Source organism: Heloderma suspectum, chromosome 1 (genome assembly GCF_057233095.1).
Source record: "Heloderma suspectum isolate Gila_16-S chromosome 1, 16-S_ref, whole genome shotgun sequence".
NCBI lineage: Eukaryota > Metazoa > Chordata > Lepidosauria > Squamata > Helodermatidae > Heloderma > Heloderma suspectum.
This window is the reverse complement of record NC_139458.1, coordinates 358,930,546-359,507,261: the sequence shown is the minus strand read 5'-3', so window position 1 is coordinate 359,507,261 and position 576,716 is coordinate 358,930,546. Positions and strand designations below refer to the sequence as shown.

Here is a 576,716-nt window from a genome sequence, read left to right as displayed (position 1 = left end):
GGAAGCAGTTTAAGTCCTTGGATCTTCAAGTTCTGAACAACTTTCGCCCAGTCTCAAATCTGCCATTTTTGGGCAAGGTGATTGAGCGGGTGGTGGCGGTGCAGTTGAAGGCACACTTGGAAGAAACTGATTATCTAGACCCATTTCAGTCGGGCTTCAGGCTTGGGCATGGGACAGAAACGGCCTTGGTCGCCTTGGTAGATGATATGAGGAGGGCTCTGGATAGGGGTGAATGCTCCTTCCTTGTTCTCCTCGACCTCTCAGCGGCTTTTGATACCGTTGACCACGGTATCCTCCTGGACCGCCTGGAGGGGTTGGGCATTGGAGACACCGTATTGCGGTGGTTCTGGTCCTTCCTCTCCGGCAGGTACCAGAGGGTAGCACTGGGAGAGGAGGTTTCGGACCCGTGGCCACTCACTTGTGGGGTGCCACAGGGTTCCATCCTCTCCCTGATGCTATTTAACATATATGTGAAGCTGCTGGGGGCTATCATCAGGAGGTTTGGGGTGCAGTGTCATCAATATGCAGATGACACGCAGTTCTACCTCTCATTCAAATGTTCACCAAGGTTGGCCGTAGAATCCCTGTCCAAATGTCTGGAGACAGTGAGTGGCTGGATGGGGAGGAATAAGCTGAAGCTGAACCCTGACAAGACCGAGGTACTTTTGGTGGGAGACAAGAGGAGGCTAGGGGATGTTGACCTGGTGTTGAATGGGGTACGGCTACCCTTGAAAGACCAGGTCCGCAGCCTGGGGGTCATTTTGGACTCCCAGCTGTCCATGGAGGCTCAGGTGTCAGCTGTGAGCCGGACAGCGCTGTAACAACTCCATCTGATACGGCGGCTGCGCCCCTTCCTTCCTGACCATCTGCTCCCATCGGTAGTACATGCCTTGGTCTCCTCTCGTTTAGACTACTGTAATGCGCTGTACGTGGGGTTACCCTTGAAGATGGTTCGGAAGCTGCAGCTGGTACAGAACGCGGTGGCTCGCCTGATTAAAGGCAGCCGCCGGCGAGATCACATCACTCCAGAGCTGAAGGAGTTGCACTGGTTACCAGTTGTTTTCCGGGCCAAATTCAAGGTGTTGGTTTTGACCTTTAAAACCCTATATGGTTCCGGCCCAGCCTATCTTAAGGAGCGCCTCCAGCAGCACCAGACAGGCCGCTTAACAAGATCAGCCTTGGATGGCTTTCTCTCTGTCCCATCAGCCAGGACAGCTAGACTGGTGGGGACGAGGGAGAGGGCCTTTTCTGTGGTGGCCCCCACTCTGTGGAACTCCCTCCCTAGGGAACTCCGTCATGCCCCCTCTTTAATGAGCTTCCGTCGTGCATTAAAAACGTGGTTGTTCAGGCAGGCATTTGGGGTGGGTTAGAGTATTTTAGAAATGTTTTTATTGTAGAATTTTATTGTTTTAAACTGTTTTATTGTATGTTGTACATCGCCCAGAGTGGCTGGGTGACCAGCCAGATGGGCGATTAATAAATTTAATAATAATAAAGAAAGAAAGAAAGAAAGTAAGTTAAGTCTAGGATCGTCTTGATATGTAATGTCTTCAGTAGTGCCAGATCAGCTTCCAGAATGTATCTAACATCTAACAGTAGAGGTGGGGGGACACAACTTGGTTGATTATGTTCATATTACCATTAATACACATAGCACAAGTGGGCTGAAACTCTAATTAAAAAAAGACTACATGTGCCATAAAAACTTTAAGCAATCCTGTTGTCAATAGCTGTACCTTGTTCAGCCAAGAAGTCTATTTTTATTAGGAAATATTGATCTACAATGGATGATGCATAGGTCATATTCAGCCTCATAAAATATGTACTTAAGGATATATTATCATCCTTTTGCTCATTCTCTCCCTCATCTAGGCACAATGCACAGAAATCAGACAGAGCATTTAATCCAATTTTTTTAAAAACCCAAAGAAAGTAAATATTCTCTATTACTTCTGAGTCAGTATTTTTAAAAGTTTTGTATCAAAGTAATCAAGTTCTTTGAGCATCTCAGAGGAAAAAAATGACTAATGGTGTTTCCAGACAGAGGGCTCCTAGTTGCTACCACTTAGAAGGCATTGTGCAGCTGTTTCATCTTTTTCTCTTTAGCAGATTTTCTATGGTAAGGAAAAACACAGAAGAAGTGGTGTGAACCATGTGAGGGTTACAAGTGGAATATAACATCATTTGGACCTTCCACAAAGTTATGTGAGTAAGTCAGGGTGATGGCCCGATAAAAGCCTTGCTGCGATGCACCCTAACAGAACGGTGATGGTAGCAGTGATGGCCACTGACTATTAGAATTAGTGCTGTGCTGAATTTTTTTTTTTCATTTTTTGAAAAATGTGGTGATGGCCACATTTTTTTCCAACCATTTTCATTCAATTTGATAGAAAAGAAATTGCTGTTGAAAAGAAATTCAAAGGCAAATACATTTCTGAGATTCTCATGGGTCGGGGTTCTTGTGCTTACCTTACTTATGAGGTGGCTGAGGAGTGTGCATGAGTGTCCTGTCTGTCATTGTACAGTCCTCTCTGTGGCAGCCTGTAGTCTTCTCGGCTTCCCGCACTTCAGTTAAAGCCATCACGAGGAAGACATCATGAGGCAATTGCTCCCATGAGGCCTTTTCAGTTCAGGAAACGCAGGTGGCCTGGAAGGCTGCAGAGCAATGGAAAGATGTGTAATAGAGAGAGAAAACACACACAGCACTCTTGGCCACCTGTCAGTGATTAGGTAAGCTCAAAAATACCACCAAAAGAAATTCAAAATTCTCTGAAAAGTGGAAGTCTCAATGTAGTTGATGCTGTTGCCACCTTATTGCAATGCAGAAGCAGCGCAATAAACCAAAAACCCTTAGGAAATAAGAAACAGCCTGTGCTACAATTCCTGCCATTAGGGAGCCCTGTCTGTGAGAAACTGCTGGAGAATTTCTCTTCCCCTAGGAAAAATTTGGTGAAATTGTTCCCCTCAATTTCTCGGCCCACAAATATGCTGGAGAGTTTTGAGAGGCCATTTGTTCACAGCTCTAATTAGAACTACTTATTTAATTTCTGTAAATAATTGATTGAACCCAAGAACAGCATGAATGGTAACTGCCCATACAATAGTGCACAAATACCTGATCAGTCTTATTCACATGCGATGTAAAAATGATATTGATAATTTGTTTGTTGCATTGTTAAGGCAACTTTTAATCACAAAGTTGCTCAAAAGTACCTTCTAACAGCCATAACAAATGTTTAAAAGATTTGTTAAAACCCACAACAGCATCGGGGGGTGGGGTGTTACTGAGTGAGGTTATAAAAAGGAATCATCTTATGAACTCATTTGCATAAGCTTTTGTCACATTTGGATCTGTGGTTCCAACCTGTGTGCTTTTGGCTGCTTCTCGTAACAGTCATCATTCTCTCTTCTCTAAACAATGGAATCTGGAGAAGGACTTCATCTGATATTTTGAGTACATGGGAGGCTTATATGCATACACAATCCTTAAGCTAACTAGGACCCGAACCATTTATTATGATTGTAAAGATATAAAGGCATTAGTGAATTAAGAACTTAGTCTGTGTCTGATTTTGGAAAAAGCATGAACACAAGTAGTAGAATCAAACTATTTACACTACTGATAACAAAATGTAATTGCTGTAGTGGTGGTCTAAGAGTGATTCAAATGTAATGGCTGTCACATGGAGGCTGCCAAAATACTTCCACATGCAAGCGAGTCCACAGTAAACCCTAACATTTTAAAGCTACTCATCCCATGAATTATCCCAGTTGCCAGTGGCTCCAAAGCATGTTCTTTTATGAAGTTCATTATGCAAATCGGAGCCTTGTGGTGCTTGGATTATGTCTAAGAAAGCCATGTCGCCTACTTGCAGGGGACAAGCCCTCTGTTTGAAGGCATCCTCTGTTTGAAAGGCTGTCCATTCTAAGTCCAGTTTAAATTTTATTTTTTTATTTATTACATTTCTATACCACCCAATAGTCAAAGCTCTCTGGGTGATTCACAGCAATTAAACCCAAACAAATACAGCGCAATAGAATACAATATAAACCTTTAAACATTTAAAACTACAGTATAAAATAAAAATAACCAAATAGAACCTAGCAGCAGTGCAAGGATACAACATACAATAACAGATTTAAAACAACAGAAATTGAAAAATTAAAATGCGTGGGAAAATGAGAAGGTCTTCACCAGGAGCTGAAAAGAGCACAATGTAGGTGCCAGGCTGGGAAGCTCTTTCCACAACCGGGAAGCCACAACATAAAAGGTTCTCTTCTTAGTAGATAGCTACCCATTTCACTTCCTTTGGTGGGGGCTCACAGAGAATGACGGCTGAAGTTGATCTTAGGGTAAGTGTATATGGGAGGAGACGATCCTTCAGGTAATCTGGCCCCAAGCTGTTTAGGGCTTTGAATGTTAATACCAACACTTTGAATCGGGTATGGACATGGACTGGCAGCCAATGCAGATGGAAAAGTACTGGCATAATATGATCATGTTGGTCAGTCCCCATTAACAATCTCCCTACCCTGTTTTCAACCACCTGAAGTTTCCAGACTATTTTCAAAGGCAGCTCCACATATAACGCATTGTAGTAACACAGACGAGAGGTTATCAGAGTGTGGATAATGGTAGCTAGGTTATCTCTGTCCAGATAAAGATGTAGTTGGTATATCAGCCTAAGCTGATAAAAGGTGCTCCATGCCACCGAGTCCACCTGTGCCTCTAGTGACAATGCTGGATCCAAGAGCATCCCCAAACAACAAACCCAACCTTTGGGGGGAGTGCAACCCCCTCCAGAACAGGTTGAACATCACTTAGCCGGGCAGATGAACCACCCACTAAGAGTATCTCTGCCTTGTCTGGCTTGAGTCTCAGTTTATTGGCCCTCATCCAGTCTATTACAACATCTAGGCAGTGGTTCAAAATGACCACTGCCTCACCTACATTTAATGAAAAGGAGAGATAAAGCTGGATGTCATCCACATATTAGTGACACATCAGCCCACACCTCCAGATAACCTCCTGCAGTGGTTTCATGTAGATGTTGAACAACATGGGGGATAAAATATTTATTTATTTATTTATTTATTTATTTCTATACCGTCCAATAGCCGAAGCTCTCTGGGTGGTTCACAAAAATTAAAACCAAACAACACACAATAAAACAATTTAAAATATATAGAACATTAAAACCACAATATAACAATACAACCACAATAAAACCTAGCAGCAGTGCAGGAGTTTAAAATACAGATTTAATACAGCAAAGATAAAAATTTAGAAAGCTAAAATGCTAAAATGCCTGGGAAAATAAAAAGGTCTTCACCTGGCGCCAAAAGGAATACAATGTAGGCGCCAGGCGAACCTCACTAGGGAGCTCATTCCAGAGCCGGGGTGCCACAACAGAAAAAGCCCTCCTCCTAGTAGCCACCCGCCTCACTTCCTTTGGCAGGGGCTCACGGAGAAGAGCCGCTGATGATGATCTTAAGGTCTGGGCAGGCACATATGGGAGGAGGCGATCCTTCAGGTAACCTGGCCCCAAGCCGTTAAGGGCTTTGAATGTTAACACCAGCACTTTGAATCGGGCCCGGAAATGGACTGGCAGCCAGTGCAGCTGGAAAAGTACTGGTGTAATATGAGCTCGCAGGCCAGTCCCTGTTAACAATCTTGCTGCTCTATTTTGGACCAGCTGAAGTTTCCGGACTGTTTTCAAAGGCAGCCCCACGTATAACGCATTGTAGTAATCCAGACGAGATAGGGCTGTGTGGCACCCCATGGCATAAGTGCCAGGGGACAGAGCAATAATCCCCCAGCACTGCAGTGCCTCCAACTCCCAGCCCAGATAGCCTATCCAGAAGGATACCATGGTTAAAAATAAAGAACCATAAGAACTTTGTAGAGCAGGGGCCTTAAAGCTGCCCATCAACAGCACCTGGAGAACAAACTGAGCAGGCACACAGGTCACTTGTTTAGTCTTCCCCGCTATGGTGAGACATATTGTATTCCTATTTAAATTATACAAATTAATTCTAAATTTGCATATACAAATTTTTATGCAAATCTCTCTTTTATCCTCTTTTTTTGGTGATACATTTTCTCCTTTTCTGGTAACTGTAATCATGTCCATTGATTTGGAGTTAGGATATCCTCACCTTGCCACAAAGTAAGTATATTTTAGGATAGCAGCCAAAGAGCTAAACTACACTTTTCAGGAAGAACAAGGCTTTTGTTGTTGCCCTTGAGAATTTAAGGATGAAACTAGATATGATGGCAGGAGATCCTTAGCTCTCCTGTGGGTTTTTAAAAGAGGCTACAGGCAGCTACTGCCCCCCCTTAATTATGGATCAAGGCTGTGATGCTGGGGGGTGGGCCATTTTCCGTGCCATCTTTCTGATCTCTACATGTTCAAGGTATGATTTGCACAGGAGCCTATGTGTGTACCCTCTGTGTAGTTTGTACCCTGCAAGAATGAATGATGCAGATTGTTTGTAGGGAGCCTGTACGCCAGCCTTCCCCAAACTAATGCACTCTAGATGTTTTGGACTACACTACACCTCCCAGCATTCCTGACCATTGGCTATTGACCAGGTTGGGAAAGGCTACTATATGCTTTCAAGTGTAATTCAAGTGTATGCACATAGGCCTCTGGGCAAATGGGACCTTAAACACATGGAGGTTCCCACTCTATATACATATATTTCTACACTGAATGGTCATCTGCATAGGCTAATACAGCTAAAAATCTGAATATAAGAAAAGTTGCTTCAAGTGCGCATGTAATCAATAGCCACTATATAAATATTAGATGACTTAGAAGGAGTAGAGAACAGGTTAGGAAATATGTATAACAAAGCATGTCCTCCCCCCCCCCGAAACAAAAACCTCCTTCTCATTTCTGTTGTCATGCCAACAATAATCTATTCCAAACAATTATGTGCTTGTATAATACTAAACTCAATCAACAATAGAAATATCCTTGTGCAACACTTAGGCATTTTTCATTTATAGAGCTAAGGAAATCCAGAAAAGTAAATAAATGTCTGCCCTGTTTAATCACATCTTGATAGTGACATTTTAAAATAGCTTTAAGGGTTGCACATGGCATCAACAACTGGTGGCCTGTAATCATTCCCTTTTCTCCTCTCCTCCATGCTCAGTACAAACAACTGATATAAGTCAGGATATATTAAGCATCTACTGATACGTCCACTTTCATTATAATGTGAGATGCTGACATTTCCATTCACTTCCATTGGGTTTATGCTGCTGAGACCTCTTTGTATTTACTTGATTTGACATGGTGGAGTTTTTCTGTACAGTTGCCTACAGGGCATTAATCTCATTAACTTCATCTGAATGTGAATGTGTTGCACATTTTGCCAGTAGCCTATTGTACTTCTGGGGATTAGTGTAACCTCTGCATTTTGGGGTTAAAACAGATCCTGGATTGAAGAATGAATTTTTAGCTCAAAAGGTGGAGGCAGACAAAAACGTTGAATTAATTTGAAACTTTGTCATTTTGATTGTTGTCAGATCTGGGCAGACCTGATCATGCTTTTATTTTTCTCTTCTTCTACTTCTTGTCCTGATTCTATGACGGGGTGGGCAACATGTGGCCCACAGGCTGCATGTACCCCCCAGTGAAAATTTTGCAGCTTCCACCAGGTCTCCTGTCTCTGCAGCATGGCTTCCACCACTGCCGTATTCCCAGGAGAATCCTTGAGAATGCAGCTGCGCAGCCAATTCCGGTTATGGCTGCAGCGGTGGTGGGGGAGGGATGTGGTTTCCAAATGCAGCCCCCCAAACCTCTGCAATTGCCTACCCCTGTTCTATAGTTTCTGGATTTAACTGGATTTCATAATCTGTTCTTATAAACAACATGAAAAACTATAAATTGGATATGTGACTAGAATGGCTACTTATGCATCACCCCCCCAAAAGAGGCACAGATTTGTGTAAAATTTGCATATGCTAATTTATATGTATAGGCAAACATTTAGAAATACTCACTATAATGTAATAGAAATACATCTCACCAGAGTGGAGAAGACTGTGACAAGGTGACTTGTGTGTGTGCTCAGTCCGCTACTGTCCAGGTGCTCACTGTTGATGGGCAACCTCAAACCTTTGCTCTCCTTTCTGATGGCTCTTTATCTCTAAAGCAGACTTGGGCTAGACAGCCCTTCAGGAGGCTGACCTGGCTTGCACATAATGACAGCCCATGGATTAAACAATCCTTAGTTTGCTGGGGATGAGCGGGAGAGAGCGGACGCAACACACCAGCCCCTTCTGCTTTCACTCAGCAAACCACGATTGGCCCCTTCATAGGTTACTGAGAGTGTCATCCAAACCGAGATTGCTGGGTTGTTTAGAGGCTTAACAACCCAGTGATTAACCCATGGTATGTTTATTTATTTATTACATTAATATCCTGCTTTTTTTCCACCTTAAGGAACCCATGGCAGCGTACATTATCCTTCTCCTCTCCATCTTATCCTCACAATGACAACCCTGTGAGGTGGGTTGGGCTAAGAGTCTTTGACTGGCCCAAAGTCACCCAGTGAGCTTCTGTGGTCGAGTGGAGACTAGAACCCAGATCTACCGACTCCCAGTCCAACAATCTAGCCACTACACCACATTGGCTCTTGTTGCTAGGCTAACTGCTAGGTTGGTTAGCCCCTTAAACAACCCAGCGGTCTGGGTTCGGATGCCAAGCTCAGCAACCTACAAAGGAGCCAATCGTGGGTTGCTGAGTAAAGCAGAAGTGGTTTTCTCCTGCTTGTTCATAACAGCTCATGGGTTAAATTAAAGCAAGCAAATTACAACTAAAGGTATTTATACAATAGAGCTGAGTGATACAAAAGGCATTAAGAGAAAATAAAGGTTGCAAATGCAAGTTCCTTTACCCTAGCTGTACTTAGACTTCTTCAGGAGGCTTCTTCCTGCTTCCTTTTCAGGCTCTGGTCTCCCAGACTCTGCTCTCACGGCTCCAGTCTTTCTTACTCTCTCTTTTTATACCCTTTTCCTTCAGAAAAGCCCAGCCCTCTAAGTCTGACTGTTTTTCCCTTTGCCTCTGTAGGCCTCAAAGCTTCATAGGCTGTCATTATGTTGCAGATCTGGGCATTTGCCGAGTGTTTGCAATGTATAGTTCCAGTATTTAGGAAGCCTTTGGTTGCCAGTTAACTACCTATCGCTGATCAATACACTTCAAACATCAAAAATTGTTTTAGGTGGATTCAATTTTGGTTTTGTACTAACAAGAATTAGAAAAAGAAAATCTTTTTGATCTATTCTTCCTTTTTATTAGAAATAACCTTGTAACATCACATCAAAATAAAACTTGCATAAAATAACATTGTCATTAAGTCAATAGGAGACACCCAGTTACTTCCAGCCCTGTTCTCCTTTCCGTGCTCAGTCAAGTGAAATGGATGAAAATGAGGGGGGTTGAGGTTGGGGATGATAGTTATTTGAGCACCTAGAAATGCGCAGTTCCGCACTCCCATATATGAATCAAAAGGCTCTCCCCGCTCACTTGCATGCAGTGGAGGAGTTACTTCTGAGTAGACATGCAAACATCCTCCCTCCCACCCCCTCCAGTGGTGATGGCGCTGCTAAACCCCGGCGAAGTCATGCAAATGTGTGCGGAAAAGGGATATGGTGAATGACTGAGCAGCAGCACTAATAACGATAACAACAACAACAACAATAATGGTCCTGGTGGGATAAGGGGTCATTTGGGGGGCCATCAGCTCTTAAAATCAATAACGCTCTGGGTACCTGAAAATCGGGAAGGGCGGAGGGGAAGGGCATTGCAGGAATGAGTGTAAAAATTCCATTGTGTGTGGAGATTTTTTTAATTTTTATTTTTTTTAAAAAAAGGGAACCCAAAAGCAACCTGCTGACTTTCTCAGGAGCAAACCTCATTGGGAAAAATTTATTATTTATTATTATTTATTATTAAATTTATTAATCGCCCATCTGGCTGGTCACCCAGCCACTCTGGGCGATGTACAGCATATAATAAAACAGTTTAAAACAAAATTCTACAATAAAAACGTTTTCTAAAATACCCTAACCCACCCCAAATGCCTGCCTGAACAACCACGTTTTTAATGCATGACAGAAGCTCATTAAAGAGGGGGCATGGCGGAGTTCCCTAGGGAGGGAGTTCCACAGAGTGGGGGCCACCACAGAAAAGGCCCTCTCCCTTGTCCCCACCAGTCTAGCTGTCCTGGCTGATGGGACAGAGAGAAGGCCATCCGAGGCTGATCTTGTTAAGCGGCCTGTCTGGTGTTGCTGGAGGCGCTCCTTGAGATAGGCTGGGCCGGAACCATATAGGGTTTTAAAGGTCAAAACCAACACCTTGAATTTGGCCCGGAAAACAACTGGTAACCGGTGCAACTCCTTCAGCTCTGGAGTGATGTGATCTCGCCGGCAGCTGCCTTTAATCAGGCGAGCCACCGCGTTCTGTACCAGCTGCAGCTTCCGAACTGTCTTCAAGGGTAACCCCACGTACAGCGCATTGTTGTTGTTGTTGTTCAGTCGTTCAGTCGTGTCCGACTCTTCGTGACCCCATGGACCATAGCACGCCAGGCCTTCCTGTCCTGCGCTCTCTCCCAGAGCGTGCTCATAGTCTAAACGAGAGGAGACCAGGGCATGTACTACCGATGGGAGCAGATGGTCGGGAAGGAAGGGGCACAGCCGCTGTATCAGATGGAGTTGATATAGCGCTGTCTGGCTCACAGCTGACACCTGAGCCTCCATGGACAGCTGGGAATCCAAAATGACCCCCAGGCTGCAGACCTGGTCTTTCAAGGGTAGCCGTACCCCATTCAACACATCCCCCAGCCTCCTCTTGTCTCCCACCAAAAGTACCTCGGTCTTGTCAGGGTTCAGCTTCAGCTTATTCCTCCCCATCCAGCCACTCACCGTCTCCAGACATTTGGACAGGGATTCTACGGCCAACCTTGGTGAAGATTTGAACGAGAGGTAGAGCTGCGTGTCATCCGCATATTGATGGCACCGCACCCCAAACGTCCTGATGATAGCCCCCAGCAGCTTCACATAGATGTTAAATAGCATCAGGGAGAGGATGGAACCCTGTGGCACCCCACAAGTGAGTGGCCATGGGTCTGAAACCTCCTCTCCCAGTGCTACCCTCTGGTACCTGCCAGAGAGGAAGGACCGGAACCACCGCAATATGGTGTCTCCAATGCCCAACCCCTCCAGGCGGTCCAGGAGGATACCATGGTTAACGGTATCAAAAGCCGCTGAGAGGTCGAGGAGAACAAGGAAGGAGCATTCACCCCTATCCAGAGCCCTCCTCATATCATCTACCAAGGCGACCAAGGCCGTTTCTGTCCCATGCCCAAGCCTGAAGCCTGACTGAAATGGGTCTAGATAATCAGTTTCTTCCAAGTGTGCCTTCAACTGCACCGCCACCACCCGCTCAATCACCTTGCCCAAAAATGGCAGATTTGAGACTGGGCGAAAGTAGTTCAGAACTTGAGGATCCAAGGAGGGCTTCTTTAAGAGCAGTCTTATCACTGCCTCCTTGAGGGCTGATGGCATCACTCCCTCCTCAAGGGAGGCGTTCACCACTGCCCTGATCCCCTCACCCAGTCTCTCTCTGCAGCCCATAATGAGTCAAGATGGGCAAGGATCAAGTAAGCAGGTGGTCGGCCTTACAGATGAAAGCACCTTGTCCACTTCATCAGGAGGAAGAAGCTGGAACCGATCCCACAAAACTGGTTTGCCACAGATCGCCTCTTGTTCACTAACTGTATCCACAGCGTGCAGAGTAACACTCCTAATCTGATCAATTTCATCTGCAAAGTGCCTTGCCAAGGCCTCACAGGAGGCGTTAGAATGCTCCAGTGGTTCAGGAGCCACAGGACCGACCAGGCTCCGGACCACTTGGAACAGCCTCCTGGGACAGCACTCTGCAGATGCAATAGAGGCAGCATAATATTCCTTTTTTGCTGCCTTCACCGCCACGTGATAAGTTGAAGATACAGCTCTAGCCCGTGTCTGATTGTCTTTGGAGCGAGACTTCCGCCACCGGCGCTGTAGCCGTCTCACCTCCTGTTTCAGAGCTCGTAACTGCGGATTGAATCATGGTGCAGTCCGAGCTCTGTTCAGGGGGAGAGGGCGTTTCGGAGCCACCTGATCTGATTGCGGCATTCCAGCCACCCACCCACCAGGGTCTCGACTGAGTGGCCGTTGGCGCGCCCAGAGAATCCCTCCCTAGGGAACTCCACCATGCCCCTTCTTTAATGAGCTTCCGTCATGCATTAAAATGTGACTTACTTCCATCTCGTTGTTCCTTGAGGCAAAAAAATTAAAAGGGAGAAAGGAGAGAACTGGCCCCATTCATATTTGAAAGTGTGCAGATAGAGAGAAGCCAAAGGTTGACTCCTTCCATTCCTTCCCTCTCCCACTGTTTGAGGCTTGCTCTCCGCCACTCCCCCCCCCCCGCCTTTTGGGCGGTGAATTCCAAAAGAGGTTGACTTACTTCCAAGTAGGGATGTGTAGTTTTAAAATGGCAGTCTTGAGGCTTGCTCTCCACAACTCCCACTCCCCATTCCTGCGCCCAATGAATATTATAAGAAGAGGTAGAGGAATTCTCCGGACCCCTGTACTCCTGTATTCAGCAAAGTGCAATTTGAAGTAACCTCCAGGTAGACATGACTCCGCTCTCCCACACCCACCCCACGCCCCTTTCCCTTCTGCTAAGCAGTGCTACTCCAGCAGCCCGCAGTGGGGGCAGTTCAGCTGACACCCCAAAAGCACTGTGAAAGTTTCAGAAATGCCAGATTTTAGAGCTAGAAACAGTGTGCTGGCTACAGAGAAGGACTTATATCATCTGACTCTATCAACTTTGGGGCGCAGTAGGACTGGCTTAAAAGCCCCATGTAGATCCGGCCCAGGTCAAGTTGCCTGTTGTTTTTTATGCCAGTTACCCAGAATTGATTGTGAATTTGCTTGTGTCTTCTCTATTGGTACCGGTTACTTTATTTTTTATTTAATTATCTGGATTCCTAATTACCTTTTTATGCAACAAGCTTAATTGCCTGGGGCTTGCAGCTCCAAGATAAGACAGCTTCTGCTTTTTTATGTGTGTGTGGGAAATAGTCACTTTCTTCAGTAATCTTTCTGAGTATTTGAAGACTATGCCACCAGCCTTTTGTGGCAAATCTATGACAGTTATATGTGAACTGACACAGTCAAATAGAGGACTATCATCTAACAAATAGAGGACTATCATCTAACAGCCCTTCAAACAGAGATGGTCCTCTGTAAAGTATGGCATATGGCCACCCTATTTGTGACTTTGGGTATTACAGCTTACAGTTTGAATGTAATGTAAACAATCATGAAAAATATTGTTTCATAAGAGCCATGGTGGCTGCAAACAAAACACAACAAAACCTTAATACTGAACAGATGGAATTCCAAGCTCTGCTCTACTGGGGAATAATATGCAAAACAGGAAAGGTTTGACAGTAATGGAAAATGCACATAATATCTAGTAGAACAGGATCATTTCAGACTTTCTTTATGAAACAGCATCAGAAAGAGTTTTATGAATAGTAATGTATGTTTAATGTCTGACTCCTCATAATGTTGGGATGGAGGAAGTTAATAGGATTTTAAGCAGTGCACTGATTCCTCTGATATCAGTGTTGTGGGATGGTGGGAGAAATGTGCCTGACAACCTAGTATATTTATACCAGGAGCTTTTGCTTTGACAATATTGATTTTCCTCCCCATCATCTAGCTTTGAGTTGCATTTGCTCAGGAGTTGATAATATGTCATGCCCCTGCTTTTAATAATGTTGTGAATATGTCGTAATTTGTTAAACCAGCATTAAAAGTGATTGTTACAGATGCCAAACCTTGGCTGGATTCATACATAATGCAAAATGATGGAGTTGTATCCAGTTGTGTCCCCTTCACTGTAGAGAATGAAAAAACCAAGAACATTTTGGGGGAAAACACCCCCCCTTTCCAAAAATCCCTGCAATGGGGATGGAAAAAACTGGGTTTTTATTTTTATTTTTCTGCTTTCCCCCATTTTCCTGGGTTTTTTCCCCAGGCCTTCAGACCTTTACTCTGCCATGACCCCCTCTAGAATACTATAAACCAACCTTCCACAACCTGGTACCTTCCATATGGGTTGGACTACAATTCCCTTAATCCCCAAGGATGATGAAGTTGTAGTCCAACACATTTGGAGAGGTTGGGGAAGGCTGCTATGACCTGCAAGGAGTTCAGGCAGGGCAATCCACCCCCAGCCCAGCATTTTTTATTTTTGTTTTCTGACCAACACTCAGCATTCTGCAGCTCCTGAGCATGCTCAGTCCTCTTAGTGGCGGGTTTTTTTTTGGCAGGGCTTTCCCCTTAGGATATATATTTTTTTAAGATGTTTTGTACATCTGCAAAACTTCTAGGTCCCCAGAGCATGGTAATACCTCCCTCTGTTTCTCAATGGCCCCATTCTGACACCAATTCTGTAGACAGGACTGACCATGACAATTAATTAAGGGCGCAATCCTATTCAAATAGGCGGCTGCGACCGCCTATCCAATGAAGGGCGGGAGACACACAGAGGGGAACGTTCCCTCCGCATTTCTCCTGCCCTGCATTTTTGGCTAGATAGCCGATTGCGGTTGTCTAGCCACAGGAGGGCTGAGCGGGGGAGGAGGCTGCTGCACAGCACATTGGATGTGTTGTACAGGCATTTCCACCTGCCACAGAATGCCCCTTTTTGGCCGCTCTGTGCTCCTCTTGTAGTAGCACAGAAGTGGGGGGGAGGTCGGTTCTCCAGGAACCGACCTCAGAGCATGGGCTCTGAGGTCAGTTCCCAGAAAACCAGATACCCTACGGTTGTCTAGCCACTGTCTAGTGGCCATAGGATTGCTCCTTCCAACACATTTTGTTGGCGATTCCAGTACTCTAAGCAATTGATAGACTGAACATTGTAACCCTAAAATAGTTATAATATGATGTTGTTTGTTTTTATTGTATTCCTCTTCCCTCCCCATTCCTTTTCTCTTTTGTAAAGTTGCAGCCTGTGCTATAAAATTGCATTTGCCTTTATTTTTTATTGTCTAAGATAATGTCTGAAATGGTCAGGATAAGATTCATAATATTCTCACTATTAATTGACTTAAAAGCTTGAGTTTCATAAAGAGGTTGAAATGTAACTAAATTATTACAGCTTAGCAAACCTAATTTGTGTTTGAAATTTCATTTTGTGAGACTTTGATGGTTTTAATTTTCTTGGGTGCCATTACAGTCATCTCATTTTTTTTCTTGTTAAAGCAGTTGAGATCTACATGCTAATAGTGAATTCATTCTCCAAGTTCCGATCCTTATGTAGCCCAAACAGGACCATCCATGCACAAGAGGGAGGTAACACTAGACTTGGTAGAGGGAACCCAAGGGTCAGGTTCCTCTGTCCTCTTCCTTCGCAATCAACACACTTCCAAGAAAAAAAAGCTCCAGGCTAACACTACTTTATCCATTAACTATTAGCTTTATTACAAATGCAGATTCTAGGAAACTCTCAGACTGCAATGAACTAGCTAATTCACACATCCATGAACATCAATAGAGGATATAAAGTGGAAGTTAGGAAAGTTGCCAGCAGTCTGGGCAATAGCTTCGCTGCAAGACTAGCTTCGCAGGGATGCCCCTCCCTTAGGGTGGTTCCCTCCTGTGTTGGCTATCAGGAGTGGCCAACCTGGCGGAGAGTCTTAGCTCTGCCCCTAACTTTTCCCGCTTTGCTCTGCAATGCACTCTCACATTCCTCAAGTCACGCCCTTCCCCCCCCCATTTGCATTCTCCTGGTGGAAGAAGGGGGGAGCCATTCAGCCTGTGCCATCTGTGTGTCATGGTCCTGGGAAGAAAGTCTCTCTATATCTGGGCTCACTGGGGAGGTTGCCTCCCTGTGTTCTGGCTGTTCGCATTCTGAATCTGAGCTGCCAGACATCTCCACACACTCAGATTCATTCCTGACACCAAGGTTTGCAAAAGTACCCCCCAAAAAACCCTTTAGGGGGAAAAAAAGTAAGAGGGAAACACACACAGTCCAGCGAGGACTGAGCATGTTCATTGGCCACAGAACACGGAGTGTCTGTTGAGGGAAAAGACCCCAAAACTGAGTGTTTGTGTGTGTGGGGGGCAGGGTATAGCTGGCTGGTTGGCGCCTTGAACAGGAGCACTATACACTGCAATATTTGGTTGCAGGTCTAACTTGTTTATTTCAATTGATTATAGAGAAAGGAATAACTGAGGCACCAAATCATTAAAAAAAAAAAAAAGAATGGTTTGGGGGGGCATGGCGTGGGAAATGAACAATGTTGTTAATAAGCAGTGGCCCGGATAGCCAAGAAGAAACCAGAGAGTAGAACCAGAGAGGTGCACTTGTAGCTCTTAGTTATCTTTAAACATGGATTTGAAAATGGTTGCTTTTGTGTACTGAATCTAGGCACCTGAACTATTATTAACCGCGCAAGAAGAGCTCCTTCCTAATCTACACCAAAATGCTAACACTGATTTCATTTTCCATCTTTTTAAGCACCACATATGTTTTTTCATTTACTGACAGGTGGTAAAGCAATGTTATGATAACAAAACTTAAAATTTCTTCCTAGCATTTGAAATCAATTGCCAAATAGCAACCAATTAAAGCAAATTAGTTTTATCAATAGGAGCTGTTTATACTGCAGTGGTAACAATATATGCAGAGATCAATGTAGCTAGTACACAGTTTCGTGTGTTCAGACAAAAGGAAAAAGCAGGGAAGTAAGGATATCTTGAGTAGTTTAGAATAATTTCTTATTGCAAAAAGGTCTTTACTCTTACAAGAAATGCAAGATAATTTAGTTGCTTGGCAGAATGGATAGAATGTTGCCCTTAGGATCAGATAATTAGATGTCATTCATAAACTATGTCATGGAGCAATATGTATTTGAGATAACAAAGTTGTGCGAAATGAGCTATGGAGTATTGGTTAAAATGGGACAAAGTGTGACAATGGTTTATGTGCCTTAAGAGTGAAATGTTTTATGGATGATGCATTAGCCTTCTGGGGGTCCTTGGGCAACTTTCATATTAACTTTTTCTCAGGCATAGAGCATTAATGTGGTAAGAAGTAAGACCTGAAGAGCAATTTGAATATTTAAACTGGTAGATGTCAGAACCTGACTTCCCAAAGCTGATGCACAAGTCTCAGTAAAACCTTTTATTGCAGTAATTCAAGTAATTAGCTATAAGCCTTTACAGTCCCAATAAAGATCCACAGGTCACAACATTACACAGATCACAGGTCACAGATTACAACATGGTTCCTTGACAAGAATTGGTTCCTGAGCATTACAACAAAAGACTCAGCCCTGGGTTCAGCATACAAAATAAATCCAAATAAGTTCACAGTTCCAGTGAAACCAGGAAGCTTTTCAGGTTACCAAGGCATTGCTTCCAGCAAAGTCTACTGCCTGTTACTCTGGTTTAAATACAGGGGAGTGGCTGCTGAAGATCGCTATCGGGCATTCGATCCTGGCAGGGAACCTGGCTCTCAGATGGTTGCTGAGCCTCACCAGGGCCAGCAAGCACATCACCGGATGCCTCTGTGCCATCCTCTTTAGTTGATGACACACCAAAGGAGATGCCCTGGAAACTCCCTCTCCTGCAGAGACCTCCTCCTGCTGCCCTGTTCCCATTGAAGACATCCCTGGTCTAGGCCATATCAGCATCCTGAGTCTCACCCCCTCCTGGCTTGTAAGCCAGTGAGAGGCCTGGTAGAACTGAGTTCTCAGGCGCCTAGTTTCCCATGGCCGGGCCTGACTCTGCAGCTTCCCCACCTGACTCAGAATTGGTGTCACAGGCTATAGCTCCCCCTAGACTGGGGCAAGGTCTCACAGGAGACATGGAGAGAGAAGGACGGATCGCCTTGCTGGGATGGACTCTGAAGGCACCATTTTACAGTGGTTCCAGTCCTTCCTGGAGTGTCAGTTCCGGAAGGTATTGCTGTGGGACTCCTGCTCGACACCTCATTTGTTGCCCTGTGGTATCCCACGGAGGTTGATCGTGTTTCCCATGCTATTTAAAATCTGCTGCTGGCCATCGCTATGGAGGTGGTCATGGCACGAGGCCTATTGGGGTGTCTGGGGGTACTCTGTGCACCTGTGAGCTATAATGGGCTCAGTCTGATGCATGGCTTTGGCCTCTTGGAAGGACAGCTGATTCCAATGGCCATTTGGAAGGACAGCCCCATGCTACAGTGGGTTGTAGCATCAGCCCCATGGAGTGCTGCGGATGCTCCCTCAGTGCACCCATGAGCTCCTGCTCCTTCTTCTGGTGCTCCTAGTATCAGTCCAATGCATTGCCATGACCATTCACTATCCTTTTATGTCTGTCCCTGTTGAACATAGTTGATTAGCCCATGTGAGGCCCCTACTTATTGCTGTCCAGTCCCATGTCTAGCAAAATCTCTTTGGCCTCACCATGGCCTTTCTCCCCTTACCTCCCAAAATATCCCTGCCTGTGACCTTTGCAAACCCATGTCTACAACACTGAGCCACTCAATTGTCTCCTTCTAACTTAGACAACTACCCCTTTTTTTGCCTCCTGGAATTCAGAACAACCACATGGTGCCCCCTCTTTCTCTCTCTCTCTCTCTCTCTCACACACACACACACACACACACACTTCAGGCATTCTAGCTTTCACATCATGAAGAGACAGCAGGGATGTATTCACTGCCCCCTCCACATTCCCATCACCTAGCCCCACCCCCTTCCGTGCATTGGACGGAAAAGGTCTGCAATGGGGAGCCTGCTTTACATGTGGAGACTCCCTGCACAGTTTAGCCACCTGACGGTGCAGGGTTCTGAACTGCATGGGGAGCCTACAAGTGTGTAGAGCAGGCTCCCCACTACAACATGTGGAGGGAGAGACAATGAGCTGCATTGGAGGGTCGAGGGCCAGCAAGCCCATCCCTACTCTCCCCTAATTGCATGAGGGCTAGAATGCTTGAACAGGGCTTCTCTCTCTCCTCCCAATACACCTTTTTGTCTTAACCCTTTAGTTCTCACCCCCTACAGAAACTAAGGCTAATTACATGTGTCTACATTTACATGTATTCCTCCCTTGTAACACTTGTCTCCGTCTTTCCTCCCCTCTCTCTGTCACAATTTAAATTACAATATCCTCAAAGTGTAGAGATGTCTGTGTGTATTACTGTCCTGCCAGGCTCCAGGTTCAAGGAAAGCAGATTGCAGCAGTGGTACTACTAGTTAGTCTGAATCATGTCAGGTAAAGCAGAGTCACGGCAGGGCAGAGGGAACCACCTATCTCACTAGGCTCTATGCCATGTGTACATGTAGCAGATAGATGTGTCTTTGTCACTTATAATAGTGCACATATTGTTCTCATACATAGAAGTGATATCCTTACTGGAAGGAAGCCATCTTTTGTCCAGAGCCCCAGTTGGAAACTTCTGAAAAGCACATGCCTGAAGAAATGCACCATAAAGGGAGTGTAAAATTTAAGAGACATAAGATGCAACCCTATGCATGTTTAGACAGCAAAAAGTCCTGCAACTCCCAGCATTCCCCAGTCAGCATGGCTGGCTGGGGCATGCTAGAAATTGTAGGAGTTTTCTCTGTCTAAATATGCATAGGATTGCATGCTAAGAATCAGGAAGTCACTGGTTCGAACCTTGAACTTCCTACGTGGCCTTAGGTAATCATCTCTTTTCGCCTCAGTAAATATAATAATAATTCATGCCAGTTTTGCCCATCCTAGGTGATGACAGCAGGTATTGGTATGCAGAGGCTGCACCACACGTTTGAGCTACCACCCAAAGTAAGAGGTTCTAACATTGGCATAGAAAGCATAACCAAGGCTAGGTGCTCTTCAGCAGCCTCCTTGTGGGAGTTTTAATGTTTATACTGACCCCAAGTCCCATTAGATTCAGTTGAACTTACTTCCATGCAAGCATTCTCTGGTTTGCAAGTGGAGCCCTAGCCATTTACAGATGAAATAATAGGAAGCTATTCTCCAAACTATGAGAAAAGATTTAGGGAGCAATCCTAATAAGATTGCAACCAGTTAAATGGAGGCTTCCGAGATTGGAGACTTCCAAAAATCCCATGCCCTGCAGGGTTGTTGCCAGCAGGGCAGGATGAGGATGCAGGCGATTTCACCTCCTGTTCCTCCATTTATTTTTTAAACTTGGCTAACTGGCTCATTGAGCCTGTCCAGCTGACTTACCAGTGATGGGCAGAACATGCAATGAAGATACTTTGGTTATTCTCTCCTCTCCACTGCCCCCTTTCCCCCTTCCTTCAAGCCATCTGAGGTCGCTTTTTTGTGTTTTGTCAAAAGCAGGCAGCATTGTTATTTCCTTGGTGGCTGCGAAGGGGCAAGCAGAGGGATCGGATCTCAGTCCCCATCCCAAGGTCATTGGGGTGTCTACAGAGTCAGGATGGGGTCTCTGAAATATCCTATGGTCCCTGGGACATTCTCCCAGGAGCATAGGATTGCTCTCTTAATTACAAATGCACAAATAGGGATGTGCAAATCAGCAAACCTCGAGCTCGTTGGAAATTCTCCAAATTCCACCTCCAAACTTGTTCCATTGTGTTTCCCTATCAGATTGCAAGCTCTGGTATTGTTGTTTTGCACAAAAATGTGTGCATGTTGTCATGATATTTTTCCAAATGTACACATCAATTGTGTACATCTTTGAAATGTATGCATTCTTCTCCCATTCATTAGAGCATGCTTGGGTGCATTTTCCAAAAGTATATATTTGCCTGTTCGTTTTTCAAATGTATACATGCTGTTGAACACTTTTTGTGGAGGAAGGGGATGTCCGTGAATCACACTGCATACTCCAAATGCATGAACCACAGATTGTGTTAAGTCCATGTTCAGTCCAGAAAGTGCGAACTGGGTAAATTCTGATCAAAAACAAGTGAAACAAATGTCTCATTCATTCCGTTGCCCAAATCATAGATTTTGGAAACAAACAAAAAATGCAAATAATGTTATGTATTTTTCTTATAACTGAGGTTGCAATGTACCTGCTTAACAACTGGAAGAGAACCACAGAAAACAAGCATAAGCAGACAATAAAAGGATAAAGCAATTTCCATAGGAATAATCAGACACAACAGTGAATAATTTGACAGTGCATTCAAAGGTACAAAACACCCTTTGCATGATTACTGATGAGGTATTTAATATTTTTTTTGCTACATTTTCTTCCTAGAATGCAACTGTCACAAAAATGTTTGTTATATAAGTTTGGTTAAATAAGGACATTCTGCAATAAAATAATTAAAAGTCGACATTATTAACTGAAGTCATGCAGTCATTATTAACTGAAGTGGCATCTTTGAGCTTTAATGCTGAAAATAACGATGACAACAAGAAGCACCCTTAATGTGCATAGTGCTATATAGAGTACAGTGAAAAGCAGGCCTAATATCATCACCTGGCATAATGGGGCATTTGCCAGGGATTATGTGCTTCTGAAAGGGGTGATGTGGAGCCTGTTAAGGCTTCTGTGAGCTTCCACCCAATACCCACTGCCACTTACCCTTCCTGCCAGTGTGGACAGTAACCAGCTTCACCTATGTGCTTGTGAGTGGGCTTACCTGACAGCAGCAGCATTATAACGAGCTGAAATCCAAGCAGCTGCTCAGCTCCAATCGATGCCTGGCAGCCACCATATTTTATCTCGCACAATGAGATAAAATATGGCAGGTGCTAGTCAGTGCCAAGTGACTGCTCAGCTCCTGTTCTGTGACAGCACAGCTGAATATGAGCCAACTATGTGATGTGGCTGCAAAAAAGGCAAATGCTCTTTTGGGCTGCATCCATAGAAGCATAGCTTCCAAATCCCAGGAAGTACTAATTCCTCTCTACTCAGCACTGGTTAGGCCTCATCTGGAGTACCGTGTCCAGTTCTGGGCACCACACTTGAAGAAGGATGCAGACAAACTGGAGAGGGTTCAGAGGAGGGCAACAAAGATAATCAGGGGACTGGAAACAAAGCCCTATGAAGAGAGACTGAAAGAACTGGGCATGTTTAGCCTTAAGAAGAGAAGACTGAGGGGAGAGATGATAGCACTCTTCAAGTACTTGAGAAGTTGTCCCAGAGAGGTCGGCCAGGATTTCTTCTCGTTCTCGATCATCCCAGAGTGCAGGACACGGAATAATGGGCTCAAGTGACAGGAAGCCAGATTCTGGCTGAACATCAGGAAAAACTTCCTGACTGTTAGAGCAATACGACAATGGAACCAATTACCTAGGGAGGTGGTGGGCTCTCCCACACTGGAGGCGTTCAAGACGAGGCTGGACAGCCATCTGTCAGGGATGCTCTGACTTAGATTCCTGCATTGAGCAGGGGGTCAGACTCGATGGCTTTGTAGGCCCCTTCCAACTCTACTATTCTATGACAGCACCAATGACACTGCTGGGTATGCCTGATTGCTTGTAAGGGGAAGGCTGGTGTCAACAGCAGCTCCATGGCGGGGGAGTGGCAGCAGGCACTGGGGAGGCAGTAAATAAGAGGAGACACAGAGCATAGCCTGCCCAACCCCTTCCCCTCCTTCCAAACCTGGAACCAAGGTGGATAAGGAACTTGCATGATCTAAAATTCAACATGGGGAGGCAAGAAAGACAGAGGAGGAAGATGGAAGCAAGAGTAAACTGGTGATGAATATGCATTCAGTTCAGTTTCATGTCTTTAATCTTAGTTTCAGTAGGATTTGAGGAGTGAAGGGTTGTGTCAAAGGATTTGTGGAAAAGGTGGGTTTTGACAAGAATTTGAAGGAATGCCTTTCTAAGCTGGTGTGTGTTGTAGTGTAATGTGTTGATCATCTAAAAATGAAGTGTGTTCCCTCCTAAAAAAAGGAGGGAGGGAGGGAGGGAAGGAAGGAAGGAAGGATGGATTGGGTGGCTGCAGCAGCAGGGGGGCTGGCACTTGCAGTGGCAGGAAAATAACTTGCCCAGGGGTTCCCTCAAGGCTAGCTGTGTCGCTGGGAGGGAGTCCAAGTCCTCCCAGGCTGGATTAATCCTGTGGGCCTGCGATTCCCCATCTCTGTTTTAACTAAACCCTGGGACAGGAACTGGGGAGTGTCTGGTTTAGGTTGAATCATCCCTAGGAGATGAAGTTGAACATTTTTCCAATTGCCGAAATGGGGACGGGGTAGAAATAGGCCATGAGCATACAGCAGAACATGATTGCTATGCAAAAAGGCCAAACAGCCATAAGGGGGAAATGCACATACCAGAGACAGCTGATTGATAGCTCAACTCAATGAAACTCTTGACCCAGTGTGCAGCTGCTGTGAAAAAGGTAAATTCCATGTTCAGGATCATTAGGAAAAGAACTGAAAATAAAACTGCCAATGTCATAATGCCCTTATAAAACTATCACGTGACCACACTTGGAATACTGCATATAGTTCTAGTTACCACATTTCTAAAAACATATTGTAGGGCTGGAAAGCACAGAAAAAGGCATCCAAAATGGCCAAGGGGCTGGAGCAACTCCCCTATGAGGAAAGATTACAACAGTTTGGGGGTCTTTGGCTTAGAAAAAAGTGTAAGGGAGACATGATAGAGGTATATAAAATTATGCATAGCATGAGGAAAATGGATAAGGAAATGTTTTTTCTCCTCTCTCATAGTACTATAACCTGGGGGTCATCCAATGAAGCTAAATGGCGGGAGATTCAGGACAAATAACAGGAAATACTTCTTCACACAGTGCATAGTTATGGAATTCACTGCCACAAAATCTAGTGATGGCTGATAACTTGGGTTGCTTTGAATTTAAAAGAAAACCAGACAAGTTCATGGAGAATAAGGCTATCAATGGCTACTAGTCATGATGGCTATATATTGCCTCCAGTATCAGAGGCAGTATGCCTCTGAATACCAGTTGCTGGGGAACATGAGAGTGAGGGTGCTGCTGTGCTCATGTCCGGGTTGTGGGCTTCCCACAGACATCTGGTTCACTACTTTGGGAACAGAATGCTGGACTAGATAGGCCTTTGGTCTGATCCAGTATGACTTATACTCTTAAGAAAACCAGTTCCTCAGATATTTCTGAACGCTTCCTCACATACACAAGCAACACTGCCATCAAGTGGAACTTTAAAATGAACTCCTGTAAAAGGCACAAAAACATTTGATAATGGGACACTTTTCCACCAAGAAGATTACTCTTTGTGGCCGTTCAATTTTCCTACCAATTCTTCCATTAATATTCTATAACAGTTTTAAACCATTTCTTTAGCATCGACTCTGGTTGGGAGGATCAAGTTTTCAAACTTTCCAAATTGCCTAATTGCTGCCATTTGGTGGAGTTGCATCCATGTTACTTTGAGTCTCAACTGTTCTCTTATTTGTTCTCTTGTGATTTACCCCTATACACAGATCCTGCAGTCTGAATCGGTTGTTTTGGTCCCAGCTGTCATATTGCTTAAATGTATCCAGGTCATAAAAGTGTGGGCAAGACAGAAAAGGGATGAATGGTGAGATGAGGGGTGTGTGTGTGTGTAAGTGTTTTAAAAAATATTTTTAAAGAATAGGTGTGAAATGCATACAAAGATTCTCATAAACATCTGTTAAGCTGATTTTGTGTATCATAAATACACAGTAATATATGATGTTTATTGTGGGGTTGGGTTGCTTTTTGAGGATTTTGTGATTCCATTTGGAGCCACAATTTCTCTGTATTTTTACTGATGATTTCCATTAAGATTTTAATTGAGTAGTCTCGTAGTACCATTCCATATTCAGAATGCCCATACCACCTCGTTTTGTATCTCTATATAGTATATTTTTATTAGATCTAGCTTTTTTGTTATTGTGGTAAAGCTGATTAACTTTTGCCAATAGCTTATATTGTCTATATAGATTAATAATACTATAAATTATATTTGTTGAAATAAAAATATTAATTTTTGTAGGGTAGACGTATTAAAAGTTACTATTTGTCCTAACTATGATAGGCTGAGTTTTTGCCGGTTATGAAAATCTGGTTTCATTTGTCTAGTTAGTGGTTTAAAATTAAATTTCATCAAATCTTTTAATTTATGAGGTATCCCTAAATATTTAATTGTTTTATTGTGTAGTAGGAAACCTGATTTTTGCTGCAAAGCGTTTTGTTGCTTTGCCATTAGGTTTAAGCACTTCATCTCCGATTTTATGAAGTTTATCTGAAGGCCTGCAACTCTCCTATATTGTTGAATGAGTTTTTTCTTCACATGTAAGTAATGCATCCTAGTATGGGGTTTCATACAAACATGTGGACTGTTCTGACAGAGTGAACAGTGCACAATTCCTCACACATGCTACCTATCATAGGAACATGCAGAGGTGCCTTCTGACTCAGATCCTTGATCTATCCAGCCCTGAACTATCTTCTCCAGCTGGCTGCAGCAGCTCTCCAAGGTGTCAGGCACAAGTCTTTCTTAGTCAATTTAATGGAGATGCCCAGTTGAACCTGGGACCATCTGCATACAAAATATGTGCTTTACCACTGAGCTATATAAATAGCTCCGATATGTGAGGCACATTTTGAATATATATAGTTGCATTATACCACTGGTCCACACAGCCAAGTATTATTTCCTCTGACTGGCAGTAAATCTCTAAGACCTCATGTGGAGCCCCCCCCCCCCCGCCCTGTTGCTTGAGTTCCTGAGGATTGAATGTGGCATCCTATGCAAGCAAAGCATATTCTCTTCTGAACTATGGTCACTTCCTCAAGAGGAAGGTCCTCATCCAGTTCAGAATATCCAACTGGCATCCCTTGGGTGTAAGAGCTGGATTCTGCCTCATGCTTTTGTAAAATCTGCTAAGAGGCAGCTATGTAGGACCACCTTCAATTTTCATTCTAAGTGGCATTATTTAATTTTGAAAATTTCATGATTGGGAACTAAAAGTGTGAGGGTTGAGGTAATGTTTCATGAGGTCTTCAAAACTTCTGCATACCATTTCTAAAAACATACTGAGTGATTCATTAGTGATTGTAAAAAGGCATAACTTTTTTCTTTCACAGCAAAAATATTATTCCCTCAGGGTTTTTGTTTTTCCCTCAGATTAAAATAATGTATGTACAAATTGAGGGTCCAATCCTGTGTATTGCGCTGTTGTTGGATGGAAGCCTCTGATCTTGGACACAGCCCTGGGCTGGAGAGGGCATAGGATTCTTCAAAATCAGGCCTCCCCACCCCTCCCACCACCATGCCCCCTTTCTGACCTCTCCGAGGTCCTCCAAGGCCATTTGTGCCTTGTAATGCAGCTGGCATGGTTTCTATGATGGCTGTGAGGGGGTAGGGGAGGGATCGGATTTTAAAGTCCCCCTCCTGAAGTCATAGCGGTGTCTATGGCTTTGGAAGGGGGACTCTGAAGGATCCTGTGGTTGCTGGGATGCTCTCCTGGGACCATAGGATTGCTCTCTGAATTGCTTCTTCATTTATTAGAGACAACAAGAGATGAGCTTGCATTGTAAAAATCCAAAACGCAGAAAAAGTGAGAGAGATTGTTGAGTATTTATTCTGTCTGTTATGGGATTTGGGGATGGATTAACACTGAACAAGCCATTCAAAGTTGTACAGTGGAATCTTACACATGTATACTCAGAAGTAAGTCCCATGAGTTCAATAAGGCTTACTCCTAGGTAAATGGATATAGGATTGCAGCCTTAATTTCCTACAAGTTATTTTCAGGAACATGGTAGTCTGATATTTTAGGTCAAATATGACAGTTTTATATCCTATATTTTTCAGAAAATAGTACTTTTAGATGCTAAGTATTTATCAGTTTATTAGTAATTAACCAAATTGTAACGGCTGGAAATATATTTCTGTTATGTTGCTCAAATGACAAATTGTTCTTTGTGTGAATAGTGAATGAATGAATCTTGCAATATCTTTACCTGACAGTAGAGGTCTCTCTTGTTTATCAAAAAGAGGTTTCATCCTGGACAGAATGAATCTTCAAGAAAATCACTTGAAAATGCCCTGTTCTCAACTCCAGTGGGAGTGCATGTTCTCCAAAAATATTCAGAAATTCCTGACCTTGTGTTTGCATTTGCAAAGTGTGCACTTTTAAAAATCCACACTTAAAAATTTTGCATTTTCTAAATTTTGTATTTTAATCTACATGTTAAAAAAAATCACATTTTGGTCAATGTGTGTGTGTGTGGCCACTTTTGAAAAATGCACTTTTCCTGTTTGAATTAACCAAAAAAACAGGTTGCAAACAAGAATGGTAGTGAGCCAAATGAAGCTTTGAAGCAAAGCTTGAAGAATTATGGCAAGCTTGAGCATCCCTAGTTCTCCCATCCCTACTGGACAGGCACTATGTCATTTTAGCTGTATAGTTTTGGATTTAAACAGTGAGCTTGGTTTCACAAGTGTGTGATCTTTCCTGGTCTCAAAGGAAGTGGGGAGATCATAGGTAGACAAACAGGTAATGCCTGTTTCACACACAACCTCATTGTGCAATGGCACACATGCATGTCTCTGAGATTTGAACTTGCTCCCCACCATGCAAAGAATCTTACTGGTAAACTGGATGTCTGAACTTAGTAGATATATATCCATCTAGTCTAAGTCCCTGCTAGCAAGTAGGGCATCCTGTATCTTAAACTGGTGTGTGGAACCATTCTGTAAATAATACCTAGTATTAGTATTAGTATTAAAACACTACTAAACTTCCCGTTTGTTGCACCTGGTGAATGTGTGTAGTTAGCAGGGACCAGTAGGCCAGTGTTGCTGTGTGTACTGTTCCTCCCATTTTCTTGTACATTTATCCCTTTCTCTCCCAATAAATTGAGTTGAAACCTTACAATGTTTTGGTGTGAAGACAATGATTAACAAAAACAACCTCAGCTTATCATCATAGGCAGGCTTACACAATCTATTACTCATCAAGCCCATCAGCAACGTACTGTGGCCTTCTAAGTGCTTGATACCCCCCCCCCCTTTGTAGACCCAGGCATGCATAGAACACCAGAGGAGTCCTGTTTGGTCAGATCACAGGCCCATCTACCTCACCTTCCTGCTTCCCACACAACCAGGTGCCTCCAGAAAGCTCACAAGCAGAACACAAAGTCAATAATCTCTCCCATTGTTGCTGCCATCATGCAACTGGTATTCAGTGTCATGTTGCCAGGGTCAGCATCAAGGGTAGGCATGGTAGGGCATCTGCTGAGGGTCCACACTGCAGCATGGGCTGGTTAACAGAACAATAACCCCCTGATGTTATTCCTCCTCGTCACCATTGCAACCTGCTTATTCATCTGCCTCTCACTCTGGCCCAGACAACGGAGGAGGTGAGAAGGAGGAACAATTGATACCTCTGCCTACTTGCTCCGTGGCTCTCTGCCTGTCAAGCAAGCAAGTGATAGCAATGGTGAGAAAGAGGAGGAGGAGCAACAGCAGTTGGTGACAGTGGTGGTGCAAAGGTAAACTCACTGAGGGAGGGGGCCCATGGAAGGTGTCTTGCCCAGGGGCCCTCACAAACTTTTATAGGCTTATATCTTCATGAAGTTATGCATCTCATCATTCCTTTTAATAGGAGTGCTGACAGAATTGTAGCCAAAATGGGGCCTCTGAGAAACAAGAAGGAAGTATAAGCATGCTTGGGGGAATCCCAGGGTTTGCAGAAGTACAGAAACTCTTCACAGAGGAAAAAAAAAATCTATGGGCAGTATTCCTCTCTCAAAAACATTAATTAAGATCCCTTAAGAGATAGTGTGAGCATTGAAACATGAAGACCTGTGTTTGAATTCCTGTTCAACCATAATCTTGCTTTGGATGGACCTTATGAAAGCCCCTCTCTCAACACAGTTTCCTCATATGTACGGTGGCCATGTGTCCTACTTTACAGAGGACAGTCCTCTGAAGATATCCTCCATTTGGAGGGCTGTCTAGTCCAACTCTGGTTTAAAGATCAATAACCATAAGAAGGGGGCGCAGGGGATCTGGTCACAGTCTCCCACACTATGGTGAGGTGTGCTATATTTCTATTTACATTATACTAATTAATTCCAAATTTGCAACTAGACATACAGTATATATTAGCATTTGCAAGTTTCATTCAAATCTGTGCCCTCTTTTGTCTTTTTTGGGGGGGCAGGGTAATGCATTTCCTTTTTCTTTTCTTTTTTGCTGGTGCATATGCAAAATGATATAGAAATTATTGATAACAATAGCTCAGATTTTTAAAATTATTTTCTTTGGTTTTTTTAATTTAATTTTTGTCTTTATAAATGAAATAAACAGTACCAACAACCTAATCAGTAGCTACAGTTTCCCAACGATACAATATTCTTAGGAGGACACAGCAATAACAAAAAGGAGAAGAAAAAAAATTATTAAGGATTAAATTTAAACTCCAATACACATGGGCTTCAAATCCCATTCTACTTAAAAATTATACCTATAGCAGTGGTAATATTACAATTCAATACAGCATGGATAATCATATAATGTCATCAGTCTTATAGCAAGGAAGCAGGCCTACAATTCATTTCCAGTACCATATATTGCCCTTCAGTTAACATATAATAGTAAAGCTTAACCATTTAACCAGCCAAAAATCTTACTAACCAGTCTCATAATAATGATAATAATAATAATAATAATAATAATAATAAAAAGGTAGGAGATTAAAAAGGATAAATAATAATAGTAACAAAACACTAATAAATTTTATAATATTATATAATAATAAAGCTTAAAACAACCTTACAACAATCAGTAGTATATTTTGTACTAGATATATAAATGAGTGTGCACATTTCTATACACCTTCAAACTGTATATTTAAGTACAGTATGTTATATCTATTTTAAAGAGAAAGGATTTTTAAAAAAGAAGAGAAAAATGAAAGAAAGCAGACGGATATATGTATAAGCAATTATCTGTGGCCTAGCCTGAATCATTCAGACTAAACATAGCCAGTTAACAAAACATGTTTGTAGATTCCAGTTCATGGGGCTGGAACAGAAATCTCACACGTTTTTGCATTTAGCCACGCCTCTGCCATTTTGTGATTTAGGAACTTCTTCATCTGACTTTCAGAAACAATGCAAAATGTAGCAGGATATTTTAAGTGATACTATAAGTTCATTTGTTTTGCCAGATTTTTCACCTTGATGAATTGCCTTCTTTTATCAGCAACTTCTTTAGTGTAGTCTGGAAATAACATAACTTTATCTTGTTTCCAAAAAAGATTTCCACCCCCTCTTGCCAAACGCAGAATATATTTTTTTGTGGAGATTCTTGCAAATTGGACTATAATTGTATAACCAGTCCCTTTGGCATTTGGCACACGGAATACCTGCTCAATATCAAGTAAATAATCAGATGGCACAGCGAGTATCTCATGCAAAAACTCATCTACAAAAGTAGACAAATTTACATCACTAGGCAGATCCTTAATATCAATAATTCGTAAATTTGCCCTGCATGTGAAAGTCTCCACTTGGGAAATTCTGACAGAAAAATTGTTGAAAAAAACCTGTGATGCTGTTTCATTCACTGCCACCCTATCTTGCAGCTCGTTAACCTTCACCTCCATTTTTTGCCAAGAAGTGTTAATTAAATTCACAGCCCCTTGCAGGGCGGTGATGGAATTTTGAATTCTATCCAACCTCTTAGCCTGTTCAGCAAATTGCGAAAATACAGTTTTTATCAGAGTAAATAACTCCTCTATATCTTCGGTTCTCGGCACCTTTGCCAAAGGAGGTTTGGGGGGGGGGGGTAGGTGGAGAAGCATTTCCTTTTTTTCTCCTTGCTGTAGCCATGTTTCTCTTCAAACAGATCTTGCAGGTCCTCAAATATCCTCAAATATTATTAATATTCTTAAACCATTCCTCAGATATTGTTGGTATTTCTTAATCCATAAATTTCAATGGAGCACGTCAGCCCTGATTTCTCCTAGTAGGAGTTTCAAAACAACTTTTGGCGAGGATTAAGCTCTGAGAGGGTAGTCTCGGAATCCAGCCCCCCTGCTGCTTCGCCAAGAGGACTATTCTTCTAAGACTCCATCCAGATGCTACCTTGCCTCCCCTTTTAATTCCAGGGGAGAGCTGAAAAGGTTTTTCAACCTTTTTAAAAGCTGTTTGAGATAGCGTCCCGCGGAGATTCTGCGGAATGCTGCCAGGGCGACATTGGCTCCAACCAGGAGTCATTTTCTTTGTTCTACGATTATAACATCCTTATATTGGGCTGGCCATTTAAATAAGCATTTTAAAAAAGAATGAAACCTAATAAAAAATAAAATTTAAAGAATGCCATTTTGAAAAGAACTTCTTTTCTGAGATTTGGATGACTTTCTTTTAGGTAAAATGTGTAAAGCACAAAATCAGTTATGAGTTCAAAGGTACCTGAGTTGTACTGAAGAAATTTGTGTCTTTGCAGAGATTGTATGTGTTATGTCTATTCACTGAGAAATTAAAGAAAAAGCTATCTGCCACAGTAACCACAAGGGCAGAGTGGTACAAATTCACATGCACACACACAACTACATAAACAATATTTCAAAAACATTTTGTCTATATTGGTATATTCATATTTCTTTTGTCCCACCCTCTCCCTTGGACAAACAAGTTTGCAGGGTTTTGAAAAAAATATAAATACCTTTTCATGAGAGGCAAAAGTAGGATGAGTGTAGGTGACATGAGTAAAAAACCTTATTGTCTGTCTCCAGCTGCACACTAGTTAGATAAGTTGAGACCAGAGGTAGGAAACCATGGGTAGTATCCAGCTTGCTCCAGTGCTAATGGTGTTGGGCTTGTGCAAACCAATGCTTCCACAATTTAACTAGCACTTGCTAGGGTAATAGGGGAAAACAGCAGTTTACTGCTGAAATTGGCACTGGCAGCTTTCCACTTTCCCCTGACACCCTAGCAATTGTTAGTTATGTTGTGCAAGGGTTGATTTACACTAGTACAACATCATTAGTGCTTCACTGGGGTACAGTTGGATACTACCCCATTTTAACAGCCCAATCCTATACGTATTCACTCAGAAATAGGCCTTATTGATTGCAATGGAACTTATTCCCAGCCAACTATGCATGGAGTTGGCTGGGAATACCAGATGAACTGAATCCTAGAGTAATAAAGGAACTGGCAGAAGAACTCTCAGAACCGCTGTCTATTCTCTTTGAGAAATCATGGAGGATGGGGGAAGTGCCAGATGACTGGAGGAGGGCTAATGTTGTCCCTATCTTCAAAAAGGGTAAAAAGGAGGAACCTGGGAACTACAGACCAGTCAGTCTGACATCACTCCCTGGGAAAATTCTGGAGCAGATGATAAAGCAATCCATCTGGAAGCACCTTGAAAACAATGCAGTGATTACTCGAAACCAACATGGTTTTGTCAAGAACAAGTCCTGCCAGACAAATCTGATCTCATTTTTTGATCAAGTCACCTCCCTTGTGGACCGTGGGAGTGCTGTAGACATCATATACCTTGACTTCAGCAAAGCTTTCAACAAAGTGCCCCATGATATCCTGATGAGCAAACTAGCTCAAAGTGGGCTAGATGAAGCAACGATCCAGTGGATCCACAGTTGGCTACAGAATCGGACTCAAAGAGTGCTTATCAATGGGACCTTCTCAAACTGGGGAGAGGTAACAAGTGGGGTACCACAGGGCTCAGTCCTGGGCCCATTGCTCTTCCACATTTTTATTAATGACTTGGAGGAGGAGGTGCAGGGAATGCTGATCAAATCTGTAGATGACACAAAATTGGGCGGGATAGCTAATACTTTGAAAGACAGAAATAAAATTCAAAGTGATCTGGATAGACTGGAGCGCTGGGCAGAAAACAACAGAATGACATTTAATAGGGATAAATGCCAAATTCTGCACCTAGGAAAAAGAAACCAAATGCACAGTTACAAGATGGGGAATACGTGGCTCAACAACACTACAAGCGAGAAGGATCTTGGAATTGTTGTCGATCACAAGCTGAATATGAGCCAACAATGTGATGTGGCCGCAAAAAAGGCCAATGCTCTTTTGGGCTGCATTAATAGAAGCATAGCTTCCAAATCCCAGGAAGTACTAGTTCCCCTCTACTCAGCACTGGTTAGGCCTCATCTGGAGTACTGTGTCCAGTTCTGGGCACCACACTTGAAGAAGGATGCAGACCAACTGGAGAGGGTTCAGAGGAGGGCAACCAAGATGATCAGGGGACTGGAAACAAAGCCCTATAAAGAGAGACTAAAGAACTGGGCATGTTTAGCCTTGAGAAGAGAAGACTGAGGGGAGAGATGATAGCACTCTTCAAGTACTTGAAAGGTTGTCCCAGAGAGGAAGGCCAGGATCTCTTCTTGATCATCCCAGAGTGCAGGACACGGAATAATGGGCTCAAGTGACAGGAAGCCAGATTCCGGCTGAACATCAGGAGAAACCTCCTGACTGTTAGAGCAATACGACAATGGAACCAATTACCTAGGGAGGTGGTGGGCTCTCCCACACTGGAGGCTTTCAAGATGAGGCTGGACAGCCATCTGTCAGGGATGCTCTGACTTGGATTCCTGCATTGAGCAGGGGGTTGGACTCGATGGCCTTGTAGGCCCCTTCCAACCCTACTATTCTATGATTCTATGAGTTGTAGCTTTAATCTGAGGGAGTATGCATCCTTCTGAAACTGACCCACAAGTCTTCTCTTTTTCTCCATCACCAGGCACACATCATACACTGATTTACTCAACTATGTATAAAACAAGCTTCTGTTCTTCTTGTCTTGGTAGGCAAAAAAGCCACAGAGTAAACAAGCATCACATGGTGGGAGGAGGGGAGGGGAGGTGTAGGATCTGACTCAATAGCAACACTCTGACTACAATAATAATCTTCCTAATAATAATTTGCAGGAAGGATATGCTGCATCTTTTCATTAAAGCAAGCAGAAATGTACTTGCAGCTTCCCTCCAATTTGTTGACTGAAGAAAGCAGTCATTACTAAATTAAACCCTGTAAATACACTTAGTGTTCAGATAAGCCTCCACTGAATGCATTAGTCATTTGAATTTATGATTTATGTTGAATTTTATGGTATTTGTGGGACTTTTAAAAAGATTAGTTGTTACAGCACAATGCTAGCATGTTTAGGGTGCTTCCAGATGATCCAGGGTGCTTTTATCGTGCCATTGTCCTGCCTCATTCATGGAATTTTATGGGGGGGTCCAGATGTCATCATCTTCCACTCATAACCCTCGTGTGTTTTCTCACTGCTTCTTATATCCTTTTTCTTACTGCAGAAAATCTGTTAAGGAGAAAAAGATGGAATAGCTACACAATGCTGTTTCATTGTCAGTGCTAAGAGTCCTCTGTCTGGAAGCACTCTCACCAGCTGCATTGAGGGGGGTTTCTGCTGGAAAAGCAAGTGGATAATAGAACTATCCCTTGTTTTAGATTTTTCTTGGACAATCCAAGAAGCCGGCCTGTTCTGCATAAAGGTTCCTATGTTATAAAAAGGAAGAATTCAGAAAATATTCTGACAGAGAAAACTGTGTATACTGGAATTTCCCCCAAATAATAGTACCTATTAACTTCATTGACTCAATAATACAGACTCAAACTGTATTATAACTCATGCAGTATAGAGGCTAAGAAGAGTATGAAGTGTTTGCTAGGAAGGCCCACATCAAAACATGTCAGTCATTAACTCATTAGGTAGCATATGAAGCTATTTCAGTCTTCTAAGGCTGCAATCCTATACACTTTTTCAAGGGAATAAATTGAAGTCAGACAGTGGGACTTAATTCTGAGTTGACATGCATAGGATTGTGCTGTAAAATACTATACTAATTCTTCCTATCAGTAACTAATATGAATATTGACTCAATATTTTGCATGTACTTAATAGTAAGCTTATGAGACTTCAAAGGAACTTACTTATTTACATATAATCAAAGCTATAGTTTTCCCAGTAGCAACATATGGCTGTGAGAGCTGGACTATAAGGAAGGCTGAGTGCCGAAGAATCGATGCTTTCGAACTGTGGTGCTGGAGAAAACTCTTACGAGTCCCCTGGACTGCAAGGAGGTCAAATCAGTCAATCCTAAAGGAAATCAACCCTGAGTGCTCATTGGAAGGACAGATACTGAAGCTGAAGCTCCAATATTTTGGCTACCTAATGCAAAGAGAAAACTCCCTGGAAAAGACCCTGATGCTGGGAAAGATTGAAGGCAAAAGGAGAAGGGGACAGCAGAGGATGAGATGGCTAGATAGCATCACCGATGCAATGAATATGGAGTTGAGCACACTCCGGGAGAGAGCGGAGGACAGGAAGGCCTGGCGTGGTATGGTCCATGGGGTCACGAAGAGTCGGACGCGACTCGACTGAATGACTGAACAACAACAACAAACAAAGTAATATTTCTATGTCACCCTTTTTGCCCAGAAGTCACCAAGGCAGTACACAAAGAATCTAAAATGCAGCAATAAAACCAAAAAACCCATAAAAATTAAACCATTAAACTATTAAAACAATTGCACACTAAAAATAATTTAAAAGGCTAAAGATGAGGCAACACCTTTTCTAAAAGCCAAGAGAGTGGGGGTCCAAGTGCTATTCTGGAGGGAGTACATTCTACAATTTGGGAGTGACACAGGAGACAGCCTTTTCCTGCATGCCCGGCAAACGGGCTTATTTGGGTAACGGTGTCCTCAAGAGGCCCTCTCCTGCACATCTTAATAACTGGAGAGATCCTCTGTTTGAAGAGGTGCATGCATGTGTGTTCAGGGGGCTGTAATGTATCATAATTGTAATCATTTCTTCTTTCTTGATGCTGCTAGGGAGCAGCACAAGAACTGGCCACTAACAGTAATTTTAGTAAACCATGTGTTGAAAAATAAATAATGGAGGAATCCATGGGTTCAAACTACTATGCAAAATTAGAACTTAAGGTCATTCCTTTCACTGATTTTATTAACACCCTGCATACAATTGTCTGCATACAATTTGAATTTCCCCATAGATTTCTCTAGGTTGGGCACTTATGCATAAAATATAGACTCCCCTGTAAAAATAACTTTAACCCCACATTTATTATGTTTGCATTCTTTGAGTAACTCTCACTAGCTCATTCAAATTTAGATGACAAATTGTTTTACTGTGCTTGGCTGACTCACCATTTACAGGTGTACTATGGCAAACTGCACACAGCAGGCGTAGCTTGGTATCTTTTACAGCTTTAGATACTGAAATAGTTTTTTTTCTGTTCCATGATCTTTAGAGGAGCAGCCAGATGTTGAGAGAGGTAGCTCACTTCTTGCCTTTCCCTCCCTCCTGCTTCCCTTCCTAACAGATAAGAAGGATTCTTTTATAACTTCACAGTTTCTCTTGATACGGATGTGACTAGGAGGCTTCTTGGTTACCTGTCCTTTTCTCTTTGCTGACAAATAGAACTACTAGGCAGTAGGCACTGTCCAAAGCTAGAGCTGAGCCACTGGATTTCTCCCTGCATTTTATCTGAATCAAAGATTACACCTAACCTAGCCTTTTGCTTGTAATCTCCAGCTGTTTGGAGGTCTATTGTTTAGTATGACATGCAGAGTTAAGCAGCTACAGGGAGATAACCAGAGAAGATGAAAGGTGGCAGTCTCTGGCAGAATGGTTTGATTTGTTTCAAAAATCTGACCACTGGCACTTTTTTTAAATGCTGAATAAAAATGAAAAAGCTGCCTCACAGGAAACTCCAAAAATTGTTCCTTAAAAAGGTAAGTTTCTCTGTGTTTGTGTGCATATGTTTTGTTGCCCTGATGCACTAAAAGTTTTGAAAATTGCTTTGGTTTGGTTTGATGTGATCACATATATAAGTCTCAACTTTTTCCACATGGGATATATTGCATTTTTGCATAAGGTACTCGTATTTTGCAGTTCTTTTTACTGGCATAAATATGCCATAGCTGAAAACAGGTTTGCAGTATGTGACATAGTACAGGCTGGGTTCATTGCTTACAAACCTTGTGCCCCCCCCCTTCAGATTAAAGGTGTTTGAGAAGTAGTTGTTTCTTTTGTCTGTAATGCTTTTATCAGAGAGACAGTATAGGTCTTGCCAAGTGATAGATATTGGGTTGGATCCAGACTTAGTCATATTTAGACCCATTGAAATCAATGGGACTTAAGTTAGTCATGCCTAATTTATGTTCCTTTGATTTGAACATCTCTATTCTAAATACGATTAAGAATCCAACCCATTGGGTGTTAAAAGAAAAAAAAATGTAAGGAAAAATCCTAGAAAAGAGCAAGAAAGAGAGCACTCATTTTAGTTTTTGATTGAGGCATTTTCTTCAGCTTTTAGTGGGTATGCAGGAAGTATGTGAGAGCAGAATTAGTAGTAATTATATCCAGTTCTGCAACATAATATCAGGTGATGTAACATCTAGATTAAATTGTGCCTTATTAACAACTACATCTAAAACTTTGATACTGCTATATTTGACCTTTTGAAATGCCTTAAATTTAGTGCAGAGAGAAGCATGAACTATTACTGTACATGTTTTTAAGTACATAGGGTTGGATCCTGGTTTAGATATGCTTAGAGTAGACCTATTAAAATCAAAGAGACAAGTTAGTCATGGCTAACTTAAGTCCCACTGATTTCAGTGCGTCTACTCTAAGCATGACTAGGTCTAGATCCAACCTATAATTCTTAACATTCCAAAAACATGACGGTCTGGGCCAGGTTAGGGACATTTTGAAGTGCGACTTGAGTAAACAGGAAGCCTTTGGCAATATCCTACAAAATGGCAGTTTGTGTCCCTGAAATCTATTTCTCCATGTATTCTCTTGCAGTTGAATTTTATGTGACTTTATTTATATCCCATCTATCCCTAACGGAACTCAAGGTGGCATACATGGTATACTGGGCATCTTCATAACAGTAGATTAGCCTAAGAGATTGTGACTAGGCCAAGTCACCCAGTGAGCTTCATGGATGGATGAGCTTTGAACTTGGGACTCCCTAATCCTAGACCAGCCTTCCTAAACCTGGTGCACTCCAGATCCCATAATTCCAATAGCCATGCTGCTGGAAATGATAGGAGTTATAGTCCAACACATCTGGAAAGCACCAGGTTGGGGAAAGCTATCCTAGCCATTACACTGGGTTTCACTGGCTTCCTAAAACTTTTGGTCTATTATCCCACCAATGCCTTTATAGACACAGATATATGTGTTTGTCAGTATGTTTCTCATGTGTTCACTGACTTGTGTTTATAGCCTGAACTATCCTTAGAACTCACGTTGAGTAATAATGTTTTGCCATTTATCCAACTTCACAATCCTATGAGATAGCTCAGTATTGTTCCTATTTTACAGGGAACCAAGGTCTGTTTGAAGGTTTGAAGTTGGCATGAACCCAAGTCTCTGAAACTGGACCATATTTATGTAGGGTAGGTGCCAAAAATATGTAGGGCAGGTGCAAAAAGTGTGTGTGCATCTTTCATTATGGAAATGGATACTTTCCTGCTGTTATTTATCTGCAAGACTGCTGTTTAAACTCCTTGAAAAGCTATATATGTCTACTCAGAAGTAAGTCCCATTGAGTTCAACGAGGTTTACTCTCAGGCAAGTGTGTATACTAATGCAGCCTGAGCATGAAACTACTTTAAAAGGAATATTGAGGCAGTGGGGAAATATGAAGTGCTCTTTAATAATACATGCCCCTTAACTGTTCCTGTTCCTGATAATCGAATTTTGAACTTTAGTGAATTTAAAGCATAATAAGGTATAGGTGGGGTGAGGTGGGGAAGCAGAGAGAACACGGGAAAACAGAAACATTCCGAAAACAGGTGAGAAATTCTGAAATTAGCTGCATGTGTGGGACCATGCATGCATGCATACTACTTTGGATCTAGGCCATGTTGTCTCAACAGTGCCATGGATATCTGATCGCATAATCTCGCATATTTTGATTTCTGCTATTCATAGTGTTCAAGCCCCATAAAATACTTTTTTGAAGAGATATGCCTAAAAGAGGAAGATTTAAATCTTCACTCTTGAAATTTTTATTTTGTGCAGATTCAAAATACGTGTTGTTTGTGTCCGTGTAGCTTACTGCTGAGCCACTGTTTGGGAATGATAAAGTGAAGGTGGGTGTAACTATATATGTATTTAAAAAGCTCAGTGTAATTCATGGTGGGAAAGCCATTAGAGCATTGGTGATGCTTTGTGTCCCATAGCAACCTGTTCTCTCGTGAAGAGGTGTATGTACGGGGTACTATATAATCACATACAGAGTTATATTCATACATGGCCCTGTCTACGTTATGAGGCTTGTTTGTTTTTGCCAGACATACTCGAGGGAAATAATATTCCTTTTTCCAGCAAAAAATCATTTATGCCAGGCTAATGTGAAAAAAAGTATACATGTCTTTTTTATGAAGCCAGAGATTTGTGATGACAAATGACACTGCAGGCTCTCTAAATGCCAGAATACTAACTGCAAAAGCAAGCTCTGCCCTGTGATATACCCAGAGGCTATGCACAGATATAACATTTTCAGTTTCTCCCATACCGCTAGAGTGGTTCTACTCCTAGTGTTGCTTTAGAAGCAGGATAACCATACTAATGTAAGGAAGGAGAGGGGGAGGCTACACGTAGGAATAACATAGGTCTGGGGCTCGCCAGGCAAATACTTTGTTTTGCGGGTTCTTTTTGGCTTAAGTCCCATGAAGGCCTTCTCATTTCCTCCGCTGTTCTCATCTCCAAGGGAACCTCTACACCAGCATAAAATCCTGCATTTAAAATGGGGCTTTTTGCTTCCGTTTTAAATGCAGGATCACGACGACCCTTTTTCACCCGCTCCCCTTTCCCCCGTATCTGAGTCTTCTGTTATCTTTCACGGATCTCACTCCTCTTCTTGCCACTTTTCCTCTTTTCGTGGAGGGAACTCAAGCAGAACACAACAGGGTAATTTGATAGCTCATTATCTCTGATCTATTTAAAAATGGAACAAAGGGCATTTAGTGCAGGAGATGCCTTGGAGGTTCATGGCGTCGTGTAAAGAGCCCGCAAACTTCCTTGAAGGAGCAATCTCAATCGCAGGATAAAAGCTCCGTGTGAAAAAAAGCCCAAGTGTGTTTTTTCCTGGCTTTATGACAAAGTGCTGTGCTAGTGGCACAAAGTACCACTCTCCATCTGTAGGGCTCATGTAATTGGGCCCTTGCATAATTCAGAATAGTTGTTATCTGTAGCCTCAGGGTGTTGTGCTCTCAGCACTGTTTTGAATCCTCACATAGATACTATGAAATACAAGTGTTATTTATAAACCATTTTTGTTTTCTTATAAAGGGTAACTTGGTAATGGCATGAAGGGGAAATTAAAAGGTAACAAAGAACAGTTGGGCCTGAGTGTCATTAGAAAGGATGTAAATTTGATCAAAACACATTATCTTCTCAGTAAGTGAAAGGGTGAAAAATTATGAAAAAATGTAAATTAAGCTGTTGGCTATAATTTCTCATTCATATTTGTGCATTGCAGTTGATCTTGAGCTTTATGAAAATGCATATATACGTACATATCTTCTCTGTAGTGTTGAGGGCAGGGGGAATAACTCTATTTTCCGCCACAAAGAATAGCATAAAGATTTGATATTGCCTGAATATTGCTTTGTGATAGCTTCTAAGAAATGTCTCCATCTGATCTGACTATTACTACCATTACTGCAAGTTTTTGTCCTTGGAGAACATATGCTTGAGTCATCAATACAGGAGGAAGGAGGAATGAAGAGAGAGAGATAAGCCTTCGGTTTCTTTCAGCTTTATGCATCTGTTAGACGCCTGTGAGCATTCATCATATCATATGCGAATCATATACATGGGCAAGGTATTTCTGTAATACTGAAAGTGATCCATATTTTGTTTCCCACAATTGCATGAAAGGAGCAGAATGAAAAACATTTGCACTAATTTCTGCTCTAATCTGTTATATGCTTCCTTTTGCACTTCTTTTTGCTGTTTGTCAGTGCCTGCATCTTCTTCTTCTTTGAAATATTTTTCAGGTTTTCTTGAAAGAAACATCGTTTGTGAAGTGCTTCTGCCCTGTGTGTGAGAGAGATTATTTGAGAGGTTTGAACTGCCATAGATATTCTTGTGTGATTCTGATCCAAGTTATCAACTTAAGTGTCTCTTGTCTGATAGTCCAGGATCAATATAAGGAATGTTGGTTATAAGAGTTAAGTCTCGAATTTATATGACTATGTTTATGTGGTTCACATGTATTCTGCAGTTTAAACAAATGGGACTATATTGCAATCCCTTTACTTGGTGCAAGATAATCAGGGTTTTCAGTTTGTTATCTGATAGCATATGCATAGTTTCCAACACTGCAAAATTCAAAAGTGCTTTGTTATTGAAGAATTTTGCAGGCCTTATGATAGTTGTAAGCATGTATATAGTACCAGTTTTTAAACATGCAGATTGGTTAATTATACCAGTTAATTATACCAGCAGGGTTAGCCTAACCAAAGAGTTTAAATAGCCACCTGTCTGAGGTGCCAGAATTCTAAGGGTTTCTGCCTCAGCTATATTTTCAAAAATGGGGGATCAACCATTGTTCAGTTGTTTTTTCTTCCTAGAAACTCTTGGGAGGGTCCCAGGTCCAACCTGAAACCATATTTGTACCCACTAGAACCTAATTTGAATGTCTCCAGCTTCCTCCCACTTTCCATCTTAAGACTGTAACCAAATGTAGACTCCAGGGATGGAAATCAGCCACTTTTTCCCCCTCTCCCTCCCCCTTTAACTTTGTTTACCAGCATGACTGATGAAGAGTTCTGGAGAATACAAAAGCATGCTCAGTATTTTGTGTTCTTTGAGTTGGCTTAATAAAGATATTGAAGTGATATGAATTTTGGACATTTTCCTGTGGAAATTTTTTTTTGGTTAACATCGCTCTATTTGCTTTTTGTGTTCTTCAGCTATGTAAATATCTTGGCGGAAGGAGAGGGAGAGAAGATAGTCACTGCCTCTCCTTTTGGAGGAGGCAATGAGAGGCAGCTTAGCAGCAGCTGAGCAAGGTGATATTCCCCACATTCCAACAGAGAAGTTAGGAGTCTTCTAATCTCCATTAGCTCCTAGGCCACATAGACACAGTTTTAAAGGGGAGGCAGTAGTTATGTAATAGACATTAAAAATTAAAATGAGTAAGTATTATTCTGGTCAACTCTTGATCAGCATATGATAAGAAAAAAACTGGCCTAGTGGCTAGCTCTGCCACTTATTTCCTTACATATTATGGTTGGCTTATACAGGTTTAGAGTAGCTGGCCTCAGACAGAGGAGGTCAAGGAGTCCCGCTTTGTTATGCTGTTCCTCAGCACAGCAACTAGCTAATGTGTAAGCTGCCTACTTGTAAGAATTTTGTATTCATCTTTGATCACCATCTGCACTTTTCTCATTAGTTAACAAGCCTCATGATGTGAGGAGCTAGGAGTGGTTAGCATTCATCAGAGTATGTTTGCTTTTCTATGGATGCCTTTTTCAGAAATCTAGATGGAAGCTTTTTCTGGCTGGTTCTTTCCATTTCGTCAATATCAGTTGAACCTCCAAAACTCAGCACAGTTGGCCAGGTCTTTGAATGAATGCTTTCAAAAATGCTCTGTCTTTAGTAAGGTTACAGGAGAAGGGGGCCACCATTAAAGTCTCTCTCTATATCCTTCCTACCTTGAGTAGGTGAATGGGTGGTAAATTCAAGAGAGTTCCGTATAGATCAAGGTGAGACATAAGGGAAAAGGCAGACTCTGAGGTGTATTGGACCCACACCATCTGCTGCACCTTGCAACAGCCAAACCTTGGTTGATATATAGATAGGGTGGGGAACCTGTTTCAGCCCAAGAGCCTAATGTCAGAGAAGCTCTCAGGGGCCACATTCCAGTGATGGGTGGAGTCAAAGGCAAAGCAGGTAGGGCCAAAAGTATATATATAAAAATAATATCAGCATATTGTAACTTAAAGCCCTTACTGCCAGTAACCAAGCCTTAGCAGAGGCATTTCAACCTTTTAAAATGGGGGAAAAATTGCACAAGAGGCAGGAAATCACAAAATGATAAATGGTTGAGGGGAAGGGGATGGAGCCAGGGAAGGGGGCCTGGTCATCTGGAAAACTCTGGAGGGCCAGATTGGGACTGTAGAAAGGTTGGGTTCGGCCCCAGGCCAGAGGTTCCCCTGATATATAGCTTGTGGATTAATAACAGTCATGTTTGGGTGTTAAGCCTGAACAGGGTACATTGATGCATGAGTAGGGGCATGGGGCTATGCATGCTAGCCCTGCCCGTTACACCCAGTGTGTGCTGGCCCCACCCTCTCAGTTCTCAACAGGTCTGAAAAGACGTTCTGCTCATGTTCACTTGAACAGGAGTAGAACTCTGTGCACAATTGGGCAGGGCCCCCAGTCACACAGAGAATTCTGCTCAATGCAGCAAGATTGGGAACTGTGGAAGCAGGACTGGTGCATACTGGACATAGAGGACGGGGCCAGTGTGTGTAGCCCCATACCTCTACTCATGCATCAGGCTTAATGCCCTGCTTGAACAGGGCTCATATCTCTCTCCCTACTGTATGATCCACTGGCATGTTTTCATCTCACTGAAATATGACTGCCTGGATGGTGGGCATTTGTGTGTTTCAAAGCAGAAGTGCTGTGATTCGCTGCACAGTGCTCTTTGCCATCCTAGATGAAGGCAAAAGACTTATTGAGCTGCCGTATACCCATTTTCAGGTTTGAGAGGGCTCACAGCAAAGTGCCCTCTGGTGGGCCCCCTCCTGTAATTTCCTACCATCAGCCAGAGAAAAGCAACATGATGGTCATTGTGGGAAATCTAAATGGTGGCTGTTGAACCCAGCCATCTTTTAAAGGGGGCCCGGACAGGCTTCAGCAGTGGGTCCTGCCAGGGCCCTGGAGAGGCTTGACAACAGCCTAAAGATGCCATGTGCTGATACTGGATGTGCTGCTTCCTGATAGATTTTTAAAGCTGGCAGAGACATAAAGATCATTAGGTTCATATCCCCCTACCATGAATTTTCATGAATTTTCCATAAGTGCCATTTACATCTTCAAAATTTGACCACATAAAATTGGTGGAAATTTGTGGCCCTCCAGATGTTGTTGGATTCCAACTCCCATAAGCCCCAGTCAACATGGCCAATGGCCAGGGATGATGGGGGCTGTAGTCAAGCAAAATTCGGAGGGGCACACATTCCTCACTCCTGACATAAAAGATGCCCCACAGAAAACCAAAATTTGAAATTAAGCATGCAAAGCAAATTGGAAATTGCAACAGGTATTCTACAAATGTTATTATTAGTCTCTTAATATTTTAATTCATTAACAATTCATTGTATTTAAATATCTTGTGTGGTGAGGGAAGACTAGGGCTGCAAATCTCTGTGTATTTATTATAGTGTAAGCGCCACTGAACTTCCTACTGAAAGCACATAAAATGTGGAAATAAACTGTGGACCCATTTTAGGGTAGAATATTTTTTGATTGTCTTTTTTAACACTTCTATATCCATAAGTACTTTCCTGGAATATAGTAGGATAGTCATAAACTGAAGATTAACTAGGAGTGTTGTTATGGCAACTAATAGCCAGAGTCCATATGCTGAGTGTGCAAAAAATGGAATGATTTAGTCTCACATTAGATTATTTTATATTAATTTTTATGTGGAGCTTCTAATGGTCTGCTACTAACAACTTACATTTCAGTGGGAATGACATTTGACAAATTAGAAAATTAACACAACTTCTTTTCTAACCTTGTTCTCATTTAGCAGTCCAGCTGCAAATGGTATCAGAATCAAATATTGTTTTATTTGTTATTTACAGTCAGGGCCAGAAATATTGGAACAAGGATAACTGTTTTGGCAGTTGGCCTCCGTACACCACCACATTGATGTTGAAAGGAAACACACCCAGATGGGAGCGAAGTCAGGACTTTCAGCTATAATTCATGGGGTGTGACAAAAGTGGGGCACTAACCATTCAGGAAGGACTGCCAGTGGCACACCCCCCCCCCATCGTTGGTGGCTCATAAGTAATGGAACGAATGGCTGACAAGCAGCTGCATGGCCAGGTGTGGCCTGTTTCCTGGGTACCCCATGACGAATCAAGCAGACAAAAGGCCTGGAGGTAGTTCTGAGTGTTACATTTGCATTTGGTAGCTGTTCACTGGAACTCCCAACATGAGGTCCAAAGATTTTTTTGGACCAAAGGTCCAAAAACATGAGGTCATTATTTCTGTATGAGATAGACAGAGCTCCCCTACTTTATTTACAATTCATTTTGTTAATCTGTTTTTCTTAGGGTTGCAATATGGTTTCCATCCATACTGCATGGCTTGTGTGTATTATTCCTGGGTAAATTAGCTCTTTATACAGGACTGTATCCAGACTTGCCCCTCCACAAATGGAAGGGCTCCTTCCATTCATGGAAGGAATTGGGATCTATCAGAGGCTTCCGTCTGCAGGAAGTGGAGAGGATGATTTTTGCCAGTTCCACTTGCAGACCCAAGTGCCACTTCCCACACTGTTCCATTGTGGTGGTGGTGGGGAACACACCAGAGCAGCTTTTCAGGGGGCTATAGTGGGAAGGAAGAACCAGTGAAGATCATCACTCCCTTCCCCCAGCACAAATGGAACTCTATTGCGTGCACGTCTGGATCCAATCAATATAATATTCATTCATTCCTTTATTCCCAGCCATTCTTACCAGAAAATGGTGGCTCATATTTTCCTGGATTCTTAGGGTGCATCTCCATAGTGCATATTTTGATTATTTGTATTAATTCATTTTCAGGGCCTATTTGCATGAATATCTGCCTGCAGCTAACAAATGTCTGATGGTTGTGTGAATGTGCACACATTGCATTTGGACTGTAGCCATGCGTTTCCACTCAAGGCTCTGTTATCTGTCTCTGAAAAGAGATGGTTTCATCCACCTTGTTTAGGAGTTGTAATATCATCTCCAGATGTGGGGGAATGTACAGATAAGAAAGTCACTGAGAAATACCTTTAAAAAATGAGTAAGTTCTGTTTAATGTCAAACTATATTTTTATTGTATATGATTTTACTTTTTAATTTACTTCTACAATTCTTCTGAAGGCACCATTTTGTTCGTAAGATTTAGGACTAAATCTTTGGCAGTTTCCAATCCACCTCCATTATGTGGGTAGTATTATGTTCTGATGGCCCATATTTAAGACAAGGCTGATTTCTTCAGTAAAAAAGCTTCTAAGCAGGAACGTCAGTACTCTATTCCATCATCTGACATTTTGTCCAGTTCCTTTCACACCAATTCTCCTAATATTCTTCTGCACTTTATGGATAATTTATATTAAGGGGCCATTTTGTTTTCTCTCAGACTGTGAGATGATTGCGAGCTAGACCTTTTAGCAAACTCTCCTGTGTAGCAACCGCTATTCTGTGAAGAAAATGCCTCAGACATAATGTATTGGATCAATAGGAAATGGTGGCCTAAGTGACAAACACTAAATTTTTGTACTCATTTTTTTTAAAAGGTGTTTGACTAAAAAAAAAGAGAGAGCGAGAGAGAGATAAAAGTAACCAATTTCAGAAGCCAAATTTATCTTTGAAACCTTTTACTGATATCAATCCACAAGAGTGGCAGAGAACTGGAATACACAGTTTCCACTTCAGAATTGTTACTCATTTTGTAACAATGACTCTGTTTTTGAATGCTCTTCTTTAGAAAGCTGAGGCCTGGTATTTTTCTGTTCGACAATGTATCTGCCACTGAGATAAAATGGTTGTAGATAGTCAGTGCTACTGGGTGTTTTTAATAGTGCCTTTTTATAAAGCCATGGGGGGTGGGGCAGCTGTTGCAGAAAAAACTTGGTTTCATTGGCTGAGCCTTGAGAGTGTTTGGCTGCTCCACCCTTCCACACAGGTATTTAAGCTTTTATCTGCTGGAAGAAGAGGGGAAGGGCTGTTGCAGAAAAGGCATGGTTTCATTGGCTAATATATTAGCTCAGTCAGATTAGAAAACCTTTTATTCTATAAGAGGTATGTGGTTTTCTCATATGAGTGAATCCAAGCCATAATTTACTCTTTAATGGTCTTCGTTTTGGGGCCCCAAAGTAGATTATGCATTGACATTCTAATCCTGAAAAAGGATGTTAATATTATGTTCAGGAAGCTCTGGTCCTGGAGATGCCCTATAGTTCATAAAACTATAGAGCTGATAAAACAGGACACTAATTTCAGACTAGTACAAGAACTCTTTATACCGATCATTCTTGATTTAGAAATTTGCAACACGAAGAAACAAAGGACATAAAACTTATGATTTTGTGGTAGCTATACACAATACAATGCAGGCTACTATTGTATGTAAATGTTCTTTTTATCATTTGAGGGATAGCAATTATTGGCATGATTGGTACGTATGTATTTTAAAACACAGATGTTATTACTTTAAAGAAACTTAAAGTCAAAGTAAGAACAATTAGTATAAATCTGAGTCCTCATTAAAAAATTTAAGTAACTGCTCAATTTTATTCATAACTAATTGCTAACATGTGTTGGGCAATCCAGTGAGCCTGCTATGCTGGTGCTTGGTAATGTCAGTGTAATGCCAACACTGGCATTACAGTGCCAGGTGTAATCACAAGCTCTAATGCATTCCCACCACCAGAAAAGGAAACAGCAAATGATACCACTTTAAACAGAGGACCACCAAAACACACTCTCACAGTGGCAATGGCAACTCTGCCGATACCCACCCATCAGTGTTCCACACTGATGAAATCACCATGGTGGCCATGCACGTATGCAAGGAACTTATCAGTGTATGGTGAATGATGGCAAAACAATCCTATAATGTCATTCTATTGAGCACACAGACTAAACCAGGAACCTTCCAAATATCACAGTATCCTATATCACCATGGTCCAGCCAGCACAGAACTCCCTACAGGCTTGGACTTTAATCCCTTTCTAGCACAAAGACCTTTCAGAAACAACCATCCTTTTGATAGGCAAACATTGAGGGCTACACAGTGATGAAAGCAATAACATTGCCATAGTAACTCCCAGCCAGACCCATGACCCAACATGGAAAGCATGCATGGAGAAACTATGGGAAAAGCTAAAGTCCTACCATGGGGAAAAATTGAATTGACCACCAGAAAGCAAAAGCCATCTTATGGCTGCCTAGCCATTTACAATAACATCAGATGCCAAAAAAAAAAGGGGGGAAAAAAAGGATGGAGACAGCAGAAGTAGAACCCAGACCTCACACTCTACAGAGTAACTCCCTAACCATGTACTGAGGCCTTTATAATTCTACAGTCCCCCATCCCACAGTCCCAGCCATATAGGTCCAGGACTGTGAGAATATATAATCTGGACTCTATGGCCCTGTTCAGACATCATGCTGAGCCATGATGATTAGTGTTTTTGAGGTAACCGTGATGGCTTAGCATGATGTCTGAACAGCGTTTTTCCTAACCATGGTGGTTTATTAACCATGGACTAACCACGCTCACTAACCACTTGCTGCAAAATAGTTAGTGGCCCTAACTATGGTTTAGTACAACATCTGAATGGGTCCTGTGGTTAACTGAGTGCTACCATAGAGCTCTGCAGCAAGAGTGGCCAAGATCAGGCGAGCCATGGTCAAAATCTGCCTAATAACCCATGATGTGGCAGCTGACAGCCAGCCTCCTTACTCTCCATCCCTTCCTGCAGTATGAAAATTGGAGAAGCACATGGGGAGAAAAGATGCTTTTGATCCCATGCTGCAGTTATTGGCACAGTGACCTTGAGCACTTAGCACTCTCAGGCAGAAGCACCTGTGTCCGCCATGATAAGGGAAAACATCTGGCCAAGCAGCAGCATCCCTGTCTCAAATGGCACCCCTGCCCCCAGACCTGCACCCCCAGCCCCTGTGAAATGGCCACCCATTGCTACTGTGGAGCCAAGCCCCAAGATGGCCACTGGCTGCTGTTGCAACACCAAGCACCAAAACGGCCACCCACAGCAACTTCCTCTGCTGAGGCCCTAGAATGGCCGCCTGCAGCATCTTCCTCCACTGGGGCCGCTGGGATGCATGGCAACCTGAGGACTGCGGAGTTTAGCGGTGACCATGGTGGTTAAGCTAACCATGCTGCAGGCCATGGTTACCTGCACGGTGTGGCAGGGCCTCTTGCAGTGATTAGTGCTAACCACTCTTCCCCCATGTGTGTCTGAACAGGGCCATTGTCTATAGAATAGCACAAGTTTAGCATATATGTGCCCTGCTTTTCCAAGGCTCAGCCTTGACTAACAGACCAAGATCAATAACAAAGAGATCCTTATGAGTTCTACACAGATAAGAGAACAGAGACAAGGCAGCCAGCAAGAGGACCAAGGCACTGCAACAAACAAAGGGTTCAGGCAGGAAGAATGGTCAGTAAGCAGTCCACAAGGTACACATGAGAGATTCAGGCCAAGGGTCCCAGTATTGGGGAAAAGGCAGAATTAACAACAACAACAACAACAACAGAGAATTAGGTAAAACACCGCAGTTGAAAAGGTTCCAGCAAGACGCATAGTCAGGATGCAGTCCAGAGGTCTTCATGATGGGTTCAATCCAATGGAGAAGTAGGGATCCTAGAGAAAGGCGAACTGGAGCCAAAACAGTAGGACAGACATAGTTTCCAACAACTCTTCCATCTCCCAGCGGCTGTTCTTAAGCACAGACTGTCAATTACATTGATAGGTATAACTGAGACTTGGTGGGATGACTCTCATGACTGGAATACAGCAATTGAAGGATATAACTTGTTCAAAAAGAACAGAAGGAACAGAAAGGGAGGTGGGGTTGCACTGTATGTGAAAAATACATATCTCTGCACAGAAATACAGGAGGAGGAGCTTGGTAGCCCCATCGAGAGCATCTGGATCAAAATAAATGGAGCAAAGAATAAAAGGAACCTGGTGGTCGGAGTCTACTACCGGCCACCCAACCAAGGAGAAGACGAGGATGAAACTTTTGAAAAGCAAATAGCCAATGTTTTAAGGAAGCATGATGTAGTAGTAATGGGGGACTTCAATTTCCCCGATATTTGTTGGGAGACAAATTCTGCAAAACATGGCCCCTCCAGGAAATTCCTGACTTGTGTGGTGGATAACTTCCTCCTACAGAAAGTAGAGGAAGGAACTAGAGGATCAGCTATCCTTGACTTGTTCCTAACCAACAGAGATGACTTAGTGGATCAAGTAGCAGTTACAGGAACTCTGGGGGAAAGCGACTATGTTGTACTTGAGTTCTTGGTTCTAAGGGAAGCAAAAGCCGAGGGTAGTCAAACGCATACCCTGGATTTTAGGAAAGCAGATTTTCATAAACTCAGAACAATGATCAGTAAGGTCCCATGGCAAGCGATGCTAGCGAGAAAAGGAGTCCAAGATGGACACAAAAAAGCTTCACAAAAAGCTTAGAGGTGACCTGAAAACAAAAAAGGACATATATAGGAAGTGGAAAGAAGGCCAAGTAACAAAGGAAGAGTACAGGCAGGTAGCACAGAATTGCAGGGATGGCATCAGGAAGGCTAAAGCTGAGAACGAGCTGAGGTTAGCGAGGGATGCTAAAAACAACAAAAAGGCTTTCTTCAGCTACGTGCATAGTAAAAGACAGAGGAAAGAAATGGTTGTTCAGCTATTAAATAAGGATGGCAAAATGATAACAGATGACAAAGAAAAGGCAGAGGTGCTCAATTCCTACTTTGGCTCAGTCTTCTCCCAAAAGAGGGCCTATGACCCCCCTGGCAAAGGTGAAGTGCAGGCTGAAGGGGCAGGATTGCAGATTGAGATCGATAGGCATATGGTCAAGGAACACCTAATTACTTTGAATGAGTTCAAATCTCCAGGGCCAGATGAACTGCATCCTAGAGTAATAAAGGAACTGGCAGAAGAACTCTCAGAACCGCTGTCTATTCTCTTTGAGAAATCATGGAGGACCGGGGAAGTGCCAGAGGACTGGTGGAGGGCTAATGTTGTCCCTATCTTCAAAAAGGGTAAGAAGGAGGAACCTAGGAGCTACAGACCAGTCAGTCTGACATCAATCCTTGGGAAAATTCTGGAGCAGATGATAAAGCAATCCATCTGGAAGCACCTTGAAAACAATGCCGTGATTACTCGAAGCCAACATGGAGTTGTCAATAACAAGTCCTGCCAGACAAATCTGATCTCATTTTTTGATCAAGTAATCTCCCTTGTAGACCGTGGGAATGCTGTAGACATCATATACCTCGACTTCAGCAAAGCTTTCAACAAAGTGCCCCATGATATCCTGATGAGCAAACTAGCTCAAAGTGGGCTAGATCAGGTGGATCCACAGTTGGCTACAGAATCGGACTCAAAGAGTGTTTATCAATGGGACCTTCTCAAACTGGGGAGAGGTAATGAGTGGGGTACTGTAGGGCTCAGTCCTGGGCCCAGTGCTCTTCAACATTTTTATTAATGACTTGGAGAAGGATGTGCAGGGAATGCTGATCAAATTTGCAGATGACAATACTTTGGAAGACAGAAACAAAATTCAAAGTGATCTGGATAGACTGGAGCACTGGGCAGAAAACAACAGAATGACATTTAATAGGGATAAATGCCAAGTTCTGCACCTAGGAAAAAGACACCAAATGCACAGTTACAAGATGGGGGATACGTGGCTCAACAACACTACAAGCGAGAAGGATCTTGGAATTGTTGTCGATCACAAGCTGAATATGAGCCAACAATGTGATGTGGCTGCAAAAAAGGCCAGTGCTCTTTTTGGACTGCATTAATAGAAGCATAGCTTCCAAATCCCGGGAAGTACTAGTTCCCCTCTACTCAGCACTGGTTAGGCCTCATCTGGAGTACTGTGTCCAGTTCTGGGCACCACACTTTAAGAAGGATGCAGACAAATTGGAGGGGGTTCAGAGGGCAACAAAGATGATCAGGGGACTGGAAACAAAGCCCCATGAAGAGAGACTGAAAGAACTGGGCATGCTTAGCCTTGAGAAGACTGAACGGAGAGATGATAGTGCTCTTCAAGTGCTTGGAAAGTTGTCACACTTTAAGAAGGATGCAGAAAAACTGGAGAGGGTTCAGAGGAGGGCAACCAAGATGATCAGGGGACTAGAAACAAAGCCCTATGAAGAGAGACTGAAAGAACTGGGCATGTTTAGCCTTGAGAAGAGAAGACTGAGGGGAGATATGATAGCACTCTTGAAGTACTTGACAGGTTGTCACAGAGAAGAAGGCCAGCATCTCTTCTCGATCATCCCAGAGAATCCCAGAGGACACGGAATAATGGGCTCAAGTGACAGGAAGCCAGATTCCAGCTGAACATCAGGAAAAACTTCCTGATTGTTAGAGCAATATGACAATGGAACCAATTACCTAGGGAGGTGGTGGGCTCTCCCACACTGCAGGCTTTCAAGACGAGGCTGGACAGCCATCTGTCAGGGATGCTCTGACTTGGATTCCTGCATTGAGCAGGGGGTTGGACTCGATGGCCTTGTAGGCCCCTTCCAACCCTACTATTCTATGAATCTATGATTCTATGAAAACCCCACCCAGGATCCAGCTGTAGCTTGCTAGTAGTGTCTGGAAAGAGTCTCCTCTTGAGGAGCCCCCTTACTCCCAAGGAGTCCTCTGACTCAGCCCGGCACTTCTCCTGGTATCAAAGAGTCTGTCCTGCTTCTTCAGTCTACATCGCTCCCAAGGGGCTTGGGGTCTCTCCTCTTCTGACTCCAAAGTGGTCCTTCCTCCTGCAGGTGAGGCCCTGGGTGGGCATTACTGGGGACCCAGGCTCCTCCAGGCCTTCTGGCCCTGGCAGGTCCTGAGCCTCAGCAGCTGCTGGAGGCTCTGAGTCTTCCTCCGAGGAGGACTCATCCAGTGGGAGCTTGACAATAATGAGGTTCCAGGCTTGAATGCAAGATACAGCAATCACTGTTGTTGTTTATTCATTCAGTCGCTTCCAACTCTTCGTGACTTCATGGACCAGCCCATGCCAGAGCTTCCTGTCAGCCATCGTCACCCCCAGCATACCCAAGGTTGAGTCCATCACCTCCAGAATATCACCCATCCATCTTGCCCTTGGTTGGCCCCTCTTCCCTTTGCCTTCCATTTTTCCCTAGCATCAGCATCTTCCCCAGGGTATCCTGTCTTCTTATTATGTGGCCAAAGTACTTCAGTTTTGCTTTTAATATTATTCCCTCAAGTGAGCAGTCTGGCTTTATTTCCTGGAGTATGGACTGGTTTGATCTTGCAGTCCATGGTACTCTCAGAATTTTCCTCCAACACCACAGTTCAAAAGCATCTATCTTCCTTCGCTCAGCCTTCCTTATGGTCCAGCTCTCACAGCCATAGGTTACTACGGGGAATACCATTGCTTTCACTATGCGGACCTTTGTTGTCAGTCTGATGTCTCTGCTCTTAACTATTTTATCAAGATTTGTCATTGCTCCCCTCCCAAGAAGTAAACATCTTCTGATTTCCTGGCTGCAGTCAGCATCTGCAGTAATCTTTGCGCCTAGAAATACAAAGGCTGTCACTGCCTCCACATTTTCTTCCTCTGTTCGCCAGTTATCAATCAAGCTGGTTGCCATAATCTTGGCTTTTTTGATGTTTAACTGCAACCCAGCTTTTGCACTTTCTTCTTTCACCTTCATCATAAGGTTCCTCAGCTCCTCCTCGCTTTCAGCCATCAAAGTGGTATCATCTGCATATCTGAGATTGTTAATGTTTCTTCCAGCGATTTTAACTCCAGCCTTGGGTTCATCAAGCCCAGCATGTCACATGATGTGTTCTGCGTACAGGTTGAATAGGTAGGGTGAGAGTATACAACCCTGCTGTACTCCTTTCCCAATCTTAAACCAGTCAGTTGTTCCATGGTCTGTTCTTACTATTGCTACTTGGTCGTTATGCAGATTCCTCAGGAGGCAGACAAGATGATTTGGTATCCCCATACCACCAAGAACTTGCCACAGTTTGTTATGATCCACACAGTCAAAGGCTTTAGAATAGTCAATAAAACAGAAATAGATGTTTTTCTGAAACTCCCTGGCTTTCTCCATTATCCAGCGGATATTGGCAATTTGGTCTCTAGTTCCTCTGCCTTTTCTAAACCCAGCTTGTACATCTGGCAATTCTCATTCCACGAATTGCTGGAGTTTACCTTGCAAGACCTTGAGCATTACCTTACTGGCGTGTAAAATAAGTGCCACTGTTCGATAGTTTGAACATTCTTTAGTGTTTCCCTTTTTTGGTATGAGGATATAAGTTGATTTTTTCCAATCTGATGGCCTTCCTTGTGTTTTCCAAATTTGCTGGCATATGGCATGCATCACCTTGACAGCAAGATTTTAAACAGTTCAGCTGGGATACCGTCCTCTCCTGCTGCCTTGTTATTAGCAATGCTTCTTAAGGCCCATTCAACCCCACTCTTCAGGATGTCTGGCTCTAACTCACTGACCACACCATCACATCTATCCCCAATATTATCATCCTTCCTATACAAATCTTCCGTATATTCCTGCCACCTTTTCTTGATCTCTTCTGCTTCTGTTAGGTCCTTGCCCTCTTTGTTTTTGATCATACCCATTTTTGCCTGGAATTTACCTCCGATGTTTCTAATTTTCTTGTCCTTCCTATTCTATTATCTTCTTCCACTTCCACGCATTGCTTGTTTAAAAATAATTCCTTATCTCTTCTGGCTAACCTTTGGAATTTTGCATTTAATAGGGCATATCTCCCCCTTTCACTGTTGCCTTTTGCTTTCCTTCTTTCTTGGGCCACTTCCAGTGTCTCAACAGACAACCATCTTGCCATCTTGGTTTTCTTTTTCTTTGGGATGTTTTTTGTTGCCGCCTCCTGGACAATGTTGTGAATTTCTGTCTATAGTTCTTCCGGGACCCTATCTACTAAATCTAGTCCCTTAAATCTATTCTTCACTTCCACTGCATATTCATGAGGAATATTTGTGAGCTCATATCTAACTGATCTGTGGGTCTTCCCTATTCTCTTTAGTCTGATTCTAAATTGTGCAATAAGAAGTTCGTGATCTGAACTACGATCAGCTCCAGGTCTTGTTTTTACCAACTGTATAGACGTCCGCCATCTTTGGCTACAAAGGATGTAGTCAATCTGATTTCAGTGTCGACCATCTGGTGAAGTCCATGTATAAAATCGTCCCTTAGGTTCTTGGAAGAGAGTGTTTGTTATGCACAGTGAGTTGTCTTGGCAAAATTCTATCAGCCTATGTCCTGCTTCATTTTGTTCTCCCAGACCATGCTTGCCTGTAATTCCAGGTGTTGTCTGACTACCCACCTTAGCATTCCAGTCTCCTGTAATGAAAATAACATCTCTTTTTGGCGTATTATCCAGTAGGTGCTGCAGATCCTCATAGAACTGATCTACTTCTGCTTCTTCAGCACCTGTGGTTGGGGCGTATATTTGGATCACTGTGATGTCAAATGGCTTACCCTGAATTCGAATTGAGATCATTCTATAGTTTTTTGGATTGTATCCAAGCACTGCTTTAGCCATTTTATTATTAATTATGAAGGCTACTCCATTTCGTCTGTGGTCCTCTTGTCCACAGTAGTAGATCTGGTGGTCATTTGATGTGAAGTGGCCCATTCCAGTCCATTTCAGTTCACTGACACCCAAAATGTCTATATTTAATCTTGATGTAACCACATTCAATTTGCCCTTACATTCCAGGTTCCTATGGTGTGTTGATCTTTAGAACATCGGATTCGTCATTCACCACCAGCACTGTCGGCCGCTAGCCGTCCTTTCAGCTTTGAGCTAGCTGCGTCATCACATCTGGGGCTAGTTGAATTTATCCCCTGTTCCTCCCCAGTAGCATTTTGACCATCTTCTGACCTGGGAGTCCCATCCTCTGATGGTATACCGACATATCTCTGGTTGTTCTGATCCATTTAGTTTTCACGGCAAGAGTACTGGGGTGGGTTGACATTTCCTTCCCCAGGGATCGTATTTAGTCTGACCTCTCTGCCATGACCTTCCAGTCTTGAGTGTCCCTTCACAGTTTAGCTCATGGCGTCATTGAGGTGCTCAAGCTCCAGCAGCAGGACAAGGTAACGACCTCCTTTGCTGGAGACAGCAATCACTAGAACAGGCTAAAAGGAACCCCAAAGACACTGGCTCACCTGAGGCAGTGCGGGGCCATAGAGGGAGAGGTGCATGGATCTAAACCTCCATTTAGCTAATCGCCTGCCTCTTACCTACCTCAGGATACCTCTAATCTTGCCCAGCCCCCTTCACCCACACCTCTTCCATAGTTATTTGCTGGATTATCTGTGTTTATTATGAAACAATCAATTGGGATAACTAAACTGGTGAAAATATGCAAAAGGCCTGATAATGCAACTTTATCTCTTACTGCTGCTGCAGGTTATGCTGTTGCCCTTGTAATCTGAATTACATTAGGAGTAGGGAACATCCTTGCCTGTGCATGTGATGGAAAGTTTCCTGGCTGCCTGAAAAGAGCCAAGAGAGACATGGGGACAGTAATAAATAACAGTCAGTAGCTGCAACAGACTGTCCCTGTACCTATATGAAGGGGGAGGGAGAGTGAGTGAAAGAAAGATTGAAAGTGGCATCAGGTAAAGTGTTCTCCCAGCCCTAATGGGTGGTGTCCACATTTACTGATTGTGAATGTGGTCATTAGTACATCCCATATAGGGTGTTGCAGTGGAATTCTGTCTTCAGTGAATGTGTGACATTATTCATGCCCTGGTCTGGCCCTGCAAGGAAGAACGCATCATGAGTTCTTGGCCAGCTGAAGCAATAGTTAGAGCTTTTCTACATGAGGCTTTTAACCTGCCACTTTACCGAGGCTTCTGCTTCCAGATTCTTTGTGGGATTAAGATCAGCTCCTTTACATGTGGCTTTTTTTTCCCCCCTGGGGTGTTTCTTTCTTTGCCTTTCTATATGTTCCATCACACAACCATTAGGGGGCACTGTAGTATAGTGGAATTGCTCAAATTCACTAGGATTTCATGCCACCATTCACAATATACCAGACTTTCCTTGTTAGAAAGAACACACAGGCTAAAATTGTTCCAAAGAATTGGAGAGGCCCTAGAGGATGATGTCGTCATGTAAAGCACCCACAAATTACTGTGAGTGAGGAATCATGAGCGCACAATAAATGCCTTGTGTAGAAAGGCTCTGGAGTGCCTGGTGTACACTCACAAGAGGTGGTTGTGTTCCCCATTGACTTCATTGATGCATCATTGGAACTTACCTGCATTTGAGAGTACATGGCCAAACGATGCATACTTACCAAGTGTCCATTGTGTGGGAGATTCTAATCCTGCTTGTTGTGGGAAGGAAAAGAGTTTAGCCAGTACCATTTCCCCATATTGCAGGGGTTGGATGGGAGAGAGACATGGATTCCTGCACTGACCAGGGGGTTGGACTCGATGGTCTTATAGGCCCCTTCCAACCCTACTATTCTATGATTCTATGATTTGCAGAAATCATATTTTAATGCTTGGATTCCATTTTGCTTGCTTACCCTTATGGTGTGTCTTGTTTTTGTAGCCCTAGCTGAAGTAGTAGAGCTGAGACATTTGTATGTGAGGCTGAGGATCCTGAGAGAACAAGTATTAGCAACATGCCCCTCCTTTATTTGGTATTAGCCTTGACTGTTTATTATTTGTACAAAGCACACTTTCTCCAGAGTTCCCATAAACAAAGTTCCCACTTCTCTGTTTTAAGTTTGTTTGTTTGTTTGTTTGTTTGTTTATAGAGGGGAGATGGCTAGAATGCAAGTGGAGGAGAACTCGTGCTGAGTCTGACCGAACACAAGTTAGAGCTCATTATTAAGCCGCTCTGTGGTGGTGAGGGTAGCAAAAAGACAGTTCTTTTCCACCAGCATTGCATCTTCTCAGTGTTGTCCAGCAGAGCTTTTCTGAGTGGCTCGTGGCCTGTTACATTCTGGGTGAGGGAGAGAGACTGTGGAACCCTCAGTAGCACACTGATAAGTTTGCATGGCACTTTGAAGATAAAGTCATTCAGGTTCGTCATGAATTGGACACCATGATTAATGCAGTTCCATTAGTAGAGGCATCCAGAGCACCTTCTGGTCCAGTTTTATTGAATGAGTTTCAGTTATTGAAGCCCAAGGATGTGGACAAGGTGCTTGGCCAGGTCTGGTCGACCACCTGTGTGCTCAACCCTTGCCCTTCATGGCTTATTATATCAAACAAGGAGGGGATGTCTGGCTGGGTCCAGGAGGTTGTAAATTCCTCCTTGAGAGAGGGAGTGGTGCCGGCCTCTTTAAAAGTAGTGGTAATCAGGCCGCTCCTGAAAAAACCTAACCTGGACCCAGAGGATGTTAACAACTATAGGCCGGTGGCCAACATCCCCTTCTTGGGCAAGGTGCTGGAGCAGGTGGTTTCAGGACAACTCCAGGCACTCTTGAATTAAATGGAATATTTAGATCCATGTCAATCAGGCTTCAGGCCTGGTTTTGGAACGGAAACTGCCTTGGTCACCCTGTGGGATGACATCTGCCAGGGGAGGGACAGGGGGAGTGCAACCCTGTTGATTTCCTGGACCTCTCATTGGCTTTTGATACCATCAACCATAGGTTGTCTGGGTTGCAAGTTGGAGGCACTGCACTGCAGTGGTTTTGCTCCGACTTGGATGGAATCGGATGGCCGATTCCAGAAGGTGGTGCTGGGGGATTATTGCTCTGCGCCATGGCAATTAGGCTGTATTTTATCCGCCATGCTGTTTAACATCTACATGAAACTGCTGGGGGAGGTTATCCGGAGGTGTGGGCTGAGGTGCCATCAATATGCGGATGACACCCAGCTCTACTTCGCTTTTTCATCAAACTCAGGTGAGGCAGAGGCTGTTCTGAATCAGTGCCTGGGCACCGTAATGGACTGGATGAGGGCCAACAAACTGAAATTCAATCCAGTTAAGACAGAGGTACTGTTAGCAAGTTGTTCATCTGCCCAGCTAGGTGATGTTCAACCTGTTCTGCAGGAAGTTGCACTCCCCCTAAAGGATCAGGTTCATAGTTTAGGGGTGCTGTTGCACCCAGAACTGTCACTTGAGGCACAGGTGAACTCAGTGGCACAGAGCACTTTTTATCAGCTTAGGCTGGTATACCAACTATTCCTTTATCTGAACAGAGATAGTGTAGCTACAGTTATCAATGCTCTGATAACCTCTCACCTGGATTACTGCAATGCATTATATGTGGGGCTGCCTTTGAAAACAGTCCAGAAACTTCACCTGGTCCAAAACAGGGCTGCAAGATTGTTAACAGGGACTGGCCAATGAGATCACATTATGCCAGTACTTTTCCAGCTTGCACTGGCTGCCAGTCCATTTCCAGGCCCAATTCAAAGTGCTGGTATTAACATTCAAAACCCTAAACAACTTGGGGCCAGGTTATCTGAAGGATTGTCTCCTCCCATATTGTGTCTGCCTGGACCCTAAGGTCATCCTCAGCTGGCCTTCTCTGTGAGCCCCTGCCAAAGGAAGTGAGGCAGGTGGCTACCAGGAAGAGGGCCTTTTCTGCTGTGGCACCCCGGCTGTGGAATGAGTTCCTTAGAGAGGTTTACCTGGCACCTTCCGGTGCCAGGTGAAGACCTTTTATTCTCTCAGTATTTTAGCATTTTAGCTTCCTAGTCTTTTAGCTTTGGTGTTTGAAATCTGTATTTTAAATCTCTGCATTGCTGCTAGGTTTTACTCTGGTTGTACTGTTATAATGTGGTTTTAAGCTTTCATATTTATATTGTTTTATGCTGTGCTTTGTGGTTTTAATTTTTGTGAACTGCCCAGAGAGCTTTGGCTATTGGGCAGTATAGAAATGAAACAAATAAATAAATAAATAAAGGAGATGGGGGCAGTGGTTTTGGACTGTCCACTGAATTCAATTGTGTGTGTGTTTATAATTTATACCACCTCTTTTGCCAGCATAATATTATGCCACTGCCAGGGGCAGGAGTAAGGTCATACTCCCCAGCCACGCTCCCAAAGCTACCTGTTTTGGGCTGTCAGGTGCATCAGTGGAGTTGCACTGATGTCACAGTTGTGCTGGTGTAACCATGTCACTATGTTGGTGCAGTTCCCTGATACTGGCATATCTTCAGGATTTACTAGTAGGACTTGATATCCTATCCTTGTCCAGCCATTCATTCATTCATTTCATTTTTATACCGCCCAATAGCCGAAGCTCTCTATCTATTGTAGAGGATAGAATTAGTTATATTTTGCTAAAGAGATAAGGATTCTTTTCCTGTCTTAGTTTAAAGAAAATGTAACCAATTTTTGTTACTATGGTGTTCTGCTTCGTTTTTCCTTGGTGTTCTGAATTATCTTCCAGTGCTATCATTTCTCTCATGGCTTAATATTTTTCCATTATACCAAAGAACACTTGTCATTTCATGCAATCTTGCACAATAACGGAGCAATCCTATACTCAAATATGCATGGGGGAGAGAGACACCACCACAACTCCTGTGCATGTCTGCCATAGCCTACGCTCATCCAGCCCAGAACAGAAGGGGGAAAACATACTGCTTCAAAAAAGCACAGTACAGAGCAGCAGCAACAGCTGCATCCCCAGCACCCATAACAACAACACCAGTGTCAGCAATCATGGCCAGTGTGGGGATGTCATGGAAATAATATGTAGATGTGGAAACATTGCAGGGACATGGGCTCTCTTCACACCTGAGTTTTTTTAGCAGGATCATTCTTCTTTAATCACTGGTTTTCACGGGAGCTTTAGATGATGCCGCTGCTCTCCTGCTGCTATCTCACAACTTCCACTCCCTCTTTCCGTGTTATCTGAGAATGGGGAAAACCCAGCATTTTCTGTGCTTGTGACTGAAATCACCGTTTCCTCCCTGTTGTGTATTTCCCCTTTAGTGCTTTGTCGCATTTTGTGTGGGTGGGTGCTAGGGGGTGTTGCTGGGCGGTGTTGAATAACATTGTCATGACAACAAATTGGTGGGAAAGGGGGCAGGGCCTGGGCTTCCAGTGACTGTTTCGGCCTCTTTCCCATTCCACTACGGGCTCCAAGATCCCCTTGAACACAGCAGTGCTTACTTCTGAGTAAACTCATTGGCTGTAAGGCTTTCCTTTCCTGGGAATAAGTGCCATTGGAACCTGTGTGGCTTGCTTCTCAGTAGGCATGCATAGGAGTGTATTGTAAGTCTACTTACAGTAGCAGTCTTAAGGCCTCCCATCCCCTTCAGTGCATTTACTTGGAACCTCCCCCTCCCATTGACTCCACTGAATGCTTCTTCTCCCTTTTGCTCACCAGATTGATGGGCTTTTTTCCTCCCAGGGTAGATGGGGGAGTCTCCCTTCTCAGCCAGGCAGGAGAAAGGCTTGACAGTTAGGATTTCAATGGGTATTAGAAGTGCCTTTTCTCTTCCCCTGAATAAATTCATCAAGCAGAGCTTGGAATGGTCATTTTTAATACTTTCCTTTTGGGGTGTGAAGTTGTTTTAGATAAGGCAGTAATGCTGAGGTGGTTTTCCATAGTGCTCCCTCCCACCTAGCCAGCCACTGTCTCTTCTCCTAGCCCACCTTGCAGGGTCTTTGGGAAGCCAGAATAAGGGGGAAGAGCAACAACAGCATGGGGGGAGGAGCAACCTGGGTCTAATGAAGAAGGTGTCCACCCGTGAAGCAGTCGTGGTGGAGGGGGCCCTAGGGATGGCTTGGTGCATTGACTGTATACAAGTCCGTCTGTGGATTTCTTCTGTAATTGGGAACCTGGAAATTGGTATACCCTTCAAACTCAGTAGTGCAAGCAAAATACTGCATTTAATTCCATCACACACTGATATATTTAGCAGAGAAGGACTAGCAGCTCCAGCAACCTCTGGGTAAGCCATTGAGAAGACTCTCCCTCAGAGGAAGGAGGGGATCAGCTCCCATAGCCTGCTATCCAGATCACTTCCAACTTCCCTCCTGCTGTGGAGGGATGGGGTGGAGGCATCAATCATGTTATAGGAACCAATGATCAGGGGAGGGGAGGGGGCATGGAGCCAGCAGCCCCCTTCTCCCCTGATTGTTCTGTGCAGTTCATTGAGAAGACTCTCCCTCAGAGGAAGGAGGGGATCAGCTCCCATAGCCTGCTATCCAGATCACTTCCAACTTCCCTCCTGCTGTGGAGGGATGGGGTGGAGGCATCAATCATGTTATAGGAACCAATGATCAGGGGAGGGGAGGGGGCATGGAGCCAGCAGCCCCCTTCTCCCCTGATTGTTCTGTGCAGTTCAGCTGTGAAAAGATATAATGTGGAGGGATGTGCTATGAGAGATGCCTGTATACAGGGCCAGTCTAAGGGCATTTCTACACCAGCCTAAAATCCTGCATTTAAAACAGTGCTTTCTGCTTCTGTTTTAAATACAGGATCACCACTGACTCCCTTTACATGCGCTTCCTCCCCACCCCCCACTTTACCCTTTATCTGAGTCTTCCATTGTCTTTCATTGATCTTGCTCCTCTTCTTGCCGCTTCTACTCTTTTCACAGAGGAAACTGAAGTGGAACACAACAGGGTAATTTGATAGCTCATTGTCTGCAATCTATTTAAAAATGGAACAAAGGGCATTTACTGCAGGAGGGCCACAGCAGGGTCACAGTGACTTGTAAAGAGCCTGCAAACTTCCGTGAAGGAGCAATCTCAATCTCAGGATAAAAGCTCCATGTGATGAAGCCCTCAATCCCGGAAAGGATCAGGAATAAAAAGAAATAGTTCGTAGTGAAATAAGATGCCAGGTGTGAAGACAGCCATGGTGAAGTTGTGGAGAAATTGCAGTGACGCTCCCACGTCAGCTGGACAGAGGAGGAGCCAATCCATCCAAGGTAACAGGAAGATGCTCCTTGCACTCCACCCTACACACAACCTGCCAGAGATAATAAAGCCATAGCACCTTCAAGTGTGACAGCCACTATCACACAGGCAGGAAGGCACCAACAAGGGCCACAGACATCCTTGCACGCGAAGATTCAGTCCCCTTATACCACACACCTGATCACAAGAAAAAGGAAGGAAGGGGGGCTATATAACACAGCATCCAAATAGCTTCCTTGGGAGAAGGCTTCAGAGAGGACACACAACCTTCTTTGGAACAAGGATTCAAGATGCACTAATGGAAGAGAAGAGTCTTTTGTCAAGCAAGGAAAGTGAAGGACCAGGAGAGGCAACAAGGGAAGCCACAGCCACACACTAACAGCAGCAACCTCCAGGGGCTCACTGTATGGGACATGGAGTTAGGAAACTAGAAATATGAATTCAAATCCCACCAGGAAGAATATTACTCCACTCACCTTTTGCATGCCTAGTCAGCATGTCAGAGGCAAAAGAGAGCGTGCTTCCTAGACTCAAACCTACACTCTAGGCACCATGGAGCCGTTCTCTACCCACCCAGGCACAGCAATAGAATGGAAAAGATACATCAGGAGGCATATATCTCCCCAGCTTTTGTATAGGAAAAAAATGCAGTAAAGCATTCTGATGACCTAAAGCTTTCAGCAACTATTAGTTCTTGAGAAAACATAATAACAGACATTTCCAAGGGCTGCACCTCATGCTATGTTTTAGAAGACATGGATGCATCATCATGAGTCAGAGCCATGCCTGCAAAATACAGTGACAATGGGGATGACAATATTCACAACTTCACTGGACAATAAATATCCTGAAACAGATTTATGAGACTTCTACCCAAGCCATCTCAACATTTGCACAGATTTTCCAGCATCAGTTGTCTAACTCCTAGGAGGACGTGCTTGTCTTTAAAATGTACAGTGAAAATTTTCCCCAAACAGAAAGATATGGATGAAACCGAAGAATGAGGATAGTATCTGATCTTAATAAGTACTTGGATGAATGAAGCAAAGTAGGCTCTGTGACAGAGAAGGAGCTGGAGATACATCTTGAATCAGAATGGGTGTTTTATTGAAGTAAAGAGCAATGGACAGTGCTAAGATGAATGTCTGCCTACTTTATTAAGGCAGCAATCCTATGCATACTTATCTGGGAGTAAGCCCTCATTGAATTCAGTGTGGTTTGCTTCTGAATAAATATGTAACTCACCCAGAAAACCTGTTGTTGGACGGCGTACAAATCCTGGACATAAATAAATAAATGAATAAATAAATAATGCGTAGGCTAGGTTGTCTGTGTGGCGTGCCTGGTTTTATTAATTGTATGCATAAGAAATGTTGTGTATATGAACAGTTTTGTAAAGGTTTGCCTCCCTCTCCCAATTACTAGCAAGGAATATGTATGCTGATTTGTAATCAGTATTTTCAAATGAAGATTTTATTTATCTCTAAATTGCTGTGATAAAGGGGTAGGCAGTCCATATCCCAAAGCTCAAGATCTGGTTTTATGATACGAAAACTGGTATTAGAAAGTTAGCACCATTCAGTAAGTTAGGAGCAGAACTCCACAAACCCACAATTTTTATTTTCTGCAGAGAAATAAGACCAACTGTAATGTGTAAACCAATAAAATTATTCTGACCATTTGATTTACTTTGAAAATTGCAGTGCATTAGAAGCTTCAAGGGCTGTAGTCATTAATGGCAGCTTGCATACATTTGTGGTGTTCTCGTCTCCATTGTGACAGCTGGCTTGGGCTTCCCTATGCCTCCAAACTGGGCTTGGGCTTCCCTGTGCCTCCAGTATAGTGTACAATGTTCATTTGCTGTACAGGTTCAGAAGGATGTCAAAATTTATTTAAAGTTCATTTATGACATATTTGTGATTGGTTGGTAGTTGAAATGCACCCTTGAAGTGATGATAACTATGGTAATAGATGTTGGCAGTTTTATTGCACTACATTAACTGCTCAGCAGAATGAAGCCCCAAAACATATATAAATCCCTTAATTCTCTTCCAATCCAGACTAACCTGCATGACTGTGGGTAATCCTTTAAAACTGTATCCAATCAAGCACATGGAATATTGTCAGCCTGGTAGTTCTTCATTAAGTGTTTGCATCTCTATTCTTTCCTATCAACCCAAACAGCAAAGTAGCAGTCCTTTTATTGCTGACTTTCTCATAATTAACTATTACATATACCTCAGGGCCATGGAATTCTTAAACATGATTATGTTAGAAAAGATGAGATAATTTCAACTGTGTAACAACCATGCCATTCAAAAATGTTTCCCATGTTGAGTGTAGAGCTGTAGCTCAGTGGAACAGCACAGGTTCAGCATACCAGAGTTCACTATTTCAATCCCTGGGGTGTGTTTCCATGATATCGGCTTCACCTGGCTTGCAACGTTGTTGTGATGTTTCCCCAACCACATCTGCCCCTTTTCCAGTTTCCACAGTGCTTAATGTCCTGGTTATCATCGCTGTAGCCTGGGGCTCTGTGCTGTTTCCACTGAGCTCTAATCAAATTATTTTCTGGATGGCTGGGTGGAGTCTGGGTTGAGTCTGATTACCTCATCCGTGTTCCCACCTCCTCCTCTTGCTGAGTCCCCCCTCCCCCTCCCTCTTCACTTATAGAAACATACTTCCTGGTGGGGTGGGGATTGGAAGTGAACGTCATCAGAGTGGCAGGGGCTGCTGAACCAATCAGAGAGGCTCCCCCCTCCAGGCTTTACTCCCCTTAATGGCAATCTCGGGAACAAACCTCATTGACCACAATGGGAGTTACTTCTGAGTAGACTTCCTGGATGCAATTCTGCCCATTTTTTCCCCTTTCCCTCTAAATAGCAGGCTACCGCAATAGAAGGCACCCCTAAAGCTATCGTATTAGCAGGCACACGCTAAGTTGCTATTTCGTTATCACACTATTGCACAGGTCTTCAATCAATATGCACACCCTCTATGACAGTATCTTCCTATCGTTCAATCGTGAAATAGCACTAACACGCACCTGCGCTATCATGCAATAGCCCTATTGCAAAATAGCGCATTACTCCAGGGGTGCCTGCTGACTCCTGTTGAGGTCAAGGGGGCTTGTTCCAGAAATATGCTATCACGTGATAGCGCAAATGCATGTTAGTGCTATTTTGCAATTGAGTGATAGAGTCATAGGAAGATACTGATATAGAGGGAGTGTATATTGATCGAAGACCTGCGCAATAGTGTGATAATGAGATAGCGACTTAGCATGTAATATGAAAACTAGACTATGATGCTTGCGGCATCGTTTCCCTGGTCCAAATGACACAACGGAATAGCAGCTGTGGATCCTCCCCATGTGTAGTTCTGACGCAAGTTCTGCACCTAGGAAAAAGAAACCAAATGCACAGTGACAAGATGGGGGATACTTGGCTCAACAATACTACAAGCGAGAAGGATCTTGGAATTGTTGTAGATCACAAGCTGAATATGAGCCAACAATGGGATGTGGCTGCAAAAAAGGCAAATGCTCTTTTGGGCTGCATTAATAGAAGTATAGCTTCCAAATCACATGAAGTACTAGTTCCCCTCTACTGAGCACTGGTTAGGCCTCATCTGGAGTACTGTGTCCAGTTCTGGGCGCCACACTTTAAGAAAGATGCAGACAAAGTGGAGAGGGTTCAGAGGAGGGCAGCAAAGATGATCAGGGGACTGGAAATTAAGCCCTGTGAAGAGAAACTGAAAGAACTGGGTGTGTTTAGCCTTGAGAAGAGAAGACTGAGGGGAGATATGATAGCGTTCTTCAAGTACTTGAAAGGTTGTCACAGAGAGGAAGACCAGCATCTCTTCTCGATCATCCCAGAGAATCCCAGAGGACACGGAATAACGGGCTCAAGTGACAGGAAGCCAGATTCCAGCTGAACATCAGGAGAAACTTCCTGACTGTTAGAGCAATACGACAATGGAGCCAATTACCTAGGGAGGTGGTGGGCTCTCCCACACTGGAGGCATTCAAGATGAGGCTGCACAGCCATCTGTCAGGGATGCTTTGACTTAGATTCCTGCATTGAGCAGGGGCTTGGACTCGATGGTCTTATAGGCCCCTTCCATCCCTACTATTCTATGATTCTATGACGCGCGCATATATATATATATATATATATATATATATAATATCTGGCCATTTAGAACCTTATGTGTGGTAGGTGTGTCCATTCATATATTGGGTTGGATTCAGACTTAGTCATGCTTAGTGTAGACCCATTAAAATAACCAAGATCACTTAGTCACAACTAAGGTCCCATTGACACGGGAGCCTTCTTTGGAATTGCAGACTCATTTGTCTAGCCTTGGCCAAACACTTTTCTCTTGTCTTTAGTTCCCAAACTATAAATAACAACAGTTCAAGGACGAATGGCTTTTCTGCCACAGACATGCTATCTAGACTTAGATATTGTCACCTGTTGAGGAAGAAAACTAGGTCTGAAAGACAGAGAAAGTGAGTGAGTGAAGGCGAAGTTGTAAGAAAGCATAATATGTGAGACTGTAGAATGTGTTTGCTGTTTACATGGTGTGGAAGTTAAGCTTGGGTGCCTTAACTCCCATTTCTGTGCTTTTGGGTTCATGACTGAATTTGTAAGTGGCTTAACTTCTCTCGCAAACCAAAATTTTGTTTTTAATATTAGAATTAGAATATAATTTTTCATAAATGCATTGTCTGATTGGTTGTTGCACATGAATTCATTAGAAGAATAGAGGCACATTGCTCTGTACTGCTGACTTTTACTTTATAAAGATATGAAATGTTAGCAATTTTATTGTCTCTAATAAGCCATTTCCTTTCTTTTCTATATGTATCGCATCAGCACCTTCAGTGACTTAAATGTGCTTTTAACATTCATTCCCTCACTTGTTTTTAAAGACAGATCAAATGTGTGTTTTAATGCCTGTTTTATTTTAAAGCTACGTGTGATGTCCTTTTAGCAGTCACAGACAGATTTAGCAGTACTAAGTATTTTAAGATGTGATTTATAATGTAATTAGAACTTATCATTATTCTCTCCCTCCCCATTCTCCCCTGAATCTTATGAGTATCATATTTGTGCATTCATTTTAGATATCAGGTTGACTAAGAGTATATCTACAGCACAGACTTCAAAGTGGCCTTTATATCGATGGGGTAATGTGCATGCAATGTATGGTGACCGGGGTGGTGGTGGTGTTATTGGGCCTGTGTTTTATTGTCATTGTTTATTTTCTGGCCTTAGTTGGGCAAACATATATTGGAATTAGAGAGCTGACTAAGATCTCATGGAGGTGATAATCTGTGGACTATATTGTTTCAGCTTGCAGGTGGAGGCTCGTAACTGAATGTTCTTCCCTACAAAAAATAAAATAAAAACTCCTTCCACATAGAAAACTAGTAAGTCAGGAAGAAAGATACTAGCTGAGTGTCTTCTCTGACCTCTAGTGTTCTATGAGGAGGGAAACTATCTCAGTGAGAAATAGTTCTTGGGCCGGGGTGGGGAGCCCAATAGTCCAGTTAATTGATTTTATGGTCCTACTTGGTGGACGGGGAGCTCATTAGATGGCAGTGTATCTTACTTCAAAATGTGGAATGCCAGCCCTGTTGCATTTGGGGGCCCACTTGTTCATTCTTCTGAGTGGGGCACTGGACATCTACCCAAAGTCTTGCCCTGGCAGCACTACTGGGGGCACCCATGGCCCTCCGTAAGTTGTTGGACTCCAAACTTCCATCAGCTCCAGCCAACATGGCCAATGGTCAAGGATGATGGGAGTTGTAATCCAACAACATCTGGAGGTCCACAGGTCTCCCACTTCTGCCTTAGGCATATAACAACATTGCGTAGTGTTAGGGGTGTAACATTCCATACTGTGATTTTTAAAGTAGTGGTTTTGGGGTTGCTATTTTTATTTTGTATAGCAAATTAAAGCCTCAAAGCCCCCACAATGATATTTATGCATGGGATAGCAGCATGCACAGCTGCAGCTTTGTTGTTGCTGCCATGATTCCTGTTGCTGAAGAGATAAGCCAATGTTTGGTTTTAGAAATGGCTGTGTTGCAGCAACTTCCAACAAAGTTCCAGGTGCACAGACTTCTCCACCCAGGACACATATTGCTTCTTTGGATTGTAGTTTAAGATTAGAAAACACAACATTCTTATTTCTTACCCAAACAACTTCCCAACAGAGGACTTTTCCCAGCAAGCTAAGTGTAGTATTTTGAATGGAAAAGGTACACCAGTTAACATTGATTTCTGTCACCTAATTGCAGGTCTCACACAAACATGTTCCACACAGGTTCTCACTGGATTTTGACTAAGAGGTGAAATTAATCATGTTAATTTCATCTTTGAACTGTACGAAATACTCTTGACAAAGTAAAGAAATGAGTGCATTAGATATTAATAAAGAATGAATGGTAATTGTTTTGTTCAGCTGAAATGATTTATTCCAGCGTTTTGTAATTATCTAAAGAGCATTTACATGTTGACTCAGAAGTAAATTCCATTGGGTTGGATTCAGACTTTCATATTTAGAGTAGACCCATTGACATCAACAGGTCTTTGGTCTGGATCCAACCCATTGTGTCCAATGGGGTTTGTTTTCAAGTACATATGATTGTGCTGTAAGTCTGGAGTGTTTACTCAGAAGTCTAATTGTATTCAGTGGAACTACTCCCAGTTAAGAGTGCATGTAATTTGGCCCAAATTACATTCAGGTAGCTTCGGTATAGTGTATGCCAGTGAGATGGAGATACCTTGGGATGGAAATGCCACAGGTTGCCAAATAACTTCCCTGATTTAATTGACACAGAGTGCAATCCAATGCATGTTTTGACAGAAAAAAAGTCCTACAACTATCAGCATTCCCTAGCCAGCATGGCTGCTGGGAGTTTTAGGACATTTTTCTGTCTAAACATGCATAGGATGACACCCTTAGAAGGGATCATACCACAGGCAGTAAATGAATATAACACAGAGAAAGCACTGAAGTTGTGACAAAAGCAGAAACAGCTTGTGGCTATCCCAAACTGGATGTCTTGGAAGACTTCAGAGTGAGAGAAAAGAGCAAATGCAGAATCTAGGTATGTCCATGACCCAGCCACAACATATAAGGAAGAATGGGGAGAGAAAAGATGGCTGAAGCAGATTCTTCTAAAGTACAGACCTGTGAAGGTTGAAGTGATAGAGTAATTACAGTGCAACAAGCCTTTCTTCCTTTGAAGTACTCCCCTGAAACTACAGTCTTGCTATCTAAGATAGGAGGAGCAAGGGGCAACATGCCTCTCTTGCAGTTGGTTTAAAAGAGAATGGAAATATTTGTGAGTGATTTCTGTACTGTGACTTAATCTTCCTCCATATTAGATTACTACTACTACTACATTGGATGTAAATTCCTGCAATTTGTCCACAATACATAATTTGTTTGTAGCACACTATTATCAAAACGTTCCCATTTATACAATATATATACTTGACCACTCTCAGGAATCTTTGAAAGTCCTCTGCAAAAGCTACAACATGCTAATCATTTTAATTTCATTCTTGAATTGCAGGAAATATTCTTGACAAATTAAAGAAATAAGTACCTTAGATATTAATAAAGGATGAGTCCTAATTGACTTGTACAGTTGAAATAGTTTATAATTAAGTTTATTGCAATTTCTGGCAGTTTTCGAAAGAACTTTGCTGGGGATTATTGGTGTATAGTGTGCTCCCAGACTGAATCAATGTTTTGGCATTTTAACTCTTACTAGAGTTTGCTCTTTAAGGATATAGATATTGTCTTCTCTTGTTTCAATGTTTCTGAGGCACAAATGCACAGATAGTCAGGTCCAGCGTGGCAGAATATTTCTATTCATGAAACAAGAATGCTCCCACATAGAAAACCTACACAGTATATCTTCAACTGTATCTTTTGTTTGCCTTTATGCAGTGTGACTCCATTGGAAGCTACAATAGCCATTTCTTTCTGGCCATTTCTCAGCCACAATTAAAGAAATGCTAATGGAAGAGTGTTTATCCTATTACCATTGACACATACAGTTTCAAGAAATAATCCATTTCATTTTAATGCAAAGATAACCTGATTTTAAGGTTTAAAATTTTTGTTTTGTTCACTATGGAATGCTTATGAATAGGGGAAGGTCTTGAATGTTTGATTAGTGGCTGCAGTCGTCTACTACTACTACTACTACTACTGCCACAGCCTCCAGATCAGATATCACTATGGGCAGTGTCCTAAACTGCTGCTGTGCCTCCATTAATTTTGTTGTGAATGAACAGAATGAACTGCTAGCACAACAGGAACTAGCTGTTCCTGCAATAACCCTGGAAATGAGTCATTTGAGTCACTTCCAGAACGAGACAGGTCAGCAGAACTCCCTTCTGAGAGCTCCACTGATCTGCCCTGTTGTGGAAACTAGCATTGCTGTTCACTGGTAGTTTCAGAAACTGATAGCTCCTGTTGCACTAGTGGTCCTTTCTGCTGTCGTGGGAGCAGTGTAGTATAAACTGCTTTTAAAAATTTATTTAGTGGCAACAACTGTGCCAAGTGCTGCACAGAAAGCAAGAAGCAACACAGTCCTGCCAAAAGAGGGAAGCAATCCTTTATATTAGAAGGACAACGAAGGATGGGGGGGGGGACTAGGAGTGTCAAGAGTGTATGGAGGATAAAGTGGCACTGGACTGTTAGGCCAGAAATACAAAATATGTAATGTAGTATATTGTATTGGTCTAATAAAAAGTAGTAGGTAATTATTGTCTGTGTGTTGTTGTTATCCTTGCCACCAAGTAGAGTGGTATGGTGAACATTAATTGTAGAGGAGTTAGAAGGGAACTAAATTAGAATATTCTAAAAGAGGATTCAGTTACTTTGGCAAGTAATTTCAACCCTGCTGCAGATAAATTAGAGTCTTGTTGGAAGCCATATCTATTGGCAAAACCAACAGGTGCTTAATAGGCCACAGATGTGTAATGGCTCATTTGGATGAATTTGTTACAGAAAATTATCCCATCTCCTTATTTCCCTCACCCATTTCCACACAGCATTTACCCATTCTGGGCACAGGGAAATACACTTAAGTAAGCTAACAACCCTGTCTCACCAGCCTTATTAAGTCACACATGCAGCCATAGGCTGTTATTCCAAATTCTTTCTCCTCCAGAGGAAGACACCCAGTGGGTAAGCTAAAAAAGAACATATGCATAATGACCCATCTGGGTGAATTATTTACAACCCTTCCCACTCTGCATATTTCCATCTGATTATATAGCAAACAGCATGCGGGTCTCTCTTTGGGAACCAGTTTATTCATGCAATCCACTTTCTGGCTAGGGAAATACATACTAGTAACAAACAGAACAATAAACCTAGATAGGAGTCTTATGTGCCTTAGCAGGAAAAAGTGCAGGCTAGCTTCAGACTGGGCTCAGGCTTTAGGCCTTAAAGAGCAGCTCACTAAATATAGCAAGTTTAAGGGCTCAGCATATTTTAAGTTTTTTAAAAAGTAAAGCAGTGGAAGAGTCTGCTTAAAGCAGGAAAAAAGTGCAGGCTAGCTTCAGATTGGTCTCAGTTTAGGCTCAGGCTTTAGGCCTTGGAGAGCAGTTCACTAAATATAGCAAGTTTAAGGGTTCAGCATATCATTTAAGTTTAAAAAAACACACAGGAAAAGGATCCAGACCTTGCAAGCCACAGCCTTCCCAAATCACCTACCGTTTGTTTGCTGTCCCCTCCAATGACCCATTGAATAGAGGATCTCCCTTCAATAGGTCTCCCATGCACTATTGTTAAGAGTCCTCCTTCCTGAATAGGAATCCCCATTCCCTGGGGGACCAACTGACCTACATTCCCAGCCCATGAAAGCCAGTGCTCATCAGGAGTTCACACACAGCCTCCTTTGCTTTTCAAAGGAGGCCCTCCAAGCAGATTTACTGCAGCAGCAGTTGGGACTATCCATATAAAGAGGCATGCTGACGAGGGAGCCAGCTGTCCGAGAGTGAGGCGCTCCAGTGACAAAGTGTCAGCAAACAAGTGAGCTAAGCAACTGCAAGTTTAGCAACAGGGTAAGGAAGCCAGGGTGGTGAACTCTCCCTTCCTTACTCCATGCTTACAGTATGTAACTGTAAATTGTTGTTGTTGTTCAGTCGTTAAGTCGTGTCCGACTCTTTGTGACCCCATGGAAATAAATAACTATAAATAATTTCCCCAGCTTCTCGTGGTAAGCCACTAAGTTTTCCAGGGACCCCCCGCCCCCCAAAAAACAGTTTTGAAGGTAGGAAACCAGCAGTGGGGAGGGGGCTATCCAGTGTATTGCACTGAGTGCCACTTGTACGACTGTCTACCCGCTGGATGGAAGTTGTGGGGTAGGCTCTTCCACAGAAGCTCTGTGGGTGACAATACCAGGCTCCAAAACTAATTTAGTGCTAGGAACATGCTATCATCCCCCAGACCAGAATGCTCAGAGTGACCTTGAGATGGAAAACAAAATCAGGGAGGCCTCCAAACAAGGAAGTATTGTAAAAATGGGCAACTTCAGTTACCCCCACATTGATTGGATACATGCATGTTCCAGCCACGAGAAAGAGGTTAAATTTCTCGATGCCCTAAATGATTGTGCCCTAGAACAGTTGGTCATGGAACCGACCAGAGCGGAGGCAACCTTGGATTTAATCCTAAATGTTGTCGCCCAGGACCTAGTATGAGATGTAAATGTTGTTGAACCAAGTGGAAACAGTGATCATGGTCCTATCAGATTTAATATATATCTAAGTGGAAACTTGCCCAGGAAGTCCAACACAGTCACATTTGACTTCAAAAGAGGAAACTTCTCTAAAATGAGGGAAATGGTGGCACGGAAGCTAAAAGGGGGAGTCAAAAGGATTAAATTCCTTCATAATGCTTGGAGATTACTCAAAGTCACAATAATAGAAGCCCAGCTAAAATGTATACCACAGGTTAGGAAAGGTAGCACCAAGTCCAAGTGGTCGCCGGCATGGTTAATGAGCAGCGTTAAGGGAGCTATTAGAGAAAAGACAGCTTTTTTCAGAAAATAGAAGTCTTGCCCAAGTGAAGAAAATAAAAGGGAGCACAAGCTTGCACAGAGATGATGCAAGCAGATAATAAGAGATGCAAAAGAGCATTTTGAAGAGCATATCTCTAACAAAATCAAGGCCAACAATAAAGAACTCTTTTAATATATCAGAAGCAGAAAACCAGCTAGGGAGGCAGTTACACCATTGGATGATAATGGAGTTAAAGGAGTACTGAAGGAGGACAGGGAGATTTCAGAGAAGCTGAATGAATTCTTTTAATCTGTCTTCACTGCAGAAGATGTAGGACAGATACCTGTGCCTGAACTGATGTTTTCAGGAAGGGAGTCTGAGGAACTGAGGCAAATAGTGGTGACAAAAGATGAAGTTCTCAATCTTACTGATAAATTGAAAACAAATAAATTATCAGGCCCAGTTGGTATCCATCCTAGAGTTCTCAAAGAACTCAAATATGAAATTGCTGATCTTCTAACCAAAATATGCAACATGTCCCTGAGATTAGCCTCTATACCAGAGAACTGGAAGATGGCCAATGTAACACCAATTTTCAAAAATGGATCCGGGAAATTACAGGCCAGTTAGGTTAACGTCTGTTCCGGGTAAATTGGTTGAAGGCATTATTAAAGATAAAATAACTAAGCATATAGAAGGACAAGCCCTGCTGAAAAAGAATCAGCTAGGGATGGGCGGATCACTTACCCTGTTCCAGCTGGGGGGGGGTCCGCAGGCAGGGGGAGGCGATTCGTCCCTCCCCCCAGAATCTGTCCAGGCCGGCTCTGCTCCACGTTGATCCTGCGGAGCTGGCCGCCAGCTCTGCATCGCTGGCGAATGGCAATATGGCCGGCAGTCATTGCCGTACCGTATTGCTGTGCTAAGTTTCCGGATGCAAATGGCGTACTGGGTGCCATTTGCGGCCATAAAGCTGGTAGATTAGCCTAAATGCAGCCATTTACAGCTGCATTTAGGTTAATCTACCCGCTTTACGGCCGCAAATGGTGTCCACTACGCCATTTGTGGCCCTGTTTTTTTCACACTATAGGCTACGCAAGTATTTGCGTAGCCTATCGCGTGAATGAAAAGCAGGGACACAAATGGCCTCTGGGATGCCATTTGCAGCCATAAAGGTCTTAGTTTAAGCTAAATGCAGCCATTTACGGCTGCATTTACCTCAAACTAAGATCTTTACGGCCACAAATGGCATCCTGGACGCCTTTTGCCTCCGCAGTCAGACCCCTTCAGCCAGCGATATGGCATGGCGGCTGTATCACTGGCACTTCGGAGCTGGCCAGTGGCTCCGTGGAATCGCCGCAGAGTGGAGCCAGCTGAAGAGGATTCCGGGGGGAGGAACGGATCGCCTCCCCCCCGCAGGCAGATTCCCCACAGACCGGCAGGTAGGGAATCCGCCCATCCCTAGGTGAAAATAGGTAAGCAAAAATAGAAGATCTGTATAGCTAAAACCTCTCATTTGATGTAGTCCTCATTGATGGCCCAAAACTAGTATATAAATCTACCTTATGATTTATGGATATTTTTAATACAACATGATTATTTTTATTTGTTTGATGAATATACCCACATATATGTTGTAAACATGTTTGGGGGGTGGGGAGCTGAATAATGGCAGCAGCCCCCCACCCCCAACATCCAACCAACCATTGGCTCTTCTTTCCCCAACCAGGTGTCCTCCAGGTGTGTGGGACTACAGTATTCTTCATCCCCAGCCAACAAGGCCAATGGCCATGCTGGCTGGGAGGTGATGGGAGTTGTAGTTCAACACATCTGGAGGGCACCAGGTTGGGGAAGGCTGGTATGGAGCCTATGCATATAGCCTCCGTGCAAAAGAGCCAGTGAATGCATGGGGGTCAGGAGTGGGGTCTGTTGTTGTGGTTCTATCCCCCTCCCCCCCACATGATTAATATCCTCTATGTGGTCACGTGGACAGGCCTTTAATGTGATCCTTTTCAGTTTGGGTACATGCATTGAACAAATCATGTTAAATTAACTGCAGGAGTGGACAACTTGTGTCCTTCCAAATGTTTTGGTCTATAACTCCCATGATTCATCATCACTAGCTGTGCTGGCTAGGGCTGATGGGAGCTGTAGGCAACAACAACAACAACAAAAACATATAGAGGGCTATATGTTGCCCACCCCTGAATTATATATAGATCATAAGGTTAGGACTATATGCCAATCTGGGGCAATCAGTACATCAAATGAGAAGTTTTAGCTAGTGCAACTGGAGAAAGTTTTTACTCTTAAAGGCAGCCTAAAAATATTTTGAATAAATTAAAGAAATATTTAGTCACATGAACAGGGCTTAAGTCCTGTTTTACAGGATCAAGTCAGCAAAGGCAGAAGACTGTACTGACACAAATCTCACAGCATCATCACTAATCCATTCCTTGCCCACATAGGATAGGGGGAATACGTCCACCTTCTATTTTAGAACATAAAATATTTTGCATCAGAGTTAGGGTTAGATCATAGAATCATAGAATAGAATCATAGAATAGTAGGGTTGGAAGGGGCCTACAAGGCCATCGAGTCCAACCCCCTGCTCAATGCAGGAATCCAAGTCAGAGCATCCCTGACAAATGGCTGTCCAGCCTCGTCTTAAAGGCCTCCAGTGTGGGAGAGCCCACCACCTCCCCAGGTAATTGGTTCCATTGCCGTATTGCTCTGACACTCAGGAAGTTTTTCCTGATGTTCAGCCGGAATCTGGCTTCCTGTAACTTGAGCCCATTATTCCGTGTCCTGCACTCTGGGATGATCAAGAAGAGATCCTGGCCTTCTTCTCTGTGACAACCTTTCAAGTACTTGAAGAGTGCTATCATATCTCCCCTCAGTCTTCTCTTCTCAAGGCTAAACATGCCCAGTTCTTTCAGTCTCTCTTCATAGGGCTTTGTTTCCAGTCCCCTGATCATCTTTGTTGCCCTCCTTTGAACCCTCTCCAGCTTGTCTGCATCCTTCTTAAAGTGTGGTGCCCAGAACTGGACACAGTACTCCAGATGAGGCCTAACCAGTGCTGAGTAGAGGGGAACTAGTACTTCCCGGGATTTGGAAGCGATGCTTCTATTAATGCAGCCCAAAATAGCATTTGCCTTTTTTGCAGCCACATCACATTGTTGGCTCATATTCAGCTTGTGATCGACGACAATTCCAAGATCCTTCTCGCTCGTAGTGTGGTTGAGCCACGTATCCCCCATCTTGTAACTGTGCATTTGGTTTCTTTTTCCTAGGTGCAGAACTTGGCATTTGTCCCTATTAAATGCCATTCTGTTGTTTTCTGCCCAGCGCTCCAGTCTATCCAGATCACTTTGAATTTTGTTTCTGTCTTCCAAAGTATTAGCTATCCCACCCAATTTTGTGTCATCTGCAAATTTGATCAGCATTCCCTGCACCTCCTCCTCCAAGTCATTAATAAAAATGTGGAAGAGCACTGGGCCCAGGACTGAGCCCTGCGGTACCCCACTCGTTACCTCTCCCCAGTTGGAGAAGGTCCCATTGATAAGCACTCTTTGAGTCCGATTCTGTAGCCAACTGTGGATCCACCGGATCGTTGTTTCATCTAGCCCACTTCGAGCTAGTTTGCTCATCAGGATATCATGGGGCACTTTGTCGAAAGCTTTGCTGAAGTCGAGGTATATGATGTCTACAGCATTCCCACGGTCTACAAGGGAGGTGACTTGATCAAAAAATGAGATCAGATTTGTCTGGCAGGACTTGTTTTTGACAAATCCATGTTGGCTTCGAGTAATCACGGCATTGTTGTCAAGGTGCTTCCAGATGGATTGCTTTATGATCTGCTCCAGAATTTTCCCAGGGATTGATGTCAGACTGACTGGTCTGTAGTTCCCAGGTTCCTCCTTTTTACCCTTTTTGAAGATAGGGACAACGTTAGCCCTCCTCCAGTCATCTGGCACTTCCCCGGTCCTCCATGATTTCTCAAAGAGAATAGACAGCGGTTCTGAGAGTTCTTCTGCCAGTTCCTTTATGACTCTAGGATGCAGTTCATCTGGCCCTGGAGATTTGAACTCATTCAAAGTAATGAGGTGTTCCTTGACCATATGCCTGTCGATCTCAAGCTGCAATCCTGCCCCTTCAGCCTGTACTTCGCCTTTGCCAGGGGGGTCATAGACCCTCTTTTGGGAGAAGACTGAGCCAAAGTAGGAATTGAGCACCTCTGCCTTTTCTTTGTCATCTGTTATCATTTTGCCATCCTTATTTAATAGCTGAACAACCATTTCTTTCCTCTGCCTTTTACTATGCACGTAGCTGAAGAAAGCCTTTTTGTTGTTTTTAGCATCCCTCGCTAACCTCAGCTCGTTCTCCGCTTTAGCCTTCCTGACGCCATCCCTGCAATTCTGTGCTACCTGCCTGTACTCTTCCTTTGTTACTTGGCCTTCTTTCCACTTCCTATATGTGTCCTTTTTTGTTTTCAGGTCATCCCTAAGCTTTTTGTGAAGCCACATTGGCTTCTTCTGTTCTCTTCCACCTTTTCTTCTTGTTGGAATTGTTTGTGATTGTGCCTTGAAAATTTCCTTTTTTAAAAGCTTTTAATTATTTTAAAAGAATAATTTTTTATTATTCTCCATTGCAGGGCATGCGCCTACGTCCATTGTTACCCCCAACATTACATCTCCCTTCCCCGTAGGATTCAGTTTAAAGCCCTCCTGATGAAGTTCTTCATGCTGTGGCCAAACACATTCTTCCCAGCCTTTGTGAGGTGCAACCCATCCCTAGCCAACAGCCCATCTTCCAGGAAGTATAGCCCGTGGTCCCAGAATCCAAATCTCTCTCGTCGGCACCACCTTCGTAGCCAGTCATTCACCCGGAGATAAGCAACAGAACAAGACAACATAATGAATAGAAATGTTACCTCTATGGTCTCCCTTCTTTTAGTGCCTTGCTACCTTGTAGACCTAACTTTAACCTCTTGCAAGGCAATTAGAAGGACCCACTTACACCTACAGAGGTTCAGATTGGCTACGTGATACTACATGTCTGGTGGCTAGAAGAGATGGTGCATTCTGCGCACAGCTGTCATTAACTCAGTACTACATCTCTTGTTCTAAAATCAAGATACTAATACCAGTGATACAGATACGTTATACTTTGTGATCCTATTGAATAACAGTATTGTTAGTCCTATGAGGCTCTTCGATATATACTTGCATATAGTTCTAGTACATGTTTCCTACATATACAATGTACATGCATTATTTCAGCTATTGATATATTATAATTAAAAGTATGTGTTCAGTCTTTGTTTTTTATATATAAAAAAAACTTTCCAGGTTTTACAGTTCTGCTTTCACAAGTGAATTATTTAATGGTGGTGACTTGGGATTGTAGTGGATAGGTTGATGAAGAAATCAACCCAATATGCAGCTACTGTGTAAAGCAAATTCATGATGGGATTCATTAGGAAAGTAATCAAAAACAGAATAGCCAATATCATAATGACCTTGTACAAATCAAGGGTACAACCACACTTGGAATAATGGGTACAGTTCTGGTCACCGCAATCAAAAAGAGTATTGTAGAGCTGGAAAACATGCAGTAAATGGCAGCCAAAATGATCAACAGGTTGGAGCAACTCCATTATAAAGAAGCTACATTTGGAGATCTTTAGCTTAGAAAAAATTTAAAGTGGGATATGAACGATAGAGGTGTTCATAGTTATGGATGGTGCAGAGAAAGTGGTTAGGGAAAAGCCCCCTGCCATACTAGAACCCAGAGTCAACCATTAAAGCTGAATGGTGGAAGATAAAAGGAAGCATTTCTTCATACAGCACATAGTTAACCTGTAGTATTTACTACCACTAGATGTAATGAGGGCTACCAACTTGGATGGCTTTAAAAAAGGATTCGTTAAATTCATGGAGGTTAAGGCTATCAATGATTACTAGTCATGATGGCTATATATTACCTCCAGTGTTGGAGGTGTTATGCTGGGGAACATGAGTGGGAGAGTGCTATTGCGCTCATGTCCTCCTTCTGGGCTTCCCGTAGGCTTCTGTTTTGGCCACTGTGGGAACAGAATGCTGGACTACCTAGGCCTTTAGTCTGATCCAGCACATCTCTTATGTACTTAATGGTTTAAAAAGAATTTACCATATGGAATTATGGAATATGGATCAGGATTACATACCAAGGATGATATACGTGAAACATCTCAACATAACCAAAGGCTATGGGATTCAGCAAAAAGGACCCCAATAATTTTGCAATGTTGGCTGCTACAGAAAGACAGCTCTCAGTGTTTTTCCAAGGGTGAAACGTTTCAGTCAATGCTGTGTCACGATGATTTGGTTCACATGTAATGCCAGTTCATAGGTTAAATAACCCATGAATTGGCAGAACCACACAGGAGTGAGTAAGTGAGCATACTGCCCCCACACACTCACCACTTCCGCTTTGCATCTGCTTTCTGAAACAGCCAAGGAAGTGCCGTTCCTGGGTTGTTAGTCATGTTGTCTGAACCCAGCACTCTGGGTTGTTGAGGGTTAAACAATGTGGAGTTTTAACCCAACAAAAACCATAGGTTCAATTACTATTTCACCTTAAAAACATAATATGATCAGTAGATAATGTTTTACTGCTGAAGTTGATAGGAAATAAATGGGGATCCATGTGTGTACAAAAGATCCCTCTATGGATCTGAACACATATGGAACTCTCAATTCTGGAGTCAGGTGCTCTGTTTTCTCTCAGGAAGTATAAATACACTTTCCCGGTGTAATTAGTAATTTTGCACTGTTACACCATTATTCACTCCGCTTTCCTAATTTCTATTTACATCATCTGATCGGCCCAAATGAAGTTACATGGCATTCTTCAGGATTGCCAAACCTAAACAACTTTGCCTCATTGTGTATTCATTGTTCAGGACACCAATAGGCATATTTCAGAAAACCAGTCTTCGCATCATGTCTTGAATAAATTCACCCATCTCTCTATAAATCTTTCTGCACAGCATGGATAGGTGAAGATGGTGTGCATAGTGTAGTGGCTAAGAGAGTAAGCTACAGATTAGGAAGCCCCTGGTTGGATTTTGTTCTCAACTCTGGTATTAGCTGCTCCATCCTTTTTATGAACTCAACCCTGCTCCATGCAATATGGGAATAAGAGCACTAAATTTCCTTTCAGTAAAGATTACAAGAAGGTAAAGCATATGAAGTACTTTGAACACTCTAAATGCACTATGCTATGCATTATTATAGTTTTCCAGCTAAATGGCTTATTTGGTTCTATTCTTTATTTCTGGTTTCCTAGGTAGTGGGCTGGCCCTACCATTAGACAGAGTGAGACAGCTGCTCTTGGATATCAGAAGCAAATCTACTGCCAGGGAAGGTGCTTGTGGGATTTTCTGCACCGTTTCCTAGTCAGCCTGAAGCACTTTATATTTCTCATTGCACAAGAAAATCCACTCTAGGATATTGTTACAACTATATAAGAGACAGATAACATTTAATAGTACTCCTACATCTTCTACTCCATTTTGGAGATGTAGGATTTCTCTATACAAAAATGAACAAAGGAACAACACCAACTAGCTTTAGGAAGATTTCTAAAAAGATAAACTGTTAATCCCTGAGAAATTATCATGATTATATATTTTTTTCAGTAGAGGATTTTGGTCGAAAGAAAATTTGAGCGGGAGAGAGAGAGAGAGAGAGAAAGCAAGAGAGAGAGGTACATACATACTTTTACTGGGTTGATGAAGTCTAACTCCCAGAACTTACACCACATGTAGTTGCAAATATGACACAACTTTAAACAATTAATTGCCTTCTTTTGGATAACATTAATAAACAGTAGATGTTTCTCTACCACTTGACAGGTGGGAGATTTTTGGACAGAAGATGCTGTAAAATTAATACCTAAGTACACAAGTTACATGAGCAATAATCATGAACTTGAGACACATGATGAAAAAATGTTCCCTATAGTTGCTGAGAACTGTTTATAATTATTCACAATTCTTACTTAAGATAAATTTGCATACATTTGCAGTACACTTTTTTAGAAATTAAATTTATATACTGCCCAGCTGGCAGATGCCATCGAGGTGGTTTACAATCATAATTATTTATTTGTAAAATAAAAAGACACACATTTCAGAGTGCTAAATTTCCCTTGGAATTCCAAGGAGAAAAAAAAATGTGGACATATCTCTCTGTGATGGGCTGTTCCAACTGGAACTAGAATTATTGATCAAATACTGCTTCATGATTTCCAAATGCATTGGGTTGGATCCAGATTTAGGCACATGTGATGGAGCACTTCTGCCAGTCCTATTGTACAACCTAAATCTGTTGATAATGTCAGGCATATATTTTGTTTGGATCAGTGACCACCAAGGACATTTACTGGATTTTGTGGGCTGTATATATAGCTTTGATTCTTACCCATCCTGGCTGATTCAAGTGAACCATGACCAAGTGAGCTAGATCAACTTTTGGAAGTAGTGTGGATTATCATCCATTCCGAAGGAGGCAGTAGTCAGACCACTGAGGAAAACAGAAAATAAAATAAAAATGTTTGTGCTTTGCCAACCTGGTTACTTTCAGACTAGTCCCCAATCTCTCCTTTCTGGGGAAGGTGACGAGCATATGTTGGCATCATGACTCCAGGCATTCCAAGATGAGACAGTCTTCCTCGACCTATTTCAGTCTACAAGATTGTTTGGATCTGAAGATGGATGGATGAGAAACCCCTCCTTGATGTTTGTTCAAGACTTAACATTCTTTGAAATTTTAACACTGTGATTTTATGGCATTACCTGGAAAATCCTGGTGGCATCAGTGGAACTGCTTTTTGGTTGGATCCACTTAATTGCTCTTTAGCTTAGCCAGTGGGTTGGTCCAATGGATGCCTGTTTCACCTGATAGCAATTAGAGGCATTCTACAGGAATCAGTGTAGTTGGCTAAAGGTTCTTCCCAATGGAAGGCTCCTTGTACTACCAGTCAAAGGATGTTGTCTGTTCCATCTTTTCCTCCTAAATGCTTTTTCTGTGTGAAGAAAAAAGATGGAAGAAACACTGAGAAAACACACAAGGGTTACAGATGGCAGACAATGTCATCTGGGACACACACAGCAAATATTTATGAATAAGGCAGGGTGATTGCACAATAAAAGGCTCATCTGGATATAATTCCCAGCTCCTTTCATTTAGATTCGTATATGAATGTATTTAGGTAGTGGCTTTCCTGACTTACATACTAGAAATGATTTAAAGAAAATGCTCACCAGATAAGTTCATTAAAAAACTGAGTTTATTCATAAATCACTGGAATAGAAAGTATAATATGTAACCATATTTATTTTATTTTATTTATTTTATTTATTAAATTTATTAATTGCCCATCTGGCTGGTCACCCAGCCACTCTGGGTGATGTACAGCATATAATAAAACATGTTAAAACAATAACATTCTACAATAAAAACGTTTTCTAAAATACCCTAACCCACCCCAAATGCCTGCCTGAACAACCACATTTTTAATGCACGGCGGAAGCTCATTAAAGATATATGTTATTTTCACTTAATCATTTTTAACAATAAGAGAATAATTGTTCATTTTTATCCATTAGGTAATATACATTTAAGGCTGCAATCCTTACTTGGGAGCAAGTCCCATTGAACTCAAATGGGACTTATTTCTGAGTAGACATATATAGGATTGCACTGTAAATCCTTAATGTTTGTCTTCTATTTTATATGATGAATTATATAACTTTTTCATTGTTTTCCTGTTTTCATAAATATGTTTAAGCACTCTAATAACCTTGAAATGCCTTGATGTTGGATAAACAGAATAGAACATCATGTCTCCAATTATGGCTTGATGCCAGGAATTGTGGTTAGCCAAACTCCTTTCAGTGATGATGGTATTTTTATCCATTATAGTATGCCCTAGTAATTTTCAACATCCATATGTAGGCCTCTCTTTTTGATATACTATTTGCTGTTCATGGTACAGTGGCTGATAACTACACTATCGCCACTTGGTTTGAAGCTGCAATCAAACTAATGTTGGGTACAAATTTGTAATATGTTGGTTGTCTCACAGTCTATTATGTACTGGAGCCCAGAGTGAGTTAGGGCGCAATCCTATGGGGATAGACAGCTGCCTCCGAACTTGGAGGTGACCGCCTATCCAATGCAGGGCAGGAGAAGCATGGATGGGATTGTTCCCTCTGAGCTTCTCCTGCCCTGCATTTGTGGCTAGACAGCCGATTTTGGCTGTCTAGCCACGGGAAGGCGGAGCAGGGGAGGAGGCTGCCAGAAGACACGTAGGATGTGTTGTTCCGGCATTTCCGCCTTCCCCAGTCCAGAACATCCTGTTTTGGCTGCTCTGCAGTCCTCTTCCAAGTGCAGAGCGTGGGGCTGTTCTCTATTGCCTGTGAGGCAGTGCGGAAGGGGGGAAGGTCGGTTATCCGGGATCTGACCTGGGTGCGCGGTCTCTGATGTCGGTTCCTGGAAAACCACATATCCTATGGCCACATATCCTATGACTAGCGGCCATAGGATTGCTCCCTAAATAAAGTAATACATCTCAACTCTTCTTTCTCTGCCTCCTCCTTCTTCCCTGCTTTCTTCCTTCATCTCTGTGTGGTACACACAATTTCCTATAAAAGTAGTCTCCTGTTTCATAAACTCTTTTTGGCCATGATGATGATTCTGAATACAGTGAATCCCTTCCATTTAAATCTTTAGAGTACAGGAAGGCATGCTATGATGAAAAGGCCTCCAGGCAATTTGAGATAATTTGGGGTAGTCAATCTGCAACTTTGGTGAATCTGCAGCTTTTATATGTTCTATAGATAAAGTGGATTATATAATAGTAGCCCAAACAATTTAAAACCTCAGTTCCTCAAACCGTGGTAATATGCAGCTGAATGGATTTTGCACCAATTCAAGAAACTTCTAATTTTGTAGAATATATTTTGGCTGGAGGAAAATGACTGATTTAATTACTACTAATTTTGCTGTCTTATTTCGTCAGCCCCTAATTTGCACATGCAAATAGCCTATATTAAAGTCTCTAAAACAGTTATTTTCTTAAGGCTGTTCTCCTATCCCAAGGCATATTAATTAAATGCCCAACAGTAATGAAAGCTTATGTGTTACAAGTTCAGTCTTTTAACAATTCCAAGAAAGCATTGTTATTGCAATACTAAGGGTGCCCTCTACCTGTCACAGTAATAGCCTGTAGGGGACTTTTATGATGGCACAGGGAAAGAGGCTAGGATAGCCGCTTGCGAACTGCCGAACAAGAGGATATGCATCACCAAAAAATAGGGCAAAACCAGTTTGCATAAAATTTGCATACACTCATTTATATGTATTGATACAAATCTAGAAATAATTATAATTTAAATACAAATGCAGTACATCTCAATATAGTGACCTGGTTTGCACGACTGCAGGGTTGTTAATAAGCCACGGTCACTTATTAAACGCTCTGCATGTGCCAGTCATGTACTGGGGGATTAGCAGAATTACCATCAGCAGTCCAGTTTGCTGTGTCATGCGAATTCAGCCAGGGTGGCTTGTTGCCTGGGTAACGAGCTACCTAGAACCCTACAACAGCCCATGGGTTCTGAGTGGCTTGTTACCCACAGCAACAAGCCACTCTGGCCAGATTCACACAAGAAGCCATGCTGCTGATGGTAATTATGCTAATCCCCCAGCACAGGCAGTGGGGAAAATAAGCCACTGTAGTTTATTTCCCCAACTGCAATTATGCAAACTGGCCCAGTGTGGAAGACTGTGACCAGATGACCTGTATGCCTTGCTCAGTCTGCTGTCCAGGTGCTGTTGATGGGGAACTTTCCCAACTCTTCCTTCTGATAGATCTTCATACTGGACTTGGACTGACAGCCTTTCAAATAGAGGGCACTTCCAAAATAGAACACAGTCCTTTGGTGGCCCATCAAACAGAGGACTGGCCTTTGTAAAAGAGGACATATGGCCACTCTAAAAGAGGCTTACAATCCTGAAACCTTCCAAGGCAGTGGGCTTGTTCGCACATCATGCCAAGCCACCCTGCGAAGAAGCCATGGTGGGTGAGTTCCTTACTCCTGAAAGACGATTGCCAACTTGGCGGCTTCCCATGACTCGTTCCTCTCTCAGTCCTCCAGGCCGCTGTCAGCACATATCCCAGGGGGATTTGCAGCAGAAAGCCTTGTTTCCTAGTTCCCTACATCAATACCCTTTCCACAATTGGTCCACTGCAGTTGCCGGCTGATGAGGGAAGCTCCCCGCCCCTGCATCAGTTCAGAAAAAGGAATAATTTTCCAAGCTCTTATGTATACAGAAATGCATTCACAAGTTTTTTCCCCCCCAGGCTCTTGCTTTAAAAAGAAAAAGCAAGAAAGAAAGACTCCCTACCCCCTATTTAGCCAAACATACCCGTATCCCCCTCTCATCAGTGTCCTCCTCTTCAGTGCTTGTCTTACACTGAAATAAGAACACCCGTGGGAAGGCATTCGCAAACTTTTTAAACATTATGTTTCCTGCCATGAAATTTGCGCAAATTTCCCCTCTGTTCTACTGCTCTGCCATGAATTTTGCATAATTTTTGCAATCCTGCTCACTGCTCTGTAAATGTACAACTGACAGCTACCAATGGAGACCGGTATTGGAAAAGACAAGCAGGAAAGGTGGGGGGAGCTGAAAGAGGATGGCAGCTGCCGGAGAGAAGGCACTGTGAGGCAGTTGTGCTTACTTCAGTGTAACAAGAACTTTAAAAAGAAAGCCTTTAAAAAGAAAAGGTATTCAGTAGCAAGCAAGAAAAGGTGTTTGATAGCATTATAACAACCCACTATGGCTTAGTGCGATGTGCAAACCCAGTCACTGTAGAGCTTGAGGATATAATTTGGGCCAAAATCTTGCAGGATCAAACTTTGTGTAAGGTCTTGGACATGAATAAGCAGCAATGGAGTCCATACATTCCAGAATACCACTGGTTACAGGGGTTCAGTAGAGAGGAATAGACCACTGTGTACCTTAATTGGACAGGAGGCTCAGCTGATTGCCCTTCAAGGCTTGGAAGGGATTTTTCATGCCATCTTGAATTATTGAATTTCATGCCAGAATGTGATGTTTTTTGTCTTTCTCTTCTCATAGTGGAAAACACACTTGGAGAAGTTGTTGCTGGTGTGGTTACTTTGGCTCTGATTGATTTAGTCACTGGCCTGGTTTTCATGATAACAGCAGGGGGAAATAAGCTATGGTGGTTTATTTTCCCTGCCGCACATGCCAGTCACAGGCTGGGGGGATTTGCAGTTACCCTTGCCAGCACGGCTTGCTGTGTCATATGAACCTGGTGAGGATGACTTGTTGCCATGGTTAACATGCCACTCAGAACCCATGGGCTATTTTAGGGTTCTGGGGTGGCCTGTTAACCATGGCATTAAGCCACCCTAGACTGGGTTCACATGATGTGGCAAGCCGTGCCAGCGAGGATAATTATGCACATCCCCCCAGCACACATAGTGGGTGGAAATAAGCCACCATGGCTTATTTCCCTTGCTGTGATGGTGTGAACCAGCCCATTGTGACTATTCCTTGTAATAACTCTTATTTGGAGGGACAGTGTAGACACAGAGGAACACCAGGGCTGTGCAAAGGAGAATACAGGACCTCTAGGAGGGACATCTGTACAAAGGGTGTTTATTGTATATCACTAGTAATATTTAAGTACTGACTCATTCAGCACTTTGTTTGTAAAATGAGCACTCAATTTTTATTATTTATTTATTTATTTATTTCATTTCTATACCGCCCAATAGCCGAAGCTCTCTGGGCGGTTCACAAAAATTAAAACCAAACAACACACAATAAAACAATTTAAAATATATAGAACATTAAAACCACAGTATAACAATACAACCACAATAAAACCTAGCAGCAGTGCAGGAGTTTAAAATACAGATTTAAAACAGCAAAGATAAAAATTTAGAAAGCTAAAATGCTAAAATGCCTGGGAAAATAAAAAGGTCTTCACCTGGCGCCAAAAGGAGTACAATGTAGGCGCCAGGCGAACCTCACTAGGGAGCTCATTCCAGAGCCGGGGTGCCACAGCAGAAAAAGCCCTCCTCCTAGTAGCCACCCGCCTCACTTCCTTTGGCAGGGGCTCACGGAGAAGGGCCGCTGATGATGATCTTAAGGTCCGGGCAGGCACATATGGGAGGAGGCGATCCTTCAGGTAACCTGGCCCCAAGCCGTTAAGGGCTTTGAATGTTAACACCAGCACTTTGAATCGGGCCCGGAAATGGACTGGCAGCCAGTGCAACTGGAAAAGTACTGGCGTAATATGAGCTCGCAGGCCAGTCCCTGTTAACAATCTTGCTGCTCTATTTTGGACCAGCTGAAGTTTCCGGACTGTTTTCAAAGGCAGCCCCACGTATAACGCATTGCAGTAATCCAGACGAGAAGTTATCAGAGCATGGATAACTGTAGCTAGGCTATCTCTGTCCAGATAAGGGCATAGTTGGTATACCAGCCTAAGCTGATAAAAAGTGCTCCGTGCCACTGAGTTCACCTGTGCCTCAAGTGACAGTTCTGGATCCAAGAGCACCCCCAAACTACGAACCTGATCCTTTAGGGGGAGTGCAACCCCCTCCAGAACAGGTTGAATATCACCTAGCCGGGCAGACGAACCACCCACTAACAGTACCTCCGTCTTGTCTGGATTGAGTTTCAGTTTATTAGCCCTCATCCAGTCCATTACCGTGCCCAGGCGCTGATTCAGAACAGCCACTGCCTCACCTGGTTTTGATGAGAAAGAGAGGTAGAGCTGGGTGTCATCTGCATATTGATGGCACCTCAGCCCACACCTCCAGATAACCTCCCCCAGCGGTTTCATGTAGATGTTAAACAGCATGGGGGATAAAATAGAGCCCTGTGGAACCCCATGGCACAATTGCCATGGCACAGAGCAGTAATCCCCCAGCACCACCTTCTGGAATCGGCCATCCAAGTACGAGCGGAACCACTGTAGTGCAGTGCCTCCTACTCCCAACCCAGACAACCTATCCAGAAGGATACCATGGTCGATGGTATCGAAAGCCGCTGAGAGATCCAGGAGAATCAACAGGGTCACGCTCCCCCTGTCCCTCTCCCAGCAGAGGTCATCCCACAGGGCGACCAAGGCAGTTTCCATTCCAAAACCAGGCCTGAAGCCCGATTGAAATGGATCTAGATAATCCGTTTCATTCAAGAGTGCCTGGAGCTGTCCTACAACCACCCGCTCAAGCACCTTGCCCAGGAAGGGGATGTTGGCCACTGGCCTATAATTGTTAATATCCTCCAGATCCAGGTTAGGCTTTTTCAGGAGTGGTCTAATTACCACCTCTTTTAAAGCGGCAGGCACCACTCCCTCTCTCAAGGAGGAATTTACAACCTCCTGGACCCAGCCGGACAACCCCTCCTTGTTTGATTTAATAAGCCATGAAGGGCAAGGGTCAAGCACACAAGTGGTCGATCGGACTTGGCCAAGCACCTTGTCCGCATCCTCAGGCCTCAGTAACTGAAACTCATCCAATAAAACTGGACCAGACGGTGCTCTGTACGCCTCTACCAATGAAACTGCATTAATGGTGGGGTCCAATTCATGACGAATCTGAGCGACTTTATCCTCAAAGTGCCGTGCAAACTCGTCACAGCGTGCTACCGAGGGTTCCACCGTCTCTCTCCCTGGCCCAGAATGTAACAGGCTGCGAACCACTCGGAAAAGCTCTGCTGGATGACACTGAGAAGATGCAATGCTGGTGGAAAAGAACTGTCTCTTTGCCACCCTCACCGCCACAGAGTAGGCTCGATAGTGGACTCTTACCTGTGTTTGGTCAGACTCAGCACGAGTTTTCCTCCACCTGCGTTCTAGCCGTCTCCCCTCTTGCTTCATTGCCCTCAGCTCAGGTGTATACCAAGGAGCTGGCCGGGCTCTGCTCAGAGGGAGAGGGCGCTTGGGTGCGATCGTGTCAACCGCCCGAGTAATCTCTGCATTCCACAGAGTGACCTGGGCTTCGACAGGAGCACCAGCCATACCAGCAGGAAAATTCCCCAGAGCCCTCTGGAATCCATCGGAATCCCTTAATCTCCGGGGGGGGACCATTTTAATAGGTCTCCCACCCTTGCAGAGGGGAAAGGCCACCAGGAGTCTAAACCTCAGCAGGAAGTGATCTGACCATGACAAAGGGACAGATGTTAATTCCTCCACTTTCAGATCACCATCCTCCTGCCCAGTCAAGAAAACCAGATCAAGCTTGTGTCCTTTTGTATGCATTGGGCCGATGACATGTTGGGACAGCCCCATGGTTGTCATGGCGGCCATGAAGTCCTGAGCCACCCTGGATACAGCGGCCTCGGCATGTAAGTTGAGATCCCCCAGGACCATCATCCTAGGGGTCCTCAACACCAAGTCCGAGACCACCTCCATCAGCTCAGGCAGGGAGTCTGATGGGCAGCGGGGTGGGCGGTACACCAACAGAATCCCCAATCTGTCCCGGGTACCCAACACAAGATACAAACACTCAAGATCTGCACTCAAATGAGCAGGAAGCCTGGAGAGGGAGATTGAATTCCTATAGACCACGGCAACCCCCCCTCCCCGACCCTCAAGTCGGTGTTGGTGCTGCACCGAGTACCCAGGAGGGCACAGCTGGGAGAGAGTGACCCCTCCCAGTTCCCCCATCCAGGTCTCAGTAATACATGCCAGGTCAGCCCCCTCATCCACAATCAAGTCATGGATGAGGGAGATTTTATTTTGGGCCGACCTGGCATTCAGCAGCAGCACCACCAGACCCGAGGGCAGACGGGTAAGGCTGCCAGGAACCATCAGGTTGGGGGAAGAACCAGAAGAGGGGACAGCTGTAAGGTGTCTAGCCCCTCTTCTCCTCAGCTGGCCTGTTAATCCCCCAATGCCATACCTCCCCCTGCCCGTGACCACAGTTATGGTGGCACCTCCCCGACCCCCTGAGTTGCCCAATAGTCCTCCCAGGCACATATTAAAATGTTAGGGTATAAAATGCACAACAGTTTAAAAGAATATAAAAGATAAGAGATAAAAGAGAACAGCAGCTAAGAAGGAGCAGATAAAGTCCACGTTTGCCCCTTTCCCCTTGTCTTTAAAGCTGCTGCCCTCTGCTGCTGCTATTTGCTGCTGGTATTGTGGCTGCTGGTGTCTCTGGAGAGGCAGGTGGGTAGGTCTTCAGCTCCTACGCGACTCCAAGTGCGACGCTAAGTGCACACTTAGCGTTGCACTTGGTGCGACGCTGAGGCGTTGCCTCTGGCAGCCCCGCCTGAAGTACCTGTGGGCAGGGGCAGAAGCAGGCTCAGGATCCACCTGGTGCAGCTGCTGGCTGGTCCTCCTTCCCCCAGGCTCCTTCCGAGCAGCCTCTGGCAGCACCGCCTTAAGTATCTGTGGGCAGGGGCAGGGGCAGGCTCAGGATCCACCTGCTGCAGCTGCTGGCTGGTCCTCCTTCCCCAGGCTCCTTCCCGAGCAGCCTCTGGCAGCCCCGCCTGAAGTACCTGTGGGCGGGGGCAGAAGCAGGCTCAGGCTCAGGATCCACCTGGTGCAGCTGCTGGCTGGTCCTCCTTCCCCAGGCTCCTTCCCGAGCAGCCTCTGGCAGCCCCACCTGAAGTACCTGGTGCAGCTGCTGACTGGTCCTCCTTCCCCCAGGCTCCTTCCGAGCAGCCTCTGGCAGCCCCGCCTGAAGTACCTGGTGCAGCTGCTGACTGGTCCTCCTTCCCCCAGGCTCCTTCCCGAGCAGCCTCTGGCAGCCCCGCCTGAAGTACCTGGTGCAGCTGCTGACTGGTCCTCCTTCCCCCAGGCTCCTTCCCGAGCAGCCTCTGGCAGCCCCGCCTGAAGTACCTGGTGCAGCTGCTGACTGGTCCTCCTTCCCCCAGGCTCCTTCCCGAGCAGCCTCTGGCAGCCCCGCCTGAAGTACCTGGTGCAGCTGCTGACTGGTCCTCCTTCCCCCAGGCTCCTTCCCGAGCAGCCTCTGGCAGCCCCGCCTGAAGTACCTGGTGCAGCTGCTGACTGGTCCTCCTTCCCCCAGGCTCCTTCCCGAGCAGCCTCTGGCAGCCCCGCCTGAAGTACCTGGTGCAGCTGCTGACTGGTCCTCCTTCCCCCAGGCTCCTTCCCGAGCAGCCTCTGGCAGCCCCACCTTAAGTACCTGTGGGCAGGGGCAGAAGCAGGCTCAGGCTCAGGATCCACCTGGTGCAGCTGCTGGCTGGTCCTCCTTCCCCCAGGCTCCTTCCATTGCATGTTGAGATATCAGACTGAAAGATTTTGTGCACACATTCATGTCACAGTTCTATTTTTCAAGTTCAAATAGTAGGTTGATCCCCATATCCATTAATATGACTACTATAGGCTGGAGGAAGGTTCCGCCATTAGGCTCTTCTTTCCAGTTCCTCTCCATTTCTGTCCAGTGTTATTCCAGCCATAACTAACCCCTTTCATTAGCCCCCAAATGTGTAGAAGATTTATTTGTGTATCAAACATTGTTCCTATACAAAAAAAGAAACACAACATTTCACTAAACAAAACAATATCAACCTTGCAGATGGAAGAAACTCAATGTGACATGAGAGATCTGCAAACAGGATCACTTGACTTTATTTTTTTTTTTAAGCAGCTGGAGTGTGGTGGTGATGACTATGCAGCTGGGGGAGGGGAGGCTTCATAGCCTTCGTTCCCCCACAACGCAAACTGCAGCTTTGGGAGACCAATTTCAATCAGAAAAATATTGCGTGAAGGGGAAAGCACATTAAATCCCCCCTCCCCATACTAGGGTTCCTGTCCAGGGCTGTTTTTTAATATTAAGCTAACCGCACAAGATCTTGTTTACAAGATCTTTGGCATCACATCTATTTTGGGCCCAAGACATTAGAAAGAAAGTTGATGTGCATGTTCAGGACAATGGGTCGGAGGTTTTTTTTTCCCCACCAGGGGAATTGTCCCAATGTGGATTTCCACCCAGAATGGTCTCCCCCATTCTGCAGCCCCCAGTACCACTTCTCCCATTGTTTCATCCTGCTGCAGACAGATCACAACAGCAGCCAAACAGTAGATTTAATTGTGTTTTGCAGGCTGCAGTCCTATGCACATTTACCAGGAAATAAGCACTGTTGAATGCAGTGAAGAACACTTCCGATTAAATATGTAAAGGATTAGACTGCACTATATTTATACTTCTGTTCAAACCACCAATAACCTCAGAAATAATAAATTTAGGGGCCGGTGTCTCTTCATTTGCAGCATCATGAACAAGGTAGCTGGGAAGGAGGAAGTGTGACATGTATCATGCAAGCAGCACCCACTCTCGCATGTCGCTCTTTTCTAACTAAAAAAAGAAGAGGTAGTTTGGGATAAAAGCAACAGACTCCAGACTTACTGCATAGCCATTTCTGGATCTTTACAGTTGGCTCTAGATGCTGAAATTGTTTTGTGTGTGTGTGTGTGTGTGTGTGTGTAATCACACCCTTTAGCATCATGTAGAGTATAACATGATGCCAGAATATGGAATATGTCTTGTGTGTGTACAAGCAAATGTTCCAGAGTATATCCTCAGATATTGTATCCAAAGCATCAATACTAAATATTACTTGGAAGTAAAAATATGAAAGAGGTCACTTAACATCTCTTCCTCCTAGAAGGAAGAGACTAGAGATGTTGAATTCATCACAAAACATTAATGGTGATGAAGGACGCCAATGACAAGATGCAAGATCGGGGGGCATCTACATGAATGGAATGAGAAGCTCCTTCTGGTTATATCCAGATTTTCTTGAAATTGCTTTGGTCCATCAGGGGCACATGAAGCAGGAAAAGTGGAGTATACAGCACCTACAAACCCGATTTCACAGGTCACATGAAAGTGCTTCTCATTACAGGTGGGCGGAGTACAACTGAACATCATCAACCCTGCTCAGCGAATGAGAGAGGCTTGTTCCCTGCCCCTGTCCATGCTCCCCCCTGCATGGGTGTGGTGTGTGTGGGGAGGAGGGAGGAGGCTTTCATGCAGAAACAAAGAATTTGGGGCTGGGGAAGCAGAGGCTAGCAGAGGGAGGCAACTCTAGCCCTTTCCCTCCATTCAGGACGTCTGTCCCCAGGCTAGCCATTCACAATATGTTGTGCACAATAAAGAATACACAGTTGGGAAGGCGAAGGGGTGGCCAGTACTGGGAGCCTTTGCTAGCAGTATTTCACAGTAGTGTTATTGTGATCTGCTGAAAAGTAAAAAATACAGGGAATGGAAGGAGAAGGGGCAGCTAGTAGGGATGTCAGAGAATTTCTCCACGAACCTCTAGGGATGGTGGAGGATTTCTCCCCGAAACTTCGGGGGGCCAAGCGCCAACGTGTTCGGCCCCCCGAAGAACTTTCGGGGAGAAATTCTCCGCCCCCCTGCCCCCCGCACCCCCCCCCCGGGACGGGACTTACCTTTCCCGAATGTCCCTCCTGGCGGCGGGTCCCGGCGGCGGTTCGTCGGGTCTTCGTCAGGGGCGGGGGCAGCAGCCGGTCTTTCGACCGGCTGCCGCCGCTGCCATTCCAATAAAAGTAAAAAAAAAAAAACGCCCCCGTGATAGGCTACGTGACGATTAAAGTAGCCTATCACGGCTAGATCTGCAAAGTCAGCCGTGATAGGCTACGTAAATCGTCACGTAGCCTATCACGGGTGACTTTAAAAAAAAAAAGTGCGTACGGCTAATGGCGGCCCCCATAGGGAGCCGCCATTCACGTTCCTTATTTGGTCGCTGTAGTCTACGTAAAGATTATGTAGACTACGGCGAAAATAAGGGCAACGCTATTTGCGTTGCCCTTATTTTCGCCGTAGTCTACGTAAAGATTTACGTAGACTACAGCGACCAAATAAGAAACGCGAATGGCGGCTCCCTATGGGGGCCGCCATTAGCCGTACGCGCTTTTTTTTTTTTTAAGTCACCCGTGATAGGCTATGTGACGATTTACGTAGCCTATCACGGCTGACTTTGCAGATCTAGCCGTGATAGGCTACGTTAATCGTCACGTAGCCTATCACGGGGGCGTGTTTTTTTTTTACTTTTTATTTCGCGGCCAGGCGAGGCGCCTCCTCCCCGGCCTGAATTTCGGCCGGGTGAGGCGGGAAGCCTCCCCCCCAGCCTGAATTTTGGCCTGGCGAGGCGGGAAGCCTCCCCCCCGGCCTGAACTTCGGGGGGAGAGCAGCGAAGCACCTCCCCCCCACCGCGAAAAGCTGCGAGACCAGGTAAGTGGCTTTCGTGCACTCCAACGAATCTCGGGGAGGCTGAATGCCAGCGCATTCGGCCCCCCGAAATTGGTGGAGAAACAGTCTGCCCCCCTGCCCCCCCGGGATGGGATTTACCTTGTGCGAATGTCCCTGGCGGCGGCAGCTCCGGCAGCAGTGCAGTGGCGGTGGCTGCGGCAGCCGGTCTTCTGACCGGCTGCCGCCGCCACCATTTCCAAGTTTAAAAAAAAAAAGTGATAGGCTACGTAAAGATTTACGTAGCCTATCACAGCTAGATTTTTTAAAAACACCGTGATAGGCTACATAAATGTTTACGTAGCCTATCACAGCTAGATTTTTTAAAAACACCGTGATAGGCTACATAAATGTTTACGTAGCCTATCACGGCTGAGTGAAAGAAAGAAAAAAAAACCGTGCGTACACAAATGGCAGCGCCCATGGGCACCGCCACTTGCGTACGCAGGTTTTTGTTTTTTACTCAGCCGTCATAGGCTATGTAAACATTTACATAGCCTATCACGGCTGACTGCAGGGACGCAAACGGCGGTGGCTACAGCCACCGCCATTTGCGTCCCGGCAGGACAGGATTCGTGGCGGGAGGGACAGGGTGCCTCCCCCCCAGCCAGAATTTCGGGGGGGAGGGACGGGGTGCCTCCCCCCTGGCCAGAATTTTGGGGGGAGGGATGGAGCGCCTCCCCCCACCGCGAATCAACTTTCGGGTTCAGGTAAGTGACTTTCATACATCCCTAGCGGCTAGTTCAGGGAGCCCCCCTCCCTTTGGTTCCATGCAGCTCAGTCCTATGTATGTGTCTACTTGGAAGTAAACATCAGAGGAGGCAGTGTGCCCAAGTTTTGCAGCCATAAAGTGTCATCCTGTTTAGGGAAGAAATGTCAACCTGCTTAGGGAAGAAATCCACCTTCAGGAATGGGTTTTTCAAAGAATCTGATCTATATAGGCACAGCCAAGAATACATCAACTGTTGCACTGTGAAAATCAGAGACCATTTCTATAGTGATCCTTCTATTTTTGAAAGCTCTCTGGGCAGTTCACAATTTGCTGTGTGTTTGATTATTAAATAAAAGCAAAAGCTCCACCCTGTCGAGGGGGCAGGCTGGATAGGAATGTGGGAGGGCCACACAGACTTTTCATTCCTTTGAACAAATGGATCCATGAGCATGCACCTTTATGCATGTGCTAAGGGGTGAGTCCACAACTTAGGCAATACCGAGCAAGATGGACCAATAGTCTGACTCAGCTTCCTATGCCATTAAAATAATGTAACGTGTTGGAGGAATTCCTCCTCTGCAGAGTCTTATATAATTATATAGCAGCATGAAAACCATAATCTTAAAAGGACTTTAATAGACTTGTACAAATTAACTTTAAATTAAGGTAATTATGGTAGCTTCTTATAATACAATTTGTACTTGGGATCCAATACGTGAGCAGAAAACTCATGTACCATGTCAGTGATGAACGGTAGATACATACAAAATTAACTCTTTCCCCCTACAAAATACAAGTGGGGCACAGTTCTTTCCCAGTCACTGCTTATGACTATTTTGAAGGGGAAGCATATGCATTATGTTATATTCAACAGATGCAGTACACATGGATTCTTTTGCCCCCAAGCATGAGAGCCCAAGTCTAGCATATACTGGAAGAAGCTAGACTCAGCTGAGGCTGAGTAGAGCCAGTGTGATGTAGTGGTGAGAGTGACGGACTGGGAGCCGGGAGATCCAGGTTCTAGTCCACACTGGGCCATGGAATCTCACTGGGTGACTTTGGGCCAGTCACAGACTCTCAGCCCAGCCCACCTCACAGGGTTGTTGTTGTGAGGATACAACGGAGAGGAGGAGGATAATGTAAGCTGCCTTGGGTTCCTTGCAAGAGGAAAAAAGGTGGGATATAAATGCAATAAATAAATAAATAAATAAATAAATATTTCTGTTCCTTCTCAAAATTATCCCAAAAGAACATACACATGTGTAGCTAGCTAAAGGTGAAAAACCTATGAAGGGTTATAGGATAGCAATCTTTTCATTACCATGTGTGTGCAGGGCTTCTGCAGAAATTTGGCAGGTGTGGTTTCCCCCACTTCTATTCATCTTTGTCAGAAAAACCCTCACCTGTGGAATTTCTGGGTCGAGTCCAACTCTGTCCATCTGTTAGTGGTCAGAAATTGCTATGGAACAGATTTTTCCCTCCCCCTGCAGCTCTCCATACCCTCCCAAGTATGCTCCAGATGATTGGGGGACCCTCTGAAGCAGATCTGGGACATGCACAAGGGGCTGCAGTGGGAGAAGATGGGGAAGTCTCATTGGGCAAGCAGACTTCCACTCAGGCAAACACACTCTGCATAGTGTATAGTCGTTAAAGGCACATGAATCCTTTTTGGCAAAGATGGCAACTCTAGGCCAGTGTGTTTAATTTAGGATTCTCAGTCTTGCAAAATAACTTTGAAATACAGGTTTCTTTCCGTTTTAGGTTCTATAATTGACATCAGTGGCTTGTAGCTTCAGTGGATCATAACTAATGCTTTGTGGTTCATTTATCTTTTTCCTCCAAAACTCCTGAAGCCTCAACAGGGAAGCCTCAGATTGGCTAATCCAAAGTTTCATTTCATGAGGACAACTTTTGGTAGTAGTGAAAAGGTCCAGCGGTTCATCTGGTTGTACCATTTTATTTGCTTAATCAATGTATAGACTGCTTGACTATTTCTAAAACACATATTGAAGCAGCTTACAACACCGTATAGAACAGTCTCTCTTCTTTGTCCGCACCGCCACAGGTCACTGTGTTGCTAACCCACCTTTTTCTCCACACCATACCATTGTCCTCTCTCTGTTCATCACCATAGATCTGCAGTGTACCCTCCATCTCAGTTGCCTTTCCAGTCTTCTGTTTTCCTACTTCATAGCTCTCTCTGAAGGTGAGGAAGGGCTATGAACAATTGGCATTTCGATTTCTCACAGAACGGCACAAATAGGGTGGGAGGGGGCTGCAATTAGCAGCACATGGGCTTGATGATGTTGTGCAGGCCTGTTTTAGAGGAAACTACAAACAGCATTTATTTACTAATTGACTTTCAGTGCAGAGACTAATCCATGGAGGAATCTGTAGCCTAATCAGCAGAGTAAAATACACCACTTACATTTGCTAGGATTAATTACATTGCATATTTATTAGAATCACAAATGTCAGTAGAAGCAATCTTAATATATTCAGATTTTATGAATATATTCAAAAAGGAATATATTCATGAAGGAAATAGGTGATCCTTAGACAAGCAACAGGGACAATGCCTGTGGATGTGCTGACGCTATTTGCAGGTTTGAAGCATATACCATTGTAATATTTTCCAAATGCAACACAAGACTTCATTGTTTTGGAGCTTGTTTTAAATGGAAGTATTCAGCACAAGCTTTCAACATGTGAAGAATGAATAAGAGAGGAAAATAGGCCCTTTCAAATGGCTGGAAACCATGTAGGCTGAATACATGGGGCAGGGCGGGTGGAAGCAAGATTGTGCCCACTGTTTTCACTCTTGACCTCCATGTAGTCATCAGCTCTGTGATGGGTTAAGAAGTCACTTTTTATATTTTGTTTTTATGTTAGTTGCTGATTTTATGGGCTAGGCTGTGGCTTTGTATATAGTATTATGTAGTGCAAGAAATCTGTAGTTATTGTTCTTTAATCAGCCTATGTGGAAGAGGGTGGCATAGATCTATTTATCAATCACCTGTATTAGATTGGACTTTGTATAGTGTTTTACTACGGAACTAATTTTCATTTTGTCTGGATTTCTTATAGAAAAAGGTGGCAGATTCATTAAGGGAGCTATGCAATGAGTGTTGAGTGTTAATTTTAATATGCCTCTTCCTTCTCTTCATTGATCATGGTGAATATACTAGAGATTTATGCATGTTGTCAGAAATAAAAGTGTTCCCCCATGCTTCTTCATATACTTTGATATTTATACCATTTTGTTTGAAGTCACAACATTCAGTTCAAAATATGACAGTTGTGAGAATATCCAATTGCAATTAGTATTCCTAGACCTGTGGGAGAAAAACACACACATGTTTTAAAATGAGTGTAGATTCTACATAGATATTAATTGCAAATCTAGTTTCAGTGATTAAGATTAAAATTAGAAAATGTGAGCCATCTCTTAGTAGGGGATAGATTTGGATGGAAACACTCTTATTATTTGCTTAGCTAGGACATCAATCTACTGCCTGTATGTATATAATTAATGTTGGCAGAGAGAATATGCAGCTGCACAATCACCGTGCAAACCACCGGCCAAATATACTTGAAAAACTTAATGTAACCAGATTCCTATAGAAACTGGTGCCTGGCTAGGAATGAGAGGGTGAAGGCTGATGAAGGACAACCCATCTTAAAAAATTTCAGGTGGAATCTTTCAATCATATTAATACGTTGGAATACAATATTTTCTGTATCCCGACGAAGTGGTTAGGGCCACTATCTGCTCTTTATGGGAGTTGCTTCTCTAGTCCCATTTTCAACTTAAAAAAACAAAAGTTTGGTATCCAAGAGGGCCACCCAGTGTTTGAAAAATCTCACATATCAACTACTGCAGGATGGGGAACCTGTGGCCATCCAGATGTTGTTTGACTTCAACTCCCATCATCCTTGACCATTGGCTATGCCAGCTCAGGATGATGGGAGCCAGACTCTGGCAACCTCTGGTGGGCCACAGGTTCCCCATCTCTGACCTATTGCAATAGGATACTTTCAAGGACCACTAAAGCACCAGCAGGGTGGCATTTGCTGTGCAGGATCCTTGTTCAATGTGCTTTCCACACACAGGGATTTCTCTGTCCCCTTCCCTTTGTATGGGCATTTGTACATTGGTGAGGAGGGGCCTGTGCCTGTGCCTGATCACAGAATCATAGAATAGTAGGGTTGGAAGGGGCCTATAAGACCATCAAGTCCAACCCCCTGCTCAATGCAGGAATCTAAGTCAAAGCATCCCTGACAGATGGCTGTCCAGCTTCATCTTGAATGCCTCCAGTGTGGGAGAGCCCACCACCTCCCTAGGTCATTGGTTCCATTGTCGTATTGCTCTAACAATCAGGAAGCTTTTCCTGATGTTCAGCTGGAATCTGGTTTCCTGTAATTTGAGCCCATTATTCCGTGTCCTGCACTCTGGGATGATTGTGAAGAGATCTTGGCCTTCCTCTCTGTGACAACTTTTCAAGTACTTGAAGAGCGCTATCATATCCCCTCAGTCTTCTCTTCTCAAGGCTAAACATGCCCAGTTCTTTCAGTCTCTCCTCATAGGGCTTTGTTTCCAGTCCCCTGATCATCTTGGTTGCCCTCCTCTGAACCCTCTCCAGTTTGTCTGCATCCTTCTTAAAGTGTGGTGCCCAGAACTGGACACAGTACTCCAGATGAGGCCTAACCAGTGCTGAGTAGAGGGGAAACTAGTACTTCCCAGGATTTGGAAGCTATGCTTCTATTAATGCAGTCCAAAAGAGGATTTGCCTTTTTTGCAGCCACATCACATTGTTGGCTCATATTCAGCTTGTGATCTACAACAATTCCAAGGTCTTTCTCACTTGTAGTATTGTTGAGCCAAGTATCGCCCATCTTGTAACTGTGCATTTGTTTTCTTTTTCCTAGATACAGAACTTGGCAGTTATCCCTATTAAATTTCATTCTGTTGTCTTCTGCCCAGTGCTCCAGTCTATCGAGATCACTTTGAATTATGTTTCTGTCTTCCAAGGTATTAGCTATCCTGCCCAATTCTGTGTCGCCTGCAAATCTGATCAGCATTCCCTGCACCTCCTCATCCAAGTCATTAATACAAATGTTGAAGAGCACTGGGCCCAGGACTGAGCCCTGCGGTACCCTGTTTGTTACCTCTCCCCAGTTTGAGAGGATCCCATCTGTAGCCAACTGTGGATCCACCTGATAGTTGTTTCATCTAGCCCACTTTTAACTAGTTTGCTAATCAGGATCACTGTGTTGCTTGCTTAGAGCGTGGCATAACCATCATTTCTGTATCTACCCAGGCTCTGCAAGGGATGTTTGGCCTATGGACATTGTCACTTGGTACTTTTGTTATTGTTCCAAACATTGCCATGAAAGGTTTTAACAGCAGACCTTAGGATCATGCTGATTCTGTTGTATCTGAACTAGCGGCTTCCTGCAGTACAGTGCTATATCTGATATAATCCAAAATATATTTAAGCTGTGGTTGCTTTGTGCTGGACATGCGCACTGCATCTATTTGCAACAAAGTCTCATCCATTAGCTCACCATAAAACATTAAACTACATAGTCTAGACCAGACAAGGGGATAGCAAATGCCCTATAGATACAAGGCAAATATTTCTAAGAGATTCAAAGCAACAAAGTCTGATCAGCCAACAAGATGTGTGCTTAACATAACTCAGTCTGATGAAGCACGCATGCATCCAAATAACTCTAGAAGGGTTTGTGTGCATGCAGAACGTTGTCACAACTGCCTGTGTTGCCAAAAATAGATTGCACAATAGCCATAAAGGAACCAGAAGGGACTGAAAGTCTCAAACCAGGGATTTTGGCAACTGGGCCCACACAGACATCCTTCCTCTCTGTGCCATCAGGGTCACTTGTCATAAGGAGCTACTGTCCTCTCTGCTGTGCTTAGCTATCAATAATGTATTGGCCAGAGGATGAAGTGATATTGCAGCCTGTAGGTCTGCAGTTGTCAGGCGACCCATGGGGATGAATAGTGCTCCACCTGCCCCTATGATGAAGCCTCAGATCCTGGGTTGACTCCTGAGTTTGTGCAATGTGTTCCTTGAGTGAAAACCAAGCTGCTCACAGACTGCCTATGCCTGCTTAGTTCCTGCTTTGCCTTCTAGTCCTGACAGGAATTTAGGAAGGAAGGATTCTGTATTATGTTCTACACGGCACATGCGCGCATCCCAGCATCTGTTGGAACATATCTTTGAAGAGCAGTGATGGTCAAAAGATGACAGAGCTGTAAAAGCAGTAAGGGATGATAATCAGATTGGCAAACAGTGTGGAACAGATGCAATGTCCATGGAGAGTAGTGGACGAGGAGAAAGCACCAATATTACAGTAGAAAGAGTAAACCATAGTCAAAATTACTTAAGGTAGATGGGAGATATAGTAACTAGAAGCAAATGATAAAAAGTGGCAAATAAAATAGGAATTTACAGTTTCAGAGAAATGCTTGGAGAGCCAGAGACAACAGCACAGAAGGGAGATTGTAAACAGCCATTTGAAAAGAATAACAGACCTTACTGGAAGAACGAGATCACAGCAGATGGCATCCACTCGACATTTCTGATGAGTCCTGAAACACACAAAAAGAGCAAGCTGTTACCATAACCCAACTGAAAGATCAGTGCTGTTCCATATTATGTTTAAAGGAAACCAAAAGTACTGTATGAATTCAAGGCTAATAATACTATGAGGACACATACAGATGAAGACTTTCTTCTGAAAAGAGGACAATGGGCACAACCCATGTTAAAAAGAACATTGTGCTAGAAACTGAATTCTTCATGTCAATATTGCTTAGTGAGGTGCCCACAAAACGTTGGGAATATGTACGGAAATTTGGCCATAAAATGGGCAGTAGTTTCATGTGGGTGGGTGGGTGAGAGAGTGCCTGAGAACCCCAACTTCTTAGGTGGCTTTGCCCTACCTTTTTGCCCTTTGGCCCCTGACTGCCTACCACTTTCATCCCTTCATTGAGACCCTTTCCCCTGCTTCTCATCTTACACTTATAACTCAATTGTGATTCCATTAGGGATGTACAGATTTTCTTAAATCCGTTCTGTCTGTGTTTCGCGGATTATCGGGCATCTTTCATTCTGTCATTGGCATATTGATGGGGTGTACAAGAATTTTGTTCCACTTGTGCTAATGCGCATTACCACATTAACACAAGTGTGAATGTATGCAAATTCCCCGCAAACTGTTCTGCAAGTCCACGCAACTTGGACTAAGCCCGTCCGCTGAGGAATCATCTGCAGGTTGGATTCATAGAAATCCAAACTCATTTGAATCGATTGCGGATTTCTCCAACATCCCTAGATTCCATTCGTAAGCTGTGCTGGTTGTTACTCCCCTCTGAATGGATCATATTCATTCTTTTCCTTTACCATCCAGGCTTGTGAAGCATGGCAGTCCTGCTTTACCTCTGTCCTTAGTATCTGGTGTATTGGTTATCAGACACACAAATAGGTCAGGTATGTGATTGATGGCTGTTTGTGTCAAAGCCATGGACAATTCCCTATTGTAAGGGAAAGCAGTAGTACTCCTCTGTGCAGTTCCTTGGGGGAAGGGACCTTTGGGTGCCCTCACCCAGATGAAGGCTGGGTGGGGGGCACCCACCACAGGCATCTAGCACTTCCTCTCAGCTTTCTGACAGTATCTCTCCTGATGCTCCTACAGAAAATAGACAGACTCATAGGGATGCTATAATTAATACTGCATCAAATTATAATTACATAGATACCTAATATAAATACCTAATTACTGGCCATAATACAACTCTCAAGCTCATTATAATCAATAGTCCTACTTAACACTGCACTGGATTGTTGCTAAGTTAGAAAAGGAAAATAATTGGTACCCTCAAAAAGGAGGAGATAGCATCATCTTGAGCCTATCACCTATTATAATCTATTATAATCTAGAGCAGGAATGGGGAATCTATGGCCTTCCAGATGTTGCTGAACTACATCTCCCATCATCCCTGACCACTGACCATGCTGGTTGGAGCTGATGAGAGTTGGAGTGCAGCAACATTTGGAGGGGCACAGGTTCCCCACTCCTGATCTAAAGTAACAATTATTTTACAATATCATCAAGATCACTTCTTGGCAATATTTTATCAATGTATATATTTTGGAATGGTGACATAGAAGTGGAGAAAAAACGGAAAGGAATTGAAGGAACTGAAAGCAGCAATTCAAGAAGTGCATGTTCCTGTTCTAGAATCCATGTCAGAAATTCTCCTGAATTCCTGTTCAACTAGAAGAATAGAATACAGGAAAGATCAAGCCAAAGGAACAATAAAGGAATGGAAGTCCTTTATCCCTACATTTTATCAGTTCTGAACAAAATACTTGCCTTTGCTTTACAGCGTAGAAGACTATAAAAGTATGAATAATACTTTGTAGCAGTTATTATTTTAACGTTTTCCTCTGAATTAATGAAGATGAAGGCAGAAGGCAAATACATCTTTAAAACAGAGGAAGATAGCATCAAAAGTGACCTGCAATTAACCTCATGAGTCACAAGCGTCAGGAACATGATTTCAATTTGTGTTGCAACCAACTTTGAGGAATTAAAGCCTATTGGACGTGCAGGATCAGGCAGTTTGTGCCCTGCCATTATATTCATGCATTTATTTGCCTCCACAGTGCTGTTCTTTTATTGTTTATGTAGTCACTATAATCTCTGTGTCAACAAGTTCATGAATTACTATTTTATAGCTATGAACCAGTGCAGGTAACTAAACCGCTTCCTGCTAGGCTTAAATTTGACAATGGCTCAGAAATTATTGCCTAATGAATGGCAGTTGATATCAGACAAGTTGCTATTATTAGCTGAGACTCATGCCTTACCGCTCTGCGATTGAAAGCTATGTTTAATTTTTATTCCCATAGATCTTTAGTATCTCAGGTGATCTAGGGCAACTTGTGGCCTTCCAGATGTCATTGGACTGCAACTCCCATCAGCCCTAGCCAGCATAGCCAATGATGAAGGATCATGGGAGCTGCAGTCCAATGATGTCTGGAGGGCCACAAGTTGCACACCTCTGGTTTACGGGGAGGGAAGGAGAGGGGACAAGCATACCCTCTGATACTATACAGGTGAACATAGGGACTCTCCTGTGCATGAGTGGAAAGGCCTAGTAATAAACTCCAACAACATAGTGTGGTGTACAATGGCAGGGCCAAGACAATCCAGGCTCAGATGTGCCACAAGAAGAACTAAAAGTACATGCAAGCATATCGTTCCAGATGGCAAAACCAGTAAGGCAAGCTACAGTCTTCACAGCAAGACAAATATATGTTACACACATATGCACTCTCTCAAACCATTATGTATATAACTTCTCAGGGAACATTACAGCTAAGAAACACTGGGGCGCAGCAATGAATAACTAGCCCACAAATAGGCTGGGAATGCATGGCAGATAATTATTTAACAGAAATAACTTTTAGCAATAAATAGTGCCTCTGAGCACATGAAGTTGAGCAACTGTAGTCTCTCCTGTCCCAAAACACTAGGCCTGCTTCCAGACAAGGCAACTGCACTGCTTCTTTCATGGAATTTTATGGGGGAGGGAGTTTAGAGACATTGCCATCTTCCATTTGTAGCCCTCCTGTGTTTCCCACCACCTCTTTTTCCTTCTCTCCAAAAGATCCATTATGGGAGAAAAGACAGAATAGCTACATGATGCCTTTTGGTTGGTAGCGCTAGGAGCTCTCTGTCTGGAAGCACCTTTAGAATTCAGAAACAGGAATCCCATATCTCCCACCCTGCTCCAGAACTTCGCTCTTCAGAAGTTAAGCACAGCTCCCACTTCATTGCCAACACACTCATACTGAAAATGAACTATAGTTTTTCACTTACTTTCCTTCCACCTCTTCATAGAAACAGGCTGCTTTTTTCACCACTCTTCCCCTTTTTTATTATAGGAAAGTTCTCCATTCTCCCCTATACACCCACCCCAGCTTAATTTATGCAAAGACTCAACAGGGCCAAGTCGGAGAGCCGGTTTTCCGTAACAGGACTGAATGCTGGAATGTGAGAATAAGAGTACCTGTGGGCATATACATAATGCCTTTCCCTCACCATTGAACAACTACAGGCTCTTGGCTCCCCACACACTTGGCAATTAGGAATAGGTTACCTCCAACTATATGCTTAACCCAGAATTTTCAGTACAGTCCTTTCTCTCCACAAAAAAACCCCACTCCTGGTTTCCTTTCTTCACACACCTCGCTCTTCCCTTGTTCCAGCATCTTACTTCACAAGATCCAGCATGCACTGCACAAACTCTTTTCAAATACTTTGCCAAAACTGTGGAAGGGAATTGCTTTTTTGTTTTTTAAAAATGTTTACCTTTGGTTGATATTACTGCATAAGAATGGGCTGCGACGCTACAAAAGGTCCCAGGCATAATTACTTGGAACTAAATCCCACTGGGATCAATGGGACTTTGTTGTTGTTGTTCAGTCGTTCAGTCGTGTCCGACTCTTCGTGACCCCATGGACCATAGCACGCCAGGCCTTCCTGTCCTGCGCTCTCTCCCGGAGTGTGCTCAAGTTCATATTCATTGCATCCATGATGCTATCTAGCCATCTCATCCTCTGCCGTCCCCTTCTCCTTTTGCCTTCAGTCTTTCCCAGCATCAGGGTCTTTTCCAGGGAGTTTTCTCTTCGCATTAGGTGGCCAAAATATTGGAGCTTCAGCAATGGGACTTACTTCTGATTAAACATGGTTAACATTGGGCTGAAAGGTTAGCTGCTGGGCTTATTTCTCTGATGAGACTTGCTGTTTCTCCCTTCTGAGTTTGTGAGGATAATAATTTACTTGATAATTTGCAACCACTGCAGCCATGAAACCCTCCAAAGCCCACAGAGAGATGCAGGGAATACTTGATTTACATGTATAAGCAAAGCTCCATTGCTTTGAAATTTGAGTGGCATTTTGCAATCATGACCTGTCTTCCAGCCCTGCACACTTTAGTTAAAAGCCACTAGCTGTGCAGCTTCCCTTCTTTTAGCAATGAGCCAATCACTACCTCATTCAGTGGCAGCTGGTGCATGTTGCAACTGGTAGGGTGGAGGACAGAGAAGCTGGTACTTGGAGGCAAAGGGTCAGAGTAAGCAGAGCCAACTAGATCTAGTGTTCTTCACATCCACCTCCCTTGCAAAAACCTTATGGATACCTAAGCTATGCATTACACTTAAAAATGGGGACCCCCCCAACACACAAATGCTCAAGGTGAAAGCCATTTCACACAAAGGCGAACAGATCATAAGTCAGGATCATGATTGCAAGGAAGAGTTCGTGTCTGATTCCCACAGCACACTTAAGAGAGCAATCCTATAGGCCCTAGACAGCATCTGGGGCCGGGGGAGGGGCATAGGATAGTTTGGATTCCTGGTTTTGACGTCAGAGACACCACTCAAACCCCAGATCCAGGAGTCTGAACCCCCCCCCCCTCGCACAGAAAGAACTGCAGTAGCTGCCTCTCTAAGGTTGCAAATGTGAGTTCAGAGAGAAGGGAAAGGGGTGGTTCTGTGGGTGGCTGGGTGGGGTGGGGTGGGGAGTGGACTGGGGAAGCAAGGATGCAAGCTATTCCCAGCCCTCCCCTTCCTCCTTCCCTCCCTCTCCGCAGAGCCCTAGCTACATGGGGAAAATGTCCGTCTAGCAAAAATACGGAGTGGGAGGAGTGTGGAAGCAAAGATCTCCTTCTCACCCCTCCCACTCTGCATAGGGTGCCCATCAGCCTCCGAGTTCAGAGGCTCATGGGCATCCAGATAGGATTGTTCCCTGAAGCACTCCTTTAAACTCACATTTGTCTGATACAGCAGGAACCATTGCAAAGAAAGGGTAAACTGAGGCAACTTGGCCACACAGCAAGACACAAAAGTAGTCTTTTGAACCCACATTTTTTGCTCCAGCAGCAACCCCCATTGCACAGAAAAGGGAAACAGAAGCAAATTAACTTTCAAGATCATGCCTGCAAAGTAGATGATTGGGGTGTGGGAGACAGAGCAACACACAAAAGCAGCCTTTTGAATTCTGAGGCATTCTCCCTCCCCCCTCTCCTTCTCTTCTCTCTCTCCCCTCCCCCTCTCCCTCCTCTCTCTCTCTCTCTCTCTCTCTCTCCCCCCTCCCCCGTCCGTCTCCCTCCCTCCGTCTCCCCTCCCCCTCCCTCTCTCTCTCTCCCTCTCTCTCTCTCACACACACACACATACACACCCCAGTATCTCTTTTTTCTCTGTGCTCAATGAAGTAAGGAGGCTGTGGCTCACTTGGTGTGTGTCCAGTGTCCACTGTGCTGCTCTCTTATGTTCTGAGTGAGGCAGAAAACAAGATATCAATTTGATTCTTCTCAGCGCAGGTGAAGAATCAGCCCATTATTGGCTCTGTGCATTGTCCATGGACACCCAGTTCACCAGAAATTGCTGCTAGGTCCTGATGAGCTTCATCGGGTTCTTAGGGCCATATCTGGGGCTCAGGTAGAGTGGTCCTCACAAATGCCCTGTCCGCCCTGGTCCACTGCTGTTGTGCTGAACAGGAGGAGGAAAGAGAGGAGCCAGCTTGAGGGAGCACACATGCAGTATACAGGGGCAAAGAAAACTGAGCATATGCACATTACTCATAGAACCGTACATGCACACAAAGGAACAGTGCATGACGGAGGAGGACTCTCCAGCTCTGTCACACAGGGCATGGCAGTAACAATGTGGACTTGTTGGCCGGGGTTCAGGGTGGTGAGTTGGGGGGTGGGGCACGCACGTTCCATCTAGGCCAAGTTGGAAAGTGATGAGAATGGCGGGGTCCCACCCACCTAAACTGACAGCTAACCTCTGATTTCATTCTCTTCTATTGGTGGACATGGAGAAGCAGACCTAGCCAATAGTAAAAGCATCTGACTGGCACTTTGCACTGAGGCTTTGGGGAGGAAAGTTCAGAGGGGAAGAGTCAGCATTTGCATTTAAGAGAATCCATTTTTGTCAGTTTCTTTGTTTTAGCCTTGGCCTGTGTGAGCACTTATAAATGGTGATAATCACATATGTATATTTGGGGAGGGGGGCATCATTATAAAGTGAAAACTATCAAGGTTGTGGACACTTACATAAACCTTGGTAATAAATTATACATGATGCTTTTCCTAGGGCTTTTGCTTATACAGGGATCTGTAGAAAAATAGACAGATATGAGAGCTGTGCTTTAGAACTTACTACTGTTGGAGAAAGGAGTTTTCCTTAGGGCTGGGCTCTGACAGTAGTGGGTGTCCCAGCTAAATCTGTTGGAGGATGAAATATGTGAACAAGCTATTTTACACTTAGTTGGCATTGTCTGCAAACTAATTTAATTTAAATCCACTTGGCTGAATTCTTTCCTTTCCTTTCCAGGAAGACAAATTCCATAACAATAACTCTCCTTGATAAAATATTTGCAACTCATGGAATATTAAGCACAACCTAAAAGATACTCCCTTTGAGGTGTTGCTCTCAAGTATTAAAATGATGAGTTTACCCACTGTTTTCTCAAGCAGTCCAAATACAAGCTACAGCCTGGTCCTAACCATATTTACTTGGCTTTTAACCAAAAGCTAACTGGTCCTAACCATATTTTTTCAGAACTAAGTCACATCGAAAGCAAAGGTATTTATTTCCATGTACATGTGTGTTCAGGATAGCAGATTGACAGCCCAATCCCATCCAAGTGTATTCAGAAGTAGTAAGGCATTTCAATAAATGTGTATAGTAGCTAGCACCCTTAATTTTATAGTGATCATTCTATTGGGGCAGGTTTTCTCCCATGTAAAGTATTAGACAGATGTTCTTCAAAGAACACCTAAGCCTCATTCCAGCAGAGAGATGCAACATGAGCCTAAGCACCTTTACTCATAAGTAATTGTCATTGATTTAAATGGTATTTAATTCCCAAGCAATTAGAAATGCAGCCTTAGGCATGCTTAACTCTCTGCTGGATTGTGGCCCAAGTCATATATCTAGAAATAATAATAAATAAATAATACACTGAGATAGTTTGTGATTGTTCTCATGCAACCTTGCAAAAGAGAACCTCATTAATTAGTGTTTATGCACAGATGGCTTGGAAGAGATTCTGGTGTTCTAAATAGAATGGCATGGGTATTTTCATACCAAGTCTTTATCAGCTTACATGTAATGAAACTCTCCCTTTAATTTAAAAAGCTAACTTTTTATAGTCTCTAGTGCCATGTAATTAATACTGCAGATATGTAGTTCATCCTTATATGGATTATAGATTATAGAGCCCTGCCTAATGCAACTTTGTAGTTCCATGATATTTTTTAATGCCTTCCATTTGAAAGTAAAAGACTTCTAATTATAGGTACCTTGAGAAGAGCTAATTTGCCATTTTGCGCATGAGGAAGAAATCATAGAAAACTAAACACACTTTACATCTGGTCGTACAATCATTGCTGCATGGGAGCAGGGTGGTTTGGAAGAGTCCTTAATCCCCAGCCCTGGGCTGAAATAATCACTATATATATTTTGGATTCCCATTTATGCTTACATGCACTTTTGGATTCTTCCCAGATGTGATAGTTATTACCTCCGCCCACTCCCGAGTAGGACTGCCAACTTTTCAAGCAGACTTTACAGTTGCGCCTTTAAGAACAGTTTGACCTCAAACGTTAGTGGGTGACAATTATCTCCATGCTTTGAAGAGCTTTAACTGTGGATGTCTGTACTTCAAGTTGCTGTTAAAGGCACAAGGGCAGGGCAGACTGGGTTTTCCTGGTCAGTTTGCAACCAATTCCTGAGTATCTTGGTAAACAAAGATGTTCTAATGCTTAAGTCTGAAAAATTTCCTACTGGTAATTTCTAATGTATATGATGAATTAAGCAACAGTGGCCCTGTACAGACATCATGCTAAGCCATGATGATAGCAGTTTTGAGATAACCATGTTGGCTTAGCATGATGTCTGAACAGGCATCTGTCACAACCATGGTGGTTTATTAACCATGGACTAACCAGTTCTATGAGGATCTGCAGCACCTACTGGATAGTACGCCAAACAAAGATATTATTTTCATTACAGGAGACTGGAATGCTAAGGTGGGTAGTCAAACGACACCTAGAATTACAGGCAAGCATGGTCTGGGAGAACAAAATGAAGCAGGACATAGGCTGATAGAATTTTGCCAAGACAACACACTGTGCATAACAAACACTTTCTTCCAACAACCTAAGAGACGACTTTATACATGGACTTCACCAGACGGTCGACACCGAAATCAGATTGACTACATCCTTTGTAGCCAAAGGTGGCAGACATCTATGCAGTTGGTAAAAACAAGACCTGGAGCTGATTGTAGTTCAGATCACGAACTTCTTATTGCACAATTTAGAATCAGACTAAAGAGAATAGGGAAGACCCACAGATCAGTTAGATATGAGCTCACGAATATTCCTAATGAATATGCAGTGGAGGTGAAGAATAGATTTAAGGGACTAGATTTAGTAGATAGGGTCCCGGAAGAACTATGGACAGAAGTTCGCAACATTGTTCAGGAGGCGGCAACAAAAAACGTCCCAAAGAAAAAGAAAATCAAGAAGGCAAGATGGCTGTCTGCTGAGACACTGGAAGCAGCCCAAGAAAGAAGGAAAGCAAAAGGCAACAGTGATAGGGGGAGATATGCCCAATTAAATGCAAAATTCCAGAGGTTAGCCAGAAGAGATAAGGAATTATTTTTAAACAAGCAATGTGCAGAAGCGGAAGAAGATAATAGAATAGGAAGGCCAAGAGACCTCTTCCAGAAAATTAGAAACATCGGAGGTAAATTCCAGGCAAAAATGGGTATGATCAAAAACAAAGATGGCAAGGACCTAACAGAAGCAGAAGAGATCAAGAAAAGGTGGCAAGAATATACAGAAGATCTGTATAGGAAGGATAATAATATCGGGGATAGATTTGATGGTGTGGTTAGTGAGCTAGAGCCAGACATCCTGAAGAGTGAAGTTGAATGGGCCTTAAGAAGCCAAGTTCTGCCAAGTTCTGCCAAGTTCTGCCAAGTTCTGCACCTAGGAAAAAGAAACCAAATGCACAGTTACAAGATGGGGGATACGTGGCTCAACCACACTACGAGCGAGAAGGATCTTGGAATTGTCGTCGATCACAAGCTGAATATGAGCCAACAATGTGATGTGGCTGCAAAAAAGGCAAATGCTATTTTGGGCTGCATTCATAGAAGCATCGCTTCCAAATCCCGGGAAGTACTAGTTCCCCTCTACTCAGCACTGGTTAGGCCTCATCTGGAGTACTGTGTCCAGTTCTGGGCACCACACTTTAAGAAGGATGCAGACAAGCTGGAGAGGGTTCAAAGGAGGGCAACAAAGATGATCAGGGGACTGGAAACAAAGCCCTATGAAGAGAGACTGAAAGAACTGGGCATGTTTAGCCTTGAGAAGAGAAGACTGAGGGGAGATATGATAGCGCTCTTCAAGTACTTGAAAGGTTGTCACAGAGAAGAAGGCCAGGATCTCTTCTTGATCATCCCAGAGTGCAGGACACGGAATAATGGGCTCAAGTTACAGGAAGCCAGATTCCGACTGAACATCAGGAAAAACTTCCTGAGTGTCAGAGCAATACGGCAATGGAACCAATTACCTGGGGAGGTGGTGGGCTCTCCCACACTGGAGGCCTTCAAGACGAGGCTGGACAGCCATTTGTCAGGGATGCTCTGACTTGGATTCCTGCATTGAGCAGGGGGTTGGACTCGATGGCCTTGTAGGCCCCTTCCAACCCTACTATTCTATGATTCTATGAAGCATTGCTAATAACAAGGCAGCAGGGGATGACGGTATCCCAGCTGAACTGTTTAAAATCTTGCAAGATGATGCTGTCAAGGTGATGAATGCCATATGCCAGCCAATTTGGAAAACACAAGAATGGCCAACAGATTGGAAAAGATCAACTTATATCCCCATACCAAAAAAGGGAAGCACCAAAGAATGTTCAAACTATCGAACGGTGGCACTTATTTCACATGCCAGTAAGGTAATGCTCAAGATCTTGCAAGGTAGACTCCAGCAATTCATGGAACGAGAATTGCCAGATGTACAAGCTGGGTTTAGAAAAGGCAGAGGAACTAGAGACCAAATTGCCAATATCTGCTAGATAATGGAGAAAGCCAGGGAGTTTCAGAAAAACATCTATTTCTGTTTTATTGACTATTCTAAAGCCTTTGACTGTGTGGATCATAACAAATTGTGGCAAGTTCTTGGTGGTATGGGGATACCAAGTCATCTTGTCTGCCTCCTGAGGAATCTGTATAACGACCAAGTAGCAATGGTAAGAACAGACCACAGAACAACGGAGTGGTTTAAGATTGGGAAAGGAGTATGGCAGGGTTGTATACTCTCACCCTACCTATTCAACCTGTATGCAGAACCCATCATGTGACGTGCTGGGCTGGATGAAGCCAAGGCTGGAGTTAAAATCGCTGGAAGAAACATTAACAATCTCAGATATGCAGATGACACCACTTTGATGGCTGAAAGTGAGGAGGAGCTGAGGAACCTCATGATGAAGGTGAAAGAAGAAAGTGCAAAAGCTGGGTTGCAGTTAAACCTCAAAAAAACCAAGATTATGGCAACCAGCTTGATTGATAAGTGGCAAATAGAGGGAGAAAATGTGGAGGCAGTGACAGACTTTGTCTTTCTAGGTGCAAAGATTACTGCAGATGCTGACTGCAGCCAGGAAATCAGATGTTTACTTCTTGGGAGGAGAGCAATGACAAATCTTGATAAAATAGTGAAGAGTAGAGGCATCACACTGACAACAAAGGTCCGCATAGTTAAAGCAATGGTATTCCCCGTAGTAACCTATGGCTGCGAGAGCTGGACCATAAGGAAAGCTGAGCGAAGGAAAATAGATGCTTTTGAACTGTGGTGCTGGAGGAAAATTCTGACTGCAAGAAGATCAAACCAGTCCATACTCCAGGAAATAAAGCCAGACTGCTCACTTGAGGGAATGATATTAAAGGCAAAACTGAAGTACTTTGGCCACATCATGAGAAGACAGGATACCCTGGAGAAGATGCTGATGCCAGGGAAAGTGGAAGGCCAAAGGAAGAGGGGCCGACCAAGGGCAAGATGGATGGATGATATTCTGGAGGTGACGGACTCGACCTTGGGGGAGCTGGGGGTGGCGAAAGCCGACAGGAAGCTCTGGCGTGGGCTGGTCCATGAAGTCACGAAGAGTCGGAAGCGACTGACCGAATAAACAACAACAAACCACATTCACTAACCACTTGCTGCAAGATGGTTAGTGGGCTCTACCATGGCTTAGAGTGATGTCTAAACAGCCTCCATTGTTAATTGACAGCTGCCATAGAGCTCCGCGGCAAGAGTGGTCAAAGAAGGCATAGCCTCTGAACACCAAAATGGCCAGCAGCACCAAGCACCAAAATGGCTGACAGCGCAAAGGCCGCTGAGATGCATGGCCACCCATCTGGGGGACTGCGGGTTCCTGCAGGAGGCAGGATGGTTAGAGAATGGTTAGTCTAACCACATTGCAAAACATGGTTGCCTGAGTGAGTGGCAGTAGCACTTGCAGTGTGTAGCGGTAACCACTATGCACCATGGTTAGCTTAACCACCTTTCCCCAGTGTGCGTCTGAACAGGACCAATGCCTCCTTGACACCATCACTTGAGAAATATTACGCAATCTCATTTTTTAGCTTCCTTTGACAATTTGGAAATAAAATCAGTGCATCACCATTGGAAATCAGAAAACATTCGCCTGTTTAACGTTTGGTGGGTAACATTAATTAGGTTCCATACTGGTTACAGAGAATAAATTATCTGTTCAATATGAATTGTATTTAAAATTATTTTTAGGCCATCTTTAAGTGTAAAGCCCTCTCAAGATTCTACCCTGGAGTACCCAAGGTTCTACCCTCAGTACCTAAATAAAAAATAGCTGTATATAATAGGGTAGGTTTACAGTCTAGAATGATATTCACAATGCAGGACATGGATTCTGTTAATTAGGTCAGGTTCTACAGATTAAGAATACGTTTGGGATCTACAGAAGCCTGTTTTTCTTAGCCCCATGGAAGTCTCTTCTTGGATGTTTACTGTACAGTTTGTTTTGTATTTACATGGATGAGTGTATATTTACATAACACACAGAGTGGAAAGGTATTGAAAACCCACTATCTGGAGAGTTTAATGGGTAACACAAGTATAGCGAGGTGTGCTGGTAGATAGCAAAGAGCTGCACTTGGAAACTGTGTTAGGTCATACTTCAGGTAGGTTTATAATTTCCTGTAAGCAGTGTTTCTGCAGTATGCAGCTTGCTAACGCACCTAAAAAGGCATATTAGACTTGATACTTGATCACACACTGGCACAGTGTAGCATGCATGAACATCTTCAGTGGAGGATAGCAAAGGTTTACACAACAGAAGATTCAGCCAATGAGCTGATCAGAAAGCCATACAATAAGGAATAATTTTATTGACTTTGTGAAACTTCACAGTCAGCAACAATCCACACCCAGACCATGAAAGCAAGTCCCCTGTCCTCCATACCCTCCTAGATGCTACTTCCCCCTCCCCGCCCCCCACACCTGCCATCTTGACTGTCTCTATCACTCTACTAGCCCTTTAGTCCCCAAAGTCATTGTCCCCCTGTCTTTGTCATGATTTCTCTTCAGAAATAATTTTGTTAGTGAAATAGTTAATCATCATCATTAGCATCTGACGAAGCCAGATCCGGTGAAAGAAAAAATGCAAGATGACTGTTCCGAACTCTCTACAGACTTAGCCTGAAACCCCTGATCATGGAAGCAGAATTTCTGGAGGCATCTCTTCCTCATTATTATTTGTATTATTGTGTTCATGGTGTTACAAATTGAGATAGCCACTTTATAGCATTTCTAAAAGAAACAACACAAAGCAATAATCTACCATGGCACATATGAGTTTTTTTAAGATACCTTTTAAAAAACAATTGCCTCGTGTGGCGCAGAGTGGTAGGCGGCAGTATTGCAACCGAAACTCTCCCCAAGACCTGAGTTCGATCCCAGCGGAAGCTGGGTCCCAGGTATCCGGCTCAGGTTGATTCAGCCTTCCATCCTTCCGAGGTCAATAAAATGAGTACCCAGCTTGCTGGGGGAAAGGTAGTCACGACTGGGGAAGGCAATGGCAAACCATCCCGCTATAGTCTGCCATGAAAATGCCAGCAAAAGCGGCATCCCTCTAGGAGTCAGCAATGACTCGGTGCTTGCACAGGAGGAACCTTTCCTTTCCTTAAAAAACAATTATACAACCTAATGCCCATATATTTATTGTCTAATAGTTGCACAAATAGGACTTTTGTTCCTCTGGTGAAATTTATAGGGTATACTTATTTAAGGGTTTATTTAAGAAATTTAAGGGTGTACTTAATTCATCTGAAAAGTGTCAGGAACTCAGTGTGATATCTTGTCAATCCTTTTCACACTGTATAGATCCTACACAAAGTAATCAGACACCTGGTTATTGTATATTCTACTCCACACTCCTTACAAGCTATTTCTTCAGCTATGTGAATGATGAGGCAGACGTGTACCATATGTTGAAATCTCCTTTGGGTATTTACTGAAGCTAAAAAATAAATAAAAAATCATTCCTCTGTAAACAGGAATAGGTCTGTGATAAGTTGGATGATTCATGGTTATTTGGAATGGGCAGAGGGTTCCTGGGTGACTGGAGTTGCAAGTGGGTAGAAGCTTTTAAAAAGGATCGTGCCAGTTGAAAACCAAATTGTTAGGTCATATTTTTTCTATAGTGATTATATCTAAGGTCAAATGGATCAAGATGCTTATTCTGATGGCCAAATATGGATGGGGGGAGTGCAACCCTGTTGGTTCTTCTGGACCTCTTAGCAGCTTTTGATACCATTGACTATGGTATCCTTCTGGATTGTTTATCTGGATTGGGCTTGGGAGGCACAGTTTTAAAGTGGTTCCAGTCCTTTCTGGAGGAGTGGTCTCAGAAGGTGGTGCTGGGGGACTTCAGTTCCACCCCATGGCCATTAGCCTGTGGAGTGCTGCAAGGTTCTAACTTGTCCCCCATGCTTTTTAACATCTACATGAAACTGCTGGAGGAAGTCATCAGGAGGTTTGGGTTGAAATGTCATCAGTATGCAGATGATACTTGGCTCTACCTCTTGTTTCCATCTGCACATCCCAGAGAGGCTGTGTAACTCTTGAACCAGTGTCTGGAGGCTGTTTTTGGAATGGATGAGGGTGAACTATCTGAAACTTAATCCAGACAAGATGGCAGTACTGTGGGCGCTGCCATTTGCGTACGCGCTTTTTTTTTTCCCCCCCGAAGTCAGCCGTGATAGGCTACGTAAGGATTTACGTAGCCTGTCATGGTGTTTTTTGAAAATCTAGCCGTGATAGGCTACGTAAATCTTTACGTAGCCTATCACGTTTGCTTGAGGTTTTTTTTTTTTTAACTGGGAAAAGGTGGTGGCGGCAGCCAGTTGGAAGACCGGCCGCCGCTGCCGAACTGCCGCCGGGAGCCGCCAGTGCCAGGGACATTCGGGAAAGGTAAGTCCCATCCCGGGGGGGTGGGGTGGCGGGGGGGTGGTGGACCGTTTCTCCACTAATTTCGGGGGGCCGAATGCGTTGGCATTCGGCCTCCCGGAGATTCGTGGAGAAATTCTCCGCCATCCCTAGGTTGTGGAACCGAGAAGTCTAACATCACCAGATAGTGATCTGACCATGACAAGGGTGGTGGATATACCCCCGACTTCCAGATCACTCCCCGCTTCTCCAGAAACAAATACAAGGTCTAGTGCATGACCGACTACATGGGTGGGCACAGTTAGAATATCATGCAGCTCCCAGGAAGCCATGGTCTCCATGAAGTCCCGAGGTGCTCCTGTGAGGATGGCCTCCGAATGTACGTTGAAGTCCCCCAACACCAATAAGTTAGGGGACTGTACACACACATCAGAGACCACCTCAAGCACCTCGGCCAGGGAGTCAGTCGTGCAGCGGGGTGGACGGTACACGAGCAGAATCCCCAGACTGCCCTTCAGGCCCAACCTCCAGTACATGCACTCAGCAACCTTGGTCTCCCGGAGAGGGGGTCTGGTGAAGACCAAGGACTCTCAGTAGATAACAGCCACTCCCCCTCCCCGATCTCCAGCCCTCGGCTGCTGTGCATACAACCGGAAAATCTGGCTGGACACATGGCTGCAAGGGTTGGAGCAGCAGCCTCGGCCAGCCAGGTCTCCGTAATACATGCCAGGTCTGCGCCCTCATCCAGGATCATGTCATCGATGAGGGAGGTTTTCTGGGTAACAGACCTGGCATTGCAGAGCAGCAAACAAAGACCAGAAGATGGAGTCACACCTCCCCTAGCCATCCTTTGGCTCTGGACAGGCCCGGAGCAGGGGACAGATACTACATATCTCTCCCTTGTTCCCCTTACCTGGCATGGCCTGCCCCTAGCACTCCACCAGCACCTGCTGCCCAGCCTCGGTATGTTCTGGCCCCCAGCACTCCCCCCGCTGCCTCCATCAGGTGGACACATGCCCCCTCGCTCCCACCTATCAGGCAGGCTACCCACCCCTAAAAACACAACAAAATCCCCCAGAAATTTAAAAAAAAACAATTAAAAATCCCCTTAAAAATAATGCCAGGCAGGAGTTCACAGCAGTGATAGTGATAGTGGTGGCGATGGTGGTGGCGGCGGTGGCGGCGGCAGCAGCAGCAGCGCAACAGCAGGCCCAGCTCTTCCCCAGTGGTGGCAGCTTCTCCTGCAGGCCCTGGCTCTCCCAGGCCACCTCAGCCAGCCAGCTTATGTAGCCCCTCCAGGAAGGCTTATGCAGCCCCTCCAGGAGGAAGCTGGCTTGGTACCTGGGGGCCTGGTCTTGCAGGGACTGGCGGTCTGCCAGGCAGAAGTCCGCAGGGAAGGCCTGGTGTTGGTGGCGGTGGCAGCAGCAGGCCCAGCAGCAGCAGGCATGCCTCTTCCCCAATGGTGGCAGCTTCTCCTGCAGGCCCTGGCTCTCCTGTTCCTTCACTTTGTTCTTTAATAACAACATCAAATATCACTAAATTTTGTACACATTTTTACAGAACTCCTTGCAGAACCCCACCATATAAAATCTCACACGTTTTATATTTATTAATTATTTTACTTGTTTGTGATGATATTTAATAGTGCTTCATTAATTATTATTTCTTTTTTTACCTGCCATCCACCAAATAGTAGTTCCAATATCCCACGTTTATCTTAATTGATTATGATTGCAAACAATACTTTTTATGGAAAATTTTAACATTTTCAACAACTTTGGTTAGTAAATTTTTTCTCACTGTGGTTGATTTTAACCCTTGACATCAGCCATGGAGAAAGGGAGCTCTTGTAATGAATGGAGTTGTGACATTCTCCAAAGGTGAGAACACATTCTTGGAAGTACAATATATGTTTCATTCCAGGTACAAACAGATCAAAGGTTTTGTCTCATTTTGGCAACCTTGTCTTTGATTTCGTCCCACTTGTGCAGAAACAGAAAACAGACCAGCCTGTTGCTAGATTGTTTCTAATTAGTGAGTTCTTTGGAAAGGAGCACCTACCAAACAGACTTGAGGTCACTTTTATTAGAGGTCTCAGAACCAGTTTATATTGATGGCTTGAGGGGAAGTACATATTAGAGGCACCAGCATAAGTATCCATTCCAATGTCTGGGTGCTTTTCAGTCTTTTTGGATGCCATACACTCTATTGTACAATGACTGTGGCTTTAATGGGTGTTAGATTTTGTATAGATTTTTGTATTACAAAGCTGTGGATGGGAATAGTTCCTTATTTTACATGAATTTAGTAGTGTAGTATGGAAGTATGTAATTAACAATACAACTACAACTTTCATGTACACACCATTTCCCGATTCTAATGATACTTTTGGTGTTACAGACCTCTGTTAAGCATGATCCTAGAATCTTAACCTGAACATTTGGTTTAGGTGTCTCTTGATATGAACTTAAATGTGTAACTGCAAGAGCTGTTGTTGTTGTTGTTCAGTCGTTCAGTCGTGTCCGACTCTTCTTGACCCCATGGACCATAGCACGCCAGGCCTTCCTGTCCTGCGCTCTCTCCCGGAGTGTGCTCAAGTCCATATTCATTGCATCAGTGATGCTATCTAGCCATCTCATCCTCTGCCGTCCCCTTCTCCTTTTGCCTTCAGTCTTTCCCAGCATCAGGGTCTTTTCCAGAGAGTTTTCTCTTTGCAAATCGCACAGAAGGAAAGTGTCCTAAATGACACTGCTACGTTATGCCTACGTAGAGTCCCTAGGGAACTCCGTCATGCCCCCTCTTTAATGAGCTTCCGTCGTGCATTAAAAACGTGGCTGTTCAGGCAGGCATTTGGGGTGGGTTAGGGTATTTTAGAAAATGTTTTTATTGTAGAATTTTATTGTTTTATTGTATGTTGTACATCGCCCAGAGTGGCTGGGTGACCAGCCAGATGGGCGATTAATAAAATAAATAAATAAATAAAAATAGAATCATAGAATAGCAGGGTTGGAAGGGGCCTACAAGACCATCGAGTCCAACCCCCTGCTCAATGCAGGAATCCAAGTCAGAGCATCCCTGACAGATGGCTACCCAGCCTCATCTTGAATGCCTCCAGTGTGGGAGAGCCCACCACCTCACTAGGTCATTGGTTCCATTGTCATATTGCTCTAACTGTCAGAAAGTTTTTCCTGATGTTCAGCCGGAATTTGGCTTCCTGTAGCTTGAGCCTATTATTCTGTGTCCTGCATTCTAGGATGATCAAGAAGAGATCCTGGCCTTCCTCTCTGTGACAGTTAGTGACCCAAGGAATCCTCTGCACTGTTGCACTGGCCAGAACTGCTTTGGGCAACCTCCAGAAATGTATTTTTGGGCATTAGATCTCTATTAGGACCAAACTAAAGCCTTGTTCAGTCAGCTCCCTGTGGGTAAGGTCTACACACAGGGAGGGGAGGATAGACGCACTAGTTTCACCCCCATTTCACCATTCTTGTCACCCTCTACATATGGAGGGTGGCTGTCTACAGAGGAGAGCCTCTGCTATCTGTGGAGACTCTTCCTGAGATGTTAAAATCCAGGAAAATCAAACGGAGGGTGATGAGAATGGTGAGGGAGGGATGGAGCTGGTATGTTTTTCCCCACTCCCCCTCTTCACGTGAAGAGCTTACCCATAAGGAAAAATATTTATTTATCACATTTCTATACTGCCCAATAGAGCCTTGTGTGGCACAGAGTGGTAGGTGGCAGTATTACAACCGAAACTCTCCCCACGACCTGAGTTCGATCCCAGCAGAAGCCGGGTCTCAAGTAGCTGGCTCAGGTCGACTCAGCTTTCCATCCTTCTGAGGTCGGTAAAATGAGTACCCAGCTTGCTGGGGGAAAGGTAGTCACGGCTGGGGAAGGCAATGGCAAACCACCCCGCTATAGTCGGCCATGAAAATGCCAGCGAAAGCGGCATCCCTCTAGGAGTCAGCAATGACTCGGTGCTTGCACAAGAGGAACCTTTCCTTTCCATACTGCCCAATAGCTGAAGCTCTCAGGGCAGTTCACAACAATTAACACCATAAAATACAGCATGGTAAAACATATAAAACTTTAAAAAGTCTTAAGCTACAGTATGAAACCAAAGTAAAAACCTAAGTAACGACTGAATAGGGCTTAGCTGTAATGTTTATTGCATTAATGTCATTAACATGCACATTTTTTGTTATGTACATAGAAGCCATGGCAAAGCCTGAGCATCCTTGGGATGGGGTGGGGGCATTAATGCTTTCTTTTCCTGTCACTGTCCTGTCAAAGTTTGGCTCTCAGAAATTGCAGTTTGCATTTCAAGCAAAGCCTCCATTGTTACCAATGGAGTCTTTGCCTGAAATGCAAATAGCAACTTCTGAGAGGTGATTTTTATCCAGACCTGGCAGGTTAATTTTCCCTCCCCTCAAGGTCCTGAGACTACTCATGCTTCTCTGCAGCGCATATTAATTGCATTTACACAATTAACATCTCATTTAGTCTGGCTCTTAGAAGCAAGGTGTTTTATTAGAGAAGCTGTGGGCTGCAGTCCTGCACACACTTCCCTGGGGCAAGCTCCATTAACCTCAGTGGGACTTACTTCTGTGTAGACATGCATAGGGTTGCACTCTTGGTGCTGTCCTGTGTGTGCTAACTCTGGGTACTTGGCTGCAACAGAATTTGAAGCAAGCAGAGGGAGAACCTTGTCCTGCACTATTCTCTCTTCCCCCGCACCCCCCACCCCCAAAATGACATCTGCAGTGTGTAACTCAGTCACATGGCCAGAGGATAAAGTACAGAAGAGCTGTTGAATTCAATGTTCCCTACGGGCATGATATTATGAGCATGATACTACAATATTATCTGTGTAAGGACCAGATCTCTGAGCTCATGCCATACTACAGCACATTAGTAACCCAGAGAGTTGAAATCCGACATTTTGGCATAAAGGATTGGCTCAAGGCTGATTTAACCACTATGGTCCCTTCGTGGAGACTATCCAAAACATCTTTCGTATTGAAAACAGGACACTGATGTAATGAAGTAGCTCTGAGGAAGCTCTTCAGGCTTATTATGCCAGGCTGGGCTAAATTACAGTACACTGGCGTTATGTTGGATACAGCCCATTGGTTTGCAATGATCAGCATTGTTCTTGGACAACTAAGCAAATTGCTTTCTCATGCAAAATCTTGGGAAAGACATTTTTCATTATTCCAGACTGTTAGTATTTTACTGCTGTGTACAAATGTCCTAGAATCGGTTGCACCGGTGCTCACAGTGGTTGGCTTATAATCTCAATAGCATGTAACCAAGAATCTTCATAGGAGCATTGGAACCTGTCTTATACAGAGTCTGATCATTGGTCCATTTAGCCCAGTATTGGCACTGAGTGGCAGTGGTCATCTGGACTTTCAGAGGACCATAATCCTCTACTGAAGATTGAACCTGGAACCTTTTTCGTGGGAAACACATGCTCTGCCATTCAAATACAGTCATGCTGCTCTGTGCTAAATTGTTTATAAACCTCCTTCTTTTCATTTATATTAACATGTCATGCTTGCATGTATACATTTGAGGCTACACAGTCTGGGGACCCGAGATTGTGATGCTTTGGTCATTACTTAATTCCCGTTAAACGGGGGGGGGGGGGCATCGGTAGGCAATTATCATGGCCTGAAGGACTGATTACATGCTGTGCACAAATACACACAAGATGTGTGGAAAGAAAGGAAGGAAGGACGGAAGGAAGGAAAAGCAACTTCAGGAAGGGGGAATTTAAGACACAGCAATGCAATGAATATGGACTTGAGCACGCTCCGGGAGATAGTGCAGGACAGGAAGGCCTGGCGTGCTATGGTCCATGGGGTCACGAAGAGTCGGACAAGACTGAACGACTGAACAACAACAACAAAGGAAGGCAAGGTGCTTCACCTTTTCCCCACCCATCATTTCTCCATTCCAAATCCCCCCTCCCCAGCTTTTACCACTTGAGTATTGAAAACAGGATCAGGGATTCACTTAAATCTGCACATAATGTGTAGTTAAACTCCAAAATATTTGCATATTGCTACTCCTTTGGGCATGTTACTTAGCCCTGATTTTTGTTGATTATATCTCACCTTATGCCTAGCCATTTTGTTGACTTCTCTTCCATTGTTTTCTCCAGCAGGAAAGGTTCCTCTGAGGGGAGTCAATTAATTATTTACTACCATGAATTCCTAATCTCAATTTTTCACACTGTAAGTTGATCTGACAGTTCTATGTTTATACATACAGTGAGGCAATTTCCAATTTAATTCATTTCTTGGCTTGTGCCTTTTTATTGGAATCACTGAGGAAATTGGGTGCTGTCTCACTTAGCTGTTACATTGTTGGTTCAGACTTTATGAGAAATAATCTTGGCTGCCATCCTGTATTCAGGTCCAAAACCATTCAGGTCAATTAGACGTAGGCATGTGCAACTATGTACAAAATCACAACTCTTCTCTGTTTGTTCTAACAGTAATACGTAGCATATGTAGAGCACTGTAGAATGTTCAAAGTACTTCAAATCATAGAACCACAGAATTGTAGAGCTGGAATGGACTTTGTAGGACTTCTAATCCAGACTTCCCCAAAACTGACGCCTTCCAGATGTTTTAGACTACAAACCCCAGCATTCCTGACCATTGATCATGCTGGTTGGGGCTGATGGGAGTTGAAGTCCAAAACATCTGAAGGGTGCCAGATTGGGGAAAGCTGATCTAGTCCAATCCACTGCTCAATGCAGGTTCTGCACTGCAGGGTATAGTTGCAGCATCCCTGACAGATGGCAGGCCATGCAGCCTCTGCTTAAATGCTTCCACCAAAGGAGAGCCCACCAGCTCCCAAGGAAGTCTGTTCCACTGCTGTTAGGAAGTTTCTCCTAACGCTTTGCCAAAATCTGCTTCTTTAGCCCTGCTGCCCTGTGGTGGAACTTCACATTCACTATTTCATTAATTCTCACAATAATCCTGTAAATTATGTCAGTATTATTATTCCCATATTGCATACGGGGAGGACAGGGGTGGTAGTGGTGGTGACTGGCCTAAACCCATCTAGTGAGTTCATGACAGAGAAGAGATTTGAATCGGGGACTTCTTGGGCCATACCTTGTGCAGCACAGTCCTGAGCTTGTTTACTTGGAAGTAAAACCCACTGAATTCAGTTGGATTTACCCTCATGTAAAGTGTACATAGAATTGCAGCCTTAGGCCCTATGCTGCACTAGCTCTGAATACAAACACTATAGCTCCAAAATACATTATACAACAATAATGACTTATGCAGACCTTTTCCTGCCACATTTTGTTTTAATCCTTTTCACAAAAAGGGCTGTATCAGTACAAAAGCAGGTACACACATGAAGTACCATCCCAGTGGCGGGACAGCCTCAGCTGCCCCACTTCCTGCACCATTCTAAACTTCTGCGTCTGTGGCAGAGACCAGGTGTGGCAGACACCAGGGCTCCGCAGTAACTCCCTGTCTCCTGCAGAGAATTCTCATGCTGCTCTTTGAAGGAAAAATAGCCGGATGGGTTGATTTCTTCCACCTCATGCTCCACAGCTTCTCCCTCCATCTGTTGTGCAGCAAGGGGTGCTATAGGAGCCTTGGGCAAGATAGCCTAACAAGATTAGGATGTGCATCTTGTTCTTTTGTCTCTATATTTCACACACCTGTAATTATGCCAAATTGTCATATGGTCAAACTGCAGGATGGTACAGGGGAAAGGGTTAAATACCCCTGGAAGATTAGCAGCTCTGCTCCCAGGATGCATTCAGTTAGAAACACAACAAACAAACGGAAAAAAGGTCAGGCAATCCCAAACAGCTTTCCCAGTGCAACACGCAGTTTGGCCTACAGATGCATCATCCTCGCTTCTCTGCTGCTTACCTTGTTGTTTTACCATCAGGGTAGCAACACAGCTATGGTTCTGCCTGTGTTAGAAGGAGCAGGGCCAGCCCTAGGATAAACAGTACCCTGGGTGATGAGTGCCTTTGGTGTGTCCCCCGACCCGGTCAGTTTTGCAGGGCCACCCAGAGGATTTATGGGGCCTGGTGCAGGTGTGATGTCCATCGAGAACGACATTGCTCAAAACCTTGATCTCTTAGCCATGTGCTTCATTTTGCACAAGCCAAAGTTTGAAAAGCCACACTCTGAGCAGTGGCAGTGCACTATGCAACACAGCAGAACTATCACAGGTTTTACTTTTAATAGCCTTTCCTATCTTTTGGTAAGCATTCCTTATTTCGCAATATCCATTATTTTTTATCTTTAAAAATAATAGAGGAAAGTTATTTAGGAAATCCAGCTGACCTCTTACAGCTTACGGCTTTATTTTATTATTATTTATATACTGCTTACAGTCTTTTCAGTATTTCAAGTGCTAAGTGCTTGGCAGTGTTGCCTCAAAGTAATGCTGTGCTCCACTGATTTTGACCTAGCGCAAATGACATCAAAGCGGAAACTGAAACATAATTTACAGCTAATTGAAGGAAGATCATTTTTGTCGTTAGTACCCAAACAACCTGTGGAATTGTGAAAGAAAGGTGATAGACACTTGCTTTTTGCCGCCCTAGTTCACTTCAGACAGTACATTAAAAAAAGACAGCCACTGAGCCCAGCTGGGCTCCCCACTCAGCTAGGCGCCCTGAGCAACTGTCTAGCTCACTCACCCCTGAGGCCAGCCCTGAGAAGGAGCCCTGTCACATACACATGTGACCGGGCTAGAAATAAAGGCTGTGTAAGCCTTTTGCTAGGATGTAAAACCACTTTTGTCCTCCTACATGGGCAAATGTTCAAAGTCACCATTGCCCCTTTTGTATCGTTTCCGTTCACACATCACAGCAGTTTTGCCAGATCAAAATAGGAATGGACACTTTTGATGTTGTTGTTGATGATGATGATAGAGAATAATAGCCAAAAATAATGGACACCTTTGGGATCAGAGGCAGTGGCATCCTTCCCTCTCATAGAGAGGAGGGACAAGAAGCAACAGTAAGAACCGGACATGGAACAACCGATTGGTTCAAAATTGGGAAAGGAGTACGACAAGGCTGTATATTGTCGCCCTGATTATTTAATTTATATGCAGAGTACATCATGAGAAACGCCGGGTTGGATGAATCACAGGTCGGAATTAAGATTGCTGGGAGAATTATCAACAACCTCAGATACGCAGACGATACCACCCTAATGGCGGAAAGTGAAGAGGATCTAAAGAGCCTCTTATTGAGGGTGAAAGTGGAGAATGCAAATGCTGGTTTGAAACTCCACATTAAAAAAATGAAGATCATGGCATCTGGCCCCATCACTTCCTGGCATATAGAAGGGGAAGAAATGGAAGCAGTGACAGTTTTTATTTTCTTGGGCTCCAAGATCACCGCAGATGGTGACTGTAGCCATGAAATTAAAAGACACTTGCTCCTTGGGAGGAAAGCTATGGCAAACCTAGCCAGCATAGTAAGAAGCAGAGACATCACCTTGCCGACAAAGATTCGTATAATCAAAGCTATGGTTTTCCCAGTAGCAACGTATGGCTGTGAGAGCTGGACTATAAGGAAGGCTGAGCGCTGAAGAATTGATGCCTTTGAACTGTGGTGCTGGAGAAGACTCTTACGAGTCCCCTGGACTGCAAGGAGGTCAAATCAGTCAATCCTAAAGGAAATCAACCCTGACTGCTCATTGGAAGGACAGATACTGAAGCTGAAGCTCAAATATTTTGGCCACCTAATGCGAAGAGAAAACTCCCTGGAAAAGACCCTGATGCTGGGAAAGATTGAAGGCAAAAGGAGCAGGGGATGGCAGAGGATGAGATGGCTAGATAGCATCACCAATGCAATGAATATGAATTTGAGCACAGTCCGGGAAAGAGCGGAGGACAGGAAGGCCTGGCGTGCTATGGTCCATGGGGTCACAAAGAGTCAGAGACGACTTAACGACTGAACAACAACAACAACAGCTGAGGCCAGTTTCTCCTGGCACAGTTTGGCCAGCCAGGAAGGGCAAAGGACAAGAGAACATGTGGTAGCATGCCCCTCTCCATGCACCCTATGTTCTCAAGTGAAATAAGCTGGGACTGACCCAGTCGAACATACTGACAACATATGAAGATACTGTTTGCATGTTCCCATTCTATTGTGTGGTGGTGCCTGAATATGATGGACAAGAAGTGCTTATAATGGGGTTTTATGAGAGGATAACCTCAGCACTTTTCTGCCTTTATGGCTGGGTTTCAAAAAGCAGTTGACCAGTAAGAACATAAGAAGAGCCCTGCTGGATCAGGCCAAGGGTCCATTTAATCCAGCATTCTGTTCACACGGTGGCCAATCAGCTGCCCACGGGAAACCCACAAGCAGGACATGAGTGCAACAGCACCCTCCTGCCCATGTCCCTCAGGAACAGGCTGGGGCAACAGAGAGATAGGTCTGTAAGTGCTTAAGAACCTGATAAGCATCAATCCCACACATACAGTGTTCCTCTTTGTAAGACTGGCTGAGTGGTGATAGTGGTGTCGGTGGCCTCTGAGAACAACCTTCAGTGTGGTGTTATCATCCTTGTCTCTGATCATCCCAGCTGACTAATGGATAAGTCATTGGAGAAATTCCTTTTCAATGTGGGAAGCAAAGGGATGTTAGGAACAGAATGTTAGCAAAGGGAAGTGCAGTTTAATGCAACAGATGTGGCAAAATGCTTGTAACAATGCTCTTTGTTTAAAACTCTAGATCAGTACATACATAATATTGCCAGAATATATTAGTCATATTATTTATATATACCTCTCAATCCAGAGCTTTATCATTCAGATCATTTTGTTTGTATGCATCGCGTGTCCCAAAATGCTGTCATTTCAAAGGAATCCTTTGTTTACAAACACACTCTTAGATTCTGCCCTCCAGGCATCCCAATGGATTTGCCTCAAGATTACAGCAGTTGCTTCTTTTCACTTCTAAAACCACCCAGCCAGCCAGACTCCTATCAGGGCAGCTGAGAGAAGAATGGATGTAACTGCCTGCTTATAAGTGAAAATCACCTCGATCTAAAAAATCGAGGTGATGGGTGGCAATTGGAAAGTGATCTTGTATATACCGAGAACACGGGGTTCTGTTTAAGAGCTCCGTGTTTTAAGGTTCACTCTATCCCAACATGAACGGAGAAGGGGACGGAAGGATGAGATGGCTAGATAGCATCACTGATGCAATGAATATGGACTTGAGCACGCTCCGGGAGAGAGCGCAGGACAGGAAGGCCTGGCGTGCTATGGTCCATGGGGTCACGAAGAGTCGGACACGACTGAACGACTGAACAGCAACAACAACAAACATGAATGGACTAATTCGATGTTGTAAGGTCTTGAGTTTTCAGGCGTCAGTTGAATCCTGATTTCTTAAGTGAAAATAAATAAAATAGATCTCTTTGAACTATTGTTGGTATAAAGGAGGCAAGGCGTACGTTGTAGCGCGCAGAGACAGAAAGACTTCAGAAGCTACCTGTTTTTGCAGTGGCCTCCCTGACTGACTGACAGGAGACAGTCCCAGGAGACTCTCCTTTGTGAGAGCTCATTCTTCCCAAATCGGACCGGGATAATTATAGCTGTGTGTGTGCGCGGGCGCGCGCGCGCTGCACTTTCCAAGCACGCTCCAAGCGGGAGCGCAGCGGGGCGCTCGCTTCCCTCCCTCGTGCCGTCCAGAGGCCAGGGCACTGACAAAGACCCGCTCGCCACGCAGAGGCGGGTGGGCACGCCTCGCTGGCACGCCCGATATTTCTGCCCGGTCCGGCAGGGCTGGGATCCGGAGCGGTCACGGACTAGAGCGCTCGTTATGCAGGCAGGAAAAGCCGCCCGCGATTGGACGTAGTAGGCACCGAAGGCGAGGGCGGGCGGCGGGGAGGCCCACAAGGAGGCGGAGGAGAGGAAGAGCGAGAGCTGGGCTCGCGGCGATGCGGTGTGAACACCGTCGGGGGAGGCCAGCGGCAGAGAGCCGGGCGTCTCACCTTCCCCGGCCGGCAAGTCGCGTGCTTGAGGCGCGCCGCTGAATCCCCTCCGGGCTGGATGAAGCCGAACGGGGCCAAGGCAGCGGAGTCGCCCCGCTCCGCGCCTCTCTTCCTCGCGTGGATTTAACACGGGAGCCTCGCGGGATGCCCTAGCTAGCTTCGCTCGGCCACTGCGGCGCCTCCGTGGCTTCGCGGCGCCGGTCCCAAACGGGGCGATGGAAATGAGCATGAAGAAGTTCACGGTGCGCAGGTTCTTCTCGGTGTATCTCCGCAAGAAGTCTCGCTCGAAGAGCTCAAGTCTAAGTAGATTTGAGGTAAAGGCCGAGCCACGCAGCCAGGAATGTTCACGGTCGTGGTGACTCCACCGGTACCTAACAAATACTCGGTGTGGCGCTGAAAAGTTCGCGAGGCTGGTGTATCCTCTTTCTTTCTTTCTTTCTTTCTTTCGTACTTAGTAATGCTTATTGCTGGGAAATGTGCTCATTACGTTGCAGATGCAAGAGTCTTGGAACACGAGAGAAATGATCCAAATTGGTGTTTCTTCTCTTTTTTCTTTTTTCAATGTTTCTAGTTTATTGAGGGGGGGGGGGAGAGAAGAAAGAAAAAGGGCTAGACGCAACAAAGCAGAATCGGTGGGGGAATCATTTCCTCAATTTCACAACTATTTCTTTAAATGTAGGGCTGACGGTTTGTTTGTTTTATTTTATTCTGCCCTTTCTCCAAGAAACACAGGAAGCGCCCGTGGTTCTCCCTGCCTTCCTGCATCTATTGTATCTTCACAACAATCTTGTGAGGTAGGTTAGGCTGACACCACACTGTCTTTATTCCCCTGGAGCATAATTTTAATACACATGGAGATCGTCCTTCAGTTCAGTTATTGGTAAGGCTAGAAATTACTGCTCTTCAGCCTGAAGCAAAGAAGGCTTCTGTGTAATTCAGAAGTCTTCTGACCTGACAGCTGTGTTAGTAACACAGTGCAATGACAAGCATCACCTGGACTTTTTTTGGATCATGTCAGTCTTTGTGGCCAGTGATGCAACTGTTCTTGCTTTGCTATTATGACAAAAAGGACTCTGATACAAGACAGTGAAAAGGTTTCAAAGAGCCATGGTATCACATACATTAATAGTATCAAAATTTGCATCACAAACCTATGCATGTCTACTCAGAAATAAGTCCCACTGAGCTTACTGGGACTTCTTAAAAAGTACATGTGCAGCCTGACAACACAATCCTATGTATTGTGTTGAAATAAATTCAGAATAAATTCCACTGAGTTCAGTGGGACTTTCTCCCAGGTAAGTAAGTCTAGGATTGTTGCCCGTTTGGCTCTTCTAGTTTCCCCCTCCTGTTCCCAACTACTGCAGCTGAGAGTTTGTCTAATGCATTGCATAGGATTCTGTGCAATACCCTGTGGTATTTTATACTGGGTAAAATAGGTTTTCCTTGCCTGGCTATTGATGTTGGCATCCTTGGCAAGCATCTGCATTCAGCCCATGCACCGCTGGCATTTTCTCCTGCTAAGAAACTATTCTTCCAAAAGGGGTGTCGAAAGAACTAGAAAAAGGTTTTAGGACAGTGAAGAGATGAAGGAAGTGCAGACACAGCATTTCTGCATGTAAGGAAGGATCAGGATTTCTCTATACCTTCTTCTTCAATAGTGCTTTCTGGACATCCAGTAAGAGAGATATTTTTGCATTTTAATATTTGCAGATTTTTATTAATTTTTATTATTTGAAATATTTCTAGGGCATGTTTATAAGCTTGCTTTTCCCTTCCCCCACCCTTATACACTTTTTCACATTGGGGTGACTTCAGTGCCCTTAGTGTCATTAGCTCTTCATGAGGGTGAGAGGAAGAGCTTCTAAATTACTAACAGTAATTTAATTAAAAACAACAACAGGGGATTGTCAAGGTTAACGAAGAGAAAGTTTTTAGGTGCCAGTACTGGACAACAGAATCCTGAACTGACTGGCTATAGTTTGAATAATTTAGAACTGTTTTCTAAACAAGCAGTATGTGCATGTTGTTCCTTTCTTTTTTTCTTTTGTTTTTGCTGATGTTAGCACTGCTGACATATTTCACAATTTAAAATGCAAAGGCTACATTGAAAAACCACTGCCATGAAAACCTTCCTTATCTTTCAAGGAACACAAAACCTCTTTGCCCACTCTTATTTGTACAAATTGCAGCATTGCTGAATGCAATTCATGCTAAGTGAATACCATGCAGTTTTCCCGAAGTGAACATCTTCTACTAAGAAGGCCTATTGTAGTTATTCACAGCAAGCTGAATGGCAACTGCTCATATTTTTTAGCACCCAGTATAGTATGAAAGGTAATTAAAAATAATAATCAGAGTTCCTTCTACCAGACTGTGCTACTACACTAGCCATTAATGTTTTCTTGTCAACTGGTTGTTGCAGTGCTCACATGAAATGTTTGATTCTCTGCCCCCCCTTTCACCAGGCCCGGCCCAATGTGTCTTGCTGCCTCAAGTGAGGCGGCAGTGGCAGTGCCACTGCCCATTCATCCAGCAATTCACTCACTTGGCCAGCCAACTGGCCATTCGCTTTTGCCCACCCAGCTGCTCCTGATTTGTGCCCCAACGGTGAGCCTCCTATGAGATGTTGGCTGATTCCCACAAGAGGTTGGCCAGACTCTCACACTGCTTCAGCCGACCTCTCATGAGAGCCCATGGCTGGGGCACAAGGCAGGAGTGGCCACCCATGGTAAGAACCAGTGGCACACCCAGCAGGTTGCCCCCAAAAGCAGTGCCAGCTGCTCTTGTGCTGTGGCAAATGCCACAGTGGGACAGTGGCTGGTGGAGCACCCACTGGAGGTGGCAGGGAGGGAGCAGCAAGCCCTCCTGGTGCAGGTGGGAGGAAAGCTGTACACTTTGCTGCTCTTCCCACTCTGCCACCTGATGCGGGTGCATGAGCCCATGTAATGATAGGGCCCCTGATTTACACACTTCCACAATGTGGTGGCTCCGGTGCTCTTAATTATTCATATAGAAAGGCAGGGCATAATTATTGGAAATGAATAAAAAATGTGTTTAACAATGCAATCCTATGCAAGTTTACTGGGATGTGAATTCCACAGTGTTCACTGGTGCTTAATCCTAGCCAGGAAGGTATGTGTGTGGATAATAGCATTATATAGTTTAGTCACTAGGGGGCAATGGACTTGTATCTGGGCAGAGTCAGGAGTTTCCTGTTGTTCCGTTTTAGTAGGAGAGAAACAATAAAGTTCTTGCCTAACTTCCTGACTGGTGTGCCTTTAAGGCCACCTTCCATGACACGGCATCAGAAGTCAAGTTTTAAAGTCACGGATTCTTAACAAGACAAAGAAAATGGCACCGTTCCCTGCACCAGAATCCTTCAGCCTTAATTATCCTGGAGCATGGCCTGAATGGAAATTGGTTGCTTTTACCTCACTACAGAGCTCTGCAAAGAAGAATAAATAGTGCAAATAAGTTCAGTCCTTTATGCTATGGGGAAAGAAGCCAGCAATGTTTACAAATCCTTTACTCTTGCTGAAGAATCATAGAATCATAGAATAGTAGGGTTGGAAGGGGCCTACAAGGCCATCGAGTGCAACCCCCTGCTCAATGCAGGAATCCAAGTCAGAGCATCCCTGACAAATGGCTGTCTAGCCTTGTCTTGAAGGCCTCCAGTGTGGGAGAGCCCACCATCTCCCCAGGTAATTGGTTCCATTGTCGTATTGCTCTTACAGTCAGGAAGTTCTTCCTGATGTTCAGCCGGAATCTGGCTTCCTGTAACTTGAGCCCATTATTCCGTGTCCTACACTCTGGGATGATCAAGAAGAGATCCTGGCCTTCTTCTCTGTGACAACCTTTCAAGTACTTGAAGAGTGCTATCATATCTCCCCTCAGTCTTCTCTTCTCAAGGCTAAACATGCCCAGTTCTTATAGTCTCTCTTCATAGGGCTTTGTTTCCAGTCCCCTGATCATCTTTGTTGCCCTCCTCTGAATCCTCTCCAGTTTGTCTGCATCCTTCTTCAAGTGTGGTGCCCAGAACTGGACACAGTACTCCAGATGAGGCCTAACCAGTGCTGAGTAGAGGGGAACTAGTACTTCCCGGAAGCGATGCTTCTATGAATGCAGCCCAAAAGAGCATTGGCCTTTTTTGCAGCCACATCACATTAATGGCTCATATTCAGCTTGTGATCGACAACAGTTCCAAGATCCTTCTCGCTTGTAGTGTTGTTGAGCCACGTATCCCCCATCTTGTAACTGTGCGTTTGGTTTCTTTTTCCTAGGTGCAGAACTTGGCATTTATCCCTATTAAATGTCATTCTGTTGTTTTCTGCCCAGCGCTCCAGTCTATCCAGATCACTTTGAATTTTGTTTCTGTCTTCCAAAGTATTAGCTATCCCACCCAATTTTGTGTCATCTGCAAATTTGATCAGCATTCCCTGCACCTCCTCCTCCAAGTAATTAATAAAAACGTTGAAGAGCACTGGGCCCAGGACTGAGCCCTGTGGTACCCCACTCGTTACCTCTCCCCAGTTTGAGAAGGTCCCATTGATAAGCACTCTTTGAGTCCGATTCTGTAGCCAACTGTGGATCCACCGGATCGTTGTTTCATCTAGCCCACTTTGAGCTAGTTTGCTCATCAAGATATCATGGGGCACTTTGTCGAAAACTTTGCTCAAGGTATATGATGTCTACAGCATTCCCATGGTCTACAAGGGAGGTTACTTGATCAAAAAACGAGATCAGATTTGTCTGGCAGGACTTGTTTTTGACAAATCCATGTTGGCTTCGAGTAATCACGGCATTGTTGTCAAGGTGCTTCCAGATGGATTGCTTTATGATCTGCTCCAGAATTTTCCCAGGGATTGATGTCAGACTGACTGGTCTGTAGTTCCTAGGTTCCTCCTTTTTACCCTTTTTGAAGATAGGGACAACGTTAGCCCTCTTCCAGTCATCTGGCACTTCCCCCGTCCTCCATGATTTCTCAAAGAGAATAGACAGCGGTTCTGAGAGTTCTTCTGCCAATTCCTTTATTACTCTAGGATGCAATTAATCTGGCCCTGGAGATTTGAACTCATTCAAAGTAATTAGGTGTTCCTTGACCATATGCCTGTCGATCTCAATCTGCAATCCTGCCCCTTCAGCCTGTACTTCGCCTTTGCCAGGGGGGTCATAGACCCTCTTTTGGGAGAAGACTGAGCCAAAGTAGGAATTGAGCACCTCTGCCTTTTCTTTGTCATCTGTTATCATTTTGCCATCCTTATTTAATAGCTGAACCACCATTTCTTTCCTCTGCCTTTTACTATGCACGTAGCTGAAGAAAGCCTTTTTGTTGTTTTTAGCATCCCTCGCTAACCTCAGCTCGTTCTCAGCTTTAGCCTTCCTGATGCCATCCCTGCAATTCTGTGCTATCTGCCTGTACTCTTCCTTTGTTACTTGGCCTTCTTTCCACTTCCTATATGTGTCCTTTTTTGTTTTCAGGTCATCCCTAAGCTTTTTGTGAAGCCACATTGGCTTCTTCTGTTGTCTTCCACCTTTTCTTCTTGTTGGAATTGTTTGTGATTGTGCCTTGAGAATTCCCTTTTTGAAAATCTCCCACCCATCTTGGACTCCTTTTCTCGTTAGCGTCGCTTGCCATGAGACCTTAGTGATCATTGTTCTGAGTTTATTAAAATCAGCTTTCCTAAAATCCGGGGTACGCGTTTGACTACACTCAGTTTTTGCTTCCCTTAGAACCAAGAACTCAAGTACAACATGGTCGCTTTCCCCCAGAATTCCTGTAACTGCTACTTTATCCACTAAGTCATCTCTGTTGGTTAGGATCAAGTCAAGGATAGCCGATCCTCTAGTTCCTTCCTCTACTTTCTGTAGGAGGAAGTTATCCGCCACACAAGTCAGGAATTTCCTGGAGGGGCCATGTTTTGCAGAATTTGTCTCCCAACAAATATCGGGGAAATTGAAGTCCCCCATTACTACTACATCATGCTTCCTTAAAACATTGGCTATTTGCTTTTCAAAAGTTTCATCCTCGTCTTCTCCTTGGTTGGGTGGCCGGTAGTAGACTCCGACCACCAGGTTCCTTTTATTCTTTGCTCCATTTATTTCAACCCAGATGCTCTCGATGGGGCTACCAAGCTCCTCCTCCTGTATTTCTGTGCAGAGATATGTATTTTTCACAGACAGTGCAACCCCACCTCCCTTTCTGTTCCTCCTGTTCTTTTTGAACGAGTTATATCCTTCAATTGCTGTATTCCAGTCATGAGAGTCATCCCACCAAGTCTCAGTTATACCTATCAAGTCATAATTTCCCTCTTGGATTAAGAGTTCAAGTTCGTTCTGTTTGTTTCCCATACTCTGCGCATTAGTATATAGACATCGAAGACCATGTGCTTCATAGTCTGGCTTTCTTCCCACATGTGTCTGAAGACTATTATTGGGCGCTATCAGAGCTGTTCTCTCCACTGCAGTGCATGCGCCTACGTCCATTGTTACCCCCAACATTACATCTCCCTTCCCCGTAGGATTCAGTTTAAAGCCCTCCTGATGAAGTTCTTCATGCTGTGGCCAAACACATTCTTCCCATCCTTTGTGAGGTGCAACCCGTCCCTAGCCAACAGCCCATCTTCCAGGAAGTATAGCCCGTGGTCCCAGAATCCAAATCTCTCTTGTCGGCACCACCTTCGTAGCCAGTCATTCACCCAGAGTATTTTTCGTTCCCTTTCTATCCCTCTTCTAACTACTGGAAGGATGGATGAGAAAGCTATGTGGGCCCCAAAGTTCTTGAGTTTCCTTCCCAAAGCTTCAAAGTCTGACGTGATCTCTTCGTAGCTCCGCTTGGCGGTATCATTTGTTCCCACGTGGATGAGAAGAAAGGGATACCTGTCAGTGGGCTTTATGAGTGCAGGCAACCTTTCAGTCACGTCTCTAATCTGTCCTCCTGGGAGACAACATACCTGGCAAGTCCACGGGTCTTTGCGATATACTTGGGTCTCGATCCCACGCAGCAAGGAGTCTCCCACTACTAGGGTGTTCCAGCCAAATTTGATGCTCAGTCATTTCATCCCCAAGAGGAATGTGGTTTATGAGAGGGCCTGCTTCTGTCAAAGACACAGAAGCCTGGAGAATCTGTTGAGTCATTTGTTAGCATCCTGCATGAACAGGCCAAATATTGTGAGTTTGCTGATAAACGGTGCTTGGAATTCTAGGCCAAGGACTTTCTGCAACAATGCAGTTAATACAGAAGATGACAAGGCAATCTGAGTTGATCAAAACCCAGTTCAGGGAGCAAAGACAACTTAGGAGTGACTTAAAGGAGGTAATCTCTTCTCCACAAAACACACAAAGCAGTTGCTGCAACCATTTTGAAAAGGGCAAATCTGTTCCTCATGTCTCCGCAAAAGCATTACAAAAGAAAGCTCAGAAAAAGCAGCCCAACCATTAAAAAATCCACTTTGTAGCAAGAGTCCCACTGTTTCAGACAGCATATCTGTGATGTGGAGATGTTCACAACAGTAGAGGGTTTTGCCTACCTAGAAGAGCAAAGTATAGGAAATGTCCAAAAATAGGGAATTTAGCTTTCATGGGTTTTACCAGATGGTGCAAGAAGTGACTACAGCAGTAGATATCCATTTTCTCTTAGGCTTCATATGTTGTAAGGATACTGACTTTCTCTAGAGAATGAATTTTATTATTTGTGGGGCAACTGTTAATTTCAAAATAGAACCAGGAGCTGATTATTTCAGAGGACATCTGCAGAGGATTCTAGAAACTCCCCCCCACACACACACACACCATGCATTTTCCCAGACCTGTATAAGGCAAATAAAAAAAAATTTACACAGCCCAAGGATATCTTACCTTATCTTGGATGCTTTGCCACACAGACAATCTACAAAAAGAAGTAGCTTGTGTTCACCATGTATAGGATATGTGGCCATAACTCCTCAGTCATGGAGTAGTCCAGAATGGGACTACTGAGAACAGTGGGAGAAATAGGAAGCCTTGACATCTTCTCTATTAACTGCATTTGGAGACAAAAGAGGAGATCCTGTGGACATTTTTTAAAGTCCTGATACCAAACCATATAGTGTACTAACACACCACAGAATCCTCATTCCCTTACTTCCCAAGCTGTAAAGTGAGCTGGGAAGGAGGGAGCATAGCAAAATTAAGGAAATCAGTGAGCCTACCTCATGGTGTGCACCAGTGTTCCCAGTCATGATGGAAAATGGGGTAATAGACATTTGCAGAATGTAGAGCTTTAACAGTTTAATGAATCTGTAGTCAGAGAAAAATATGTACTTCCAGCGCTAGAGGAGCTCCTCCTCCCTGAAGTGGCAAGGGTCAAAGTGTTTTCCAAAGTTGATGCCTCAAGTAGTTTTCCTTTGACAAATCAGAGCACTACATGGATGACATTAATCACACCCTTTGGGAGTTAACACTGCTTGCCATTTGGAATAAAAAATGCTGTCTAGATTTGTGAAAAGAAGATGGCAGAACTCCGCAGTCATAAAATGAGCCATTGTCTTCAAGGATGACATCCTAATACATGGCACATCAATGGAAGACCATGACAATGCTCAAATTCTCAGAGCAGTGTGAGGAACTGAGAAACAGCCCTAAAGTCATGGGAGTTTGTTCTCCCATGTCAATGACTCAGGAGGAATAAAACATTTCCAGAGTTCACATTGGAACAGCACAGAATACAGGAACAGCCTGGAAGCAGCCTTTGGCTTTAGCCTCTGCTTCTATTTTTCCCTCAACCCTACCTCACCACCTAGTTAGTATGTGATAGTATGGAAAAATGGGGAGGAGGGAAATTGACAGACTGGCAGACTTTTTACCAGCCAAGGCAAAAAAATTACCAAGGCAAAATTCGGTGGAGGTTGGGCTTCACTTATAATGGTTTGAGGATTTCTGAACTGGGGAGTTTGTTTTTTGGGGAGTGACATTCCAGAATTCTTCTCAGTCCCTAATTTCAGCCACTCAGAAGCTAGGGATAGAGATGCCACCCCTATGTTGAAACAAACTGGTCTCTGCAGGTCAGTTGGAGAAATATCAACAGAAGCTATCATTCTGATTCTCTGTCATTCTGTTGTTTTACAATAATAGCTACAGATTATCAGTTGGATCCTACCCTAATTGATTTCTGCAAAGTCTTAATGGTTCTGCCTGTGCAGAATTCAACAAGGCTCTAAAATAAAGCTCAGTTAAATTCTCAGCAATGAACACGGGGCTCTTACAGCGCCATCCCCTCCAAATTATATTCCAAACTTGGTTTTAGAATAAAAGCATTCTTTCAACTCATCTTCACTCTCTTGCACTGACCACATGGCAGCCGCAAGAGATTTCAATTACCTGCTGTCCTGGAACTAGTGATTTATTCCATTTACAGTATTTAACTGTGAGACCCCTTGCCCCTACCTGTAAGATGGCAGCTATTAGAGTAAAAGCAAAAAAGGTCAAAATAGCTTTCCTGTTTTCCACTAGAAAATGAAAAGTAAGCAAGATTTGTATGGCTAAAGATATGCCCACATGCTGCACTGTGACCTAACCAAAACAAGTGTGAAAAACAGTAAACGTCTGCCAGACAGTATGTATCTAACACCAAGTCCATGTGTATGCCAGGTAATTAAAATTCTCTTTAATTTTAATAAGAATGCGGTCTACTTACTCTGACATTCAAGACCATTTGTTAAGGTGTTTGAAATATCACTTGGACACATCTTTTTATAACAGGCATCTTTCCATTGCAAATGTAATGCTTTTGCTCTCTTTTTCCTACTTTCTGCATGGCCAATATGTTCATCATGTAAATTATACTTGTACTGGATTTATAATCTGCTGAAATAACTGATTTAACCAGATTGTGTATATCCCATTCTATATGCATATCTGAGTGTTTTATGTGATATAATGGCAGCATTGCCCAACTGCTGGTGTACTTTCCATTCACTTTTAAGGAGTGGTGGCTGGGGGACCCAAATAAGGGCTCTACATAGACCAGTATTCATATAATTTGTTCATCATTTCCCCTCAATATGTGTAAGAATTTCCCTGTTTAGAATACAAATCCCTTCCAGGCTGATGTTAAGATCATCGGAACAAAACAAACCAACTTCAGATCATAGGTTATGAAGCTGGCTTGTTGAAACTAATCATAGTATATGTCAGCCACAATTCTGGGTTTGGACAAAACAACAAGCAGCAAGCAACATCTCACACTATAGTTGCAAAGACTGTGACCAGATCCGTGTGCCTGCTCAGTCTGCTGTCCAGGTGCTAACTGTGGATGGGCAACTTCAGTGCCCCTTTCCAGCTCTCCCTGCAGATGATTCTTTATTTATAAATTGGACTTGGACTAGACAGTCTTTCAAAGAGTGGACAGCTTCCAATACAGGACTGTCCTCTGTAAAGTAGGTCACGTGGCCACCCTATCCACTGAGCCCTTTTGGCAGATTTAGATGAATGCTGATACATACTGAATGCTGATAGATAGCAAGGCAGAGCAAGGGATACAACTATTTATTTTGGCTCCTTTTCAGCCCAGCAGAAACATTAGTGAATCTGAGAGAAAATTTCTTAATTCTGCATTAAGTGCCATTCATCACCTTGTTCTTCCACATCTTACATTTCCAGGACCTTAGGACTGCCAGATACAATATGAGATAAACTGCAATACCTGTATAGAAAGGACAATTTTAGCAGCTACTGTTTTGTCCTATGATGGGAAAAGCTGAACTGGCCAAAACATTATGCTCTATTCTACCCTCACTTTGAGTTTTTCTACACAAGGCTGTTAATCAGCAGTATCTACTTTTAGTTTTTCCACAAAACTGAGATCTGAGCACTACACAAGGAGCATTTCCTTTCCTGCTTTTCTGCTACATAACCTCTAGGTGGCACTGTGGTATAGCAGAATAGCACAAATGCACAAGAGGAAATTGCACCTTTTTTTGCTTTCACAATGCTGCATTTTCCTTGCTCTAAGGGCACAATCCTGTGCATGTTTAGACAGAGAAAAGGCCTACAACTCCCAGCATTACTGGGAGTTGTAGACCTTTTCTCTGTCTAAACATGCATAGGATTGCACCCTAAGAAAACTTGCAGAAAGTGCTGGTTAGACAGAGATGCAAAACTGGAGGGTCACAATGTCATCTAAAGAATCAACTGTGAGTAGGGAAAGAAGAGCCTGCAATAAATACCTTGTGTAGAAAAGCCTTTAGCTATAAGCAATTTTATGCTAATTATTGATGAAGGTGACTTGCAAATTATTCAGATACTACATGCAGACTCTCATCCCCTAGCTTTTCATATATATTTTTAGTGTGGCCTTCAGCACGTGGTAGGCATGGTTGGGCACTTGCTGAAGGCCCACATTTCAGTGGAGGCCCACTGACAAGAGCCCCCTGGACTTACTTCTCTTCACCATGGCAACCTGCTTGTTCACTTGCCTCTTGCTCTGGCCCAGACAACAGTGTTCATGAGAAGGAGGAGCACTAGATGCCACTGCCTACGTGGTCACTCACTCTCTGCCTGTCAAGCAAGCAAGCAAGCAGTAGAAATGATGAGAAAGTGGATGAGGAGCAACAGCAGCTAGTGACAGTGGTGGTGAGAAGGTAGACTCACCATGGGAGGGGCTCCATTGAGGGTGTCTGGCCCAAGGGCCCTCAAAAACGTGGAGCTGGCACTGAAACTAACCTAGCCCTGTTCTACCTTGCCACAACCCCCAGCCCCACCCAGACTTTTTCCTTGTGCTGCCAGTTTCCCACTGGCCATAGGGGTTATGTCTGTAGTATATATATCACCAGCAAAATGTTAGGGTTGAAAAGTGGTATAAAATGCTTTTATACATACATACATATTTTTTTAAAAAAATACATTCACTGTGCCAGCATAGCTTCTTCCTCTGCAAGCACAGAGGTATAAAGTTCCACCCAGGAGGCATACATCTGGAATAGGCTTTCATTGCTTATTTACTTCACTTATGAATTCCACACTCTGCCTAACAGCCACCCAGGGCTATATATAATAATACCATTAAAAAACTTCATATAATAAAACAAACACAGGCACACAGCCATAAATTAAATAAAATCTGAGAGTTATGATTAAAATTAAAGTTAGAGAGTGAGATAGAACAACATCAAGCAGCATTAAAAGTGTGATGGAATACAACAGTCTTTAATGACTACCTAAAACAAAGTAACAAGGGAGCCAATCACATCTTCCTTGAGAGAGAGTTCTACAATTGGAGTGTAGCTACCCCAAAGGCCCAGCGTGCCCCTGGCTATAGCAGATGCCACCAACCTAGCATTTCTAAGTGGCAGGATGTATAGCAGGGCCTCCAATGATGATGGTAAAGTACTGGGCTGGTTCATATGGGAGGCAATGGTCCTTTGGATAACCCTGGCCCCAAATCGTTTTAGAGTTTTGAAGGTCAAAACTAGCATCTTGAATTGTGTCCAGAAACAACTGAAGCCAGTGGAGTTAATCCAGGACCAGTGTAATGTGGTTTCCAGAGTACATGGCTTCCAAAAGTCTAACTGCCATATTTTGCACTAGCTGAAGTTTCCAAACACTTTTTAAGGGCAGCCCCATGTAGAGCAATTTACAGGAATCTAAACAGGAATCTAAACTGTGGCCAGCTCTTCCTTCGCCAAGAATTGATGCAGTTGGGGCATCAGCTGAAGTTGGGCAAAGGCACTTTTGGCCACTGCTAACACCCAATCTTCCAGGAGGAGATCTGGATTTAGGAGCACCCCCAAAGTGCATACCAGATCCTTCAGAAGGACCCCATCCAGAACAGGTTGTGCCCCCAATCCCAGGTTACATGATCTACTGATCAACAGGGCTTCTATCTTGTCCAGATTTAATCTCAGCCTGTTCACCTGCATCCAGGCCAAGGAAAATACTCTCACTTAATACTAAGATACTACCTATTATTTTCTCTTTCTTCATGAAGAATTCTCACGAGTACTAAAAGAGGCAAGATTCATAAATGGCTTGATGGTGGAATGTAGACCTTCTACAAAATCTCAGATGAGTTCACACTTCAAGAGCAAGGTCGATTTTATGAATCACTTTTTCCTTTTGTACTGGAACAATCCATGTTCCCTGTTGCTTTATAATACTGAGCTACTTTGCATAAACTTTGCAGCTGCTGCCAACTAAGAGAGGGAAAGAAAAAGTTGTTGGCACGGCTACAACACCGATAGGGTGCAACAGACCTAATGGATTGCCTCTTGAATAAAAATGAAAGAGGCTCAACAAAATCAGCCCTAATAATTGCAAGAAATTTGGGGCATGCAAACATATAAAATAAAAAGTAAATTTGATTTTTAAAGTTTTTTGCTGTATATATCAAACTGCATGGTTCAGCAGAATTGGAATGTCCCAGCTAGATTCTACCAAGCTTACTGGAATTCAGTGGGTTCGTATGGCTGCTGGGCCTTTTTTGATGTTGTAGGCTAGGCTATGCATTCACAGAGGCCTCTTGTGCTGAGGTGGCATTAATGTGCCACATCGGTGCAGCATGCTTCTGTATATGTATGGGACAGCTACAACATTGCCAGAAGCCTATTGGATTCTAGTAAGTCCCATGTTTCTGGCTTGGAGCCATGGGAAGAACATTACATTCCCCAGCGCACGCTGGTTATTCTCAAATGTGAGGGGCATCTTTATTGATCTTCGTTTCTGACTGGAGGTGGCTTTTCGCAGGTCCTCTCCTGTCAGTCTTAAATGATGGGAAGGCTCATAGAGGAGGCCTTTGAAAGCCAACCTTCCAGAAGTGCCAGTAGATTACAGTCTGGTTTATACTGGCTCTGAAGCCAGCAAATTCTGGAACTATAATTTTGTGAACACTAAAAGGAAAATGAACCAAGTAGTAGTAGCCAAAATAAATGTAAGAACAATAGCTAAAGAAGTGCCATTTCTTCCATTCACAAGATAAATAGTTAAGGGGAACACAGAGGTCACCATATACCTTGAGTTCAGGAACGATTTTGCTATATCTTCATTGCACAATTCCTTTTTGTATTTAAATGAATATGTACTAGACAGGACCACTCTCAAGGGGTACAAGCCAGTGGAAAGGATATTGTCAAAGACTGGAGCAGTATTATATTGTAATAATAATGCCATACTGGGATTTGTGGTCATGTTGGATCCTTCATGAGTTTGATTTGGGGACCTGTATAGGACAACATTTGTAATGAGTCAGTTTTCACATAAAGGAGAGCATGTTCTGCTTGTTTTAGCAGAAAGAGATGCATTTGGGATGACTCACAGGTGTCTGGGGATGTCAAGAAACATCCATTAGGAGCAGAAAGTAACTATGGGCCAGCTGGCTCCGTAATAATGGAGTCAGTCAGGCACATGCCAATACAAACTTAATAGAAGATTATACTTAGGACTATTTAATGTATATGAGATGGTTCTGAGTTCCTAATATTTGGTCTCACTCTGCTGAGAACAGGAAATATCCCAAGAGGAGGCTTTTCAAACAGGAACAAGCTTGATTCTTAATTATTAAGGTCATATCAGTAGCCAGCAGGGGCAGGAAGCAGATTTAAACTTTACCCCTTTACTTTCTTCCATATAAGTGAATGGTTGACATTCATTTCGAAGGGGCAAGTTGAATGCTCTTGAGAATACTGTTGTAATGTGATTCAGCTGTCCAAAAAAGGGACCTCTGAATTAATGGGAGGGAAACCCAGGATTATGTCAAGATGGCCTACTCAAAAAGCAAAAGCAACGGATGCCACTGTAGGATTTTCCTGAAGAAGCAAGGGGCGGGGAGGAGTGGGTGATCAGGCTGCTTTAGTATTATTTTTTATGATATAAGTACAAGCTTGCAAGAGTATATAAACCTTTAAAAACAGACAAAACCTAGCAGAAGTTCCCATGATGTAATTAAAGGGGCGGACAAAGCATGGCTTCTGTTTGCAAAATGTAGGATTTTTTCAGTAGCTCCAAATACATCTTCTCAATTTTCAATATAATACAGGTCTCTAATGGAGATAAATTCAATTTATTGATAAAAACAACAACAACAAGCTTTCAGACTTTGAAAATGTTCCTTCTAAAAACTCCTGTGTGCATCATTAGTAAAGAAGAAACCAGCACCATCCAATTCCACCTCCACTGGTCCAACGCTGCTTACAGTTGGTCTAATTCTTTCCAGGACTGTGGTCACCACTGGGATTATAGATGTGGGTCAACTCTTCTAGACCTTGAACACATTTAGCTATTCCAAAGGCAGTTGTGTACCATCCTGGGCTCCCTTGGGAGGAAGGATGGTAGGTAAATAAAATAAACAAGTAATAATTAATGCTAGAGGACAGCTGCCTTTTAGAGGAACTTCTGGAGTTCTAACTTCTCGTAATTTGGTAGGATTTAAAGAATGTTATATCGATTTTATTGGGGGGATTAATTGAGGTTTGTGGGATAAAATCTTTGGTCAGTGGGAGTTTTATGTGCATGACAATTATGGCAGTACAATAGGGTGGGTGGGTGGGTGGGTGGTAGTACAATTAAGGGGCTTCCAGCAAGGTGGGAAAGGCTCCCCTTCCGTGACAAAAAGGGGGCAGAAATGTGTGGGGATGATTCAGGGATTGGTTATCCTCCCTTTCCTTGTGGGAGAGAGGAGTATAAGCTAAAGGGATGACTAGATTATGTTTGTAGATGGATAAGTGTGCGTATGTAGTATGTATGTATTTGGGGTATTTAGACCCTGCCCACTAACTGAAGTTCTCAAGGCAATTTGCAGTACATTTAAAAAATAACATAGTACACAAGACTTATTAGGGAGGAGTAAAGATGTGTACAAAGTTTCTCCCCAGATCTCAGATGTTGCAGCTACTGCTCTGCTTCTGAATCTCTGAGCCATAGCAGATCTCAGAGGAAATGACTGCTGCAGCGCCAGATGTTAGTCCCTCACAGGGTGAGGTTTCCTCTCACTGTGAGGTTTCTTCTCACTGCTGATGTCTCCTGTGGTTTGGGCTCCTGGTGTTACATGCAAGAGGCACTGAGGGAGCAAACATGAAGACTTCCCAGTCTTGGCCAGAGGACGAAAGAGAGGGTGGTGATGTACACAAAATATGCATATGCTAATTGAGATGTATAGATGCAAATTTAGAAATAGTTACTGTAATTTAAATGGAAGAAATACAGTCCATCTTACCATATTGTGGAACACTGTGACAGGTGACCTGGACACCGGCCTGTTCAGTTTGATGCCCAAGTGCTAACTATTGATGGGCAACAGTTCTTATGGTTCTTTACCTGTAAACCGGAATTGGACAGGAAAGCCCTAAAGAGGATGCTTTTAAACAGAGGACAGTCCTCTGGTAGCCCTTCAAACAGAGGACTGTGAAAGAGGGCATATGGCCACCCTGTCTCACAGAATTCTGACCATACTATCTGAGTAAATAAGCATTTGCATATGAAACCGTATGCTGCAATTAACAAGTGAAGTGCCAGAGAACTTTAAAAAAAAACAACACCCACATTTATTGAAGTCCTTTCAGATTTACACACAACTCATGCAAAAATACAAGGGCTGGCTACATACATTATGCTGGAATTGCAGAACAGAAAGGAGGCAGAATGTCTTCTTTCTAGTTTAAGTTCATTTGGCAAAACCTGCATAGACATTATCCAAGCATTTCTTAATCTTAAACAACTACTCATTTAATCAGACAATGATAGAATTTTGTATGCACCAATTCAGCCACATTATCCCACAATAATTAGTACATTCCATTATGTTTCCTTTGTCATTGATAAGCTAAATTAATGATGCAATCTATTTCTCTGGCATTTTATTTCTCCAGATGTTGCAGATGAGAACTCTCATTTTCCTCATAAAAATGCTTTACTTTTCTTCTTTTTTGTTTACGATTTCTTTTGTCTTAACATTTAGCTTGCTCCTCTGCATGTTAAATTGGACATAGGTTCCAATGAATTCAGTGGGATTTACTCCCAAGTCCATGTGTGTAGGACTGCAACATTTCACTTTTCTCGTTTGACTTAGCAATTCCCCATTTCCCATCTCCGTTCTTTACAACTGTGGCCTTGAAACCTCTAGCTGTATCTTTTGGACAGTGACATTTGGCAATACTATTTTTAAAAACAAAAGCAAAAACACATAGAATCAAAAAGGTGGAGGAGGTTTGTAGGCCATCTAGTTCAACCCTCGCTTGACACAGAAATCCCAGAGCTAGAACAAACACAAAAGATGGCTGTCCAGCTCTGCTTGAAGATCTCCATCAAGGGAGAGCACCCTTCCCCCTCTAGGGAATTGGTTCCATTGTTCAACTGCTCTTACCATGAAGATGTTTCTCCTAACGTTCACCTGAAATTTGCTCTCCTGTAACTTAAGCCCATCAGATCTAGTCCTGCCATTGCACCTAGCCTTAACACTGCTCATATTTAAGGGCACAATCCTATGCACATTTAGGCACACAAAAAGTCCTACAACTCCCAGCATGCCCCAGCCAGCATGGCAGGCTGGGGCATGTTGGGAGTTGTAGGACTTTTGCCTAAGCATGCATAAGATTGCACTCTTAATGTAGCACTAGTGCACGTGACCTCTAGCACTATGCCAATATCAGAAACTGGCACGACAGCATTTCCAGGGAAAACTGCCCCCAAACTATCTTTTTTTTCCATTAAAAAAAGATTGTTGTTAAAGAGACCCTTTCTTAATACTGTTAAAAATAAATTCCCTGCATATTATCTTTGGTATTCATACTTTGTGCTACATAATGCAGTACTTACATAGCTCTTACAACCATAATACTGTTCTGTGAAATCTCAAATGTTGTTTCTTAAATAACTTGTGTCTTCCACCCTGTTAAATCAGATTAAGATTCTACACAACTGGTTATAAATAGGAGTCTTTGTAAGGAAACCTCCTCTGCTGAATCTGATGTGATAAACATATTTAAAATTAATATCCAAGTAGGAGGAGTGCATAAGCAACTATGGATGAACCATGATTTGTAGTAGCTCTGATATCCGTTCTGAACTAAACTAGATCATTGGTAGAATTACCTTAACATTAGCAACATGTCTTTGTTCAAGCATGTATTGACACTACCTACCATCAGCAAGCATTCGGCTTTCGTAGGACTTTCTCCCTGAATCAAGATAAAACCCACCAAGGGATTTCTCCAGATGTCTCACCCCAGCATCTGCAGCTGTCTTGTTGGCTTTCCCCACTGCAAGGATTTCCTACATTTGCCTGTGCTTCCCACTGGTGGTGTAGTGGAGCCAGGGCTCACAGGGATGCAGCACCATAGAATCATAGAATCATAGAATAGTAGGGTTGGAAGGGGCCTACAAGGCCATCGAGTCCAACCCCCTGCTCAATGCAGGAATCCAAGTCAGAGCATCCCTGACAAATGGCTGTCCAGCCTCGTCTTGAAGGCCTCCAGTGTGGGAGAGCCACAGGTAATATGTTCCATTGTCGTATTGCTCTTACAGTCAGGAAGTTTTTCCTGATGTTCAGCCGGAATCTGGCTTCCTGTCACTTGAGCCCATTATTCCGTGTCCTGCACTCTGGGATGATCAAGAAGAGATCCTGGCCTTCTTCTCTGTGACAACCTTTCAAGTACTTGAAGAGTGCTATCATATCTCCCCTCAGTCTTCTCTTCTCAAGGCTAAACATGCCCAGTTCTTTCAGTCTCTCTTCATAGGGCTTTGTTTCCAGTCCCCTGATCATCTTTGTTGCCCTCCTCTGAACCCTCTCCAGTTTGTCTGCATCCTTCTTCAAGTGTGGTGCCCAGAACTGGACACAGTACTCCAGATGAGGCCTAACCAGTGCTGAGTAGAGGGGAACTAGTACTTCCCGGGATTTGGAAGCGATGCTTCTATGAATGCAGCCCAAAATAGCATTGGCCTTTTTTGCAGCCACATCACATTGTTGGCTCATATTCAGCTTGTGATCGACAACAGTTCCAAGATCCTTCTCGCTTGTAGTATGGTTGAGCCACGTATCCCCCATCTTGTAACTGTGCATTTGGTTTCTTTTTCCTAGGTGCAGAACTTGGCATTTGTCCCTATTAAATGCCATTCTGTTGTTTTCTGCCCAGCGCTCCAGTCTATCCAGATCACTTTGAATTTTGTTTCTGTCTTCCAAAGTATTAGCTATCCCTCCCAGTTTTGTGTCATCTGCAAATTTGATCAGCATTCCCTGCACCTCCTCCTCCAAGTCATTAATAAAAATGTTGAAGAGCACTGGGCCCAGGACTGAGCCCTGCGGTACCCCACTTGTTACCTCTCCCCAGTTTGAGAAGGTCCCATTGATAAGCACTCTTTGAGTCCGATTCTGTAGCCAACTGTGGATCCACCGGATCGTTGTTTCATCTAGCCCACTTTGAGCTAGTTTGCTCATCAGGATATCATGGGGCACTTTGTCGAAAGCTTTGCTGAAGTCGAGGTATATGATGTCTACAGCATTCCCACGGTCTACAAGGGAGGTTACTTGATCAAAAAATGAGATCAGATTTGTCTGGCAGGACTTGTTTTTGACAAATCCATGTTGGCTTCGAGTAATCACGGCATTGTTGTCAAGGTGCTTCCAGATGGATTGCTTTATGATCTGCTCCAGAATTTTCCCAGGGATTGGTGTCAGACTGACTGGTCTGTAGTTCCCAGGTTCCTCCTTTTTACCCTTTTTGAAGATAGGGACAACGTTAGCCCTCCTCCAGTCATCTGGCACTTCACCCGTCCTCCATGAGTTCTCAAAGATAATAGACAGCGGTTCTAAGAGTTCTTCTGCCAGTTCCTTTATTACTCTAGGATGCAGTTCATCTGGCCCTGGAGATTTGAACTCATTCAAAGTAATTAGGTGTTCCTTGACCATATGCCTGTCGATCTCAAGCTGCAGTCCTGCCCCTTCAGCCTGTACTTCGCCTTTGCCAGGGGGGTCATAGACCCTCTTTTGGGAGAAGACTGAGCCAAAGTAGGAATTGAGCACCTCTGCCTTTTCTTTGTCATCTGTTATCATTTTTCCATCCTTATTTAATAGCTGAACCACCATTTCTTTCCTTTGCCTTTTACTATGCACGTAGCTGAAGAAAGCCTTTTTGTTGTTTTTAACATCCCTCGCTAACCTCAGCTCATTCTCAGCTTTAGCCTTCCTGATGCCATCCCTGCAATTCTCTGCTATCTGCCTGTACTCTTCCTTTGTTACTTGGCCTTCTTTCCACTTCCTATATGTGTCCTTTTTTGTTTTCTGGTCATCCCTAAGCTTTTTGTGAAGCCACATTGGCTTCTTCTGTTGTCTTCCACCTTTTCTTCTTGTTGGAATTGCTTGTGATTGTGCCTTGAGAATTTCCTTTTTGAAAAGCTCCCACCCATCTTGGACTCCTTTTCTCGCTAGCATCGCTTGCCATGGGACCTTACTGTTCATTGTTCTGAGTTTATGAAAATCAGCTTTCCTAAAATCCAGGGTACGCGTTTGACTACACTCGGCTTTTGCTTCCCTTAGAACCAAGAACTCAAGTACAACATGGTCGCTTTCCCCCAGAGTTCCTGTAACTGCTACTGTATCCACTAAGTCATCTCTGTTGGTTAGGATCAAGTCAAGGATAGCCGATCCTCTAGTTCCTTCCTCTACTTTCTGTAGGAGGAAGTTATCCGCCACACAAGTCAGGAATTTCCTGGAGGGGCCATGTTTTGCAGAATTTGTCTCCCAACAAATATCGGGGAAATTGAAGTCCCCCATTACTACTACATCATGCTTCCTTAAAACATTGGCTATTTGCTTTTCAAAAGTTTCATCCTTGTCTTCTCCTTGATTGGGTGGCCGGTAGTAGACTCCGACCACCAGGTTCCTTTTATTCTTTGCTCCATTTATTTCAACCCAGATGCTCTCGATGGGGCTACCAAGCTCCTCCTCCTGTATTTCTGTGCAGAGATATGTATTTTTCACATACAGTGTAACCCCACCTCCCTTTCTGTTCCTCCTGTTCTTTTTGAACAAGTTATATCATTCAATTGCTGTATTCCAGTCATGAGAGTCATCCCACCAAGTCTCAGTTATACCTATCAGGTCATAATTTCCCTCTTGTATTAAGACTTCAAGTTCGTTCTGTTTGTTTCCCATACTCTGGGCATTAGTATATAAACATCGAAAACCATGTGCTTCATAGTCTGGCTTTCTTCCCACATGTGTCTGAAGACTATTATTGGGCGCTATCAGAGCTGTTCTCTCCATTGCAGTGCATGCGCCTATGTCCATTATTACCCCCAACATTACATCTCCCTTCCCCATAGGATTCAGTTTAAAGCCCTCCTGATGAAGTTCTTCATGCTGTGGCCAAACACATTCTTCCCATCCTTTGTGAGGTGCAACCCATCCCTAGCCAACAGCCCATCTTCCAGGAAGTATAGCCCGTGGTCCCAGAATCCAAATCTCTCTTGTCGGCACCACCTTCGTAGCCAGTCATTCACCCAGAGTATTTTTCGTTCCCTTTCTATCCCTCTTCTAACTACTGGAAGGATGGATGAGAAAACTATCTGGGCCCCAAAGTTCTTGAGTTTCCTTCCCAAAGCTTCAAAGTCTGACGTGATCTCTTCGTAGCTCCGCTTGGCAGTATCATTTGTTCCCACATGGATGAGAAGAAAGGGATACCTGTCAGTGGGCTTTATGAGTGCAGGCAACCTTTCAGTCACGTCTCTAATCTGTCCTCCCGGGAGACAACATACCTGGCGAGTCCATGGGTCTTCGCGACATACTTGGGTCTCGATCCCACGCAGCAAGGAGTCTCCCACTACTACTTCTTCTTCTTGTAGGCCTGGGTTTCATCGCCTCTGTTTGACTGACCTTCAGCCTCTTGCTCACTCTCATGCAGGTTCCCCCGTGATTCTTCCTCTGCAGGCTGTCCTCCAGTCTCATCCGCAAGTACCTGGAATCGGTTCCACAGCTCCACTGCTTCCACTGGTGCAGAGTGGCGTCTAGTTCTTCTTCTTCTGTCACCCTTTTCCAAGGAGTATCCTCTATTCCATTTTTCTTCACCTCAACATTTCCCACTGCCTCATCTTGCTGTTGCTCTTCAAGCTTCTGGTCTGCCCTTTGCTGCTGTAGTTCCCCCATTCTGTCCAAGGACTCTTCGTGTTCTCTTATTCCCCGGAGGGTCGACAGTCGCCGCTCCAGTCCACTTACTTTTTCCTCCAGCAGCGTGATCAACTTGCACTTGTTGCAGGTGTAGGCCATGTTGTTCTCAGGCAAGAAAATAAACATGGCACACACCTTGCAGGTCACCTCCACTGGAGAGTCTTGTCCTTCCATAGCCTCTTTTCCCTTTTTGTGTCTAGCTTTGTGATTGTTCTAGACTAGCCTGTGCCTGCTCCTCTACTCAGTAGAGGTTAAAAGCAGAGTCCCACTGGTGTGGAAGTGTGTGTTACAAGACAAATAAATGGAAAAAGGTTAGTTAAAATAAATAATAAAAATAATTAAAAAAATGTTAGGGGCCTCCCCCTTGACCTCCCCTGCCGAACTCCTGTTTGCTCCCCCTGTTTGCTCGCTCTGTTCGCTCGCTCTCTGGGAGCTTGCCTGCTTCTGTAGTCCCTGGACCAGCTGGAGCAGCTTGCTCTGCTCTGCTCAGCTGGGAGGCGGGAAACAGACCTCCCAGGACATCTTTACCAGGACATCTTTACCAGCAGGGATGTTGATGGCATCTGCCATCCCCTTCAGAATACCCTGTTCCCTCTGAGCTTAGCTGCAAGCCTCACAGTAGCTGGGAGCAGAGGGTTGGGTGGAGGGATGAATTTGCCAAGCCACAATATATTGTTGTAATGTAAAGAATTTTGGAGTGGCTTGATCTTGAAACTGGCAGTTAAGAGTCATTAGTTTTACAAAAGCTCATACCAGATTAAAACTCCTAGAACTGCTTGGTTCATTTGAATCAACACAGCTGCTTGCAGTTTTGGACTCTCCTCGGGGATGTGGCTATGGAACTGTCATGATGAACACCTGTAATTCAAACATTGTGACTATGCCACTGGTCTCCGCTTCTTCAGAGACTGTATGCTCCCCCTCTTCTGTGCTCAGCTGCACATATCCGTTTATATACATGCATAAACAGAGTAAATAGTGGCACAACATGGCCTTTCTTATGCCCAGTTGTGGAGGGAGATTTGAGGGGCAAACTACATCTCACACACACCATGTCATGTATTTAGGATCAGCGTGTAAATGCAACATATTTGTCCCAGGCTGGTGATTCCTTTTCCTATGATGGGCTGTTGATCCACAGGAAAAGTTAACTGGGCGGGGGCACACCTAGGGATGCACGGATTTTGTAAAATCCATTGTGTCTGCATTTCACGGTTTGCCAGATGCATTACGTTCTGTTGTCTGCTCGTTGGTGCAATCAGATTTTTTCCAATTTTCCGAGTTTGCACTAATTCACACTTGTGCAAATGTGCAAATCCCCCCCCCCAAAATGTGCAAATTCTCCCCCAAATACAATTTTTCATGCTTAGCTTATGGGGGAAATGTGCATTTTCGACAAGTTTTTTTTTAATCTTATGTATTTTTCTATGACTAAATTTGCCTAGAATTTTCCTAAAACCTAAAATTCTGGAAAGTAAAAAAAACTAGTCCACAAGTCTGTGGAATCCATGCTACACGGGGAAAAGCCTATCTGCTGTGGAATCTGCAGGTCAGATTCATAGAAATCTGAACTCATTTGATTCCATTGCGGATTTCTCTGACATCCCTAGCTGTACCTGATGGTGGGTGAAGCCAGAGTTCATGGTGGGTGGAGCCAAAGCCAAAACTGGTTGCACTCCTTTGCTTTCTCTTTGCCACCCCACCCCACCCCACCCCACCCCACCTCTCTCTCTCTCTCTCTCTCTCTCTCTCTCCCCCTCTCCCTCTCCCTCTCTCTCTGTGCCGCCTCACATGAAATTAGGCTGAGGCTCACATAAGGCCCATTAGCTGCAGATTTTCCACCCCAGTTTTAAGGCACATCTGTTATGATAAAGGATTTGTATACAAGGAACTGTCTTTGCCATTATCACATAAAGAAGTTCCCGCACAGATTATGTGATCAAGAATAGCAGAGTTTGTTTCAAAAGATGTTTCAGGCTCGTTATCCTGAAACTGCAACTGTTGTTCATAAGGTAGAGTGGGGGTGCTGTTCTGTACAGCAGATTCAGCCTTCGTAAACCAGGGGTTAGAACACATCGGGCTTGGAGACTCCAGTTCAAATCCTGCTGTGATCGTGGACTAATGTGTTGATTTTACATCCTGATCCTAAATACATTATGGGGTATATCCCACTGAGTAGTGTGGAACTGAATTCCATGGAATGTGTGTAGTATCTAACCAGCTGGAACTAATAATGCTAGTCCGTCTGCTTCATTGTTGTGGAAGTGGTTGTCGAGCCTTTTGCACTAAGCACTTGTAGTCATGGCCTGTTGAATCTTTGTATGTAGGTGTGTATTTAGGACTGAAGCCTTTTACGCGCTGTATAAGAATTATTATTAAGCTACCATTCAAAAACCGATTGCTTCTTTCCTTTGTGAAACTGTGTTCACTGATGGAGTGGTGTCTAACTGAACCTTTAGAGTGTCAGAACAATAGCATTGACAAACAATAGTTCCCAGAGACACGCTCAGTCCCAGTGTACCTCAATGGGCTCTTAAGTAATCATCAAACTAGAAGGAAAGGGTTGATGCTCAAATAATATAAGATTTGTCTGTGAATGGTAGCTTAATAATAATTCTTCTGTCATTTCAAGAGATAGATTACATTGAATCCCTCTCCAGTGTCTGAAACAGAAGTCTTTTTCCAGCTCTCCTACCTAACATGCCAGGCAGGCGGTATGTGCTTTGCCACTGATCTAAAACCCCAGAACCAAAGTGTGTGAAATTCTGTGAGCAGTCTTGTGATAACACAGCAGATTCGCTAACGGCACAATCTTATGCATGTTTAGACGGAAAAAAAGTCCTTCAACTCCCAGCATTCACCAGCCAGCATTCACTGTGTTGGCTGGGGCATGCTGGGAGTTGCAGGGCTTCTTTCTGTCTTAACATGCATAGGTTTGTGCCCTAAGAGTGGTGCTGTTTCTTTAAAAAAAATGGGCTGGTGGAAGACATCTGTGGATGGGTTCAATTAATGTGAAATCAGAGATCACTGTTTTTACAACAGATTTTGTGTACAAGGATCTCTAATATATCACAAAAATTCAGTCCCCACTCACATGACATGACTGCACAGTTTGTTTCAAAGGTTGATTTGAGCTTGTTATCCTGAATCCTCAACTCTGTTTTATGGTATGGGGAGGATTTGCTCTGTGTTATCACCTGTGGGCACATAACGTTTCAGTTCCACTGCTTGAGCTACCCCCTCTCCAGGGCTTTGAGGCTCCTTCCCATTTATGAGATTTAAGTAAGGCTAAGCAGTAGTTTAGCGGTGGCTTAGTGGTTAAGACACTGAACTGCAGACCGGAAGGTCAGCAGGACAGCAGTTCGAGACCCAAGTGCTGCGTGACGGAGTGAGCTCCCGTCTTCAGTCCCAGTCCCAGCTCCTGCCAACCTAGCAGTTCAAAAGCAAGAAATTGCAAGTGGATAAATGGGTACCACTTTGGCGGGAAAGGTAACGGCGTTCCGTGCACTTCGGTGTTCAGTCATGCCGGCCACATGGCCATGGAAGCGTCTTTGGACAGCGCTGGCTCTTCGGCTTAGAAATGGAGATGAGCACCACCCCCTAGAGTCGGACACGACTGGCTGGGGACACCTTTACCTTTAAGCACTAGTTTAGGAGATGGGGTAAGCTATTCCCCAAGCCATCTATGGTTGCTGTAGAGGGAACAAGTGCATGTTAACTCTCCCATCCCTACCGCTAAGGACTATGATGGCAGAAACAGCCACCCTAGATTTTGCAGTGGGAACAGTCTTCCTGCTTCCCTCATCACTCTCATGCACTGGGAAATCCTGCCACCTCTAATATGAAACTGTGTGGCCTTATAAAAAGGCACCTAACCACAACCATGAACAGTAACTGCACTGTGCATAGGGACTTGCTACCATGGCCTGATGTGCTGCCCATACCTAGATCCACAGGTGTTGGTGCTCACCCATTTGACACAACCTTGCTTACCTCCAGTTCCTGGACTACTGTCACTTTAGAGGCATTTGTATTCCTGGCAGGCTGACTCTACATTCTAGCTAAGATGGCCACTGCTACTCCAGAGCTTACACCAATGTGCCTTGTTAGGATTTGATGCTCTCCCAGCAGCAATGTCAGAATAATAATAGTAGAACTAGAGAAAAGAGGCAACATAGCAACAGTGGTGGCTGCTCCCATAGAATCAACTACCAGCTCCATTGCTGCTGCTGTTCCCAATAACAGTCCATGTTAGCATGCAGAGAAGGTGCCTATCGACAACATGCAAGAACACCAAGATTGTGTCATTTAACCCATCCCATATGCCCTGCCACATGCAAAGCCCAAGCATGCTGCCAGGAAGAGCCCACAGTGCCTCTTCCAGGACTGATACTATAGACCACCAGTCCAGAACCTCAGGCCTAGAGGCAAAAGCCAGCCCTTCTGGAGTACCAGTCCAGCCCTCCAGGGTTCCCCAGATGGCCATGTCCCCTGGCCGCACGCCCTTCGTTTGGTGGTTTCCCAGCTTTTGTGCATTCTTTGTCTCATTCCAAAAGGTTGACATGCCTCTCCTAAGGCTTAGTGACCGACAGTAAGGGTTTCAAGCTAGAATATGCTGGTATTTTTGGCCCTGCCCCATTTGTTTTTGGCCCCAGCCACCACTGAAATGTGGCCCCCGAGAATTCAGCTTTCAGGCTGAAAGATGTTCAGAACCCCTGCTACAGACCAGCCTTCCCCAACTTGGTGCCTTCCAGGTATTTTGGACTTCAACTCCCATCTGCCCCAGCCAGCATGTCTAATGGTCAGGAATGCTAGGATTGTTGTCCAAAATGTCTGGAGAGCATCAGCTTCAGGAAGGCTGTTATAGACTATAAAACCCTTCTGGTGAAACAGGAGAGATATCAGGCCCTCCTTCTAGATAGTGTGTTGTAGGAAGTGATTCCTTTAACTCTAATTGTGAAGGGCTATATGGAGGGTTTGGGTCTTTTGAAGCCCTGTGCTTGCTTGCTTGCTTGCTTGCTTATTTATTTCATTTCTATACCATCCAATAGACAATACTATCTTGACGCTGGTGATTAGTAATTGGTTTATGAGTTTGGATTATAAATTTTGCAGAAGAGCTGTGCCGGATCAGACCAAACGCCTACCTAGTTCAGTATCTTGCTGTCCACAGTGGCAAACCAGATACCTTTGGGAATCCCCGTCATTGACCTGAAGACAATGGCCCTCTCCTGCTGTTAACAGTGCAGAGAGATGGGGGTAAACAGTTGTTCTGTGGGTATATGTGGGAGTAAGTGAAAAAACATTGCTCAGATGGCTTTTTTTCATTTGTGTATAATTTTCATGGTCCAAATGCAGTGAGTGAAATTTATATCCCAAATGGAAATAACAGTAATTCACAGGACAAAAGTTGCATCTAGCAGGGTCCAGTAATGCAGAACCTAGCTCTATTTGCAAATCTGTTTTATTGATACATTAGGCCACAATCCATGCTATTCTTGATCTGAAACCATGTTAAATCTGGGAAAAAGTGACTGTGCCTTAGAGCTGTGAAAATACCTTGCTAAATAGCTGATTTTTAAAATTATTTTAATACAAATTTTATTGAATTTCAATAATATTAACAAAGCAAAATAAAACCAAACCAAACCAAAATGGAAACTAAAATAAAACAAATTCCATCAGGATTACATCTTCTTTCCATACAGTTATATCTTAATGGGTGTACAGAGGTCATAGGTAACTCTTGTCAGTGCTACTAGATATTTTATCAGATGGATTTAGGATTATTCTTCATCTGTTTTCTTCCTTATAAAATCCATAGGGTTTTATAGTGTGAGGGAATCAAATATTGTTGTGTTGTTCTGTTCATATATGCGATAAAGTCAAACCGTGTTGCATGAAATGAATCGTGTTTGCTTTGACCCTTGGCCACCTTCAAGTTGTGCAGTATTTTTTCCATTATGGCAATTTGCAAGACCACGGCATACCAATAATCTAATCCCTGGAAGGTTAATCTCTTCCAAAACCGAGTTATTATGGATCTGGCAGCTTCAAGTAAATGAGTAATCAACTCCTTACTGTTTAAATCACTGGCCTCCCCTATAAACAAATTTAATACTGCTAAACTTGTCATATGTGGGATATTTTGGTTTGTAATATGGCCAGTCTCTGCTGCCACTGCCCGCCAGAATAGTTGGACTTCTGTACAATCCCACCACATGTGCCGGTACGTGCCTGGCTCCTGGCACCCCCTCCAACACCGAGGAGAAGCTGAGTGTGTCATAAGTGAGAGATGCCTTGGAGTCAGATACCATCCATGGATTAATAGCTGATTATGAAGCTGTACAGTTTTGTACAAAATGTACATCTATGCCAGCATTTCAGGGAGTCGCAAGATGAAGCAGGACTGCTCCAGAATAGATGTCCATTAACAGTTATTTGTGGTCAAGGTTGAATTCTGGTCATTAGAATATTGGATTTTGTCTCAGCAGTAGATGCCAGAAAGGTCTGTGCTAGCAAGTTATCACAACAAACCAGCATCATAACAGCTGCCAAAGTGTGCACCGCTTGGAATTATTTATGATTATTTAATTTTGGCTCTTCAGCCAAATGGTAAGGGGGAAGTGATCATGGGTGTTCCCTACTGATAAACAGAATTGTTCTTTTGAGCAGCAGGAACCAAATGAAAAAAACTGAAGAAACTGCATAATTCTCTGGCTACTGATAATTAGCCAGAGAACCCAGCTTTTAGTGAAATTGCACTGGATTGGAAAAAGCGCTCTTTGGCATTACTGTTCTGTTGTGTTTTTAGAATTAGAGTTCTTTAATTTTGAAATGAAATGCCAAATAAATACATACATAAATAAAACTTGGTCAAATTCCATTCTATTCCATAAATGTACCATTAAAGAAGATTGTGCTCTTGGAAAGACAAGGATTGGGTTTAGCTTCTTTTTTAAAAAAAATTTTAAATGGTAGTAGATCTGTTTTACTGAAGTTTACAGTAAAGCACAGGCATTTTTATTTGCATCGTCTCCTAACTTGCCTTGATTTTCCCCCCCTCTCTGCTGTCTTTTACCATGGTTGTTAATGTTACTGTTTTATTGTATTAGACCACCCTTCATCAGATCAGATTTCAGTGGAGCACATATAGATAATAAATTATTAAAATATATTATCTATATGAGTTGTACTGAAACATGATCTGATGAAGGGCAGTATGGAAACGTTTTAAATAAAGACAATGTTTTGTTTAGCAGAAGCAGATTCAAAAACTGCAATTAACTCAGTATTGAGGTCCAAATAAACCTTATTTCCCATCTCTGCCACAGAATTTAACAGTTATGAAAGGACAGTTGCAGTGAAGATTACAAGTTCCCAGTGATTATAGTTACATAACATGGATCCATATAAGAATACAGCTATAACTAATACATTAACCAAAATGCCATAGAAAATTAAGATGAGAGAGGAGCACTTAAAAAAAAAAAAGGTCACTGCAGCAGATCTGATTCCAAATCAGGCTTACAATTGTTTTTTAATAGAGGAAGGGATAATTTCAGATGAAGGCCTTGTTGCCTTGAAGTCAATGATGCATTCGTTTTGGTAGTTGTGGGTTATTTGTTACAGAGTGTAACAAATGGTCAGTTATTTCCAAATGTCCTGCTTTTGATTTCCAATTGATTGCTTTTTTCTCATTATCATTTGGGTAGCTGAGAATCTAGAGGTATGGGTAATGCTTTAGAAATATATCAACATTTCTCTTTCTCAATGTAACTAGTGTGTCTATTGTAGTTGGTCCTTTGAAAAATGGACCAGTGGGAGCAGGGGGTGGGGGAGCTCTCATAAATGGAGGCTCTGATAGTGCCTACCAGTGCCAAAAGATTTTCAGGTTAAAATGTCCCAAATTTCTCTTAACATCAGTGGATCTTTCAGGAGCCTTTTGAGGTCTGACTGAAGTTCAATTGGAATTACAGAAAGCTCCATTAGTTCCCTTTCAAATTTCAGATATCATTATTATGTAAGTGCTATCTGATTTTTCCAGTGGTTCACCTCACGTGTCCCATCCATCTGAAAGACTTCATTTGCTAATTCAATATAGATGGTACACTGTGTACATGTTTTATTCTTCCACAGAACTGCAGGGTGAATATTGACATCATGATGTTAAATTGTTGGTGAAACTGGACATGCAACTTTCTCTAAGGAACTGAAAGGACATATTACTGTGCCCACTCTGCATAATATATGTACTTTTCCTTGAAAGTGACAACTCTGAAAGCAAAACATTTATGCATCATTTTTAAAAAGGATTTTAAGATGTTCCTTTGGGGCAAAGTAGCTGGAAAACGCAATCAGTGTTTTTTCTTGCTGATACCCCAAGGCCACTGCACAGCTTCTGTTCATTTAATTCAGCCTTTTGCAAAGGAGACAGTGACCTAGTTTGCACGCTCACTGCAGGCTATGGTGAGTTGTGGCACCTGTGAGTGTAAGATTGGCAATCCAAGTGCCCATCACCGCAGCTTTTTGTTATGTGCAAACGCAACGAAGGTGGGTTATTGGCATGATTAACAATCCACCAAGAACTCATGGGCTGTTTTAGGGTTAGGGATGGCTTGTCAACCACCCCAACAACCCACCCTCTCTGAGTTCACACATAAGAAGAAGCTATGGCATGCCCCTGAATATTCAGAATGGCTGCAACTGCCGCGATGAAAAGCCCCACGGTGATATTCATCTGCACTGGCTTCTTATTTTGTGGGAACCAGGCTATTGATGTGGTTCACATGATCACAACAAGCCACAGTCGCTTACACAAACCACTGTGGCTTGTTGTGAGTCATGGCATGTGCTGGGCATGATTTGCATATCGTATCGTCTGAAGTCAGACAGCATGGCTTGTTGGAAGGTTAAATTACCCTCAAATAACCCATAGGCTGTGATAGGTTTATTTGAGGGTTGTTTAACCTTCCAACAAGCCATGCCACCCCAGTTTGGATGACATGATAAGCCATGGCCAGGCAGTGATTATGCAAACTGTGCCCAGCACACAAAACCATGGCTTGTTGTGATCATGCGAACCAGTTCATTGGGTGCTTCCAGATGAGGTTTTCATTGTGCAATCTGCCTGCTTCATTCATGGAAATTTATCTTCAACCTGTAACCTTCCCATGGTTTCCTGCTGCTTCTTCCACCGTTCATTACCAGAAGAAAAGCTGTTAATAAGGGAAAGGCAGAATAGCCGCACTGTGCCCTTTGATTAGTAGCGGTAGGGACCCTCCATCTGGAAGCACCCATTACTAGTGGATTGTTTATGTACATGTTTTATGCCCCAAACACTTTTCAAAGGGATGATAACCATGATGATAAACTGGTGATGATAAACATTTGCATGAAATTGCTAAATAGATTGTTTAATACTTCTTTGTCTGTATTTCGATTATTATTATTATTATTATTATTATTATTATATTTATATCCCGCCTTTTTCCCAATACTGGGACTCAGTTCTGCCTTGCTTCTCTCTATGATTCTATTATTCCTTCAGAACCCCACCCTACCCTAGGATAAAATTTTCAGATATTTCTGTAATATCATTGATAATTCATAGGGTTTTTCACCCCTGTCAGTCCTGTGCCCTCTTTCAATGGACTGACAGGCACTGAAATCATATTGAAGTTTGTATAACAATCGAGCAGGACTATAGGGGCTTTGTGTAATATATTCAGTAAGGATGTAGCCACCATCATACAGGGCTTAGCAACCTGATCAGATTCAACTATTGTAATTCAGTTTATGTGAGGATGCCCTTGAAGATGTTTCAGAAATGTTTACAAGTAGCGGGGACTTTCCAGTGGTGGCACTCCGCTTTGTTGTGGAACCGTGAGCCCTGCACTGCTGCCTCGCTTTTGGCATTTAAAAAGCAGGCCTTTGGGGATTCATTTTTTTAGTTGCTGTGTTATTTGGAGTTGGTTTTCAAGTGATTTTAACATTATTTTAGAGTGATTTAATGTGGGCATTTGGATTATGTGGAAAGACTTAGAGAACAGGGAAACATACATGCCCCAATTATCAGAATGTTATTTACTCCCAAGTCAGCATACCCCGGCCAATATTCTGAAACCACAGTTCCTCTCTTCAGGTAACAGTTTCAGGAAGTCTGGTTTAACCTAAAATATTTAATCTAGGTATATGAAATTTGAAGGTTCAGAGCTCTGTGGTGGAGCTCGTACCCTGGATCCAGAGTTCAGTCCCAAGCATTTCCACCTTCCTATTCTGTGTGGGTGGTATTGGTTGCCATTTGGTTACTTGTAATGTGGAATGGTAGCTTCAGTTGCATGATAGCTTCAGTTGCATAGACTCCGCATGTCTATTCCACTGAACAGACCAATCCGGAACTTAAGCCCACCAGTCTGCCACTGGCAGCCATCCAGCTCTAAGGAGGTGGTGAAGCTGAAACTAGCCACAACATAGGTTGCCATACCATATCCATATTGCCTAAGTAACACTTCTGTTGAATGGATTTTCTGGAATATGGCCTAAGCAGAGGAAGGCAGCCTGGTGTCCTCCAGACGTTTTGGATCATAGAATCATAGAATAGTAGGGTTGGAAGGGGCCTACAAGGCCATCGAGTCCAACCCCCTGCTCAATACAGGAATCCAAGTCAGAGCATCCCTGACAGATGGCTGTCCAACCTCGTCTTGAAGGCCTCCAGTGTGGAGGAGCCCACCACCTCCCCAGGTAATTGGTTCCATTGTCGTATTGCTCTGACACTCAGGAAGTTTTTCCTGATGTTCAGCCGGAATCTGGCTTCCTGTAACTTGAGCCCATTATTCCGTGTCCTGCACTCTGGGATGATCAAGAAGAGATCCTGGCCTTCTTCTCTGTGACAACCTTTCAAGTACTTGAAGAGCGCTATCATCTCTCCCCTCAGTCTTCTCTTCTCAAGGCTAAACATGCCCAGTTCTTTCAGTCTCTCTTCATAGGGCTTTGTTTCCAGTCCCCTGATCATCTTTGTTGCCCTCCTTTGAACCCTCTCCAGTTTGTCTGCATCCTTCTTCAAGTGTGGTGCCCAGAACTGGACACAGTACTCCAGATGAGGCCTAACCAGTGCTGAGTAGAGGGGAACTAGTACTTCCCGGGATTTGGAAGCGATGCTTCTATGAATGCAGCCCAAAAGAGCATTGGCCTTTTTTGCAGCCACATCACATTGTTGGCTCATATTCAGCTTGTGATCGACAACAATTCCAAGATCCTTCTTGCTCGTAGTGTGGTTGAGCCACGTATCCCCCATCTTGTAACTGTGCATTTGGTTTCTTTTTCCTAGGTGCAGAACTTGGCATTTGTCCCTATTAAATGCCATTCTGTTGTTTTCTGCCCAGCACTCCAGTCTATCCAGATCACTTTGAATTTTGTTTCTGTCTTCCAAAGTATTAGCTATCCCTCCCAATTTTGTGTCATCTGCAAATTTGATCAGCATTCCCTGCACCTCCTCCTCCAAGTCCTTAATAAAAATGTTGAAGAGCACTGGGCCCAGGACTGAGCCCTGCGGTACCCCACTCGTTACCTCTCCCCAGCTTGAGAAGGCCCCATTGATAAGCACTCTTTGAGTCCGATTCTGTAGCCAACTGTGGATCCACCGGATCGTTGTTTCATCTAGCCCACATCGAGCTAGTTTGCTCATCAGGATATCATGGGGCACTTTGTTGAAAGCTTTGCTGAAGTCGAGGTATATGATGTCTACAGCATTCCCACGGTCTACAAGGGAGGTGACTTGATCAAAAAATGAGATCAGATTTGTCTGGCAGGACTTGTTTTTGACAAATCCATGTTGGCTTCGAGTAATCACGGCATTGTTGTCAAGGTGCTTCCAGGTGGATTGCTTTATGATCTGGGGATTATGGGATGAAAACTCCCATAATCCTTGACTATTGGTGATGCTAGCTGGGGCTTATGGGAGTGGTAGTCCAAAACATCTGGAGGGCACCATGTTGCCTACTCCTTTCCTAGAGGTATCTGTGGAAAAGTGAATTGCTAGTGTCAGCTAAATCAGGGCAATTTTTTTTTTGTCAAGTGAGGGGAGGTGGGGTCAGCTGAGCACAAAGTAGGCTGTTTTGTGTCAAATCTACACTTCTGTATTGCTTGCTATAAGAATGTTTGTGTTTCACAGTTCAGTCCTATACATGACTACTCAGAATTCAATGGGACTTATTCCCAGGTAAGCAGGTATAGGATTGCTGCTTCAGTCACCTATTCTTGCTTTGAATAGGGCCGACACTGCTTTGAAAAACTACCTCTGCCACTTATTACATATCTTCAGATATAGTTCAAAGCACAAACCCTAGAATAGCAGTTCTCTTTCCTGTCTATGGTAGCCAGTAATATATTGACAAAAAAGAGGACAAAGGAGAGGATGAGACTGGAGGACAGCCTGCAGAGGAAGAATCACAGGGGAACCTACATGAGAGTGAGCAAGAGGCTGAAGGTCAGTCAAACAGAGACGATGAAACCCAGGCCTACAACAGGAAGAAGAGAAGAATGGTAGTAGTGGGAGACTCCTTACTGCATGGGATCGAGACCCAAGTATGTCACGAAGACCCGTGGACTTGCCAGGTATGTTGTCTCCCGGAAGGACAGATTAGAGACGTGACTGAAAGGTTGCCTGCACTCATAAAGCCCACTGACAGGTATCCGTTTCTTCTCATCCATGTGGGAACAAATGATACCACCAAGCGGAGCTACGAAGAAATCACATCAGACTTTGAAGCTTTGGGAAGGAAACTCAAGAAATTTGGGGACCAGATAGTTTTTTCATCCATACTTCCAGTAGTTAGAAGAGGGATAGAAAGGGAATGAAAAATACTCTGAGTGAATGATTGGCAACGAAGGTGGTGCCGACGAAAGAGATTTGGATTCTGGGACCACGGGCTATACTTCCTGGAAGATGTGCTGTTGGCAAAGGACGGGTTGCACCTCACAAAGGATGGGAAGAATGTGTTTGGCCACAGCATGAAGAACTTCATCAGGAGGGCTTTAAACTGAATCCTATAGGGAAGGGAGATGTAAAGTTGGGGATGACAATGAACGTAGGCTCATGCACTGCAATGGAGAGAACAGCTCTAATAGCGCCCAATAATAGTCTTCAGACAGATGTAGGAAGAAAGCCAGACCATGAAGCACATGGTCTTCGTTGTCTATATACTAATACCCAGAGTATGGGAAACAAACAGAACGAACTTGAACTCTTAATCCAAGAGGGAAATTATGACTTGATAGGTATAACTGAGACTTGGTGGGATGACTCTCACGACTGGAATACAGCAAATGAAGGATATAACTCATTCAAAAAGAACAGGAGGAACAGAAAGGGAGGTGGGGTTGCACTGTCTGTGAAAAATACATATCTCTGCACAGAAATACAGGAGGAGGAGCTTGGTAGCCCCATCGAGAGCATCTGGATCAAAATAAATGGAGCAAAGAATAAAAGGAACCTGGTGGTCGGAGTCTACTACCGGCCACCCAATCAAGGAGAAGACGAGGATGACACTTTTGAAAAGCAAATAGCGAATGTTTTAAGGAAGCATGATGTAGTAGTAATGGGGGACTTCCATTTCCCTGATATTTGTTGGGAGACAAATTGTGCAAAACATGGCCCCTCCAGGAAATTCCTGACTTGTGTGGCGGATAACTTCCTCCTACAGAAAGTAGAGGAAGGAACTAGAGGATCGGCTATCCTTGACTTGATCCTAACCAACAGAGATGACTTAGTGGATCAAGTAGCAGTTACAGGAACTCTGGGGGAAAGCGACCATGTTGTACTTGAGTTCTTGGTTCTAAGGGAAGCAAAAGCTGAGTGTAGTCAAACGCGTACCCTGGATTTTAGGAAAGCTGATGATCAGTAAGGTCCCATGGCAAGCGATGCTAACGAGAAAAGGAGTCCAAGATGGGTGGGAGCTTTTCAAAAAGGAAATTCTCAAGGCACAATTACAAACAATTCCAACAAGAAGAAAAGGTGGAAGACAACAGAAGAAGCCAATGTGGCTTCACAAAAAGCTTCGAGATGACCTGAAAACAAAAAAGGACACATATAGGAAGTGGAAAGAAGGCCAAGTAACAAAGGAAGAGTACAGGAAGGTAGCACAGAATTGCAGGGATGGCATCAGGAAGGCTAAAGCTGAGAACGAGCTGAGGTTAGTGAGGGATGCTAAAAACAACAAAAAGGCTTTCTTCAGCTACATGCATAGTAAAAGGCAGAGGAAAGAAATAGTTGTTCAGCTATTAAATAAGGATGGCAAAACGATAACAGATGACAAAGGAAAGGCAGAGGTGCTCAATTCCTACTTTGGCTCAGTCTTCTCCCAAAAGAGGGTCTATGACCCCCCCCTGGCAAAGGCGAAGCACAGGCTGAAGGGGCAGGATTGCAGCTTGAGATCGATAGGCATATGGTCAAGGAACACCTAATTACTTTGAATGAGTTCAAATCTCCAGGACCAGATGAACCGCATCCTACAGTAATAAAGGAACTGGCTGAAGATTTCTCAGAACCACTGTCTATTCTCTTTGAGAAATCATGGAGGACGGGGGAAGTGCCAGATGACTGGAGGAGGGCTAACATTGTCCCTATCTTCAAAAAGGGTAAAAAGGAGGAACCTGGGAACTACAGACCAGTCAGTCTGACATCAATCCCTGGGAAAATTCTGGAGCAGATGATAAAGCAATCCATCTGGAAGCACCTTGACAACAATGCCGTGATTACTCGAAGCCAACATGGATTTGTCAAGAACAAGTCCTGCCAGATGAATCTGATCTCATGTTTTGATCAAGTCACCTCCCTTGTGGACCATGGGAATGCTGTAGACATTATATACCTCAACTTCAGCAAAGCTTTCAACAAAGTGCCCCATGATATCCTGATGAGCAAACTAGCTCAAAGCGGGCTAGATGAAACAAGGATCCGGTGGATCCACAGTTGGCTACAGAATCGGACTCAAGGTGTCCTTATCAATGGACCTTCTCATACTGGGGAGAGGTAACAAGGGGGGTACCGCAGGGCTCAGTCTTGGGCCCAGTGCTCTTCCACATTTTTATTAATGACTTGGAGGAGGAGGTGCAGGGAATGCTGATCAAATTTGCAAATGACACAAAATTGGGCGGGATAGCTTTGGAAGACAGAAACAAAATTCAAAGTGATCTGGATAGACTGGAGCGCTGGGCAGAAATCAACAGAATGACATTTAATAGGGATAAATGCCAAGTTCTCCACCTAGGAAAAAGGAACCAAATGCACAGTTACAAGATGGGATATACGTGGCTCAACAACACTACAAGCGAGAAGGATCTTGGAATTGTTGTCGATCACAAGCTGAATATGAGCCAACAATGTGATGTGGCTGCAAAAAAGGCCAATGCTCTTTTGGGCTGCATTAATAGAAGCATAGCTTCCAAATCCCGGGAAGTACTAGTTCCCCTCTACTCAGCACTGGTTAGGCCTCATCTGGAGTACTGTGTCCAGTTATGGGCACCACACTTGAAGAAGGATGCAGACAAGCTGGAGAGGGTTCAGAGGAGGGCAACGAAGATGATCAGGGGACTGGAAACAAAGCCCTATGAAGAGAGACTGAAAGAACTGGGCATGTTTAGCCTTGAGAAGAGAAGACTGAGGGAATATGATAGCGCTCTTCAAGTACTTGAAAGGTTGTCACAGAGAAGAAGGCTAGGATCTCTTCTCAATCATCCCAGAGTGCAGGACATGGAATAATGGGCTCAAGTTACAGGAAGCCAGATTCTGGCTGAACATCAGGAGAAACTTCCTGACTGTTAGAGCAATACGACAATGGAACCAATTACCCAGGGAGGTGGTGGGCTCTCCCACACTGGAGGCGTTCAAGACGAGGCTGGACAGCCATCTGTCAGGGATGCTCTGACTTGGATTCTGCACTGAGCAGGGGGTTGGACGCGATGGCCTTGTAGGCCCCTTCCAACCCTACTATTCTATGATTCTATGAGAGCAGAAGGTCACACACAAAAATGTACTTGCTAATGTATATAGATATGCATTTAGAAATATGACTATAACTTAAATAGATATACAGTACATCTCACCTCAGTGGGGAAGATTGTGACCAGGTGGCCCGTGTGCCTGGTACTGTCCAGGGACTAAGTGCTGATGAGCCACTTCTCCAGCTCTCCCTTCTGATGGTTCTTTATCATTAAATCACACTTGAACTGGGCAGCCCTTCAAACAGAGGATGCCTTCAAAGAGAGGGCTGTCCTCTGTAAAGTAGGACCCCTGGCCACCCTATCGGAGATGGAGAATTTACCATTCAGGCTCCACTTTCCGTTCAAATGTTCAGCTATATTTACAGCAAGCATTAACGGTTTCCCCGTCCCTCTCTCTGCCACATGAATCCTATCTGATTAAAGTCTGTGTAAGCCTTTAGCAACAAAGAGTTCTGTAGGAGGCCTAAGTATTATTTACTTTAATAATAATTCCATTCTTTGGAGGCATGATTCCATAAATACACTTACAGGAAAATGCATCATTGTTTCCTTTGCTGTTCAGCTGCAGGTGCCCCTCTCCACCCTAGTTGGCAATAGAATGATTAATTTAAACCCACATGACGCACGCCACCAGCTCATGCTCTGGTCAAATAAGGTTAAAGTACAAAGAGCCATGAAATGTGAACACAAGGCTTAAATTATGCCCTTAATCCCCCTTGCTGTTGCGCCTACCAAAGCCATTGAAAGACTGTATCCATACTCTGATCTCAGATTCCACTTGCGCCTCTGGGGTACAGTTTTAGCACACTGTGTATATGTATTTCAGTTTGTATCAAAGCATTTTGACAGTTTAGAAGTACCATGATTCCCTCTATTTCCGATGTTCAGGCTGTAAGTGCCATTGCTTATGTAGCCAAGACAGTATCACCTGCACACAAGAAGAAGGCATCAGTAGGGTTAGGGAAACCCGAAGCTTTGTAGAACTGCAACCCCCCGCCCCAAAGGTGGGGTGCACCTTCCCAAACAGCTCAGTGAGGTCTGAGCATACTCAGTGGCCATGGAATGTGTACTGATTAAAACAAAAAGGGAGAAATGAGGGGAGGGGTAATGGAATAGAGTGCCTGGAATCCTGAAGAGCAGCGCTCCATACTGCAACAATTTGTTGCAGGCCCCTCTGGTTGTATACCTAATAGCGCTGCAACATTTCATCAATTTATCAATGAGATTAATTGGTTAAAATTGATTGGCTAAAAAGGTGCCCATTAATCAGGCAGCACTTTGTCCTTTTTTTAAATGCAAGTACCGATGCAATGAATATGAACTTGAGCACGCTCCGGGAGAGAGTGCAGGACAGGAAGGCCTGGCTTGCTATGGTCCATGGGGTCACGAAGAGTCGGACACGACTGAACGACTGAACAACAACAACAACTTATAGAAACTACAGATGGCAAGCAACATCTTAAGAGACACATCCTCCCTTTTCTCTGACACAGGAGGGAATGCCTCTTGTAAGTGATGCTATGACATAAGTGGAGCTTACTTTCAAGTAAGCATGTTAAGGATTAAGATGTTTGGGGGAAGGGAGAGGGTTGGCATACTTCAATCGGATATGTAATATCCACCACAGGCTTTGAATCTGGCAGATTTCATAGGGCTTCCATGATACATTTGATATTTATCCAAGTTGATAAAAAAAGTTAAGAAAAAAATCAGCTTTGATTCCTAAAAATGGCCCCTCTTTTCAGTGCTAGGATCATTATGACAAGGAAGAATATGGCCCACTTACAGAATGGACCATCAGCTTGTTCTCTCGTATTTGTGAACATGCTTTTTATACAGTGGCTTAATTTAATAGGAAGAGATGAAGTATGAATGCGATCAATTAACAATGCAATCCTGTACACACCTACTCAGAAGTAAGTGAATTTGGCAGGGCCTATCCCTACATAAGTAGGTGTAGGATTGTAGCCGAAGTGTGACTGGGAACAGGTCTTACTAGTTGTCCCTAGAATGCGATAACATGGGTGGCAACATCTTCAGTGAAAATCAGATTGATTTTGGTGGAAACGGCATAGATGTAATTGTAGGAATGATATGGCCTTGACTGCATAGTGGAGGGGATTTGCATTCAGTTTTTACGAGCTTTCATAAGGCCATCGTTCTCTAATTTGAGATTGATTGTCATTATGTAATGATGACATTTAATGCAGACTTGTCAGGGAGACTGGAGGAAGGTCAGTTCAGTTGTGGCTGCCACTATTTAGTAGGCCTTAGAAAGGTTGCAGACAACATTATTTCATAGAACAGTGGGGTTTTAATTTATTTACTGGCTCTGTGGGAGCTGGTTGCCCTTTCTTTCTCCTTTTGAAGCCTTAACAGACTATACTGTGCCTCTGATGTCATGCTGCTCCTATTGATTGATGCCCACAGGACATGGTGCCATTTAATCAACTTGTGTTAATGACAAAATGTTAAAAGGCAACTGGTTTTATTGACTCTGCTTTTGGGTGCTTCAGACTTGTAGGCACTGAGCTCTGGTTTTTGGTGACATTAAAAGTGAGCACCCAGAAGCAAGGCAAAACTACACTATACGAAGAACACAGGCCAGCCATTAAAAAGGCAGCCTTGGGCCAAATGTCCTCTTCCATAATGTTGAGTTTAACTTAGCCAATCTCCTGACATTGTAAAAAGAGCATTTCCCCTCCCTCAGCAGTTGCGAGATAGAGAAATGTACATCATAATGAGATCAAGATACTGAGGGTTGTATCTAGTTGGTGGCCTTCTGCTAACAGAAGGCTCTTTGATCCAGCAGAGGCTTCCATTAGTGGAAGGGGGAGGGAGGCTGTTTTCTGTGGTTCCTCCCTTCAGCCCCTTTGTCCCCTGCCCCCATAACCTGCTCCAGAGGATTGGGGGCCCTCTGGAAAAGCATGGGAAGTGGCACAGGGAGTCTCAGGGAGAAGGGGGAATTGCTGAGAAATGCCTCCCAGCTGTTCTGTTGATGGAAGCCTGTGCTGGATCAAAGACCCTTCCACCAGTGAAGGGACACTAATTGGATATAGAAATTCAATCAATCAGTCAATCAATAAAGCAAGCAAGCAAGCAAGCAAGCCCTGAATAAGTTTGTATTATGCAGGGGGCAACTTCACATGGGGCCAGGGATGGTGTCAAGGGTAGGCATGGTCAGGCATCTGCCAAGGACCCACACCCCAGCAGGGGCCCACTGACAAGAGCTCCCTGGACTTGCTCCTCCTTTTCACCATTGGAACTTGCTTGTTCACCTCCCTCTTGCTCTGGCCCAGACAACAGTGTTCACGAGAAGGAGGAGCACTAGATGCATGGCCTACTTGCTCACTAGCTGTCTGCCTGTCAAGCAAGCAAGTGGAAGCTTTGATGAGAGGGAGGATAAGGAGCAATAGCAGCTAGTGACAAATAGTGGTGAGAAGATAGACTCACTGAGGGAGAGGGCCCTTGGGGTATGCCTTGCCCAAGAGCTCTCAAAAACCTGGAGCCATAGCATGGGGCTGCTACTTCCTGCAGAAATGTGTTCTTGGTAATATGTGGTCCCATCTTCAGTTTTTTTTAAAAAAGTGCATGTATACTCTGTTCATTCTATTCTGGTGTTGTGGTTCAAATCCCACATAGAGAAGGGAAAGGATGTGAGGGTTAAATTTGTGAAAAAAGTGGGCAAAATCCATCTTCACATGAGCAGATGTTCATTCACGCAACAGAACATTCCTCTCCTCCCTGCACCCCCCCAATCGATTTTGAGGGTGCACAGAATGGAACATGAGGTTCCATTCTACTTATGGAAGCCATTCCGTTTGTGGGAGGGCTTAACTGGATACCACCCAAAGTTGGTGAGAATGGCTTCATATACAAAGCTTCCTGAAGATTTATTCAGTAATTTCCATTAAAGTTTTGAAGCCTAAGAACATAGGGAGAGCCATGCTGATCTGACCAAAGGCCTATGTTGTCTAGCATTCTGTTCACACAGTGGCCAACCAGTTGCCTGTGAGAAGCCCACAAATAGGACATGAATGCAACAGCACCCACCTACGCCTTTTCCCTAGCAACTGGTATGCAGAAACATACTGCCTCCAATACTGGAGGAAATATATAGACATCATGACGGGCAGCCATTGATAGCCTTATCCTCCATGAATGTGTCTAATCCCGTTTTAAAGCCATCCATGTTGGTGGCTATCACTACATCTTGTGGCTCAGGCTCAGGCAGTGATAATTTGTTATGGATGCTGCTTCATGCCAAGAGGTTTCTTTAAGTCTTTCAGAAATATTTTTGCATCTCAGAAATCTCTTGGTTATCACTGCCTGAGCCTGAGGCTTACAAACTAACAGGAATTGCTGAATAACAATGCAAGAGTTTTACGTATATGTGTACAGACCCTCCAAGAGTTACAGTGGATGAGATCTAATGTTATGATAGCAGAAGTCCACTAGTGCTATGGGACTTTCTCCCTCTCTCCTGCCCCCTTGCAGCCCTCCACGCTACCCAAACATCTGATCTCAGCTCGTCAGAGCAGATTTTGAGGGTAAAGAGGGGGCTGTGGAGGGAATCACCCCCTTCACAGTTGCATTGACAAAATGCTTCTCTCAGAGGATAGACAGCACTGGATCCAACCCAGTGCCTGTAGTGGAAGAGATCTACCTGCTGATTAAGGCTGTTGAATTGCCACACTTCTGTAGAGTTGAAATAACATGTTCTATAGTTTTAAGTTTTGTGAACTGCCCAGAGAGCTCTGGCTATTTGGTGGTATAGAAATGTAAAAAAAAAGAAAAGAAAAAAAGACATAAATACGTACGTACCAAGGCCAGAAGGTCAAATTTCATCTGTATTTTAAATAATGCAGTGTGATTGCACTTCAAGTCCTTTGTGTATGACATAACTGTATGTTGGACCAGTAAGCATGATTGGAATACTGGCAATTAGGCCAAGTAAACCACTCCTAGAATTGTTGGAATGCTTGAATTGATCAAAATGTCTGTACACACAGCCACACACCAAATTGCCATGTCTAGCAATAAAGACATTTCATGAGATTTTATGTATGGGATGGGATTATGATATGTGTGTGGGAGGGAGCCATATTGCAAGCCTGTGCACAAGGTTATGCAAGACTATTTGAGTCCTTTTTCACCCACTTAAATGTTTCCTGGAAAACATATTAAAGTGTTATTCACAAAAAAGTAAGATAATGGACCAGTTCGCATAGCTGAACAGCCCACGGTGGGCTGCGGAGCATGCTGGCATGTGCGGGTGGCCATTCTGAATATTCATTGCGCCACTGTGGCTTGTTGTGTCATGTGAACATAACCCAACAACAGATAATGGGTTATGCGAGGGTTGTTTAACCCTCACACAAACCCTGCTGCCTGGGTTCGCACGACACGGCAAGCTGCGGCTGGGTGTTGAAAATGCAAATTCCACCAGACACATGCCAGCACGTGCCACAGTGGGCTGTTTTGATCATGCACACAAGGTCATTATTTTGCATTAATTACCCCGTCAAGTATAAGAAATAACACAGTGATTTCTTATTATAATAATGCAGTTATTTCCCTGTTCACAAAATTCTATGCCTATTTATTAAAAAAAAAAAGTTTTCTGTTTTGAGATTCTAGTTTAAAATCATCGAGGTTTAGACTTTGTCTGTCATGACATTTCATTGTGTGGTATCAACTGCTTTCGTGCCTAGGGCACCTTCATTTAACAAAGACGATGGTTATTTGGCTGGGTCAGCACTTTTAAAATGCATTATATCACATTCTGGTTGTGTCAGAGCCTGCAGGGGAACAGAGCCATTAGTCAGCAAATGTTTGCTTTAACTATGTGATATAACTGCAAATTAAGCACACATGTGGTCATTTAATGAGACAGCTTAATCTGAGAGGGTTGTATTGTCTGGTAGATATAAGGTGAATTTACACGGTGAGGGATTTAAGGTCTGTTGACAAAAAAGATCCAGGTGTGCAGTCCTGAAGAAGCAGAGCCTACCCACAGGTAAAGGTTCAGGGTGCAGATCCAGTGAGCAGTCTGGGGTGCTCAGGGGAAGAACAGGGAAAACAAGCAAGCAGGGCTCAGCAAGGAACAGAAATCCCAAAGACAAAGGCAGTCAGAGGCAGGTCTCACACAGCCCAAGGAGCAAATGACTTGTTCCAACAAGTGCTCAGTCTCAACTGAGCTCTTTTATGCTCGGACTATCCCACTCAGGCTTCACCCCCCTTGCTGAGGAGACCAGTACCTCTGGCTTTGAAGCCTGGCGCTCAGTTGCCTCTCTAGGATCTCACCTCGGCAACACCGCCTGCCTTTGTGAGCCAGAATGGTGGAGTGAGGATGTCACCTCCTCCATGGAACAAGGCTCTGGAGGTCCAGGCTCAGGGGTCAGACACAGGAATTCTTGATCTCAGGCGCAGTAGTGGGGCTCAGACCCAGTGCCACCTCAGCAGGCCTGGCATCAAGACATCATAATTCACAGCAAGTCTCCGAACTTTGCTCAGTGGCAGTGCTACCCTGGACTGCACTCTTCACTATGAAACATTATTGCCTTTCCCACCATGTGTAGTGCTCAAACTGCAGCTCAGAGAGGAATTGATTTCTTGGAACAATGTACGATAGTAATGTAGATGTCTTCCAAAATTAGGGCTGCCACAAGTAGACAGTAAACGTAACATAATTTGATCAGTTTAAAAGGTTCTCTGATTAATCAGGCACGATCTTCATGTTTAATGTAAACACTTACAAATCCGTGGCAGGCAGGCATCTCCTTGGAAGAGCCGTCCCTCTTTCACTCTTACGCAGGAAGGAATGCCTCTTCTGAACTTGCACCTACTGAGACATATGCATGCATCATCTAAAAACTGGAAAGGGTGTGTGCCTTCTTCACAAGGCCAGCCCAAGACATTTTGTTGCCTGAGGCAAGGAACAGGATGGGGGCTCCTCCCATTCCATGTACAAACGCCACCTGGACTGGCAGCTGAATCTCTTTTTCAGCACTGGTGGTGGGACAGTGTCCCCCACCACACAAAAGGCAGCAGGCTTGCTTAGGGCGCGCAGGGCGTGCTGTTTAGCGCACTATCCTTCAACACTTTGCTGCCACTTCCTAGCATCTGCCACCTGAGGCAACTGCTCCACTCTGCCTAATGGTAGGGCCAAACCTGTTTCTTCAGAACTATGAACTAAAGGGGAAGTGAGAGGTCTCTGAAAATTGGGTGGAGGCACTTTCTACAAACAAAGCTCCTGCTTGCAGAAAGTGCATCTGCCTGTTTGGGGGGACTTCCTTCTTCCCCTTCAGCCCCCCCCCTTCATCATGGTCTTCCAGACCTTTATGTAGCAGTTTTGGGTTTGGGGGGGCTGCCATGGGGAGGAGGGGGGTGGAGAAACAACTTTGGACAGCCCTGTTACACACACATAACTTTGGATCCAACTCACCGACTTCAGAAAATTTAAATTCATTTAAAAAAAAAAAATCTGAATCCACCAATAAGCAACAGAACAAGGATAGAGCTGGAATTAAGCCATATCATCTGCCTCCACCTCTTAATGGACTTCTTTGCTTTTCTGTGTCAAGTGTTCCCTCTAGGTGGATTCAGATGTTAGGAGATATATGGGGACTGTGTTTCTGTCAACTCTTCTGGACTTTTTTCCAATACTGTTGATATCATGATCTCCTTCTGGACCACCTGACAAGGTTGGGAATTGCGATTTTGGAATGTTGGAAAGGGCCTTCAGGCATAATCCCAGAAAGACATTTTTCATTTCTGAGAATCCCACAAATTGAGCAGTCTTGCTAAAACTGTATTACATTGTTTTATTTTTCTTTCTGATTACATCTGCAATAATGGAGGAATGTGCAGCTTCTGTATATGTGGATCACATGGTCCCTCACTCATACAGTGCACAATAAATGGGGTTGGAAATGGCTCTCATGAATTACAAATAATCGGTGGAATCCAATGTCCCATGTGTAGACTTCTGCTCTGACTCCTTCCTGAAGCTTTTATCCTCCCCACCCACATAAATCTGCTCTGGATGTCCCCCAACCCCCTGGAACAGATTGAGATTCTGAGGGGATGTGGGGAAGTGGAATCATCCCTCCCAGTTCTTCTGATGGAATCGGTTCTGTCGGTGGAAGTGCTTCATTGGATTTCACCCAATATGTTGCATACAGAAACATGAGTGGAGCCCCTCCCAGGGAGGAATGGTGGCACGTATTGGAATTGATTTCCATTATTCATGAGCACTGTAATATTTCTATTATTAGTTTGTCCTCTGTGCTGACCCCAGACTAAGAAAGCTCAAAACTCTTGTCTAAAACATAGTTTACTTCCAGGAAACAAAGCCTTCCTCTAGTTATCTGTTTAGCCTTTATTTTCATTTTTAAAAACAAATAGCAGGGCTAAGAAACTCTTCATGTGATCCTTAAGAACAGTGGTTCTACGTGAGCTTGCCATCTCAGTGGGATGCTGCAGTCCCTGTAATATTGTACTCCCCAGTAATTATTCATTCTGGTTGATGGAGCTTGGTACCAGCCTCTGCAGATCCTGTGAGCCCCAAATGTTCCATAGACTGCAGTGCTAATGTATGGAAAGAGACCCTGCTCACTCACCACAGAAATAGGTTGGGGCTATTGCACGACCTTTCAATAATGTGGCAAGCAAAGATTGGGGCGTAGGAGGGAGAAATTCCAGTGCAGCAGTTTTGAGGGAATTTACTATGAGGGATCCATACTGTAACTGGGGTTGTCTCCTCGAACTGGTGGGTGGGGATATTTATCTTTCTCTAAAGCAAGTGGCACTTCCTCATGTCGGTGATAGTTTCAACTGCTTCAATACTGACAGTCACTGACATGAATTAGATCAGGGGTCTCCAACCTTTTTGGGTCAGTGGGCACAACTGGAATTTTGAGAGATTGTCATGGGTGCTCACTCAAAATGGCTGTCATGGCAGGGGGTGGGTGGTTACACATTCATAAAATGGGTGCCATGGTGGGCATGGCCAGTCACGAAACTCATTTTCCAGAAGGCAAACTGGTGAGACTAAAAGAAAAGTAAGTTGCCTAAAAACCTAAGTCCAAGGCAGAGGTGGGTCTGAGCTTCAAAACACAAAGCACTCTTTTGAACCCAAATAAAGGGGCAGCCCTTCACCTTGCAGCAAGCCAGCCTCCCAAGTTTTTTTTTATTTAATTTTTCTGATTAAATACAAACGTAAGGAATAAAATAAAAATCAGGATGGACAGGGAGCCTGGCGGGCACCAGGATAGGTGTCCACATATACATTGCCATGATGGGCACCATGTTGGAGACCCCAGAATTAGACTGAGCCATACATGCTACACAGTATTTAAGTTGCCCTGAGACTGCAGAGCAGGAAGGAAGCACACGATGGCTTCTGCCATCAGCCAGGGGACCTATAGTGATTGGGAAGCTGTGGCCCCTGCTTCCCAGGAATAGCATCAAGCCAAGAGGGAGACCAACCTGGCCCATCCATCGACCAAAGAAGGAGCAGTTGTAGGGAGCTAATTTCCCCCTCCTTGCCAGAAAGAAAACTCAGCTCTTCCAAATTCCTGTTTCCCTGGACCTGCAGAAGCAAAGGGAAAGAAAACTCTGGCCCCATCCATTGGTCAAAGTAACAAGAGCCACTGATTGCTATTCAAATAAGAACACCAGCACAGCAAGGGAACACTAGCCTGGTTTGAACTGGATAAAAGGAGCAGCTTATAACTCATCACTTTGTTCTGGCCTTAAAGATCTGATCTTCCTCCTCTACCATCACTCCCCTTGTGTGTCTTGTCATTTTAGTTTGTAAGCCTAACAGCAGGGCCTGTATCTCTCTCTCTGTCTCTCTTTCTTACTGATGTAAACCACTTTGGGGGACAATAATTTTATGGAAAGCGAGCTAAGAATACAGTAAATAAATAAGAACAGGATTAAAATTTGTATAAGGAAACCAAATGCAATCTCTAGTGTTTTAAAAAGTAGACAACTTACCTAGAAGTAATTCTTTTATTCCTGATCAAAGGAAGTGTGTGGGGGGGGGGGCGACCAAAATTTATTGTATTTTATTTAATTTTGTTAAATTCCAACATCATTGTGTTGGTGCAGGATACAAATTGCGTGGATGCATTGGTGAACTTGTTCTTGTATCTTCTCTTCCACCCAAATCTCTGACTTGAGGTTTGCAAGCTGTATGGTTTGTTTCTTGTGCATGTGTAGATTATCCCAGGATATGACTTGTGGGATGTGTCAAGTAACTGGTTGCCTCGGGCCTCTTCTCACCTGTTACATGTAATTTTTAAATTTAAAGTGGGTAAGATTCTCTGGTCTGTAGTAAGAACAGAGGCAGCGTTTCTCCAATTGATTAGTGGATCCTGGAAGGGGATTGGTGACTGGAGTTCAGAGCCAAACTATATATTACACTAATCACCTAGTGTGTAACTGAGGCTTGTCTTTTATTTTACTTTTATGTATAAGCAAGGGCCTGATTTAGATCATGATCACCATGCTTTGGGAGGGGATAATTAAGCCTTCCCCCAATCATTTCCCCCCAAAATATCCCCCCCTAATGGGGGGACTAACAAAAGATAAAAAAAACTCCACTTATGCTAATTAAGACTTTTTCTCCCTCTCTTGTTAATCCCACCCCCTCCCTGGCTAGGAGTGAAGAATTTCAGGAAAAAAATGTTGAGCAGGGGGAAGGTTTGATCTCCCTCTCCTGGAGCAGGGTGGTCCTGATATGAATCGGGGCCATGTACACTTACAAAAACAAAAGACAAACCTCAGCTACATGCTAGGCAAATAGAACAATGTGTAGTTTGGCTCTCAGATAGGATGGGTGTGGGGGATCTGAGCAAGTGGGCAGAGTTTAGGATGAAGTTGGGGAGAGTTTTGGGCACCAACACTTTTGTGGGACACTCACCACCACTGGCTGGTGTTGGGATTTGACCCTGGCCAGTAGGTGTTGTTGCTTCTGAATCAAAGTTTGCTTCAGTTTTTAATAAGCATAATGTAGAATTCAATTCAGGTCTGAGAAGAAGGCTACCATAACAGTGTATCACTGTTCAACTTCTCAGGTAATTATAGGCAGAAGGATGGGAAAAATCCAAAAGGGTCAGTATGCCTTAGCTGGCTTCATGTTGTCGTTGTCGTTAATATACCACCTTATCTGCTAAAAGCCATCAAGGTTGTTTGATAAAAAGTTCTTGCTTTCGGTTTAGAAGAAAAGGATGCCAGGCAGGCAGCAGTGGATCCAACACTATTTTATTGATCGTTTTGCAAAACGGGTGCAGAGCAGTCTGGACCCCGAGACACGTGTGCAAAAGCCTCTTATACCTTATCACTTCTATTGTTCTTGCCAATAACCAATGAAACAGTCAGTACATCAGCTTACCAAGCCAATAGCCAATAAACAGTCAGTATCAGCTTACCAAGCCGTTAGTCATGAGCGCGTCATTATGGCTCCCCTTTTTGCTCTGCCCACATTTTTCCCACCACTCGGGCTCTTGCGTGACTGAGGCACCAACCGGTTATGGAGTCTCTTTTTCTAACAAGGTGATATACATTTACAATCTAATTAGCATTTACTGTTTTAGGGAAAGGTTCCTTCTGTGCAAGCACCGGGTCATTGCTGACTCCTACAGGGACGCTGCTTTTGCTGGCGTTTTCATGGCAGACTGTAGTGGGGTGGTTTGCCATTGCCTTCTCCAGTCGTGACTACCTTTCCCCCAGCAAGCTGGGTACTGTTTTAACCATTATGTTAATGCTTTAATCGTAATAGCTGTTTTGGCTCCTGGGAGTCTAGAAATGCAGGTGTATTTTTAAAATAATTACTTTTCAGACCTCTGTAAACTAACGTGTCACCATGGTGTTATAACTTTTATGCTTAGCCAGTGGATTGCTATATTTGGAGAAACAGGGCCTCTGGATACATTTTAGTACTATTTTTTTCATTCATATTTATCTAAAATAATTTACATCCCACCTTTCTGTTAAAAAATATAGTGCTCAACGCAGCTGACAATAACTTCATAAAAACAGATCACAATCCAAAAATCAACAAGATAAGATTTTAAAAAGAAAAATCATAGAAATGATTAATTGATTCATTCATTCAAGTTATATCCTGCCTTTCTATCAAAAAATGGCGATCAAGGCTGCAGATTTGGCAGCGGGGGGGCAGTGGGTCACAAAAAATGGCAGAGGGCCCTATGCGGCTGTGTGCCACATGTTGCTCACCCCTGCCATAGACATAGCTATGACCTCAGAGGTGGGGAGAGAAACCCAAGCAGGGATTTCTTTCCTGCTCCTCCCAAGGGATGTGATGGTGGGCAGGGAGGAGAGAGGAGACACAAAGATCTGCTGGATCCATAGGCCTCTCTGTTGCCTCCCTCACCCCCACTGCCGGGTAAGTTAGCTACATGGGCTCAGAAGCCTGTCTAGGTGCTTTGTAAGGAGGAACAGGAAGCAAAAATGCATCTGCCGTTCCTCCCACCCTGCCTTGCTCTTGCTTTGGATAGACAGCGGGCTCTGATCTCAGAGCCCTCTACCTATCGAGCATCAGTCCAGTAGAATTGCACTCTTAATCTATGTTAAAGGATTCTAAGGCTTGATTTGTTTTTTTACTACCATGTCCTTTCAGCAGCCCTTCTGCATGTATAATAGTTCAAAAGTGGATGTTCTTCTGCTTCATCAAGGCTAAAGAAGAGAGGGCAGCTTTGTCCCGTTTGCTCTCTGAGTCACTCCACAGCTGTGAACTGGTCCTTTAGGAGGGATTTTTTCCATTGTGCAAATATCAAGCCTTGTCCACATGGTGGACCAGAAGGGGGCTAGAAAATAGTTTTCCTAGAATATGTAAGACAATTTATGTGAGAAGCATAAATGCTTTATAAATGAGCAACAATTGATTTTATAAATGTGATATATTAGATGATGTTTACTTTCTACAAATGGATATGGTGTGCTTGAATCACTGATTTGACCTGACAAGAAAGGCGACAGAGTCTATGACATCCACTTGAGTTCATGGCTTCTTCCCTTCTTTCTCGCTGCATATTGGCTTGGTGGTGCTTTGTTTATTTCCCAGAAATGTGGCAAGCATTTTTTCTGGCAACACAAAATTTATGGCAATATGAGCAAGTTCAAGTTCTGAAATGAAAATTCCTTTTCCTAGAATATAATTGCTCAGAGACAGAATTAAACATTTCCATTTGTATCATTTTGGATGAGAAATTAATGTACCTTTAGATTCAACACACGTACACATGATACCTAGAGGGGGACATCTCAGGTATTATTAATCATTTTTTGGTGAAAATACTAACCACCTGATCCTATCTGCTGTTACTATGTTATATGGAAAAAGCTGGCAACAGTTGAAGTAACATCCATCCTACCTCAGATAGTTTCTGCCTATCTGCTTCTAAAAACCTGTGAAACTAACTTGCCAGAACAAACTTAGGGTGGTGGTGTAATTTTGAGATCCTTTTGAGTGCCGTACAAGATGCTACTGGCTTTTGTGACCCCACAGTCTGTTTGTTGTCCCCACCCCACTCAAACCGCATGCACTGTCTTGTTGTTCTCTAACTAATAGAGAAATAGTGGCTGCATTCGGACAATCAGTGGGGGAAACAAAGCAGCATTGGTTGCTTCCCCCACCTCCATGCATGCTGGTCGCACAACAGGGATTACCCTAATTACCCATGTTGTGTCGTGGGTTGCCGTGTCGTCTGAACCCAGCGTGCAGCATGGGCATAGTGACTTTTACCCATCCTGCAAGCCATGGGTTGTTGGGTGGGTGAAAAGTCACTACACCTGCACCACATGCCAGGTTTGGACAACACGGCAACCTGCAACACGGCGAGGGTAATAAGGGTAATCCCTGTCACACGACCTGCACATGCAGGAGTGGGGGAATGCCAATGTGCATTAAGGAGCAATTAATATCTGGAAACTTGAAAATATGCAGATGCCTCAATGCAAATTTTGTAATGTGTGGTTCTGTGATTAGAAATGGCTATCAATAAATATTTATGTCCTGGCTTATTTGTTGATATATTATGTAAACTTAGAAAGATATTTCATTTCTGTACCTCTCAGATGTCATCTTTTGTTATCACATTAGTAGTTGCTTAGCTAAGAATTTTCACTGCAAGACATTTGGGTTATTTTTGTTGATATTGGGGGTGGGGGCATTTCTTTTTTTTCCCAGGGGAGTATTGCAAATGGACTGGTCATGTAGGTTAAATTTGGGCTCTAAGTGTAACAGGTACTTTTAAAAAAGTATGTTTTAAAAATGATGGTGCCATGCATTTAGTAATACAGGCAATTAGCAGAATAAAGGCATGTGATTGATGTCTTTGCCATTTTATTTTAGAATTGCGACTAAGCCCTGTCTTCTCTTTTCCTGATCTAGGTCATCATAGCAAACACTTAGGTAATGTGATAACTGTAGCCACAGAGACCCCAGAAGAAAATGCTATATTAACGAGAGAATTCTGTAACTTTGAAAGGAGAGTAAGAAAGTCATCATTTAAAAAAAATACATTAGCAAATCATTAAATATATGTGCTCCAGTCTAAGTTTGAAACTATAGACATCATTGATGGTACTCTGTAGTCTTCTGCCTACCATAGAAAACTGAACACAGAAGGATCTTCTTTTGTGAGCTGTACTTCACAAGCAAATTAGAAGATATGGTGACACAACTAGTGTGCCACAATGCAGGTTGTGCTGATTTCCTGTAAAGTGAGGTGGAGGCAGAAGGGAAATTTCAGTGCAGCATGGCAGAGGGGTGCTGAACCCTTTGACCTACCTATAGGTTTTCTACCCCAAACTGTTCCTCCCCAGTCATTTTTCTATAAAGTGGTACCTTCTCATCTCAGAACCGCACTGGGAGAAAAATAGCTTGAGAGAAGCAGATCTGGGGGAAATGCATGGAGCAGGGGAAGAGTTCCACAGACCCTTCCTGTACACACATGCTGTGCTCTAAATTGCTCTTGCCCTCTTTTTTATAGAACACCAGCAGCCCAAGTATGATACATGGGCCTGCTGTCATAATGTCTAGTTTGCCCCTTAGTCACCCGTCTGAGTTCTTGAATAATCTGGTCTTCCTGAATAACGAGCCATTTTAGGTAGATTAGTTGAGTATTATTAATGGCTCTGTATGAGCCTCATGTGGCGCAGGGTGGTAGGCAGCAGTGTTGCATCCGAAACGCTCCCCACGACCTGAGTTCGATCCCAGCAGAAGCTGGGTCCCAGGTAGCTGGCTCAGGTCGACTCAGCCTTCCATCCTTCTGAGGTCAGTAAAATGAGTACCCAGCTTGCTGAGGGAAAGGTAGTCACGGCTGGGGAAGGCAATGGCAAACCACCCCGCTATAGTGTGCCATGAAAACGCCAGCGAAAGCGGCATCCCTCTAGGAGTCAGCAATGACTCGGTGGTTGCACAGGAGGAACCTTTCCTTCCTTTCATGAACTATATACCCCTGACCTTGGGAATTCTTGGGTTAACTGGGATTAGTTGAAAGCTTGATGTCCTGAGAAGTCTCAAGCGGCTGCAGACTGTCTGCATGAGGGCTTTTCAGGGCAAGATGACATATTAAAATACCTCAGCATAAAGAATGCTGTACCACTCCCTTGATATCCTGTTAAAATACATCATTTTATTCTCTGCCATTTTGTTTCTTTCCTAGTAGTTCCAAGAATGAGAAATTTCAAAGGGATTGACTGTAGGCAGTGATTCTTTGAGACAACTCTCTTACTAGGGTTAAATTCTTACATATTCATCAGTTGCCTGAGGATGAATAGACATTGATCCTGAAAAGAAAGAGTGAACAGGAGTTATACACAGGGTTTCCTTCCTGGGACTGAAACTCCAAGGGAGACAGTTCCCCAGAAGGGCAGAGAGAGGCAAGGTAGGAGGATTGTTCTAATTTACTGGGGCAGCAACTGGAGGCCCTTTGGCCATATGTGCCATTTAAAGGGTGCTACCTGCTCTCCCCAATCCCAGCTGGCCTAGGTCAGGGGTCCCTTTTTGGGCTGGTGGGTACATTTGGAATTTTGAAGGAATATTGTGGGTGCTCCCACAAAATGGCTGCCATGGTGAGCATGGCCATTCACAAAACACTCATTTCCCAGAAGGCAAACTGGTGAGTCTAAGGGAAGAGTATCTTGCCCAAGAACCTAAGTACAAGGGAGAGATGGAGCCTGAGTTCCAAAACACAAAACCACTCTTTTGAACCCAAATAAAGATAGCACTGGAGGGCAGCACTTCACTTTGCCACATGCCAGCTTCCCAGGGTTTTTGTTTGTTTGTTTTTACTTCCAGAAAATCCTAAATAAAAATCAGGAGGGCAGGGAGCCCTGTGGCCACCAAGGGAGGTGTCTGAGAGCACTTTGATGCCCACAGGCATCACATTTGAGACCTCAGCCCTAGATGGTGAAGAGGCAGAAAAAGTGGAGAGCCAATATGGTATAGTGGTTCAATTAGGCTTGAGAGATCCAGGCTTTATTCCCCACTTGGACATGAAGCTCACTGGGTGACTTTGTGCCAGTCACTCACTCTCAGCCTAAGCTACCTCACAGGGTTGATGTGAGGATAAATGGAAGAGGAGGAGGATTATGTAAACTGCCTTGGGTTCCCTGCAAGAGGAAAAATGGTGGGATATAAGTGTAATAATCAAAGAAAAAAGAAGGCAGCACCGCCAAATACAGAAAAAAAAAGAGGTGAATCAAGGAAACTTTGATAAAATAGTAAATTGCTCAATGTGTTCCTGTGGAAGCCTTCCTCGGGTACACAAAAATTCCATGGGGGGGGTATTCTAGTTGGGCAACATGTCTCAAACAACAGAGACAAGTCACTATAGGAGGGGACGATAGGTCCAGGCTACCTCCTTTCATTCCCTTCTCACAGTGGCAGTCCAAGAAAACTGGTTGTCAGTCTGGATTCTAGTCAGATGGGCCAGAAAGGGAAGGTGTAACCTCCTTGGGAAGCCCTCGGGCTTTCCCCCTTAAATGTAGCTTAATACAAAGCCCACTAAAATTAGCTAGTTCCCTCCCCCCCACAACACACACACACACACACACTCCTGACAGACATTTAACCTGCCAGCTGAAAGTTGCCATTCTTTTCATTGCTAAATTCTCAGGAAATACAAGTCTAGCAACTCTTCATATTTACAGAAGAGGTGATAGACAAGTCTGGATGATTAAAAAGGGATAATTATTGCCCCACTTGAATTTCATCTTGTTGATTAGCTGCAGCAGACAGTGACACGCAGTTTTCACTTTAAATCTGTCAGTGTGGCATATATGTGACATTTCCCCCTCTAGTTGTGCTGTCATCAACAAACATTACATAATAAACACCTGCCTTTGCTATAATTAAAAGTATGAGTTGTTTTCTTCATTTATTCAGAATTGTGTTCCATGAAAGCTGTTTGCTTGTAAAGTGGTAAGAATATAGAGCAGCAATCAGCAGCTAGACTGGCCAGAAGACCAGTTTTGTGCAGCAAGCAGGGCCAAGTGGCAGAGGCCTTTCCCTCTGCCTTCTTTCTTACTTGCTGATGTCAGAAATGTAAGCTCTGCTGACTGGTGAACATCCCAGGGCCAGATTTAATCACAGGTCTCCAATTGCCTATCAATACCTAATGTTGCTTTTTCAGAAAATGTTATAATTTGCTCATTATTTGACTACAAAGATGACCATATTGTACTGAAAAAGAGCAAAGGCCTGCTGCCACTGTGGGTCTGACAGATCCTTTCAACATTTTTCTCTTTCGCTTGCCTTTCTGAGAAGTTCTCCTTCACTAGCTCCTCCATCGTCAGAAGTAATTATTTATTCTCCTTAGCATATTCTTCTGTTGTTGATCTTGACTGAACTTCATTTACCCACCACAGAGAGTGCTTTATTTAGATGGTGCTTTACTGTAATATATTTCTAATCGCAACAAGAGAGCTAAAGATACGAACTGTGTTGCTGTGCTGAAATCAAATCCCCACAAAGAGACTTGGCACAAAGAGCTACAGGCCATGGCACAGTAGCTGCTTATTGGCTGACTTAATTGACAAGGACAATAGCTCTCTTTGAGTGCAAATGGACATGAACAACATTGATCACAAGAGATCTTATGTTTGGCAGAAAAATTGTTCATTTAAATTGGTTTTTGTCTCTGGCCTTTATGGTAGTTTTGACTTGACTCAGTTTTGATTGAGGCTCTCATCATGAAATATCTCATTGTATCTGGACTCAGGGTTGTTTTTCAAAAAGTTATGTGCTCACACGCACACAGCAAAACATACTGTACATGTCCCAGTCCTAAAGATGATTAATCAGAACTAACCCATGTCACTGACTTCAGGTCAATGGCATTCTTAGGACTGCAGTTGTGGTCTTACTTTGTTTTACAGTTAATGCTGTTTTGTTCATGACAGACTAGAGTTATATTCATTGGACAACTTAGTGACCCATTTACACTAGAGTCATCTCTCTGACGTCTGAAGAAATAGAATTAGAACACTTAGCATACCTATCCGCCCTCTCATCACTCACTGCATGAGGAATTAACTCTCTCAAGAAGTCCAAAACACTCCCTGTACCTTCAAGCAGTTGAAAATCCCTGGATCTGTCCAACACAGTTGCAGTGCAGTAGCAGTTTTGTGAAGGAAAAGGAACAGGTTGTGGAGCAGCAAATATGTACAAGCAGTAAATCTTTGCAGAGATAAGAGTACTCATGGGTCCCAGGAGAGAAAGCGGAAATGTTTCCTAAGCTGAAGGAGCAACATGAGATCAGTGGAGAATCACTTTGGAGTTGTGTTGAGTGGCTCATCTGTAAATGTTTACATTGGTGGGGGTTGTGAAATGGGGAGAAAAGGATTAGAACTAATTTAACAGAGTGGACAAGAGAATGAGCTTTAAGTCACTGGTCCCTGGTTCAAATTTTATGTCAGTCATAAACTCACAGTGTGGCCTCATTGTCTCTTAGCGTCAGTCCACCCCCACCTTCTTCTTCAAGAAGTATGAGAAATTCTGGGTTGGATGAATCAGAGGTCGGAATTAAGACTGCTGGGAGAATTATCAACAACCTCCGATATGCAGACGATACCACCCTAATGGCAGAAAGCAAAGAGGATCTAAAGAGCCTCTTGTTGAGGGTGAAAGAGGAGAGTGCAAAAGCTGGTTTGAAACTCAACATTAAAAAAATGAAGATCATGGCATCTGGCCCCATCACTTCCTGGCATATAGAAGGGGAAGAAATGGAAGCAGTGACAGATTTTACTTTCTTGGGCTCCAAGATCACCGCAGACGGTGACTGTAGCCATGAAATTAAAAGACGCTTGCTCCTTGGGAGGAAAGCTATGGCCAACCTAGACAGCATAGTAAGAAGCAGAGACATCACCTTGCCGACAAAGGTCCGTCTAATCAAAGCTATAGTTTTCCCAGTAGTAATGTATGGCTGTGAGAGCTGGACTATAAGGAAGGCTGAGCGCCGAAGAATTGATGCTTTCGAACTGTGGTGCTGGAGAAGACTCTTACGAGTCCCCTGGACTGCAAGGAGGTCAAATCAGTCCATCCTAAAGGAAATCAACCCTGAGTGCTCATTGGAAGGACAGATAATGAAGCTGAAGCTCCAATATTTTGGCCACCTAATGCGAAGAGAAAACTCCCTGGAAAAGACCCTGATGCTGGGAAAGACTGAAGGCCAAAGGAGAAGGGGACGGCAGAGGATGAGATGGCTAGATAGCATCACGGATGCAATGAATATGAACTTGAGCACGCTCCGGGAGAGAGCGGAGGACAGGAAGGCCTGGCGTGCTATGGTCCATGGGGTCACGAAGAGTCGGACACGACTGAACGACTAAACAACAACAACCCTGGTTCAAATTTTATGTCAGTCATAAACTCACAGTGTGGCCTCATTGTCTCTTAGCGTCAGTCCACCCCCACCTTCTTCTTCAAGAAGTATTTACAAGATGTGCACCTTGTCTAGTTCACAGAAACTCAATGCAAGTTACAATATGCGTTTTTGGTGTAAACTTAAGTCCTACTCAGGCATTCAGGAACTGTGCTCCAAATCATGTGGAAGGCCTCCATGGATAGAGGAGGCTCTCCCTTTTAGAAAGTTGCTCTCTTCATGTAGAGGACAATGGAAATGACAATGGAGGGGATGGGCGAGCATACTCCCCCTCCTTGCATGTTGAATCAACACTGTTCCCAAATGCCTGAATAGGATGATAGGATCCATGAGCTGCATAAACTCCCCGGCCTTTCTGACCCCCATTGGTGATTCCAAAATCTGGCAGAGCAGCAGCAAACTAACTGATGGTTTGCCAGTGAAATTCAGTGGTATGGTGATGGTGGCAAAAAATTGACTATTTTCCTTTAAAACATGGTGGGGGGCAGCTTGTTTTCAAGTAAAATTACGCTCCTGGAAGTTTGTTAGTGCGGTAGCAGCAGCCATCTCAGCAGCACGGTGGAAAGCGGCCCGTGATGGGTTCTAGAAGGTGCAAATTGGCCCCCAGACTCACTAAAGTTGCCCACCCCTGCTATAGAGCCATTATTTGTGTATCTTCCTTTAGCATTTCTTCTTTCAGTGTCTCTGCTGGCAGCTTCATTCACTTTTGTTTGAGCAATCCTGAGATGCAAATTACGGCCTTGCCAATTTCATCTGAATGTCTTATGATTTATTAAGAATTGCAAAGACCATGAGAAACTCCGCTGCTCTTACTAAGTGCTACAGCAGAATAGCACCTGATGGATAAAATACATGTTATCATCGCATGCAGTCCCCAGATGGCCAGTGACCGAAGGCAGTAGTCTGTAAGGCACCAGTTTCTTGTGACAGAGTTCTTTTGGAAATCAGAGTAGTTGCTGAAGCTTCTGGTAGGTGGTCAGAGCCAGACTGATTTCCCCCTTTCCTCCAGCCATGGGCTGTGGCAGGAAATATGGAGGTAGTTATAAGTATTACTGAGATAATGCATGTGACACACCTTGAGCATTTCAGAAAGTGTTCTTTAGAAACGCTAAAGTCAACATCCAACATTGTACTGGTGGAAGGGAGTTCCAGAAAGCTAAATTCCCTGCCATCTCCTTCCTCCGGCAGCCCCCAGAGCTATGCAGAAGATTGGGGGACCCCCCCAAATGGGGCAGGCTGTGGCACTGAGGATCCTCAAAACAGGATGGAAATACCTTCTACAGGAAGAGCTCCCACTCACATAAGGTGGCTCAACCAATTTGGTGGGATTCTCTCTTCCCTCTCAACTCCCCAGACCACAGCCCACCCCATTCAGGAAGGTCCTCTGACCCCCTGTGTAGCACTTTCAGGGGGTTGCTGGAGGAAAAAGGGGGAGGGGAAAGCTCACTTCTCAGAATTCCCTTCCACATGGCTTTGGATGTCTCCCTAAATATTATTATTATTAATATTATTACCCATTGTGTCAGGCACATGGGTAAGCCTGTATGGTTCATTTGGAGTACATGGGGTGCATATCCTTAATTTCTTTCTTTAAAGTCCTTATTATATTATAATTGTGGTGTTTATAACCCAAATGTTTTCATTGGGTTGGATCCAGATTTAGCCATGCTTAAAGTAGACCCATTGAAATCAATGGGACGAGTTAGTCATCCCTCAGATTTCAGTGGGCATGACTAGGTCTGGCTCCAACCCATTGATTAATATTTAGGAAACTGATATTGTAATATTGAAATCCTATGCATGTTTACTCAGAAGTAAGCCCTGTTGAGTTAACTGGAACCTAATCCTAAGTAAGTGTGTATACAATTGCGGCCTAATACAGTATAACTGTTTATTTAATGAATAATTATAGCCAAATGGTAAATTGAGCTCCTCAAGATCAAATTAGTTTGAGAATGTATCAAATGCTTCTAATTTTAGTGATACCAACTTGACAGAACTGTCAAGAAGGAGTGGGGAATCTTTCAGGCTACGACACTCAACAAACGTCCACATATGACCAGGACTATTTCCTGAAATCCACTTTCACAATTCTTCAGCATTTTGTTTACTTTGATCAACAAATGAAAATGAAAATCTGCTAATTGAGCATTTATGGTGCAAAGCATTTTGTAGCGGTTTGTAATGAAACAGTATAAATCCACATCTCTCTGCCTTGACAGAACTACTAGGTTAAGGCAATTACCTAAATGGAACCATGGAACAGCTACATAAATCAACTGATTTACATAAACATGCTGAAAGTATCTGTAAACTACTGGAATATTTAGACTTCAGCCCTAAAAAACATGCTGCCTGAGCTCTCTGCACTAGTTATTGTTGCAAACATACTCTTTGGCTTTTGCAAAATGACCTTCTCTTTGTATAAACTTGAGGGCAGCTGAAGGTGCTTGTCTTCTGGGGCTTCTGAAGGCTGTTGATTATTCCAGGCCACTGGGATTCAGGTCACAGCATCCCTTCTGCCTAGGCCAGCCTTCCCCAGCTTGGTGCCCTCCAGATGTTTTGTACCACAGTTCCCAGCATTCCTAACCATTGGACATGTTGGCTGGGGGATGATGTGAGTTGTAGTCTGAAGCATCTGGAGGGCACCAGGTTGGGGAAGGCTGAGCTAGACTGTACCGAGGATTCAGATTTCAATAGTGGGTTACGCAGTGACCTACTTTGCATTTAAAGGTGGCAAATTGCGTGTTAAACATTAACCCATAATCTGCTGGGATCATGTGCCACTGCCATTTTGAATATGCAACCTCCTATCAGCCCGATTGGAGGTTGTTCTGTGATGTTTGAACCCAGATACTATGGATTGTTGTCCAGTTGTTAAGTTGTATCCGACTCTTCGTGACCCCATGGACCACAGCACGCCAGGCCTTCCTGTCCTCCGCTCTCCCCCAGAGTGTGCTCAAGTTCATATCCATTGCATCGGTGATGCTATCTAGCCATCTCATCCTCTGCCGACCCCTTCTCCTTTTGCCTTCAATCTTTCCCAGCATCAGAGTCTTTTCCAGTGACTTTTCTCTTCGCATTAGGTGGCCAAATATTTGAGCTTCAGTATCTGTCCTTCCAATGAGCAGTCAGGGTTGATTTCCTTTAGGATTGACTGATTTGACCTCTTTGCAGTCCAGGGGACTCGTAAGAGTCTTCTCCAGCACCACAGTTCGAAAGCATCAATTCTTCGGCGCTCAGCCTTCCTTACAGTCCAGCTCTCACAGCCATACATTGCTACTGGGAAAACCATAGCTTTGATTATACGAACCTTTGTCAGCAAGGTGATGTCTCTGCTTCTTACTATGCTGTCTAGGTGTGCCATAGCTTTCCTCCCAAGGAGCAAGCGTCTTTTAATTTCATGGCTACAGTCACCGTCTGCAGTGATCTTAGAGCCCAAGAAAATAAAATCTGTCACTGCTTCCATTTCTTCCCCTTCTATATGCCAGGAAGTGATGGGGCCAGATGCCATAATCTTAGTTTTTTTAATGTTGAGTTTCAAACCAGCTTTTGCTCTCTTCAATTTCACCCTCAACAAGAGGCTTTTTAGATCCTCTTCACTTTCTGCCATTAGGGTGGTATCGTCTGCGTATCTGAGGTTGTTGATAATTCTCCTGGCAATCTTAAATCCGACCTGTGATTCATCCAACCCGGCGTTTCTCATGACGTACTCTGCATATAAGTTAAATAAGCAGGGCGATAATATGCAGCCTTGTCGTACTCCTTTCCCAATTTTGAACCAATCGGTTGTTCCATGTCCAGTTCTTACTGTTGCTTGTTGACCCTTGTACAGGTTTCTCAGGAGACAGGCAAGGTGGTCTGGTACCCCCATCTCTTTAAGAATTTGCCACAGTTTGTTGTGATCCACACAATCAAAGGATTTAGCATAGTCAATGAAGCAGAAATAGACGTTTTTCTGGAATTCTCTTGCTTTCTCCATGATCCAGCGAATGTTGGCGATTTGATCTCTAGTTCCTCTGCCTCTTCGAAACCTAGCTTGTACTTCCGGTAGTTCTCGATTCACATACCGCTGAAGCCTAGCTTGTAGGATTTTGAGCATAACCTTACTGGCATATGAAATGAGCGCAATTGTACAGTAGTTTGAGTACTCTTTGGCATCGCCCTTCTTTGGAATTGGAATGTAAACTGACCTTTTCCAGTCTTGCGGCCACTGTTGAGTGTTCCAAATTTGTTGGCATATTGAGTGCAGCACTTTAACAGCATCATCTTTTAGGATTTTAAGTAGCTCAACTGGAATACTGTCATCTCCGCTAGCTTTCTTGTTAGTAATGCTTCCTAAGGCCCACTTGACTTCACTCTCTAGGATATCCGGCTCAAGTACAGTGACCGCACTATCATGGCTATCAGGGACATTCAGATCTTTCCTGTATAGTTCTTCTGTGTATTCTTTCCACCTGTTCTTAATCTCATCTGCTTCTGTTAGGTCCCTGCCTCCTTTGTCCTTGATCATGCCCGTCTTTGCACAAAACGTTCCCTTGAGATCTCCGATTTTCTTGAAGAGATCTCTAGTCTTTCCCATTCTATTGTTTTCCTCGATTTCTTTGCATTGTTCATTTAAGAAGGCCTTCTTGTCTCTCCTTGCTATTCTCTGGAACTCTGCATTCAGTTGGATATATCTTCCCCTTTCTTCCTTGCTTTTCGCTTCCCTTCTTTCCTCAGCTACTTGTAAAGCCTCATCAGACAGCCACTTGGCTTTCTTGCATTTCTTTTTCTTTGGGATGGATTGAGTTGCTGCCTCCTGAACAGTGTTACGGACCTCTGTCCATAGTTCTTCAGGCACTCTGTCTATCAGGTCTAATCCCTTAAATCTATTCGTCACCTCCACAGTATATTCATAAGGGATATGATTTAGGTCATACCTGAATGGTTTAGTGGTTTTCCCTATGTTCTTCAATTTAAGCTGAAATTTTGCAAACAGTAGCTCATGATCTGAGCCACAGTCAGCTCCAGGTCTTGTTTTTACTGACTGTATAGAGCTTCTCCATCTTTAGCTGCAAAGTACATAATCAATCTGATTTCAATATTGACCATCTGGTGATATCCATGTGGGGTACTATGGATTAATTGTGGGTTAAACAGCCCAAAGTTAACCTATACATTAACTTTGCGAACTGGCAAATCTTGGGTTGATTAACCCACAATTTGCCACAGCTACAGGGGCCATTATGAAAGGATGTGGCCTCATGGTGATAGTGGACTCCAAAAGGCAGGGTGTGATTAACGCATAGGCTAAGAAAATGTCTAAGATATTGTATGAGGAGAGCAATCCTATGGCCCCTAGACAGCATCTGGGGGGCCATAAGATTTTTTGGAATCTTGGATCCGAAGTAGGAGACAGTGCTCCAACCATGGACCCAGGAATCTGAGCTCCCCTCCCCCTAGCAGCCAGCATGGAGAGAACCATGCTGGCTGCCTCTACAAGAGGAGAGGAGGGAAAGGGGGCGGTTCTGTGGGTGGGGAGGGGAAGAGACTGGGGTGACCAGCTTACAAAAAATCCTCCAGCCACCCCAGTCTCCTTCCCTCCCATTCTGCAGAGTCCCAGCTTGACGGGCAAAATTGCTCGTCTAGCGAAAATGCAGGGCGAGAGGAGTGCAGAGGTGATGACAGCCTCTGAGCTCTTCCCACCCTGCATAGAATGCTTGTCAGCCTCTGAGTTCGGAGGCTGACAGGCATCTGGATAGGATTGCACCCTTAAATACAAAGGCTATTAAGGGCATTATCCTATGCAGATAGGCAGCCGCCTCCGAACTTGGAGGCGACCGCCTATCCAATGCAGGACAGGAGAAGCACGGAGGGGATTGTTCCTGCCGTGCTTCTCCTGCCCTGCATTTTCGGCTAGACAGCCGATTGCAGCTGTCTAGCCATGGGAGGGCAGAGTCAGGGAGGAGGCTGCTGTATGACACACTGGATGTGTCGTAAGGGCATTTCCACCCTCCCCGCCCCAGAACGCCCCATGGGAATGCCCCATTTTGGCTGCTCTGCACTTCTCTTGCAAGCGTGGAGCACAGAGCATGGGGCAGAGCATGAGGCTTTTCCGTGCTGCCTGTGAGGTAGCGTGGAAGTGGGAGAAAGTTGGTTCTCCAGCAAAGCCCGTGCTCCGAAGTCGGTTCCTGGAAAACCAGATATCCCATGGCCATCTAGCTGCTGACTAGTGGCCATAGGATTGCTCCCTAAGAGAGATTAGAATCCCAGAGCTACAACCAACGTATCTCTGCAACTTTAAAGATAAGAAATTTGGTGATTAAAAAAAAAAAAATTAAACAGGCATCCCACAAATCAGTATAAGGTATTAGATGTTACTGAATTCTGCATAACATTCCATGTGCAAATGACCAGCCTTGGCTATAGGGCCAAGGCAAACCGCTGCCTTCATCTGGGACCTTTCTAACATGACAGATGTCATTCTTCCGCTCATTACCACTACCATCATTGCTTTTATTTGTATGCCACTTCTCCACATAATGTACTCAGAGCAACTCACAGCACAAGAACAGCGATACAAAAATAAGAATACGTATCAATACATCATTGCAATAAACAGTTTAGTAAAGATTCTATTCAAAACATAATAATAACAACCTAAACAATTCATTTAAATAATACTAACATAACATTTTTCATTCATTACAAAATAGGCTATATCGATAATTAAAACACATTATTAATTGATATTAATTATCAGTAATGTGTAAGCCAGAGCCAAATGCACTAAAACTTTCCAATGTTTCTGTATATTCTACTTCTGTATATTGTGTATGTATGTGTGGGGTGTGTGTGTGTGGTGTTGCTGCATCTGTGAGGGCCAGCAGAAAGCAGACAGTGGTGGCCTCCTTATTTTCCTGATGACCTATGTAATTTACAAATCTCTTTGGATTAAGAGACAGCTGCAGGAAATATCTCATTCTTCTTTCTGGAGAGCATGCAGAAATACTATATATAATGTTTTATTTCTGTTGTGTATTCTATAGTCAGATGTAAACATTACAAATAATGCAGGATCTAGCTCTAAGGAGACTGTAGCTTAAAATGTGCCCATCCCTCACCTCCTTCTTCCATTATGAGATAATGAACTCTGTGATGGACTGCCTTGTTGAGCCCAGAAGCTTCAGGAACTGACTGCTGTGTTTCAATTTACATGTTCTCTTTTTATCTAGTGATATATCCTCACATTTCACGGGTAGAAGCAAGTCACACTCAGGCTCAATGGTTTTTTTCCCCTCAAGGAGTTGTATTCAATGTTAGTCTAACATAAGCCTCATTCTTCAATGGGTCTTCTCTAAGTAGGACAACCCAATTTGCTTAACAGGCTAAACGAAAAGATTTGTGCAAGAAGAAATGTGAAATTAATAGTTTTACAAGTAGGCCTCTTAGGGAGCAATCCTATTGCGGTAGGTGGCTGCCTCCGAACTTGGAGGCGACCACCTATCCAATGCAGGGCAGGAGAAGCACGGAGGGGATTGTCCCCTCCGCGCTTCAGCCACCCTGCATTTGTGGCTAGACAGCTGATTTCAGCTGTTTAGCCGCAGGAAGGCAGAGCAGGGGAAACGGCTGCTGGACAACATGTTGGATGTGTTGTCTTGGCATTTCCGCCTTCCCCACCCTGAAACGCCCCCACGAACACCCCGTTTTCACTGCTCTGTGCTCCTTGTCTGAGCATGGAGTGTGGGGCCATTCCACGCTGCCTACAAGGCAGTGCAAGGAGGGGGGGAGGTCAGTTGTCAGGGAACTGACCTCGGAGTGCGGGCTCCGAGGTCGGTTCCCGGAAACCAATGTATCCTATGGCCATCTAGCCTGTGACTAGCAGCCATAGAATTGCGCCCTAAGTCTCCAAGTGAAAACTGAATAAAGGTGATAGTGGTAAGGTTAAGCGTTCCAACTTGTTTTATCCTTGCTAAGATCTGTGCATTGGTTTGTTTTCCTCTTATTCACAGGAAGAAGGCATTGTGAAGGAGATAGACATCAGTCATCATGTAAAGGAAGGTTTTGAAAAAGCAGACCCTTCACAGTTTGAGCTGCTGAAAGTATTAGGTCAAGGCTCCTATGGAAAGGTAATATTTTTACAATGTGTAATCTGTTTCAATAGCACCTAGAATCAGCTCTGCGTTCAAGAAGTAACTTGATCATTAGCCTCATAACCTCTCAGAGCTGGTGTAGATATTCCAAAGAAGGAACAAGCAAGGAAGCTTGAGTGACTTGTGCTTCCTTTCGCCACCCTCCCAGGTCTCTTCCAAAGCAGGGAGATGCATATTCTGACCCTGCACTGGAAGAAGATGCATATCCCCTTTCTTGAAGATACAGGTAACATTGAACTTCAGTCTTTAAGTACAATGTGGCCTCCACCTTTTTGTCATTAGACCACTTTGGCCAAAACACGCACTATGGCTGGTGCACAGCTGCCACCAAAGCCGTAGCTCCATGTTATCTCCTCTTGCACTCTCCCTTCGTAATGTCTAGTAAAGCAAAACACATGATGTGATGTCATTGCATTGGAAATTTCCTCAGCCTGTGTGAGGAGAAGCCAACTAAATGGAGCCATGGTAAAGAAACTCACAACATGGCAACGTTCAGGTTTTGCAGCATTAAATGTTATGGCAGGGAGGAAGAGAAGGAGCATCAGTTCTGGCTTTAGTTGCATGCCTAAACAGGTTTTAATGGAATTATAGGGGATGTATCCAGTGGTGGAAGGCACTTGCACAACCGACCTTTCTCTTCCACCCCCCTACACTCACACAGTCATTGCATACAACCCATAGAATCGAAAGAAAGGCATTGGCTGGGATCCTGAGGATTTTGCGTGTATAATCTGCAGGTACATCTGATTTCCCCCATAGTTTCCTTTTCAAAACCTGCCCCTGTGATAAACAATACGTTTGCTCTTCTTTAGTCTGCAGCTATTCCAATTTCTTATATGATCTCAGATATGATCACTAATGTGCCAGCCATTTGCCAAGCTCTAATACAATATATATTTGAATCGTCCTGCATTCAAGAAATCCACATTCTTTTAGTTGATGGTGTTATAAGAAATTATTTTGCAGGTGGTGGTTTTCTTTATGAATAATATGGCAATAGTGGTGTTTTGCAATAGGATACAGATTCATTTGTTGTATTTTTCTGTGGGTTTGATAATTATTTTCATGTCCTCTTAAACAGCACAGAGTGTTCCCTGTCTGACTCATCTGTTTTGAGGGGAATGCAACCAAATGCAATATTACCCAATATTACAGGGAGCAGCTGACAAATGACCAGTAATTTCAGTTCGTAGCCTTGCTTTCTATAGTTAAGGACTGGTAAGGCTAAGCGAGACTGGGGAGCATTGCTGTCCCCAACCTGGAGCCCTCCAGATGTGTTGGACTTCAACTCCCATCATCTTCCAGCCATTATGGCAGGTTGGGGAAGGCTAACATAGCATATAGTGATTTCTCCTCCCCCATACATCCATAGACTGCCATATCCCATAAAAAAGGCATGTTTCACTCCTGAAAGAGTAGTCATTTTTATTAAGTAGTCTGTGGCTTAACATTTGATGTTAAGTATCTCTTGGCAATTTTAGTGGTTGAATATGAATAACCAAATTTTAGTGCATTTTTTAAAAACTGGGCAATGTTTGAAGACATTGGTTAAAAATAAAATGAGCACAATCCAACTAAAACTAAGCGCACACACACACTCGCTCTCTCAAGGCCTTGCCTCTCTCTAAGTGCAATGATAGAGAAGATCAATTAACAGAATTTGGGGAGATGGAGTAGATCTGAACAAGGAGGAGGAGTCTGGATATAAATGCAAGGGACAGGGGAGAGGAATAGGAAGTGAAACCAAAAGTGAACAGAACATATTCATGCAGTTCTGACTTCTGAGGAAACTTTTGCTGCACGTATCCTCCACTGTGTACCTACCTTCTAATGAAATTTAGGTCTCTGAATATGTATTAAGGTTATATTAGGGAGCAATACTTTACGGATAGGCAGCCATCTCAGAACTCGGAGGCTACTGCCTATCCAATGCAGGGTGGGTACAGCGCAGAGGGGATCTTTGCCTCCATGCTCCCGCCGCCCTGCATTTGCAGCTAGATGGCCAATTTTGGCTGTCTAGCCACAGTGCTTTGGAGTGGGGGGTGGCGGTGGCCGGATGACACATGGTGAGATGTACTGTATTTCTGTAAGTGTTGTACTGGCCCTTCCGAGGTCCCTGCCCCCAGGAACTCCCCTTCCTTCCCGCTACGTGCTGCTCTTATGAGCGCAGAGCCCAGGACAATCAGCGCCACCTACAAGGGGGCAGGGAGGTGGTTTTCTAGGAAATGACCTCGGAGCATGGGTTTGGAGGTTGGTTCCCAAAAACAGACACATCTTATGGCTGTCTAGCCACTGTCTAGCAGCCATCGGATTGCACCCTTAAACAGTAATTTTCTTCTACTAAAAAATGAGGATTAAATAGAATCTTCCTCACTAGTTATTTAAACTGTGATTTAAATCATCAAAATTGAGTCCTTCAGAGAAGCAATTTAAATCATGATTTAAATCAAATCAACCCTGTCCCCAAACTGAACTTTTTGGGACTTTCAGTACATTTATTGTGGCTATCAAACCAATTTTTCAATGTTTTATTCTAAATGAACCTAAATGTTTCCTAATTGCACTGGATTAAGAAGGACAGTTGGGTGAACTTTTCCTTTACGGTGACTCAGTTTGTTCATGCTATATTTGGCGTGAAGAAGAAATATAAATTCTTTGCACTCAAGATGGAATATTAAGGCCAGATTTTTCATCTAGTTTGTGTCATCTGGAGGTCTTTTTCTTACTACTCAGGACACCATAATCTGGATTATGTAGTTTAATCTGTAACATTTAATGCATAGTGGAGCTTGTTATTAGGAGGAGGGTTTGGACTTTATGACCTTTGCTTCCTTTACAGTACCAGGAATCTTGTTTCTGTATAGGGTGGCTATGTGTTCTCTTTTACAGAGGGCAGTCCTCTGTCTGAACAGCTGCCAGAGGGCTGTCCTTTACTTGAAGACATCCTCTATTTGAAGGGGTGATCTGTCCGATTCCAGTTTAAAGTTAAAGACACTTAGTAACTGTTGCCTATGAACAGTTAGCACTTCAACAGCAGACTGAACAGGTAGGCCCAGAGTTCACCTGGTGATGGTCTACCACTCTATGGTGAGATGTACTGTATTTCTGTTTTACTTACAGTAATTATTTTTACATTTGCATCTATACATATAAAGTGGCATATGCAAATTTCATGTGAATCACAGACCTTTTCTGTCCTCTTTTTTGGTGATGTGTTTCCCTCTTTGGGGGTGATTCATAGGTGGCCACCTTATCTGAATGTGAGGATGCCCACACACATGCCTACTTTGGGAAAGCTTTAGGTTTTGAATGAAGACTTCCCTCTCTTGTGCTTATAGGTGTCCACCTTATCTGAATGTGAGGATGCCCACACACATGCCTACTTTGGGAAAGCTTTAGGTTTTGAATGAAGACTTCCCTGTCTTGTGCTTACTAAGCAGGGCTGGCCCAGAACATTTTGCTGCTTGAGGTGAAGAACAAGAGATTGCTCCCTCCCATTCCATGTACAAAAGACAACTGAGCTGGCAGCTGAATCTTACTTCAATACTGGGGATGGGACAGTATCCTCCGCTGTACCTGAAGGTAGCAAGCTACCTTAGGGGGTGCAGGGCTGGCTGCGTGGCACACACCTTTTTCCTCCAACACCTTTCTGCCACCTCCCAGCATCAGCTGCCTGAGGTGACTGCCTCACTCTGCCTAATAATAGGGCTGGCCCCATTACCAAGGCAATAACAGAGGGGAAAGTTACATATTTACTTAAAGTTTAATCAGAAGCCCAGCAGTGTTACTTTCCTTTACACAAATGCTACAAACACCATTAATTCAAATGTACATTACTTGATTGCTCTTTGATGGGTTTTTTTTTTCCCCTGCAGGTATTTCTAGTGAGAAAAATCAAAGGATCTGATGCTGGGCAGCTCTATGCAATGAAGGTACTTAAGAAAGCAACTCTGAAAGGTGAGAAGAAAAATTGAGCTCAAAGCATCTGTACAATACAGTCCGTTATTAATAGGCAAAGTACTTTATTTGAAGCTGTGATGCATATTCCTATGGCATAAAGCAAGAAATTGTTCTATATATTATACTGTAGGTTTGGATTTTATAAATGCAAGGGATAGGGGAGGGGAATCATAAAAGGCAGCCAGGAATAAAAAGTAGCAGGCTAGCCATATAGCTTTCTGTGTCTTAGATGTGTACAAGGGAGATGAAAATTCAAACACTTATCAGGTATTTTGAAATCTTTCTTTCCATCTCCCTTTATAGACTTCATTTGTAGTCTAAATGTTATCCCATTACATTTATTGTTGGCTGCCAAGTGAACAAACAGCACTGATTACTTGTTTGTTATTTGGTGTATATTTCTTCTTTCCAGTTGAGGGTTGGTGGACTGTTTGATTCTCTCAGTCCCCTTATTGTCCACAGAGTAATTGCTTTTACCCTAGGTCATCCCCGAAAGGTCATCCCTAGAAGTGTGACAGCACTGATTATACCTCTGTGTTCCCTTGCCCAGGCTTGAGACCACCACACAAAGGTCTAATTTATTCATTTGGGGAATAAACTAGACCTTGAGAAAATCAGAGAGTCATGTCCTAATTCCTCCACACCTCAAATCTACATGTTTTAATTTGGTCTTGAAGGGCAGAAGAACTAGATATGATGCTCACCATGGAGCTGCAGATGAAAACAGTTCACCCTCCTCTCCCTGCACTATGGAAGCCTATGATATGACATCATCTATCATGCTGCTCCACCTTATTGTCTGCTGCTGAGAGGTGAGGAAACAGTGGTGAGATGATGTCATGTCACATGCTTCCGTGGGACAGCAAGAAGAGAGGGAACTCAAAAAGAGGGTTTAATTTTAACCCATGTTTCACATTGCATCTAATTCCAGTCCAAGTGTCAAACTACACATACATAAATCTCATGAATTCTTCCAGGTGCCCACATTTTCTCTCCATCTCATGATTCTTGGCTTTTGCCTATAAGATGCATGATGTCTGAAACTTGGGGGTTCATCACATGGAGCTTTTATCCTGCTATTGAGATGGCTCTCTCTTGGAAGTTTGCGGGCTTTTTAGATGATGCTGTTACCCTCCAGGGTGTCTCCCGCTATTTTCTCCAGCCTATCTCTCATGTTTTCCCTAAACGCAAAAATGTGAGTTTTTTTCCAGCCCACAGAACAGGAGCGCCATGACCTCCTGGTGAAATGTGGGCATTTGTTTTCAGTTGTTGGGGGCGCAGTCAGGATGAGATTTGACAGGCACGAGGGCAAGAACCGCCTGCTGATTGCGTCTTCTGCCTCTGCATTTCTCAATTGGAGGGAGAAGAGGGTAAAATGCCTCTCTGCAACTAAGGGAGACACATCTGATCCCCCACCCCATCAAGCTCAGAAGCAACGTCCTCTGTTGTTTCAGAGCACCCTATTAAGTTCAGTGGGGCTTACTCTGAAGTAAGTGTGCTGAGGGTTGCAGACTTACAGGGTGATCTCATGTCTACTCAGAAGTAACTCTCATTGAGTTCAATGTGGCTCACACCCACATAAGTGTGCCAAGTGCTGCAGACTTACAGCACAATCTTACATTTTATGTCTCCTCAGAAGTAAGTCAGAGGTTTCCTGGGGGCTGTGAGAAAACATTACAGCAGAAGTTAAGCTGTGGATACAAAACTCCCCCGCTCCTTTGCACACATGCCGGGGAGGGAGGAAGGCACTCCCTCAGTTCAAACCAGTGGCTGCCTGTAAAGAAGCCCTTCCTAATCCTGCAAAGAAACCGAAAGCAGGAAACTCCGGAAAGGATGTGGATTTTTTGCTTAATGTAGAAAGAAACACCCTTAGAGAGATGGCAGAATTGGCTTAAGCAGAGATTAAGCAGAGATCCTTTGGCCCAGGGCCCATGGGGTGTCAGATGAGCCCCCACCCCAAATCCCTACCCCCTTCTTGAATCCCCACCCCCTGTAGGGTAGTAGGCAGAGGAATCCCTGCTGTTACCTCTGATTAGTGATTGGACATAACAGCAGGGATTCCCCTGTGCACCATTCCCCTTCCCAGTCAAGAGGGCGACTGGCACTCTAAGGGGAATCATTGATCAGAGATAACAGTGGCGTTTTCCCCTACTTGGCACACTTGCAGTTGGAGGAGTGAGTGGTGCACTAAGTGCTTTGCCCAACCTGCATCCTTTCCACTGGCAATGGGGGAGGGTTTGGGGCAAGCAAAGACACCCCAGCCAAGTTACTGGGTAGAGGAGTGCACCTCCATCCCAAACCTCAGTCAGGTTGGCTACACTGCACATGGGCTTTCCCCAGTTGAAGAAGGGGCACACGCAGCCAAACCAGGTCCTTGGCTAGATGTGGCGATCTGTTGTCTCACTGTGATGATGCCTCACAGTTTCAGATGTCATGCATCTTATGGGCAGAAGCCAAGGATCATGTGACTGAGAGAAAATGTGGGCACCCATAAATACACATAATTAATATATTGTGTAGTTTGACCCTTGGAATGGAACCAATGCAATGTGAAACATGGACTACACTAAAAATTAAACCATCTTTTTGAGTTCTCTGCTTGCCATCATGATCTACTTTTGTCCCCAAGCACTTTGGCTGGGCACCAAATGATGTCAGGGTCATGGCCCCTGCCCTCTGATGTCATTCAGCCCTTTCATCTGCTCCCACCCACCCATCACAGTTCCCCATCCCTGGGCTAAATTCATGATGTTAACATTCACAGAAGGACCAGCAGAACTGTTGTTGTTTTTAAACTTTCAGAGTGTATTCTAGCGTGCTGAGCTGTTCATAAGGCGGAATTCGGTTTGCATTTTAACTGACCCAAATGGGTGGCTTCTGCAAAGGGATGCTGCAAGCCTCTTCCCTTCGAGCACAGAACAACTGAGCTTTCCATCTTGCATGGGACATACTATGCTACTGGGAAACATCCTTGGAACTGTTAAATGGCAGCCATCACTTTTTTTATTAGTAGAGCAGGTATGTTGCATGTGGCAGAAAGGAGAGGGCAAGGACTGATTTCTAGAATCAGGAGGGATCCCTCACCCAGATCTACAAGAAAATTCAATTGCTGTTTTTATTGTTGCTATTTTGAGGTAGGGGAGAGTTCTATGTCTCTCCAGAAAATCCCAAATTGAAAAAAATGTGCAGTTCAGCAAATGCACACCTTATGTATTCTTTCTGAGGGGCATGCAGTGGCTATTATGGACAATGTACAGGTGCAAAGAAGGAGAACAAGGCTAGTGTGGAGGAAAGAGGCATGCTTAGCAGAATGGTAGCTTTGGTTGCATAACACTCAGCTTCACTGTCCATCTTGGGGAAGAAAGATCACGGCCGATGGGGGAATGAGGTATGTGGAATAGAGTGTGAGCAAAGCCTTAAGGGGTGATGGGGAGAGGAACGGGGGAACCTGAGTGGAATGCTTGCTTCACTAAGGGTGCAATCTTATGCATGTTTAGACAGAAAGAATTCCTACAACTCCAGCATTCCCCAGCCAGCATGGACTTCTTTGTAGGACTTACTTCTGTCTAAACATGCATAAGATTGTGCACTAAGCTGCTGTGTGTTTGAGTAACTGAGCAAGTTTATAAATTATGCCTGGGATTTGGGGACTGGGTGGGGTGGGATTAGGAAAATTTCTACTTTATGAACCTGATTCCATGTCAGTTTCCTTTCGTCTTTGGCATTTAAATTACTGAAAACTGGGAAATGCAAGTTATGCCTCAAGGATATGTTTTGACTGATTAATTTGTATCTCAGAGGTTATTCTGGTTTAGTATCCTCCTGAGGGTTTAGAAAGCAGACAAGCACACCTTGAACTACACTCTGTATTACTGTCAGTCTGCATTGTGTTAATCATAATCTAGTCATAGCCATACCATGTGTGCAAGATGACAAGTCCAGCTCTAGACGGGCAGAGAGTGCAACTAAATCTTTGCACTAAGTAAATTCTCAAATGTACAGCAGGACAATGCCTTTATTAGTGACATTTTGGTTGGTCCTAATAAAGCTACTGCCCTCCAGTGGATTTTTTTTTCCAAATAGACCACCTATGTGTTTTGTATAATTGGTAAAGCAGGAGTATCAAATCTCTTTCAGCCTGAGAGCCAAATTAAATGTCAGATAAACTCTTGGGGGCTGCATTCCAGTGGTGGACCTGTATCTTAAGATAAGGGATTTTTGTATGAACAGCCATTCTACTGCAGAAGGAGCTGTATATGCTTCCCCTTCCACCACCGCCATCCCACCCAGCACAAATGTTCTGTTCTTATGCTGAACTGTTTTATCTGCTCTTAGTTTTAATGTATGAAATGGACTTTAATCATCTGAAATGTTTTTATGGTATTGCGTTTTATGTATTTCATGATTTTTTTGTAAGCCACTTTGACTTTTTTTTATAAAGAAAAGCAGAGTATAAATTTATAAAGAAACAATCCTTGCCAATATTAGTCACTGCAATTCAGAAAACTATAGAGCTAGACCACATCTGGGAGTGAGTCAGTGGAACAATCCTGTTTCCCCACCCCCAATCTTTTTGCTGCCATGCAATTGCCCATCAGAGGCTGTAATCCTATATGCACTTGCCTGAGTGTTAGTCCCATTGAAGGCCATGGGGCTTACTTCTGAGTAGACATACATTAAGATTGTGCTGTAAGACCATTAAAGGATATTGCATTCCAGTCTGTCCCAGCTCCTTTTCCTTTAAGATGAGAGCATGAATGAGTGCAAACTCATCCATCTTGGTTTTCTTTTTATTACATCTAGAGATACTCATGCAGCTTGCGTGACTTATTTTCTTCATTTATGTCAAATATTAAAAAGTGCCACACTTTCAGCAAAGTGCTCGATCTGTAAATAATTGTGCTCCCTTCATCCTTTATATAAGCAGATGCAAAAGCTAATCCTTCTTCACTCCTTTTGTGTGTGTAAAAAGCATGTGCAAATTGGCCAATAAATCTTAAAATCCTCTGAAACAACCATAAATTGCAGTCTGAGTTGTTTTGGAGTACCAAATTGCAGGCCTGCTAAAAAAAGAGGAAGAACCTCCTCGTTTCTTTGAAAAAAGTAAGGATCATCCCATGATTCTTTCACCATTGTGGTCTTCGCTGCCTGAAAATATACTTGCATTATGTATTAATAACGCCCAAACAGCATAGCCAAAGGACCCCGCATAGTTACTCTTAATAAGGGGAGGGCAGAACTGAATAGTAAAGAAAAATACAGTGCTGCTCTGGCTGCCGTAGATACCATAACTCCATCTGAGAAACACATATAATATTGTTGCCCTTACTGAAAATAAAATGCTGTTGTGTTTCCTATTTTATATAGCTGGCGTTCAGAGAGAGGTCACTGAGTCAATTCTCATGTTTTTATCTTTTCTCACCACAGAGCATGTGAACCAAGAAATAATTTCTTAGTTGTTAAATATGCATGAATCATTTTTCCCACTGTTATAATAAGGTTTATTTATAGTATTAGTGAGATTAGTTTAGTATGCAAGTGCATGGTAGTGTATTTCTGTTGCATGCATAAATGTAAATAAAGAACTGTTTCAACAGCAGAAGCCATCTCTGGGATTGGCAACATCAAATAAGGCTGTGATCCTAAGAACTTCTGATCTGCATGTTATGGCCATCATGTTGAGCCTGCTTGAAACTGCTCCACATGGCTTAGTTATCACATGAGGAGCCATTTATGTGAAGTGACTCAGCATGTGGATGAGATGCCTTTCACCACACAAATGACAAGCTTTTTATTTTCTGAGTTGAGGAGCATCCTAGCCATATGCTGGGTCTCCTGTTCACGGATGACACCTACAAAAAAGCCATTGCCTAGTGGTGATGGGAGAGCCTTTGAGTCCCTGGTAGGTTCAGGGATTGGCAGGCAGGCAACAGAGGAGAGGACATGGTTGGGAGTGTAGGATGGTAAATAAGGCATCAGGACTTTGGACAGTGGAGCTGAAGGCAAGTTTAAGTTCATAACCTAGATCAGGGGTAGGCAACTTACAGTTCTCCAGATGTTTTGGCCTACAACTCCCATCACCCCAGCCACCATAGCCAATAGTGTTCTTTCCTTCATCCCCACCAGCATACACAGTGAGCTTCTCTTTCAGTAAGAAAATAAAGGGTGGTGTGGATATGAGGCATATGAGGCATGAGGATATGAGGCAACTAGCAATATTTCTACCAAGTTTTTGTTTTGGGTGGACGGGGGTGGGGGGACGATCTTCTCCAGAATTGTATAATTCTGGAAATCAGAAGGTTCATTGCTGGGCTATTACTCCCGTATAAATGTACGCGGCCCTAATTTGGATCAAGATCATGGCATTCCGGGAGAAGGTTAAACCTTCCCTCACCATCACCACCGGTTTTCCCCTGTAATTCCATATACACCTACTGGAGGGTTTTAAAAGAAAATGGCTCGACTGGATATGTTTTTGTTTTTTCAACTCCCCCTGCTGGGGGAAGGGATGGAATGTTGGGGGGGGGGATTGGTGGGCGGGGGGTGGAGGCTTAAACCACTCCTCCCAGAACACTGTCAAACTTCCAGAATCATGACATTCTGGAGAAGAAGACACCCCCCCCCCAACCAAAAAGCACCTCGGCACAAAGAACGTGGTGAGAGGGAGCAGCAAAGGGAGGGAATTGCTTTGGTTACATCTCCATTTACTGGTTGGGGCAGAAGGTTGCAACATGTAGCAGCAATTTTCCCTGACAGTGTGAGCTCCAGATGGAGATTCCGTTAGTTCTTTGGGAGTCTAATGATTGGTGGTGCTCAGAGCCCTCTGTCTGGAAGAGCCTTAAGTTGATAAAAGGCACTCCAAGCCACCAAGGCCACTGATGCCTCCAACAACTGCTGCTGTTGTTGTTTGCAACAACTGCTGGATCCTAGAGCACCCCAAACTATTTCCCTGATTCTTTAGGGGGAATGCAACCTCCTCCAGAACACATTGAATACCACTCATTTGGGCAAATGAACTACCCACCAACAGTATCTCCATCTTGCCTGGATTGAGTCTCAGTTTATTGGTTCTCATCCAGTCCATTCTTACACTTGGGCACTGATTCAGAAGATCCATTGCCTCAGTTGGTTGAGCAATGACTTCCTTTCGGGTTGGAAGTCATTGCTCATATAAGATTTGTTCTCAAAAAATCTGTGATAGTTGTGGATGTTCATATGCTTTTAAATTATATTCCTGTGATGTGGGGTTTAACAGATGAACAGCAAAAGTGGTCTTTGAGAGCCCTTGCAGTTGCAAAGAAACACATACTTCAAGCCTGGAAGGATAAACATGCGCCACCATTCAGTGGTCTGAGACCATTCAGTGGTCTGAGGATCTTACTGTTCTTGCTACATTTGTAAATATATACACTACAGTTGTCAATTTTATCTGGATGCTTATTTAGATGTAATGGACTGCTTATATGAATGTATACGTATATTTGAAATAGAACTGTTGAATCCTTTTTTCTCTTCTCTTTTTAAATTAATGGTGTTGTGAATGGTTATTGTAAATATGTTTTTGGTCATGTTCTTATTTTGTTTTTGTTATAAGTGAACATATTTTTTTTAAAAAAAATGAAAAGGAGGGAGAGAGCTGGATGTCATCTGCATATTGGTGACACCTCAGTCCACATATCAGGATAACCTCTCCCAGTAGTTTTATGTACATGTTAAATAGCACAGAGGATAAAACAGAGCCCTGTTCTGTAGAACCCAATACAATAATTACCAAAGGGACAGAGCATAACACCACCTTCTGGAATCAGCCATTCAAGAAGTGAAACCACTGCAATAAGTACCTTTGACACCCAAACCAGACAGCCTATCCAGAAGAATACCATGGTCACAGGTATCAAAAGCCAGTTAGAGGACTAGGAAAATCAACAGGGTCACACTTGCCCTGCCCCTCTCTCAACAAAGGTCATCTCACAAGGAGACCGAAACAGTTTCCTCTCCAAAACCAGGCCTGAAGCCCAGTTGAAATAGATCTAGAAAATCAGTTTAATCTAAAGGTGTCTGGAGTTGGCTGGCAACCTGCTTGAGCACCTTGCTCAGAAAGGGAATTCTGGCAACTGGCCTGTAGTTGTTTCCATCTTCCAGGTCCTGTTTTGGTTTCTTAAAGAGCGGTCTAATCATAGCCTCTTTTAAAGATGCTAGTACCACACTCTCTCTATCAAGGAGGAATTTGCAACTCCCTTACAAATTCCAATAACAGGCCAGCAAAAGCAGTGATAGTGATGCTTTTTGGTAGCTTCTTCTGTATGTTAGAGATGAGACATTTGGATATGTGCCTCTATGCGTAATGGGTCAAAAGTTGTACTCATGTGCTTAGGAAAAAGTGAAACCTTGGCACTTACTATGGTAAGTGTGTGTGCAAGTCCACCCAAATTCTGATCGAGAGACAAATACATTACCAGGATTGTATGGTATCATCTAATGACTGGAACCTTGTAAATTAGTCTGAAATACATTTAGGCCCTGCTGTTGTACATTTTCTGTTTCATTTCTTAAAATTAGTTTGAACCCAATGGACATTCCCTAATTATAGTTCTCTCTTGGTCCCTGCTTGCTTGATCCATACCAATTATTACTGTGCTGTCTGCACAAGATAATAAGACTTGTCTCCTCTGCCCTAGCCTCTGACTTTTCTTCCTTGCTGATTGTTTTCATTTGGAAAGTACAATGTTTGATCAAAACAATATCCAGGAAGTGGTCTTCAGTGAGTCATAACTTACCAGTAACATTAGATCAGGAAAAATATTCAAATTCAATCAGGACTGATCTGTGGTTGGTACCTGCTATGGTTTGATTCTGTTACACATACCCCCCTTCCCCAAGAAGTGAGACATTCCAGGGACCATGCTATAACTTTTTGTTTCCTTTGGCTGAAGGAACATGGATATTAGAACATCTTTATAACATTCTAATTTATTTACAATAATACAAGCAGGACATAATGGAAACAAGCAGATTACTAGAATTAAGCTGCAATCCTATACACACCTATCTGGAAGTAAGCCCCACTGAACTCAGTGGGACTTACTTCTGAGTAAACCTGTGTAGAATTGTGCTGAAAGACCACAGATCCCCAGATAATCAATTTGTGCAGCCTTTCAAAGATTGCACCCCAGTTCCTTCTAGTGATTGCCCCTCTTTCTTTCTGTGTTACTCCATTCAGACTGCAAAATGCTTCTTGATGTATCTTCTCCCACTTCTTAGCAGGACCAGAGTTGCATTCCCCAAGCTCTGATGGGTATCTGATTTCAAAAGCTGGAGAATGGTTTCAAGCTGTCAGAAGACCATCTCCTGTCATCAGTTCTTACTGATGAAATGTCAGCCAACCTTCCTAGATGATTAGCAAACAATCAGCCTAACAAAGCAATAGGTCCGCCACCAGAGAGTGTCAGAAAAACTTCTATTCATCTACTAGCACTGCTGTTGTAGGTGTGTCTAGCAAGAAAATGCAAGATTCTCAAGAAATTTACACACTGCAAGAGAGAACTGTGTGAGCAAGGAAAATTTTTGCTGTTCAGTTTTTAAAGTGGCTTGTCTCTTTAGCAGTGGGAGCTGCTGCAATGAAAGTAGCAAACAATGCTCCAGCTATATGCACAGCACATGCCTGCCTTTGATTCCTGGTTGTCATGTTCCAAAAGGGGGATAGCAACATGCATACAAAAATAAAATGAGTTATTCACAGTTATGCATCAGTGCAGTGGCAGATCTAACCATATAAAATGGGTTTTCTGATGTTTTATTGTTCTCTCTTTATAGTCCGAGATCGTGTACGATCAAAAATGGAAAGAGACATTTTGGCAGAAGTGAATCACCCTTTCATTGTAAAACTTCATTACGGTAAAGTGAATTCATATACACCTATGGACATTTTCAACTGAATATATATCATAACTTGCTCATCAAATTCATTGACTGGGTTCACACTGCGCACTAACCCATCATGGATGACTGCCTACAATGGGTTAGCATGTTGCGTGAACCTGGACCATTCTTATCAGGGTGGGTTGTTTTTCCCAGACAACCCACCCTGATAACCAACAATCTGCAGTAGGGGTTGTTTTACCCACGATGGATTGGCATATCATGCAAACCCAGACATGCCAACCCATCATGGGTAAAGGGATTGGGCAGCTAGCCGCTTGGCAAGAGCAGCAGAAACCCCTGCCACTCTTGCCGAGCAGGGCCACAATTGCCATTTACGATCATGGCCAAACTGCTGCCCATGCCCTTTCCCCTCTTTAACAAAACCCTTTCATGCTTTCACTTAACCTATGAAGTGGGAACAGGACCTTGTCAGCTAGCCTTCCCCCTGATGTCCATGTGTTCAGTTGAACACTCGATGGGGCCCCTATGTGTGCACATGCATTGTTTATATGTAGTGGCCCTGTCATGCATTCAAACTGAACGTGGATGTTAGAGTGTGTGACCAGAGGGGTGCACCTTTGGGGCTATGGCTAGTTGGGATGAACTCATTTTCTCCTCACACATTCAGTGAATGCATGAAGGTATTTTTTGTAAGAAAGGAGTGTGAAAGGAGTTCTTGCCATTTATATAGAGAGTATATTTAAACTATTAAAATAATGCTAACCTGGCTTCTTTTATCCCTCCTGATCCATGAGCAAGTCATGACTTGTATTTGTTTGACCCTGGTTCTCCTGTGTCTTGTGGGAAAGCACCTTAAAAATGTAGTAACACATCTGTAGATTTGCAAAAGGAATGTAGTGGGTTAGCCATAGGAATATGTGTCAGGGAGCTATTCACAAGTGATAACTAAGAAAGAGAAGAGTGCCATATTGGCATGATAACTGAAACAATAGTAGTGATGGTGCTAACTTCTGTAAGCCAACACTGTGTTGCTGTTCTGAAGTTATGCTAGCAATTCAATAGTTCTTGCAATTTCTACGGCCTTATAAAGTTTGCCCAGATTTATTTATGTGAGTGAGTTTCATGGTTCTGGGGATGTTATCTTGATGTTTGTAGCACTCTGGCTTTCTTACAGGGGCAAAAAGAAAAGGAGAACAACAACACCAAAAATGGTCAGAGAAGCAAAAAGAGTTAAAACTCAAAACCTGTGGCTGAAAGAGAATGCAGTGGTTCAAATACCCTGCCCAGCACATTTCAACAAAATATCATCCTTTTGGATGTGGTCATTACAAGTTCCCTCTATTTCAAAAGGTGCTTCTTTGGTGTTCTATTTCATATGGTATATTCCCCAAGAAACTCAGAGAAAACATCTTTTGAAAAAGGAGAACTTGTATTTTTTTTTTGGTCATCTCGAGGAAGATATTTGTTGAGACATATTGGGCTGTGTGTTTGAACCGAGTTGAGATCTCATGTTGAGGTTTACCGCCCCTTTTGCTTCTCTTTCTGATGGGAGAGCCGATCTGCCTCACATATAGTAGCAATGGTGCCTAACGAAGTTTACAGTGGCCCATTGTAATTAGGGTTTTCTCAAGTTCTTTATTAAAAATCCAGCATTACCATCTTTTTTCCACTGTAGCATTTCAAACAGAAGGAAAGTTATATCTTATACTAGATTTCCTACGAGGAGGGGACCTTTTCACCAGACTTTCCAAAGAGGTAAGTCCAGTAGACTATTTCTTTGTGTAGAAAAACAAATCAAACTAACTATATATCAGAGTATATGTGTCTCTTCACAGCAGAATTCATATTTACAGTTTCTGATATATTTATCATGTTCAAGCCTGACATTTTATGCTTCCGTAAACCACTGTGAAAGTAATGATATTTCATATATTTGTTTGTGTAATCAATTAATTAAAATATTTTTATCCTGCCTGACCACACATTTGGGAGAGGCAGAACAAAACAACAGAAGATAAAAACAACGACAGTCACATTTAAAATACAATGACAACAGATTAAAACATCAGTTGCACAAACTACTAATTATACATATACTAATAATCTTTATTTATTTATAGGATTTTACCCCTCCTTTCCATTCCAGCAGTTTATAATACAAGCTGCTGGAATGGAAAGGATACATAGATTGTACTCCTGTAATACGTAGGTTGTACTCCTTCCAGCGCCAGGTGAAGAAGACCTTTTTATTCTCCCAGTATTTTAGCATTTTAGCTTCCTAGTCTTTTAGCTCTGGTGTTTTAAATCTGTATTTTAAATCTCTGTATTAATGTTAGGTTTTATTCTGGTTGTACTGTTATACTGTGGTTTTAAGCTTTCATATTTTATATTGTTTTATGCTGTGCTTTGTGGTTTTAATTTTTGTGAACCGCCCAGAGAGCTTTGGCTATTGGGCAGTATAGAAATGAAATGGTTGTTGTTCAGTCGTTAAGTCGTGTCCGACTCTTCGTGACCCCATGGACCATAGCATGCCAGGCCTTCCTGTCCTCCACTCGCAGAAACCATACCAAATTAGAGACAACTAATATAATAATAATCCAATAAAATTACTAAGCAACAGCAGAGCAAAATCACTAAAAAATATAATAGAACGATTGAAAAAAGTAAGATAGAGGAGGTAAATCTAGCCAAAACTTTATCTAAAGGGAAAAGTCTTCCCCTGGCAGCAAAAGACCAGACATGACGGGGCAAGTGAATTTCTTGGGATAGAGAGTTCCATAATAGGGGTTCCATTAATGGGAGGACTGTGGCCTAAGAGACGCGAGGCGGCGGCGCTGAGCTAAGAGAGAAACATCAGGGGAGGAGCTCAGACGGTTGAACCAGTTAGCGATGTGTGAGAGGCTACACGGGGAAGCATCATGCGAGGGGTGGGACCTCCCTGCCTAAGTTAGCCTGGCCAGATAGCCTCCCCCCATTTGAATCCCCTGGAGGCATTCCTTTGCAGCCAGAGAGTCTTTGAGGATTTGCATCTGTAATTTGCATCACAGGTAATGAACCTGTGAATAATGAAATAAAGGCATGAGACTGAAGCCTCTCATTTTGTGTGTGTGTGTAAGTGCTTAAGGAAAGGGGGGCCCAAGGGATTTGTGACAGCTTGCCCGCAGTTTGAAAGGGAGGCTATCTGGCTGGGCTAACTTAGGGAGGGAGATCCCGCCCCTCGTGTGATGCTTCCCTGCGTAGCCTCTCACACATCACTAACCGGTTCAACTGTCTGAGCTCCACCCCTGACGTTTCCCTCTTAGCTCAGCTCGCGTCTCTTAGGTCACAGTCCTCTCAAGCCCCTCATCCCCCTGCTCGCTGCTTCTCACGAAGGGGGTTAAGGAGGAAGCTTCATGCCTGGCCATCTGGGAGTTGGTAACCTGAGAAGCACGCCTACCCATATCTGAACTGGCTTGTGAAAATGCCTCCCCCAGTTCTGGCTGCTGCTGTTCTGAATCTGAGCTGCTAACTGTCTCCCTGCGCTCAGAATCAATCCTGACAGCAGGGGTTGTGAGAGTTAAACAGCTCTCACATAACTCTAGAGCAGACGGCAGCCCCTAGGGTTAACCAACTCAGTCATTTCCTGCATTCAGGCATCCTCACACCCATCTGCAGGGTAGATCTCAAGGGGTGTCCGAGATGGCTGGCTGTGCAGTCTGGGTTGCCGCCACACTAATTAATGATCTGATTGCTCACCAATTAGTTCCCATTGTCCCCATTTGTGACAAGGCTGCACACAAAAATAGAGAGGGCTACCTTTTTCCTTTGTACAACAGAATGTCATGACTGTGTCTAAAAATCTAAGATAAATTATACCAGAATAATCTTCTCCATGTGATTTGAAGGGTTGTAGCTAAATACACACACATTTTTTTTGTCTAGCCCTGTCCAGTTATTTCATGGGTGCCCAGTCTCATATATGAACTTAATGCATGAACTGGTTAATTGGAGATGTAGGCAACAGGGATTCCCATGTTTCAGTCACTGGTTTGGAAGAGGGCTCCCCCCCCACACACACACACAAGGCCCACTGACTCTAGCAGGGTTTCCCGTTGTAAATTGCTTGTGAACGACACCTACACAATTCGAGAAAAATTTTTAAAAATAAAATTGTCAAAGCAGTAAGGCTAGTGGACAAAAGGGACAGGGCCTTCTCAGTAGCTTGTGAAACGCTGTCCCATTTGATGTCTTCCCCACCTTTCCCAGCGTTCAGGCGGGCCCTAAAGACTTGCCTGTTTACCATGGCCTATAACTGAGTTAGGACCTTATTGGGTGCACTTGTACATATGTGGTTTTCTGGTTTTAGCTGTTAATTTTGGTTGTATTATTGTTTTATTGTTGTTTTGTTATTGTTATTGTGTTTTTAAATTCTGTATGCCACCTTGGGAGGGTTTTCCTTAAAAGACGGATTATAGAGAGATAAGAAAGATTTAAATAAGTATGATTGTCATATTGTGAATGCAACTACCACATGGTATCATGGCCCATAACAGGACTTTTGAAGGCTTATTTTAATAGTTCTGGATAGAAAGTGCTGTAATCTGCCCATAAAAAGCAAAGATAGCCACACTGATCATGGAAAATACTCCTCCAGAATCTGCAGCTGAAGGTTCCATTTGCTCCAACCACTCGGTGATACTAAACAATTTGGCTTCAATTTACTTGTTTGCCTAGGGCATCACCTAAATTTGATTTCTGGCATTGTTACTATAGTGGAAGTTGGGGGTTTCGCTCCCTCATAATCTGTGGAGATCTTTGCAAGAGATGCTTCTTCAACTATTGCTTCCAGAGAGGATCTGTACCAGTCTCAGCAACCATGGTATCTCCTCCTCTGATGGAAGCTGTCAGTGAGTGGTCTGTGCTTATGGTTTACCATGTGATAACAATGAACATGTACTTCCACACTGCAGCTATAATGTATGATCCAGTTCTAGGTGTACTTTACTTCAGAATAAGTTCCATTCAGTGAGTCTTTGGCTGAAGACAGATATATAAAGGAAGCTGAACACTGTCATCTCTTTTCTTATATTAACATTTGTCTCTAGCACACCAGCGTATCAGACAGTGATATATAATTTGTGCCCCTTCCTGCTTGCTCACCTGTCCATTTGCCACTGCAACCACCTCCATCATCTTAAGAAACAAAATGCCCCGCAGTTAGCTTTCTGAGAAGAGAGGAGGCTGGCACCTTCAGCTTCAGGCAAGTTGTTTCTCAGATGGAGGAGGAGAATGCAAAAGCACTAACATCCAGGTGAAGAGGAAGAATGACATATTAGCATTTGATTCTCTGGTGTGCTAGAGACAGAAGATAATATATGCATCACATTGCTGTGAGCGTCTTTTTAATATTACATCGGTCTTCAGCCTTTAGACCAGTTTGGATACTATGTTGCTGCTCTAGAGGTGAAAAACCTCTATGGTAATGTAACAGGTGTGCAGAGAATCTACCTTTGGAAAATGTAGAAGGGAAAATTCTTCCATAACATTTCAGAGTTTAATCACTAACCAGATGGCGCGCGTGTGTGTGTGTGTGTATATATATATATATATATATATATATATGAACATGTTTTAATATGGTCCTTGTTTATGGGTTCAGTATGTTTTTCTTTAGGGTGTAATTATTATTTATTTATTTTTATTTATTTATTAATTAAATTTCTTAATTGCCCATCTGGCCAGTCACCTGGCTACTCTGGGCGATATACAATAGTACAACAGTTTAAAACAATAAAATTACAAGTGCATTTCAAATACTGATCAGGCTGATACGTTTCTCTATGGGCAGTAAATTGAAAAAGCCAACGTAGGCATTAATTAGCAACATGGCCTCTCTGATTTTTTTAAATGTTTTTTTTTTATGGCTTACAACAGCATCCCTCTACTGGTACCCTCCAGATGTGTTGGACTACAGCTCCCAAAACCTGGAGGGCACCAGGTTGAGGAAGGCTGACTTACAAGGTTTATCACTTCCTTTTTGCGAAAAGGAAAAGTGATGGTAGTGTTTGTTTGGTGTGACTTTAAAGAGGAGCAGAATAGCTTTCAGTGCTGAAAATTCCACCATTCCTACCTATATGATGCTTGAGAGAAAGGAGAAAGTTGTACAGCACTTAAACCCTGAATGACTAGATTACATGTATTATTCTTACAGGGAAAAGTAAGAGATATTATTGCTGCATGCAGATATGCATGCCTAAGAGTGCAATCCAATGTTTCTCTCCTCAGAAGTAAGCCCCATTGAGTTCAATTGGACTTACTCCCAGGTAAATGTGTATAGAATTGCAGCCTTAGTGGTATATAAACCTTTCACTTCCCTCTAGTGATAGATAGCAGCACTGTTATCCACTGTTCTTTGCGTGCAGGGATATTAAATTTTCAGAGATCCTGTGATTCTGGGCTTCCTTTGTATCTTTTACCTCTATGGGTGGCACTAATAGTATCATCAGCCAAAGCAAGCAAGTAGGTGAATCCTACACATCTCAAAGCACACGATCCTACTGTTAATCAGTGTAATTGATCAGAAATCATGACTCCCTAGCCCATCGCCCCCCCCAACACATGCACGCATGTGCGCACACACACGCACACACTTTAACCACCTGGATTGTAAGCCAAGCTGGTTATGTTACATAACCCGTGTGGTTGTATAGTGATTAGAATTGTTGAGAATATTTATAAGCTTGTCTGCAAGTTACTAGCAGTGTTGCAGTTAGTTAGCTCATGGGAATTTAGGCCACAGCTAGCCTTAGGATCTTTATAGCCTACAGTGTGGTTTCCTGTGATTTGTTCCTTTTGCTCCTCCCCTTCCTTCCCTGTCCCTCTCTCTCTGACCTCCTCCATTGCTGGGAGCAGTTGTGTTAGCTCTCTTGCTCCTGCCAGTGTTATAGAACACAAATGGACTGAACAAACTGTTCTTTGAAATTGTACACTGTACCCGCATATTATATGCAAGCATATTGTGAGTAAAACTTGTTTTTCTTTCCTTCATCTAAGGACAGTGTGGTCTCCTTTTTAGCCTTGTGTGCATATGGGACTGGTAAATACTCATTCTGTTCTGCCTCTTCTTTTTCTCTGCTAACTGCCTTTCTAACAAGAGGCATCAATACTAAAAATTACCCTCAAGAATGTCAGACTAAGACTGGACAGCCCCATGCTCCAGTCCTTACTCTGCCATGCTGACTGGATGAGCCTGGACCAGTCATGACCTCCCTCCCTACCTCCTTCGGCTGTTGTGAGGTTAAAATGGAGTGAGGGGGAGACACCATGTATGCTTGTTGAGCTCTTTGGAGGAAAGGTAGGATATAAATTTCAATAAATGAATGAAATAAATAAATAACAAATCAGGGCCAATTAATCCATATTGCGTGATCTTTTGTATGCATTTGCAGAAACAGCAGAACTGGCAGTGTGTGTCTTTATGGGAAAGCCAGGAATGCACTGACTCAGAAGAGCATGAGATATGATTAGTCAGTGGTTCCGTATTTATGATAATTGAGTAAATTAGAATCCTTACTCCACTCTCCAGCCATAAACAAAGACTGACAGAGTGAGGAAAATCCATTCTTTCACCACTCTGCAGTTGCAATAATTGCTAGTACAGTGGTCAATTAGCATATATTAAGGAGGATAACCAATCAGCATTAAGTAACTTTGAGAATGTACAAATGCTAATTTGGATTATTATTTTTGAATGTCCTCTCCAAAACCCCTGCCTTATGGTCAAGTTGGCAATAGATCAGTAACTCCCTGTGCCAAAACATGTGGGTATTGTTTTTAGCAATACTTGACAATATTATTAATAAAGGTGCAACTGTATAGCTACCAAAATGTAAACCATTGGTCGATATGAATATGTAGATATTTTAAACCAAAACATCTAAGAAATGTAACTGTTGTAGAATTTCAGTTATCCACTTGCGGAGATTATCTTTTAAAGACTTCTTTACTCATCACACTCTCTGAATAGTGCTAACTATATAGGTGCTCCTAAATAGTCTTTTTCAGTGGAGAACAGAAGGCTGTGATGCAATCAAGACAATGGAATGATCTCCACTGTTAACCTATTGCTGCTCTGTTCTGATTGCTTTCCTGCTGAACATCCCCACTACTGGCACCTGGATTGTTTAGTAGGGAAGAGGAATTTTAAATCAGAAACCATCAGAATTCCTGTCAGGCAGCACCATGTCATTGTTGGCACCAAAGGGCAGTAGTTATGAGAGCTAAATTAAAGGTTTAAGTATGTATTTTGAATTATCCACTCCCACCAGCACTAAGCAGATCAGTAAATCTGGCCAGATTTAAGCATTTATTACCATGTCGACTGGAAATGCCCAATTTCTTGTTAGCAAAAATTCAAGAGCTCTTGGCAAGGGCACTGTGGCCTAGCGTAATCACAGATACTTATTTTTCCCTTCTCCAGTCTCCTGATTCCGCTGCTATATTGAGAAAGACTATAGTTTTCAGTCTTTAGGAACATTTCTTCCGAGTGACCTGGCTGTAGACCAAATTGTCACACTGGCTGTTTTCCTATATAAAAACATACGAATTGGTGTAATTCTTTATCTATTTACTAACAATATTTATATGCTGCCCAATAGCAGAGTTCTCCAGGCAGCTTACAATAACAATTAAAATGATAAAACACAACTATAAGCAATAAAATATAATGCAATTTTTAAAAAACACCCTCCAGCAGCAGAGAATAAAATCAATATAACAAAAATCTCTCCAGCAACACCAAAATTTAGGTTTCAAAATGAAGGGTTTAAAAAGCCTATGAAAATAGAAAGGTTTTCACCTAGAGTTGGAAAGACTCTAGAGCCAGGTGAGCCTTTCTGGGAAGAGCATTCTACAGCCTGATCCTCTTTCAAAGATAGAGACTACAGAAAACTTCTAACAAATGTTGATTTACTTGAAGGAAATATCATGGAAATAAAACTATAGTTCAATGAAATGTTAATTTCATTGGTGCTGTTGCACTCATGCCCTGCTTGTGGGTTCCTGGTTGACAACTGGTTGGCCACTGTGTGAATGGAATGCTGGAGTGGATGGACCCTTGGTCTGATCCAGCATGGCTCTTCTTATGTTCTTAATGTTTATTTAATGGAAGATTAGCACCCATCAACCAAGGCTGTTGTTGTTGTTCAGTCGTTCAGTCGTGTCCGACTCTTCGTGACCCCATGGACCATAGCACGCCAGGCCTTCCTGTCCTCCGCTCTCTCCCGGAGCGTGCTCAAGTTCATATTCATTGCATCCGTGATGCTATCTAGCCATCTCATCCTCTGCCGTCCCCTTCTCCTTTGGCCTTCAGTCTTTCCCAGCATCAGGGTCTTTTCCAGGGAGTTTTCTCTTCGCATTAGGTGGCCAAAATATTGGAGCTTCAGCTTCATTATCTGTCCTTCCAATGAGCAGTCAGGGTTGATTTCCTTTAGGATGGACTGATTTGACCTCCTTGCAGTCCAGGGGACTCGTAAGAGTCTTCTCCAGCACCACAGTTCGAAAGCATCAATTCTTCGGCGCTCAGCCTTCCTTATAGTCCAGCTCTCACAGCCATACATTACTACTGGGAAAACTATAGCTTTGATTAGACGGACCTTTGTCAGCAAGGTGATGTCTCTGCTTCTTACTATGCTGTCTAGGTTGGCCATAGCTTTCCTCCCAAGGAGCAAGCGTCTTTTAATTTCATGGCTACAGTCACCGTCTGCGGTGATCTTGGAGCCCAAGAAAGTAAAATCTGTCACTGCTTCCATTTCTTCCCCTTCTATATGCCAGGAAGTGATGGGGCCAGATGCCATGATCTTCGTTTTTTTAATGTTGAGTTTCAAACCAGCTTTTGCACTCTCCTCTTTCACCCTCAACAAGAGGCTCTTTAGATCCTCTTCGTTTTCTGCCATTAGGGTGGTATCGTCTGCATATCGGAGGTTGTTGATAATTCTCCCAGCAATCTTAATTCCGACCTCTGATTCATCCAACCCGGCATTTCTCATGATGTACTCTGCATATAAGTTAAATAAGCAGGGTGACAATATGCAGCCTTGTCGTACTCCTTTCCCAATTTTGAACCAATCGGTTGTTCCATGTCTGGTTCTGATTGTTGCTTCTTGACCCTCGTACAGGTTTCTCAGGAGACAGGTAAGGTGGTCTGGTACTCCCATCACTTTAAGAATTTGCCACAGTTTGTTGTGATCCACACAATCAAAGGCTTTAGCGTAGTCAATGAAGCAGAAATAGACGTTTTTCTGGAATTCTCTTGCTTTCTCCATGATGCAGCGAATGTTGGCGATTTGATCTCTAGTTCCTCTGCCTCTTCGAAACCCAGCTTGTACTTCTGGTAGTTCTCGGTTCGCATACTGCTGAAGCCTAGCTTGTAGGATTTTGAGCATCACCTTGCTGGCATGTGAAATGAGCGCAATTGTGCGGTAGTTTGAACACTCTTTGGCATTGCCCTTCTTTGGAATTGGAATGTAAACTGACCTTTTCCAGTCTTGTGGCCACTGTTGAGTGTTCCAGATTTGTTGGCATATTGAATGCAGCACTTTAACAGCATCATCTTTTAGGATTTTAAATAGCTCGGCTGGAATACTGTCATCTCTGCTAGCTTTGTTGTTACTAATGCTTCCTAAGGCCCACTTGACTTCACTCTCTAGGATGTCCGGCTCAAGTTCAGTGACCGCACTATCATGGCTATCAGGGACATTCAGATCTTTCCTGTATAGTTCTTCTGTGTATTCTTTCCACCTGTTCTTAATCTCATCTGCTTCTGTTAGGTCCCTGCCTTCTTTGTCCTTGATCATGCCCGTCTTTGCACAAAACGTTCCCTTGAGATCTCCGATTTCCTTGAAGAGATCTCTAGTCTTTCCCATTCTGTTGTTTTCCTCGATTTCTTTGCATTGTTCATTTAAGAAGGCCTTCTTGTCTCTCCTTGCTATTCTCTGGAACTCTGCATTCAGTTGGGTATATCTTCCCCTTTCTCCCTTGCTTTTCACTTCCCTTCTTTCCTCAGCTACTTGTAAAGCCTCATCAGACAGCCACTTGGCTTTCTTGCATTTCTTTTTCTTTGGGATGGATTTCATTGCTGCCTCCTGAACAATGTTACGGACCTCCGTCCATAGTTCCTCAGGCACTCTGTCTATCAGGTCTAATCCCTGAAATCTATTCGTCACCTCCACTGTATATTCATCAGGGATATGATTTAGGTCATACCTGAACGGTTTAGTGGTTTTCCCGACGTTCTTCAATTTAAGCCGAAATTTTGCAAGAAGCAGCTCATGATCTGAGCCACAGTCAGCTCCAGGTCTTGTTTTTACTGACTGTATGGAGCTTCTCCATCTTTGGCTGCAAAGGACATAATCAATCTGATTTCGATATTGACCATCTGGTGACGTCCATGTGTAGAGTCGCCTCTTGTGCTGTTGGAAAAGAGTGTTTGCTATGATCAAGGCTGACTCTTACTTATTTACACATCTATTGTTAGTACAGGGGTGGGTAACCTCCTTCAGCCTGAGGGTTGAATTCAATTTTGGAGAAGTTGTGAGGGGCCGTGTCGCAGTGGTGGGGCAGGGATAAATGCAAAAGGGGTGGGGCAAAAGGCAAAGGAGTGGGGCCAAAAATACCAACATATTTTAGCTTATAGCTCCTGTTGCTAGTAACTAAACCTTAGGAAAGGCATTTCAACCTTTTAGAATGGGGAAAAAACTACACAACAGCCAGGAAACCATCAAATGATTGATGGTTTGGGGAAAGGAGATGGGGCGATGGGAAGTGTGCATGGCCATCTGGGGAACCCTGAAGGCCTGGATTGGGAACCCAGGAAGGTTGAGGGTCCAGGGTTCCCTACCCCTGTGTTAGTGGATGGTGTTCAGTCCAAAGGTGTCATGCTCTGATTGGAGGAGACCTCCTCCTCAGAGGAGCTGGAGGCCCCAGAAGCCCAGGGTACCCCAGACCAGGGACTCCCACCACACCCACAGGAGCCTGAGCCCTCAGGGGAGGTGGTTACAGGGCCATCCTTGTCAGGAGACAAAGCTGAGCCACCCCCTGATACCCAGGAGCGCTGCCGCCTCAAGTGACAGGCTAGTAGGGCTCCTGTGTGAAGGGGTGCTCGCATCCAGAAAAGGTCTCCTCAGGAGAAAGGGATTCCTCAGGAGTAGGCTCTGGAAAGGGAGCTCTGATTGCTGCAACTGAGCTTGGGGTGGGGGTGGGGGTCTGGCTGACTTTGGGCTTAAAAGATTTCACTGGAAACCCAGCCAGTGTTGGAACACCTTGGTCCATCCAGCCTCTGCCGTGTACCTTGCCTCCAGAACTGTGCCCTGTGACTGATGCTCTGTTTCCTGACATTTTGGGCCACTCAATGACCCTTCTTCTGGACTGCATAACGTACCTGAGTGATTTACTGTGTTTGACCTGTTGCTTGTTATCTTGACTACTGCTGCTGCTGCCTGCTCCTTGTTGCCTGCCTGCCTGCCTGTGTTCTGACCTCTGCCTGGATTTTGACCACTTCTGCCTTAGCTTAAACCTCCTTGGACTGAAACCTGTGTGCTTGCCAACTGGACTACTCTATTGCATTGCTTTCTGTACTTGCTTGCAAACAGCCAAGACTCGATCTAGAGCAGGACAAAAGGTCATGTTTAACATGACATTACAAAATATTCCAACGCAATCTCTGATTCAGGCTTTGGTATTTTACTAATTGGTATTTTATTTTTATAATTATTTTGGTATTGCTTTGTATAAAGCAATATCTACTGATAACGTCAGCCTAGTATTTTGAAATGGAACATTCATAATAGATGTTTTCAAGTAGCCTATATACAGAATCACTCAAAGAATGCGTTAGCCCCTGTACTTATAGAACTCCACGTCTGCCTCTGGGGCTCGCTTAGGTTATGATCATGTGCATGGGCTTCATCTATATGAAGCTGCTGGGAAGGATCATCTGGAGCTTTGGACTTAGGTGTGTCATCAATATGCTGATGACACTCTGCTCTATTTTTCTTTCATTAAGCATCCAGATGCAACAGTCTCAGCTAAAAACCAATTGCCTGGAAGCTTTGGGCAAGTGGATGAAGGTAAACAAACTGAACTTGAATCCAGACGAGATGGAGGTGATACTAGTGGGTAATCCTAATGCTCTTGATGGAGTTGTTATGCCTGCTTTAAGTGGAATGGTACTCCATCAGAGCAGTTTCAGAACTTTGGAGTTCTCCTGGGCCTTGCTTTGTTCCTGGAAAAATAGGTGGCAACAGCAGTGTTGTGAACGCCTTTCATTAGCTGCACCTGTTGTGCAGACTCTGACCCTTTTTGAAGGAAAGAGATCTCACCACATTTATTCATGCTTTTGTAACTTGCAGTATTGACTACTGTTGTGTGCTTTGCATGGGCTGCCCCTGAAGACAATCTGGAAGTGCTTATGCAAAATGCTGTAATTCACATCCCACTAAATGTGGTGAGGCAAGAAAACATATTCTACCAGCTATGCAGCAAATGCACTGGCTCTCTATGCGTTTCCTGCCTGGATTCAAGGTACTGATGCTTACCTTTAAGGCCCTACATGGCTTTGGAGCACTGTATTATAAAGACTGATGCATTATATCAACTCCCATGCCAGTTAAAATCTTTTGATCAGGCCCTGACTTCTCCAGTTGTCCTCATTATGTGAGATAAAATCATCAACAGCTAAGATCAGGACCTTTATTATAATTGCTCCCAAACTCCTTCTGGAGATTAGGCCTAATTCCTCCATTGTGGCCTTCCAAAAGGGTTGCAAGTCCAGGTGGCTTTTGGAGACTGATTGATAGGGTTGGGTGGGGTGGCAACTGAATTGCTGTTTTTTTGATGTCTGAGAGTTGTCTTGTTGTCATGTTTTTCCTGTTTCTTTTATTTAACTATAGTTTTATACTGTTGCACTTTCAACAAACCACCTTGAGCCTACCAAAAGTGGAGAGCTGGAAAAACAAAAACAAATCTTGGCTTCTTTGACATTGGTTCAACTTTACCTCACACATCTTATGTTTGTATGGATTTATTTAGATCTCCAGGCTTGACCTCAGTAGTATCATTCACTGGATGTATTAAAAATACAGCCAACAGGCCAAATGCTTTTGTTATAATAATACATTTTAAACAACATTTGGCTTTCATGGGCACTGCTATCATCTGTTTCTGTCCAAGGTAGCTAAGAATTCTCATTGTCGAAGCTCATGATAAAGCATTAAAGCCTCTCAACAATGTTAAAGAAATCATTGTTGAGAGAGTTTATTATTGATGAGAATTCCTACCATAAAAGATAATTCCTACCATAAAGGAATTTAATATAGAATAATGCCCTCAAGATGTACCCCAGCAGATGATGGGCTTCTTCACCCATAGCTTTTATCCTGCTATTGAGATTGGTTACTCACGGAAGTTGGCGGGTCCTTTAGATGACATCATCAACCTCCAGGGCATCTCCCACAGTAAATAACCATTATTCCATTTTTGAAAAGATCTGTGATAATGAGCTATCAAATTACCCTGCTTGAGTTCTCTCCATGGAAAAGCTGCAATAAGAGGAGCTAGACTACAGCGCCATCTATCAGCTGTATAATGAAACATAAGGAAGACTCAGATAAAGGGGGAAAGGGGCGCGGGGAAGGAAGTGCATGTAAAGGGAGTCTGTCATGATCCTGCATTTAAAACGGAAGCAGGCCCGTCTTAAATGCAAGATTTTAGGCTAGTATAGAGATACTCGATGTCTTGCAACCAGAACTGTCTTTGAAAACAATGAAACCAGAACTGAGCATTAAACATTGGTTTGAAAGGCAGAAGAGGTTGAGTTTTAGGAATTATTACTTCTTGGATCACCAGTGAACTGCCCATTCCACAGTCTTGGCTCACATCTTTCCCTGTCTGATGTCTCCCTAACTGACAACCTCCTCCCGTTCTTCTTGCTCTCAGGACACAGTTGTGCCCTTTAGTCCAGCTCTTTCACTCACTCCTATAAAATTCCTTCTCCCCTCCCTGCCCAGTATTCCACTTCCATGCCTCACAGTGCCATCTTCCACCTTTACTGGAAGCACCTCCCACTTCCATACTGTACAAAATTGCAGCCATTGGGTGAAATCTAATGTTGTACGAGTGGCTTTCTGCTTGTGCAACAGGAATTTCCTCTCGTCTCTCCCAAAATCTACTCTGGATGGTCCCTCAACCCTCCAGACCAGATTTGAGGGTGGGCAGGAGGCTATAGGGGGATTATACTTCTTCTTGTTCCACTGTTCCATCAGTGGGAGGAGTTAATTGTTAATTATATATCGCCCTATCTGGTAGAAATACATTAGGACTATGTGACAAATCTAATTCACATTCTATATTGTGCTGTGAAGGGATTTCACTAGATGCAGCTCAGAGAGATATTTCTCTGTGCAAAGGGTCTGGGAGAGGGGGACAAAAAGAGGAATGGAGGAAAGAATGCTCCTGTCTCCCTCTCATCTCATGCCCCCACCCACCACTTAGGTCTCAGCTTGTTATACATATGATCTAACATTTGACCTTGATTTACTTCTTTCATTTTCATAGCTGCCTTGAGTGCCACTTTCTTGATGGAAAGGTAGGATACAAATAAAATGAATAAATAAAATTTTAAGAGAGTTACAAGTGTCCTAGCAGCTCTAGGTAGCTCAATAGGCAGAATCCAATGGGGTGCTTATGCCTGCACCGATTCTCTTACGCCCTGCCGAATCTGTTTGTGGAAGCAGCTCCCACCATTTTCAGAACAGAGATTTAGCTCTTCTGGGGCAACCTGAAATGAGCGTGAACACTCATTTCTGGAAGGAGGCAGGTCTGCAGAGCTCACATAAGGGAGCTCTAGTGACCTGCTTCCTTCCAGAAACAAGTGTTTCCCCTTGTATCGGGGCTTCTGCTAGGTAGTGTTAAATCTCCCTTGCATATGCTGTGGGTCCCGCTTGAGCAACAGAATCAATGAGAGCAACTGCTTGCAGAAGGGAATTGGCGGAGGTGTAAGGGAATTGGCAGGGAGTAAGTGCCCCAGTGTCTCTAGGGTCCATGTCCTCATGACTGAGAGTGACTTTGTCCTGTCCTCAGTAGAGCTGGTTTTAGTGGAGTTGTTGGATAAATAGTAGTTTGCAAATCTAATACCTATAAGGATGCTAAATGTGAAAAAGAGGAAACGTAGCATGAGAATTTCCAAATTTTAAAATTAAATATCTTTGTGCTAATAATGGTGTGTTAAAAAGCAACACTTTCCTAAGGCATATGAATTTGTGGGTCTACTCATGTCATCTCAGAGGCCCTAAATACTGGCTTTTTACACTTCCTTATTTTAAAATTGCATGTTTCATGGTGAAGTAACACTTGCCTGTCATCTGCAATAGAATGGTGGGGTAGTTTAAGATTAATACAATGATAATGACATACTGCGGCTTAAAGTTGGGCTACAAAAGAATCAGAATGCCAGTGCTGTAGACAGTCTTTGATAAATCTTTTAAAGTAATGTCAATTGTTGTAAGTAAACAAAGACAATTTTAACTCATAACCATGTGATTCTGTGGAGTAGTAGAAACAATGGAAGATGGCACTCACACGGTCAAGAGCTCAGCTGTATGCCACACATACTTTGTTCTGGAATAGCTCTATAGAAGAGACCGCAGGACGGAAGGCCTGGTGTGCTATGGTCCATGGGGTCACGAAGAGTCGGACACGACTGAACGACTGAACAACAACAACAAAGCTCTATAGAATTCAGTGGGCTGCCACGTTTCGTAGATACTCAGTTGTAGTATACTAGCAAAATGCCCATCACTGTGATGGGTGGGATGCCTGTAACGAAGGGGTTGTATACTCCAAGGGGCCCTGGGATGTGTGGGTGCAACCCACTGTGGTATCCATGGCAGTGTGGGCCACATTACTTGTAACAGGATGATCCGGCTCTCATTGCAACAGTATCCTTGAGTGACGCCTTTAATCTTTCCCCATAGGAATGAATTGCAGCTGTTCACTGATATGGATGTAAAGGGATACATTCAAGAATCTCTTTTGGTTGGGGGCTAAACTGCCTGCCTGCTCTTGGTCACCATTTAGAATCAAGCCTGGTCTGATCCAGATAGCCCCATCCTGGGTTCTGTTTCTTGGTTACACTGAAGTATGATGAAATATTGGGAGAGTGGGATTGAATGTTGGGAAGTGGCATTGATATATACAAGTGGGGACCTTGAAGCACAGTGTACCTCCAAAATCCGAACAGGAGGTGTTCCTGTTCAGGGCGCCAGCCAGCCTGGAATGGGAACCTTGTAGTGCACTTTGGGGCTCACGGGGAGCAGATAGGAGAAGGAACATACAACACTGCCTTACATAGGTCAAACCATTTGTCCATTCAGCCCAGTACTGTGTAATCTGTCAGTGGGCATCTCTACACCAGCTGAAAATCCTGCATTTATTTTTAAAACATGGCTTTCTGCTTCCATTTTAAATGCAGGATCACAACTGACTCCCTTTATATGCACTTCCTTTCCCCCCTCCCCCTCCTTCTGCCCGTATCTGAGTCTTCCATTGTCTTTCATTGATCTCGCTCCTCTTCTTGCCGCTTTTCCTCTTTTCATGGAGGAAACTGAAGCGGAACACAGCAGGGTAATTTGATAGCTCATTTATGCTGTCTATTTAAAAATGGAACAAAGGGCATTTAGTGCAGGAGACTCCCTGGAGGGTCACGGCGCCATGTAAAGAGCCCACAAATCTCCGTGAAGGAGCAATCTCAATTGCAGGATAAAATCTCCATGTGAAGGAGCCTAGTAGCTCTCTGGGGTCTTGAACAGAGGTCTTCCTTGCAAAATGCTACTTGATCCTTTTAAACTGGCGATGCCAGGGGCTGAGCCTGGGACTTTCTGCATGCAAAACCTGTGTTCTGCCCCTGAGCTACAGTCCCTCCCATTGGACTTGATTTACCTTTTGTCCTTTCCTCACTTTTTTCCTTTCCGTTTTGCTTTTGTTACTAAAAATGAAATGCTCATAATAGCAGAACAATGTGATGTCATTATGTAAGAACAATGTCCCTAAGGTTGAGAACAAAAGAACACCAGAAGAATAACATTGCTGAGGTTATTCCATGGGAGTTTGATGCTATTACATAAGAATACTATCTATAGGGGGAAACTACCTTAATTTTAAGCTGAATGCATAACTGATGGCCTTCACTGTATCATTGATTTCCCTCTCCTGCTATGAGCTTTGAAGAGGCTGTGTTGTACAGAGATGGGTTCCTATGAAGTGACAGCCCTGCAATTTAAGAATAGTAGTGGGTGTTCCTCTTCTAACTGTAATGGCATTTGCTAATTCTTGAAGCCTCTGCATAGCATATTGGGCCATAGAGAAATGGTTGGTTTATACTCCCCCCGCCCTCAGCTCTATGAAAGAAAGTGTGTTGTGTGTCACGTAGCACTCTTGTCAGCACACTCACTCTTCTCAGTGTAAATGCAGTCTTCCATCTTGTTTCCACTTCTCCACAGCATCATATGGTTAATACTTCCTTGATTTAAATTTGCCTTTGTTTACTTACAAGTTTGGTGTGTATCTTACACATTATCAGGATAGCATTTTATTGTTCAAGACTAAATAGCATAGCTGTGAAAAACAACATCTAAAGGCAAAGTGGGTTGGTGGGGCTGGTGACACATTGCTTGTAGGGTAGCTGGTGACAGCCCAGAAAAATGGGCTGGCCTGTTTCTGGGGCCTCTGGGCTGGACCCCAGATGGCAACTGGCTTTCAGAGGGGAAAGCCACCATTTTCTCTCATTGTGCATTCATGCATAGTGAGCATGAGGGAAGCTCACAAGGAAGGGAGCTTGCTTATTTAAAATATTTCTGGATCATCCTTCATTCTTATGGATACTAGGGAGGTGTATGGTAGGCAGTGCCAGCTCCAGGTTTTTGAGGGCCCTTGGGCAAGACACCCTCAATGGGTCCCCTGCCTCAGTCAGTCTACCTTCTCACTGCTATTGTCACCAGCTGCTGTTGCTCCTCATCCACTTTCTCATCACTGCTACCTCTTGCTTGCTTGGCAGGCAGAGAGCCAGTGAGCAAAAAGGCAGTGGCACCTCCTGCTCCTCCTCCTCACCACCACCCTTGTTCAGACCAGAGCGAAAGGCAGGTGAAGAAGCAGGTTGCAAAGGTGAAGAGGAGGAGCAAGCCCAGGGGGCTGTTGTCAGTGGTGCCCTTGACTAGGTGTGAGCCCTCAGCAGATGCCTGATTATTCCTACCCTTGATGCCAAACCTGCTGGTAGGTATGAATTAAAACTCAACACACCTGATACAATGCAATAAAACAATAAAGCAGCAACCTTCATAAATAGACAATGAAGAGGCAACTTAAAATATAAAGCAGGCTAAACAATGTAAGCAGTTCAAAATGCCTGGGCAAATAAAAATGTTTGGACTTGGTGATGAAATAATTGCAATAGCGACACTAATCATACCTCTTAAGGGGCTTATGTGGCATTTTAAGTGGCTGCAGTGCTGCCCTGTCTCCAGTAAACCTATTGTGTTACTCTCTCATAGGTTTTTACAAAGATTTCAACCCATCGTAGTAGGCAAGACTTTTACTACAAAGGACAGGAAAGCAGAATGTCCAGGCATTACATCTGCTATGTCTACGTGCAGCTGAAACAGTTTATCTGCAACAGACTTAAAGCAAAACAAAACTGAGGCTCTCAAATCATTTGACTTGTGGATCTCAGTTCAAGTGATTAAGAAATCTTCAGTGGAGTGTTATGTTTTGAACTGTTTTGCAGTTTTATTTGCAATTCTCTTTTCTCCAAGAACTTGAAGGTAGAATCTCTCTGTGGGCGCAATCCTATGCATGTTTAGACAGAGAAAAGGCCGACAGCCAGCCTGGCTGGGGAATGCTGGGAGTTGTCGGCCTTTTCTCTGTCTAAACATGCATAGGATCGCACCCTTAGTGTCTTATCAGAGCTTCCCTTCTTAAGTATGTGCAGCTTCTTTGATTTTGGACTGGGTTGTGGAAGGGAGGGGCCACCTTAATACATTAATTGAGATAGCAATGAGCATTTATGAAGGGGGTGACTTACTCTCAGCGAAATGTGCATAGGATTGCATTCTAACAGAGCAATCCTATGGGGACAAGGGAGGGAGAGTCCATGTCAGAGGAACTGCCACTTCTTAAGCCCTGCCCAGCTCATGCTGGAGATACAGTGCGGTGTAGTGGTTAGAGTGTTGGACTGGGACTCAGGAGATCTGAGTTCTAGTTCCCACTTGGCCATGAAGTTTACTGGGTGACTTTGGGCCAGTCACAGATTCTTAGCCTAACCTACCTCACAGGGTTGTTGTGAGGATCAAATGGAGACCAGTTACCTTGCAGTCCTGGGAGGAAAGGTGAGATAGAAGTGTAACAAATAAATAAAGAACAGCAAATGTGGGGTGTGTGATCTCTGTGTGGTCAGGAAGACAAGAATTGTAACCCTTCCCTCCATATTGTTTTCTCCATGAAAATTGCCTCTCTAAAACTGGTTTTAGCTTCATGGGATTCCATATGAGTACTAGGGATGAGTGCACATGTGATGTTTGAACTCATTTGGGTTCTCCAAATTCCACATTGAAGCTCAGTTCACCTTGTTCGCATTCCTAAATTCGAGTGCCTTTTTTTGATCGGAAAAATGTGAATTTTTAAAAGTGTGCATTTTCCCCAATCAATAGGCATATTTCCCCCCTTAGGCTAAAACATAAAAATGTGGACGGGGGGGGGGGGGGGATGCTTGTTTGTGCCAGTACAGAGTTTTGGAAGCATGCATTTGTGTAAGTGTGCACTTTTGAAGATGAACACAAATTCTGGAAATTGCTAAAATTTCCCAAGAATTGCATTCCTGCTTGCATTCATGTTTGGGGTTGTGAACAGGACGTATTCTTGTGATTTGCGAACAGGAATGAAATTCTCATACTTCCCTAATGAATATGTATGTTGAGGTGATGACTTCAGGAATACTTGTTTTAAATAAAGGAAAAAAACACAGTGCACTAGAGAAGAAAATCACCTACCAGTTAAATGTGATGCTACTATAATTTGCAGTGCCTGATATAGAGGGATAACTTTAGGATTATGGTTGATGTATATTGTGGTTTTAAGCTTTCATATTTTATATTGTTTTATGCTGCGCTTTGTGGTTTTAATTTTTGTGAACTGCCCAGAGAGCTTTGGATATTGGGTGGTATAGAAATGAAATAAGTAAATAAGGGTGCAATCCTGTGGCCGCTAGACAGTGGCTAGATGGCCATAGGATTGGTCAGTTTCTGGAAACTGACCTCAGGACCTGCGCTCTGAGGTCGGTTCTGGAGAACTGCCTCCCCACCCCCTCCCCCACTGCCTTGTAGGCGGTGCAGATTTTCCCAGCACTCCGCACTCAGAAGAGCAGCGTGGAGTGGGGGGACAGGGGGCATTCACGGGGGCAGGGCGGGGAGTGCGGAAGTTCCGGTACATTTCCTATGTGTCGTCTAGCCTCCCCACCTCATGCTCCAATGTCCCGTGGCTAGACAGCCGAAATCAGCCATCTAGCCGCAAATGCAGGGCAGCTGGAGCACGGAGGAGATGATCCCCCTGCCTTGGATAGGTGGTCGCCTCTGAGTTCGGAGGCAGATGTCTATCTGCATAGGATTGCTCCCTAAAATAAATAAAATAAAATAAATGTTTACGCTAAAATGACCCACAAGAGCTCTCATGACCCCAGTTTGTTGTGTTCAGCATACTGCCAGTTCTGATACATATCTGATTGAGGACATTACCGTAAACATTTTACAAGGTCTCCCTCAATATATTTCTTTAGCTTTGATGCTTCATGGGAAATGGCCAAACCTTCCCCTCAGTTAGTAGTCCTGGCATGATTTCTGCAAGAAGAGTGGCCCATATATCATTGTCATTAGATGGAATAGAAAGTCAGCACTTTTCTATATTCCTCCTCCTCTTTCTCCTCCTCCTCTTTTGGAAGGCATCTGGCCAAAAATTGCAAACCATTATAGAAACCCTAGAAATGTTATTAATTTGTATGCCATTTTTAAAGGTAAAGGGAAGCTGATCCACATTTGTCTCACGCCTGTCCTCAAACAATCTTGCTTGGCAGCAAAATGTCCAGAGTTCTCTAAGTTACATTTCTTCTCAGGGCTGGCCCAAGACGTTTTGCTGCCTCAGGCAAAGGACAAAATGGCTACCCTGCCATCCATTCCACAATCAGAAGCTGACTGAACTGGCATTTGAATCTTATGTCAACATTGGTGATAGAACAGCGCTTTCCATTGTACCTGAAGGTAGTAAGCTAGTGGGGGGGGGGGGTGCGGTCATGGCAGGATGTGTGGCATGTAAAGCTCTGTTGAAGGGAAACGGCTGAAGGCTGCCACCACTGCCCCCTTGCACACCCCAGCATCCACTGCTTGAGACAGTCACCTCATTCAGCCTAATAGGACTGGCCTTGCCTATACTGGTTGGTTTGTTAGTTATATTTTGTTTATCTTGCCCTTCCTCCAAGGAGCTCAGGACAGTGTACATGAATGCATTGCAATCCTGTGAGGTGGGCTATGAAAACCACTTCCCCACTATAGATAGAGTCATATAGCGGAATATTCTATATCTGTTAACTTTAATTACTTACTTATTTATTTCCATCAAATATAAAAAATATAAAATGAAAATAAACTCTAGCAGAATAAAATCACAAAACCAGCAACAGAGAATAGCCTCAGTCACTGTTAACTATTTTGCTGACCTATTTTGGACCACATGAAGTTTCCAGATCATTTTTAAAGGCAACCCCACATATAACACACTACAGTAATCCAAACAAGAGGATCCCAGAGTATGGGTAGCTGCAGCTAGGCTAGCTCTATAAAAATAGGATCATAGTGGCATATCAGCCTAGGGGGTCTTCCCGATGGGGGTTTTAAGGTGCAATCTGCTTGTCTTGTTTGTGGGTGTGTGCCCACACAACGTCATTAGTCTCCTGCAGTTGTCCTGTGTCCTGTATCATTCTACGTTTTTCCCCAGCTTCTCCCATATTTTCTCACACAGTGAAAAATCCTTTAATGATTTTCTGATGTGCCATGATCTGCAAAAACACAGTGGTGGGGCTGTCTGACCTTGTGAGTTTGCAGTGTTTTATGGGGTTGTGGCTTTGTGACATGTAAGGTGAACAGCCTTGACCTCTGCACTCGCAAGAGGAGTGCGGAGTGGCCAGAAGGGGGCATGGCTGGGGGCGTTCTGGGGCAGGGAAGGCGGAAATGCTGGTACAACATATCCTATGTGTCATACAGCAACCTCCTTCACCGCTTCATGCTCCCATGGCTATACAGTCACAATCAGCTGTCTAGTCAAAAATGCAGGGCAGGAGGAGCATGGAGGAAACGATCCCCGCTGTGCTTCTCCTGCCCTGCTTTGGATAGGCGGTCACCTCCGAGTTCGGAAGCGGCTGCCTGTCTCGATAGGATTGTGCCATAAATGACCTTTATTATATTTTTTTTAAAAGATCACAGATAATGAGCTATCAAATTACAGTGCTTGAGTTCCACTTGAGTTCCCTCATGAAAAGAGGAAAAGTCACAATAAGAGGAGCTAGACCACATCGCCACCTAGCGGCTGCATAATGAAATATATGGCAGACTCAGATAAGGGGGGAAAGGAGTGGGGAAAGGGGGGAAGGAAGCATGTGTAAAGGGAGCCCATTGTGAAGCAGAAAACCCCATTTTAAATGCAGGGTTTTAGCCTGGTGTAGAGATGCTCTACCTCTGTTCTCTGCCTATGCAGAGAAACCTGTGTGTTTTGCCTAAGGCAAAAGATGGGTTTGTGTAACTGCTGGCCTTTATGTTTTCAGAAACAGGCCCCATTTCTTTGCTCCAGAATCCTAGGTGTAACTTGATACCTAATACACCTAGTGGTGACAAATTCATTCAGTGTGCAGTCTCCATCTTGAGACTGAGCCTAAAATGCAGACCTCATGGCCACAACACCTGGCCTAATGTTCAGCTACATTTTGTATCACCTAGACATGAAGAGTTCTGGAGAACTCAAAAGCTTGCGCACTGTTTTGTGACATTTTGGTTGGCTCTAATTGCCCAGCTGTGGATGCTGGAGTAATCTGCCCAGACACTTCAGCATAGGGTAGAATAATAATAAGCTTCCTATCTGCCTAGGGTGTTTGATCTTCCATAGGAACAGATGGGAAATCAACCATCCTCCTTCCCAACCAAGGAACAGAGGCAAATGGGGGCACCCGGGGGCACATTGCCAAAACCAGGCTAGGGGTAGAAGAGACAATAGTTTTTTAAACAGGGTTAAAAAAAAAGGTAAAAAAAAGTTTTAACTTTTTTAACCTGCTGTTTTATTCTTTTACTGTGTTGTTCACTGCTCTGAAATCTTCTGATGTGGAGCAGTATATAAATATTGTAAATTAAATAAATAAACAAATAAACAAACACTGCGTACAGCATCTCAAACGCATCTCCTACTCTTCCCACTTACATCAGCCTTGGGGGCAAGACACAGCAGGTAGCTGGAATGACCCACCAGTGACTGAGGGTGTGAATGGATATCAAAGCACCATCTGTAGAACAATGGAGCAGCTGGAGAGAGGAGTCATGCCTGCTGCTAACCATTTGCTGGCAGCAGGAATGGAGTTCTCTTGATTTTTTGGAGCTGGACAGCTATTTATTGTGTTTGAGTGCTAGAACATTTTACACTTGAAATACACCTTGGTATCTGCCAGAGGGGGGAAATTGGGCTTGTTTCCACCCTGTCCCCTGCCGAAATATAAGTACCTGAATATCAAAATCAGTAGTTGATAATACCAAATCTAATGTTTTAGCTTCAGTATTGAATTTTGGCAGAGAAGCTGTTGTTTTGGCAGAGAAACATTATTTGCTCAATTGGGCAAAGTAGGAGATTAATCTTTTCAGATTTTACAAAACGTAATTTTCACAGTGCAATCCTATACATGTTTACTCAAACGTAACTCCCATTGAATTCAATGGGGCTTACCTCCAGGTAAGTGGGCATAGGATAGCCTTAGTTCTGAACTTGATACTGCATATATAGTTTTAGGTGGCGTTCCATTTCCATCTCAATTTCTATCTCTATGTATTTACCCATATGGAAGTCAATGCTATGCCTCTTTTTCTATCATTCCTTCCCTTCTTTGCTAGTTTCGCGTCACTCTTTCTGACCTGGTTCACACAGCATGACAACCCACCATGGCGGGTTGTCGTGTCATGCTAACCCCCACCCGTAACTGAACAAGGCGTGCTTTACTCCCCCCAAACTCCAGCCTTCCCACGCTTCTTTCTCCACCCCCTCTTTGCCTTCATCTCCTCCTGTCTCCGCAGCTTAATCATTGTGATACCTGCTTGTTGCCACACCTCTCATCTGCTTACAAAAAGGCTGGTAACTGAATGACAGCAGAAGAAGCAGCTACTGCTGCCACCATGAAAAGTGCTATAAACGCCCTCGGCGATCCCCATGACACCAGCACGAGCTCTTCCAGTGCTGTCACATGCGATGTAGAGCAGCTTCTCAAGTGCATCTGCAGCACCTCTGTGCTGCAGGTGGAGGGGAAGGGGAGGGACGGCTATGCAAGAACCCTATTCCAGGATGGTCAGAGAATGTTCCACGATCCGCATTGCTGCCAGATGTCTGCTGCTTTGGAAAAAGACTGAAATTTTGTAATCTCCGCCACTGTAGCGGACCAGCTTACCACAGACGGTGTTATCTGCTGCTGGACACTGCCACGTACCGAAGTCATTTGCACATTGAGGCTGGACGTAGGCGCCTGGGATGATGTGAGATTACATGGCACTTCCTGCATGTCACAGGCAACTTTTGAAACCGTAGCTGCAGGAATTGGTCCAGTTATTCAGCATTCAGATATTCAAATGGGGAAAAGCTCACCAGAAAAAAAAAAAGGTCAGGCAGGACCGTACAAACTTGCATTCATAACAATAGGTACGCCCTGCTCATTACCACCTTCGGAGTAGGGAAATCTGTTGCATGTGAAATCTTCAGATAAATGGTTCATGTGCTGAATGAGCTCTACCTGTCTGACCTCATTGAGGTGGGTGACAAGAGAAAGAACATGCAAGGTTTCCATGACCTAGGATTCCCTTGTGTGGCGGGGGCACTGGATTCTTCTCACATCTGGATTTTATTATTATGCCAGGGGAGGGTGAAGAGTTCTACAACCGAAAATGTTTTTTATAGTATGGTACTGCAGGCACTTGTTGACTTGAAAGGCAGATTTATGGACGTATACGTTGGTGTTTCTGGGAGCAGCCATGACACTGCTATCTTCTGGAATTCACCATGGGCACATTCTTCACAAGCCCCCTCATCCTTGGTGACCAGGCTTTCACGCTTCAACTGTGGGTCATGGCATTGTACCACACTCTGAAGATGGCAGAAAATTTTAACTACTACCACAGCTGTGCGAGACTCCCGGTGGAGAGACGTTTTGGGTGTTTAGAAGTGCAATGGTGATCCCTTGACATGCTTCTGGATGTGGAGAAAGACCTTGTACCAGCTGTTATTGTTGCTTGCTGCATCCTACACAACATTTGCAAATCGAGGGGGGGCCTGCTCCTGAGGAAAACCCCCAGCTTCCAAGACCTGGGGCTGAGAATGACGCTGTTGCCATCTATGAGCTCCCAAATCAGCCTGCACCATGGCTGCTGAATCCATCATCTGAAACAATGTCATGGCATGAAACTCGAGATATCCACACAACTATCACTGAATTAATCTGAAACCATTATCCACATGTATTCTATGCATAAGTACTGCGCAGCAGTTTTAAAGGACTTACAAGTGCAGAAGTGCCTATCCCCACTGCAGCTGTTATACTTTGTAGAATAATGTAGGTAAGCTTCCCCACACACCCCTTAAAATCCATTTTACTCATACCCCATATAAGCATCCCTTCCTATAAGTATACTTTTTGGTAGCTGGGGCTGTATAAGCATTCCCTCTCCCCCAATAAGCCACTTGATAGCATTCCCCATATAAGCCTCCCCCACCATTAGTGTATGAGTAAGTTGCTTTGCCCATATAATCTCATCCCCACCCCTATTCTCCCACTTGGTAGCATATCCCATTTAGCCCCCACCCCCTATCAGTATCACGTTGTGTAGCACAGGGGTCCCCAACCTCCGGGCCGCGGACTGGTCCCGGTCCCAGTCTGTGGCCTGTTAGCAACCGGGCCACAGTGGTGTGCGAAACCCCCTCACCTTGGGTCCGCGGGAGTCCACAGGTGGGGGGAGGCGATCCGTCCCTTCCCCCCGCCAGAATCCTCACTGGCCCCAGCTGGCTGCGCTCCACAGCGAGTCCACAGAGCTGCCGGCTGGCTCCAGCCACTGGCAGACTTCCAGCCACTGGGATGCAAATGTAGCTGATTTACATAGCCGATTACTGCAAAGAATAGGGAGGCAAATGGCGTCCCCTGTGCGGATGCCATTTGTGTCCCAGCGGCTGGAAGTCTGCCAGCGGAGCCCTCCCCCCAGGTCCGTGAAAAAATTGTCTTCCACGAGACCAGTCCCTGGTGCCAAAAAGGTTGGGGACCGCTGGTGTAGCACACCCCATATAAGCAATGGAAATGCATTTTCATCCTATGACTTCTGTAGATTATTTACATCTCCACCTGGTACAACTCTCTAGTCTGCCTACCACATAGGAGAAGCCTATAGCCAGTAACGTACATAGTCCTAATAGTGCCTTCAAAAAGTACTATAGATTAGTAGCTCGGACCATACCAGACTATTCTTACAGTGCCAAGAAATGTGTCTATAACATGTTAGTAATCATGGTTTATCAATAAAATTTCTTTAAGAAGTCCACAGTCATGCTTTATAGGATACAACAGATACAGAAACAGGGAACCAGTACATTGGGGGTGGAGGGAGGCAGGCTGATACCATGTGGTGGGGGGTGGAGCAGGTGAGGAGGGAGGCTGAACTCGTAAGAACATAAGAGCCATGCTGCATCAGACCAAAGGCCCATCCAGTCGAGTATTTTGTTCACACAGTGGCCAACCAGCTGCCCACAGGAAACCCACAAGCAGGACATGAGTGCAACAGCACCCTCCTGCCCATGTTCCCCAGCAACTGTTGTACATAGGCATACTGCTTCTGGTACTGGAGGTAGCACCTAGCCATCAAGACTAGTAGCCATTGATAGCCTTTTCCTCCAGGAATTTGTCCAACCCCTTTTTAAAGCCATCCATATTGGTGGCCATCACAACATCTTGTGGAAGTGAATTCCATAGTTTAACTAGGGATGTGTGAAGAACTTTTATCTGCCCTCAGTCTCCCACCAATAAGCTTAATGGGATGAACTGTTTGGGTTCTAGTATCACGAGAGAGAGAGAAAAATGTCTCCCTATCTGCTTTCTTTGCACCATACATAATTTTGTACACCTCTATCATGTCCCTCCTTACTTGCCTTTTTTCTAAGCTAAACAATCCCAGCTGCTGTAAACTTTCCTCTTAGGGGAGTTGCCCCAGCCCCTTGATTGTTTTAGTTGCTCTTTTCTCCATTTTTTCTTTTCAAACTGCTTCTTGGGCTGTCAGAGAGTGGAGGGGGGCAGAGGAATGGTGAGTGAGAGCTGCTTCTACATCTGTCAGAGAGTGGAGGGGGGTGCAAGGGAGGGAGGATGAGCGAAAGCTACTTCTTCGACAGGTGAAGGCAGCAGTGCGCTAACCCTACACGCAAGGCAAAAAAATAAGTACCTGTCAGGGTTTATGTTTTTTATTGATAAAACAAGTATTTGCAGGTAGCAAATCATTCAGCGGGCGGGGGGGGGGGGGACCCGGGGGAGGCATCAGTAAATTTTCACTCCAGAGCCAGCAAAGACAAGACATGACCAGAACAGTCATTGGACCAATAATGAAGAGGCTGCTAATGTAGTGAGGGAGCAAAGGATTGCAGGATGTGAGTTGTGCCACAAAGGGTCCTGGGATACATGCAGGGAGTGGGCGGGAGGAGTAAGTTAGAAACCAGCCATGACAAGCTTCTCTGAGGCTGATAGTCTGTCAGCACCACTGAGGGTTAGTGATCGCATAACCAACCCCCAGTGGCTTGTTTCCAGGTGGCTTATCACAATGTGCAGACTTGCCCTCTATGTCTTCCTGGGGCTGATTTATATGTTACTCAATGCTTTTGGTAGCCAGTGAAAACCCCTGCCCTATGCAGGTGATGCATGCTGTGGAAAGCCGTATTCCAAATGCTAACATGCTATCCCATTGATTGATTGATTGATTGACTGACTGACTGAGTGACTGACTGACTGACTGACTGACTGACTGATTGGATTGATAGTCCACTTTTTAGGGTAAAAGTCCTCACAAGCTGGGTAGTTGCCTGCAGGGGTTTGCAGCAGGAGCCATAGGTTGGGAGTAGCATGTCAGTCCTGCATCTAGTGAGTGTGACTTTGCCCTTGAGTGGCCAAGATAAATATAACTTAATGACCTAAAGCCACCAGTACAAGGTCAATGTAATACATCAGGCTGTCACCATTGGCTGCTAAAAAATACACTGTTCTTCCTTCACTCGTCTCACCTACCCATGCAGCTTTTCAGAGTCTGCTGCCTTGGTAAGCCGAAACGACTGCTCAATTCCAAATTCTGCCTGAACAGCTGTGTGAACACCAAGCAGCAGCAGTCATTGCCTCAGAACAGATGGGCTTTAAAAGCCTCTCCCAGTGAGCAATTTCTTTGACCGCAGGTGAACCGCCTGTCAGTTCTCTTCCTGTGGCTTTCAATATCCTCTGCAACTGAGGTCATGAAACTGTAATGCACAGTCATCCTACTGTTATCCCCAGAACACACAAATAAACTCTTTGTCTTTTTATAAGGAAGCAAAGGTAGCCACTGGGAAATGCAAGATTAAGCACGAAAAAAAGATTTCCAAATTATGTTTTAAAGTAGACCCCTACTGGCTGCTTCCTACATGGATTTAGAAATGGCTGTTTAAGTAATGAGAAAAACAAGATATCCACACTTGTTGGTGTGAGGAGGATTAATCACCGATCATCATTACACTGGGTAACAGAACATTACAAATGCCCTTAAAGCCCAGAAATAATAGCTTTGTAAAGAACACAGTTTGAAGAGAAGCAAAATGTAAGTTTATACATTAAAAAGTAAATGTGGCCTCTTTGTCACAGCTGCTCAAAATTGCTCCTGCTACTTATTCCCCCCAAAAGGTTTTCCTCCATATTTGGTGGACTTGACCAAAATTAAAATTAAAAAAACAGTTTATGAACAATTCTTCAGCTGGAAAAATTGTGACTCTGCACATTTGGGGGGAAACAACATCACCCCTATTTGTTTTTCATTTGCTAAGGTTTTTGATTTGTAACGTCTTAGCAGTAAACATATTTTGTAAGATTTAGAAAGGAAATGCTATCCACTGGATTTACAGATGGTCTGGAGCCTTTTGTTTAAGAAACGGGGCACAGCCCCATATTTGATATATATGATAAAAATGTCTCTGATTTGATTGATTCTAGCTTCCAGCTCTTTGGTTTTGAAAGGCTGAAGCAGTAATTAAAGTCTGAAGCATAAAGATAGAACAAAAGAATCTTTTGTTCTATCTGCTATTAGCTGTATTTGTTGGACCAATGTATTGTCATTGTTTCCTAGTGAAAAATCCATACAAATAAGTCCACTCTTGCCCATTAAATACTCCACTTTTCTGTTTCTCCCTAGGTAATGTTTACAGAAGAAGATGTTAAGTTCTACTTAGCTGAGCTGGCCTTGGCTTTAGATCATCTCCATGGACTTGGGATTATTTACAGGGATTTGAAGCCAGAAAAGTAAGTGCAGAAATGCATGTGTGAAGATTTTAAATGGACTTACTGTGTTTTGATCACAAAATGCCCATGAGATCCTGCACCATAACCAACAAAGACTCTTGTGGCACCTTAAAATCTAAGAGATGTGGCAGGGCGGGGTGGGGGAGGTTATAAACAGTGCAGTCAGGGAGAAATGAAATGCAGAAAGTAGAGACAGTGATAATTATGTTACTGATAGTGCCCATTCACAAAAACAGTTGGTGGTGATAACACAGACATCCTGGCGTTGGTAAGTAAATTAAGATGTGTCGTGTGATAAGAAAACTTTTATCCTGATTTAATAAATTGCAATGCAGCAGTCTCTTGTTTAAGTTCTTTTGTTCCAGGATGGCTACTTTAAGGTTAGTGACAGAGTGTCCTGGGAGGCTAAAATGTTCCTCCACAGGTTTTTGAAATTGCCATTTCTGATGTTGGATATGTGTCCATTTTTTCTTTTGTGTAGAGACTGGCCTGCTTGTCTTATGCAGAATGCAGAAGGGCATTGCTGGCAGATGATGGCATGTATCACATTGGAAGACGAGCAAGTGAATCCACTGCTGATATTGTGGTTGACAGTACTAGGTCCTGCAATAGTGCTGACAGAATAAACACAGAGATATAGTTGGCATCTGAGTCTACTGCCTGCTCTGGTCCCTATATCTGTATCTCTGTTACATGGCTGGTTGTTGCTAGTGCATAGCTCTTTTAGATTCAGGGGCTGCCTGTAAGCAAGTACAGGCCTACCACCTAAGTCCAGAGGGGGAAGTGTTATTGTCCAGGGTGGGATATAGATCATTGATGGTATGTTTGAGTGGTTTTAGCTGGGAGCTGGACATGACTGGTTGGGGACACCTTTACCTTTACCTTTTTATAGATGACAACACATGGTGTTCTGTCATTTTCTCTTTGAGGTCCATTCTGCAGTAGATTATTCCTGGGTATTATGTTGATCTGTTTTTTCACTTCATTGAATGGGTATTGTAGTCTGAGAAATGCCTGTTGTAAATCCTTAAAATGTAAGTGTATGTTTGACAAGTCTGAACAGAGGTGATTGAATTGTAGGGCTTGGCTCTGTAGGGAATGGTTTTTGTGATACGTTCTGATGGAAACTAGAAGATGTAAGTAGTATGTGTAGTGGCCAAAAGGGTTTTTTTTTAAAAAACATAAGATGATGCTTCTCTGCCTATTATGTAGTTGCACAGTAGTGTGCAGAAAGTGAACCTATTGTGTGTACTGGTCTAGGCTCAGATTGATGGTGCCATGAAAATTATTGAAGTCCTGATGGAACTTCTCAAGCACCTCCTGTCCATGGATTCAGATGATAAAAATGTCATCAGTGTCTCCCAGGGAGAGAAGAGAGGCTTTGGAGGACAGGAGCTGAGAAAGCATTGTTCTAAATTAGCCACGAAGATGTTGGCAGGGCCATTGACCTGAAGATACATGATCTCTCCAGAGTATAAGTAATTTTTCCCAGAATCCAAACTGCTACATTTTTCTATGACAAAGTCTTCTTCTCCAGATATTGCATCCATTGCAGATTAATATGTGGTTGTGCAAAGGTTACAAGCTCCTTTTGGCTATTCTTTGTGGTGTAATTAAAGATGAAGAGCACAACTCCCCCCATGCGCATATGCCCATATCCAGTCCATTATGTTTCACCGAACTGCCACTGAATGGCAAGTCAGCTATAGATGTCTCTGATTAGGTGCACTCCCCAACTCAGAGCGCACCCAGAGGATGGATGGCAAGGGAAGCAACTACAGCCATGCAATCCTGGCAACTTGAGACGTAGTCTAGATTCAGTGGCTAGGCACCACACCCCAGATGAAGCCCAGATGACTATTTCTAGGCCCAAAGGTGACTGGAAATCGGCTTGATTGACTAGACCTTGTGGCCACTGCAGCAACAAGGGCATAAAAGCATGGAAGCCAGGGAGATCAAAGGTGGCAGTTGAGACCAGAAATAGAATCAAGTGGAGCAAGTTGGTGGTTTCTCCTACACATCTTTGCTTCCATGGAGGGCTCAGCAAAAGAGCAGCTTGTCAGCCATCAAGCCACCTAGCTTGATGGCCTGACCACAATCCCTGCAGGATAGAGCAATAGTGGAGCAGGGTACTCTTGGGAGAGGGATTCGAAGGGATTACTCCAGCCTGTAAATAAAAGCAAGTTAAGAACTACTTACTGCAAGGTATCTTTGTCTCCCTGTCTTTTCCTGGGTATTGAACCTACTCAAGGGAACATGGATCTAAGTTGGCCAACTACCACAGCTGCATACTCCTGGGGGAAGTGCTTTCCTGGGGGGAAAATCTTGGTGGACTGGATGTAGCCCTTGGGCCTTACATCTGCCCATGACAGAAAGGCTGAGTGTTCTCTTCGCCAACCCACACTTGTTCATGCTCCTCCTTTGGCTTACATTTCCAGGACCATGCTGGCTAATTTCTGGTAAATACATTCAGTTTTTCAGGAGACACTGCTTTCTGTTTGGCAAGTAATGTCCCCAGTGACAATCTCCCCCTCTCTTTCAGGAAGGTTTAGAAGGGCCGTTCAGGGCAGAAAAACAAATGCCAATGTAGATTAATTTTCTGTTTTCCACAGAAGACCATGGGAGTGCTATCTTTCTCCTCCTCCAAGCTAAGACACAGATAAAGACATCATAAGAACTGCACTGTTTTCTCCAATAAAGTGTTGTTGAGAAGCAAGGATTATATACACATGAGTGGTGTACAACTATTATTTGGATAAGCAAGCTTTGTCAGAAAAGCAACAGGTGGGGGAGATAAGCCATGGTTTATTGGGCAGGTTCACACAATAATGGAGGGAGAATAAGCCATGGTGGCTTATTTTTCTATCCCACGTGTGCTGGTCGTGAGCCATCTAGTTAGCATAATTACCCTTGTTCTAGGGTTGCAGGATGGTTTGTAAACCACCCCAGCCAGCCACCCTTGCTGGGTTCGGACATCGCAACATCCTTGCGCCCAGGGAGGGTAATTATGCTAAGTTGGCAGCTTGCGACTGGCATGCATAGGGAAGGAAAATAAGCCACCATGCCCAGTCATTGAATAATAGTAGCGACAACTGTCAGTAATCATTATTCATTTGCACTCCGTAACGATCTGTTCCCAGCCTACAAATGTTCTGTGGAACATCATTTCCTTTCAAGTTACCTTGCACTGCAAAAGACAACAATGTATGAGAGTTACTGTTGCAGCTTTGTAAGCATTTTCTTTAAAAATAATGATAATAATCTTGGGGTGGAGGGATTACACACAGCTCTTCTTCTGTCTCTCCCTGATGAATGAACAAGAAGGAATATGTAGAATTGACCTCAGAGGATGGAGGTGCAGGGGTGGGGTGGGGTGGGGAGATAAAAATGAAGAGACTATGACTTTCATCATGCTGAATTAGACTTATTATGTAACAATTATACATCTCCTGCTTTTATTTAATACATTTTACATTTGCCCTAAACTTTTCACTGTATTGTCTTCCAGCATTCTTCTAGATGAGGAAGGGCACATTAAGATTACAGGTGTGTAGCATTTTTCTGCTGTAGCTACATCTGCACTGAATTCTACCCCTCATATCCTCCTGATGGCATGGTCAGCATCAGTTCCTGGATTCTTGAGCAGGTGCCAGGGCCCCGCTGCCGTTGCCTTCCTTGCCCTCATTAATCATTTTTTCCTGGCCTGGAACTCCAAGCAACACCCAGATCTAGTCATTCTTTTAATTTCCCACAATGCTTCTGACTTAGTGACTTTCTGGGGTGTTGTGGGAAATTGAAAGGGTGGTTAGATACAGCCTCCCAGTGCTGCTGGAAGCACTGGCACCACAGCCAGAAAAGCCTGCAAGGCCCACTGACAGAGGAGGGGACCCACCAGAAGACATGTTGCGCAAGAGCCCACTCAGACTTGGAGCTGGTCCTGCTTAATGGAGAGAGAAGATCTGAGAGCACGTTACATCAATGCATTGTCTCCCTCTGCATTGGCTTCCTGTTCTCTTTTGGCACAATTCAAGGTTTGGCTTTAGTCTGTAAAGCCTTAAATGGCTTAAGGCAAACATAATTTAGACTCTGCCTCCTTGGTGTGCCATTATGATGGGGATGGGGAACCTTGGGCTTGGGGGCCAAATCTAGCCCTCTTGGGATCCCAGTCTGGCCCTCTGGGGTTCCCCAGTGGCCCCACTCCCTCCCCCCCAACCACCAACAGTTTAGTGGTTTCTTGGCTTTTATGCAGTTTTTTCCCATCCTGAAAGGTTGACATGCCTCTCCGAAGGCTTAGCAACTGGCAGTAAGAGCGTTAAGCTACAACAGGCTGGGGTTTGGGCCTTGCTCCTTTCGCCTCCAGCCCTGCCTGGCACCAGAGTGTGGCTCCCAAGAGCTTCTCTGTAATTGAATTTGGCCCTCAGGCTGAAAGAGGATCCCCACCACTGCACTATGCTCTCTGAGAACAACCAAGGGTGCCCTCTTCTTAATTTCATCTGTGCATCAGAGTCAGACAGCAGGGGCATGAAGACAGGTATTCTCAGGGGCTGCCCCTTCATTGGGGAGCTCCTTCTCACTGCAGATTCACCAGAAGTCAAGCCTGGCCACTTTCTGGAAGGATCCACGTTGGAGTGCTTCTCCAGGCGCAATTTAATGTGACAGTTGTATCTGCTAATGGAAGTCATCCAGGGCCACTAGCTGAGCACAGCACCTATGAGAGTCCTTAACTTTTTTAGAAATGTCTAAACTTTAAATTTTAGCCTCTAGGATTTATATGGTTTTAATTTTCTTCTCTTTATACATTGCCTTGAGTATGGTTCTTCTGGAGAAAGGACTAATAAATGATGTAAGCAAACTTAGAGCTAAATCAAGTCTTTGTCTCTTATCCAGAAATATTATACTTCACTTATAGCACAAGCCTGTGCATGTTTACTCAGAGTCAGAAGTGCTCACTCCTTAGTAAATGTGTTCAGGATTGCAGCCTTAGGGTTGAACTACATATTATGTCGGGGGATTTTTCATTTTCTAGATATATAATAGAAGTCTTTAAAAATGTTATGTCAGGGGAGGACTACCTCTAGCCCATGGGCCAAATCCGGCCTGTGGAGGTTGCCTATCTGGCCCGGGGAGGCTTGGGCTCCTCAGCAGGCCCCCTCCTTCCCCTCAGCAGGCCCCACCCCTTCACCAAGCTCCATTCCCTGGCCTGGAGGCTACTGGGGTGGAGCTTGGCAAGGGGGTTGGTGGGAGAGGAATCCCCTTGTTATCTCCAGTCTGTGATTGGAGATAACAAGGGGATTCCCCTGTGTGCTGTTCCCCTTCCCAATGGAGGGTGAGTAGCATGCAGAGAAATTTGGTTAGAGGAGTGGCAGCTTCACCTGCCCTACATCCTCTTCCCAGAGAGAGAAGGTGCAGAGCAGGTGAAGCCAGTTCCCAGCAGGTGCATGAGGAGAATCATCCTCCCAGTTTGGCTGCCAGGAACCAAATGTTTTGCCTGCCCTCCATCCTCTCCCCAGAGGAGAAGACATGGGGCAGGGAAAGCCAGTTCCTGGTGGCCACATTGGGAGGATGGTCCTGGCATCTTCCAGGAACCAAATGATGTCCGGGTGTGTGACTACACCCCATTGTCAGAGGTATGGCCATGCCCCCTAACTTCATATGGACAATGGAGGGCTGGGGAGGATCACCCAGCTCCTACCAGTATATAGTTGCCCACCCCATATTATGCTTAATGCATACTGTCTTGCTCTGTCTGTCTGTTTGTTTATGTCGTAGTAAGCATGGTGGCCCCGATCTGGCTTGGGACTGTAGCACCCAAGGCCAGGAGGTTTAATTCTTCCCTCTCCCACTGTGATCCCAACAAAGATCCCCCACCCCACTGCCTGTGCACCAATTTAGGTTTGAAAAATCCTCTAATTGGTGCCAGTGGGATATGTGTTGTCTTACCCTAATTGGTGCACAGGAGGGAAATCTTTGTCGGGATCGCAGTGGGGGAGGGTTAAACCTCACTTCCCCGTGTGTTGTGGTCCCAGGCTGAACCGACCTCCACCCATGTGCTGTTAAGTAAAAAACAACAACAACAGACGGAGCTACACATTGTGCATTTAATGTAATACATAGTTTGACTCTCAGGCTATGTGCAAGTCCCACTGAACTCAGTGGTATGTATTCCTGAGTAAATATGTGTAGGATTGCACTGTTAGTTTCCTATGCTGCTGTGCTTGATCAAAGTATTCAAGGTGACGATAATTAAACTTATATCACATACTCAGGTTTTTTCTGTTTATTTAGATTTTGGCCTGAGCAAGGAAGCCATTGACCATGACAAGAGAGCTTATTCATTCTGTGGGACGATAGAGTACATGGCCCCGGAGGTAGTCAACCGGCGAGGGCACACACACAGTGCGGACTGGTGGTCCTTTGGTGTCCTAATGGTAATGAGTCAATTCTTGTTTTGGGATTGATTGGTTTGGGCTGGGGGACTCTGATATTTCACATCAAACAGTTATTAAGCTACTTCTAAGCAGCGCAGACATGAATGGAAGTTTCTTGGCCATTTGTGTGGTATTAGTAGGGAAAACCAATTATCTCCTGACATTTATAATTACTTTGGGTTGGATCCAGACTTGGTCATACTTCAAGTGGGCCCACTGAAATTGATGTGACTTAAGTTAGTCATGGCAGAGGATGAGATGGCTAGATAGCATCACGGATGCAATGAATATGGACTTGAGCACGCTCCGGGAGAGAGCGCAGGACAGGAGGGCCTGGCGTGCTGTGGTCCATGGGGTCACGAAGAGTCGGACACGACTGAACGACTGAACAACAACAACAACAAAGTTAGTCATGAATTAGGTCCCATTGAAATCTGTGGGTCTACTCTGAGTATGACTAAGTCTGGATCCAGCCATACGAAACTATTTTATACTGAGTCAGACCAATGGTCCTTCTCCGGCCCAGCACTGTCTACTGTGGCCAGCGGTCTCAAGCAGAGGTCTTTCCCCACCCTAGAGATCCCATTAACTGGAGATGCCGGAGATTGAACCTGGGACCTTTTGCATGCAAAGCATGTGCTCTGCCACCGAGCCATGGCCCTTCCCTAATTTCTTTCTTTCTCAGTCTGGTCCTCTTTAAGAACGGTGCTGTGACTGATTAATATGAGACATCTTCCCATGCCAAAGAAATGGGCAGAACAAGGTCAGAAAAATGTAGCAATCCTTGCCTATGTTTAGGGACGGTGTGAAGTTTGCTGCTAATGTGGATTCAAGATGGTGTGATGAGACAGACGTAGCAATTACCCTGGGGCCTGATACTTTCCTTGGCCTTGGTTCCAAGTATTTTTAAGAGAGACATTTCAGATTTGCAACATTTCACACGCTTAAAGCTTGAGGAGGTGCATATGTATTTTCTATTTTGGTATCTGCACCTGAGTACAAAATGCAAAGTAAGAATCAACAATAAGATTTCAGGGCAACTTCCTGTGTTATGTTTATGTAACACAGGAGCGCTTCCATATTTCAGCCCTCTTTCCTCTTAAAATGTAATGTAGAGAGAGTTAAAACATATAGCAAATTCTAAGGAAGATATGAGTCTGTTAAACAAACAAAAGCATCTGCATCTTCCTCAGAGGTATGTGCCTCTTGATCTTTTCTATATTGCTGCTGCTGCTAGTATTGCCACTACTATGGGTTTATTTAGCAACAGCAGGAAGCCAGATGTTATGAAGAGCACATAAGTGATATGGTCACTGCCCAAAGGTTGTTGTAGTGAATGAACAAAATAAGAATGGGATAAGTCAGGAACTGACAACGACTTGGAATAGAATAAGAGTCACTTAGGGCGCCATCCTATGGCTACCAAATTGCAGCTAGATGGCCATAGGATTTTTTGGGCTTTGGGAACCGACCTCAGAGCCAGCACTCCAAGGTTGGTTCCCAAAAAAAGCCTCCCCTCCTCCCCCTCATAGGCAGTGCAGTTCATCCCCGGCTCTGTGCTTGGAAGAGCAGTGTGGAGCAGGGGAAAAGGGGCATTCCAGGGGGCGGGGAGGGGTGGGGACAGCAGAAGCCATTTAGCCACAAATGCAGGGTGGAAAAGATCCCCTCCGCCCTCTGCCTGCCCTGCATTGGATAGTCACCGGCCAACTATCCCCATAGGATTGTGCCATTAGTGAGATAGGGGAGAGTATGTTATGTATCAATAGGGCCTTTACTGTGGTGGTGCCATGACTTTTGAATACCCTCCCAAAAGCAGTATGTCTGGAGCCGACATTAGAATCTTAAGACTTTTTAAAAAAATTGTCAAGGCATTTTAAATGGTAATGTTGCTTCTGCCTGTTCTGTGGTTTTTATAGTTTTATCTGCCTCTTCTTTGTCCTCATCATTATTGGTATTGATGTGGTTTATGCAGCTTACAGTCCCAACTTCTCACAGTAACCTGAGTGTGGGGAACCTGAGATGTTCCAGTTATTGGAGTCTGTGGGGCACTGGTAGCCATTTTTTTTATCTAGGATTAAAGTCTACTACCAACCCACACAAGATAAAATACACCAGTATCTTCCTGAGACCCTTTCTGCTCCCATGCTTAATTGAGGGTGTAGGATAATGTCATTAGGGTACGCCCTTGGGGGATTTCCCACAGGGTCATCTCTAGAGTTCCAGCAGGTGAGGATCTGTCCTTCCAGCTCTCCTTTTCCCCCAGTTTGACAAACGTATCAATTCTACCTCTAATTCTCCTGCCAAGCAATCCAGGGACTGCTTTGACAGTGGAACTCCCCTTCATCTCATCCAATAATTCCCCCCTCCTCCTCTGAGGCTCTGTCCCTGGGAGTCTGCAGTTCCAGCAATGTTCCTGCTGTGCCCTCCTCAGTTGCGGCTCTCCACGCTTCCATACTGTTATGATTTCATACTTCTTAACATCTGATCCAGTCCAGAGTTGGAGAGGGCAACCATTTCTGCTTTCGCTGCAGCTATAATTCATTAGAGAAGCCCAGCCTTGTAATCCATAACATGCTGTTGCTAGGAAACGAGAGCCTTGGTTTACAGCCAGCTGAATTAGTGTAAAAAGAGAGGTCAAAAGGCAAAGAAATTAAGCCACCCTTCCTTGGTCTCCTCAGAATCCTAAAGGGGCTGTCCAGTTATTCTGAAACTGGAAGCTCGTGTTTAAGGAAATGGAGGCTGTATGGGGAAGAAAACAGGGCACCCAAGTCTACTAGGGGTGCAGGCAAGGCATTTATCATGCCATCGTCCAGCCCCATTCATGGAATTTAATGGGGGGTCAAAAAAAATCTTCTTCCTCTTGCAGGTGTCCCATGTTTTTGCAGTGCTTCTTCCATTTTTTTCTTTCCAAAAACAAAATCCGTTGAGGAGGAAAAGGTGCCATAGCTGCACAATGTCTTTTTGAGTGGGAGCTCTAGCAGCCTTCCATCTGGAAGAACCTTAGGAGGTGGGCAAGTAGGGAGGACACCAAGGACAAGTTAAGAGGTAGTTCTGATAGTCCTGTGTCTGCTGAAATTGCCCTTAACCTCCAAAATGTGACCATGTCTATAATTGACTTCTAGTCCACCTGCAGGGATTACAGGATCTTACCCCTACAGCTGGTCCAGAGCTGGTTACAGGGATCATGTGGCTTCCTTGGTACAACAGCTTCCCTGGCTACTGGTCTCTTTCCGGGCACAATTCAAAGTGCTGGTTATGCATTATAAAGCCCTCTACAGCTTGGGAATGGGCTACTTGAAAGATCACCTTCTCCCATATGAGCCTGTGAGGTTTGAAGATCTTCGGAGGAGAGGCCCTTCTCTCCACCATCATCAGAGGCACATTTGGTGGAGACACGAGAGAGGGCCTTCTTGGTGGCTGCTCCCAGGCTCTGGAACTCCCTGCCAGGAAGGCTAGGTTGGCCCCCACTCTGTTGTCCTTCCGCCAGCAGGCAATGAGGTTTTCATTCAGGCAAGTCTTTTTTATTCAGAGCAGATGGTCTGTTGCTGAAGTTGAGGGTTAGAAGGAGGTTAATTGGTTTGTGCTGTTTATTTATTTTATTGTGTTTTCAATTTATTTCCTTTTATGTTTTAATTAAGATTTTGTCGATCTGGATTTTATTGTTAGCCGCCCTTGAGCACCAGTTTTTGGAAAGGTGGAATATAAATTAAACAAACTAACCAACAAATATCAAAGACTGTGGCCAGTTGAATGAAGGTCCATTTTAGGACACATATTCCAGAGCAGCCTTCCTCAGCCTCGTACCTTCCAGATGTGTCAGACTACAATTCTCAGCATCCTCAGCCAGCAGGGCCATGGGGATTATGGTGTGTTGTAGTCCAACACATCTGGAGGGTGCCTGGGTGGGGAAGGCTGCTTAAGAGCCCCCCTTTTCATTCAGGGTTCAGAATAATGACTTTCCCCAAATCCAGGATTCATAATGACCCACCAGTCACAGAGCCAATTCACACATTTCCTCTCCACATCCCTTTTGAGACAGAAGGCTCAAAATGAGGCTCACAATCCAATGGTCCCTGGGTGAGTGTCCCAGGGACCATAGTGTCCGATCTATGAGCACTCCTGCTATGCAGTCACTAGGCAGAGACCCAATCTTCAAGTCAATAGCCTTTTAGTATACTAACAGCTAGTCTTTCAGACAATACAGACTCAGTACTTGGCCAAAACTGCGCTGGGCCTAATGAGCTAATCCTGGGTTCTCTAACTGAGAAAGACTTCAGTGGAGTAAAAGAGTTGCCAGTAAACTAACATTAGGCGACTTACACAGAACTTGAAGGACTTCCTCAGTCCCTCCTTCCGGGCGGGTCCTCCCTCTGTTGACTCCAGTGAGTGGCTAATCTGGCAGAGCATCTCAGTTCCCTCATATGCTCCACCCCCTTTGAGCGACCGTGGGCTCTTGCGTCTGCCAACGCTTCCCTCTGAGTTTCTGCTTTCCCACAGAAGGGAGAAGTGGTATCTGTGCCTGGCACAACTGGTTATCATGCCTTTGAGAAGATCCTTCTCTGACTCCTGGAGTCTCTTGGGGAATTTCCTCCCCCGCTCTCTGACCCAGATCTTCTCCTAATTCTGCCTCTGAATCTGATTCAGAATTTTCGGATTCCACAGGGACCCTGGGCCCAATCCTGACACATAGGATGGTTCAGATTCCCCACTCCAGAGTTGGAGTCAGCAATCTTCCCCCCTCCCCCACCCCCTCGCAGCCAGCATGGAAAGAACAGCACCAGCTGCCTTTACAAGGTCAGAAAATCGACCTCGGAGAGAGGAAAAAGGGGCAGTCCAGGGGGAGGGGAGGGGGGAGACCAGAAAAGCCAGGATACAATTTATCCTGAGCCTCCTCCAGCCTCCTTCTCTCTCCCTCCGAAGTTCCCTCACTACATGGGCTGAAAAGCCCATCTAATGAAAAAAGCAGAGATTGGAGGGTGGGGAGGCAAAAATTGCCTCTGCTGCTCCTCCCACCCTGCCAGCTTCAGCCTGGCAAGGTATAGAAATCTCAGAAGCCTCCGAGTTTGAGGGTTTCCGATATGCAAGTGACAATAAGGCTGCAGCAAATGTTCTCTGTAGGGCCTGAAGAGTTGACTTTTCCCCTCTGTGTTTCTTTCTCTCTTATGCAAGTCATGAAATACTTTTCTGAAAGGACATTGCACTCTGACCAGTCACCTGCAGGTTGCTGTGCATTTTGTGTGAACTATTGTGTTTTTTTCCGAGCTGAACCTTCGCTTGCTTGATTTCCCCCTGTGTGAATCCTGATGGATCTGCCAATCATTCCAGTGTCCTCAGCCTCAAACAACAGAGTACAGTGACCTTAAAAAGTATCAGTCAGTAGTTTTGTGCCCAAGCAACCTTAGAAAGTGTCAGACAGTATCTTGCACCAAATTAATATACCTCAGCCATTGCTTTTAGATTATCTGGACACAAGAGTACTAAAAAGAAGGGAAAATGTGTCATATATTTAATGTTTAAATAGACTATTTCCCCCACTCTATCTGAAAAAGGCTTTATATACAGTATTTCTTACTTTTTAGTGATATAGTTTAAAGCGTCTAATGGAAACATAGGGTGCTCAGGTATCCTGCTTTACAGGCGGTTCTCTATTTGAAGGTGTCCTCTGTTTGATAGACTGTTCAGTCCAAGTGTGGTTTAAAGTCAAAGACCCATAAGGAAGGAGAGCAGCCAGGGACCTTGCCCTTGTCCATCAGCAGTTAACACCTGGAGAGCAGACTGAGCAGGCACACAAGCTGTCTGGTCAGTCTTCTCCACCTTGGTGACATGCCTTATATTTCTATTGAAATAATACTTATTATTTCTAAATTTTCACCTATACATATAAACTTGCATGTGCAAATGTTATGCAAGTCGGTGTCCCCTTTTTTGGTAATGAATTTCCTCTTTTTTGGCAATGCATAAGTGGTCACCTTAGAAGAATGTCTATTTTTCTCTCCAACTTTCCTTCGCAAAGTAACCCCTTCAGATAATATCAAATCCTTCTGGCTGTAAATGTTAACGTTGTTTTCCCTTCTCCTGTCTCCTCTTCTGAAAATGGTGATGCCTGTTCTATTACAACAAGTTGAAAGCTGCAACAAAATGGAGTGCTCCTGTTCAGATTTCCAGCCTGGCAGCCATGTCTTTTTCCAGGATACTCCATTCTGTTCCATTAGAGCCCTATTGACCTCATAGTCTTGTTTCATGTCGCTGCTCTTCAGAAATACTTTTGATCAGCATATGACATAAGGGAAACCTTTTTACTTTATTCACAACAATATTCTGCGTGAACAGCTAGAATAATCTGTCTTTAGCAAAGCAAACAATATCTTCAGCTAATTATTATATAGACAGTCAGATCTTGTGTGTTGAACAGAAACTCCAATTTCAGTCTTCAGTAGCCCTTTTGTGATAAGCTTCAGTATTCATAGAAAATTATTGTATTTTCCAAACATCCATAAAAATGATGCTTTTCCAGTAGTCGGCCTACACCGTCGGGTAAGTATCACACTTTGCTGGTAAACACTGCCATCCTGCAGTGATAGATGGAACTGCACATCCTTTTAAGAAACTGGTTTCTTTCCCAAAAATATCTTCTGTCTTGCACAGGTTAAATAACAACATGCTGTCTTTCTTTCGTCTTTTTGAATTTTCACCCATTCAGAATATTAGCAAGTACTTGAACATTTTCTTTTCTCTTCTGTAGTCCAGTCACTGTTTCTTCAAAACATGTGTGTTGCTTCCCTGAACAATTTGGAAACATATTGCTCTTCAACTGCAAGTTTCATCCATCTTTTTTTACCACAGTTTAGATGTCACAGGGAACTGGCATTACTTTAAAATGGAGAATGGAAGCTTTTGATTTCCTCCCTTTTGGCATGGAAAAATGGGTAGGGGAGTGTGCAAGTGAATGCCAGGCTTGGCAGGCTTGCTCATGTAGTGGGAAACCGTGGTTTCCCATTTTGTCTGAATCAGGCCATTGTACTTCATTAGCAGCAGATTCAGCATTGGAAGTGGACCATTTGCTGTTCTGAGTAAATAACAACTTGAGCTCATTTCCATTAATTTCAATAACGAAAAATAACAATTCCTTTGGAGCTCATGTAATGCTTCTTGCTACCCATTTTGAATTTTGTACAGCTTTTTAAAAGCCATTTTACTGTCAAAGCACATCTAGAACAGCTATTCCTTAGAGGCTGTATTGTCTCTTTTATTACTTTCATTTACCAAAATGGAACTAAAAGATGTACTTTGAGATATTTAAATTAGATTTAGTATCTAATTATAATTTGTTTTAATCAAAGCACAGCAGATGTTAGCATGGCACTGATAATGCTTAAACCACTATACATCAAGCTAGCTAACTTGAGAAAGGAGGGAGGAACTATCTTCCTCTGTGAAGGCTGATTTCGAGCTAGAAGCGTACAGTGAAGACATGTCACCAAGCCCTGACATTAGGTAGTGTGAGGCAGTCGCCTCAGGTGGCAGATGCTGGGAGGTGGCAGAAAGGTGTTGGAGGAGAGAGCTGTGTGCAGTGCAGCCTGCCCTGCACTCCCTAAGGTAGCCTGCTGCCTTCAGGCGCAGTGGAGGATGCTGTCCCATCCCCAGTACTGGAGTAAGTTTCAACAGCCAATCCAGTGACTTCTGTATATAGAATGGGACAGGGTGCCATGTTATTCTTTGCCTCAGGCAGCAAAGTGAACAGGAACAGCCACAAGAGCACATCCCTGCATTTACAAAGGTCTTGAAAAATAATGTAAGTCAAAAGTGTTGCTTCTTGTTATCTTTTAAAAAGGACAGCACATACAAGAACTCAAGAAAATCTATGCTGGGTCAGACAAACAACTCCTTCAGGTCAGGATTCTGTTTCAGACAGTTGACCATGTTTGAGTACTTCAAGAGTTTTAATAGAACAGAAAACTTCATTTTTGTTTATCTGCTCCCAGCCTGCACAAATTTACAGTATTAGCTCTGATGTTTATTTATTCATTCGATTTATACCCCACATTTCTACCAAAAAAATTGGCAAGACTTTAAGTATTAGAATGGATTTACTAAGCTTCCCAAATAATAGCTGCTGATATTCTTATATTCCCTGAATTCTTAACACTCAGTTAAATTATTGGCAGTTATTATTTCTAATAACAAGAGTTTACCAATCCTGAATAACGGTGGTTGCCACATGGCTCATCTAATATTGGTCATTTCTTTTCTTCCCAGTGTAAACGTTATTTGCTTTAACAGCTTTCTGCTTTTGTCATGTCTTAACTTCACCAGACACATTACTGAGGACTCTCTTGTAGGTGGCCCGCTGGAAATGATGGGACTTATGTAGCTGTGGGGACAGTTCCTGTTCTTTTCCATGGGACTTGTTCAGAAGCTGCTCCCACTGGATGATGTGACATGTCTGTGGGGTCCACTGTATGCTTCTAGTCCTAAATCAGCCTTCCCCAACTTGGCACCCTCCAGATGTGTTGGACTACAACCCCCATCACCCCAGCCGACATGGCGACTGATGGGTATTGTAGTCCAACACATCTGGAGGGCCCCATGTTGGGGAATGCTGTTCTAAATCATTATAAGAACGTAAAGAAGCAGCCTGCTAATTCACACTAAAAGTCTATGTAATCCAGCATCCTATTTCCAGCAGTGGACAGCCAGTTGCTTCTAGGAAGCCTGCAAATTGGGAAGGGGACTGTCCTCTCCTTTTGCTCACATGGGTGCCTGTGTGTTTAAGTGCTAATTTGTATTGGGAATTAACAGAGCAGCAAACATTATTAGAACAAAACATCAGAATACGTGCACTTGTCTTGTTTATGCTCTTTGGTTCTTCTTATTTGATTGACTCTGTTGTTCTTTGTTTACAGTTTGAAATGCTGACAGGGTCATTGCCCTTCCAGGGGAAAGATAGAAAGGAGACAATGGCTCTCATTCTCAAGTGAGTAATAAACTCTGACTTACTGGTGTTCTTTTGCTCAGAATACATGATTTAGACTAAGTAGATTTGTCTGTATAAAATCAATAGGAGAAAGTCACAGAGAAAGTCAAATATCCTCTATGGGATTTGGTCCACACAAGCCCCAGTGCAGAGGTCTGCATACAACAGTGGGTTGCACAAATCTCCCCCCCTAGCAAATGGTCAGAGCTATCAACTTTTAACAATGCTGATAACTGGCATGTGTGTGCAAGTGTGTGTGTGTACGTGCACTAAACCACATGTATGTTTACATGCATGTCTCTACATTAACTGAATTCTTGCTGGGTCCTTCCTCCCCATTTCCCCTCTTGTTGAAATCTACTCCCTTGCATTTGCTTGGACTTTTTTAAAGGACTCTCCAGTCTAGTTTCCAGAGTACTCCTATGGTGAAAAGCTTATTAAATTAATAAGGCTTATGAAGGCATAGACTGAAGTTTAAGAATTTATTTTATCCAGCGATGCCAAAGTCCTTGAAGATACACAAAGCACACTTGAATGTAAACCTACGAAACTGTGGACATCCAGTCACTGTGGGACACCTCCTAGTGGGTCCTCAGAGAGGGAAGGTAGTTAGTTCACACCCAATTTCTCCTTCTCCTTCACTGCTGATTTGCTGTAATGGAGCCCTGGGAGGACTGTCCTTGGCCAGCTGAATCCCAGCCAGTCTTCCATCCTGCACATGCTCCCTACCCTTCCATGAAATCTGCAGGACTTCCAAGCCCCCTGACAATGTGCACCCATCAGCATAGCTGTGGGACAGTTAGTCACTTCCTCTCCCATTGCCAGGGAACTGGGGCTCCTCTCCACTTTTCGCTGCGGGTCTTTGATATCCCTGGTATCATCTGCCCTGTTTGCTGAAGCCACTGCAGCAATCGCGTCCATGCATCCTATCGTGGGTAATCCTTGCAAACTCCCCTTAATGAGAACCAGAGCAAGGGCACTTCCAGAGGACAGCTCTCCACAGTGATTGTCATATTTATGTGATATACAGGCATGTTGAATATACCTGGCACCCACAGTGCACCTGGAAATAGTGCAAAATCTCTTCCTTAATACATGCTACCCGAAATGGACTAGCAGGAGCAGCACAGGACAGCGCAAAACAAGCTACTGTCATTCTGTATCACACTATCACTGAGAAAGCTGATGCCTAGAAACACCTAGAGGACTCTTATGTGTTGGGGGGGCGGGGAGTCTGTGGCAGGGGAAGCCCCACTTCTTAAGCCCTGCTGAGCTCACACCAGCCATGGCAGAAGGTGTGGGTGATTCCCCCCACACACCATTTTTTGTACTTGGTCATCCTTCCGCCCCCCCCGCCATTGGTTTCGATGGGGTGGGGAAAATAACAGCACCAGCTCCAGAGCTGCATAGTTTTTCTCTCTTGTCAGAGGAATGGGAGGCTTTTGGATCCTGAGTCTCCAAGGTCCCCCCTACCTCCAACATGCCCTGATGTTTTATTTATTTATTACATGTATATCCCACCTTTTTTCCTCTTGCAAGGAACCCAAGGTGGCTTACGTAGTCCTCCTCCTACTCTCCATTTTATCCTCACAAGAACACTGTGAGGTAGGTTAGGCCGAGAGTCAGGCACTGGCCAAAGTCACCCAGAGAGCTTCACCACGCTGGCTCTTTTCACCGCCTACCACCATTGGAGCAGTGACAGCAGAGAGTGATGGCGGGGGAAGCTTTCTGCTGTCAGAAGTAGGAGGCCTCCAGCAGCAGACCTCCTTCTCCAGGGGCCCCACATCCAACACCTCTGTGCCACTCTCTCCAGGAGCTTAGGATAAGTCTACTCTACAACACATTAGATTTGGGGTAGGGGTGGGGGCGGGAATCATGGTTCAAATGATACTCCACTCAGGATCTCACTGCCTTGCCATGCCAAGTCATGTTCTTACAACTCTTTTTGCCAAATGGGAATAATTATGATTTCCTTTACATAGCCATTGTGAGGAAGAATGACATAAAACCTCTAAAGATTTTGCACAAAAAACTTAAGAAACGTTTAATAAATTCGGGGCACAAAGCAGCCTATACGTAATATGGCTTAAAATTCCTTTGAGAGTCGTATATATTTCTGGTGTAGCAGCTAGAGTGTTGGACCAGGAGTCAGGAGATCCGGGTTCTAGTCCTCACTTGGCCATGGAAGCTCACTGGGTGACTTTGGGCCAGTCACAGACTCTCAGCCCGACCTACCTCAGAGAGTTGTTGTGAGGATAAAATGGAGAGGAGGAGGATTATGTATGCCGCCTTCGGTTCCTTAAGGAGGAAAAAAGGCAGGATATAAATGCAATAAATACATAAATAAATAATTTCTGCCACTACATATGTGTGGAGTTTTTTTTTTAAATCAGAAAGTGTTTTTTCCCCTTTTACATTCAAATGTTTTGTTCTTTCAGAGCCAAGTTAGGAATGCCACAATTTTTGAGCATAGAAGCTCAGAGTTTGCTGCGAGCTCTTTTCAAGAGGAATCCATCCAACAGATTAGGTATGGGAATTCATTATATTCTGTTCTGTATAATGTGGTGATACATTCTGAGATACATTCTGAGTCAAATGTTAATCTGTCGTTTGTTTTCCTTGGCAGTTAATTTTCATTTGTTCTCACACACATGATACAGCTAAACAATGTAATTAGGCTTGAAGAGCTGCAAGGTAATCAAGCATTAATTAACAATGTATTTGGGGCTTTTAAAAAGGATTACATCCTTTCCCTACCGAGCCAGTATACCTATGAGTACCAGTTGCTTGAGACAAACTGAGGAAGGTGCTTACCTTTGGGGCCTGCTTGGGATCTTCCAGTATGGCCACTGTAAGAAAAAGAACATTGGATTAGATCCAGCAAGGCCATTTTCTTCCATTCTTCTGCTGCATTATGAAAAATGAGGGTTGAATTTTGCAAGCATAGATACATGCTCCTAGCTGTTGCTGGTAGGTTGCCATCCCCCAACTGAAGTCTGTGAAGAGACAATAGAACTTCCATAGCCCACCATTCTGTCCCACACAAGGCTTAGCTCGCTTCATGTTGGAATGCTGTCTCCTGTTCTGAGGTAAACTTCCTATAGTTCTGTTTTCTTGGACAGATCACTACCTGGTGGTGCTTCTACTTACCCGGACTCAGACCCTCTGCAGGGGTGGGGGACTGATTAGGACGGTCTCCCCAGGAGGAGGATGGGTCTGAATGGTTTTTTGATGGCTCTTAAGGATTTTCCTGTCACTTCAGCTGGAAATTTTGTCAAAGCCCTGGCTGACTGGGAAAATGGCCCAAGCAGTTGACAAAATTGCTCCCAAGTGCCCTCTCCCACTGAATAGAGCCCGATGAACTCCCTGGTTTTCCAGTACTGGCAGTACTGAAACAATTGGGGAGGCAACTAGGATGACATTGGCAGAAAACCTGGAGCAAGTCCAACAGATCACAAACTAGGTCCCATCTGAGGGCCTACTCTATGGCAGTGGTGGCAGCAAAGAAACCGTTCTTCTCCGAAACCATTCAATATGCAGAGTCACCCATTGGAGCTCTTGCAAGTGGTCAAAGGCCTATTACATTCTGACCTGTGAGAAGAAAATGTGCACCACTCAATAGCCTGTTGTGACCAATTTGCATGACATTTTGCAGATAAAATTGTACATATCTGTGTGCTTGGGTGCCACCAGATTCAGATCCAGTGGATATAATTTTAGCCTCTGCTTGTCCAGTTATAATGGATTGTTTTCAATTAATAAAGCCTGCGGATGTGGAAAGGATCCTTGGAGAAGTAAGACCTACTACCTAAGAAGGGAGACCTACTACATATGTGCTGAAACCTTGCCCTTCCTGGCTTCTAAAAGAGGCTGGCAATTAGAGTTATTGAAAACCTTTCGAAAATGGGCTGTTGGGGATTTGTGGGGGGAATTGCACCAGGAGATCAAAGTTTCACATTTTCATCAGCAAGACACTCCAGAAAAACCCGTATAGACTTTGTATTGGCTTCCTCCACTTTTTTGCAGCAGACCGAAGTAGTATATATAGTCCAAATTAGAATAACAGATCATGCCCCAATTGAAGTAATTTTAGGGCTCCTATGTTTTACACAGGCCACGCCTATCTGGTCATTTAATCCAAATTTAATGATGGATAGCAGAACAAGGAACAGGCTACAGGAGGAGCTAACAAATTATTTTCAAGAAAATCAGGATGAAGGGATTTCAAGCAGCCTACTGTGGGACACCATGAAGGCAGTTATCAGGGGCTACTGTATTAAAACAGGCAATTTTGAAAAAAGAAAGGAATTGGCAGGGGCAGATATTAAGAAAGAAATAGAGAGGCTGCAGGAAAATTATAAAAGGTCTAGATCCAATAAGGTATATGAGCTCTTGGAGAGAAAACACAGGGAGCTAGGTGTCTTGGAAATTAATCAAACAGCACGTAATATGCTTTATCTTAGACAGAAGTTTCATGAATTTGGAGGAAAGGGATAAAAAATAATGGCAAATAGGTTATGGAAAAAATGTGAAAAGATAATCATGAAATATTTGAGGGGGAAAGGAAAGGATATATGACTCTAAGCAGATTTGTAAAAAAAAAAAAAAAGAAATTGCAGGATTTTATTCAGGTTTATATAAGTCCTCTAACCCAATAGAAGAGGATATAAAACAGTATCTAAATTCAACAAAACACCCAGCTTTAGATGATGATGCAAGTGGAAGTTTTCACTTAAGCACTGAGGTGACAGAGGAAGTTCAAGAAGTAATTAAAAACTCAAATTGGGTAAATCACCTGGGATGGATGAGTATACAGCAATTTTTTATTAAAAAAAAATCAAGAAATATTAAACCCATATCTTAACAGAGTATTTAATGATGTAATAAAAGGGTTGGCTCTTCCAGGGACTTGGAAGCATTAAAAAACGGTGGAGATACACGAACGCTTCAAGGACCTATCACGTGTAGAATCATATAGACCAACAACTCTGCTAAATTTGGATTATAAAATCTCTACAGTAATTTTGGTTAATCATTTGAAGAGGATTATCAATAAGTATATACACCTGTCAGGGTTGCCTCTGAGCGCAGGGAGTGGCAGAGTAGTTCAGATTCTGAAGAAGAACTGCAAGACGTGGGGGAGGAAGTTTCCCAGGCTTGTCCAGACTTGGATAGGCAGACTCCTCAGGTTTCAAAGGTCCAGCTGGATGGAGAGGGCCCCTCTTCACACCCGCCCCCTGTGAGAGATAGCGAACAGGGAGAGGCGGGGTTTGGAGAGCCTGAATTCTTAGACGCCAGGCACAGACGCAGAGCCAAGAGAGAGGTGGCAGTGGCAGAGCTTAGATGGTCTGCCCGATTGGCCCGGCATGAACAGTTGCACTTAGAGGCCTCACAAGAGAGAGGGAGATCTCCCCCGCACCCCTTAAGTTAGGATAGTGAGCCCTCCTTTTCTTCAAACGGTGGGCAACTTTCGTAGCTTTCCTTTGAACTTCCTGAAGGCATTTTCTTTGTAGACTGTGAGTCACTGGCAATTTGCATCTGTATGACCCATTGAAGTAATGGATTAAAAGCTGTGGATTGAAGCCTCTTGTCTGTGTTTTGATTTGGCTTTTGAGGTTCAGCAGGGGCAAAAGGAATCCTGACAACACCCAGATCAAACTGGATTTGTTTCTCTCTGTCAAATCTCTGATCCAATTCAGAAATTATTAAATATAATGTATTATTCCAAATTGTATAAATCACTGCTTGCAATAATGTCCTTGGATATATTCAAGGCTTTTGATTGCGTGGAATGTTCATATTTGTTAGGAGTATTAAAAAGGATGAAATTTTATCAGAAATGTCTTATTATATCAAGTAAAATATATAGTGAATTTACAGTAATGATTAGGGTAAATAATGTAGATTCACACATTATAGACTTGAGGCAGGGCACAAAACAAAGCTGCCCTCTTTCACCACTATTATTTGTTCTAGCATTGGAACCTTTGGCACAAAATCTGTGAGATAATCCAAATATCAAGGGGGTAAAAATAGAAAATGAGGATTACTTGTTAGGGCTATATGCATTGCAACACTTGGAAAAGTACAAAATCTGGTGGATGGTTAAGGTGCGATCTACACACTAATCTGAGAGGTGCAGTTCAGGTTATTTCATATAGGAATTTTTAAAAATCCAGTTCTTCAAGTATCCCTATTGTGGGCTATCTGTGTGCCAAATTTCAGTTCTCTGGGCAGGCAGAAAGTTTCTTAATGATTTTGGGGTACATTTTTTGCCCCAGTTGGTAGGGGTGAGATTTCCAAATTCTTCCCTTTCAGACTTTTCTGGTTATCAACAGTGACTTAGACACTATATGCCAAATTTCAGCCCTCTGATTAGCCTGCATATCTTTACTGGCTGGAGATACATTTTAAGTCCACTGTTTGAGGATGGGATATACAAATGTCAAATGTTCCTTCCATCTTCCGATTTTCACCAGTGATGGGAGCACTTTGGACTATGTGTGTGTCAAATTTTAGCTTCTTAGCTTAGCTTCCACTAATTAGGTGAAAACTTTCTGTTGAAGAGATGCTATTTTAACCTTAAAGTAATTACCCTAACCTGGAGACCCTCTTTTGCTCATGGTGGGAGCATTTAGCTTCCTGTTCCATGCACACAAAGGCTTTTATCACACCATCACCCTGCCTCATTCACACAATTTTACAGGTGAGCTAGGCCATGTTGTCTTTCACTCACAACCCTCCCTTGTTTTTTCACTTCTGCCATCTTTTTTCTCACCATGGGAAATCCGTTAAGGAAAAAGCGCAATGCTTTCTGATTAGTAGCATTAGGAACCCTACTTCTAGAAGCACCCAAACTCCCCACGGAATCCCGCCAACACAGAAAGCAGGCAGATCCTGTGCCTTACCTTCCATATGAGGGAACCCACAAAATATCCCACCGCAAAAGCATACAGCTAACAATGGGATCCCTTGTGAACTGGCAAAACAGATCCATATGATGATAATGTCTTGTGAAGAGTCAATCTATTCTCTCACAGTGGCTAGACTTCATTTAGGCTGCAATCTTTTACCCACTTACCTGGGAGTAAGCTGCCTGGAGCTCTATGGGACTTACTTCTGAGTAGCTATGTATAGGATAGCGCTGTTAACTTATTAATTTACTAGTCCTGATGGCTATGTGCTACCTCTAGTACCAGAGATAGTGAGCCTATATACACCAGTTGCTGAGGAACATGGGTGGGAGGGTGCTGTTGCACTCATGCCCTGCTTGTGGGTTCCTGGTCGACAGCTGGTCGGCCACTGCATGAACAGAATGCTGGACTAGATGAACCCTTGGTCTGATCCAGCAGGGCTCTTCTTAGGTTCTTAATTTATAGCCCACCTTTCTCTATACAATACATTCAAGGCAGCTTACAATGAATCAGATATAAACACAATGATAACACAATAAAAAAAAACCCTTCAAAATGATAAATTGCAACAGACTAACATAATCTTCTAAAGAGGCAACATTCCTACAAACAGGCAGTGATGGGGCCAAATATACCTCAGTAGCAGTGGAGGCTGGTGGTTTCTATGTCAGTGAGGTGGTGAATGCACACCCAGTTTTGGTCAGAATCAGTCAGAACTCTGATGGAGCTATCCAAGGTATGGAGCCCCTTGGATAGCTCCGTTACAGTTCTGACTGGTTATGACTGAAACTTGGAGTGGAGGCACTATGCCACTGACACTGGAGCCACCAGCCTCCACTGCTCAGCAGGGAGGCTATTTCATAACCTGGATGAAAAAGCCCTATCCCTTCTGGACACTTACCACTCTGCTAATGGTGGGCAGAACCTGCACTGAGCAGGAGGTTGGACTAGATTATTTTCAAGGGCCCTTCCAATTCTAAAATGCTATGATTCTATGACCAAAGGGCATCAGTAATGGAATGGAGTTCTCAGGAGATTTTTCATGGGAGGAGATATTGTAATGAAATGAACCATGCACAGCATCCTTTTGCAGAGAGGTATCACTGGGTTGAACCCAGAATGAGCAGCAAGAACCACACTGCTTACCTGTAACTCGCACTTTAGTGTAACTTCTTCCAATATCCTCTTTTCATGTTCCTTTATATTGGTACTGTCTGCAAAGAATGTATTGCTTCCAAACCTTTAACAGGAAATTGGAAAAATACTATAGGAAAAAAACATGAACCTTTAAGAACTTTTGTAAGATTGGTCACAGGAATAGAAATAACTAATTAGCCCTAGTTGAATAGGAGTTAACTGACTGCAACATCCTGAGAGATGCTGACATCTAATTAAATTTCTTTTAGAGAACCAGAAACAGGATAGTGTAAGTGCAGATGGACATGAAAATGTGCTACTGTGTCTAAGGTCTATTACCAGCTTTCTGACTTGGAGTCAAAATAAACATGCAAAGCTAAATGTAGTAAATAATTTGATCCAGTCTGAGCCAAAAAGGAAGTCAGAGAGGAAAGATAGTTTCCACTGGCTTGCATCCTTTGCTGCTCAACCACTGGAGGTAGTGTGATGAAGGCCCACTATATAGCAACCTTTGATCTCATACCCACCATTAGCATTCTGGCAGACAGTTGTTAACAGGCTTCTTGGCAGCCTAATTTCATAGCCACCTGGCTGAACTATAGATCTTGCATTTCCTAATGGATCTGAGGAGGAGGAGGAGGAGAACTCTTGAATGTTGTTTCCCTTTGCTGCTGCTTAATGCTTAAGAAATACTAATATGAAGGGGTCATAATCATTCTATCGTTTAAGGATAATTTTATATTGTTGTATAATTTTATAAACTGCATGTTATCTCAGCTGCTACAACTGATGAAGGCAATCACACATTTCTAGAATACAAGACTGAAAAAGTGTATTCTGAAGCGAAGAGGTCTGTCTGCAATTAGGCTGATGTTCGCCTAAAGTAGGGGTGGGTGACATGCAGCCCTCCTGTCCCTTTCTGCAGGGACTTCTCCCCCCCCCCCCGCTACTGCTGCACCACCAAAATTCAGCAGCATGGTGACAGTGAAAGGGGGACTTCAAAATAGCCCCCTATTTTAAAGGGGAAAAGTTGTGGTTTGACACCGAAATTCAGTGGCAAACCACAGTGGTAGCAAAAAGAGTCTATTTTAAAGCAAAATAGACTGGTTTTGCCACTGCCATGGTGTGACTGCAATTTTTTCTTTTAGAAGAGGGGGTTATTTTGAAGCTTTTTTTCCTGCTGCTGCTAAGCTGCCAAATTTCACTGGCAGCATTGGCAACAGCAGGGCAGGGGTATGGACCCTGTTGGGATCCTGGGGGAGGGGGCAGTGTATCCCACCTGACCTCTGGAAGTTGCCCACCTCTGTCCTAATGGCTTAGACCCAACAGAGATGGTCTCACTGAACTATCTTTAATACTGTCCTATTAATCGTAGGTCATGTTACTTTTTGCTAGCGATGCTTATGTGAATTTTTTTTCAAGAAAGGTCCAGAGCTATGAATCGGTAAGTCCCTGGTTTGAATCTCGCCTCTGCCATGAACTCACTGGGTGCCGTTAGGCAAGCCGCTCTCTCTCAGCCCTACTCCAATGGGAGCTTCCCCCCCCAACGCAAATAGCAGGTCTGGGTCCCCAATCCAGATTGGGGTTGCAGTGAGGGCAAAGGATTAAAGCCACCCCCCACTCATGCTAGGATCTTACTCTGGGCTAGACCCCTGCAAATGCAATTTAAAAAAAAAAAGCAATTCATGCTAATGCTAGTTATGCAATTAAGGCTGCATCTAGTTTGGCCCTTAAACTAGATATAAAGTAGAATTGGGGTCAGATTCTGGCACAGAACATTCAGAACTAAATTAACAATGCTAGATAAAAGGAGAAATCATGATGTTGGTCAAAGGCTTGGTTTGATTTGCTGCGTAGGCAGCTAACTGAACACAAAGCTTTTTGTGCCAACAAATGTCATTCTTTGCCTGCCCACTAGCATGACTACAGAATCTACAGAAAACCATTTGTTCTAATTAGCAACATGCCCTTTTCAAGTCCGTATATAGAATTTTAACTAATATTCTTTCCAGGAATTATTCTGATTGGATCTCAGCACGAAATGCACTTAAAACTAGAGTAGTTCATGATAGTGAGGGTATCAATTATGTCAGCAGGAAATAGAAGTGAAGGGCAGAGAAGAAAGATACTTACCCTATTCTTTTCATTTTTCAAAACTCTTGATGTACACTACCACAGCTTAAAATAAATGCCCTGTGCTATTCATGTCAATGACACCCCTTGGGGCAACTATTGTTTCACTGTTTCCTGACTTGAACTTAACTTGATATTTGCTCCCCATTGTTTTAAGGATATGCTGGTTGTTTTAGAACAACATCAAGACTCCCTCGCTGAATGTAACCGGTAAAGTTCCTTTCTATTCTGGGATATAGATATAGATATACACACACACACACACACACACACACACATATATATCCCAGATAGATAGATGACAGATAGGTAACCTTAAGCTTTAATTTGAGCCAGTGTTCACTGGGGCTTAGCTCTGAAACGCAGATGTTGGCGGGTAAGAATTAGTCTCCATTAGGGTGGGAGTGGGCAATGTATGGCCCTCTAGATGTTGTTGGACTGAAACTCCCATCAGCCCTAATGAGTATAGCCAGTGGTGAAGGATTATGGGACTTGCAGTCCAACAACATCTGGAGGACCACATGTCCCCCACCCCTCCCTTAGGAGAACGGGTTTATTTCTCTTTTGTGATGGCAACCAAAACAGTGGGTTGTGCATGTGGCATACAATTTTTTATCGCCCCATCATCAAATTTTACAGGGGGTTCAGATCACCTTGTTCGCCACTTGTGTTATTCTGTCTTATTTCTCAACACGGAAATTCTGCAGGAAAAAAAAGACAGAATGCACAATGCCTTATGGCTGTTAGTACTAGGACCCCTCCCTAGGACCCCTCCCTCTAGGATCACCTATAGTGAAATCCATGCAAGAAAAATGCACCCAGTCGTGATCAAAGTGATCATGTCAACCAACTCTCTATAAGTCTAGCTAAAAGGTTCGAGTGCACGCTGAACATAAAAGCTGTCCAAAGACTCATAAGAACAAACTGTGGACTGTAGTTCCTGTCTGCTTAGTCTGTTGTGCTTGTTGATTTCTGTTTAAGATGTTTCGTTTCAAAGACCAGGAACAGCAAAGTCAAAATGTCCTCAAAAGCCAGCTCCCACATAGGCATGAAATTGACAGTCATGGCCGTAAGATGTAAGCAACGTTTGCATTCCGGGCTCATTTACTGGTGAATGATGAACAGGCGGTGGGGAAGCTGTGTCTGATCACTGCATTGACAAACAGCTAACATTGAATATGCTGTGGAAGTAGCTGTCACGTTTTACAAAACCATTTGTTCACAAGGGCTTAAACAAAATAGTCTGCTGGTATTCCAGAAAGTTTAAATGTTCTAAAGGAAAAGGCCAGTATTCTGAGGAACTTAGGGTGTTTCCAGGGGAAGCTTTTAGTGTGCAGTCACCCTGCCTCTTCCACAGAATGTTACAGGAGGTCTAGATGATGACATCTTCCATTTGTAGCCCTCCTGAATTTCCCTACTGCTTCTTCTGTCTTTTTCCTTATCACAGAAAATCCATTAAGGATACAATCCTACGTATGTTTAGACAGAAAAAAGTCCTACAACTCCCAGCATTCCCCAGCCAGCCATGCTGGCTGGGGAATGCTGGGAGTTGTAGGACCTTTTTCCTGTCTAAACATGCATAGGATTGTGCTCTAAGAAGAGTAAAACAGAATAGCTGCACAATGTCTTTTGATTGGTAGTGCTAGGAGTCATTTATCTGGAAGCCTTAGTGCCTACTGCAAGGGGCTAGGTGTCTTTACACTGAAGAAAGTGGAAATTGCTAGAAATAAACCCTGCACCTCACAGGAACAATCCACAAACTGCAGTGTGTGGTGCCTGTTGTTTCCAGACCTTTCTTTCTCTGTTGGGATAACAGAAAGCACTATTAAATATATGTCTCTTTCAATCAAATCCTACAGTTGTCTAATTATTTCTGAGCTCCTGTTGATTTTCTTGAAGGTGCTGAATCAAATGAGCAAAACAGATGGAAAGGGGGTGACGTAAATGGAACATGAGACATGTGGGATGAAAGAAGTAGATGAGTGATTAGAAGTTCCCTGCCCTCCATTCCACCCAGGGAAGGTCAATATATCTTTAGAGGCTAGGAAGGAAATGTCTTTAACTTTCAGTAGAGATATAAATACAAAAGAACCCAACACAGAGATACAACTGTCGTGTTGAGCAACACCTGGGCTTACATTTTGAGGAGTTTGGAGCCATTTATGCCATTATCTTAGCTGGGTTTTGCAGAGGAATGAAACTAAGTTTGTACATGTTAACAGCTTGAATGTTAGCAGGTTAGTGGGTGCTGGATGCCCAGAAGCTCAAGGTGGTACATATGGTTCTCCACCACCACCGCATTTTCGCCTAACAGTCCTGTGAGGTAGGTTAAGCTCAATATGCATCCAGTAAGCTTTGTGGCTGAAGTGGGGATTTAAACCCGGGACTCCTCAGTTCTAGTCCCAACACCGTAACCTTTACACTATACTGGCTCTCATTGCTTTTAGTCTATTAGTATGTCTTCGTGTTCTAACTGTGCATTTATTCATGTATTGATTAAAATGTTTATAACGTGCTTTTCCATTTGAAAATCAAGAAGGCATCTAACAATAATTAAAGTCCAGTACTTTGATTTGGGCCCAGAAACCAATTCTGAATCAAGGTAAGCTGTATTCAGATGTTCCAGTCCAGCGATAAATAAGCTTGCGAGAGAGGGAGCATGCTAGCCCTGCCTACGTCTGTTGCCATTTCCGTCACCCTCTACACATGGAGGATTACTTTCTGAGGGGAGAATCTTCTCTGCCCTTGGATACTCAAAGTTCTAAATCACGTGGAGAGCCTCCACAGACAGAGGCTGCTCACCTGTTCAGAAAGTCGCCCTCCATGCGTAGAGGGTGATGGAAACTGTGATGACAGGGGCAGGGGCAGTGCATTTCTCCTTGTGCATGTACTCAACGCTGGATCAGAACTCCTGAATAGGGCTTGAGTTACTTTAAAATGGTATACAACGGCCCAAGTGGACAACTCCAGTTAACAACAACATGACCACCTTCTGTACCTTTTCAAGGGCAGCCGCATGTAGAGCATGCTACACTAGTCTGTTCTGGATATGACTAAAGCATGAATGACAGTAGCCGGATTGCTTTTCTCCAGGATTAATCGCAACTTGCAAAGCAGCCCTAACTGGTTAAACATGGCAAAGCTGACCTCATAGTGTGTAGTCAAGCTGGTGGCATAGGATTCCTGTTCAGACCTTTCAACATGATCTTAGTTTTTAAATGCCCTTTATACCAGAGAGATTCTGAGTCCTCTGGACAGAAATACCTGACCTCGTACCAGTGCCCTAAAGTTTTGCATGCAGAAGTCCCAGGTTCAGTCCCTGACAGTTCCAGGTAGGGCTGGGAAAATCCCTGCCTGAAACTCTAGAGATAGCCTGCCAGTCAGAATAGACAATATTGAGCTAGGTGGACAGATGGTCTGATTTGGTATAAGGCAGCTTCCTATGTTCCTATGAGGAGGATGGGAAGGATGGTTCTATGCCACCTCCAGTATCAGAGGCAGTATGTCTATGTCCACCAGTTGCTGGGGAACATGGGCGGGAGGGTGCTGTTGCACTCATGTCCTGCTGGTGGGTTTCTGATTGACAGCTGGTTGGCCCCTGTGTGAACAGAATGCTGGTCTAGATGGACCTTTGGTCTGATCCAGCAGGGCTCTTCTTAGGTTTTTAATCACTTCCATGCTAGTGGCTGCCGCTATTGCTTCTATCATTATTATTAGATCTATTTAATGTCAGCATATTTATTCATTCATTTATTTCAGTAGTTATAGCCTGCCTTTATACTTGGGTATACTCAAGGCAGCATACTAAGTTTAAAAAAATACAGAAACAAAATATGCTAAAATACAATTTTAAAATAACATTAATTCCACGAAGCAGCAATAAAACAGCAACCATAGAACACACTAGTAAAACAGCAGCAATATAACGCATTATCTGGTTGCCCTAACTAAAAAAAAAATGCCTACTAGAATTTAAGTACATGCTTAAAAGCAGGCAAGGAACCCATCTTGGGAGGCTATTCCATAATTTTGGTGCCACAACCAAAAAGCCCTCCCTCTTGTCCCCACCACCCACACCTCTGTTGGTGGGGGAACTGTGAGAAGGACCTCAGAAACAACACTGCTGTTTTGATGCCCTCTGTGTCTCTCTTCCATTGTTTTGGCAGGTGCTGGACTTGATGGAGTTGAAGAAATTAAACGGCATCCCTTTTTTGCTACCATAGACTGGAATGTAAGTAATTCACAAGAGTAGCTCATTGTACTGTGTGATTAGTCAGATATGCAGCTCAATCCAGCATTTTTCCTACTGAAGGACAGCCCAGCTTTGTTACTGCTTCTCCTCTATTCTGGAAGGCTTTTGCCCAATCCAAATATCCTAGCCAGTTTAGAAATAATGTCAGAACGTATCTAGGTGTTGAGGATTTTTTTTTAACGGAGCCCTTCCCCTCTGGATATAATATGTAGTCCATAATACTTTTTTCTGTTGGGTTGTTATGTTTTATTTTCTGAAGATGGTTTATCAGGTCTCCTCCATGCTCAAAGAGCTAAATAAAGCACCTCAGTAGCACATGGCAAACAGTAGTAGTAGTGCCATTGCTGCTGAACAGTGACCAGGGATGATGGCGTCCCATGGTTTTGTGAGCAGCCATCGTTTCATGGCAGCAGAGGCAGGGGGCGGCTGGGATGGTGTTGTCAGCGTTGCAGCTGGTGAATGGCTAGCAGCACTGTGTGTTATGGGGTAATCTGTTGGGGGGCGCATCCTGGTGATGGGTGTGGCCAGAGCCAGAAGTGGGTGGGGCCACGCCTTTGCTCTCACTTTGACACCCCTTTGCGCTCTCTTTGTCCCTCCCCCCCCCCCAACTAGAGGGCTGCCAGGGGAGAGACGGATGGTTCTTGCCTGAGGTCTGAACTGATCGCTTGCAGAGGGCTTTTGAAATTAGGCTGAGGGGAGCATGGAATAAAGCCAAGGGTTGCAGATTGCCCACCCTTAATGTGGAAAGTATTTCAGACCAGTGTTGAACTGATCTGGGGGAAATGGCATGTAGAGGACATTTTAAACTAAAAGAGCAACAAATACCAACTCATCGCAGGGATTTTTGTCCACCTCTTATGCACAGTGCTGTCTTTGCTAAGAACTCCTGGTCCCCACTCTGGCTGTCTTCACACCTGGCATTTTATTCCACTACAAACCATTCCTTTTGATTCCTGATCCTTTCCAGGATTTAGACTGGCCCTGTATACAGGTGTCTCTCATAGCACGTCCTCCCTCCACATTATATCTTTTCATGGCTGGGCCGAACTGCACAGAACAATCAGGACAGAAGGGGGCTGCTGGCTCCATGCCACCCCGATCATTGGTTCCTGTAACATAATTGATGGCTCTGCCCCATCCCTCCTCTCCTCTACAGCAGGAGGGAAGTTGGAAGCAGTTGTAGAGATCTGGATAGGGGGCTATGGGAGCTGATCACTTCCTTCCTCTGAGGGAGAGAGAGTCTTCTCAGTGGCTTACCTTGAAGTTGCTGGTGCTGCTAGCCCTTCTCTGCTGAATATGTCAGTTTGAGATGGAATTAAATGCAGTATATTGCTTGCACTACCAAGTTTGAAGGGTATACTGATTTCCGGGTTCCCAACTACAGAAGTAAGAAATCCACAAATGGACTCGTATACGGTCAATGCACCAAGCCGTCCCTAGCAGCAGCCCCCACCAGGTGACCACTTCATGGAGGACACCTTCTTCATTAGACCCAGGTTGCTCCTCCCCTCACGCTGTTGTTGCTCTTCCCCCTTATTCTGGCTTCCCAACAACCCTGCAAGGTGGGCTAGGAGAAGAGATAGTGGCTGGCTAGGTGGGAGGTAGCACTGTGGAAAACCACCTCAGCATTACTGCCTTATCTAAAACAACTCCACACCCAAGAAGGAAACTATTAAAAATGACGATTCCAAGCTCTGCATGATAAATTTATTCAGGGGAGGAGAAAAGGCACTTTTAATACCCATTGAAATCCTAACTGTCAAGCCTTTCTCCTGCCTGGCTGAGAAGGGAGACTCCTTCATCCACCCTGGGAGGAAAAAAGCTCATCAATCTGGTGAGCAAAAGGGAGAAGAAGCAGTCAGTGGAGTCAATAGGAGGGGGAGGTTCAAAGTAAATTCATTGAAGGGGATGGGAGACCTTAAGACTGCTACTCTAAGTAGACTTACAATGCACTCCTATGCATGCCTACTCAGAAGCAAGCCACACAGGTTCCAATGGCACTTACTCCCAGGAAAGGAAAGCCGTACAGCCAATGGGTTTATTCAGAAGTAAGTAGGGATGTACAAAAGTCACTTACCTGAACCAAAATTTGATTCGCGGTGGGGGGGAGGCGCTCCGTCCCTCCCCCCCAAATTCTGGCCGGGGGAGAAGCGCCCTGTCCCCCCCCCGAAATTCTGGCCGGGGGGAGGCGCCCCGTCCCTCCTGCCGCGAATCCTGCCGGCCGGGGACGCAAATGGTGGCGGCTGTAGCCGCCGCCATTTGCGTCCCTGCAGTCAGCCGTGATAGGCTACGTAAATGTTTACGTAGCCTATCACGGCTGTATTAAAAAAAAAACAACAACCGCGCGTACGCAAATGGCGGCGTCCATGGGCGCCGCCATTTGCGTTCCTTATTTTGGCATGTCTAGTCTACGTAAACATTTACGTAGACTAAGATGGCGAACATAAGGGGAACACAAATAGCGTTCCCCTTATTTTCGCCATAGTCTACGTAAATGTTTACGTAGACTAGACGTGCCAAAGTGAGGAACGCAAATGGCGGCGCCCATGGGCGCCGCCATTTGCGTACGCACGGGTTTGTTTTTTTTAACTCAGCCGTGATAGGCTACGTAAACATTTACGTAGCCTATCACGGTATTTTTTTAAAATCTAGCCGTGATAGGCTACGTAAATCTTTACGTAGCCTATCACTTTTTTTTTTTAACTTGGAAATGGCGGCGGTGGCAGCCAGTCGGAAGACCAGCTGCTGCCGCCGCTGGAGCCGCTGTCGCCAGGGAGATTCGCACAAGGTAAGTCCCGTCCCGGGGGGGCGGGGGGGCAGACCGTTTCACCACCAATTTCGGGGGGCTGAATGCGCTGGCATTCGGCCTCCCCGAGATTCATGGCAAAATTCTCTGACATCCCTAGAAGTAAGCATTGCTGTGTTCAAGGGAATCTCGGAGCCCATAGCAGAATGGGAGAGAGGCAGAAATGGTCACTGGAAGCAGTCAATGACCTGCCCGCCTTTCCCATCAGTTTGTTGTCATGACAATGTTATTCAACACTGCCCAGCAACACCCCCAGCACATGCCCACACAAAATGGGACAAAGCGCTAAAGGGGGGTGAATTGCAAGCACAGAAAATGCCAGGTTTTCCCCGTTCTCAGATAACACGGGAAGAGGGAAGGAAAGTTGTGAGATAGCAGGAGGAGAGCAGCAGCAGCATCTAAAGCTCCCATGAAAACCAGTGATTAAAGAAGAACTATCCTGCTAAAAAACTCAGGTGTGAAGAGAGCCACTGACTGATGGAGGCCCCATTATATTTCCTCCTCCAAGGGAAATGCCCTGCAACCACACCCTGTTCTCTGATATACTTCTGGCAAAGCCACAGAAACCCAATGTAATAGGGGTAAAACATCCACCAAATCGTAACAGTGACACAGGGAGACTAGCCAGCACCACGTCACCCAAACCAGAGTTCATTGCACATTGGTATTTGTGGGTATTTATGATGTTCAGCTGGAAACTTGGACTGTCCTATTAAAATAAGAGAGAACAAAGAAGTAAATGTAATCTGTCACAGACTGTTCATCTTGGGAATAAGGATATGGTTGGTATCCTCAGCAATCAAGCTAAGGGTATATAGAATTTGTTCCGTAGTTTTAATGGGAAAGAATGAACTTTTTCACAGTCCTGTGAGAAAGGAGAGTGCTGATCATATCCTGCTCCTGAGAATCACATTTCATTGAAATTGGAGGACTTTTTTCATAATGGGCACATCGTTCAGATAAAGTTTCTCTGGATTCCACCCAATACAATTATAAGCAGGGTCCTAACTGTAATGTTTTGGTGTTCTTAGGCATAAACAGAACACTCCAAATACAAGGTTGCAAAGATAGCTCTTACTGAGTGAGTCACAATACAAACTTGCATTCCCCCTCTTACAGTATTAGGTGAGTCCTTTTATACGAATCAGTGTAACACTCAAATGAGTCCCCCCATACAGCACAGCCAAATACAAACACATATCATTACACTAATGTTAATATGTCAGCCTGGTTGTCCTTATAGTATCCTAGCCATAGCGTGGCAATGGCACTTAATGGAGCGCTTGAGTGTAACTTTAATACTTAAAAAAAAAAAAAAACCAGTAGCAGCTGATGGTCTGTTTGATTTTATGGTTCTCAGAATATGAACCAGCATGAGTTCTGAATGGAAGCTGGTCCTTTATGTTGCATAATGATGCCTCCAGCTGCTAAAGAGGCAGCTATCCTTTGTCAATAGGGAAAGGACTACAGAAGAGGAAGGAGCTAGTATAGGTGCTTTGTTCTGATTGCTATTATGACAGAAAAGGGCTGTGATGAGCTTATTTCTATTCCCCAGCCGCATGCGTCATATTCCCTCTTATACTTCTCGCAGTATTCAGCATGCATTAATACTAAAGAGCCAGGGCATGAATACTGATGGGTTTTATTAAGAACGAATGAATGGACCCAGCTTCGCATGGTTGGAATAGTCCTTACTTTGATACAGCACAGCCTTCAAGCAAAGTTATACAGCGGCAGAATTGGACACATTGTGCTCGGCCTGTCTGAGTGAAGCTCCGCCCACTGGCAGCCCCAAGGCACAGCCCTTGCCAGGCTGCACCCATGTAGTCACTGTCTACTCCATTCACCTGACAGGGCAGCTGTATAGCTCTGTCCTCCTTGGCTTCAAATGGTATCAATTGTAAAACTATGTGCTGGTTCGGGAATTCTGCCACCTGGTGACTGGAGATGGTACTGCAGGCTTCAAACACATGGACATATGTACATTAATTAAAATTAATTAATGCATTTTTAAAAACCAAATAACCCTGAGGTACACACCTCTAGAGCCCCCTTAGTATTCATGCCAAGTTTCAGTTGTCTTGAGTTTCACAATCTTGGCGCTATGGCTCCAAGTATTAGTGCTATGGTGCTATGACAGACAGACACACAAAGAAAAAATTCCTTTGATTCACTATTAGATATGTCCAAAGGTATTCAGACTGCTTTTCATTAAATACTCATAAGAAAAGTAATGTCTTTTTAATTACCAAGCCATGTTACTTTTGTAATATTTAGTTTTCTACACAGTTGATGGAAACATTGCTTCTGAACAACATGACCAGAATAATTTACCCAATTACGCCTCTCATTGTTAATCATAAATAGGTATTTAAGGCTGCCAACTAATTAGATGTTTTGTATTCTAACAGCAAAACATGTAATAAAAATAGTTATTAAAATATTGCAGGGTTTTCAGTGCAGGTAATATTCTGAGGATGTTTAGCAGAGCAATCCTGTATTCACATTATTCTGGGACTAATTGTACATGGTGTGGGAAATGTGGATAGGGAGACATTTTTCTCCCTCTCTCATAATACTAAATCCCAGGGTCACCCCATGAAGCTGATTGGTGGGAGATTCAGGACACATAAAAGGAAGTGCTTCTTCGCAGTGCATTGAACTATGGAATTCGCTACCACAAGATGTAGTGATGGCCACCAATTTGGATGGCTTTAAAAGGAGGTTAGACAAATTCCTGGAGGAGAAGGCTATCAATGACTACTAGTACTTATGGCTCTACGCTACCTCCAGTATCAGAGGCAGTGTGCCTATGTACACCAGTTGCTGGGGAACATGGGTGGGAGGGAGCTGTTGCACTTGTGTCCTGTTTGTGCATTTCCTGTGGGGAGCTGGTTGTCCATTGTGTGAACAGAATGCTGGACTAGATGGACCCTTGGTCTGATCCAGCATGGCTCTTCTTATGTTCTTACGGTCTTAGAGATATACTGCCATTATGTCAGCCAGGAGGAGAGGGGGAAAACACACACCCAGAAAATACAACAACAGTCTAAAAATGGCAGACACGCCCACAGCATCCCTGGAAACTCCGCCAGTGCTCACTAATTGGGGACTGTGCCAGAGGTGATGCCCATACACATTATGCAGACTTGGAGGGAGCTGAGCCAGGGATGTGTCTGTCACATTGTCATTCTCCCAACATACAAGAAACATAGAGAACTAGGTAGCAGCCACAGGCGCAGCAAAGGGAGCCCTATGGTGTTGTCTGTTTAAAGCAGCAACAAGCACATTATGGAGATCACTGGTTTGAATCCCCACATAGGCAAAACATTTTACCTCCTCCCAAACACGCCCCACCCCCGGCCCATCAAAGAAGGACATGTAAAAAGGCAACAGAAATCAGCAAGGGAATGTAGTGCAGTCTGGAAAGCAAGCACAAACATTGCCCCTTGGATTGTGTGGAGAGCCCACAACAGCTGCAGTATTGTTTTCATCACTCCACTGTACCAAGGCACCGGCACAGGCTGAAGACTCATGGCTGGGATTGAGATGCAGTGAATTAATTCATCCAATCCTTACAGAAAGCCAACTGCAGCCACCCCTGCCTAGTGCAAAAAGCTGCAGAGGAGAAGGATTTTTTGCCCAGTTTTGCTGCGCCATTCATATTCATTCAAAGAGAGTGGCCTAAATTAAAAATAGAAATGAATTATATGTGCTTATTAACATAGAAATGGAAAAGTGATTTCCTAAAGGGATCTAAAGTGATGCCCTTTTTTGGCATCTTCTGACAGTATCATTTTGTCAGTGCAATAGTTCAGAGATAATGTTTTAGAAGAAAATTCATCCTTGTGTCTGCTTATTGGAGAGAGTGTGTGTGGAGGGGGGTGGGCAAGTGTGTTGTTCAAGGCAATCATTCCTTTGTCACTTACTCAGCTGCATTTTCGCATGGCTGTGCGTCACTGGCTGAAGCTCTGTCTTTCTATTTCTGGAATATATCTGAGGACCAACTCAGTCCTTCATAAAAGTAATTAGCCCTGTGCAGACACTCAAACGGGGGGTGGAGGGGGGGGAATACATGGGTAGGGAGGGGAAGAAGCACAGGACTGCACCTGCTGGCACTGACCTCAACCTCCATGTGCTGACTGGAACACGTGCACAGGCATTGGCTCTGAGATCATGAACAGTAGATACACTGCTAGAAAGGAAGGTACAGATAACACACTCTGAGTCTCTTCACGAGGGTTTATATGCCTAGCTCCCCATGAATACATTCCAATCAAAATAGGGAGGCTGAGGTCAGGGTCAGCAGGTGCAACCTTGTCTCCCTCCCACCCCCACACATGCATTCATTTCTACACTGCTTGAACATCTGCTCAGGGCTATTCAGTGCAGGAAATGACTACACATTCCTTAATTCAATTAAATGAGTTTCCTTGTTGATGATGACTGCCAGATGCATACACAGTGTTCACATCTGTCTCTCCCATTTCGCTACCTATTTTTAAACTCAACTCATGTGACATCAAGTGGTCTGTACCTTCACAAATAAGGACGATGCTCAGTATGTGACTCTTGGGTACTTCCTTGTTCTCCTCCATGGAATGTTATATACATATCCCAGGAGGACAAGTGCTCGTAGCCTGTCAAGGTTGTAGCGGACTCCTCAGCGGAAGTATTGGCCACACATAACAGCAAGAAGCAAAGTTCTTTGCAAGGAAACATGAAATAAAGAGATGGGGATGGCAACATTTCAAATGACATCAGAATTTACTATCAAAGCAAACAAAACCCATGGCAGAGCTTCTAGCCTGGTGTAAAAAAAAATATCAAGGCATATAATGAATGATTGGATGAATCAGAGATTAATTTTTTAAAAACTTTGGGGAAATAACAGGACCCTTTCCTTTTCCCGCTCTGTCCATCTTAAATATTGTGTAGCTTTGAAACATTTTAGATAAGAGGTTTTTGTTGTTATTACCACATTCAACACACATTAGAATTTACAGTCCATCAACCTCAATCCAGCTCCTGGACATAGATCATTCAATGAATTGAGCTCTCTCTCTCTCTCTCTCTCTCTCCCCCTCTCTCTCCCTCCCCCCCCCCCGTCTCTCTCTCTCTCTCTCTCACACACACACACACACACACACAGAATAAATAAATACCCCCCATATCCAGAACTGGGGCACTGTGCATGTCTCGCTGTGATGGGATCACACGCAGATCCAAATAAATAGTTGCTAATCCCAACCTTCACAGTGCAGATCATCTGTTTGGGAATGAGAGAACTTAATCCAGGCCTCAACTTCCTTTATCCCTTCTCCAACAAGTAGTTGGCGCTGGTGATGCTGACCATCTGTTTCATATTGTGCACAGAGATCTTCATGTGCCATTTCTGTGTACCAGAATATATACTTCAGACCCTTATCTCATTTGTCCTCACCACAACTTTGTGAAGTAAATCAGTATTGTTCCCATTTGACAATTGAGTAACAGGATCAGAGGAAGAAAGACAAAGCTCTGAATCTATGATTGACATGGAATTTGAAGCAAGGTCTTGCTGAATCATGTTCAATACTGTCTACTGGGCAATGCAAATTATGTTCTGGTTGTCTATATTTGTTTTCTTAATTATTAATACTTATTGTTTCTATTGCACATTTCACTGTGTAAAGTCCTTTATATATCTTGTCTCATTTATTATCCTAACAATTCTGTAGGTTTCACTAGGTTGAGAGATAAAAGGTTTCCCACAAAACTCCCATTGAGTTTCATAGCAGAACTTATTTATTTTTTTAGAAGTATACATCCCAGACCAAACCATATATTAAAATGGATCACGAATTTTTGTTCGCTTCTTTTTGACCCCTAAATATTATCTGATCGAGTTTGGAACAGTCTCAAATTAAAGCTGCCAATGCCTACATTTGCAGAAAAATAATTGCACCCCCCAAAAACAAATAGACAGCTTTGCAATTAATTGTTAAAGTTTATAATAATTTGCAGCATGGAGCCAAATGGGTCTGCAATACACGGTCACATGCATTCGCTACTGATATCTAGAATTGCAGAAAAATAATTCTTTTTTTAAAAATTAGTTGAAACATTGATAATGTTAAAGTGTTTAATTTATACACAGTCTCACTTCTCATTGTATTGCGATGCGATGGCCTTGCGATGCCAATCTATGTGTGTTCCCCGCCATTGCTAATGCTCCCCACCATTGCAATTGCAGGTTGTGCTCCATAGGAACAAGAATATTCCCAAGAAAGGCTTGGGGTATGTACCCCACTGAGTACATAGCCTGGTATCTCCCAGTTTTAACTCCGACACTGTACTTACTATATGGATTGGCTGGGAGACCTTTTTCCTGTTGAGGTCCACGTTCCCTGAGACAAAACCTCTCTAGAGTTTTCTCCCCATCACATTCCAGCAGTGGATGGGCCAGAGCCAACAGCGGGTGGAGCCAGAGCGAAAATGAGTGGAGCTACAGAAGTGACTGTTAATTTTATCTAGCATGTAATGGGGGGAGGGGAGGCATCGCATCCAGGCATTCTCCTTCCCCAAAGTGCGTGAGCCCCCTTTGTAGTTGGAAGGAATCTATAATTGTAGTTGGAGTAAATAAGACTGGTAACCTGGAGTGGGGCCAGTGACGGGTTGTGGCCTTGGAAGAGCCTGGAGGTTTGGATTGGGAGGCCTGGAAGTCCTCATTTGGCCCACGGACTAGAGGTTCCACATCCCTAACTCTACTGTATGCTATAGGTTATATGCCAGGGGTTTGAACCTCTTTCAGCTCGAGGGCGGAATTCCATTTTGGAGAAGCTCTTGGGGGCCTCATTCCAGCAGTAGATGGAGTCAAAGGCAAAGGGGAGGGCCCAAAATACCAAAAATACCAAAAACACCAGCCTGTTGTAGCTTAAAGCTCTTAACTGCCAGTCACTAAGCCTTAGGAGAGGCATTTCAACATCTTAGAATGGGAAGAAAACTTCACAAAAGCTGGGAAACTACCAAACAAATGGTCGTTGGGGAAAAGGGTATTTGGCCATCTGCAGAACCCTGTAGGGCTGGGTTGGAACCCCAAGCAGGTTGGATTTGGCCCCTGGATCTGAGATTCTGCATCCCTGATGTATGCAGCCCCAGTACCTTGGGCTGGCCCTGTCTTGGGAGAATGTATGGTGCACCTCCTTCAGAAGCAGAGAGATATTTTCTTGGATTACTATTACTACATGTTGCTGGTGCCACCAGTTTCAGAATTATCAGAACATATAATGGGGTAGTCTATGATACTTTTAAAGAAGCAGCTGAAGCACGTAATTTACTAATTGAAGATGCAGGATGACAAAGATGTTTAGAGATAAATAATGGTAAAACTGACATTTAGTACTTGAATTAGCACTTTGAATTCTTTAAATGCACTTCCGTTATGAAATCTTTCACCGCGTGATATATATTAAAATGTGAAGCAATTTCTTTAGTAATCAATATCTTGAGTTCCACTCAGCTGATTTACACTTTTTTTTCTTTTTTTTTTTAAATTAAAGCATTTACCACACAAATTTGGCAAAAAATACTGAAAATCACTTTTGGGCTAATTTCATCAAAATAATTGGAAAAATAAGTTTGTCTATTATATATAACTCCAAAACTGTCTGGGTCATAGTGATTTCCAGGTTTTTTACTTTGAAAAAGCTTTCAAAAGTGAACAACTTCCTTGCTTGCTGTACCAGTCTATAACAGTTTTAATACAAATTTAATACGAAGTTGTGAAATCTCAAGATTGTGTAAAACAGCTGATTAACAAGGTTACTAAATCAAGTTACACATACATGGTTGTGAAATTTTTCACAACAGGTACAGCCAGTTTATATTTATGTGTTTATACTGAAACAGGTGACAGATAAATTAGTTAATCAATTTATTACATGAGGTTACACTGGTTATGTATGGGCAAGGTTCTGCACTTTTATAGTTGAACTGAGGCTTGTGGGAGTAATACTAAGAATAAAATGTGGTCAGGGCACACTTTGATTGTGTGAAAAGGCCACCCTGGGCTCTTTCAAGAGGAAGGGTGCATACAAGAATGATAAATAAATAAATAAATAAATAACCACTGTAATAAGGAACTATTCTATAATAGTGTATGTATGGCCTTGGTTAAACTATTCCAATAAAAAATCAGGCCATTCTTTTGTAAACAATTTCCTACACACATATAGTTAAACAAACTAAGAGTACAATCCTATATGTGCCTACTCAAAAGTAAGTCCAGTTGATTTCAGTGAGGCTAACTCCACGGTAAGTGAGAATAGGATTGCAGCCTCATGCTCTCTTTGACATGTGTGATACTGCTCAGCATCTAGGGGTGTGGGGAAAAAGTTTTACGGATTGGAATGTTTCAGTGACAATCCTCCCAATTTTTCTTACAGTAACACAGGATACAAATGCAACACCTTTCTTGATTTTTGTTCTTTTATGCAGCTTGTTGACCAATCTGTAACCCATAATTGGTGCTTGCTGCTGTTGTTGCTTTGCAGAAGCTGTACAGAAAAGAAATCATGCCACCTTTTAAACCTGCAGTGGGACGGCCAGAGGACACCTTTCATTTTGACCCTGAATTCACCTCGCGGACACCAACAGGTAACCAGCAAGGAAAAGAAAAGAGTAGGGATGTGTGAACCCACCCCTGTCTGGGATCGGCAGGCGCCCGCTGAAGTGCCACCTGCACTCGAGCCCCCACGAGCTCGGCAAGCCATCCGCAGTCACCCAGACCTTGTCCTGTGAGTGCCCGCCATTTTGCCACCTTGGCTTTTTATGAAAAAGGGAGCTAAAAAACTGCACATATTTAAATATGCACACATTTGGTCCAGGAAAGCTTAATCTACACAATATTAGAGGCATAATGCCTCTAATATTGCGCAGATTAAGCTTTCCCAGCTCAAATGTGTGCATATTTAAATGTACACAGGTTTTTTAGCTTCCTTTTTTTGTAAAAAAAAAAAAAAAAAAGTTTGCAAAATGGTGGGTGCTCCCTGGAGTGTGGGGAGCATCTGGGAGGGTGCCCGCGACATCCCTAATGCTGGCTGAGGCCCCGTCCTGCCTGTTTGGCTGTCATGGAAGCTTCTTTGACAACCAACCGGCGAGGAGGAGGGGGAGGCACCGTGCACTCCAGTGCCCTGGAGTTCGGTGAGCAGGGGCCAGGGGGTCTGGTGCGGGGGATTTCGCCGGTCTCCCGGACTAAATCAGGCGCTCGCGACATGCCTAGAAAAGAGTCACATATCAATAAATTCAGTGTTACCTTTTCATTCAAATGCCAGCAGTCCTATGGAATCTTGATGCAAACCATGAAACCTAACCCTAATACAGAATGTCTAAATATGTTTTTGCAATGGCCTTCCTTCCTGTTCTTCAGTGCAAGGCAAGATACCCCTCTTTTAATAGAAAAAGATAACTGTAAGGCACTTCCAATCACTTTCTAATGGTGTATTATGACTAGATGGCCTTGGGAAAAAGGAAATTCCATCAGGATACTTTCACACAGTTTTTACTTCATTCTCTTTACTTCAGAATTTGCTGGATCTTCCAAGAGCCCAGGAATCATGTCTGCAGGCGCATGTGCTTCCATAAGTGCTTTGACCCCAAAGGAGTTTCCACATTAACTTTTCTTGTGCAATTGCCCAGCTTCATTCATAGGATTTTATGTACTGTTCAGATGACAACTTGCATTTGTAACCCAAAGAGGTTTTTCCACCTCTTCTTCCAACTTCATTCTTATCACACAAAAAAACCATTAAGGAAGGAAAGAGAGAATAGTTATGCACAATGTCTTTAGTAGCTGAGGAAAGAAGGGAAGCGAAAAGCAAGGGAGAAAAGGGAATATATATCCAACTGAATGCAGATTTCCAAAGAATAGCAAGGAGAGACAAGAAGGCCTTCTTAAATGAACAATGCAAAGAAATCGAGGAAAACAATAGAATGGGAAAGACTAGAGATCTCTTCAAGAAAATCGGAGATATCAAGGGAACATTTTGTGCAAGACGGGCATGATATAGAACAAAGAAGGCAGGGACCTAACAGAAGCAGATGAGATTAAGAGGTGGAAAGAATACACAGAAGAACTATACAGGAAAGATCTGAATGTCCCTAATAGCCATGATTGTGCATTCACTGAACTTGAGCCGGACATCCTCGAGAGTGAAGTCAAGTGGGCCTTAGGAAGCATTAGTAACAACAAAGCTAGCGGAGATGACAGTATTCCAGCTGAGCTACTTAAAATCCTAAAAGATGATACTGTTAAAGTGCTGCACTCAATATGCCAACAAATTTGGAACACTCAGCAGTGGCCATAAGACTGGAAAAGGTCAGTTTACATTCCAATTCCAAAGAAGGGAAATGCCAAAGAGTGTTCAAAGTACTGTACAATTGCGCTCATTTCACATGCCAGCAAGGTGATGCTCAAAATCCTACAAGCTAGGCTTCAGCAGTATGTGAACCAAGAACTACCGGAAGTACAAGCTGGGTTTCGAAGAGGCAGAGGAACTAGAGATCAAATCGTCAACATTCACTGGATCATGGAGAAAGCAAGAGAATTCCAGAAAAACATCTATTTCTGCTTCATTGACTACGCTAAAGCCTTTGATTGTGTGGATCACAACAAACTCTGGCAAATTCTTAAAGAGATGGAGTACCAGACCACCTTACATGTCTCCTGAGAAACCTGTATGAGGGACAAGAAGCAACAGTAAAAACCAGACATGGAACAACCGATTGGTTCAAAATTGGGAAAAGCGTATGACAAGGCTGCATATTGTCGCCCTGCTTATTTAATTTATATGCAGAGTACATCATGAGAAACGCCGGGTTGGATGAATCACAGGTCAGAATTAAGATTGCCGGGAGAATTATCAACAACCTCAGATACGCAAGACAATACCACCCTAATGGCAGAAAGCGAAGAGGATCTAAAGAGCCTCTTGTTGAGGGTGAAAGTGGAGAGTGCAAAAGCTGGTTTGAAACTCAACATTAAAAAAACGAAGATCATGGCATCTGGCCCCATCACTTCCTGGCATATAGAAGGGGAAGAAATGGAAGCAGTGACAGATTTTATTTTCTTGGGCTCCAAGATCATCGCAGATGTAGCCATGAAATTAAAAGACGCTTGCTCCTTGGGAGGAAAGCTATGGCAAACCTAGACAGCATAGTAAGAAGCAGAGACATCACCTTGCCGACAAAGGTCTGTCTAATCAAAGCTATGGTTTTCCCAGTAGTAATGTATGGCTGCGTGAGCTGGACTATAAGGAAGGCTGAGCGCCGAAGAATTGATGCTTTCGAATTGTGGTGCTGGAGAAGACCCCTGGACTGCAAGGAGATCAAATCAGTCAATCCTAAAGGAAATCAACCCTGACTGCTCATTGGAAGGACAGATACTGAAACTGAAGCTCAAATATTTTGGCCACCTAATGCGAAGAGAAAACTCCCTGGAAAAGACCCTGATGCTGGGAAAGATTGAAGGCAAAAGGAGAAGGTGACGGCAGAGGATGAGATGGCTGGATAGCATCACCGATGCAATGAATATGGACTTGAGCATGCTCCGGGAGAGAGTGGAGGACAGGAAGGCCTGGCGTGCTATGGTCCATGGGGTCACGAAGAGTCGGACACGACTGAACAACAACAAAAGGAGCTATTCATCTGGAACCACACACATACGTGCGCACACATGTGCACTACTATACCATCGCTTCCCATAGTTCTGTCACTCTGACATTTTAATCTATTTGTTCTTACATTGTGTTTTAATTAATGTTCTGTTTTTAATGTGGACCTTGTTGGTCACCTTGAGTGCCGCTTTTCTTTTCCTTTTGGCAGAAAGGCAGAATGTAAATACATACATACATACATACTGCACATAGCTGGGAATATCAGAACTCTAATGAACATCTAATAAAATACCAGCAGCAAATGAGAAGTGTGTGTGATCTGTTTTCATCTTTAGATTGCAACTGCACTGGCACAAATCCACAGGTTGGCTGAACATTAATTGTGCACATTTGTGCAGATTAGTTGTGCAATTATTATTATTAATAATTATAATAATAATTGATAGCCAGGGTTCTTCTAGCTTATGTGTAGCATAAGGAGAGTTTTTGGCATGGGGTCATCTTGCAGTACATTATTCCTGATTCTAAAGGTAATTTTCTACCTTGACTGTTGGCCCTATCATCCACTGTGGTATAAACTGCCGCTGCAGGAAGCACAAATGCAACTTTATGTTCAAAGCAAAGGTGAAATGGAAGAAGCTTGCATTGTACCATGTTGAAATTAGTGTGGGTGGTACTTGTGTGGGAATTCCTTCTTTACAACATTGGCTGGGGAATGCATTGTAGCACTTGGCTTCACTCAAATAAGTGCTTGGGCTGACTTTGCAATCTCCAGCTGACCTGTTCCTTGAATCATATCTTACCTCTTCTGCAGATTCCCCAGGTGTCCCTCCAAGTGCCAATGCCCATCATCTCTTCAGAGGATTCAGCTTTGTTGCATCCAACTTGGTGCAGGAGCCTGCACAACAAGAGCTGCACAAAATCACAGTTCATCCAATTGTCCAGGTAAGGATGCCTCTGATGAACTTGGGTATATTCTTGTTATGCTCACCCCAGCACTTACCAGGTTTAGTTTTCTTTAGAAGGTCACAGGAAGCTTATGACATTTTCAGTTGTGTAACTAGGTAATTTTAGACCTTGGACTTAATGATTGGGGGGGGGGGGGCTTTAGATAGCCATGTCTATTATTAACAAATTAACATGCTTTATCATTGTTTTTGTATTCCTGACACATTGGAGCAATAAAAACAACAAAACTGTTTGCCAATTTAAAAAAACAACAACAACAACTCTGTGCATGTGCACTTTTGCATTTTAAGTTCACTTCAGTCATAGCACCATCATGGCAACTGGAATAAAATGGAGTTTGCTTCTGCTGCCCTCATCACCTGCCACTCTTCAGGTGGCCGTTTAGGGGGCCCTTGGGCTGCAGGACCCTGGATGTTGGCCCTGAGGTCCAGCCCAAGCTGCACCATTGGGCATTTTATAATGTTTGAATCTATTTACAAATATACAGAGTGAACATATGTGCAGGCACAGCTTAAACACTCCAGCAGTCTCCAAATTCCACTTCCCCATTCCAGAGAGAGACAGCTCCCCAAGAATACTTTTTTTTTTTAGCTTGCAGAACCACAACCTCAGCTCTCGTTTTCTCACTAGAACACTGGAGTCCCCTTTGTACTCTTTCCCAAACACACACATACCTAGGTTACACCATCCTTAGCTGGGGGGGGGCATGTCCCCTATCCCCTTCTTTGGTCAGTTTTTCCTGTTCAGAACATTCTACAGAGCTCCTATATCAAGAAGCAATTGTCTGACAATTAGCTCCCATGGAAACACATCCCCTGAATATCCCAGGCTATTAACACTCCTTTGTCAAGTCCAAGTAAGCACATAACATGATGCTTGCATGTAATCTCAGATTTTTATCCAGTATTTGTAGCACTGCATCTGATAAGTATAGAAAGTTTTCCTTCATCTTATTCAGTGCGGCCTGGATGTTTCCCATGGGTGCAGTGGTGCTTGCTTGACAGTAGTGCCACCTTTTCTTGAAGTATATGTATGCAATATAATGCCACTTCATCTGTCAAATTTTGGAAAATTATGTACCAATAGGCAGCAGGTATATGGAGGGAGGACTTATTTATTTCAAGGATCCCTAGGAAGTTGTAGCACTTCCTTGTGGCTCTGCACAGATATGCATTGCAGTCCCTGCAGCCCAGCGCCAAGAGAGAAAAACAGGTTTTGACCACACAGCACAGCAGCAACTCCACATGTAATGCTGTTTTCAATCACAGGAATGAGTGGCAGCCATTCTCTTATATGGGAGAAAGGAGTGCTTTGAGGGAATACTCCTTGATGCTGGTGACTTCAGCCATGAACCTTTAAGCCTTTTGCTGTCTGCAGAGCCCTGCTCTGGGTTCTGTCTCTGGGTTACTTTAAAGTGTAATGGAATGTTGGGAAATTTCCCAGGCAATAGCAGCTGCGATAGTCCCAGATAAAGAGCAGATTCAAGTCCTTCTTAGTACCATTCTCTCAGTACAGATGGGCCATACTCAGAGGTAAAGCCAATGCTTTGCATGCAGAGGGTCGCATGATATTTGTAGTTAAAAGGATTCCAGGTGGCAGATGCTGGGAAAGAACTCCTGTGCATGAGACCATGGAGAACTGTTAAAAAACAATTTAGGGGAGAGGGACTGTCACTCAGTGGTAGAGCACATGCATTGCCTGCAGAAGCGCACTGGGCTAGATATATGGGAGCAGCATTAAGAGAGAGAAATTTTGAATAACCGGAGCACTGAAATGTTTGATCTTATTATTTTTACATGTATATCTCATCTTTCTACTCCAAAGAGCACCACCAAAGATTATTTACAATCCATCATGAAGCAACCAACACCCTAATTAAAATAAACCTGCCAAGTGGAAAAGTGGGTTGTCCTGGGAACACATATAGCTTCCAAATATAAGAAACAATAAGACTTCCATGGTTATCCTGCAGTTACTCTGGATTGTATCAAAGGGTGGTTGTCCACTAGCACAAAGCTTGTGGAAACCCCGTTTTCATTCTTGCACAAATGTCAAATGCAATGCTTTGATTCTGCTTGTGCAAGTGCTTATGCAAGTAGCTGTTCAAGCTATTTCACAGCTGTTGCACAAGCTTTCACAACTCATTACAAATCACGTTATGTCTTCTTTTTGCTAGGTGCTACTTGCGTTAGTTGTGCCCATTTTTCTGCTAGTGCATGGGTGGGCCAAATCTGGCCCTCTGGAGGTTCCTCCAGGCTTCCCCAGATGACCATGCTTTCTTCCCCTGGCTCCATCCCTTCCCACCTGATGAATGCCCCCCCCCACACACACACACAAAACCAACAACAAAAACTGAGCTAGCAATTGTGGCTAATACCAGAAGCTGATATTAGGGGAAGGACCACAGCTCAGAGCACCTGCTTTGCAGGCAGAAGGTCCCAGGTTCAATCCCTGGCATCTCCAGGTAGGCCTCAGCAAACCACCTGTCTGAAACCCTGGAAAGCCACTCGCTGTCAATACTGAGTTAGATGGACAAACAGTCTGTATAGGGAAGCTTCGTATGTTCCTAAGAATGTACTCTTCGTCTTCAGGCATAAACTATGATGCTATATCTTAAAAATGCAGTTCTATGGTAATGGGACACTTGTTTTCAAACACACACAGGGGAAGAAAACGGATAACAACAGTGCAATGTATTTTTATTTTTTAAATTAATAATTATGCATTTTTATTTTTAAAATGCCAATTCTTTACTTACTGTCTAATCCCATTTATGTTTACTTACAAGGAAGTCCCACTGAGCTCAGTGGCATTAATCTCAAGTGAGTGTGTAAAGGATTGTAGGCTTATGGGGCAATCCTATGCATGTTTTGACAGAAAAAAATCCTACATGTCCCAGCATTCCCCAGCCAGCATGACCAGCTGGGGGATGCTGGGAGTTGCAGGATATTTTTTGTCTAAACATGCATAGGATTACACCCCTAATTGGACTGGAATCACCTAACACCTGGTTAATAAGCTGAGTTTGTATGAGGAACAATGGTCTTTTAATTGTCAGTGTCACACAGTCTTCATTCATTCATTCATTCATTCATTACATTTCTATACAACCCAACAGCCAAAGCTCTCTGGATGGTTTACAAAGATTAAACCCAAACATACAATATAATAACATAATATAAAAGCAATGTACAAAAATATAACAATTTTAAACAATTTACAGTAAATCCCAGGACCCATTAAAAACCTTATCATCTGCTGTCATATGCCTGGGAGTAGAGTGGATGGATGCTGCCATAAGGACAGAGATGGATGCTGCCATAAGATGGATGCTGCCATAAAGACAGAGTTCTTATTGTTATTGTTTTGTTTTCCTCTGTAGCAGTTACATGGGAACAATATTCACTTTACAGATGGATACGAAATCAAGGAGGACATTGGCGTTGGTTCATATTCGGTATGCAAGAGGTGTGTACACAAAGCCACAGAAGCAGAATTTGCAGTAAAGGTAAGAAATCACCCTGTCATGTCAACTGGTGGCCATCTGTCATGTGCAGCTGGTGCAGGATTTTAATGGCTTGATGCAGGGTTTGCAAGGATATCATCCAGGGTACAAGAAGTATGAAGATATAGCAGTTGAACATGTAGACATTTTGAGCTTACTCACTCAGCCTCAGGGAAACTGTAGCTGTTGACTGTTAGCAGAGCAGAGAAAAACATATTTTTTTCCCTTATAACAGCCAGCAGATAAAGTTTCCATGACTAAAAGTAAATCTTCAAATGTGGAAATACTGGATTTGCAGTTACTATAAATCAGGGGTGCAGAGCCTCTTTCAGCCTGAGGGCCAAATTCCATTTCAGAGAAGCTCTCGGGGGCCGCATTCCAGTGGTGGGTGAAGGCAAAGGGGGTGGGACCAACAACACCAGCATATTTTAGCTTAAAGCTCTTACAGCCAGTCTTAGGAGAGGCATTTCAACCTTGTAGAATGGGGGGGGGAGGGGAAACTGCACAAAAGCCAGAAAACCACCAAACAATTGGTGGTTGAGGGAAAGGAAGTGGAACCAAGGAAGGGGGCATGGTCTTCTGGGGAACCTTGGAAAGCCATATTGGGATCCTTGGAGGGCTGGATTTGGCCCCTGGCCCTGAGGTTCTGCACCCTTTCTATAAATAATTTAATTTCTTGTCCTGATGGATTTTTCTCCTCTTTCTTGTGGGTCTTCCCCTTTTTTCTGCTATATTTTGTTGGTGTAGAAGTGGGCAACTTGTGTAGCACTGAGAACATCTCTTGAAATATAAACTGGAAGCCACAACTAACTTGCCTTTGCATGCAATTAAGGTTGTTTGTTTGCGCATGGTTTTCCCTACGTGATATTTTATGTGATATTCTTCAGTATTATTAATGTGAAAAGTAGAAAATGTAAGCCACCCATGAAGAAGAGCTGTCCGGCTTTTTGGCTTTGTTACGTGAATAACGCATCACCTTAGTTTGAATCAGTCCCTACAGTGTTGGACATTAACGTCGAATGATGAAGAACAACAAAAATATCTGATTAACAGGCTAATGAAATGGCATTTATTTGACTACCAAAAAAGCTGAGTGGCTTTAAAACTCATAGAACACTGTGCTGAAAGCACTGGAGTGGTGTGGTGAGGGCTGTTGAGATGGCCTGGTGAGAGTGCACAGGTGCAGGAATATTCCTCTTCCTAAGGACTTATTTGCTCAAGTCAACATTTATAATAGAAGAATGGAGGGTCTGAGCCCATATTTTAGTGATGTCACATACAAAATACTGCACTGCAGAATCTGCTGCCTCTCTGTTAAGTAGGTAAAGAGCGCCTTAATATTGGAAGCGGGGTAGGAGTGGGAAGTGAGTTCTGTAACATTCACTGAAGATAGAGGATTTGTTTTACAAACTGGGGACCACTCCAGCTGTTAAAAATGCACACTGCAATCCTGTAAACACTTACCTGAGAGTAAGTCCCACTGAGCTCAGTAGGACTTACATCTGAGTAGACCTGCCTAGGATTGCTCTGCTAGACTATGGTGAAGAAGAACAAACTGATGCCGGAAGAGTTGGAGGGCAGCTTGTAGGACATCTTGTCCATCCCCCTGCTTGATGAAGGAAAGCCAGTGCTAAAGCATCCCCAGGAGATGGCTATGCAGCCTCTGCTGGAAGACCTCCAGTGAGGGAGAGCCCCCCCCCCTTAGGGAGCTAGTTCCATTGTCAAATTGCTCTTACCATTAAGAGGTTTCTACTGCTGCTCAACCGGAACCTACCCTCCTGTAACTTAAACCCACTGCATCTAGTCCTGCTCTCTCAAGCAGCAGAGAACAAGTCATTCCCCATTTCAGTGTATTTGGATATTTGGAAAATAAATGAAAAATATAATAAATGTCATGCCATCCTTCAATCTTCTCCCTGAAATCTGTCATGGGGGAAAAATAGGCAGAAATGCAGAATTTCGAACCTTTCTCAGCAGAAGAGCTCTTCTGCCATTTCTTCCTCTTCCTCACTTTCCTATACCACCACCTGATTTTCTAATTCAGAGAAAGGGATGGGATGTTTCTGTGGATCCAATCTATTCAGTATATGTGGGCAAGGTGCTGCTATCTGCACTCATCCCCTGTCATCCGCACAGCTGCTTGGGACCAGTTTTACTATATCTCCTTTTAATAATGTTTTGTAGCAGCATAAGCACTACTATAAGCACCACGGCACTTTCTCCACTCCTTCCTGCATGCACCACTCACTGCATGCAGAGAACTGCACTTGTGGGAGGGATGTATGCACTCACAAACTTAGGATAATATGCCATGCATCTGATGAAGTGGACTCTAGCCCATGAAATATGCTGTAATAAATGTGTTAGTCTTTAAGATGCCATAGGACCTTTTGTTAGTTATATGTTATAGAGATGGTTGTATTGACAGACAGGACCAATTGCCTGAAAATTTTCTCTTCCATCAGCTCATGCATATGGTGCTCCATTGAACAATGTAACAGATGGAATAGCACAAACGCTGTAACCTTGTAAATTCCTGGCTCACCTGTTACACTACTCATGCAAGAAAACGACTCACTTGAGCCCAATGTGGTTTTTTTTAATGGCTGATTTTAATGTGTGAGTGGCAATGAACATCTACTGTCATACACAGAACGTCTTTCTTCTGCTCCTCATGCTGTACATATTATCACTATTTTACATTTCCCAACACCTGGGGGGATGGCCGCTGTTCCTTTGTCATGTAATAAGGAAAAAGCAACTGGTCTGAGCTGGCAAGTTTAATTTTGAGCCAGAAACATTTCAGAAACATTCCTGGTATCACCCCTGAAATACTTGAAGTAATATTAAAGAGAGTGCCTCTGAGCATATGTCAAGTCTCTGCTACTCACCCCACTCCCAACACACAGAAACATCTAAGATTAGTGGGCAAGGGCTTTCAACTCTGAGGGTATCACTTCAAGCTGGTTTGAGCTTGTGGTCCTCTCCCTGTAAAAGTTCTGCCTCAGCTGCAGGGCATTTTAAAAAAGGATAGAAAAGAGGCCATGCAGTATCTCTGCATAGAGGTGCTCACAGATTTGTATTGTACTATAGGGCAGGGAGGGGGAATGCGTGGTCATCCAGATGTTGTTGGACTTCAGCTCCCATCAACCTTTGCCACCATAGCCAATGGTGAGGAATGACGGGAATTGCAGTCCAGCAATATCTAGAGGACCACATGTTCCCCAACCCTGTTAGATAGGATCCCAGTTTAGCAAAATAGTTAATTCAGCCCAACTGATAGCTGTTTTGTTGGTTGGTTAATGATGGGGTTCAATGTACAAACAGCAGTACAACTGAAGGCTAATGCTGTGAGTGCTGAGTCAATAAATAGTGCGAGTAACTAAACATGTATTGCCTGCTGAGATGATGGCACACTTAGTGCTGCAGGCCATGCCATGCAGGAAAAAAAAATAGATCTGTCAGTAGTTAAGTCTGTTCCTTTCTCTCTTTTAAAAAATAATAATTATTCTAATTTTATGGAAGATTCAACCATGGCGTGAATGAATCACTGAAGCTAATCAAACCTAACTGTGCAAAAAATTATCCCCTAGAAATAATTACAGCTCTAATACCTCTCTTTCAAGACATCTAAAAAGAAGAATGATACCATGTATACCATGTTCTTTTAAAATAATGTTAGCAATCCTGTAGTAATTCTGTTACAGCCTTTGTAATTTGACATGAGGGAAAAAAACACCAAATTGAAACAGAAGTGAGACTCTGAGGATTTATTTTTAGGAGATGTATTGCAATAGAGACCCATGTGTTTCCCAGCAGCAAAGACCTCTCCAGTATTCTTCTTTAGTACTGATTTAATCTTACAGATTAATTAATTTTGTAGATTAAACTGCCAGTTTAAACTCCTTCCACTGCATGGCTGTTAACACTTTACCCCCAGTTGTTGTTGCTGTTCAGTCGTTCAGTCGTGTCCGACTCTTCGTGACCCCATGGACCATAGCACGCCAGGCCTTCCTCTCCTGTGCTCTCTCCCGGAGCGTGCTCAAGTTCATATTCATTGCATCCGTGATGCTATCTAGCCATCTCATCCTCTGCCGTCCCCTTCTCCTTTTGCCTTCAGTCTTTCCCACCATCAGGGTCTTTTCCAGGGAGTTTTCTCTTTGCATTAGGTGGCCAAAATATTGGAGCTTCATCTTCAGTATCTGTCCTTCCAATGAGCAGTCAGGGTTGATTTCCTTTAGGATTGACTGATTTGACCTCCTTGCAGTCCAGGGGACTCGTAAGAGTCTTCTCCAGCACCACAGTTCGAAAGCATCAATTCTTCGGCGCTCAGCCTTCCTTATAGTCCAGCTCTCACAGCCATACATTACTACTGGGAAAACCATAGCTTTGATTAGACAGACCTTTGTCGGCAAGGTGATGTCTCTGCTTCTTACTATGCTGTCTAGGTTTGCCATAGCTTTCCTCCCAAGGAGCAAGTGTCTTTTAATTTCATGGCTACAGTCACCGTCTGTGGTGATCTTGGAGCCCAAGAAAGTAAAATCTGTCACTGCTTCCATTTTTCCCCCTTCTATATGCCAGGAAGAGATGGGGCCAGATGCCATGATCTTCGTTTTTTTAATGTTGAGTTTCAAACCAGCTTTTGCACTCTCCTCTTTCACCCTCAACAAGAGGCTCTTGAGATCCTCTTCACTTTCTGCCATTAGGGTGGTATCGTCTGCATATCTGAGATTGTTGATAATTCTCCCAGCATTCTTAATTCCGACCTCTGATTCATCCAACCCGGCATTTCTCATGATGTACTCTGCATATAAGTTAAATAAGCAGGGTGACAATATGCAGCCTTGTCGTACTCCTTTCCCAATGTTGAACCAATCGGTTGTTCCATGTCTGGTTCTTAGTGTTGCTTCTTGACCCTCGTACAGGTTTCTCAGGAGACAGGTAAGGTGGTCTGGTACCCCCATCTCTTTCAGAATTTGCCACAGTTTGTTGTGATCCACACAATCCAAGGCTTTAGCATAGTCAATGAAGCAGAAATAGACGTTTTTCTGGAATTCTCTTGCTTTCTCCATGATGCAGCGAATGTTGGCGATTTGATCTCTAGTTCCTCTGCCTCTTCGAAACCCAGCTTGTACTTCCGGTAGTTCTTGGTTCGCATACTGCTGAAGCCTAGCTTGTAGGATTTTGAGCATCACCTTGCTGGCATGTGAAATGAGCGCAATTGTACAGTACTTTGAACACTCTTTGGCATTGCCCTTCTTTGGAATTGGAATTTAAACTGACCTTTTCCAGTCTTGCGGCCATTGTTGAGTGTTCCAAATTTGTTGGCATATTGAATGCAGTGCTTTAACAGCATCATCTTTTAGGATTTTAAATAGCTCAGCTGGAATACTGTCATCTCCACTAGCTTTGTTGTTAGTAATGCTTCCTAAGGCCCACTTGACTTCACTCTCTAGGATGTCCGGCTCAAGTTCAGTGACTGCACTATCATGGCTATCAGAGACATTAAGATCTTTCCTGTATAGTTCTTCTGTGTATTCTTTCCACCTCTTCTTAATCTCATCTGCATCTGTTAGGTCCCTGCCTTCTTTGTCCTTTATCATGCCCGTCTTTGCACAAAACGTTCCCTTGAGATCTCCATCTTTGGCTGCAAAGGACATAATCAATCTGATTTCGATATTGACCATCTGGTGATGTCCATGTGTAGAGTCATCTCTTGTGCTGTTGGAAAAGAGTGTTTGCTATGATCAGCGTGTTCTCTTGGCAAAACTCTATTAGCTTTTGTCCTGCTTCATTTTGTACACCAAGGCCATGCCTGCCTGTTATCCCAGTGATTATCTTGACTTCCTACTTTAGCATTCCAATCCCCTATGATGAAGAGGACATCTTTTTTTGGTGTTAGTTCTAGAAGGTGTTGTAGGTCTTCATAGAACCTATCAACCTCAGCTTCTTCGGCATCAGTGGTTGGGGCATAGACTTGAATTACTGTGATGTTGAATGGTTTGCCTTGGATTCATACTGAGATCATTCTATCATTTTTAAGATTGTACCCCAGTACTGCTTTTCCCACCCTTTTGTTGACTATGAGTGCTACTCCATTTCTTCTAAGGGATTCTTGCCCACAATAGTAGATATGATGGTCAGTTACCCCCAGTTACATCCTACTATAGTTAGTGGAGCTGTTCTATCTTGGAAGAGTGAGTTGAATATCCAGTGATTTGTAGAAATTATGAATTAATTCATTTTTGTCCCCCATAATGCATTTCGGTATAGACAGTCTATTGTGTCACAGTGGCATTCAGTGGCTTATTAGCATCCCAAACATACGTTTGGCTTGGATCCAAAAGGACCCTATTACAAGCCAAAGGCATGCTACTCACTTGCAGGCCACTGTATCCCAGTTAAGGATGGATAGATCTGTCTTTTTCGCTTTCAGTAATGTTCACATTTTTTCAAACACAAGTTTGTTCTATCCCATTTCCACCTCAGTTTGTGAATTTTTTTTAAGTCCTCACAAAAATCCTTATGCATTTTTCAAGCACTTTCCCCTAATGCATGCTATTTCCCCTAATGTATGTATTTTTTGTACACAGTTTCTCCTGATGTAAGGATTTTGTATTCATTTTTTTGAATAGAGAACTGCATCGCAAAATTTAAAGGTGGGGGAAAAAAGGATAATTGCGTTCCAGTTTGTATATTCACTTGGGAAGTGTGAATTAGGGCAGTTCATATAACATGTGAACCAAGCAAATTTCACGCCATCCCTAATCCTTATGCGGGTTGTGTAAGAGGTTAGTTTAAGCAGTGGCAATACAAAACTGCCTCCTCGTTCTTTATGCTTCCTCTGTACACTGTCATTTTTTATTGCTAGTAGCTAAGAAGATTTTTCCCCCCCTAATTGCTGTTTCTTATTCCTTTCCCACATCCACTTAATTGATGCATCCCGTTACTCTGCATCTGCCCTGCACACCTTATATGTGCCTTTGAAGCTTTTATTTTGAATAAACACATAAAGGAGGCTTGCTTATTTGTGTAAATGAGGCTTGTGTACACAAACCTCCACTTGAATTCTGTCAACCCATAGCTTACCATGGTGTTCTTTATTTTTTCCCTAGATAATTGATAAGAGCAAAAGAGACCCCTCTGAAGAAATTGAGATTCTTCTGAGATATGGACAGCACCCAAACATTATCACGCTCAAAGATGTAAGTGGTCTCTCAAGTCACTAGCTGGACACCTCTCCTAATTAGCAAACCAATCTGCAGAAAAATAAGAAATCCTGATTATGGAAAGTAGAATAAAGCCTATGCCGGCTACCTTTTGTGCATCTTTATGGTTTAGATGAATGCATTAATATATTTGCAGGAAAATGTACTTTTTTACATCTGACTCAATATATGATAACATAAATAAAATACAACAGCCCTTCTGATACAGATCTTCTGTCTATGCAGAAACTTTGATGTTCATGTGGAACATCCATGCACGAGAGCTTCCCCTCTTACTGAGTGCTGAGGACAGCTCCAGATGCAAATCCATTTTGCATGCAAACGGAGCTGCCCCCTACCTTGCATTGAAGTGAGATGGCCCATGCTCTGGGGAGTGCCATGCACTATTGTTGTTTTTAATTTAAATATGTATTTTTTCATATGAATAATATAAACAAACATTTAACAATAACCCCCCTCAGTTCCTCTCCTCCATCTCACTGGGTTCACAATATCATGGCCATGAATATAGGTAAATAAACACTTGATGGTCATTACCAGGTTCACCCTATCTATGACATCAACCCCAAAGGATCCTACTATCTTCTACTGTCCCACAGCATCTGATACAACTTGGCATGCACAAGTCCACACATCAACAGCAGCGTCAAAAGTAATCCTCTGCTTTTCAGCCTCTCAGGTGTCCAATACAATCTGTATATAATGGGGGCATGCAGCTTGTGCCCTACAACTCTCATTAGCTCTACCAGCATAGCCAAAGGTGAGGGATCATGGGAGTTGTAGGCTGAAACTAGGGATGTCAGAGAATTCCGCCACGGATCTCGGGGAGGTCGAATGCCAGCGCATTAGGCCCCCCCAAAATCGGTGGCGGAACGGTCTGCCCCCCCGCCCCCCCCGGGACGAGGCTTACCTGGGGCGGATCTTCCTGGCGGCACTGGCGGCAGCTCCGGCGGTGGTTCAGCGGTGGTGGCAGCGGCGGCTGGTCTTCTGACCAGCTGCCGCCGCCGCCATTTCCAGTTAAAAAAACAAACCAACCAAACAAGAAAACGTGATAGGCTACGTAAAGATTTACGTAGCCTATCATGGCTAGATTTAAAAAAAACACCGTGATAGGCTACGTAAATCTTTACATAGCCTATCACAGCTCACTTAAAAAAACACAAAAAAACGCGCGTATGCAAATGGCGGCGGCCATGGCCGCCACCATTTGCGTTCCTTATTTTGGCACATCTTAGTCTACGTAAACCTTTACATAGACTAAGATGGTGAAAATAAGGGGAACGCAAATAGTGTAGACGCTATGCTATTTGCGTTCCCCTTATTTTCGCCGTCTTAGTCTACGTAAATGTTTACGTAGACTAAGATGTGCCAAAATAAAGAACGCAAATGGCGGCCATGGCCGCCGCCATTTGCGTACGCGCGTTTTTTGTTTTTTGTTTAAATCAGCCATGATAGGCTACGTAAACATTTACGTAGGCTATCACGGCTGACTGCAGGGACGCAAACAGCGGCGGCTATGGCTGCCGCCATTTGTGTTCCTGCTAGCCAGCGGCCGGATGTCCGGCTGCTGGCGGAGCCGGCCGGCGGCTCCGCAGAATCCCTGCGGAGCGGAGCCAGCCGGTCAGGATTCCGGGGGGGAGGAACGGAGCGCCTCCCCCCCCGGCCAGGATTCCGGGGGGAGGGACGGAACGCCTTCCCCCCAGCATCAGCATAATCCGCAGAAAGATAAGTCACTTTCGTACATCCCTAGCTGAAACATCAGGCGGACCACAGGTTGCCCTCCCCTCGTGTATAACTTTCTGCTGAATACATTGCAAGCTAAGATGGTATATGGAAATGGTGACTGCTGCCAAAGCCTTGCTCCACTCATTAAGAAGCACGAGGATCCCCAATCCCTATTCCATGTCACTTAGTGAGTCCATGTCCCATTGCTTAAAATCCCCAGGTTAGGGAGGACTCTTGCATTGTATGCAGCACCTCCCTAGCAAGCAGGAATCCCAAACTCCCATCTGACATGCCTGTCTATCTGAACATGGCATTGGAAGAGTGTATCCTAACCCCACATCCAGATTGTTCATCCTAGCTAACAGATAGGCCTGTTTTTGCCTAGAGAGGGCAAGGCAACCATCCTATATTAGTACCCAACCATCAATCAGGTAGAATTCTGGGCCTAGAATTGGGCACTTCTTCTCTCTTTGAATTCTCCAGTCACTGTACTAGCAGTCAGGAAGTTGGGTTTAGGAGGTGCCTGTCCATACACCATCACTAAACAAGAGGGACTTGCACCACTGTTACTTATTTATCAGCAGTCATCCTCCATTTTGTTCTGGTAATATCTTGTCTTGGTACATTAAGATAATATCTTGGTACATTAAGATAATATCAGAGTTACTTTGACTTTCTAGTCTAATGGAGCCTTATGAATTAAGCACTTGATGGCTTCTCTGCACATACAGGTCTATGATGATGGGAAATATGTCTACCTTGTGATGGAGCTGATGCGAGGAGGAGAACTTTTAGATCGAATACTTCGACAGAAGTGCTTCTCAGAACGAGAAGCTAGTGCTGTCCTTTGTACCATTACCAAGACTGTAGACTATTTGCATTCCCAGGGAGTAAGTACCATTTCCTCTGTATCCAACTAACTTTCTAAAATGTTGCCTTATTCCTTAGAAATACTGAGGGGCATTACACAAAATGGATACTAAAATGTACCAATGGAGGTGATTAATTTACTATTGAAAACAGATGTCTAGAATATGAAATGGAATGCCAATGTTTCCTGCAACCTCGCAATGCAAAGATCTCACACTTGTATGGCAACTTCCACACCAAATTCCTATTACCTTCCTAGTCTATCAACCAAACTTAATAGCAAATTATGTTGCAAATGCTAAAATTCTGCTTTTGAATTGTTCCTAATGAGCATTTCAATTTTAAAGTTTGAGTATCAGAAACTTGGTGAATATTATTTATTGGAAATTCTTAACATTTTGGAAGGCTAGAGGTAAAAGTAAAGAATCATCCAGTTCCTTTGGCTTATGACTACAATGCATCCTTATTTCCATTATTACTTGGTAAATATCAGCATTTATCAAGGCATGAGATTAAATGTCCAAAACAAACGAACTTTTTTTAAATATATTTTTATTTATTTTTTATGAATGAAATAAACAGTACCAAAATTACCAACAACCTCATCAATGCTTCAATTTCCCAGCAATACAATGATGAGGACACTACAATAACAAAAAGAGAAGAAAAAAGAAAGAGAGAAAGATAAAGGGAAAAGGGAGGAGAAAAGGAAGCGAAGAAAAAAGAAGAAAATTCCTTCCCCCTTGGTCCTCCCCTCTCCCTCCCCCCTAACGAATTCAATTTAAGCTCCAACACCCCCCCTGGTGTCCAATGTTGTTCTATTTTAAAGACTATATCTATAACCTTAACAATCTTACAATTTAATAAACATCCTTACATTTCTAAATCATATCATCAATCTTATATCAAAAAAGAGGTCTTCATTCCCAAAAGCCTAGTATTATTAGATAGATAGATAGATAGATAGATAGATATAATATTATATAATAATAAAACTTAATATAAACCTTCAACATTCAGTAATATTTTATTCTAGATATATTATCTATTTTAAGATAAAAGCAAGAAAAAATAAGAAATGAAAAGAACTAAGCAAATATATATATATATAATCATTTATGTTCTGAGTTAGCCTGGATCATATAGGCTAAATAGAAACAATTAACAAAACGTGTTTAAAGATTACAGTTCATGGGGTTGTAACAAAGTTCTCACGCTTTTTTACGTTCAGCCAAGCCTCCGCCATTTCATGATTTTGAAACTTCTTCATCTGACCTTCTGACACAATACAAAGAGTAGCAGGATATTTTAAGCAGTATTGTAAATTCCTTTGTTTTGCCAAGTTCTTTGCTTTGATAAATTGCCTTCTTTTATTCGCCACCTCTTTGATGTAGTCTGGAAACAACATAACTATCTTGTTTCCAGGAAAGGCTTTGAGCCTCTCTAGCCAGACGCAGGATAAAATTCTTTGTGGAGACTTTTGCAAATTGAGCTATGATGGTGTAATCAGTCCCTTTAGCATTTGGCACATGAAATGCCTGCTCAATATCAAGTAAATAATCAGATGGAATAGGGAGTATTTCATGCAAAAGTTTATCCACAAAAACAAGCAATTTTACATCATTAGGCAAATTTTTAATCCCCAAAATACATACATTGGATCTCTTCATGAAGGCCTCCAGTTGAGAAATTCTATCAGAGGTGTTTTCAAAATAAATTCGTGTTGTGGTTTCGTTTCCAGCCACATGGTCTTCAAGCTCATTAATTTTCGACTCCATTTTTTGCCATGATGCATTCATCAAATCTACAGCTCCTTTCAGGGCGGTGATGGAATTTTGGATTAAATCCAACCTCTTGACTTGCTCCGTAAATTGCGAAGATAAAGTCTTTATCAGTGTAAATAATTCACCTATATCTTCTCTTCTTGACACTTTTGACACAGAAGGTTTGCGGGGAGTAGATGCGAGCTCCTTCTCGGCACAGACATGTTTCTCTCAAGCAGATCTTACAGGTCCTCAGATGTTCTCAATTGTTGATATTTCTTAAAGCATATATTATATGGAACGTGTCAGCCCTGTTTTCTCCTATGACATAGGAGTCTCAGTACAGCTTTTTGCTTTGGTAAAGCTCTGGGGAGATAAACAAAACAAACTTTTGACAGTTACTGATAAATCTTGAGAATTTCCAGGTTGTCAACACAAACTAACTTTCGCATTTACCATTACAATAACAATTTTGTTTTATAACAGTTTAAACTTTCTTTTTAGGTTGTTCACCGAGATCTGAAGCCTAGTAATATTCTGTATATGGATGAGTCAGGTAACCCAGACTCCATTAGGATCTGTGATTTTGGATTTGCCAAACAACTGAGAGCTGAGAATGGTCTGCTAATGACACCATGTTATACAGCCAATTTTGTAGCACCTGAGGTATGTAGAAGAACAAGCCCTGTTCCAGCACCTGTAACATGATATCCCGTCTTTACATTTTGGCTGGAGAGGCAAAGTAGCCTTCCTGGAGGCTTCACCTCCATTTTGGAGGCGGGCGGGCGGGGGCAAATGTGGCTCTCTATGTACTCTGTCACAGAAGAGGCAGAGCAAATTGCCTCCAGAAGATGTTTAAAAAATAAAGTAAAACTAAGGAAGTTCCCCATAGTAGAAACAGGGTGTTATGTTGATCATCACTAATTGCACCACAGGAAATATCCAATAGTTGCCCACGACATTTACACAACCACTTTCTACATAGCAATCACCATAATAATAGATACATGCTTGAAGAAAGTATCACATTTTCCCAGTACTTGGAAAATGCAATAATCACCACAATCCAAACTGAGAAGAAATAAAAAAAACAAACTTTTATTCATTAATTTGTTTGTTTGTTCATTTATTTAGGGCACAATCCTATGTGGATAGTCGGGAGCCTCCAAGCCTAGAGGCTGCCAAGTAACCAATGCAGGGTACAAGGACTGTGGGGGCGCTCTTTGCTTCTGTGCTCCAGCCAGGCTGCATTTGTGCTAGATGGGCGACTTCGACCATCTAGCAGCAATGCCTTGGAGGGGGAGGGAAGGAGGCTGGGGTTGGCATAGGAAATTATGCACTGCAGCCATTATGGCATAGGAAATTATGCACTCCTCCCCTCTCCGGCCCCAGGAATGTCCCTCTTTCCCCATCTCCACACTCTGTTTTCCAAGTGTGGAGAGGTAGCTGGCACAGTTCTCTCTGCACCAGCTGGGAGGGAGAGGGGAGCGCGGTTTTCTGGCTCCAAGGTCAGAGCCAGGAAACCAAACAATCCTATGCCCCCCACCCCCGGGTACTGCCTAGGGGCCATAGGATTGCTCTCTTAGTCATTCATTTTATTTCTAACACCTATAGACCATCCAATAACCAGAGCTGATTCATTCATTCATTCATCCATTCATTCAAGAACGTTTGTATCCCAGTTTTCTAGCATGTGTTCAAAGTAGCTTACGGCAATAAAAGGAAAAAAATAAAACTATAATAATATAAAATCAATTTTTAAAAATCCAATAAACTAGAAAATATATTAGCCAGTCGCAAAAGTCACTCTCGGGCAAAATCTCAGGGGCCCAATGAAAAAGGAAAGTTTTACCACTCTTCTGAAATGCAAGCAAATAGGAAAATTCCTCAATTTCAGAAGGTGTTCATGCCAGAGCCTTGGGGCCACAGCTATAAAGGTTCTGCTTCTTGTGGCAGATATTGCATGAAGAGATGGTAACTGAACCAAGGCCTTGTCTGACAAATAAAGATGGCAGAAGAATTGGTATAGATAGAGATGTCAGGGCCCAGGAGCCCAACACCTTACCCGCATTAGAAGGGGAGTCCAAAGGCTTTGAAGATGGAGAAGACTGGGTTCTTCGCTGCCACCGAAGGCAATCAGCAAAGCAGCCACCTTGCTGGGAAATTCCAAAGATGTGAAGGAAGTCTATAAAACAATGAGCCCCCTCTGCTCCTGAGGAGGTAGCTCTGCTTCCCTCCTCTGACTCTGATGACTAACCGGCAGCCCCCAAGGATGTCTCTGCACCACTACAGCAAGTCCAAGGCCTGCAGGCAACATCCGAGGCACACCAGAGCACATGCCTGAAGAGCATGGCTCCTTTAATATCAAGGAGTTCTTGGTTAGCACATATACCTGTCACTGCAGGGCTACTTAGGAGGCTCCAAACTAGTCCTGGAACAAGAGCTCCCTGTTTGTCATTAAGGCTGATATCTGGCCTGATTGTGCATCTAGCCCCACAGTGAGTGATCTGTGGTCCTGACCATTTGCTATCTGACCCATACCTTTGCTATACCTGGCCAGAACACCCCTGTTGGCCCCAGCCTGGAATGGGAGTGAAATGGCTTCTAAGGTAAGTGGGTCCCAGGCTGGTATTTCTTTATAGGTTAAAAAATGAACACGTTGCATTGGCCCCGGAAGCACATCAGCAGCCAGTTCAGTTGATAAAGCAAAGGTTGCGCATGCTCCCATCTTCTGATATTTAACTGGAGAGGGGCTGAAGCATTTTTACTATCTGAGCCATCTGCAAGAACTATTGTGTATTACAATAGTTGCAAAAATATAAATAAGCATGGCAAGGTGCCTGTCCTTCAAGGGGAGATGCAGCCCACACAACAGATACAACTGAAGGAATGCTGCTCTAAAGACCACCACAACCTGCTTATCAAAAAGTAAGACAGGGTCTGGAATGGCATCATCAACACTATGATCCAGTGTCAGTGGGGTGTCAGTCACCCGGTCAGTTTTTGGCATATATAATCCTTCCAGGGCACAAGGAATTCCCACCACTCTTGCCTCTGACTTGTCTGTATTCAGTTTCTGTCTCTTCAACTTAATCCATTCAGTCATTATGTCCAAATACCAGTTAAGGACAGAACCAACATCTTTCTGCCCCCCAAAGCTCCAGAAGATCTCCCCTAGTCAGACCTATGTCCAAACTTCCTCTTTTAGGGAAGTTGTTGGAAGGGTTGTTAGCAGAGCAGCTCCATGTATTCCTGGATGATGCATCCTTCCTCAATCTTTTTCCATCTGGCTTCAGAACTGATTTGGGGGTGAAGATGATGTTAGTAGTCCTGGTGGATTATTTGTGCCTGAAGATGGACTTCCCTGCTGTCCTTGATAGGCCTCTCTGTAGTTTTTGGTACTATGATCCAGGACATTTTCCTGGGTCAGTTTGAACTCTGATGTTTCATTCCTTTTGTCTGATTGGACTCAGAGGGTGACAGTTGGAGAGGCATGTTCAGACCTGTGGGAGCTGGCATGTTTATTTATTTATTTGAAGTATTTTTTCTGTTGGTCCTCAGCCAAAAAGGCATCCAGAGCAGCTTTCATATAATCAATTAAACAAGACAATTAAACAAGACAATTAGCTTACAGTCTAAAAAGACACAACACACAATGAAAAGGGAATGGGGAAGGAAGAGAGAAAAATTAATTCATTTAGCAGGGCTGGTGGAATGGCCCCACTCTCCCTCTCATCTCCTTCAGCTCAGCCTGCTGGAATGTCTCAAGGTTGCGTAGGACTTGGTGCTCTTACCTCGTAAGCATGGGTCTGGACCCCAGTGTTTCTGGGGGAGAAACAGCTGGAACTAAGTTTAAGGGGGAAAACAGCTGTCAGGGGAAAGGTTAAGCACTTCCTTACCTTTCTCCGCACCAAGCAACCCCCTTTGCAAGAACTACCACTGCTGATGTGGCAAGCGGCTTTCAAAAGTTCCCTTCTTCTATAATGCTGCCCTGCAGTCCAGCTCCAATTTCTTTCGCAGCCCAAGCTCCACTGCATTCTCCTGCCGTTTGAAATGCTCACCCAGTTAAATGAGATGTTAGAAAAGCAGCCAAGAATGGGGTTGACAAAGGTGAAATTACATGTTTGTTTACATAAATCTCCCTTTTTATTTGGAATTAATTAATCGTTTTTAATATTAGATGGCAATTGAATGACTACAGCATGAAACAGAATGGGTGGTAAAGGATGTCTGAGAGGAGGAATTGGCCTGCCATCTAGTGGGAGCAGTAGCAGCCAGGAAAACAAACCACATATCACAAAGGCTGTTGATCTCATCTCTGTAATCATATATGCGCCTTTATCCCCTCTCTGCCCCAATTTTCACTGAAGTCTAGGTGAGCTTTATTTGTGTTCTTATGGAAAACTAGGCAAGACATTCTGGTGCCAGCTAGCACTCTCCATATTTTGGCCACTCAAATGGCCAAAATTAGTCTTTGGCCAAGTTCAAGGTAGATTTTTGATGCTGCATATTCATCAAACATGCAGCTACATGCTGTGTTTTATTTACAGTCTCAAAGAGTCTCATTAGATAACCCTTGAAGGTACATGATTAAGATTCCCAGAGGCAGTTTCATGCTATTAATATATAATAAAAGCCAAAACCATACTATTGCTTTCATTGCTTCAAAATCCATTTGTACCCTGAGGTGTAGTCATATCCATTATATACCCAAATATTTAAGGCTTTACCATTCAATGCAACTAGTTCTTGAAAATCAACCTTAGAAAATCAAAAGTTAAAATAATGGTCAGCAACACATTATATCTGATTATATATCATGAAGCCTGACTTTGTTTTGAATAAATATAGTAATGAATTATCCAGCAGTGTCAAAATAACACATATATTTGTCATATGCAACAGTATACACGCAGTATGCATGTTTATTCTGTGTGGAAGCATTATATCTGTTGGAGAATAATCATGTGTGAAGCAGTCTGTAGACTTCAGTATGTTTCTAGGAAGATGCCATACTCCAAATGCTATAAGTCTTTTGTTCATGACCCACCATGTACTCAATTGATATAAGTCAGGAATGGCCAAATTTGGAATTTGTAGAGGCCAGTAATCTGGAAGTGTAGTTTGTTGCCCAAAGTGACCCCTAAATAATGACTGGGCTCTGTTAATTTGTTTCCATCAAGCACTAACACTGCACAGTTGTGGAATACAAAGTAACATGTAACATTAAATAATATTTCTACCACTTTCAGAAATGCATTTCCACCCTTTCTGATAAATTCAAGCAAATGTGAACCACTATCATAGTTCAATATAACAACAACAACAACAACCTCTTCCTCCTCCTTCTGCAGGTCCTGAAACGGCAAGGTTATGATGCAGCCTGTGATATCTGGAGCTTAGGGATCCTGTTGTACACCATGTTAGCAGGGTAGGTACAGGGGTTTCCTGCCATCTGTAATCTTCTGGTAGACCTTGGAAGTCAGAGATCAGAAATATTATAAAGATGGAAACAAGGCACAGAAGAACACAGTGAATACTCATAATGTTGTGAGGTTTTCTAACTTTGGGTGAAGTAGCTTTTTGGCTACTTCATGCCAGTTAAACAAGTTAAAGCAGATTACTTGGATGTATTTATTTATTATTTCAATTAAACTTTCATCATATTTTGAGTCTTTCTACATGAAGCATTTATTGTATGCTAATGATTCTTCACTCATGGTAGTTTGCGGGTGCTCTAGATGACGATGTCATCTTCCAGGGCCTCTCCTGTGCTTTGAAACCATTATAGCATTTTTTTTTCCTAACAAGGGAAGTCTGGTACCTCTGTGAATGATGGCATGAAACCTTGGTGTATTTGCACAGTTCTGCTGTACCACACCACCACCTATTGGTTGTGTCATAGAACATATAGAAAGGCAAAGAAAGAAATCCCCCAGAGAAAAACATGTGTAAAGGAGCTGATCTTAATCCCACAAAGAATCTGGAAGCAGAAGCCTCGGTAAAGTGGCAGGTTAAAAGTCTCATGTAGAAATTCTCTTTGAGGGCTTTAGGCAAGTAATTATATATTTCAAAATTGATTTTAAAAGTAAAAATGTAGTCCCCTACTGTTTTTTTAGCTCTACCCACAAAATTCAAGCCCAGAGTGAAAGGCTGTATTATACTGGCTTTTGGAGATAAATCTCTAGAACAGGGGTGGGGGACCTTCTTAAGCCCAAGGGCCAGATTTCCTCCCAGGAAATCTCCCGCGGCCAGCATGCCAGCAGTTGACATGGCCAGAACCCAAAGTGGGCATGGCCACCTCACTCTCTCACACACCATTCACACATCCACATACCATTCTCACATTATGTATCTGTTGAGGAAAGGTATTGTTGGTAATAATAATAATAATAATAATAATAATAATAATAATAATATACTGCCTTATCTGTTAAAAAGCTATCAAGGCAGTGTACAACAATTTAAAACAATAAAACCTTGCAATAATAAAACAAGGACATTAAAAACAGTAAAAACATTTAAACATTAACAACTACACATTTTAAAAGGCTAAACTGAAAAGATTTACACCCTTTCTGAAGGTCAAGAGAGTGGGAACCAATTGTAGTTCTTGGGGGAGCACATTCCTAAGTTTGGGGGCAACATTTCTTAGCTCCCTGTCTCAGCACTGAGCAGGGAAAAGCTGTTATCTCTGATCAGCAGCTGATCAGATATAAGAGCTTTGCCCTGCTCAACTCTGAGACAGGGAGCCTTTCCCAGCACTGAGGAGGCAAAAGCTTCTATCTCCTATGAACAGCTGATTTGAGATCATAGATTTTGCCTACCTGGGGAAAGGAGACAGGGCTGGGAAAGAAGCTGGTAGGATGGATGGGTAGTCCCCATAGGTTGGAGGTTCCTCATGCTTACTCTAGAGAGGTGTAGTTTCTTCCCACAAGAGGAAAAGTATGTCACATAAAACATATTCTGGAAATTGTGTCCAACCCTGCTCACCTTTATCTCAGGACGTCAGAGGATTTCACTTATTATTTGTGTTCGATTCTACTTCTTAGCCCATCACAGTGATATCTGAAGAACCTGAAAACCCAGCAGGGATTTATTTGTGGAGACAATATGGTAGACATGGGAGAAAATAAAACTTCTAGAGCATTATAAATTACTAGAAATTAAAGTGAGGACAGAAAAGATTAGCAATGCTGCAGAAGTTCGCCTGAGCCTATTTTGAAAATGAATTCTCAAAAGGGCACCTTTTAAGTTCTCCACCCCAAAGCCATTCTCCTGCCCAGATCAATATCCAGGCCAACCCCTAAAGCACCCCACCCTTCTCTTCTTTCCTTCCCCCTCCCTGTCACCCTGGCACACTCCACCATACTTCAGGACTCAATGAACAGTAGCCCTTGGCCTTGGGGTCTTCCGGAGGGCTACCGCAATGGTAGTCAAGTCTCCCTAAAGGGAGCCTGCTCTATTACAGAGGCACCATTGTTTTTCATTCCTGATTCTGCTGCGCTTCTAGTCCCTACTATTTGTGCTAAAGAATGGCAGTCAAAACTGGGATTTTTTGCTAACAAACTATGCATGATATTTAAACTTTGTCAAACAAGGGGTTGTTCTGCTTTCTTTTTGCCTTAAATATCAGGGCTGGACAGCCATCGTCAGGGATGCTTTGACTTAGATTCCTGCATTGAGCAAGGGGGTTGGACTCGATGTTCTTATAGGCCCCTTCCAACCCTACTATTCTATGATTCTGTGATCCTTCCTTGACTCACACCTATTGTTTTAGTTATCCTTTTTTTTCTTTTTCTTTTTTGGTGAGTCTTGCTAAGTGGTCAAGTCCTTCCTATTTAAGGTTTGAAAATATTTTATTAAAACAGAAGGTCACCTAATTACAAGAAATATGCATAAAAGGGGACATTTGTGGGACAGAAACTCCTGTCTTTTCTCAGCTGAATATTTTGATATGGTTGGCACAGTTTAAAAGAATTACTGTGTGTCGTGTTAATGAGATGAAGGGCATGAACCCAGTTCTTAATGTTACTTTCATTAATTATGCTAATCAGTCACATCATCATTTTCTTAAGTGGGTGCTATGCTTGAGTAAAGACTTTACGCAAACCAGACATCACATTATGCTCTGATACGTTTGTATTGTACAAATTTCTATTTAAAATAATACTTATTTGCTACTTAACAGATTCACTCCTTTTGCAAATGGACCAGATGATACCCCTGAGGAGATTCTGGCTAGAATTGGCAGTGGAAAATATGCACTCACAGGAGGCAACTGGGATTCAGTATCTGATGCTGCTAAGGTAAGCAGATACCCCCTATTCTTATGTCGTCCTTCCAGAACCCAAGTTGTGAATGTCTCTGTAAGACCCAGGTTATCTGAGTGACATGGTTATATCTGTCCTGTGGTTTTTATTTGTTTAGAATGTTTTTGGAACACCCCTCCACTCACTAAGTGCTTGAGGTGTTATACAATAAAAATACAAAGATTAAAACAGATAAAAATACAAAAACCTAAAACACATTTAGAACATTTTAATGATAAAAGCAGAGAGTGGCATTAACTATTAAAAGCTCATCAGAACAATGCGGTCTTCACCAGCCAACTAAAAGGACAAGAAAGAGGAGACTATCCTAAAGTCCCTGGGGAGGGAGTTCCACAGCTGGGTTGCTGCTATACAAAATGCCTTATTAAAAATGCACACCAACCTCACCTCTCTTGGAGACTGGGCATGCAACAGGGGTCAGATGACAAGCACAAATTTCAGGCAGGCTCATATGAGAGGAGGCATTTTTTTCAGATACTCTGCCCCCAAGCTTTATAGGTAAGAGCTAGCATCTTGAATTGACCTCAGAAACAAATTGGAAGCCAGTGTAGCTGTTTCAAGACTGGTGTTATGTGGTCTGTAAAATGCACCCCAATCAAAAGTCATGCCACCTATTTTGCAGTAGCTGAAGTTTCCAGACACTCTTCAAGGCCAGCCTCATGTAGAGTGCATTACAGTAATATAAATGTGAGGTGATTAAGGGATGGATCACTGTGGCCAGACCCATCTTCCCCAGGACTGGAAGCAACTGGTGCATGAACCAAAGCTGGACAAAGGCACTCTTGGCCACCACTGCCACCTGACCATCCAGGAGCAGTGCTGGATCCAAGAGCAGCCCCAAGTTGCATACATGATCCTTCAGAGGGAGTGCTACCCCATCCAGCAGGTTGGCCTGTCTGCTGTCCAACAGGACCTCCATTTTGTCTGGATTGAGCCTCTGTTTGTTTGCCCACATCCATTCCCTCACTGCACCCAGACAATTCAGGACTTCCACAGTCTTCTTGGCATCAGTTGAAAAGGAGAGCTAGAGCTAAATATCATCAGCATAGTGGTGAGACCCTATCCACAAATTCTGGATGACCTCTCCCAGAAGCTTCATGTATATATTAAAGAGCATGAGGTGGGGGTGGGGGGATAGAGTCCCGAGGAATCCCACAGGCCAATGGCAAAGGGGACAAGCAATAGTCCCCAGGCTTTTTTAGCACATTAGACCTGCAAATTTCATATAGCCCTGTTACCTCTGGCCTAGTAGTAAGGGCCAAAATAAGAATTTCACTTGGCAGGGAAGCAGAATTAGATGGCTCTACCTACTCTCCCCGCATCCTTCCTGAGCTGTGTTGTAGCAGACCCAGGGTTCACAGGAACATAGCGCCAGTACATTTTGATTAACAGGGACACCAATGTTATCTTCCACCCCTCTCAGGATTCTCTGTTTCCTCTGAGCTTAGCTGCAATTCTCACAGTAGCTGGGAGGGAATGAATTTTCCCAGCAAAAGTATATTGCTCCTCTTGTAATGCAAAGTATTTTGCAGTAGCTTGGTCTTGGATGGGCTATTAAGACCCATTAGCTTTACAGAAGACCTGCTCCTAGTGGAGATGAAAACTTTTAGAACTGGTTTGTTGATACGGATCAACACAACTGCCTGCTTTTTTAACCTCTCTTTGGGGGGTGGCTATGGGGACTGTCATGATGAGCATCTGCACTTAAAAATTTACCACCTTGCCACTGTTCCTGAGTCATGAGAACATAAACAGTGGCTGGCTGAACCAAACCAAGATCTACCACAGCAAGCATTTTGTTTTCAGCAATGACCAACCAGGTATCACTTGAACCTACAAACAGGGTAGGAAGGTTTCTTGTCCCCAGTTTTGGATGCTTGAGGAATTTGATTCTGTTCTTTAGATTCTGATGTGAACTGCCTTGATTCCTGCCTCCCAGGCTAAAACGTAAATCAGAACTTACAATGCAATCTTATAGCTGTCTATTCAGAAGTAAGTCCCATTGAGTTCCATGGGGCTTACTCCCACTTAAATAGATATAGGATAGCAGCCTTAGTTATCCACCAGCTTTCACACTTCCCAAATGTTCCAGTGCAGTTCTTGACTCAAAAAACATCACATTCATTGACAATGCTTGTCTTGAGACAGAGAGAATTGAGAAAACATATGCTTAGAAATGTCTATTTAAATACACATTTTCATGCAATTTAGGTTGAAATCCCATGCATGTTTAGATAGGAAAAAAATCCTACAACTCCCAGCATAGGATTGTACATGCATAGGATTATACCCTTAATTTTTAATATCTCAGCTTAATGTAGAAATTAGTCAGAACAGATGTATGCATGGACATATGCAAAAGTGACACAGAGCAGAAAAAGACTGGTTTGCCCATACCTATTGCTAGCACCTGTTTTGTTACACTTATCTCATGGATGTCAGCGATCCCTATCTTGTCTGTAATGACTAAAACTAGTAGTCCTCATATGGATTGCCACCTAATCTATAGAATCAAGTTGCAAATCTGCTGATGTGCCTTCAATACCTTATGAAATTTAGCTTAACCTCAACCACGCTTGAACTCAGTACCTAAAGTGCTGGAAAGCTGTTGCCAGGTCCCTCTCTTGCATGATGAGATGGTTTCACAACCATTGTGAAAATGGTTGACTTGGAATGATCCTTGCATGCATCATGCTCAGTTGCAATACAAATCACCTCACTAATCCACCTACCTTAATAAAGTAAACACTGGGGCTGTTCTTTCATAGACACATTTCCAAGGTAATATCTTGCTAGGAGGTTTTTCTATTTGGAGTGGGGTTGTTTGCTTCTCCTTCCACCCCCATCTTTCAGTAGAACTCATTACAATGGCTGCTGCCTTAAAAGGATACAGGACCAATTCTCAGATGATGACTATTTAATAGCATTTTCCATTGCAGTATTCCATATTTTCAAATTGCCATTGTCCATGTTTTAAAACAGAAATGGATTCTCAGAAAAATAACAAGATCACAGTTTTTCATCCTCTCTGCAATTCCTTTTTATCAGGATATTGTGTCAAAGATGCTTCATGTCGACCCTCATCAACGCTTAACAGCAGCTCAAGTTCTACGGCACCCATGGATAGTAAACAGGGAATATCTGTCCCAGAATCAGCTCATCAGACAGGATGTCCACCTGGTCAAGGTAAGTCCAAATGCCACTATTTTGCATTGGGTCCTTCATATAGAAAATTGGGGTGGGGGTGATGGCCTTAGATGACTGCTTTTTCATACATCATCTGCTAATTAGTATGTTTGATACTGCGAAGGAAGAACTATACTAGATGGGAAAGAAATGTCTGTGTTTGTGTATATACCACTACATTTTTCTTGATGGGATTGGAAGAAGTGGGCTTGGGAATTTTGAGATCTGGTGCAAAGAGAAACACATTGGAATCCTAAGCATTCCTTTGCCTATGTATAAGCAGGGGATAGAGAACTGTTTTGGGGTGGGGAGCCGGATCGTCTCCCACCAAGCCTACCCTGGGCTGAATGATGTCAGGCAGTGTGGCCCCATCCCTGATGTCACCTTTTTTTTTTGCCTCCTCCCAGCACAGAGAAAGGGACCTAGGCTGCCCTGCATCCCTGCTGCTATCTCCAATCTGAGGTCAGAGATAACAGTGGGGGCTCTGCTGCTGGTGCATGCCAGCATGAAAATCCCTGCTATTATTTCTGGTCTCAGATTGGATACAGCAGTGGGGAAATGCCTCCTCCAGGGCCAGGGCTTGGAGCCTAAGACATGCTCCCTGGAGGAACCCCAAGAGGCTGCATGGGCTGGACTGGGGTGCCCCATGGGCAGAGGTTCTGCAGCCTGATGTATAGGCACGCATTCATGAACCAACAATTGTGCACTCCTTTGTACAACTTCCAGACATTTTACGGTGCCATCGCCCTGCCTCATTCATGAATATTTATGTGGGATCCAGATGTCGGCATCTTTCATTCATAAGCCTCCTGTGTTTTCCCACATCTTCATCCATTCTTTTTCTTACCATGGAAAATCCTTTAAGGAAGGAAAGATGGAATAGCTGCACAATGCCTCTTAATTGTTATCACTAGGACCCCTCTGTCTGGAAGCACCCTCAGCTGGGTCTCATAGCCAAGACTAGCCTTATAGTTTGGTGAATATAGATAATTGCGTCAAAGAGCGTGTTTTGACTGAGGAAGGAGTAATTGGGAGAAACTACCTCCCCAGAGTGGCCTTGTTGCAGATACTGCCTCTTCTTTAAATTGGTAGGAATTGGGAAATGATGTGGAGTGAAACAAGGAATTGTTCTTAAATGCTGCATGGTCTCATTTTTCTTTTGCAGGGTGCAATGGCAGCCACCTACTTTGCTTTAAACCGAACACCTCAGGCACCAAGGCTGGAACCTGTATTGTCCTCCAACCTGGCCCAGCGAAGGGGGATGAAAAGACTGACCTCAACGAGGTTGTAGTTGTCCCAAAGAATGCCTGATTTAAAAAAGAGAAAAAACGCAATGTACGTTGATCAGAGAGGCTGATCTGTATTGCTCATTTTGCAGGACTCTGGACTGTTGGCACATAAATTGCTAGAATTAGCAGAACTTCAGCATAAGGCAAAGTTATCCTTTGCTTTCAGATTATTATTTTTCTTTTTACATTACCGTCAAGATCCTGAGTTAGCAATTACTCAAAAAATGTGCCAATTTTTCAACTGCTGTATTGCTTCTTATTTAAGTATAAACTGCTCAGATCCTGTTCTCTCCTCTCCTCCTTTTCTCCGAATGCTATTTTTGGAATCTTTTAGATGCTCTGTAAGACCACTTTTGTAAGCACTTTTCAATAGGGAAACAAGTAGTTTCAATTTTAGAGATCGATTCTACCAGCATATGTGTCATGGTGAATTGTCACAGCTCACAATTGATACAGCTACCCATCATCAGCTGCAGTGAGAGTCATCTGAATGCGGAGAGATGTGTGACGCCATGAAAGCAATGGCCTACTAAGAGCAGTGTTTAACATGAAGAGAGAGAAAAAGGAGCTGTTCTGTTTCTCAAAAAGACCTCTTCATATGTTTGGACCATATAGAAATGAATGCACGGAGGGGAGTTGAAGGTTGCGCCCACTGACCCTAACATCCATACATTCAAGGGTCCCATTTGTACAGGAACTCCATGCCTACACACACACACACACACACACAGTCTATATAACCCTGGATGAATTGAGGGCATGGATCACACATATGGATGTGTGACAGCTCAGGTATACATGCATAGGCTCTGTACAAACAGAGCTTTTGAGTGTGTGGAGGTCAGGGATGGGGCCAGCAAGCAGGACCTCCATTTCCCTCCCCCACATATGTATCCATATCTACACGAATTAATTCATGGGCAGTGAGTTGGATCCAGACTTAGCCATACTTGGAGAAGACCCATTAAAATAAACGGGACTTAATTTAAATTAGTCATGATTAATTTAAGTATGACCAAGTCTGGATCCAACCAAGTGCTTTCTAAGAATATTAAGTTACACACTCTCCTACCATTAGCAAATGGAAGCAGTGATCTTTTGTTTGCCTCTTCAGTTTTAAAAGAGCAGCTCATAATGCCAGGCTACTATCCACAAGAGAAAGTCAGCTAATCTTTAACTGGAAGCAGAGAAAGAAACAGAGAAAGACACAGTGGTTGGCCACTGTGTGAACAGAATGCTGGACTAGATGGACCCTTGGGGCTTCTTCATGCTAGGGATGTCAGAGAATTTCTCCACGAATCTCAGGGAGGCCGAATGCCAGCGCATTTGGCCCCCCGAAATTGGTGGACAAACGGTCTGCCCCCCGCCCCCCCTGGGACGGGACTTACCTTGGGTGAATGTCCCTGGCGGCGGCGGTGGCTCCAGCAGCATTTCGGCGGCGGCCGGTCTTCCGACCGGCTGCCGCCACCGCCATTTCCAAGTAAAAAAAAAAAAACCAAGCAAATGTGATAGGCTACGTAAAGATTTACGTAGCCTATCACAGCTAGATTTTTAAAAAAAACACCATGATAGGCTACGTAAATGTTTACGTAGCCTATCACGGCTGACTTTGGGAAAAAAAAAAAAAGCGCATACGCAAATGGCAGCGCCCATGGGCGCCGCCATTTGCGTTCCTTATTTTGGCACGTTATTTTGGCACGAAAATAAGGGCAACGCTATTTGCAGCACAGGAGGATTCGTGGCTGGAGGGACGGGGTGCCTCCCCCCCAGCCAGAATTTCAGCGGGGAGGGATAGGGCGCCTCCCCCCCGGCCAGAATTTCGGCGGGGAGGGATGGGGCGCCTCCCCCCCACCGCGAGGCAAGCTTTGGGATCAGGTAAGTGAGTCTCCTGGACTGCAAGGAGGACAAATCAGTCAATCCTAAAGGAAATCAACCCTGAGTACTCATTGGAAGGACAGATACTGAAGCTGAAGCTCCAATATTTTGGCCACCTAATGCGAAGCGAAAACTCTCTGGAAAAGACCCTGATGCTGGGAAAGACTGAAGGCAAAAGGAGAAGGGGACGGCAGAGGATGAGATGGCTAGATAGCATCACCGATGCAATGAATATGAACTTGAGCACACTCCAGGAGAGAGCGCAGGACAGGAAGGCCTGGCGTGCTATGGTCCATGGGGTCACGAAGAGTCGGACACGACTGAACGACTGAACAACAACAACAACAACAAGTGACATTTGTCCATCCCTATATAGAGCTTTTATCCTGCTATTGAGATTGGTTACTCATGGGAGTTTGCAGGCCTCTTAGATGATGTCGTGAACCTCCAAAGTGTCTCCTGCATGAAATGACCTTTATTCCATGTTTTAAAAGATTGGAGATAATGAGTTATCAAATTACCATGCTTGAGTTCCCTCCATGGAAAAGGAAAAGCCACAATAAGAGGTGCTAGACCACAGCACCATCTAGCAGCTGTATAATGAAACATATGGAAGACTCGGATAAGGGGGAAAAGGAGGGGAAGGATGCACATGTCAAGGGATCCATCGTGATCCTGCCTTTAAAATGGAAGCAGAAAGCCCCATTTTAAATGCTGGATTTTAGGCTGGTGTAGATATGCTCATAATCTGACCCAGCATGGCTCTTCTTTGTGGTAGAGAAACTCCAGTAAACAAAGTCTACAATATTTCCTGATGTCAAAGGAATGGGCATAACTGTGATGTTGGACTAAGTGTCTTTCATGACGTTTCTTGTCTATCTTGGCTTCTTTTGAGCTGGTTGACAAAATGAGCACATTCCACTTTCCACTGACATCAGTGGCTCGCTTTATGTCCGTCAATTAACCTGGATTGCACCCATTGGCCACAACCCAGTGCAGACTTTAGCATGCTTAACAGCACAGTCCTATACAAGTCTGCTCAGAAGTAAGCCCCACTGAATTCAGTGGGGCTTTGTCCCAAGTAAGTAGATGTAGGATTGCAGCCTGAGCACTTTAAAGTCAGTAGGCTTAGGCACACTCTATTCAGAGCTGTACTGCAGCCATTCTTTTAAGCACTTTACTTGGCTTTCATTTTCAGAATGGATTTTGTCAGTTTCCAAAGCTTCAGCATCGTTTTTGAGTGCTTCTTATGGAGGGAAATGTGAAGACAGAATATCGTATCCTACAGCTTATATTTATTTTTCTGCGAAGTGAGGCCATTTTGATGCTAAACACAGTTTGGGAGATCCATGTAAATTGAGCCTGCATACACAAGCGAGCAAAAAATTGTGTTAGCTACTGTAATGTGCTTCTTGAGGTTTGTTTCTGTGTTCAACAAAATGTTATGTAATTGATTTTATTTTATGTTCTTAATTTTTAAATTATATTTAATGTTCCATTTTTATGTGCTGTGCACACAGGACTGCAGCAGAGCAGCTGTTCCTCAAGTTTGACTTTTAGAATAAAACAACGCTGTGAAACTTCATGAAATGAATGCATTGGCTCAAGTGTGGCAGGAGATAGGGGTATTGTGGATATTAGAAATTTTTAACAATGCACCTGCTTTTCTGCTGTGTATTCAGAGGAAACAAGATAGTGGGAAGTTTTCTCACCTTGACATTTGCTTGCTTGTTTAAATAGAGTAATCCAGTGCACCCAAGATCTTCAAAAGCCCTGACTATACCCTACAAAAATTAGGGCATTCTCACATGTGACCAGAAAATTGCTTTCTCCACATCCTGCACTTGCTGGCATGATAGCCTTACTTCTACCAGAGGCATATTCGTCAGATCCATAAGTTACCATTGGCTAGCTGTAAATATTGCCATGTCTACCCACAGATACCACAGGAGATGACATGTCTCACTGTTCATATGCTGATTTGAATCTATGGTAATGCTGGCAGTTGAAGTACAACTAATGTGCATTAGATCATCAATCATTGAATCATAGGGTTGGAAGGGGCCTACAAGACCATCTAGTCCAACCCCCTGCTCAATGCAGGAAGCCTGATTTCCAGGTGGAATCCCATCCAAATACTAACCAGGGCTGACCCTGCTTAGCTTCCAAGATCAGATGAGATCGGGCACATCCAGCCGTTTGTTGTAGCACATATATTTAAAAATCACTGAAACAGCATGTCCTCCTTCACAGAATTATGGTGTACATGTGCCACAGATTAATGTTATAATGAATGGTGGAAAATGGTCATGGTCTGAAGGCACATGAACAAGTGTGGGTCTGGTCAGTACTTGGAAGGGATACCACCCGGGAATCCCATGTAGCAACCTTGAGTTCCACGATGGAAAAAAGCTGGAATATAAATGTAATATTTTTAAAATATATATTTGTAGTCCCTAGTCGAGTTAGGAAAGACCCTTGAAACCCTGAATAACTGCTGCCAGTCAGCGTAGATCAGGGATGCATAACCTCAGGCCTGGGCGCTGAATGTGGTCCTCCAGGAGTCCCCAGACGGCCATGCCCCTTTTCCCCAACCACTGATTGTTTGGTAGATTCCCAGTTTTGTTTGTTCTGACCCTGACCCCATTCTAAAAGGTTGAAATTCTTCTCCTAAGACTTAGTTACTGGCAGTAAGAGTTTTAAGCTACAATATTCTGGCATTTTTGGTAATTTGTGCCCCGCCCACCACTGGAATACAGCCCCCGAGAGCCCCTCCAAAATGGAATTTGGCCCACAGGCTGAAAGTACACCCCTGGTGTACACCACTGTGTGAACAAAATGCTGTACTAGATGGACCCTTGGTCTGATCCAGCAGAGGGCTCTTCTTATGTTCTTAGATAATACTGAGCTAGATGCACAGCCTGATTGAGCATAAGGTAGCTTCCTGTGTTTTACCTGCCACCTTCACCATAGATATGAATAAAAGTTGTTCTTGTTGTCACTTTGGAAGATGCTCAGTGTACATGCATGAAAGGAATATTGCATAGACCTGCTAGTGTGATTACGTAACATCAGGGGTGTCTTGCTCTTCAAAGCAAATGTATCCCACAGGTTCTCAGGCACCCAAGGACACTAAAATGGTAGTTGACTGTGCCAGTGTTTCAGGTATACACAGGAGTGTAGACACACATTGGCTTTGTCTTTGAGTAATGTAGTTTGCCCCTTCCTTGGAGTACAATGACACAGAAAATTTAGGACTGCTGCCGTTTCCTGAGGATGAAGAAACAGCCATTGGCCATTTCTCACTTTGCATGTGTACTGCTCAGGTTCAAGACATTGCTTAGCTCTGGATAAGTCACTGGCCCTGATCCAGAAAAAAAATAGTTGTGCTTAAGACCAGTTGGAACCATGATTAACTAGATGCTCATTTATTTATATAGGATTAAGAGCAACTGACATTTTTTTTGATGGGGGTCACTAATTCTTACTCTTATTGACAATGAAGCAGGGATGTTTTTGTCAGTGGAGGCTGGTAGCTCCAATGTCAGTGGAGCGGTGAATCTACTCCAGGTTTCAGGCAGAACTCTGGGTTTCACTCAGAACCAGTCAGAACCTTTAGAGTTCTGATTGAAACGTGGAGCGGATTCATCACCCCACTAACATTGGAGCGACTGGCCTCCGCTGGTTCTCGTAGTCTAAGGTCCTTGGGCTTCCCAGTGTACAGCTGCTGGGTTCCCGCCTTATGAAAGGGATGCACACAGAGAGCCATGCAGAGATTTCAGATGGCATAGGGGGGAATAACATCGCTAATTTATTCACATGACTTCATCTCCAAGAATGAAGCTAAGGTAAGTATTAGCCATTTCTTACACACATATGTCACAAGCAATATCACAAAATCATATGCCAGCTTTCAAACATATTAAAATTATATAGTGAACACACCGCTAGAGAACATTAGCAAATAATCTTGATCAGCCAGCTGTTGAGCAAGAAATGCAGACATCCCAGGCTGACCAAACTATTTAAATTAAAACACAGACCAAAAGTTGGGATAAATCTTTCCAAATGGTCCCAATTAATCCTGTCAGTAGCAACTTTTCAGTTCAGTGTTTTCCCAGAATATGTCCAAAATTCTCAACCAGTAGTTGCATCACCTATAGCCAGGACAACAGTGTCCCTGGAAAGCATCGTACAAACTGTTGATTATAACAGATAAATAGATCTTGTGAGTTGACACTAACTCCAGCTTCCAGCAGCCTGTACAGCCTTTCTGACAAGCTAAACTAATCACTTTGGGTTTTAGCCCAGCCAAATCAAGAGGTCACATAGAACTCTAATAAAAAATATAACATGAAATATATGACAAAGGCACATAAATCCAGATCCACACTCCGCAGAGCTAACCCTACCAATGGGTTCTCTGTTGAAGTAAGCACATCCTGTACTGAATGTGCTTTGAAAGTATGTATATTTAGAATGAATGTGGGACTTCAAAAAATAATCAGAAAGGGTCAGGCTGATTTTAAACTGTTGAGTTAGCAACACTAAAGGAAGTTCTGGAACATATTTTGCATTTTATAAATTCCATCTCATTGCTATGTGGCTCATGCCTGCTGCATTTTGTGACCTACAGTGGGTTGGTGCAAGGAAGGAGAGAAAACTGCTCTTTAAACTCCAGTTCATAAAGGTACGACTGAAACTGTACAGAATATGAAAAGGGGTGACTTAATCTGCATTAATCAGTTTTGGTGAACATACAGATGTTAGGTAAAAAGTTTGTTTCTCAAAGTTCCAGTCCTAGTTTCATTGAATTCAGGTCTAAAGGATCAATCTCACTGATTTCATCAGAGCAGGATGGCCCCTAGCACTTGTAATGTCTAACAAACATCTTTGTGTTTCAGCTGCATTTGTTCTGGCCTTGTAACAAACATTCATGCCCCAGCAGGAATACTTTGCTCTATAAAGAGCACATTTAGAATACATGTCTTAGCATGAAGTAAAAACTCATTTGCATCCTCTGGTCTGTCACAGTTCCTGATTCCTTAGCCACTTCAGTTGCAGTTATGCTGCATAATGGTAACTGCACCACTCTGGCAGAGAAAGGGTTTGTCTTTCTTGCTTGTTTTTTCTGCCTTCTCTTTTTAGCCATTAGCTCTTTTATTTCAATTAATTTCTAAAGATTCTAGAAGACATAAATGTGATTCCATGCTTGTAACAGCTGAAACTACCTAAATTCAAATCTACCAGAGCAACAGTGTGGTTAAAAATTCAACTAAACAAAAATATTTTAAAGAACTTTCAAAATGCATGAAGGAAAGGGATAACATGGAACTCAGTCCATAACCAATTCCAAAGGGATAGAACAGAGGAGGACCCCTTCCCATACATGCTACAGCCTATTAGTTGTTTTAGCCCATAAAAGTCACAAAGCCCTTAAGGTCCTTGGATTCTCATTTCCCCCCGAGAAGGCAATGTAGGTAAAAATTCTGCACTAAAGAGGTGGCTCAGGGACTGTGTTATTATTGCTCACCAGTCACAGGGCACTGGGGCTTCCTATTAGGCCTGGGGCCTGGTAGATGCTGAAAGCAGCACCCTAGCAGTTCTTAGCACTAATGTCTGAGGTAGCAGATGCTGGGGGAAAGGGAGTGGCGATGAGGTGTTGAAGGACGGAGCTGTGTATGCCACATGTTAGAAACTCGTTTGTCCAAAATAACTTCATGACAAACATTCAAGCAGCACTCTATGTTTATTAAGCATGTTTGCAAAGGTGGGTGTCCTAGCTGAGTAGGCACACCTGACAATCAAAGCACACAGTTTTTATTCTCTTTCCCAGGCCGCTGAGTCCCTCGTTTCCCCATTGGCTAGGTACTCCAAGGTTCACAACTTTCCGATCTGCCTATTCACATCATCTCCTTGACATGTTCCCCCTCCCTTTACATACATCACATGTACATTATAATTACCTTATTAGCTATGCAGGGTGTGCAACATAATATCCATGAGCTCTTTAAGCACACACAGTTCTATAATAACCACGTGTCCTAACTCTGAGTTTTTTATCTAATTTTCTAATGTGGTTTCTACTTTGCTTAACTAACCACACTTCTAACTTAATTTTAAGTTTCTTACCACAAAGTACCTTAGACACTTGTTTCCACATCCTGTCTGAACTCAGTCACTGCTCAAAAGCATTTGCGACTTATTAAATGTTGCAAAAGCAACATTTGAACACTTTCCTACACACACAATCTGACCTGTGCCCCCTATGCTAGCCTGCTGCCCTCAGGTGCAGTGGAGGACACTGTTCCATCACCAGTATTGAAATAAAATTCACCTGACAGTCCAGTCGGCCATTGTAATGGAATGTTAGGGAGGGCGCCATCTTGTCTTTCCCCTTGGGCAACCAAATGTCTTTGGCTGGCTCTGTTCATCTGGCTGTTACTTGGAAGACACCTTCTACCTTTATTAAAGATAATTAACTCAATACCTTCACCACAGTTGGAGCCTCATTCAGGCACAGAGTGTTGGCGTTGGACTTGATGGTCTTATAGGCCCCTTCCAACCCTACTATTCTATGATTACAGCCCTATTTGTTTAGGATACTTCCAGACAAGGCTTTTTCTTGGTACAATTGCCCTGCCTCAGTCAGAGAATTTTAAGGGGGTCATCTTCCTTTTACAATTCTTCCATGTTTTCCTATCATTTCTTCTGTCTTTTTTCTTACCATAAAAAATCCATTAAGAAGGAAAAGATGGAACAGCTGCACAATGCCTTTTGATTGGTAGTGCTAGAACCCATCCATCTGGAAGCAGCATTAGAGAGAGCAACACACTCTAACCTTGTCCAAGTTGAGGGGATCCCTGCCATGGTACATCCCATCTCTTCTTCCTCCTGAGTGAGAACAGAACTTTCCTCTTATCATGAAGGTTCACTTCTGTCCAGATGAAGCAGGACATCTTTGCTCACACAAACTAGGCCCTTCAATGGTGCTTAAGGCTGGTTGCTTTGGGTATTTCTCCATCAGCCAGAAGAGTTAGAATCTGTGGACTCCTTTCTTTTCCTATTTGATTCAGTTTCTCCTTACCAGTTATGTTTTGAAGTGTCAAACTCTTATTCATTAGTTTGAATTATTTCACTCAGCTGTAGCCCTTCTAATTTATTTATATTTTAAAATATCTCTAAACAGTTAAAGAAAATACATAAAAAAAACATTTATTAAAAAAAAACATTAAAGCCAAGTACTCATAGTACCATAATTAACAAACAGACTGGCAGCACAATCAATCAGGGAAGGCCTGGGTAAATAGATGAATCTTGGGTAAAGAGATGAATCCTGGGATGAATCCTGGGTAAAGAGATGAATCCTGGGTAAAGAGATGAATCTTGGTGCCTAAAGTGCACCACAGCTGGCACCTCTTGAATACCGGGGGGTGGGGACATTCCATAAGGTGGGTTCCACCACAGAGAAGACCCAGTTTCGGGCTGCCGCAGGATGACAATCTGGAGGTCACAGTAGGGTCTCCTCCAATGATCTTAATGGTTGCACAGGTCTATATTGGGGAAGGCAATCTGCCTGGTAACCTGGTCCCAAGCTATTCAGGGCTTTAAATGCCAACAGCAAGACCTTGAACTTGGCTCAGTAGCTAACAGGTAGCCAGGCCAGTTTTTCAACACTGGTGTATTATGTGCTCGGCCAGGCATACCCCTCAGCATCCTAACTGCTGCATTCTGCACCAGCTGCAGCTTCCAGATCAAGCACAAAGGTAGCCCCACTTAAAGCACATGACAGTAAGCTACTTCCAAAACGGAGAAAGCAACCGCTCCCAATAGAAATTAAAAGCTTCTATAAGTGAGTGAGGGGAGTTGCCCTTCTCAAGATGTCATCTTTGGTCTAAGCAGAAGGAACCTTCATGACAATATCATTGTCCTATTCCCAGACCCAGGACTACAGTTCATCTTTAATTGTACAAATCAATACTTCAGCCACTGTAGAATAAGCTTCTCCATGGATTTTGGGTGCAAACTATCAAACAGGTGCAAAACAATTATCTACAGGAAACACTTTTTTAAATGTAAGGCAGGCTTCCTCCAGAGGTTTTGGACTTCATTCCCATCTGCCCTAGCCAGCATGGTTAATGGTCAGGAATGCTGGGAGTTGTAGTCCAAAACATCTGGAGGGCACCAGGTGTAAGGGATTCGTTTTGTGCCTTTTGCATTACAGACCAGTCTTTCTAGATTGTGGTGCTGCATTTTATGTCCAAACTCCACATCCATGTTTGCGAACCACTTGGTTTGAAATGTCTACGCTTCAGTGTAAAAATATGCTTGTTTTTATGAAGTGTAATATTTTTATAGCACAATGATCATTTGGGCTTTTGCACCTTGCTAGACACCATTAGCTTGAGGGAAGCTTCCCAGACCTATTTTCTGTGTACTGTGTCTACTGTTGCTGCTTCTACAGCTGCTGACCTCAGCTGCTGGATGAATGGTATTGTGAAATTGTCTGAATCGATCCGCAAAGATCCACGCTTGGCTGGAAAAAGTGATTATGGGTTCAATGAGGCAAGAGTTTACTGTGAAGAGCTCCTGGGAAGGAACCTCAGTCTTGGCCTTCATCTGTACATCTTTATTTATAAAGAAATAAAAATAAAACCAACCATGCCTTAGTTGTTGATCTAACTCATTGTCATACACTAAGCACCGTTCATATTTTCGGATTTGTTCTGAAGTCCTTAAATGTATACTCATTCATGTTTTTCATTCATTCTTCCAGTCTCGTTCACTCACCAAGACAAACACAAACAGTATAGCTCGAAGCCAGTAGTAAATATCCACACACAGCTGATGTGAATGCATATGCTTATCCAGGCACCATTGTACACGATGGATGTGTCTCTTCATGTGCATCTCCATTCGGGGCCATTAGTCACATGCAACATGTACAGCTAGAGTTAGATTGAGGCCAATGTGTTTATATATCGGCCCCAAAGAGACAGAGAGTAGATAGTGGACCATCTCATAGTTTAAAATGTTGAAACTTTGGAATCTCATGATCTTCAGGCACAGATATTTTAAACAAAAAGAAACCCTATCCATGCCCCGCCCCCAGAACAGGCATAACCATCACCATCTGTCAATTAATTGAGATAAAACAAACGCTGCGGTGTTTGGCTGTAACCCTCCTGGACACAAGTGGCAGACTGACTCACGCAATGACAATCAGGTTGTTTATTTAAGGTTTCTTTTCTCCAGTTCTAGAAGTTAGCTACCAAGTTGAAATTAGAGTGAAATGTAGCAGGGGCTCTCAACCTTTGGAGGGCGTCACCTGGTTCACACGCAACGAACAACCCATGGTTTGTTAACAATGGGCGTTAGGCAGTGCGTGTGAGCAAGTGAGTGAGCTGGTCCTGACCACTCACCTGATTCTTTTACACAGATTCATGAGGGATGGATCTATCAATGGTGATTAACCATGAGGGCTATTTGGAACCTCCAGGCTCAGAGGCAGTATCCCTCTGAATACCATTTGTGGGGGAGCAACAGGGGGGTAAGGTCCTAGCTGTGAGCTTCCCAGAACCACATCCTTGGCCATTTTGAGAAATAGCATGCTGGACTAGGTGGACCTTTGGACTGACCCAGCAGAGCTCATGGTCTTGACACTGCTCTCTTTTAGTGTTTTATGAGTGCCTATGCAGATCAGTAAAACACCGCACAAAAAGGATCTCAATGCAATTGCATCCAGGCTGGGATTTTTTGCTGTGTTTATACTTGTGTTTCCTGGTCTCATTATTTTTAAGGTGTGCATAACAGAAGGATTATACTGCTGACTCAGTCACCCCTCCCCCCCTCGTCCATGGGCCTTCTCAAAAACTTGGTGGTTTGGACTGCACTTGAGCAGCTGTCACTTTCCCTTTGATTGCAGTTATTTTGGTAAGAACATTAGTGCTGACAATTTTTAGGTTGGTCATCCAGGGCACTCACTGTTTAATTATCCACCATGTATTGACTTAAATGGTCTTTCGTGCGTGTTTGTCAAGGAATTGGACCAAAGGTTATAAAGAACAAAATTAGGCTAAAGGGTTATTTGTCTATATCATCGGAGAGACTGTCCCAAAAGTTACTGCGAGGCCTGGGTGTACTGAGCACCAAGCAATACCTCCTGCGGTCATGGACCCCACTCAGTAGCAGGAGGGATTTTCTTACAACTGCTCTTCATGAGGAAGACCTGCAAGATAAAGAGATACGAGACAAACTTAAACTAGCTCATAAACAGTACTGTTTATATCCTTCAGAAAGTAATCTCCAAAGCCAGGAGGGGAATAACTATTGTTGTTATCTCTTCCTCCTAAGCACGAGCAGTCCAGCTTGTTCGTCGGCTTTGTCAGAGGCTAAAGGTTATGTAAATAGGCAGCATTACCTGGATTAGAAATAATCTTTTTGAGATACTGTCCGTACACATCTGAAATGGAAAGCTTGTGGGAGTCATTCATTCAATGTGCTTGATTCAAATGTGGATAACCAGCAGAGCACTGATACGTCTCTAGAATGGGGAAAAAATCCCAGGCAACTAAAAACAACCATATAAGAGGAGCCATGCTGGATCAGATCAAAGGCCTATCTAGATCAATATTCTGTTCACTGACCAACCAGATGCCTCTGGGAAGCCCACAAGTAGGATATGAGCACAAAGCACTCTTTCACTCGTGTTCTCCAGCAACTGGTATCTGGAGGCATTTTGCCCCCAAAAGGGAATATGAAATAGTTTCAACCCTGCATCTGTGGTTCCTTTAGACAAGGCTATAGGAGGTCCAGACATCCTCATATTTGATTTGTAGCCTTCCTGCATTTTCCTTCCACTTCTTCCATCATTTTTCTTACCAGAAAAAAATCTGTTAACTCAATAAAAGTAAATTTTAAAAAAGTGTTAGCACTAGGAACCCTCTGTTTGGAAGCACCTTATGTTGTTGTTCAGTCGTGTCCGACTCTTCGTGACCCCATGGACCATAGCACGCCAGGCCTTCCTGTCCTCCGCTCTCTCCCGGAGTGTGCTCAAGTCCATATTCATTGCATCGGTGATGCTATCTAGCCATCTCATCCTCTGCCATCCCCTTCTCCTTTTGCCTTCAATCTTTCCCAGCATCAGAGTCTTTTCCAGGGAGTTTTCTCTTCGCATTAGGTAGCCAAAATATTTGAGCTTCAGCTTCAGTATCTGTCCTTCCAATGAGCACTCAGGGTTGATTTCCTTTAGGATTGACTGATTTGACCTCCTTGCAGTCCAGGGGACTCGTAAGAGTCTTCTCCAGCACCACAGTTCGAAAGCATCGATTCTTCGGTGCTCAGCCTCCCTTATAGTCCAGCTCTCACAGCCATACGTTGCTACTGGGAAAACCATAGCTTTGATTATACAAACCTTTGTTGGCAAGGTGATATCTCTGCTTCTTACTATGCTGTCTAGGTTTGCCACAGCTTTCCTCCCAAGGAGCGTCTTTTAATTTCATGGTTACAGTCACCGTCTGTGGTGATCTTGGAGCCCAAGAAAATAAAATCTGTCCCTGCTTCCATTTCTTCCCCTTCTATATGCCAGGAAGTGATGGGGCCAGATGCCATGATTTTTTTTTTTAATGTTGAAATGTCAACCCTGACTGCTCATTGCAAGGACAGATACTGAAGCTGAAGCTCAAATATTTTGGCCACATAATGCGAAGAGAAAAGTCACTGGAAAAGACCCTGATGCTGGGAAAGATCGAAGGCAAAAGGAGAAGTAGATGGCAGAGGATGAGATGGCTAGATAGCATCACCGATGCAATGAATATGGACTTGAGCACACTCTGGGAGAGAGCGCAGGACAGGAAGGCCTGGCGTGCTATGGTCCCTGGGGTCACGAAGAGTCGGACACGACTTGACTGAACAACACTATTGGAAACAGGATGTTGAACAAGAACCGTTACTAGATGGACCCTGGGTCTGATCCAACAAGGGTCTTCTAATGTTCTTATAGCACTTTTGTTACCTAAGTACATTACAATTCTTATTTTGTTCCATCTCTGAACAACCCCGAAGAGTTGGAGGCTGATATTCCCATTGTACAGATAGGCAACTGAAAGGGAATGACTTCCCCAAGACTTCTCAGTATTTTCTGGCTGATCTTTGAACCTAAGTTTCCCAGGTTCCAACACACTGGATCACATTAGCCAAAACATAAAAGGGGATGTTCTACTCCTGACCCCTAAGCTCCACTGCAAAAACAGGTTTGTCCCTTGGCGGATACCAGAGTTCACTTTCTTCACGCTTGGCAATACACCCTTGGATTGTCCTTGAAGAACCCTCTCTCCACAGCTGGTGTCCTGAAGCCCACGCGCACCCAGCTGGGTGAGAAATGGGTCGAATTAAAAACAAAAGCGCCCCGCGGACGCTCGACCCACCGCCACCCTTCTTGCCCTTGACAGGCAAAGTGAAAGCGACAGGAGGGGAACCCCGCCCCCACAGCACGCAGACCATCGCCGCTACCCAATAGGAAACAAGCAGCCCCTCGCGCGCAACCAATAGCGGCTCAGGGACGCGCTGCCCATCTTTATGTAAGAGACGCCGCCTAGCAAAGGAGCGGGAGCCGGCAGCCTTTCGCTTTAAATTGCGACACTTTCAGTACTTTACAGCAAGCCTCCCTCCTCCCGGAAAATTATTGAGGAGAAGGGGCTCGGGGGCGCGCGCCAATGAGCGGCGGGGTTGCTACGGCAACTGAGGCGCTGTCGTAAAGCAGACGCCAGAGGCGGTTGCGAAGAGGCGCCTCGACGCCGGCGGCTGGGGTGCTTGTCATTGGAAGTGGCGGACGCGGAGGCACGGCTGGCGGAGCCGCGGTCTATTTTTCCTCCTCCGCTCCTTCACAGCCGCCCTCCGCCATGGCGGCGGCGCTGGCCCGTAAGGCCGCGGACTATGTGCGCAGCAAGGACTTCAGGGATTACCTCATGAGGTAGGACAGCGAGAGGAGGGGACAGGAGAGAGCGTCGCTCTCCTCAGTCTCCGTCCTTCACGGGCCTCTACGCAGCTTCGCATCACATCCTCCCCCCGCCCCCTTCCCTCCTGTCTCGCCGTCGGGGATTGTTTTGCCTGCTCTCCGAGGCTGGACGATGCCCCGCGCGTTCGCCCTCACGTCGCGTATTTCACATTTAGGGGTGTGGGGGATGTGGATGCAGGCAAGCTTTCCCGTCTCTCGTCGCCTTTGCCTGCAAGCCTGGAACGCCACTGCCAGTCAGTGGCAACAAAACCGGGCTGGATGGACTCACAGACTTGACTCGGTACAAGGCAGCTTCCTATGTGCTGTCAGCGTCCTTAGCAGCGGGATTGCGAGAGAAACAGAAACGCGGCTGAACGCTGATTACCAGAGGTGCTTCCAGACTAGGCTTTTATTGTGCGTTGCCTAAATTGCGTTGCCTCAATTCAGGGAATTTTGCCCAGGGGTGAGGGTCAAACAACATAATCTTTGGGTATTTCCAGACAGAGAGCTCCTGTTGCTAACAATCAAAAGAAACTGTTCAATTATTCCATTCTTCCTTATCGGTCTTTCTCTGCTAAGAGAAAAGATGGAACAAATGGTGGGAAGAGACAGGAAGGCTACAAATTGAAGGTAATGTTGTCTGGACCCCCTGTAAAATTCCATGGATGAGGCAGTGTGATCATACAATAAAAGCCTTATTGGCTGCTCTTGTCCTTTTTTCCTTTCCACCGAGAATCTGTTAAGGAGGAAAAGATAGAATAGCTGCAGAAATCTTGTCATTGGTAGCACCAGGAGCTTTCCATTTGGAAGAACCCAGAATCCCAGTTCCACACAGACAGTGAAAGCTGTGTCTTGCAGTGAAAGCAGTTGGTCCACCAATTTTTGTGAAGGTCTAAGAGTACACTGCTGCTTGTGATCCAATGTGACCTTGGTGATGAGGGGCATAGATTCACAAGAAGGCTTTCAGCAGCAAAGGGACACCCCCTCCCAACATCAGTAGTCCAAATATGTGAAACTTGTGATACTTTTAAAAATCCGTTTGGTTGTGGCTAGGCTGTTCCAGGGATAGGGCTTCTGTCCCTTTAAGAATTCTGAAGCAAAGCAGGTTCAGGAGCTTTAGTGTTGCAGAGATGGAAACTGCACTTGCTGAATGTTGTATTAAGTCTGTACACTTACCTGGATTAAGTCATGTTGAATTCAGTGGGACTTACTCCTGAGTAAATATGCATAAGTACAGGTTGTATATCTCTGGTTGTCATGGAACTGTTTTTAAAGAGTTGCCCCTTGCAGCGTTCTTTTCTGATAACACTCCACAGAACAGATGTTATTTTTCATGTTGAAGTAACTAAAGCTATTTTTTGTCTTCCGTAGCCTAAATGACCCTCCCACCTGGTAGTGATTTCCTGGTTTGAAGAGAGATAGCTACGCTCTTGAGACTTTGGTTTCCAAATGGCTGTCTTCAGATTAGTTGTAGAGACTAAGTAGAGGTGTCCTGGCTTCAGAGTTAAATCACCATTGTTGGATGGATTCACTGTTTGTATGAAAAAAAAATTGGGTCATATAATAGTACTGTCAAAGTTGTTGGTAAAGCCAAATATGCATTGTTCCTATGATCAACAAACAGTGGTCTTCAAAAAAACAAAAAAAAAGTTGCCAAATTTTTGACCTTTGATCCTAATGCAAGTTAAATCTTTTCCATAGTCTACTCCAGGGCAAGATGACTGTACAGAGTAACTTAGTAGTAGGAAAACATTCTTATAAACATGTGCACTCCTACAAGTTAATTGCTAACAGGAGAAAAATAACTTGCCTTTGGTGTCATTGCAAGAATAAAAAAAAGCAGAAGTAAACCATCTTTAATTTAGACCAAATCCTCCCCCCCCCCCCCACACACACAATAAAAGGCTATGAGCTTCTGCTAGTGAAGGGAAATTTAAAACCCTAGGAAGAATTAGCATTGTTTTTCATGATTTTTTTTTTTGCAGACACCTCGATTTTCGTAATTGTTTCCCTAAAAGGCTTGCAGTCTTTTGTAGATACACATTACCTACAGGGATTGAGCAAGCTCCAGTAGTGAAAAATCTTTCAGTACCCGCATGACTGGTAGAATATTGTTTTACTTAAGGGAGACATTTAACACTCCCAAAATTGATGGAGTAGATTGGAGTGAAGGTCAGAGAATGTGTTTAGGTTAAGAATACCCTAATGGTGACAAAGATCATTGGTTTGTTCCATGGAAGATAAATATACCTAATAAGGGGTGGTAGTACTTCATTGCTGAATGTTAATGTTTGAAATTTAATTCTGTGAACTGTGATACAATTGGGTTTCAAGCATGTATAAACATGATGTTATTGGGAAAGAATTTGATGACCGTTTCTATAATGACTATCTTTACCAATGCCACTTTTAATGTTGCACAAGATAGAAACCTAAACAGCTTGCACAAGCAAGCTATTTAAGCCAGGAATTTGAGAAATCAAGAAGCAGAGTTTCTTTTTAATATAATAAGACACTGCATCTACTATCCTTAGGCTAGATTGAACTAGCGCTCTTATTCATACTAGTATTTTATTTAATTGGCTTTAATTTCATTTCTGCAAATTTACTTGTTACTAAGATACTCCCTAGCTGGTGCAATAAAATTTTACTTCAGCCACTGACCTAAAAAACATTATAGATCTTTTGGGATTGCTGATGCAGGACTGCATTAAATCTTAGAGCTTCAGAATTTAAAAAGAATATGCATCTGAGGTTGTCTGCACCACAGTTCATTTCTCTTCATTCTAATGCAATTTTTGCTTGTAATAGCTATAGTCTTGGATCCAGAAATGTTTTGCATGAGTGGAAAAGCATTTCTGCTTGTGCAAGGCAGCCCTGCTAAATTCCTATGATTTCCACATCCTGCCGCAACTTCCCTGTGCCCCATCCCACACCATTCTAGATGCTCTGTTGACCCTCAGGAGTGGTTGTTGGGAGGGACACAGAGGGCTATAGTAGGGGTGAGCAGAGGAGCTAGGAAAGCCATATTGGATGAACAAATTCTGCTTTATCTTCTCTAGATGCAATCCTATGCTTTTTGCAACTCTTCTTCCAACACTGTAACTGGACTGTCTTTGGCCTAAGTTTGCTTTTCCCCCCAGCTTCCTAGTTCTTTCACCTTCCTGCCATACTGAAAGTTTAATTATAGAAGAACACTCATGCTCTGAATCTGCATGATTATTCCAAGAGAGGTTTACAAGTAAGTTCACAAAAGTTACTAGCACAGCAGATCACACATTTATCTTCGTTAATCCATATGTTACTCACTACAGAAGATCAGGCAAGTGATTATTTACAAGCCTATTCTAGCAGGAACAATTAAAACATTCCATTAAACCAAGCTGAAAATAAGCTCCCCTACATATGAACATTACCTTCTGGGTCTAGGAATTGGAAAAGTAACAGAAGAAATGCAAGATGGGCAACATAGGTAGGCTTGGCCTACTTATGATAACTTTTATGACAGAATTCTGGAATTAGCATGGAAATAATTTTCTGCCTGTACATATATCTGTTTTGTAACCAGTAGAGAGGAAATGCTCTCTACTGGTTATCTTAGGTAGACATTTTTATTGCCATTCTTGTAAAAACTGAAAGACAATAGCATATAATTCCCTTATATTGTTTAAATTTAAGGGGGAAAAGACAAAGTTACTGAAAACTGTTGACACAAAATTTTAGCAACTCCAAGAAATGTGCATGAAATGCTGACAACCATTCATCTATTTCAGTAGAGTTCAACTCCCTTCCACTAAAGTTGTTGGGGCGCCTTCAGTTTTGCTGTCGCTATTTATTACTTCCATTTTACTCTGAGACATATATGTGTTTTAATGACATTTATGTATTCTTTTACATACAAGCTAGGGGTAATCACTTGAAAAACATTAATTGCAACTTTGAAACTGCCAGGCTTGCCTGATATTGTATTTGCAATTGGCATACATTTGTTTTTACTGATTATCTCCTGAAACAGATAATTTTCATGGGGAAAATAAAGCACTGGAAAAATTTCCACCCCACATCACTGATGACAAATCAGGAATCTCTTAAAATGAAACTGAATTCTGGCTTATTTGGGAAGGGGAATGTGCAAGCCCGGTGCTTTGTGCAGGCTCCTTTCTGTTCATGCATATAGTGCTAAGTTACAGTTTAGCATAATATAATTCTGAGAGGCATTGCACATTGTCATCCACAGAATGGGCTAAATAGTCTTGCTCTGAGTGGGTGGCATTGAGGAATGGACTCTTACTGTCCATTCCAGGTGCAAAAAAGTTTCAAGCTTTGCTATAGAATTCAGAGTAAAAAATATCATTTCAAAAGCCTTTCCAGAGAAAGTCACATGCAACAACACATTGTGTAGTTAGTGGCGTGAGACAACAGGTGGAGAGAGCCATTGTCATCCACCTGCAAGATACTGGAATGTGTACCATCCTCCATAAAATGAAGTCTGGATGAGAATTGTGTTGGTCGATTCCATCTGACCTGTGCATGCAATTCCATCATCTAGCATGGAAATTGGATGAAAGATGTAGGCTTAGATACATGACCTGACTGCCTTGCCTGTTTATGTGTCCCCGGGGCCACAAGAACACCCTCGCCTCAGTCCCCCCGTTCCCTACTGAAGCGCCTGGCAAGCACAATGAGAGCAACAGCAAACGCAGCACAGTCCCCATGGAGCTATACCTCCCCCCCAGGGAGCCAAGAGACAGTCTCTCGATTGTCTCTGGCTGATTGTTTTAAATTCTTGTAGATATTTGTTGTTGTGTGTTACTTGTTCTATGTCATTACATGAGCGGTTTTATATTTTATATAATGTATTTTAATGGTTTTTAATTTTTGTGAATGGCCCAGAGAGCGTTGGCTATGGGGCAGTATAGAAATATAATGAATGCATCTTACTGGATCAGGGTATCTCCAACATTAATAACTTTTCTAAGGCTTCCCTCCTTTCGTTCATGGAAGGAACTGGGATCCAGTGGAGACTTCCTGTTGGAGGAAGGGGACAGTGTGGCAATTTTTACTGATTCTCCCCTGCCTCTGCCAGCCCCCTGTGCCATCTCCCATGCTGTTCTGGAGGGCTCCCCAACCCTCCAGATAAGCTTTTCAGGGGAAATGGCGGGGGGGCGATGTGCACATATGCAGTGGGAAGAAAAAAACAACTAAAATTGCTGCTGTACATAAAATTGCTGCTTCTTCCAGCACCAGTGGGACTCTGCTGACTGTAAGTCTAAATCCAATCCTGCTATTCATTTTCAAAATATGAAACTGTACTGAATATCAGGTAAATAAGGCATATTCTGTAGATACAGCAGTCATTTAATATGCCATAAAACTTTTTTGATTTTGGCATAAAATGCTTTTTTCTTTAATATATTTTAAATATAATAAAATATGGGTTAAAGAACTAGTGATTTCAACAGGACTGAGAGCAGGATCGAATGGGGGCCTTCCATGCACAGCCAGCCCTGCTGGCCCTGGTGCGCACAGGGCCCGTACCTCTGGCAGTTGTGGTGTAGTGCTTCCAGGGGCAATCCCCAAAACAAGTGGAAACATTCATTTCTGGAAGGGGCAGGTTGTGCCCCTTCCAGAATAAGTGCTTCCACTCATTTAGGGCTTGACCCTGGACCTGCTACATCACAGCCTGCAGTGGTAGAGGCCATGTGCGTACCAGGACCAGCAGAGCCAGCCATGTGCAGAAAGCCCCCGTTGGGTCGTGCCTGGTGTCACCACTAACACTGTCTGGATCTGGACCAATCCTTGCTGATTTAAATGACTCCTTTTTAGATTTGAAAATTCATATTAGCAATTGGTTGCTGAATTCGCATACTAAAGTACTTTGACATGTTTGTGAAGAAATTTATCTGGCATGATGGATCTACTTACCAAAGGTTACTTCATGAAGACAAATTACTCTCATTTTCTCTTCCATGTATCCTCTTAAATGATGAACAATTATGACTTCTCATAAAACAGTACGGTAAGGCATTGTCTCTGCTTCGTTTCAGCACCTTTTAATTCTGCAGTTCTTGCATAGTTATGAATTAAAATCCTATAGAAGTGATGTGCCACACTTCTACAGTGATGATGAGTTGGATAAATGTTCAGTCTTTTGCTCCATGTATGTCATACCCACAGTCCTCTATCTAATAGCTTACCCTGTGATATCACAAATTCTCACTTGAGAAGTGTGTGGACAGACTTGCTTCTCGGCCATTCTCTTGTGGTGAAAGAAACTTCTAGATATACTAAAGTACATCATTTAAAAGGAATAATACAGTTCCTTAACTCATCCATCTAATTAATGTAAAAATAATCTACCATGGACTTTGCTTATGTACCTGCAAAAATGTATTCTGTAATGCTCCTTCGAAATAGTCATCACTGCATCTATTGTGGCAGATCAAGCAAATCTTTTGTATTTGCATCATCTTACCTCTGCTGGTCAATTAAGAAATTCTGTAATCAAATACCTCCAAGAAAATTCTGGAATTAAAAAGAGATCCCAGTGCCTAATACAACCCAGGGTAGCCTTCTGACGCAAGAGTAGTTAAAATGTCTCATCTCTGAGGTTTGCCAGATGAGAGACAATAGTACCAGGCCATTAGAAACCTTTTTACTGATTAGAAAGGAATCCAGATAAGGAGGTGCCAATGTTAAGTTTAAGGTCACAACTTTCACTTAGCAAGGTACCATAAAACTAGTAACTATCTAATGAGGCCAGATGGGCCATGAGATAAGTTAAAAGAATCATTACTTCAGATTGTGAATCTAATGAAATATTTATAAAATAACGAGCTTACAAGATAGCATGATATCAAGGAAATATATTTGTGTCAAAAACATACCTGTAACATGTAAAAGAAAGCTAAAATGTTAGATAAGTATGTTATGTGCATTAATCTCGATAAGAAGTTTCAATATGTGATAATCTTATCTAGACATATGAAGATTTAAAGTAAAAATCTTATCTTTGGAATTCTTAGATAAGAAATATAAATTGTAGTTGAACATACTTTATAGCATCCAAAAAGAATATAAAGGAGACTCAGAACACGCAACAGTGGAAGCTATCCTTTAGGATCAGCTTTCCTTAACATGTTGCCTGTAGAATCAACCTAGTAACCTTGATATTGATTATCACTGAGAATTGGCAAAGGTACTTGACATTGCTTAGAAGCCTTGTTTAGAATGATGTTAGATATTTCATGTGTTCGAATTTATGTATGCATAACCTCTTGTATTTAGTACTGTTCTGCTAAAATTTTGTAGCAAAAAGACAAATCTTGTCTGAGTGTTTCTTAAGAAATAGAATTCTATTTCAAGAGTGAAGTACTAAGCTAGCTTTAGAGGGTATCTAGTTTTAGGAGAGATCTGACTGTATACACAGTAAACAGGTAATCAGTGGTTGCCAACGTACCAACAATATAGTTTGATTGAGAGGGTCTCTGTACCAGGGCATATGCCATACTGTCTTATATAGTGAACTGTGCTGGATGGCATATGCATAAAAATCCCTTTTGCCTCTAATTTGTTTAACTGTAGCCACTAAAGGTGTTGCAGAAAAATAATCTTTGACATGTCCTGTTAAAATTATCTTGGGAATCAGGCCTGACTCTGCCTGGGAATAGTGCTGGGCTAGATGATATTCTTATCTGTTCACATCTTAGAAAAGAAAATGTTGTATTTTGGTAATACTTTAATTTGACTTCAGAAGTGTAGGGAGAGAAGATGATTAACACCCTTTCCCCTATACTTCTCCACAGTGTGTAAGAGAGGCATCTTAATTAAGATGCAAGATGGCTCTAGTTACTTCTAGAAATCGTAGTTTTAAAATAAATATGTATCAGTAGGGGGTAGAATAAACTTCCTTTCTTCTTCTGAATCTTCATTATAGCACTTTTGGGGTCCAGTAGCCAACTGGGGACTGCCTATTGCTGCTATCAATGACATGAAGAAATCGCCAGAGATCATCAGTGGCCGAATGACATTTGGCAAGTAGTAAAATGTGACCTAGGGATGAAATTGAGTAGTACCTAAAGTGTCAGCAAACTACTTCACTGTGTGTGCTACATTTAATGGTATCCAAACTCTGATATAGTGAACTGACATATTGCCCAACAGGGGTGGACAACCTTTTTCCAGCCGAGGGACACATGTGGTGGTGGCTGGTCAGTCAAGGCTGCATGCCAGGGAGCAGGACCTGGGCTGGTGCTGGGTGGTGTCAGGGCCAGCATCCCCTCACACACACCCCTCACAGGGAGGATGCATGCAGCACAGGGATGTTCACCTGCCCTTACTGCGCACTGCCCACTCCCCCTTTGTGTGCTGTTCCGACTATCGCAAATCATGCTCCCCACATCCTGCCAAACAGCTAACAGGTTGGAGGAACGCAATTTACACGAGGAGGATAGTGTGTGTGGAGCATCATCCCTGTACACAGTCCTTATGACAATTGCATGGTGAGCCGGCAAAATACAATGGTGAGAAGGAGACTTGGGCACCCATGAGGGACATACAGAAAGCAAGGGTGTGGCCCTGCTGTTAGGGATGGGAAAAGCTGAAGTTGTATCCGGTGTTCTTCAGCACATGGAAACAAAGTGACTCCGTAATTCTGTGTGCCCTAACAGGTGGGGAGGACTGGGTTGCATTTCTTGAACTTCTCCCCTCCCCATGTTGCATGACAAACCATTTTGAAGGGAGATTCTCAAGATCAGTTTGTGGTGTGAGACAGGTGTCTACAAAGAGCTTCGGCTATTGGGTGGTATAGAAATGGAATACATAGAAAATAAAATACCCTTCAAAGAGAAATTCTGTTGAGGCTGTGCAAAATTAAAAGTGTATCACTGGTTCCTAGCTCTTTTCCCTTACCCTTCTGTGTCAGATAGGGGAGGGGTATTTGTAATCATTTAAAAAACTTGGAGGACTGTTAAGTGACTACTTAACATGGATCTAGTTCCACTGAACAAAAGTATGAGGAATAGACACATGTGAAAGAATTGCCACTGTAAATACCAAATTCTGTATTTCCTGGGAACTACTAAATTGGATAACTATATTTCTATTCTGCAGCCTTCAAAAAAACTAAAAGCATTTAATATTTAATGCTTCTATGGAGGAGTTGCTTAAGACTTTATTATGATGATTGTAGTTTTTAAAAAAAAATGCTAAAAAGATTAATCGTTCTTTCACATGATGAGTTAGTTGATGTGACAGACCAGATACAGCTGAAGGGTAGGTTGAAATTGTGAATGATGTGAATCTCTTTCCGAAGGAGCTTTTTTAAATAACAAAACTACATCTCACTTCAAAGAACTTTGTTCCATCCAATACTGAGTGCTACAGAGTGTTTGGTTAACTAGCTAGAGTAACTTTTTTCATTACTGGCATTATGATTGCCAAGAAAGCTTGAGTAACTTTTTATATAGAATGTTAAAATGTTCTTCCAGTAATTTGCAAGTGGGTCCCTTTCCCTTTGACCCAGTGCCTAGAATCACGATATGGCTTCCAGCAATATTGACAAAAGGTTATTTTACAGTTGAATATCAAACATACATTCACATTTATAAATAATGTTTCTGTGGGCTATATGTTAGACCCTTTAAAAATATCTTGCAGTTAATATTGCTAATAAGGTAATCATACAAGATTCTAGTTCTGAATTGGAATCATTTGCTCTGGAATCATTCCTCGCTCAGGTGGTGAGTGCCAACAGACAAGAGCCAAAACAGGGCCATTGAGAGGCAAGAGGATGGTTATTTGCATGCTTAGAGGAACCCTGAGGGTTACAGAAGTATGTCTTAAACAAAACAAATCCCAAGAATATAAACCTGTCTATAATGCTCAAGTCATGAATATTGACAGCTCAGTAAAGATTGAACATGTTCAGTAGCATGAACAGAATTTTAAGTGTCATTTGGAAAATAAAAATGGAGGGAATAGAATGCCCTGCTTGAGCTCCTTAGAGCTTATAATATCTTGGAGGGGGACATGACTGGCTGGCAGGAACCCTGAACAGAAGCCTTTCTGTTAGGAGGTAAGGATACACTGCTACATTTTGTAGCAGTGTATTACTACAAGTGTATCACTTGTAGTAATAACAAAATAATTGTTAAATTGTAAAATAGATATAGCTACTTGGCAGTATGAAGTGAGGTTGGTTTGGAATGTATTAAAACAGCACTCTCAGAAATAATAGGAAACTGTGCTTCAGGTCAGGGTTCCTGAATTCACTAAATCTTTGTTAACTTTGCTTTTTCAGCACTTTGCTGTTACTCATTGACTTTCATGAGGTTTGCATACAAGGTGCAGCCCAGGAACTGGTTGCTGTTTGCTTGTCACTTTACTAATGAGTTCGCACAACTTATTCAAGGTGGAAGATTGATCAAATACAAGTGAGTCAACTTTAAAATTCTGGTATTACAATTAAACAGCCTTTCATCATTTTTTTCAAACAAACTGCTAGTTTGCTGGAGACTTTCACTGAATCAACTTCTCGTTTCCTTTTATTTTTTTTTCTCTTCTTGGCAGCCTGGAAAAAAAGAACTGAGCATTTGTTTAACAAGGAAAAATGGAAAAGGTGCTCCTCTTCACAGATTACAACCAAGGAAGGTCTTTGCCATCTACAGTTGCTGTGTCTAATATTTTTGCATCCCCATAAAAACACTCATGCCCACATTCAGTGTCATCCATCCATTAAATCTTATAGTTTCCATTTTACAAAGTAATACATAGCAGCTCAAAACATTACATAAAACACTATGCTGCCTTACAAGTACTACATTTTTATATGTATGAAATTGTTCAGCTCATACACACACTCACTCTTCAGAAGTATAAGAACTGTTCATTAAAAGCTGCAAAAAGCACGCACTGAACCAATATGTACAATTTTATTTTACAAATGTAACAATAGGTATTTGGCAGTCAAGTGCACAAATGTACTCCATGAAATAGTACTTGCATTCAGGAGCACCCATTCCTGACTGTATTTTTCCAGTTAAATTGTATATCGGGCCTCCATATCAGCAATGCAATGTAGACTTAAAGCGGGTACTTACTGATAGTTCTCAGGTTGCTAATTTGAACATTGTATGTCTGCTCACTTACATATTCAAGCCTTTAACCTATTGCTAAAAGTTAAGAGATCCTCCCTCCCCGACAAAAATAAAGAAAGAAACTGAAGAAGGGAAATGGAAGTTTCTAATGATTTATGGGCTGGTTCAAATAAACCACCTATCCTGCTTCAGATCTACCAGACATCTACACTTTGGAAATGAGGACATAATGTTTTCACAGAAATATACTTTTGTATATTTCAACATTTTGGTTGAAATATGGGGTTTTTCTTTGATCTTATATGGGTTAACAGCATTCGAGCTTTGTGCAAGATAATTTTTGCATGTACACACTCTGCAAAAGTTACCTTCAGTGCCTAGATGTCCTATGGCCTGTGGTCAAGTGTGTCCAGTAAGCAAAGTGGGTGCAGACCTACATCTCATTGAGTGTAGACAGTCTTCATTAACAGTTTATTTGAAATGTCCCATTAGTTACAAACACTCCAAATGTTGTAGATATTAAATTTGTTTCAGTGTTCTACTTCCACATTATCTCTTGAAGATGTTGCTAGAGACTTCTCATAAAACTATTTAACATTAAAAAGCATCCACAGATATAAATGAAGACTTCTGGATAGAAAGATCTGACAGATACTTCATCTTTAACTTAATAGTTCTGGCAGACCAATGTTCTAATCACTTCTTCCTTATCCGCTTATGACATTTATCAACAAATGTAAAGTACCATATACCGACTTTATTTAACAAATTTATTTTTAGTGCAACAACTTTGGGGCAGTAAACTTTCCCAATGGGGAGAAGTTACTCTATGAAAGTTTTAATCTACCTAATGGCAATAAACTATTGTGAGGGAATTTTGTAATGTTTGTTTTCAACAATACTAATTTAAAAATGGTACTTAATTTGCATTACTGGATTGTACAAAAGAAGCTACCATTTAAGGAATATCTATGAAGGATGGGACTTCTCATGTATGAAGTCCATTTCTATTGTAATGACATCCACACTAATATTAATACATTGGTAAAAACACATGTGTTTTCTGTTTCTTTGCACTGGTTTACTAGTGTGGAATTGCATCCTATTGGTCTAGAGACTGGAGTAAGAATGTTAAGGAATCCATGGGTTAAGAACAGTAAGGTATGCAAAAAACTGATCCTCTGACCACTGGTAACGCTGACATTGTAATTGGGGGGTAGGGTGGGCAACTTGGTGCCCATGGGAACCTTGTTGGCACCTGCCAAGGTGCCCCACCTCTCCCACTTGTTTTTAAAAGGTAATCAATTTTCTTAGTGGTAGCTAAGATCGCTTCAAAGCAAAGTGAGAGCCTCCATTCACTGCCATCTTTATTTCCCATGAATGGAAGAGCCTACCCCTTTTAGGTTCTGTAGCCCCATGGATCAGTAACTGGTTAAAGAACAGAAAGCAGAGAGTAGGAACAAATGGTATTCCCAATGGAGGGAATAGTGGGGTCCCACAGGGATCTGTATTAGCACCAATCCTTTTCATAAATGATCTGGAATTAGGAGTGAGCAGTGAAATGGCCAAGTTTGCGGATGACACCAAATTATTTAGGGTGGTTAAAACAAAAAGGGATTGTGAAGAGCTCCAAAAGGATCTCTCCAAACTGAGGGAATTGGCATCTAAATGGCAAATGTGGTTCAATGTAAGCAAGTGTAAAGTGATGCATGTTGGGGCAAAAAATCCTAAGTTCAAGTATAGCCTGATGGGATCTGAGCTAGCAGTGACCAACCAGGAAAGAGATCTTGGGGTTGCGGTGAACAGCTCGATGAAGATGTAAACCCAGTGTGCAGCCGCTGTAAAAAAAGGCAAATTCCATTTTAGGCATTATTAGAAAAGGAATTGAGAATAAAACTGCCAATATCATACTGCCCCTATACAAATCTATGGCATGACCACACTTGGAATACTATGTACAGTTCTGGTCACCACACCTAAAAAAAAATATTGTAGAGCTGGAAAAAGTGCAGAAAAGGGAAACTAAAATTATCAAGGGGCTGGAGCATCTCCCCTATGACAGAAGGTTACAACGGCTGGGATTGTTTAGCCTAGAAAAAAAGGAGGGTAAGGGGAGACATGATAGAGGTCTACAAAATTATGCATGGTGTGAAGAATGTGGATAGAGAGACATTTTTCTTCCTCTCTCAAAATACGAGAACCTGGGGCATCCTATGAAGCTGATTGATGGGAGATTCAGGACAGATAAAAGGAAGTTCTTCACACAGCGCAAGTAAAACTATGGAATTCGCTACCACAAGGTGTAGTGATAACCACCAATTTGGATGGCTTTAAAAGGGGGTTGTACAAATTCCTGGAGGAAAAGGCTATCAATGGCTACTAGGCTTGATAGCTATGTGCTAGTTGCTGAGAACATGGGCGGGAGGGTGCTGTTGCACTCGTGTCCTGCTTGTGGTTTCCTGGTCAACAGCTGGTTGGCCACTGTGTGAACGGAATGCTGGACTAGATGGACCTTTGGTCTGATCCAGCATGGCTGTTCTTTTCTGTTTTTGAATATATTTTTATTTATTTTATCTTTATAAATGAAATAAACAATACCAAAATTACCAACAACCTGAACAATACTACAGTTTCCCAACAATACAATATTCTGATGAGGACACCACAATAACAAAAAGTGAAGGAAAAAGAAAGGCAAAGGGAGGAAGAAAGGAAGTGAAGAAAAAATAAGATTCTTTCCCCTTCCCTCCCCCTCCCCCTTAAAGAATTAAATTTAAACTCCAATACCCCCTGCCCCGGGCCTCCGATGCCATTCTCTTTTAAAAACTATTGTCTATAACCTTAACAATCTTACAGTTTAATAAAAAACCTTACATTTCAATATCATATCATCAATCTTATATCAAAGAAACAGGTCTACAGTTCATTCCCAGGAGCCTATATATTTTTTTTTTATTATTATTATTATTATTATTATTTAGTGTTATATAATAAAACTTAATATAAACTTTCAATAGTCAGTAATATATTTTATATTAGATATATTATCTATTTTAAAATAGAAAATATAAAGAAAAGCAAGAAAAAACTAAATATGAAAGAGAAACGAATATATGTATAATCATTTATCTTCTGAGCTAGCCTGGATCATGTAGACTAAACACAAACAGTTAACAAAGCTTGTTTAAAGATTCCAGTTCATGGGGTTACAACAGCAATCGCATGCATTTTTACATTCAGCCATCCCTCTGCCATTTCATGACTTAGAAACTTCTTCATCTGACCTTCAGACACAATACAAAGTGTAGCAGGATATTTTAAGTAATATTGTAAGTTCATTTGTTTTGCCATATTTTTTGCTTTGATAAATTGCCTTCTTTTATTTGCCACCTCTTTGATGTATTCTGGAAATAACATAACTTTATCTTGTTTCCAGGAAAGGCTTCCACCCTCTCTTGCCAAATGCAGGATATAATTCTTTGTGGAGACTTTTGCAAATTGGACTATGACCATGTAATCAGTCCCTTTAGCATTTGGCACATGAAATGCCTGGTTAATATCAAGTAAATAGTCAGATGGGATAGGGAGTATCTCACGCAAAAGTTTGTCCACAAAAATAGGCAATTTTACATCATTAGACAGATTTTTAATCCCAATAATACATACATTGGATCTTCTCGTGAAGGCCTCCAGTTGAGAAATTCTATCAGAGGCATTTTTAAAACAAATTTGTGTCATAGGTTCATTTCCTGCCACTCAGTCTTCTAGCTCATTAGTTTTGTCTCCATTTTTTGCCATGACACATTAATTAAATCTACAGCTCCTTGCAAGGCGATGATGGAATTTTGGATTAAATCCAACCTTCTGGCTTGCTCTGTAAATTGCGAAGATAAAGTCTTTATCAGTGTAAATAATTCCCCTATATCTTCTGTTCTCGAAACTTTTGACACAGGGGGTGCGGGGGGAGTTGATGCCAGCACCTTTCTTTTCATCGGCACAGTCATGTTTCTCTCAAAAAGATCTTGCAGGTCCTCAGATGTTCTCAAATATTGTTAACATTTCTTAAATCATCCCTCAGAAGTTGCTGATATTTCTTAAAGCATATATTATTATGGAACACGTCAGCCCTGTTTTCTCTTATGGAATAGGAGTCTCAGTACAGCTTTTTGCTTTGGTAAAGCTCTGGGGAGATAATCCTGGAATCCCCCCCCCACTATCTCGAGTGGGGTACTGTTCTCCAAGATGTTATCCAGATGTTGCCTTGCCCCCCCTTTTAATTCCAGGGGGGAATGAAAAGGGTTTTCAACCTTTTAAAAATCTGTTTGAGAAAGCTCCCATAGAGCTGCTCGTGGGATGCTACCAGAGCGACATTGGTTCCAACCAGAAGTCTCAGCATGGCTGTTCTTATGGGCTGCATGTGGCACTCAGAGACTTTCTTAAAGAATGAAGATGGCCAGCGATTGCAGGTCGATGGTTTCCTCTGCAGCGCACCCAGCTGCCAAAGAAGAGGGGAAAAAGAAAAAGGAACTCTTGTCAATTCTGTCTGGTAAGCTCTGGAGGGACCTTGGGAGAGCAGCATGGGGACTAGGAAGGGCAGCGGTAAACCCACTGGAGGGTCAGGGAAGCCAGCGGGGATGGCGGAGAGCAGCTAGAAGCCAGTGGAGGCTGGGGAGCCAGCTGTGAATAACCTGGGGAGTGCTGTGTGCTTGTATGACTGAATGGATGAGGGCTGCATGTATGTGTGAGAGGGAAAGAATCGATATGGGGGAATTTGGGGGGGATCTAGAGAAAGTGTGTGGCTGTGTGTGTGTGTGTGTGTGTGAGAGAGAGAGAGAGAGAGAGAGAGAGAGAATGAATGAATATTTGGATGTTGAGCTAGCATGAGAGAAAGTTTATCAGTGGTGATCCAGAGAGAGGGAAAGAGATTGGGGGAGGGGATAAGTTGGTTGGCAGGGGGTTGTTTTTGCCTTCTGTAAAATAGGTTTCTGTTGGTGCTGAAAACTGTGGGTTCAAATGAGTTGTTTAGTGTGTTGGGGGTCAGACCACACCTTTGCCTTGGACATAGTCTTTTAGGCAGGTTACTTGCCCTTTGTGACTAGCCATGCCTCCCATGGTAGCCATTTTGTGGCAGTACCCAGGACTGTTTCTCAAATCGCCAAATGGGCTCAAAAATGTTGCCTACCGTTGCTTAGTGGGCACTTTATGATGTTAAACTTCTCAGCCATGAAGACAAAAATATGTTCCCCTTTATAAATAAGACACATTATCAGAATTCTTATGGAATCAGTTTTTCAGACTGGTAAGGTGACAGAGCTGCTATTCATTTGACTTGTGCAACTTTAGTACACATACACATGCTTCACAGTAAAAAAAAATGCCACAAGTGTGTTTTAAACACCACTGCTCTTCACAGAAAAGTTTCCTGGTTGATACTTCTATGTATTTCTCTAAAGAAAAACAACTTTTGAAGAAGTTTTTTCTTGGCAAGAAACCATAGTCAAATCTCCGAAGTTAAGGGTAAAGGGTGGGGGAGCATTGATGAGGCTGGGTGGGGTGTGTATTTATTATCTTGATTTCAAGTTTCAAGCTGAATATACAGTGTTGAGAAAAAGTTTGTGAACCCTAATGATAATTACGGAAATTCCAGTTTTACCATGATAGCCTTTATGAATCCAAACCAGTCCTTTTCTAAATATCCAACAGGGTTTATATTAACCAATTTTGTGTCTTGTGAAATAAAACCATGTATAAATTAGGCAAACAATGAGTGCTTAGGAGTGAGGGTATGTGCAAAATTAAGTAAACCCCTGGCTGCATCAGCTCAACTAAAGGGGATAATTGGAATCAGGTGTCTTAAGTAATTACGTAGATCTTCAGGGGTGAGTTTGGGAGGCCCCACTGTATAAAGGGATCAGAAACTATGAGTTTGCACAACCAATTTAGTTGTGTGGAAACACGTCATGCCCCAATCAACAGACATCTCCAAGGTCCTCAGAAAACCAGTTATTGCTGGTCATTAGTCTAGAAAGGGTTACAAAACCATTTCTAAGGATTTGGGGCTCCACCAATCCACTGTCAGACAGATAACCTACAAATGGAGAAGGCTCAAGACCACAGTCACTCTACCCAGGAGCAGCCCTACCAAAATCTCTCCAAGAAGAAACCGGCACATCATCCAGGAAGGCAGAAAGAACCCCAGAGTAACATCCAAGGATCTGCAGGCCACTCTCGCCTTGGCTAATGTGAGAGTTCATGACTCAGCGATCAGAAAAAGACTGAACAAAAATGGTATTCATGGGAGGATAGCCAGGAGGAAACCACTGCTCTCTAAAAAGAACATTGCTGCCTGTCTGAAGTTTGCTAATGATCACATAGATGATCCCCAAGTCTTCTGGAACAATGTTCTCTGGACAGATGAGTCAAAGGTAGAACTTTTTGGCCTCAATGAGAAACGTTATGTTTGGCAAAACAACAACACTGAGTTCAAACAGAAGAATCTCATCCCAGCTGTCAAGTGTGGTGGTGGGAATGTGGTTTGGCCCTGCTTTGCTGCTTCAGGACCTGGACGGCTTGCCATCATTGACACAACCATGAATTCTACAGTGTATCAAAAGATTCTGGAGAATGTTGGGCCATCTGTCTGTGAGCTGTAGCTAAACCGAAAGTGGGTCAGGCAACATGATCATGATCCTAAACATACAAGCAGATCTACAAAAGAATCACTGCAGAAGAAGAAATTATGTGTTTTAGAATGGCCTAGTCAAAGGTTTGGACCTAAACCCCATCAAAAAGTTGAGGCAGGGCCTCAGGTAAACTGTTCATGCAAGGAAGCCCTCAAATGTCACTGAAGTGAAGCAGTTCTGTAGGGAGAAATGGGCCAAAATCCCTCAAAACTGATGTGAAACACTGACCAACAGTTACAGGAAATGCTTACTTGAAGTCATTGCTGCTCAAGTGGGTGCCACCAGGTACTGAATCTAAAGGTTCACATTTTCAGACATGGATATTGAATATTGAATCAATTGTGGATAAATGTTGAAAAAGCGGCATGTTTGTGTGTCCTTTGTTTACTCAGGTTATCTGTTCTTTATCTAGGATTATGGGGTTAGATTAAGATCTAATGATGTTATAGGTTGGAAATATGAGAATCCTAAGGGGTTCACAAACTTTTTCTTGCTGCTGTAATTGTCAGTGGTTTAAAAGCAAATCAGTGGAGGACTGTAGGTTTAACAGCAAGGCAGTTTTCTTTAAAAGCCTGGAATTTTTCCTAAGAAAAGAAAACTCCAAAGAAGGGGGGAAATATTGTATTGATCTTTTTGAACAGTACAATTATCAGTATGAATAAGCTTTCAAGGCTACAATCCTAGACATTCCTGGACTAAGTCACATTAAACTCAGTGGGATTTATTTCTGAGTAGACATGCATAGGACTGTGCTTTAAGTCTGTGAGAACTTGTGGGATAGCTTTGAGTGATCCCTTCTTTGTGATCAAATGATAGCATAAATATGCCATGAAGGTAGTAGCATTAGCAAGGCACACAATTACCTAGGTATGATACAGGAAATTATATGGTATCCCAACAAGCTGGAAAATGATTCTTTAAGATACAGAAAATGTCAGTTGATCACTATTAAAAAGGAATGTTAGTTAACTGGTCATATCTGAAAATTATTCTCTCAGTGAATAACGCCTAGACTAGGGAAAGGCAACTACCCTACAAGATGTGGATACCTTCAATAGCATATAAGAGCACTTGACCAAAGTGGAAAAAGTTATATTGTGGCTGTATTTTTGTGGTATTACTTTCACTTTCACACCTGCTTATTTTGTAGGTATAGTCTGCCACCCTGTGGTCTGAGATCAGCTAACAGTTTTGCTAGGGTGTCCACATAATTTCTTTCATCTTAATGTCATAACTTGCTATAATGTAGTGTAGCTTTTATTTTACTCTGAACTGATGGCCCCTTCTGCCTATAGCTTTATTGTCATTCATTTCTAAAAAAAACTATTCATGAGGCATAATTATGATGCGCTTATGCGATATAAATCTTTCCTTTGGGGCAATTCCACACAAACAAGGATCACATAGGAAACTGGATGACATAACACTACTAAATAGCCCATCACATTTGGTTATGACGTAACTGAGGGCAATTTAAACAAATATGGAAATTTTTTTGCAAGGAGTGTTGAAAATTTTTCAAAAAGGAGAAAAGCAATTCTCCATACTGCTGAGAATGCTCAAGAAAACCAGGAGGTAGTTTTGGCTCAGCATTAATGGCAATAACCCTGGTCAAGGGTTGAGGTCAAAAGGGCTTCCTAAATATCATATGGAAGAACTGCAGTAGAAAGCTTGGGTGTTGCCATTTCTGAGGACAAGAGTATCAGTGAAAATGAGTGGACAAATACGATATAGAACATTGGTGGACTAAAAAGAGATGAGAACAAAAATTTTGGAACTTCCAGCCGAGATGGTTTAAGCCATTCCATTCACCAATTAGAGAGACAGTTCCTGTAGCTAGGAACTGATCATTTCATGTCCTACCAAGGGTTGAACATGTTGCCATATATCCACACCCAATCAGAAATCCAGAGAGCAGAGGCATGATAAATTTCAGCTCCCCACTTGACAAGATTTACACGCAACCAGATTACCAAATGGTTATATGCATACTGAGGTAAGTTACCATTTATATAGCTGTGTTAATTTGTCATATGCTGGTACAATCCCCAACTCATTGCTTTGAAGAGTGATACAATGTGGGCTTGTTTGCTGGCAGTCTCTTTATGTGCAGTTCACTGGGGGCAGGCAGAGTACTTGGTCCCCTCCATACATTTAGTCTATATGTGCAGCAGGGGTGCAGGGAGCAGCACTATACCTTGCACACTCCACTGGCCCTGAAGTCCATGTGTTTGGTGCCACTTGGGAAAAGGAAAGCCCATGTGCATACAGCAGTGTTCCTGTTTGCATGGAAAGCCTGTATGTGTACAACTGTGGAGAAGCAAGGATAACAGGATGGAAGAACAGAGAGGGATGCCTGCATCTTGCTGGATGAAGCTTTCAGCCAGGTAAATATGCTTTTTAAAAAAGACACCATCAGCCCTTATTTTCCCAGCTGATTAATTTTTATTTTTTTTTTAATATTGGGCAAGTCTCTCTCCTGTTGCTTTTGGCTGTTTAACAGATGTCACTGTACTGAATTCTGTTACTATGGAAGCCATCTCAATTGTAATAAAATCAGTGCAGAACAAATAGACTGGAGAAGACATGACTGTGTGTATGAAAATGCTTCTTTGCTATTATTGAAAAAACTTTGCTCTATCCCAAGCGTTATCATTTTAAGCCAATTATATTCAAAATTGCAGAGATACATACGGAGCATATGCTTGTCCCCAGGAAGACTTTACCTACTCCTTATCCTCTTTGTTCACTCTGCTTCTCATACTGCAAGCTTCCTTCTAGCTGGATTTTTCAGGTAACTATGGCAACATGCCTAATAATCCTCTCAGCTGCCGAGAATTCATTTTTAAAAATGGGGAATTAGATTTTTGACAGATGAGGCTACTGAACTGTGGGAAGTGACTCATTCATTGTGTTTAACCTATTATTATTCTTCCAATTCAACCAATGCTGAATTTGGCATCATTATGTTTAAAAAAAATACATCCCAGCTATTACATAGGAAAACATAGGAATTCTGAGGCTTATAATGGTGGAACCTTTTTTTTTTTTTTGCAACTCACCTTCACCAAAGGGGCACTCCTGTGCTCCTTTAATATGTGTATGTATGTACACCTTCCTCCAAAGAGCAGCAGCGCATAGCATAATACCCAACTGATTAGGATCTGCTGTCAGTCACAGAACAGAGAGCTGGAGGAGGCAATGTAGTAGCATATTGGACTTTGGCTGGAGAAACTTGAGATTGCAAGAGAAAGAGGGACACAACATGTCGCCAAACAGCATAAGACCAAAGATTTTCTTTTCCCAGTACCACATAAAAACACAATCTCCATGTCAGTAAATCAGTTCTACCAGTTTTTTTCATCATCTCTACCAGAAACAGCTCTTTTGCAAAGTCTGTGGGTCTTACTTGCTCATTTTAGACCAAGCCAACCCCAAGTACTTTGCATTACAACACAGATAGCTCACAACAATATACTGTTGCTGGGAAAATCCATTTCCCCCTTGCTACTGTGGATTGCTGTAAAACTCAGAACGATTAAGTCTGTGGGTGGGGGTGGCAGATGATACGAGAGCCAGTGTGCTGGAGTGGTTGGAGTGTTCAACTAGGGCTTAGGAGATCCAGGTTCTAGACCCACTAGGCCATGAAGCTCACTGGGTAATTTTGGGCCAGTTACTGACTCTCAGCCTAACCTACCTCACAGGGTTGTTTGTGTGGATAAAATGGAGATGAGGAGGACTATGTAAGGCACCTTGGGTTCCTCACAAGAAGAAAAAAGGTGGGATATAAATGATCAAATTTGCAGATGACACTGAATTGGGCGGGATAGCTAATACTTTGGAAGACAGAAACAAAATTCAAAGTGATCTGGATAGACTGGAGCGCTGGGCAGAAAACAACAGAATGACATTTAATAGGGATAAATGCCAAGTTCTGCACCTAGGAAAAAGAAACCAAATGCACAGTTACAAGATGGGGGATACGTGGCTCAACAACACTACAAGCGAGAAGGATCTTGGAATTGTGGTAGATCACAAGCTGAATATGAGCCAACAATGTGATGTGGCTGCAAAAAAGGCAAATGTTCTTCTGGGCTGCATTAATAGAAACATAGCTTCCAAATCCCAGGAAGTACTAGTTCCCCTCTACTCAGCACTGGTTAGGCCTCACCTGGAGTACTGTGTCCAGTTCTGGGCACCACACTTTAAGAAGGATGCAGAAAGTCTTAAAAGTCCTTGAAAGGTTGTCACAGAGAGGAAGGCCAGGATCTCTTCTCAATGATCCCAGAATGCAGGACACGGAATAATGGGCTCAAGTTATAGGAAGCCAGATTCCGGCTGAACATCAGGAAAAAAATCTCCTGACTGTTAGAGCAATACAACAATGGAACCAATTCCCTAGGGAGGTGGTGGGCTCTCCCACACTGGAGGCATTCAAGATGAGGCTGGAGAGCCATCTGTCAGGGATGCTCTGACTTGGATTCCTGCACTGAGCAGGGGGTTGGACTCGATGGTCTTATAGGCCCCTTCCAACCCTGCTATTCTATGCTCATTGTCCCTGCTAATAAAAAAAAAAGTCTTGGGGATTTGGCCCTGCGTACCCGGGCTCTGCTATACCACTGGACTTTAGACCTGGTGACTCAGATTTGGTGAGTGTAGCTTGCTATTCCAAACAACTTATTTTAAAAAACTCTTGGCTGCCTTTCAGGGCAAAAGCCCCCCCAAAGCAGCTCACACCATAAAATACATTACAGCAATCTAAGAATTTCAGCAGTCTCTCCCATCATTTTCAGTTGTACTATTCTCTGTAACATAAGCAAGAAACTGGCCTAAATACTCAGCTATAACCTCTTTGCAGCTTCTATGTAACACAGAAGATGCTAACCATACAGAACAACCGAGCCATTCACAGGGTATCACATGTTCCATTGTACTAAAAGCTAGTGCTGAGTACGTGGTATAATTCGTCTCAGTTTATTGTCTGGTCCTTTGCTCATAATAGAACAAAAATAGGTACAAAGGAAAAATAGTAAAACCTCTAGTGAGCCTTGGAACAGCTCATCATGCTTACTCTTTGTGCTTCTTGGATCAATGAAGGCAGTGATCTATTTATGGGTGTCATATGCTGCAGTGGGTATAGCACACCTGGTATCGAGATGGGACTGGTGGGCACTGATTGCATCACAAAGGACTGGTTGTACAGAACTACGAAAAGGTTGCGTCACAAAAAACAAAAGGAAGAATATGCCAGGCTATATACACGTTTCATAAGATGATTAGCTGCCTCGGCCATAAAAGGAGAGAGGGTGGTTTCTTCTTCTGGAGGTTTTATGGCGAAGCAAGGCCTACAGTCCCTATTACTGCCACTTACTGACATCAAATTAGCTCAGGACGTTAACGCACAAACTGCTACCTAAGTTACTGTCAAGCAGAAACCGCCACACGGCAGAGATCACGGAAAGACTGAATCTCACAAATCTCCAGGAGAGCATCCAAATCCCCAACAGGAGCTCCCCTAACCCTCAACGTTCGCAGAAAGGGCTCCCATTCCCTCAGATATTTTAAACAATCCCACAGAATATGGTCGATTTTCTCTGATACTCCACAGGGTGCGCAGATGTCTGAATCCACCTGCCCGGTACGAAACAGCTTGCTTTGAGCTAACTGCACAGCGTGCAGACTGCGCTGTCTAGAACATGGCGGAAAGAAAAGTCACGTGGTATGTGGATGGGCCCAAAGGGAGTCAACAAACTCGGTAATAGACTTCGGGTTCCCAAAGAAAGGCAACAACCCCGATGATTTAGTAATACCTTAGGTTCCGTATTGAACGTGCGGGGCAAATTGTAGCGAAATAGAATACGGCACCACCGCGCTTTAGAAATACAGTGAGATACAGTGGCTCGCGCTTTGTGCATTAAGCTTCTACCCCGCACATGGCGGCATCCGGAAAATAACCGGAAATTTATACTGTATGCGATGTCTCTTTTTCTATCTCTCTGGATAGCGCAAAGCCGAGAAGGGGGCGTGGTCAACAGCAGTTAGCGAGAGACTCGTGAGGCGGTGAGGGGCGGAGCTACGCGGGATGGGGCTTGGAAGATACGGCCGCGGGGCTCGAGGCGGGGATCGTGGCAGTTGGCTCAACCCAGCGCCGCAAGGGTGTTTCCGGGTTTTCCTAGTCCCCGAACTTCCGGTTTGGTGTTTCCTCAGACAGACTGAGGGGACCGGCTAAGCCAGCGGTCCGGGCGAGGGAAGGGGCGCTTTTCGGCGAGGGTGGTGGCCGAGGTCGTGGGCAGCGACGCTGAGGAGCGGCTGTCGTGACGATGGACAAGCTCCGGCGGGTGCTGAGCGGGCAGGACGACGAGGAGCAGGGGCTGACGGCGCAGGTGTGGCCTGAGGGGAGGCGCGCCGCGGGGCTCTCGCTTTCGCTTCTGTATTCTGGCCCAGTTCCTTTGGGGCCCACACGAGATGATGGCCCCGTTTGCACAGGTTGCAGTTCTGTGCACACTTACTAGCGTGTAAACCCTATTGAACTGATGGAAGTTGACTACTGAGTGAACGGGGACTTGCGCCGCCACCTGGTGCCCTTATACAATCAGAATCATAGAATAGCAGGGTTGGACGGGGCCTACAAGGCCATCAAGTCGAACCCCCTGCTCAATGCAGGAATCCGAGTCAGAGCATCCCTGAGCAGGGGGCTGGACTCGATGGTCTTGTAGTCCCCTTCCAACCCTATGATTCTATAACAGATGGCTGTCCAGCCTCGTCGTGAATGCCTCCAGTGTGGGAGAGCCCACTACCTCCCTAGGGAATTGGTTCCATTGTCGTGTTGCTCTAACAGTCAGGATGTTTCTCCTGATGTTCAGCCGGAATCTGGCTTCCTGTAACTTGAGCCCATTATTCCATGTCCTGCACTCTGGGATGATCAAGAAGAGATCCTGGCCTTCCTCTCTGTGACAACCTTTCAAGTACTTGAACAGCACTATCCTATCTCCCCTCAGTCTTCTCTTCTCAAGGCTAAACACGCCCAGTTCTTTCAGTCTCTCTTCATAGGGCTTTTTTTCCAGTCCCCTGATCATCTTGGTTGCCTTCCTCTGAACCCTCTCCAGTTTGTCTGCATCCTTCTTCAAGTGTGGTGCCCAAAACTGGACACAGTACAGTACTCAGATGAGGCCTAACCAGTGCTGAGTAGAGGGGAACTAGTACTTCCTGGGATTTGGAAGCTATGGTTCTATGGATGCAGCCCAAAAGAGCATTTGCCTTTTTTGCAGCCACATCACATTGTTGGCTCATATTCAGCTTGTGATCTACCACAATTCCAAGATACTTCTCACTTGTAGTGTTATTGAGCCACGTATCCCCCATCTTGTAACTGTGCATCTGGTTTCTTTTTCCTAGGTGCAGATCTTGGCATTTATCCCTATTAAATGTCATTCTGTTGTTTTCTGCCCAGCACTCCAGTCTATCCAGATCACTTTGAATTTTGTTTCTGTCTTCCAAATTATTAGCTATCCCGCCCAATTCTGTGTCACCTGCAAATTTGATCAGCATTCCCTGCACTTCGTCCTCCAAGTCATTCATAAAAATGTTGAAGAGCACTGGGCCCAGGACTGAGCCCTGCGGTACCCTGCTCGTTACCTCTCCCCAGTTTGAGAAGGTCCCATTGATAAGCACTCTTTGAGTCCAATTCTGTAGCCAACTGTGGATCTACCTGGTAGTTTCATCTAGCCCACTTTGAGCTAGTTTGCTCATCAGGATATCATGGGGCAGTTTGTCAAAAGCTTTGCTGAAGTCAAGGTATATGATGTCTACAGCATTCCCACAGTCCACAAGGGAGGCTACTTGATCAAAAAATGAGATCAGATTAGTCTGGCAGGATTTGTTCTTGACAAATCCATGTTGGCTTCGAGTAATCACTGCATTATTTTCAAGGTGCTTGCAGATGGATTGCTTTATAAACTGCTCCAGAAATTTCCCTGGGATTGGTGTCAGACTGACTGGTCTGTAGTTCCCAGGTTCCTCCTTTTTGCCCTTTTTGAAGATAAGGACCACATTAGCCCTCCTCCAGTCATCTGGCACTTCCCCCGTCCTCCATGATTTCTCAGAGAGAATAGACAGTGGTTCTGAGAGTTCTTCTGCCAGTTCCTTCATTACTCTAGGATGCAGTTCATCTGGTCCTGGAGATTTGAAAACAATCAATGTAATTAGGTGTTCCTTGACCATATGCCTATCGATCTCAAGCTGCAATCCTGCCCCTTCAGCCTGTACTTCACCTTTGTCAGGGGGGCCATAGACCCTCTTTTGGGAGAAGACTGAGCCAAAGCAGGAATTGAGCACTTCTGCCTTTTCGTTGTCATCTGTTATCATTTTGCCATCCTTATTTAATAGCTGAACCACCATTTCTTTCTCTTGTCTTTTACTGTGCACGTAGCTGAAGAAAGCCTTTTTGTTGTTTTTAGCATCCCTCGCTAACCTCAGCTCATTCTCAGCTTTAGCCTTCCTGACACCATCCCTGCAATTCTGTGCTACCTGCCTGTACTCTTCCTTTGTTGCTTGGCATTCTTTACGTGTGCTTTTTGTTTTCAGGTCATTTCTAAGCTTTTTGTGAAGCCACATTGGCTTCTTCTGTTGTCTCCCACCTTTTCTTCTTGTTGGAATTGTTTGTAATTGTGCCTTGAGAATTTCCTTTTTGAAAAGCTCCCACCCATCTTGGACTCCTTTTCTCGTTAGCGTCGCTTGCCATGGAACCTTACTGATCATCAGCTTTCCTAAAATCCAGGGTACACGTTTGACTATACTCGGCATTTGCTTCCCTTAGAACCAAGAACTCAAGTACAACATGGTCGCTTTCCCCCAGAGTTCCTGTAACTGCTACTTGATCCACTAAGTCATCTCTGTTGGTTAGGTTCAAGTCAAGGATAGCCAATCCTCTAGTTCCTTCCTCTACTTTCTGTAGGAGGAAGTTATCCACCACACAAGTCAGGAATTTCCTGGAGGGGCCATGTTTTGCAGAATTTGTCTCTCAAAAAATATCAGGAAAATTGAAGCCCCCCATTATTACTACATCATGCTTCCTTGAAACATTGGCTATTTGTTTTTCAAAAGTGTCATCCTCATCTTCTCCTTGATTGGGTGGCCGGTAGTAGACTCCGACCACCAGGTTCCTTTTATTCTTTGCTCCATTTATTTTGATCCAGATGCTCTCGATGGGGCTACCAAGCTCCTCCTCCTGTATTTCTGTGCAGAGATATGTATTTTTCACATGCAGTGCAACCCCACCTCCCTTTCTGTTCCTCCTGTTCTTTTTGAACGAGTTATATCCTTCAGTTGCTGTATCCCAGTCATGAGAGTCATCCCACCAAGTCTCAGTTGCACCTATCAAGTCATAATTTCCCTCCTGTATTAAGAATTCAAGTTTGTTCTGTTTGTTTCCCATAGTCTGGGCATTAGTATATAGACATCGAAGACCATGTGCTTCATAGTCTGGCTTTCTTCCTACATGTTTCTGAAGACTATTATTGGGCGCTATTGGAGCTGTTCTCTCCGTTGCAGTGCGTGCGCCTACGTCCATCGTTACCTCCAACTTTACATCCCCCTTCCCAGTAGGATTCAGTTTAAAGCCCTCCTGATGAAGTTCTTCATGCTGTGGCCAAACACATTCTTTCCAGCCTTTGTGAGGTGCAACCCATCCCTTGCCAATAGCCCATCTTCCAGGAAGTATAGCCCGTGGTCCCAGAATCCAAATCTCTCGTGCTGACACCACCTTCCTAGCCAGTCATTCACCTGCAGTATTTTTCTTTCCCTTTCTATCCCTCTTCTAACTACTGGAAGGATGGATGAGAAAACTATCTGGGCCCCAAAGTTCTTGAGTTTCCTTCCCAGAGCTTCAGTCTGATGTGATTTCTTTGTAGCTCCGCTTGGCAGTATCATTTGTTCCCTCATGGATGAGAAGAAAGGGATACCTGTCAGTGGGCTTTATGAGTGCAGGCAACCTTTCAGTCACGTCTCTAATCCGTCCTCCCGGGAGACAACATACCTGGCGAGTCCACGGGTCTTCGCGACATACTTGGGTCTCGATCCCACGCAGCAAGGAGTCTCCCACTACTACCACTCTTCCCTTCTTGTTGTTGTAGGCCTAGGTTTCATCACTTCTGTTTGACTGACCTTCAGCCTCTTGCTCACTCTCATGTAGGTTCCCCTATGATTCTTCCTCTGCAGGCTGTCCTCCAGTCTCATCCGCAAGTGCCTGGAATCGGTTCCACAGCTCCATTGCTTCCACTGGTGCAGAGTGGCGTCTGCTTCTTCTCCTAACTGTCACCTTTTTCCAAGGAGTATCCTCTATTCCATTTTTCTTCTCCTCAGCATTTCCCACTTCTCCCTCATCTTGCTGTTGCTCTTCAAGCTTCTGGTCTTCCCTTTGCTGCTGTAGTTCCCCCATTCAGTCCAAGAACTCTACGTGTTCTCTTATTCCCTGGAGGGTCGACAGTCACCGCTCCAGTCCACTTACTTTTTCTTCCAGCAACGTGATCAACTTGCACTTGTTGCAGGTGTAGGCCATGTTGTTCTCAGGCAAGAAAACAAACACTGCACACACCTTGCAGGTCACCACCACTGGAGAGTCTTGTCCTTCCATAGCCTCTTTTCCCTTTTTGTGTCTAGCTTTGTGATTGTTCTAGACTAGCCTGCGCCTGCTCCTCTACTCAGTAGAGGTTAAAAGCAGAGTCCCACTAGTGTGGAAGTATGTGTTACAAGAAAAATAATTTTTAAAAAAATGTCCTGACCGTTAACGTGGATTCTGTCCTCCATGCTATCCTAACAAGGGCAACTGAAGTTTTCCCTCCCCTTTAACCGCTAGTGATCCTATTAAGGCAAAGGTGGGTAACTTATGGCCCTCCAGATGTTTTGGCATACAATTCCCATCAGACCTAGCCAGCATAGGCAGTGGTGAGGGATGATGGGAGCTGCAGGGCAAAACATCTGGAGGGCCACAATTTGCTTGCTCCTGTATTAAGGGAACAAAAACAAATAGTGATAAACTAAGTGGTGATGTTAGCTGTGTGGTATCTTTAATGGCTTATTCAGTCTAGCTAATGAGCAACTACAGCACAGTTACATGGTCATGTTTGCGTAATGTAGTTGTAGTATAGTGTAACAAGACAAGTTGCACCAGGGTTAATTGACCTACTAAACTGCAGAAGCTGTTTATGTCTGTCCTGGCCTTAAACTTAGTAGAAAAGCCTGGCTCTAAAGAGAGGGAAAAACCTCTGCACTTCATGATTTGGGTAACTGCAGCACAATATGATGGGTCACAGTAAGAATGAGCAATGCTGACTGTGGATAAAGCTCTAACTGGGGAAACGCTGCTGGGTGAAAAAAATATTGGTTGGGGTTAATTGGTCAAAGTTGTTGTTGGTGAAATAACTTTGTTTTATTTATTAATGTTTCTAGTCTCAACACAACTGTGCTGGGTCACTGCACCATGATCAGGCTTCCTTTTGAGTACAGTTCTCCCCCCAGTAGTGTGGCCATGGCTGTTCTGTGCATATTCGAAGCTGGGGTTTAAATATTCTGTAACAGGTGGCATCCACTTAAAGTCCCCCTTTTTAGCTTTGAAGAACGTTTTTGTATTCTTGTCTCTTCCCTCCTTCTGTTAAATCCAGAGTGGAGCAACTTGTTCAGCACTGAGTATCATATGCAAGACTCGTGTGCAGCTAAACATTCTTACATAGGATTTTCAGGATATCAGAACAGTTTGTGGACATGTCATTGTAAAGTAAGTTGTTGTGAAACTGGCTAAAACTTCGTATGTAGGTAAACTTGAACAAATCCTCCATAAAGCTTTTAGCTATAGAACTGGAAATCCTGGATTTCAATAAAAAGAAGACTACAGGCGCAGAACTACTGATGGTGTCCTCACTGTTTGGAAGCCTCCGAAGTTGGAGGCTTCCGAGATTCCTATGCCTTGTTGGGCTGAAGCTGGCAGGGTGGGAGGAGCAGCAGAGGTGAACTTTGCCTCCCCATCTTCCATTCTTTGCTTTTTTCACTAGAAGGGCTTTTCAGACCGTCTAGCAAGGGTGTTTCTGAGGGGGAGGCTAGAGGAGGCTCAGAATAAATTGTATCCTGTCCTCTTCAGTTTACTCTCCTCCCTGCCCACAGAAGTGCCCCATTTACCTCTCTGAGGTCAGGTTTCCAACCTCGGAGAGGCAGTTGGTGCAGTTCTCTCCACGCCAGCTGCGAGGGGTCAGGGGAGCAGGGTTGGATCTCTAACTCCCCCTCTGAGGTCGGATTGCTGTCTCAGACCTTGGAAGGGGGAATCCAAACTGTCTATAGTCCTTGGGACCTTCTCCCAGGGACCATAGGATTGCTCTCTAAATTTATTATATCAGTTATTATTTCAGTTCTTCTGGAGCTTCATCTTCTAGCCCTTATGGACATAGAGCTGTTGCCTTAAATAGTAACTAGGATTCTAACGGGAAGCTTTGTATTGGAAGCTTCTTGGAAGCTTTGTATTGTCTGTCCCCTGCTAGCATTTTGAATAATATTTCTTTATAGCAGGGGTGGCAACCTGTGGCCCTCCAGATGTTGTTGGACTCCAGCTCTCATCAGCCAACATGGCTGATGGTCAGGGATGATGGGAGTTAGAGTCTGACATCTGGAGGGCCACAAGTAGACCTGTACAGGCTGTTAGTTTTTTTGAACTAAAGCATAAGCAGTGACATAAATGTGCTTAAGAACTATTGATAACTGTACAGGTGAGGCCAAAAAAACAATTTACAATTCAAGAAAGGTGACTGGATGAAAATGGTCATAAATGTACAAAAGTTCATGTCGCTCTGGATGGGAGACAGCCTGGGAATGCATATGCCACCTTGGTGGAAGAAAGGTACAATGTAAATGTAATCAGATAAAATGAGTTCATTTGGGATAGTATCTAATTTTGTGGGAAATGGCTCAGGGTAGCTTTTCTGCTTGTTTTTTGTTTGTATAAAGGGGACTAGATTTCCATTACATGTTTCCCTGTGGTGTTCCATGGTATTTAAAGTTGTCAAGGTTCTAAAATTTTCTCAAAATATGACACAGTTCTTGTCATACACCAATGGACTCTGATCAGGAATATGAGTGCCTCTGTCTCATTTGTTCTGTATGCTGAATTTGTAATAATTTCCCCCCCCTTGCTGCCTGTATAAGGATAAAGATTTGGAACATCTTTAAAGGTAAGTTATGTGCTATTACATTTTGGAAAGCTGTAGTTATTCGTTGCAGTGAACAGGGGAGAAGACTTTCAGTCGTTTGGCTTTGATCACTGTACTATCTTAGAAAGCAATATCTGGTTCTTGATAAGAGTTCTAAGATAAAGGGTGGGAACTGGATAGAGAAGCTGCAGATGCTATCTCCACTTAGTCTTATGGTCTCCCTTAAGCAGGAGGCTAGGGGATGCAAGAGGATGATTGAAGAGAGACAACAGCCTGGTTTGCACGTAACAGCCACCCTTGGATTGTTTAACCCATGGGTTGTTGGGGCTGAGCACAAGTGAGTGCACTGTCTCCTGGCCACTTGCCACTTCTTTGCTAAACAACCCAGGCACGTCCTGTTCTTGGGTTGTTAGTCATGATGTTTGAATCCAGAACTTTGGGCTGTTGAGGGTTACACAACCCAGAGTTTAAACCCATGGCTTATTATTCCTGGGTTGTTTAGCAAAGCAGATCCAAAGTGGAAGTGGTGAGCAGGAGATTGTTTAACCGATGAATTGGTGTTATGTGTGAACCAAATGAACATCCACACATTTTCCCTGGCTCTCATTTGTGGTTGTCAGTGGCCTTGCTTCTCCTAGTTGGATAAAAATCTGATGATTTCTTAATTAAATCATTGGTGGTGGTGGTGATGATGATGATGATAATAATGAGATGTTTAACTCACCTTTCGGAGTGCACTACCATCACAAGGTGGCTTACAATACCACAAAAACATGACATACAGTTACAATTAAACACAGACACACACAGCAGCAGCAGCTAATGATTTTTAAGCACCAAATGCAGACTGGAACAAATGAATCTTCCATGGGTTTTTTTGAAGCCAGCAGTGATGAAGCTATATGTATTTACCCAGGGAGGAAATGCAAAGGTGTGCGGTCACCATTAAGAAAGCCCAGTCTATAGAACCCACCAGCCTAATGGCTCTTGCCAGAGAATATGGCCTTTGATACTAATCTTCTAAGTTTCTTTTATAAATATCCTGATTAAAATTAAATCTGAATACAGACATGTTAAGTTTACACTTACAATCTCTTAAAACTGGTCAGGAGTTAAAGGCTACTTTTTGATACAAAGAACAAGCTGTGGGAATTTTTTTTAAGTCAGCAATTAAAAATATGGCATACTAAGTCTTATTTAGCAGTGATATGGGCTTGATAGGATGGGGACAGGGACTGTAGGTCTTTCATGGTTACTGAGATCTAGATCCAGACTCCAGGAGATGCCACCTTACATATCACTGGCAAGGGTAGGGTAATCTGTTATGCCCACCTAGCTACTATTCTTTACTTCTGTGTTTATCTGTTTCCAAAGGGGTAGCCATGCTAGTCTGTTGCACAAAAACAACAAAGTCTTGTGGCACTTTAAAGATGAACAAGTTTGTTCTGTCATAAGCTTTCATGGACTCTGTCCACTTCATCAGACACATGAAGTGTTAATCTCAAATTGATTGTCATGATTTCTAACTTCCCAAGCACTGCAACTTGCTCTGCTTTCAAAGCAAACAAGAACATTTCCTTTTCATATGAAAATAAACTGCTCTGCCCAGTAACTTCCTGCACTTCCTTCTGGGAAGTTCTGAGCCCTTAATTACAGGCAAGGTACATGGTCAGCAATTAGCAAATTTTTTAGCTACTTTTTCTGGGGTGGAGGTGAACTGAGAGTGATCTGATCTAGCATGTTACTTTTACTTTTATTTAGGAGATGAAACAAAATGAAAACTACCCCATATTAATTTTATGTCCCTTTACCCAAAAATAATTGAACTGGAATGTTTGATTAGGGGGGAAGTTCAAGCACACTCAGTTTGGTCGAAATATTCCAACAAATTTAAAGCTCTGTGTGGACTTTTTAAATTGGAATACTTGTAAAATTGTGAATACAAATGTACCAGTTCAACTAGACAAATGAGTCACTGCTCTGTGTGTTTGCAGTGAAACAAAAATTAATCGCAATTTTAGTTTTGGGTTTGCAGTCTGAGGTGAAATAAGAATGTTAGCTTTGATTTTGATTTGACCTGCACAGCCAATCAGGTGAATCCATAACTCGATTTTTAATTTGGATTATTTGTACTTGTGGTTTTTTTAATCTCATTTACAAAACAGTAACATATGTATACTGCTACACACGTCCTAGGGATAATCACCTGAATAACTTTAATTACAACTTTGAAACTGTCAGGCTTGGTTAATATTGCATTGGAATCCATTTGTTATTAGTTAATTTTATGAAACAATGAATTTTTAGAAATTGAAAACATCCACATCACATCCTGGGGAAAATAACGTTCCACATTACAGCCTGTAGATCCTGATTTACCTTCTGTGCACCCTACTTTATGGTATGAGAAACACAGTAAATACATGCTGCAGCACAGGGGTGGACAATGCAGACTGAGTGCATGTTATAAAATTGTTAACAAAAAAACAGTATCCAGAGCAGCCATTTTGAAGCTTTTTTTGGTGCTCCATATGCCATTCATTAGAGAGAGAGAGATTCAGTGCTTCGAGGTGTGTGTGTGTGTGTGTGTGTGCAACCCTTGGCAGGTGGGTCCCTAATTTGCCTACCCCTGCTGTAGCAGATAAACTATTGAATAATAAAAAGGTCATGAAAGCAGCTTCTGCAAATGGAGGATCCTTCTGGCATTGGGGTCACCTACCTTGCACAATGCTATTCCACTAGATGGAAAAGTTCCTTCTGTGAGCAGAAGAGGCTTTCTGCTAGCAGAAGCACACCTTTGAATCCAAGCCACAGTCTGTGCATGCTGTCTGCTCTCCAGTAATCATCTCGCTAGCAAACTATTAGAGATAATATCCTTTCCTGAAAAGCTTCTTAGTGTGAGTCACTCTTGGATAAGTACATTATATATATATTGTGCTGCACATTGGATTTTGTGGCTCTTGTGCTGGTAAAGACTTCATCCTAAATATATTTGTTTTGCTATTAAAACCTAGTTTCTTCTTTGTTCTTTCTTCACCCAAAGGTGCTTGATACTTCATCCCTTAGTTTTAGTACTCGAGTGAAATGGTTCGCTATATGTTTTGCAAGCGGCATCTTTTGTTCTATTCTCGTAAGTAAATACTTTGTGGAATATATGAAAAAACAACACAGTGTCTTGCATTGGTACGTGTGTAGGTGTGTTTTTTTTCTGTTCTTGGGCAAAAGTTCCATAGATACATGGACTCCTCAGGTAAACAGTAATCAAACTGCATGTTCAAATTAGATATATGGCACAGCCCTCAGAATGGTGAGAGAGTACATGATGGAATATTCTTCCCATCAAAATTTCCCTGCCTCTGTAAAGCTACTATATCAATGTAAAGCATTTTAAACTAGCCTTCTCTGGCATACGAGTTATCTACATGCATGAAGTCTTATGTGGGAAAGCTGTTGGAACATGCAGACCTTTCCGACATTATGATTGTAGTGCATGTGTATGACAGTGTATATGTATGTACACTGCTATCTACTTGAAAACATATAGAATTTACCAGTTGCCTTTTCCCATATTGGCTCAGAGCAACTGAAACGTCTAAATCTAGAACAAAATACTCTCATGTTTGGGTTAATTGATTTGAATTTAGCTGTTTTTTGCACTGCTTTCATTTGTTGATTTTATTCAGGGTGGGCAACTTCTGGCCCTCCAGATATTTTGGCCAACAATTCCCATCATCCCTTATCATTGGCTATGCTGGCAAGGACTGATGGGAATTGTAGGCCAAAATATTTGGAGTTACCCGCCAGACATACACACACATGCACACACAGTTTGTCACTCTGAGAACATCTTTGTTGTAAAGTAACTTATAAATATAATAAATAATTAAACTAAACAGTAACAGTGATTAAAATATAATAGTATTAGCATCAGTAAAACAATTTAACAGTGTTCATCAGAACCATGTTTCATAAGTCACCAGTGGTCAGGGAAAGCCTTCAAAATTGCCACACTATATATACACACACAAACACACACACTGTTGGCAGAAGCTATAGAGGAGATTGCTTGGAGAGATCTTTCCAGACAGGAATTCCAGAGTATGGGTGTTGGCACAGGAAAGGATCTTCCTTGTCTCTGCTAGTCTTCCCTTTGTAAACAAGGGAATATATAGCAAGACCTCATCCATAGATCTTAAAGGGCAGAGCTATATTTGGGAAAAGTTTTTAATGTCTACTAGGCCCAAGCAATGTAACTCCTAGATGAGAAAAGGCTAGCTAATTTTTGTTTTTACATTCTGGGTAGATGGACCCATATGGAATCTAGACTTTATTATGTTCATACTCCTGTCTTAGGTGGCAAAAACTTTTTGTTAGGAGGTACTGTTGATTTGAAATACTCAAACTGTCAAAAATGATTAATTTGAAAGAATATGTGGTTTCTTGAAATGGCTTAAGCTTGTGCTTTTGTTCTTTAGTTGTAATTTTTAAGAAGATTGATTATATAAATTGTAAAATAAGCTTCGTTAACTTTCACATTTATTAGTTCCAGATATTTAAACCTGTTGCCACTAAACGTTTAGAAGCTATTACATTTAATACATCCTATTGCCAGTAGAGGGTGATAAAGCAATGTAAGAATATAAAAGCCATGCTGGATCAGACCAAAGGCCTTTCTAGTTCAGCATTCTCATCACAGGCAGCATTCAGCTACCTGTGATAAGCCCACAAGTAGGACATGAGTGCAATAACACTCTGCTGCTCATGTTCCCCCGCAACTTGTATTCAGAGGCGTACTGCCTCTGAATGTGGTGGTAATATATAGCCATCATGCTTAGTAGCCGAGAGGTACTGATAGCCTTTTCCTCCAGGAATTTGTCTAATCCCCTTTTAAAGCCATTCAAGTTGGCCATCACTACATCTTGTGGGAGTGAATTCAGTAGTTTAACTATGTGCTGTGTGTAGTAGTACTTTTATCTGTCCCAGTTCTCCCACCATTCAGCTTCATGAGATGACCCTGGTTTCTACTATTTAGGGGGAGAAAACGTCTCCTTCTCCACACCATGTATTATTTTTACACCTCTATCATGTCTTCATGTACTCATCCTTTTTCTAAGCTAAACAGTCACAGGCATTGTTACCTTTCCTCATAGGGGAATTGCTTCAGGCCCTTGTGTTTTAAGTTTACTGTTGTGTTGATTTGTTCTGGTAAAAATATAAATGTTTGTTACTTAGACTTCATTACACGGGTAAAGTTTGCAGCTGGCTTTCTTTTGTATAGGGGACAGCAATGCTCTGGCTCCCAGGTGGAGGCATGAAACTCTTTGCAGTGTTCTACACCTTAGGAAATATTGCTGCATTAGCCAGGTATGGAAGGATTTCTTTATTGTCGTGGTTTTTAAATGAGCTTCATGTTTTTATGTCCACTCCATCTGGAGAGAACTGCAAACATCCAAACTGAGAATAATATTGTGAATGCTACTTTAAAAGCATGCATAGAATAAAATTATTTAATCTCTCTAAAAGGAAATGCTGACTTACTGTTTTTGTTGCTTGCTGTCCTCAGGTATCTGGTAAAGTTTTAAAAAACCAAAAGTGGATGTGATTCTTTTTAAATTCGTCCTGCAGTGTCTCAGAAAATAATGACATGTCATATAAATGGGGCAGTAAGGGAGTGGGGGACCCTTGCCTATGTGGGTAGATTGGGAGGTTGTGACATATATTTGTGTGTGTGTGTGTGTGTGTGTGTGTGTGTAGGGTGAATAGACCTATATTTCAAGATTCAGAAGTTTACTCCAGCAGTAATTTTGTCAGCCAAAACCTTGTCAGTTGTGTAGTATTTGTACTGCCTCTCCATTGTGTAGTAACTACTGCTGTTCTTTCTCTGCTTTGCTCCAGTAAAACATAGGTGCAAATACATAATGGGATATCTCTTTCAGGATCCTGGTGAAAGACCAGAAAATACTTGGGGGTATTTTAGTAGTAATTATAAGCATTGGACTACTGCTGGTATTGCAAACATGCTCCTTAAAATTACAAAACCATTTTACTGTTTGAAAATGATTTTTTAAAAATCTGTAATGGTAGTATGTTTTTAGTCTGCTAGTATGTCTTACATACAGATGGGCTTTTGGCAATTTCCTGGCAACTAGCACTATGTTAAGATTTCTTGTGACTTTATAATATTTCATTCATCTAAATTGGTGGTAATTCTAATGAGTTTCATGAAATTCCACATCTAGCAGGAATTCAAGATCTCAGGATATTCTGCCACCAGCACGAGCCATTTCTACCTTAATTATGCTTTCCACACTTGTGGTAGAAGGGTGTGATGTTTAAACTACTTTCATGTGTGCCCTTGAAAGCTTTGAACTTGATTCCCTCCTCCACGCCACCCGTGGTCATTCTTTAAGGCTTGAAGTTTTAAGCAATGTGCAGTTTGACAAATGCAAACTACTTTGGTCAAGTTAATAACTCATTGTTAGGCTTATTGTTTACTTTCTTCCAAAACAGTACTTGCTTCTTGATGGGTCCTGTGAAACAGCTGAAAAAGATGTTTGAACCAACAAGAATAATTGTGACAATTGTTATGCTGGTAAGCTGCATCTGTTTTTGTGTTTCAAAGCAACAAAGGATAATTGAGTTTCCCTGAGGGTATTCTGGCAAAGTTAGTAACAGGAATGTGCAGGACCTAATATTAGATTATAACTTAATTTACTGAGATTCTGCAAGCTAGAAGGCTTTTTTTGTATTCTGTATGACAGATTGGTTTGTAGCTGGAATTAGTATGTTGTATACAGACCATTGGAGCTGATAACCAATTCTACCCAACTTATTTTGTGAGCAGAATAGATCATCCAGATGATGAGGTTGCTTAATGCTTAAGTGGTATCTTTTGACCCGGAGATGAATTTTCCCCTTCATGAGCTCTGTTGGTGGGCAGGGATGTGCACACGTGCGTGTTCATGCGTGTGTGTGTGTGTGATGGGCAGGAATGCATTCTGCTTCTAGAAATATAGTAAATAACAAAACATCCTTGAAAGTGTAGATAATGGGTTATATCTAACATTACACTACGGGAAGAATTACGAGAGTAGGCATTTTGCTAGTAGTTGCATAACTGCTAGCAGAACTAGTGCAGGCAACACCTACCCTAATGCGCTGCACAAGCAGAATGAAAGCATTGGATTGAACACTTGTGCAAGAATAAAAGCGGGGGTTTCCAGAAGTAGTAGAAGCTTTACAGTAGCAGAATGACACGATTGGATACAACCCAATGTATTTTCTGGTGGATTTTCACATTGAAATGCTATACTGGGAGAATACTGCATAAACTGTGTCTTGCTGATTTGATTCTTTTTTTCTTTTCTCCAGTTGTCTTTTACCCTCACCCTATGTGCTGTGTTCTGGGTAAGCAATATTGACAATATCTTGCTCTTCATAAGCATGAATTAGCTGTGACAGTAAGCTTTGCTTTGTCTAACTGAAGTCTGTACACAACCCTAGATTACTCTCCAAATTGTGTTTTCTTTAAAAATTATGATCAAGCCATGGATTGTCCACTGCAAGAGTCCCCAATCTTTTTGAATCCATGGGCACATTTGTTTTTTTTTAATATATTTTTATTTATTTTATCTTTATAAATGAAATATACAATACCAAACATACCAACAACCTGATCAATACTAGAATTTCCCAACAATACAATATTCTGATAAGGACACTATAGTAACAAAAAGAGAAGGGAAAAAAAGGGGGGGGGGAGGAAAAAAGGCAAAGGGAGGAGGAAAGGAGGTGAAGAAGAATTAAATTTAAACTCCAATACCCCCCAGCCTCCAATGCCATTCTGTTTTACAAACTATATCTATAACCTTAACAATCTTACAGTTTAATAAACAACCTTACATTTCAATATCATATCATTAATCTTATATCCAAGAAACAGGTCTACAGTTCATTCCCGGTAGCCTATATTATTACTACTACTGCTAATTTAAAAAAAAAGGAATATAGTGTTATATAATAATAAAACTTAAAATAAACCTTCAACAGTCAGTAATATATTTTATATTTTATACTAGATATATAAGTACACATTGTACCCTCAAACAATTAATTTAAATACAGCATACCATATCTATTTTGAAATAAAAAATATAAAGAAAAGCAAGAAAAAACAAAAGATGAAAGTATAAATGAATATATATATATAATAATTTATCTTCTGACCTAGCCTGGATCATGTAGACTAAACACAAACAGTTAACAAAGCTTGTTTAAACATTCCAGTTCATGGGGTTGCAACAGGAATTTCATGCATTTTTACACTCAACCATGCCTCCGCCATTTCATGATTTAGAAACTTCTTCATCTGACCTTCAGACACAATACAAAGTGTAGCAGGATATTTTAAGTAATATTGTAAGTTCATTTGTTTTGCCATATTTTTTGCTTTGATAAATTGCCTTCTTTTATTTGCCACCTCTTTGATGTAATCTGGAAATAACATAACTTTATCTTGTTTCCAGGAAAGGCTTCCACCCTCTCTTGCCAAACAGGATATAATTCTTTGTGGAGACTTTTGCAAATTGGACTATGATGGTATAGTTAGTCCCTTTCGCATTTGGCACATGAAATGCCTGCTCAATATCAAGTAAATAATCAGATGGGATAGGGAGTATCTCATGCAAAAGTTTATCCACAAAAATAGGCAATTTTACATCATTAGACAGATTTTTAATCCAAATAATACATACATTGGATCTTCTCATGAAGGCTTCCAGTTGAGAAATTCTGTCAGCGGTATTTTTAAAACAAATTTGTGTCAAAGTTTCATTTGCTGCTACTCGATCTTCTAGCTCATCAATTCTCAGCTCCATTTTTTGCCATGACGCATTAATTAAATCGACGGCTCCTTGCAAGGCGGTGATGGAATTTTGGATTAAATCCAACCTTCTGGCTTGCTCTGTAATTTGCGAAGATAACGTCTTTATCAGAGTAACTAATTCCCCTATATCTTCTGTTCTCAAAACTTTTGACACAGGAGGTACAGGGGGAGTGGTGAAGCCATCCCCTTTCTTTTCCTTGGTGCATTCAAGTTTCTCTCAGACAGATCTTAAAGGTCCTCAGATGTTCTCAGATGTTGTTAATATTTCTTAAATCATCCCACAGGAGTTGTTGATATTTCTTGACGCATATATTATTATGGAACACATCAGCCCTGTTTTTTCCTATGAAATAGAAGTCACATCACAGCTTTTTGCGTTGGTAAAGCTCTGGGGAGATAATCCTGGAATCCAGCCCCCCCCCCCCCACTATCTCAAGGGGGGTACTTTTCTCCAAGATGTTGTCCAGATGTTGCCTTGCCCCCCCTTTAATTCCAGGGGGGAGATGAAAAGGTTTTTCAACTTTTTTAAAAGCTATTTGAGAAAGCTCCCACAGGAGGACCTGTGGGAAGCTGCCAGAGCGACATTGGTTCTGACCAGAAGTCCATGGGCACATTTGTGAATGACTCCTATGGGGGATGTGGCTAGTCTCATAATGGCGGCCTGGCTAGTCAAAAGACAAGCAATTCACCCAAGAAACTGAGTACAAGCAGAGGAGGGATCTGAATTCCAAATTCAGTCTACATATTTGACCTCAGATCACACAGCAAAATGCCCATATAAGGTTGAAATCCTATTCATGCTTCTATGGAACCCTAGTCTTCTGAGTAGACCTGCATAGGATTCCTGTGCTCATCCTACCCACCCACACTCCTTTCCCCAGCCCCAAAGGAAAATGCCCCCAGTTTAAAAGGGACGAAAAGGTTTTCCCTACCTTGACATCAAGCTCAGCCACTCCATTCCCCACCTGGTACTCCTACCTTCTCCTCTGGCATCAGAACTCCCACCTGGAGAGGTGATTTGTGTGTGCGAGTGCGCGCGCATGCAAAACTAGAGGAGGAGTTTGGAAGGGAGAGAAAGACCAAGGCTAGGGGCTGGGAAAGAGGGGGAAATAGCAAGAGAAAGACCAAGGCCAGGAGTGGGAGAAACAGGTAAAGTGTGTGGGAGAAATGAGTAGGCTAGAGGGTCTGTTTGTGTGGAGCGGGGAAGTAACTCTTTCCTTTTTTTCTGCCTGCCGAACAGCTGGGCAGTGGTAGGTTCAGGAACAGGAAGGAAACCTAGTGCCCTAACATTTTTCCAGGTGTTTAATTAAAAATAAATTTTTGAAGGGGGCATGGAGCAGAAATCTTGGTAAGCGTTGTTGCAAGTCTCTGCAGGTGCACTGGTGCCCATGGGCACCCCATTGAGGATCTCTGGTCTACTGTTGTTTTTGTAAGCATCCTCGTTAACATAATGGTCCACAAGGTGTAAACCAGTGTAATGAAAAGATTTGCATATTTCATCATGTAATCTCTCTTGGGAGTAAATTCTGTTGGGCTTGGTGGAAGTTACTTTCAAGTAAATATGCATAAACTGGGCTTCGTGTGTCACTTAAGAAGCAATCCTATGGCCCCTAGACATTATCTGAGGGGCCATAGGATACTGGGAATTCCCCCCCTCTGAGGTTGGAGATTGCGTTCTGATCTCAGAAGGCGGAGTTGGAGATCCAACTCCCCTCTCCCACCCCTTGCAGCTGGCGTGGAAAGAACCATGCCAGCTGCCATCCGAGGTTGAAAAAGCCACCTTGGAGAATGGGAAAAGGGGGTGTTTGGGGGGGGGAGACTGGAGAGGCCAGGATATGAGCTAACCTGAGCCCTCTCCAGCTTCCTTCCCTCCCACTCTGAAGCGCCGTTGCTAGATGGGCAAAAAAAGCCCCTATTTTGAAAAATGCAGGGCAGGAGGACGGGGAGGCAAAGAGTGCCTCCACCACTCCTCCCACATTGCATTGATCAGAAGACTCCGACTTCAGGTGCTTTTGATCATTGAGCATGCAGTTGGTAGGACTGCGCCCTTAAGCCTCCATACATGAATAGCCTTGAAAGTGCTGCTTATGGCCTCTATTGGAAGTGTCCCACAGGGTGAAAACTTCTTGTTTCAAGTAAAGGTTACTTTGCAATTGGAGCGTCTAAGGTTCACTTTATACTTCTTGATTTAAAAACAGCACCAAGTTAAATATATATTTCTTATCTCACTTTCCTTAGTGGCATAAAAAAGGATTAGCTGTGCTCTTCTGCATTCTGCAGTTCTTGGCAATGACCTGGTAAGGCTTTTTGTAAACTTTTATCACTTACTACTGTTATATAAAACACTGTATGTGAAACTAAATAGTGGATGATTTTGTGAGGTACGTCAATGTGAGATACTATAATTACCTGGTTCTTTGGCCAAATTCACATCAGATCTGCAAGTATCAAATCAGAATTTAGTTGATCCTCTTCTCCCCGGAACTTGAACTGACTTGGGTTCTGAGTAAATAAGAAATAAATATGTATGTGTGCATAACTGTAGTTTTCAAACTGTTCTGGGGAGCCCTGGGATTCCTTGGAAAGTTACCAGGACCTCCTCGATGAGAAGATCAGTAATGGTGATCAGTGGCACTGATCAGTCATGGTAAACAAACTTTCTCAAAGGACATCTTGCCCACCAATACTGAATTTTCCCTTCCATGTGCAGCCTCCAGGGAGAGTGTCAGGTGTGTTCTAGGGTGTGGTTCATATAAAGCAATTGGGAGGCTCAATAGGCCTAGCCAACACATACCATAGAACATGTCGTAGAATCCCCCTATCAGCGTGCATTGACTTGTCAGCTACTGAACCAGTGTGAAAAGCATTCCCTGAACATAGATTTGAAAGCTACTGAAGTTTTTTTCTAAAAAAAAAAACAGCAGTTGAAATACATTATTTGAAAACTAATGATATTTAGTGTGCAGTCCTATGCATGTTTATGAGCCTTGTGTGACGCAGAGTGGTAGGCGGCAGTATTGCAGCTGAAACTCTCCCCACGACCTGAGTTCGATCCCAGAGGAAGCTGGGTCCCAGGTAGCCGGCTCAGGTCGACTCAGCCTTCCATCCTTCCGAGGTCGGTAAAATGAGTACCCAGCTTGCTGGGGGAAAGGTAGTCACGACTGGGGAAGACAATGGCAAACCACCCCACTACAGTCTGCCATGAAAACGCCAGTGAAAGCAGCGTCCCTCTAGGGGTCAGTAATGACCCAGTGCTTGCACAGGAGGAACCTTTCCTTTCCTTTCCTTTCCTTTCCTTTCCTTTCCTTTCCTTTCCTTTCCTTTCCTTTCCTTTCCTTTCCTTTCCTTTCCTTTCCTTTGCATGTGTAGACAGAGGAAAGGCTTACACCTCCCAGCATGCTCCCAGCATGCCCAGGTTTGCACCCTTAGAGATCCAGCAATTTGGGTGCTGAGAATGTGTGAGTCAGAAGTATGCCTTTTCTGTTTTTCAAGCATGTGTGCGTGCACATATGAATACTTGTATGTTGCTTTTCATTTTACAGTTCCCAAAGCAGCTCATAAAATGGAAATTTATAAAGCAAACAAAACATACTGTTCTGAAAGATCTTTGTCATTAGAAACTTGCTTCTTTGGGCAAAAGCAGTTTGCTTGAGAGTAGTTACTTCAGTCTGGTATGGCATGAAGCTGATTCAATGCATAGGATGATCCATTTTCACTTTTAGAACCATGTCATATATCTAGTTCTCAGTTAATTTACTGGGAAGGCACTTCAGTGATAAATAGAAATAATAGATACAAAATTAATTCTGTGTAAGGATTTTCTGAATTTTTAATAAGAACAGGGTGACAAATTCAACATGCTCTAAGTAGGAGCAAAAAGAGTATCCAATTTTCTTAATAAAGTTATTAAGTGTCCAGACTATGGAACAACTGGGAATTGTAGAAACCATATATAAAACTATTGTGTTTTAAATTAAATTACACTAAATTAACTATTTTGACACTTAGATTTTGGGAAGAATTATATGCATCTTAAACTGAGACAGGCCCCCGTTTGAACACCTGGGTGGGAGTACACATAGTTCCACTGGTGTTGGGTTGAGGTGTGCATTGGGACATAGAATATAAGTACAGAAGCAGGGGCCCAGGTCAAAAAAATGGAGAAAAGCTTCCCTAAATAACTTTTACTCCAGAAGAGGTGAAAATTGAGGTACCTTCTTGTGATGTCCTCTTCCTGTTACTGAATGGTCCCTATGACTAACCCTCGATAAGATTCAGAGGCTTCTCTCCTGTGCAGATGTATTCAGGTTGCACTGAAAGTGATATAAGCTGCAGCTAGTATGACTGTACAAAGCAATTGCCACTTCTGTTATGTCATCAACTATTATGGGCAGGCAGAGTGATGTGGAAAATACTCCCATATATGGGGCAATGTTTAATAGGACAGCCTAAAGTAGAAACACCGATACCTGAAGTTTATAAGATTTGATATAAGTAAATGTAAAGAAAAAGAAATCCTTACTTCATCTATAAACTAATGGTAGTAACTAGCAAAGAAAGAGCATGGAGTGCAGCAGCTATGAAAAAGGCAAATTCAAGGTGAATCTACCTGTACACTGCCCTCAGCACCTAAAGTCCTCCTCTGGGTGCCTATTCCAAGGGAGGCTCAGAAGACCGCAACAAGGGAGAGGGCCTTCTTGGTGATAGCCCCCCTGAGGCCCATGTGGCACCAACATTGCTTTCTTTTTGGTGCCAGGTCAAGACTTTTCTCTTTTCCCAGGCACTTGGCAGCATTTGATGAGCTTTTAATTGATCCTGGATTTGTTTTATGGTTTGGCAGATTGCTGAAAGTTGTTTTTAGATACACGTTGTCTCTGTGTATACTGTCGTATTTTTTATGTTGTTGCATTTTGCATATTGTACTTTTAATGTTTATAATATTTGTAAACCTCCGAGAGAGCTTTGGCTATGGGGCAGTATAAAAATCTTAAGAAGTAGTTAGGAACGGGATTGAAAATCAAACTACCAGTATTGTAAAGCCTGTATACTGTATTGTAATACCTATATATAGTGCAGCCATATTTATAACACTGCGTGCAGTTCTACTTGGCCCGTCCTGAAAGCTGGAGAAAATGCAAAAAAGGGCAACCTGCATTATCAAGAGGCTTGAGCATCTTCCTTACAAGAAAAAGTTTTCAGCAGTTTCTTTTCTTAGAAAAGGGAAGACTAAGGGAGAAGGTCATAGAGCTTTATAAAATTATACATGAAATAACTTTATCTCATACTAGAACTTCTGTCACCAGTGAAATTGGTTGGCAGCAGAGAGACACAACAACACAATTGTTACATGGTTTGCTGCCACGAGATGTGGAAATGGGCACTAGCTTAGACAAATTCCCTTTTATAAGGATTAGTGGACACAAAGTCCACCAATGGCTACATGGAAATTCTGTGTTCAGAGATAATATGTCAATGAATAAGCTGCTGGGGGGCAACAGTGTGAGGGAGCTACTGCCTTCAAGCCCTGTTTGTGAACTTCCCAAAGACATCTGGTTGTTTTAGGGAGCAGTGGCCTGGCTGAGCAGGACTCTTTATGTTCATATATTATATTGAATTAACTGATTTTACTTGGATTAAGAGTCCTGTGTTTTCTCTAGGAAACTTACAAATAATAAAATGTGTTGCATTCTTTGTTTCGTAGCAATTGCGTAAAACCAACCTGTGCATCCTATTGGAGAAGTCCGAGTAATTTACTTGCGGTAAAATCTGAAATGGAGAGTGGAGTCAGGAATCTCTTGGCAGTACATTCAGTTCTTTCAAAAGCTCTTTTATTCAGAAGTTGTGTGTAATCTAAATAATCTTAAAGGTTTATTACACTAGATTGACTTCTTTGAGGTAGACTAAAACAGGATGAGTGAGTGAGAATGCTAACTTTTCCTGTTTCTCTTTCAGGTACAGTCTGTCATATATCCCTTATGCAAGGTGAGTCACCTTGCTATCTACAAAAACAAGAGCTTGCACAGTTATCTTACCGGTTTTAAAAACTGTTATTGTGAGAAAAAGTTTTCTAGATTTTTTTCTGTGTAATAACTTTCTAGCACATCTTAAATCATTAAGTATGCTTTCCTGTTGCTTTCAACGAGCACACATCCTGTTACACTCAGGTTAACCTTGTACCATGTGGCTTCTTGATTCATTTACCAAGTAAGAGTGCAGTTCTAACCCACATAGCTAGCTCACTGGAGGGGGTTAGGTTTGAGTGGAGGCCATCAGTCTCTGCTGACCGGGGCAGAGGGCTCAATCTGCCCTGGTGACCCCATTCTACCTATGGAGCTTTCTGCTAGCCATATTACCTCTGGCAGAGGTCCCAAAATGGGACAGGGCTACAGCAACTTTCGATCCCCATAGGCCCCAATCTTTAGGCTCCTCAGCTACACCAGCCTGGAGGTGGCACAGTGAGCCCTTCTCTTTGTCCCCCACTCCCTTTTGCCTTGGCTGGCAGAGCTTTACATACAGCAGTGGATCCTCTGCTTCTTTATGACCCCACTTTGGATTACTCTGTCTTCTAATATTCCCTTCCTTAGGGCATCTTGAAATACTACTTTCTGAAAGTAAGACATGCTCCTTGCAAATTCTAGTTCACAAGATGCCATCCAGTTTATTTTAGAACACTAGTTGACTGCAACCAAAAGATACATTAAAATTCAGACGCCCCTGATTTCCTGACTTCAGTTTTCCATAATACTTGTCCAGGAGTCATTATTGTAATCTGATCTCATAAGATTTCAAATGAGTAACAAGCTTTTTGAAGCACATGGCAATAACTTGCTTCACCTGAATTTTTGTGTGTAGCCATTACATTTGTGCAGCTCATTCCTATGTATGCTTACATGGAAGTAAGTCCTATTAAAATCGGTGGGGTTTATTCTCAAAGTGTACTGAAGACTGTGGTATTAAGACTGCTTAAAAGAAAGCAGGGACAGTTGTTTATCTGAGGTGTTTTTCCAACTCCCAACATAGTGTTTGAACTCTTAGAATTTTTACATCTGGTAACTTTTTGCTATCATAATTGTTGTGAAGTAGTGTAAAACTGAGTTTTACTATAATAAATGTATTTGATATAAATTTGCGCATTAAAAAGTATATGCAGCACATGTATACTGTACATATTGAAATAGTTTTTCTTTCTTTTAAAGGGATGCTGTGATGAAATGCTTCGCATCCTGCCTAGGTTAAAATGTACAGCAAGGAACTTTTCAGTGCTTTTGAAAGCCAACCTCGTTTCTCCAAGTTTACTCAAATTGTTTCAGCTCCTGAAACAATGACATCCTTCTTCACAATGGGGATTAAATTGTTAGCAGAATTTTTTTAAAAAATACAAACACCTGTATATCAGGAAAACCTTAGATCCATGCTTGTTCTTAACATGAATTCTTACCTTACACAATGTCCTTAAAACACCTGGTGGATCATGTTCTGCTGACATCATTTAATCTCAAAATTAGATGATCTTTGGGTTTCAGGTAAAATGCATGTAAATACTTTTGACTCAGTTTTGCTATTTATCTTTCCTAGTTGTGCATTATTTGTTTTATGCTTCCCAAAGACATTCAAAATTATTGTAAAATGAAGTATTTTACTAAATGTATAGGTAATGGGGATCTTCTGAAATGTTTAAATGGGTGTAGCATGGAAAGATTGGGAATGTATAAGAAGGCTGTTATTAAACACATCAGCTCCTTTTTGTTAGGCTTTTATTTTAAATGCCAACTTTTTATACTGTGATACTTAAAATACACTTGACTAAAAGTGCTTATGAGTAATATATTAAATCAATGATTGCAAAATAAATATAATTATTTTAACATTTTGCAGGCGAAGTCCTTTGAATTATGAATGTAGTAGAGAACATGCTCTGTAGAGTTATTTCACTTTGAAACTATTGGGTCAGTTCACATGTAATTCCAAACTGTGGTTTGGCATTATACCTGGGCTCATGCCCTCCCTCGCGCATTCAGTTTCGTTACACACTTCCTCTTTGTGGCATACCATCATGTGCAAGTTGTACTCACTTACAAATTAGCCCCTGTGCACCACTTTTCCTTGGTCTTTTCAGCCTCAATTCTCTTCCTCTGCTGGTTTGGGACAGCACTGAGACAATCTACAAATGACATGGGAAATCTGTGATTAACTCTCCCAATGTCTGTTTTCCCCTCTAAAATAGCTATGAGGGGTGGCAATTTGGATCAGGGCTGCAAGATTAGGAGGAATTAATCCTTCCCTTTGCACCAGTTCTGCAATGCAAATGTTTTCCTTCTTCATCATTCCCTTCCAAGGTGCTATTAGCTTGGAAGAAGAAAATATAAAGGGACGCTTTGCATGACATGAGGCTGGTTAATAAACCTCAGTGGCTTGATAACCACCCTGCACCTGCTGGCCTGATTTACATAATTACCCTCACTGGACACAGCTGCTTACGTTGTCCAAACCCGGTGAGGGTGGCTTGGGAGTGATTAACAAACACCCAGAACCCATGCCCTGTTGTAGAGTGGTCTGTTAACTGCTCCAACAAGTCATCCTCAGTGGGCTGGGATGACATGAGAAGCAATGGTGCAGGACTTGAATTGGCAACCTGATGCCCATGGCCAGCACAACCCATCATGGATTAAATAAGCCACAGTGATCTTGCAAACCAGGTCAAAGGCAAAATGAAAGGCTGTACTTAAGCCCCCGTGGCTAATAGCCACTGGGGTAGGGATGCAGGGAGACAATTTGCATGCATCATTTGGCATAGGGGGAGAAGTTTAAACTGCCCGTGTGCTGTAGCCTCAATCCACCGTACTCTCCCACCCCCATGTGTGGTTGTTTTTAGAAGATGGAACTCCTCTGTGCTAATCGGACTCCTTGAGCATTGCTGTAGCTGCGAAAAAATACAATACATACTTGCAGAAATGCAGGCATTACAAAATAATACATAAAATGCAGTTTAATAAAACTTTAAGAAAGGAATTTTACATCCAAATGTGCAAGAGAGGCTGCAAGCTACATGTATCTTTAATGGTTTCTTCTCTACGCTACAACTTAAAGGCCTTTACTGTGAAATTTTCTGTGTCTCAGGAATAAGGGGATCCCACACTCTCCAAGAATAGGTGTTTGGATTAATAAATTTGCCAAACTGCTAACAGCTAGTTTACAAGGAAAAGCAGGCAAAGCACATTTAAAAATGAGAATTTATTTCCGTTTTAAAGTATAGTCTCCATATCCCAACTCTTGCTAAATGCCCTCCCTCCCGTTCGTGGATCTCAGCTTGGTGATGCTTGCCCCCCGCAAACTACCTGAACTATATTTTCTGAGGTTCAATGGCTGAAGCAATCTGACTCTAGTCTTACAAGCAAACAACTACAGAAGTTACATCTTTGGTGGAAGATGTTGTAAAACAAATATTTAAAACAATGCTATTTCCCTTGACCCTTGGTCAAAGACCCTTGGTCTTTGGCTGGGACACAGCCGAAGATTGTTGCATGTGGGATGCTGCGCTTCCAGCAGGTTTGGGGTATGGGGCACTGCACAGAGGCAGCTTGCTATCCTGATCAAAATAAGACTTAGGCGCTGCTGTCCTGAATTAGCTACAAAGAAGTAGCAAAACACAGTGTTGCCACATTATACATAATTTTAAATGGGGATGTACTTTGCCCAGAAGATTGGAGGCTGCTTCATGTAGAAATTTTGCAAAAAGCTCCCCCCGTCCTTTACATATGGCCCACAACCAAGAACCCCCTACCCTGCTCTCCTCAACCAGCCACAAATAAATTGAGGCTGATATAGATAAAATGCCCTATGGATTATAATAAAGTCTTTTAAAGTAATTGATTGCGGGCAACTCCAGTATAACCATAATGTTTTGATAGAGTGGTTTAATTGACAGCACATGACACATTTAAAATCAGGAGGTCTACATGTGTAAAAACAAGTTACACATTAGCAACCATGCTATTACAAAACCTATCCCACAGATAATCGGGGTCTGTGTTAAAGCTTAAAGGTTTCACAGCATCTTCGTAAAAAGAAAAGTTAAATCCCTCTCTCGGGGGGAGTGGTCAAAAGTAAAAGAATACATTAGAAAAAAATTGTAAGACCGAAAGCATTTAGCTGCTAACTTCTTAGCCACAAGCCTATACAAAGACTTAAAGGCCTCATTTCCAGAGAATGATTACAAATCACACCTTTTAAAACAGAACCCTGTGGAAGTACGTAGGCCTGACCAAAGGGTCTATGCTGTTTTACACTGCATGGCTGGGGTTGAATTGATGGTCTGTAGATTAAAAATTACTCAGGCCAAAGGTCTTGCTAGTTTGTATCTGTTACACAGCAAGTGTGGTATCGGAGTCTGCGGATTATTTAAAAAAAAAAAGTTACTCAGATCTCTCAACAGTTGAAAATTCTGAGATTATGGGGAAGTAATAAAAAGCTATAGCCCTGTCAAAAGGCTGCATTATTGGAGGTTGAATCAAGGCAAAATAAACTTAACAACACTTCTGCAAATACTTAGGTTTCTACAAAGGCCCAACCACCACCCTCCTCAAATCCTCCAGCTAAAAACCCTTAAAACTAAGAATTTCTCTCACACTTCTAGCAAAATACAAAATCTCTTCAAAAGAGAAAAAAGCTGCTTGCCTTCCAGCAGAACTGCAAGAATGTCAGGAACACATTTTGCCCCCCACCCCCTGCATGCTATTTGGTCTGTTGGCTTGATGCTAAAAGCATGGCCATGGCCAGGTCTTTTTATAAGATTTTTTTTTTTTTTTGTAAAAGGAGAGAAAGAAAAGTATACTTTTAGGAGAAAATATGACTGCCTGTCCAGGGGAAAAGGAAGTACCTCGCTTTGCACTTTTATACCTCCAAATCCTGTTGTGTGAGCTCTGGGGCCACGATTGGTTACAGCCTGGGATTCTCCACCTCTGGGGATCATTTGCGTTATCCACTCGCAGGGAAATTATGCAAAAACTTAATTACCACCACACCTTCCTCTTCCTCGGCCATTTCTGAGCACATGGTTTTCAGGGGCCCAAAACTAGCTTTATGTGTACTCTCAGTTGTATGTTCTTTGTGTTTTACAAAATAAATGAAGTGTATGTCTACCTTATGAACTTGAGCACGCTCCGGGAGAGAGCGGAGGACAGGAAGGCCTGGCGTGCTATGGTCCATGGGGTCACGAAGAGTCGGACACGACTTAACGACTGAACAACAACAAATGTCTACCTTACAGGTTTACTGTAAAGGTAGTCTTTTGCTTCAGACCTGAAACGTTGCTAACCCTTGCAATCTTTGTTCTATACTTTTTTTTTTTACAAAATGCTTACCTTTCCCCACAGAAAATAAAATCTGCTACACTTTCAATAATATAACCCTGATGATCTATGGGGTGGCTTCTACAGTTAAAAACGGTTAAGCCCCTATTTTAAGTACCACAGAAACTACAAGTGTACTTTTACAAAATTCTTGTTAAGGGCTACAACACTATATTTCCCCTACTTATAAATGTACCGGGGGTTGGGGGCTGCAAGCACTTTCTACATATACTTTTAATGGTTACTTCCATACATAGCTACTTAAAGGCTGTTACTGTGAAATTTTCTGTCTCTCAGGAATTAGGGAATCCCACACTCTCCAATAATAGGAGTTTGGATCAATATTTTTACCAATCTGCTAACAGCTGGTTTACAAAGACAAAGGATTTTTACAAAATCTTAGTGGTGTTTAAAAACATGTCTACCTTGAGGGGCTGGTGTAACCCTCACAACATTTATTTTCTGATTTGTACAAAACGTATAATTTTGCCTTCCTTACAGAGTTGTTGTAAAAGGTTCCTTTTGCTTCAGAACTGAAACACTGTCACCTTTGTTTTTCTGCTTTTTACAAAATGCTTCTTTTCTCAGTGGGGGGAAAAAAAGGCTGCTACACTTTGAATAATATAACCCTGGTAATCTGTGGGGTTACTTCTAGAGTTAAAAACATAAGGTACCCCACTTTAACTACCAATGGAGACTGCAGGCCTACTTTACAAGGCTGCTAACAGCTACAACTAGCACTACAATTTCCCCCTACATATAAATAGATGGGCTGCAAACAGTCTACTTTTTAAAATTAAAATATCACTTTTGTTTCCTATCTACATAGCAGCTTAAAAGGCTGCTATTGCAAAATCTTCTGTCTCTCAAGAATTAGGGAACCCCACATTCTCCAAGATTAGATGCTTAGATTAATACATTTTACCAAGCTGCTAACAGCAAAAGTGAGAATGTATTTCCATTTAGAAGTCTAGACCATTGATCCCTACTCTTTTCTAAAGGGCAGCCTCTGTTTTTTGGCTCCCCATGTAGGATTCTTTTACAAAATCTAAGTGGTGCTTAAAGAATTATTTACTTTTTAAAGGCCTTTGATGATTTTACTTGCAACCCCTGTGATTTCTATGTTTAATGATTCTTTCAAAATGATCCTTTAAAAAAGCTTACTTTCCCCCTTCAACTCTACCACCCTTTTGGATCTAGTTCCATTTTGGGAATTAGTGATAAAAGTTTATTCTTTCAAAATGACTGTTAAAAAAAGAAAAAATAGTTTTTCCCTGAAACTCTACTAGCATATACCCCACCTTTTGGAATACACAGGGGGTGATGGTTGGATTACAGCACAGGATGTTTGTAATAGGCTTTACTTGGCAACCTTTGTGTTTTCTATGTTTAATGCCCACCTTTTGGAATACACAGAGAGTGATGATTGGCCCCAGCAAACTTAAAGCATGTCTACCTTGAAGGTTGTTGTAATCCTTACAACCTTTATTTTCTGATTTTTACAAAATATTTAATTTTGTCTACCTTACAAAGTTGTTGCAACCCTTGTGATTCTTACAAAAATGCGTACTTTCCCCACTTCAACTTTGCCACCATATCCACCTCCCAGGCACCCATGAATACAGTTGATAGGCTTAAGGCATAGCTACCAGAGATGCCTTTGTTTACTGAATGTATCAGGATCTTCCCTATTTTGTGTGTGTGTGTGTGTGTGTGTGTGTGTATATATATATATATGCCTACAGTCGAACTGTGGTGCTGGTTCCAGGGGACTCGTAAGACTCTTACGAGTCCCCTGGACTGCAAGGAGGTCAAATCAGTCAATCCTAAAGGAAATCAACCCTGAGTGCTCATTTGAAGGACAGATACTGAAGCTGAAGCTCAAATATTTTGGCCACCTAATGCGAAGAGAAAACTCCCTGGAAAAGACCCTGATGCTGGGAAAGACTGAAGGCAAAAGGAGAAGGGGACGGCAGAGGATGAGATGGCTAGATAGCATCACCGATGCAATGAATATGGACTTGAGCACACTCCGGGAGAGAGCGCAGGAGAGGAAGGCCTGGCGTGCTATGGTCCATGGGGTCACGAAGAATCGGACACGACTGAACAACAACATATGCCTACAGACCCCACCCAACCCTGACTTGCTAATCGGAGTCTCCAAGCACCAGTTGCACTGTTCTACACAGTATAATTTCCCCCTACATATAAATAGATGAGCTGCACGCCATCTATTTTTTAATTAAAATTTCACTTTTGTTCCCTATGTACATAACAGCTATTGCAAAATCTTCTGTCTCTCAGGAATTCGGGAACTCCACAATCTCCAGGATCGGATGCTTGGAGTACTAAGTTTACCATACTGCTAACAGCTAGTTTACAAAGCAAAACAGGAAAAGCACATTTAAAATAAGAATTTATTTCCGTTTTAAAGTATAGTCTCCCTACCCCAACTCTTGCTAACAGCACCTCTTGATTCTTTCCCATCATTTTTTTAAAATTTATTTTACAAAATCTTAGCAGTGTGTAAAGCATGTCTACCTTGAGGGGCTGTTGTAACCCCTGTGACTTATTTTTATGGATTTTACAAAATGCTTAATTTTGTCTTCCTTACAGAGTTGTTGTAAAAGGATCCTTTTGCTTCAGATCTGAAATGTTGCAACCTTTGTTTTTCAGCTTTTTATATTTTCCCAACAGGAAAATAAAAGGCTGCTACACTTTGAATAATATAACCCTGATGATCTGTGGGGTGGCTACATCTCAAAATGGGAATAAATGATACAAAGTCACTTTACAGGGGTAAGCATACTTTTTTTGGGGGGGAGCCCTAGCAGCATTTTAAATGTGCCTAGAGTGTATGGCTAACATAAAATTCTCTAACAACAAAGGGGAACGTAGTGGTTGGATCCTGATATTCTGTGGACTCCTTTGCTTATCTGTGTCTGTCTTCTACATCTCAATGTGGGGGTTAATGAGCATAGTTTCTGGGAAACCCTAGCAGCATTTTAAATGTGTCTAGGGTGAAGGACCAGATTGCAGGTAAGCTTATAATAGGTTTTAAATATAAAAACAAATGCTCTGCAGAAAGGAAGGAAGGGTGGGGTGCTGCTAGGCAAGACTAACACAAAACTCTCTAACAAAAGTGTGTGGGGGTAGTAGTTGGATCCTAACAGTTCTGGGTCTCCCTTGCTTGATCTGTGTCTTCTACATCTCAAAAGTAACTTTACGGGGCGAGTATAGTTTTGGGGGTAAACCTTAACAGCTTTCTAAATATGTCCAGGGTGATGGGGCAGATTGCAGGTAAGCTTGTAGTAAGTTTTAAACATAAAAACAAGTGTTCTGAAGAAAGAAAGAAAAAAGGGTGAGGTGCTGCTAGCCAGCTTAATATAAAATGCTTTTTTTTGACTGGGAAACCTCTTTTTCTGTCTCCACAAGGCTTGCCCCCTAGTAGCTCTGTGAAAACTGCAGTTATAACTTTTGTGGCAGTATATCTATATAGATGTGAAGTTCCTTTCTTTCTTAATGTTTTATTGAACTGCTTATTGCGGATGGTCTTTATTGTTTTAACAGGCTGCTTACAGCCTCCTCAGATTTTCCAGGAATTCTGTAAAAATGTCTACAGGTATGTTCTCTGCCACAGCTGCATCTTTTCTTCTTACATTCGCAGGAGCTATAGCAGGCTCTCCCTTTCTTGTACTTTTTAAAAGTCTGTAGACATAAACACGGCTTACAGCCTTTCTGGGGTTCAATATTCAAGGGTGCCTGGCATCTCCATGTTCTCTATGCAGGAAACATGTCTGGACAAGCTAACTGGCTACATTGATCAAATCTGGCTGCACCTCTTCTGACTGGCTGATGGGGTAGGATGTTTCTGGGTCTAAAATTGTTCCTGTTGGCCTGTTGGGGGGTGACTGTATATGGTTCCAGGGTCCCTGCACGTCAGGGGGCTAAAACCTCTTCCTATTGGTTTGTTGTGATGGGACGAGTTCTTAGAGGGGTCATATGACCCCCCTGGGCCAATCCAGGGAGGGCTTGGAATGGCCCTTTGGGCCATTTCTGCACCCATACCTGTTAGGGCTCTAAATCTTTGTCCTATTGATCCATGGTGGCATGATGAGTTTGTAGAGAGGTCACATGACCCCTGTCAGGGTTACCTGATGGTCATATGACCAGCAGGACTTCTGGAGGTGGGACTTCTGGCTAGGGCAGGACATCTGGTCTCCCAAAAGGGGTGGGCCACCCATCACTTTTGAAAAGGGGGCATGGTTTAGAGTTTGATGCAAGGTAGCCACTTTCACTACTACTGCGCTTTGTTGGTCTTTTAGCAAAGGAAGAGGGGAGGGAGTTCTGCACCTGACTGACCAAGGATGGCTCCATTTAAAGCACACTTGTATACTAGGTAAGAAAAGTTACTAAGTGCATTTACTAGCCTACTAAGAATTGCCTTCTAGCAAGTGGGCTAGCTGAAGAGGGGCAAATCTCTTTCTCCCGCATCCACCAGCATGCCAGCTGCGGAGGAGGGGGCTTGTCTTCCCCTGTGGCCAGTGCAGAAACCTAGAAGGCTGCTTAAGGGGGGATGGGTTGCTCTATTTCTCCCCCAGCCCACTCACCCACCTGCATGGAATTCCTTGTTGTCCAGGTGACCAGGCAGGTAGTTGAAAAGAAGGCTGGTTTAAGGTGAACAGCAGCTAGAGGTGTTATGTCCCACGGATGCCCCGCGACACACAAAATTCACTCACCACGAGTCAGCCGGTTGTGTGTTATGTTAGCACAGCAGTTATCAGCGGCCCACGCAGCTGTGCCAATGGCACATGAATTCCGTATGCAACTAGGGCTAATCACGGCGCAACTGTATTCACGTCGCGGGCTATCTGGAACTGCACAACCTATGTTCCAACGAGCCCGAAGGCTGGCAAAAATTATTTGCCCCTGTGGGTGTGTGTAATAGCTCAGAAGGGCTCCTAAGGGCAGAAGAGGGTTTAAAAAAAAAAAAATCAAAAGGGCACAGCTACCGCCCCAACAACTCCACCGTTCAGCGGGCGCAGGGCTGCTGCTCTCTCCCAACTTGCGCCAAGGCCGGGTCCCGTTCCTCTCCTGCTGAGGGAGAACTGGGCCTTCTCTTTCCGCCTGACAGGGGGCGAGTTTCAGTCCCCCCGGCGGGAGCGGCTGGCTGGCTGGCCGGCCGTGCCCAAAGCCCTCTCGTCTCCCCCCTGCCGCCTCTCGGCTCCTCCTCTCGGCTCCAGCCAGCCGCCGCCGCCGCCGCCGCCGCGTGTCTCATTCGTCCGCAGGGCCAGCGACGACGTTCGCCGCGCAGCCGGGCTCATCCACGGCGGGCTGGAAGCTCCGACTCGAGGGGAGAGGGGCGTCCGCCGCCACCTCTTCTGCGGAGATGTCGCTCTGAGCGGCAGCCCGGAGGAGGAGCAGCAGGGAAGGGGCTCCGTCGGCCACGCCATGTCCCTGCCGCCCATCGCGCCGCCACCTGCTGCCGCCCCCCGATCGCAGCCTCGCAAGCAGCGGCAGCCGTCGCCGCCGGCCGCGGCTCCCCGAAAGGCCGTGGCGGCCTCCTTGGCACCAGCCAAGCCGCCTCGGAACGGTCGCGGGGCGCCTTCGGAGCGCTCCGGCGCCATCTCCAGTTCCTGGCCCAGCGCTTCCCTCCAGAAGCAGGTGCCTCGCAGCAGAGCCGCCCAGGGCAGCGGGAACCCCCCGGCGCCCCCAGGAGCGACGGCGGCCGCAACGATCGCCTTGGCGGCTCCCCAGCCCCTCGCCCGGGGCCGCCCCGTCTTGGGGCCGCCGGGCTCGGGCACGCGCTCCTGCGAGAGCCTTTGCGCGGCGCAAGGTGGGCGCGGGGAGACCGCCGCGCGGCGCTTCTCGCTCGGCCTTCCCCCGGAGGCGATCCGGGTGCTGCAGCGCCGGAGCCTGGAGAAGCAGCACCAGCAGCGGCCGCGCGGGCGGACGCCCCGCGCCGCCTCCCCCGGCGCTGCGACGCGCCCCCTCGCGGCAGGCTCGGCCGCCGCCGGGGACTTGCGCGCTCTGCTCCGGGTGTCGCTGCTGAACGAGCGCCGCCGCTACGACGACGTGGAGGCCGAGGAGGAGGACGAGGCGGCGGGCGGCCCCGCAGCCTCTGCGGCGGACGAGGGGCTGGTGCGCAGGTGCACCGAGTGGCTCCGAGGCGTGGAGAGCGCCGCGGCCCGCGACCGGGCCGACAAGCTGGACACCCTGCCGCACTTGAGCACCCTCTGAGCCGCCAGCCGTGGCCCCTCGCCCGGGCCCTGCCCGGCGGCCCTTCCTCAAGCCGCCGGGCAGGGCCAGGGAGGCGGCGGGCTCTCCCACACTGGAGGCCTTCAGGGCGAGGCTGGACAGCCGCCTGTCAGGGATGCTCAGACCTGGATCCCTGCACTGAGCAGGGGGTTGGACTCGATGGCCTTGTCGGCCCCCTCCGGCCTTACCATTCCATGATTCTAAGGGGCCCTTCGCAAAGGGACGGGGCGCAAAAGGCCCTCCGCTCCCTTCCTCCGGCTCTCGTCCTAGGGTCGTCGTCGTCGTGGGAGGCCTTCCCACCTGTTGCCGTTGACTAGAAGCGCATTTCTTCCTCTGCCGGCTCGAAAGCTTTTGCGCCGACGTAGGTGTGTTTTTGGTGCCTTTTCTCAACAATGACATGAAGCCGTGACGCTCCGTTGTAAATAACCGGCTCCAAAGGCAGCCGGGCAGGCCTCTCGTTTCGGCAAGGGTCGCCTCATCTAGACACGTTTTTAATGGGTTGCTTCAGTCTAGCTGAGCAATCCGTCTTTGCCTATAGCATGTCAAAGGAGAGGTGCTTACATTTGCCTCAGAGACAATAAACATGAGATATGCCTGCTTGAAGAGTACTCCTGCGCACTGGCTAGGAATTCGCTTCACATTCTTAAGTGGACTATTTCTCCAGTGCAGTTGTAGCAGCTTTTTTTTTTTTTTAACCTCTTTACTCAAAACCGTATAGAAAAAGAAATGATGATGCTAGGGAGGGCTAACTTGTTGTATTATTCTTGGCCCAGCAAGTAGAAATGATTGCACAGGATAGACAATAGCTTTAAGAGAATGGTGATTGAAATCCAGCCCCTTGATATATAGATTTTACCATGACTGGCCAAATATAAGTGTTGAACTTTGTCATCTCATTGTGTTTAACTTAATATGGTAGCATAGCAACATGTGCTTAATTTTTATTTTATTTTTTTAGTCTCTGTAAAGACCTGTGTGCACAGAGACAGCTGAATCTGTTTTGTTATATAGAAAGAAGCTGCAGCAGCTTAACTTGCAGTCTGAAGTGTAGGGGAGGGTAAAGAAGGTTGGAGAAAAAATGTTTCTCCAACTTTTCTTTGCTGTTCCTGGGCCTGAGGCTGCAGAGTTTACGAAACAGCTTTTGTATTACACAACAAAGTGTGGTGACACAAAGATGCTATGTATAGTACAAGAATTGGCACAAAGTGTTCAGTATGAAGATCTTTTTTTAAAAAAAATCAATACATTGTATATAAAGATTAGCACAGTGATTTTGTAAATTTGTAATATTTCTATTTATTTGAAAACCAATTAAAATTTGTTTGTGAGGAAACATGTATGTTTTGGTGTAATATGATCATCTGTTCTACAATTCCATAGTCATTAAAAGGGAGGAGGAAATAAAGGATGTAAAATGGGCATGAACCAGCCAAAGTTAAGCATTTTAAGTCCTATTTTCATTAAGTGAGATTTAAGCACATAACTCCCCTATTGAAATCAATAGGTCTTAAAATTGCTTAACATTGGATTGTGCCTATTGTTTTCACTCAGCCAGGGAAACAGACAACGAACTATTCTGACATTTTGATAACATGTTTCAACTATGATAACCATATGCCTGTTCTATAAAATCAGTCCAGCAGATTGGAATAATAACGTAATTGAGTTCACTGCATATGAAGGAGCCAACATTTTAAAAAGCAAGGGCAAGACACTGCAGGGAAATTGAGATTTCTGAGGAACTATCTACTTTAGAGCTGCATATTTGATATAATAGAAAGTACTTATTTCTGTTTATAAAACTTTTTTGTATATCTGTCTTTCTAAGAGAACTGATAGCATCAGATTTCCTATGTATATTGGTCCTGAAGGTTCAGCAAACATTTCTTGCTAATTATAGTGTAAAATGTCATACGGAGTTAAGGCAATAGCAGAGGTTTATGAACAGACTTGGTTAGCTGAACTTGGTGCATAAATGTCCCCTGAATAAGGGCAGCAGCCAGTAAGGGGAGGGGAGACTGTCTCCCTTCTCTAAGGGGAGACTGGAATATACTGTGCCCAGCATCAGTTGCAAGCAATCCCCAAGGAGATGGATTTTTAAGGCCCATGTAAAAGCCTGTATGGATGCAGACAAATGTATATATCCCTTGGGAAAGAGTTCCACAGATACGAGGCTACCACCCCAAACCCCCTGTCTCTAGTACCTGCCAGTCTAAAAGTGCAATCCTATCCTGGCTGGGAGTTGTAGGACTTTTTCCTGTCTAAACATGCATAGGAGTGTGCCCTTAGAGGCAGGCCCATGAGCAGGGCCTCTGAAGCTAATCTCAAGGCCCACACAATTTTGTATGGGAACAGGTGGTGCTTCAAATAAACTGGCCACAAACTATCAGCACTTTAAATTGAGCCCAGAAACACACAAGCAACCAGTGCAGTTGGTACAGTATTAATGTAACATCTTCTGACTGCCTGTCCCCAAGAAGTATCTGGATAACTGTATTCTGTACCAATTGAAGTTTCTGAACCATCTTTCAAGCAGCCCCACATAGAGCGCATTTTAGTAGTCTACTGTGGAAACAACTAGTAAACAGGTTGGGTAATCTTGAATAAAAGATAATGACTGGGCGAAGGGGGCACTGTTGCATAGTTCTCTACTGAGTACACAGCAATTCGAAAAACTGAGTTTTTAATACGCCGGTACAAACGCTGGAGTGCTTCGCTCTTCTGCTCGTGGAAGTCAGTGGGGTTGTGCTCTAAGACTTAAACAATGACATGATTGCTGGAAGGAAGTGCTGGTAGCAGCTTGAACTGGAGCTCTGCAAAGTAAAATAGTGTGATTGAGAAAGATAGCAACAAGGGGACTGTCCACAGATGAGGTCATTTTGCTTCTAAATGTTAATTGCAGCAACCCAGCTATAAGCAAAGGATGCTTCTTGTCTATGCTGGAACCGAGTTCCGAGAGAGGATGTTTGCCAATAATGGGAAAGCGTGGTGTCTTTTTTATTGTTATGGGCAAGACTCCATGAAGGGCGTGTCCACGCATATAAAGGTTTAGTAGTAAATGGGTCAATAATAAAATGCAGGTTAGTTTAAGGATGAAATGGCAGGGGTGGGGGGGAACCATGTATGCTGCGCAATGGAGGAAAGGCAGGGATATAAATGTAATAAATAAATAATGTATCTAAGGGATAACCCCTATGCTTCCTTAGGGGGCCATTGGATGAGGGGCCATTGGATGCAGCGGACCTCCTACCTAGGTGGCAGCAGAGGTCCTGCCTGGACAGCAGTGGAAAGTTCCGCCACCATTGCAGCTCCGCCATTGCAGCTCCATCTGCGGTACAGAAGGAAAACGGGCATATTGGAGGGATACTCAGGGGAGGTCTTGGATCCAAAGCCCCCTCGTTCCCTGGATGTGCTCCCAGAGAGGGCAAAAAAAGCACACTTGCCCTGGACCTGGCATGCTTATTTTGCCTCTCGTTGGAACCAGTGGGAGGGGAAATGAAGATAAGGAAGAGCCAGCAGAAAAAATGGGTGTGAGGGAAAAAAGCTGCCTTCGACATTGGGTCCTGGCTGGCACATGCCCAGCAGGTCTTAGGAAGTGGCGGTCCCTCCTCCACATATGCTCCCCGCTGCATAGAATTGCTCTGTAAGTAACAATCCAGTCATGTTCAAGTTTACCCTGATGTACGTCCCAATGAATTGAAAGGGGTTATTTCCAAGTAAGTGCAACTGTAATGTTGAGTAGGTGTGTTTACGCATGTCAGAATTTCCACTCATGTGTTGTGGGAAGGTAGAGAGGAAATATCCTTAAGGTTCCAGAGGCTCCTTATCATTGTACGTTTTTTTAAAATGTAGAATATATTGGTGGTTTCAATAGAATTGACTTTAAATCTACCCAAAGGATGAACCAAAGAAAACACGATCTGTTTTCTGTAGTAGTAGATAACTGGCACATTTCCTGCTACATTTTTGAAAGTATAGACTGGGCTCTGAAGGGAGTGGTTCCTGCCCAGAGTGTACATTAATTAGTACAGGGAGCTGCCACTGTGTTTCTCCCAAGGAACCATATGGGGAAAGTGACATGTTTTATTGGATTAACAGTACTGTCCTATGCAGGTCTACTCGTCTCACTCCAATTGAATTAAATTGGTTATTCTCCCAGGTAATTACGTAGAACAGCCTTCCCCAATGTAGTGCCTTCCAAATGTGTTGGATTACAACTCCCATCATATCAGCCAGCTTGCCCATAGGCCATGCTGGCTGGGGATGGTGGGAATTGTAGTCTAACACATCTGGAGGGTGGCAGGTTGGGGGAGGCTGGTGTATAGGACTGCAGCTTAAGTAATGTGCAGCTAAAGGGTATGCAAACTTTGGAGGAGATGCAGAACTCTTAGCCATGCAGAATGGAAAGTTAACTCGTGCTCAGCTACAAACACTGTCAGGCTGCTTACAAATCCAAATTAGTTACTTCAGTTTTAGCCAGCGTAGTTGATGTTACCTGCTCCTGAACTGCTCATAAAAGAAGAGAGCAGTGTTAAAATGATGAAGACATAATAGCATATATTCTTCAAAAAAAGATGTAAAATTCTTAACTTTTCCATTGATGGTTCAAATGTTAATATTTACAGTAATAGGACCCACTCTTTATCTTTCCAGGGTATGTCTATCCACCACCATGTGTAGCTACCTGCACTGTAGGAAGTAAAGTCCAGATCACTAGGATGCACTTATGTGGCTTCACAGAGCTCGGTCATCTCCTCCTAGTGAAAAAAAGTATCACATATTTTTGTACTTCAAATGTTGTGTTAACAGAACAGAAATAAAGCATACCTTGCTCAATAGCCCTGCTCAAAATACCTAAAGCTATTTGCATATTTTCATGCGACTGCAGCCAGAATCGGCAGCCAGAATATTTTAAGCAGCCTTACTTGCAATTTAAGCAATCTCCATTGCTATCAATGAGACTTATTCCCAAATAAAGGTATGGGTTATAAGATTACAGAGTCATTTAAATTCTCCATGCTAAGCTATTTGGAAGTGAATTCAACTGAAATTGATGAGATATACAGACTTCTGCCTAATATGTTTAGGGCACCAGAATGAAACAGGTTTGTATTAGCTCAGAAGGAGTTGTAGAAACCAATACTTTTATTCAAGATAGTTGTTTTTTTGTGTTTTAACAAGGTCGTGCATTTTAAATCCTTGAAAAATTATTGACATGGAGGGAGCAATCCTATGGCCGCTAGACAGCGGCTAGATAGCCATAGGATATCTGGTTTTCCGGGAACTGACCTCCTCCCAGTTCCTCACTGCCTCTGAGGCAGCGCAGAACAGCCCCGTCTTTTGCGCTCGCAAGAGGAGCACGGAGCGGCCGAAAAGGGGCATTCTGGGAGGCGGGGAGAGTGGAAATGCCAGTACGACACGTCCAATGTATCATACAGCAGCCTCTTCCCCCGCTTCACCCTCCCACAGTTAAACAGCCGCAATCAGTTGTTTAGCTGAAAATGCAGGACAGGAGAAGCTCTGAGAGAACAATCCCCTCCGTGCTTCTCCTGTCCTTCATTGGATAAGTGGTCACCTCCGAGTTTGGAGGTGGCAGTCTATCTGAATAAGATTGCGCCCTAATATTATTTAAATTCTGTGAAATTATGAGTATGCTTTCAGTATTCAGATCAAGAGGTTCTAAAATAATAAAACTCTGTAGGTAGGTGGGTCATCTGCCCCCTTATATCAGCATCAGAGAGGAAGTGGTCATTTTTGGAGAAATGCTGTCACAATATTGCCCTTATTAATCCCCCTAGGAGAGTTCATTTTTGTGATCTCAAAGCTAGCATTAGCCTTTTATTTTCAGTTGGAACATTTGTCACATTCCATCAGATACATGGTATGCTGCGATTTGCTCGCTTCACTTTCGACTGCCATGGAAGCATGTTTATAAAGGGAAGCATCTTGCACTTGTTGCCAGCTTTGCTCAGTATATAGTCATAACCAGCTGTCTTTTCACTCTGAACTTCAGTTCTGTGGCTGTGACATACAGTTATATAGCTAGAAGCTCACTTATTTTACATCTCAAAATGCTTGGGTGCAGTATGTCCAAACACTGGTTGTGTGTGCCATGTTATACTATTCCTGGGCATTTCCTGGTCACGCCTTATGAATACTGGTAAAAGCAGCAGCATCTGTTTTGCAAATGAAAATTGTACTTAGATTTCCTTATATTTCGGTCTAGAATGTGGCACGCCCTTTATGTTCTTATAATGCTCTTCTAAGCACATTCATTTGGAAGTGACCTTCCATAGGGTTTATTTCCAAATAAATAAATACATGTGCAGCCTGATCCTCTTCATATTTATTGAATATTCTGTTTCCAGAGTGGTAACTGTGTTAGTCTGTTGCAGCAAAAACATCAAAGAGTTTTGTGGCACCTTAAAGTCTAACACATTTATATTGTGGCATAAGCATTGGTGGACTGTAGTCTGCTCCATCAGATGTATGGAGTATTATCCTGAGTTACAGGTAGATACATACATGGTGTGTGCATGGGAGGGGGCAGTGGAAGATGAGGTCAGAGGGGAATGAAATGCAGGAAGTATAGACAGTGGGCAGGATCCAGCATCTGCTTTCATGGATGGAAGAGCTCCCTCTGGTGGAAAGGGGGAGGCAATATTCGGCAATATTCCCCCCTCCCCCAAAAAAATCTGCTCCAGAGCTTTGTGGGACCCTCCAAAACAGTGGGGGAGGTGGCACTGGGGGCTGCAGAGGGAGGGAGAATCAGCAAAGATCACCTTCCATCTCCCTTTCCAGTGATACGACCCTTCTGAGCAACACTTGCTTAGGGAATGCTCCCCCCATTGGAAAAGAAGCTGGGTCCTACACAAATTTCTATATTAATAGACCCAGATGCCAACTCGTCCCCATGTCTACCCTGGCATCTTGATTACAGGACCGAATAATGTCATCCACAAGATCAGGGTTCATTTACTTGCTCATCTGCCTATAAGATTTATGTCATCCGCCAGCAATGCCTTCTGCATTCTGAAAAGGACAAACAGGCCAGTCTCTACATGAAAGAATAAATGGACACAAGTCAGCTATCAGAAATGGCAGTTTTCAAAAACCAGCCAGGGAGCACGTCAACCTCTCAGGCCACACTGGGTGCTTCTAGACAGAGGGCTCCTAGCCCTAGCAATCAGAAGGCACCATGCAGCTGTTCCATCTTTTTCTCCTGAACACATTTTCAGAGTTACAGAAAAAGACATTAGAAGCTGTAAGACAACGTGGGAGGGTCATGAGTAGAAAACAATGATGTCTGGAACACCCCAACCCCAACATCCGTGAATGAAGCAGAGTGATGATGACACCATAAAAGCCTTGTCTGGGAGCACCCTCTGTCACTGACTTCAAGGTGGCCATTTTTGAATAAAGGAACTTCAAACAGAGACTGCAATGTGAATTTACTGAATTCATCAAGGGATTCAGTTCTATCACCCATGGTTTAAATGAGGATTTTTTTTTTTTGGTGTGTGTGTGGGGGTAATCACCCTATATGTGTGAATTAGTTTATCCATGCAAGGATGTCTGTGTTATCACTGTTTTGTGAATAACCACTATTAAGAACACAATTGTCACTGTCTATGCTTCTTGCAATTCATTTCCCTCTGATCTTACTGTTTACATTTCACCATCACCATGCCTACACACATAGTACTATGTGTTATCCAGTAACTCAAGATAAAATTTCATGCATTTAACAAAGTGGACTGTAATCTACAAAACCCTAGGCAAGAATAAATTTAAGGTGCTACAAGATTCTTTTTTGCTTTTACTGAATTTAGTGGATCTAAAGTGGCCATATAAGTGTGGCTAAAAAAGTGTGCCTAAGATAGGGGCGGGCGGGGGGGGGGGCGCTATTTGATCATTACAGGACAGGGGGCAGGTCAGGATACCCACCGAACCCAATACATTCTAAGGGTTGTATCCAATGGGACTCTAACTTAAGCCCCATTCATATCAATAGTTCTACTTCTAAGTAGGGCACAGGGCGAAATCCTATGCATCTTAATGATATAGGGCGGGACATGTTTTTTAAAAAATAAATAAAGCATGTTTAGACAGAGGCTGGCTGGGGCATGCTGGGAATTGTAGGCCTTTCCCCCCTGTCTAAACATGCATAGGGGCTGCGCCCAGCAGATACAACTCCAAGGGCCCCTCGGACAAGCCCCTTCTGCGTTTGGCCAGTTGTGGATGGGCAGTGCCTAGAAACCTCTGTGCAAGCAACCCATCACCTCCCTGGGTGTAATGGCCGTTCCAAAAATTCAGTATTTCCCTATCGCCATTCAGAAGGAACCCATAGATCTGAACAGCCATTCTCTGCCACTGGTTTTATTTACTCGGTTTATTTTCCGCGCCGTGAGGGACTATTTCAGGGCGAGCCAGAAGTCCGCGCCTGCGCCGGGGAGAGGAAGCCTCGGCGGCCTCCTCGGGCGCGAGCGCTTCCGGGCGCCGCTCGTCCGCGGACTGCGCGGCTCGAGCCGAGCCGAGCCGAGCCCGAGCCGAGCCGGAGAGGGCGCGGCTGAAGGCGGACGCTCGGCTGCCCGTCCGAGGGCTGCCGCGGAGCTTTCCCTCGCTGCGGCGAGGCGACTGTCGTGGCGTCGCGGTGCGCCCCGCTCCCCACGTTGCTCGCGGTAAGTCGGCCCGGGGCGTTCTGCGCCAGCAGCGGCCCCGCGGCGCACGGAGCGTGCGTCTTGCTAGCGGGGAGGGAAAGTTGAGGCCGCCGCCCGACCACGGGAGCAGCTGTGCGGAGGGAGGAGTGCCGGTGGCTGAGGTAGCGAGGCGCTCCTGAAGGCAGGCGGCTCCATCCCCCCGTGGAGGCTGGTGGCTCCGATTTCGGCGGGGCGGCGAATCCTCGCTGGGTTTGGGGCATAACCAGCCAGCGCTCTCGAGGAGCTGTCCAAGGTGCTGGACCCCCACCCCAAAACAGGTCCAGCAGCTTGGACAGCTCCGTTAGAGTTCTGGCTGGTTCTGACTGGAACCCAGAGTGGATGCACTATGGATGCCCCACTGAAATCGAAGCCACCAGCCTCCACTGCTATCCCCTCACTCTGGAGGAGGCTGAGCCTGGCTCCTAGTCAGTGCGATTTTAGCAACAAGCCAAGTCAGCTGTGGCCTAGGGCCTCATATTATGAGGCGCCTCTAAATATGTTGGTGATAGCTAAGATTTATTATACTTGAAATGTCTTTGGCTTAAATCATCTCTCATACAAAACCCACCACCCAAATTCTGACCCCTGACCTCCCCATCCCATCCCAATCCACACCCAATCCTATCCCCTTCCGAGGCTGCTGGACGACTTGCGTCATCCGCAGGTTGCTCAACCTCACCTCAGACTTCAGAGGAGACAGTGGGAGCTAGCCTCCCAATGCATTCTAAAGTCCCATTCCACACCAGGCATCATCTCTGCTAATCCCCTGTATGGGGGCCTCTGAATCTTGACATGGCTTAGGGCATCGCCTTGTTATAATCCAGCCCTGCTCCTAGTTCTTCCCAGGACCTTAAGGCAGAGCTGCCTGAGTAGCCTGAATAGGTGCTCTGGACTGATGTTAAAACTGAACACCCTTTTGCTCATTCATTATTGTTCTTTTTATCCTTGGGGAATCCAGCTAGAGCACAGATCTCAGTTTCAGTTCAATCCCGGCATCTCCAGGACGGGCTGGGGGAAAACCCAGTCTGAAAGCCTGGACAGCTGCTGCCAGTTGGAGTAGACCAGCTTTCCCCAACCTGGTGTCCTCCAGATGTGTTGGGACTACACTCCCATCACCCCCAGCCAGCATGGCCAATAGGGCTGAAAAAGACCCTTGTCTGAAATCCTGGACACCTGCTGCCGGTTGATGTAGACCAGCTTTCCCCAACTTTCCCAGTTGTCATGCTAGCTGAGGATAATGGTGTTGTTATCCAAGACATCTGGAGGGCCCCAGCTGGGGAAGGCTGGTGTAGACAATACTGAGCTAGATGGACCAAGCTAGGTGGTCTGACTCAGTTACAAGGCAGCTTCCTTTGTTCCTAAACGTACACTCCCCTTGCAGAGAAGTTGAGAAAAGAGTGGCATTTCCTATTGCAAGAGTTCTATTTTCAAGTTCTAAACTGCAAGCCGTCCAATATTTCACAAAGACAAACAGGGACAACTTTGGGTATATATAATATCTCTTTTCTTAAACCAAGGGGCAATGCCTGAGTACCCTCTTGCCCTGCTATATTACTCATTGCTGAATGCTTGCTTTTGTTTACTCTGCGATAGCCCTTCTTCACCGACATCTGAAGCAGGTGTATTAAGACTCCTTTTAAAAAACAACAGCAATTTAGGAATGTTTAACAGAACACTTAATCTCATAGCAGAACTGATTGAACTTATAAAATCATTGCAACACAAAATGTTTAGCAGCGTTTACTATCAGGACAGGCTGGGTGGGAAGGAAAGCTAGTACACTTCCTAAGTAACAGTGCAATCCTATACATGCCTGCTCCGATGTAAGTCCAACTGAGTTCAATGGAGCTTACTCCCAGATCAGTGGGTGTAAGATTGCAGCCTAATTGTGATTAGGACCACACTCTTCACATCAGAACTTACTTTGTTCAGTTTCACATTATTCAGAAAGCCTAAATCCAGTCAGGAATTGAGATTGAAAGAGAAGGCTGGTGTTATTAGAAATCAAAAGAACTGTTCTGTTTGGTTAGGGTTGTTGATGTGCCAAATTGTGGCTTCAAAAGGGACATTCACAAGACAGAGATTAGTTACACCACTGGTTGTGTCCGGGGAGGTCAGGGAGTTAAAGCATACATTTCATGGTGGAGAACATAACATAAGAAGAGCCCTGCAAGATCAGATCCAAAGTCTGTCTAGTCTAATGTCCGGTTTCCAACAGTGGCCAAGCAGATGGCTCTAAGAAGCTCCCAGGAAGGGTAGGAAGGCAAACAGCTCTTCCCTGCTGCCCACTTCTCCAACTGGAATTCAGAAACACGCTGCCTCTGCATGTGGAGGTTTGTTTATTTATTTATGATTTGATTTGTAGCCTGCCTTTCTACCAAGAAAAATGGCACTCAAGGTTTACTACCTTCTGATAGGTGGAGTTGTGACTACACAGATCTGTATCAGCAATTGTGAAAATGTAGCCAGGATAAATGCAAGGCTACTTTAGGCAACACGCCCTTGTGGTTAGCTCAGCGTTCTCAGACTTTCTGAACTTGTGCTCTCCTTCTAAACTTGTGCTCCTGACTTCACTGCAGCTCCAGTAATCTATCCCACAGGTGCAGAGATCCATAGGTAGTCACATGCTGCATTTGGATTGGCTGCTAATCCAACACTGGCATTACAAGAGGTTCAGTGGAGACTGGTGGCTCCTGTTTCAGTGGGGCTGTGATTGCATTCTAGGTTTCAGTCAGAACCAGCATGATAAAGGACAAAGAAGGCAGGTGTCAGGGTGGACACTGAGCCCATAGAATCCCAGAGTAGTTCTGAGGAAGAGCAGTTGCTCCTGGGAGAGGAGTGCGCTCCTCTTTCCCAGGGCCAACAGCTGACGGAGATTCCTCCCACCAGCATTCCTAGCTTAGATAGCAGTCCAGGGAGTGACAGAGCGTGGATAGCAGACTTGGTGGACGCGCGACGCCGACGCAGAGAGCGGCGCCAAATGGAGGGCGCAGAAAGGAGGCGTAGTGCCCGGTTGGCACGCAAACAATGGCTGCGCCCAGAGGATCCAAGGGAAAAGGGGAGGGACTCTCCCTAGTCCTTAGGTTCAGGGGTCTGCCAGTAATTCCCTTTCAAACGGGGACCAACTGTTCCAACTTAGGGCATAGGTACTGTGCTGCTCAGATCTAGTTGCAAACGGTAGACTTGTTAAGTTGTAAAAGAAGAATAAAGCTTTGAAAGGTTTGTCTGTGTCTGGACTTGGCTACTGGATTAGACTGAGAGTGGCCTCCAAGGAGCCCTTGACAGCAGGGACCTAACAGAAGCAGATGAGTTTAAGAAGAGGTGGAAAGAATACACAGAAGAACTATACAGGAAAGATCTGAATGTCCTTGATAGCCATGATAGTGCGGTCACTGAACTTGAGCCGGACATCCTAGAGAGTGAAGTCAAGTGGGCCTTAGGAAGCATTACTAACAACGAAGCTAGCGGAGATGACAGTATTCCAGCTGAGCTATTTAATATCCTAAAAGATGATGCTGTTAAAGTGCTGCACTCAATATGCCAACAAATTTGGAACACTCAACAGTGGCCACAAGACTGGAAAAGGTCAGTTTACATTTCAGTTCCAAAGAAGGGCAATGCCAAAGAGTGTTCAAACTACCGTACAATTGTGCTCATTTCACATGCCAGCAAGGTTATGCTCAAAATCCTACAAGCTAGGCTTCAGCAGCAAGTGAATCGAGAACTACCAGAAGTAGAAGCTGGGTTTCGAAGAGGCAGAGGAACTAGAGATCAAATCGCCAGATTTGCTGGATCATGGAGAAAGCAAGAGAATTTCAGAAAAACGTCTATTTCTGCTTCATTGACTACACTAAAGCCTTTGATTGTGTGGATCACTACAAACTGTGGCAAATTCTGAAAGAGATGGGAGTACCAGACCACCTTACCTGTCTCCTGAGAAACCTGTACGAGGGACAAGAAGCAACAGTAAGAACTGGACATGGAACAACCGATTGGTTCAAAACTGGGAAAGAAGTACGACAAGCCTGTATATTGTCGCCCTGCTTATTTAACTTATATGCAGAGTACATCATGAGAAACGCCGGGTTGGATGAATCATAAGTCGGAATTAAGATTGCTGGGAGAATTATCAACAACCTCAGATACGCAGATGGTACCACCCTAATGGCAGAAAGCGAAGAGGATCTTAAGAGCCTCTTGTTGAGGGTGAAAGTGGAGAGTGCAAAAGCTGGTTTGAGATTCCACCTTAAAAAAACGAAGATCATGGCATCTGGCCCCATCACTTCCTGGCATATAGAAGGGGAAGAAATGGAAGCAGTGACAGATTTTATTTTCTTGGGCTCCAAGATCACCGCAGATGGTGACTGTAGCCATGAAATTAAAAGACGCTTGCTCCTTGGGAGGAAAGCTATGGCAAACCTAGACAGCATAGTAAGAAGCAGAGACATCACCTTGCTGACAAAGGTCCGTCTAATCAAAGCTATGGTTTTCCCAGTAGTAATGTATAGCTGTGAGAGCTGGACTATAAGTAAGGCTGAGCGCCGAAGAATCGATGCTTTCGAACTGTGGTGCTGGAGAAGACTCTTACGAGTCCCCTGGATTGCAAGGAGGTAAAATCAGTCAATCCTAAAGGAAATCAACCCTGACTGCTCATTGGAAGGACAGATACTGAAACTGAAGCCCAAATATTTTGGCCATCTAATGTGAAGAGAAAACTCCCTGGAAAAGACCCTGATGTTGGGAAAGATTGAAGGCAAAAGGAGAAGGGGACAGCAGAGGATGAGATGGCTAGATAGCATCACCGATGCAATGAATATGAATTTGAGCACACTCCGGGAGAGAGCGGCAGACAGGAAGGCCTGGCATGCTATGGTCCATGGGGTCACGAAGAGTCGGACACAACTTAATGATTGAACAACAAATGATTTCTAGGAGACTTATTGCTGGCTTAACAACCTTCTTCTCTGAACTGTTTGGGAAAAAGAACAGCATAAGTATAATCAATAAATAAAATGCCTTTGTTAAGGCACATTACAAACAGCTTGGAGATTTGCTGGGCTGAGCTCTATCTAACAAGGATGTATTCTTCAGCTGGCAAACTTCCTCAGATATTCCAATGACAAAATTCCATGCATTTGAGTAATATCAAATATTCTTTAGAAATGTAATACTCCCTTTTTGGAAAAACGTAGTGGATGAGTTTCTCGGGCAATGTGAATTATCTAGTTCAAGGTCTGCCCCAAGGCGAGATTCTCCACATAGCAAAGCAGATCCACACCCATTAGTTCCCCCTAAAATATTCACAGTGCACAAGCGGTCCAGGCTCTTCATGTGAGAACTACCAAAATCTTTCAAGGAATTGTTTAGTAAACTTGCAGATTTTGTTTGTTTTCTACTATTTCTGCCACTTTCTGCTCATGAACTCCAACTTGGTTTCAGCAGCTGAACCAAACCAAATGCTACAAGGGGCTTTGCCTTTCCTAGCATGAGAGTCCTTTCCATTGAATATCTCATTTCCTGTCATAGTAATCTCTTATGTTCTGAAAGAAGGGGTATGGAGCAGGGGTGCACAATCTGCAGCCCTAATTTCATACAGCCCTCGGCCTAATTTCAAAAGCCTGTCTCATGCAATCAGTTCAGACCTTTGATCAGAGTGATCTGTCCCTTCCCTGACAGCCTGCTGGGTGGGAAGGATCAGGGAGAGAGAGAGCAAAGGATGTGGCCCAAAGAGAGAGAGAAAACAATGTTGCAGAAAGAGAAAAGGGGTGACTCACCTATTTTTGGTTCTGGCCCCACCCACTGCCAACATGCAGCCCCTGACAGAATTACCTGCAAGGGAATGCAGCACTCAACAGAAAAAAGGTTGTCCACTCCTGGTACGGAGGGAGAGGAACAATACCAAACACTGAAGGTATCATTTAAAAGAAGAAGAAAATAGAGATCAAATGTTGTTCGTATATGTATCCCACTCTGAGATACAGCAACATGTTGATGATCATTTAGTAAGCTACTTCATAGTTGAGTGCAATTTGAACCTACATTACAGTCCAGCAGTTTAGCTGCTGGACCACACTTGTGGGTGAAAATAACCACGAAAATAGTTGCTCAATAAACTTCAATTAGTGAATTGAGTTCGGTATTCAGTTTTGGAAATTAATAGGTAACTTTAATATACAGGATGTAGAACTATTTCAGAAAAAGTGGATTGCAGGTGGGCGGGAGGGGAGAGACAGAAGGCTCCCAACAACATTCATTGGAAATGTCTAAACTGATATAAAACTGTCCAGTAGTCACAGGCATTACTAATGCGTTGTGTTGGAAGCTTAAGCACAGTAGCTCTGGCACAGACAGAATAGGTGTGCCTCAATGCAGTTGGAGGTTAGTTCGTTGAATAAGTGTGTTTGAACTAGAGCTGCCTTTTTTCAGAAATCTTTGAGAAGAATAATCCTAAACAGAGTTCAATATTTACTATAAGGAAGATTTAATTATTTAAAGAGAGTTGATTTATTAATTAACTGATGACGAGTAAGCCTTTCCCGTAAAATCTAGCATTACAATCCTTAGGTGTTTTTTCTGGCAGTGGCAGCACCCTATTTGTTTAATCTAGGCTGCTGCTGGTGCAGCAGTTTGAGGACTGAGTTGCTCAGGTAACTATCATGTTGCTCAGGTGAATAGTACGTTAGTTTGGAACAGAAGCCTTTATACAAATGCCTAATGTTGATTTAAGAGTTTGGCAATTCTAACCTAATTGTGGTTAGATGTGGTAATGTTGTGTTCTTTGCAATGTATAAGCTTGTTTACCTTTGTCTTTCACAACGCCTCACTAGAGAAACGGTAATGTGAGATGGCTACCTGCTTTCAGCGTTACAAGAAGAGTACGCTTCCTTCACTTCTGGATAGTTACCTGCCAGTTAATTGCAGGAATCAGGTAATCCTTTTAAAGGAGTCACCAGCCATGAATGTTTTTCAGTGTGACTATTGTAATAATTATATTTGAACTCTGTGATAAGTTTGTGTTGTGGTTCCTTCCTCTTTTTAATAAAGTTCTGTGATATAACACAGCCTTCTCCAACCTGGTGCCTTCAAATGTGTTAGACTTCAACTCCCATCAGCCACAGCTAGCATAGCTAACAGTCAGGAATTCTGGGAGTGTAGTCCTAAACATCTGGAGAGCACCAAGTTGGGGAAGGCTGATATAACAAGTATCTCTTGGTTTTAGCACAAGTTCTACCAAGAATCTTCTTCATTGTGAATTTGTATTGTTAAATAAGGTACTTTTTAACCCAAATTCATGACCTATCCAAGTTACAAAGCAAACAAGGAATTGTCAGAGCTTAAATGATTCCTCTGATTGGTGGCTTGCTGTAAATGTATATAAATTTTAAAACAGTCAGACAAGACTGGGTTGGGGGAAATAAACCCTAATTATTTTAAAAGGAAAACATGAAAAGGGAATCTTCTAACATCATCATCGTGCTTGAAGACTTGAACCCATGTCCTTTAGAACCCCAAACCAAAATTCTATGTATTTATATATTTAATTTAAAAATGATTAATGCAACAATGCTATACCTACTTACCTAGGAGTAAGCCCAATTAAACTCAGTGGGACGTATTATTGAGTAGACATGTATATGATTATCTGCTTCCTTTCCTGGAGGATTTTGAGAGGAATTACCAGATGAGTACCTAGAATAGCTTGTGAGTGACTTTTGGCTTGTGACCTTAGACGCATATTCCTATGGCATGAATCTATATCAAAGGGGACAAATTTTTGTATGATTTGGTGACTATCTTATATATATAATTCAAATTTGGGAGTTAGTTGGTCATTCCTTTTTTACTTCTTTCCCGTTGACCGATTCTTATGATACACACTTCATTGGAAAGCTTTTGGCATGCAGATTCCACGAATAACAACAGTTTTCACTATAATTCAAAGTGGGGAGTCTATTTATGTCCATAATCCTTTTAAAAAAAGAATTAGGCTATCTTCTATAACAATGTACTTTGAAGTTTCATTTTTAATATCAAAAACATGTCAAGTATAATTGAACAAACAGAATTGATTCCAAATTGGAGCAAAATGAAATATGAACACAAAAACAGTCTTTGTACACCTTTATAAACACAGGTGCAGGCCAAAGTACAATGATATGCCAGTAACGTATGGCCTGTAAGCAAATCATGAAGGGATTAAGAGACACCTACAGTTAAAATTAACCCAGTCAAAGTTTAGTTATTGCTCAGAAAGGAATTCTCTAGCTGTTAAATTTAACAAAATGACATTTATATATTCCGTGCATTACTAACATGCCTAGGTGTCAAATGCTTACCAATAACAGTAACTGGCAGGAGAACTGCGAGTCTAAGCGGGCCTCACATGGCCGCCTTAATTTTACCCCTCTAGCCTCTAGAGAAGAAGCTTCATGCCCTGCCTGTATGCTGCCGCATCCGCCTTGGCAAGGCTGCATATGCAGGCTACCCATCAGCCTTTTGACGAAAGCAAAGCTCTGGCCAGCTGTGCATCGGTCAGTATCTCAAACCAGCCGAGGCGTAGGAGGCACTGTGCCTGTCGGCGTGCGTCCTGCAACCAATATCGACAGGTTTGATATCGGCAATCATGTCAAGGTTTGTGAACACTGCGATGCCGTGCTTTTCAGTGGTGAATTGTCAGCCTTTGGCTGCCATGGCGGAAAGGTTTTTCTACCACCGCTCATGGTTCCGGACTTCAACTGCAACATTGTCACCAACAGCTCTGCTCTTGGCAAGCAACACCTGAAGGACATTTACAAGTATAACAGTGTCCTAGGCTTTGCTTCCTTCTACGTGCCACTTAAGATGGCACAGCCACAAGGTCCCAGTGTTCATGTTCAAAGCGCAAGGCTCAGTTTACCATTTGATGGTTACTTTGCAGTTGGATGAGACTCCATGGTACAGCCAGCTGTACATTCTTGACACTGCTGAGGCCACTACAGCTCACCTCCAGTGAGCAGAGAATAGCACACTGGACTGCACCGTGCAGGAGTTGCTCATTAACCTGCTACTTAATGTTAACCCATACACAAATGAGTACTGGCATGTCAGTGAAATCCTTGAGCACAAAAATGCTGCCACACTTGCTGCTGGACGTGCACCAATGGACGTATCACAATGCTTCCATCATGACTGAAGAAAGATGAACACTTTTGCCCACTCTAGACACTATAACATTCCCCGTTTCTGAAACTGCTGCTGTGTTTGTTACCTCAGATGGCTTTCCTCCAGGTGATCGTTGTCTGATGGTATACCCTAAAAGTGGACAGTGGTGCAAGATCTCCTACATGGAGAGTCATGGTGACCCTTTGGTTTACTCTTTGCCGCCCTTCCATAGTGAGGCTGGATGGGGTCCTGGCATAGTGCATTTTGCAGCCAGGCAGACCAAGTTGGGATCTATCTGCCTACACCTGTCTTCTGTCATGGACAACTCTGCATTGCCACGAGTCATGTGCAGTCATTGGCAAACATCAAGACTCAAGTTGTTGATGGACCAGAACAAGGATGTTACAGTGGTTACCCTGGAGTTTACACCAAGACAATTGTATTTAAGGAAGTTTTGTAAAGCTAAAATATGTAACACTTTGAATATTTCAATAAATGCAGTTAGTTTTGGTTTTTCTCTGCAAACTGTGTATATGGGTAACCAACTTGTCCATAAAAAACGCAGAGACTATGATAGTACACAATACATATTTAGTTATTTAGGCTCAATATTCATTTGATCCAAGCCTTTCAGAATCATAAATGTGGTTGCCTTGGCAGTGAGGTTCTTCGGCCTCAGTGGTTGGGGCATAGACTTGAATTACTGTGATGTTGAATGGTTTGCCTTGGGTTCGTACTGAGATCATTCTGTCGTTTTTAAGATTGTACCCCAGTACTGCTTTTCCCACCCTTTTGTTGACCATGAGTGCTACTACATTTCTTCTAAGGGATTCTTGAGGCTGTCCCCAAATGACTTCCTTGTGGTTAGCACCCACACAGGCATCAGGAACCCTGATGGAAGGGGGAATATTGGTGCTGAAAGTACCCATGTGAATCAGACGTGGTGTGGGAGTTGACCACAGAGTATCAGCTACTTTTCTGCTCTGGAAAATGTGACCATATTAAGACAACTGAAGTTCAGTACTCTAGCCTGGAGAAGACCTAACTGCCTTGTTGTGGCGAAGGGGCTTGCGGAACTCAGTGAAGCCATAAGATATGCCGTGCAGGGCCACCCAAGACGGACAGGTCATGGCGGAGAGTTCTGACAAAATGTGGTCCACTGGAAAAGGAAATGGCAACCCACTCCAGTATTCTTGCAAAGAAAACCCCATGGAACATATCACAAGGCTAAAAGATATGACACTGGAAGATGAGCCACTCAGGTCGGAAAGTGTCCAATATACTACTGGGGAAGAGCAGAGGGAATTTCCAAGTAGTGCCAGAAAGAGTGCAGCTGCTGGGCCAAAGCCGAAAGGACACTCAGCTGTGGATGTGTCTGGTGGTGAAAAGAAAATCCGATTTTGTAAAAAACATTGTTTAGGAACCTGGAATGTAAGATCAATGAATCAAGGTAAGCTGGAGGTGGTCAAACATGAGATGACAAGACTGAACATCGACATCTTGGGAATCAGCGGACTAAAATGGACAAGCACGGGCGAATTTAATTCAGGTGACCATCATATCTACTACTGTGGGCAAGAATCCCTTAGAAGAAATGGAGTAGCACTCATAGTCAACAAAAGGGTGGGAAAAGCAGTACTGGGGTACAATCTTAAAAATGACAGAATGATCTCAGTACGAACCCAAGGCAAACCATTCAACATCACAGTAATTCAAGTCTATGCCCCAACCACTGAGGCCGAAGAAGCTGAGGTTGATCGGTTCTATGAAGACCTACAACACCTTCTAGAACTAACACCAAAAAAAGATGTCCTCTTCATCATAGGGGATTGGAATGCTAAAGTAGGAAGTCAAGAAATCACCGGGATAACAGGCAAGCATGGCCGTGGTGTACAAAATGAAGCAGGACAAAGGCTAATAGAGTTTTGCCAAGAGAACACGCTGATCATAGCAAACACTCTTTTTCAACAGCACAAGAGGTGACTCTACATATGGACATCACCAGATGGTCAATATCGAAATCAGATTGATTATGTACTTTGCAGCCAAAGATGGAGAAGCTCCATACAGTCAGTAAAAACAAGACCTGGAGCTGACTCAGATCATGAGCTGCTTCTTGCAAAATTTCGGCTTAAATTGAAGAACGTAGGGAAAACCACTAAATCATTCAGGTATGACCTAAATCATATCCCTGATGAATATAGAGTGGAGGTGAGGAATAGATTTAAGGGATTAGACCTGATAGACAGTGTGCCTGAGGAACTATGGACGGGGGTCTGTAACATTGTTCAGCAACTCAATCCATCCCAAAGAAAAAGAAATGCAAGAAAGCCAAGTGGCTGTCTGATGAGGCTTTACAAGTAGCTGACGAAAGAAGGGAAGCGAAAAGCAAGGGAGAAAGGGGAAGATACATCTAACTGAATGCAGAGTTCCAGAGAATAGCAAGGAGAGACAAGAAGGCCTTCTTAAATGAACAATGCAAAGAAATCGAGGAAAACAATAGAATGGGAAAGACTAGAGACCTTTTCAAGAAAATCGGAGATATCAAGGGAACGTTTTGTGCAAAGATGGGCATGATAAAGTTCAAAGAAGGCAGCGACCTAACAGAAGCAGATGGGATTAAGAAGAGGTGGCAAGAATACACAGAAGAACTATACAGGAAAGATCTGAATGTCCCTGATAGTGCGGTCACTGAACTTGAGCTGGACATCCTCGAGAATGAAGTCAAGTGGGCCTTTGGAAGCATTAGTAACAACAAAGCTAGCGGTGATGACAGTATTCCAGCTGAGCTATTTAATATCCTAAAAGATGATGCTGTTAAAGTGCTGCACTCAATATGCCAACAAATGTGGAACACTCAACAGTGGCCACAAGACTGGAAAAGGTCAGTTTACATTCCAGTTCCAAAGAAGGGCAATGCCAAAGAGTGTTCAAACTACCGTACAATTGTACTCATTTCACATGCCAGCAAGGTTATGCTCAGTAACCTACAAGCTAGGCTTCAGCAGCACGTGAACCAAGAACTACCGGAAGTAGAAGCTGGGTTTCGAAGAGGCAGAGGAACTAGAGATCAAATTGCCAGATTCGCTGTATCATGGAGAAAGCAAGAGAATTCCAGAAAAACGTCTATTTCTGCTTCATTGACTACGCTGAAGCCTTTGATTGTGTGGATCGCTACAAACTGTGGCAAATTCTGAAAGAGATGGGAGTACCAGACCACCTTACCTGTCTCCTGAGAAACCTGTACGAGGGACAAGAAGCAACAGTAAGAACCGGACATGGAACAACCGATTGGTTCAAAACTGGGAAAGGAGTACGACAAGGCTGTATATTGTCGCCCCGCTTATTTAACTTATATGCAGAATACATAATGAAAAACGTCAGGTTGGATGAATCACAGGTCGGAATTAAGATTGCTGGGAGAATTATCAACAACCTCAGATACGCAGACAGTACCACCCTAATGGCAGAAAGTGAAGAGGATCTAAAGAGCCTCTTTTTGAGGGTGAAAGTAGAAAGTGCAAAAGCTGGTTTGAAACTCAACATTAAAAAAATGAAGATCATGGCATCTGGCCCCATCACTTCCTGGCATATAAATGGGGAAGAAATGGAAGCAGTGACAGATTTTATTTTCTTGGGCTCCAAGATCACCACAGACAGTGACTGTAGCCATGAAATTAAAAGACGCTTGCTCCTTGGGAGGAAAGCAATGGCACACCTAGACAGCATAGTAAGAAGCAGAGACATCACCTTGCTGACAAAGGTCCTTCTAATCAAAGCTATGGTTTTCCCAGTAGCAACGTATGGCTGTGAGAGCTGGACTATAAGGAAGGCTGAGCACCGAAGAATTGATGCCTTCAAACTGTGGTGCTGGAGAAGACTCTTACGAGTCCCCTGGACTGCAAGGAGGTAAAATCAGTCAATCCTAAAGGAAATCAACCCTGAGTGCTCATTTGAAGGACAGATACTGAAGCTGAAGCTCAAATATTTTGGCCACCTAATGCGAAGAGAAAACTCCCTGGAAAAGACCCTGATGCTGGGAAAGGTTGAAGGCAAAAGGAGAAGGGGACGGCAGAGGATGAGGTGGCTAGATAGCATCACCGATGCAATGAATATGAACTTGAGCACACTCCGGGAAAGAGCAGAGGACAGGAAGGCCTGGCGTGCTATGGTCCATGGGGTCACGAAGAGTCGGACACGACTTAACAACTGAACAACAACAATTCAGTGGAAGTATGATGAGTGAAATACCACGTGTGTGTGGACCTGTGCTTATGCAATGGAACTTCCTGCTTCTCTCCGACTCCTAGCAGCCCCCGTGTCCCCTGTGTCTCTCTCCAGAGGGTCCTCCAACACTCCGGAGCAGATTTTTTGGTTGCTTGCAGGTGGGGGGATTTCATTTCATTCATTTCATTTCTATTCTGCCCAATAACCAATAGCTCTCTGGTCGGTTCAAAAAAATTACGCCCCCCCAAAAACAGCATAATAAAAACATATAAAATCTTTACCATACAACATTTAAAAACAATTTTAAAGAGTGAAAAACAGTTATGATCAGATATTGGGACCTGATAAAACAACTGACATTAAAAGCCCCATCACATGCCATCGAATGCCTGGGAGTAGAGGAAAGTCTTAACCTGATGCAGAAAAGATGACGAAGTTGGCACCAGTGGGGAGAGCGCTCCACAATTGGAGTGGGGGGGGGAGGCTACCACCAAGAAGGCCATCTCTTTTGTTGCCATCGTCCAAGCCCCCTCGGAGGAGGCACTTGAAGGAGGGCCCCAGATATTGATCGTAGTGTCTGGGTGGGAGAGGCATGCTTTCAGATATTGTGGTCCCAAGCCCTGTAAGGCCTTATAGGTTAAGGCCAGCACCTTGAACTTTGGCTCAGAAATGTACAGTGGAAGTGGGCCAGAATTGGTATTATATGCTCAGACCTTCTGGTCCCTGCAATCAATCTCCCTGCTACGTTTTGCATGAACTGCAGCTTCCGAACAGTCTTCAAGTGCAGCCCCACATAGGGCGCATTGCAGTAATCAACTTGGAAGTTACCAGAGCATAGACTACTAAAGCCAGGTTATCCCTGTCCAGATAGGGGTGTAGCTGGGCCATCAACCAAAGCTGGTAGAAGGCATTCCATGCCTCTGAGGCCACTTCGGCCTGAAATGACAATGATGGCTCCAGGACAACCCCCAAGCGACAAATCTGCTCCTTCAGGGGGAGTGAAGCCCCATCCAGAGCAAGTTGAACACCCTCCATCCAGCCAGAAGAACCATCCACTAACAGAATTGCCCCCATCCTGCTGATGGAAGTCATTCTGTTGGTGGAAGGGGCTAATTGGATAGAACTCAATAGTAAGAGCCAAGTTCCACCATCTAATAAATTACGATAAATGAAAAAACAGGCATTTAATCTGATTTTTAATAATAAGCTATATCTCAAAACTACTATCTAGCCTACTGTATAGAATTGAATACCACCAGGTCTGATTTCCTTTGGTTTGCAGTTTTGCATTCTAATAGTTTGATTGCTTTTTCCTGTCTTTTCCGAATCAGTTTGATATTGTAGTAAATGGCATTAGAGGAGCTATTTTTGCTCTTGTCAATCAGTTTATTCATAAGATTTATAAACTGCCTTTCCAGGCATCAGGCACTGAAGACCGTTTAAGTTATATCAAAATAGAAATAAAATCATGTTTAAAATGGCTAAAAATACCAAAGAAAAGCATCAGCATCAGTAATAATATTTAATCAAGCACCTGAAAGACTAGGGGTGGTATCCGTTTGACTCCTCCTGTAGTTGGCTTCCATCAGAGGAATGGGAAGGAGGTGATTCTCCCTCTCCTGTTGTGTCCTCCAACTCTGTTCTGGAGGGTTGGGGGACCAGATGGGAGTGTCTGCAGGAAGGAGGAGAGGAGGGGAAAGTCCTGTTACATGACTGGAAGTCCATTGATGCAATGTTGGATTTCACTCTAGGTGGTAAACAAAAGTAATTGTAATATGCACATTCTCTGACCTCAGTCTCAGCATCTAACAGTGCAGTTCTATGCATGTTTTCTTGAAAGTAAGTCCCACTGTGTTCAGTGGAGCATATTCCTGGGTAAGTACGTATATGGTTGTAGCTTTAAACTCACACTGCGTGTGATAGGACTAGGCCTATTTCTTTAAACTTGGATCTGCCCCTATTGAAGGGAATGATTTTTTTTTTTTTTAGCAAATGGGGTATATTATTGGGCTGGGTGCTAGATCTTCAACAGCCTGTGACATATTCTTTGCAGCACCTCTCCCAATATCACTTTTCCTCCAACTGAGATTAGATACTGAATGTGAACCTAGCTGGTCAACAAGTGCCTGTGGGATACAGCAGAAATAAGCTGCAGGTGTGGAGAGGATCTAGCATTGCCATGCACCCCTCTCGCAACATCAAACCCTTCCCACTTAATATGTGATGGAGGCAGAACTGGGCTTAAAAAAACAAGTTTGCCGCTGTTGTATTGTTTGAGCCTAGATCAAACAAGGTCCACAATGATAATGGAAAGTAAAAAATAGGAAGTTAAATTCAAGAGAATAGAAATCACTGAGTGGGTTTGCACGTATTGAGAAACCACCATGGACAAATTTCCCTGTAGGGCTTCTTGTCTTCACAGTGGTCACCATTTTGAATATTCAGGCCGTGGTGGGGGCACGCTGTAGCTTGTCGTTATGTGTGAACCTGGTTAAGGTGGGTTGTTGAAGTGCTCGATAAGCCACCCACAACCCTAAAACAGCCCATGGGTTCTGAGTGGCTTGTCAAGCACCCCAACAACCTACCCTTGCTGGGTTCACACGTAATGACAAGCTACAGCGCCCCCCACCATGACTTGAATATTCAAAATGGTGGCTGCCACAGGGACAAGAAGCCCCACAGGGAAATTCCCCCATGGTTACATGTGAATCTGCTCAGTGAGAAGAAGCATGACTGGGGTGGGGTGGGGAGGAAAACAACATTCTAAGCAGTTTTTGCCAAGTAGTTCAGGAAGAAACAGCACAAATATGTGAGAGGGATGAGGGAATTTCAGTGATATGGTGTTGCAGTATAAGAATGCACATGTACAGGAAAAGACTTGGGGTTTAAAAAGTAGGGTAGAACCTATAGAACAAGGGAGAAACAATTATAATAACCATGATAAAAATGACACAAAAACAGCACTTATAACTGCAACAGGCCAGTATTAAGAAAGCATCATATAGGTACATGACACTATTTCATTGTCAGGGTTGTTGGCAAAGGCACAAAGCTGTGTATGTATGTAAAACTCTCTGCCATTAAACATCAGTTTTAGAGCTAGTGATACCAGTGAGTCCATCACAGTTCTATGGCATAATCAAAATTGTCTATGGAAAGGCTTAAAGCAGGGGTTGGGGGATGACGACGGCAACCCTTGACTAGATTCCGTAGGTAATTAAAAAGACTAGTTTAGGGGCAGGTCATCTTCAAAGCGACAGTCAAAAAGGATCTGTTGCAAGTACAAAGAGGGAGGATGAAAGCACCAACATGCTGGCATACATCATATATGATATCACCATAGTAACAAGGTGATAAATATAGCCATTCATCGCAAAGTGTGGAGGAAGGATGCATACAGGTCCTATTTATTAGCATTGAAGTTAAATGTAGTTAAGGCATTTCTTCTGAGCGTTGTAGAAGTAGCCATGACTCGTACATCCAGTGCTATAAATTGTGCATCCTTGCAGAAGCATTGGTAGGATTCAGCCAAACATTTATATATTAAAATGCTGGTTTAATTACAAGGTGCAAAGTTATTGTAACCTTACAAGTCATTCCACTTTTTTCTCTTCCACTTTTTCATCACCTATATTTGCTTCCACAAGATGTACTTTTATTACCTCATACCTGAGTTATGCATTGTGTGTGTATGTTGAGATTTCACACAGGCATGAGAGAGAATGAATATGGGAATATATAAATGTATACATATAGTTGTCTCCATGAAATATGAGACGCTTCCAGGTGGGCTTTTGATAACAGTTGCACTGTTAATGTAGATGGAGTTTCAGGTCTTGGCACATTGTTATAGGATAGCTTCGGACATGATGCTGAGTCTGAAAAAAGCTGAAGAACGCTGTGCTTGGAATAAAGCTACATCCACATGGTAAACATCTGTAATCCCAGGGTAGATATGGGATGCTATTTTAGAAGCCTTCTCAGAAATGCACCTAATTCAATGGAACAGAGGCAGAATACTCACATAGTTGCATGATGTGCAGTTAAGGGGGGTGATACATTTTATCTCCTATATGGAGCAGTGTCCCAGTTTTGCGTTGAATAGAATTAGAAAAGAAACTATAATGCTTACAATCCCCAGACATCTGTAGAACAGTGAATGGTTGAACTGTCTGGTCTTTCCTATACCTGCCTTTGGCTTATCTCAGGGCCAAAGTAGAAATTACATGGGATTTCCATGATCAATCTCCCATTGTTTTGATTTTTGTCTAAAAGCAGCCAGATACCCCAAATTGGATTGGAGCAATGGAGTTGGAGGAGGGAATGTTTAACCCTTTCAACTACACTGTGTTCCTGAACTAAATCCTCCCCCCATCCCCCGGACTACTGTATGCCATGCTTGGGAAAATATACGGATTCCATTTTAAAAAATCACCTTTCTACTTTCTACACACACACACCCATGGAAAAGCATCTCTTGGGATTCAGCACTAAATTCATGACATGGTAGAACATCCACAACTGGTAATCTGATTCTTATGTCAGGGCCTAACCCCAGTGCCATACCTACTCCCATCCCTCCACAGAGGTCCTGTTAATGGATATTTGTGTGATGCTGCTGGGGTCATGACTTGGAGGAGGACAGCATGTTGTACCTTTTGGGTCTGTTGTGCTCATTGAATAACCAGATATCACTGAATCCTTTATTGGCATCATCTAATATAACAGAGGGGCCGCGGTGGCTTAGTGGTTAAGACGCTGAACTGCAGACCGGAAGGTCGGCAGGTCAGCAGTTCGAGACCCAAGTGCTGCGTGACGGAGTGAGCTCCCGTCTTCAGTCCCAGCTCCTGCCACCCTAGCAGTTCGAAAGCAAGAAATTGCAAGTAGATAAATAGGTACCGCCTCGGCGGGAAAGGTAACAGCGTTCCGTGCACCTCGGTGTTCAGTCCTGCCGGCCACGTGACCACGGAAGCGTCTTCGGACAGCGCTGGCTCTTCGGCTTAGAAGCGGGGATGAGCACCGCAGCCTAGAGTCGGACACGACTGGCTGGGGACACCTTTACCTTTACCTTTTTAATACAACAGAGGTGGTGTACGTTCTGACAGGGTGAGATGATTTGATATAGGATCCTACTTTAGCTGATTGATGAAAAATACTATTTGACCTGGAGCATTTAATGTTTGACTTTTAGAATCAGGCTCCTTGGCTACAGAATATGTACATCCCTGTTTTTGGCTCAGTAATGTCTTCCTTTCCCTGCACTCCTTGTTGCACTAAACTGTAAATGTTTCATAACTTCAACATGTTTTGCTGCCATTGTGGCAAGCTTGAATGTCTTGGCTGCTTAAAAATTTCCACCCCTTCGCTCTGGCTTTTGTTGCCTCAGCAGTGGCCGTCCTGGCATCCTTCTGCTGCTTTTGTAAACTCTGAGGCTTTACACAAGCAGACCTTTTTGGGAATGGCCAGGATTATGCATGTTTGCAGAGTGTCCTTGGTAGCAAAGAATTACACACAATGTGAGGGGAATTCTTGCCGGTCTGAGCAATGTGCGTATTAAGCAGTATGTTGGTTCTCATCCAAATACAAAGATTTTGCAAATGAGAGGGGGGAGGTGTAGTTTAGAAAGTAATGTCTGTTTTACATAGCTTTGTCCATTGTGTTTATTCCTTACTACGTGTACTCATCTTGTTTTCTGACTAAACCTCAATTTTACGCCATTATAGTCCATTGTATTGAGGAGAAAGAATGTGCACTAAGCAAGCTTCTGATACTTAATTTGATCTCTGCTTTCTCAAGAAACTTTGTCATTCAGATAGTTTTTTTTTTAATGAAGTTTTCTTATTTAAACGAGTTCCCCCAGATTCTTAAGTCAGGTTAAATGTTCCTCGTTAATTTATTATCTTTGAGAGCCAGTGAATTATTGGTGTGAATGATGCTGTCATTCCTAGTAAATATGGTGTTGTTCATATCTTTAGAGCTATATACAAACTTTTCATATGCCACCTTAGTGGCCCTTCGCTGGCCCATTTATTTTCCAAAGTTTTCATTTTTGTTGTATTCACTAAGCAGACAGTAGTACCAGTTGTGCCCCAGCGCCAGCGTTAATGAGATTGCATGAGCCTGCTTGTGCAATTTAACTAGCAATTGCTAGGGCTACGGGGGCGGGGTGGGGGGATGGCAATCTTCTGCCAAAATTTTGGAGACAAATTGGTACTTTCCCCCATAGCCTTAGCAAGCACTAGTTGCATTGCACAAATGTTGGTTTACACTAGTGTAACATCATTAGCCCTAGTGCTAAGGCACAATTGGATATTACCTAGAGTTTGGAGGTTAACTGAAGGTGGTGAAGTTCAGTCTATTCTACAAAACCTAGAGTAGCCTTCTGACTGCTACTACCCAATCTCTCAAGCAAAACCAGAGTCTTTGTAATCCAATTAATACAGTCACTCTTTAAAGCTTTCTGCTCCTTTTGTGTTGAAGAATATTCAGTGTTACCAGGGTACCAGTGTTACCAGGGTAACTCATCAGACTGGACAAACAACTTTTTAAAAAATGATTTAAATACTAAATCTAAATCTAAAGAATAGTTTTGTCAACTTCTATATAGCTCGAACATGCACATCCTGTATTGTACCTAGGGATGTTGGAGAAACCCCCAATGGATTCAAATGCATTCAGATGTCTATGAATTTGACCTGCAGGTTCTGCAGCGGACTGGATTTTTCTGAGTCATGTGGACTTGCGGACCAGTTTTTCAGTTTTGGGAGGGATTTGTGCCAATTTACATTAGCACTGATTTGAAATAACTAATGCACATTTGTGCACATTCAAATTTGCGCAAATAAGCTTTAGTGCAAGTAGGATGAAATTGTGGTTTAAAAAAATCAGTTTCTGTCAATGAGCGGACAACGGAACAAAAGACACCTGCCAATCCGCGAAACACAAACGGCAGGGATTTAATAAAATTCATATGTCTCTAATTGTATGTGACCAAGGTTAATTTTGCATAGTGCAATATATGGCTGATTTATATCATATATGTGAAAGTACAGCTACCAAGAGTGGTCGGTGCTGAGTCTTACAAGCTTTTTGCGCCAACTAAAGACCTATTTGATCACCCTTTTGATTAAATGTCCGTTGTAAGCTGTTGTTTATCTGTGTTACTGTTCTCCCATTTTACTGTTTTATCAGTCAATGTTGTATGATTTTACTGTGTTTTAGTGGTTTTGTACCCTATTTTGGGATTATTTTATAATGAAAAGCAGGAAATAAATCCAATAAATAAATAAATAAATAAATGATCAGATTTATTTAACTTGGCTTCTAGTAGAACATACGCCAGTGACATTTCTCATGCTTATTTACCAAATTAAACTTGTAACAGTTAGTTTGTGCTTAGCTAATGCATTTTATATCCTTTTAAAAGGGCATCTAATTGCCTAATTTATAGTCACCTTTTCTTGGAGCTGAATTTCCAGTCCACTTATTTGATGACATTCATTTGAAAACACAGACTAATGGAATGGGTCAGGTAGATATACCATCACCTTTTCATTTTCTTTTAATGGTCACATGGCAGACAGGAATTAAACAGCCGTGGCTTCTCCTGGCATGGAGATGCAGCAATGTGAGAAAGTCCAGAAAGGTCCAGTCACTGAATGCAACTTTGTAAACAGTCTTGGAACACTTTTTGGACATGTAGGTCACCCCAGTGTATGGCTCATGGAGTGCAGCACATAACTGGTTGCTTTTGACAGCTCTCCTGGTCCATTTTTAGGCTTTTTTTTATGTGACTCTGTACAACTGTTTTGTGAAGGTGTTAGAAGCACAGTGTTCTCCAGACAGAATGTGCATCCCAGGCAAGTAGCACGATTTCAGATCTGAACCATATAGATCAAGTTTCTTCCTGCCATGGTTTCATAACGCTATGTACCAACATGCAGAAAGCAAGTACAAAACGTTTGTGAACTAGTCAAGAAACTCACTCAAGCTTCCCAACTACAGCCTCAGCAGGAAGGAGGGCTGCTACTGGGGCATGCTGTTCTCCTTAGTGGACTGTGGTAATGACCTTTCAGTGCTTGGATCCACCACACCAACATCCTGGAGACCCACCAGGGCTTCTCATACATTCTCAAGCCATAAAAAAAAAACTGTATAGCACTTGAAAAGTTGCTAGCAATACTTGTAGAGTAGGGATAAATTGGAGGTATCTTTCAGATGTATGCTTTGATAACATAATCCTCTAATGCATGAAATGGGAGGTAAATATTGTGCTAGAATAGGCAAAATTTAAAATGGCAATTGCTCAATTTAATTTTTTCCCCATGCATATGTGTTTGTCTAGAATGGTTCAAACCAGCAAAAGACAGAAACAGACAATAAAGGAAGGGCAAGGAAGAATAACAGAGCTTTAAGTGGTGAAGAGAAAGATAAGCTTATCAAGCAAGCTCTGCAAGAAGAGGTAATGCATTCTGCTATTGTGAATAATGTGTATGCTGATTTTTCTACTTGGGGAGGTGTAGTTCAGAACTTGCCCAGAGAAGGTGATGCTACAGCTTCCTCATCTTGAATGTGGAATGGAGAAAATTTCCAAGGTCTGGGTTAAGTCCAACATCATGCTAGTGGAAGTCCACTAGCACCACAGGCACGGATGTAGACAAAACACACTTGAGTGGTGGGTTAGGAACAGACTTTTACTGGACACATAACAAACTTACATCTCAAGGTGAGTTGGCTGAGGTCAGCCCCATGGTCTTCATCACTTGCAGGAGGAAGAAGGAAGAAGAGTAGAGGGAGGAGACAAGGAAAAGGAAGAACGACCTCCCAGAGATCCCCTCCTACCTCACTCAGGTACATATTAACCCTTCAAGTTCAGGTTAAGTGACTCAAGGCCCTTGTCCCACCAACTCCTAGCACTGCCAGTCAATAGGCATTGTGCATCTACCTCTAGGGATGTACGAAAGTCACTTACCTTTTCGCGGATGTGATTCATGCGGGTGGAGGCGCTCTGTCCCTCCCCCTGGAATCTTTGACGGGGGGGAGGCGATCCAGTCCTCCCCCCTGGAATCCTGCCCAGCCGGCTCCACTCTGCGGTGGCTCCGCGAAGCAGCCTGCCAGGGCCGTCCGCAGACGGAGTTCCGGCCGCAGACGGGCTGCTGCAGACACAAATGGCGGCCGCCATAGCGGCGGCCATTTGCATCCAGCCAGGTTGCCGTGATAGGCTACGTAAGTATTTACGTAGCCTATCACGGCAAGTCCCCCCCAAAACAACAAAAACACCCCAGCGTACGCAAATGGCGTACAGGCTGCCGTGATAGGCTATGAAAGTACGTAGCCTATCACGGCAAGCCCCCCCCCAAACAACAAAAAAGCGTAGTGGCCGCCATTTGCGTTCCCTGTTTTTCACCGTTTTATCATACGTAAATATTTACGTAGGCTATTACGGCGAAAAAAAAGGGGAACACAAATAGCGCCCACTATGCTATTTGCATTCCCCTTTTTTTCCCGCCGTAATAGCCTATGTAAATATTTACGTAGGATAAAACGGTGAAAAATAGGGAACGCAAATGGCTACCGTATCCGCCCCCATTTGCGTACGCTGGGGGTTTTTTGTTGTTTTTTGGGGGGCTTGCCATGATAGGCTACGTAAATACTTACATAGCCTATCACGGCAAAGAGCAGTGAATGCCAGTGCATTCAGCCTCACTGAAATCCGTGGCGGAATTCTCCGCCATCCCTATCTACGTCGTCTTTTCCTCCTCAACCAACTTTTTCTGGGAAGAAAAAGGATGGAAGAAGTGGTGGGGAAACACAGGAGGGGTACAAATGGAGGACAACATTGTGTGGACAGCCTATAAAATTCTGTGAATGAGACGGAACGATTGCAAAATAAAAGCCTTGTCTGGAAGCACCCACAGATGGTAACATTATACCAAGGATCATCGTGGGGGATTTTGTGGTGCTTGATGTCATTGCCTGGATAGAATATTTTCACTGAGGCCTCGTAGAACTTGTAGCTCATTACTATAGTACTGTGAACTGATTGTGGAACTTTTGCTATAGATGTTCACATAAGAAGCTGCCTTGTCTGATTCGAAAGCAGTCATGTAAGTGACATGATAGATTTCAGGTTCCTAATTGATTAAGGGTCAGACTACATGTTCTACAGGAGAGCCATGATTGACTCTCTTGAAATCTCTTCCCCTCCCCTCTCACACACACACACACACACACACACACTGAAATCCAGCCTTGATGAGCTGCCAATGTGCTTGCAGCAGCAGTGTGAGTTGGATGTGTATAACCCTTTTCCTCTCACGCTGTTTTCCAAATCCAAATTGCCCCTCCAGTCCTGATGTTTGCCCCACAAAGGAAAAATATGGTTATTGCCTGTATTTCCTGCCTCCCATGCCCGGTGGAGCTAACAATAGCTGGGGGGAGGAGCAATTAAGATCAGGTTCTTAAAAAAAAGAAGCACCTAGCACATATACGGCATTTCTAGAAATAATAAATGAGGGAAAAGAGGAGGAAAACAGTATGGGGAGAAATGGTTAAATAATTCCTGCCTGATACCACTGCTATGAGCAAATTGGCAGTTCTTTCCGGCTGCATTTCAATAACAATAAAAAACTGAATCCAATTATCAAGTCCTGGATCTCCCACATAATATGTAGTTTGGCCCTAAGCACCGTGCTTGCATCCAATAGACATTCTTTTGATTTATTGTTCTCTATGTATGGCCTGCAGGTGGTGTATGTATTATGTATATGACATTTCAGATATTCATTTTCTGCTCTCTCTCTCTCTCCCTCCCTCCCTCCCCCTCCCTCCCTCCCTCCCCCACTCTCATGCTAATAAAGAATGGCCATCCTAATATTTCAGTCTTGAGTTAATAATCACAGTCCCGTTTTCCCTGTGATGGTTAGATAACATTTTTGTTGCTATTGATAAAGCAATTCTGTCATAAATTTAAACTTGCTCCTCTTTTTAGGGGTGGATGAAAGTCACTTACCTGTCCTCGAAGGCTGTTCGCGGTGGGAGGGAGCGCTTCGCTGCTCCCCCCGCGAAGTTCAGGCCGGGGGGGGAGGCTTCCCGCCTCGCCCGGCCGAAATTCAGGCCGGGGAGGAGGCGCCTCGCCTCGCCCGGCCGCGAACGCGAAAGTAAACAAAAAACAAAAAAAAGCCTCCTGATAGGCTACATGACCATTCACGTAGCCTATCACGGCTAGATCTGCAAAGTCAGCTGTGATAGGCTACGTGAATTGTAATGTAGCCTATCATGGGTGACTTTAAAAAAAAAAAAAAAAAAGCACGTACGCGAATGGCGGCCCCCATAGGGAGCTGCCATTCGCGTTCCTTATTTAGTGGCTGTAGTCTACGTAAATGTTTACGTAGACTACGGCGAAAATAAGGGCAACGCAAATAGCGTTGCCCTTATTTTCGCCGTAGTCTACGTAAACATTTACGTAGACTACAGCCACCAAATAAGGAATGGGAATGGCGGCTCCCTATGGGGGCCGCCATTATCCGTAGACTCTTTTTTTTTTTTTTTTTTAAGTCACCCGTGATAGGCTACGTGACGATTCACATAGCCTATCACGGCTGACTTTGCAAATCTAGCCGTGATAGGCTACGTGAATCGTCACGTAGCCTATCAGGGGGCGTTTTTTTTTTCTTTCATTACAATGGCGGCGGCGGCGGCAGCCGGTCAAAAGACCGGCTGCCACTCCCACCTCGCTCGAACACCCGCCGAACCGCCGGCCGGACCAGCCACCGGGAGGGACATTCGCAAAAGGTAAGTCCCGTCCCGGGGGGGGGGCGGGGGGCGGGGGTGTGTGGAGGATTTCTCTCCGAAACTTGTTCGGGGGGCCGAACGCGTTGGCGCTCAGCCCCCCGAAGTTTCGGGGAGAAATTCTCCGCCATCCCTACTTTTTAATGTATTTCGGTATTATCCAGGCAAAATGGCTGGAGGAAGGGAGGAGATCAGCTTGGTTCTAACTGCCTACCATAGGCTTCAACAGTTGCCCTCGCTGTGCACCCCCCCACACCCCCGTTCAGCCAGTGGAGCTTCCATTTTAATTGCCCGTTGGGTAGCTGCTTAAAGACTCTCTGAAGGCACAGAAACAGCAAAGGGAAACTTGCAGTGAAATCACTGAAATAAAGAAAAAACATGAAAAAACATATTGAACATAGGGAGAAGACTGTGAATAATTTGAGAATTTGTAGCAGAGATATTTCGTTGGTATTATGAAATATTATTTATCATAAGACTCTGAGCATTTGTATGAAAATTACGTCTGCATTTAATTATCCACTTGAAATCACTGGAGCATTGTGCCATAGTAAGTACTGTGAATGTGCTTTAGGAATACCTAAAGAGAGTCAAACTAGAAATGACATAGGAAATCTGTGATCAGATTTTCCCGTGTCTTGGGGTGGGGCTTAAAAGCAGCCATGAGGACCCCTGAAGCAGACCAATTTAACCCTTTCCCCTGGTACTATTTCCCTAGAGAGGAGGGGGAAGACATGTACTTGTATTTTGTGAAATGCAGCTGCCACAGTTATATCTGGGGTCAATTTTATGGAGCATATCACTCTGGCTTTGTGTCATCTGCATTGGTTACCAGTATCTGTCCAGGCACAACTTAAGGTGCTGGTCATTGTCTTTAAAGCTCTAAATGAACTGAGACCCGAATACTTGAAAGACCCCCTTCATCCACATGAACTAACCTGCTCACTGTGTTCATTATCAGAGGCTTTGTTCCACGTTCTGTTGCCATTGGTCTGATTGACTGGGACACAGGACTAGGGTAGCCACTTATGCATTTCCAAAAAAGAAGACAAAAGAGGACACTGATTTGCATGAAATTTTCATCTGTGAATTTATATAATATGCAAATTAGGAAATAATTACTATTTAAATAGAAACACAGTACATCTCACCATAGTGGGGGGAGACTGTGACTAGGTGACCTATGTGCCTGCTCAGTCTGCTGTCCAGGTGCTGTTGATGGGCAACTTCTAGGCCCCTGCTCTCCTTTGTTACGGTTCTTTAAACTGGACTTGGCCTGGACATCCCATAGGAGGGAAGTATAGAAATGTTGCCTTCCCTCTGAATCGATCAGTAGATGCAATGGAGAAAAATTAAGCAGGACAGCACTACTTGTCAGTCTTCTCAGTGTCTTTGCTCTCGGTGGCCAGAACACTGGAAATTTGGAACAGGTTTACTTATTGAACAATTGGGTAGAATACTGACTGCATGTTTTGCTTGAATCTCTAGATAAGGGGATCGAAAATTCAAGGAAGAGATTTGCAATACTCTTGAGGGGAGGCCTGTTGCCTCTTGTTCAACTGACAGTTCTCTTACACTTTTTACACTCTTATCTCTATAAGATAGTACTGAAACTACTATACTATACTATACTATACTATACTATACTATACTATACTATACTATACTACTAAACTGAGATGTCTACCATAAGCACTCAGAAAAGCAAGTATTTTATCTCACAAATAGGCAAAGAAATGTACTTCTACACTTCATCAGAATCTAGACTTTTGCACTAAAACAGTCAATAGCACCGTCTGTTGAAGGCTTATCATAACACTTAGCATTTATTATTTCCATTGGGAGATACAAAGATGTTACACCAGCAGTGCAGTTTTAATCTGCCGTTGTTAAAAATATAGCATACAGGTTGTCAGTGTTACATATAGGTTAGATAATTTATTCACACAATGAAAAGATGATCCATCAAAGAACAGGAAACCTTTACAAAACACATTTAAAAAGCAATTACTCTGGCATTGTACATGTCAATTTTAAGGGGAAATTATACATGTCTGCAATATATTGTTGATCCTAGCCAGTCTCTCCTTTGGAACATGGATGCTTGAACCATATTCTTATAACATCAATTTATCACAAGGAAAATATTGTGGCAATTGAAGGAAATGTTAAAAGAAGCAACACAGGTATCAGTATATATGCTGTGATTTTGCACAAAGCATTCTCTTTAACATGAAGCTTGACTCTGGCTGAGGTGGCAGGGCCTGAGGGACATCAATAAGCATTTTGGGATGCATGGATTAGAGGAAGCATAAGAAGAATTTATTACCATACGCTAGAACCAGTGTGTCACAAATTACATTGGTGTGAATTGTATTTACTCATCAGGGTGGGTCAACGTGTAATAGAAAGGTGCAACAGTAGGTGGCAGTGCAGAATTGCGCTATGTGGATGAGTGCTCAAAAAACAGTGTCATAGCAAAAGAATCACATTTTTCCAGCAAGAGCACGTTGCAGTTTGAGTGTTGGTAAAACATGATATCCTCCAAACTGAAGTACCTCCTTGGGAGTTGTCTGGATCCCACACAAAAAGAATACAGTTTCAAGGAGGATTTTATAGCACATAGTTTGGGAATGCCAAAAACTGCTATCTGGACATTCTCTAACAAAACCAAAATCATGATCTTTCTGCAAATTAAACATTTCCTTAGTTTTCCCCATAAGAATTTCAGAACATGATGCTAATAAATATCTTTCATTCTTTCTTTCTTTCAGCACCATCTTGAAACCTACAAGAACCTGTACAAGCTGAGAAATATCTTGTGTGAACGTTACAGGTCTTTGTTGAATGAGAAAGTTCAAAAGCAGCGAATTCAGATGAAGATGTCTGATCTCAGATTCCAACAACATCTTAAACCCAAAGCAAAAAAGGTAGGAGGTATTATTCTGTAGAAGGAAAATGAGAGATTCCCCAGTAGATCCATTGATTCATAATTATGGTCACAGAATGGAATGATGCCTTGGAAAACTCAATTTTTAGTCATTCATACCTTTTAGTTTTCTGAGCTGTTTGTGAGTGTTCTGACTGGTCCTGTTTGCAGAATTTGTGTGCACAATTCCAGCAAACATTCTACACTACCGTTATCGATGGGAAGATTGTTGCTTTGTCCCTTGCAAAGTGCAGGTAACGTGTGTGTTTCTTAATCAAAATGCTCTGATGAAATTTAAATTTACTGCAAACAGAAAAAGTGACTGATAAAATGAATGATTTTTGTTTTGTGGATAAGCATCTCATGAAGAACAATGCATTCATTTTCTGAAACCCTAAAGATATTTTAGATAATTGCAGAGAGTGGACACAATCATGCCATATACGCATGGATGGCAGGATGTGCAAAGACTGATGGTGGTGGTGGTGGTGAGTCAAACAACAGAGGATGGCTATATTTATTTATTTATTACACTTCTGTACCACCCAATAGCCGAAGCTCTCTGGGTGGTTCACAAAAGCACTACTACCATTTTGCTCTACTTGAGAGCTTTCCAGAGACATATTTGGGACTCGCAAATCCCAGCGGCATACGCAAGTGCTTGGATGTAACTAAAGTAGCTCTTTAGATCCTAGTGTACACCAGTGGACATTGGTGGCTCTGATGTCAGTGGGGTGGCGAATTCCCTCCAGGTTTCAATCAGAACCATTCAGCACTCTAAAGGAGCTATCCCGCACCTTGGAGAGCTCCTTTAGAGTTCTGACTGAAACCCAGAGCAGAATCACCACTCCGCTGACATCAGAGCCACCAGCCTCCACTGGTGTACACAGTGCAGATTGAAAATACCCTATGCCAGTACTCTAGGCACATAAAGATGCAATTGGCTTGGTACTCCTATGATATAAAAATGTGTGGCACCTTCTCTACAGAGTTACAGCCTTTTGAACTCCATGAAAGTCCTAGGTGTGCTGGTAGTCCTTATCTTAGTCCTAATAATAGCCAAGGCACTTTTGCTAACTTTGTGTAACCTATGGTGTTCTCCTGCATCTGCATGAATATTGTGGCCTCACTCTCAGACTAGGCGGAAGCATGGTAGCAGCAGTGGCTGAAACTGCTTTTGACATGCTTTGAAATGCAACTGAAACGCACACAGCTGCCCTGTCGCGTAGCAACAGGCCACCCAACCTAGAGAGCAAGGGCATGTTCACACAGGAGTTTCCCATGCTTCCAGTTTGGTTCCTTAGTGAATGTGTTCCAAAAGGCATCATCTGCTTCCGGGCAGAATTCAGAGGTGCTGGTTATGACCTAAAGCCCTAAATGGCTTGGGACCAAGCTATCTGAAAGACCGCCTTCTCCCATATGAGCCTGCCTGGTTCTTAAGATCTTCTGGACAGATCCTTCTTTCAAGACCTTCAGAGGTACATTTGGTGGTGACCTGAGATAGGGCCTTTTCAGTGGCCACTCCCAGGCTATGGAATTCCCTCCCAAGGGAGGCTAGGTTCGCTCCCTCTCTGCCATCCTTCCACTGGCAGGCAAAGACCGTTTTATTCAAGAAGGCCTTTGACTTGTAAGTAGTTCAGTTGGGTTGGGTGCTGTTTTTAATTCTGAATTAAAAAGAAACATTCCCTGTAATTGTTATGTTTTTATGGTATTTTAATGTATTGTTGTTTGAATCCATTTTAATTATATAAGCCACTTTGAGTGCCATTTTTTGGTAGAAAGGTGAGGTAGAAATCAGATAAACTATCTTCATCATCTTAAAACAGAGTTTTGTAAACCTTTCTGCTACATGGACGCTGCTACCTGTGCTTACCCAGTGATTCCCTTGGTCTGCTATGCAGAATACTAGGGGATCAGCATGAGGTCTTTGGGGTCTCAAGTGCTGTATGAGGATAAAATACCCCCATTAATTGATCCAGGACCTACCAGAGGAACACTATGCTTATAAGCCATAACGTTTTGAAATCATAGGGCTACATTTTCAAAGGAGAGCATGGATTCTGGGAAGCTTCCATAGAAAGCATAAAAGCCAAGCACAAATACTGATCATGCAGCCCCCATCGTGCTACTATCAGTTGAAATGATGTCCTTTTCCGGACCTTCAGTCTCCTGTAGACTGAACGTGCATGGGAGAGGCAGCAGGAACACGTATACTGCTTTTGCCTGACCTGCTTCCATTTGAAGGTTGGAAGAGAGCCTGTGCACATACAGTGGTGCACATGTAGCCTCTATTCAGACCGCCAAAAGAATGCTTGTAGGGTGGAGATGGAGTTTATTGCTGTGATCCCCCTTCTGCCCCCTTCCTTGGTACATTCAGTCTCCACAGATTAAACGTCTGAAAAAAGTTTATACTGCAAAATGAGCTGATGTGTGAATACATATGAACAGAGCAGAAGACCAAACATAGAATAGTTTCCATACTAGAGTCACAAGCAAAAGACCTGTACTTTCCGAGACAGAACTCAATGAAAACATTTTTGGAAGAAGATTTTTCTGTTAGCACCACACAGCACAAACAAAACTATACAAATGCATGTAGATCACTTTGCAGAAATGGTAACATCCCATGAAATAGTAAATTATTTGCCACCTTTAATTTCATTTGAACTATTACATATTTTTTCAACATGCACTTATATCATTTGCTCAGTTTATTAAGAATACTCTGCGATTTACAGGATCAAGTTCCCCAAAAGCCAATCTGATCTGACATTTAGGTCACGCGAAGGGGTTAATGCCAGTTTAAAAAGAGGACGGATGTGTGCGATCAGGATTTTAAAAGCATTTCATTTATTTCTAAATAAATTGCCTTTTGCAAAGCTAGAGAATCTGAAAATGAAACAAATGAAACTTCTGAAACAAATTCAAACTCATTGAGTCCATTGACTAATTATGGAAAAAATAAAGACAAACAGAGAAAAATTCCTTTAAAACATTTGTGCTTAATATTCTTAATTTTGTACAATATAAGATATAAATTTAAATGATGATAGTGTGACTTAAAGGCTGTAATCCTAAACACACTTACCTGGGAGTACACCCCATTGAATTTATTGGGACATACGTCTGAGTAGACATGCATAGGACTGTGATGTTAATTTGATAAAGTGCCTTTTAAGCAATGCTTCTGAATGAATTTTTCATTAATGTACATTTGGACTTACAATATATTTTCTGGAGCTTTTGCTTTACTTTAAAAAACGCACACACACCAGGAAGTATATTTACATGAAAACAGATTCTTTTGTTTTGTTTTAATTCCTCTACTTTTATTTTCTACTCCCCCTGCCCCCCAGCCTCAACTTGTAGACAAATTCTTTCAGAACATCAGACATAGACTGTGAAAATATTGTCTCACTTAAGATAACTTTTTCTTTATCTGAAAGTTAAAAATTAACTTTAGAAAAATCTGTTCCTGGTTTTGGTGCAAATTTCTCAAACATTTAAAGAAAAAAAAGTAGAGCAGGTCAAACAGAATTGTTCTGAACTATCAGAGTTTTCTATATGCCATTGTAAATGTTTTTGTTGTTGTTGTTTATTAGTATTTATACCAGCTATGCACATATTTTGTGCAATGAATTATAATTACTAAGAGGAAAATATAGTATATATCATTGTAAAATGACCTTGCACCACTGTGTTGAAAATTCAGCTCAGTTTTAACAGGCTACTTTAGGTACTAAACAGACTGGTATCACACTAAAAAAACTCCTTTGCTTTCAAGACTTCTTTTCTCCTCTCAGATTTCTAAAGCACACACAGCCTGAGCCCCTCACTGCAAGGAAAAAAGGCACCTTCTGTCTTAAGAAGGCTAATATATCAGGTTGTCTCTACAAACCAATGTTAAAATAGCGATTGCAGTCTTATTAGCATCCTATTAATATGTGCATAAAATGTAGTCTGTGTCTCAGCCCAAATACACAAATTGGGAAATCAAAGAGAAATCCTTCACACCTTTTGCTGGCTTCATCCTGAACTTTTATTTATCTTAAAACAACTTCCTTAAGAGAATTTCCTCTTCTAAAGGAAACACTTCTCCATATTTAACAGGCGAATACTGCATTGAATTCTCTTTACAGCTATGTGATCATTGAGGGACCAGAAACTCCTTTAGCTGTGATCTGAATTTTTAATTTTGACACAAATGGAAGAGTAATTTTGTACAACAGTTTAGACTTTGTTTTCATCAGCAGGGAGAAAACAAAAACAAACAAAAAAGACCAGGTATTGCTATTGTTTAAAAAAAAATGTTTGCCTTGCTTTAGAATACATCAAGAATGATGACTAGACCATTTTTAAAAGTAAAATGTCACTTTAATAAATAATACTTTGCTAGCTTCAGGCAGAGTGAGGAGAGAGATATAGTTGAATTCCTTGCTGTAAAATCTAATTTGAATATGTAAGAGGCAGGCTGGCCCACAAAAGAGCTGCGTTAATTTAACTTAAATCTGTTTATGACATATTGTTATATTGTGTCAATCTTTGTAAATTTGCTTTTGTTTTAAAAAGTGCCTCACATAACTTAACCTTAACTTCATGCTAAATGGTCATTAAACACTTATGACCAAGGACTACATTGAACTCAGTGTACAGGTTTGGCTAAATGCGTGTTTTGTATAGATAGGTCCTTGCAAGAGTGGTAATGCAGTTTTGGGGGCAGCCCCAAGGTGCCTATAAGGCAGGGGTGTTGAACCTCAGGCCTATGGGCCAAATTTGGCCCACCTGGGGTTCCAATCTGGACCTCTGTGGTTTCCCAGATGGCCACGCCCCCTTTCTCTCGACCACTGATTGTTTGGTGGTTTCCCAGTTGTTGCGCTTCCCCCCCCCCTTATTCTAAATGGTTGCTCCTGCATGTTCCCCGCCTCCCCCATTTTAAAAGGTTGAAATGCCTCTCCTGAGACTTAGTTACTGGCAGTAAGAGCTTTAAGCTAAAAATATATAGGCTTATATTTTTGATTTTGGGGCCCTGCCCCCTTTGTCTTCAGCCCCACCCACCACTGGAAGGCAGCCCCCCCCCCCCCCCCGGTTCTCCAAAACTGAATTCAGCCCTCAGGCTAAAAGTGGTTTGACAGCCCTGCTATAATGAGTAGTTCGGCCCTCAACCTTTGAGATTCTGCCTCCTTCTGGTAACGTAAAGATTTTCTTCAGCCTCCCCATTCATCTCGAAACCTCACTGGTATACCGGCTTAGCTCCGAGCTCCCTGGTTGCACTTCTCCCCTGCCTACCAAGCCCATGTGCCCCTTGCTGCGCTGTTTCTCTAACCAGGCCCTCCCCTCCCCCCACTCCACTCTGACACACCTGAGGTAATGGGGTCCAGGCCGTCCAAAGGATGAGGGATGATCCTGACTTTCAGTGAACCTGTGAGATTGTGGCCCCACGCTGTGGGAAGCTAGACAAGCCTCAATGGTTTATATAAAACTGCTGACAAAAGAAAAAGAAAATACCACGTACATCAGACAGTGCAAGAGTTGCTGATGGCTAAACTTAGCTGATATTAGATGGAAGAAAGGAACCAATTTGGGATAGATTTACTTGGAATTATCCAAGTAAATACAAACAGTGATAGAGCAACACAGCTACTCCCTGACTCTCAATCTTTCATACAAGATGGTATCTTTCTATATATATATATATATATATATATATATATTTACACCCCCCACACACACGCACGCATGCACATGCACACACACATATATAATTTCCCCAAACAATCAAACTAATTAGAATGCTTCAACTTAACACACATAGTATATATAAGGCTACTAGATCACCTAGCCTAAGCCTATTCCAATAATTGGTAAATGGTATCTGACTTTTTTGGAAAGTTTGGGTGGAATTCATTCTTCCCTCCCAGAGCAACTTATAACTTGTTATTTTATTCATCGCCACGATAGATCTTCTTTTCCCACTGTACCAGAGATGGATATAAGATTATATGTTTAGGGTTCAATCCAATGCATGCTTAAACACACAAAATAATCCTACAATTAATTCCCTGCATTCCCCAGACAGCATGGCTGGCTGGGGAATGCTGAGAGTTGTAGGACTTTTTTCTGTCTAAGCATGCATAGGATTGTGCTTTTATAGTTTCAGATGTCCACCACTCTTCTACCTAGGCTTTACTCCAGAGGTGCAACCCAGGGGCTGAGTTCTATTTTGGATAAATTCTCAGGGGCCACATTCCAGGTGGTGTTGAAGGTAAAAGGGGCAGGGCCAAAGACAAACAAGGTTGGGCTAAAACTGCCTGCATGTTGTAACTTAAAGGTCTTAATGCCAGTAACTGAAGGCCAAACTAAACTCTCATGAAATCATGCGTAGTGGAGCTATGCATACTACCGTTTCCTACTCCTGCAAGAGTGTGCAGCCCCAATTTGGATCAGGACCGTGGGGCTCCGGGAAGGGGGGTTAAACCTTTCTCCCCATTTTCTTTCACAATATTCCACCCGCTATCCACGGGAAGGGTTAAAAAAGAAAAAAGTATCTATTGGAGTCAGTGGGGGACTTTTTAAACACCCCCCCCAGGGGGGGTGGAATTTCAAGAAAAAAAATGAGTGAGTTGGGAAAAGGTTCACCCCCCTGAGTATTTTGTATTTTATATAAAATAAAAAATTATATAAAATTAAATGTATTTATGTAAAATTTGTATTTTATATCTCTGCATTGCTGGAAGGGTACAACATCTACTATGACAAGAAAGCAGAGCTAGGCTATGATGAAATGACAAGAAATGCAGGCAAATGCTCCTCTCCATACCATTTGAATTTCAGTAACTTTATTGGTACTATAAAGTTTTAAAGTGTGGAACAAGTTAAAACAATCAAGGAGCAGTAAAAGGCTGTATTCCTCCTTCTTCCCCCACCCCCCATAAGGGTTTCTTTTGCTTTTCATAATTTGTTTACAGGTCCTGTGTATGAACAAATTGCTTTACTTTTCACAGTGGCCTGTTTACTTTGGATTTTACTCCATTCACTGCCTCTCCAGTGTCACCAAATAAATGCCTAAATTCTGACCCAGTCTCATTTAGGTTAAGTGTCAGCTTAGTATTTTTTTTCTTTTATTAATAATTAGCATTGCATTTTTATAGATAAAAAATTATCTATAAAAAAGAATAAGTGTAATAGGAAGAGTTCAACCAAATTAACTATCATCAGCTTACCTTAGATCACTAGATAGGCCTGAAATAGCACATTCTAAAGTAGGATGTAGCTGCTAAGAGGCTGAACTATAAATCAGGAAGTCCCCAGTTTGAATCTTGCCTCTGTCATGAACTTAATAGGCTGCACTGAGCAAGCCAGTTGCCCTTGGCCTCAGCTACGCATCTGCAGTATAGGGATAATAGTATGGGTCAACCATCCACAGTTCTTGTCAGGATTAAAACAAGATGATATGTATGAAATGACTGATAAATGCGAAGTATAATAGTAATTATTATTTATATAATGCATCTCAAATGTTACTATATTTTATCTCAGTAATTCTTACAGCAAACCAGCATGGTAGGGCAGTATTATTATTCTCTTGTTGCAGTTGTGGAGGGGAGATAAGATAAGACTGGCAGCATAGTAGCTAACCTAAATTCATTTAGGGTGCAATCCAATCTGGATGCTCGTCAGCCTCTGAGTCTGGAGGCTGACGGGCAGCCTATGTAAGATGGGAGGAGCGTGGAGGCGCTCTTCGCCTCCGCTCTCCTCTTGCCCTGCATTCTTGCTAGATGGGCAATTTTGCCTGTCTAGCTGGGGCTCTGCGGAGGGGGAGGGAAGGGAGCTGGGGCAGCTGGGGGATTCTTCGTAAGCCGGCCACCCTGGTCTCTTTCCCTCCCTGCCCACAGAACCACCCCCTTTCCCTCTTCTCCAAGGTCATGTTTGCAAGCTTGTAGAGGCAGCCTGCATGGTTCTCTCCATGCAGGCTGTGAAGGGGCAGGGGAGGGGGCAGGATGCTCAGACTCCTGGGTCTGAGGTCAGAGTGCTGTCTCCAGCCTTGGATCCAGGAATCCACCCCCCCCCCCGCGCTGTCTAGGAGCCATAGGATTGCTCTCTCAGTGAATTCATGGACAAAGAGCTACAACAGCAGTAGACCACGTGTAAAAGGCATCTCCAGTTAAAAGGATCAGGTAACAGGTGATGGGAAAGACCCTGGAGAGCTTCTTCCAGTCAGAGTAGATACTACTGGACTAGATGAAGCACTGGTCTGACTCAGTGCCCAGTTAGATGTGACAAGAAACCATAGTTTCTTGCTATGTGAATGGGCCATGGCAAGCCTCGGGTTCAGATGCTCCCTCTCCCATCTCTTCATGCTCCCCAGGAGATGATCAGAAACATCCACTTCCAGTTTTAAACTAACCACAGTTTCCTGTGCTGTCTGAAGTTGGGGAAGTGTAGTTTGTTTAAATTATGGTTAATGAGAATAAGCCAGGATCTGAAACCATAGTTTGATCCTGGCTTATTCTGACTAACCATAGTTTAAACAAATTACATTTCCCCAAGTTCAGCTGACACAGGGAACTGTAGTTAGAGCAAAACCAGAAATGGATGCTTCTGATCTCCTCTTCCTGAATTCTTCTTTTTTTAGAGCAAAAGGAGAAGGAAGGAGGAACATGTGAACCCAAGGCTTGCTGCAGCTTGTTGTGGACTCTGCCAAAATAAGACAGCTTCATATGTTCATATGAGGTGAGATTTGAACAGGGGACTTTCTGGTTCAGACACAGGTTACATTCTTAGCCCAATATAACAACCTGTAATCAAAAACACAGCATGAATTAGTTTTGTTTGTTTGGGAGGATTTTTGCTTCCTCCCGTCCACTCCTCAAAGCAATCTAGACCAAACAATAGGATGTAGATTCTAACAGTCTAAAACAAGAAATAAAATATTTGCATATGTATTTAAAATCTGTTTATTAAAAGAACCTGCAGCCACTAAATACTTGCTCATATGAAATGATCTTGCTTCCAGAGGGATGCAATGAGAAGAAAATATAGCAGAAGCAAAACCACTCTCTTTCCTCATTTGTGTATGTGGAACTGACCTTTCTCAATTGGGCTGCCTCATCCCTGACTTCTGTGATTTCTACACTATGGCTGAGATTATAGGCACACTTTCTGGGGCATAAGTTCCATTGAACAGAGTGGGACTTCTGAGTAAACATGCATAGAATTATGCTGCACTCAGACCTCTATCTGAAATTCTTCCACATTTAAAAATAATTCAGAATCTTCAAGCTAAACCCAAAGGGAGGTGAGATGTTTGTCTAAGCTCTGAGGGAAGGGGTGATGGTGATGGGCTGACTGAGGGAACAAAAAATTCATTTGAAATTATTTTTTACAGCTGTAGTAGAACTGGAGCAAGATATGGGCAAGATCCTCTAGGAACATATGTTTAGGACAATGGTGGGAAACCTTTTCCACATTTTTCTTTATATCACTTGTATCTCAATATATAAGGCTTAATTTATTAAGGCAGGACATGTTGAGAGGGTGGAACATTATTTTACAATAATAACAATCATAAGTAGAACCATTTCCCCCTTGCAATCTTTCGCTGAGTTCTGTTAAAATGATTTTCTTTCCATTCCGCTAAAGAGTTGTCATTTTGAATAAGCTTTCTGTAAAGAAGAAGGGTCGCCTTTTTAAGCAAACATGTTATTTATAACCCCTTCATGGATCACTGCCTTGTTGTGGCAAAGGGTTGCCTTGAATCCACCATTACAAACAACAGTTATACATAAAAGAAATCGAAATTAAAGATAAAGAGATTGCAACAGCTTAATTTCTTCTTCCCTCAAAAGTATTTTTTCCTTTGGGCAGACAGTCATTGTAACTTCTAATGACACAAACTTGAAGGGAAGTAGAAGAAGACTACAAACAGGTTTATAAGCCTATCAGCAGGAATATGTGGCTACAAATTGCTGAGTAAATGAAACAGCCTGCTTCCTAAGCCTGAGTTTGTGAGTCTTATGTCAAAGCTTTTGGGGTGGGGCAAAAGCACCAGGCGGTGTTAGGAATACCTGCTGAGTCCTAATTGGTGCCCACTGTTGTTAATGGCTTCCTGTGGCTGAATGTTTACTTGTCATTTGTTTTGAGCTTTGTTTCCCAGCTAGTAGGGGGAAAAAATACTGACCCAAATTTTATCTTCTTTTTTAAAAAGTGTATCCCTAGTCATAAAGTACCCTTCTGCAAATTGTCTCATGATACAAAGTACCTGGAGTCCATTCCACAATCAAGTAGTTACATGGTAAGGTGCAAGTCTCTACTTGTTTTTGTTGATGTTGTTTAGAAAATGCTACACATACTAGAAAGTATTCTGGGAAAGATGATGATTTTTTCCCTCTGGAATACCTCGATGCTCATTATAGGAAGGTGGCTGTGCAGATGCCAAGCCCTCCCTCCTTTCCCCTTCCTGCCCTGGCCATTGGCTCTGTACTTCTCACTGCCAACCATGTGGGGCAGAAGGGGCCAATACAAGGGTAAAGCAGCCTGCAGATCTGGATTGCAAAGATTGGTGACCCAGAAAAGAGCACATCTGAATTTGATCCTTATTGAGTTTCTGGCAGTGGTTCTGAAAGGCATTTAATGCATACTGGACATTAGTCCTGGGCATTAAAGGTCTCTGTGTACCCAGACAGCAGGCATGGTATGTGTTTACATTGATTTCAGTGTTCCCATGCTTCCCACCAGAAGTACCTGACCTGAAGGATAGCAGCTTCCAATGGTTCCCATTTACCCTATCCGTAATCTCCCTGCTTAAGGCTGCCCACTTCCCCCCACAATTGTTAGTTAGCATTAGTAAGACAGGCACTTGCTTGTTTACAAAACAATAATTTTAAACTACTAATTTAAAACTGGGAACCACATAGCTATTGGAAGATACCAGCTTTAAGTTATAGCATACCTATGAAGTAAACAGGAGAAAGGGATCAGTCTCTGACTTTTATGCAGATCTCTTAGTGATCTGTCCTTATGGAGATTTATTTTGTTTTGTTTTGAATTACAAATAGATCCTAAACAGCTACTCACAGACCTTTGTGAAAATGCATCTTATCTTCAGGAACTAGCTCTTAATCTACATCTCTTTACATTCTTTCTCAAATGCAGATTTTCACTTTTGGGTACAAAATGGGAAAACACTTCATAACCATGGAAAAAAATGACTTTCATTTCAAAAGTGGTCTGTGTATTGATACAATATATTCTAATCATTTTATAGTTGTGGGCATTTTTCTCCAATAAAAGATGAACAGACTGTCATGAGAGATCTATTTTCCTCTACTGATATACGTACAGCTGCTTGTTTTTGATTGTTGGGATGTGGCAGCTATAATAGATGTCTTGCCAGTTCCAAGAGAGTAGCCCTGTTAGGCTGTAGCAGGAACCTTGTATCCATTTACTCGTTTGCTTCTAGTCAATTGATTACAGAAAATGAAATAAGGATATCTGAAAAATGTAAAATGTTTTCACTTTCTGCAGGAAGAAAAAGAAGTGTACATTCATGATGGCTTATTTTCTAAGATCTTCTAAGATTAAACATATTTTATTTTGCATACCTTGAGGTGTCTGTTTTAAGGGAAAAATAACTTGTTAAAGCTACCATAGCACGATCAGTGCGGTTTTTCATTTGTAAATAATTAATTTACAAATAAATGTTTAAATAAGTAAATAATTGTAACATGTGTAAATAATTTGTAAATTTCCCTTGAACTGCTGCAGTCCAAATAGGATTAAGGTACATACAGAAATTTTATGGCTGGAGTGTTTTTTTTATACCCAGAGGAAGGTTTTAGCTACATACCCAAAGCTAATATTTAAAAGCTAGTTGTAATTGCCTTCATGTAGAAATCACTTCTTTATTTAGTAAGTAGCATAAACTAGTGTAAATAGCATATGCATGTCTATTAAATTGACAACTATCAGATATATCCAGCTAATGCGATGGCCTTTAATATGCAAGTGGATGGTGTAGGATGCTCATATGCGTCCTTCCTTTCCAGCTAATGCATATGCCATAATTTGTAAATAACACTAGAGGGAAACCCAGGTTGCTCAGATCTCATTTTAGCAGTATGTCTCTGTTTCCTTTACAAGTCTTGCAAAGTCCTCCCTGACCAACAGCTATGTTGAAAATAACATACCACAAACCATCACTACTCCCCTAGGATTCAGTGTCTGACTAATATAAGATGTGGCACTGGACAAAATGTTATATTTGATTTTGAGACTTCTTAACTAATAATGCATTTTTCCACACACTCTCTGTCATTGTTTCTCCAATTCCTTCTCTTTTAAGATTATTGGATTGCAGAATGAATTAACTAAGCTTGGAATCATAAAGAACCAGCAAGATTATGAAAACTTTTGGAAACTTGCCCAGGAGGGCATTCATGGTTCAAAGCTCAAAGAAAAGCTTCCAGATATAAAAGCAAAAAGCTGAGTATCTTTATAAGTTTGTCAGTTTTGCATAGCTCATCACCATAGAAAATAGTATAGATTTAAATAACTCAGTGGGAAGCAGGTTCATTCAAATCAGTGCAAATTCATTTGTACAGATCTGTTGAACAACTCTTTCTCCTGGTGATATTTTACCTTGGCAACTTCCCCCATCAATCATTTTTCTCCAGCTGGGATTCCAGACTCAAAAATGTGAGTCTGTAACCCCAGCTAAGGGGAACTTCCAGGAGGAAAGTTGCATGCTAGGGAAGGGTTAAGTACTCTCCTCCCACCTGCCAGGTCTCTTCTGGAAATTGCTCCCTCTTGATGCTGCTTTGCAGTGAAAAAGCAATCACTAGCTCTGGGAAGTGTTGAGTCAGTTGGTGATATGAAGTAAAGATTCAGGAGCAAATGATCTTTTTCCAGTTGACAAAAAAAAAATAGTCACACTATGTTAGAGACTCAATAATTACTTTGTGTTTTTAATCTACAGTGGTTGCTACTAAATCTTTACCAGTCTGTACCTCAGTAAGAACCAATCTACCACAACCTGTTAATGGCTTTACAAATGGTAGCAGGCTGAAAAAAGTAAGCAAATGTGTGTGTTTTTCTTTCTATTGATAACCTGAGATTTCTAAATGCTGTCTTTAAATTTATGAGCTTTTAAATTATAGTCAGCAATTCAGTGTGAAGTTGCTTCTGTTTCTTAACTAAGTTTATTTATTTGATGCATATGCCACTTTTCCACCAAAAAAATGGTGCTCAAGGCCATGTTTAACACAAGAAAGAGTGGGTAGGGGATTGCCCTGCTAGGCTGCTTTCACATGATGCTTAAATAGGCATTTACATTTCCTGCAGTTGTAAATTTGAATGAAGAAACAACATTTCTATGTTTAGAATCATAATTCTACTTTAAAATCAGAATCTTCCAGTTCCTGTACTGTGTCAACATTATTCACACATGGCTCATTCCATGCTAATGTTCCTTGTGGAAATGCCCAGAAGAGCCATCTGTCCCTTTGAGTCAATATTTCATATTATTGTATGTAGATAATGCAACTTGTTTTGATAGGGCATGGAGAACAATTCCATGCAAAGCCCCTTTGGTGCAGGGGTCCTATTGTGTTTAACTTCTAAAGTGATGGGAGATTATAGTTTGTGTCTTAGGGTAGGGGTGGGGCGTGAAACCTCTGGCTCTCCAGATGTTGTTGAACTACTAGTCCCATCATTCCTGGTCGTTGTCCATGCTGACTTGGTCTGATGGAGTTGGAGTCTAACAACATCTGGAGAGCTACTACAGATTTCCCGCCCCTGTCTTAGGGGATGCCTATCTGCATGTACAGGTCCGGGGACTATCTTTTCATTACTTCACATACTCGAGGGCTAAGGTCTGGAGGAGCTTCATATATCCCAGAGCAGTGGCCCTCAACATGGCACTCATGGGTGCCTCCAATGGTACCCACACAGCTCTGCCCCCTTCAAAAAAAATTAATAAAAAATAGAAAAACATGGAAAAACATTAGGCCACCATTTTCTCCTTCCTGTTCCTGAATCTGCTGCTGATCAGCTGTTCAGTGGGCATGAAGAGAAAGCAAAGCAAAGGGGGCACAGGGGAGACAAAAAGCGAGGCAAGAGGCTAGAAAGGGAAAGAAACTGCGAGGTAAAGAGGTGGGGAGGAGAAATAGTGAAGCTAGAGGCTGGGAGTGGAGAGATGGAGAGAGAGAGCAAAGGGGAAAGGTCTGTGTAGATGGAAGAAGATTGGACAAGCCAGGAAGCAACTCTTCCTATTCCCCCTCTCTCCCAGCCTCTAACCTTGCTATTTCTCCTCCCCCCTACCCACCTCTTGATTAGCCAGGCTCCCACAGCAGCCATAGCCACATTCCCCATGGGAGCCATTTTGTGGTGGTGCCCACAGCAGTTTCTCAAATTCCCAAATGTGTCCACGGGTCCAAAATGGTTGGGGACCGCTGACCCAGAGTTTCCATGGCTAAGCCCTGCTTGAGCCTTGGTTCAAATGAAGCTCTCACTTTCCCCTTCAACTATGTGAGATGGGAACTGTTCTGCATTTATAGTGGGAACTACTGAGGGATGGAGAGTTTCCTAGCCCAGGTAAGAAAATAGGAAACCTCTGCTTCCTCATGTATCTAGAGCATACTCTATGGTCAGGATCCAAAAGGGCTTGTGCCAGTTGCTTCCATTGTGGCACACAGTGGTACTTCCTTTTTTTTGTGATGTACAGCGTACAATAAAACAGTTTAAAACAATAAAATTCTACAATAAAAACATTTTCTAAAATACCCTAACTCACCCCAAATGCCTGCCTGAACAACCACGTTTTTAATGCACGACGGAAGCTCATTAAAGAGGGGGCATGGCGGAGTTCCCTAGGGAGGGAGTTCCACAGAGTGGGGGCCACCACAGAAAAGGTCCTCTCCCTCGTCCCCACCAGTCTAGCTGTCCTGGCTGATGGGACAGAGGGAAGGCCATCTGAGGCTGCTCTTGTTAAGGGGCCTGTCTGGTGCTGCTGGAGGCGCTCCTTAAGATAGGCTGGGCCGGAACCATATAGGGTTTTAAAGGTCAAAACCGACACCTTGAATTTGGCCCGGAAAACAACTGGTAACCAGTGCAACTCCTTCAGCACTGGAGTGATGTGATCTCGCTGGCGGCTGCCTTTAATCAGGCGAGCCAACGCGTTCTGTACCAGCTGCAGCTTCTGAACCATCTTCAAGGGTAACCCCATGTAGAGGGCATTGTTGTTCAGTCATTCAGTCGTGTCCGACTCTTCGTGACCCCATGGACCATAGCATGCCAGGCCTTCCTGTCCTGCGCTCTCTCCCGGAGCGTGCTCAAGTTCATATTCATTGCATCGGTGATGCTATCTAGCCATCTCATCCTCTGCCGTCACCTTCTCCTTTTGCCTTCAGTCTTTCCCAGCATCAGGGTCTTTTCCAGAGAGTTTTCTCTTCGCATTAGGTGGCCAAAATATTTGAGCTTCAGCTTCAGTATCTCTCCTTCCAATGAGCACTCAGGGTTAATTTCCTTTAGGATGGACTGATTTGACCTCCTTGCAGTCCAGGGGACTCATAAGAGTCTTCTCCAGCACCACAGTTCGAAGGCATCAATTCTTCAGCGCTCAGCCTTCCTTATAGTCCAGCTCTCACAGCCATACATTACTACTGGGAAAACCATAGCTTTGATTAGACGGACCTTTGTCGGCAAGGTGATGTCTCTGCTTCTTACTGTGCTATCTAGGTTTGCCATAGCTTTCCTCCCAAGGAGCAAGCGTCTTTTAATTTCATGGCTACAGTCACCATCTGCGGTGATCTTGGAGCCCAAGAAAATAAAATCTGTCACAGCTTCCATTTCTTCCCCTTCTATATGCCAGGAAGTGATGGGGCCAGATGCCATGATCTTATTTTTTTTAATGTTGAGTTTCAAACCAGCTTTTGCACTCTCCTCTTTCACCCTCAACAAGAGGCTCTTTAGATCCTCTTCGCTTTCTGCCATTAGGGTGGTATCGTCTGCATATCGGAGGTTGTTGATAATTCTCCCAGCAATCTTAATTCCGACCTGTGATTCATCCAACCCGGCGTTTCTCATGATGTACTCTGCATATAAGTTAAATAAGCAGGGTGACAATATACAGCCTTGTCGTACTCCTTTCCCAATTTTGAACCAATCGGTTGTTCCATGTCTGGTTCTTACTGTTGCTTCTTGACCGTCGTACAGGTTCTCAGGAGACAGGTAAGGTGGTCTGGTACTCCCATCACTTTAAGAATTTGCCACAGTTTGTTGTGATCCACACAATCAAAGGCTTTAGCGTAGTCAGTGAAGCAGAAATAGACGTTTTTCTGGAATTCTCTTGCTTTCTCGTTGATCCAGCGAATGTTGGCGATTTGATCTCTAGTTCCTCTGCCTCTTCGAAACCCAGCTTGTACTTCCTGTAGTTCTCGGTTCGCATACTGCTGAAGCCTAGCTTGTAGGATTTTGAGCATCACCTTGCTGGCATGTGAAATGAGTGCAATTGTGCGGTAGTTTGAACACTCTTTGGCATTGCCCTTCTTTGGAATTGGAATGTAAACTGACCTTTTCCAGTCTTGTGCCCACTGTTGAGTGTTCCAAATTTGTTGGCATATTGAGTGCAGCACTTTAACAGTATCATCTTTTAGGATATTAAATAGCTCAGCTGGAATACTGTCATCTCCGCTAGCTTTGTTGTTACTAATGCTTCCAAAGGCCCACTTGACTTCACTCTCGAGGATGTCCGGCTCAAGTTCAGTGGCCGCACTATCATGGCTATCAGGGACATTCAGATCTTTCCTGTATAGTTCTTCTGTGTATTCTTTCCACCTCTTCTTAATCTCATCTGCTTCTGTTAGGTCCCTGCCTTCTTTGTCCTTTATCATGCCCATCTTTGCACAAAACATTCTCTTGATATCTCCGATTTTCTTGAAGAGATCTCTAGTCTTTCCCATTCTGTTGTTTTCCTCCATTTCTTTGCATTGTTCATTTAAGAAGGCCTTCTTGTCTCTCCTTGCTATTCTCTGGAACTCTCAATTCAGTTGGATATATCTTCCCCTTTCTCCCTTGCTTTTCGCTTCCCTTCTTTCCTCAGCTACTTGTAAAGCCTCATCAGACAGCCACTTGGCTTTCTTGCATTTCTTTTTCTTTGGGATGGATTTCGCTGCTGCCTCCTGAACAATGTTACGGACCTCCGTCCATAGTTCCTCAGGCACTCTGTCTATCAGGTCTAATCCCTGAAATCTATTCCTCACCTCCACTGTATATTCATCAGGCATATGATTTAGGTCATACCTGAATGGTTTAGTGGTTTTCCCTACGTTCTTCAATTTAAGCCGAAATTTTGCAAGAAGCAGCTCATGATCTGAGCCACAGTCAGCTCCAGCTCTTGTTTTTACTGACTGTATGGAGTTTCTCCATCTTTGGCAGCAAAGGACATAATCTGATTTCGATATTGACCATCTGGTGATGTCCATGTGTAGAGTCGCCTCTTGTGCTGTTGGAAAAGAGTGTTTGCTATGATCAGCGTGTTCTCTTGGCAAAACTCTATTAGCCTTTGTCCTGCTTCATTTTGTACACCAAGGCCATGCCTGCCTGTTATCCCGGTGATTTCTTGACTTCCTACTTTAGCATTCCAATCCCCTATGATGAAGAGGACATCTTTTTTTGGTGTTAGTTCTAGAAGGTGTTGTAGGTCTTCATAGAACCGATCAACCTCAGCTTCTGTGGCCTCAGTGGTTGGGGCATAGACTTGAATTACTGTGATGTTGAATGCTTTGCCTTGGATTCGTACTGAGATCATTCTGTTGTTTTTAAGATTGTACCCCAGTACTGCTTTTCCCACCCTTTTGTTGACCATGAGTGCTACTCCATTTCTTCTAAGGGATTCTTGCCCACAGTAGTAGATATGATGGTCACCTGAATTAAATTCGCCCATGCTTGTCCATTTTAGTTCGCTGATTCCCAAGATGTCCATGTTCAGTCTTGCCATCTCATATTTGACCACCTCCAGCTTACCTTGATTCATTGATCTTACATTCCAGGTTCCTAAACAATATTGTTCTTTACAGCATTGGATTTTCTTTTCACCACCAGACACATCCACAGCTGAGTGTCCTTTCGGCTTTGGCCCAGCCGCTTCACTCTTTCTGGCGCTACTTGGAAATTCCCTCTGCTCTTCCCCAGTAGTATATTGGACACTTTCCAACCTGAGGGGCTCATCTTCCGGTGTCATATCTTTTAGCCTTGTGATATGTTCTATGGGGTTTTCTTGGCAAGAATACTGGAGTGGGTTGCCATTTCCTTCTCCAGTGGACCACATTTTGTCAGAACTCTCTGCCATGACCTGCCCGTCTTGGATGGCCCTGCACGGCATAGCTTATGGCTTCACTGAGTTACGCAAGCCCCTTCGCCACAACAAGGCAGTGATCCGTGAAGGGGGTAGAGGGCATTACAGTTGTCTAAACGAGAGGAGACCAGGGCATGTACTACCGATGGGAGCAGATGGTTGGGAAGGAAGGGGCGCAGCCGCCGTTTGAGATGGAGTTGATACAGGGCTGTCCAGCTCACAGCTGACACCTGAGCCTCCATGGACAGCTGGGAGTCCAAAATGACCCCCAGGCTGCGGACCTGGTCTTTCAAGGGTAGCCGTACCCCATTCAACACCAGGTCAACATCCCCCAACCTCCTCTTGTCTCCCACCAAAAGTACCTCAGTCTTGTCAGGGTTCAGCTTCAGCTTATTCCTCCCCATCCAGCCACTCACCGTCTCCAGACATTTGGACAGGGATTCTACGGCCAACCTTGGTGAAGATTTGAACGAGAGGTAGAGCTGCGTGTCATCCACATATTGATGACACTGCACCCCAAACCTCCTGATGATAGCCCCCAGCGGCTTCACATAGATATTAAATAGCATCGGGGAGAGGATGGAACCCTGTGGCACCCCACAAGTGAGTGGCCACGGGTCCGAAACGGGTCCCAGTGCTACCCTCTGGTACCTGCCGAAGAGGAAGGTCTGGAACCACTGTAATACAGTGTCTCCAATGCCCAACCCCTCCAGGCTGTCCAGGAGGATACCATGGTCAATGGTATCAAAAGCCGCTGAGAGGTCGAGGAGAACAAGGAAGGAGCATTCACCCCTATCCAGAGCCCTCCTCATATCATCTACCAAGGCGACCAAGGCCATTTCTGTCCCATTCCCAAGCCTGAAGCCCGACTGAAATGGGTCTAGATAATCAGTTTCTTCCAAGTGTGCCTTCAACTGCATCGCCACCACCCGCTCAATCACCTTGCCCCAAAATGGCAGATTTGAGACTGGGCGAAAGTAGTTCAGAACTTGAAGATCCAAGGAGGGCTTCTTTAAGAGTGGTCTTATCACTGCCTCCTTGAGGGCTGATGGCATCACTCCCTCCTGAAGGGAGGCGTTCACCACTGCCCTGATCCCCTCACCCAGTCTTTCTGCAGCCCATAATGAGCCAAGATGGGCAAGGATCAAGTAAGCAGGTGGTCGGCCGTACAGATGAAAGCACCTTGTCCACTTCATCAGGAGGAAGAAGCTGGAACCGATCCCACAAAACCGGTTTGCCACAGGCCGCCTCTTGCTCACTAACTGTATCCACAGCGTGCAGAGTAACACACCTAATCTGATCAATTTTATCTGCAAAGTGCCTTGCCAAGGCCTCATAGGAGGCCTTAGAATGCTCCAGTGGTTCAGGAGCCACAGGACCGAGCAGGCTCCAGACCACTTGGAACAGCTCTGAAACCATATTGCATCCATGGAAACTCCTAGCACAGCCATTTAGAGTCTGGCCAACTTTTTCCACATAAATAGGAGATATTTATGTGGAAGATAAAATATAGGGTCTTGTGATAAGATATAGATGTTATTCCAGAAATTCTGGATACCTCAAAAGCTTACCAGTTTTCCTAAAAATTCACATAATATTATATATATACATACTTATATATTATAAGTATCTCAACTTCTGTGTGCACTAGTTTTGCCAGCATCAGTGGTTATCAGTATAAATAACAGCCCTAACAACTTTTCTCATGTTGCAAAATACTACAAAACTGGATACATGACCGATGGTCACCCTTGGCAATGTATGTGTGAAAATGTTTTGCGTGAACATGTTGTTTAGGTTCTGTCACCTAGTAGAGTGGCCTCCTGGAGTTTCTGAGCTCAAGGAGCCATCAGACTTGTTGCACAAATTATGCTTAAGTTCGTTCCCTCTAGGAGGGGTATGCCAATATCCCCTTAGAGACACACAGAATTCTGAGATTCAGTCCAATGCAGTTTTATTTGGCAGGAGACAAACAGCGCTGTTTGGGTGGATTCTCGCGGCTAACGCCACAAAGGAGAACCACACCCTAGATGTTTTTGGTACAGCTTATATACATTCGGTATAATGACCTCATTAGCTATGCGGGGTGGGCTACATAATATTCATGAACTTCATTAAGCATGCATAGCTGACATGTCTGTACGGCTGACCTGTCCTTGCAAGCTGGGCAGGAAGCGATCTAGCTGGAACTGGTTCTAACCAGCTGCAGGAGTGGCGGCTACTCGAGGGGGGGGGGGCGCTCCTCTGGCTGTACCTGATATGAAACAGACCATTGCTGTTGGTGTCAACAAGGCAGTTGATAAGACTATCTTCCTCTGGGACTTTCCACTGTAGAAGGCTGCCTCAGATGGCTGCCAATACTTTAAGATGGTGCCTCTTCAGTTCTATCAGACTGATCCACGACAGTCCAGAATACAGCTGAGAAAGAAAGCCGTTCTTCTCATAACATGTCACTCAAGACTACTTAAGAGGGAGAATGTAGGGAAGAAAGTATTGAATGAGGGATTGGGATGCTCCAAGCTTGGATCCTTTCCTCCTCCACCCCCCTCCACTTTAGTGTGCTCAGTTCCCTAGCTGTGCCCTGAAAAAGGAGCCAGGGAGGACTGGTCTCTTCCATGCCGTACTTATATCACTCCTCCAATCCGCTGTAACTAGCAGTGTACTTTGGGCAAGGGGTCAGGTTGCTGAAACTGGCTAAACTGGTTAATTTGCAACCTGAATGGTTAACTAGGGTATTGCATTCTCTGCACTGTCATTAAAGGGGAATCATGATTTTATAGTCTGCGATTCTTCATTTGTCACTGAGTTTAAAAACACACACTAATACATTATGTTTTATTTTACGCACTGGACCACACATCACTCTAAAGTAAAATGAATGCATCAACGGGCAGTATCCAATGCTGCCCACATGCTAGCCGGGTCCACCATTAGCGCAACATGAAGCTAGTGGTTGTGGAAGCAAGCAGAAAGAGTAGAAACATTTGTTTCTGGAACAGGACAGGTCAGCGAAACTTGCAGTAGGAAGCTTCACAGACCTGTCCTGTTCTGGAAACAAGCATTTCTGCTTGTTTCTGGGGTTGCTTTAAGACGTGCCAGCTCCTGTTGCATTAGCAGTAGGTCTCACAGGTGAAACAAAACCAGAGATGCAGCAGCAATATTGGATATTACCCCATTTTACTTGTTTTGCTTGAGCAGGAACCTCGAGATTCATCTGAGATTTTCATTTGAGGTGAAAATCAGTGATAACTCTAATGCCATCTGATGCTACAGCCAACCCAGTCAGTTGAAGGGAGGATATAATTAGGGAACCTGAGACTCTTAGTCCCCCTAGAAAGGTGACCAATGAACGATGATCCAATGTAAAGATGAAGATTGACACCTTATTAAAGAAAGCCAAACAGAATAAAGGCAGTAAAGGAAAAAAAAATGACACCAAGGTTGTGTATAGACCATGGCTTTTGAGGGACTGGGAGGCAGTAATGTAGAACATGATGAACAAGTTCATTTTTTTTGAACTTCTTGCCATGGTCACATATCATATCCACACATCCAGAAAGATCTGTAGAACATATTGCTGGATATTAGTGGCACAAGGAAACCATCTGAGTCGGTTAACTCACTGGTCGGGTTCAGCTATTAGTACCCATGGGCTGTGTGTGGTTTGTTAACTATGCCAACACCTCACCCTCGCCGGGTTTGGATGACATGAGAACCTACCAGTGGGGGTTGAGTTACTGAATGGGTGCCCATGGGCACCCAACATGTGCCACAAACCACAATGGCTTATTTAAGCCACCATGGCCCAACTTGATCATGTGAACCAGGTCACTGAGTATTGTATTATGCCTGAAGTGGTGAAACCAATTGGCTAAACTGATATGATGGAACAGAATGTTCACAAGCATGCTAGATTTTCAGAGATAAAGCTCATGGGATATTTGTAGTCTAGTTGCTTTGAGAGAAATGAAAATTGCCAGCTTGGCTGGGAATAAAACATTACAGTAGAGCAATAGTTTTATTCTGGCAGGCTGAGGACAGGAAAGATATCACGAAGATAGGGAAAGTCAAGGACAGGGAATGCTGAGGTAAGATGGAAGAATAAAGAGCCAGCAGTGAACCAAGAAATAGGAATCTTATAGAACGAGTTGAAGGAGAAGGGGATTTGAGGAAAAAGAGAGATGCAGGGAACTGAGAGAATGAGGGGGTGGGTGGATGGGAGGACTCAATTTCACATTGATTTGAACTGTCTAGCCAGTTGTTTGGCTGCAGGCTTCTAGTCTGGATGTAATGAACTATATCCATTCAACTATAACCCCCTCCCCGCAATATTCTTTCTATACCATGGATAGGGAGGCTTTATCTTATACTCATGGTTATCTGTAGCTTTCGCAATTGTAATTATAGTTGTCTCCTACATCTTTATCCAGGAGCCTGGATAATTATAAAATATGCAGTTTTTAGTTCCTGTTGTAGGGCTGGGGAATATGTAGCCCTCTAGATGTTGTTTGACTGCAACTTAGCTATGCTGGCTAGGGCTGATGGGAGTTGCTGCCCTACAATATCAGGAGGGCCATATGTTCCCTATCACTGGCCTACCACATTATGGCTGTATTGCCCTGGGTCTCTGTCCTTTTAATAAAGTAGGGTAAGAGTCTCTTTGTTTCCATAATTTTTCTTGTTTTACAGAAAGATAGGAAATATAGCTTGCAGATTTTGACCTGGTTTGCACATAATGACAACCCAGAGTATGGGTTGAGTATGTGTTGTTGAATTGTGGCTTGTCGTTATGTGCACTATGATTTAAATATGAGTTGTTAACCACAAACAACCCAGGAAGAGCCCATAGTTTGTTGCTGGGTTGTGAACTCTGGGTTGTTTGTGATTAACAACCCATAATTCAACCATAGTGCAGGGCTCACACATAACAACAACACACAATTCAGTGACAACCCATACTCAACCCATACTCTGGGTTGTTGTTCCATGCAAACCAGGCCACTGATATGGTGAGAAGTCACGAGTAGAATTTCTTTACAGGTGTAAATTTCACGTATAAGCTCAATATATAAATCCAAATTATATTTCACTGCTATTCTAAGTAGCAGCTTGAAGAAAAAATATATGCATTTTTACAACTAAGATCAGAGGAAATGTTAGGTTGCTGCCTGTCTGTCTTACCTGAAGTGACCGAACATAAGAATCTCAATACATATAAAATCATTTCCCAGTATTTTGTCACATTTTAGTCAATATGACCAAGAAACAATCCAGGGCAGGTCTCTGCATATGCAGCTAGGGTCAGCTTGATTCTCAGTGATTCCCATTGAGTTCTATGGCACAAAATAAATAGGCTGCAATTAGAAGGAGCAAATCCTGTATCTCATTCCAGCTACTGGAGTTTGGATCATTGCCTGTTAATCCACCCCGAATGCAGCTTCTATAGATAAAAGGAGGAAACATTACATTCTTCCTCCTCCTCAGGGCTGTTCAGGTATGTGTGCTGGGGGCAGGTTTGAAAAAGGAGGCCTTGGCCCATTCTCTGCTCTACCTAAGGCAATGGCCTCAGTGGTGGATGGTGAATTGGGGAGTGCAAAGAAGAAGTAAGGAAGTGAACTGGGGAAGGACTAGAACTCTCCATTCTTCCCCCACCCATCCTGCTTGATGGGCCTTGAGCTAGTAGCTTAAGAATTCTGTTGCTGAATCAGACCAGGGTCCATTTAATCCACCTTTTGTTCCTGACATGTGGCCAGCTGTATGCCATTGGAACTCACAGGCAGTGTATGAAAATGATGTGGCTTCCATTGTTTCTCCCCAGTGTCAGATACTTGGAGGCATACTGCCCCTGGAAATGGAGCTTCCATTGTAATTATTACGACTAATTGCTGTTGATAGGCTGGTTCTTCACAAATTTGTCTAACCCTTTGAAAAATCCATCTAAGCTAGACCACCATATCTTAGTCATCCCAAATTCCTTAAATTAATTCTGTGCCAAATTTGGAACTTTCAGTGAACCCAACGGAATTATTTAGAATTACAACAAAATGTTACCTTCTCGGGCATGAAACTGAAATCTTTCCTGAACTTGCGTTGGAAACTTTTCCTCTGGAGTGACTTCAGTAATTGTTTCCAAATGGAGGGAGGATTAGTGGAGATGTCACCAAACCGTTAGGAGGACTTGCTAGTCTTTCATCCTGCCCCAGTCAAAGGTAGGCCACATGGGCCCCTGTTTGCCTGGCCTAAGACAAATATATCTTGGCTGAATTCTTATTACTGTGAGCCTGAGTGAGGCAAGGGAAATTGTTCACAGATATGTGAGAAGAAAATAAAATGGAGAAATAAAAAGCTGCCTTTTATACATTAAAATGGCTAAGTGCCTCTTGGAATTGAATTAAAAACTTATTTTAGGTTATAGTATGACAGAGACAGAGCTGAAAGCAATGAAGAAATATATTTGAGAAAATGCTAGACAAAAGTGAGACAAAAATATGAATCGATAGTTCAACTACTATTTGGTTGAAGTTATTTTTCTGAAAACATGTCTGCCTGATATGTACTAAACTGGACATCTTTATGTTGCTCACTTTTGAACATATTAGGTTGGTTTCATTTCTATATAGATAACTTTAGAGGAAGAAAATAAATAGGGTTGATATTATGTAGAAGATAGTCAGACTCCAAAATTCAAACTAAGGCTCATTCTTCCCTCATATTTCATGTGTTATACTGTTCACATAACTCCAGAAAAATATTTTTGAAATAGAGAAGAGGGAATAGCAAAGAGTTATTTACGTTCTAAATGGAATAAATGGAAATTTATGGGAATACACACACACACACACACACCCACACACACGAAGATAACCTCTATTTCCAAAATGACTGGAGGAGATTTCCTCACATTTCTTTTTTTTTACCTGAACTTTAAGAATTTTAAGGAATGCATCATTCTATGTATGTATGGTTGAGGCCAATGGAGATTTGAGCTGATATACATGTCTATTGGTATAATTATGACTGAGACCTGTTTACAAGTCATTGGCCCCAGTTTGTGTGAACATTTTTATTGCATATTTTGGAGCTATACCTGACCTTTTAGCTGGTGGAGAAGACCCTGCTTGTGCGGAAGCTCTGTATGCCCATTGGAGTCCAATGGTGCTTTTGATCAGTCCAATAAGAATTGCCTTGCTGGGTCAATTTGGGGTCCACCTAGTCCAACATTATATTTCCAACAGCAGCCAGCTCGTAATTTATACCTAAGACTTGCCAAAATCAGCTGCTACTGTTGTCACTGAGCTTCTAATCTCATTAGTAGGAATCCGTGGTGCATTATAAGGCTTTGTAGCAGGGTGGTGGGTGAGGGGAAGGGACTTGACCAACCAAAATTAGTAAGGAGCCTAGAAGATTTGCAATGACCTGTGTAGACAAGTCATTTATTAGTGCAAACTCTCCCTTTTCCATTTGCAAATGTGGCTCCCAGGTGAGAATATTCTGCCCCACCCATGCCAAGAAGCATTTCTCAGCAACTCAAGAAACATGTAGAACTGAGAAGTGAACTAACAACAACTTTAAAAAACAAATGCATTTATTATATGACATACATGGAACAGGTCTATGTCATAAATGTAAGATTACATTATATTATTTCCTGTGTGATTCACAGTCTCAGCCTGTAGGACTGTGTATAATTGACATCAGGGATACTTTCGCACTCATCCACATGCCAACATATACCCTGGCCAATTTTTTGAAATGGGTTTACAGGATTTGTATAGCAAATGTGCAACTTTTATATCTCTGTTGCAGAAGACACAAAATAGTATTATGTATCAATTATATTGAAAGCACCTGTTGTGTTTCACCTTGCAATGTTGTTTGCTTCACTCCAAAGTAATTGTTAACTGAATGGATAGGTAGATTCTGGCTATACTGTAAAATGACGTAAATTTTCTACTGGACCATGTTAGTTCCTCAGAAATATACATCCATACATGTTGTGGGAGAGTACCTATATTGAAGAGTGAATCAAATGCCAAAGGGCTTTCTAAACCATTTCAATAAAGACATATTTAAGAGGAGGTGGGATAGGAACCTTTGAGCATCCTTGGTTTTGTCTGCCATATGACCTAAGGCCAGAACATTTAGTTGTGAAGGTATCACTAATGATGTGCTAGTTCTCAGGGATGTATCAGAGTGCTGCAGCTGACACCCGATAATATCGCTCACTCCAGTGCTGGCACACTTTGACTGCTTAGTGCAAAAATCTGTCATGAAAGAGATCCTAAGTAAAAAACCAGAGAGCTGTGCTTACATAAATATGGAGATCTAAAGTACAGTTTTAAAAAGAACTTATGTTTAGATATATTGCTTCATTTGTTTGATTTTGGGTACTGTCTTGCCCACTGGCAAACCTTTTGCAGTTTTAAAATGAGAAGTTGGATTAGTGTCATCCTTGTATAGAAGCTTGTGTAAACATATCTAACCACCCAGTAGAAGTAGCAAGCGCTATTCCTTTCTTGATGGATCAGTGATATGGAGTCTTTGAACCCCATTCTTCATTGCCATTGCTTAAGAGCGATTACCCTATTGGAACTGCTGTACTCACACAGTGGATTGGATTGGATCATTTAGGTTAGTAGTAGGCAACCTGGTACCCTCTAGATGCTTTGGACTACAACTCCTATAATTCCTGACCATTAGCCATGCTGGCTGGGGCTGATGGAACTTGTAGTCCAAAACGTCTAGAAGGCACCAGGTTGCCTACCCCTGATTTAGGTCATTGATTTCTTATATCAGAATTTGTATGTCTTTGTCATTCCTAAATTCATTCTTGCAACTGTGCTATCTTGCTGTTTTCTTCAAGGAGACGGATAAGATCTGGCATGAATTTCCTTTAATGCCCTCCCTTTGTTCCCTTCTTCTCCTGGCTCCCATCTGAACTAGTGCGCCCTGTTGTCACTAGTCCCTGTTTTCACTATCTGTTGTTTCTTCTCTCTTTTTCATTTCTTTCTTACCTATCCTTGAAAAACCCTGGCTCGAGCTTTTCCATCCTCTATATTGCTGCCCAGTATTGCTTCACATTTCCTTGGTCTCCTAGCATTGGCTCAGCGTCTCATCTTCTTCATGAACTCCTACCAATTTGACTTAATTCTGTCCAGTCTGATGAAATGGAACTTGGGAATGTTTCAGATTATTTCCCTGGGCTAATCTATGAGTCTCTTTTCCATTTTTCCTGTGCCTCATATAACACCACCAGTCATTCTGACCTCCTTCACTTCTTTCCTTCTTGGGCCTGTGTGGCATTATCTACTTCTGGTTCTATACATCTTTATCAAGACACCAGCCAGTCTTCTTCAGTTTCTTCTGATGCTTCACTTTTTCCGCAGCTTGATGAAGTCACAAGGGGTGCAGTACTTTGCCATCTGCTCTTCTTTTTGCCCTCTCCTTCTGGAAGCTCTCAATCTTGTTAACTGTCTTTACTACCTACTCGCAAACCTGCTTTTCCATCTTTGATCATTCCATTCTGTTTAGGCTCAGTCTGTGTGTCTTGCTCCTAGATGGTTTACCATAATCTGTCTTTGAACCCAGAGATAATGAAGTCCTCTTCTTTTCATTTAAACCTTCTCATATGTTTCTGTCAGTGCTGAAAATGCTGTTTAACATACAACACTGGGAGCCGTTTGACTCAACCGTCCTCCTTTCATACCCCAGATTTCCAGGACCTTGTTCAATTTTGCCAGTTCTTTGCCTTTCAGATTTCCAAAATGTTCTTTTCATTTTCTGCATCTGTTGCTAAAATCCTCATTCATGCTTTGGCCATCATCCTTTAACTGCACACATATTAATCTTCACATGTATCAGATATTGTTGCATTTCTGTAATTCACCCAGTTGAAGTTAAAAGCATTACAACATGTTGAACTTGGGTTGTTATTAGGCACATAGATTTTGGGATTAGTATAAGTAAACCTCTGAGTTTGTTTTAGCTCTGTTTGTAGAATGTGTGTGGAGTGGGAGGAAGGGGCAGAACAGAGATTGCTTCTGAGAGAGAAGTTTATTGCTTGCAAGGTAACAGTAAAATATATGGCCAACATGTGGCACAAATTCAGGAAAGCTAATATGCTGTCTTTGTTCAGCTGGCATGGGCTTAAATTAAACATCTTGTAACAAAGATGTTTGCAGTAGTTCCTACATGGATAGAGAGTCAAGATGCAGCAGTCTTGTGGCCTAAGACATGTTGTAAAAGGAAACCTAGACTTCTGAACCTACATTTAAACTGAATCCTACGGGGAAGGGAGATGTAATGTTGGGGGTAACAATGGACGTAGGCGCATGCACTGCAATGGAGAGAACAGCGCTGATAGCGCCCAATAATAGTCTTCAGACACATGTAGGAAGAAAGCCAGACTATGAAGCACATGGTCTTCGATGTCTATATACTAATGCCCAGAGTATGGGAAACAAACAGAACGAACTTGAACTCTTAATACAGGAGGGAAATTATGACTTGATAGGTATAACTGAGACTTGGTGGGATGACTCTCATGACTGGAATACAGCAGTTGAAGGATATAACTTGTTCAAAAAGAACAGGAGGAACAGAAAGGGAGGCGGGGTTGCACTGTATGTGAAAAATACATATCTCTGCACAGAAATACAGGAGGAGGAGCTTGGTAGCCCCATCGAGAGCATCTGGGTTGAAATAAATGGAGCAAAGAATAAAAGGAACCTGGTGGTCGGAGTCTACTACCGGCCACCCAATCAAGGAGAAGCCAAGGATGAAACTTTTGAAAAGCAAATAGCCAATGTTTTAAGGAAGCATGATGTAGTAGTAATGGGGGACTTCAATTTCCCCGATATTTGTTGGGAGACAAATTCTGCAAAACATGGCCCCTCCAGGAAATTCCTGACTTGTGTGGTGGATAACTTCCTCCTACAGAAAGTAGAGGAAGGAACTAGAGGATCGGCTATCCTTGACTTGATCCTAACCAACAGAGATGACTTAGTGGATAAAGTAGCAGTTACAGGAACTCTGGGGGAAAGCGACCATGTTGTACTTGAGTTCTTGGTTCTAAGGGAAGCAAAAGCCGAGTGTACTCAAACGCGTACCCTGGATTTTAGGAAAGCTGATTTTAATAAACTCAGAACAATGATCAGTAAGGTCCCATGGCAAGCAATGCTAGCGAGAAAAGGAGTCCAAGATGGGTGGGAACTTTTAAAAAAGGAAATTCTCAAGGCACAATCACAAACAATTCCAACAAGAAGAAAAGGTGGAAGACAACAGAAGAAGCCAATGTGGCTTCACAAAAAGCTTAGGGATGACCTGAAAACAAAAAAGGACACATATAGGAAGTGGAAAGAAGGCCAAGTAACAAAGGAAGAGTACAGGCAGGTAGCACAGAATTGCAGGGATGGCGTCAGGAAGGCTAAAGCGGAGAACGAGGTGAGGTTAGCGAGGGATGCTAAAAACAACAAAAAGGCTTTCTTCAGCTACGTGCATAGTAAAAGGCAGAGGAAAGAAATGGTTGTTCAGCTATTAAATAAGGATGGCAAAATGATAACAGATGACAAAGAAAAGGCAGAGGTGCTCAATTCCTACTTTGGCTCAGTCTTCTCCCAAAAGAGGGTCTATGACCCCCCTGGCAAAGGCGAAGTACAGGCTGAAGGGGCAGGATTGCAGCTTGAGATCGACAGGCATATGGTCAAGGAACACCTCATTACTTTGAATGAGTTCAAATCTCCAGGGCCAGATGAACTGCATCCTAGAGTCATAAAGGAACTGGCAGAAGAGCTCTCAGAACCGCTGTCTATTCTCTTTGAGAAATCATGGAGGACCGGGGAAGTGCCAGATGACTGGAGGAGGGCTAACGTTGTCCCTATCTTCAAAAAGGGTAAAAAGGAGGAACCTGGGAACTACAGACCAGTCAGTCTGACATCAATCCCTGGGAAAATTCTGGAGCAGATCATAAAGCAATCCATCTGGAAGCACCTTGACAACAATGCAGTGATTACTCGAAGCCAACATGGATTTGTCAAAAACAAGTCCTGCCAGACAAATCTGATCTCATTTTTTGATCAAGTCACCTCCCTTGTAGACCGTGGGAATGCTGTAGACATCATATACCTCGACTTCAGCAAAGCTTTCGACAAAGTGCCCCATGATATCCTGATGAGCAAACTAGCTCGAAGTGGGCTAGATGAAACAACGATCATGTGGATCCACAGTTGGCTACAGAATCGGACTCAAAGAGTGCTTATCAATGGGACCTTCTCAAGCTGGGGAGAGGTAACGAGTGGGGTACCGCAGGGCTCAGTCCTGGGCCCAGTGCTCTTCAATATTTTTATTAATGACTTGGAGGAGGAGGTGCAGGGAATGCTGATCAAATTTGCAGATGACACAAAATTGGGAGGGATAGCTAATACTTTGGAAGACAGAAACAAAATTCAAAGTGATCTGGATAGACTGGAGTGCTGGGCAGAAAACAACAGAATGGCATTTAATAGGGACAAATGCCAAGTTCTGCACCTAGGAAAAAGAAACCAAATGCACAGTTACAAGATGGGGGATACGTGGCTCAACCACACTACGAGCGAGAAGGATCTTGGAATTGTCGTCGATCACAAGCTGAATATGAGCCAACAATGTGATGTGGCTGCAAAAAAGGCAAATGCTATTTTGGGCTGCATTCATAGAAGCATCGCTTCCAAATCCCGGGAAGTACTAGTTCCCCTCTACTCAGCACTGGTTAGGCCTCATCTGGAGTACTGTGTCCAGTTCTGGGCACCACACTTTAAGAAGGATGCAGACAAGCTGGAGAGGGTTCAAAGGAGGGCAACAAAGATGATCAGGGGACTGGAAACAAAGCCCTATGAAGAGAGACTGAAAGAACTGGGCATGTTTAGCCTTGAGAAGAGAAGACTGAGGGGAGATATGATAGCGCTCTTCAAGTACTTGAAAGGTTGTCACAGAGAAGAAGGCCAGGATCTCTTCTTGATCATCCCAGAGTGCAGGACACGGAATAATGGGCTCAAGTTACAGGAAGCCAGATTCCGGCTGAACATCAGGAAAAACTTCCTGAGTGTCAGAGCAATACGGCAATGGAACCAATTACCTGGGGAGGTGGTGGGCTCTCCCACACTGGAGGCCTTCAAGACGAGGCTGGACAGCCATTTGTCAGGGATGCTCTGACTTGGATTCCTGCATTGAGCAGGGGGTTGGACTCGATGGCCTTGTAGGCCCCTTCCAACCCTACTATTCTATGATTCTATGATTCTATGATTACCAATTTCTTTGAACTCTCTCTTCTTTTACTATGCAAAGAATACTGTTTAAAAATTCAGATGGTTCCTTTTAGGACATGTGAATTACTACAATTTTAAAATCATGGCATCTTGGGGAGGATGTGGAAATAAGTCAAGGTCAAGCTAGCTGCACATCTTTCTGCAAAACCTGATGCAACTCTAATGTGTTAATAATATTACTAATAATATCAATTTATGTGGTACTGTTCAATATAAAAGAAAAATATTTGCTGACCATTTACAGTGTAACATCTGTTTTGAAATATTAGTTCCTCTTGCAGTCTTGTCTGGCTAGTTGGCTTATACTTCCTTCCCAACTTATGATCAAGTCTGTGTGCATGATATGAATTCACAGAAATGCAGAAAGATCTATCCAATTGGCCTTTCCCACATGGTTAGCAATATTCACACACCATACATACATGTGGGGTGGCACTAAGGGGAAATGACTCCCACATGGCTCATTGGTTGTGTGAAGAGGACCTAAGATAAGAGATCTAAAACAGAGCTCATGCACATCACTACACAACTCATGTCTTTGTATGTTACAGAGGAAGCACTAAACAGGTATCTATGAATCACTTGAACTCCTTTTGTTGCTGACCCTTGTAACATCTCCCTAAGACCCTGGGAAGTGTTGATGATGTTTCTTCCTCAAGACATATAATCTGAGCTTTTTAAACTTTTGAAATCTTACATTTGTACACTGCATTTCCATAATGCTAATAAAATAATTAAAAACTATAGCTTCTATATGCCAAAGAACACTTCCATGTGGTATTGTTGCCAAGGCAAGATTAAGAAATGGGTTAACTGGGCTGCAGTCCAGGACCTATCATCTCAGGGGGCCCACCAATGTTCTAGAGACCCAGTCCTCACACATGTGTTGACTATTACAGCACAGTATTTTGTTTCTGCTGTGTCTTATGAGATACTCTCCCTTCTCTGCATTCACTGTTCATGTGCACAAAGGCCTAAGAGAGAGATTCCACACAGTCTGTTCAAAGCCCACTGCCCAGCGATGGGTTGGGTGGCATTCCATTCCCTTTTAAATAAAAACTCTGGATTATAAAATATTTTTGGAACACTTCCTGGCATGCATTTGAATGGATCTTCTTGTCTTTGGGTGCAGTGCGATAGAGATTAAAACAAGAGTCCTTTCAAAGAAGTTGCAGCTCAGATACACTGGGGGATTCACTAGCCCCCTGCATGCACTGAAAGAATGCTTTCAAGAGCCACACTTTCAAAAGCCATATGAAAGTGCCCTACACAAACCAGTGTAGATGTGTAGAGCTTTACCATGCAAGTGGGGGGGATGGGATCCTGGGCCAAATGGGACCCTCTCTCATTCTGACGAGCTCTGCATGTGCATATCTGTCTGTGCATAGGATCCCTTTGCATGTTTGCGGAATGTTGTGGATTGTACATGTGGCAGGGGCTACACATTGCAACCCCACTGCCCATACGTTCTTTCAGTTAATGAACGGGTTCGAGTGGAAACCCCTTCTCTCTCTGGGCTGCAACTTATTTCTTCTCAAATACCCATTTTTGACATTTGATAGCCAAATGATAGCAAAAGACAACTACAGCAAAGTTGGAAGGGATGGGGAGCCTCCGTGGGCCAGAAACAGCCTGTTGGCTGGACCACTGCTATACACACTTACCTGAGAGTAAGTCCCATTGAACTCAATGGGGCTTATGTCTGAGTAGACATGTATAGGATTGTGTCCTCACCGCCACATAACTATTAATTCAATTAACTAGGAAAGTGAAGTCTAATAAATATGGTTCTGGCACCACTGCTCACAAGCTTTCTTTATACTATAGAAACAGGCGGACCTTAACCACATTATTCTTAACCACATTATTTTGAAGGATTGCATTAATGCAAAATAAGATTCATCCCAACTTCGGTACATTAGAGCAGTTAGCATTATTTATGAGCAGGTTCTTCATTCTTTCAAGCCAAGAACCACAAATTAGTTTTGTTCTTTGTTTTGCCATTATATATTTTTCTTATTATATATTTTCCTTATTTATACCTTTCTGCTTTGAGACAGATGAATTCATGAAAATAATATTTATTTAAGCACTAGTCATTTTTTGTGTCCTGATAAACAAAAAAATAATCATTTGTGGGATTTCCCCCTAATTTTTGTGACAGAGCACAGCTTCTTTGCTGCAGCCTGCAGATGCCTGCCAGCCTCTAACTCATGTTATGAGTAAACAGATGAAGACACATGAAGAAACTGAGCAAATGTTTCCCCAGGTAGGTGAGAAAATCTCAGGCCTTCCTGCTGCTTGATAGGCTAGTTTAAAATTGGTGAGATTATGGAGCAGTTATAAATCTGGTGCTCCCTAAAATACAGTTATTCCCCTGGCATTACAGAACAATCCATCAACCCAGATAGAATCCGTCTTCCAACCCCTACTTTACTATTACAACAAATTTATAGTTTTGTGTGATGTACTTTGTGCAGAGAAAATATAAGCAGTACAAGCTAATAATGTGAACCATAATTTCCTCTGCCTTCCAGGCAGTTAAATCAGAAATACATTCTGTGGGATTGCATTGAAGACTGCTGCCTGCTACAGAATTTGATCTGGAGGCTGTCTCTTAACTTTCTCTTTATTTAGGGTTTTCTATCTCTTAGGGAGCAAGCCTGTGACCCCCTAGACAGTGTCTGGGGGGCCATAGGATACTTCAGATTCCTGGATCCGAGGTCAGAGACATCACTCCAACCTTGGATCCAGGAATGTGCGGTCAGATCCCCCTCGCAGCCAGCATGGAAAGAACCACACCAGCTGCCTCTCTGAGATTGGAAACTTGACCTCAGAGAGTGGGTAAAGGGGGCGTTCCAGTGGGCAGGGAGGGGGGGATTGGAGAGGCCAGGATACAAAGTATCCCAAGGCCTCTGCAGCCTCCTTCCCTCCTCCTTCAACGTGCCCCAGCTAGATGGGCAAAAAAGCCCATCTAGTGAAAATGCTGAGCAGGAGGAGCGGGGAGGCAACAATTGCCTCCACTGCTCCTCCCACTCTGCACTGGATGCTTGTAAGCCTCTGAGTTCAGAGGCTTCCAGGCATTGAGGGCGTAAGTCATAGGATTATGCCCTAAAAGCTCAATTCCTTCCAACTGCACAGTCATATCATATCATGGCTTATCCTGGACCACCATAGGTTCCTGTGGCTGGTAGGGCCTAGCATGGGATGTGTCACCTGGGCAGCTAGCTTCTCTTTGTGAGCAAAAGGGAAGATGGGTTCTGAAAGAAGATAACCTGGCTTTGCTCAGGATATTTCCCATGTTACTATATGTGTACTACTGTTGCTGTCTGCATGTGTACGCATGAAATCATAATATATAGATAGTTAGGATGAACCAACAACAAAAACATTGGAATGTTTTGCAATACCTGAAACTCAAATGTGCAGTACAGCCTCATTAATGTGGTTCTTGTTAATTTGGATTTTTTCGTTATGCTTAGCATGCTTGGTCTCCCACTGCAATGGGCTTGCATATTGAATGTCTCCTAGCCCTTGTTCCTCACATTGCTCTTTTTTTGACAGGTTTAATGGCCCCTTACTTCTGTGGATGTAGAGCAGGGGGGAAAACGTGCACCTCATTGGCTGCATGCAGGTCCCCAGTTGCTGAATATGCCCCCCAAATTTGGCTGCATGACAGCAAAAATGGGCCAATTTTCCCTTAATTTCAGTAGAACCAGTTTGCTGCTGAAATTCAGTGGTGTGACAGTGCAGCAGGGGGAAAAAGGCTGTTTAAAAAGAAAAATCGGCGTCTCTCTGTTTTTTTTACTCCTGCACCACTGCATCGCCAAATGTTGGCAACAAGTTTGGTGGTGGTACAGCAAGGATGGGTTCTTGGGGAGGGGGGAATTACTAACTACCAGAAGTGAATAGTTGCATGTAGTTCCTTCCCCAAAGAGTTTGCACTAAATAACGTTTTCATAAAGAATCAGAAACGTTATTTTATTTTATTACAGACCTGACCAAAAGAAGGCAGTTATTGTAATAGACCGTGTGTGAGGCCCAAAGTTTAGCAGCGTTTGGCAGAGAGCAGTGGTGGTGGTTCAAAACAAAGATTTTGTTTCTCACAAGTCAGTGTTAACATTTAGGTGCTCAAACAGAAGATCATTACTGATTCCTTGAGGATGGGTAAATAAGGATAAATCTGGTCATGAAGGGAACAGGCAAAAGCAGTGACTCATGATAATATTTTACTCTTTCTGCTGACACCTGAGAATCACATTTGCAATATTTCTCAGTGAGATGGAAAGCCAACATATAATTTACGCTGTTAGCCGTCCTCTTTCCCTATTTCTTAGCTCTGTAGTCCTAGCCCTAGCATAAATGCAATTCCTGATTGAAGCATTTTGCCTTTTTAGTTTAGATACTTAGTTATATACTACTTCTTCTGCCACACAAAAAATGCAGGGCATTTTATAAATATTATAAAATATAAAACACAAATGCGCATTCTAAGATCCAAAGCAGGATTAGTTGTGCAAAAAAGATGTATGTATGCCAACATAAAATACATATATTGAATCCAGAGTTCTCGTGAGCAGAACGCTGCTCATGGTATGTTCTTGCAGGAGATTATTTTTACTGATTCCTCTTGCCTTTCCTCACTGCACACAAAAAGCTAGCATGGCAAGGAGAAAGAGGTTAAAGGGGGTAACAAGTTACAAGTGTCCTTTCACATGTTGTGGTGGGATGGGAAGATACCGACAGAGCCTAAAGATATGTGTGCACCCTACCAGGGTTTGATTTGTCCCTCATTATTCCTCAGTTTCCCAGACCTACACTTTATTTCCTTTATTTCCACTTGCTCCACTCAGGGTAGTATGCTGCTATTCTGGGATGTCAGGTTATTTAAAATAGAAAGTCTTAAATGTGCACCCCCATATACCAATAACAAGTACCAGCAACAACAACAAAAGGTTGGCCTGATCGTATAATTTAGGGCGCAATCCTATGCATGTTTAGAGAGAGAAAAGCCCTACAACTCCCAGCATGCCCCAGCCAGCATGGTTGGCTGGGGCATGCTGGGAGCTGTAGGGCTTTTCTCTCTCTAAACATGCATAGGATTGCGCCCTTAAATAATTACATTATGATTTGGTAGAAATATATGTGATTTGATATCTGCAAATTTGTTTGGTTTTATATGGGCAATGCCCATATAAGTACACAGTGGTTGTACTACCTTTGTTACTGTCCTTAAAACTGTTTTAAAAGGGGGTACCTTGAGACTTTTGTGTAGAATTGTGCAGTAAACAGGAGCTGAGTAAGGTCAGACATGAGCAGAAAAAATAAGGGGAAGGAACAGCCTATTGGTGATGATTGATACACAATCAGATTAGTTTGAAGGCTGTGATAATGGAGAAGGTGGAAGAGTATTGCAAAAACCTTGTCTAAATGAGCATTAGGGACATTGTGGCAAAGTTAGCACCTGCTTTATGAGGTATGGAATGAGATGTGGACTGCACTAGCTTCTGCCACTCTTTTTGGGTACAAATTAGGAAAAACAAAATTCAGCTGGGGCTGAATTTAGTGGCATAATGTTTTGCTTATTTCCTCTTTCTACAGTTCGTAGCATAATGAAACAGTGATCTAGATTCCAGCTCACAATATTGTCCTGTAAGCTGATGCAAGCTGCCCAGAGCATGTATTTTCCACAGTCCACCAGAGGGTTATGCATGTGATCAGTGGTGGGGAACAAGTAGCACAGCCAACCAATGGAGGTGGGGGGTGGGACCCTTGCCTGTTAGGGTTAGAAACCAATGAGATTTGAACTAGGAGAATGCCTTTGGTGATAGTGAAGAAAATATTCCATTTCCCTTATTCCCTTCCATCTCTAAAGTATGAGTTAACTAGTGCAATGCCAAAAATGTCTTTCAAATTTTTATTGACCATTCTCATTCAATTTGATAGAAAAGAAATTGCTTAAAAAATGTTCAAAGGAGAAGAAAATCTTGGTAAAATTCTCATGGATGGGGTGTGGGTTTCTTGTGCTTACCTTAGTTGTGAGGTGGCCAAGAAGTGTGTACATGTGTAGTGTATTTCATTGTACAATCATCACTGTGGCTTCCCACACTTCAGTTAAAGGCCAGGACAGGACATCATGAGGAATCTCCTCTCCTATGAGGCTTTTCTAGATCAGGAAGTGTGGGTAGCCAGAAAGGACGTAAAACTTCAGAGGCCCCCTAGAACGCTCCAGGGCTGCACCCCCAACCGCCACCAAAAGTAGCTGCAGCTCCCCACAGCCCACCAAACAGCTGTGTGCTTCTCACACACCCTCTTTCTCAGCAGAATCTCTGCAGTGGTGGCAATTTTCTGTGGCATGACAGTGACCAGGGGGGTGTACTAATGGCCTTGGCAGGCCGCGTGTTACCCACCCCTGACACACAGTGACGTGGAGTAGTGTAATAGAAAGAAAGCACACACAGCACCCTTGGCCACCTCGCAATGATAAGGTAATCTGAAAAACATCACCAGAAAAAATTCAAAAGCCATTCTAAGGTGTCCTGAGAATGAGGCAGAAAAACAGAAGCCTCTTTCATGGGGGAAGAAGACTTTCAGGAAATTGGAGGACAGATTTTGGCGTAGCACTAGAGTTAACACTAGCCAGAGTTTGCTTTTAAGCAAGTTTGTGACACCAACTTTCAACCATGGTTTCAATTCTTGTTTGACGGCAAACCTTGGTCATCCTTAATCATAGTTAAGGTTGGTTCCTATGTAACTCTTGGCTATGATCAACTAAGCCCAGTAAAGGGAATTTTTACCAGAAAGGGTAGGGGCCAGGGGAGGGTGTGCATGATCTTGCAGCTCATTCCTCACCCATTAACCTTGGTTAAGGGATGGGCTGCATTACATCTGCAGTGGTATAGCGTACAAAGGTAAATTCTAGGTAGGACATTTTAACATATCTTGCATGTTCTCACCTGTCAGCTATTATTCTTTTTTTTTACCAATCACTCATAGCTTTATATGATGCCTTTAAAAAAAGAATCTTATTATCTGAAATGAGATGATAATCCTATCGGCAAAACATTTTCAAAATCTCTGTGTTTATACCCCAGCCTGCTTCAGAAGAATATGCTCTCAAGATGACACATGGTTAATTTAGTTCAGTTTGCCAGTGCCAGTCAATCGCATTAGCTAGTAGATGTTGTAAAATCAGGAACAGTCTTTCAGTACGAATAAGATACAAGCACCTCAATGAAGCAAAAAATAGTGGTTACTAAAGGTGCAATCCTATGCATGTTTAAACAGAAAAAACTCCTACAATGCACAGCATGCCCCAGCCAGCATGGGAGTTGTAGGACTTTTTTCTGTCTAAACATGCATAGTATTGCACCCTAAATCTCACTGAAAGCAAAAGGTTGTGTTAGTCTTGACTAACTCATTCCATTGATTTCAGTGAGGAATGCAGTATAATCATATGTGTGTTTACTTGGAAGTAATCCCCAAGCTAGGGCTTACTCCCTAGTAAATGTGCTTGTTATGATTGCAGCCACAGTCACAGCTAGCTTTAGCTGATTGTGGGCACAGTGTATTAGGTCTGCAGCATAGTAGATTTTTGTCTGCTGCTCTCCCTTCATTAGACAGGCAACCTAAATTACACAGAGTTATCACTGAATAAAACATTTGCAAGGTGAAGTTAACTAGAAAGTAAAAGTCTTCACTGCAGTGTGACTCCACTCCTATGTCTAATTAAAGCCTCAAAGCATTCTTAAAAGCTATATAAGGTGAATCATTTCAGTAAACAGCCCTGGACTGGAGAAACCAACACCTTTGCAGTGGGGAGAAGCAATACAAAGCAAGATACCTTTCCAAACAAAAAGAGGTGGCTTTCTGCAGTACTTCGCTCTTTCTTCAGCAGCACAGTATGGGGTGCCAGAAAAATCATTAACAGTCTCATCCTGCACTTTTCCCTTTTCCACACCTGCATACCACGATCCCTGCTGCTGTAACTTTATGGACCAAGAGGAGGCAGGTTTGACGCCATGAAATTCAGGGTAAGCTGACAGCTGCAGAACAGCAGACAGTAAAATGTAAAGAGGAGGAAGGAGAGAGATCACCTTTGAAGTCTACAGAAAAGAATGACTTTGACCACTTCCTTTTTTAATTAGCTGTCTCAGGTACATTAAGATATTAGCCACTAGGTCAGTTTTGGGGGGAAGCAGGCACAATACAGTAGTTTTAAGTGTGAATTTAATTTTCCCCCCTTTATGTTTTAAAACTTTACCATATACTAGATAGAATATTGAAGGGAACTTATCAATTAAGATTTTTCTAGCGATAAACTAACACTGTATTCACCAACTGTGAAGAGCTACATTAATTCAATGTTAAAACTGAAGTTGGAATTGCATGCAAGGCAGGAAATTCATAATTAGAGTTTCTAAGGCAACAGTAACTCCCTAGAGTTGTGCATATGTAGTATTTTATTAGTTTATGTGGTGTTAATGTTTTGCCAAATTCTAATCTCCCTTTACTTGACTGAAGTTTTCTCTATGCTTACAGAAGCAGAAATGTGGGGTGGGGATGAATGTGTAAGATTTAAAACCCACTCTAGCCCATGGGCTATTTCCATTTTTCATTGACTTGTGTTATAAGAAATGGATAAAAGTGAGGTGGGGACCATTGCATTTGGTAGGTTCTAATTATCATGAGTAGCTTTACTAAAGTCAGTGAAATTATTTTGATATATCAATTATTTGAGTTTAAAAATCCAAGTGCATTTTTTAAAAATGTGGGATTACAGATTGGAAACTAGTGTAGTGTTCCTTTTTTAAACTGATGAAAAACTGGTAAGTATATGGTGATTTAAACTAAATATAAATCAGATTTTTCATTGAGTTCAGAATAAACTGCATGGCCACTTGTGCATGTAACTGGAGGAATTTTTTTTAATAAAACAACTAATGATCCAAATACAATGGGCATGATCCAACCCAAGCTAAGCACTTTTATGTTCTATTTATTTTGGTGGAATAAATAGATCATTAGCTTAACTTTCCTGTTGAGACTTAAAAGTGCTCAACGGTGGATTGTGCATGTAGTATTTTTGAGCACGTTAAAAAAATCATAAAAGGATACATTTTTTGGCTGCATTCTACGTAGTTCAAAAAGAGGTTTGAAATATTTAAAAAGAAATGGCAAACCACTATTGAAGGACAGTGGAAAACGAAAAATCATTACTGGTAAGTTTATAATAAAAATATCCAAAGATGCTTTTCACAAATAGAAAAGGTGCAACCCCCTGAAAAGCTGCTCCTGAGCTTTGGGGGACTCTCCAGAACAATATGGGATATGGCGTGGGTGGTTGGAGAGGGAGGGATCAGTGAAAATGGTGTGTGTGGGGGGGTTAGCTTGCATGAGAGGAAGTGTTTTCCACTCATGTAAAAGCACCTTTGGATATGCACACAAAGATATACAGCTACATGCACAAGTGGATAGTGGAAGGAGGGTATTGTGCACACAATGTTAAAGTTTTTACCATGGTCATACAGACTTGGTTCAGGATTTAAATCGGCCTGCACACTGAAACTATGTCAAAAATAAGGATTGGTTTAAAACTTATGTCTGTTTGTCCACAAAAGGCCAAAAAGTTCCTTGTTAAAGAGCAGAAAACTGGCTCCGGTCTGGCTTCAAGCTATTGAATGAGCTTGTGTGCACAGTTAAAGCCAACTTTCAGTGTGTGTGTGTGTGTGTGTGTGTGTGAGAGAGAGAGAGAGAGAGAGAGATGAAGCTCCTAATGTCAACACTCAAAAGGCATTGTGCAGTTGTTCCATCGTTTTTTCCTTAACGGATTTTTTCTGGTGAGAAGAAATATGGAAGAAGCAGTGGGAAACATAGGTCTACAAATGGAAGATGATATTGTCTGGAGACCTCCCATAAAATTCAGTGAAGAGGCAGTGTGATTGCACAGCAAAAGCCTCATCTGGAAGCACTCAAGAGACAGACATTGATTTCAGTGGGACAGATAACAACATGTTTAAATCTCTCTCTTTGAAACTAAAGGGACAAAGTTCTTCAATTTGTCTTGATTGTGCCTTGGTTTTTGTTTGTTTGTTTGTTTGTTTGTTTGTTTGTTTTAGTGATGTGATTTTTCTTTAGCATGCTGCCTTGGGCATTTTTGATAAGCCAGTGGGGAGAAGGCCATGGGGATAAATAAGTAAATAAAACTGCCAGTTGTCCTGCCCTAGAACAGAGGTTATTGAAAGGAGAAGGAAGAGGCAGGCAGGAAGCAGAAGCTGGAAATAGCAGCTTCTATTGCCAGCCCAGCTGCAGGTAAGAGAAGTCCAAATGCAGTGATTACTCTGCAATGTGCTAGCCCATGATAAAGCTGGGTGTTCAGAACAAAACTTTCCAGATCTCAGACAGTTTGGCTTTCAGCCTGCGAACTGGAAATAGCATGGAGACTGTGCTTGCTCACCTTTGGTTGACAGTCTGGACATAAAGATCAGTAGCACAAATAGTTACTATTGGTCTTATTACTGGTCTTATGAGACTTTTCTGGATCCTTCAGTGTTGTTCATTATGAGCTATGATGTGACTCAGATACCTAGGGTGGTTCTCCAAGACCATTCTCAAGGAGTTATTCTATTCATTCCTCAATGGAGAGGTTCCATACAGTTGCCATGGATAATTATTCTTCATCAGGACATTAACTTAGGGCCACTGCTAGATCCTATCCTATGCCTCTTTCTATTCAGTGTGTGAAACTATCCTTTGAAGATAAGGCATATGATGCCATGCAAGTGTTGATAATATCACCTCTCTTTTTTTCACTCATTCTAGGCCCTGTGGTCTTGGTGCTGCCTATCCAGCCTCCTTGATGAGGTTCAAATTGCTGAGCCTCTTCGTATGTCACAGCTGTGGCACTAGATCCACATCTCTGTGGCTTTATCCTACAGCACCACAATAATGTTTGGAAGTTGGTACCCTGTGGGTTGGGACCAGTTGCACAAGTTCTTCCCACCTGCTCATTGCCCAGCTTGGAAGAAGTTCAATAACTAAGTGGGAAGGACCCACACAATTGACTTCACCCATGTGGTTCCAATTTCTCAACCAGCATTCCCCAACCTAGTGCTCTCCAGATGTTTTGGATGACAACTCCCAGTACAGACCATTGGCCATGCTGGCTGGGGCTGATAGGAGTTTAAGTTCAAAATATCTGGGGGGCACCTCGTTGAGGACAGCTGTTTAAAACCTTACAGGGCCACAGAAAAGCAGCTTATGAAGGGGCCCACTGGCCATTTTGAGGTCTTTGAGTGTTTCTAGCATGATCTGTTACCATTCCTGGAAATGCTAGATTGTAGATGTGGCCAGATATACTTTTCAGTAAATGCCAGCTGGCGAGGATGTTTTGTCATTTTTGTCAGATTCAGATGTTCCATACAATCTTCATGCATGTATATCTTCTGGATCAGAGAGTATGATAATATGGTCTAGCTGAAGCTGCTTTTGATGACTAATTAGAAGATCTGGCTAAAAATTCCTAAAGGATCAGTTTCATAGTTTGGGGGTGTTCTTGGACTCAGAACTGTCACTTGAGGCACAGATGGACTTGGTGGCATGGAGCACCTTTTATCAGCTTCGGCTGATATACCAACTACGCCCTTATCTGGACAGTGAGCAAAGGGCTGGATGCACCCGATCTTGTCTGATCTCGGAAGCTAAGCAGGGTCAGCCCTGGTTAGTACTTGGATGGGGACTGCCTGGGAATCAGGCTTCCTGCATTGAGCAGCGGGTTGGACTCAATGGTCTTGTAGGCCCCTTCCAACCCTATGATTCTACGATGTAGCCTAGCTTCAGTTATCCATGCTCTGATAACCTCTTGTCTGGATTACTGCAATGAATGAAAATGGTCCAGAAACTTCAGCTAGTCCAAAATAGGGCAGCGAGATTGTTAACAGGGACTGGCCAATGAGATCATATTATGCCAGTACTTTTCCAGCTGCACTGGCTGCCAGTCCATTTTCAGGCCTGATTCAAAGTGCCGGTATTAACATTCAAAGCCCTAAGCAGCTTGGGGCCAGGTTATCTGAAGAATCAGCTCCTCCCATATGTACCTGCCCAGACCCTAAGATAATTCTCAGGGGTCCTTCTTCGTGAGCCCCTGCCAAAGGAAGTGAGGCGGGTGGCTACCAGTAGGAGGGCTTTTTCTGCTATGGCACCCCGGCTGTGGAATGATCTCCCTAGAGAGGTTCACCTGGCGCCTACATTGTACTCCTTCCAGTGCCAGGTGAAGACCTTTTTATTCTTTTAGCATATTAGCTCCCTAATCTTTTAGCTCTAGTGTTTGAAATCTGTATTTTAAATCTCTGCATTGCTGCTAGGTTTTATTGTGGTTGTACTGTTATATTGTTTATTTTGAACTGGTTGTTTTGGATAGGTAGATATTCCTATCCCATTCTATATAATAACAGAAAAATAATATTCAGAGGCCTCTGTGTATTGCTTGATTTATTATTTATGGCAAACTGCACCCTCAGGGGAAAATAACAGCTGTGGAATTTTGGGTGGGAAACTAGTATGCCTCAATTTTGTTCAAAAGCATGATCCTGAATTGGGGCCTTGTGACTGCTTTTTGTTCAAAATAAATGGGGCAGCACTAAACATGCTTCTTTAAAATCATGATTAATGATATGCGTAGTTTGGCCTTTCTCTACCAAGAGCTTGAATATTTTCCATTTCCATCCTGATGTATAATTAATTTTCCCTACTATCTTCGTACTCATTATTCCAGCGAAAACAAAATACCTTATTAAAGATAAAGTCACAGCTGTAGATAACAGTTGTAATTCAGTTTTATTGACAGTTTGGGATAAATTAAGAGTCTAATTATGTCCTTCAAAATCACCATTGTCATCGGTCTTATTTGATAAACAATTTAATAAAAATGGAATAGTTGGTAATGTTATAAAATGGCAACAATATGAGATTGATCAATGGTAAATGAGGTTGACTGGATTGATGGTAATCAGGTTAAATTTTAGTCCAGTTAGAGGAAAAGATGTTGAATATAAGACCAATATTATTTGAATGCTTTCCAATTAGAGATGATTTAAATAGCTGGTTGAGAAATCGGGAGGGAGGAGTAAGACAATTAAAAACATTTAAGAAGGTATTGTGGGACAAACCAAAAAGGGTGCTAACCCAAATCTACCAAATTATAAAGCATATTGAAGAAAACAGAAGACCACAGACTATATTCAAAGATGGGAGAGAATACTTGGAGAAAGAACATCAGATGAAATATGGAAATATATTTGGAATAATTTATTTACTTTATTTATTTATTACATTTCTATAACGCCCAACAGCCGAAGCTCTTTGGTGATATAGAGCTTGGGTGGTAAAAGCCAAATAATCTAAATAGATATACAGTCTCTATGTTTTTAATAGAAAATCTAGTTAAGCTTCTCAGTGGTGCAAGACACCTTTAAGGTTATCTAATATCTATGAAAATTGAAAGGATATTTGTTGGAAGTGTGGGAAGGGAAGAGGAGACTTTATGCATTGATGCTGAAATTATTCTGAGGCAAAGAGATTCTGGTAAGATTAATTTAATATTAGTCATATTTGGCAATATAGTATACCTATAGATCAGGAGTCCCCAACTTTTTAGGTAGGTGGGCACATTTGGAATTTTGAGAGAGTGTCATGGGAGCTCTCACAAAGTGGATGCCACAGTGGGCAGGTCTCATCACAAAACACGCATTTTGCAGACGGCAAAGTGGTGAGGCTAAAAGAAAAGTTACTTGTCCAAGAACCTAAGTACAAGGCAGAGGTGGGCACTGGGCTCAAACACAAAACTACTCTTTTGAACCTGAATAAAGATGGCACTGGAGGGCAGCACTTTGCTAAAAAATCTTAAGAAATAAAATAAAAATCTGGAGGGGCATACAGCCTGCCAGGCACGAAGAGAAGTGTTGGAGACGCCAGCATTAGATCCTAGAATTTGCTTACTAATTTATCTAAAAGATGCAGTAGGAACAAAGAAAAACTATTCTTTTTTATAATATTAGCAGCAGCACGTCTTCTTTATACCAAGCACTGGCAAAGAAAGGAAATGCCTTAATTAAAAGAGTAATATATTAAAAATGTGGGATTTGGCAATCTTAAACAAATTACATGCGTTCTTTGGGTTAAGCAGGGAAGATGTAGGAGAAATCACTTTGAAGATGAATGGAAGCCATTTAGGAGGTTTTGGAATGATAAGCAAGGTATGATAAGTGGTAATCCATTTTCTTTATTGTAGTGTCTCATTGTTCAAAATTCCTTAATGTCTAGATGTCTTATTTTTGTATGATGGGTCTCAAACATTTTTTTATGTTTTTGCTAGGCTTTGGTGTGCTAAATGTCTAAAGGATAGTAATGTCTTAGTATCTGCAGTGAAATTTGTTCAAAAATAATAAATAAAAGGGGTTTAAAAATCAGTTGTAATATTCAACTGTAATATCAGTTGAAAATATGGGTCACACACTTAGGAGCTCATGATTTTAAAAAAGCTATCGCATGAACAAACGCCAATGTGGAAAAAGAAAATGTGAAGATTTCTTCTCTCCATGCCCTTTCTTGGTTCTGCCAATGACAACTACCATGTCACTAACCCCCCCTCCCCGCCCCCCGAAAAATACTGGCTTGGATGTATTCTTGACTGCTGCTGGAAGCCAGTTGATCTAATCTTGTTTATAGGCCATAACAGTATTTAATTTCACATACTGCCCTGGGTAGCCCTATATTTTTCTTACATCTTTGGTCATCTTTGTACATTGTAATGCTTTTTTCAATTGGAGTTTTTAAGAAATTTTCAGATTCCAGGCATAGCCATGTTACAGAGAAAAAAAACAAAAAAGAAACTTAGGTCATAGCTGTGATTGTCTCTGCTACTTGTTCTGGGTTTTATTTTCCTCCCATCTGAGGATGTTTTTTCTCCCCATTCCCCACAGTTACTGCTTTCTTGGCTTTCTGAAGTGCAGAAAAGGCATGGAGAGCCATCCAAAACTCAGCAGGTGGTGAGAGTGAGTTCTTCAGCTAATCTTCATCAGGTTTGCATCTTTCCACTCCCATCCCTCTGTCTCCCAAAGAGGATGATGTTTTCTGAGGAGGGCAGGGGGAGGCATTACTTCTTGTATTTATTCTCTGTCTGGAAGAGAAGCTAAAGTGTTACAGTATGAAGGAGAATTTCTGAAGACTCGAGATCAAGCTGGGAACTGAAGGGGAGAGAAAGGGAAGCCCTGTCTTTTATTATGATAATAGTAATGATGCTAAATAGAAAGAGCCTACACAATGGAGCTAGGCTACTCTGCCATCAGCTGCTTCCTGCTACAGAGATTCACAAGTCTTCTTTACTTAGGATGATTAGAGAACTACAAAGTCAAGGGGAGTGGTAGGTTTCACTCTCTTATCTGGAGCTCATCAGACTTAGCAGTCTTTTCAAGCTCCTTTATGGCCAGCCTGTAAGGGTATATTAAATGATAAATGTTGATGTTGGCATTGGGAACAGTACTACTAAAGTTTTTTCTAAGAAGGGCCTGTGAAGCAAACAAAGTCCTTAGCACTACCATTGACATGGCCGTGAAATTAAGTCTTTCATCGTCAGTGAAATCAGGTTGCAATCATTGATACTATTGTGCTTGCCTAAAGTTGAAATGCACCCCTGCTTGTAAAGAAAGGCATGGGTCACTTAGTTTTGGAAAGGTTGTTTCAGATGGCATCCTTAACCATGCAGGGACTGGCTCCAAGCCTGTGTGTGTCAACATCGTCTTTATTTCAAAATGTAATTTCCTTCCTGCATTTTACTCCAGGACACCAGGCCTCTTAAAGGTGCAATCAAGCTTCCCAATCAATTATGCAGATAGAGGGGCGGGGGAGGTGACTGTCTCCCCTTTAGGGTTATAAACCATGGCTTACATCGGCTACCTTTTTCTGCAGGTCTTTTGAAACCTTTTAAAAAAAATCTCATTATTTAGATTATTTCAGATTACAGTATTTTACATACAACTTGAAAAGCAAGTATCTCTTCTGCCAATAAATTAGAATCAGACATTTATGTATTGTTATGTAAGCATGCTGGTCACAGTAATAGATCTGTTTTATTCCTATATATAAACTCAAAGCTCTGCAGTGATTTCTGCCTGAATGGTATAAACATTTATGCAAAGTTCTCTACTGGATTAAGAGGCAACATAATAAATTCATTTTCTTTAAGTACTTGAAAATATAATTGCCTAGTTTTTCTGATGAAATCTGACAGAACTAACATAGTGGCTCTTTTAAGCAAGCATTTAATGTGAATAGGAAATGGGGGTGACTGGACCTGAAAAACTATTGCTTTCTAAGAACTCTCGTACTGTTTAGCTTTATGCAGGGGTGGGGGTTATATAGAAATATGATACACTTGTTTTTTTGATGCTGCTATTAAGATTGATAATAATGTGAAGTAGTCCAGTAAAATATGCCATCTATCAGAACACACTTGGTGGGTGCCATCGAATGAAATGTTCAGAGGAGGCCTAGATGGCGACCTGTTTTGAACAGGACCCTCTTCACCCAAACCCTCTCTTGTTAACATGCCACTCACATCTTACAGTAACTATATTTTGAACAGATAGTCGTCTTAGCACCTTCATATTGTTTTAACAAGAAAAGTATTTGGAGGAGGAGGAGAAATGCATTTTGTATAGCACTTTAAAATGTTTGAACACTTCACATGCATTATTATCTTAGAATTCCTTACAATACTGACCTGCAAGGTAGGCCAGTATTTATTATCCCCTTATTGCACATGGGAGCCAAGGGTGAGAGAGGATGGTTTACCTTTGGCTACCCTGTGAGTTTGTGGCTGAGGCAAGATTTGAACCAGGGCCGCAGTAGTAGTGGTATATTTTAAACAGTGTATTGAGAGTGATGCAAAGTCCTATAGAAATCAGTCTCATACGTTCTAATGGAGAGTAGAATGCAGTAGACGCTTTTAGTATTAAATCAGCCATTGCTTAAATTGATCATGCAATTAAGCATCTCAAAACTTTATAGCCATACAATTTAAACTAAAGATAAAAGAAAACACTTTTCATTTGACCAGTTTTCAGCACCTTCAGAAGGTGCTGCTGTTTATCACCACACTTAATTTCTGGCCAAAGAACGTTTGGTTCCTCGGGGAAACTAAAAAAGTAGCTAGGGATGAAGTATTTCATGTGCCAAGAGATGCTGAGCACAGCTAAATGTGTTGCTGACAAAAGGCCATGAATGATTTTCAATCAGTGTATTCTAGAGAAATCTCACACTGGTCCTGGTGGTTTTACTGTACACATGTTTGCAGAAAGACTTAGGCTTGGGCCCTGATCAAAGGGACCTTGAGCACAACTACAGGTTGTATGTCCGCTACTCTGATCACTGTGTGCACCCCCTACTTTCTCTCTAAATCTCCACCATCTTCCCTGGACCCTGAAGGTCTGCATATAAGCTTCTGCCCAGGAAGGCAGTAACTTTTTTTCATTTATTGGTAGCATTAATATGTCACCCAAACTGGGGCCACTGTGGATATTCTTATATGCCATTCTTGTTGTGCTTTCCAGCATTTATACATTCTTATAGCAAGTACATTATTTATCAATGGGCTGATTCAGATGTAACACCACATAGTTATCTAGTGCTGGGGGAATGACCCTTGAAGGACCCCTGGACTCACATGCTGCCGTCTTCCCTTGCACATTGCTATTCTATCCCTCCCTTCCTGGATTGTGTCAAACCTTAGCTTACCATTTCTTGTGAACTAGCAAACCATGGACAGTATCCAACAGAGCCTTTCCACCCCAACTGGTTTGTTGCACTCGTGGGACCTACCACTTGTGCAACAGGGCTTTTGTGCTTCTAAAAATAACCCAGTGGGTCCTATCAAAATGCTTGTTTCTAGAGTGGGACAAGTCAGCGAAACTTCCTTCTGTGAGCTCCACTGACCTTCCGCATTCTGGAAATGAGCATTTCCACTTGTTTTGAATTATTTTTTCAATTGCCAAAGCCCTGTTGCACAAGCAGTGAGTCCTGTGAGTATGGGCACAATAGGATACTACCCTAGGGTTCTTCCTTGCCCTGAAAACTAGGAATCAAAAAGCTTTTAACAAGTATATTATTTATCCGTGTGTGAAATGGGAAGTCCAGGCTGCCCTTGTTCCGAGAATCAACTATGAAATGATGGGACACTGCATATAAATTGTTCTATCATAAAACTGCTTCATCGGGGAAGTTCATATGGATTATATTTGGCAAGTAATGTTAACGCTCCAAAAACAAACAAATGTGCAGATAAGTACTAACATTATTTTTAATTGACAGGACAAAACATATGAAAGAAGGAGGAAATATGAACAGCATCTTCACTGTTTGCACCATATGTATTATTTTTCCCTTCTTAACAAGGCATTATCCAAGAGGTGGGTTATGTTCAGATCAAGTTGCATGACAACAACTTGGTAGATGTCAGGGTAGACACTGAGCCCATAGAATCCCAGAGTAGTTCTGATTCTGAGGTGGAGCAGCCGCTCCTGGGAGAGAAGCGCGCTCATCCTTCCCAGGGCCAACAGCTGGCAGAGATTCCTCCCACCGGCATTCCTGACATAGATAGCAGTCCCGGGAGTGAGACAGCATGGGTAGAAGACTTGCTGGATGTGCGACGCTGACGCAAGGAGCGGCGCCAAATGGAGGGCGCGGAAAGGAGGCGTAGTGCCCGGTTGGCGCGCAAACAACAGTTGCGCCCAGAGGATCCAAGGGAAAAGGGGAGGGACTCTCCCTAGCCCATAAGTTCAGGGTCTGCCAGTGATTCTCCTTCAAACGGGGACCAACTGTTCCAACTTAGGGCATAGGTACTCTGCTGCTCATAGCTAGTTGCTAACAGTAGAGTTGTTAAGTTGTAAAAGAGGAATAAAGCTTTGAAAAGAATCCCTTTGTCTGTGTCTGGACTTGGCTACTGGATTAGACTGAAAGAGGCCACCAAGGAGCCCTTGACAGTAGAATTTGAAGGCAATGGGCAGTAACCACTGCTGCTGCTCAGTTTGTGCAATTGATATGGTGCTAGCATAAGCAACCTCTAGCGCAACACCAGCAGCTTATGCGGATGCGACAGGTTTTCTGGGGATCAATAAATAGCTAAAGTAATGTTAATTCAGTCCAAGTAAACAATGAAATAACAAAATTAATCAAATAAATTTGCAGGGGGCCACAATTTTAGGCTGGGCTCCACCCCTCCTCTTCCTAGTTTGGCTGAATTGACAGAGAAAGTGAAGGAAGACTATGAGATAATATTTTTTTTAAAATGGAGTGTGTTTGTTATCTATTGGAATAACAGAATAGAAGACATAACACAACCTTGAGCTTTACTGGGTATGTTATAAGAAGACAAGGGGTTTTTATCCAGTTGTGTCCCCTCTATGGACAGAAGGCTCTTTGATCCAGCAGAGGCTTCTGTGAGAAGGGAGTGGGGAGGTGTTTTTTCTTCAAATCCTTCCTTTCTTCTGCAGCCCCTCTATGCCACAACTGCCCTCCTCCCGCTGTCTTTCAACCCTCTGGAACAGATGGGGTGTGCAGGGGGCTGCAGAGGGAAGGGGGAATCATCAAAACCACCTCCCCACCTTTCCACTCACAGAAGCCTCCTCTGAATCAAAGAGTGTTCCATCTGCAGAGGGATACAATCCAAGACGTTTAAGTACATATTTGTTCGATAGTCTTAGGATTAGTCACATAAAACTATTGATACTTCTCCAACATTATTTCAGACCTTTTCTTTTAATACTTGCGTATACAATTATGAATTAAGTTCTGTTCTGTGATATTTCTGAGATTGAATTACATTTGTATTATTTGTTTTAAAATGCAATAAAGCAACTCTTGGCACTGCAAGAGTAATACAAAAATGCAGTTACTGCAGTTGCTATTTGGTTCAGAGAGCTCCAGGTGTTTATTCATTTTCACAAGAGGCACATAAGTGTATGTGTGTGTACAGTCTACGTGATACTGACCAGTGGATTAAAATATTAATGTTTTTCCACTTTTACAAGTAACACACACACACACACACATTTTCCAGTGGAGCGGGGGCCATGCCCAAGGATAGCCACTTTATTGCAAAAATGATGCTTGGTGGCTAGTAATACATACCTTGAAGTCCACATCTATTCACAGGAACTAGAGGAGAACCACCTATCTAGAGACTCTTGTTCAAATTAAAACATGACTTTTTTTGCATTGCATACTGCATTGGCCATATTTGCACATTGTCGTTGTTTATAAAAGATGATGCCAGAAAGTGTTCTTAGCATACCTTGAGGAAGTGCTCTTGGAGGTGAGATTTTGCTGAGGTTCTTTTAGGACAGACCATGTATGTCAGATGTGCCCAACAACAGTTCACTGACCTCGTTGTTTTCATGCACACTTAGCAGAACCATAATGTATTGCCACTGAAGCAAGCAGATAGAAAAATAATATGAAGGCAGGTAGGACAATACCTGCTCTGTTTTGAGGAGCTATGATCTATGTTTCTTTTCTAAACGGGCTTTTCTTTGTTTGGTCCTATCTGGAATAGGCTCCTAGAGCAAAATGGCCAGTTTTCAGATGCCAGAAAAGAGAAGAATGTCCATGATCTGGTTAGTAGTCACTACAGTCCTCTACATGTCGAGTTGTATATAGGGAAATGTTTCTCAGGCATGTGGATTATAACAATGTGCATTGGAATCAGGCCATTTTCTTTGTTTATTGCTGTCTGACATTTTATGTTATAACCTTTGAGTTAAACAGAGTTGACTATATGTTGGGTTTTAAGAAATAATTCCTAAAGACAGAATTAAGGCATTCCTTGAGCCATTCTGAAAATGCTTCATATTTGGAATTTGATTTTCAACTGTGCCTCCTTGTTTACACTCAGTCAGAAAGGAAAAGGGAAAGTTTCTCAATCCAAATGGGATGTCCAAGTGCTGTTCTCCTCTTAGAGACAATCTCTGTAGGGCTTGCAATGTCAGCACAATCAGTTATCTCAATGCAGCAACTGAGGCAGAAGCTCTGTGAAATGGTGTACAGGTGATTGTGAAATGTTTCTGTCAAGAGTTATGACAACCAGCATATGAGTTTTGAAAGAGGACTAGAAGAATCCTGGGAGATAGAAGTATCAGCAACTACTACTAAATTAGATGGTCAGGGAGCCATCCTGCTCCCAAACCTGACACTTCTAAAGGCTGTGTGTGATAAACTGATAGCAAAATATTAGGTCAGGAAAAGCTGCTGATGTGTTGTTGGTTGTAGCTTTTTGTATGTCCTAATCTTATCTTTTCCCCCTCTCTCTTTACTACACCTGCCAACACCTGTTACCAAATGTTTTGGATTATTAATAAACACTAACATTCATTTTCGTGCTGTCAAGATTATTTTAGGCAGGGACCCTTTTCATCAGAATTGCAGCTTTGTCACTGTCATGTGAGGCCATGTACAGCAGTCAGTTTGGACAGCAGATTCCAGAATGATCACCTTTCTTTCTTTCTTTCTTTCTTTCTTTCTTTCTTTCTTTCTTTCTTTCTTTCTTTCTTTAAAACATTTGTATCCCGCCCTATATCATTAAGATCTCAGGGCAGTGTACAGATAAAATCAAGCGAAACAGTATAAAACAATGAATAATTTAAACAACTAAAAGCATATTAAACCATTAAACAAACTAATACCAATTAAAACATCTAAAACAGTTAAAAAAGTGTGCAATTTTAGGGAATTCAGTTAGCCCACAAAGGCATTGGTGAAAGGCCATGTTTTAACTTGGCACCGAAAAGAAACCAGCGTCTGTGCCAATTAGGCCTCCAAGGGGAAGGCATTCCACAACCAGGGTGCCACAGCAGAGAAGGCCCTCTCCCACATCCCACCATAGTGTGTGTCTCGCACTGGTGGGATGCAGAGGAGGGCCCCTTCAACAGTTCTCAATCCTCAGGCAGGCATATATAGGGAGAGGCACTCCCTCAAATATTGAGGTCCCAAACTGCTTAGGGCTTTAAATGTCATCACCAGAACCTTGAATTCCGACCGGAAGCATATTAGCAGCCAGTGCAATTCCTTTCAAACTGGTGTTATGCGATCTTTACTAGATGTTCTAGTTAACAGTATAGTTGCTGCATTTTGCACAAGCTTCAACTTCCGAGTCATCTTCAAGGGCAGCCCCACATAAAGTGCATTGCAGTACTCTAATCGGGAAATTATCAGCACATGCACTACTGTGGCTACGTTATCCCTATTCAGGAAAGGCCGTAGTTGGCGGATCAGCCGAAACTGGCCCCAAGTACTCCAGGCCACAAAGGCCTCCTGCGGCTCCAGTGACATGAATGGATCTAGGAGTACTCCTAAGCTATGCATCTGCTCCTTCAGGGTTGGACATGGAACAACCGATTGGTTCAAAATTGGGAAAGGAGTACGACAAGGCTGCATATTGTCGCCCTGCTTATTTAACTTATATGCAGAGTACATCATGAGAAACGCCGGGTTGGGTGAATCACAGGTTGGAATTAAGATCGCCGGGAGAATTATCAACAACCTCAGATACGCAGACGATACCACCCTAATGGCAGAAAGTGAAGAGGATCTAAAGAGCCTCTTGTTGGGGGTGAAAGTGGAGAGTGCAAAAGCTGGTTTGAAACTCAGTGTTAAAAAAAAGAAGATCATGGCATCTGGCCCCATCACTTCCTGGCATATAGAAGGGGAAGAAATGGAAGCAGTGACAGATTTTATTTTCTTGGGCTCCAAGATCACCGCAGACAGTGACTGTAGCCATGAAATTAAAAGATGCTTGCTCCTTGGGAGGAAAGCTATGGCAAACCTAGACGCATAGTAAGAAGCAATTAGGTCCGTCTAATCAAAGCTATGTTTTCCCAGTAGTAATGTATAGCTTTGAGAGCTGGACTGAAAAGGAAGGCTGAGCGCCCAAGAATTGATGCTTTTGAACTGTGGTGCTGGAGAAGACTCTTACGAGTCCCCTGGACTGCAAGGAGGTCAAATCAGTCAGTCCTAAAGGAAATCAACCCTGAGTGCTCATTGGAAGGACAGATACTGAAGCTGAAGCTCAAATATTTTGGCCACCTAATGCGAAGAGAAAAGTCACTGGAAAAGACCCTGATGCTGGGAAAGACTGAAGGCAAAAGGAGAAGGGGACGACAGAGGATGAGATGGCTAGATAGCATCACCGATGCAATGAATATGGACTTGAGCACACTCCAGGAGAGAGCGCAGGACAGGAAGGCCTGGCGTGCTATGGTCCATGGGGTCACGAAGAGTTGGACATGACTGAATGACTGAACAACAACAAGCTCGTCAGAGCAACCAAGGCTGTTTCAGTGCTATACCCTGGCCTAAAACCAGACTGAAATGGGTCCAGATAATCGGTTTCCTCCAAGAACGTCTGAAGCTGCCCAGCCACCACACACTCAAGCACCTTGTGATATTAGCAATGGGGCAGTAGTTCTCACATACCTCTGGGTCCAGGGAGGAGGTCCTCTTCAGGAGAGGGTGCACTACAGCCTCTTTCAAGGCAGCAGGCACCACCCCCTGACAAAGCCCACCATGTCCTTCCTCCAGTCCATGCCTATGTGTGATTTTAAAACATAAGCTCCAATCCAGAATAGCAGAGGGCATAGTTTTAACTTTTCACCAAGTGTGAAAATGTGTAAGACTGGCACTTAAATTACTAGGCCTTTTCATACTACTTCAAGCAAGCAAACAGATAAGACTTCATTGATCAATGCCTCTTCCTAATTTACATTTCTGTATTTGAAATAGAATTGTTCAGATAAGGAAAGAGGCACTTTCAGTGTAGGTTTATCAAACCTTTTTTGTTTCGTTCTAGTGCATAAATTCACTGCTAAATAAAGATGACATACAAAAACGTTTCCCATCTAAGTCTTACAACTATAATGCTCAATTAATAGTACATTTATGTACTGAATTTAGTAAATAGGACTTTGTTGGATTTCATGTTAGAATTGTTTTAAATAGGTTTGAACTGCTTGAAAATGACATGTTGGGTTTTTTGGTATGCATTCCACTAACATTTGTTTTCATGATCTGAAGATGGAATATTTGTTTCCAAATTGGCATGAACGATCTGGAGTGAATCACAACAAAAGAATAATAGAAGAACACACAGTTCCATCTTTAATAGGTGTAAAGCAGCAGGAAATACATCATAAGGATGCCTCCAAAGTATTTAGAGTTCCAGAAGAAAAGAAAAAAATGTTGAAGCAAAAGAAAGATGTTATTGAAATGTGAGTATATTTGGTTTCATCCACCTACTACCTGAACACAGCTGTTTGTTGACCAAGTTAATGATTTCCCCCAATATTATTAAAATTAGAGAGAAACAAATGTCTCAATAAAATCCCTATAGTCCAGCATTGCACTTCTTGAAAGTTCATGTATAAAGATAAGAGTAAATGTAAGCTTCCAGGAAATCTTAATTAATGAAAATGCAGCATTTCACCTCCTAGTAAAATTGTTCCTGAAGTTGAGCAAAATAACCTACATAGACACTCATTTGAAACCTTTGCAGTTTTTTGTTCTAATAAAATCTTCAGATAAAAAAGGAAATATCAATAATGCACAAATGAAGAGTTGTCTTGCATGCTGCAAGTTGTCTTGCTAAAAATTCTAAAGCTTGCCGATTCTGATTGTTTCCAATGTCTGTTCAAACAAATTGATTTTATGAAGATAAGTCCCATTTGGCTTTTAGGATGCGTATGCAGCATGGTTCTCAAAAACAGGGTCTCTAGAACACAAAATCCCACCACCATGTCAGCCATTTTGTATTGGGATGAATGGATATCACAACTTAAATGAAGCTGTAATCTCTAATAATATTGTTGAAGTTATTCTGAATTTGCCTTATAGAGCTGAAGATCAGAAATGCAACATTGCTACCTTTGCCCGACATGAAATTATTGCTGTGCCTTTAACTCTGGATGATGTTGCTCTCTACCATCCAGTTGTAGTAAGTACATTTATATTTTTCCTTTCCTTTGTAGATCCCATTGTGCATCATTATGTCAGTAGTTCACAGGCCTGCATGTGGCATGGACTAAATCCACTCTGACCCTGTGGATGCCCACTCTCTGGCGATAGCTGCTCTAGGCTCTCCTGGGAACTATTCTAGGAGAGGCAGGGAGAAAGTGAATTGGACAATAAAACATACGTCCTGAGGAAATGTAGAATTAGCAGAAGATTTCTATAGCTTAAGATCCATTAGACTTTGCTTCATCAGGAAGAGTCTGCCCCTTCGCCACCCCCCAGTTCAAGAAGTTGGATGCTCATCGGCTAGATGATCTTGAGATCCTTTTCAGTTCTATGATTTATCAGCTTCATCAAAGCTGAAAGCTACGCTCGTTTCTGGCAGGGACAGGTCATGCCCCTTCCAGAAACAAGTGTTTCGGTCATTTGGGGGCTTGCCCCAGGAAGCGTTGCATTGCGGACACTAGCAGTAGGCGCCGTGCTGGCGGACCTGGGCGCCTGCGCAAGTGCATCATTGGATCCTACCCTGAAATTTTTTTTTAATTATTTCATTCATTCATTCATTTCTATACTGCCCAATAGCCGAATGAAAAACATTATAATAACCAGAACCATTTCATACATCTCTGCCCACTAGTACTTTAATCCTACATGGCCAGCTATACAACTCCCACCAGACTTTTCACATTAATCTGCAGTTAATAGTGTATATTATTTACTTTGTGAGGCCATTTAGACCTCTTACATCAGAGGTCAAAAATAAATATGTGTGAGTTACAACATACTTTTCTTCAGCTAATTAATACTACAAGTTTTGGCATTATTAAATAGCTATTGCTCAAGCTAATATTATTTATGAGCATATGCTAATTTATCAGTTGTTAAATAGCTTGTACGATACAGCAAATACCTGTTTATTTACAACAAATCTTTACATGGTTATTTTTAGGAAGTCAGGCCATTAGGCCAGTGCTGGACAAACTATGCTGATAAAGTTTCCATCAACAACAGTGAAAAGTCTTAACTACAAATGGGGTCCTTTGAAAATATGTTATGGATGATTGTGATTTATGTTACCCGTAAATGTCTCTGTGTGTGCGCGTGCATGTGTGTGCGTGCATGTTGAAAAGTTCGAACATTCCCCTATTATTTCTCCGTGTTACCCCTTTCTTTAATTAAAAGTTGAAAATTACTTTTTAAAAACACTGCAGTATAGTTTTTATTAATGTTGTTTGCGGGGGGGTTGCTTTATTGAAATGTTGAACATTACAATGAATATTTCTCTAAATATAACTCACTCACTTTCTCAGTCTTTTTAATTGTGAATGGTGTCATTGCTACATGTCTTGGGGGTGGGGGTGGAGTGTTGTTCCACAAGAAAATGAAGCATCCTTTTCATAGTGTCAGTCAAGTCTCGAAGGACATTGGTTTGTCTTTTTTATACTTGATAATAAACCTGTTTCAAATTTCAAGTTGTGCAAGCTAGTATTATTCTTCATATTTCCATTGATGAAGAGGAAGAAGGACCCCAAATGACTGGGTTTCTTCCATCCTCTGCTCCGAAAGTGGCTTTCTTACCAACATTCCCATGTCCTGAGGGCTGTTCCCCAGAAACTCTCAGCTCTGAGGTCCTTGCGTTCACCACCGCACCAGTCCCAGAGGCAGTTTCTGAGGCATGCGCTCCAACAAGGCTGGTGTGTCCAACACCAGCCTTGTTGGAGCGCATGCCTCAGAAACAGTGTGTGGCTCTTGTAAGTGAGAGCTGATCTTCTCCAAAGATGCAGAGTCTACAACACACACCTATTTACAGGATCTTTTCAGTCCAGAGCAGGCTTCAGAACTATGCTGGAGCAACATTCCAGGTCACCTCCTGTCTGGTCTAAGTTTCACTGGTTAGCCTTAGTATCACATAGGAGTACCATGATTGGAAGTCACCGGGAGGAAGGGGGATTAGATTGATTGTAGTCAGGGCACAGTAGGAGAGAGGTCTAACCCTCTGCTGCTAGACCAATTCTCTGACCCAAGTCCCCCCCTCCCACAAAAAGCTGCCATTAGCTGTGGAAGGAAAAACTTACAGCAGGAGAGCAGAACCTCAGGCCTGGGGGCCAAATCCAGCCTGGGGGTTCCTAATCCAGGTTGCCAGGCTTTCCTGATCTCTGATCATCCCAATTGCCAACTGTTCCCAATTTCTCCAATCATTTTGTGGTTTCCCGGCTTTTGTGCAGTTTTTTTCCCTATTCTAAAAGGTTGAAATGCCTCTCCTAAGGCTTAGTTCCTGACAGTAAGAGCTTTAAGCCAAAATATGCTGGTATTTTTGTCCCTAGGGATGTATGGATTAAAGATGAGGTGTTAAAATGTACTCCAGCTTTGCTGATTTAATGTTCATTTGTAGATTAAGTGTACAATCCCATGCATGTTTAGATAGACAGAAATCTTACAACCCAGCATTCCTCAGCCATCATGGGGAATGCTGGGAGTAGTGGGACGTTTGTCTGTCTAAACACGCGTAGGATTGTGCCCTAAACTGATTGTCCTACCCAAATTCATAGCCTAGAGCAGCTATGCTTTATGTTGGACTACAACTCCCATCACTTGTACAGATCTTCAACACATCTGGAGGGCACCAGGTTGGGGAAGGCTTGCCTAGAGAACACTGATGCCAGCTGTCTTTCCTCTGGGGCCACCTGGCACACTTTCCTTATTGCCACGGCTGCCACCTTCCCCTGCAGTAGACATTTAAAATATAATCGTATTTGCTTATGACACTTTACCTAAGCTAAATGAAAAGCTAAAGCCAGCTATAAATCCTAGAAAGAAAGCTATTGTTATGGGATCCTTTTGTACAAGACGCCTGTCACGCCATTGCCCTGTCCTCATTCACGGAATCTTATAGGGTGGTCCAGACGATGATTTTATAGGTGGTCCAGACAATTTGTAACCCTCCTGTGATTTCCCACCACTTCTTCCATCTTTGTCGTTACTGCAGAAAATTCATTGAGGAGGGAAAGGTGGAATAGTGGCACAGTGTCTTCTGATTGGTAGCACTAGGAGCCCTCTGTCTTCAAACATCCGTGGATTCAGTTAAACCATTGCCTGTCCAGCTGTAACTAAATGGTTTTGTACCCTGGCAGTCTTCCCCTTCAGAGCCCAAGAATTGTGTGTGGGGGGGGCGGGTGTGTGTGTGATTTTATTTAGTTGCTGGAGGCAGTGCAGCAGTTCCAACTTATCTGAGTACACTCAGCTGCACCCTGGACAAATGGCCTAAGCTGTCTAGCTCAGCCCTGTTTACCCGATTTTTTTACAGTCCCTTTCTTTCCATGTTCCATTCAAAGAAATCACAGAATCCAGAAGGCACTGCCATACACACGTCTGCATGATTGTACAATCCAGATGTTACAGATTCTTGGGAAGTAAAATACATCCCTCCCACACAGGCAGTCTTTGCAAAAAAAGAGAAGAAAAACGGATTGCCAATGTATCATGGAAAGTTTCAGGTTCATGAAGAACTTTTCATATATACTTTCCCACCTCTTGTTCTCCTCTCCTCTCCCCTCCCCTCCCCACCCCACCCTCTTCTCACACATTCTTGCATTTGCATACTTTCCTTCAAACAGGCTGCTTCTTTACACCTTTTTTTGCTGGAACTTTTAATATTACACCACATTCTCTGTAAGTTATCTTTTTAAAAACACGGTTATTCTGAACACTGGACAGCAAGATACTTTTATTGTCCACCAGTAAGATGACATGCAGGACCTTTCAAGAATAAGCCTCCACAGAACTGGCACTTTTTGAAGATAGCCTTTTGAAGCAGAAACCCTTCCCTAGGTTACATCTGAAAGAAACTACCCCTAGATCCTAGAGATGTGTGAAGGTTTGGCAGTATATTGCCCTTGGGTATGTTAAGTACTTTAGAGCATCCTGGCTGTTTCCTGTAATTACAGCCTCACTTTCTCTGTTTTGCTCCCTGGCCCTCCTGTTTCCATGTCACCTACTTCTCTAGGTTGCCACTGCTGCACCACCTCCAAACAAATGTCTTCTTTTCCCCACTCACAGCGACAAGAAGCCAAGTTCACTTTTGCTTCCTCTGGGCCAGGATTATCCAGGGACAGTGGAAATATGCGGGGAGGCAAGGATGTTGTAGAACAATACAGGAAGCATGTGTGTGAAACAAGGTGACACTTCTTCATGCGAAGACAAAGGGCCAGCCCCTTCCTCCAACTTCTCCATGCTTCATATTATTAGAAGGTATAATAATGGTAGCTGTGAGGAGTCTGACCTAACACTGAATCTATATGTGAAAAGAAATGACAAACAGAGCAAGAACAACACCAAACAGAAACTTGTGAACCGCATGTCTGGGTAAATTGCTTGTTTTTATTCAATGGTTTGAAAGCCGTCTGCTCCAGCTCTCCAGCACTGGAATGCACATATCTCCCCTAATTAAAATAAAATAAAAAAACAGCAAGCATGAATATGATCCTTCCCAGCAACAAGACTATTGCCCTTTCCTCCATCACATCAATTCTAATGCTTGTGTGGAATTGAGGCTAGTATGAGCAGGGGGAAAATGTAGTTTTCTTATAGCCTGGGAAGGGCCTTATTAATAGTAAAGTTTCCAGATGATTCAACCTAATCATGATGTAATTCTTTATTTGGGCAAGAGACTCAAGGTACTGTAAGAGGAGCAAGTAATTGGCCACTTCCTCTTTGGGGTGTTGTGCTAGTACAAAGCCTTTGAAATTAATGGGACATTATTGGTACAGCAATTGAAAGTGGGTTGCGGAACGCTCCGGCCTGGTCTGAGATATGGTGTCTGCAATCCTAATAAGACTTACTGAAATCACTAGGTGATACTTCAGAAGAATATACATTTAGGATCAGGTTTATTGTACTCATGTATAATGAGAATAAAATCAATACTAAATTCAATAGAAAGGCTTTGGAGTAATGGACTAGAGGCTTGCAGCAGCTTTAATAGTTTTTTTTTTAAAGCCTTGACTGTTAAAAGGCAGAGAGGGGTGTAAATGGCTGCAGTTCAGATGAGGAAGTGAGAAGTGGTGTGTGACACAGATCAGAGTTAAGATTTAGCTTGTTCACACCATGCAAGGAGGACCTCCAGAAGGGAATATGCGCCTTGCATATTCACAAATAATCTGCAACTGGAAGAACTAATACCAAAGAGAGGAGGAATGAGTTCAAGGGCAGAGACTTCTCCCTGCCCTGCTTGCATTTAATAAAAACACATAAATGTTTACTACAATAACAATGTATGTCCCATATCAAGGTTCCTTGAAATCACATTGTATACACTGAAATAAGTGCCTACTCAAATTTTGAAGCAGCTGCTCCTTTAGGGCCAAACTAGCTGTAGCAGTGGCAGATATCTGTGTGTGAACATGAATCTGCTGCTATGATATAGAAAGGGGAACTGGTTTAACAACAAAAGAGGGGAGGGTCTTAGGACTGTCAGACCCTTCCCCCACCTAGATTTTGGGAAGAGGGACTGCAGCAGTGGGCATGGGGGAGGATCCTGTACACCTCACCCCATGTGCCTTTTCCCCCATTAAAACATTCCCCATCTTTTCATGTGATTCAGGGAGGTGAATGTACACAACACACAACTATTGCAATCATGTCCAGTTTGGACCTTAGAGACTACAGAATATGTACAATAACCTCTACAAATTAATAGGATTTGCAGCAGCAAACCACTTTTTAGACAAGAATGTAAATGTACTGGTTAGGATTCAAAATGTGTGAGGCTCTAATGTGCACGTGGAACTCTCTGTGAGCAGGGGCTTCCTTATTTACTTCAGTGTCAATGATTGCTCTGCACACAGAATGCTCTGAACTGCTGAGTATTCCTTCACGTTGAAGTAAGCATGGAAGCCCTTGCTTACATGAAGCTCTGTGGGTACTCTAAAGCCTTATATGTACATTGGAAGCTCTAGTAGTAAAATCCTGTGGAATTTGCCAGGTGATAATCAATCTATTTGTTTTACAGCATATGAAAGACCCCCCCCCCCACACACACACAGAAAATGTATGCATATTTCATGTGTTTTAACTCTGGTTCCCACTGTCCTAATCACACTGAGGTCATATTTCAGCATGAGAAAATTGAGCATATGCTATCGATGCTGTTATTTGATCCACACCAAATAAAGCAAGTGATGTGCCCAATAGTCTTGTTGCAAAGGTCATGGTAGTCTACAGGGACTGTAGAATGAATTCACATTGCCGCATTGGAGCTGTTTCCTTATGGCTTCTTCCCATACACTCTGGAATGTTCTGATGCATGAACCACGTGCTTGGAGCCAGTGACATGCTTCCTTCCCACCCAAATATTGCTCAATCAGTTAGAGGTAAGCTAATATTGGCCCAAAGCTGGCCCATGCTATTCAACCAGGAGATATTTCTGAATGTCCTGCTATTTTCCTTTTCCTTTCTTGCCATACTTTACCACCAAGATACCTCAGGAACTGGAGGAGAGACCTCTTAAGGACTAGTGGTCACCTGCAATGCAATGAGGTGAGTAGAGTTCTACATGTTAAGTTGTTGCATGACCACCTCCCAGTGTGGTTTCTGTGGATTTTAACTTTGCCAATGAAATCTCCCTGAGAAGAAGGAAGGGTAAAATCCTCCACAGTCTTGTGTGGAGCCCATTGTACAAATGCTTTGCCACATGCAGCTTCACTTGGATGATGGTGTTGTGTGGCTGCCCTCAAGGGAGGCTGGATGTGTGGAGCAGGCTTAAGTGAGAATTCTCAGTATCTCACAAAACCAAGCTTGTAAGGATCCATGTTAGTTAAACTCTATGCCCCCTCTAGGGTCATCCAGCACACAACGGAAGAGACTGGAACTACTGTGAACTGCTACAGTAGTGGTGATGGTGGATGTCCTACTTGTGGGTTTCCCATAGGCAGCTGGTTGGCCATGTTTGAACAGACTGTTGGACTAGATGAACCCTTGGTCTGAGCCAGCACGGCTCTTCTTATGTTCATATATTCCAGTACTGCAGTTGGGCCCCATCCCCAATGCAAGGTAGCACTGGGGCCTTTGAGCCATGACTTCTTAACTCATCATTGCACGTGCTCTGACAACTGAGAGTCAAGACATAAAACTGGGCTAAAAGTCAACTCAGAATCCTACCGCAACATGTATTTCTGAGCTCCAAATGCTTTAGTCTTTCTAAGAAGGGCAGTGATGGGGAATGTGTAGGCCTCCTGATGTTGTTGGACTGCAACTCCTATCAGTCCTAGCCAGCACAGCCAATGTTGAGGGATGATGGGACATGCAGTCTAACACTATCTGGAGGACCACACTTTCCCATCGCTGATATAGGGAAAGTGCTCCAGCCCCACTGTCCATGTGTGAAAACCGATGTCAGACAGAAGTGGTTTATGGTGGCACATTCTGGTATCAAGTGTACAGCTTAGAACAAAAGCAACAGGTTGCATAGTCTTAATTATATTCTACATATTTGTAATGAGCGTGTGGTGTATAGCCTGCGCCAGAACTGAGAGATTTACAGCATGTAAGTGCAGCTGAAGGTTCATGAAAGGGAAAGGATCCTGCTTATTCCACGAATACCCAATGTCTGCATTTGCCTTACAGCAGCTTTCTCCAAACTGATGCCTTCCAAGTGTGTTTGACTACAAACCCCATAATCACCAGCCAGCATGGCCAGCTGGGGAGATGGGAGTTGTAATACAACACATCTGGAAGGCATCATGTTGGGAAAGGCTGCCTTACAGGTTTCAGTCTGTATTTTGTCCAAGGAACTCAACTATATGAAAATTCAACAAATCTAAAATAAAAAGCCAGGAAAGGATTTTAATCGGTAATTAGTCCATAGGAATATAATTAAGATACGTTTTCTAAGACTTAGGACAGTTGAAATTGCTACGAAGATACAAATAAAGGACAACATGATCATTAGACCCAGTGGATATAGACAGATAATTCTCCATTTCTGGTTTCTAGGATCTTTTCTAGTCATTTGCAACAAGTTTTCAGGACATGGACAGCCACCAAAACATTTAGTCCCTTCTGCTTTTGTACCCATCACCTTCCATAAAACTGAATTCCTTTAAAGAAGGTGCCATCCTGTCAGCACATCTGTCTTGAGACAAGGCAGGAAGGGCGGAGGATGGCTGTTCATTAATTGCATCATATTAAGCTTTGAGGCAGACAAGTACTTGAGACAGCCAAAAGGTGAGGATTTCAAGGTTCTACTTAACCACCTCCTCCACCTCCTTATTCCCTCCCCCTCTCAAGTGTTTTGCAAAACTCTCATAATGCAAAGCCTTGGAAGAAAAGGACAAAAATAAAGCCGCAGAGACGTACTAAAATTCCTCTTCAGAAAGACGAATTTTGCAAAAAATATTAAATATCACAAGTTGCCTGATCAAAGGGGAGCTAAGGAAAATGCTACCAAAAGTAACAGCCCAAGCCATGAGCCAGCTAAACAGAAGTAATTGGATTTAAACCAGTTTCACTCCACTGACTTCAATGAGACAGAACGTATCTGGCTAAGTAATGAGAACGAAGAGCCTTGTGGCACTGTCCATTTCATCAGAGGCCTAGTGAACAGGATCCACGAAAGCTTAAGCCAGAATAAATTTGTTAGTCCTTAAAGTGCCACAAGAGTCTTCATTGTTTTTGCTGCATCAGACTAACAAGGCTGCCCCTCTGGAAATTGTCTAAGGGCGCAATCGTACACATGTTGAGACAGAAAAAGTCCTACAACCCCTAGTATGCTGAGAATTATAGGACTTTTTTCTGTCTAAACAGGCATAGGATTGCATCCTAAGTAATTTAATTACTCGGCCTGTATTGCAAGGCTTAGCTTGTTGAGTTGCTCATGACAAGGCTGATGGAAGAGGGGGACACTATATTCTCTAAATAAACTTGGAACTACAAAAGTTCAGGGAATAGAAACAAGGCACTATCAGATTTTAGATAAGTGATTTTGAAATTTCATCTCCCGTTGCCATGAAGTTTAATGAGTTGCAATCATTTGAATATTCCATGTTTTTAACATGGTTCCTTTGGCTTCTCGATATGTATTTCGAAAATTCAGGACACCAGATTTCCTACTGTCTGCAGGTAAAGTTCCATTGAAATCAATACAAATCTGGTCCAAACAAGATTTGATCCCTGGCTGGTTAACAATGAGAATTACTGGTACAAAATACATTAATAAACTTGGAGGCTGTGGTTCACGCTTTAAGACATTCCTTTGATCTTGGACTATTTTATTGACAAGCCAGTTGCAATGAAGTATTTGTATTTGAGTGCCATATTTTCATCATTATTTAAGCTACTCTGAGGGCCACTGTTTTAGTGGGCAGGCTGAAGGCAAAAGGGGGTGGGGGCAAAAATACCAGCACATTTTAGCTTAAAGCTCCATTGGATACAACCCTGGCTCTCCAGCTCAGTGTATTTCCATGGGATGTGGGCATGCCTCATCCTTACAGTCGTACTCTCCTTGTGTATTTACGGTTTTACGCCTTAGTGCAAAGTCAGTTTACCAGCTGGAAGAAAAGCAATGGCAGACAAGCTTCCTTGAAAAGCACCTTGCCCATCACCATCAACCCTCCTACGCAATGCATACTCATAGGGGAGTTTGGGGTGCGTTCCAGGGGATACTCAGGGCAACGATGAGGTCCAAGAGGCCTGGCCAGTGCCCTACATGGTCTGTGAATGTGGCACCTTCTAAGGTGCAGTCAGTGTACTTTGGAAGCCACAGGGGCTCTTCTGGCACCTTGACCCATGTATTATGGCCTAAGCAGATGAAAGAAGCATTCTCTTCAACTGGCAGGTTATATATACACAAGGGTGCGTGGAGAGGAAAAAATCTGTGAACAGGTCAAATGGCAATGAAATGCAAAAATGCTTTTCAGATCAAAGCCTTGCAATCCAATCCTAATCATATTTACAACTGAGAGCTTTGGCTGTTGGGCAGTATAGAAATGCAATACATAAATAAATAATAAAATAAGTAAGATTTCAAGTAGGCATGCCTAGGACTGCAGTCTACGACTGAAGATGAAATCTTAGGCTTAAGCCATCTTCTCATAAGTGGCTAAATGCTTTCCAGTAATTTGTAAATGCGTTATTCTAGGATTGAAGCCAAATGGCCAAAACCTATGAACTGCTGTATTTTTAGGAGGGATTCCCCAGACCTCACTTACTATTTTCATTAATGCTAGATTAGGGAAAGCAACAGAGAGCCTCCATTAAGAACATAAGGAGAGCCATGAGGGAGCAGCCCAAGGGTCCTTAAAGACGAACACATTTATTATGCTTGGTGGGAGCGGGGACTGTGAGAAAAGCTTGCGGGCTGGATAAGCAATCTCTGCAGGCCAGACACGGCCTGCGGTCCTGACGTTCCCTGTCCCTGTATTATGGCATACACTTTCATCACAAGCAACCAGCTTAGGGAGGGACTCTTTTGCTGGGAGCAACTGAGTACTCAAGGGGAGAATCAAATTCATTCTGTTGTTTGGGTTTCTATCGAGACATGAAGATAACGCTGATTCGTCATGTCTCTTTCTCCCACCCTGCCACACACAAATGCACACTAGTCTTTGTCACTCACTGAGTGTGAGTGTGTAGTGTGGTGTAATGATAAGACAATGGGTTGCCTCCAATGTTAGTCTAACTTAAGTCCCAGTGAATTAGGGATGTACGAAAGTCACCTTTTCGCAGCTTGGATTCGTGTGGGGGGGAGGTGCTCCATTCCTCCCCCTGGAATCCTCCCTGGGCCGGCTCTGCTCCACGGCAGCTCCGCAGAGCCGCCGGCCAGGGCTGTCCGTAGTTGGAGTTCCGGCCACGGCCAGCTGCTGCAGATGCAAATGGCAGCCGCCGTGGCAGCCGCCATTTGCGTCCTGCCAGGCTGCCATGATAGGCTACGTAAGTATTTACATAGCCTAACACAGTAAAGGCAGCTACGCAAATGGCGTAGTGGCCGCCATTTGCATGGCTGCCTTTACCGTGATAGGCTGTGTAAATACTTACGTAGCCTATCATGGCTGCTTGGCAGGACACAAATGGTGGCCGCAGCAGCCAGCTGAAAGACCAGCCGCCGCCGCCGCTGCAGCCACCGCCACCCCAGGTAAGTTTAGTTCCAGGCGGATTCCATGGGGTGGCGGGGGGTGGGAGGTCGTTCCACCACGGATTTCAGGGGGCCGAATGCCAGTGCATTCGGCCTCACTGAAATCCGTGGCTGAATTCTCCGCCATCCCTACAGTGAGTCTTCTCTAAATAGGACTAACACTGGATACAGCTCAAGGACTGCGGAGACCCAGCTTCAAATCTCCACTCAGCCATGAAGCTCACATGAAGGCCAATGACCATCTTTCAATCTAAACTACCCGACAGGGTTTTTTGTTAGGATAATATGTAGTGCAGGGTATGCCACTCTATGCTAATTCAAAGAATGATGTGATTTTTAAGGCGCAATCCTATGCATGTTTAGAGAAAAAGCCTACAACTCCTAGCATGCCCCAGCTAAGCTTTTTCTCTGTCTAAACATGCATAGGATTGCGCCCTTAATTATTATTATTTACCTGCTTACCCATGCCTCCATTTCCTCTTCTACTGTTGTGTCCCTGTGTCTATGTTATATTGCCTTGGGGTAGGGAACATATGCATGTTATACATGCTCTTTGTAAAGTGCCATGTACATAATGGTGCTGCAATAATAATAACAACAACAACAATAATAATAAATAGGCTACATTCATTATCATGTAGGCAGACTTCTGGTTGCGCAGTGAGACTTCCTCTTCTTCTGCTCCTCTCTGCACCTCCTCCCCCTGCATGTCCCCCCACCCCAAATCTGCTGCAAAGGGTCCCTCAGTGGTTTGGAGCAGATTTGGAGGTACACAGGGCTGCAGAGTTGGGGGGTGGGTAGAATTTGTTCCGTGTATAGACACCATTGGATACAACCCTCTGCATGTTTACTCAGAAATAAGGCCCACGTGGGTACAATGGGTAGCATCCAATGTTAGTTCTATGTAAAGTAGACCCAGTAAAATGAATGAGGCTCAAGTTAGTCACAACCATCTTAACTCCCATTCATTTCAATGGGTCTACTCTATGTAGGGCTAACAGTGGCGACTAGCCCATGGAACTTTCGGCCTGCCTGGTGAGCGTGTGCACTGAATCCACTGATTTCAATATGACCGAGGTACCCCTGGATGGCACTCTTTGCCTAGGAGTGGAACGGGGCCTTGCCTTGCGCACTTCTCCGCGTCCTTGCCTTGCCGGTTCGACAGCGGTGTCAAAACGAGTAAGGCAAGGAGGGAACAAATATCCGTCGACACAGGGGAAGAACGCGATCCACAGGCGACCGCCTTTCTTCTCGCCTCACCTGACCCTCCCGTGGGGCGTGGCAGCAACGGAGCTTCAGGTAGACAGCGCCTGCGAAGGAGGAGGGGCCGCTGAAAAGCGGGTCGGAGACGGCGGCTGCCGCTGCTCTCGCGTCAGAGAAGGGGAGCCTTGCTCCGAATGGGGAGAGACTTTATAGCTCTAGGCCTGGAGGAAGTTTTTTGGCTATAAACGGTCATGCACTGCAGCTCCCGCTGAAAAGGCGGGAGGGGGGCGGGGGAGAGCGGCCTTCTCTCCCTTCCCTGAGAACCAAAGTGCAATTGAGGTCGCTGGGCAAGGGCAGGGGCAGAGCCGGGCGCCTTGTCGTCATAAAGGCGGGCCCAGGGGAGAAAGGGAGCCCGCGGGGGTTTCCCGTCCAGAAACGCGCCGCCTCTTGCCAGGGCTGCTCCGCTTCCCGCTTTTTCCAACGCGTCGTGGTTTCTGGAGATCGCGTGTTATTTCAACGGCAGGCGGAAAGACATTAAAACAGAACTCTCTCTCGTTCACGTACACACATTTTCTACTCACTCACTCACTCTCGTCAGGTCGATTGCACCCTGGCTAATGGCTCCTTTGAGAAAGGCGACTGACGGCGCCATTTAACAAAACAAATATTCCAGAAGGGATCTTTACGAGGGCAGCAAAATAAAACATCGCTACTCCTTCCTTTGCAGCGAACACTAACTGGAGGGGGCGGCGGGGGAGACGGCTGGAGGTTATTTAAAAGTTAAACGCGGTCTGGATATTGCATCTGATATGGGGCTTTTTCTTCGCGATGTCATCCGGCCCTTCCAAATTCACTCTTGATTCTGGAGCCTTGACCCAAACACTTATCTAATCTGGCTAATCACGTATAAACCCCAATGTGTTCAATGCAAGAGAATTTAGTCTGTCCTTAAAAATATTTTCCTCCGTCCGAAACCCGTCGGTTTACACATGCTTAACTTTAGCTGGATCGATTCGTGCCTAAACACATCTAAATTCTGAACAAGCCATAGTTGTGTGTATGCTTTAAATTTCAGCGCAGGTTCATATACTTAATATAAGTTACAACGTTTCACGTTTGAATAGACACAGAATCATGTCTATTTTGTTTAGAATATGTTTAGAATTTGTTTTTAGTTATATGTTGTTTGTGTATATTGTCTGTGTTTTTATGTAAATGGCTTTTAAACTTTTTATATTATGTTTTAATGTTTTAACTTCTGTAAACCGCCCAAAGAGCTTAGGCTATGGGGTGGTATAGAAATGTTAATAATAATAATAATAATAATAATAATAATAATAATAGAATCATCCTTGCACATTGTATGTTATAATTAGGAGTGTGTTTGCGTGTGTGGTAAATTCCTTGGTCAGTAATTTGTTTTCTCTCCTTCTGCATCGTGTATGGTTGGCTCAGATAAATATATAGTAGTTTTATAGCTTTAATAATGTTATATATATATATATATATATATATAAAATCAATATTTATTTACAGTATTGATATAGTGCTCAGTACCAAGGTTCTCTGGACAGTTAACAGGAAACAAACAAACAAAACTCTAAAAAGAAGTAAATGACAAAATGAAGTGTAAAACAGAATAAAACCAGCAACAGCATAAAACTAAAATAAAGTATATATATTACGGCAGAAAATAGCAGTGGAAATAACTTTAAAAGCACCAAGAGATTTTAGAACTGAAAACCTGGGGAAATATACACGGTGCATTGTGCATAGTTAAACTACAGAATTTGCTAACATAAGACATAGTCATGGCTACCAATTTGGATGGCTTTAAAAGGTTAGAAAAATTCATGGAAGTGAAGGCTATCAATAGCTACTAGTCCTGTACACCAGTTGGTGGGGAACATGGGTGGTAGGGTGTTGTTGCACTTATGTCCTGCTTGTGAGTTTCCCCACAGGTAGCTAGCTGGTTGGCCACTGTGTGAACAAAATGCTAGACTACATAGACCCTTGGTCTGATCCAGCACTGCTCTTCTTATGTTCTTATAAAGGTCTTCCCTGGTGCTGAAAAGGAGGGTGTTCCACCACTGGGACACTACCACTGACAAGGTCCTGTCTCTTTCATTTATTTTTTAAAAAGAAAGATTTGACTTTACTGCAGTCAAGGGACTGCATTGGTCATGGTCACATCACAGGTACTTTCTCCTAAGCAAGACTGCAATTCCAAGCAAACTTACTTGGGAGTAAATGTAAGTGCAATAATTGGAAATTAGCCTTTATTCAACTACATATGTGGAGAGCTGGTGTGGTGTAGTGGTTAGAGTGTTGGACTGGGACTCAGGAGATCCCAGTTCAAGTCCCTACTAGGTAACTTTGGGCCAGTCACTGACTCTCAGCCTACCCTACCCTACCCTACCTCACAGGGTTGTTGTGAGGATAAAAGTAGAGAGGAACAGGACTATGTAAGCCTTCAAGAGGGAAAAAAGACTGGATATAATGGAATAAAAAAATACACGTTGGGCCAAGGTCAATGCGTGCTTGTAGATGTAGGTGGAATTCTGTTTACATTGCTTTCAAAACCAGTTACAAAATTAGGACTGCATCCAATTTTAGTCTAACAAGTCCCATTTATTTTAATGGGTCTACTCTAAATGGGACTAACAATGGATACAACCCTTAGTCTGGGAGTATTGAGTGGTGAAGTGGAAGGAGAAGTGGAAAGGGATCTTTCCTGGAATTTTGTTTGTTAAATCTTTGTTTTAAGAAAGCAATTCTTTGAGATTAGTCCTGCAGGTGGAAAAAGCTGGGTTATTGAACCTAGAAGGCTCAAGGAGAAAATCTTGAACTCTGCTCCAAGGAACAATAGGAACAGGTGAAGACTTAAACAAACATAATGCAATCCTTAGCCCATTTACAAGGGAGTAAGTCCCTAATTTAACTCAATGGGGCTTAGTTTTTAGTCAGCCTGCATAGGATCGCACTGTTAGGCTCGCAGAACGTCAGAGAGTAGAAGCCTGTTAATGTCAATTTGCAACGTTTGAACAAATACGTTTACAAGTAGCAGATGTCCTGTCCTACTCAAGAATGATCAGGATTTGGAAAGCCCCCACAGGAAGCACTTTAAAGTCGTATGTGCCTTCCTCGAAAATCGGTGGGGCTCTACTGTCCAAGGCATGGTGTCAGGATTGCCGGGGGTTCTGCGTTCCGCATCCTCCGCGGGGCAATAAGCTCACGACCAGAAGCTATTTCAGTTCCAGGAGCAAGCGTGGGTACAACTGCAGCCTGAACTGCAAGTACCTACATGGATCTCTCTCTTGAGATACTTAGGAGGGTTTCCACAGGTATTGCTCTCTTGCTATAGATTCCCAAAGCATGTTACACGTGCTTAGTAAGTTGACTTCAGTGGAATGGACAAGGGTCTTTTCCCCACCTGAGCGGATCTCTTTCGCAGTAGCACAATTAGGTAATGTTAGACTCTGGACTTAGTGGTTTTAAGGGGGGGGGGCTCTTCAAAGGGTAACGTGTATTATTCCTTCGCTTGCTTAAAAATGTGTTAGGCCTAAGCAGTGGAGGCTGGTGGCTCCGATGTCGATGGGGTGGTAAATCCGCTCTGGGTTTCAGTCAGATCCGCTTCGTGCCTTGGATAGCTCCTTTGGAGTTCTGACTGAAACACGGAGCAGATTCACCACTCCACTGTCATCGGAACCACCAGCTTCCACTGGGCCTAAACTAGCCCTGCTGCGTTTGTCCCCCCCCCCCTTCATTCTCCTGAGTGGGGCTCTAGACTTCTGCCCTAAAGTCCTGCCCTCACTGCACCATTGCTCTCTGGATCAGCAGATGAGGACGTGTATGATTCGTACTATTTTTATGTCCTCATTCGAGCATTAGGTTTCGTTGAAAGCTAAAGAGGCTGGTCGAGAGACCCAATCCGGGAGTAGACGACAAAAAGCAACCCATATAGCCAAGTCTATAGAATAGATGAATAGAATAGGCTTTACTCTCAAGTAAAAAATGTCAGGAATGGATTGCATTCTACAAAACGTTCCCCGAGTGAAAACTGAGATATGCCCATGTGGGGAAATACAGTCAACTTCAAAGCGATGGGAAACTTTCCATAATAATTTTAGTTTGGATTCCAGTGGCAACGCGAAAGCCCGCTTATACCAGAGTACTTGGAAAAATAGTCGATATACGGTTTCACGGAAGAGGCTGAAATCGGCTTGAATTCATCCGAGTTGTGTATAGGCTTTCAAGAAGGAAAATTCTACCTGTCGTTACGTGATCCTTTCCCGTTTTTATGGTTTGTTTGTTTGAAGGAAAAGGCTGGAATTTTGAGGGAGAAATGAGCTGCTTAACCCTTTCCTTGCCAGCCTATGCAATGATGGCTCGTCTCATTACGGTTTACACTCTTAATAGCAGTAACCGCTGTCAGCGCGCAGGGGGTACACATCACATTACACATCCTTTTGTAAATTCCCCCGGAGTATAAGGGCTATTAGACAGTAGCAGTCTGCCAAAGGGACAGACTTCCAAGGAATCATCCCCCCCCCCCCCCAACACATTTACAACCGGCCGTTGGCTACTGGCAAGCAGTGGAGGCTGGTGGCTGCGAGTTCGGTGGGGCTCTGAACCCATCCTGGATTTCAGTCAGAACCAGCCAGAACTCTAAAGGAGCTATCCAAGGTGCTAAACCTGGTTTAGGGATAGGGTTCAGCACCCTGGATAGCTCATTTAGAGTTCTGGCTGGTTCTGACTGAAACCCAGGATGGATTTACAGCCCCACCGAAATCGGAGTCACCAGCCTCCACTGCTGGGAAGACTCCATTAAAGTTATAGGCAACGTAATCCTATACGGGTCTCCTCGGAAGCAAGTCCCTTTGAGCTTAATGGACTCGGCTGCCAGCTAAGTGGGTCTAGGATTGCAACCTTAAGCTCCTTTCACGTCCTGTTGGTTTCAGCTGGAGATATTTAAGCAGATCTTTCACTCTCCTCGAAGTTCCTGGACACCCGTCTTTCACCCTGCGGGGTGGGGGGTGGGAGCAATTTAAGGTGCAATCCTATACACGTTTAGTCAGAAAAAAACAGTCCTACAACCCCCAGCATCCTGCAGCGAGCCTGGGGATATATCTATATATCTATATCGGGAAATGCTTATAGCTCGCCCACGTGCCGCTCATGTCTACTTTTAGTGGATCGTGTTTTTCCTTAGCTAAACAAACAAACAAACAAACGGAACTGAATTCAGCGGGCCGAGAATTCTAGCCTGCCTTACTTGATGGAAAGACTGGAAGACCTTCGGGGCCAGGCCGTTTATGTTTAGGGTCTTCTACAAAGCGCCAGGTGCATAGATGGTGTAACATTGCCATCAAAAATCTAGAACGCGCACGCAACCTCACAGAAATAGCAGAGACTTCGGCTGTAACCTTATACCCACTTCCCTGTAAGAAAGCCCCATTGAACGCAATGGAACCTGCTTCTGAGTAGACCTGCCTAGGGATACCCTGTGAGCCTGGGTGGGTTTAAGAAACCGTCTCCGCCGATAAAGGGGGAATTTGGAGCAGGCGGATCACCTTAGGGCTCCTTGGTCGTTTAGGTTTCGGGGGGAGGGGAGGTGACTTTATTACCTTGCTGTGGGAATCTCCCGAGGGAGGGCGGCGGGGGAGCGGGAGGTGACAATGGACAGGAAATGGTTTGGTGGGGCTTCTGGAAACAATAACGATCTCGTTAAACGGGAGCAACAACACACACAAAAAGGGAGCGGCTCACTGCTGTAAAAGCATCGGCCCGCTCAGCTGCGCAGCAAGTTCTGAAGTCTGTTTCCATAGAAAAGTCCCTCGAAAGCCAACGGGGCTTGTTGGTGAAGGAAAACAACCGAGAGTCTTGTGGCACCTTAAAGGCTGACAAAGGTGTTATGGTACAAGCTTTCTGGACTAGAGTCCACTTCATCAGACCTAGCCACTGGGTTTAGGACTCCAGCTGTGCAGCCGGCTCCTGTGCATGCTTACTCAGAAGTAAGTCCAACCGAGATCAATGACTCCCAAGTAAGTGCGCACAGGATTGCAGCTGTTCTCCCATCTCATATGCGTACTAGCAGCGATAATAGGTGTGTGAGTGTAGTGGGCATGGGGGAGGGGGGGAAGTGATCACTTTTTAAAACTCCCTTCAGCATTCTGAGCTCTTTAAAAATAATAATCTGTGAAAGGTCACCCAAATGGAAACAGGTATCTTTTTCTTTCTGGAAAAATAGATAAGAGTCCAGGACTGATTTAATTTATTTTATTTTATGCCTCCTCTTGGAACTAAAAGAGTTATCTCAAAGCAGCTCACCATCAGAAACAATATTAGCAAGTGATACAATAAAAGAACACCCACTTATTTCAAATATTTTGTTGATTTTCTTAGAAAAGAATACCCAGTTATTGAAACCATGAACAATAAAAAAATGATAAAACCTCAAAACTAAAAGGGCAGCACAGAATACATCATAACATCAGCCCAACGACCAATAAAAAATACTCCCAAATTAAACAAGAACAACGATTAAACCAACCCCCAAACAAAAGTGAATTGAAACAGAAATTCACTGTTTCTGTGAATTCTGTGAATCTGCGAGGGCCCATCTAAAACAAGATTCAATGGAGGGAGTTCCAGAAATGGGAAAACACTATGAAGAAGGCCTGGTTTCATGTCCCCTCCAGCTGTTTGTACTTACTGGTGGATTTGCAACCAAGGTCCCTGCTGATCTCAAGGCCTGGGAAGGCTCATATGGGTGCAATCAGTCCATCACATAACCTGGTCCCAAACTAGGCTTTCAAGATCAAAAGCACTACCTTGAATTGGACCTGGAAGCAAACAGTCAGCCAGTGAGGCTGACAAAATATTTGGAGTGACAGATTTCAAATGCCTTGCTCCCACACTCAGTATCCAGGCAGTCACACTTTGCACTAGCTGAAGGTTCTGAACCATCTTCAAAGGCAGCCCCAAGTACAGCACCTTACAGTAGTCTGGCATGGACATGACCAGAGCATGAGTAACAAGGCAGTGGTCTGTCATCTCTAGACAGGATTGCAGCTGGCTGAGCTTCCACAGATAGCGTGGAGTCCAGGACCTGAATGTGGTCCTTCATATAGAGTGCAACCCCATCCAGATCCAGGTTAGCTAGTTTTCCCACCCACAGTACCGCCACCATATTTGGATTAAGTTCCACCTTGTTTGCCCTCATTCATCCCAAAAACTGCCTCCAGAACCTGGTTCAAGTGTTCCATAGCCTCCTTGGTATTGTTATTGTTGTTGAGTCATTGAGACGTGTCCGACTCTTCGTGACCCCATGGCCTTCCTGTCCTGCGCTCTCTCGGAGTGTGCTCAAGTCCATATTCATTGCATCGGTGATGCTATCTAGCCATCTCATCCTCTGCCGTCCCCTTCTCCTTTTGCCTTCAATCTTTCCCAGCGTCAGGGTCTTTTCCAGGGAGTTTTCTCTTCGCATTAGGTGGCCAAAATATTTGAGCTTCAGGTTCAGTATCTGTCCTTCCAATGAGCAGTCAGGGTTGATTTCCTTTAGGATTGACTGATTTGACCTCCTTGCAGTCCAGGGGACTTGTAAGAGTCTTCTCCAGCACCACAGTTCGAAAGCATCAATTCTTCAGCACTCAGCCTTCCTTATAGTCCAGCTCTCACAGCCATACGTTGCTACTGGGAAAACCATAGCTTTGATTATACGAACCTTGGTTGGCAAGGTGATGTCTCTGCTTCTTACTATGCTGTCTAGGTTTGCCATAGCTTTTCTCCCAAGCAGCAAGGGTCTTTTAATTTCATGGCTACAGTCACCGTCTGCGGTAGTCTTGGAGCCCAAGAAAATAAAATCTGTCACTGCTTCCATTTCTTCCCCTTCTATATGCCAGGAAGTGATGGGGCCAGCTGCCATGATCTTCATTTTTTTAATGTTGAATCTCAAACCAGCTTTTGCACTCTCCACTTTCACCCTCAACAAGAGGGTCTTTAGATCCTCTTGGCTTTCTGCCATTAGGGTGGTATCGTCTGCATATCTGAGGTTGTTGATAATTCTCCCGGCAATCTTAATTCCGTCCTGTGATTCATCCAACCCGGCGTTTCTCATGATGTATTCTGCATATAAGTTAAATAAGCAGGGCGACAATATACAGCTTTGTTGTACTCCTTTCCTAATTTTGAACCAATCGGTTGTTCCATGTCCGGTTCTTACTGTTGCTTCTTGACCCTCGTACAGGTTTCTCAGGCGACAGGTAAGGTGGTCTGGTACTCCCATCTCTTTAAGAATTTGCCACAGTTTGTTATGAACCACACAATCAAAGGCTTTAGCATAGTCAATGAAGCAGAAATAGACATTTTTCTGGAATTCTCTTGCTTTCTCCATGATCCAGCGAATGTTGGTGATTTGATCTCTAGTTCCTCTGCCTCTTCGAAACCCAGCTTGTACTTCCAGTAGTTCTCGGTTCACATGCTGCTAAAGCCTAGCTTGTAGGATTTTGAGCATAACCTTGCTGGCATGTGAAATGAGCTCCTTGGTTTGTGTAGATGGAAATGAGAGATAGAGCTGTGTGTCATCCACATACTGATGACACTTTAGCCCAAATCTCTGGATGACTTCTCTCAGTGGCTTCATCTAAATGTTTTAAAGCCTAGGGGACAAGAGGAAACTCTATGGCATCCCAAAACACAGAGGCCACATGATGGAATTGAAGTTCCACTCAGTCAGTGGAATTCACCACTGACTTTGACCCAGAAAGAACTGAAGTCACTGTAACATTGTGCCTCTCAGTCCCAATTCAGCCAGATGACCCAGAAGGATACCATGATTGGTGGTATTGAACAGGGCCAACACCAGGTTTTGGAGGGCCCTTGGGCAAATCCCCCTCAATGGGCCCCTCTCACAGCAAGTCTATGTTCTTACTGCCATTATCACCAGTTCCTTTTTGGTCCTCATCCCTTTCCTCATCATTGCTACCACTTGCTTGCTTGGCAGGCAGAGAACCAGGGAACAAGTAGGGAGTAGCATCTACTGCTGCTCCTTTTCACCACCATGGTGTCTGAGCCAGAGCCATTTGAACAGCAGGCCGCAGTGGTGAAGAGGAAGAGCAAATCCAGAGGGCTCTTGTCAGTGGGCCCCTGCTGGGATGTGGGCCCTTAGCAGGTGCCCAAGGCCATGCCTACCTTTGATGCTGGTCCTGGTATTGCAAGCCACTGAACAGTCCCAGAAGAACAGGGTTGCACTCCCCTGCCCCTTCCACCAGGGCCAAGGCATCCATCAGGGAGACCAAAGTTGTCTTGCCATGTATCCAGGTGTAAAAGCGAGATTGGATTGGATCCAAACAATCAGTTCCATCCAAAATGGCCTGGATTTGAGAAGCCACCACCATCTCTGGAACTTTGCTTAGGCATGGAACATTTGACATGGGGTAATAACTGTTGCAGGCCATTCAATCCAAATGTAACTTTTTCAACAGAGATCTTACCACCACCCTTTTAAGGGCAGTAAAAACAATAGTATATTCTATTTATCACTGAAAAGTTTAAAAGAATGCATTTCTTCACACCTAAAGTCTTGTCACTGTTCTTCAGTTACATGGTGTATTTCACCCACTTTGTTTTGGTGGGGTAAGGTTTAATGTGGTGAGCAAACGTCTACATTGCAGCCAAATCCTCTTCAGAGTATAAAGGAAGGAAGAAAGGAAATCTGAGGAGCTACAAACAAGGCAATCTGAATGCAGCCCATTGGCTGAATTATTTAGATGTCTCAATTAGAGATAGAAATAGACTTTAAAAGACCTTGTTCCATGTTAGTCCAACTTAAAGCAGACCTGTTGAAATGAGTGGGACTTAAATCAGACTAACATGGGATGGAACCCTCTGTCTCAGCTGGATTGCATAGCAATCTTGCATGCAAGGAGTGATGGACGATAGATAGATTCGCAGTTTTTCATGCAAAATGAAGTCCCAATTTTACATCTTTGAGGACTGCGACTTGATATAGGGGGCAAAGGAGGAGGCCTTAAACAAAATTCTGTTGAAGCCAGCCCAGAGAACATTGTCCTCAGGATCGCTGCCCAGTCTTTTCCCATTCAAAAATGATGTCTAGAGTCAAATAGAGCTTCTTTCTGACTCACAGTGGGAAATGCAATTTGGTGTGAGCAAGTCGAATTGATTTCAGTGGAATTTACTTCCAAGTAAAAATCCTATCCTATCTGGTAATCTCATTGACCTCAGTGGGGTTTATTTCTGTGCCACTTCCACTAAAGTCAAAATCGGGCTGTAAATTCAGTTTAACCTGATGATGATTTGGGTTGCAAGGATGACAAGAGAATGAATTAGAACAAATGTATCATTCATATATATATATATATATATATATATTTCAGCCAACGCTGTTCCCCCCAAACGGTGTATAATTACAATCCATCAGTAGATATAATATAAAGTAAATGGGCGTGCATAGTGGAAAGCGGAGGAGGGCATTTCACTATTCCAGTTTCATATTCTTTCTTGCGTTAAAAAAAAAAAAGCGGGGGGGGGGGAGGAGAAAAGTTGGGCGGCCTGAAACCAAACCTTTCGACTAGTTTCATTCATAGAAGGCGGAAGTGTGGGCTTTAGTTAGACTATTCCTATAGTGACGCCCTGGGAAAGGGCTTCTGTGGTGATGGCAGGTATAAACAACCGGCGGCTCTGCCTCCGCTTTTTAAGCCGGAGACGCGTCCTTTGTTATTTACACCGCAATCTAAACCCGTTTTATTTCGAAGGCCCGCTGATTTGAATACCATTGATATGCATATAAATGTGTTTTTTTAGATCAGGTCACTGGAGACGAAAGTTTGAAAGGGGCTCTATAGACACTGCAGTTTGAAAGGGGTAACGTCTGGCCGCAATTATTTGACCCAAAGCAGCGTTGAGCTTCGGCCGAGTGTCAAGGCGCATCTGCTGATGGGTGGGTGCTGCTAGTCGGATAAGCAAAGGGGATGCTGCCCACCAGTTATGGCGCTGTTGCTGGCATGGACCATTTCCTTTCAGGCTACTGAAACCGCAGCCCCGGCGGCTTTGATAGAGGTGCAAACATTTGGGGGCAGATTTACATAAAATAGCCGCGTTTAATCCCACTGGCCGCAATTAACATCACAGGCTTCCCCCCCCCATCCACCCCCCGACACCGTTCTGATATGGCCGCAGGGAGCCAATCAGGTGGGCGGGCCGGACACATCAAAGATACTCTCCTCCAATCAGGTGAGCCCCCTATTGGCATTGTGATGTCACAAGGAGGATACTTATAGGGGGGAACATAATTGCTCCCCGCTTGACCAGTTTCAAGTGGCGCTGACCAGAGAGGTCAAGTGGAATTAACCCCTCCGCACCCGAACTATAAATCCCTCCCATCCGTAAGGGTGCCTGTACTCCCCCTCTCCATTCGCAGTTTCCGTGGGGTTGACCCGGACAATTTCTCCAAGACGGAGAGCGTAGGATACTGAGAAGCTGGAGGCGGACCTCGGTCAATAAGGAGTCTTGGTGGGGTGGGAAGGAAGGATGACTTCTCCGAGTACGGACAGCTCCGGCAAGAGCCTGCAGTACCGGGTGGATCATCTGTTGAGCGCCGTGGAGAACGAGCTGCAGGCGGGCAGCGAGAAGGGAGACCCTACAGAGAGGGAGCTGCGAGTTACCCTGGAGGACAGCGAGCTGTGGCTGCGCTTCAAGGAGCTCACCAACGAGATGATCGTCACCAAAAACGGCAGGTAGGAAGAAGAAAGGCAGATGGAGCTGCTGGTGGCCTTGGGAGGACAACTCCGCTTTCTTACTTTCAAGGATCTGCCCAAACTAGTCGAGAGGGTACCTCCGGCTTTAGAAATCAGATACGCGAGCACCCACACACGCGAAACTGTCTATTCCCAATCCCGTTGTTGCATAGATCGCTGACAGAGGATATTTCTTCCAAGAGCTACTCCGTCTCTGCCGCCTCCTATTGTGTTTTTGGAGCACATCATCTTGATACCTCCCTTTCTCTTAACCACCTGCACCCCTTGTGCTCCTTGTTCTCTTTTCCGTCCATCGCTCTTTCCTGCCCTCATAATGTTCCTTAATATTTTCCTCTTCCTACTTCATTAATCCATAAAAAATCTGCAGTACGGTCAACTTTCCATGCAAGCACTGAGTATTGCGCCCTTAATTCCCACCTATGATCTCTAGGCCATCTCACTCTTCCACCGGTCGCTCTAGGTGGCTCAGTTTATTTTCTAATATGCGCCCGTATCTCAGAGAAACTCCCCCAGTGTAGGCCCTTACCTTTGGAGCGCAGCACGACGGCGGATTTCTAACTTGATTTTTGCACGCCTTCTCTAGGCCACAGCTTTCCTTTTTGCGCGCGGGCAAAATATACCTTGCCATAAGCCGTCCGTCCCTTTGTATCGGAGACTTTGCTGTGGGGGAAGGAAAAGTCACACACCACACCCGCCTATTCAGGTGCAAAAACAGAAAGCATTGCATGCCAGCCTTTGATTCCAGAGTAAGGGGAGAACTTCCTCAAAGTGCTGGGAATCCTAACGAAGACTAAGGAATTGGCTTCACAACATATTTTTGTTAAAACTTAAGTAGTCTGATCCTAAATACACTTACTTAGAAGCAAATTTACATTACTTTTTTTGTTTGTAAGTCGAAGTGATTTCAGTAGAACTTAAGTGGAACTTAATAGTCCCCAGTAAAAGTAAATATCCTTCTGATCACAGCCTTCAAAAAGGATTGCCTTCTACCCCGACATCAGTTTGTGCTCCTTCAGTTTATTGAATTATATGATCATTTTTCTCCAGTTTTTTAAATTCTCCATCGGGCTTTCTAATAACATATACCGAGTTATTATTATTGAGGGAGCCTGTGGTAATCATGCCGGTGTAAGTCCGTTAAAATAAAACGTAAGGAAAACGAAACAAAAACCTATCTGGGCTTCGTCCTAAACATAAGACTGCGATCCTGTCCACACGACTTATAACTGAATTTCTTCCAAATCAAACTAACCAGGAAATGGAGTCCCAAAGTATAAATCTCAAGTCGTTTCAGTGGAATTTATTTTCATGGTTTGAGGGCAATGGATTGTTTTAATGTACTTATACCTCAATGGTAGTTTCTTAAAGGCACTTGAGCCTCTTCCCTAAAATCGTTTATTCGCAAGGAAGTGCAACTGGTATCAGTGGAGGTTACTTCCAGGTAAGACGGCTTAGGATCCCAGCCCTACTTGCTGACTGGGAAACAGTCTGCTTCTAAGCGGGTTCTTCTTCCAGGTATAAAGTTCCCACTGGACTTTATACGGGAGCAAGCCCATTCCATTTCATTGGCCTTGCTTCTGGCCATCTTAGGATGGCAGTCCTGGCATGCGATTGTTGTAGCATCGTATAGTGTGTTAACACCGTAGACAGCTGAGCAGCCCATGTTTTCTTGCAAGTAAATCCAATGGCGTTTCATGGGACTTAGCAGTGGTACACTTAGGGCTCGACGTTGGGGTCAAATAACCACCTAGAGAGCAGCAGGTGATGCGGGTTTGCTTCTGCTACCCTCATGCTATTTCTGTAGTCACCACGGCGTTATGATTTAAATTTGAAAACTACATAACCAGAGTATTAGTATTATTTTAAAGCAGGGATGGCAAACAATTCTGTTGTTGTCCTAACATACCAAGCATGGAGCAGCAGTTTTAAAGCATGGAAAGAGGGTTGGAAGGGGTAAGAGAAAAGTGTGCTTCACAACTGCAGTAATGCACACGGCCATCTAAAAGGGCCGCTCATAAGGCCATTAAGTCCACGGGGCTGACATCCCCCTGCTGCACCACGGGGACTTACTTCCAAACGCGGAATCGGACTGAGGGCCAAGCTCACGCAGCGTTAGTAGAAAAGCAGCGCCATTGTGGCCTGCGGCGTGGGCTGGGTTTTCATATGCCCGTGAGGGCCAAGGCGTGTGAGGCTCGCCCATTTTCTGCCCCTGGGTGGGAAGGCAGCCTGAGTTGGGGACGGTGAGGGCCTGGGCGGAGAAGGGCGGCGTCTTGGCTGTCTCTCTAGGGCCCAAAGGCCTCGGTGGGGAACGGCGACGAGGCCTAGCCGCAGGGCCCGCCCGCCTCGCCTCGCCTCGCCTCCCGCCTCTCCTCGCGTCTCCTCCCTGCAGGCGAATGTTCCCGGTGCTGAAGGCGAGCGTGTCCGGCCTCGACCCCAACGCCATGTACTCCTTCCTGCTGGACTTCGTGGCCGCCGACAACCACCGCTGGAAGTACGTGAACGGGGAGTGGGTGCCGGGCGGCAAGCCCGAGCCGCAGGCCCCGAGCTGCGTCTACATCCACCCGGACTCGCCCAATTTCGGCGCGCACTGGATGAAGGCGCCGGTTTCCTTCAGCAAGGTCAAACTCACCAATAAGCTCAACGGAGGAGGCCAGGTGAGGAAGCCTCCCGCCCCACCGCCCGACATTTCAACATTTGGCAGCTTGAAACGGGGTCGCTCCTTTTACACTGAAGTGACAGTACCAGAAAAAGAGGCTATGGTGGGGGGCACAGATGGTGGGCAAAGTCCTTTTCGGGGCGGGCCGACCAGTGTCCCACTTGTTAGGCTTTTGAAAGAGAACTAGGACGCAAGCCTATGCATGTTTAGACAGAAAAAGCCTTACAAGTCTCAGCATTTCCCAGCCAGCCGTTCTGGCTGGGGGAACCTGGGACTTGTTTAGACAGACACCCCCCCCACACACACACACACACACGTGTATAGGATCGCATCCTCAGAGCATTAAAATACCACATCAGCTCTCCCATTCTAAACATATTTTTCTTTGAAGTAAGCCCTATCGATTTTGATGGAGTTAACTTTCCAGTAACCACACTTAGGATTGCAGCCGACTTTTAATTTCCAGTTCATGAGTCAGTTATAATTTCCACAGGGATCCCAAGGGGGGGGGCATTGTCTCCCTCCCCCCATTTGACAGGAAGAGAATATGTACAGAATTTGGCTGCGGGAGATGCTAGTTGCTCCTGCACCACAGAATACTGGGAATACTGGTCTTGTTTCCAGATAGAGGGTTTTTCAGGTGCTGGGTACACTGATTCATATGTTTCAAAGACAACAAAGTTGGGACACTTTTGCCTTCTTGTAACACCCCTATTCCCACATCAAGGATCATTGCTTGAGCATCACGCTATTATTCATTTATTACATTTCTATACTGCCCAATAGCTGGAGCTATTGGACGATGCACAACAATTACTTATTGCTGAAGGCACTGTGTTAACTGTGCCCTGCATTCATTTACTAGTGGACTCTTTCAGATGTTGGGAGGGGGGTGGGATTGGGATTGTTTCTGCTGTCCCCTTTTTTTGGCTTCCATATCTTTATCTGAAGGTCTGAACAGAGTCAATGCACGAAGGTAACTGCACAATTTCCAGAAGGGTAGTTCTGTTAGTCTGTTGCAGCAAAACTGCCTTGTGGCGCCTTTAATGACTAACACATTTCCTATGGCATAAACTTTTGTGGATTATTGTACACATCAGATGCATAAAATATTATATACCAGCTAATTTAGGATAACATTTCATGCATCTGATGAAGTGGACTCTAGTCCATGAAAGCTTATGCATAATAAAATTGTTTGTCTCTTTAAGGTGGCACAAGATTTTTACGTTGTACCTGCAGGGCTCTGTGTGTGCAGTCAGAGACGCTTGCTTTTGCGCAACTCGTAGGCATGTAGGCTGTATTCAGACCTTTGGATGAATGCGTGTGGAAACCGGGATGGCGGGCATGATCCCAGTCCCCTGCCCTTCATGTGTGTTCAGTTCACTGAACATCTGAAAAAGGTTATTACCCTTTCATATCCTAGCTTCTGAAGCAGTTGTGGTTAGTAAACTGACTAGCAGTTTTTTCTTTAAAAACAACACAACAGCCTTAAGAACATTTAATAGAAATTTTAATATTACAATGGATCTGGCTGTACTTCTAGAATAGCTGCAGCTCAAACAACATTCAGCAACAATTACTGCCTGGATAGTAGGAGCTTTGGAGGAAGGAAAGATAAAACAGTGCATTGGCAGCTTGCGTGTAGATTCATACCGTAGAGTAAAATGCATCCACCCCCAACTCCGAGATTTATTTTCTAGAGACTGAGGGAGTGGCCTGAAACTAAAAGAACTGTCTTCCTAGCACATGTATGTACACATTAACAACATTACAAAGAAGGCATCTCTAAGATTTTCCCCAAAGACATAGGGACAGTGGTTATCAGGGAGAGATACCAGCAAATTGGAAGTGTCCTTGCTAAATAGGGGCAATTGGAGAGTATGCTGATTCAGTCTGCCTAGAGGCTGCCCCCACAGGCAATATGGCAGGGCCAGTCCTATGAATAAGCAGAGGCATCTGATTTGAGTTAAAGGGCAGCAGTTTGTCAATTATTTAACTTACTTTTTTTATTGGGGTGGGGGTGCCATTTGGATTTTTTTCACCTCAGGTATCCAAAACGTCTTGAGCCTCCGCTTGGTGGCTCCTTATGATAATTGCTACCAGTCTAAATATTAGATGGAGGTCTAGCAGGATCAGTGCAGTCAGTACACTGCAAAACAGGTACTGTAGTTCTGGGAGTACCATAGGGGTGGAAATCTTTTTAATTTTTATAGATATGTAAATTGTACATGCTGTTTTGCATCTCTTCCTTGAGCCATGTGCTACAGAGCTAAATCAGCCCCAGTGGAAATGTTTCTCTTGCCCATATAGCAGGTGCTTTCCTCACAGTTGTTAGCACTAAAGCAGTTCCACGGAAACCTCATAAAGAAGATGAGTGGAGGAGGTTTGTGCAACAGTCACTTCTGATTCTGTCACTGCTCCTAGCTTCTGATCCTACTAGTTTTAGGTCTGCCACTTTAATATCTATCAGTCTCTGTGTAGTTTCAAGTACACAGAGAATAAATGCACATGACATCCCAAAAGACCTTTCTGAGGCTGCAATCCTATGCATGCTTACCTGGAAGTAAGACCCATTGAATATACTGGCACTTACTTCAGAGGAAAAATGAATTGGCTTATACTTTAAGAAAGAAAGTAGCTCCTTATGGAATAGTGAGCTAGCTTGGTGTCTGGCAAATGTTGGAAATTTCAGAACAGACTGTTACCATCTAAAAAAATAATATTTACTTGAAGGACAATTTCACATTTCTTTTTAATGCATGTTAAATGTTATTTTCCCACTCTTCATTGCACATAGCTGTAGCAGTTATGGGGTGTGAAGGTGAAAGACAAATGAAGTTGGCTTGTGAATATATGTATGGCAGCTGACTGTACTTTTTTGGGTGTGGGGTGTGGGGGGCAGGGGACAGTATAGCATGTATCCAGTAACATGGAAGAAAGAGCAAGTATATTTTCCAGGTCGCTTCTTATGAGAAGCAGCCGGACAAACTACACTACTTAGGTGGCACTGCGCCTGTGCTGGCCTCCATCATCATGGTATAAGATACTCTACATGTCTGTAGTAAGGAGACTGAATGCACTTAAATAGTATTCCTGATCACTTATATTAGAGCCATTTAGATGAGTAATTGGTAACACAAATGTACATGTTTTTCAATCTAGCCCCCAGACGCTATTGCAGAAAATTCAATATAAATTAGCAATGTTGTTAAATCTGGTATCAAAGTGAGAAAGCTGCTAGTTGATCAGCCAGACCGGTATAGTTGCATGGTGTGCTCCAGTATTAGGCATTGTTAATATATCAGTTGCTAGTGCAGATGAAACAGACACTGTGCCTATTAAGCACAGCTGGAAGATATGAATGTATATTTTTGGTTAAAGAAGAACGTTCTCCCTTCCCCCCATTAGGAGTAAAGATAATGGTTGTTCTTCACATAATGTTGAGTTTTGCAGTCACCAAATGACTGTATATCTTCAGTTTCTTATGGAAGAAAAAGAAACAGTTCATAACCTATGTAGAGTTAGGTATATGTAAGCCAATCAATTTCAGTGAAATTAGGCATGCCTAATTCTTAATTGGATTGGGCTGAAATTAGATTTTTCTAAGTATTCTGTTGTAGATTAGATTCAAATACCACTGTTTCCCTTCCTGAGCAGTTATTTTTGTAGTCATGGTGACGATCAGCTATGAAGTCAAAGTAAGAAAGAGGTTCTCCTAAACATTCTAGGGAAAGTTTGAATTTGCCCAGTGGCTTCTTTGGGACATTATAAAAGAACCATAACCTCAGGCTTAAATTGTTTGATAATCAAGAATTGGGTTTATACTGTATTATTGTGTAATATATTCTGTTTGCTTCTATAATACCTTGCAGTGGTACCTTTTATTAAAGTAAAATTTATGCTTGTTCAGACACTGGCCTTATTCAGGTAATAAGCTGAGATATGAACAAGCTGTTTGCCCACACTTGTGGCCCCTTCACTCTTTACCTCACAGTGTGACCAATCAAACCAGAAAGTATCTAATTACGCATAGTTTCCCATTTCATCAAAACTGGGAAGCTATGGTTACCAGCTTTGAAACAAGCCAGGATGTTAAACCAACTTCAAACCACGATTTAATATCTTTGCTTGCTTTGAGGCTAGTAACCATAGTTTCCTGTTTTTGATGAAACAAGAAACAATGGTTAATTATAGACTTTCTGGTTTGATTGCTCCTACTAGCCAGGGATTGTATGCAGACAAAGGGCTCATTCATATCTGTGCTTATTAAGTTGAGATATTATTGTGTCTAGCCTTATTTAAGACAGTTGTCTGGTTTGGACAGAGATACTCTGGTTGTTTGGCTCTTACTTTTTGTTTTGATTTATTAGATTTAAGCTGACCTGATGTCCACTGGCTTTGTCCTCCTTTAATTACATCTTCAGCTACAGCTTTTTGTTAATGTCAAAATGTTCTCTACCCCTGTGTCAATGCTTAGTTCTGTTGTCTTTATATTAACAGATCATGTTGAACTCCTTGCACAAATATGAGCCTAGGATTCATATAGTGAGAGTTGGTGGCCCTCAGCGGATGATCACCAGTCATTCTTTCCCAGAGACCCAGTTTATAGCTGTGACAGCTTACCAAAATGAGGAGGTAGGCAAAAAATGGGGGAAAGCCCTGCACCAGTTTTCCTCCTTTGAAGCAGCAAAGGGGAAATTCTTGGAGTAAGAAGGGGGATGTTAAGGTGGGGGTAAACTGACTGTTTGCAGGAATTTAAAAAGATGCCACAAAAGAGATATAACAGTTGCCCACCTCCACTCAGTACTGGATGGCTAAAATAGCAGCGGAACTGAAGGAAGGTAGACAGATGTTAAACACTGGGAGAAATGTCATAAGTATAAGAAGACCTCAGCAATGGAATAAGCTGCCTAATGAGGTTTATGTATTCCTTTTTTGAAGGAAGGTTTTGAAGGAAAGTTCTGAACAACCATCAGCTGGCGGTATTTAGTTAGAGAGTATCCCATTTTATAATGGAGGTCAGGACTATTTTCTGCTGAAAATGTTCAGCTATAATTCTGTGTAAGTTGTATATTTTATGCCACTTATAAAAAGCAACCCTTTTGTTATATTTTCAGTTCAATATCAAGTGATTTAATTCAAGTAGAACCATGCCAGTTTTAATAAAAAACAGCTATACTATTGTAGCTTCTGACCTTTTGCCTTCACGTTATAATCTTGTTTGTAGAACATTCCAATTAAACACTAGGCTTTTAATCACTTATTCCCTCTCCTTTTTACTTACACTCGTAAGCACACTTAACTGCAAGTTGTTCCACTGAATTATGTGGAATTTGCTTCTAAATAAGATGTTTAAGACCAGAGTGCTGAGCCAACAAATCAGGCTAAATGATAATTGCATTTTACAGATTCTTAATATAAGTGACATTTTGCGGATATTTAATGTAGAAAATAATTTCAAGTAGGCAGTGTGTTCAAATATTCTCTTCTTGGAAAATTCACTGGGAACAGATTGCTTGTATAAAGAGAATCTATTAATTCTCAGCACCAACCAACTTTTACAGATTACTGGTCGAGAGATCATTTTTAAATCCAAATTTTAAAATGTATGACCAACTTTTTTCCCTGCTCAGCTGAAACAAAATGAGAGAGCTCAGTTGTCAATAAAGGAAAATAACGTTCTATTTTGATATATCTATATGAATTTCCATCCGATTTTATACCTGTTAGGGTTCACCCAGTTCAGTCGTTCTCCTTCTAAGAAAGTAATAAATAGCCACCTGTTTTCCATAAAGAGATTATTATTATTTGTCTGCCCTCTTAAGTCTGAATCTGTTGCTAATGTTTAGTCATAATTATTGCTGACTTTCTGTATCCAGTCAAACTTGATAGGGCGTCAGCATTGGTTATGGTTCAGTGTGCTACAGTTAATACATTTTGAGTGAACTGCTTCGGAGACCAAATATTTTCATCACTGATTAACATAGCAGCAGAATTAAGAGACCATAATTTAAGTCATCCTTTGTAATTTTTTGACACTACTCTGTATCATTTTTTCAAAATATTGGAGATAAAGGCAGGTTCTCCAAAGACGGAAATATATACCTGCCTCCAAATTCCCCTTCCAACACAAACCATTTCCAGAACTATGTATATGATGAATTTTAACAGGGGTCAAATACCAATGAATGATAACTTCAAAAAAAAATAACACAAAACAAACTATTAAGGAGCCCAAGACCAAATTGCTGACCTGTCTTCTGCTGATGGCTAGCACAGCAACACTTCCAACATTTCATATGGGAAGTTTTTAAGTTCTTGTGTTTCCTTCAATAACCTGGCAAAGGTGTGATACAAGTCCCTTGCTGTCATGTTTCTGCATTCTCAATTAATAACTCAGAAGATGTCAACAACATGTTGAGCCAATTTGTTTTTAAAGTGACTGTTATATTCCTGAGTAATATATTTGTCACTGTTGTGCTATCCTGTCTTTTTATCCAGAAACCTGAAACTTTTTATAACTGCTTTTAGTGTATCCCCCCTTTTATGTACTTCCTTAATAGGATAATAAAACCAAGCATCTAAATTGGGCAAAGGGGTGGGCGGAGGTTGTAGTAGAGAGAATGGTTTCAAAGCATGCTGTTGCAGAATGAAAGTTTAGATGCTGTTTTCGTAATTCCATTCTGGGCCATTTTCCTCCTAGAATCTATTGTGAAACTCCCAATAGAATTGGCAGAAATATTGCAACACTGTCTTATGAAAGATGAGTAAAAATAGTAAAAATGACATTTGGATGTGAGACTTTTTGTTTGTGTTTTTTAGATAACAGCTTTAAAAATTAAGTACAATCCATTTGCAAAAGCGTTTCTTGATGCAAAAGAAAGGTGAGAGCTGTTGGCTGCTTTCAGTTGCATTTGCAAAGCATATTTCATCAAGGTATTTAATCTCTTTGGCTAACAAAATATTATTTCTTTGACAGAAGTGATCACAAAGATATGATGGATGAAGTGGGTGACGGTCAGCAGTCAGGGTATTCGCAATGTATGTCTAAGCTCTCTTCTACAAGTTATTTTATAAAATGCCTCCAATATTGTTTCTGCTTTGTTCAGGTGCTCTTTTTGCTATGTATCTGGTACATGAGTACAGTGCAAGTTAAAGTGCTGGCTTGTAAATATGCCCTTTTCTATGCTAGTGTAGCTGTTTTTGTGTCTCTTAGGTTATAGCTTGTAAATTTGTCACTTTTCTAATTGTGTGCAGTATATTTACTAACCAAGAGTGATTTTCTGGGAAGTTCTGTCGCTGTTTTGATGTGTGAGATCCATGAATGCAGCAGGTGCTCCTCACTCTCTTCTCCCTTCCCCCTGCTGAACATGAAGCAGGAAGGAGAACTTCCATTGAGTTTCCCCGAAACACACAGTTGGGGAAGAAGGGGGTGTGGTGTTCCAAGAAGGCAGGACTGCTGCTACACTCATGGATCTGTAGATCTTGGACAGTGATTACCATTAAGTAGTGCAACATATTTTTATCGGTAAGCAACTTTTTGATCTATGGTAGAATTTGTACATTTCATACTGTATTGTCCAAAATATAAATCTTCCATGCTTAAAAATGGTGGAAAGTCCATGCCCCTCTGAAGTTCGCGTTAAAGCTCTGATTTCCTTTAATGGCACAGGTCTGCATCTAAAACGTTTAATGTAGAAAAAGAACGGTCTGTGTGTCTTATGGAAGTATTCATATCCATGGAAATTAAATGGCCTGAGAACGCAGAAGAGCACCAGTGTAGTTTCACTATCCCAAATGAATAAAATGAAAGATTTAAACAATAGGGTAATTTCCCACAAATCTTGGAATAGCTCCACTGAAATCCCATTGAAGTCTCTAAGCGTGCACCAGAGTTCATGGATCAGTAGCAGTAATGCAAAGCTCTGAAGTATTTTAGAAGTATTTTAGATTATGATATGTTAATCGACATAGTGTGGGTAAATAAATAACTTTCAGTATAGTTCAACCCCCATTATTCAAAGTTCACAAGTGACTATCCAGAGTAATCCTGTGCTGCCATGTAAATCATACTCCTGTTTGTTCACATTTCTGATTACTTGAATCTTTCTGATGCCCATCCTCCCTTCCCCTTTCCCAAACCATTAGATACTGTACATGTGTCATTTTGATTACTTCCAGTTTCATGGGACTGGCAAAGAAGAGCTGTGAGGGTAGAAGTATACATTATTTGGTTGTTGCCAAAAATGGCATTCCTGTATAGAGTTCTCCCTCGCTTCCTGTGTAATATATAAGAATACTGATGTCACCCTTGCTGCATGTTATTGTTGGCAGGGGTGGGGAAGTGTACAACATGATGACCGCACAACCTAGTTAAGTATTCGCATATTATGTTCCAGAGAAGAGGAGAGTTTGTTACAAGGAAGCCATTTTTGTAGTTCTACTGTAAATAAAAGTTTTAGGCTGCAGTCCTATACACACATACCTGGAAGTAAGTCTCATTGAACTCAATGGGGCTTACATCTGAGTAGACATGCATAGGATTGCTCTGTTAGGTACTTGAAATTCCAGAACAGTTGTGTGCAAAGGACTTACTCTCATCTTGGACAGACCATGCTACTATGTGTTGGAGTAGTGAAATGCTCCCCCTGCCTCTTCTTCCAGTAGGTGGTTGGCTGATTCCTGGAACAGGGACTCTGTGTCCTCCTGCCAATTCTCACCCACAGTTTGGAGCATCTCTGTCACTCTCCCCTGCTCACAGCTGTGAAAGGTATTCATCACTGAGGAATCACCGCCCTGCCCCTTATCCAAACCCATATACTCATAGAACCAATTCTCCAAGTAAGTGTTTTCTATTGTACTCAGGTTGTGTACACAGGATTTCAAGTGTATTTATATTTACCCTTTAAGGTTGCAGTCATATGTGTACTTGTAAGTGATCTTGCTTAGAAGCCATGAAATGTGTACATAGAGAACCAACCAGAAATCTGTCTCTTGTCTATAAGCAGATGCAGTTCTGTATTGCTTGGTGGCTGCATGACCAGACATTTTAAATTATGCCCTTAGGTTGTATAAAAGCTGCTTACTTGCAAACCAATATGTTTTTATAATATCTGTTAATTAGTATGCAAGCTTACTCAGGAAATACATGAATTTCAAAATGAGCATTCAAAATCTTGTATTATCTTGTATTGTGATGTGTATTTTTGTGACCCTCCCAGAGACCTTCAGCTGTTGGGCAATATAGAAATGAAATAAATATAAAGAAAGAAATGAGAAACTTGATTTAAAGCAATGATCTACATATATCTTTTTTTTGTGTAGTGATTTAAATCATGCTTTATATCAAATATCACCTTTTGTCTCTGTTCTGAGCAAGTTTTGTACTTGGAAGGAGTAAGTGCATAGGATAGAATTACTTTATGCAGGCCCAGTTAAGTATTTCAAGCTATAATATTATGTTGACATCAAGGCATGTTATGCCAGGATTACAGAGGGAGTGACCCAGTTTGCCTGTAACCCACAATTAATTAGCCCACAATTTCCCATGGCACATGCTGGGTGCATTCCACCACTATTTTGAATATTCAACCCTCAAGTGGGGGTGCTACGTGACATCCGAACCCAGACACTATAGGTTAATCGTGGGTTGTAACTATCAATAGGTTATCTGTGGGTTGTTTAACCCATGGTTAACCTCTAGAGTCTGGGTTCCGACATTATGTCGCAACGCCTGATCAGTCTGATCCAGGACTGAATATACAGAAACACTGTGAAATGTGCTCGGCATGTGCTGTGGCAAATCGTGGGTCAATTAACCCATGATTTGCTGCTGTTACATCCAAATAACCCCATAATGTTCGTGCAAGTTTTTAAGAATGGGTACTGGTTCTAGGAGTACTGTTATACTACTTAATGTTGTCTTTACATTTAATTTGCTGTTGTGCAATAAAAAACCCCATATTTTGCTATAAAGCTATCATTTGCAACTTAAATGTCTGCATATATTTTAAATGCGACTATGATAATTTAGTTTGCTCTGATTACACTGCTCTTCTTGTTTTATTCAAGTTCGCAGTACAGGGGTATGACAAGGAGGGGCAAATGGGAGATATGCTTTCCAAAATGGGAAGTGGTGACATGGGATAGGGAGAAATCATACGGGGAACAGCAGACCTCTTATCCTAGGCTCTTAAACCTGATTCATAGCTCCACAAATGACCCACACTTCTACCTATAATTAGAAGATTTTTTGAACCTGGTCATGGAGAGAGTTCAGCTGCCTAACACCGTGACCGTTCTGAAGAATGGAGTTACCAGTGCTAAGCTGGGTTGCCTAGCTGGATTTAGAAACAGGAAGCTCCCACATTTTAAAGCTGGATCTGAAGTAAATGAGAAGTGCATGTCTTTGAGACAGTTAAAGCACTGAGCATAGCATTTACTCCTGTCCTCACAGGACTGAAGCACCTTACATACATATGCAGGAGATTACATGTCTAAATACATAGCCCTGCATGTGCAAAGCTAGTGCATCAGGGAGACACTGTTCTGCCTAACATGTAAGTGCATTATTATGCTCTCTTTCATATATGTATATAAGGCAGCGTAGTCTAGACCAGCCTTTTCCAACCTTGGGTCCCCACTTAAGTTGGACTATAACTCCCCTCATCTCTGACCATTGGCTATGCTGGCTGGGGATGTTAGGAGATGTAGTCTAGCATCATCTCCCATTATCTTGGAGTGTTGTTAGGCCCCTTCTCACAAAACCCTTGTGTTCTGAATGCACCACAAACAGGACAGGGCTGTTACCACCATAGCCACGAAGTAATTCCAAAATTCCATGGAACACTTCTGCTCAGTGGAACTGCAGTCTTTTGCAGCTTTCTCATATCTTTATTGGAGGTGGAAGTGAGTTGTAACTTGCAGTTGATCACATCAAGGAATTTCACCTGGCTTCTTGGTATGTCCAATACCACCGATACATCATCACACAGATAGTTTTCCGGAACCATATTTTTGCAATGAAAACAGGAACTGCTTTTCTCATATCAGTGCTTGGCTTTCACAGCATCCTATGGTGACAGTTCTTCAGCCTGTCTTTCTATGCTGCAATCTCATGACAATTGGTCCAGCTTAGGAGTCCCGCCCCCAACAAGTATGTTGCCTATGAGTCACGGCACTGGTTCACCAACTAGCTCCAGGTAGGTTCTATTCCATGGGCAATAGAGCCCTCAAATTTCTGTAAACTGGAATGTGGCTTCTTAAAAGGAATTTGTTATTAAAGGGCAGAGTCTCCCAGGAAACACTGATGAGCAAGTTCTATTAAAGTGAATAGGAATTCCAGAAGAGAACAGCTGTAGCTTGTGCACAGGTCTTGTTCATTCAATAGGGTTTGTGCAGGAGATGTTTATGGTGGATTGTGTCCTTTGTTTGCAAGGACTGGTCAGCTGCTAGGTAATACAATAGTAACAGGGTCAGTTATTTTGCTGCTCTCTGTGAAAATTCTGTCTTTATGCCCCCTGTTTTACTGTCTCTAAGGCGGGGAGGGGGGGGGAGGCATTTCTATTGTGTCTCTACCTCAATGATTTTCCCAGTACCTTTTTTAAAATCTGCCATTTGCTATGTACAAGTGAATGAACATTTCGCTGATAGCAGAGGTGTACAACTTTTTTGGTCCTGAGGGCTGCATTTGTGGTATGCTGCAGGGGAGGGGGGCACATATGCGTGCAAACATACCCGCATGCATGCACACACATAAATGTAACTTTTACCAGTTTGGACACTTTCCCACCAAGCATACGAAGTGCAGCTGAATTCTGTGCCTATCTACTCAGAGGTAAGCCCCAGTGCAACAGTTTTCAGGCATGCAAAGCACAACTCAATTCCATGCATGTCTATTCAGAATCAGAAGTAAGCTCCAGAATGATGGAAATTGCAGTCCAACACATCTGGAGGGCACCAGGTTTGGGAAGGCTGCTCTTAAGGCTTCATCCTATCCAAGTACTGGGTAAAGCTACCCACTTTGGCTTCTGTTATTTTTTTTTTTTGTTTACCTAGCATGGCATGTAAAAATATATCCAACGTTGTTAGTATAAAGACTGCCTACATTCTCTCTGCTTCTGTTTTCCACTGATCAAGGAACCATGTGTTTCATCCAGTTCTGAGTAACAGCTGGATTTTATATTTTCAGAAATAAGGGGTCAACCATTGTTTGCTTCTTTCTTGTTCCCAGTGGTCGCAGTGTTACCACCTGGTGGAGTGTAATGGATGAGGGACTTTGAGCTATCTGTCTATAGTTCAGTAGTTTGAGAGCATTTAGCTCCTCATTTATGACCTAATAGTAGGCAAAATACTTCTAAACAAAGTGCACCTAGGATTGTTTGGTGGGTTGCAATCCAGGTTTTGTACTAACAAGAATTAGTACAGGAAAATCTTTTTTTATCCATGTTTTATCATTTTTATTACAAATATGTTTATAACATCACATAAGAGTATAACTTGCATGTAATTACATTTAAAACATTTCTGTTATTAAACAGAGCTTTGCTAAAGATCCTTAAATCTTAATAGCTTAAAAATGAGAGATCTCATTCTAAGTACCAAGTTCCCTATTCAATACTGAATAGGCTATTCAGCTGACAGGTATACAGGCATGATGGGCTTCTAAGAAGAAGCTCCCATATTCTAAAATCAGCACATATTTATACCCTTTATGTATAGCAATTACTTCATAGCTAATATGATCTGTTGTCCCATAAATTAGGGCTCACAGTCTTAATTATTTCATTGTTATTAAACATTCTTAAAAATTGGAACATACATAAAAAGTTTACATGTATACCTTTCAGGCTAGGTAAGATCAGTTTTGAATTATACCTTTGAGAAGATAACCCTTTACCCCAAATTTGCCAATTAAACCAAAGTTTATAAATTTTTCTAGACATCTCTATATCAAGCTTTTTGACGTCTATACCTCACACAATATTTTTTGCTCATTAATTGATAAGCGAAAACTGTAAGTACACTTTTGACCTGGAATTATACAGTCCTGCACCTGTTCATTACTCAAATAATTTTTTGGGCCAAGTGATAGGCCTTTAAATCGGCATTTTCTATTTGAATACCATCCAGGTCAACTTGACTGTTATTTTTATGCCAGTTACCCAGAATTCATTGTGAACCTGCTTGTGTCTTTGTGTGGTCTTCTCTTTAATACAATTTCATACAACGCTTCTTACTTATTTACATACAGTACACTAAGGACACTGATACGTATATGGATTCTGGAATTTTTCTTATGACCAACATTGCTACCTTTGCTTTTTGACCTCTTCCTCAGACCCTGCTGTCTTAAGGGCCTTTCGGGAGGTCAGGCTTTGTTTCCCTTTGAGGGATTTCTCAGTTACATTGAAGTTGTTCCATACAATGCTGCATAGGACAGTGAAAATATTTGTTGACAAAAGTGCGGAAGATATCCATCTAGTGGGAGCTGTCAGGCATTTGATATCTGTGGCTACCAGCAGGATTCTACAGGAGTTGTGTGAAAACAAACCAGTACTGTAATATTTCTTCTGTAAATTTTTAGAAAGACAGAAGCCACAGGGGGTCACTAATATTTTCTACCTCTTATGGGAAAAATGAGTTTATGCTATTGTATGGGAATAGTGCATCATAAAAATAGCTCAAGTGGAGTAACTAAACATAAGAATTTATAATGATCTGATGTCCATATTGATGGTGCTTTTCTGAACAAGAAGGAATCTAACTGCATCCCATGAGGTGGCTTCTATGCCCTCTTTTTGCAGGCGGAGCATAGTACATTGTCCAAGGCTCCCCAGTGCATCTGTGACAGGAGAGAGGCTTCTGAGTTCAAGTTCAACGTTCCATCCACTGTCCTGGATCCTAAAGTCTAACATGCATTCTAACATTTGTTGTTCTTTCTCTTGCAGCCAGTATCCCAACTTGTGGTCTGTGAGCAATAGCACCATCTCACCTGTGTCACAATCAAGTGGGATGTCCAGTGGGATAGGGTCCCAGTTTTTGCGAGGCTCTGCTACCCACTACCCCACCCTTCCTCATTCAGTCTCCACCACTTCCACAGGATCTCCATTGTATGACAGTGGAACGACTACAGACATTGCTGATAGTCAGTATGATACCTCAGTGCATGCTAGACTTGCTTCCACGTGGACTCCCGTCACAAATCCTTCTATGTAGACCTTTTCTTAGGACCAAAGACGTTCTAGCTGCTCTAAACTGGGAATCCGGAAAGTAAGTTTCAGGAGGGTAGAGGGAAAAGTCATGAAGTATGCCAAAGGTAAAGTAACTGCACTAATTGCTTTATGATCCTGTCAGTATTATAATGTATCGATAGTGGCACAGTCACCTTATGAAAGGGGTAGGCAACGTGTTTGGCAGTGCAGACAACACTGGAATTGTTTGCCATCTCCTTTCCCACCTTTGCAGCCATGAGGGCTAGAATCATTGCGAACCCAGTGTTATGAGAGAGCAACATTCACTAACAGACCCGCTAGTCTCCTTTTTTAAAACAAGCCACATTTACCAGTATTGGAGTAGGCAGATCATGGATTTTGTTTCTTTGTCTCTGGGCTGTTATATATATAATCTTACAACACAGAGGGCTGATCTATTCCATGTATGTATATATAGCTTCTCACAGGTGAATGTGTGAACTGTTTATACTGAAAAATATTGTGCATGTGACAAAGCTCTCTCTATCTTTGATCTGTACTGGCTGTTTCACATGTATAAGGCATCACTTGCATGTTTGTCACTTGATGACAGCAACATCATGTGTGAACTTGCACTAAGTGATGTCTCTTCATTACTGTATTGGGACAGTTCACTCTCTGTGCTTCATTGCCATACACTTTATTTGGCACAGATTGTTCAAGACCCATGATGAATGGGTTAGATGAGTAGTTCGCCCTGAGTATAAATTGTTTCATGCTTGAGGTTTTTGGTAGTACAAAGCCCTGCTTGAAGTAGTGGATATTGCAGGTGATACTTTTATCACATTAACTGTTAAATCTGGCAAAGATAAAATGGCCCACTATATGTGAAGTGATATGAACTGGCCCAAACTGAACCTTTTTCCTTGTTTACCTTCATACAATCAGCCTTAAAGGATGATAGCTGGAAAAATTGTGCACTAATAGAATAGATGTGCCTTAACCATATAGTTCTCCAGTTTGCAGATTTATGCACAATCGTAGGCTTATTTCCTTGTGATTAAAGTTTAAATGACAATCAAAAAGAGCTTTCCTTCATAACAAATGCGGTTTTCAAGGTTTCACAAAGAAGTTCTTGTTTTTTTTTTAAAGTACCTCTTTGTATAGCGAGTTTTGGTTTTGTGCAGTGCAATCTGATGCAAGTTTACTCAGAAATCAGTCCCAGGGTTGCAGCCTTAAGAGCTGATTCAATGCAATTATTTCCTATATAGATATCAGTTTTGCCACATTTACACATTGGATAAACTCCGTGAGAAATCATTGTTAGCAATTCAGTAATATGTAATTGTTTCTTGCCATTATGTGTATGAATGGTGCAACTGTCACACATGCATTCATCACGCTTGATCATATATATGTAACTTATATGTGATTTCCCTACACAAAATTATATGTATGTAGGAAATTGTCCTGTGTGTGAAGCTGTCTGTAATGGTGGTTTGCAAATTTTAGCTTATTTAAAGGGCTATTGTATAAGAAAAGACACTGTTCAAAAACCCTTGAATTAATGGGCTTGAAACTAGGCAATAAGTAGGAAATGCACATTTGAAAGGTTTTTTCTAATTTATTTTATTCCAGAATTGGCCTTGAAGAAGCTATATTTATTTGTTAGGATATGCTTTTGTATATGTGTATATGCTTTGTCTGTTTATTATATATCTTAAGACAATCACCTTGGGGGACATGTCTCCCAACAACACTCAGAATTGTTCTAGAGTGTGTCGGAACAGTGACACCTTTTAAGGCCAGCAAAGAGAAACGTGGTTGCAGTAGATTCATATTCAATATGGAACTTTCAGAAAGGACAGTATGTTGTCCTTGTGGCATGGGGAAAAGTGAAAGAAGAATACTGTGTTCTTTTGCTAGGCCTCCACTCCTAAAATGGCGGACAACAGAGCAATCCCTGTGCAGAGGCAGTGGGAGGAGGAGATCAAATCCCTTCTCATAAATGTAAAAAACAGCCCCACAGTGGCCCTGCTGATAGGGAGCAGCTCCTGCCGCAGCCATAAATATTGGGTTGCTATTCAGCAGAGCATGCACAGGGCAGGATACTGCCAGACCACAACTTTGGTTGCAGTGGAAATGGCTGAAGACCGATTGTTTTTGCACAGGGCCTGGATGCTACCTGTGGTCTGGAGATCCCCATGAACTCCCTGCCATTCTACCCAAGAGTGCAGAATGTGCGGGTGGCAGTAGGTGACCTCCATTCCGTGTTGGCAGGATGCCAGGAGAACAATACGTTGTTGTAATTACCCCTTAACGTAAATTATGTCACTTAATTGCCCTGAAAGTCTAAAACAAGAATGCAGCTTCTGTAGGACCATAGTAATTGTGTTCCCATCCTATAATTGTATTCACATGAACAGACCTTTGCATCCCCCGAGGTCTGGCGTCAAACTCCACTTTAGGCCATGGTGGTGAAAAATGTAGAATTTATTGCTTATAAACCAGTAGCAACAAGACAGTTACCGGAATTGTGGCCATTATTTGATATCTCCCTTGCCAATACTGTAAATAAGTTCTTTGCTTTACCATGAAAGCTGAATCCTGTAAATTAAGTATGTGCGTTATTATTTAGTGTCTTCTGTTAGGTGTTAGCAAAAGTGTATGTAATTGTGTTCTTATTCATTTTAAATGTATTCAGTTAAACTGTGAAACAATGTAGTAACATTTCTCTAATAAACCAAATGCTTAGCTGCCAGCTGGTGAGATTACTTTTTTAGTATCACACTAATGAATATCACAGTAACAAATAGATTACCTTATAGCACAGGAACTTCCAGACTGGAATAAGTGGATGACACATATAACAGAAGTCAAAGACAGATGCTGAGGCTTTCCCAAACTGGTAGCCTCCAGATGTTTTAGACTACACCTCCCACCAGCCTCAGCCAGCATGTCCAATTATCAGGATTACGGGATTTGTAGGCCAACATGTATGGAGGGCACCCATTTGGGAAAAGCTGCACTAGCTAATTGTATCTGTCCATGGATACAGGGCTACAGCCAAAGTTTTTGAAACCTGAACAAATTGTGCAATTATGTATCTTTTCCAAATCTGTTGCAGAAATCTGAGGATTTGCATAATTTGGATTGTGGGTGGTGGCAAGGATTGGTGGTGGAGAAAGTCATTAGATGAGTTCCTTTACATCAGATCTCCTGCTATTTAAGGTTTTGAACCACTTGCTCTTGAACCCATATATATATTTATATATATTTGGTGATAGTTGTGGAGTTCCATTCTTTGCTACCTACCTCTAGAGCGTTTTCTGTTCTTGATTAACTCTAGACCCCAACACATGGGTTGGAGGGCTCCATAAAATAAGTCTAGGGTGGCAATCTGCACACAGTAAATGCCTAAAAAGGTAAAAGGTAAAGGTGTCCCCAGCCAGTCGTGTCCGACTCTAGGGTGCGGTGCTCATCCCCGTTTCTAAGCCTAAGAGCCAGTGCTGTCCGAAGACGCTTCCGTGGTCATGTGGCCGGCATGACTGAACACCGAGGTGCACGCAACGCTGTTACCTTTCCCGCCGAGGCGGTACCTATTTATCTACTTGCAATTTCTTGCTTTCAAACTGCTAGGTTGGCAGGAGCTGGGACTGAAGACGGGAGCTCACTCCGTCACGCAGCACTCGGGTCTCGAACTGCTGTCCTGCCGACCTTCCGGTCTGCAGTTCAGCGTCTTAACCACTAAGCCACCGCGGCCCCTTAAATGCCTATATGCAGCCAAAAAAACATTGGAAAGGTTTGCAAGAAATAGGGTGGAGGGAGGCAATGGCAGATAAGTACCATCTTACATGCAACCAATAGCTAGCAATTCGCTCTGTCCCAATTCACATTTTAAAACTGTCTGATTCCGTGACTTTACATGTGGAAACATTTGTGTCTGAGGCTGTATGTGAAAAAACTCAAAATATTATCAAGGAGGGCTCTAGTTTTCAGGTGTTTTCTCTGAGCCAGGGAATAGTCTCCAAAGTTACAAAAATGGGGCAAGGGACAAACATTAGAGGAAGCAGCTCTTTCACAGCCACAATGTGTATTCTCTGGATGGCAACCATGGCTCTATTCAGGTGTTCAAAATCTTTCTTAACTAATCATGTGTGGGTAATGAGGTCGTGCTGTGTAGCCCTGCCCCAATGTATGTATTATGTAGACTACCTGCGGCATTTACACATAGAGCATGAATATTTTTAGAAGGGAGGCCTGTGCGTGTATAGCATGAATGTTTTTAGGAGGGAGACCTATGCATGTACAGTTGTATGTGCATAGGGCTCCACAACTGATCTGGAACCCTGTGATTGTAATGCTTATGTGATACACAGGTGGGGTGGGTTGGATATGTAATGTGTGTGATGTTGGGGGCAGGGCTATGTGATGTGGCTTTGTTCCCCACTTGCATGTTTAGGTAAGAAAAAATTTGGACACCTGAACAGGGCTAGCATGTCTCTAATATGCAGTGGTTAGATGGTTAAAATGGGCTAAATTCTATTGGGCAAATACCAGCTGTCCTAGTTCCCAATGTCATGCCATTATTTTGAAATGGGCAATGAAGAACTGTATATACCTCAGAGCTGCTGCTCTATTTTCACATTTTTGAAGGAGATCTCCTCCTGGAGACCACCTGATCTCCCAGTCCAACCCTCTAGGATTCCCTGGACCACACCACCTTTCCTGCAACTGCTGACTGTTTCTTGGTTTCTGGCTTTTGCAGTTTTTATCCCCATTCTAAAAGGTTGATACGGCTCGCCTAAAGCTTAGTTACGAGCAGTAAGAGCTTTAAGCTAAAATATGCTGGTATTTTTAGTATTTCTGCTATTTTTGGCCCTGCCCCCTTTTGCCTTTGGCCCTGCCCACCATTGGAATGTGGCCTTTGAGAGCTTCTCTGAAATTGAATTCTGCCCTTGGGCTGAAAGAGGTTCAACACCCCTGATATTGCTTGTTAGCTTCCCTGGGCTCTTTATGGGGAAGGGTGGGCGATATATGGTGCCCAGTGCTTTCTGTTGCCACTAACTGCTCTGCTTGCTAAGGGAGGAGCTCTGACATCAGGCCTGCCTAAATCAGCAAATAGCTAAACAAGCAAAACTTCCCCCTCTGGTTTCAGTTTGACTAATGTGGAGGGAATGTTCTCATAGCTAGGCCAGCAGCGGCAGAGCTATGCCTCAACCCTACCCTCTTTCCCTCCCTGTTAACTAGAACACCCTGTAATCTCCATTTCTTTCCGAGAGAGAAAAAACAACCAGTGCGCTGCTGTGACAAACACAAAGGCACCCCACTTTTCTTATAAGGAAAACTGGCTGGAAGGAACTTTGCGTGTTATTTACTCCTGGATAGCACCACCACCAGTTCAGAATATTCTGACTCTAAGCCAGACGCACTTCAGAACTACTGGAACTTCTGAGAGAAGGGAAATAACACTTGTCAAGTTCATCGGCCACTGCCAGCCTGGACCCGATCCACTTACCTCTCCTTGACTTGGAGCACGAGCAAATGGCCAGGAACAGTGAGTGAGATGAGATCCTGTGGCTAGGCAAGCTGAACTTAATCAGCTTCGGAGTTCAAATTAATTAAAAGGAAGAAAATTATTTAAAACAACATATAATAGGCAAAAGACAAAGCTGCAATAAAAGAAATGAAACATATATGCACTAACTGAACTATATAATATCTAAGGCAGACATCATAACTTACGAAGTATTGTAGCTGCTATGCGAAACATCATTGGTCATCTCAGGCAATTCATAGAAGGCATTCTGGAGTGTCAAAAGTGTGCGTGCGTGCGGTGGGGGGGCATTCTTATTCATGGTGGGAGGCTGGGAGAGAAAAGGGGGACCCAGCCAATCATTTGTAGAATAAATTTTCCTTGGGTCACCTGAGGGATGTCACTTAGACAGAAGAATCAGATTAGCATGGAAGTAGGCAATTCATTGCTGTCCAGAAGGTTTAGACTACAATTCCCATAATCCTTGAGCATTGTTCATGCTGACTTGGCATGATGACGATGATGACGATGACGATTTTTTTAGGCCATCTTTAAGGGTAGAAACCTTTCAAGGCGGCATACAGGATCAAAAACCACACAAAAGTATACGAACAGGCAATAAATAAATATGTAATAAAATACTATAAAAACACTATAAAAAAGTAAAAACAGATAACAGCAATAGAACCTGCAGCCCACAGATTATGGGAAGGCTTGTGAAAGCAGGTGGGTCTTCAAAGCTTTCCTGATGAACCACTGATGTTAGCTGAGTCTAGAGGTGTGGGACCACCACTGAAAAAGCCTCTCTCTTGTACTCATCACACTATCTGCCTTTGATGGGAGTTATAGTCCAAAACATCTGGAGGGCATCATGTTTCCTAACCCTGGTAGCACCTACCAATGACCCAGCAATGGGTTGGGGTGTGAATGGGAGCAATCTCCTCTTTGTTTCCAGGAGACTGGAATAACTGAAAGAGAAACATCTTCCTTGGATTCATGCAAAACTCAGTCTATATGAGAGCTTGCTTTGGGGATCATGGACTAAGAGAAGCTTTGGGCAGAAATGGGGAACTTAGAAGAGAAACACGGGCTTTGAGTTTCCATTACAGTTGCTAAACAGGAAATTAATCCCCAATAGGGTGCTTATTTCATTTCATTTCACTTATTTCTATACCGCCCCATAGCTGAAGCTCTCTGGGTAGTTCACAAAAATTTAAAACCATTAAAATACATTACACAAAGTACAAAAGGAAAGGCATTTACATAGGAGCATATAAACAGATAACACAGACAACATATACCTAAAAACAATTTGTTAAACCGTCAAAGATGATCCAAGACCTAATTTAAAACTCATTGTCTTTATGGGTAGTATGGCAAAGAGGTGTTCATCTAGTTTCCGGGACTAATTGTGGGACTTGTGTAAGTGCTCAGAGTCCATTTAGGCCTTCATAGCTCAGGAGAGCTAGTGAATCCATTGGCCAAAGGATTAAGAGCCACTGGGGCACTGCAGCTCTCCCTCCCTAGAAGAATGTCACGGCAAGCCTGGCCCCAACCGTGAGTCAGGGAAGGAACAGCTGCAGAGAGCTTGTTCTTGCCTCCCTTTCAGTCAGAAAGAACTCTCTGCTCCAACTGCCCATTGCACTGAAATGGCAGAACTGAAGGGAAGCACCATCTGGCCCCATCTATTCGCCAGAGGATTATGGGCCTGCTGCTGGATTGTGCATGCATCTGTGTGGTTGGATTTTTGTTTTGTTTTCTATTCTTGCCATCTGTTGTAAGACACGTTGAAGAACAGTCAAATGAAAAGTGGGATACACATCTTCAAAATAAAGACATACTCCTCCCTATATAAGTAAATGAAAATTACTCACACTGGGGCAAAAACATCATAACCTCACATATACACTGATGGAAGCTCAGCCTCACTGCCATATCAAGTGTACCTCCTAATGCAGGGATACAAACAGTGCACACACCCCTCCCCCCCACAGCATCTGCCACCACTGAAAAACCTGTGGCTTAACTAAAAAAAAATGCTCTTGGAATGGGCCCAATGGTTCTTGCCATAGAAGCCTTGTTCCTAGAGCATCCCAGGGCATCCTAGGAAGCAATGCTTGAAGGCTTCTGCCTGTCTTCTAGGGCACTCTGGGGATGCTCTAGGAACAGGGCTTCTATAGAAGGAACCATAGGTCCTGTTCCTAGAGTCTGAAGGTAAACCTGTTTCCTGCCTAAAAGACCCCAGGAAACAGTTGGCATTTTCCACTTGAAGCTGAGAGCCGTAAAGCAGCGACCAGCTGTGGTGGGGAGGAGGTGATAGCCGCCTCCTTCTCCCAGCAGCCCCCCCCCCAGCAGTATGTGTGTGTGTGAGTGAATGGTGTATGTGAATGTGCATGCATGTATATGTATGCGCATGTATGTATGTATGCACATACCAGCTCAGTTTAGCTCTCCTTTTCAATTTTGTGCTAAGTACTCATGGTGATGAGCACACCTTACTTAGATCCCCTTTTGACATTTTTGTTCTAGACACTGACCTCTCCCCTAAACCAAGGTCTTAAAAGGGAATTATTTCCAGTTAAAGTTCAGTTCATGCTCAGACTTGCAACTGTAGCTAGATTGGCTCCCCCACTCTTTCCCCCCACCTAGGTTTACCTTCCCCATCTGTGTTTGTTACTTTGCTCTTGGTGTAGTCAGGGTTTCCCAGGAGCACACAGACTCAAGTTCCTCTTCCAGCTTTTTTCCACCAAAAAGCCTCATAATGTCCAAAGGTCAAAGGGAACTGCTAAGGTTTCATTGGCATCCAGTTCTTCATCACAGACCCACTGAAGACTAGCTCCTGTGGCCTGGAACAAAGAACTGCCTGGCCTGCAGCGTTCAAGCCCCCCCCCCCCCCGCTCACCCCACTTTGGAGAAAAGCTCTTTGGCCCTCCTGCTCAGGATAAACTAATATCTGCGCTCTGGTTTCTTCTGTTTCTAGTGTCTTATCTCTCCTACCTCTCCAAATCTCAATCCTCTCTACCCGTGCTAACCCAAACCCCATGTTGAGATTGCCCTGTTGCAATTTGGCCTCCTGGGTGTTCATCCACTTCCCTAATGCCCTCCCATTTCATCTGGAGTAAAGCTCCCACTCATTACTTCCCTATTATGTGCTCCTATGCCCATGACTTATCTCTCTCTTTTCATCATCTGCTCTCTGTAGTCTCAAATAGATTGCTGGTGGTCCTGTTCAAGTCCCAGTGGTGCAGTGGTAAATTCTGAAGTGCACATCATGACAGTCCCCAAAACCATGCCCCCAAGGAGAATCCCAACCTTCAGACAGCTGTGTTGATCCTTATCAACAAACTAGTTCTAGTACTTCTGATTTCCCCCAAGAGCAGGTCTTTTGTACAGCTAATGGATCTTAATCCCTCATTTAAGGCAAGGCCACCCCAAAATACTTTGCATTACAACAGGCATTGTTGTTGTTCAACGTGTCCGACTCTTCGTGACCCCATGGACCATAGCACGCCAGGCCTTCCTGTCCTCTGCTCTCTCCCGGAGCGTGCTCAAATTCATATTCATTGCATCGGTGATGCTATCTAGCCATCTCATCCTCTGCTGTCCCCTTCTCCTTTTGCCTTCAGTCTTTCCCAGCATCAGGGTCTTTTCCAGTGACTTTTCTCTTCGCATTAGGTGGCCAAAATATTTGAGCTTCAGCTTCAGTATCTGTCCTTCCAATGAGCACTCAGGGTTGATTTCCTTTAGGATTGACTGATCTGACCTCCTTTCAGTCCAGGGGACTCGTAAGAGTCTTCTCCAGCACCACAGTTCAAAAGCATCAATTCTTCAGCGCTCAGCCTTCCTTATAGTCCAGCTCTCACAGCCATACATTGCTACTGGGAAAACCATAGCTTTGATTATACGAACCTTTGTCGGCAAGGTGATGTCTCTGCTTCTTACTATGCTGTCTAGGTGTGCCATTGCTTTCCTCCCAAGGAGCAAGCATCTTTTAATTTCATGGCTACAGTCACCGTCAACGGTGATCTTGGAGCCCAAGAAAATAAAATCTGTCATAGCTTCCATTTCTTCCCCTTCTATATGCCAGGAAGTGATGGGGCCAGATGCCATGATCTTAGTTTTTTTAATGTTGAGTTTCAAACCAGCTTTTGCACTCTCCAGTCTCATCCTCAACAAGAGGGTCTTTAGATCCTCTTCACTTTCTGCCATTAGGGTGGTATCGTCTGTGAATCTGAGGTGGTTGATAATTCTCCTGTCAATCTTAATTCTGACCTGTGATTCATCCAACGCAGCGTTTCTCATGATGTACTCTGCATATAAGTTAAATAAGCAGGGTGACAATATACAGCCTTGTCGTACTCCTTTCCCAATTTTGAACCAATCAGTTGTTCCATGTCTGGTTTTTACTGTTGCTTCTTGACCCTCGTACAGGTTTCTCAGGAGACAGGTAAGGTGGTCTGGTACTCCCATCTCTTTAAGAATTTGCCACAGTTTGTTGTGATCCACACAATCAAAGGCTTTAGCGTAGTCAATGAAGCAGAAATAGACGTTTTTCTGGAATTCTCTTGCTTTCTCCATGATCCAGGAAACGTTGGCGATTTGATCTCTAGTTCCTCTGCCTCTTCGAAACCCAGTTTGTACTTCCAGTAGTTCTCGGTTCACATGCTGCTGAAGCCTAGCTTGTAGGATTTTGAGCATAACCTTGCTGGCATGTGAAATGAGTGCAATTGTACGGTAGTTTGAACACTCTTTGGCGTTGCCCTTCTTTGGAATTGGAATGTAAACTGACCTTTTCCAGTCTTGTGGCCAATGTTGAGTGTTCCAAATTTGTTGGCATATTGAGTGCAGCACTTTAACAGCATCATCTTTTAGGATTTTAAATAGCTCAGCTGGAATACTGTAATCTCCACTAGCTTTGTTGTTAGTAATGCTTCCTAAAGTCCACTTGACTTCACTCTCTAGGATGTCCGGCTCAAGTTCAGTGACCGCACTATCATGGCTATCAGGGACATTAAGTTCTTTCCTTTATAGCTTTTCTGTGTATTCTTTCCACCTCTTCTTAATCTCATCTGCTTCTGTTAGGTCCCTGCCTTCTTTGTCCTTTATCATGCCCGTCTTCACACAAAGCGTTCCCTTGATATCTCCGATTTTCTTGAAGAGATCTCTAGTCTTTCCCATTCTATTGTTTTCCTCGATTTCTTTGCATTGTTCATTTAAGAAGGAACTTGCTATTCTCAGGAACTCTACATTCAGTTGGATATATCTTCCCCTTTCTCCTTTGCTTTTCACTTCCCTTCTTTCCTCAGCTACTTGTAAAGCCTCATCAGACAGCCACTTGGCTTTCTTGCATTTCTTTTTCTTTGGGATGGATTGAGTTGCTGCCTCCTGAACAGTGTTACGGACCTCTGTCCATAGTTCCTCAGGCACTCTGTCTATCAGGTCTAATCCCTTAAATCTATTCCTCACCTCCACTGAATATTCATAAGGGATATGATTTAGGTCATGCCTGAATGGTTTAATGGTTTTCCCTAGGTTATTCAATTTAAGCTGAAATTTTGCAAGAAGCAGCTCATGATCTGAGCCATAGTCAGCTCCAGGTCTTGTTTTTACTGACTGTATGGAGCTTCTCCATTTTTGGCTGCAAAGTACATAATCAATCTGATTTCGACATTGACCATCTGGTGATGTCCATGTGTAGAGTCGCCTCTTGTGCTGTTGGAAAAGAGTGTTTGCTATGATCAGTGTGTTCTCTTGGCAAAACTCTATTAGCCTTTGTCCTGCTTCATTTTGTACACCAAGGCCATGCTTACCTGTTATCCCGGTGATTTCTTGACTTCCTACTTTAGCATTCCAATTCCCTATGATGAAGAGGACATCTTTTTTTGGTGTTAGTTCTAGAAGGTGTTGTAGGTCTTCATAGAACCGATCAACCTCAGCTTCTTCGGCCTCAGTGGTTGGGGCATAGACTTGAATTACTGTGATGTTGAATGGTTTGCCTTGGATTCGTACTGAGATCATTCTTTTGTTTTTGAGATTGTACCCCTGTACTGCTTTTCCCACCCTTTTGTTGACTATGAGTGCTACTCCATTTCTTCTAAGGGATTCTTGCCCACAGTAGTAGATATGATGGTCACCTGAATTAAATTCACCCGTGCTTGTCCATTTTAGTTCGCTGATTCCCAAGATGTCAATGTTCAGTCTTGCCATCTCATATTTGACCACCTCCAGTTTACCTTGATTCATTGATCTTACATTCCAGGTTCCTAAACAATACTGTTCTTTACAGCATCGGACTTTCTTTTCACCACCAGACACATCCACAGCTGAGTGTCCTTTCAGCTTTGGCCCAGCCGCTTCACTCTTTCTGGTGCTACTTGGAAATTCCCTCTGCTCTTCCCCAGTAGTATATTGGACATCTTCCGACCTGAGGGGCTCATCTTCCAGCATCATATCTTTTAGCCTTGTGATATGTTCCATGGGGTTTTCTTGGCAAGAATACTGGAGTGGGTTGCCATTTCCTTCTCCAGTGGACCACATTTTGTCAGAACTCTCCACCATGACCTGCCCGTCTTGGGTGGCCCTGCACGGCATAGCTTATGGCTTCACTGAGTTATGCAAGCCCCTTCGCCACAACAGGGCAGTGATCCATGAAGGGGCAACAGGCATAGCCAAGAACAATGGCTTGGATTGCACTTCAGCTAAGCACAGAGAGAAAAGGAGAGTCTGAGGTTGGTGGCAAATAATGTCAGTGTCCCTACTAATCAAAGAGACCTGATGCTTTGATCCTGCCAGCCCTGGTTCCAATTCATCACTGTCAAGTACTGGCTGTGCACTAACTGGATTTGAATAAGGCTTATGTACACATTCCCCTTTTCTTTTTGTAATAAAATAAGCATGTTTGATTATGCTTAGGTACTGGCCTGCGTGTTTTCTTGTTAATTCCCCTGCCTGGGCACCCCAATTACTGCCAAGGTGCACTGTGAGCCTGAGTTAAAGATTCCTGGTACCGGAATGCTGGCTGGGGAACACTGGGAGTTGTGGGACATTTTTCTGTCTAAATATGCCTAGAATTGCATCATAAGAGAGAAGTTTTTCTATGTTTCTCATAATACTAGAGTCCAGAGTCATCCAATGAATGATGGGCAGGAAATTCAGAACAGATAAAAAGGAAGTACTTCTTCACAGAAGACATAATTCATTTATGGGATTTGCTGCCACAAGATTTAGTGATGGCCTCTAGCTTAGTTGGCTTTAAGAGGGGATGAGAGAGTCATGGAGGATAAGGCTATCAATGGCGACTAGTTGAGGGCTCTATGGCACAGGTGCACAAGGTTTTTTGCCCCAAGGGTCAAATTCAGTTTTGCCAGGGTGGGGTGGGAGTCATGGGCTGTTGTAGACTTCTGGGTGGCTTGTTACCCATGTGAACAAGCCACACTGACTGGGTTCACATGACGTCAAGCTGTGCTGCCAAGGGTAATTAAGCAAATTCCTCCAGCACGCAACTGGCATGTGCAGAGTGGTTGACAAGCCACTGTGGCTTATTAACCACCTTGCAATTGTGCGAACCAGGTCACTGTGCAGCTGTTGTTTACAAAACGCAAGTCTAAAGCTCAGGTGGGTATACTGAACTAGATTTGACATTTTCTAGACTGCATTTCTCGTCTTGAAATGTTCAAGACTGAGGCAGGTTTCAGTGAAGTCCAGAGGGCTTCCTTCCATGTTTGGTTTTAGGGTTGGGGTATAAGCAAATTAATGGGATATTTTCATTCATTTAAACTCAACGGAGCTATTAATGGAATGCAGCATACTGTTATGTGAGTAGGGTGAGGAATTTGGGAGCAAAGAAGGCTTCATTAATAGCATATCAAAAACAAAGGTAACTGTGTTAGTCCATGAGGGACAACCCTACCCCCTCACCCAATCCACAGTTGGGCAATACCTCTATGCTCTTGTGGCATCGTGGTTGATCCTAACAGAGATATTGCCCAACGGTGGATTGTGGATTAGCAGCATACCTATATACAATTATTTACAAGTCTTTCCACAAAATTTCTATTGCTTCTCCAACTCCCTGTCAGCCCACTTTAGCCTACTGCCATTGTGATCAAGCTTTGGCTCAGTAATGGAATCTTGGCATTTGAAACAGCCAATCAGGACAGAGGGATGCTTTGTTCTAAGTCTTGAGAGCCTGATTCGATGCAGCACTTAGCAGCTGATCCGTCAATTGCAGATGACAAAAATAGAATTTACGCAAAGGGAGGCAATCTAAACAGATGCTTTAAGCAGAAGCAGCAGCAGCCGGGCCTGGGCAGCTGAACAATCTGACAGTCTGACCTCAGTAATCACTTCTCTATGTATTTTTCCTTATGAGCAAATTCTTCCAGCATAGGTGAGGAATGGCATTCATCTTTTAACAGCCTGCCTCTGGGAACACAAACTTCTAGAGAATGCCAACAAGGGCCTGGCCCTCCTCGGTCTTTGGCTGTCAGAAAACAGTTACAATTAAACACCCTTAGAAAAATGGCCTGTCAAAAGATTAGATGACTGTTTGTCTGGATCTATCCTACATCTTTTTTTAAGTCGTGAGCCCACTTTCACAAACAGTCCATAGGAGATGAATGTTAACACGCCATGCAGAGCAAATGAGCATGTCCATTAAAGCTAAAAAGAACAATTCATAGTGAGACATGTGTGGAATGTTGCCTCTTACTCTGTTTGTGAGCAATCTAGGGCATCTGCATTTGATGATCATGTAGTGACAGTTCTTTCAGTGTAAGGGTCTAACTTCACACACATAACGGATCCCCAGTGTTTCTGGTTGTAGTTTTTATTTTATTTTAAGAAAAACTGCTTGGGGGAGAGTTGAATTGATAAAAGCTGCGGGGAAGGGGTGCTTAACCCTTTCCCCCTTCCTTTACATCCCCCTCAATCAGCTTTCCTTCTCCAGCATTCAAAATATAGGTAAACAGACATCTTGAACCTAGGAGGAGGTGTTTATTTCTCCATTCAAAATTCCTCCAAACTGCTTTTCTTGTACTTAAAAAAAAAAGACAGTGAGGCACTATTATACATATTTGTGTGTAATGTCTAGTTAACTCTTAAATTAGGAATATCATGGGAAATGCTGGCAGGGAAAAACAACTGGCAAAGAATGTTATTGTTGGGAGGCATCATAAAAGGGGCAGCAAAGAATGTCTCCACTGGCATAATGTTCCAGTGCAGGATCTCTCCAAAATACCATAGCCTTGTTAAAACACAACACCTTGTAACACACAAAAATCAATATTTGGGATGGGGAAGAACTGTCAGCTGGAAAGTAAGAATGATTCTTGCTGGGACATCTTGGATTCTCTTTTTGCTAGTATTGTAGGACTCATGATGGATAAAAGAAATTAATGGCTAGAAGTTGGCCCTGGGAACAGTAATTCATGGTGTTTCATTGCTTGGAAGATGCTATGTACTTGTGAAAAAATTCCAAAATAGCTCTTGCTAATAGATCCATCAGTTTCAAAGTCGAGTTTGCCCAGTAGGAGGGGCATTTTCTTAAGGGTTTAATTTTATTAACTGACTAGACAACCTGTTCAAAACATCACATGCTCCTCGCACTTCACATTTAGGCTGCAGTCCTAACTGGGAGTAAATTCCATTAAATTCGGTGGAACTTATTTCCAAGAAAATGCATTTATCCAGCATTTTGGATCACATGAAGAGCCCCCATGGATAGAGGAGGCTCTATCCATGTGTTCAGCATGATGAGAGTGACAAACCTTGGAACAAAATACTGAATATGCTTACCTTAGAATAAAATAATTGGAATAAAAATACTTGTTTCTCCTTCCCCTGCAGTTTCCCAAAAGGTGGGTGGATAGGGGGAGTCTTATTTATTTATTTATTTAATTTCTATACTGCCCAATAGCCGAAGCTCTCTGGGCGGTTCACAAAAATTAAAACCAAACAACACACAATAAAACAATTTAAAATATATAGAACATTAAAACCACAATATAACAATACAACCACAATAAAACCTAGCAGCAGTGCAGGAGTTTAAAATACAGATTTAAAACAGCAAAGATAAAAATTTAGAAAGCTAAAATGCTAAAATGCCTGGGAAAATAAAAAGGTCTTCACCTGGCGCCGAAAGGAATACAATGTAGGTGCCAGGCGAACCTCACTAGGGAGCTCATTCCAGAGCCGGGGTGCCACAGCAGAAAAAGCCCTCCTCCTAGTAGCCACCTGCCTCACTTCCTTTGGCAGGGGCTCACGGAGAAGGGCTGCTGACGATAATCTTAAGGTCCGGGCAGGCACATATGGGAGGAGGCGATCCTTCAGGTAACCTGGCCCCAAGCCGTTAAGGGCTTTGAATGTTAACACCAGCACTTTGAATCGGGCCCGGAAATGGACTGGCAGTCAGTGCAGCTGGAAAAGTACTGGCGTAATATGAGCTCGCAGGCCAGTCCCTGTTAACAATCTTGCTGCCCTGTTTTGGACCAGCTGAAGTTTCCGGACCATTTTCAAAGGTAGCCCCATGTATAACGCATTGCAGTAATCCAGACGAGAAGTTATCAGAGCATGGATAACTGTAGCTAGGCTATCTCTGTCCAGATAAGGGCATAGTTGGTATACCAGCCTAAGCTGATAAAAAGTGCTCCATGCCACTGAGTTCACCTGTTCCTCAAGTGACAGTTCTGGATCCAAGAGCACCCCCAAACTACGAACCTGATCCTTTAGGGGGAGTGCTCCAGAACAGGTTGAATATCACCTAGCTGGGCAGACAAACCACCCACTAACAGTACCTCCGTCTTGTCTGGATTGAGTTTCAGTTTATTGGCCCTCATCCAGTCCATTACCGTGCCCAGGCACTGATTCAGAACAGCCACTGCCTCACCTGGGTTTGATGAGAAAGAGAGGTAGAGCTGGGTGTCATCCGCATATTGATGGCACCTCAGCCCACACCTCCAGATAACCTCCCCCAGCGGTTTCATGTAGATGTTAAACAGCATGGGGGATAAAATAGAGCCCTGTGGAACCCCATGGCACAATTGCCATGGCACAGAGCAATAATCCCCCAGCAGCACCTTCTGGAATCGGCCATCCAAGTAGGAGCAGAACCACTGCAGTGCAGTGCCTCCAACTCCCAACCCAGACAACCTATCCAGAAGGATACCATGGTCGATGGTATCGAAAGCCGCTGAGAGGTCCAGGAGAATCAACAGGGTCGCACTCCCCCTGTCCCTCTCCAGGCAGAGGTCATCCCACAGGGCGACCAAGGCAGTATTAAGCTTGGCTGGCTTGGAAGTGAATACATTGTGGACTTTTCTTCAAAACAGTTTACTGGAAGTGTTTGGTTTCCAACCTTGCCACTTCTTACAAGAGTTGTTAAGAATCTAGTGTTTACCAAATGCATCAGGCTTTGATTTAATACACACTTTTCACAAATGTATCTTGGTGTAGATCAGTTTAAAGCAGGGGTGGGGAAATGTGTGGTCCTCCAGATGTTGTTACTGCAACTCCCATCAGCCCTCACCAGCATAGTCAATAGTGGAGGATGACAGGAGTTGTGGTCTAACAACAACAGGAAGGCCACAAGTTCGCCACCCTTAGTTCCCAACCCTCGTTTTCCCTGAAGTTCCTTAATTTGAATGAAATGTGATTAGAGATAATATGGTCTGAAAATCATTAGTGCAGCATTTTATCAAAGTAATTGCAAGCGTTAACAAGCTGCACATAGTGCAGACAGAAATTATGAGTCATATAATCATAGAATAGTAGGGTTGGAAGGGGCCTATAAGACCATCGAGTCCAACCCCCTGCTCAATGCAGGAATCCAAGTCAGAGCATCCCTGACAGATGGCTGTCCAGCTTCATCTTGAATGCCTCCAGTGTGGGGGAGTCCACCACCTCCCTAGGTAATTGGTTCCACTGTTGTATTGCTCTAACAGCCAGGAAGTTGTTCCTGATGTTCAGCCAGAAACTGGCTTCCTGTAACTTGAGCCCATTCTTCCGTGTCCTGCACTCTGGGATGATCGAGATGAGATCCTGGCCTTCCTCTCTGTGACAACCGTTCAAGTACTTTAAGAGTGCTATCATATCTCCCCTCAGTCTTCTCTTCTCAAGGCTAAACATGCCCACTTCTTTCAGTCTCTCCTCATAGGGCTTTGTTTCCAGTCCCTTGATCATCTTCATTGCCCTCCTCTGAACCCTCTCCAGTTTGTTCTTCTTAAACTGCGGTGCCCAGAACTGGACATATTACTCCAGATGAGGTCTAACCAGTGCTGAGTAGAGGGGAATTAGTACTTCCTGGGATTTGGAAGCTATACTTCTATTAATGCAGCCCAAAATGGCATTTGCCTTTTTTGCAGCCACATCACATTGTTGCCTCATATTCAGCTTGTGATCTACCACAATTCCAAGATCCTTCTTGCTTGTAGTATTGTTGAGCCAAGTATCCCCCATCTTGTAACTGTGCATTTGGTTTCTTTTTCCTAGGTGCAGAACTTGGCATTTACCCCTATTAAATGTCATTCTGTTGTTTTCTTTCAAGAAATAATAATCATAATCCCATGGCAGGATTTGTTCTTGACCAATCCATGTTGGCTTCGAGTAATCACTGCATTGTTTTCAAGGTGCTTACAGACTGATTGCTTTATATCTGCTCCAGAATTTTCCCAGGGATTGATGTCAGACTGACTGGTCTGTAGTTCCCAGGTTCCTCCTTTTTACCCTTTTTGAAGATAGGGACCACATTAGCCCTCTTCCAGTCATCTGGCACTTCACCCGTCCTCCATGATTTCTCAATGATAATAGACAGTGGTTCTGAGAGTTCTTCTGCCAGTTCCTTTATTACTCCAGGGTGCAGTTCATCTGGCCTTGGAGATTTGAACTCATTCAAAGTAATTAGGTGTTCTGTTCCTTGACCATATGCCTATTGATCTCAAGCTACAATCCTGCCCCTTCAGCCTGTACTTCACCTTTGCCAGGGGGGTCATAGACCCTCTTTTGGGAGAAGACTGAGCCAAAGTAGGAATTGAGCACTTCTGCCTTTTCTTTGTCATCTGTTATTATTTTGCCATCCTTATTTAACAGTTGAACCACGGTTTCTTTCCTCTGTCTTTTACTGTGCACGTATCTGAAGAAGGCCTTTTTGTTGCTTTTAGCATCCCTCGCTAACCTCAGCTTGTTCTCAGCTTTAGCCTTCCTGATGCCATCCCTGCAATTCTGTGCTACCTGCCTGTACTCTTCCTTTGTAGCTTGGCCTTCCTTCCACTTCCTATATGTGTTATTTTTTGTTTCCAGGTAATCTCTAAGCTTTTTGTGAAGCCACATTGGCTTCTTCTGTTGTCTTCCATCTTTTTCTTGTTGGAATTGTTTGTAATTGTGCTTTTAGAATTTCCTTTTTTAAAAACTCCCACCCATCTTGGACTCTTTTTCTCATTATCACTTGCTATGGGACCTCACTTGTCATTGTTCTGAGTTTATTAAAATCAGCTTTCCTAAAATCCAGGGTATGCGTTTGGCTACACTCGGCTTTTGCTTCCTTTAGAACCAAGAACTCAAGTATAACATGGTCACTTCCCCCCAGAGTTCCCTTAACTGCTACTTGATCCACTAAGTCATCTCTGTTGGTTAGGATCAAGTCGAGGATAGCTGATCGTTTAGTTCCTTCCTCTACTTTCTGTAGGAGGAAGTTATCAGCAACACAGCTCAGGAATTCCTTGGAGGGGCCATGTTTTGCAGAATTTGTCTCCCAACAAATATCAGGGAAATTGAAGTCCCCCATTACTACTACATCATGTTTCCTTGAAACACTGGCAATTTGCTTTTCAAAAGTTTCATCCTTGTCTTCTCCTGGATTGGGTGGCTGGTAGTAGACTCCGACCACCATGTTCCTTTTATTCTTTGCTCCATTTATTTTAACCCAGATGCTCTCGATGGGGCTACCAAGATCATCCTCTTGTATTTCTGTGCAAAGATATGTATTTTTAACAGACAGTGCTACTCCACCTCCCTTTCCGTTCCTCCTGTTCTGTTTGAACAAGTTATATCCTTCAGTTGCTGTATTCCAGTCATGGGAGTCATCCCACCAAGTTTCAGTTACACCTATCAAGTCATAATTTCCCTCCTGGATTAAGAGTTCAAGTTTGTTCTGTTTGTTTCCCATACTCTGGGCATTAGTATATAGACATTGAAGACCATGTGCTTTATCGTCTGGCTTTCTTCCTACATGTTTCTGAAGACTATTATTGGGTGCTGTTAGAGCTGTTCCCTCCGTTGTGGTGCATGAGCCTTTGTCCATTGTTACCCCCAACTTTACATCTCCCTCCCCTGTAGGATTCAGTTTAAAGCCCTCCTGATGAAGTTCTTCATGCTGTGGCCAAACACATTCTTTCCACCCTTTGTGAGGTGCGACCCATCCCTTGCCAAAAGTCCAGCTTCCAGGAAGTATAGCTTGTGGTCCTAGAGTCACCTAACATTTGTAATACATGTGTGAAGTTAACACTGACATTTTAAGAAAATGTAAGTTATGGGCATGATCCACAAATCAACTGCACAGTGCTGAATCCCCTCCCCCCATTAATTAGAGCCAGGCATATTTGATATGTAGATATTCAATAAACTAACTGGTTTACTGTGGCTTTGGGGAGGCAACCATCTTCTACATCAGATGCATGGTTTATATATGCAACAGTCACTTTACACATCTGCCAAAGCAGGCTATTATTCCCTCTATTTTCAGTGTTCAGGGTGTGAGTCCCATTGCTTATGTAGCCAAACTGGCACCGTGCATACACAGAGAGGATGTATCAGCAGGCTTGAGGGCATAATCCCAAAGTTTGTAGAAGTGCAAACAATTGGGGGGGGGGGCTAAGAGGGGGAGGGAAACCCAAAACAGCCCAATGAGGACTGAGCACACTCACTGGTCACAGAATGCTGACTCACTATTGGGTGGGGGGAATAGAATGGAGTAGTTGGAATCCTGAACAGCAGCACCTGACACTGCAACATTCTGTTGCAGTTTCATTACATACAAAAACTCATTCCACATATAGAGCAGTTAGTCTCTCATGGCCCATATGATTCTTTGTGTTGCTGTTGCTGCTATTGCTGTCTGTGGCTATGTTTCTGAATCTCTCCTATAAAGGAATAATCCTAAGTTAAGATTTATGCTTTGAATTGTTATTTTATTGAAAAGCTACTATCTGGAACCAAGGATGAATGGTTAAATTAACCATTTTAAAGGTTTAGTAGCTGGGGTGGGGGGCTGGGTTATAAAATCGTTGCTTGATTCAGTAGTCTGTGTGCTCCACCTTGTGGATGTCACATTTCATTTCACTTCACAGGAACATGCAAAGAGGGATGGGGCAAGTTTGTGATTTCCTGCCCAGGTTGACATAACGTATTAACAAAACTTGGTGAGGTGTGAGTCATGTGCAACAATGCATGGTCCCAGATGGAGATGCACAGGCCCAACCACATGGAAAGCCAATCCAGTGGGGGATAGATGATGTGGATACACATGCAAATGTACGAACGTATCCATATTGGCTGCATTTGCTTCTGCACACAGATCCCTGTTGCTGGACTGGGGCAACTGCTCTCCCCAGCCCAATTTTATATTAAAGGTCTCTGTTGCAACCTGTTCTCCAGACCCCTCTTCAGATTCTGACCTTGAGTCAGGACCTGGAGAAGCTATCAATGGCGACTAGTCCTGATGGCTATATGCTGGTGCCAGTATTATTTATTTATTTATTTATTCATTCGTTCGTTCATTCATTTCATTTCTATACCGCCCAATAGCCGAAGCTCTCTGGGCGGTTCACAAAAATTAAAACCAAACACACAATAAAACAATTTAAAATATATAGAACATTAAAACCACAATATGTATATTTAATTAAATATTGTATATTTAATACAACCACAATAAAACCTAGCAGCAGTGCAGGAGTTTAAAATACAGATTTAAAACAGCAAAGATAAAAATTTAGAAAGCTAAAATGCTAAAATGCCTGGGAAAATAAAAAGGTCTTCACCTGGCACCGAAAGGAATACCATGTAGATGCCAGGCGAACCTCACTAGGGAGCTCATTCCAGAGCCGGGGTGCCACAGCAGAAAAAGCCCTCCTCCTAGTAGCCACCCGCCTCACTTCCTTTGGCAGGGGCTCACGGAGAAGGGCCGCTGACGATGATCTTAAGGTCCGGGCAGGCACATATGGGAGGAAGCGATCCTTCAGGTAACCTGGCCCCAAGCCGTTAAGGGCTTTGAATGTTAACACCAGCACTTTGAATCGGGCCCGGAAATGGACTGGCAGTCAGTGCAGCTGGAAAAGTACTGGCATAACATGAGCTCGCAGGCCAGTCCCTGTTAACAATCTTGCTGCCCTATTTTGGACCAGCTGAAGTTTCCGGACCGTTTTCAAAGGCAGCCCCATGTATAACGCATTGCAGTAATCCAGATGAGAAGTTATCAGAGCATAACTTCTCCTCCTCCTCCTCTCCATTACCAGTACCAGGGGCAGTATGGCTATTTACACCAGTTGCTGGGGAACATGGGCAGGAGGGTGCTGATGCACTCATGTCCTGCTTGGGCGTTTCCTGTGGGCAGCTGGTTGGCCACCGTGTGAACAGAATGCCAGACTAGATGGACCCTTGGCTTGATCCAGCAGGGCTCTTCTTGTGTTCCTATGACCATCTTTTCAGGAGGTGTTGTGGCACCCCAAATACTAGCTGGCATTGGGCACCCAGCAGAGAAAACAGAGGGCACAATGGGAGGCGATTTGATGGCACCACAGTGTGAAACTTTAAGCCAGAGTGTCACCCTCAAGTTCTGGGCAACTTTGTGCGATGGGCTTTGGCTCTGGCAGTCCCCAGGTGCTATTTGGGCATATAAGACCTCATTAAAGCTCTTGACTCTGCTACAGCCACAATGGCTTTCTCCGGGAGCTTGTCCTGAGCCTGTGGCTGAATCGTACTTTGATTCTGTTATCTCACACCTGCTCTCCAGTGAAGGTTAGGTCTTGCCACATCCTGCTTAGTGCCACATGGTAGACAATTTGGTTAGAATAGGACACAATCCAGGAACAGTCGTATTAGGGACAGCCAGCATGGTGTAGTGGTGAGAGTGCTGGACTGGGAGCCGGGAGATCGGGGTTCTAGTCCCCACTCAGCCATGGAAGCTCACTGGGTGACTTTGGGCCAGTCACAGACTCTCAGCCCAACCTACCTCACAAGGTTGTTGTTGTGAGGATAAAATGGAGAGGAGGAGGAGGAGAATGTAAGCCGCCTTGGGTTCCTTGCAAGAGGAAAAAAGGAGGGATATAAATACAATTAATTAATTAATTAACCAACCAACCTAGCTAAGAATCTTGCCTTTGCATCGAAAACCCTTTGCTCCCCCTGCCTCCTGAACTACGGAACAGAGGCCCCTGATGACTTCTGCAATATATTTTTCAGTGGCCTCTGTCTTAATCCCTTATTTTTCTAGGAAGAGACTGGGAAATGGAGAAGAAAAGGGAAGTTACGTTTTGCCTCTGCATTTTTGAAGAGTGTCTATGATGACGAAAGAGCTTTATTTATTGTAGCTTTTCTTCTCTAAGCTAAGGCCTAGGGGTATCTTACAGTATTTTTCAAAGTTATGATAGAGATTTTAAAAATGTGGCTACAGGTAACCTGACCCCATGCTTATGCACAGGCAGTCTGCTTGCTCATTAACAATGTTTCAAGACATCTCATATGACATGTTTTCTTCATGAAGAGCATCCCTTTGTAGGAAACAGGTTTGATTTTTCACAAATACCCATGGCTTTCAAAGTTGATGCAAAGGGTGGCTTCCTGACCTGTGTAATTCTGGTTATACACATTTACACTTTGTCTTACATGGAAGGCATCCCAGTGTAGGAAGAGCATTGAGTACTGAGTCACCTTTACATCAGCCCCCTGTATTAGCATGCTACATTAGTGTGGGGCAGGTCCATATGTAGAAAAAGACAGTGGGGCTGTCCCACTGACCCTGCCTGCAAAGTTGTGCAGCTCCTTGCCCCCTTTCCCAATGTCTACATTGACCATGGATATCTGAGAATTCCCTCTGCAACTGGGGTTCCAGCTGCTGTAGGAGCCTATGTACATAGAGGTCTACCTGTGTAGGCTTCCCCTTCTCAGTTGTCCATGCTCAATGCATGGATGTCAGGCGATGGGGCCAGGGAGATGTACAACTTCAGGTTTGGGGCAAGTGATGTGGTTCTGCTGTTCCTTTCTACACGTGGACCTGTTTCATGAAACTAACATGTAAAGGGTATGGTGGTCGTGTGTTTTGTTTAGTTGTAAACCATCCTGAGGGCATCTGCTGGTTGGCTGGGATAGAAATTTAATAAATAAATAAACATGCCCTACTTTACAAAGGACATCCCTCTATTTGAAATGCTGTCAGAGGACAAGTGCTCTATTTAAAGTCGTCCTCTATTTGAAGGCCTATCTGGTCCAGTTTAAAGGCAAAGACCCCAGAGAAGGGAGAGCAGGGCCCTTGAAATTGTCTGTCAACAGTTGGCATTTGAACAACAGACGGAACAGGCAGACACCCAGGTCACCTAGTCACGGTCTTCCCCACTATGGTGAGGTATACCATTTCCATTTAAATTATCACAATTATTTCTGAGTTTGCATCTATACATATAAATTAGCTCATGCAAATTTTATGCAAATCTGCATTCCCTTTATTGTTGATACCTTTCCTCTTTTTTGGCGATACGGAAGTGGACACCTTAGTGAAGGGGGAGATTGTATCCAAATGGCTTGCGCCAGACCAGTTGCAGACTCCCAGGATAAGAGGGCTCCAGAAATGTGCCGCTGCATTGCCAACTTCATGCTCTCCGTATAATTCTGCACCTAGAATTACAAAGCACATACTTCTTTGGCTCTTCTGGCTGATTATTGTTTTTGTTTGAAAATGACCAGTGGCCTGATGGTATTCTAGCGTACTGGTGTCTAACAAGATGAGATGCGCATTGCAATCCTATGCATCTTTGAAGTCTGAATCAGCCCCCCCGTCAGTAGCCATGGATTTAGACAAAACATACTCAAGTGGTGGGTTAAGGGCAGACTTTACTTGAGATATAACAAGCTTACATCTCGAGGCAAGTTGGCTGGGGTCAGCCTTGGGGTCAGCATCCCTTGCAGGAGGAAGTAGGAAAAGGAATAGAGAATAGAGGGAGGAGACAAGGAAAAAGCAGTACATCCCCCAGAGACCCCCCCACTCAGGTACATATTAACCCTTCAAGTTCAGGTGTAGTGACTCGTGGCCCAAGTCCCTTCAACAGTCTTAACTCAGAAATAGGTCCCAGTGCAGGGCTTACTTCCTATGAGCAGATCAATCCTATGGGGCAGGGGAGAGGCAATCCAAGATGGAGGGACGGTCTTTTCCTATGCCCTTCTGGGCTTATAGCAGGGTGTTGGTGTTGGTAGTGGGGTGTTTTCCACTTTTGTTTTTGTTTCAGGGGGGTTTTCTTTATAAACAGCTTATCTCCTATTGATTCCAATGCCATCTCCAGGGCTGGTGTCCCCCTCCCCCCCGCCCCAATTCTGGGGCATATTAGAAGAAAGGGAGGGCTTTGGGTACTGCACATCCACAACCTCCCCACGAATGCCTCTTTTTTGCCCTCTCCAATGTTGGAGCTCTGATGTCAGAAGAGCATTGGCTGTGGACCTTTCTGCAGCCTCACAGAGTGAGGGGTTCCAATGGGGTTGGATCTCCCTTCCCAGTGGTGGACCTCTCTCTCCACCCTTGGAGAGGGAAATCCCCAAACCCCGTGGCCCCTGCAATGCTCCCCCAGGGACTGTAGGATTGCAGCCTAAATCTGTTTAGGATTGCAGCTTTAATTCGGGAAAGTCAAAAGTAGTTTTGATCATTTTAGGGAGCTAATTCAGGTTTAGGTGTACAGCCTGTCTTGATTCATGTGGTTGCACTCCGCTGGAAGAATGAGTTTCAAGGTCCTGGATCTGGCTTTGCTCCCGGATAGGCAGGTCACGCCCCATTGCCAGGAGTGCTTTTGCAGAGCTTCGGTGAGTGCGCCAGATTCACCCTTTCCCAAAAGAGGGAGCTCTGTCACTGTCACACATACCTTGGTCTTACATCTAGGTAAGACTACTGCCACACACTTTCCTTGTGGCTGCCCTTGAAAAGTGTTTGGAAACATTTGCTGATGCCAAATGCTGCAGCCAGAGTTGTGATCGGGTTCTGCTCTTCAGATCATGTGACTGCCAAAGTACCCAGGCTCTATAGGCTTTTGGCCTGTTCTGAGGATGCAACAAAAAATTATTGTAAGAAGCCCAATACATTTCATCTTTTTTCTTATATTTAGGCCTTCTTCAAGGGGCTGTAACATTAATGGTAATAAAAATTACGAATAGAACAACACACATAACTAAAACATAGCTAAAATACAAATTGCCACAGGGGCTTATGCATGTATAATATAAAAACCATATAAAACCTGCTTATTTACTAAGAATGTCATATAAGTTCATACTTACTAGAGAAAAGACGTTTTTCCCCCTATTGGTAAGTTTTATTACCATCAATGTTACAGCCCCCTGAAGAAGGCCTAAAAATAAGAAAAAGGCTGAAAAGCGTTGGGCTTCCTACAATAATTTTGTTTTGCATCCTGAGAACCTGTTTCTCTTCTTTGTGATTTACTTTGGATGCTCACCTCCTTCCGTTTTTTTTTTTTTTTTTTTTTGAGGGGGGCTGTTCTGAGCAGAACTCAATGTCATAATAGTTACCTTTAAAGCTCTATTGGGACTGGGATATTTAAATAACTACTTTCTTCTATACAGTTCTGCCTGGTCACTTACACCAGCAACTTGTAGCCTTCCAAGAACTGAATCCAGAACCGTTGTTCTGCCAGCAGAAGGATATTGCTTGCCGAACGGGACCTTTGCATCCTCTCCTTCCTTCCTGTATATACTCTCCAAATCTCCTGAGGGTTTCCCAACCCTCCAGAGCAAATTTGGAAGATGCATGGGAGTGGGGGTGGGTGGGGGGTGGCTGCAGGAGGGAGGACACAGAAATCCCATTCTGCAAATTGTATCCATCTGCTGGTAGAATGAGGATTCTGGATCCTAGCCTATATGCTGTTGGACTACAACTCCCACTATCCCTCACCATTGGCTATGCTGGCTAGGCCTGATGGAAGTTGCAGTCCAACAACATCTGGAGGGCCACATGCGGCCCACCCCTGCCTTAGGTCATCTAAGTGTGCCATCGGAGGTGTGGTTGGTGGGCCATGGGGCAGGGCCTCTTTCTTAGAGTTTTGGCGCATTGTGAAGACTGTTTGGTTGTACCTCCATTTTGGATCTGAGTGCGTTTTATTCTCCCCTACTCTTTTGTTTTCCTGCTTTCTATGTCCTTGCTGCTGTTTCTCTGTTTTATTATTGAAACTGATGTGATTGGTTCTGATATTGTTTTAAACTAGAGGGTTCTTGGCCACCTGGAGTGGTGGTGGTGGTCCTAATTTGGGACCTAATGGCGGGGGTATAATAAAGCTCCAGGGTTTGGGCAGGGGTCTATTCCAGCCTTACCTGGGGATGCTAGGGCTTGAGCCTGGGACCTTCTCCACACAGGTCTGTCACTGGGCTATGATTCTTCCCCAATTATATGTGTTATATAATTTACCACAACCCTGAAAAGTTGATCAGTGTTATTATCCCCACATTGCAGATGAGGGAATGGAGGCTGAAGGAGTGGCTTTTGCAAACCCACAGAGCAAGTTCAGGGCAGAAGAGGGCTTTGAATTAGGGACCGTAGCAGAGTGTGTGCTTTGCATACAGAAGGTCCCAGACTGAGTCTATGGCATCTCTAGATTTTATTTTATTTTTTAAGATCAGGTAGTAGGTGATGAGGAATACCTCTTTCTGCCTATGGCTATACCACCTTCTGCACGCCCAGTCCCATCTGATCTCAGAAGCGAAGCAGGGTTGGGCCTGGTTTGAACTTGGGCAGGCGTCCGCTGAGTATACCAGGTGCTGTAGGCTCTCTTTCTTTCCTGGGGGAGAAGGCTATCAATGGTGACTAGCCCTGATGGTTATATGCTACTTCCAGTATCAGAGGCAGTAAGCCTATGTACACCAGTTGCTGGGGAACATGGGCGGGAGGGTGCGGCTGCACTCATGTCCAACGTGTGGGTTTCTCATCAATAGCTGGTTGGCCACTGTGTGAACAGAATCCTCGACTAATGGACCCTTGGTCTGATCCAGCAGGGCTTTTCTTACGCCTGAGACACTGGAAAGCTACTGCCAGACATTGGAAACGGGGCTAGATGCTTTTGTAATACATGGTGGAGTCAGCTCTCCAGGGAATAAAATGTGCATGAGCCACAGTGCTACTTCTGGTACTTGATTGTCAAAGTGACAACACTGATTGGCAGTGCTGGCTCCAGGTTTCGGAGGGCCCTTGGGGAGACACCCCCACGGGGCCCTTTCCTCAGTGAATCTACCTTCTCGCTGCCATCGTCACCAGCTGCGATTGCTTCTCGTGTTCTTTCTCATCACTTCTTTGCTTGGCGGGCAGAGAGCCAGTGAGCGAATGGGCCATGGCATCCATTAGTACTTCTCACCAGCACAGTGTCTGGGCCAGAGTGAGAGGCAGGTGAACACACAGGCTGCAACGGTGAAGAGGAGGAGCAAGCCCAGGGGTCTCTTGTCAGTGGGCCCCTGCTGGGGTGTGGGGCCTGAGCAGGTACCCGATTATGCCTACCCTTGACACTGGCCCTGCTTATTGTTTTGCTTAGCTTGTATTTCCTTCCCTCTGCAGCCTTGAAAAGCAATGTGCCTGCCTAGATAGTCCAACTCTTATGGGAACAGGATATTCCTTAAAATTAATATTTCATTAGAAATGTTACTCATTTAAAATAAAGTGGATGGGGTGGGGGGAGTGTTTTCTTTTTAAACTGCAGGTCATGAAATGGGACACTAGGTGGCCTCATGTATTCACCTGAAATGTGGAATCTGAATGTGGAATCATCTGAATCTGATTCCCACCCTTTACATGAGCTATTTCTAGCTGAAGATTAGGAGATGGCCAGAATGCGCAAATGGTGACAATGCAGGCAACAGATCTGGCCACTGGTGAGCAAATACCACATCAGGCAGAATTTGAAAATATTTTCCAACTCCTTCATACAGCACATTCAGTATCTGTTAATAGTAAGAAGAGCCCTGCTGGATCAGACCAAGGGTCCATCTAGTCCAGTATTCTGTTCACACAGTGGCCAAACAGCTGTCAACCGGGAACCCGCAAGCAGGGCATGAGTGCAACAGCACCTTCCCACCCATGTTCCCCAGCAACTGGTGTACATAGGCACACCGCCTCTGATACTGGAAGTAGCATATAACCATCAGGAATAGTAGCTATTGATAGCTTTGTCCTCCAGGGATTTGTCCAACCCCCTTTTAAACTGGTGGCCATCACTACATCTTTTAATAGCAAATTCCATAGTTTGACTATGCACTATGTGAAAAAGTACTTCCTTTTATCTGTCCTGAAGCTCCCACCAATCAGATTCATGGGATGACCCCCAGGTAGCATGTTATTTATTTATTTTATTATTTATTATTAAATTTATTAATCGCCCATCTGGCTGGTCACCCAACCACTCTGGGCGATGTACAACATACAATAAAACAGTTTAAAACAATAAAATTCTACAATAAAAACATTTTCTAAAATACCCTAACTCACCCCAAATGCCTGCCTGAACAACCACGTTTTTAATGCACGATGGAAGCTCATTAAAGAGGGGGCATGACGGAGTTCCCTAGGGCATAAAACATTATGTTAGGGCATAAAACATTACACAGCTTTAAAAAAAAGGTTGGTGAAAGGGATAAAATGCCCCAGTCTAGTAAAGCCCAGTCTGTGTGCAGAAAAAAGGTTAAATTTGCAAATTCATCCCACAACATGTATAAGAGTGGAGAAATCCACCACATATAACAGCCTTGGCCATGCTGGCTGGGGATGATGGGAGGTGCAGTCCATCACATCTAGAAGGCACCAGTCCATTTCTGGGCCTGATTCAAAGTGCTGGTATTAACATTCAAAGCCCTTAATGGCTTTGAATGTTAATTGCGAGGGACGGAGGTAGAGGGGGGACTAGTGAGCTCATCCCTGCTTCCTTTCTTCACGTGTAGAACTTACATACAATGACATTGACTCAATAGGGCTACATTCTCACAACCATCTTAATAAGTGTACACAGAAGAATACTTGTTCAGTGTAACATGTGAATATACCCCTAGAGTGAGACACAATCATTGCATGCCTTTTTCCTGTCACACAGAAAGTAAGAACAAGGATCTTGTCAGGACCTAAATATGATTCAATGATTTAAAAAAATCTGCCAGTTTAAGACCAGAGTTAAGGCTATCTCATGTTGGCTCATGCTCCACAATATGAGGAAACCAGAAATTGGAAACTGATGCCTTGACTGACGTACCCAGTGATAGTGATGATGTTGTGCAATGTCACAACTTGTGCTTGCTTACAACGTACCCTCCATGCACCCACATATTTAGGTTCTGCTTTCAGAAAGGTGGTATAAGGCTCTGATCCTTCTGCTCCCCCCACCTACGCATTCCATTCACACCCCTCCCAAATTGTCCGAGGGTTGAACCACATGTTAGTTTAAAGATGTAGCTAGTTGTTGTTTTGTTTACTCAAAAGTAAGGTCATGGGTCCTCATATGGATCAGGACCCTAGAGTGGTGAGTAGGGTGCTTTAACTCTTTGCCCTATGCCTGCAATTTGCATAACAACTGGATGCCTTTTTGGCAATGTAAATTGGAGGCATGGGGGCCCTGATCCAGATTGGGACCACAGCGGGGGGGGGGCAAAGGGTTAAACTCTCCCTACCTCCATTTCCCCCACACCCCATACTAGGGTCCCAATCTGTGTAGTTATGTCTAGTCTCACTTTGTGAGGTCACATTCCATACGTAAAGGCCTTGCCCATAGAATACAGTAGAATTTCTCTGGAGTACTGGCAGCATTCCAGCTTGAGTGAAACTGAGTAATATATGCCCACTATAACTTTGCCAGCAGTTGCTGCTACAGGGTTTCATGGGGCAGAAAAACCTTAATAACTTTTGAACCGCTGTTCAGAATTTCACCAAACCAGTGAAAGACACACCTCCTAGATAACCCAGAATAACATAAATCAGTAGTTTTCACCAGAACGTGAAAGAAATATATGATATACTGAGCTGCAGCTTGAATAAAAAGTACAAATGTATCAATTGGCTCAGTCTTCTCCCAGAAGAAGGTCTATGACCCCCCCTGGCAAAGGTGAAGCACAGGCTGAAGGGGCAGGATTGCAGCTTGAGCTTGATAGGCATATGGTCAAGGAACACCTAATTACTTTGAATGAGTTCAAATCTCCAGGGCCAGATGAACTGCATCCTAGATAATAAAGGAACTGGCAGAAGAGCTCTCAGAATCGCTATCTATTATCTTTGAGAAATCATGGAGAATGGGTGAAGTGCCAGATGACTAGAGGAGGACTAATGTTGTCCCTATCTTCTAAAAGAGTAAAAAGGAGGAACCTGGGAACTATAGACCAGTCAGTCTGAGATCAGTCCCTGGGAAAATTCTGGAGCAGATATAAAGCAATCTTTCTGTAAGCACCCTGAAAACAATGCAGTGATTACTCGAAGCAACATGGATTGGTCAAGAACAAATCCTGCCAGACAAATCTGATCTCATTTTTTGATCAGGTAACCTCCCTTGTGGACTGTGGGAATGCTGTGGACATCATATACCTCAACTTCAGCAAAGCTTTTAACAAAGTGTCCCATGATATTCTGATGAGCAAACTAGCTCAAAGTGGGCTAGATGAAACAACGATCCGGTGGATCCACAGTTGGCTACAGAATTGGACTCAAAGAGTGCTTATCAATGGGCTCTTCTCAAACTAGGGAGAGGTAACGAGCGGGGTACCGCAGGGCTCAGTCCTGGGCCCAGTGCTCTTCAACATTTTTATGAATGACTTGGATGAGGAGGTGCAGGGAATGCTGATCAAATTTGCAGGTGACACAGAATTGGGTGGGATAGCTAATACCTTGGAAGACAGAAACAAAATTCAAAGTGATCTGGATAGACTGGAGCGCTGGGCAGAAAACAACAGAATGAAATTTAATAGGGATAAATGCCAAGTTCTGTACCTAGGAAAAAGAAACCAAATGCACAGTTACTAGATGGGGGACACGTGGCTCAACAACACTACAAGCGAGAAGGATCTTGGCATTGTTGTAGATCACAAGCTGAATATGAGCCAACAATGTGATGTGGCTGCAAAAAAAGCAAATGCCATTTTGGGCTGCATTCATAGAAGCATAGCTTCCAAATCCCAGGAAGTACTAGTTTCCCCTCTACTCAGCACTGGTTAGGCCTTATCTGGAGTACTGTGTCCAGTTCTGGGCACCACACTTTAAGAAGGATGCAGACAAGCTGGGGAGGGTTCAGAGGAGGGCAACCAAGATGATCAGGGGACTGGAAACAAAGCCCTATGAAGAGAGACTGAAAGAACTGGGCATGTTTAGACTTGAGAAGAGAAGACTGAGGGGAGATATGATAGCGCTCTTCCAGTACTTGAAAGGTTGTCACAGAGAGGAAGGCCAGGATCTCTTCTCGATCATCCCAGAATGCAGGACACCGAATAATGGGTTCAAGTTACAGGAAGCCAGATTCCGGCTGAACATCAGGAAAAACTTCCTGACTGTTAGAGCAATACAATGGAATTGTATTCAATTCCTAGGTAATCAATTACCTAGGGGGGTGGCGGGCTTTCCCACACTGGAGGCATTCAAGACGAGTCTGGAGTCTGGACAGCCATCTGTCAGGGATGCTTTGACTTAAGATTCCTGCATTGAGCAGGGGGTTGGACGCCCCTTCCAACAACCCTACTATTCTATGATTCAGTGATTCTATGCATTTTCAGCACTTTTTAACTTGCTGTACCTGTGGCATTTTTTATCAGATTGCTTTGAAATTTTGCACTGTTGTAGACCTCATCATGTAGATCATGGATGCCAAGTCTCAAGGTGTCATTTTTATAAGCAATAGAATTTCGAGGCTTATAATGGTGGAACCTTTCTTTTGTAACTCACCTTAACTAAAGGGGCACTCCGGTGCCCCTTTGATAACAGAAATTGAAGTGAAATGGAATTCTTTACTATAATAAGATGTGGTGATGTCCACTACCTTAGGCTGGAGTTAGATGATTCAAGGAATGTCTCTACACTAAGATGTAAAGAAGCAAACAAATGATGGAATACCATAGCCTTCCAAGTTTATCCACTCCAGCCCCTTTCCACTGGTTTCCATAGTTCTTGGGGTGGGGAAAATTGGACCAAATGATGTCATATCATATACTTCTTTTCTCTACACCAGCCTTTCCCAACCTGGTGCCCCTAAGAGATGTTTTGGACTACAACTTCAATCATCCCCAGCCAGCATGGCCAATGGTCTGACTCAAGGCATCCATGCAAACTTCAGTGGCTTGTTAAAAGGATCAAACAAATGAATGGAGGAAAGATCTTTCAGTGGCTATCAGCCATGATAACTAAATGAAACCTCCATGTCCAGGAGCTGTCTACACCTGAATAGCAGAGGCCAGGGACAAACAGAAGAAGGCTGCACATTTGATGTGCATGAGAAGGAGGCCCATGCCCTTGCCAATACAGGTACAAAGAGCTCCTCCATGTGAGGGAGGATCCTGTGCCAATTAGGATTCCCTTTCTGTGGAGGAACTCTAAACTGGCATGTGCATAGGCTACCCTGCCACCTGTGCATGAGAAGACAGCTCTAAGCACATGCCAAAGTGTATGCACAGAGCTCCCCATGCAAAGGGGGATCCTGACTGGCTCCTGTGAAGGGGCTCTATGGTATGCATGTAGAGGCCGCTTCTCACACATGTTAAATTCGTGGCCAGTGGGTTATGTGGCTAGTAGTGCATGCGTTATTGATAGGAGATTGGCCACTCTGTTTCTCCTCCATGTCCAGGAGCTGTCTACACCTGAATAGCAGAGGCCAGGGACAAACAGAAGAAGGCTGCACATTTGATGTGCATGAGAAGGAGGCCCATGCCCTTGCCAATACAGGTACAAAGAGCTCCTCCATGTGAGGGAGGATCCTGTGCCAATTAGGATTCCCTTTCTGTGGAGGAACTCTAAACTGGCATGTGCATAGGCTACCCTGCCACCTGTGCATGAGAAGACAGCTCTAAGCACATGCCAAAGTGTATGCACAGAGCTCCCCATGCAAAGGGGGATCCTGACTGGCTCCTGTGAAGGGGCTCTATGGTATGCATGTAGAGGCCGCTTCTCACACATGTTAAATTCGTGGCCAGTGGGTTATGTGGCTAGTAGTGCATGCGTTATTGATAGGAGATTGGCCACTCTGTTTCTCCTCTCAATGCAGGACAGATGTTCATCTGAACACCCCTCGCCTGTCATTACTTCAGACATTATATGACCAGTAGGGATAGAGAAACATACAGTATTCTTCAATCTCTGTAGTTAAGGCACAGGTCCAGTTCCCACACGCATGCACATCGCCTACTCCTCATCACTTGATCACTCAGGACGTGATGACTTTCAGCTGAATATGGGAGTGAACTTTACTGAACAGTGTTTGAGGTGATATGGAAAGACTACCTGTGGTATTTAATCTGTGATAGCTCATTCACACATGAATGCAGCATGAACAGTGGCTTTAAAGTGATGGATGTGCATGTGTGAACCAGCATGATAGAAGCATGAGATCTCCAAGGACTGCCAATAAGAAACCAAAGATGATACGACCGGTTGCAGCACCTACTACTAGAGCAGAAGAATCACTAAGCTTGCACAAGCTCAAGTATCTGTTTTGTATTAATTGCTGCACAGCATCATTCCGCAAATGGAATACACCACAATAGTAAAATGTGCAAAAATAAGGCAGACACACACCAAGAAGAGGAATTTGGATGGCAAACTCATCGTGAAAATAAGAAGGCCCCAAAATATAAATGCAAAGGAGAACAGTTGTGGAATTCAGAATTATAGAGATAATTATGTAATGGTGTTACGCATTACTGTAATGCACCTTATGTGAGGCTACCCTCGTGTTTGGTCCAGAAGCTGCAGCTGGTGCTGAATGTGACAGCCAAGATGCTCAGTGGAGTGCCTGGCCATGCACATATTGCACTGGTGTTAAAGCAACTGCACTGGCTACCTATTAGCTACCGAGCCAAGTACACGGTCCTGCTGCTGGCATATAAAGCCCTGAACAGATTGGGACCAGCTCTCCTTCCCCAATACAGACCTGCATGAGCATTAAGATTAGTGCTGTGCTGAAATCTTCTTCCACATTTTTTTCAACCATTCTCATTCAATTTGATAGAAGAGAAATTGCTTTCGAAAAGAAATTCAATGGTGTAGAAATTTCGGAGAAATTCTCATGGTTTGGGTTCAGGTTTCTTGGGCTTACCTTACTTAGGAGGTGGCTGAGGAGTGAGCACGAGTGTCCTATTTTTCATTGTACAATCATTTCTTGGCAGCTTGTAGCCCCCTCAGCTTCCTACACTTCAGTTAAAGCCCAGTTTAAGGCACCCTGAGGTAATTCCTCCCATAGGGCTTTTTCAGATCAGGACATGCAGGCAGCCTGGGAGTCTAGCTCTGATTCGGTAAGCTCAAAAACACTACAAAGACAAATTATTAAACATCCTGAATGAAGCAGAACAATGGAAGCCCCTTGAATGAAGCAGAACAATGGGGGAAGAAAACTTTCAGGAAATTGGAGGACAGACTTTGGCAGAGCACTAACCTCAACCCTGGAGCTTGACACAACACTGCCCCCATCTGCATTGTGGTGGATGCAAACTGGGGGCCAGCCTGCCAAGACAGCAGACGCTATTGCAGCACCCCCCCCCCCAAAAAAAACCCTTACCAAATAGGAAAGAAGCTGTGCTACAAACCCTGGCAACGGGGAGCCCTGCCTGGGAGAAACTGATGAGAACTTCTCCTCCCCCTGGAGAAATTTGGTGAGCTTGTCTCCCAAATTTCTCTGCCTGCAAGTAAGGTGGAGAATTTCAAGAGGCCATTTGCACCCTGCTCTAATTAAGATCTCTGAGAGGAGGTCTCGCTGGTTGTACCACAACCTGCAGATTGCCATCTCACAGCAACCAGAAAGTGGGCCTTCACAGTGGTGGTAGTGAATTAATGGAATGATCTCCCCTCTGGTATTTGGGAGGTGCCAACTGCATCATGCTTTAGGCACCAATTAAAGACCCATTTCTTTACCCAGGCCTTCCCTGAGTGCATGTGCTGCTCAGTTTGTTTGTAACAGTGGTGCTGTATTGTTTTAATTGTTTTTACAGTTTTTATTAATGTTTGATATACATGTTTTAGCAATTTTTATGTAATTTAATTGTATTTTAATGTATATTATAATGTATTTTGTGAACCGGTTAGAGATATTTTAAAATATGTACAGTGGTATATAAATCTACTAAATAAATAAATATACATCATCATCAATTGATACAGATGGCCTGCATTTATCTCATAGCCACCATTATTTCCAAGGAAAACCCAGTTCTTTCAGAGGATAGTTCTGCAGCTCAAAACTACTCCAAATTCTTTGGCATGGCCAGCTGAAGTAAAAAAAAGAAAGAAAGAAAGTGCATTAATAATGTAAAAGTTACTGTATTTCATTGCAGTTGCAATTACACAAGCAATTTATTTTTCTGCAGCAGCAACAGTTCTGAGTGATTCAGTCCTCGTTCTTTGGCATCACTCAATTTGGCAGGGCACATTGTACAAGAACAATCATCCTGATGTTGCATCCTTTCCTTTTGTTGTAGTCAACAATGTGCCAATAGTTGCCTTGAAAGCGTTCCTTTTTGGCATCAACCCGATCTGGTCCTGCTGAAACTGTGAGATCTAAGAGCACAGGGTAAAAGGTTTCCATCCAAGACTTTGTAGCTACTTTATCTGGCCCTAATTTTTCTTGAGAGTGTTTCCATGCAAACTTCCACCTCTCATCAAGCAATAAATGTACCTCTGTTTCTCATTGGTTGTGAATAGTTTATATTATTTATTTTGTACTTTTATATTTCTGTCATGGGACCCAAGACGGCCTACATGGGGGTTTCAGGTGGTCTCCCATCCAGGCACTGTCCAGACCCATACCTGCTTAACTTCAGCAAGGCACCTGCATCATGTTCACATGTTTTTCCCCACATTTTTACTACTTTTGCAGGGACATCACACTTTACAACAGGGATGGGAAATGTGTGGCCCTCCTACATTAGCTGGAGGGCCACACATTTTCCATCCCTCCTTTACAGCCACAAAAAGTGTAACAGTTTGTCACCAGAGGTGGAAGCGAGTCTTGTCTGGAGTACAAACGAACATACAAACAGTCATGCCAGATTAGACCAAACGCCAATCTAGTCCAGTAAAAAGGACAACTTGGAATATGTAAGGTAATAACATCTAATGTGATTTTTAAAAGACAAAATAAATAGATATACACAAAACACTTTATGACTTCAAAAATGTTAAATCCCTCAAACATATAGCATGAAAATAATCCTATACAAAACACACTAAATGCATTTTGTCTATATGGTCTTCTTTAGTGGCCAAATATTAAAAAATAGCATTTCCTATATGAACCCATTCTCAAACATATAAACAACCAAGCCTCTCATGCTAATCTGCCAATGAATGATTCAACAAGAACAGTATCACCTCCATAGGAACACAGGAAACACCTCACCGTTATACTGCGTCAGACCATTGGTTCATCTAGCTCAATATTTTCTACGCTGACTGGTAGTGACCCTCCGGGGTTTCAGGCAGGGCTTTTCCCCAGCCCTACGTGGAGATCCCAGGGACTGAACCAGGGGCCTTCTGCACGCAAAGCAGGAGGCTCTCCCACTGACCTACTGCCCTTCTCCAGTTGTCAATCTTGAATATGGGCTGAAAAGAACAGCTTCTTTGGTGCTTCAAATGTTCCCCTACCATTCAAATTGTGGCAAAGGCATTTCCAACTTTCCCTAATGGAGTGTCAATGTACTGTTCTTTTAAAGATCTCTTAGCTTGAACCACTGACATCATACACCGCACCTAAAATGGAGATTGCAAAAGGTCCCTGAAAAGGCAAGAGGAAACATAAACAGTACATATAATCTCTATATCCTTGTTCTGGTTTGTATTCTTAGCTGGGCAAGGAGCGGCTTGTATGCATTGCTTTCTGTTGCTGACATTCTCCCGAACCACAAAACCTTTGTTAATAGGTTACAGGCAGCTAGATGGCTCCATTCCCTAGCAATTGGACATTAGCCTGTAATTGATGAACATCTGTTCAGGGAAGAGTTTTTAACTACAGCTCTGCCTGATCCAGTGTGGGACCACATTAACCATCATGCTGAGTAAGCTACAGAGTACAGCTGCAGCCAAATGGAGCTGCTGCTGGGCTCCCAAAAAGCCATAACACTCTTCTTCTCCTCTTAATATGAAAAAAAAGTTTGTGTTTAGCCAGTGAAATTCCTCTAAATATGTATTTATTTCATGTTTCTTAAAATATTTCTATTCTGCCTTTTCATCCATGTGGAACCTCAAAGTGGTGAACAATAAATTCATCATAAAATACAACAACACAGATAAGCAATATCCATATTGTCATAACAAATAAAACACCAGCCAGCAACATTCGAGAAAAGAAGCAAGAAGGCCAGAAACAAACTCCCACAAGAGGATCAACAGATGGTCAGTCACCATCCAGACAAAAAGCACCCTGAAATAGAAGCATCTTCACCTGGCATCCAATAGGAAGGCAAGGAGGGAGGTGGTTGAACATTTGAGAGTGAAGAATTTCATGAAGTAGACACAAAAAGGCCCTGGCTGTCTTGCACATCTACCTGTTCTACCTCAGTCAGCATCAGGGCCAGCCCACATTTTGCTGCCTGAAACAAAGGACAGGATGGCGTCCCACCCTGTCCCAGAAAACAACCAGACTTGCAGATGAATCTTCCTTCAGCACTGGTGATGGGACAGCATCTTCCACCCCATCTGAGTGCTTGTGGGCTAGCTTAGGGGTACAGGACAGGCTAAATGTCTTCCAACACCTCACCATCACTTGCCAGTCTCCTACCTGCCACCTGAGGCAACCCCTCTGCCTAATGATAGGGCTGGCCTCAAGTCCAGTGGTGAAATCTTGAGCAGGGCTTCCAATTAAGATCTATATGTAAGGGATGGGTAAATATATAGCTCAGTATATGGCAGGTGTTCCTTATCATGAGAGGACAGGGAAGCATCAGCCATGTTCCCAGGTGCAAGAAAATATAGAAAATAGTTGCAACATGGTCAGTAGAGGACACATAATTTATATTTTAATGTCCCCAAAACCAAAATAGTGCATTGATGCCTGCACCAGAGGCCATGTTGCATATGTGGCTGTTTATAGGCATTAAGAAGCACACAGAGTCCTAGATGTACTTTAATACATTTGTATGAGCATATCCTAGTCTTATATAGCATTATTTGTTTAATATATTTCTTAGCTACCTTTCAAGACTGTGGTCTTCCCAAGGCAGCTTGCAATATAAAAACAGTACAATTCAGTATCAAATTCTAAAAGCAATTTAGGTTTAAACAGTTTTAAAATAAGCCAGTTAAAATAAAATGCAATTTCAAATACCAAACAGCAGCAAACACCGTAAAACCTTTTCAGTTAAAAGCCAGGGAAAACATGTATTTTTAGGTATTCATTTATTTTATTTATAAGATTTATAAGCTACCTTTTAGGGGAAAGTAAGTTTTCAAAGCTGTCTTAAAAGATGGAGCTTTCTCAGGAGGGAATTCCATAGGCCACTACATACGTGGCAATAGAATGTCAGGCTGCTCAGTGATGTCTCGAGAGGAATGGGTAAAGACTTTGCCTGCATTTGATATCTGGATAAAGAGGCAAAAAGCTGGGCAACATCTGAACAATATAAATCCTACTCTGATTTTGTTTTGTTTTGCTGCAGAAGTGGATGACATACCAATGATATATAATATAAAGCAGCAAGAGCTGAGGACCACTGGTGGCTCCCATTCACCTCAAATAAGGCTCTCTGCCTCTCACTTTCTCATAGTGCTGTGCCGAAAATGTCTCCCACATTTTTTCCAACCATTCTCATTCAGTGTGATAGAAGAGAAATTGCTTTCGAAAAGAAATTCAGTGGTGAAGAGATTTCAGATAAATTCTCATGGGTTGGGTTTGGGATTCTGGGGCTTACCTTACTTAGGAGGTGGCCGAGGAGGGAGCACGACTGTCCTGTTTTTCACTGTACAATCATCTCTCTGGCTGCCTGTAGCCTCCTCAGCTTCCTACACTTCAGTTAAAGCCCAGTTGAAACCACCATGAGGTAATTCCTCCCATGGGCCTTTTTCAGATTAGGTCATGCAGGCAGCCTGGGAGGCTGGCTGTGATTAGGTAAGCTCAAAAACACCACCAAAAGACATTCAACATAAATTACAGACCTTCCAGAGAGTGAGGCAGAACAATGGAAGCCCCTTTCGTGGGGGAAGAAAACTTTCAGGAAATTGGAGGCCAGGTTTTGGCAGAGCACTAACCCCACCTCATCCCTGGAGCTCACACCTGCATTGTGGGGGATGCAAAATGGGAGCCAGCCTGCTAGCACAGTTGATGCTGTTGCAGCACAAAACCCCCAAAACCCTTACCAAAAAAGAAAGAAGCTGTGCTACAAGCCCTGGCAACAGGGAGCCCTGCCTGGGAGAAACTGTTGAGAATTTCTCCTCCCCCTGGAGAAATTTGGTGAAATTGCCTCCGAAATTTCTCTGCCCACAAATAAGATGGAGAATTTTGAGAGGCCATCTGCGCACAGCTCTACGTCTCTCTCTCTCTCTCTGTAGTAGCTGTTCACTCTCAGCAGGGGTTCTCTAGCTTTCCCTTGTTTTTGCTTTTAGTGGTTGGCTGGCTGCTGTGATCTGGCCTACTGAAGGAGAGTTTGGTGGTGGGGAGTCAGGAGCCCCACCACTCCTCAGCTGTAAAGTGGCCGGGTGGCGGGGAGAAGAAGGGATTACAAGAGCAAACAGCCAATTGGCTGCGGTGGTGAAGGAACCCAAGAGGCAAAGAGCAACGCGACTGGCTACCTGCAGTGGTGCACTGTGCAGGTGCTGGAGGTGGAGGGGACATTTACTGTATGAGAGAGCAACACTGGGAGGTTTTACTGCGCTGAATAGAGCAGGGCACTCTCTCAGTGAGAAGAAAAAGATCCACTCCAACCCAAGGACCAAGTGAGCCTGCTGGCTTTTGCCTGCCTGGTGACTTGGTCGCTGACTCACTTAGGCCTCGCTTGGATGACGTGGGGGGGGGATGTGGGAGGAGAGGCACTAAAAGGCCTTCAGCTGAGGCCAGCGTACAGCATTGCCACTTTGGTGGTGGTGGGGAAAAGGAGAATCCTCCCACAGCCTGGGAAAGGCCCCCAAGGTAGCCTTGTAACAGTGCCACAAGGTAAAGTGGCTGCTGCTTTTAAAATAATGACAGTCAGTGATCTGAGGTAGGTGGTTCTCTGCAGCCTGCAGGCTCCCAATTACCAATTTTCATTTTTGAAAGAAGAATGTCTCCAGTTTCCATGCTTTGCTCTGGTAAGTTTGAAACTGTGAAAACCAACAAGGGGTGCATTCACAGAGTGTGCCTGCAGAACCCCTGGAATACAGCCAAAGGCATGAAGCCCTCCATTTAAATACAGACCTATGAAAGCAAAGTATGATTTACTCTATATTAGTATGTTGTTGTCGTTGTTGTTATTCTTTTTATCATTATTATTGGGGCATGGGAGTACCCCTTCAGTTAGGGGGAGTCTCATAAAAAACATTCTGCCATTATAAGCCTCAAAATTCTACTGCTTATAAAAATGACACCTGTAGACCTAATAATGTGAAACCTGGCATCCATGATCTACCTGATGAGGTCTAAAAAGGTAAAGGTGTCCCCAGCCAGTCGTGTCCGACTCTAGGGTGCGGTGCTCATCCCCGTTTCTAAGCCGAAGAGCCAGCGCTGTCCGAAGACGCTTCCGTGGTCATGTGGCCGGCATGACTGAACACCGAGGTGCACGGAACGCTGTTACCTTTCCCGCCTAGGCGGTACCTATTTATCTACTTGCAATTTCTTGCTTTCGAACTGCTAGGGTGGCAGGAGCTGGGACTGAAGACGGGAGCTCACTCCGTCACGTGGCACTTGGGTCTCGAACTGCTGTCCTGCCGACCTTCCGGTCTGCAGTTCAGCATCTTAACCACAATAGTGCAAAATTTCAAACCAATCTGTTACATATTGCCACAGACACAACAAGTTAAAAGGTGCTGGAAATTGACACATTTGTACTTTTTACTCAAGCTGCAGCTTAGCATATCACATATTTCTTTCAAATTCTGAGGGAAATTACTGATGTACTTTAATCAGGCTGTGAGGAGGTGTGACTTTCATTGGTCTGGTGAAATTCTGAGCAGCAGTTTAAAAATAACCAGTTTTTTTTTTTCATTACTCTGAAAACCTATGACAACAACTGTTGGCAAAGTTATGTCAGACATGCTCAGTTTCACTCTGAAGCTAGAATGCTGCCAGTACATTCCAGTGTTTTGAATTCCACTGTTCCTGTCAGCATTCTGACAGTGGGGGAGGGATAACAGGGACTGGTCAACTGAGAAAAGAGTGAGGTAAGTTTAAAGGCTGAGGGAATCACTCTCACTGATGAAGACAGGGAGGAAAAGGAAAAAGCTATGCTGGAATCCTGTGCAGGCTTACTCAGAAGTAAGCTATTTTGAACATATAGGGGCATATCTATTCATTTGTGCACATCAACCCAGTTAATGACTGGTTTGTGTTTTTGTGTTTTTCAGAACACTGTAATAATACATTTCTTTTTTAAAGCCAATGATAAAAAACCTGCCAGTTTAAGAGCAGAGTTAAGGCTATCTCATGCTGGCTCAAGCTCCACAAAGCCAGGAAACTGGACGTTTAGGCTGATCCCTTAACAGATGAGCCCTGGAATCAGTAATGATGTTGTGCAATGTCATAAATTGGGCTTGCTTACAAGCAACAAGCAGGCATGGGTCAACTCAGAGGAGGATTCCTTTAGGAATATAGCAAGGCATAAAGCAATACAGGACCAGGACAACAAGAGCCATCTTTGCTGGTCCCACTCCATTCTCCTCATCTGGATTTGGGCCTGGAAGACTTAGGATAAGTGGTAAGCAAGCACAATTTGTGACATTGCACAACATCATCACTGATCACTGGGCATGTCTGTTAAGCGATCAGCCTAAGCTTCTAATTTCCTGGCTTTATGGAGCTTGAGCCAACATGAGATAGCCTTAACTCCTGTCTTAAACTGTCAATTTTTATAATTTAATTATTATTATTCTATTAGTTGTTGTTGCTGCTGCTGCTGCTATTGTTCATATTTTTCTTAGCAATAAAAGCACACAAGACAGGGGTGGAAAACCAAACGCTATTCTGGAAAGGCTAGGATTAACCTGAAAACACCCCCAATGCTTTTTCAGGGGAGTAGAAGTTCATGGATAGCACCAGAGTAGGGGAGCAAGCATCTCCCAACCCATTGCTGCATGCCTGGGGTTGCTTGAAGGAAAAGCACTTTTCACAGATATATCATAACTGGCTCATCATAATCACAGCTACTTGAAAGTGAACTCCAGAAATCAATAGGACTTATTTCAGATAAAATGTGTTTAGGATGGGAGTGTTAATGAGAAATATATTGTAATTTCTCTTTCCAAAATCTAATATGTAGGACAAAGCTTAACTCCCCCCTGCTGAAATGCACCTTGCCTCTTCTATGCACTAGTCCCCCCCCCCCATATATTTTTCCTGGGAGTTATGTTACTAGAATGATGCTACTTGGAAAGCCTAGCAGGTTCTGTAACATAAAATCCCTGCAATGTGGCTAGTTCACATACTTATAAATTTGGGTCCTTCTCTCCCCCCACCTCCCTCCCTCCCTCCCTCCCTCCCTCTCAGTCTCTGTTGAGTCTGTCTCTGTCTGTCTCTGTCTGTCTGTCTGTCTGTCTGTCTGTCTCTCTCTCTCTCTCTCTCACACACACACACACACACACACACACAGCACAGTTTCCCTCACATTTAAGAATTTCCCCAGTTAATCTACTGAGGTTATCTGGAGCCCTGTCAGCACTGGTGTCTTTCCTGACTAACAGCACATTTGTAGTTAAAGAAGTGCAGCATTTGGACTGTAGTCATTTTGATTTATGGCAGCAGGAATAAAGCGAAAGAGCACAGACGTCAATGGTGCTGCTGCTGATCTGGCAACAGAGACTTCCTAATGTACAAACGATGTCTTTCACCACAGAGGCTCTCTCTCTTTATGAACTCACGGCAGGGGTGCATGGGTTATTGAGTGCAAAGTGCTGTGTGTAGGGTACATCGTGCACGTAAGGAAAGGGGTAGATATACAGTCCTGGATTTTCTGCAGGCTACAGAATCACAACAATACATCAGACATCTGTGCAGACATTTTTAATATCATTTTTTTAAAAAAATTCTGCATTGTAACATGAAAGCAGAGGTGAGAAATAAAATAGCAAATTGGGGAGCTGAAGTGCTTGGGGAATGATTTTTACCTGCAAGATGCAGGCATTATGGGCACCGGGAGAACAAATCTCCCTACTGTGAGCTGCAAATACATTCTAATCTCAAAGCCAAGAGATCACTGCTAGGCCTATGCCTTTCCTCCTAATGATGCCAGGTTGCCAAGTGGTTAGGAGGCCATTTGCTGCCTGAAGCAGAGTGAAGGTAATGTGGCCCAGATGCCAGGGGTGTGACGTAACCTTCTGCATTGTTTTCAGTCTCTTGGGAGAAGGCAAACAGCCGTGGTTTCTACAGCCCACAAAAGTAGCTTGTCAGTTTCTCTCCCCCATCTTTCGTCTAGTCTCTTTACAAATGCTTGAAACATTAGATGGTTGTTTGATTGATAGATAGACTGATTGATAGAGGCCCATTGCCCACTCTTGACTCCACAAGGGCTCCCGAGAATGGCTCGCAATAAAACCACAATGTAAAGCAGAGCTAATAAAGTTCAGCAGTGAAAACAACGTTAAAAGCATGTTCTTAAAAGCCTGGGTAAATACAGGGCTGACGTCAGCACCTGGCACTGCCGGGCAATTGCTGGGGCGTTTGTGCCCCAGCAAGATCCGTGGCAGTTGCCTGCTCAGGGCCCCTCTTTTTCAGCACTCTACTACAGAGACCTGGAACTACTATTTCTATTCCCTGCAATGCCCCAAGTACTCTTGATATAGTGTTGCTCAGGGGCATTGTGGGAACATTTAAATGGCGGCTCCAAGCTGCCATGGTGCTCATCAAGGTGTTGCTGCTGCTTCTGCCCTCCGTTTAGTAGTACAGCTAAGGCTGGACTTTGGGGTTGAAGTCCAGGGTCCTGCAACTCAAGAGGGCCCCCAAAGGACCGCCCAGAGAATGGCAGGTGATGAGGGCAGCAGAAGCAAACTCCATTTTATTTCAGTATTCATAATGGTGCTATGATTCAAGTGAGTTTAAAATGCGAAACTGCATGTCTTCTGAGTATTTTCTAAATCAGGCTTGGCAAATAAGTGTTGTTGTTGTTCTTACATATCAGGAATGTAGAGACAGTTGTAATGCATGGAATGGTGGTTGGAGAGGAAGAGAAATGTTAGCTGTGTACTTCACAACTGAATTAATATGCATAGCCATCTAAAGCCCCTCCCCATTAGATCATTAGTCCAGGGTCTAAAATTACCTAGCTACACCACTGCCTCCATTGCCACCCACTGGAACCCACTAGAGCAGTGGAGGCTGGTGGCTCTGATGTCTGTGGGATGGTGAATCCGCTCCACATTTCAGTCAAAACTAGTAAGAACTCTAAAGGAGCTATCCAAGCTGCTTCACAGAACTTTAGAGTTCTGACTGGTTCTGGCTGAAACCTGGAGCAGATTCACTGCTTCACTGACATCAGAGCCTCCAGCCCCCACTGCACTAGCGGTCATTACGCTGAGGGCCCCCTCAAAACTGAAGCTAGTCCTGATAAAAAGCTTTCCACCTGGTGCCGGAAGGAAGACAAGTGTTGGAACCAGGCGAATCTCCTTGGGGAGAGAGTTCCAAAGTTGAGGTGCCACAACCAAAAAGTCCCTCTCTCTGGTTGCCATCTGTCTCATCTCCAATGGAGGGGTCCCCCTGGAGAAGGGGCTCTGAGGATGTTTGTAAGACCCAGGCAGGTTCATGCAGGAGGTCCTTACATTAACTGGGTCCTGTGTCATCATTTCGCCATTACCTCCAGATCTTTCCCGACCTCCCCTGCTCGTACAGGAAAGGTTGGAAAGGATGAAGGGTCCCGCTCCAAAGGAATTAAAGAAAGCAAACCTGTGCTGCTCCTGGTGTTTGTAGCCAAAATGAGGGGAGTTTAAAGTAGATGGTGCAGCAACTCAAATGATGTGTGCTATTTATAAAGATACAGACCACAGAGGAAAAGAAAGAGGAACCAGCTAGAGTGCTGGACTGGGAGTCAGGAGATCTGGGTTCTAGTCCCCACTCAGCCATGGAAGCCCACTGGGTGACTTTGGGCCAGTCACAGATGCTCAGCCCAACCCACCTCACAGGGTTGTTGTTGTGAGGATAAAATGGAGGAGGAGGAGGATTATGTATGCTGCCTTGAGTTCCTTGGAGGAAAAAAGGCGGGATATAAATGTAACAAACAAACAAACAAACAAACAAATAAATAAAGAAAGAACATGATAGTAAGAAGGGCTCTACCGAGTCACCCGTCACAAGAGAAATGCAGCAAAATGGTGGAATGCCAGTGCTGGTGATGAAAAAGCCTCGTCTTGGAAGGGAAAGACCTCCTTTGTGGTTTGTGCTGAAGTGGAGAATCCCTTGGAGCTCAGGCTCATCTTGGGCCTGTCATTCTCACTCTAGCCAACCTCACAGGGTCATTGTGGATGAAGTATGTGTGTGTGTGTGTGTGTGTGTTAGAAGCCTATACCCTGCTCTGAGCTCCTTGGAGAAAGGACAGGATATAAACTTAATGAATGAGTAGATAGATACATATGTGCCATCTGTGCATCTTAAACACCGTCCAGGGCTGGGGGCATATGGCCATATCCTCACCATAGCTTTGCCAAGTTGTGTGTGTCCCCTGTTCCGTGGCTGAGGCTACACACTCAGAGAGGTTGCCTGCTTGGCCTGACCGGGGCTAACCCAGGCCTCATGGAGGACTGGTTGCAAGGGTCCAGCACTGGAGCAACAAGCAGTCAGCAGCCAGTTCTACAGGACCTGGGACAGCAACTAGACAGCACAGATGTTGCTCCAGCAAAGGCTCTAGTTCAGCTAAGCCCTTAAGAACTGCTTCAGTCTCAGGCACTAACACCAGCCTCCTTTGAGTGGAGATGCCTTAAAGGTGCAGAGAGCTGGTTTGTAGCTTTGCACTCCAGCAGCAGCAGATAGCCTGAATATAGCTCTGCTTGGGTCTCTGACCAGGCTTCATTGGAAGACTATGGGAGCTGGATTGTTGGTGAGCTCCTACCTTGCATTAGTCACTGCCTTTGAGTACAGGGCTGGGTTTCTGGATTCAGTCTTCAAAGGAATCCTGAGATTGTTCCTCTCAGACTCTACTGGCCTCAGGCTTGGGGCATCTCTGAGACCTCTGACTCCTCCTGCCCCATATCAACAGAGAGTCCCACCATATCTGAGTCTCTGCCTTGTACTAGTTATAGCCAGTTGAAAAGAAATATTTGACAATCATCTGGTCAGAATTTGAGCCTGTATCATGTAGCTTGGCCATGTGGGGATCAGATGTAGTATAACTCAACACATCCAATCTTTACCATGGATATGGGCAAGATGCTTCATCTTGCACACTGCTCTTCACACTGCGCACAGGGCTAACAGGGACCATTGTGGGACCTATGCAGATTCAGTGCATCTGGCTTCCATCACTGAGCATGGAGGAGTCCAAGCTACATGCGAAGCTCAGAAGTAGAATAGGACAGTAGTTTCTAAACTTTGATCAAAAGAGATCCACCACTATATTGCCTTTTGAAGGGCTAGTTCCATCCCCAGTCTCAAAGCTGGCAGCACAGAGGCAGATTGCAAGCCAACATTTTGATTGAGACTTAGGGGTGTTTTTTTTTAAGTCATCAGTCTTATGGTAACTCCTCTTGCTTCAGTTGCTTTGCATTGCAAATGGAAAATCTTCATTGGCCGGAATGCTTTTTTGCATGACAAATCCCTCCCCTGTACTTGCAATTCTGCAATCAGGCCTTGACATATAGAGCAGCAAAGGCAATAGAAGCTTTGTGTGAAAATACTGTGCTATAGGGTAGGGCAGGGGTGGGCCCTTGATAAAATGGGCCCTAGGATGAGAAGGTGGACCTGTCAATCACTCAACCATACTACCTCCTCCCTCCCCCTGCAGAATTTAGAGAAACAAAACCAAAAGATGCTATTTGGAGACATAATGTCTGTGGGTGTCTATCAGATCCGAAACACAAGTCGGGAACAAAGCCTAGTTCTAGAGCAGCTTCATTTTTGTTGGCTTCCCAGTTCCCCTTGGGATCCAACAGTATCAAAATGGAAGTGGTCTGATTCTGCTCGAGTTTTGGAACTCAGCCAAATCCAATGCACATCCCTACTCCCTACTGATACAGCGGTAGGAATGGTCCATACAATGAGATAAAGTGATATGGGGAACTCCTTAGAGTTCTAAGCAAAGGCTAGAGTGACACACAACTCTCACTTAGCTGGCAGGTCCATGATGCCAATGTGTAATGTACTATCTCCATCTCTTTGGGCAAGCCCTATTTGCCTAGCACTGATCACTACCCAAGTGGCTGCATTCATCTGGAGACAGGTAGCACCAAACTGCATTGGGGCTGGGACTACTTGGTCAACTCTTCATAATTCCCAGTAGCAGTGTGGAGACACTGCTGCACCCTATTTGACCCCCGCCCCCCGCCCCAGCAACCATATGTGGCAGACAAGCCACAGTAAGGGCATGTGAACTGGAACTTTTTTTGTGACAGTGCAGGCAAAGGACAATGGTGTGAGGTATCCAGAGAGCAGAGGGCTGTGGGTATCTGAACACTGTGAAGAATATTGCTCCCTAGAATCATATGCCCTGCAATCTATCATTGGCGCATGATACTGCCTTGCCACTGCCTGTCTAAGGGGCACCATGATGGGGATTTGCTTGCACTTACTAGGTACAGTGGACTACCACTGGGCACTAGAATCTAGTCCCTTTATCTAAACCACACATGCCCTTTAAGCAAGACAAAACACAAGCTTTGTCCATCTGCTGTAATGCAGTGTTGAGCAACTTGTGGCCTTCCAGATGTTTTGGCCTACATCTCCCATCAGCCTTAGCCAGCATTAGCCATTTGTGAGGGCTGATGGGAGTTGTAGGCCAAAGCATCTGGAGGGCCACAAGTTGCCCACTCTGGCGGTAATGGAATTGGGGTGCTTCTGCATGGGACCCCTGTGCCCAAGCATCAGCACTAATGAAAAGATTTGTGGCAGGAGAGTCCTCCAAACGAACAGAACTGCTGCCAGTGCTCAGACTGTGCCTCCACCCCTTCCCTGCCCATGGTCTGCAATGCACCTGGATGAGAGACAGATGGGTACTGGGCACAGAACAGGCAGGTGGGGCGAGACGCACTGTCAGGGTTGTAGCTGAGCCCACAGAGTCCCAAAGCAGCTCTGATTCTGAGGAGGAGATACAATTCATGGGGGAGGAACTCTCTCAGACTTCAGAGGTGCAGCTGGAGAGGAAGCCCTCCCCTGCTCACATCCCTGGGAGCAACAGTGAACCAGGCATGGAAAGGGAGGGACAACCTGAGCTGTTAGACGCGAGGCACAGATGCAGGCACAAGCGAGAGATTGCAGGAGCTGAGCTTCAGCACTCAGCCCGATTGGCTCGATGACAACAGCTGCACACAGAAGCATCATGGGAGAGGGGGAAATCTTCCCCTCCCACCTCTTAAGTTCAGAGAGTTGCTGCGTTTTTCCCAAACGGAGATCAACTGACGTCCTAACCCTTAGAAACCCCTAGATGGCTGTTCCTTTGTAGTTCCTCTGAGTCTCAAGCAATTAGCATCTGTATGCCTCATTAGGATAAATGGAATTAAAGCCTTGGAAAGCAGCCCTTTTGTCTGAGTTTTGATTCTGGCTGTTGGAGAAGTCAGTGGGCAACAGGGTCACCCTGACACACACATTGGAGTGGTTCTAATGCAGATCTGAGATCCACACGTGCACCAAATGCGGACACACTCATTGGCTCATCTTCCAATTACATCACATTGATGTTGGGACTCTTAAAAAAAAACTCCCATGGGCATTGCTGGCTGTAGTAACAGTACCATCAGTGGTGCAAAGAGGAAATGGTAGACTCTGGACCTTTGGTCTTGCACTCCACTCCCTCTTTAGGTGGTCATGTGTATTATTCTACTGACTTCAAAATGTGGTAAACTCGTGGCTCTGATGTCAGTGGGGCGGTGAATCCACTCCAGGTTTCAGTCAGAACCAATCAGAACTCTAAAGGACCTCTCTAGGGTGCAAAGCACCTTGGATAGCTCCTGACGGGTTCTGACTGAAACCACCCCACTGACATTGGAACCACCAGCCTTTCAGTCAGAACCAGTCAGGTGCTTTGCACCTTGGATCGTTCCTTTAGAGTTCTGACTGGTTCTGACTGAAACCTGGAGTGGATTACTGCCCCACTGACATTGGAGCCACCAGCCTCCACTGGCAAACCGGTCCTGCTGCATTTGGGGAGCCCTCCTTCGTATTCTGGGGCCTTTGACTTCTGCTCCAAAGTCCTGCCCTCAGGGCCCCACTGAGTACAGGACAATAGGCAGCCACGATCAAACCTGGCTTCAGCTTACCCTTTTGAGCCCCCGCCCAGCAACCACTTTATGTATACCATTCTGTTCTCTATAGCTCCCGAGTTGCTTGAAGAATGCGTAAATAGGGAACTGGTGGGGACAAAGCAAACCCAGCGCGGGGCTTCTTTAAATCAACACTCAAAATGTCTTATTCCGTTTGCTCGCCGCGTGGGGTTTTATTCCTGAACGGGGGCAGGAGAAACCGAGCCAAACGCCTTCAGAAAAGTGGGTGCCGGGGGGGGGGGGAGGGGTGCGAATGGGGGAAGGCGGTTTGCCGGCTTCAGTTCTCTGCCATATATTTTTATCCTGCATAAATATAGAAACAGAGTTGCTGTACGTGTGGTATGGAGAGCATCAGGGCATACCACTCATGTGCGCAGTGGGGGCTGGTGGCTCCGATTTTGATGGGGCTGTGCATCCACTCTGGGTTTCAGTCAGAACCAGCCAGAGTTCCAAAGGAGCTATCCAAGGTGCTGAGCCCCACAGCCCCAAATAGGCCCGGCACCTTGGATAGCTCCTTTAGAGTTCTGACTGGTTCTGATTGAAACCCTGAGCGGATTTACCCTCCAACTGACATAGAGCTGTATGTGCGCTCCCTCGTTCTCTCTCTCCTGAATCGAAGTAGGAATACGGGGGGGGGGCGGGGGGGAGAGGGTTGGGGAGAGGGGGGGAGAGAGAGAGATGGAGGGAAGGAGTGGGTGGGGGGAAATAACAAGAGAAGGCCATCGTTAATTCTGAACGTGCCAGGAGCAGCAAGCAAGTTGCCCTATTGCTTTGATTTATAAGCAGGATAATAAAAACCCCATTAGGCTTCTCATTGAGAAAAAAACACGCAGGGAGCGAAGCCGCCGCGAGGGGGAGGGGAGGGGGGAGGCCCGCACGTGTGTCACTGAGGCAAGCATTGACGCAGGCGGCTCTGACGTCAGCAGCCTCAGCAGCAGGGACGGGGCTGAGTGAATGGAACAGAAGGAGGGGGGCGAGCGGAGGCCGGCGCGAGCAGCCGCCTCTCCATTCACTCCCGCGTCGAGGCGAGCTCGCCGCCCCTCCCGCCGCCCCCGCCAATTCGAAGCCCGCTGGCGCTGCAGCGCTCATCGCCAATGTGCCAGGCGCGGAACGAGGGGCGAGTCCAGCCGCTCGTAGGATGTCCCGGGGCGGGGGGGGGGGGGGTTGCGTGGGTGAAGGGGGGGGGTCCACGTGGAGAAAGCAGGCGCCGGGGCCGAGGGCTCAAAGGGGAGGGGGCAGGGGGCACGGTAGGCTGCAGCTTCGATGCCAACGTGGGCGTGGATGAATGAGAGGAGACCAGCTACCTGGCAGTGGAGGCTGGTGTCTCCGAAGTCAGCAGGGCTCTGCATCTGCTCTGGGTTTCCGTCAGAACTAGTCAGAACTCCAAAGGAGCTATCCAAGGGTGGGTTCAGCACCTTGGATAGCTCCGTTAGAGCTCTGACTGGTTCTGACTGAAACCCAGAGCGGATCCACAGCCCCCCTGACATCGGAGACTCCAGCCTCCACTGGGTATAGGGACACAGCAGGGCTGAAGGCATCTGCAGGTTGACAGTGAGTTGCCCTGCCCAACTGGCCTCCCCAAACCTCTACAGAATTACAAGGCGTTTTCACAACTGGCATCAAATTTCCTTTTGCATCTCGGGATTCTGCAAGATGAACGTTACACTCATCTCCGCCAGATGTACAACTGATTTACGAATGCTTCCCCCACAGTACCCCGCTTCCTATCCCTCTTTGACAGCCCTCAGATGGTTTCCACATGTATGAGCCTAAAAGGTGCCTTCGAACATCACTTGCACGACTTGCGGCGCATGTGGGTCGGGTTAATGTGGGATGGAACGCTGATCAGAAGAGAAATGGAACATGCACTTTCTTGTCTGTAAAGATTTTATATTCTCACAACAGGCTTATCCCAGCACAAACTAACACAAACCTCGTGCATGAACGATCATTTTGCAGCACAAATATCCAGAGAGAGGCTCAAAGACACTCTTAATGTCACATCAGAATGGTCATAGGGCATTTTCAAATGTGAGTCTGTTCTTTACATTGATCTCTGACGTGAATGTAAAATCCACACTGGGTAGAATGTCCATTCAATTTCTCTTCTCTGCACACTTCCGTACCTGAACAGCATACGTATGTGGCACAAGGAGCATGAGAGAGCCTCAAAGGTGTTTTAAATGTCGTATTTGGAAGAGAAAAAAACCTTGCTGCACTGTGCCACAGATAAAGAGCAAAAGGAAAGAAGGAGGGGCACCCCAGAGGAGCCTATGGCTACGGAATAGGCAGCTTGGCAAAGAAAGACATAGTCTATGCATGGTGGGCTTGGATGAAAACAGTGTATCTTTTCAGTGTATATAATTCCAGGAGCTGCACACTACAGCCTCTGTTTTGAGCTTGCATTGATACCTTGCCCATTTGCCCTGCAGACATTTTATTTATTTATTTATTTCATTTATATCCCCCTTTTTTCCTCTTCCAAGGAGCCTAGGGCAGTTTACATGGTTCTCCTCCTCTCCATTTTATCATCACAACAACCCTGTGAGGTAGGTTAGGCTGAGAGTCAGTGACTGGCCCAAAGTCACCCACTGACCTTCATGGCCGATTGGGGACTAGAACTTGGGTCTCCAGAGTCCCAGTCCAACACTGTAGCCACTGCATCACACCGTCTACCCCATATGCAATATGAGTGCAGCTGGTGGTCTGAATGTGATCATGGGCCTATATTTTTAGGGACTTCTAGTGATTTTGATTTGGTGTCAAGACACAAGACTAGGAGCTCAGGAAGCTCCCAAGGAGATATGCCCTAACTTCAACCATGCAGAATTTAGGATTACCAAATTATTTGTGTATTGTTTTATTATTTATTTGAAGCAAAAACTGACAACCACATTCTTCAGTCAAAAGACTCTTGGAACAGTTGACATTCATTAAAAGCATAGTTAATTTTGATGCTTATTTTTTAAATCATTGTTCTTGTGGTTTTATTAACGTTTGTTGGACGCTGCCTTAAAAGTTCTGAAAAGTCAGCTTATATATCTTTTAAATAAATAAGTAGTAACAATAACAATTAAAATACAAAATGTATAAGACCACCAGCAGTAGCAGCAACAACACCAGCACAGAACAAGTAAAAAACACACATCAGTTTTAACTTTCAGAAGAAATAATAGACCTCCCTGGGCAAATAAAAACGTCCCCCCCTGATTCTGAGAAGACATCAAACTCAGCAACAGGTGGGCCTCTCTGGGAAGATCATTCCAACAATCAGGGTGCCACCACCAGAAAGGCCTTATTTCTGGTCACAACCTGCCACACCTCCAAAGGTGACTTAAAGTTGGGCCTCTGGGGATGATTGTTTTACCCAGGCAGGCTAATGAGGGAGAAATATCCTGGTTCCATACTGTTCAGGCAGCCTTCCTCAACCAGGCAATCTCCAGATGTGCTAGACTAGATATCCCACCATCCTCTGTCACCATGGCTGGTCATGCTGGCTGGGAATGATGGGAACTGTAGTCCAACACATCTGGAGGGCAGCAGGTTGGGGACGCCTGGTCAAGAGGCTTTAAGAAGAACCATCATTTTGAATTGGGCTCCACAATGGGCCAGCAGCCAGTGCAGTAGTTTTAAAAATGGGGAGATGGGAAAATCCTGAAAATGAAAGTGCTGAAAAATAAGAGAGAGCCCTTTAAGGCATGACCTTTGTCCTGCATGTTTAAGACATATACCTAACAGCAACATCTAGGGCTGATTCGCACTTGACAGGAGCCTCCCCTGAGTAGGTTGCTTGGGAAAATGCCAGGCTTGTGACCAGGTGGAGCTGATAATGATACGGAAGCAGTGTTTGCATCCATGGGCACATGAAGGCAGCATCTGCAGCAGTGCTGGCTCTAGGTTTCCGAGGGCCCTTGGGCAAGAAACCTCCAATGGGCCCCCTCCCTCAGTGAGTCTATCCTCTCATGGGCTGTGGTGGCTGCTTCTCTTTCTCATCACTGCTATCGCTTGCTTACTTGACAGGCAGAGAGCCAGGGAGCAAGCAGGCCGTGGCATCTGCTCCTCCCCCTCCCCCTCCCCCTCCCCCTCCCCCTCCCCACCACTGTCTGGGACAGAGCGAGAGGCAGGTGAACAAGCAGGCTGCAATGGGGAAGGGGAGGAGCAACTCCAGGGGGCTCCGATTAGTGGGTCCCTGCTGGGCCCTGGGCCCTTGGCAGATGTCCAATCATACCTATCCTTGATGCCAGCCCTGAAATGGAATGGGGGAAATCCTCTCATCTCTATTTTATTTATTTTTATTTAAGACATTGGTGGGCATATACCTAATTTCAAATGCCCTCTGAATGAAATCATTTCAGACCTCTGGCAAGAACAATCAGTCCTTCTCCCAAGAGCCCACTGGGCATGGGGAGAGAGAGAGAGAGAGAGAGAGAAGAGGATGGCAAAGAGAAGAGGGGATGCCCCCACCCACTTTTACCTCTGTCTCCACCCACTTTTACCTCTCCCTCCCCAACAGATTGCCTCCTAGGGAATGCAGCCCTTGACAAAAAAAGAAAAGGAAAGAGGTTGCTCACTTCTGATTTAAAAGGTTTCTTCCCCACCTTTTTGCACAAGATCTCAGCAGTGGTTTGTTCATTCCTACTCTCTTTTCTCACCGTTGCTAATTTCAATGGCAATAGAAAATTCCAGACTGCCAGCACAGACAGCAAAATCTTTTCACTGGATCTGGTAGCTGGCACACAAACATTTTGCTAAAGGGATCTGAGTTAGACTGTGCTAGATTTGCATATGGCAAACCACAGTACAACTCTCCAATCAGCTACAAACCTCTCTGGATTTCCTCAGACATGACTATCTTTCTGCCTAACATATCTCAAAGTTAAAACACTGCTTTGAGTGCCCCAGAAAAGGGTGGGATATAAATGAAACAAATAAATGAATACATTTGCTTGGGACCCATCTGTGGGGTCCAGTTGAGGACCCACAAGTGAAATCTGCTGGGATTGCTGCCTTCACCCCAGCCAAGCAACAATCATCAAAATGAATCCTGGTTGAAATGCTGAATATACAGACCACAACTCAGAATCACAAGGACAGGGAATGCAATAGCTTTCTCTCCATAATAGCTTTTCCACTTTCTGGTTTAGCCATTCGAGAGCATTTTGTTATGGAGCTGGGTCTTGAGAGAGAGTTTGATGTCAGCAAAGGCTTTTGATATTATCTATTGTTTGGGCAGGGATGAAACAATGATGTACAAAACTGCATGTTTTACACATGAAAACAATTCATACCTGCTAGTTATGATCTGGGGACCACCATGGGTAGTGTAGCATAGTGGTTAGAGCAGGGATAGGCAAACTTTTGGGGCCCTGGACACTGTTCCAATTCTTTACTGTTCCTCTGTATTGCACTGCTCCTGAAATCTGGTTTAGCTAGGAGAATTTTGAACATTAATTCTGAAATTGGAGAATGTGCTGTTTCCCACAGCTTTCAGTTCCCTCAGTTCATTTGTATTCCACCCCCATATTACTGATTTGCATGTGTGCATTGATAAAATACTGCAAAACCCGCCCCCCATCTTGATGTAATTGTACATAGGGCAGTGCATCGCTTTGACCCAAGGCCTGAAGCCCAAGTTGAAGTGGGCTGTTTCGGGTCACTTTGAGCCCCCTCTGAGGTGAAGAGAAGGGGGCACAAAGTGACGTGGGGCAGGTCGGGGGCTCTCTGAAGCACCTCAG

The 576,716-nt window shown here is 43.4% G+C and overlaps 6 protein-coding genes across 11 annotated transcripts; all 6 read left to right on the top strand.

Moving 5' to 3' along the window:
• The first annotated feature begins 129,210 nt into the window (after positions 1–129,210).
• RPS6KA2 (ribosomal protein S6 kinase A2) lies at positions 129,211–315,300 on the top strand. The gene is made up of 21 exons (XM_084827999.1): positions 129,211–129,941; positions 195,672–195,788; positions 199,688–199,769; positions 209,586–209,666; positions 211,330–211,409; positions 240,419–240,525; positions 244,034–244,071; positions 246,811–246,953; positions 255,857–255,927; positions 258,366–258,454; positions 270,278–270,342; positions 281,704–281,806; positions 285,638–285,768; positions 289,175–289,300; positions 296,413–296,502; positions 298,983–299,141; positions 301,389–301,550; positions 306,239–306,315; positions 309,076–309,193; positions 312,266–312,403; positions 313,569–315,300. The coding sequence occupies exons 1-21, from the start codon at positions 129,843–129,845 to the stop codon at positions 313,692–313,694; spliced, it is 2,202 nt and encodes a 733-aa protein (XP_084684125.1). The 5' UTR covers positions 129,211–129,842; the 3' UTR covers positions 313,695–315,300.
• A 13,025-nt stretch (positions 315,301–328,325) lies between these two features.
• Positions 328,326–348,954, top strand: MPC1 (mitochondrial pyruvate carrier 1). The gene is made up of 5 exons (XM_084827998.1): positions 328,326–328,537; positions 330,129–330,132; positions 336,498–336,594; positions 338,862–338,994; positions 339,131–348,954. The coding sequence occupies exons 1-5, from the start codon at positions 328,467–328,469 to the stop codon at positions 339,147–339,149; spliced, it is 324 nt and encodes a 107-aa protein (XP_084684124.1). The 5' UTR covers positions 328,326–328,466; the 3' UTR covers positions 339,150–348,954.
• Positions 348,955–352,545: 3,591 nt separating this feature from the next.
• SFT2D1 (SFT2 domain containing 1) lies at positions 352,546–376,313 on the top strand. 3 transcript variants are annotated; one of them, XM_084827989.1, is made up of 9 exons: positions 352,546–352,723; positions 357,998–358,110; positions 362,574–362,660; positions 364,809–364,894; positions 366,041–366,122; positions 366,902–366,937; positions 370,653–370,711; positions 374,367–374,396; positions 375,611–376,313. In XM_084827989.1, exons 2-9 carry the CDS (start codon positions 358,030–358,032, stop codon positions 375,648–375,650), a joined length of 501 nt encoding a protein of 166 aa, XP_084684115.1. In that variant the 5' UTR covers positions 352,546–352,723; positions 357,998–358,029; the 3' UTR covers positions 375,651–376,313. The 3 variants fall into 3 exon arrangements, with proteins under 3 accessions (XP_084684115.1, XP_084684117.1, XP_084684118.1); XM_084827991.1 differs by lacking the exon at positions 357,998–358,110; XM_084827992.1 differs by lacking the exons at positions 357,998–358,110; positions 362,574–362,660 and having other exon boundaries at positions 375,611–376,287.
• An 8,460-nt stretch (positions 376,314–384,773) lies between these two features.
• On the top strand, positions 384,774–387,343 carry PRR18 (proline rich 18). Its single transcript, XM_084827988.1, has one exon. The coding sequence runs from the start codon at positions 385,214–385,216 to the stop codon at positions 386,000–386,002; it is 789 nt and encodes a 262-aa protein (XP_084684114.1). The 5' UTR covers positions 384,774–385,213; the 3' UTR covers positions 386,003–387,343.
• Positions 387,344–394,571: 7,228 nt separating this feature from the next.
• Positions 394,572–480,982, top strand: LOC146359734 (uncharacterized). 4 transcript variants are annotated; one of them, XM_084827993.1, is made up of 15 exons: positions 394,572–394,701; positions 396,938–397,052; positions 401,547–401,647; positions 416,432–416,548; positions 422,652–422,807; positions 433,011–433,097; positions 435,147–435,285; positions 435,780–435,874; positions 456,621–456,725; positions 469,435–469,533; positions 472,820–472,917; positions 475,062–475,122; positions 478,574–478,767; positions 479,390–479,489; positions 480,456–480,982. In XM_084827993.1, the coding sequence occupies exons 3-15, from the start codon at positions 401,564–401,566 to the stop codon at positions 480,528–480,530; spliced, it is 1,410 nt and encodes a 469-aa protein (XP_084684119.1). In that variant the 5' UTR covers positions 394,572–394,701; positions 396,938–397,052; positions 401,547–401,563; the 3' UTR covers positions 480,531–480,982. The 4 variants fall into 4 exon arrangements, with proteins under 4 accessions (XP_084684119.1, XP_084684120.1, XP_084684121.1 ...); XM_084827994.1 differs by lacking the exon at positions 396,938–397,052; XM_084827995.1 differs by lacking the exons at positions 433,011–433,097; positions 435,147–435,285; positions 435,780–435,874.
• A 22,504-nt stretch (positions 480,983–503,486) lies between these two features.
• On the top strand, positions 503,487–523,216 carry TBXT (T-box transcription factor T). The gene is made up of 8 exons (XM_084832040.1): positions 503,487–503,590; positions 506,001–506,265; positions 510,771–510,905; positions 513,093–513,154; positions 513,250–513,311; positions 514,935–515,111; positions 517,339–517,471; positions 520,220–523,216. The coding sequence occupies exons 1-8, from the start codon at positions 503,568–503,570 to the stop codon at positions 520,485–520,487; spliced, it is 1,125 nt and encodes a 374-aa protein (XP_084688166.1). The 5' UTR covers positions 503,487–503,567; the 3' UTR covers positions 520,488–523,216.
• Positions 523,217–576,716: the final 53,500 nt, after the last annotated feature.

Coding starts and splice junctions, on each gene's coding strand:
- RPS6KA2 (XM_084827999.1), top strand. CDS start 129,843: ATGGAAATGAGCATGAAGAAGTTCACGGTGCGCAGGTTCTTCTCGGTG. Junction 289,301..296,412: donor AAGCAGAATTTGCAGTAAAG/GTAAGAAATCAC, acceptor TTTTTTCCCTAG/ATAATTGATAAGAGCAAAAG. Junction 306,316..309,075: donor TTGTACACCATGTTAGCAGG/GTAGGTACAGGG, acceptor GCTACTTAACAG/ATTCACTCCTTTTGCAAATG.
- MPC1 (XM_084827998.1), top strand. CDS start 328,467: ATGGCGGCGGCGCTGGCCCGTAAGGCCGCGGACTATGTGCGCAGCAAG. Junction 336,595..338,861: donor CAGTGGCCGAATGACATTTG/GCAAGTAGTAAA, acceptor TTGCTTTTTCAG/CACTTTGCTGTTACTCATTG.
- LOC146359734 (XM_084827994.1), top strand. CDS start 401,564: ATGGCTACCTGCTTTCAGCGTTACAAGAAGAGTACGCTTCCTTCACTT. Junction 416,549..422,651: donor AGCAAGCTCTGCAAGAAGAG/GTAATGCATTCT, acceptor TCTTTCTTTCAG/CACCATCTTGAAACCTACAA. Junction 475,123..478,573: donor AGAAGAATGTCCATGATCTG/GTTAGTAGTCAC, acceptor CATGATCTGAAG/ATGGAATATTTGTTTCCAAA.
- SFT2D1 (XM_084827989.1), top strand. CDS start 358,030: ATGCAAGACTCGTGTGCAGCTAAACATTCTTACATAGGATTTTCAGGA. Junction 362,661..364,808: donor GCATCTTTTGTTCTATTCTC/GTAAGTAAATAC, acceptor TCTTTTGTATAG/GGGACAGCAATGCTCTGGCT. Junction 366,938..370,652: donor CCCTATGTGCTGTGTTCTGG/GTAAGCAATATT, acceptor CACTTTCCTTAG/TGGCATAAAAAAGGATTAGC.
- PRR18 (XM_084827988.1), top strand. CDS start 385,214: ATGTCCCTGCCGCCCATCGCGCCGCCACCTGCTGCCGCCCCCCGATCG.
- TBXT (XM_084832040.1), top strand. CDS start 503,568: ATGATCGTCACCAAAAACGGCAG. Junction 506,266..510,770: donor AGCTCAACGGAGGAGGCCAG/GTGAGGAAGCCT, acceptor TTATATTAACAG/ATCATGTTGAACTCCTTGCA. Junction 515,112..517,338: donor TCATAGAACCAATTCTCCAA/GTAAGTGTTTTC, acceptor TGGCTTTCACAG/CATCCTATGGTGACAGTTCT.